At 35.6% G+C, this 557,557-nt stretch overlaps 24 protein-coding genes, 6 long non-coding RNA genes and 1 pseudogene across 43 annotated transcripts; 18 read left to right on the forward strand and 13 right to left on the reverse strand.

Moving 5' to 3' along the window:
• Positions 1–3,711: 3,711 nt before the first annotated feature.
• Positions 3,712–7,334, reverse strand: LOC120339489 (uncharacterized). 3 transcript variants are annotated; one of them, XR_005569209.2, is made up of 4 exons: positions 5,845–7,334; positions 5,516–5,590; positions 4,924–5,010; positions 3,712–3,939 (listed from the first exon to the last, which is right to left on the reverse strand). XR_005569209.2 is itself a non-coding variant. In XM_078116402.1 (4 exons), exons 3-4 carry the CDS (start codon positions 5,075–5,077, stop codon positions 3,791–3,793), a joined length of 303 nt encoding a protein of 100 aa, XP_077972528.1. In that variant the 5' UTR covers positions 5,078–5,590; positions 5,845–5,948; positions 6,130–7,334; the 3' UTR covers positions 3,712–3,790. The 3 variants fall into 3 exon arrangements, 2 of the variants coding, with proteins under 2 accessions (XP_077972528.1, XP_077972527.1); XM_078116402.1 differs by having other exon boundaries at positions 4,924–5,590; positions 5,845–5,948; positions 6,130–7,334; XM_078116401.1 differs by having other exon boundaries at positions 4,924–5,590.
• A 22,533-nt stretch (positions 7,335–29,867) lies between these two features.
• LOC144427109 (uncharacterized) lies at positions 29,868–53,162 on the forward strand. The gene is made up of 12 exons (XR_013477746.1): positions 29,868–29,942; positions 30,628–30,689; positions 31,550–31,651; positions 33,524–33,585; positions 34,442–34,543; positions 36,416–36,477; positions 37,338–37,439; positions 39,316–39,377; positions 40,234–40,335; positions 48,408–48,446; positions 49,226–49,340; positions 52,926–53,162. It is a non-coding gene; the product is annotated as an uncharacterized LOC144427109 (long non-coding RNA).
• Positions 53,163–78,156: 24,994 nt separating this feature from the next.
• LOC120340191 (uncharacterized) lies at positions 78,157–83,155 on the reverse strand. The gene is made up of 8 exons (XM_078116189.1): positions 82,906–83,155; positions 82,689–82,813; positions 82,554–82,584; positions 81,844–81,900; positions 80,185–80,268; positions 79,853–79,909; positions 79,462–79,551; positions 78,157–79,320 (listed from the first exon to the last, which is right to left on the reverse strand). Exons 1-8 carry the CDS (start codon positions 83,030–83,032, stop codon positions 79,001–79,003), a joined length of 891 nt encoding a protein of 296 aa, XP_077972315.1. The 5' UTR covers positions 83,033–83,155; the 3' UTR covers positions 78,157–79,000.
• Positions 83,156–83,712: 557 nt separating this feature from the next.
• On the forward strand, positions 83,713–86,098 carry LOC120340196 (uncharacterized). Its single transcript, XR_005569279.2, has 3 exons — positions 83,713–83,793; positions 84,551–84,711; positions 85,015–86,098. It is a non-coding gene; the product is annotated as an uncharacterized LOC120340196 (long non-coding RNA).
• A 16,670-nt stretch (positions 86,099–102,768) lies between these two features.
• LOC120340187 (pre-mRNA-splicing factor SPF27-like) lies at positions 102,769–339,879 on the reverse strand. Its single transcript, XM_078115950.1, has 2 exons — positions 339,865–339,879; positions 102,769–103,949 (listed from the first exon to the last, which is right to left on the reverse strand). Exon 2 carries the CDS (start codon positions 103,925–103,927, stop codon positions 103,298–103,300), a length of 630 nt encoding a protein of 209 aa, XP_077972076.1. The 5' UTR covers positions 103,928–103,949; positions 339,865–339,879; the 3' UTR covers positions 102,769–103,297.
• On the forward strand, positions 122,055–123,981 carry LOC120340190 (uncharacterized). Its single transcript, XM_039408486.2, has 2 exons — positions 122,055–122,205; positions 122,427–123,981. Exon 2 carries the CDS (start codon positions 122,452–122,454, stop codon positions 123,067–123,069), a length of 618 nt encoding a protein of 205 aa, XP_039264420.1. The 5' UTR covers positions 122,055–122,205; positions 122,427–122,451; the 3' UTR covers positions 123,070–123,981.
• On the forward strand, positions 133,032–133,661 carry LOC144427418 (uncharacterized). Its single transcript, XM_078116605.1, has one exon. It carries the CDS (start codon positions 133,032–133,034, stop codon positions 133,659–133,661), a length of 630 nt encoding a protein of 209 aa, XP_077972731.1.
• LOC120340175 (putative RNA-binding protein 15B) lies at positions 145,912–150,837 on the forward strand. Its single transcript, XM_039408466.2, has 2 exons — positions 145,912–146,144; positions 148,362–150,837. Exons 1-2 carry the CDS (start codon positions 146,047–146,049, stop codon positions 150,430–150,432), a joined length of 2,169 nt encoding a protein of 722 aa, XP_039264400.2. The 5' UTR covers positions 145,912–146,046; the 3' UTR covers positions 150,433–150,837.
• On the reverse strand, positions 154,734–162,014 carry LOC120340177 (DBH-like monooxygenase protein 1). Its single transcript, XM_039408468.2, has 14 exons — positions 161,766–162,014; positions 161,550–161,660; positions 160,748–160,897; positions 160,280–160,373; positions 159,815–159,999; positions 159,246–159,323; positions 158,950–159,160; positions 158,604–158,773; positions 158,014–158,108; positions 157,455–157,611; positions 157,005–157,135; positions 156,348–156,435; positions 156,024–156,122; positions 154,734–154,982 (listed from the first exon to the last, which is right to left on the reverse strand). Exons 1-14 carry the CDS (start codon positions 161,916–161,918, stop codon positions 154,797–154,799), a joined length of 1,908 nt encoding a protein of 635 aa, XP_039264402.2. The 5' UTR covers positions 161,919–162,014; the 3' UTR covers positions 154,734–154,796.
• On the reverse strand, positions 176,633–179,689 carry LOC120340178 (kinesin-like protein KIF6 pseudogene; annotated as a pseudogene).
• LOC120340180 (PRKCA-binding protein-like) lies at positions 204,780–207,204 on the forward strand. The gene has a single exon (XM_078115986.1). The coding sequence runs from the start codon at positions 205,260–205,262 to the stop codon at positions 206,424–206,426; it is 1,167 nt and encodes a 388-aa protein (XP_077972112.1). The 5' UTR covers positions 204,780–205,259; the 3' UTR covers positions 206,427–207,204.
• Positions 207,237–210,063, forward strand: LOC120340181 (DNA/RNA-binding protein KIN17-like). The gene is made up of 9 exons (XM_039408476.2): positions 207,237–207,367; positions 207,570–207,734; positions 207,898–207,994; positions 208,113–208,248; positions 208,382–208,661; positions 209,205–209,341; positions 209,411–209,496; positions 209,570–209,670; positions 209,824–210,063. The coding sequence occupies exons 1-9, from the start codon at positions 207,248–207,250 to the stop codon at positions 209,896–209,898; spliced, it is 1,197 nt and encodes a 398-aa protein (XP_039264410.2). The 5' UTR covers positions 207,237–207,247; the 3' UTR covers positions 209,899–210,063.
• On the forward strand, positions 218,203–220,865 carry LOC120339154 (uncharacterized). Its single transcript, XM_039407233.2, has 6 exons — positions 218,203–218,314; positions 218,801–218,931; positions 219,187–219,260; positions 219,390–219,443; positions 219,792–219,878; positions 220,269–220,865. The coding sequence occupies exons 1-6, from the start codon at positions 218,207–218,209 to the stop codon at positions 220,415–220,417; spliced, it is 603 nt and encodes a 200-aa protein (XP_039263167.2). The 5' UTR covers positions 218,203–218,206; the 3' UTR covers positions 220,418–220,865.
• On the reverse strand, positions 232,899–250,317 carry LOC120340173 (alpha-aminoadipic semialdehyde synthase, mitochondrial-like). Of its 3 annotated transcripts, none has more exons than XM_039408461.2 (24): positions 250,169–250,317; positions 249,791–249,898; positions 248,227–248,403; positions 245,678–245,830; positions 245,123–245,269; positions 244,956–245,034; positions 244,299–244,426; positions 243,974–244,149; positions 243,483–243,605; positions 243,130–243,241; positions 240,897–240,959; positions 240,671–240,738; positions 239,974–240,009; positions 238,120–238,247; positions 237,868–237,997; positions 237,122–237,232; positions 236,864–236,972; positions 236,643–236,719; positions 235,895–236,129; positions 235,543–235,638; positions 235,302–235,420; positions 234,490–234,578; positions 233,694–233,867; positions 232,899–233,502 (listed from the first exon to the last, which is right to left on the reverse strand). In XM_039408461.2, exons 1-24 carry the CDS (start codon positions 250,295–250,297, stop codon positions 233,378–233,380), a joined length of 2,892 nt encoding a protein of 963 aa, XP_039264395.2. In that variant the 5' UTR covers positions 250,298–250,317; the 3' UTR covers positions 232,899–233,377. The 3 variants fall into 3 exon arrangements, with proteins under 3 accessions (XP_039264395.2, XP_039264398.2, XP_039264396.2); XM_039408464.2 differs by lacking the exon at positions 250,169–250,317 and adding an exon at positions 249,263–249,320 and having other exon boundaries at positions 249,791–249,887; XM_039408462.2 differs by lacking the exon at positions 239,974–240,009.
• Positions 250,351–252,174, reverse strand: LOC120340179 (pyridine nucleotide-disulfide oxidoreductase domain-containing protein 1-like). The gene has a single exon (XM_039408470.2). It carries the CDS (start codon positions 252,172–252,174, stop codon positions 250,720–250,722), a length of 1,455 nt encoding a protein of 484 aa, XP_039264404.2. The 3' UTR covers positions 250,351–250,719.
• Positions 252,210–252,703, reverse strand: LOC120340192 (prefoldin subunit 2-like). The gene has a single exon (XM_039408488.2). The coding sequence runs from the start codon at positions 252,633–252,635 to the stop codon at positions 252,210–252,212; it is 426 nt and encodes a 141-aa protein (XP_039264422.2). The 5' UTR covers positions 252,636–252,703.
• On the reverse strand, positions 301,843–303,084 carry LOC144427383 (uncharacterized). Its single transcript, XR_013477948.1, has 3 exons — positions 302,902–303,084; positions 302,181–302,331; positions 301,843–302,096 (listed from the first exon to the last, which is right to left on the reverse strand). It is a non-coding gene; the product is annotated as an uncharacterized LOC144427383 (long non-coding RNA).
• Positions 310,671–315,040, reverse strand: LOC120340185 (mitotic checkpoint protein BUB3-like). Its single transcript, XM_039408480.2, has 7 exons — positions 314,792–315,040; positions 314,361–314,464; positions 313,822–313,939; positions 313,101–313,259; positions 312,346–312,523; positions 311,740–311,971; positions 310,671–311,572 (listed from the first exon to the last, which is right to left on the reverse strand). Exons 1-7 carry the CDS (start codon positions 314,990–314,992, stop codon positions 311,557–311,559), a joined length of 1,008 nt encoding a protein of 335 aa, XP_039264414.1. The 5' UTR covers positions 314,993–315,040; the 3' UTR covers positions 310,671–311,556.
• Positions 318,002–318,910, reverse strand: LOC144427419 (zinc finger BED domain-containing protein 5-like). The gene has a single exon (XM_078116607.1). The coding sequence runs from the start codon at positions 318,908–318,910 to the stop codon at positions 318,002–318,004; it is 909 nt and encodes a 302-aa protein (XP_077972733.1).
• On the forward strand, positions 329,043–329,914 carry LOC120337644 (uncharacterized). The gene is made up of 3 exons (XR_013477925.1): positions 329,043–329,198; positions 329,470–329,584; positions 329,741–329,914. It is a non-coding gene; the product is annotated as an uncharacterized LOC120337644 (long non-coding RNA).
• A 10,284-nt stretch (positions 339,880–350,163) lies between the features above and the next one.
• Positions 350,164–353,924, forward strand: LOC120340174 (E3 UFM1-protein ligase 1-like). The gene has a single exon (XM_039408465.2). It carries the CDS (start codon positions 350,822–350,824, stop codon positions 353,201–353,203), a length of 2,382 nt encoding a protein of 793 aa, XP_039264399.2. The 5' UTR covers positions 350,164–350,821; the 3' UTR covers positions 353,204–353,924.
• Positions 353,924–356,612, forward strand: LOC120340176 (S-adenosyl-L-methionine-dependent tRNA 4-demethylwyosine synthase TYW1-like). The gene has a single exon (XM_039408467.2). It carries the CDS (start codon positions 353,936–353,938, stop codon positions 355,952–355,954), a length of 2,019 nt encoding a protein of 672 aa, XP_039264401.1. The 5' UTR covers positions 353,924–353,935; the 3' UTR covers positions 355,955–356,612.
• A 13,871-nt stretch (positions 356,613–370,483) lies between these two features.
• On the forward strand, positions 370,484–371,689 carry LOC144427114 (uncharacterized). Its single transcript, XR_013477750.1, has 3 exons — positions 370,484–370,731; positions 371,266–371,337; positions 371,426–371,689. It is a non-coding gene; the product is annotated as an uncharacterized LOC144427114 (long non-coding RNA).
• A 12,431-nt stretch (positions 371,690–384,120) lies between these two features.
• Positions 384,121–399,804, forward strand: LOC120340182 (ficolin-2-like). 3 transcript variants are annotated; one of them, XM_078116407.1, is made up of 11 exons: positions 384,123–385,525; positions 385,801–385,925; positions 386,048–386,078; positions 388,355–388,408; positions 388,485–388,538; positions 389,357–389,440; positions 389,724–389,774; positions 397,564–397,724; positions 398,243–398,339; positions 398,471–398,567; positions 399,154–399,804. In XM_078116407.1, exons 1-11 carry the CDS (start codon positions 385,423–385,425, stop codon positions 399,467–399,469), a joined length of 1,173 nt encoding a protein of 390 aa, XP_077972533.1. In that variant the 5' UTR covers positions 384,123–385,422; the 3' UTR covers positions 399,470–399,804. The 3 variants fall into 3 exon arrangements, with proteins under 3 accessions (XP_077972534.1, XP_077972533.1, XP_077972536.1); XM_078116410.1 differs by having other exon boundaries at positions 385,416–385,548; XM_078116408.1 differs by lacking the exon at positions 388,355–388,408 and having other exon boundaries at positions 384,121–385,525.
• Positions 392,630–395,382, reverse strand: LOC144427387 (uncharacterized). The gene is made up of 2 exons (XM_078116558.1): positions 394,840–395,382; positions 392,630–394,666 (listed from the first exon to the last, which is right to left on the reverse strand). Exons 1-2 carry the CDS (start codon positions 395,034–395,036, stop codon positions 393,874–393,876), a joined length of 990 nt encoding a protein of 329 aa, XP_077972684.1. The 5' UTR covers positions 395,037–395,382; the 3' UTR covers positions 392,630–393,873.
• Positions 399,805–405,398: 5,594 nt separating the features above from the next.
• Positions 405,399–414,886, forward strand: LOC120339145 (fibrinogen-like protein A). The gene is made up of 9 exons (XM_078116411.1): positions 405,399–405,638; positions 405,915–406,039; positions 406,163–406,193; positions 406,414–406,467; positions 407,424–407,507; positions 412,699–412,859; positions 413,329–413,425; positions 413,557–413,653; positions 414,252–414,886. Exons 1-9 carry the CDS (start codon positions 405,536–405,538, stop codon positions 414,565–414,567), a joined length of 1,068 nt encoding a protein of 355 aa, XP_077972537.1. The 5' UTR covers positions 405,399–405,535; the 3' UTR covers positions 414,568–414,886.
• A 13,804-nt stretch (positions 414,887–428,690) lies between these two features.
• On the forward strand, positions 428,691–434,479 carry LOC120340186 (uncharacterized). 3 transcript variants are annotated; one of them, XM_039408481.2, is made up of 9 exons: positions 428,692–428,855; positions 429,134–429,258; positions 429,385–429,415; positions 429,942–429,995; positions 430,827–430,910; positions 431,195–431,248; positions 432,497–432,580; positions 433,049–433,117; positions 433,266–434,479. In XM_039408481.2, exons 1-9 carry the CDS (start codon positions 428,753–428,755, stop codon positions 433,601–433,603), a joined length of 942 nt encoding a protein of 313 aa, XP_039264415.2. In that variant the 5' UTR covers positions 428,692–428,752; the 3' UTR covers positions 433,604–434,479. The 3 variants fall into 3 exon arrangements, with proteins under 3 accessions (XP_077972539.1, XP_039264415.2, XP_077972538.1); XM_078116412.1 differs by lacking the exon at positions 429,942–429,995 and having other exon boundaries at positions 428,693–428,855; XM_078116413.1 differs by lacking the exons at positions 429,942–429,995; positions 431,195–431,248 and having other exon boundaries at positions 428,691–428,855.
• Positions 434,480–454,822: 20,343 nt separating this feature from the next.
• LOC120338808 (uncharacterized) lies at positions 454,823–473,289 on the forward strand. 5 transcript variants are annotated; one of them, XM_039406763.2, is made up of 30 exons: positions 454,823–454,995; positions 455,326–455,493; positions 456,050–456,172; positions 456,285–456,395; positions 456,470–456,580; positions 456,798–457,074; positions 457,148–457,204; positions 457,830–457,903; positions 458,570–458,640; positions 459,070–459,247; positions 459,674–459,807; positions 460,123–460,206; positions 462,153–462,227; positions 462,845–462,981; positions 463,270–463,336; positions 463,455–463,562; positions 463,628–463,723; positions 464,381–464,487; positions 465,307–465,369; positions 465,824–466,036; positions 466,336–466,445; positions 467,634–467,877; positions 468,563–468,630; positions 469,186–469,261; positions 469,496–469,597; positions 469,953–470,237; positions 470,399–470,494; positions 470,829–471,167; positions 471,657–471,813; positions 472,166–473,289. In XM_039406763.2, the coding sequence occupies exons 1-30, from the start codon at positions 454,919–454,921 to the stop codon at positions 472,390–472,392; spliced, it is 4,035 nt and encodes a 1,344-aa protein (XP_039262697.2). In that variant the 5' UTR covers positions 454,823–454,918; the 3' UTR covers positions 472,393–473,289. The 5 variants fall into 5 exon arrangements, with proteins under 5 accessions (XP_039262697.2, XP_039262695.2, XP_039262696.2 ...); XM_039406761.2 differs by having other exon boundaries at positions 454,824–454,995; positions 468,563–468,660; XM_039406762.2 differs by having other exon boundaries at positions 454,824–454,995; positions 457,151–457,204; positions 468,563–468,660.
• A 21,280-nt stretch (positions 473,290–494,569) lies between these two features.
• Positions 494,570–510,984, forward strand: LOC120338729 (serine/threonine-protein phosphatase 2A 55 kDa regulatory subunit B delta isoform-like). 2 transcript variants are annotated; one of them, XM_039406656.2, is made up of 10 exons: positions 494,570–494,731; positions 497,029–497,124; positions 497,368–497,465; positions 498,410–498,575; positions 500,935–501,216; positions 501,865–502,029; positions 504,318–504,487; positions 506,360–506,451; positions 507,200–507,323; positions 507,926–510,984. In XM_039406656.2, exons 1-10 carry the CDS (start codon positions 494,725–494,727, stop codon positions 508,094–508,096), a joined length of 1,371 nt encoding a protein of 456 aa, XP_039262590.1. In that variant the 5' UTR covers positions 494,570–494,724; the 3' UTR covers positions 508,097–510,984. The 2 variants fall into 2 exon arrangements, with proteins under 2 accessions (XP_039262590.1, XP_039262589.1); XM_039406655.2 differs by lacking the exon at positions 494,570–494,731 and adding an exon at positions 496,567–496,760.
• A 4,615-nt stretch (positions 510,985–515,599) lies between these two features.
• Positions 515,600–525,078, reverse strand: LOC120339284 (wolframin-like). Its single transcript, XM_039407375.2, has 5 exons — positions 524,411–525,078; positions 523,057–523,126; positions 522,101–522,293; positions 518,316–518,556; positions 515,600–518,178 (listed from the first exon to the last, which is right to left on the reverse strand). The coding sequence occupies exons 1-5, from the start codon at positions 524,562–524,564 to the stop codon at positions 516,635–516,637; spliced, it is 2,202 nt and encodes a 733-aa protein (XP_039263309.2). The 5' UTR covers positions 524,565–525,078; the 3' UTR covers positions 515,600–516,634.
• A 7,813-nt stretch (positions 525,079–532,891) lies between these two features.
• Positions 532,892–533,585, forward strand: LOC144427324 (uncharacterized). The gene is made up of 2 exons (XR_013477883.1): positions 532,892–533,178; positions 533,418–533,585. It is a non-coding gene; the product is annotated as an uncharacterized LOC144427324 (long non-coding RNA).
• Positions 533,586–557,557: the final 23,972 nt, after the last annotated feature.

Below are 557,557 nucleotides of genomic sequence, written 5' to 3' on the forward strand. Positions count from 1 at the left end.
TTGTTTCAACAATTAAAGTTAACAAATCAGCCTTTCGCTCACGACTAAGGATGCCAAGTATGAGTACTTACAAGTATTCGATTCTTATCCGATTCCTAAATTTCCGATTCTCGATTCCGTATATCGCTTCTCGACATATTACCGAAAAAACATACCCATCCAAGCAATACCATATGAAATCAAGCAAGATTCTGGACGGACCAATCTGTCACAGGAGACAAAATCGCACAAAAAAAAAACGAATCCCTCAGAACCCACAAAAATTAAAAAATAAATAAACGTTAAAGCCTTCTAGCGTAATATATATATATAGTGAAGTTTGCGGCGGCGTAGTAACTCAACATAGCAGTAAAGCAGTTTATACATATATGTGAAGGAATTGCCACAAAACGTTACACATTGTTTGCAATCCAAGTTCCAAACTTGAGAATCGATTCCGGTGCGTCGGAATCGATTCTAGTCGATTTCGCGAAGAATCGATTCTGTAATCGAATCCGGACTCGATTCCGCCATCCCTACTCACGACTAACGGACGAGCGTTTGCATGTTGTCTTAAGACTAGCAAACCAACGTAACATCGAGTCTCTCATCGCTACGAAACGGTGCCAAATATCCAGAACAAGTAAATGAATAGGTTTCATGTCTCGTTTTGTGTAAGATTTCAACAAATATATTCAGATTTTGTTTGTTATTTTTTGTGTATCAATTTTGTACTTAATTTGTTGGTGTGTGGCCCGCGTCTTCGACAAATTTCAAAAAGTGGCCTGTGACGTATTTTAAATCGGAGACCCCCGATCCAAAACATACGTTTGAAGCAGATATTATTTGAACTCGTATCGTGATACCTGTTCACACCATTCCAAATGTTTAAAGCCTGCGTTTTGCATTAATCATTCCAGAAGCTGTTGAAATGTCCGAATTTTCTCGGGACAATTTTTCTTGATTTAACAAGCTGTTGCAACAGTTGCTCCAAAAATTATAGAATGTAAACGGTCTCATGGCTAGCTCATTGTGCGGCCTAATGAATTTCATCGAAGCGTACAAGTTGTACATTATAACGTACCAAATTTGAAGACCAGTCGCCGCGACTGGTGTTGCAGAACTTATCAACTTATTGGCAGGATATTTCGATTCTTCTGCGTCGGAACATGGGAAAAATTTACTAAGTGATCTAGCGACGCCTTTCTGTCTTCCGCGTTCTCATTGATAAAACTTAATTGTAATTTTAATGATATCCAACAGTGAAAAATTAGACTTCATGCTTCCGGCAGAACCCTATAAAGATGCGGCGTTCAAAGTTTTTGTTTCTGGCATTTTGTTCCGGTCCATAATCAGATACCAAACGTATACATCGTGGCCCTTGTTTTTTAGGAATTATTATCTATGTTTAATCAATCGTTACTTAACTCTTCTTCGGTCCTAAACAAATGATAAAAATTGAGAGTTTTACCCAATATTTATGCCACCCATCCACAAAAGCAATCGTATTTTTGCGCAAAGTAGAAACTATATTTCGCGCCAATATTTATGCCTTTCATATTATATGCTCGCCAAGTTACTTTTATGACAGATAAAGTTGACTGCTTGAAATATAATTTCCCATCTTGCCACAATGTCGCTTTTAAAATTTTGAAACGTTTCCAATATAAGATTAAATAAAAATAAAAAACAATATGTTAATAAAACTACAGCAAGAGCTTAAGTCAGATAGATAATATATATTATTTTATACACTCCAGATTATTAGATGTTCTTGTAACCTTGACATATACCGTTATCCTTCATTCCATGCATGTAGTATATTTTTTTAATATATTTTGGTGATGTACACCGTGTTAAAAATTTTATCATGTACGAATAGTTACGAGTTTTTGTAGTGTAATTTCTATTGTAGTTCTGTCAGTTTGTTGAAAACAGTTATGTGCAATTAGCGATACTTACATCCGGAACTCTTTTAACAAAATGTTTATCTCTTCGTTTAATATATTTGGTCTTATTGGGTGTTGATTTATCGAGTTAAGTTGGATGACTTTAACCTTAACTTCGTATATGCTGGACATACCGCCTAGCCGAGTTATCTGAGAAACATCTGTGGAAAATTAATTTTTCAGAAGAATGTTCATTCGTTTTGCCGCTGCGAATGTTTGGTCCGAAATATTGAGCATCGTTTTTTTTATTCAACTGTTTAACGACCGCAGGTTTCAATCACTTAGTTGGGTTCATACAGCGATAGAACTCTTGACCAAAAATGGCGGGTGTGACGTCACACAATCGCTTATAACGTTACCAATGGTTGTCCTCACTTGTGTTATAGTCACTTTGTCTCCAACAAGCCCAGACTTGTCTTCTGAAGCGCAACGAAGCGCTAAATATTAAAGATAGAATGAGCGTGTACAATCTTAACAACTTAAAATTTTGAAGCGGTTGGCTCAGCAGTTGGGTCAACCGAAGAATCCCCCCCAATTGAACGGAGGTGCGTGATTATATTCCGTAAGTGAGCTTGTTTTAAACTCAGATGAAAACACTCTCTATATGCTCTAAGAGGCAATCAAACCAACTTATGTAAAGTTATTTGACAATAAATTCGAATTGAGATTTTCTGTCGCTTTTCTACTTTAAAGGAATGAACTTTAGTCTATTCAATGAAGAACGCTCCAGATGTGTATGTACCAATATGAAGGGACTGAAACCTACGTGCAGGGGTAATTCACTTGGCTAACACAGACAGTCCCCGAACTCGCAATAGAACTGAAATAATAATGAAAATCGGAATAAAATTACGTGTGCCCAACAAAGGGTATTATATAACATTAATATGAAAGAACAGTTGCAACACTTAATTTAAGTATACCACATCTCCCGAAAGACGATGAATTGTTCACAAAAGCAGGCAGACATGTGCTATCAGATAATATATCAAATTTATAAACAGCCCCTCGATGGTTCTTAATTTGATCAAAATGTTCAGCATGCATTTTGTTAGCCCACAGGTTTTGAAGAATACCTTAGTTCAAAATAAATGAGCTGATGAATTGATTGTCTAACACAGGGGTGGGCAACCTTTAATACAGGAGTACCATATACAAATAACTGGGTGAAACCGCGGGCCGCAACTTTATTTAGCATAGGCTTTCTAGTAGTTGCAGGCACAAAAATGTAGGTTGTTGATCTTATGACATGCATTGTTTGCTTTCCACAATATTGTTGTTGAGGCATTGTAATGTCATAGGCATAGATAATGAATTCGACACAGGTATAGGTTTTGCAACGCAATTTTTCCTTTTGTGCAGCATTTGGTCTAACACGTCTCTGGCTGTTAAATGCGGTATTTCTACTTATTTTCATATTCATTTTCAGGGATGTTCTCATTGGTGTTTTATTCAACTACCATTTTATTATTATTATTCAGGTGCATACTTCGATCACTGTTTATTAATAGTCCCACACTACATTTTATAACCCCAATTCTTCTTGTCATTATTGAATGTGCACCTTCTTTTTTTCTTACGATACCTTAAAAACGTGCACTTTATTCTTCAACTCAGTTACATCCCGCTTTACAACATTTTGTCCAAACTACCTACAGAAGTAACATATAAAAAAAATTCTGGGGTCAGTACCCGGAGGAGCATACTTGTGATGTCGTGTATACATTTGTATTTAAGTTCGTGCAATATGCTTGCATATGTACAAAGTACTCCAACTGAACATGCTAACACTTCCTTGTATTATATAGAGATGCTGCAATAAGTCTGTATATTTATTGAAGTTTGTCATGTCAATTTTTATCTTATTTTGTAAAATCAAACGACTTGTCGGAACATCGTGAAAGCTTGAATTTCGGTCGAATTCCAAAATTGCTGAGAGCGTTAATAGCTCTGATAATGGTTGAAACATCTGCATTAGAAGTCGCAGTGACAGCCCATATGATGTAATCACCTAAAAATAGCAATGTTGTTATTACTTTGCTACAGGAAATAATTATTTCCGCTTTTGTTACTGTATCGTTTATTCTAAATAGCAAAGATGAAATAGCTATTGTGAAGAGGTAATGTGCATTTTCCCAGCTGTATGTTATATCGAATCTCTTTATACTGTAAAAACATATTCAAAACAGTAGTCCACATAAATCAATGTTGTAAAAGCTATTATGTATGACCTAAGAAATCATCAAGAGCAGCATAAGATACTAAGGGAATATTATTAAAGTCTCGTACGTCAGACCACCTTAGGGATATTCGAAAAGGGACTCCAACACCAGTTGCCAACCACTTCAACAGGGAAGGGCACAATATAGACGATTTTAATATCCTGGGCATTGACTCACTAACCCACGACGAACTTTACAGGAAAAACAAAGAGCATTTCTGGATTAACAAAATGAAGACTCGGCAACCACATGGAATCAATAGAAAAGATTAAAACTCAAACGGAGAGGGACTTCAACGCAAATACAAAACCAAAAGACAAACAGTACTATCAAAAAAACAGCAACAATACAAACAAACATGGTTCAAAAGCAAACAAAGGAAACCACACAAATAGACGAACTTCAACCCAACCACATCAGTTAGACCGACGGTTCGGAGTTGATATGGATTAAATTACCATAGCATCTAAATCAGTTATAGAAAACTTAATTTTAAAATAAATTAAATTCTTGTGATCTTTATATTTACAGTTATATCTTGTATTGTTTGAAGAAGTTAGACCATGATCTAACGAAAGCTCACAAATATACTTACTATTTCGTTGAAAGAGATCATGTTATTTTTACTTATCAACATAAGATACTAACTACATGCATACGACAATTTTGAAACTGGTAGTAAGTTAATTTTGCTACGTGTATCCAACGAAAAATAAGACATGTAGGTTTTCACATGCACGCACTCTCCAACTTACTAATAACTAATGTCTTACCTTTTTCATCACAGCTAATGTGAAAGAAGTAAGATTCATTTTCCGTCAGGTGAAATGTCTCTCCTTCGCGACTGTTCAGTTGATTTGCTATACGTTGTATAAGCAAATGAAATAAATGAATTAATTTCCCGAATGGAAGATTAAGCTTAGGCATATAGGTAATACCCAAACTTCTTGAACTATATTACTACTATTATATATGTTTTGTATCTAGCTTCAGTGTGTTGCCTGTTCTTGAAAAAAGTGATCAAACGAAAATACATAACTTATATTTGTTGCACCAAACTGGTTAAGATTAATCACACAAGCGTCATATTTAATAAAAACACAAACGAATATCATTTACGATCATATATTTGCTATGTTTTGACTTTTAAAACTACGTTCATATTCGTTTCAAATATAAGATTTCAATGAAATCCAACCTTCGATAACAACTTTATTGTTCAATTTTCCATTACGATTACGAATATAAAATATGCTTAAGAAGTAATAATGTTGAACTGCTTCAAATAGCATTTTTATTATCGCTATGGCATGCATGAAATATGATTAAAAAATGAAGGAAAAAAAGTAATTGAGATAAGCAAACCTTCTGGAAGACGATTATTGTAGTTTCCATTGGGTTGAAGATATCTGGTTACTTCCACTTCGCCCTCTTTTTTTTCTAAAATATTAAATATAGCAATATTTTTCTGTCAAATCTGTTTAGTTTTTAAAAAATGACCTAGAAATTTAATATATTCGTCAAAAGTTGTGATTTTAGTTACAAACCTAAATTTACGATTACAACCCGATCCGGAACGCAATTAAGCAAATTATTGATTATTTCTACTGACGTGATATCATAAACACCTGGTATGCCATTTTTCTCGAATAATAATAAACTTGTACATGATAGTGTAAAATATAAATATTTACCCGTTCACAAAAATTTTTCCGGTAAACTTGAATCCTGTTTTGCATTCCAAGTCTCTCGTAATAGGATCTCCATTGTCGAATGCAAGATATCAATTTCTTGGTATCTGAATGTATAAAAAAAATCAATGCTCAAATATATGAAAACGAGGCGCGCGACGGGTGATGCTGTACGGAAATGATCAGCTGAGCAGAAGGTTTCGTGGAAAAATGAGTTCGCTTGCAGAATTGAAGTTCCGTTACAAAATTTCCATGTAAAAACCCACAATATCCAAATAACTTGATTACCTTATTCCAATCAATTCGATCATTGCTTTGGGGAACTTCATATACATGTTTCTCTCGTATGACCACAGATAAAACAGATAAATTCTGCAAAAATAAAGCTTCCTTCATCTCGAACTCAACGGAATGAATAATATTGAGTACAGACACGAATAAAAAAACAAGACAGCTTCTAATGTTCGGATTCGTGAACGAACATGGCATGAACGGGAATAATTCGCACGGCATAGCAAATGTTGCTTCGACATTTTGAATTTTTTGAAATGTGAATTGGGAGATTAATGGAATTCGTGATCCTCAGCTCTGATATTTAAGTGTCTAAGAAGTATTCTATTCTGTGACCTCATGATTAAACCACCTGAGTAAAAACAAGTTCAGCAATTTTTATCAGTATATATCTCAAAATAAGGCCCGAATAACAATGAAAATATATCGCTAACATCACCGTGAAAATATAGCTACAATTAACAGAGTGTCACCGAATTGAGCTATAATATGAATGTCTTACAATAAACGGAAATCTGAAATTTTATTTTGCTTGTAAAAGTATGTTTTGCTTGGTGTAATATGTTTAGTGAAGTAAAGTATCCTCTGTAACTTTATTTGCTTTCAGTAAAATACTTGATCTGCTGTGTTGGACATCCCTATTTCAAGCAACGATGACGCAAGGTCAAAGTTTGACAATTTGGTATGATGAGTTATAAAATCAACGCCTTTGAATTGAGCCCTCAATTTGTGAAGAAATGCACGTTAGGCAGATGGTATTACAATACGTTAAAGCAAGTTAGAGTCACATGTAAAGATGTGAGTTCCAAAATTTTGAATCAACTTCAATTGGAATCTAATCGAAGCAATTTCAAGACTATGATTTTGATTGAAACGACGTACCTATCCCAATGACACTAAATCGACACGCCATGCGCACAATGGTGGAATTCACTGATAAATTGATTCAAATCAATCTGTCCTGTGGATATGATTTGGTTTAGCAGCGCGTGAGAAATTGTCAAAAGCAATAAAATAGATGGAATAATTCTTGACGATTTTTGAATCTCCTTTATCACAATATATTCAAATTACAACTTATATAATTTTAGACTCTTTTCAAGCCCCTGAGACATATCCAGCAAACCCAGGGTACTAATGAAGGTTTTGTTTTTTATTAATTCTGAAAAAACATCCTGTGTAGTGTGAGTAAAAATTCTTGCTTTGACTTTCACTATTATCGCGTACATTTATGGCCAAGTTTGTACCTACACCAAAGTCATAGGATTTTAACAGGAATGTTTATTGCAGATATCAGAGAGACGTTTTGTGCAAGAAAAATCATGAAACATATCTCACGATAGATAGATTAGATAGATTTTATTTTGAAAACTCCATAATACATACAAAATATAAATGGAGAATTCTGGAGAACGAGCAAAACCTTTAAAAAAGTTTAAAACATGAAAAATATCAAGTGCCCGCCCACCAGCACACACACACAAAAAAAAAATGACAAAAAACACAAACCTAGTTAAACAAGGGTTGGGCCAGAAATAAAGAAACAAAAGATACGCGAATGTATTGAACCTTCGGGCTGTTTTACTTTTGAAGCACTCAAGCTACAGTAATAATAATTTATACAATCCTATACGGAATATCTGCATATATATGCCAAATTTAAATGTCTTGAAAAGATTGTTAAATCGGTTGCAACATTAATATCGAATTTCCACGCACAACCATCATTCCAACAGGTGCAGTATTTTCTGAGCTCTGTTCTATCATCCACAACTAGATTCATCAAAGAACCCAATCCTCGCAAAACACCCATAACAGATCGTCCACAATTCAACTTTAAATCCAATCTTTTATCCAAATACTTTTAATTCTGGTGGATGGGCTTTGTTTATCTTGATATTAGGCGATACAAACCAACAGTAAATACAGAATGACATGCCGGCACGAAAAGATGTTTGTCGTACGCCTTCAAGAGTTATGTTATCAGCTCGACTTTTCCCCAAGTTAGTAAATTCCAATTGTAATTCCGGTCAAGTAGCCCCTTCAAATCGAATCCCGTTGCAGAACATTAGTTGTTGGTCATTACGTTAACTTGACAGCTAAACCTCAATCAAAAACAAAATTTCTGTATGCACACAGGGCACAGCATAGAATGCCACAGCAAATGTAAACGAATGGTGAAATCCAATATAGCTCGACTGGTGGCAAATCACAATAATCACGAGCCTACTACAATCCAAAAGTAATTGGATCAGGGCAGCTTTCGACAACGAGTGTGTTGCGATAATGAAGAATATTCTCAGAACGGCAAACTGCGGATTTAGTTAGACGATGAGACACACTAGCCTAGGCTATGCTTATTGTAATACCTCTCTGATACGATGACGTCACAACTAATCTGTTAAAACGTCATAATAGGGGTTTCGAGTTTATTTATAAGCACTTTTTCCATACAAATTAAGGCATTATTATTGTTAATACTGTTCGGTTTATTTAAATTAGCATATATACTTTGTTTTTAATGTTAAAGGGATAGAGTTTTTTCAAAGTTATACAAACTCATTTATTTACATTTACGCCAGGTGGTTCACAAGGCGGTTTCGTCGCGGGGTGGTTTACAAATGGATTATCAGTTGTGTCTTCCCGCGCCAAACACGTATGCGGACGCATTGAACTATAGCCTGAGAAGGCGTGTATGGGAAACTCATCGACATTTGTGGCATTTCGAAGAGTTTATTGCCAATACAAAGTTTTGAAATCCATTTTTCTTTAACATATTTTAATACAAAAAAAAATTTGATTTAAAACAACTCTCTTGGAACAAATTCTTAGTACTATTCAACGAATCCGTATAAATGTATTTAATTTTTCGGATAAATGAAAATAATAATCGTTTTAACCTAACCCTCAAGTCACATGCAAAATCTTTTTCATAGTCGAGTAGTCGTGTCATATTATTAAGACAATTGTGCCGTGTTGTTATCTGACTGGTGTGAACATCATAAACTGCGTGAACAACTTGTTGAGTATATTCTTATAAAACAATAGTTTTGTAGTCAACGGCTTTCTGCTGGGCACGGTATGTAGGAACTTGTAATGTTCTTTGTCATGTTAGTCAGCAATGTAGTGTATTTTAATTGTAGTCCAGCGGATATGATAGAATTGTGCACTTTCGGATGCAAGCATGAAACTTGGCACACATCTACAGTAGCATCTTCTGATTAATTTTAGATATGGTGCCATCCAAAAAAATACCTCGTTGCCATGGAAACGAGGCATGATCCGTATTGCTATCCAAGGGTAAGAAACACTACTTTAGGAAAAGATGTTTCCAAGATAAAGAAACCAATGTGTATTTAAAAAGAAAGGAATATGATAAAGAGTGCATTTTGACAATTGCCCTTGATAACAGAATACCTGGTTACCATGGAAACGAGGTATCGTTATCGACCAAACACAGCACGATTATTAGTCACACAACCTGAACGCTAACCGGAACACAAATACTACGTTCATGTTGTGCGCCACCTTGATGCACATACTTCTGGAGCTCTCCCATCTCTACTATTTAATGGACATACTTTCTATCTACATGCATAGATCAACATGATATCCCAGCCAAACTACGCTTGGAAAAATTACCGTGTTTTCACGCATCGACTGCACCGAATTAGCAATAAATTTCCATAATCAATTGTAAATCTTTTGTTTATTGAATGAACAGATTGGTACTGATTTCGCCTCGCTTGTTACAAACTTGGCTTTGTTTTGGAGCAATTCCTATTGTGTTCGACACGAGCGGGAAGTATTCATGTTATAGTCATGAATCACAAATGAAGCTACATTCACTTTCAAAAATTAATTCCTTTTGTGCTCAACAACTGCCTCTGCTAACGGTCTATTTTCAAACTCATAGACACATAAAGCTGGTGAAAATATAAAATACGGTATATATCTCATAACTGACGGATTATTGTTATCTTGGAGCTATCATATCGTCATCATATGTATTAAAGTTAAATTCATTCTTATAACTCTGGCATGGAGTATCTCAGCCAGATAATCTGTAGAAGACGGAAAACTCGGCTGGAATCATTGATTCTTGTAATCTAGATCTAACGTCGCCTTATGTAAGTGCTACAATAAAAAATAAATAGAAAAACGATTGAAATAATTATATTCTCCAAGAATATATTCCACAAAGATTTCCCAATAACTAGTGGGGGCAATTTTACTATTTAGATATATACTTCAAACAAAGCACTTATAATGCATGAAATATATTGCCTAAATAAATTCGAATCTTGAAACAAACTTTTAGTTACATTCTACTCTCCCATATATTACCGTTGGCTATCTGTGTCGTGTGAAAATAGTAAATAAATATATTGCCCTTCTAATAATCAGAATTCAATTACCAATAAACATTAATACTACTTTCCTCTCGAAAATCGTGTGCACTAAGCTGCAACAAACCTCAATATTTTTACTACATTTTATAAGACTGCAATTCTATCGAATATCAGTCAACATACTGTTCTATATCTGACACAATGATTAAAATCGCGGTGCTCACGAAATGTGTTTTCGACATTGTTATTTAATGGTAATAAATTCGGCGGATCGATATAATAAATAGCGGTTTAATACCGTAATATGTATGGAATAATATTATGTGTACAAGGATTGAGATTAGATTATGGGAATCACTTTTTATGGCTTATATCTTGACAGGTTGGTGGGCCGAAATGAGAAAAGGGAAATGTTTTCTACTCGGTGTAGTTATCTTACCCCAGCATGTGTGGAAAATCACTTTCCTGAGGGGGTCCAGTTACAGATAATAGACTTAGTTATTGGGCTATTGAGTGAAGTGAGCTTTATAACCGTATCTGCTGCCCTGATTTTAAGCTCTTGTGTCGAAAATTGTTGGCTAAAGTCTTATATATATTTCGTTCAAAAAAAGGTCTCGTAATGTTATATTCTTCGAACACCGGAAACCCTTCATTACAAATTAAGCAGGCAGTTGAATTTTATCTGTGAAAAATAAGTCTCACCATTTCTTGTTAAAAAACGTCATTCGGAATCCACATTGCGTTTCCCCTCATATTGATAGATTTATTACTGTGGCTGGCAAATTACGGCAGCTGCAGAAAGAATGTTGGTAGAAAAATAAGTCCAAACCTAGACTAAGGTTTATATAATAAACAGCATAATGTAGCAATCGGGTCATCTTGGATGAGTTTTAGGTATATGTGGCTGGATTTCCACATCATTTACAGGTGCAGATAATACATTGTCATATCTTAGCCGAAGACTCGTTAGTTTCAGCGCAAATGTATATCCATAAAAACTATATATACTGTAGTATTCTACAGGCACAAGTGGGCCGGATGAAATACTTCGGCGAGCTGGATCCTGCCCGTCCTGCCTAAGTGGTACTTAAATCAATCGGACTTCAATCAATTATTGGAAACGAAGTGTACATATGGATCGTTTTGTTATTATTTTGTTCTTGTACCAAGGTGGCGCACAACATGAACGTAGTATTTGTGTTCAGGTGGTGCGACTAATAATCGTGTTTGGCCGATAACGATACCTCGTTTCCATGGTAACCAGGTATTATGTTATCAAGGGAAATTGTCAAAATGCACTTCTGATCCTATTCTTTACTTTTTAAATACACACCGGTTTACTTATCTTGAAAATAATCCTTTCCGCTGGACTAAATGAGCCATATTTTTATATAATTTATTTGAGCCTTGCTCTTTTGTTACGGAGTCTCTCTTTGATCCATAAAAAGGTGAACTGGATAAAACGAAAAATTGTGGGCCGATATCGCTAATAAATACTGATTACAAAACCCTAACGAAGAAATTAGCAAATAGTTTGAAATACCTTTTACGAAATATAATATATATGTATATATATATATATAAATTGCATATTTGCCATTTTACAACCGACCGTTATAAATATATTCAATGGGTGCATTGGCTTTAACATAATTTTGGTAATTTAGAATACTGAGCCACCACGTACTATTTTTGCCAGTCGATTTTAGCGTGCTCGTTTCAAACTAATTTCATAAGAAGAGAAGGCTGAAGTATTAATTGCAGTGCACATGGATTCTCTCAGGATCGCAATATTAGTAGCATAAGATACTATTTACCTCTGGAAAGAGGAAATCTAATAACAATGATTAACGTATTGCAAACCATGTTGAGTCAATCATTACATTTGGGATCATGACCATTCCAATATATCGATTCGAAATTCAAGTAATGTGAAACCTGTGGTAAAGTGTACGAATTATATCAAGAAAGGCTAAAACATCATCAATTTACAACTTTACTCGAAGAATATAAACCAGCACATAGACATATTTTTTTTATTCAGTTGGTGATCTTGGGGATAATACAGGGCTTGGCATTCAGTTTCCAAGATAAATATAGCGAAGAGTTTATGTTACGTCTGTTACTCGTGAAAGCCAATAAAATTTTTAGGGTGCTCGCCGCACATGAAGTTTGTGCATTCCTTCTATATGCAGTCAGAGCAACGAGTGCGTGTTTGTATGAGCAAATTTACTGAAAGCAAGGTTACGCGCTTCACTCAAAAATATAGAACAATAATGTCTGAGCAAAGTTACAGGAGGCAAATGAAGTTGAGAGAACTACTGATACTTTAAATAATCATGGCGTAGAAATAAGAATTGTTATTCGTTAGGACTGCAACACGAATAAAAACTTCATCACTAAAACTTAGATTTTGAAATGTTTGTTTGTTGAATACAAAATTGATCACGAATGTAAAATTCGAATTATTCGTTTGCTGAATATGAAAATATTTACAAAACTTCGAATTCTAAAACTTTGTTTACCGAATATGAGATATAATCTTCACAGCTATTTGCAAATTTACGAAATGTTTCGTTTCTGCACTTGTTTCAGTCCTATACAACGTTCAAAATAAATATGAGACAGGATATGCATATGTTTTGTCTTGAAGTGGTGGGAGTGACGGTGTCGTAGCAATTGTGTTCATCAGACAGTGGGTATGCTGTAAACAATCAAATGGAGATAAACAAGAGATCTATGTGCAAATATATGGGCACGTAGCGCCAAATAGTGGCAAAATTGTGATGACGTCATATCACACCTTCGAAAATACGTTGCTCAATGTTACATTAACGTGAATGTCCGAACAGGACCAATTAGAATTGATTTTACATGTGATACGTTCGCTAACAATGTTAGCGGGAGACAACGAAACAAACAAAATTACGCATTCCTCAGTAAGTAGGCTAGCGTTGCGCTACACAGCAACAACATTAACAAGAACATGTTCGTGTATTATGCTGGATGGCTGAACGCAGAAGCGGGACTTTTGAATGACTTGTCGGGACGGCGGGACAAGACGCTAAAAGCGGGACGTATGGTAAGCCTATATATAGAGATGTTGCAATAAGTCTGCATATTTATTCAAAGTTTGTCATGTCAATTTTTATCTTATTTTGTAAAATCAATCGGCTTGTCGGAACATTCTAAAAGCTTGAATTTCGTTTGAATTCCAAAATCGCTGAGAGCGTTAATAGCTCTGATCAGTGTTGGAACATCTGCATTAGGAGTCGCAGCGAAAGCCCATATGATGTAATCACCTAAAATAGCAAATTTGTTATTACTTTGCTACAGGAAAAAAATTTTTTTTTTTATTTCCGATTTTGTTACTGTATGGTTTATTCTAAATAGCAAAGATGAAATAGCTATCGTGAAGAGGTAAGGTGAATTTTCCCAGCGGTATGTTTGTATGTATGTATGTATGTATGTGTGTGTGTGTGTGTGTGTGTGTGTGTGTGTGTGTGTGTGTGTGTGTGTGTGTGTGTGTGTGCGTGTATGTGTGTATGTATGTATGTATGTATGTAGTTTTATCGAATCTCTTAATACTGTAAAAACATATTCAGGACGATAGTTCACATAAATCAATGTTGCAAAAGCTATTATGTATAACCTAAGAAGTTATCAAGAGCAACATAAGATACTAACTACATGCATACGACAATTTTGAAACTGGTGGTAAGTTAATTTTATGTATGTATGTATGTATGTATGTATGTGTGTGTGTGTGTGTGTGTGTGTGTGTATGTATGTATGTATGTATGTATGTATGTATGTATGTATGTATGTATGTATGTATGTATGTATGTATGTATGTATGTATGTATGTATGTATGTATGTATGTAGTTTTATCGAATCTCTTAATACTGTAAAAACATATTCAGGACGATAGTTCACATAAATCAATGTTGCAAAAGCTAATATGTATAACCTAAGAAGTTATCAAGAGCAACATAAGATACTAACTACATGCATACGACAATTTTGAAACTGGTGGTAAGTTAATTTTGCTACGTGTATCCAACTAAAAATAAGACACGTAAGAATTCCCATGCACGCACTCTTCAACTTACTAATAATTATTACCTTTTTCATCACAGCTAATGTGAAAGAAGTAAGATTCATTGTCCGTCAAGTGAAATGTCTCGCCTTCGCGACTGTTCAGTTGATTCGCTATACGTTGTATAAACAAATGAAATAAATGAATTAATTTCTTGAATTGGAAGATTAAGCTTAGGCATATAGGTAATACCCGAACTTCTTGAACTATATTACTACTATTATATATGTTTTGTACATTTAGCTAGCTTCAGTGTGCTGCCTGTTCTTGAAATAAGTGACCAACCGAAAATACATAACTTATATGGCTTTTATTTGTTACACCAAACTGATTAAGATTAATCACACAAGCGTCATGATAATATAAACACAATAGTATATCATTTACAATCATAAATTTGCTATGTTTTGACTTTTGAAACTACGTTGATATTCGTTTCAAATATAAGATGTTAATGAAAATCCAACCTTCGATAACAGCTTTATTGTTCGATTTTCCATTGCGATTGTAAACATATTTTCCTAAATAAAATACAAAATATGCTTAAGAAGTAATAATGTTAAACTGCTCAAATAGCGTTAATATCACCGCTTTGGCATGTATGAAATATGATTAAAAAAAAAGAAAAGAAAAATAATTGAGATAAGCAAACCTTTTGGAAGACGATTATTGTAGTTTCCATAGGGTTGAAGATATTTGGTTACTTCCACTTCGCCTTGTTTTTTTACTAAAATATTAAATATAGCAATATTTTTTTGTCAAATCTGTTTAGTTTTTAAAAAATGACCTAGAAATTTCTATATTCGTCAAAAGTTGTGATTTTAGTTACAAACCTAAATTTACGATTACAACCCGATCCGAGGACCCAATTAAGCAAATTATTCATTATTTCTACTGACGTGATATCATAAACACCTGGTATGCCATTTTTCTCGAATAATAATAAACTTGTACATGATAGTGTGAAATATAAATATTTACCCGTTCACAAAATATTTTCAGTAAACTTGAATCCAGTTTTCGTTAACTTCATGTTTAGAGCTGTTTTGCATTCCAAGTCACTCGTAATAGGATCTCCATTGTCGAATGCAAGATACCAATTTCTTGGTATCTGAATGTATAAAACAAGCAATGCTCAAATATATGGAAAAGAAGGGCGCGACGGGTGATGCTGTAAGGAAATGATTAGCTGAGCAGAAGGTTTCGTGGAAAAAGGAGTTCGCTTGCAGAATTGAAGTTCCGTTCAAAAATTTCCATGTAAAAACCCACGATATCAAAATAACTTGATTTCCCTCTTCCAATCAATTCGATTATTGCTTTGGGGAACTTTACATACATGTTTCGCTCGTATGACCACAGATAAAACAGATAAATTATGCAAAAACAAAGCTCCCTTCATCTCGAACTCAACGGAATGAATAATACTGAGTACAGACACGAATAAAAACGCCAGACAGCTTCTAATGTTTGGGTTCGTGAACGAACATGCATCGCACGGCGTAGCAAATGTTGCTTCGACATTTTGAATTTTTTGAAATGTGAATCGGGAGATTAATGGAATTCGTGATCCTCAGCTCTGATATTTAAGTGTCTGAGAAGTTTTATATTCTGTGACCTCATGATTAAACCACTTGAGTAAAAACAAGTTCAGCGCTTTTTATCAGTATATATCACAAAATAAGGCCCGAATAACAATGAAAATATATCGCTAACATCACCGTGAAAATATAGCTACAATTATAAGAGTATCACCGAATTGAGCTATAATATGAATGTCTTACAATAAACGGAAATCTGAAATTTTATTTTGCTTGTAAAAGTATGTTTTGCTTGGTGTAATATGTTTAGTGAAGTAAATTATCCTCTTGTCTACTTTATTTGATTTCAGTAAAATATTCAATCTGCTGTGTTGGACATCCCTATTTCAAGCAACGATGACGCAAGGTCAAAGTTTGACAATTTGGTATGATGAGATATAAAATCAACGCCTTTGAATTGAGCCCTCAATTTGTAGAGGAATGCATGTTAGGCAGATGGTATTACAATACGTTAAAGCAAGTTAGAGTCACATATAAAGATGTGAGTTCCAGAATTTTGAATCAACTTCAATTGGAATCCAATCCAAGCAATTTTAAGATTATGTTCGTTATTTTGATTGAAACGACGTACCTATCCCAATGACACTAAATCGACACGCCATGCGCACAATGGTGGAATTCACTGATTAATTGATTCAAATCATTCTGTCCCGTGGATATGATTTGGTTTAGCAGCGCGTGAGAAATTGCCAAAAGCAATAAAATAGATGGAATATTTCTTGACGATTTTTGAATCTCCTTTATCACAATATATTCAAGTTACAATTTATATAATTTTAGACTCTTTTCAAGCCCCTGAGGCATCTTCAGCAAACCCAGGGTACTAATTAGGGTTTTGTTTCTTTATTAATTCTGAAAAAAAATCTTGTGTAGTGTAAGTAAAAATTCTTGTTTTGACTTTCACTATTATCGCGTACATTTATGGCCATGTTTGTACCTACACCAAAGTCATAAGATTTTAACAGGAATGTTTATCGGAGATATCAGAGAGACGTTTTGTGCAAGAAAAATCATAAAACATATCTCACGAGCCTACTACAATCCAAAAGTAATTGGATCAAGGCAGCTTTCGATAACGAGTGTGTTGCGATAATGAAGAATATTCTCAGAACGGCAAACTGCGGATTTAGTTAGACGATGAGACACACTAGCCTAGGCTATGCTTATTGTAATACCTCCCTGATACGATGACGTCACAACTAATCTGTTAAAACGTCATAATAGGGGTTTCGAGTTTATTTATTAGCCCTTTTCCCATACAAATTAAGGCATTATTATTGTTAATGCTGTTCGGTTTATTTAAATTAGCATACTTTGTTTTTAATGTTAAAGGGATAGAGTTTTTTCAAAGTTATACAAACTCGTTCATTTAACCGTATTTACACTTTCGGAAGGTGGTTCACAAGGCGGTTTGTCGCGGGGTGGTTTACAAACGGCTTATCAGTTGTGTCTTCCCGCGCCAACCACGTATGCGGACGCATTGAACTATAGCCTGAGAAGGCGTATATGGGAAACTCATCGACATTTGTGGCATTTCGAAGAGTTTATTGCCAATACGAAGTTTTGAAATCCATTTTTCTTCAACATATTTCAATTCTCTTTGAACAAATCCTTAGTACTATTCACCGTATAAATGTATTTAATTCTTCGGATAAATGAAAATAGTATTAGTTTTAACCTAACCCTCAAGTCACATGCAAAATCTTTTTCATAGTCGAGTAGTCGTGTCATATTATTAAGACAATTGTGCCGTGTTGTTATCTGACTGGTGTGAACATCATAAACTGCGTGAACAACTTGTTGAGTATATTCTTATAAAACAATAGTTTTGTAGTCAACGGCTTTCTGCTGACACGGTATGTAGGAACTTGTCATGTTCTTTGTCAGGTTAGTCAGCAATGTAGTGTATTTTAATTGTAGTCCAGCGGATATGATAGAATTGTGCACCTTCGGATGCAAGCATGAAACTTGGCACACATCTACAGTAGCATCTTCTGATTAATTTTGGATATGGTGCCATCCAAAAAAATACCTCGTTGCCATGGAAACGAGGCATGATCCGTATTGCTATCCAAGGGTAAGAAACATTACTTTAGGAAAGGATGTTTCCAAGATAAACAAACCGATGTGTATTTAAAAAGTAAGGAATATGATAAAAAGTGCATTTTAACAATTGCCCTTGATAACAGAATACCTGGTTACCATGGAAACGAGGTATCGTTATCGACCAAACACAGCACGATTATTAGTCACACAACCTGAACGCTAACCGGAACACAAATACTACGTTCATGTTGTGCGCCACCTTGGTGCACATACTTCTGGAGCTCTCCCATCCCTACTATTTAATGGACATACTTTCTATCTACATGCATAGATCAACATGATATCCCATCCAAACTACGCTTGGAAAAATTACCGTGTTTTCACGCACCGACTGCACCGAATTAGCAATAAATTTCTATAATCAATTGTAAATCTTTTGTTTATTGAATGAACAGATTGGTACTGATTTCGCCTCGCTTGTTACCAATTTGGCTTTGTTTTGGAGCAATTCCTATTGTGTTCGACACGAGCGGGAAGTATTCATGTTATTGTCATGAATCACAAATGAAGCTACATTCACTTTCAAAATTTAATTACTTTTGTGCTCAACAACTGCCTCTGCCAATGGTCTATTTTCAAACTCATAGACACATGAAGCTGGTGAAAATATAAAGTACGGTATGTATCTCATAACTGACGGATTATTGTTATCTTGGAGCTATCATATTGTCATCATATATATTAATAAAGATAAATTCATTCTCATAACTCTGGCATGGAGTATCTCAGCCAGATAATCTGTGGAAGACGAAAAAATCGGCTGGAATCATTGATTTTTGTAATCTAGATCTAACGTCGCCTTATGTAAGTGCTACAATAAAAAATAATTAGAAAAACGATTGAAATAATTATATTTTCCAAGAATATATTCCACAAAGATTTCCCAATAACTAGTGGGGGCAATTTTACTATTTAGATATATACTTCAAACAAAGCACTTATAATGCATGAAATATATTGCCTAATTGAATTCGAATCTTGAAACAAACTTTTAGTTACATACTACTCTCCCATATATTACCGTTGGCTATCTGTGTCGTGTGAAAATAGTAAATAAATATATTGCCCTTCTAATAATCAGAATTCAATTACCAATAAACATTAATACTACTTTCCTCTCGAAAATCGTGTGCACTAAGCTCCAACAAACCTCAATACTGTTCTATATCTGACACAATGATTAAAATCGCGGTGCTCACGAAATGTGTTTTCGACATTGTTATTTAATGGTAATAAATTCGGCGGATCGATCTAATAAATAGCGGTTTAATACCGTAATACGTATGGAATAATATTATGTGTACAAGGATTGAGATTAGATTATGGGAATCACTTTTTATGGCTTATATCTTGACAGGTTGGTGGGCCGAAATGAGAAAAGGGAAATGTTTTCTACTCGGTGTAGTTATCTTACCCCAGCATGTGTGGGAAATCACTTTCCTGAGGGGGTCCAGTTACAGATAATAGACTTAGTTATTGGGCTATGAAGTGAAGTGAACTTTATAACCGTATCTGCTGCCCTGATTTTAAGCTCTTGTGTCGAAAATTGTTGGCGAAAGTCTTATATATATTTTGTTCAAAAAAATGTCTCGTAATGTTATATTCTTCGAACACCGGAAACCCTTCATTACAAATTAAGCAGGCAGTTGAATTTCATCTATGAAAAATAAGTCTCACCATTTCTTGTTAAAAATCGTCATTCGGAATCCACATTGCGTTTCCCACTCATATTGATGGATTTGTTACTGTGGCTGGCAAATTACGGCAGCTGCAGAAAGAATGTTGGTACAAAAAAATAGGTCCAAACCTAGACTAAGGTTTATATAATAAACGGCATAATGTAGCAATCGGGTCATCTTGGATGAGTTTTAGGTATATGTGGCTGGATTTCCACATTATTTACAGGTGCAGATAATACATTGTCATATCTTAGCCGAAGACTCGTTAATTTAAACGCAAATGTATATCCATAAAAACTATATATACTGTAGTCGTAAATTCTACAGGCACAAGTGGGCCGGATGAAATACTTCGGCGAGCTAGATCCTGTCCGCGGGCTGTATTTTGCCCACCCTGCCTAAGTGGTACTTAAATCAATCGGACTTCAATCAATTATTGGGAACGAAATGTACATATGGATCGTTTTGTTATTATTTTGTTCTTGTACCAAGGTGGCGCACAACAAGAATATAGTATTTGTGTTCAGGTTGAGCGACTAATAATCGTGTTTGGTCGATAACGATACCTCGTTTCCATGGTAACCAGGTATTCTGTTATCAAGGGAAATTGTCAAAATGCACTTCTGATCCTATTCTTCACTTCTTAAATACACACCGGTTTACTTATCTTGAAAATAATCCTTTCCGCTGGACTAAATGAGCCATATTTTTAAATAATTTATTTGAGCCTTGCTCTTTTGTTACGGAGTCTCTCTTTGATCCATGAAAAGGTGAACTGGATAAAATGAAAAATTGTTGGCCGATATCGCTAATAAATACTGATTACAAAATCCTAACAAAGAAATTAGCAAATAGTTTGAAATACCTTTTACGAAATATATTATATATGTATATATATATATATATAAGTTGCATATTTGCCATTTTACAACCGACCGTTATAAATATATTCAATGGGTGCATTGGCTTTAACATAATTTTGGTAATTTAGAATACTGAGCCACCACGCACTATTTTTGCCAGTCGGTTTTGGCGTGCTCGTTTCAAACTAATTTCATAAGAAGAGAAGGCTGAAGTATAAATTGCAGTGCACATAGATTCTCTCAGGATCGCAATATTAGTAGCATAAGATACTATGTAACTCTGGAAAGAGGAAATCTAATAACAATGATTAACGTATTGCAAACCATGTTGAGTCAATCAGTACATTTGGGATCATGACCATTCCAATCTATTGTATTCGAAATTCAAGTAATGTGAAAATTGTGGTAAAGTGTACGAATTATATCAAGAAAGGCTAAAACATCATCAATTTACAACTTTACTCGAAGAATATAAACCAGCACATAGACATATTTTTTTATTCAGTTGGTGATCTTGGGGATAATACAGGGCTTGGCATTCAGTTTCCGAGATAAATATAGCGAAGAGTTTATGTTACGTCTGTTACTCGTGAAAGCCAATAAAATTTTTAGGGTGCTCGCCGCACATGAAGTTTGTGCATTCCTTCTATATGCAGTCAGAGCAACGAGTGCGTGTTTGTATGAGAAAATTTACTGAAAGCAAGGTTACGCGCATCACTCAAAAATATAGAACAATAATGTCTGAGCAAAGTTACAGGAGGCAAATGAAGTTGAGAGAACTACTGATACTTTAAACGAGAATATCGGTTGGAAACCGAAGACTTATCGATCGATAGTTAGGGGATCCCCCAAAACAGAAACTGCAGTTTCGATTCATCCGCTCTTGTAACTTGCGCACTGCGCATCGCACACACACACTCGGCGGGTTTCAAAATTCTCTCGCTTTACAAAAATCTAGATCACTATATCAATAATTGATTGATAACTCGCTAATTATACGACATAATTCGCCCAAAATCAATAGGCTTCTGGTCCGAGATAAGATGCACATGCAAAATCTGGAGCAGATTCAATCTCGCTTTCGTGAGATATCGCGTGCATCTAACAGACACACACACAGACACACAGACAGACATACATACAGACAAATACCTATCAATATACTTACCGATCTTAAGATCGATAAGTAATAATCATGGCGTAGAAATAAGAATTGTTATTCGTTAGGACTGCAACACGAATAAAAACTTCATCCCTAAAACTTAGATTTTGAAATGTTTGTTTGTTGAATACAAAATTGATCACGAATGTAAAATTCGAATTATTCGTTTGCTGAATATGAAAATATTTACAAAACTTCGAATTCTAAAACTTTGTTTACCGAATATGAGATATAATCTTCACAGCTATTTGCAAATTTACGAAATGTTTCGTTTCTGCACTTGTTTCAGTCCTATACAACGTTCAAAATAAATATGAGACAGGATATGCATATGTTTTGTCTTGAAGTGGTGGGAGTGACGGTGTCGTAGCAATTGTGTTCATCAGACAGTGGGTATGCTGTAAACAATCAAATGGAGATAAACAAGAGATCTATGTGCAAATATATGAGCACGTAGCGCCAAATAGTGGCAAAATTGTGATGACGTCATATCACACAAAGAAACGAATCTCATACAGCTCACTGGAATATTTGAAATAAATAAAAGTAATAGCTTTTTAGCGAAAAATTTATTTTTTGAGCACTGACAATTTCAAAGCGATTGGCCCAGTAATCAAAGAGAAAGGCGATTTTTTTTTCTGTTACAAAGAATAAGAACACCATAATAACAAAACGATCGTTATGTCCACTAACGTGTCCAATAATACAGAATGCAGCTATGCACAATGGATACGACGAATGACACGAGTGACACGAAAAAGTAAACACCTAAAAGAGTTTGATATCAAGAACTAACGGTCTAGATCAGTGTTCTTCAAGCTTTTTTACCGTGTCATACTTTTTACAAATTTGCAAGAACTTTGTATACCTTTCAAATAACAAAGTTGAGTTAAAACTTCAATAAACGCGATAAGTTTTAAACACAGATTGTAAAAGAATCTAAAACTGCCATACTGCAATATCACCATGAAATCTAATAGGCTACTGTCCGCAAGTTCTAAACGGTGTACATTTGACTGACGGCCTGAGCATCAACGGGAATAATGTTCAACGTAAATCAAGCAAAAAAAGTCGGTGATTGGACAACAATTTTGATTTTCAAGTTTACCGCAGACAATACTTTCCACTAAAGTTACACTTTAATTACTCATTGTATTTGTAGATGTGTTAACAGCTAATTCATTTCAGCATTTTAACCCATTTTTCTTGAATGTGTGATAATTATGATAGAAACACATTCGGTTATTATCGATTGTTTGAGCAAAAATTTATTTCATCTCAAAAGTATTATAAGATATTAGGAGAAAGTAAAAATCTACCACGAAGGGTTAAATCATACCTCGGAAAGAATACCTAAGTCTATAATATGCACTATTTTTTACGGCGGTGAACGAGATCCGTCAAAGATTTTAGGCTAGAGCGAAATGTTACCATGAAAACATGTTTTTGTCTGGGCCCGAACCACTTTATGGGGACCGCTTGCAAACGCGATGACCACTACATTACGGAAAGACATCAGGGTCGGTTTCAAGCCGATTCGACAAACCACGGATGTATGCGTTTCCCATATGTAGAAGTCATCACGTTTGCTCCGTAAAGTGAGATCTTTTGAACTACGTGAGAAGTGAAACGAAAAATAGCTTACATACGTTGGTAGAGAAAAATATCAGTCTTCGACATATAAATGCAAAATGTATATTGTATTCCGGGCGGAGAAATTGTTTGCAATCGGTGCCTTTTAATTAATAAAATTGCATTCTTACTAATCCCGGGTATCGGTGAAGAATTATCAATCTGACGGGCACAGCAACAGAGCAACCAGCCTACCCTGACTACAATTTAAGTTTTTAACATGTCCTGACTTCTTTTTATTAATAAAATTGCATTCTTACTAATTCCGGGGATCGGTGAAGAATCAGCCACAAGGCAAACATACAATTTAAGTTTTATACGTCCTGACTTCTTCAATTCACTTATCTTTATACCCTGGTGACTCTCCTCTACCTGGTTTCTGCCACTGACCCCGACTGGATGCCGTCCTTGCAGGTTATAATTACCTGTGGTATCCGACTTTCTTCTTGTGTGCTGCCGGCGCTCTGTCTGATTTGTGCCATTGACCCCGTCCTGCCAACTCCAGTTCAGTAACTTCAGTTACTGGATTCTTGATTGCCTTATAGTGTTTTTGGGTACTCACTCTGCTTTCTGCCGCTGACCCGAACCTTCCCATTCTGCCTAGTTCACAACTAACTTCTCTCCCGTGCCATGGGACACTCTGTCCATCACACCCACTCACCGCCGGATTAACGATTAAACAATATAAGCACGTGCTTATGGGCCGAAAATGGGCCTATGAGTCGTTTTCTTAAATTGTTGTTTTTTTCCTCCTAGTATTATCCCTGTTGCTGCATTTTTGTTTCAAAAAAACCTTTTCTCTTCAACAATTGAACCAAAGAACTATTTGCACTATGTGGCGGTTCCACGATCGCACTTCAACGATCTAGTGGTAAGATAAGTCGGGAGTTTTTTGTTGAGGCAGACCAGGGTGGTCCAAACCATGTGATGCTGACACATTCCGTGCTGTTCACAGAACAATTTTAGCGTATATTTGTATCTAATAGCAGAACGCTTTTGAGTTTTTTTAGCTATTGCAACTGGGGTTGGGATCCCTAGATTTAAACCCTTTTTTTCTAACGCTTTGTGCCTTTATTTTAGTAAAAACTCTCCTCTGTTTTCGAACGTGGGCCATGTGACAGTAGTGACAAAACGCAGATTCGACTTAACGCCGCGCAATCCAGTTTTTTTTAGCTAGGTCCCGAAATACCAACTTAGACGGACTTGGTTGTTATTTGACGATGGCACTAAGCTTGCTCACGCTGCAAGTTTTTAAATTACTCAAATATAACAATTCTTAATAAAATGAGTGACATAAGGAAAACACGACGGAAACATATTTTCTTGCCCATCATACAGTGTCTGGTTTGATTTCAAGTAATATCTGTCACGGAAGAATATAATTTGAAGCGACATTAAACGCGAGATGCGGAAAATACAACGGTAATACTCGGGAATTAATTTCAAAATAACTGAGGGCTATATATATCTTTTTTAAAAGAACGCCATCTATGCAACAAAATAATAGTCTGATTAGAACGGTAAACTCTCGTTGTTTATTAAATTAAAAGTAAGTAAACTCGCGATATTTCGATCACTTTTGAGTTTTTGGCGTCATGCGGCCTGCGAGACCTCAAAAGTTTTTGCGATCCTCCAACCTATAGCAACTTTAAACCGCCCTGAGGTAAACTACTAGGTACCGGTAAAATTTCAAACTACATTTGTGACTTGTATCCCTTGGTATTTCGATTCACGTTGAGACTGGAGGCATGAATCTTTATGGTCACACTCCCTCAGGATTAGAACTCAACCGATATATCGGCCCGTTATTGGGTGTTTGTCGACATATCATATCGGCAGTAAACGGCCGATATTTATATCGGCTATATATAACGGTTAAAAAACCTAAAAATGTTCGTAAAAGTCGTTTTATTTACTGTTGGTTGTGATTATTTTTAATGGATAATAAGTTATGTGGTTTATTGTTTTTTATAATTAAATTACACATAAGGGGGCACTAAAGTCTTTAGTGCTTAGGGCACCAAATGGGCATATTCCGTCCCTGCAGCCACTGTAAGTTTGTCCTGACTACCTTCTTGTGTTTTGGCCACTATGTCCGCCCCTGGCCTGCTCTACATGGTTTACAACTTCATTCGTATGTTCTGGCCACTACGTCTGCGTTCTGCCACTGACCCTGTTCACCACAGTACCTGAACTCTAACTTCCTTCCTGTGTCATGGCCATTCTGCTTGCTTCCGGTTACTAATCCTATCACACTAACACGAACACCTACCTGGATTTGAACCCATAGACTTAAGCTCAACGACACCTAGTCGCTACCCCTGCGCTATGGTTGCTGACGAGGATACCACCGCCAAAATATTACTTAATTAGCAGCTTTTCGTCGAGGCTAATTCGGAAATTAACATGCTGCGTTCGTTCGCGCCGTAGCCTGTATGATGGACATAGAATACATCCGACCAAGAATGTAAATTATTTCAACATCAAAATATATATATGTTTATTGTATATTATCACAAAAAGTTTGTAAGGAAGGGATAGAACTTACATATTCATCCCGCGGGGTGATGAAAGTCGAAATGAAGGCGTAATCAAACCTGAGTACCACGCCCTCTTGCCAGGTTACCGTCCGTGTTGGTTATGAGATTAGTAAATCGGTTATGCTGTCGAGTTAGTCTAGTTATCAAACATGGAATCATTTATTAATGCAATCCAGTTATTTTTAATTTTTGTTATTGGTGAAGCATAAACCCAATAGAACATTTAGGAACCCCGGGGAATCCGATAGTGCGATTGTTTAGTTGTTTGAATGGTAGGCTAAATATAGCAAATCTAATACTGGAGACACAAAATGATTTTTATCCAAGTGTCGCGAGTTTTATAATAGTGGCAAATCTAATAGGATTACGAGTTGAGTTGCGCGAGACAAACTTACTATATTTCCAACGTGTTGTTGACTAGGTCGAGTATATCATGTAATTTTATAGTCTTTCTTGTCAGTTTAGTGTGGTGGCCTGTAACTTTGCTCAGAGATCGGTCTCCTTTATTTCTGAGTGAGGGCGCGTGATGTTACCAAGTTAGGCTTTTTCAGCTCATCCTCCCATTGGACACTGAGTGTACATATGGATTGTTACAAGTCAGTGTAATAAATATGCATTATCCAACTGGAGATCCAGAGTCCAGACCTTAGTCACGCTTATATGCAGTTCCTAACCTAAACTAAAACCATGAAGGCACAAGTAAGCTTTCCTTACTGCTCCAACTTAGAATGGGCCGGAATGGCTTCTCTTGTGTTCTTCCTTAGCTTGGTAAGTTGGGAAAGAGCCCTCAAATGAGCAATGAAATTGTACATGAATTAACAAAATCCAACAGTCCATGTTATGGTTGACACGCATCATCCAACTGAGCCAAGTTTGGCCAATTTTTCCAACCAGTAAAAGCTAGACTAGCCCTACTCGTGGCCACAGTTATGAAGTTGAGACGTTGAGCCCTAGTTTTGTGAAGCTGATGACTTTATGTAAATGTTTAATCTATGGCTGCAAAAATGATATGCCATGAGATTTTTTCCGCCGGTAGTGGGAAAGCCTACAAGAAAGACATCTCTTTCATATGGCGTTAGCTTAGGGCTAAATTGGTCGCCATGTCAATCACGCCATCGTAAAGTTGTCGCCCAACTAACGACCGTTGAATATCGCGTCACCGTCGGCCTAAAGCTGACTGACTAACTTTTTGCGGGTGGTGGCATTTTCGTTAACCGTCGGCCTACCTTTTCGATTGTCAAGTTCAATATCAAGTTTACAGCTTTTGGTTTTGCTGTAGGCAAACATGTATGCCTGAAGAATAATGGCAAAAGGTTAATTTTTCTTCCTCCACCTCTGCCTGGATTTAATTTAAAATGCGGAAAAAATTACTCATGCTTGCTAAACTCGATTCAGCAGATAAATAATAATAGATAGAGCAGATAAATAAAAAATAAAGTACTTCATTGTTACGTAACATGAAAGGCAAACACTACGCAATGAAAAGTAATCGACATAGAAAGGTAAAATAAATTTGTTGATTCTTATACCCAGCATTTAAATTGAAAAAAAACAAAAAAAATATCCAATCATATTTTAGGTATGCTTAACACAATTCTGTTAGTTTTCGCGGCACATTTGGCAACTCGATGCATTACATCGTTTTTCTTTATCAATTTCATTTTTGGTGTTCCGCGAGGCGACATAAAAAGTGCAAGTGTTCCGTGGCGAAAAAAGTTTGGGAAACGCTGGCTTAGGATAGGGTAGGGTTACCATATTTTTGAGACCTCAAAGCGGGACGCCTCCAAAGACCATAGCTGTGATTTTTCTAACTTCAAATTTATCGATTTTACATTCGGGGCCTACTTTTAAAACCATCCCGGCTGTCTTCATTGACCATATTGTCATCGAGAGTTCGTGCGCTGTCTGACTAAATATCGGTTTGTGTTCAAAAATTAAGAAATAAATTTACGTTAACGTTAAGCACCCTTTTGGCGTACAAATTGTAGCAATTAAAACAACGAAACAATCAAAACCAGGAAACACATTCAGTAAGTAGGCTACCGGTACGCTACACAGCAACAACATCGAGATAATGCTAATTGGTAATGTTCTTGTATTATTTCGACTGGCTGAGCGCCAAAGCGAGACTTTTGGCTGACCAGTCGGAACGCCGGGCAAGACGTTGAAAAGTGGGACTGTCCCGCCTAAATCGGGACGTATGTTAAGCCTAGGATAGGGAGGAAGTCGCCAGTAATCCTCTGGTACTAAATTATCCCTTACGGTATTTGAACCTGCGAATCCAAGCGGGGTAAGAAATCAAGCGTATTACTAAGGCTTAGTTAGAACGATGCGCCACTCAACGCGAACGTGCACTGGCTGACATAGATACTAAATGCATTAAAATGCGTGTATACCCTTACCCTGGATCAGGGGTGGGCAACTTCTCTAGTCGGCGGCCCAGATGTGAGAAAATGAAGTCCTCGGTAGGACGGATTATTACAAAAAATACTTCGGTATCCAATCTTTGTTAAATGCTCGACACCCTCTGTCAACTTTACGTATCTTGGGATATTCCATGGTTAATAAAGTGCTTCATACGGACATAGGGTCTCCGCGATCTATTCGTTTACTCAAAATGGCATTAATAACATTAAGGAAGCAGCAAATACATCCGAGTTATCAAATATAGTAATTTCAATTCACTCATTAATATTGATTGGTAAGTAATAATTTGTTTTTGTTACGTTCTTATAGTGGGGCTACGTCAATAACACCTCTTCACGAGCTACATAACACTAAATATTTGAATGGTCTCGAATAGATGATCTATATATTATCAGTTGTTGTCGTCGGTATGCTCTTGTATTGAGCAGTCAATTATTTACTTCACATAGAACCGTGATTAATGCTGTTGCTGATGTTATGTCTCCGCCGTTTGGTTTGGGCGAAGAAATTACTATACAGTAGGCATCTAAACAACGTCACACTATGACCTCCCTTTAAACGGCATCGCCGGGACGTTATTGTACGAAAACTTAAAATTATTCTTGGCTGCGCAAGTGAATGAGCTAAGATTTGTACGCCAATGCAGAGAATGCATTGATATAACGCTAAACTTGAACACGCAGTTATTCTATCATTGAGTTGTGGGAGGGTTACATTTTTGATGGCATTCACGTGCGCGTTTACTATACAAATATAAACAGACAAATATGATGGAATTGCTGGATTCTTTGTACTAACCTCCCGTCACTGATGCAAAAATGTGTGATCTGAGATAAACACCCCTGACACGTTTTAAAATAAAAAAAATAGGTAATTATGCTGTTAGGGTTTTGGGTTAGGAACGATTTGAAAATTTGAATTCCCGGCTGAATCTACATCTCTCACCTTGACTGAATATTTAATATTTCTATTTAATTCGAGCGTTGGCGGGGTGTTGTTTTGGGGTGGGGCCTGGTACAAAAGATCCTGAGAATATTACTGTGAACTAGGTATTATACGGTGTATGAAGCAAATCGCAACCGTCATTTGCACTCTGCATCTTTGAGATCACGCGTCAGAACCGTGATCAGCTCGTAACGACAACCTGGAGTAATTAAAGTAATCAGTTAAAAACATTTGATTGCAAACAATCAGTTAGCTTTTTTCGTCAAATGTTTTTGCGCGGGAAGCCACAAGCGACATCGCTTTTAGTCAGTCACAAATGTTCGTGGTAAGATGAGGTTTGATTTTGTGTAGGATGTATGGATAGGCTGACTGTGGGTTATGCCAGTGAGTTCGAAACAATATTCAGGTGAGCTAAATGTTCTTTATACCTATTTTTTCATTGCTATTATATTGCTTTCATTTTACTATTGTATAAGTGGTAAATTAGAGGTTTTCGGGCCTATACGAATTGGAATTATTAACCAAATACAGAAGTCTAGGTTGATGGATGATTCTCTTTTGTATCGAACTCACTAACAGCGGGTTTCATCGTTTCCTCACAAATAGGCCAAACTTAAAAGCTATGTGGCAATACATAAACTTATCATTACAAGAAACTTAAACGTAATACACTGATCTACATAACTACGTAAGCTGCATGCAACATGGTACGTTTTACATGAATGTGATGCATAACTTTCAAAACTTTCGCAAATGTAGCGCAAAATCCATGATTTAATAGAGATTCGCCGTAGCCTTTTAACTTTAATATATTATTGTGTATAGAGTCGATCTTTGTACAAAGACCCTACCAACGTTCAACATAAGAGAATTAGTAATTATCCAGTTAAAATTAGAAATGCAGATTGCGCTGGAACTTCAAATTTTTAAATCATTCCTAATCCCAAATGGATAATTACTAATATGTCATTTTAAAACGCGGCGGGAGCTTTGTGCAAAAGATCCGATATATTCAGCCCCCACTGTCCATTGAATATGCTAGCTACAGTTCTGCGACAGTTTATTTATCAATACCTCAACTTTTTTTTCAGGTGCAGAAATACTAAAGGTTAAAGATTCAAAGGCACAAAGTAACGAACGGGGAATATTACAAGTAAATATTATTTGAACATTTTATTCTACTTTCGACGCCTATTGATTCCTGTATACCACTGTTTTTGTTTAAAATGCTAAACAATTCGATGCGAGCGCACCGCGTCTCGGGTCTTACGATCAGAGTCAGCATTGTTATGCCACTTATTTGATCGCGTGTTTTCTCTCGAAATTGTAAGATTTAGATTTTGCACAAGTTTTAATAATTGTATTTCGAAGCAGAAGTCCATGACTGTACTATAAATATATTACCTTGTATGTATCAAATTGGTGTACTCTTTGCGACCCCTAAAATTCGTTGCGCGCTTCCCTGCTTGATAGCGATCCCCAGTTTGCGATCCCAACCGTGAACAATGTGATAATGCTACAAGTTACTGATCAGAGGTAATTAGTCATATACTCCATGAAACAGTTATAAAACTACAATGGGTATTTTATTGTTATTTTAATATTTGCAATTTGAAAACTACACCTGATATGTTATAAAGTATATATTTGAAATTTAATGACAATCGCTGAAGAAATTTTATTTGTCTAAATTTTCTAAGTTTTGGATTTTATAAAATTAAATGTCGAAATTTACCCGTTACGTATTATATTAAAACTTACGTATATTTTTGAAGAAAATATTCAGAAAAGAGTCTTACTTTAAGAATAAAAAATGAGGTACAATATGATACACTAACCTATCATTTTAACTAACTATCATTTTAACATAAGCATAGCTTTGCAGTGTCTCTGTCAAATACCATTTGTGTGAATTAACTACATGAATATGCCATAGTTTGCTGAACAAAATTTAGTGTAATTCAAATTTAGAATTGGCTTACACAAAATCATGACATATAAATTGATTTTCAGCGTTTTAAAACAGGACAATTTATTATTGCAACAAAAGAAATTCGTCAAGTGCCAGGTTTTCATCACTGAGTGAGATGGAGGCCTATCAAGTCTGAAGAGCAAGTATGTAACTAAATCATTTGAAATCTTTCAATTTACATGTCTATAAATAAATGATATATTGTATTTATTTAGGGAGATCTATAGACAAATTATTACTTTTAATATATTGAGTATAAGCTTAGTTTTGTTTCGTCTGTCAAAAGAAATTTTCTATAAATTACAACCTCAAAATTTCATAATAACATGATTCGCACAACTACCGTTTTATTCTGGCTATTGAGTCGGCCCAGTGAATAAGGCGGAGGTCATTTTTTAGAAATAAAATTAGGCTTTTTTCGTTCCCACCCAATAGTCGAGACACAATATTGCATTACATTATATATGCAGTATACTATATATGTAGTATATAGTATAATGACCGTTTCTATCACACAATATTCAGTCCATGACAACGACAAGAATTCAAAATGTCTTTCTATTTTAATTTAATTGTGTTCATGGTAACTCGCGGTTGCGTCGACTTACGACAAGATGAAAGCAATACTTTTTTAAAATGCCACGGCAATCGGCGAACATAATAATTTGCGAATATATTGCCCGATTATATTGAGTTTCGATACATATTTTTTGCGATCTTGCAAATTTGTTATCGCCGTTAGGAAAATCCTACTTTCTGCTATGAAGTTTCAGAAAGTACAACTTGATTTAGTACTTATTAAATAGATATTTAAAGTTTATTAGTAAATCAAAAATACATATTCATCATCTTGCTTGACTATTAAGTTAATTGTGATGATTTTAATCTGCAATTGTGTTGACGAAATAAAAGCAATACTACTCAGAAAATATCAAAGTGGTTAAGTGGTCGATTATATTTTGTTTTGATCCGTATTTTTGTGAATTCGTCAAATCTGAGCTGTTCGTACAACACCTACGGCGCTCCAGTACTGTACGTACCAATGTAGGGCAAAGAATCCTAAGAAAAAATGCCCTGGTACGTACGTATATTACGGCAGCACCCGAATTTTTGCAATTTGTAATGTCTAAAAAAGCGTTACTAATCGGTCTCGGACGACCATGAAGCAAAACTTACGGTGCTTTCTGTTTTATTTTTTGTATTTTGTATCAGCGCTTTTCAATTTAGAAAATTTGGGTTGCCACCATTGACACCTACCAGAAATAAAAAATTATTTTTCGTTGTTCGAACTCGCGAACTCTATCGAAGCGTGTGTTTTCGTCGGAAGTCCGTAAGTGAGTTGTGAAATCCAATCGTTTGATTAAGCGACGCGTCACCTGTTACCAAATTTTCGAATAGTAAATTGCTATTCTAATAGTTGAATATTGAAGTATATGCCCAGTCCCACTCATTAACCAGTAATTATTGATGGATGATTCTCTTTTGTATCGAACTCACTAACAGCGGGTTTCATCGATTCCTCACAAATAGGCCAAACTTAAAAGCTATGTGACAATACATAAACTTATCATTACAAGAAACTTAAACGTAATACACTGATCTACATAACTACGTAAGCTGCATGCAACATGGTACGTTTTACATGAATGTGATGCATAACTTTCAAAACTTTCGCAAATGTAGCGCAAAATCCATGATTTAATAGAGATTCGCCGTAGCCTTTTAACTTTAATATATTATTGTGTATAGAGTCGATCTTTGTACAAAGACCCTACCAACGTTCAACATAAGAGAATTAGTAATTATCCAGTTAAAATTAGAAATGCAGATTGCGCTGGAACTTCAAATTTTTAAATCATTCCTAATCCCAAATGGATAATTACTAATATGTCATTTTAAAACGCGGCGGGAGCTTTGTGCAAAAGATCCGATATATTCAGCCCCCACTGTCCATTGAATATGCTAGCTACAGTTCTGCGACAGTTTATTTATCAATAACTCAACTTTTTTTTCAGGTGCAGAAATACTAAAGGTTAAAGATTCAAAGGCACAAAGTAACGAACGGGGAATATTACAAGTAAATATTATTTGAACATTTTATTCTACTTTCGACGCCTATTGATTCCTGTATACCACTGTTTTTGTTTAAAATGCTAAACAATTCGATGCGAGCGCACCGCGTCTCGGGTCTTACGATCAGAGTCAGCATTGTTATGCCACTTATTTGATCGCGTGTTTTCTCTCGAAATTGTAAGATTTAGATTTTGCACAAGTTTTAATAATTGTATTTCGAAGCAGAAGTCCATGACTGTACTATAAATATATTACCTTGTATCAAATTGGTGTACTCTTTGCGACCCCTAAAATTCGTTGCGCGCTTCCCTGCTTGATAGCGATCCCCAGTTTGCGATCCCAACCGTGAACAATGTGATAATGCTACAAGTTACTGATCAGAGGTAATTAGTCATATACTCCATGAAACAGTTATAAAACTACAATGGGTATTTTATTGTTATTTTAATATTTGCAATTTGAAAACTACACCTGATATGTTATAAAGTATATATTTGAAATTTAATGACAATCGCTGAAGAAATTTTATTTGTCTAAATTTTCTAAGTTTTGGATTTTATAAAATTAAATGTCGAAATTTACCCGTTACGTATTATATTAAAACTTACGTATATTTTTGAAGAAAATATTCAGAAAAGAGTCTTGCTTTAAGAATAAAAAATGAGGTACAATATGATACACTAACCTATCATTTTAACTAACTATCATTTTAACATAAGCATAGCTTTGCAGTGTCTCTGTCAAATACCATTTGTGTGAATTAACTACATGAATATGCCATAGTTTGCTGAACAAAATTTAGTGTAATTCAAATTTAGAATTGGCTTACACAAAATCATGACATATAAATTGATTTTCAGCGTTTTAAAACAGGACAATTTATTATTGCAACAAAAGAAATTCGTCAAGTGCCAGGTTTTCATCACTGAGTGAGATGGAGGCCTATCAAGTCTGAAGAGCAAGTATGTAACTAAATCATTTGAAATCTTTCAATTTACATGTCTATAAATAAATGATATATTGTATTTATTTAGGGAGATCTATAGACAAATTATTATTTTTAATATATTGAGTATAAGCTTAGTTTTGTTTCGTCTGTCAAAAGAAATTTTCTATAAATTACAACCTCAAAATTTCATAATAACATGATTCGCACAACTACCGTTTTATTCTGGCTATTGAGTCGGCCCAGTGAATAAGGCGGAGGTCATTTTTTAGAAATAAAATTAGGCTTTTTTCGTTCCCACCCAATAGTCGAGACACAATATTGCATTACATTATATATGCAGTATACTATATATGTAGTATATAGTATAATGACCGTTTCTATCACACAATATTCAGTCCATGACAACGACAAGAATTCAAAATGTCTTTCTATTTTAATTTAATTGTGTTCATGGTAACTCGCGGTTGCGTCGACTTACGACAAGATGAAAGCAATACTTTTTTAAAATGCCACGGCAATCGGCGAACATAATAATTTGCGAATATATTGCCCGATTATATTGAGTTTCGATACATATTTTTTGCGATCTTGCGAATTTGTTATCGCCGTTAGGAAAATCCTACTTTCTGCTATGAAGTTTCAGAAAGTACAACTTGATTTAGTACTTATTAAATAGATATTTAAAGTTTATTAGTAAATCAAAAATACATATTCATCATCTTGCTTGACTATTAAGTTAATTGTGATGATTTTAATCTGCAATTGTGTTGACGAAATAAAAGCAATACTACTCAGAAAATATCAAAGTGGTTAAGTGGTCGATTATATTTTGTTTTGATCCGTATTTTTGTGAATTCGTCAAATCTGAGCTGTTCGTACAACACCTACGGCGCTCCAGTACTGTACGTACCAATGTAGGGCAAAGAATCCTAAGAAAAAATGCCCTGGTACGTACGTATATTACGGCAGCACCCGAATTTTTGCAATTTGTAATGTCTAAAAAAGCGTTACTAATCGGTCTCGGACGACCATGAAGCAAAACTTACGGTGCTTTCTGTTTTATTTTTTGTATTTTGTATCAGCGCTTTTCAATTTAGAAAATTTGGGTTGCCACCATTGACACCTACCAGAAATAAAAAATTATTTTTCGTTGTTCGAACTCGCGAACTCTATCGAAGCGTGTGTTTTCGTCGGAAGTCCGTAAGTGAGTTGTGAAATCCAATCGTCTGATTAAGCGACGCGTCACCTGTTACCAAATTTTCGAATAGTAAATTGCTATTCTAATAGTTGAATATTGAAGTATATGCCCAGTCCCACTCATTAACCAGTAATTATTGATGGATGATTCTCTTTTGTATCGAACTCACTAACAGCGGGTTTCATCGATTCCTCACAAATAGGCCAAACTTAAAAGCTATGTGGCAATACATAAACTTATCATTACAAGAAACTTAAACGTAATACACTGATCTACATAACTACGTAAGCTGCATGCAACATGGTACGTTTTACATGAATGTGATGCATAACTTTCAAAACTTTCGCAAATGTAGCGCAAAATCCATGATTTAATAGAGATTCGCCGTAGCCTTTTAACTTTAATATATTATTGTGTATAGAGTCGATCTTTGTACAAAGACCCTACCAACGTTCAACATAAGAGAATTAGTAATTATCTAGTTAAAATTAGAAATGCAGATTGCGCTGGAACTTCAAATTTTTAAATCATTCCTAATCCCAAATGGATAATTACTAATATGTCATTTTAAAACGCGGCGGGAGCTTTGTGCAAAAGATCCGATATATTCAGCCCCCACTGTCCATTGAATATGCTAGCTACAGTTCTGCGACAGTTTATTTATCAATAACTCAACTTTTTTTTCAGGTGCAGAAATACTAAAGGTTAAAGATTCAAAGGCACAAAGTAACGAACGGGGAATATTACAAGTAAATATTATTTGAACATTTTATTCTACTTTCGACGCCTATTGATTCCTGTATACCACTGTTTTTGTTTAAAATGCTAAACAATTCGATGCGAGCGCACCGCGTCTCGGGTCTTACGATCAGAGTCAGCATTGTTATGCCACTTATTTGATCGCGTGTTTTCTCTCGAAATTGTAAGATTTAGATTTTGCACAAGTTTTAATAATTGTATTTCGAAGCAGAAGTCCATGACTGTACTATAAATATATTACCTTGTATGTATCAAATTGGTGTACTCTTTGCGACCCCTAAAATTCGTTGCGCGCTTCCCTGCTTGATAGCGATCCCCAGTTTGCGATCCCAACCGTGAACAATGTGATAATGCTACAAGTTACTGATCAGAGGTAATTAGTCATATACTCCATGAAACAGTTATAAAACTACAATGGGTATTTTATTGTTATTTTAATATTTGCAATTTGAAAACTACACCTGATATGTTATAAAGTATATATTTGAAATTTAATGACAATCGCTGAAGTAATTTTATTCGTCTAAATTTTCTAAGTTTTGGATTTTATAAAATTAAATGTCGAAATTTACCCGTTACGTATTATATTAAAACTTACGTATATTTTTGAAGAAAATATTCAGAAAAGAGTCTTACTTTAAGAATACAAAATGAGGTACAATATGATACACTAACCTATCATTTTAACTAACTATCATTTTAACATAAGCATAGATTTGCAGTGTCTCTGTCAAATACCATTTGTGTGAATTAACTACATGAATATGCCATAGTTTGCTCAACAAAATTTAGTTTAATTCAAATTTAAAATTAGCTTACACAAAATCACGACATATAAATTGATTTTCAGCGTTTTAAAACAGGACAATTTATTATTGCACCAAAAGAAATTCGTCAAGTGCCAGGTTTTCATCACGGAGTGAGATGGAGGCCTAACAAGTCTGAAGAGCAAGTATGTAACTAAATCATTTGAAATCTTTCAATTTACATATCTATAAATAAATGATATATTGTATTTATTTAGGGAAATCTATAGACAAATTATTACTTTTAATATATTGAGTATAAGCTTAGTTTTGTTTCGTCTGTCAAAAGAAATTTTCTATAAATTACAACCTCAAAATTTCATAATAACATGATTCGCACAACTACCGTTTTATTCTGGCTATTGAGTCGGCCCAGTGAATAAGGCGGAGGTCATTTTTTAGAAATAAAATTAGGCTTTTTTCGTTCCCACCCAATAGTCGAGACACAATATTGCATTACATTATATATGCAGTATACTATATTATATATGTAGTATATAGTATAATGACCGTTTCTATCACACAATATTCAGTCCATGACAACGACAAGAATTCAAAATGTCTTTCTATTTTAATTTAATTGTGTTCATGGTAACTCGCGGTTGCGTCGACTTACGACAAGATGAAAGCATGAATTTTTTAAAATGCCACGGCAATCGGCGAACATAATAATGTGCGAATATATTGCCCGATTATATTGCGTTTCGATACATATTTTTTGCGATCTTGCGAATTTGTTATCGCCGTTAGGAAAATCCTACTTTCTGCTATGAAGTTTCAGAAAGTACAACTTGATTTAGTACTTATTAAATAGATATTTAAAGTTTATTAGTAAATCAAAAATACATATTCATCATCTTGCTTGACTATTAAGTTAATTGTGATGATTTTAATCTGCAATTGTGTTGACGAAATAAAAGCAATACTACTCAGAAAATATCAAAGTGGTTAAGTGCCCGATTATATTTTGTTTTGATTCGTATTTTTGTGAATTCGTCAAATCTGAGCTGTTCGTACAACACCTACGGCGCTCCAATACTGTACGTACCAATGTAGGGCAAAGAATCCTAAGAAAAAATGCCCTGGTACGTACGTATACTACGGCAGCAACCGAATTTTTGCAATTTGTAATGTCTAAAAAAGCGTTATTAATCGGTCTCGGACGACCATGAAGCAAAACTTACGGTGCTATCTGTTTTATTTTTTGTATTTTGTATCAGCGCTTTTCAATTTAGAAAATTTGGGTTGCCACCATTGACACCTACCAGAAATAAAAAATTATTTTTCGTTGTTCGAACTCGCGAACTCTATCGAAGCGTGTGTTTTCGTCGGAAGTCCGTAAGTGAGTTGTGAAATCCAATCGTTTGATTAAGCGACGCGTCACCTGTTACCAAATTTTCGAATAGTATATTGCTATTTTAATAGTTGAATATTGAAGTATATGCCCAGTCCCACTCATTAACCAGTAATTATTGATGGGTGATTCTCTTTTGTGTCGAACTCACTAACAGCGGGTTTCATCGTTTCCTCACAAATAGGCCAAACTTAAAAGCTATGTGGCAATACATAAACTTATCATTACAAGAAACTTAAACGTAATACACTGATCTACATAACTACGTAAGCTGCATGCAACATGGTACGTTTTACATGAATGTGATGCATAACTTTCAAAACTTTCGCAAATGTAGCGCAAAATCCATGATTTAATAGAGATTCGCCGTAGCCTTTTAACTTTAATATATTATTGTGTATAGAGTCGATCTTTGTACAAAGACCCTACAACGTTCAACATAAGAGAATTAGTAATTATCCAGTTAAAATTAGAAATGCAGATTGCGCTGGAACTTCAAATTTTTAAATCATTCCTAATCCCAAATGGATAATTACTAATATGTCATTTTAAAACGCGGCGGGAGCTTTGTGCAAAAGATCCGATATATTCAGCCCCCACTGTCCATTGAATATGCTAGCTACAGTTCTGCGACAGTTTATTTATCAATAACTCGACTTTTTTTTCAGGTGCAGAAATACTAAAGGTTAAAGATTCAAAGGCACAAAGTAACGAACGGGGAATATTACAAGTAAATATTATTTGAACATTTTATTCTACTTTCGACGCCTATTGATTCCTGTATACCACTGCTTTTGTTTAAAATGCTAAACAATTCGATGCGAGCGCACCGCGTCTCGGGTCTTACGATCAGAGTCAGCATTGTTATGCCACTTATTTGATCGCGTGTTTTCTCTCGAAATTGTAAGATTTAGATTTTGCACAAGTTTTAATAATTGTATTTCGAAGCAGAAGTCCATAACAGTACTATAAATATATTACCTTGTATCAAATTGGTGTACTCTTTGCGACCCCTAAAATTCGTTGCGCGCTTCCCTGCTTGATAGCGATCCCCAGTTTGCGATCTCAACCGTGAACAATGTGATAATGCTACAAGTTACTGATCAGAGGTAATTAGTCATATACTCCATGAAACAGTTATAAAACTACAATGGGTATTTTATTGTTATTTTAATATTTGCAATTTGAAAACTACACCTGATATGTTATAAAGTATATATTTGAAATTTAATGACAGTCGCTGAAGAAATTTTATTCGTCTAAATTTTCTAAGTTTTGGATTTTATATAATTAAATGTCGAAATTTACCCGTTACGTATTATATTAAAACTTACGTATATTTTTGAAGAAAATATTCAGAAAAGAGTCTTACTTTAAGAATACAAAATGAGGTACAATATGATACACTAACCTATCATTTTAACTAACTATCATTTTAACATAAGCATAGCTTTGCAGTGTCTCTGTCAAATACCATTTGTGTGAATTAACTACATGAATAAGCCATAGTTTGCTCAACAAAATTTAGTGTAATTCAAATTTAGAATTGGCTTACACAAAATCACGACATATAAATTGATTTTCAGCGTTTTGAAACAGGACAATTTATTATTGCACCAAAAGAAATTCGTCAAGCGCCAGGTTTTCATCACTGAGTGAGATGGAGGCCTAACAAGTCTGAAGAGCAAGTATGTAACCAAATCATTTGAAATCTTTCAATTTACATATCTATAAATAAATGATATATTGTATTTATTTAGGGAAATCTATAGACAAATTATTACTTTTAATATATTGAGTATAAGCTTAGTTTTGTTTCGTCTGTCAAAAGAAATTTTCTATAAATTACAACCTTAAAATTTCATAATAACATGATTCGCACAACTACCGTTTTATTCTGGCTATTAAGTCGGCCCAGTGAATAAGGCGGAGGTCATTTTTTAGAAATAAAATTAGGCTTTTTTCGTTCCCACCCAATAGTCGAGACACAATATTGCATTACATTATATATGCAGTATACTATATATGTAGTATATAGTATAATGACCGTTTCTATCACACAATATTCAGTCCATGACAACGACAAGAATTCAAAATGTCTTTCTATTTTAATTTAATTGTGTTCATGGTAACTCGCGGTTGCGTCGACTTACGACAAGATGAAAGCATTACTTTTTAAACTGCCACGGCAATCGGCGAAAATAATAATGTGCGAATATATTGCCCGATTATATTGAGTTTCGATACATATTTTTTGAGATCTTGCGAATTTGTTATCGCCGTTAGAAAAATCCTACTTTCTGCTATAAAGTTTCAGAAAGTACAACTTGATTTAGTACTTATTAAATAAATATTTAAAGTTTATTAGTAAATCAAAAATACATATTCATCATCTTGCTTGACTATTAAGTTAATTGTGATGATTTTAATCTGCAATTGTGTTGACGAAATAAAAGCAATACTACTCAGAAAATATCAAAGTGGGTAAGTGCCCGATTATATTTTTATTCGTATTTTTGTGAATTCGTCAAATCTGAGCTGTTCGTACAACACCTACGGCGCTCCAGTACTGTACGTACCAATGTAGGGCAAAGAATCCTAAGAAAAAATGCCCTGGTACGTACGTATACTACGGCAGCACCCGAAATTTTGCCAGAAATAAAAAATTATTTTTCGTTGTTCGAACTCGCGAACTCTATCGAAGCGTGTGTTTTCGTCGGAAATCCGTAAGTGAGTTGTGAAATCCAATCGTTTGATTAAGCGACGCGTCACCTGTTACCAAATTTTCGAATAGTAAATTGCTATTCTAATAGTTGAATATTGAAGTATATGCCCAGTCCTACTCATTAACCAGTAAATATTTACTCGAATAATGATATTTGAATAAACTTCCCTTTTATGTTTTATGTAAATTCTAACGTAAATCGTAAATTGGCTGATAGATAAATATCGCAGATTTCATTTGCAGCCCGCAGTGAATTTCTGGCTCGTTGCGGACTTATTCAAACGCTCCGCGGACTCTTTTGAGACCGCGAACTGGGGTTGGGAACCACTATGCTAAAGTATAAGCATAGCTTCTCTGTGCTCCTGTCAAATTACATTTTCTGTAACTTATAAACTTAAAACCTAATAATGACAGAGTTCGAACAACTATATTAATTCAAATTAATTTTATACAAAATTTATCTACATTTTATTATTTCATATAAATTTCAGCTTTCTGAAACTGCTTCGAATCTAAAGAGCAAGTATGTTATCAAATTCTTTTGAATGTTCCTAATTTACACTCATCACCATTATTCACGGATCCCACAATAAATTTTGAAATTGTTATCTATTACTATTCCTAAGTTAGTGTAAATACTTTACCTAATTTAAATGCTAGACATTTTTAATAGGCTTAATACCAGACATAAATAAATCTAAATTTTATAGATAAATTAAATATATTAAGGCTGTAAACTCATAAAACAAAATATCAAATTTGGGGTCGAACACCCTTCTGTTGTTTTTGGAATACTGAAAAAGTCCTAATAACGTACGCGATGGCATTTTGGTAGAATCGCCGATAGTTTTTGTCAGCGTGACGTGTTTTTATTAAACAACTTATGTGCTTATTCTCTCTGAATCACAAATTTTTTTTGGCATATGCGTGTATTGTTCTACAATCTACGAGGACGACGATAACTTTTTTTTTCTTGTGCGGATTTAAGAGTTCAGTGTGCGAAACAAGTTAGAATACTATATTATAAAAATCGGTGAAGTGAAGCTAAGAATAAATGATAAAGAGGTGAATCCGCAAACCAATTTCTTGATTGAAAAGCGGCATTATAAAATATTAAAACTAAAATCTAAAACGGAAGATTTCACCATAAGTTTTGTTTTAGCAGTCTCGTAGCAGATTGAAAACGCGTTTTAGACTTTGTAAATTTGTGTTATGTTAGGATTTCTTCAAAATGTGTACAACTATACAATATAGTAACTGAAATCGAAACACTGTAAATTGTTTGCGCGATGTACCTTTTGTCTATTTTAAAACTACCGATGGACCCCAATACGTCTTTTTCTCGGTATGTGACGATATATAAGATAATTGATGCAAAATATATCGATCAATTTTTTTTTGCAATATTTTAAATTACAATCGTTCGTATTTTGTCCATACCTTTAAAATAATTTTGAGTGCTGAAAAAACAAATCAAATTTGACTAACCTTAAAATACGATTCCGGTCTACTTATAGTTGGCAGTTTGGGACGTATTATATGCAGTTTTTAAATAGTGATTTTTCATTTCAATAATCATAAAAGTTTTCTCGACTAAAATTCGAGTAACGAGAACAACATTAAATTACTATCACAAAACATTTTAAATGCTTGCACCGGCTATGAATTGAATATTTTACTCGAGAAAAAGCTTTTTATCCACTGCGATCCTACTTATAGATAATGTCACATTTGAATTTACGCTCGTTGTCATATTTCGACGCTACTGGTGTCAAATTTTATTAATGATGTTATTACTTCTTTTGACAGTCACAAAATTAGCCAAGTCATTATTTTAATAAGTAATCGAATGGCTCGCGGAGCACCTAAGTTTCTCTCACCAACCACTTTGAGAACATCTGCACTAATAGACCATAGGAGAAATTTTCGTCAGGGGATTTGAAGTATCGTTGTACATGTTTAATAGCTGCGTTTTAGGCAGAATTATGTACAATTTTAGCATCTCTTTGAAAATTAGCTGTTTGCATCTAATATTTGAATATTCACTCCAGCTTACCATATTGAAAAATCTTGTTTTTGTCATATTACCGCCCAATATTCGGGTTAAAAATTGCATTACTTTGTTCCAAATTTTGTCAGATTTTTTTCATTTCTGAGAACGAACTTTTCCCCTTGTGTTTGCAGTAATGCTGTTAGTTTAGGCACCAATGTGCGCTCATAATTTCATATGGCAAAGTTTTTTAGAACCGGACCCGTATTCATTTCTTCTTCAGCATGAAACCTAATAATCTACCCCAAAAAACTGTAATTTAGCATTAAAAAAGTATCAGCAATTATTCACTGGGGCAATGGTTTTCAAACGGTGGGGCACGCCTTGCAAAATGGGCATAGACAATTTTTGAGGGGGCATGTAGCTGATCAAATCTATTTTTTTCGTTTGTTGGACCTAATTGTGCATTTTTTGGATATTTACATTCCATCCTCGTATTTTCAAAGTATTTTTGAATGAAACATACTATTTGTTATTTGTAGCTTATTGCTAGCTAAATATTTTTGAAGTGTGGCGAGCATTCTCATAACAAACCTTGTAATCACCACAATTCCGAAAAACAAATTTCATAGCTTTACTATACTTATGAACTGTTTTTTTTTATCTTCTTGAGATATAAGTACCAGTACCAGTAAGTACCAGTACCAGTTATGGATTTCTCTTTGAACCCTTCCTTAAAAACGTCTAGCTAACTGCTAGAACAGCATTGTATCAATAATAATATATAAGAGAAATCATCAATTCTAAAACATGGCAACTCATTTCCATGTATGATGAATTAAATTGTGTACACACTGAGTTTTGCGGATCCAAGGATGTCTATATATCCTGTGTCATATTTATACGTATACTGCCTTCTTCATTGATAGCATAGTCATTATTATCCTGCATAGGATTTATTGATTTAATTTTATGAGCCAATCTGGCTAATCTCATATATGTAATTTGAAATTACCATGGTCTATGACCATGGTACTAACCAGTTAACCGTGCCATTCGTGTTCCAAGCCAGAATTACATTAGCTTTCCAATAACGATGTTATATAAGTACGTCCAACCGAGTGTATCAATGTGAAGTCTATACCATTTCGCACTGGTTAACCACGGCATGCAAGCCCCAAACTAAAATATCCTTTCTAGTGGCAATACTGTAACGCAGTGGTTCTCACACTTCTTTGTATTGTGGCGGCCTCCAAAAAATATGCTCAAGTTGCGACTCCTCGTGAAAACCGCCTTAATACCTTTCAATGAAGGACCTTCTTTGCAATGAGTTTTCAAAGTCAATGAAATTGCATTTAACCACTTTTTACAATTGTCACTGAACCTTGGTAAGAATTATGAGAGCCGCACGCATTTCCCTCTCAACATTTACTCGAGATCGATATTTTGTGTGTATTACGGCCATGGTCGAAAAACCTGCTTCACATGAATACGAAGTCCCAAAAGGGATCACAACGCATTTTTTACCAAGGAAGGATAATCCTTGTTGAAGGAAATCCAATACCCCATTACATTTTCAGAATTAAAATTTCTTTTTAAAACAATTCCCGTTCAAAAACGGCGAAAAAAAGCAGCAATGTATTGTTGATGCAAGATTTCGGCCAGTGAAACATGTTATCTAATAAGCCCAAACGGCATTTAGTAACATTGCATCCCCAGTTGCAACAGAAACCACGGAGCTTTTCTACTTAAACGATCCAAAATCAATCTAGCCTTTGTCATACTTGCGTTTTTGGACTTCTTGTATAGTATCGTTTCCACGCTTGTAATATTACTTTTTCTATGCGCCCAAAAGAGATTCCGCAAAAAAGGAAAAAAAAATTTCGACGCCCATGCACTTTGAGAACCACTGCTGTAACGTATCAATATAGCCGTAAATCCTATTGGTAATAGTCCCTTCATGTTCATAATTGTCTGCATTTAGAAATGCATTTCCTATTGCTATATCGTTGATTGCTGGTACTGATATGTTAGGGTATTATGTGTATACTTCTATATAAATGATGAAATAGAATAACTACAAGGGTTTTGCGGATAAACCATGTCTCTATTTCTTCTGTTTTATTCATACAAGTATTACGTTATTGATAAAATGGTCCTTATTATTCTGTGTAGAATTTACTTGTTTAATCTTATGAGCAAAACTTGTTTTTACCGCAAAATAGTATCATACTATAAAAAAGAATCCGACTAAGCTCAGAAATGTAACTGTATATTATCATGGTTTCCCAAACTTTTTAGTCGCAATAATATATACAGTAAAATATACAACTTCATCGCCACCCCGTTTACAAAAACATTTGAGGTCAGAAACGAATATAATACAGAACAGATAAACAAGATAAATCATAGTCTACAGTGTTTTCAATGAAATATATTAGCTTTGTGGTCTTCCAGAGAATTTTTTTAAATTTTTGGTGACATTTTCGTCAGCCACAATTTCAAATCACCCTTTTTACTGATCGACTGACAATTTCTTTGTTTTGATAGCACTTGTTTTGTTACAAACCCCTTCTCCACCATAAAAGAGGTCGTAACTGAAGGAATCCAGGTTTCTGCCTTTTGCATTTTTGCATGGTTTGTCAAATTATAAGATGCATCTTTATAAAAATCACGCATTGATGCATCTATCGAATATAACATATGAATTTTATTTCCTTATTTCATTGCATTTCAAGAAGCATTGTGAAGGAGCATTTAAATATTTTCTGCGGTATTGAACCCCTGCACAGTGGACTCAGCATCAACTTTTTTGCGTGTTATCATTCGTCTAAATATATTTAAATTGTAGGCTCGTTAAACGATTAACTGGTTTATACCACCTGGTAGTAAACAGTTAAAAACCATGTCATTCATGTTCCAATCCAGAATCGCAATAAATTTTCAATACTGATAATATTGGAGTGAGTCTAATCAAGTACATTAATATAACCGTGGATCTTACTACCTTCGGTGCTGGTTAACCATGCACTTCGTGTCCCAAACTGAAATTTTCAATAAAGATAATATATAAATTAGGCCAATTGCACCAATGTAGACGTAAATCCTCTACGCCCGACTTATGCCCAGTAACCAATAACCATACGTTTCATGTTGATATGTGTTCGAAGCTGGCAATCCTTGTTACTCCCAGTAACCATACAATTCATGTTAATAAGTGTTCGAAACTGGCAATCTTTGGTAGTCCAAGTAACCATACTTTCCCATTGATAAGTGTTCAAAGCTAGCAATCCTTGGTAATCTGAGTAACCATACGATTCATATTGATAAGTGTTCGAAGCTGGCAATTCTTGTTAGTCCAGGTAACCATACGATTCATATGGATAAGTGTTCAAAGCTGGCAATTCTTGTTAGTCCAAGTAACCATACGGTTCATATTGATAAGCGTTCAAAGCTGGAGATTCTTGTTAGTCTAAGTACCCATACGATTCATATTGATAAGTGTTCGAAGCTGGCAATCCTTGGTAGTCCAAATAACCATACGGTTCATATTGATAAGTGTTAGAAGCAGGTTAAGCTGGCAATATCCCTAATGCGCTGTTATTAAGTGCGAGAGTTCATATCTTATATTCATGCGTGTATGTATCTATGTATGACGCTGTATTAACCCTCCCCAACCGGTCGGTCTGGTGCCATTTTACATGGGTTATTTTTTGTAAACCATTAGGCCCTAAAGCTTCACTCATGGCTTTTTATTAGCGTGTGATAGAGCTCTATTCAGCAATATATGTAAAACGCACTCACCAAAAAAAAATTTCTATTGAATATGCGAGATTTTGTGTCTAGTAGAGGGTTAATAATTATTCCTAATTAATTAATTTTATTTCAACGTTTTCTTGTGTTATTTTCCAACAGAACAACACCAAAACCAATATTATAGCAAGAATGGTTACTCTAACATTCACGATTGTATTTACAGAATTTTTAAGTTCAAGGCTTCAATTGACGATTTTGATGACGTCACACCTCTAATTATTAGTTCACACGCCCCTCAATGCAAAAAAATATACTTTTGCCGACGGAAATGCGCGTAGAAATCCGTAAACATTCTGATGCGCGCTGTTACGCGTGAAAATTTCCATTAATTTTACGTTCTCGATACCTCTGCCAAGTATGGTGCAGTCGAAATCAAATTTATCAATACAACACAGCCCCAGGGATGATATGTATGACTGAAAATACATGCTAAACCAATAATAAGTCATTATAAAGAAGTTAATGTTATTGTTTACCTGTCTGAGTCCGTCAACAATTTTACACATCTGAATGGCGATTTTGAAATCAACGCTATTTATACGATTCGCACTTTGCGTCACGGCTGGAGTCTCTTTTTCGTGAAATATACGACTTTACTATAGAACATTGACTGTAAAACACCATTAATATTATAATACTAATACTAAATATTACGACTCTAAAATTGTTTATCGTACCTATGCTAACATGTCTAACTTCGTTACAAGCACAGTCCTTATCATTCTGTATACCATATCACATACCCTTTTTTTATTAATCTTGAAACCCGTTTTCACCACAAATGGTAAGTCACGCGAAGTACCATACTATGTATGTGGATCTGACAGAGGGTATTAACGTAGTTAACCCCCTTGTCTGTTGAAACCCTTATTGATATTCTGTTGAGCGTTGTAAGTTGAATTGTATTTCAAATAACAATAACATATAAGTGTAAGAACCTTAAATCCCACACCCATTGGTACTGGTTTAACCATATGGTTCGTGTCCTAAAATTAAATTTCCTATAATTTAATATAGCCGTAAATAACTTATAGACTTTCATTGGTAGTGTTCCTAGAACCCATGCTTTCATGTCCATAAGTTCTCAAATCTAGAAATATATTTCCTATTTCTTCATGGTTTATTTCGAGTACTAATATGTTATGTTCTTATAATGAATGTATAATATCTACAATTCCTGTGGCTAATGTAACTTATTGAAAATTATTTGATGAAATATATATTTTTAGTTGTTGGAAAGAAAAAGAAAAGAGGATCTGAATATTAAGGTAAATATAACGCACAATGCCTGTGGCACACAAACATTTCAAGCCGCCCAAGTTTGGAATTTCTCAAGTCTCGCGCTAACTAGTTAACGATGTGCTACAAAAACACAAATAGTTAGGACGGAAGTTTTTGTCAAGAAGCACGTTGCAAATACGTGGAAGGAATGTAAATAATGAAATAAATTAGGAAAATAAGGCGGACAAGATTTTAGGCTTTTTTTAAGTTTCATCAATCAGCTTCACGTCCCCTTGAAATGTTTACGTTCCTTTGTGAGGCGCGCCCCACCGTTTGAAAACCATTGAACTAGTAAATAATTGACTGGTCAATATTTATATCATGAAATACAATATAATGCACTGACAGATCATTCAACTTAAGAACAAATTGTAATTTTCGTGGAATTCAGCAAATACTTTTAGAATAAACGAAAAATTAATAATTTATTTTTTTAAACTTCTAGTATAAGCTTAGCTTCTCTGTGTCCCTGTTAATTACAATTTCAAAGATTGATAATGACATAGTTCGAACAACTATATCTCTTCTCTGTATTTTTGTCAAAAAAGAATTTTTTGTGATTTAAATAACTTGATAGTGTCTTAGGTCAACAAAATTTTGTTTCACCTAAAGTTAGATAGACTCGGTATACACATGATCATGACATTAAATTGATTTTTTTTATGTATTTTAATATAAGCTTACTTTTGCTTCACCTCTGCTAAACAGCATTTTTTGTGATTTATAAATCCAATACTTGATAATGAAACTATATATTTATTTTCAGTTTTCTAAAACACTGCTTGAAAGAGTCATTGCATCAAACGGAATCGACATTGTTAATAGTCTGGTGCATCACGGATTGAGATGGAAGCCTATATAGTCTAAAGAGTAAAGAGCAAGTATGTAATCTTATAAATCTTTCAATTCATATTTTGTCAGGTATAAACTGATATATCATGTTAAATCCCGCTAGTCAAGAAGAGCTGCAAATATTTGAATTATCCTCACAAGATGTCCAAAATATTTCGCACAATTTCATTGATATAATTTCGTGAAGTCATGTAATGCAATGGTTTCCACACGCTAGTTCACGGGCAGGTGTTAAGTTTTTAGACGGTATGCTATAAATTTTGGTGCTTTGGTAATTTCGTATACCTAATTTCTGAAAATACACGGGTTATGTTTCTTTTCGGGCGTTCTGCTATCGATGGCAAGTATCGAAGTATGTATGTGCCAGTCGTCAGCAATGAGGGGTTATAATACTGTCAACGGGGCATTTGCGGTTGTATTCAATTGGTCGGGCCTCATTTTATAGTATTTGTTATATTCATATTTTATGGGTTTGTTTCTTCGCCATAGCGTTTTGTTAGTTTTTCAATAGTCTAGAACAGTAGTTTTAACCAGGGTTCAATCGAGTTTTTGGTGTTCGTTGGAGCTGTTCCAGGATTTCGACGAGGGTCCTTTAAATTTAAAACTGTTTTTTTTTTATTATGGCACTTTTTTATCACATCGTCCTCAAATGATGCAAATTTAATTAGAGTTCATCTCAGATATTTAAACTTACACGTTCAACAACTTATAAATTAGCTTTGCTAATTGTATAGTGTGCGCAGTTGTACGTTTTAGTGGACCCGTCATCTTCACGGATGTCGCGCGCTTGGGTGTTTGTGCTTATACGATAGTGCCCTTAGATGCTTTCTGCTTATGACTTTGAAACATCTTGGGCTGTTATGGAAAACCTAAGATTTTCAAGATGAATTTTTTCATTTTCCATAACCTTGCACGAAATTAGGCTTCCCCTTTATAAAGTTAGGATTGGGCTCCTAATTTCAACTGTTCGGTACAATGTGGTTTGGCGAGCGCTTTCAGGATAGCGCATGTTTTCGACAGGCTCCGAAAAGTTAAGGTTAACTAGAATTTGAAAAATCACTTGCCATTTCGCGAGAGTAGAAACAGACAGGTAAAAATCGATTTGCTGAAATATATATCCAATTCATATCGAATTATATTTTTTGTCATTTATAAACCCAAAACTTGACATAGTTCACATAATGACATAGTTCGAAAAATTACTGCTACATTCAAATTTTAACCCCCAAGTCGAAATTAGATCGAAATAATTAAATATTCTTCTGAAATTAATAAATTTTTGTAAAATTTACCGTCTTCGAATACCACATTGTGCCACCACAACTTTTTGTTGAATAAGATTTTTATATTAGTGCTCGATTTAATGGAATCTTTAAATTATTCCCCGCTAAGTCGGAAAAGTTCGAAATAGTTCAATATTTTTGAAAAAACTTATTGATTCAAGTATATTACCACAATTGAGAATGTTTCTTAAGAAAAATGAGAGATTTGGGAAAACACACCCGCCATCTTCAAAATGACAAAATATCAGATGTCCAGCTTGGGGTAGAGTTCGGGTTAAGAATGATTTAAAAATTTGAAATCTGCATTCGTTTTTTTTTTGTTGAAATTAATGAAATGGTTACTTCTAACTCTTTGATAAAGTGTAATAAATTGATAGATTTGAAAGCACGTAACACGAGGACTTTTTATAATAGGTGGACATTTATAAACTTGTTTTGGTATCCCAAGGACATGACACTGTAACGCCGTTGTACCATACGTAGTTTGTCAAATAGCCCTGTTTTTATTACTTTAACTTGATTCCAGTTTTAATGCTTGATTCAAATTAGAATAATTTTAAGTTGAAACATGAGGACAGCTAAACTAACCCAATATGCTAGGTTCATTTAGCGATAATATCGTCTGGCTTGAATATTAATTTTTAACGAATGTTCATATTACTATCGTGCATTGTTTACTTGTTTTATTTTATCATTAATTGCGGTATATTGGATTTTCATTTATTTCAATTTCGGTTTGGAATAGTTAAAATGAGTTTTCTACCTTCTGCTTAAAACAAACACCAATGTCGTTGTACAGTCAGTGCTGGTCAAACGAAATTAAAAGGCTTTCGGAAATAGGTATCGGGTATCGGTAATATCGGCAAAATATTTGGTATCGGTATTCCTATCGATATCGGCTAGATGTAGACTGATATTTCCAAGATAATAAACTTTTTAATCTATTCAAGAAAAAAAAAAGTAGGTCGAAATACTGATATGAAAATTATTTTTTGCTTTTCACAGTATTAGCCTCGTTAAGTATGAGCAATGCTGATTCCGAACCGCACGAATAGAAACGAGAATAAGCCACCCACAGTAGCCCGATGAGTTTTCTAACCGAACGCCAATATTATAAGCGTCAGTGTGCAATGTATTCAAACTAAAAAACGAATCTGGATCCAAAACAATAATTTCTTATTATCTGAAATATGTTTTTTTCAATCTGAAAAATTATGTGGCATGAATAATGCTTTCAAACTGTTACTTTACCTAGTTTGGACTGCACACTTGGGATAATAATTACATAGCATGTAAACAATTTCTGCTTTAAAATATTGATATCGGCGTTTTATCGTTGTTGTCGAATCGTACATCTCTCATGTTGGAATCTCTACTAGTATAATGTAATGGACGTTAATGTAATGTTTAAAATTGATATCCACCGCATGCGTTATTGTATCGAATGATATGTTGTAAAACAATGTACTCTCTTACTGCAAACATTAAAAACTCGTTATGATATCAAATAGCATCTCTTATTAGGCCATCTTAAGCGTGTAATTGGTTACATATACTACTACCAAGATTCATTTCCTCATCTACAGACAAAGTTTAATTGTTTTATTCCGTATATATATATATATATATATTTGACCCGGAGTTATTTTGAAAGTTATCGGGGATTGTACTTTTGGTGATTGACCGCTCATAGACGCAATTTCATCTTCTGTTCGAGGGAAGAAAATAGGCATGTTGACGTAAACAAAATCTTGTATCGATCTTGTCTTCTCATATTCTTGTTTGTTTAGTATTATTTCGTTATTTCTGATCATTGCGAGTCGGCTATTTAAGAGTTAATTCGCATTAGAAGTTTGTCGTTGTAGTGTTAATTCAATTGCCGTAATAAATCGATTGTTGGCTTGTATTATATTTTGGTTAAATGGGTTCAATAATATTGCATAAATTAATGTTGCTATTGTTTGCATCATTCGGAATTAAGTATGCTGTCGACCTACTTAGGTTGGTCGTAAACGTTAGCAACACTATACATTAAATAGTTTTGGCTACTACATTATGCGTTTCGCACATATTATTTGTTATTTCGTACTTTGTTCATGTAGACTGGATATTCATTGCCAGTAATAGACTTCAATCATATTCAAAGTTGTGAAGTTGTTAATATCGAGAAAACTGGCAGGTTATAAGTCTAAGGTAGTTGATGACGCGCAGCGTCACCGCCCAACACGTTATAGGGTCTTGTAAAGCCTCATCATACGGAATAAGTTGCTCACAATTTACTTCCTCTACTATAAAAATGCATAATAACTAAATGTATAAATATTTTCACAGGATTCCTCACTTAAGAAACTTGACGAATCTTTCTGTTTTCAAAAGAAAATAAAACTCTATTATTCAAATAGGAAGAAGAGTTTTATTAAAGATAACTAAGATGTGCTAGCCAACAAATGCATTGAGTCCACACATAAGACTTTGATATAGAAAAAGTGACTGTTTGTTTGAGACTGTATCCCATTGCCATACGTACTTTAAGCCCTTATGCATGTGCACGGATTACCAATATGTGGTAGCAAACAAATGCATTGGGCAGCACACACAAATGTTTAAAGCTATACCATACACACTGTAAAAGGATTATATGCAAAAGTTTAACATGTGTCAACTCGTAAGGAACTAACTATTTGTGTAATTTGAATAATTGCAAACAGATTCTTAATTGTATATTTATTAATGAATTGAATCATGGCTCAGAAAATTAATACAATTTTTATTTGTATTTTACCACCCTGTAATGTAATCTTGTATTTTATGTCCTGGTATGAAAAATTTAAAATAATTCTTTCGTTTTACGTTATTCTTATATTTTTATTACGGTTATTTTATGTTACTGATTTGTGATTTATATTATTGTTTAATACTGATATTGTATATTTTTAATAAGCTTTTTTGTAATATGCTGTTTCCATATTTCGCCATCTTTTTTGCCGTAATCATTATTTTCTATTGTATTTTTTGAGATATTTTCAACAGGAAAACAAGATATCGTGACAACAACAAAGAAAGAAAAGCATTAACTGGACTTGCCATGGCTTTTTTAATATTTTTTTCATTATAGATAGATTTAGACCCATCCCCGCCATTAGGGATAATAGGGATTTTATTAGGCTTAGATATTTTTAATGTTATTCTAGCTTCTCAGGCACAGAACTATGAAGACACTGGAAAAATTAAGAAAATACGGATACAAGCAAAATCTACAAACTACATGTAAATATTTTTTCGAATTTTATTAGGCTTAGATATTTTTAATGTTATTCTAGTTTCTCAGGCACACAACTATGAAGACACTGGAAAAATCAAGAAAAGACGGATAGAAGGAAAATCTACAAATCACATGGAAATATTTTTCGAATTTTATGGGGCTTAGATATTTTTAATGGTATTCTAGCTTCTCAGGCACAGAATTATGAAGAAGAGAGAAAAAGACTAATACAAGGAAACAATGAAGAAATTAGGAAAAGACTGAAACAAGGCAAATCTACAAATTGAATGTAAATATTTTTACAAATTTTATTAGGCTTAGATATTGTTAATATTGTCTTAGCTTCTCAGGAACAGAATTTTGAAGGCACTGAAGAAATTGAAAGAGGACGGAACCAGAGACAAATCCAAAATACCGGTAAATATGTTACATTTGTTTCATTAGGCAGACATACTTTATTTCTCTGTTTATATTAATACTGATACAATAATGCACCAAGTATTATGTTTATTGCTGGCATTTAATATTTATTAATAAAGCATTTTTTTGTAATATGCTGTATCCATACTTGCCTATCTTGCCTTGTCATAATCATTATTTTCTCTTCTATTTTTGAGATATTTTCAATTGGAAACGATATTGTGACAACGACAAAAGAAGAAAAGTTTGAAAAGGGATCGCCATGGCTTTTTTGTTTTTATTATTTTTTTGTTTTAGATAGATTTAGATGATTCCCCCCATTAGGAATACCCGCCATTAGGAATAATAGAGTTTTTATTAGGCTTAGATATTTTTAATGTTATTTTAGCTTCTCAGGCACAGAACTATGAAGACACTGGAAAAATCAAGAAAAGACGGATAGAAGGAAAATCTACAAATTACATGTAAATATTTTTCGAATTTGATGAGGCTTAGATCTTTTTAATGGTATTCTAGCTTCTCAGGCACAGAATTATGAAGAAGACAAAAAAAGACTGATACAAGGAAACAATGAAGAAATTAGGAAAAGACTGAAACAAGGAAAATCTATAACTTGAATGTAAATATTTTTATAAATTTTATTAGGCTTAGATATTGTTAATATTGTCTTAGCTTCTCAGGCACAGAATTTTGAAGGCACTAAAGAAATTTAAAGAAGACGTAACCAGAGACAAATCTAAAATACCGGTAAATATGTTACATTTGTTTCATTAGGCATGCTCACCTTTTCTATTTAGTGTTCATTTTGATTTTATTTCCATATAATATTTTTCTGATTATATTATTACTGATACAATAATGCACCAAGTATTATGTTTATTGATGGCATTTAATATTTATTAATAAAGCTTTTTTTAGTAATATGCTGTATCCATACTTGCCTATCTTATTTGTCATAATCATTATTTTCTCTTCTATTTTTGAGATATTTTCAACTGGAAACGATATCGTGACACCGACAAAAGAAGAAAAGTATTAACAGGGTTGCCATGGCTTTTTTGTTTTTAATATTTTATTTGGTATAGATAGATTAGTCCCATTCCCGCCATTAGGTATGATAGGGTTTTTAATAGGCTTTGATATTTTTAATGTTTTGCTAGCTTCTCAGGCACAGAACTATGAAGACACTGGAAAAATCAAGAAAAGAGGAATAGAAGGAAAATCTACAAATGACATGTAAATCTTTTTCGAATTTTATTAGGCTTAGATTTTTTTAATGGTATTCCAGCTTCTCAAGCACAGAATTATAAAGAAGTAAGAAAAAGACTGATACAAGGAAACAATGAAGAAATTAGGAAAAGATTGAAACAAGGAAAATCTACAAAACTGAATGTAAATATTTTTACAAATTTTATTAGGCTTAGATATTGTTGATATTATCTTAGTTTCTCAGGCACAGAATTTTGAAGGCACTAAAGAAATTTAAAGAAGACGGAACCAGAGACAAATCTAAAATACCGGTAAATATGTTACATTTGTTTCATTAGGCATGCTCACCTTTTCTATTTAGTGTTCATTTTGATTTTATTCCGATATAATATTTTTCTGATTATATTATTACTGATACAATAATGCACCAAGTATTATGTTTATTGATGGCATTTAATATTTATTAATAAAGCTTTTTTTAGTAATATGCTGTATCCATACTTGCCTATCTTATTTGTCATAACCATTATTTTCTCTTCTATTTTTGAGATATTTTCAACTGGAAACGATATCGTGACACCGACAAAAGAAGAAAAGTATTAACAGGATTGCCATGGCTTTTTTGTTTTTAATATTTTATTTGGTATAGATAGATTAGTCCCATTCCCGCCATTAGGAATGATAGGGTTTTTAATAGGCTTTGATATTTTTAATGTTTTGCTAGCTTCCCAGGCACAGAACTATGAAGGCACTGAGAAAATTAAGAAAAGACGGATACGAGGAAAATTTACAAATTACATGTAAATACTTTTCGAATTTTATGAGGCTCAGATCTTTTTAATGGTATTCTAGCTTCTCAGGCACAGAATTATGAAGAAGACAGAAAAAGACTGATACAAGGAAACAATGAAGAAATTAGGAAAAGACTGAAAAAAAGGAAAATCTATAATGGAATGTAAATATTTTTACAAATTTTATTAGGCTTAGATATTGTTGATATTATCTTAGTTTCTCAGGCACAGAATTTTGAAGGCACTAAAGAAATTTAAAGAAGACGGAACCAGAGACAAATCTAAAATACCAGTAAATATGTTACATTTGTTTCATTAGGCATGCTCACCTTTTCTATTTAGTGTTCATTTTGATTTTATTTCGATATAATATTTTTCTGATTATATTATTACTGATACAATAATGCACCAAGTATTATGTTTATTGATGGCATTTAATATTTATTAATAAAGCTTTTTTTAGTAATATGCTGTATCCATACTTGCCTATCTTATTTGTCATAACCATTATTTTCTCTTCTATTTTTGAGATATTTTCAACTGGAAACGATATCGTGACACCGACAAAAGAAGAAAAGTATTAACAGGGTTGCCATGGCTTTTTTGTTTTTAATATTTTATTTGGTATAGATAGATTAGTCCCATTCCCGCCATTAGGAATGATAGGGTTTTTAATAGGCTTTGATATTTTTAAGTTTTGCTAGCTTCTCAGGCACAGAACTATGAAGGCACTGAGAAAATTAAGAAAAGACGGATACAAGGAAAATTTACAAATTACATGTAAATACTTTTCGAATTTTATGAGGCTCAGATCTTTTTAATGGTATTCTAGCTTCTCAGGCACAGAATTATGAAGAAGACAGAAAAAGACTGATACAAGGAAACAATGACGAAATTAGCAAAAGACTGAAACGAGGAAAATCTACAAAACTGAATGTAAATATTTTTACAAATTTTATTAGGCTTACATATTGTTGATATTATCTTAGTTTCTCAGGCACAGAATTTTGAAGGCACTAAAGAAATTTAAAGAAGACGGAACCAGAGACAATTCTAAAATACCGGTAAATATGTTACATTCGTTTCATTAGGCATGCTCACCTTTTCTATTTAGTGTTCATTTCGATTTTATTTCCATATAATATTTTCCTGATTATATTATTACTGATTCAATAATGCACCAAGTATTATGTTTATTGATGGCATTTAATATTTATTAATAAAGCTTTTTTTAGTATTATGCTGTATCCATACTTGCCTATCTTATTTGTCATAATCATTATTTTCTCTTCTATTTTTGAGATATTTTCAACTGGAAACGATATCGTGACACCGACAAAAGAAGAAAAGTATTAACAGGGTTGCCATGGCTTTTTTGTTTTTAATATTTCATTTGGTATAGATAGATTAGTCCCATTCCCGCCATTAGGAATGATAGGGTTTTTAATAGGCTTTGATATTTTTAATGTTTTGCTAGCTTCTCAGGCACAGAACTATGAAGGCACTGAGAAAATTAAGAAAAGACGGATACAAGGAAAATTTACAAATTACATGTAAATACTTTTCGAATTTTATGAGGCTCAGATCTTTTTAATGGTATTCTAGCTTCTCAGGCACAGAATTATGAAGAAGACAGAAAAAGACTGATACAAGGAAACAATGACGAAATTAGCAAAAGACTGAAACAAGGAAAATCTACAAAACTGAATGTAAATATTTTTACAAATTTTATTAGGCTTAGATATTGTTGATATTATCTTAGTTTCTCAGGCACAGAATTTTGAAGGCACTAAAGAAATTTAAAGAAGACGGAACCAGAGACAAATCTAAAATACCGGTAAATATGTTACATTCGTTTCATTAGGCATGCTCACCTTTTCTATTTAGTGTTCATTTCGATTTTATTTCCATATAATATTTTTCTGATTATATTATTACTGATACAATAATGCACCAAGTATTATGTTTATTGATGGCATTTAATATTTATTAATAAAGCTTTTTTCAGTATTATGCTGTATCCATACTTGCCTATCTTATTTGTCATAATCATTATTTTCTCTTCTATTTTTGAGATATTTTCAACTGGAAACGATATCGTGACACCGACAAAAGAAGAAAAGTATTAACAGGGTTGCCATGGCTTTTTTGTTTTTAATATTTCATTTGGTATAGATAGATTAGTCCCATTCCCGCCATTAGGTATGATAGGGTTTGTAATAGGCTTTGATATTTTTAATGTTTTGCTAGCTTCTCAGGCACAGAACTATGAAGACACTGGAAAAATCAAGAAAAGAGGAATAGAAGAAAAATCTACAAATGACATGTAAATCTTTTTCGAATTTTATTAGGCTTAGATTTCTTCAATGGTATTCCAGCTTCTCAGGCACAGAATTATAAAGAAGTAAGAAAAAGACTGATACAAGGAAACAATGAAGAAATTAGGAAAAGATTGAAACAAGGAAAATCTACAAAACTGAATGTAAATATTTTAACAAATTTTATTAGGCTTAGATATTGTTGATATTATCTTAGTTTCTCAGGCACAGAATTTTGAAGGCACTAAAGAAATTTAAAGAAGACGGAACCAGAGAAAAATCTAAAATACCGGTAAATATGTTACATTTGTTTCATTAGGCATGCTCACCTTTTCTATTTAGTGTTCATTTTGATTTTATTTCGATATAATATTTTTCTGATTATATTATTACTGATACAATTATGCACCAAGTATTATGTTTATTGATGGCATTTAATATTTATTAATAAAGCTTTTTTTAGTAATATGCTGTATCCATACTTGCCTATCTTATTTGTCATAACCATTATTTTCTCTTCTATTTTTGAGATATTTTCAACTGGAAACGATATCGTGACACCGACAAAAGAAGGAAAGTATTAACAGGATTGCCATGGCTTTTTTGTTTTTAATATTTTATTTGGTATAGATACATTAGTCCCATTCCCGCCATTAGGAATGATAGGGTTTTTAATAGGCTTTGATATTTTTAATGTTTTGCTAGCTTCTCAGGCACAGAACTATGAAGGCACGGAGAAAATTAAGAAAAGACGGATACAAGGAAAATTTACAAATTACATGTAAATACTTTTCGAATTTTATGAGGCTCAGATCTTTTTAATGGTATTCTAGCTTCTCAGGCACAGAATTATGAAGAAGACAGAAAAAGACTGATACAAGGAAACAATGAAGAAATTAGGAAAAGACTGAAAAAAAGGAAAATCTATAATTGAATGTAAATATTTTTTACAAATTTTATTAGGCTTAGATATTGTTGATATTATCTTAGTTTCTCAGGCACAGAATTTTGAAGGCACTAAAGAAATTTAAAGAAGACGGAACCAGAGACAAATCTAAAATAACAGTAAATATGTTACATTTGTTTCATTAGGCATGCTCACCTTTTCTATTTAGTGTTCATTTTGATTGTATTTCGATATAATATTTTTCTGATTATATTATTACTGATACAATAATGCACCAAGTATTATGTTTATTGATGGCATTTAATATTTATTAATAAAGCTTTTTTTAGTAATATGCTGTATCCATACTTGCCTATCTTATTTGTCATAACCATTATTTTCTCTTCTATTTTTGAGATATTTTCAACTGGCAACGATATCGTGACACCGACAAAAGAAGAAAAGTATTAACAGGGTTGCCATGGCTTTTTTGTTTTTAATATTTTATTTGGTATAGATAGATTAGTCCCATTCCCGCCATTAGGAATGATAGGGTTTTTAATAGGCTTTGATATTTTTAATGTTTTGCTAGCTTCTCAGGCACAGAACTATGAAGGCACTGAGAAAATTAAGAAAAGACGGATACAAGGAAAATTTACAAATTACATGCAAATACTTTTCGAATTTTATGAGGCTGAGATCTTTTTAATGGTATTCTAGCTTCTCAGGCACAGAATTATGAAGAAGACAGAAAAAGACTGATACAAGGAAACAATGACGAAATTAGCAAAAGACTGAAACAAGGAAAATCTACGAAACTGAATGTAAATATTTTTACAAATTTTATTAGGCTTAGATATTGTTGATATTATCTTAGTTTCTCAGGCACAGAATTTTGAAGGCACTAAAGAAATTCAAAGAAGACGGAACCAGAGACAAATCTAAAATACCGGTAAATATGTTACATTTGTTTCATTAGGCATGCTCACCTTTTCTATCTAGTGTTCATTTTGATTTTATTTCGATATAATATTTTTCTGATTATATTATTACTGATACAATTATGCACCAAGTATTATGTTTATTGATGGCATTTAATATTTATTAATAAAGCTTTTTTTTAGTAATATGCTGTATCCATACTTGCCTATCTTATTTGTCATAACCATTATTTTCTCTTCTATTTTTGAGATATTTTCAACTGGAAACGATATCGTGACACCGACAAAAGAAGGAAAGTATTAACATGATTGCCATGGCTTTTTTGTTTTTAATATTTTATTTGGTATAGATACATTAGTCCCATTCCCGCCATTAGGAATGATAGGGTTTTTAATAGGCTTTGATATTTTTAATGTTTTGCTAGCTTCTCAGGCACAGAACTATGAAGGCACTGAGAAAATTAAGAAAAGACGGATACAAGGAAAATTTACAAATTACATGTAAATACTTTTCGAATTTAATGAGGCTCAGATCTTTTTAATGGTATTCTAGCTTCTCAGGCACAGAATTATGAAGAAGACAGAAAAAGACTGATACAAGGAAACAATGAAGAAATTAGGAAAAGACTGAAAAAAAGGAAAATCTATAATTGAATGTAAATATTTTTTACAAATTTTATTAGGCTTAGATATTGTTGATATTATCTTAGTTTCTCAGGCACAGAATTTTGAAGGCACTAAAGAAATTTAAAGAAGACGGAACCAGAGACAAATCTAAAATACCAGTAAATATGTTACATTTGTTTCATTAGGCATGCTCACCTTTTCTATTTAGTGTTCATTTTGATTGTATTTCGATATAATATTTTTCTGATTATATTATTACTGATACAATAATGCACCAAGTATTATGTTTATTGATGGCATTTAATATTTATTAATAAAGCTTTTTTTAGTAATATGCTGTATCCATACTTGCCTATCTTATTTGTCATAACCATTATTTTCTCTTCTATTTTTGAGATATTTTCAACTGGCAACGATATCGTGACACCGACAAAAGAAGAAAAGTATTAACAGGGTTGCCATGGCTTTTTTGTTTTTAATATTTTATTTGGTATAGATAGATTAGTCCCATTCCCGCCATTAGGAATGATAGGGTTTTTAATAGGCTTTGATATTTTTAATGTTTTGCTAGCTTCTCAGGCACAGAACTATGAAGGCAGTGAGAAAATTAAGAAAAGACGGATACAAGGAAAATTTACAAATTACATGCAAATACTTTTCGAATTTTATGAGGCTGAGATCTTTTTAATGGTATTCTAGCTTCTCAGGCACAGAATTATGAAGAAGACAGAAAAAGACTGATACAAGGAAACAATGACGAAATTAGCAAAAGACTGAAACAAGGAAAATCTACGAAACTGAATGTAAATATTTTTACAAATTTTATTAGGCTTAGATATTGTTGATATTATCTTAGTTTCTCAGGCACAGAATTTTGAAGGCACTAAAGAAATTCAAAGAAGACGGAACCAGAGACAAATCTAAAATACCGGTAAATATGTTACATTCGTTTCATTAGGCATGCTCACCTTTTCTATTTAGTGTTCATTTCGATTTTATTTCCATATAATATTTTTCTGATTATATTATTACTGATACAATAATGCACCAAGTATTATGTTTATTGATGGCATTTAATATTTATTAATAAAGCTTTTTTTAGTATTATGCTGTATCCATACTTGCCTATCTTATTTGTCATAATCATTATTTTCTCTTCTATTTTTGAGATATTTTCAACTGGAAACGATATCGTGACACCGACAAAAGAAGAAAAGTATTAACAGGGTTGCCATGGCTTTTTTGTTTTTAATATTTTATTTGGTATAGATAGATTAGTCCCATTCCCGCCATTAGGAATGATAGGGTTTTTAATAGGCTTTGATATTTTTAATGTTTTGCTAGCTTCTCAGGCACAGAACTATGAAGGCACTGAGAAAATTAAGAAAAGACGGATACAAGGAAAATTTACAAATTACATGTAAATACTTTTCGAATTTTATGAGGCTCAGATCTTTTTAATGGTATTCTAGCTTCTCAGGCACAGAATTATGAAGAAGACAGAAAAAGACTGATACAAGGAAACAATGACGAAATTAGCAAAAGACTGAAACAAGGAAAATCTACAAAACTGAATGTAAATATTTTTACAAATTTTATTAGGCTTAGATATTGTTGATATTATCTTAGTTTCTCAGGCACAGAATTTTGAAGGCACTAAAGAAATTTAAAGAAGACGGAACAAGGGACAAATCTAAAATACCGGTAAATATGTTACATTCGTTTCATTAGGCATGCTCACCTTTTCTATTTAGTGTTCATTTCGATTTTATTTCCATATAATATTTTTCTGATTATATTATTACTGATACAATAATGCACCAAGTATTATGTTTATTGATGGCATTTAATATTTATTAATAAAGCTTTTATTAGTATTATGCTGTATCCATACTTGCCTATCTTATTTGTCATAATCATTATTTTCTCTTCTATTTTTGAGATATTTTCAACTGGAAACGATATCGTGACACCGACAAAAGAAGAAAAGTATTAACAGGGTTGCCATGGCTTTTTTGTTTTTAATATTTTATTTGGTATAGATAGATTAGTCCCATTCCCGCCATTAGGAATGATAGGGTTTTTAATAGGCTTTGATATTTTTAATGTTTTGCTAGCTTCTCAGGCACAGAACTATGAAGGCACTGAGAAAATTAAGAAAAGACGGATACAAGGAAAATTTACAAATTACATGTAAATACTTTTCGAATTTTATGAGGCTCAGATCTTTTTAATGGTATTCTAGCTTCTCAGGCACAGAATTATGAAGAAGACAGAAAAAGACTGATACAAGGAAACAATGACGAAATTAGCAAAAGACTGAAACAAGGAAAATCTACAAAACTGAATGTAAATATTTTTACAAATTTTATTAGGCTTAGATATTGTTGATATTATCTTAGTTTCTCAGGCACAGAATTTTGAAGGCACTAAAGAAATTTAAAGAAGACGGAACCAGAGACAAATCTAAAATACCGGTAAATATGTTACATTCGTTTCATTAGGCATGCTCACCTTTTCTATTTAGTGTTCATTTCGATTTTATTTCCATATAATATTTTTCTGATTATATTATTACTGATACAATAATGCACCAAGTATTATGTTTAGTGATGGCATTTAATATTTATTAATAAAGCTTTTTTTAGTATTATGCTGTATCCATACTTGCCTATCTTATTTGTCATAATCATTATTTTCTCTTCTATTTTTGAGATATTTTCAACTGGAAACGATATCGTGACACCGACAAAAGAAGAAAAGTATTAACAGGGTTGCCATGGCTTTTTTGTTTTTAATATTTTATTTGGTATAGATAGATTAGTCCCATTCCCGCCATTAGGTATGATAGGGTTTGTAATAGGCTTTGATATTTTTAATGTTTTGCCAGCTTCTCAGGCACAGAACTATGAAGACACTGGAAAAATCAAGAAAAGAGGAATAGAAGGAAAATCTACAAATGACATGTAAATCTTTTTCGAATTTTATTAGGCTTAGATTTTTTCAATGGTATTCCAGCTTCTCAGGCACAGAATTATAAAGAAGTAAGAAAAAGACTGATACAAGGAAACAATGAAGAAATTAGGAAAAGATTGAAACAAGGAAAATCTACAAAACTGAATGTAAATATTTTTACAAATTTTATTAGGCTTAGATATTGTTGATATTATCTTAGTTTCTCAGGCACAGAATTTTGAAGGCACTAAAGAAATTTAAAGAAGACGGAACCAGAGAAAAATCTAAAATACCGGTAAATATGTTACATTTGTTTCATTAGGCATGCTCACCTTTTCTATTTAGTGTTCATTTTGATTTTATTTCGATATAATATTTTTCTGATTATATTATTACTGATACAATAATGCACCAAGTATTATGTTTATTGATGGCATTTAATATTTATTAATAAAGCTTTTTTTAGTAATATGCTGTATCCATACTTGCCTATCTTATTTGTCATAACCATTATTTTCTTTTCTATTTTTGAGATATTTTCAACTGGAAACGATATCGCGACACCGACAAAAGAAGAAAAGTATTAACAGGGTTGCCATGGCTTTTTTGTTTTTAATATTTTATTTGGTATAGATAGATTAGTCTCATTCCCGCCATTAGGAATGATAGGGTTTTTAATAGGCTTTGATATTTTTAATGTTTTGCTAGCTTCTCAGGCACAGAACTATGAAGGCACTGAGAAAATTAAGAAAAGACGGATACAAGGAAAATGTACAAATTACATGTAAATACTTTTCGAATTTTATGAGGCTCAGATCTTTTTAATGGTATTCTAGCTTCTCAGGCACAGAATTATGAAGAAGACAGAAAAAGACTGATACAAGGAAACAATGACGAAATTAGCAAAAGACTGAAACAAGGAAAATCTACAAAACTGAATGTAAATATTTTTACAAATTTTATTAGGCTTAGATATTGTTGATATTATCTTAGTTTCTCAGGCACAGAATTTTGAAGGCACTAAAGAAATTTAAAGAAGACGGAACCAGAGAAAAATCTAAAATACCGGTAAATATGTTACATTCGTTTCATTAGGCATGCTCACCTTTTCTATTTAGTGTTCATTTCGATTTTATTTCCATATAATATTTTTCTGATCATATTATTACTGATATAATAATGCACCAAGTATTATGTTTATTGATGGCATTTAATATTTAATAATAAAGCTTTTTTTAGTATTATGCTGTATCCATACTTGCCTATCTTATTTGTCATAATCATTATTTTCTCTTCTATTTTTGAGATATTTTCAACTGGAAACGATATCGTGACACCGACAAAAGAAGAAAAGTATTAACAGGGTTGCCATGGCTTTTTTGTTTTTAATATTTTATTTGGTATAGATAGATTAGTCCCATTCCCGCCATTAGAAATGATAGGGTTTTTAATAGGCTTTGATATTTTTAATGTTTTGCTAGCTTCTCAGGCACAGAACTATGAAGGCACTGAGAAAATTAAGAAAAGACGGATACAAGGAAAATTTACAAATTACATGTAAATACTTTTCGAATTTTATGAGGCTCAGATCTTTTTAATGGTATTCTAGCTTCTCAGGCACAGAATTATGAAGAAGACAGAAAAAGACTGATACAAGGAAACAATGACGAAATTAGCAAAAGACTGAAACAAGGAAAATCTACAAAACTGAATGTAAATATTTTTACAAATTTTATTAGGCTTAGATATTGTTGATATTATCTTAGTTTCTCAGGCACAGAATTTTGAAGGCACTAAAGAAATTTAAAGAAGACGGAACCAGAGACAAATCTAAAATACCGGTAAATATGTAACATTCGTTTCATTAGGCATGCTCACCTTTTCTATTTAGTGTTCATTTCGATTTTATTTCCATATAATATTTTTCTGATTATATTATTACTGATACAATAATGCACCAAGTATTATGTTTATTGATGGCATTTAATATTTATTAATAAAGCTTTTTTTAGTATTATGCTGTATCCATACTTGCCTATCTTATTTGTCATAATCATTATTTTCTCTTCTATTTTTGAGATATTTTCAACTGGAAACGATATCGTGACACCGACAAAAGAAGAAAAGTATTAACAGGGTTGTCATGGCTTTTTTGTTTTTAATATTTTATTTGGTATAGATAGATTAGTCCCATTCCCGCCATTAGGTATGATAGGGTTTGTAATAGGCTTTGATATTTTTAATGTTTTGCTAGCTTCTCAGGCACAGAACTATGAAGGCACTGAGAAAATTAAGAAAAGACGGATACAAGGAAAATTTACAAATTACATGTAAATACTTTTCGAATTTTATGAGGCTCAGATCTTTTTAATAGTATTCTAGCTTCTCAGGCACAGAATTATGAAGAAGACAGAAAAAGACTGATACAAGGAAACAATGACGAAATTAGCAAAAGACTGAAACAAGGAAAATCTACAAAACTGAATGTAAATATTTTTACAAATTTTATTAGGCTTAGATATTGTTGATATTATCTTAGTTTCTCAGGCACAGAATTTTGAAGGCACTAAAGAAATTTAAAGAAGACGGAACCAGAAACAAATCTAAAATACCGGTAAATATGTTACATTCGTTTCATTAGGCATGCTCACCTTTTCTATTTAGTGTTCATTTCGATTTTATTTCCATATAATATTTTTCTGATTATATTATTACTGATACAATAATGCACCAAGTATTATGTTTATTGATGGCATTTAATATTTATTAATAAAGCTTTTTTTAGTATTATGCTGTATCCATACTTGCCTATCTTATTTGTCATAATCATTATTTTCTCTTCTATTTTTGAGATATTTTCAACTGGAAACGATATCGTGACACCGACAAAAGAAGAAAAGTATTAACAGGGTTGCCATGGCTTTTTTGTTTTTAATATTTTATTTGGTATAGATAGATTAGTCCCATTCCCGCCATTAGGTATGATAGGGTTTGTAATAGGCTTTGATATTTTTAATGTTTTGCTAGCTTCTCAGGCACAGAACTATGAAGACACTGGAAAAATCAAGAAAAGAGGAATAGAAGGAAAATCTACAAATGACATGTAAATCTTTTTCGAATTTTATTAGGCTTAGATTTTTTCAATGGTATTCCAGCTTCTCAGGCACAGAATTATAAAGAAGTAAGAAAAAGACTGATACAAGGAAACAATGAAGAAATTAGGAAAAGATTGAAACAAGGAAAATCTACAAAACTGAATGTAAATATTTTTACAAATTTTATTAGGCTTAGATATTGTTGATATTATCTTAGTTTCTCAGGCACAAAATTCTGAAGGCACTAAAGAAATTTAAAGAAGACGGAACCAGAGAAAAATCTAAAATACCGGTAAATATGTTACATTTGTTTCATTAGGCATGCTCACCTTTTCTATTTAGTGTTCATTTTGATTTTATTTCGATATAATATTTTTCTGATTATATTATTACTGATACAATAATGCACCAAGTATTATGTTTATTGATGGCATTTAATATTTATTAATAAAGCTTTTTTTAGTAATATGCTGTATCCATACTTGCCTATCTTATTTGTCATAACCATTATTTTCTCTTCTATTTTTGAGATATTTTCAACTGGAAACGATATCGTGACACCGACAAAAGAAGAAAAGTATTAACAGGATTGCCATGGCTTTTTTGTTTTTAATATTTTATTTGGTATAGATACATTAGTCCCATTCCCGTCATTAGAAATGATAGGGTTTTTAATAGGCTTTGATATTTTTAATGTTTTGCTAGCTTCTCAGGCACAGAACTATGAAGGCACTGAGAAAATTAAGAAAAGACGGATACAAGGAAAATTTACAAATTACATGTAAATACTTTTCGAATTTTATGAGGCTCCGATCTTTTTAATGGTATTCTAGCTTCTCAGGCACAGAATTATGAAGAAGACAGAAAAAGACTGATACAAGGAAACAATGAAGAAATTAGGAAAAGACTGAAACAAGGAAAATCTACAAAACTGAATGTAAATATTTTTACAAATTTTATTAGGCTTAGATATTGTTGATATTATCTTAGTTTCTCAGGCACAGAATTTTGAAGGCACTAAAGAAATTTAAAGAAGACGGAACCAGAGACAAATCTAAAATACCGGTAAATATGTTACATTCGTTTCATTAGGCATGCTCACCTTTTCTATTTAGTGTTCATTCCGATTTTATTTCCATATAATATTTTTCTGATTATATTATTACTGATACAATAATGCACCAAGTATTATGTTTATTGCTGGCATTTAATATTTATTAATAAAGCTTTTTTTAATATTATGCTGTATCCATACTTGCCCATGTTATTTGTCATAATCATTATTTTCATTTCTATTTTTGAGATATTTTCAACTGGAAACGATATCGTGACACCGACAAAAAGAGAAAAGTATTAACAGGGATCGCCATGGCTTTTTTGTTTTTATTATTTTATTTGTTATAGATCGATCCAGATTCATTCCTCCCATTAGGAATACCCGCCATTAAAAATAATAGGGTTTTATTAGGCTTAGATATTTTTAATGTTATTTTAGCTTCTCAGGCCCACAACTATGAAGACACTGGAAAAATCAAGAAAAGACGGATAGAAGGAAAAACTACAAATTACATGTAAATATTTTTCGTTTTTTATAAGGCTTAGATCATTTTAATGGTATTCTAGCTTCTCAGGCACAGAATTATGAACAAGACAGAAAAAGACTGATACAAGGAAACAATGAAGAAATTAGGAAAAGACCGAAACAAGGAAAATCTATAAATTGAATGTAACTATTTTTACAAATTTTATTTGGCTTAGATATTGTTAACATTATCTTAGCTTCTCAGGCACAGAATTTTGAAAGCACTGAAGAAATTGAAAGAAGACGGAACCGGAGAAAATCTAATTTACCGGTAAATATGTTACATTTGTTTCATTAGGCAGGCTTACTTTATTTTTTTGATTATATTAATATTGATACAATAATGCACCAAGTATTATGTTTATTGCTGGCATTTAATATTTATTAATAAACCTTTTTTTAATAATATGCTGTATCCATACTTGCCTATGTTATTTGTCATAATCATTATTTTCATTTCTGTTTTTGAGATATTTTCAACTGGAAACGATATCGTGACACCGACAAAAGAAGAAAAGTATTAACAGGGATCCCCATGGCTTTTTTGTTTTTATTATTTTATTTGGTTTAGATAGATTTATATTCATTTCCCCGTTAGGAAGACCCGTCATTAGAAATAATAGGGTTTTTATTAGGCTTGGATATTTTTAATATTATTTTAGCTTCTCAGGCACACAACTATGAAGACACTGGAAAAATCAAGAAAAGACGGATAGAAGGAAAATCTACAAATTACATGTAAATATTTTTCGAATTTTATTAGGCTTAGATATTGTTGATATTATCTTAGTTTCTCAGGCACAGAATTTTGAAGGCACTGAAGAAATTGAAAGAAGACGGAACCAGAGAAACCGGTAAATATGTTATATTTGTTTCATTGGGCAGGCTTACTTTTTCCATTTAGTGTTCATTTTGATTTTAATTCGATATAGTATTTTTCAGATTATATTAATAGTGATACAATTTATCCACGAATTATTGTGTTTTTTGGTGATTTTGAATATTTATTAATAAAGTTTTTTTAGTAATATGTTGTATCCATATTTTCCTATCTTATTTGTCTTAATCATCATTTTCTCTTCTATTTTTGAGATATTTTCAACAGGAAACAGGATTTCGTGACACCAACAAAAGAAGAAAAGTATTAACAGGGATCGCCATGGCTTTTTAGTTCTTAATGGTTTATTTGTTATAGATAGATTTAGAACCATTCCCGCCATTAGGATTAATAGGGTTTTTATCAGGCTTAGATATTTTTAATGTTATTCTAGCTTCTCAGGCACAAAATTTTGAAGGCACTGAAGAAATTACGAAAAGACGGATATGAGAAAAATCTACACATACATGTAAATATTTTTTACAAATTTTATTAGGCTTAGATATTTTTAATGATAAGAAGTTCAATTAAAAGAATTTCATTATTAAGTTCGATTTTATTGAATATTTTAATTAAATGGTATTTGTTTTCAGAAGATAACCTACCGAGAAATAGAAGAAGCCGAACATTATCTGTAACGACAATCACGATAAGGTATAATATAATACATTAATAACTATGTTTTTATAATTTTGACAAGCCACTATTTGCGAGTGTAAACGTTTTGAGTGTCTATTGTGGTTTTATTGGTATAGTCCGGTTTTCCAAATGGCCCAAAATAGTTACCTAATTCGTTTGACATTTAAATATGGGCATAGGGCGTTTCAGACTTTTCTGGAGCGCGATAGGACCCCATTAACAAGTCCTAACGAGTGGGGAAACCGACACCTCTTGGGTCCACATGGAAGCTCGGTATTATATTTTGACAATTCAGAAAATAATTTTTTATTTCAATTGTTAAAAAATGCAATGTTACTATATGCAATAAATATAAATTACTTACAAATCTATTTGGATTATTTAAATAAATAAATTGTTACTCCACATAATTTGCAATATGTTTTAGTTCTATTTTGCATACATATAATCAATGGAGAAAATATGTCTGTACGATAAAATAAATTTATTTGCTATGTTCGATTTTGACAGTATTGTTCTATTCCGTATCGAAATGGCAGATCTTGTCAGGCTAATAAATTATATTATTCTACCAAGCAGAATTGTCTGTATTATACAGTTATAATTTATATTAGTTGGACGCTTGAACCATATGAAGCAGATTCAGATATTAATTTTGTCCGGCATGAAATATTATAATGACACAATTAGACAAACAAACAATCAGATAAACAATAGCGTAGGCAGTTTTACTTTGTAACATCATGCATGTGTGAGCGTAGTCAGTTTTACTTTGTAATGTCATGCATGAGTGAGCGTAGTCAGTTTTACTTTGTAACGTAATGCATGAGTGAGAGTAGTCAGTTTTACTTCGTAACAGCATGCATTGGTGAGCGCAGTCAGTTTTTTTTTACTTTGCGTGAGTGAGCATATCAGTTTTTACTTTGCAACTTCATGCATGGTTGAATGTCAGTTTTACTTTGTAATGTCATGCACGACTGAGAGTAGTCAGTTTTACTTTGTAACGTCATGCATGAGTGAGAGTAGTCAGTTTTACTTCGTAACGGCATGCATTGGTGAGCGCAGTCAGTTTTACTTTGTAACGTCATGCATGGGTGAGCACAGTAAGTTTTACTTTTCAACGTAATGCACGAGTGAGCGTAGTCAGTTTTACTTTGTAACACCATGCATGAGTGAGTGTAGTCAGTTTTACTTTGTAACTTCAAGTGTGACGTTTGCTTTATGACGTCATGCTTGAGTGAGCGTATTCAGTTTTACTTTGTAACGTCATGAATGAGTGAGCGTAGTCAGTTTTACTTTGTAACGTCATGCATGAGTGAGCGTAGTCAGTTTTACTTTGTAACTTCATGCATGGGTGAGCGTAGTCAGCTTTACTTTGTAACGTCAGGCGTGAGTAAGCGTAGTCAGTTTTACTTTGTAACTTCATGTGGGTGTTTGCTTTGTGACGTCATGCTTGGGTGAGCGTATTCAATTTTACTTTGCAACGTCATGCATGGGTGAGCGTAGTCAGTTTTACTTTGTAACTTCATGCATGAGTGAGTAGTTAGTTTTACTTTGTAACATCATGCATGGGTGAGCACAGTCAGTTTTATTTTTTCAAAGTAATGCACGAGTGAGGGTAGTCAGTTTTACTTTGTAACACCATGAGTGAGTGTAGTCAGTTTTACTTTGTAACTTCAAGTGTGACGTTTGCTTCATGACGTCATGCTTGAGTGAGCGTATTCAGTTTTACTTTGTAACGTCATGAATGAATGAGCGTAGTCAGTTTTACTTTGTAACTTCATGCATGGGTGAGCATAGTCAGCTTTACTTTGTAACTTCATGTGGGTGTTTGCTTTGTGACGTCATGCTTGGGTGAGCGTATTCAATTTTACTTTGCAACGTCATGCATGGGTGAGCGTAGTCAGTTTTACTTTGTAACTTCATGCATGAGTGAGTAGTTAGTTTTACTTTGTAACATCATGCATGGGTGAGCACAGTCAGTTTTATTTTTTCAAAGTAATGCACGAGTGAGGGTAGTCAGTTTTACTTTGTAACGTCATGCATGAGTGAGCGTAGTCAATTTTACTTTGCAAACGTGATGCATGGGTGAGCGTAGTCAGTTTTACTTTGTAACTTCATGCATGAGTGAGCGTATTTAGTTTTACTTTGTAACTTTATGCATGGGTGAGCGTAGTCAGTTTTGCTTTGTAACGTCATGCATGGGTGAGCGTAGTCAGTTTTACTTTGTAACGGCATGCATGGGTTAGCGCAGTCAGTTCTACTTTGTAACGCCATGCATGGGTGAGCATAATCAGGTTTACTTTTTAACGTCGTGCACGAGTGAGTGTAGTCAGTTTTACTTTGTAACGTCATGCATGAGTGAGTGTAGTCAGTTTCACCTTGTAACTTCCTGTGGGTGTTTGTCTTGTGACGTCAAGCTTGGGTGAGCAAATTCAGTTTTACTTTGTAACGTCATGCATGAGTGAGGTCCAAATAAATTGATATATTAATGTTGAAGGTTGCTAAAGTTTACGACCAACTCAACAGGCAGGGTTAATAACATATTCAATTAAAATATGCAAACAGCAACATAATAACATAGCAACATAAAATTATGCAAAATAAATCAAACACTATCATTTAACTTAAAGACAAGCGAACAAATCCGCTCATTGCGGCAAGTAAATTAGCACTCCTTAACGGCAAACTCATAACACTAAATGAATTGTAAACAGCCGACTGGCAATGATTCAAAATAACAAATAAACAAAAAAAGTAAAGATCGATAAAAGGTTTTGTTTACGCCGACATGCCTATTCCTGCCCACAAACAGATGGTGAAATTGCTTTAAAAATGAAGTAATTTATGAGCAGCAATGGCCGATATTTCTTGAAATAAACCAGGTCAAATATATACAAAATAAAACAAAGAAACTTTGTCTGTAACATGTTACGTCGAGAGTTATTTAAATAATTTAAGTCTCTGCTCAAGATAGAAATTTAACCCGATGTCAGGCATTCAAAGCTTGCACAAGGTTTTAAAATTAAACGCAAAATCCCATATAGGTCGCTCCAGAAGTGTGTACAAATATGGAGGTAACTAATTTTGTTCGCCCACTTTACATCAAGGACTGAAACTTATGGTAAGGGGTATATTTAATTGGTCAAGACAAGCAGTCCCCGATTTCGAAATATAACTAAAATAAGGAAAATCTGAATAAAGTTATGGCTTAACCCTAACCCAGTTCACATACTACGGTAGTATATACCCTATAAACTTATGTCAATGTGTAAAAAATATGAACCAGCTTGCATATTTATTTACAATTAACAGAATAATAATGAACGTGAAAGACTTCTAAACATTTTTCCACCCATGTTTGTTTTTCGCCTAACATAGGTATTTGTCACAATATTCAAACATTGTCTTGCATAGGTTAAGGGGTTCTCAAACTTTTTGTGTTGCGGAGCCCTTGAAAAGGTTGACTATTATTCACGGAGCCCCAAAATAAATGTTATAATTGTTGTTTTCCGATTAATATTCCTGAGTAAGGTAAATGTACTTTACTTAATTTAAACGCTAAACCTTTTTTATTAGGGTTAATACAAGTCATAAATAAATCTACATTTAAAAGATAAATTATATATAAATATATACTAAAGCTGTAAATTTGACACTTGGCAAACATATTAATAATTAGGGGTCTAATCTTTTTTCTTTTGATATTTTTGGAAGACCCAAAGGGCCGCTAATAATGTGCTCGATTGCATTTTGTTACAATTGCCGATTGTTTTCGTCAGCATGGTGTGTTTTTAAACCTTAAACATCTTTACGCCGGTGTCTATTCTCCCTAAATCGAAAATTTCCTCTGGCATATACATGTATTGTTCCACAATGACGACGATGATTGCTTTTTTGTTCTCGTGGGAAATTATGTGTTCAACGTGAAAAACATGTTATGGTCATCGGCGACGAAATGCTAAAAATAATAATTAATAAAGAGGTAACTCAAATCCGCAACTCAAATTTCTTGATTGAAAAGCGGCATTCTAAAATAATAAAACTAAAACTTAAAATGAAAGATCACACTATAAGTTTAGTTTCAGCAGACTTCAAAACGCTTTTTTAAACAATGTTAATCACAAAATTTGGTTTTATGTTAGGTTTCTTTGATTATTCATCGTAATAACTGCGAAATCGAAACACAGTCAATTGTGCGCGCGATATAGTCTACCTTTTTTCCATTCTGAAACTACCGACGGAACCACATGCAATGAAATAAATTTCAATCGTTCGTATTTTGCCCAGACCTTGTGATTTTTTAAACGCGATATTGCTTAAAAATAATCTCGAGTGCGAAAGAACAAATCAAGTTTGACAAATCTCAAGATCGCAAAATAATGACTCCAGTTTTGTTTATAGTTGGCAGTTTATCACGTAATGTTATTTTTGAATAGTAATCTTTCATTTTAATAATCCTAATAGTAATCTCGAATCAAACGTGAGTAACGATGAGCACAAATAAATTATAACGACAAGACACTTTAAATGCTCACATCGGTCATGGATTGTATATGTTACGCAACAGAAATCTCGTTATCCTTTTTAATCGCGAAGAAAGTTGCGCGGAAATTTCCTATTCCAATTTTGAACCCCCTTCCTCCTAAGAATCCTGGCTGCGCTCCTGCTTATAAATAATGTCATTTTTTAATTCCGCCTCTTTGCCATATTTCGAGGCTATATTTGTTGTCAAATTTTATCAAAGCTGTTATTGATTCTTTGAACAGTTACAAAATTAGCCAAGTCAGTATTTTGAAAAGTAATCGAATAGCTCGCGGAGCCCCTGGATTTCTCTCGCGGAGCCCTGGGATTCCGTACGGAGCACTTTGAGAACCTATGTATAAGCAAGTATTTGCCTGAAGCAGCGGGCTTAGATTTTTAGCAATCTTGTAATTTTCATGACATACGACGCATCTGTTATTGAAGCTGACGTTTGCTATCTGTACCCAAATCGTGCGGTACTTTCAGTTGATTAATTTTTTGCTGGCATAGTTTCGGAAGAATCACAAAGTTGCAGAATAATCGCAATAACGTTTGTAAATTAGATTGTAGTCTATTATTTTTAGGGCAAGAGCAGTTGAATGAAACGTAATGAAGACTTGGATGATGCTGTCAGACAGGACTAAACATAGCTGCTAGGTTGGAAACCACTGCATTAAGCAATATAACCAGGTGCTTGTGGCAAAAATGAAAATGGGCACTACAGAAATTTCCGCACTTCATTAATTCACATAGACGATTTTTCAATTGTCTCAGTGTTTATTAGACTAATTCGCAGATTCGAATCGGTCAAACGACATATACCTCGATATTGGCCGGTTGAAATAAAATACTCAAATATTAACTTGAATCTGTTTGTGAAGTATGAAAAAGCTGACTGAACGTAAGAAATTTGGTTCGCGGATTCACTTCTCAACATATCTTATCGCAATTACACAATTTTCTTAAAAAAAATGAACAAGAACTAAAAATGAGATAGAATTTTATTTTCACGAATAAAGCAAACGCAAACGATAGTTTCAGATAAACGACTTCCATTTAGTTATAACTACACATGCTTCTAAACAATTCAGTTCGTGTATTGTGATTTTTGAGAGTTAATTCGCATCGTCTTGGGCTGTCATTGGTGGCGTTGCTAATTAAGTAAGATTCGGATACACCCGTTCTTCATCAGTAGCGGTAGCGCAGGGAGTACGTAGCAACTTTAGATTAAACATAATAGGCCATGTATCAGGAGGGTACCAGGAGTTCGAACCGGGGGTACGTAGTGACTTCAGATTAAACATTAGGCCAGGTATTAGGAGTTCGAACCCCACCGAGTTGTAGGGCAGGATCAGCACACAGTCGTGCTGAAAAGAAAGCCGGTGGCAGGACAGCAGGACCCTGAAAATAAAAATGGTGAAGGTGGTGGTAGAAACACGGGCAGACAGCAGCAGGCAAGCCGCCAAGGAAAACTGATAGGCCATCGTCTGCACACAATACAGATGGCAGAGGCAAAATATAAGCCGATGGCAGAGTAGCAGCCCAGGAAAATTAAAATAGTGAATATGGATGGTAGTGGACACCTGGGTAGAGACAACAGCAGCCGAGCCGCCAAGAAAAGATGATAGGTATATAGACCAGTGAGGTACCGAGAAAATAAAAGAGTGTTGAGTGCGAGCACTGTCCCAGGGTGGAAAATAATAAAAACGAGCAAGCTGTCAGTCGATAAATAATATACAATACAAGTAAAATGAAATATGGCAAACTCGACGACCAGGCGATTCCAGCTGGCAGTCTACAGAATTGCAGAAAAAAGAGAAAGTGAACAAGAGTGACCGAACCATGAAAAAACTGCATCCCCTAATTTTTAAACCGTGTTGACATTTGCATCCCCGTAATTTTTTAATCATGTACATTTGCACCCCCGTAATTTTGCGTAACCTCGTATACATTTGCACCAGCGTAAAATTGCAACCGGGTACATTTACAACCACGTACATTTGCACCCGTGTACTTTTGCGCTCATGAACATTTGAACCCACGTACATTTGCACTGGACATTTTTATCTATGGATAATACCGTATTTATTTATATATACACCATCAAACTTTCATGGTTTGAAAAATTACACTTAGGAATCTTCCCACCCATGTATATACCCACTTATAACCATGGTATTTCTAATTATATACAGGCAAGACATAATACTATTTAAAATATAGTCTGTTGTTGAAGATGAATTGAAGGCAGTAAAGTAATTACTGACGTGTAATATGACAAAGAGAAATTTGCTAAGTATTTGCGTGGTGCAACATCAAATTATATCAATTGACGCAATAGTGCAAGGGGTAGAATGAAGCGAATTGCTAACGTTCGCACAAAAGATATAACTACGTATTTGACTTCGGTACTCCCGAAATATGTAAACCAATATCAATATGGCGGACACCGGGACGAAGTATGTGTACCAGGTTAAGGTTAGGCCATAATTTTCATTACATTTTTCCTATTTTGTTTTATTACAAGTTCGGGGACTAGCCAAGTGACTCCGGTAGTATTTGTACCTGAAATTATGGCCTACCCCTTACGTGGTAAATATACTACGTTCCGGTGTCCGCCATCTTGGTACGCATACTTAAGGAGCACCGGCTATCGTGTCCATATATTTGAGTATCGATCTCTTATTAAATAAAATGTAGTCTGATATTGAAGATGAATAAAAGGAAGTAAAGTAATTGCTGACGTGTAAGTATTTGCGTGGTGCAATATACTTCAAGGAAGTATTGGCTGAATCAATGAGTTAGCTAGTGGCACATTGTAGAGCGCATGTATTGTAGGCATTATGCTTTGTGTATAAAGAAAAAGCGCAAAGCGAAATGGAGATCGCAAAAAATCGACCTTTCAAAGTATACAATGTAGTAAATTTCTACTAGACTCCATATAGCGAGCGACTCATACGTTGAGTAAGTCTATTGGCGCTTTTCTCATTTGGTGTTAGCAAAATGTAGAAAGATGACATTTCTATGCAGAAAAACCCTAATCAAGAAATAATGAAATAGAAAGAGCGCTGGCGTGTAGTGAAAAATGTTATCACAGGGTGAAATCAAATCTAGAAACACATTTATTTATAGGAGTTTAACATTCCTTAAATTCTCCTCTTTGTTCATGTGTCGCAATTCGAGAAATATTCTTTTCCTGTGATGCACAATATGCCTCGTTCGCGAGATTTTTGTGTAATATTGCATCACAAAGGAACGATACACGAGAACAAATTTCCTTCTGAGAAACACTCGGGTTTAATCTGGAAACATTATTGTAAACACCAGGTGGAGGATCGGCATAAAACGTTGAAATAATTTGCCAAGTATTAAATTTATCCTTATTCCTTTGGATGAACTTTTTCTTGAAAAAAAGTTTTCGTTGATTTCTGTAAACCAGGTTCCCAAACATTTCTAATCAAACTTTTATTTATGTACATACCAATATACCATACTTTTATTGTAAATTTGCATTGCATGATTCCATTTTTACGCAGATAACTTTTAATGAAAATTAGAATATTGCAGTAAAAAGTTCAAGTAAATGCCAAATTTCTGTTTTTGTTGGGACAAAAAACGCTTTTCTGTTGATTATACCAAACCAATTTTTTTTTTTAGTTACAGATGAAATCATCTCTCAAGGGCAATATATTTTATATTTGTCATGATTTGAGCTCTATGGAACCGTGTTACATCGAATTTTTTCAAAAATAAAAAAACAGAAGAAAAAAAAATACGTCAAACAGTAGGGTTTTCAACACTAGTTTAAAATTTATTTAGACAAAATATGTAAAGCGTAAAAAGGGAGAATGCAATGATAAAGAATGTAAGCCACGATATTTCATAAATTATCTTTTGATGACGCAAACATTTATCTATTTCAAACTTCGACAGACTTTTACCAAAAGCATTTAAAAAAAATTTCAAGTTCTAGATAGATGTAGGTTAATGTTAATTGTTATTAGATGATAGTAGTTTATTCACAATTACAAAGTTGTTTTAATCTACTAGCTGACGATTAATCACAGATATCAATGTCTTTTTGACGGGATCTTCAAAAATGAAAGTCACGTTTGGACATCATGTTATTTATTAATACTATAACTGTCTTGAGACTTTTTGATGAATAATTTTAATAAGAAATATTATTTATTGATTCGTCATAAAATGAATACAACTGTACGTTTTTTCTTCGAGAATGTTGTATATAGAAACAAAAATATTTTGCTTGTGCTTCTCGATTACGGTACATAATCGCAGATAACGGAAGCATCTTCGCTATGAGTACAATCGTGAATGCCCCAACCTCCATGTTGGCAAAGAGCAATGTTGTTTTCACGTCCATTGCATTTTACTTCATCCAGCCATATTTTGCTATTTCCTTGTCCAAAATGAGCGTTACCCGGGTAGCTCAATGCGTCACCAAAACCGAGCATGTGACAGACTACGTTTGCGTCCAGCTGACTCCAATTATCATCACAGATCGTTCCCCATATACCGTTGCGAAGAACTTCAACACGGCCTTTTTGAGGAGAGCTGTTTCCCACCAAACGCACAGTTGCTAAATATGATAATATACTCGGTTATATTTGTCAGCAACTTAGAATGAGGCTATTTATGTTTTTCGGGTAATGTTTTCTCGAGCAATCACATACAAATATTCAAATGTATTAGTAAAATCTGAAAGACAATAGTATCTCACCTAATCTTTCTATCTGATTCATAGTTTTTTTCAACAAGGCGCGGATAGAAACATTTACAGAAGAGACCATCTCATCGAAAGAAGAAATATCTTAAAAAAAATTTGCACACTCGACAATTTTCCAAGTAAGATAAATACCACCAATAGAAATGTATACACATGATACAAATTCAGCTTTAAGCACATCGTAAACTTTAATGAAGAATAACTGTCAAGAAGATCGGTTTAAAATTGCTTAGAACCCTAGCGGCAATTGAGATTTATGTGTACGTGATAGCACACATACATTCACAAACGTGAACGGATGTTGTGCATCTCAAACGAACACATGACAAATTTTCATATTGATCTATTGACTACCTCGAATCCATTCATTTCAATATGAACAAACCTTCGGGATTGGTGCGCATCACTTGGGTCGTAAGATTCTCAATTTTCACTTCCAACCCTATAAGTTCAAATAAAAAATATATATAGATAGATTATATATATTAATATCAAGAACCATATATGCATTACTTGGAACAAATAAAAATATATATAATTCTACATTATTTCGTTTTAACATGAGCTTCACAAAAGTAAAAACATTGTTTCCAAATATTATCTCTTCTATTATTTACACGAAATATGAAAATCAAATAGGCATTCTCTTTAAATAAAAATGTCATATTATCTTATCGTATAAGACGAATACCATGAAATAATTCTTATTACACAAACCTCCATTGCTGATGCGGATTAAGTTGGTGTCAGTTTCAATCTCTCTCATACGATTCTCCATTGTTACCATTGTCGTCTCCAAGTCTGTAATTTCAAATGAAGAATATGGAGTTTTCATAATAATTTGAGGAATAAAAGCACTATTTAAGATGAAAATTGAAAAACATATACAATTCCACAATAAGTCTTTTAGCAAATGTTAATATTTATTTGGATAAGACAGGTCGCGGTTTCGAATTGAACAAATTTAAAAATTTGAGTCTCAGTATGAGTCAAATCAATTCGAATTGCTGCTGTTTCGATTCCCAAGTCGAGTCATGGAAACTTTCATGACAACGAAGTCATGAAGAAATATGAGCCATCTTGATACTGAAAATTCAAACTTTCGTCAAACAGTATTTTTAAAGTCAAACTAACATTAAATCATGTGGTACAATATTTTCAGTTACCACTGCAACAAGCCAGTGTATTTTAATCTTTCACCAACGCAGCACCGATCGACGTGTTAAATTGCAAGTTAACAATTTTTTGCCAACCAAATGACTCACTTAAAATTAGATATGAGCTCAGGTCAAGTCTGTCTGGCGGATAGCAGATTTCGAGTTCGAGTCAATTCATTTTGTTATAACAGCTCTCGCTTCGAATTCGAACCTTCAAACACGACTTGATCTCATCTGGATCGATTTAAATGATCAAGTCTCCGCGGAACTAACTTTTGCCAAACAATTATGTTCATTTAATAGTGTTATCTGCAACCGTTGTTTCCTCGACCATTACCTTCCGTGTATATTTCCGTAACGTTAGCCAATCACCAATATGTCAAAGGTGAAGTTACAATTAAAATTTTAGCGTCCGCGCAGACACTTTTTCACTTTCACCGAGTTGAAGATTTGAAGTTAACTATATGTTCAAGAGTGTATATCAGTAACTTAACTAGTATAAACGCCTTCTTCTGTATTTTCCTAACTTGAAATATTGTAAATACAAGCATCTCAATCGTAACATTTTGTAACAGTATGAGTCAAGTCAATTCGAATTGCTGCTGTTTCGAGTCACAAGTCGAGTCGTGGAAATTTCATAAACAGCAAAGTAATGGATAAATAGAAGCCATTTTGAAATAAAGATTTCAAAACTTCATCTTTATTTATAACTACAATGTTTTTAAAATCAAACTAATCAAGTATTATCAATATTTTCTTTCGTACCAAGAAGGCAGCATTCATTTACCGCTGCAACAAGCCAGTGTATTTTATTCTTTAACCAGCGCAGCACCGATCGACGTGTTAAGTTGCAAGTTGACAATTTTTTTGTTATTTAAAATTTTAAATGACTCATTTTATCTTTGAGCTTAGATCAAGTCTGTCTGGCGAATTTCAGATATCGAGTTCGAGTCAATTCCCTTTGTTTAAACAGCTCTAGTCCTAGTCACTTTGAGTTCGTACCTTCAAACATGATGTGAGTTCGACTGGATCGAGTCTGCGCGCACTAACGTTTGTCAAACAATTGTGTTCATTTATTAGTTTTGACTACATTCAAAGTAGAATAACACATACATTCACAAACAAATACTTGACAAATTTTCTATTTGAGTTATCAACTTCCGCATTGACTGAAATGGACTAAGTTAAATAAAAGTCATTCATTTCAATTTTAACAAACCTCTGTGATTGATGCGCATCACTTTGGTCGTAAGATTTTCAATTTGCAATTCCAACTCTATAAAATTAAATAAGAAATATAGGTCGTTTTCATATTATTATCAAGAACCGTATGCATCACTTGAACAGATAAAAAATATATATCATTCAACATAATTTATTTTTAACACGAGCATCTACCTTGAGACTAGGACATAAAAGTTATATCTATATTCATAATCAACAATATTTAGAAAATCAAACTAACATTAATTCTTGCATTAACAATATGTTCTTTCGTACCGAAAGCGCATTTCCTTTTTGGAGCTCTTTTCTCTCTTATTTACGAGACATTTTGACCAAGCTGCAATCTCAATGTAATTAAGAGTGTGTATATAATTCCCACCTCAATTCAACTTTTGTTAGTATCGTAAATGTAGCTGAGTTACAATATATAGATATAATAGGAACTTCACTAAAATAAAATGCGTCTTCTGTATTCCATTGAATTAGAATATCGTAAACATGATCATCTTAATTGCAATGCCATTCTAAAAAAAATCTTATTTAACAAATTGCGCTTTACTCTGGTCAGAAGATTCTCAATTTTCACTTCCAGTTCTACAGGTTCAAATGAAAAATAATATAGCACTCTATATTCAGAAGTTAAATTTGATACAAATACAAAATCATTTCAAACCAATAGGTAAGTTAGAAGTGAAGAGTACATACCTTTCATCAGCTTTTCGACTCTATTATTATTCTGAGAATGAGACAAATAAAGAAATTAGATGCCAGCATACATATACTATTTGTTTGAGATCGCTAGTCTGTCAAATGCAGTCTGAAGCCATATATTGCATTTACCTGCACGACAAAAATCATTCCGCATGCTGCTAGTCCAAACGTTAAGATGAGAACTGTAGTTATGGCGATGTTACAGCAACTAATTTTTCGATTCTTCCTTTCCGGATTTTTCTTGCAAGCATTGTCTATAAAATGTTTATCATAATTTAAATGACGACATATTATGATGATGTTAGTAATTTCTGAACATGATTTTTAAGGTAATAAAACTCGTTACCTATATTAATAGTCTGTCTGTTATCTTGTCCCGTGGCCACAGATGACCCGGCGTGATTTATATACTCCTCATAAACGTTTTCGTTTGTCTCCTCTGGTGGTTCGACGTTACCGTAAAAATTCGACATGTTATTTTACCTACATTAAAGCTTCACCAAAAGTGCGAATAACTGAAAATTATATTTAAACTGGAACAGAACTGCATGGGAAATCCATAACACGTGAGTCAGATTCAAGTAAAAAATGCTGAATGCGTGAATACACATGTTTTTTAAACATTTTGAATTTGCAACTTCGTCACTTTTTATCCGACAATAGATCACAAGGTTAGAAACGAAATAACGTCGGTTTCGCTCAACGGTTTCGCTGTAACAAAGTACTTCATTGTGATCACAATGGTCAGAAGTTCAGGAAATATTTCTGACTATGACTAATTCTCACAATCGACTGCATCACTTGTTAATCTAACAGTAAATCGAGTTAAAGTCATTGCAATAATTTTACAATAAGCTCTTCGCAAATAGTCATATAGGAATAGGAAATTTGTTTTACATGAGCAATACTTTTAACATAGCGTTCACTGTTAAAAATTTTCGTAGCTTTAACAAGGAAATGGCAGTTAAAAATACATTTCACTTCCCTGTTTTTGTGAAGACGTAAAATATACTGGGAATTCCCGAAAGAACGATGGGGTTTCACTGTACGTCATCTCTTTTGCCTTTTTATTGGCTACTGTATTCTCTCGTTTTTAAACAAACCAATAACAGACGCTTATTTTCTCGCACCAAAACATATGCGGCAAGCGATAAAGCGACTGACTGTCATGAACCACGATCCGCTATTGACCAAGAAGGCGAGTTCTTCCGTTTTAATGAGGAAGTTGATCAATGTAGGAGGTTTGAGTTATACTGATGGGTAGGCGATACCAGTACAGTATATTATCGAACTATGTGATAGCTATATAATGTCAGAAACTTATAGGCCTACTACATGTGAATGCTTTAAAAATGGATTTACTATGTTTACTCGAGCAATGATGAATAAGACCTGTTTTTAAATATATCTCGCACGTGCTCGTCCGCAAGTAGAATTATGATTTCTCATGTTATACACTCGAGACTCACTGCTTGCTGTTCACACTGTGGTTTTACTGTTCTTAAGCAAAACGATCCACCATCTTATCTTGATGTTTGTCATTAGCCCTGCGTTGTAAGTAGGGCTGGGCATTTTCAAATACCTGATGATTTCAGAATCGAATCGAATATTTTTTTCGAATCAAATCTCGAATACTCGGGAGATATAAAATTGTGTGTAACTTCCTTATTATATTAGGTCTTTCAGACACATAAATTACTGAAAACATAGAATACATCACTCAGGCAGATTACTGAGTGTTCACACACAATAAAAAAGCACGTTTTTCATCATATGTCACAACTGCGTTGAGAAAATTGAGAAATTTACCTCAACTATTGGCGGAAAGAAAAAAAAAGATGGCGGCGATTCGAAATTTTGCTTTGAACCGATCCGAATTATTAACTATTTGATTCGATTCGAATAATCGATTCAAAATGCCCAGCCCTAGTTGTGAGTCTCTCCAAATATGTAGGTTTGGGTTTGAGCTATGTTCACTTTCCTTTTTACAGGGGGTTCTCTGACACTCTAATATTCTTACTATGTGTCTATTAAGAGGATAATATTGGCAACAGTGGAGGATTTTTTAATGAAATAACGTATGTATTCATGGCATATTTTTGCCTTTGGTGTACCCAAAGAAGACTGCTTCTATTCTTGAGTTTATTCAAAGGTATTTTGAAACAAGTTCTATTGAGCATTTTATGACAACTTAATCGTAGTAAGTAAATGTATTTTTTGCATACAACTACTCAGATTCTAACTTGACTGCTGTGCAGGATTATTAGTTGTGCTGAATAGCAAGCATTATATTAGAACTTTATATGGAGTTAAAAAACAGACGAGGTGTGCATGTTTCTCTGACTTTGTATTTGACATCACATAATGGGGTTGTCAACACCTGCCTGAATTTGGCTGGCACTTGCTAATTGTGCATATATGTTTGCTTAGGATTTATGACCTCTTTCCTTTTTAGATATGTCGGTAAGCGGGCAGTAACACTGAAGAAAAGAAAATTCGACATGGGACCAACCCGAAGGAGATTGCTGAAGAAAATATGCGACCTCTAAAATATGCGAACTCACTGTATATAATTTCGAATACACTGTGTAACAAAAAAGCTCACAGTTTTTTACCTAGTTTCCCTGTTATCTTACATTGAGGAAATCACATTTTTTTTCTTTTTAAAGTTTGATTTCGTGAAAATGGGGGATTTCCCTAAAATCGTTTTTTTTTGTAGAAAATTGTATGAAAACTTTCATTGTAATAGTCTGGTGCGATTGCTCTCTAGGGTATTTCTCTAGATTTTTAACTATAGTCCAAGTAGATTTCACAATTAAGTCCTCATAATGCAGTCACCCATCCTTCGCTGATAGTACTGTCATTGGTAACGTACGTTAACGTATTCAATATGCATATTAAATTTGTGAACGTTCATTATCAATGGCGGTACAATGAGCGAGAAATGGGTGACTATGTATAATAGTACCTAAATCGACTTGTTGGAAATCTAGTAGAAAAAAAACATATATATTTGAAAAAACATAATTTTCTTTTAGCTTGCCAAAACGTTATTCAACATAATTTGGTATTAAATTGTTAAGGAATACGGCTCTGGAGTATCAAAACACTAGAAAATCGCTCCAGACTATATTGAAATGACAATTTTTGGCTGTTTTTTGTTGAAATTTTCCACGAAAACCTGATTTTGGGAAACCCCCTTAATTTTCAAAATCAAACTTGAATAATATAATGTACTGTTCTTCAGATTTGGACCGTAATCAATTGGAAGCCGAAAACAATATATTTTGGGGGGGGGATGGGGGTCAAATATTAGAATTTCTAGCTTGAGTTCATGGTCGTATTTGGAAATTGTCTTAAGTCTTGGCGCATGCTGAGAAATTTGTTATTTCGATGACATATATAGTTATGAAAAATATGCCTAAAAATCACCAAAAAACATATTGAAAGTTTTGGGGTCGTTACCACACCCCCTGTCTGTGCCTGTGATTTTTATGTTTAATTTTTTGGTGATTCGTTTTTGAGAATAAACTTCTCTAAGTTTGTTTTAGTTGATCTGTCATAAGTAGGGCTGGGATTGGTTAACCGATTTCAGATGGTTAACGGTTACGATTTATTTTAACCGTTAACTGACATTTCAGGTACAAATCATTTTCATACCGTACAATTTCTTCAAATATGATTACGCCATCGCAAGTTTATCTCTTGTGGCATTTAATTCAAAAGAATATTACTAACTGTGTGGGTAAGGACTCAATAAATGTGAAAAATAATGGAAGTACCAAAATTTCTGATTATGGAAACTTGACAATGATGAATTCAGAATCAGTTTTCGGTCGATTTCGAAATATATTGTTCAAGATTTCATTGCAAAATCGGATATTCAATGTCATACAACCAGGGCTGGGGAGTCGGAGCTGGAGCCGTGACATTTTGATGGAGTCGGAGTTGGAGCTGAGCTGGCCATGATAGATGGAGCTGGAGCCGGAGCTGCAAGAAATTTCAGCGGCTCCAGCTCCTGACAATAGAATTATTTTTTTTCACTTTTCTGATTTTTTAATAATTTCTAGGGTTGAGAAATAATAATTATGCTCAGTAATTACGCCGATTTTAATTCTATAATTTTTGGCGTCTCCAAACACTTAACAGAACTAAATAGTTGTATAATTAATCAAGTTACTATTGTTCTAAAGTAAATAGTGTTGGATTATATCACGGATCTTGGTATTTTTAAACGGCGATAACGATTTGGCAAGATTGCAAAAATATGAATCAAAGTTAATTATAATCGGGCAGTTTTCCACGCATTTTACGTCCGTAGCTTGTCGTTTATGTTAGAGATGCTTTTATTATTTCGTAAGTCGACGCAACATTGAGTTACTTTGAACAGAATAAAAACAGTAAGGCAAGTGCTGGTATGGGTCATAGGTTACATTTTTAGCACAATAGAAAATCATTTTCTGACAAGTCGTTTTTTTTTTAATATTATAAACAAAATTATTCGCCAAAGCGCTGGAAAAAGTATAAATTATATTTACCTAATCTTCCCAATAAAGCAACTTATTTTTCCGACTTGCGAAAGTTTATTGGGGTATCGTAACAAAACGTATGAAAACAACTTATTTAATATATGACCTTGGTTGGATCTAAGCGAGACGTGTGAACATAATAATATTCAAATTTTGATTTCACTTCCATTCGCTCGCGGGATTGGCAAGAATAAACGCTTTGCGGGAAGGTTTTCTAAAAGTGAGTGCGTTTAGTTATTAATAATATCTTTACATAATTAATAATTTCCCGACGTAACTGGAAATAAATGCGAAAATGGCGACAATATCCACCACGCAACCGTGAAAGAATGCTGTAACTCGCACTGAAAAATGAATGTATCTAACAATTCTATTTGGTCGTCTTAAAAACACATGACAAAGCGCATAAAATCGTTTGAAGATTTCACACGGAAACGAAACAAACAAACAGCTTGCGAAAAGTGACTATTACTTTAAAATTTGAAAAAGTATCGGAATACTTTGATATAGCAATATGGACTGATAAAGTTATTTTGTCGTGAAAAGTAGCGGTAATGCATTCTGATATACTGTTTTCTGTGAAACTTAAGTTTCATGCTTGAGAACTACAAGCAGTCGCGGTCGTTAACGGGGTTGCACACTTAATTCATTTTTTGCTATACGATCAAATTACTATATATATATGTATACTAATATTTATTGATGTCGATTAGTGGCCAATGTAACCGGCTATTTTACGATTACCTGATTACAACTCCTCACTGTTTTTCTTTTTATAATAAATGGTATTTAATGGAAAGTGTTAAAAATACTTTTGTAGATGAAAAAAAAAACAGACGACTTAAATTTCACAGAAATATTATTTGCGAATAATTTGATTTCGGCGATCTAAGAAACCTCATTGCCGCTAACGACTACTAGTAAAAAACAAAACTATATTGCAAAGAGGGGCGTTTTGACTATTTGGGAATCCCTAAATATTATGTAATATTTCCGAATTTAGATCTGAAGTGTCGTATATAAGGTTAGGTCATCGGCTTTCTCAGCTTGGTTGTATATAACGAAAATGGATTCCGAAAAAAATGCGATTTGTTTTCTTGTCTTCGTCTCATAAATTGCACCGCGATATAATGATGCGACGCGGTAGGTTACATGGAGTGTGTTCAGTGGATTTAGTCGAAATCGGGATTGCGCGATAATTGATTGTAGTCCAGGTGTGGCTTGCGCAATATATCGGCAATTGTGGACAAGAAAAAAACGATCGGCCGATCGCTAATTTACCTTTGTGACGTAACTAACAGTAACGATCACGTAGACATGTCTGGGCATGTACAAGCAATGCTGAAACATGACATGCTGGCTTGCATGCCTAGGTGTCGGAATGGCCAGTTGATGTATATCAGGGGTTCCCAAACTTTATTGGACGCGGACCAAATTTAGAATCGGGAGAATGTTCGCGGGCCGGAAGAGTTTAGCGCCCGAAAGTTCGCGGCGGTTTAGCTGGGGTTCAGTGGATTCACTTTCATTTGACATTTTTTGCAATCTGTTTGTTTGACTCATAATGGCGCCTAATGTCGTATTCCTTCAGAACTGGAATATTTCATTGGCAAGGAAGACAAATCGCTGAAGTTTGATTCTTTGCAATACAGAAATATGAAAGCTACCATTTATCCCGGAAACGTCTATTTGCAAAGTCTAGTTTTGTTTGTTTTTTTGACACATGAGACCAATCCCGTAAATAAGACCTAGCCTGAATTTTAAGAATGATTTTAATATAAGCCTCGCCGTAAAATAAGACGTATAGTCAGTAGCACCTAGTCGATAGCAGGAAATCACCCCTATAGTCCGGCAGAATCGGGCTTTAACATTGTTTTGGGACATAAAGTTTTTTTTATTGTTTAGATATAATGTATATGACATATATAATGATACCCAAGTGGGTGTGGAGAATATAATATTGAGCAATTTTTTTAGGTGGATTTAAAGTATTCGGCCCAAGATGACGCACATCCTGAACCATAACCTGGTAAACATACAATTTTCAGGTTGTGCGCCATCTTGGTACGAATACTTCAGGAGCGCCTTTTTGTTAAAAACAATTATTTCATAACTACATGGTTTAGTTTTGCATAAATAGTAACATTGAATCTCCTTACAATGTCAGAAATTCAATTTTAGTAGAATAAATGGTTGTTTATTTCACTAATACAAGCCAAGATCCATCAACAACATCTAACTAGTTTCTATTGCCCCCTTCAAACTACATTTGCGTTGCCGCGCGCATTTTGCTTTCCTAGTTTAAGCTTAGGGACTTGGGAAATATTTTATTAGTTGAATTGGATTGGAATATTTGACCTCGTCTTTAACTCCGAACAAGGCCATGTAAAACCATCCACTGGTATCTAAAGATGTGTAACGTGTTTTCTTTTGGAAGAACCGCAACCTTCCAGTGCTGCATTGACTCTGGCAAAATTAATATATCCTTGTGGAGATAGAAGGTATTTGTATGCGAAACCGAGATGTGTACCTGTTATGCCAACATAGTTGAGTCAAACGTTTTGAATACTAGTATATCACACACTTTTTCCTGCGTGCTTCGGTTGTACAAAGTAACGCGCACATTTTTGTGCACATGATCAAATTCCACTTGATTATTGAGCTATAGGTTTTTGACGAGCTTTTGTGTATGTTTTCATTCCATAGAATTTGTATGCTGTTCTAAAGAATACTAGTTTCAGCTTTTTCATTTATTCAAAACGCGTGTTGAAAGTAAGTTTTGTAATATTGCGTGTTGGTTTCCAACATCCTTAAATCGTGATGCCAGTAAATCTTTATTACAAATATAGATCAGTAACATCTGCAATAAAAACAGCAGTACCCACTCAAATGAGCTGGGGGATGGATACTCTTAGTATCTGCTCCATCGCGTGCCTCTTACAGTCTTACCAGTTTACATGAGTGCCAATTGGTATCTAAGCTCAGCCAGAGACAAAAAGTTTCGGACTGCATTTGGCGTGACGAAATGTTTTTAAATATATATTCTACAATAAGATTATTTGATTGCATACTACTGAAAGTTCCGCCTTATATGTCCTTTCTCATTGCACTATTTCTTTACGGATATTCGATATAATGACGCTCATCTGACATAGTTCCTAAAGTGTGTAGATGGGTATAATCTTTTCCACGCTGTTCAAATGCGAATGCGCGAATATATATAAGCATTGCTAATATTGGTTTGCAATGCTTGATGAAATCCCATCTTGGCATTTCTTCCTCTCGCAATTGCTGCGTATACTTATCGGGGAAGTTCTGTGGCGTGGTTATCAAATGAAAAAAAAACATGGGGAGTATTTTTTCTACTTCTCTACTACTATCAAACCTTGACATTTTGTGAAAACTTTTTTCCATGCCACCTTTTTTTAAAACATCCCCAACAACCACAATTAATTCTGTTATTAAACTTCCGAAACAAACACATAAAATCATCAACAGATGCATATCACCAAGTAGATATTGCTGAATTGATCTTTATTTTACCATTTTTCATGTAATTCTTTTTGATAAACCTGTTATCTATCGTAAATACAGCACATTTGACAATGTTGTAGTGCGACTTTTTTGGCCTCACATTTTCGATACTTGTAGTTAGAGCTCTTGGGGCTCTGTCAAACAAAGTTACATACAAAATATTGGTTGTAAATTGCAAAACATGATCATGTTGTTGGAATAACTTGGCATTTTACCACCCGTATATCATTCATTGTTGAGAATATAAATAAAATCATAAAATTTAAAAATTCTTTTTCGTGAAATTTTTGTTGTAGCTGAATTCCAGGGACAGCATGACAACAGGCAAGAGAAGCACGGTCGCCTCTTTTAGTTTATGACAGGGTTTCTTAAAAGGGGACCCCGTCCTCCTTGGAGGCCGATGATCGGTTATCTGGGAGCACGAAAAAACAGATGGAAATGCGAATATATAATAACAATGTATTTTTATAGGAGAGAAGAAGCAAAAGTGTTGAGAGTCTTTGGTAGTTTGAAAAGCATTGGCATGGAACATAAGAATGAACTACATTCTTTCCCAGGGATATACTATAAAATGTAGCAATTTTCTCATTCTTGTTCTCGTGATATCATTATCTTTCACTGTGTTGTCGTGATTATCCCGCTGCATAACAATTCTCGCTAACAAATAGTGGACTGTTCTCCACCGGGTGTATATCCACTTGAACCAGGCTTGTATTGGTAATTGCAACAAAAACGGGTATTTTGAAATAGTACTCTTTATTTTACGCGTATGTTTCGACAGTATTTCCATATACTGGCGCGGCGGTGTGGCTCAACGGGCTAAGCGTTAGGAATACGCTCGCCACCGCACCTCTAATTACTCTGCGTGGGTTCGCAGGTTCGAATCCCATGCAGGGATGGTTATGTGCGAGAGGATTGCTGGACTCCTCGCCGTCGTTGGGTGGTTCACGTAACCGCTGGTCGGTTACGGCTTCCTCCACCACCAAGTCCATGCTTCCGAAAACAAAACAATACAGTAAAAACTAATCCCATACCCGACTTGGAATGGTAACCGGACGAGAGGCCGTGGTTCGCCATATGGATAAGCCGTCTTATCGGCTTTCCTCTCCCCGGTGATAAATATGTAAATCCTATCCTACTGTTCATGGGTCGCGACCCATAGCTGGGCTCAACAAATACCTAAAAGTCATTGATTTTATTTCCTAGTAAATTTGGTGCTTGCGTAGTTTGTGCACTAAGATTGCGCACAACCTGAACATGGTATTGTAACAGGTTATGGTTCAGGTTGTGCGTCATTATGATGCACATGTTTGACGAAAAACACTAATACAAATATCTCAATAAATACCTAAAAGTTATGGATTTTATTTCCTAGTAAATTTGGTGCTTGCGTAGTTTGTGCACCAAGATTGCGCACAACCTGAACATAGTATTGTAACAGGTTAGGGTTCAGGTTGTGCGTCATTATGATGCACAGGTTTGACGAAAAACACTAATACAAATATCGAGCCGTAAAAAAAATTGCTCAAGGCTGCAAACTCCACACCCATGTAGAAATGATGGGCAATGACCCCAAGATGAATAATCACAAATAAAAAAAACTTTATGTCTGAAATCAAACTTGAGCCAAAAACGTCCCCTTATCTGCCGGACTACTACACGTTGTAAATGATTAATCTAACAAGTGTGAAAGAGGAAAACGTGCCATTTAAGTAAATGGATATTGGTTTTCATATTTTTTATATTTGAAAATCTTTGTAATTTTTTTTTGACTCATGAAAATAAAAGACACGCCCCGAAAATAAGCCCTAGTTATATTTTTCGAAAGAAAATTGAAATAATCTGTTCTATTTTGGGGGAAACACGGTAATACCGGTACGTATTATTGAGATATCGGCATAATTGAATTGTTACGCGATAAACACGTGCTTAAACTGTGGTAATGACATAACAACATCGTTTTACTCAAGTTCGGCGGGCCATTTTAAATTGTTACGCGGGCCGGAATTGACCCGCTGGCCGCGGTTTGGGAACCCCTGATGTATACGATACAATTTCTCGCTTGTAGAAAATGCTTACCTAATCTTATTGCCATTCATGACAATATAATATTTCATTTTAAATAGTATTTAATATTAACTTAGAGAAAATTAATTTGTAAGAATGCAATCCTTGTACCATGGCTTGCAAAAGTAAAAAGTCCGCAGTGTTCAAATATTTCAAAGAGAGTGTGGATATAAATGCACTAATCTGCCAAGTATTAAAGAAAGATGGGGCCGTTTGCAATCTCAGGTTCATCAATAAAACTTCAAATTTGAAGCGGCATTTGGAAAGACATCATTTTGATGCCTTCGAGTCTGTCAAAAAAGAAGACAGTGAAGACACAAAGAGAGACAGCGATATAGGTAGACAAATCTCTGTCTCAAGCTACTTCACAAGTCAAAAAGTGACCATTTCCATGACTAAAGAAAAATTCCAGAGACATATCATACAGCTGGTGGTGAATAATGCAGCTGCACTTCAACTGTTCTCTTCAAAAGCATTCCTCGGATTAAATGGAGAAATGGCTAACAAATTGGGAGTATCACTGGAGAGACATGATATGATGATATGATATGATGATATGATATGATATGGTGGTGAAGGAAGCCGAGTGTCAGAATAGAGTGTTAAAGGATATATTACATGGGGAATTTTGTTTTTTGAAAATGGACGCTTGTACTAGCCAGAGAACTAATTATTTCGCTATAAATGTTCAATTTGTGGATTATAAAAATGAAATAGCCATCCGTACATTATCAGTACGGGATACACAAGCTCAACACACAAGTGAATTCCTTCAAAAATTTTGTTGAGGAAGTTCTAAGAGAGTTTGAAATTAGAAAAGAACATATATTAGCGATTGTGACAGATAATGCCTCTAACATGACAAAAACAATAGAGAAACTTAATGCAGATATGAGTGGGAACGAGGTTGAACGTGATGATGAGTTGAATGAAGGTGAATCAGATGAAGCTTCAGTTAGTGCTGTAAACAGCATAACAGCTGTTCATCCAATTGAGCACATGCGGTGTGCAGTACATACCCTTCAGCTTGCTATTCGTGATGGTTTGAAAGAAAAGCATGTACACACTTTACTAAGTAAGCTACGTCAAACCTCAGTCATGGCCAGGACGCCCAAAATAGATGCTATATTGAAGCGTAGAACAGGAAAAGGTGCAATAATAGATCAAGCCACTAGGTGGGGTAGCACCTACTTAATGATTCAGCGGCTCTTAGAAATAAAAAACAGTTTAATTGACATGGCCAATTCAGACATAACCTTGACTGATTTGAAATGGCGACAGACACATCAATTAGAAGAATTACTTCGGGAGCCCTATTTAGTCACCAAAAGGTTACAGGCACAAGATTTGACACCAGGGTCCTTTTATAAAGAGTGGAAAAACCTCATTTATAAACTTTCACAATCCAGTAGCATCATTGCAGATGCTATAAAAGCATCTATGCTGCGCAGAGAAAAATGTCTCCTCGATAACCCTATATTATTAGCGGCTATTTATGTTGATCCTATGTACAGGGTTACCCTAAGTCAACGGTGCACAACCTGCGGCCGTCCACATACAAAATCCTATGAAAAACAAAGTTCAAAATATAGGATTTGGCGGCTATGCTGGCGTATATTGAAGCAAAACAGAAGCACTGCAAAAAATGTCAGACGACACGATGCGTTCTAATCTGGATGGTGTATTTGCTGTTGGAGATTTCCCTTCACGGTTCAGATTGATCCGCGTTTCGGCAGCCTAACAACATAGCAAGCTAGCCTAGCAAGGCCAGTTACCCGACTTTGCAAGTTTATCTGCCCACATTCAAGACCAAGGAAGTCAATAAATTGCTACAATTCTTTGCAAACTTTTATAGATTAAATTCATTAAAATATTTGACATTTTATTATACTTTTGAGGACAAGAAAATGGGGGCGACCGGCCCTCCACCCTCCCCGACTTTCGATTTTTTTTTAAATTGTGCAACCATTATGCAACTTGCTCCAATATATCTGCTCAAAAATAGGTTCACCGAAAAGAAAAATCCGTTTAAAATGCGAATATTATACTTCCAAGTAGTCCTACGTACCTCAAAATTGGGCAGATTGCACTTCGCCAGGGTCAAATACGCGGTTATCACGTCATAAAAGCTGAATAAAATTTTCGCGCGTCTTCGGCGCGCTCATCAACTCCTTGGCGGCCGTATTGAATACACATAAAATGCAATGTGGCCGCCAATAGCAAAAAGGTTGTGCACCTCTGCCCTAAGTGAAGAACAGCTCAATAGAGGAAAGGCAGCGCTATGTGATATAGCTGTTCGAATGCACCGTGGATCACGAGCTACACAATTTGAAGACCAATCACTCTGTGCTAGTGGGCCTTTAAGGAACTCCTCTGATTCTGGTTCCGAATGCAAAATAGATTTTGAAAAACATCTTGACATTGAAGCCAAACGTCGCCGAACAGAGAAGGAAAGTAGAAACTCAAACTCTGAACTATCACCGCTTTCCAAATTCAAAAGAGTCTTCTTTTATGCTTTAAATGATGTAGAAAAAATAGATCGCTCATATAAGTTGGATATTCTAAAAGCCATCCCAGAATATCCGGAAATAGTTCAAAATGTGGCATATATGGTGACAGCATTGCCTCCAACCCAAGTTAGTGTGGAAAGATTGTTTTCGGCCCTGCGCATAATTCGTTCGGGCCTGCGAGCCTCAATGAAAGAAGATTTAGTAGAAGCGATACTGTTCTTAAGAACAAATCCATTTTAAATGCTCGTATGAATTATGTAATGGCCATTCAATGTTCAATTAGTTTTTATTCACTTTAATTTCAATAACATTTAGTAATATACTGTATTTCCCAGCAAAAAAGGCGATGTCTATTTTTATAGCTATCCAATAAGACAACAGAAAAATTGCTTTTCTGTTGGCGCCATGCGGTAATAATTTTATATGGCTAGAAACAGATCATGTTTGTTTGGTATAATCATACTCACAAAATTAACTATTCATAACAACAACGTGGTAATTTTAAGTTAAAAAGGTAGCGAAAATCATTTTGAATGTTTGTAGGGAATATGACAAATAACAGCTGGCAATACAAAGTCAATTAAATATCATGATTAGCAGACCCTTTGGCTTCTTCGAATACATACGGTAATTAAAAATACTTTTAATAGGCAAGTTGTTATTTTTGAGTGTTCCAAAATTCCATGAACAAAGATTATTGCATTTCACGTTTTCTGTCCTGCATCGACTGTAGTTTATAGAATAGTGCTCAGAGTGCAATTCTATTGTTCAAAAGCAATTTACCAAGTGAAATTTGTGTTACATACTTATTCACAAATGTGATTTAATTTACGTCGCCATATGTTTAAGCTCTTTTATCGGTTCCTATATGTAAATCTTTTCTTCACAAAATAAAATATATGAACCCAAATGAACGGTTCACACAAATCATGTTTGAGAAAACATCTGCAAAAAATACGCTGATCAGTTGGCCACAGAAATCAAGCAAGCCTAGCTGCCCAATAAGATGCCTCAGGTCAAAAAATGGGGTCTATAACAGCCGGGAAATATAGTAATATAAGATATCCATTGAAACTCACAATATTAAGTGTTAACTTGATTTTTCATGATTCCCTTACCAAGTGTGTGATAAAATCATGAAATAAATAACAGTGAGGCATTGACTTTTTGTAAATGATAAGCTTAGCGGTACTATCAAATACATTATAGTGTGCGGAGCCGGAGCTGGAGCCAGCTCCGGGCTAAAAAAATGAAGCTCCGGAGCCGGGAGTCGGAGCCATAGCTTGAATATACTCTGGCTCTGGAGTTGGAGCCACACTGATTTTAAGCCAGCTCCCCAGCCCTGCGATACAACAAGTGCGCAGTTGAAGCCGTGTTTCTTTATATGATATATATCTCGAAGTAAAATTTGCACGTCGAACACTGATAATTTGTCACATAAATGACGTTAAACAACGGGATCAGGTTTTCTAAAATACTTCCACACAGTACTAAAATACTTCCATGCAGCAGAGCAATCATGAAACTATCTCGATTCGTGAATAATTTTAATAAGCGATACCGGGATAAGAACACGCGAAATTGCTTTATAAACATTGTGACGTAACAAGCTGGAATTATAAATTCCATAAAAATATAAAAATAAAGATTGGGTGTTACTTAGGTCTTAGAGAATACACGGAATTCCAAGTTTGAATTGCTGCCACGGAATTCCCTGTAACTGCATATACAGGGAAATTCTATCATGCATTTTACACGAACATCCATGCCATGTATACATGCAAGTCGTGTACTTTCTACAGGGAAAAGCGTGTCGATTTCACTTTGAATTAAGGTGAAATCAACTTGGAATTCCATGTAAAAATTTTTAACAGTGTATACAATTCATACCAAATGTTTAATTAATGCCATACTGGCCCATCTCAGTTGCGGACCAATGTTCTAGACGCGATTATTTTGGATTATATACTGTATAAATAAAATTCCTATCGGGTATTGTGTCACAGACAATGCAATGAGATTGAAAAGTTACTCAAATCATTCTAACGTTAAAATAAATCAACTCAATATTAAATCCTGTATTGCTTTGAATTAACATTTTTTCGAAAAACGTTTTGCTTTTATTTTTGTACATTGTGAGCATATATTTTAGAGCATTAAGGTCAAAAACACATGAAATGAAAAACAGATTAATCAAAATTTTAGTTATTTATGTTCTCATAAATAAGTTTATTTAATATAAAGGCTCTGATACTAAAAATAGTATATTATTCAGGCAATTATTATTATTTCAGTTTGAGATGCTTTCCGAACACTGCATTCTAACACTGAAAATTCACAGAGATTAAACTACATAAATGTTTTTCATTTTTGACAACTATAAAAAACATTTGGTACGGACAAGCAAAAACGCGAACAAGAACAACAATAACCTTCATTAAAATTCCATAGCACGGCCCTCGTATTGTAGACACTTCCTGTATAAAAACAATAACAATCAAAATGACACAATGCAACTTTTTTTTACAAAAGATGAATATCTAACCATACTCGTTTAAAAGAATGCAAACCACTATGCAGAGTTCATATATATATTATAAAATTACCTTTGGATGACACAAAAATGTATGCGTATAACTAACTATATTCGACGTTGACAGGCACTTGAACGATAGATTGTGCCTGAACTTGATTAGATAGGTATATCTGGTTGATATCAATTGTAATAAAATTGATGAAAGTTTGTTAACGTTTTTAAAGTTTCTTGAATAAAAGGAGCAAGCCTTCGATTAGTAATAGATATTAAATGTACTTGAATAAACGGGTTCCAATAAATGGTATGTTTGAATTGTGTTTTAGTAGTCGGCAACAGTTAGGAATATAGGTTTTGTGCTTCTCCTATTTTGGTCTAATATTATCCTATTTTATCATATTTTTCTTGCAGTTGATATTGGAATATAAATCTTAACTTGTTTGTAGTATTATTGACTGGATAAGTCGGTAAGTAAAGTCAAACTTTACGTAAAAATATTTCAAATTAAAAAATTAAACGTACTTCCTTGGACGCTTCACTAACATTTATTGCATTACATTCTGTCATTTGAGCACAATTTTGAAGTAAAGTTGCACATCAAGTTTCAAGGCTTTGTTTTTGCGTTTACTTATTAGAACATTGTGTTGGACAGTTTTGCGATTTCAGTGAGTGAGTTAAACGACAGTTAATAAACCACACACGGCGGAACATACGATTACGACCCGAGAATTGAACAACCCTCGTAGCGTCGTGTATAGCGGCAGTAATAACACTCATGCTGCAGCATTATCAGCGCTAAATCAGGACGACAAGTCTGGAATCCAGCTCAATGCCTTCATACTAACATAATGTCGATAGTAATCTTCTCTTCAATAGAGATCACCATTTTATATACCACAGAATGAGGTATACTTCCTTACATCACATCCCACACCGCCGCGCCAAGTTTCTCATTCCCAGTAAAATCATTTATGTGTGCACTCACAATTCTCACTCAAAAAATCTCCCAAGCTACAGCTGCCAGTCGTCATTCTTCTAGATTCTAGAAAATTTTAGTCTCGTACAAATAGAAGCAGCTCCACAAAGCATTGTGATATAAACAATGATACATGGCTATGGTATCTGAGGTGGGCGAAGCCGCGGGTGATTTAAATGTCGATTTTCATGACCAATGCTGGATTTTCTTTCAAAATGTAGAGTGTCCTATACAGTAAGCATAGAAAGTCAGCAATCATTGTTCTATGTGCTGGTAAGTGTGAACAATTACGGCAGAAGGAAGGATAGCATGTTCTTTGAAAAAAGTATTTGTTTTGATAGAAATTCTCACACAGAGAAGTGTGGTAATGAGAATTTGGCTCTAACTCATTTTCTTTTGTAGCTCAAGTCGGCATTTAATTGATTTTTCTCGTCCAGTTTATTTTTCAACACACTGCAACTTTTTCATAGATACTCATTTTGCTTCAGTGTACACGCTGCAACGCAATTGAATATTGAAAGTAGAATATGACGGGATATCTTAAGTAATCAGCTAGCTTCAGAGGGAAATGCTTGCAATGGTAGAAATGGGTTCTGAAGGCTTTTGTCGGCAAAGAAGCTATCTTTTGTGCCGCATATATTTCGAGGGCATTTGGAAGTTTAAATGATGGACCGATAACGGCTTGGAAAATATCAGAACAAATTGTTCTGTTCTACCCGACGACTAACATACGGGTTCTACCCAGTATGTTCCCCAGCTTTTCCATTTAGGGGGGGTGTTCCGAAATTTAGGGGGTGGTAAATAATTTGCTAGGCTATTTGTATTCTTAAAAAAATGGTATGTATTTAAGAAACAATGTACAAGAGGGGCCCCCCAAGTTGATTGACGGCGAGCCAAAATCCACAGCAGAATAAAATTGTAGGGCCAGAAAAAGGCAGCGAGGAAAAATGCGGGACGGCACGGCTGGGGTTCAGGGCGCGCCTAAGCGCCCTGAAAAAATTTTTGAGAAATAGGCACCAAAATAGGCTCTAAACTTGATTTTAGATACACCTAGCATCGCAGTTTGTTATGTAATGCAATCAATAATTATAATATTTAGCTGATAGAACTCCCGGGAAATAGATAATAAAGCAAGGCTTTCAACCGTAACTATATACTACTAGGTTTCAACAAGTAATTTGCAACTGATAGTGACTAATGAAGTTATTTTTGAACGGCGCAGAAAGATTAGATTGACAATAACGAACCAGCACTTAAGGAATATCAACAAGTAAAGGCCGAAATATGAAATTACATGGCAGCATAAAGGCAACATACGGACATCATAACAGAATCGAAAGATGAATACAACAGGGATTGATTCAGATATTTTATTTTGTGACAAAGAGTATGATATACTGCTATTTCTAGAAATTTCGCTTGAATACTGAGTATTCAACTATATATGTGTAAATAGTTTGCAGTGTAACTTACAGTGTAAGTTAAACATTTTTAAACATTCATTTAGTGGCATATTTTTGATTTGTTCTCTCTGTGTGTATACCGGTACTGTTTTAACAATGTTGGCCACGTCAATGTATCAATTAGGCTACAGACCTGCTCACGTGTGATTAGTGTTTTTCCTAATAATTGCTTTTATGAGTGTCCGCACACCGAATTTGCCGCCATGGTTTTGCGTTTGTTTGTATATTAAACCACTTATCACCTTTCCGCAATGCCCAATCTAGCAATCAGTGTAGTTTTTCATGGCTTCGTTTTTCTTAAAGCTTTCATGGCTTCATGAGTATGACTATCGTTGCAAATTTATCACATTCCACTCCCCACATTATCTTTGCATGAGGTTGTAGGTATTGGCCATTATCAACGTAATTGTTGAAAGAGAGTACAACAGCCCGAAAGTTTATTACTATCGTGTATTTTGTTTTTTAAGTTTGGCCCAAGCCTCATTTAATTGGGCTTGTGTTTTTGTGTGCGTGCTGGTGGGCAGGCACATGAGATACTTCATGTTTTAAACTTTTTTGTAGGTTTTGCTTGCCCTCCAGAATTCTCCATTTTAAATTTAGGTTTGTTATGGAGTTTTCGAAATAAACTATCTATCTATCTACTAGCTTATCTGGCATTGTATGAATGGCTACGTATGGCTTGTTTTGTTACACATTTCACATTTTTTTTAACATGTTTGTTTGAACTTTGTATGAATTATGCAATGAATTAAATTTTGAAATACGCGCGTCAACTGATCATAATGGCGCATAATGTTGTATTCCTTCAGAACTGAAATATTTTGTTGGTAAGAAGACAAATCGCTGAAATTTGATTCTTTTCAATAAAAAAATAAAAACGCTGGCATTCATCTAAAAAACGTCTGTTTTCGGTGCCTAGTTTTCGTTTTGTGACATTATTAAGCCTTCCTAATATACGGCTGATATCTAAAATACTGCAGTGTGTAATCCTAATACCCATACGTATACATAAGATACCGATATAATTCAATTGTTACGAAATAAACGTCCTTAAACTGTGATAATGATGTAACAATAGACAGTATCTAAAACTCAAAAGGTACCACATGAAGGGTTAAACTATTTCACTCAAGTTCGGCGGGCCATTTTAAATCGTCACGCGAGCCGTAATTGGCCCGCAGACTGCGGTTTGGAACCCCTCATCTACACTGATGAATATGCCATAGGCGTTATATTTGAATACAATTATACTAGAGTTAGGAATTACAGTGTGGAATCTCACCTCAAAATTAGGGGGGGGGGGTGTTTGAAATTTTAGGGGGGGTGTTCACCCCCTTTAGGGGGGGTGTAGGGAAATCACTGGTTCTACCTATGTCTATATATTTTTTCTTTAGAGCGGTTGACATTATGAGTAAAAAAGGCCAATCATATTTTCTATATAATGCAAAATATCAAATGTTCGTCTTCACTTATTTCAAGATTAATTTTCATAGTGTTGGTGGACATGTAAGCAAATTTCGAAACAGCGGCTTAATCAAAGTATTTCTTTCAGTTTGGAGTCTTTCAGTGGAGATATTTTAACGATTTCCAGCAATATTGAAAATGCTTGGTGAGAAAATATAAATAGGCAAAGCAGGCACTTTTTTACTTAATTGCGTGAAGAAATGCTTGGTGACTTCCTCCGCGATCACATTTTCCTTTTTTTATATCTTTGGTTGAGTAATGCTGCGATATACACCTGTTAAGCTGCAAAAAGCTCTCCTAGTTCCGAAACGGAACGAATAGATAGACCAATCACGTCTAGCCGAAACGCATTTTGAGCCGCAAAACTATATTTCAGTTTTGCCACGAGTCGCACGCTAAATAACATGTCACACACCATGAATTTGATGTGATTTCGAATGATAAGACATAAAGCTCGAGGAGGATAGAATGTCATATTAAGCAAATGGCCTCCTTCACTTGAACAAAAAGTACAGCACATGTAATTAAAGTGTACAAGTTTGAAATCAAGCATCATTACGTTTGATTTACGTTCGCGTCCGTTTTCATCAACTAGCATAAAATTACTTAGGCTTCCATTAAAAAGCCATTTGATCACGACGATCTAGCCTTGCGCATTGTGATAAACGCCTGGTGCGAAACGACCGTGGGGCAAAATATCTGTGAGTTATTTCGAGACCGTCACAACTCACAAACCAGTTCATTTCGTTCTTATTGTATCCAACATCAGCTAAGAAGCATCTCGCCAACTCCAGGTTAATGGTCTGCGATCAGCTATTAGTAGATATACAGGGTGTCCATAAAGTCCCTTTAGAATTTCAATTTTATTATAAAGTCAGCTTTCAATATATCTTAACCAGGTTTGTTGTTGTTTAAGTATTTTCACTTCATTTAATACACCTGTGAGGGCCATGACAATATATGGTTTCGAAAATTTTCCTTTGCAAATTTTAGGACCTCATGTAGGCCTACACTCAACTAGCACCAGCAAAATATTCTACTACATATAGAGGTCTGGCAAAGGGAGACGAGCTAACAACCATGAAGATATTGAAAATCTTCTGACTTTATATCACCCTAAATTGTGAGACTCTGAATTAAACTAAAACGATATTGTACTTTTTATTTTCAGAGTTTCATCCACCACCCACAAAAAGATGACAACAGTTCGAAAAATAGGTCTAAGTCAATTGACCCAAATAATGAACTACCCTACCAAATTCCAAGCGCAAATAAAACGCATTCAAGTTTCAGATTTCTCCCTGAATATTAGAGTACAAAATTACCCACGATTAAATTATGTGCATGAATACAAATGGATGGATTTCAACTCAACAATTGCCACCATTACAACATAAGGATAAAATTTGGTGCCAGAAATACCATCCACAATGGATATTGTGTTTAATCATATTTGTATGGTTAAAATTAAAGGCAAAAAAATTGTCTTCCCAAATGCATTGAATGGAATAAGCTCATGTTTTTTCTTGGTGTATCATCACCAGGGAATGTCTTAATTCAAACATTGGGAAATTCATATGGAGAAAAATCCAAGGTCAAATCAGAGTCTGCCGTTCATTTTCATATTCAGTCGAAAAATTTCCCACCTATGTTTCTGATTGATGCTCAGCTATTGGCAGAATTGAACTTCAACTGAATTTCAGCTTCGATTTTTATTATTGCCTCTTCAATTTCATAATTTTTACTGACAAGATTCACCCAGTCAGCTTCAAGTTTATGCATTCTTTCACCTGCATTTATTTGTTGATTTTTTCTCGACCAGTTGATTTCTTGAATTTCTTTTTTTACATGCTGCAACTTTTTCTGCACTCCTTGCAGCATTTGTACGAGATATTCATTATAAACTTTCCATGCATTTGGTCCATATTCCAACATGAGTTCAAGATTCTCAATTCGTACAACTTGATGCTCGAGTTGAGCCATAGAGTTTTTAACACATTCTTCCCATGCTGTTACATCATTTTTCTGACCACTTGGAGGTGTAGGAAGCTCATATCTTTTCATACTCAGCAATTCCATTGGTTGTCTTGCTGTCAATCGCTCAAATTCATTTTTCATTATTTCTGTCTCGAATGCATGATAATTCGGTGTTGGTAAATATTCCAAATAATTTTTGGTTGGTCTGTATCTCCTGGTTTCTTCTTCCACCATGGCTTGGGCTGCCTCTCGTACTCCTGGTTCATCGTAACCTTTGTCATAATATGGCAAAGCATCCACTGTAACGTCATGTGCCATAATGATTTTTGAAATAGAGTTACTGTTTTAACATAGTATTAATGAAAGACATAGACAAATAGAATTACTAAACCGGTTATGATATGACTAAATGCACTCCCCCCATTACATGTTTCAAATATCTCAAGATCCCCCGCCTGACTTTTTGAATGCATGTAAATAATAAAAGCTAAAATCAATGCCAATGTTTAAAGAACGTTTCAATGTTGATTGTTTCATATATTTTGAGCTGAGAATGAATCTGCAAAATGCACATTGTCAGTACAGCACACTATCTATATTTCATGAATTTCCCTCCATTTGGCTCAATAAAACAAACACTTCATGTGTCTCACAAACGAGGGCTTCATATCACGCCATGCTTGTCTCAATAATAATCTAAATTAATTGCCGTTTTTTGCTAAAAACTCTCGAATGCTACGGTAAAACTTTTTTCCCTTCGGTAAATCAGATTATTTTTTTCCAAGGAATTCAATGATGGCGTTACTAGATTGCGCCTTTTTGTAGTATTTTGCGCAACTTCATTATACTGTATTATTACCGATATTGAGGGACAACAATGTTCAGAAGTCTCCCGAAAGAGGGGTGTCTGATCATCTGTAAAATGGGTTTCTCTGAAACGGGACAATGTCATCCGATTTGTATAGTGTGCAGCAGTGTTCACTATTAGCGCACTTTTTTGCGAAAATTGCGAAGCACTTTCGCAACTTTTTTTAGGGACTGCGAAATAGCACTTTTTTCCGATTTTGAAGAGAAATAGCACTTTTTTCCGAATGGAATAAAAATTCAAAGTTAACAAATATTTTCGAGTATTAAGTTGACAAATAAGTAACATACTAGTACTTTTGTAACTCAATTCTGCATATCATAAGGATATTTATCGGAATTTTAACCTATGAGATGCAGACATAGGAGATAAAGCTTTTGCATTAACCGCAAAATTCTTGTTTATAATATGATTATTATACAAGCACACCGATTCCGCTTCTCCCGCAAAAAACGCTCCCGGGTGTTTGAAACCAGATGTTGGAATACTAGCAGTGCGTTTCTTTAAACGAGAGTGGTCATGTGACTATCATTGATATCGATGAATTCAAAATGACTATAAAAGTGTTAGTAACGTGTTATAGTCACTTTGGATAAATTGTGACCAAACTGCACGATTTTCAAATCAGACGAAACTTTTAGTAGCATGTCACAGATTTGCAAAATCACCAAATTCACAAAATACCATTAAGTGCCATTTTATTGTAATCGAATGTTGAAAGGACGTGGCATTTTCCGGAATTTTGCGATATTTACACAACTATTTCTCATTGATATGCGAGTACGGGTGGGCAAAATTCAATATTTTTTTGAATCGAATATTTTTAAGGAGTACCGAATAAACGTGGTGGAAACATTAAAAAATCGGCAACAAAGCCTTTTTACTGGTTAATTCCGTTGTAATCGCTAATTGTTCTTGTCACCGAGGCGATGGTCCAGGGTTTGGGTAATCTATATTCCCGCCCTCTCTTTTTCACAAATATGAATTCTTGTGGGTCGGCAGACATCGAAGTTTTATATTTCGGGTTTACCCGTTCGTTCACATCGGCAACAGCTGTTGAAGACATTGAGGACTCAAATTAACATTTGCGTTGGCTTTAATATTACCTATCAAGATTTGTAAATTTACTTTCCCAATTTTATGCGAATGGTAATATTATTATCCATACCGTTTTGCAGATATCTATTAAGACGATAATTAACTTTCTCATGTATTTCTATGGTGATAAACTTCGCAAATCTGAAATTGTGCCAATCCTGAATGTTGATTTAAAATAGTGATTGAATAATTCGGCAATAAAGGCATTTCTGCGTGGTCATAAGACGAGATGACGTTAATGAACAGCACTTCTTTTACAGGATATTTTACGTATGCGACTTAATGCTAAAAAGATTGGGCTCGAGTGCTTTTTTTTCGAGTGCCTAATAGAGGTCAGGCGCTAATTGTAACTAATTCCCTTAAGTTTCAACGTGTTTTCAACAAAACAATACCCCGGCGATAATTATAGCTAAAATGTTACCCAGCAATCCACAATTTTATTTATGGAATTTGCAAATTCACCAGTTTCTTGACGATTTTGATATTGTCACGCCCTAAATATTAGTGCAAAAAATACTCCCCTTCTTCCGCGGTGGTTTGACGGGTTCTTTGTTCCATTCTTCAGAAAGTTTTGACACGGGGATATAGAATACTGAATCCGGAGGGTTGAATGGTACTGGTGATTTTCCGTTTTGAAATGCGTGAAACATTCTCTATTTTAAATTAAATGACGTTTCGCGGGCTAGAGTTCTCCCCGAAAATGATGTGTTCCAGACTTAGTTAGACGATAGATAAAACATTAGATTAATAATTTTCGTGACGCCCCGTTTTCGAAAATACAAAGTTATATCGCAAAAAATGCGTTATGATACATTTGGAATGAAACATTATTTACGCTTAATTCAGATCATATTTTACTCTTCATGACACCCGGTATCCGAAAATACAAGGTTATATCGCGAAAATGTGTTTTGTTACATTTAAAATAAAACATTTTTGCGATTAATTTAGATCATATTTTCCTTTCAGGACACCCATTTTCGAAAATACAAGGTTATATCGCAAAATGTGTTTTGTTACATTTAAAATAAAACATTTTTGCGATTAATTTAGATCAAATTTTACCTTTCACGGCAACCCGTTTCCGAAAATACAAAGTTATATCACAAAAAAATGCGTTTTGTTACATTTATTTTGCATTCCCAATAAAATACATATTTTCCCTAATAAAGGTCGTCGATGAATCTGTTCCTGTCTTTCAAGCTCGACACACGTTTGGACGAGTGTGGGGCGGTTTTTTGGTCGACGATAAATTAAAAAGTTGCCACACGTTATTTGTATAACGATAATACCTTAAAATTAAGATTTTATAATAGAAGTGAATTTGTCTCAAGATGGTATTTTACGATTCCTGCCCACAGAAAATAAACACGCTGAAAGGCTTGGTTATAATTGATATTCGTTTAATTTATTTTACACTATTAATAAACGCGCCACACCAATTGTAGTCGCATCGGTATGGACTGTATGTTTTTGGCGCTCTCACATTGATATTAATTTTCAACAAAACAATACCCCTACGGTCATTAAAGCTGAATTCGTTACCGAATAATTCACAATTTTATTTACGGAATTTGCAATTTCAATATCTCACTTGACGATTTTGATGATGTCATGCCCTAATTATTACTGCTTAAATGCCTCAAAATACATCAAATGTAATCATTTTCTACGATAACAGGCGCAACAATTCGTAAACGAGCTGTTATAACGAAATTCGCGATTGATTTTACCTCTCTCTTGTTTACAATTTTAACATCCCGTCGGCCATGTATGGTCGAATAAAATGTTCACATATTCGAAACATGACTTGGCCAAGGATGGAAGGGATCACAAAAGAACTAATAGAAAGTACATACGCGAGGGTATGATATTAATATCGAGAATATTTGTGAGCATATCACAGGACGGAAATATTTTGCACCCGGCTGTTTGTTGGCAGAACAACGATACGCTAAAGTTAATTGATCGAATACAGGGAAGTATTTATTTATCATCTCACTTGCGAACATCGAGGTTTTGGCGGAATTGTACGATCATGTTTAAATAATATTTAAATCTTTCTTAAATAATAACTTTTTCAATAAATGTTCATTTTACTTTTGCGTCTTTATTATATGTCGGGTTTTCATTTATTTTAAATTCGAAATTGTCTGAAATACTCCAACAGGTGTATAAGTACAATAATAATAGTACTTACCAAAGTACTTACCAGGGAAGTTTAATACACACGATGTGTAAAGGGCGTCGTAACACCCGTTTATTAATTATAATTTTTTTTACATTCTGCTTAAAAAACAACGGCAGCATCTCACGTAACTCTCGCGACCAAATCTTTTTTGTTTTGTATGGCATCGTCTTGGCGACGAATTTATTGCCGACTAAATTTTAATTGTGTTTTAGGATAAGTTATTTTCTGTTTGTTGGTTTCTAAACTTTACAAACTTGGGTAGCAATTATGTGAGATTTGTGCATATGAACGATTGAATATCGCGACTGGATGTCCGATATCTGAGAATGCGTAATTCTCTTTCAACATTAATTTTCAGGATATCAGCGTTCATGTGGTCGAATAAAAATTATTTATTAAATGGATTGGTATTTCGAGACACTCTCAAAATTATTTGGGATCCACTATCATATCATTCGTTTATTTTTTATATTCATGTTTTTCTCAAGAATCACCCTTGTTATATTTAGTGTACCTTCGCAAAAGAAAACTCTTTGGTGTCATCCTTCCTATTAGTGTAATTGAAATATATGGAAACCCCGCAAGTGGCGTTGTGATGCGAATATTTGATACTAGGTCAGCAGCATTACAAAGAGTGCTATTTATGAATGCTGAAAGTACATGACATTACTAAACATTTTGCCAATATATGATGTTTTCTGCCCGATTTAAACTAACTCGCACGCAAACCAAGGCATGTCGACATTTAAAAATTACTTGTCTTTGGGTAAGCTCTGAAATAGTATAATATAAATGTAAATGAGAAATTAGGTCACGCTAGCTCACGAAACGGGAGGATTTTCAAAGTGATCTTGTGTAATATTTCGGAGAAAAAAGTTTGAAAGGAAAGTAGGTCAACCTATCTCCTAAAACAGGGGAGTATCCTGCGTAATATTTCGGTAATATTTCGGAGGGAACGTAGGTTAACCTATCTTTTAAAACAGCGGGTGGCGACTTTCAAAGTGGTTCAAAATCACAAATTAATAATTATCAGATTAGGTTTAGGGATAAATCGAAAAGTTGAATTTCCAGCGCACCTAACCCTAATTAGTTGATTGCTATTTATATTTGAGGGGGGGGGGGATTATTTTGCACAGGATTTGTACAAACGATCCACCCTGTAACTAATATGGTTTCCAGCCTGCCTCGTGTCTGTTAGATGGAAGGAGTAACAAATGTGATAGTCTTTGCTGTTTACGCGAGTAAGCAACTGACACCGTGATACATTGCATGAAAGTTTTGTCCGCGGCAGGTGTTAGCAGATGTTATTTCGTTGCCGATGAATTCGCTTGTTTTAATTAAACATGAATTCGCTTAAAGGGAACTCGGTTAACGAAAAGGCTTCTCTTTAATTCATAATATTAACCGGAGGAGCGCTTTTTCGAGTATCTATGCCGTTTTAAATGGGTTATATGAAAGGCTAGGGCACCTAACTTGTTTATATCGGCAAAAGCACTTTCGCACTTTTTTTTTCGACTGCGAAGCACTTTCGCACTCATAATTTGCTTAGAGTTAACACTGGTGTGCAGTACTGATTGTGGTTTCTGAATAGGTTTCCTTACTCTTTAGTTCCTAGCACCCATTTTTGCAACAATTTTATACTAAAAGTCAACTTATTTGGTAGGTGGAAATAAGATAGATCAGACTTGGTCAGTCAGTACCGGTATACTAGATAAATTTTCATTCAACTCCAGAAGCCCAATAATATAGATACAATGGATACATGATATAGATACAATGCATCCTGAGGAGTAGCAAATATAAAATGAAATAGTCTTTACAAAAGCAATTTTGCTGGTGTGTAAATACACAAGAAAAAATTGTCGCTGCATATGTCAATGTCAGTGTGCGGCGCGGCGGTGTGGCTCAACGGGCTAAGCGTTAGGAATACGCTCGCCATCGCACCTCGCAGGTTCGAATCCCATGCAGGGATGGTTATGTGCGAGAGGATTGCTGGACTCCTCGCCGTCGTTGGGTGGTTCACGTAACCCGATAACCGCTGGTCGGTTACGGCTTCCTCCACCACAAAGTCCATGCTTCCGAAAACAAACAATATAGTCTAACTAATCCCATACCAAACTTGGAATGGTAACCGGACGAGAGGCCGTGGTTCGCCATATGGATAAGCCGTCTTATCGGCTTTCCTCTCCCCCGGGATGAATATGTAAATCTTATTCTATCCCAGTGTGTTTATGACACAGATAGGCCACGGTATCTGGATAGAGTGAATCCGCAGTTTCATGTTTAATTATGCCGGGGGTTTCAAACTCGCGGCCCGCGGGCCAATTGCGGCCCGCAGGATGATAGTTTGTGGCCCCCGCCTTAGTATTAAAGTTTAATGTTAGTGCGGTCCGCAAGTCAGTTAGCATGATTAATGCTTTCAATATAACAGCGCCTCCCAAACTTTGTTCCGCTGAACAATAATGTTCCGCGAGCATCTTCCGAGTGTTGCGTGAAAAAGGAATCAAAAAGACATCTGAATTGGTCGCCATGGCAATCTGAGAATCATGAAGTTGTTGCCCAACTGACCGTTTAAAATCGCGTCACCGCCGGCCTAAAGTTCACTAACTAAGTTAGGGAGTGGCATTTTCGTTAACCGTGGGCTTAGCTTTTTGACTGCTAATTTCATTATCAAATTTACAGTACTTCTTTTGATTTTGTTAAAGACAAACAAGCAAGTCTAAACAATAAAGGCAAAAGGTCAACCGTTTTCCCTCCATCTCTATACCTGGTTTTACTTCGAAATGCTGAAAGTTTGTCGCGCATTTGCAACTCGCCACGGCGAAACCATTGGGAACCCCTACGTTGCATCGTTTTTCTTCATCAATTTAACCCTTTAATTTTTGGTGTTCCGCAAGGTGATATAAATAGTGTAAGTGTTCCGTGGCCGAAAAAGGGAAACTCCGTAATATAAGATATAGTCACGTAGGGCAAGACAAAATATTTCATCATCTATCCCCCGAAAGCCGAAAGGAATATGCGCTGCGGTAACCTACCAGTACCATACGTGTAGGCCTGATACCGTATTCGATCGAGAGACCGCCTGAAATAATTTAAAAACAGTGTTCCATGATTTTTGACGTCACAATCACTAACGCTTAGTTTTATCTTGATACATTGTAACCATGTTTCCCATGTGGCGAAACATCACTGTCCATCGGCTAAATGCTTGATTGAAACATCAGCGCAGACAATTTCAAAAAACTGGGAAATGCAATATTTCTTTGTTGAGCATAGGAGCATCCCGACATGTTTTATCTGCACAGTTAAAGTTGCGGTGCGCAAGGAAGACAATTTAAACGAGTTGCTAAGCTTTTATTGTGGAAAACCTGATGCGGCCCGAACTCATCCAGACTCTGCTCCAGCGGCCCCCGAGTAAATTTAGTTTCAGACCCCTGATCTATGCACTTCTATACCGGAATGCCATGATTCAGCATGTGAATCAACTTACTGCAGTACTGACTCAGTAGACCTTGGTCAACAATTTCCTCTCCCCCGATAAAACAAATATACAAATCACATGATATACCTGTATGCAGGTAACGTACGTTACCCTATTATCGCCACTTTTTATTACAATCCATCCGAAGTCTATCTACTTCTGGTTATAATTTCTCTATATTGTCTCTGAACATTAGCTACCGATCGGAGGAAAAAATGCCAACAGCAGCGAGTCGCGAAATGGATTTGCTATGGATCTTTCCCCGACCTTTGACCCCCGGAAAATTCTTCCCATACTTTACCATTGCAAAATTTCCGGGGCTATTTTAAGAGTGTTTTTGCGAGTTGGCGCCTGTAAAATGGGGTATGTGTTTCAAACCATCATTATGATTTATCGCATACAACGATCTGTTTTTTGAAAGTACCGGTAAAGAATTTCAGGCTAGTCTATCACAGCTATTTCTACACTAATTTTTATTACTGCAATTGAATTAAAACTCCTAGGAAGACAGAGTGATCATTGAATTATCTGATTTATATTTGAGTTTCCGAAACACAACTGAAAACTAACGAATAAAGTTCGAAAAAGCGAAAACGAGGTAATGTTTACAACCACGCTTGAAAATCTGTCTGAGTGAGAAAAGTGTCTGAGCGGATGCGAAAAGGGGGGCATTGTACGTCACTTTGTGCACCTTGCTGATTGGCCAATGCCACGAAGTAAACAAGGAAGTCGATGCTCAGGGAAAGGTCCATAGCGACACCTCACGAATATAGTGGAAATGTGGGTATGGCGATAATAGGAACTATAGTCCGGCAGAATCGGGCCATAACATTGTTTTGGGACATAAAGTTTTTTTTATTGTTTAGATATAATGTATATGACATAAATTAATGATACCGAGGTGGGTGTGGAGTATATAATGTTGAGCAATTTTTTTTGAGTGGATTTAAAGTATTCGGTCCAAGATGACGCACATCCTGAACCCTAACCTAGTAAACATACAATGTTCAGGTTGTGCGCCATCTTGATACGAATACTTCAGGAGCGCCTTTTTGTTAAAAACAATTATTTCATAACTACATGATTTAGTTTTGCATACATGGTAACATTGAATCTCCTTACAATGTCAGAAATTCAATTTTAGTAGAATAAATGGTAGTTTATTTCACTAATACAAGCCTAGATCCATCGACAGCATCTAGCCACTTTCTACTGCGCTCTTCAAACTACATTTGCGTTGCCGCGCGCATTTCGTTTTCCTAGTTTAAGCTTAGGGATTTGGGAAATATTTTATTAGTTGAATTGGATTGGAATATTTGACCTCGTCTTTCACTCCGAACAAGGCCATGTAAAACCATCCACTGGTATCTGAAGATGTGTAACATGTTTTCTTTTGGAAGAACCGCAACCTTTCAGTGCTGCATTGACTTTGGCAAAATTAATATATCCTTGTGTATATGGAAGGTATGCGTATGCAAAACCGAGATGTGCACCTGTTATGCCAACATAGTTGAGTCAAAGTTTTGAATATTAGTACATCACACACATTTTCCTGCATGCTTCGGTTGTACGTAGTAACGCACACATTTTTGCGCACATGCATCAAATTCCACTTGATTATTGAGCTATAGGTTTTTGACGGGCTTTTGAGTATGATTTCATTCCATAGAATTTGTTTGTTTTCCTACAGAATACTAGTTTCAGCTTTTTCATTCATTCAAACCGCGTGTTAAAAGTAACTTTTGTAATATTGCGTGTTGGTTTCCAATATCCTCAAATCGGTGATGCCAGTAAATCTTTAATACAAAAAGATCAGTAACATCTGCAATAAAAACAGCAGTACCCACTCAAATGACAGCTGGGGAATGGATACTCTTAGTATCTGCTCCATCGCGTGCCTCTTACAGTCTTACCAGTTTACATGAGTGCCAATTGGTATCTAAGCTCAGCCAGAGACAAAAAGTTTCGGACTGCATTTGGCGTGACGAAATGTTTTTAAATATATATTCTACAATAAGATTATTTGATTGCATACTACTGAAAGTTCCGCCTTATATGTCTTTTCCCATTGCACTATTCCTTTACTGATAATCGATAATAGGACGCTCATCTGACATAGTTCTTAAAGTGTGTAGATGGGTAAATACAGCACACATTTCGTAAACACAGCACAATTGACAATGTTGTAGTGTGAATTTTTTGGCCTCACATTTTTGATATTTGTAGTTAGAGCTCTTTAGGGCTCTGTCAAACAAAGTTACATACAAAATATTGGTTATAAATTGCAAAACATGATCATGTTGTTGGAATAACTTGGCATTTTACCACCCGTATATCATTCATTGTTGAGACTTGAGAATATTAATAAAATCATAAAATTTGAAAATTCGTTTTTATGAAATTTTTGTTGTAGCTGAATTCCAGGGAAAGCATGACAACAGGCAAGAGAAGCACGACGTCTTTTTTAGTATATAATAACAATGTATTTTTAAAGAAGAGAAGAAGCAAAAGTGTTGAGAGTCTTTGGTAGTTTGAAAAGCATTAGCATGGAACATGATAATGAACTACATTCTTTCCCAGGGATATACTATAAAATGTAGCAATTTCCTCATTCATGTTCTCGTGATATCAATATCTTTCACTGCGTCGTCGTGATCATCCCGCTGCATAACAATTCTCGCTAACAAATAATTGACTGTTCTCCACTGGGTGTATATCCACTTGAACCACTGGCGACTGCATTAGCAGGCTTGCATTGTTAATTGCAACAAAAACGGGTACTTTGAAATAGTACTCTTTATTTTACGCGTATGTTTCGACAGTATTTCTAAATACTGTATATGGGTCGCGACCCAAACTGGTCTCAACAAATACCTAAAAGTTATTGATTTCATTTCCTAGTAAATTTGGTGCTTGCGTAGTTTGTGCATAACCTGAACATAGTATTGTAACAGGTTATGGTTCAGGTTGTGCGTCATTATGATGCACATGTTTGACGAATAACACTAATAAAAATATCTCAATAAATACCTAAAAGTTATTGATTTTATTTCCTAGTAAATTTGGTGCTCGCGTAGTTTTTGCACCAAGATTGCGCACAACCTGAACATAGTATTGTAACAGGTTATGGTTCAGGTTGTGCGTCATTATGATGCACAGGTTTGCCGAAAAACACTAATACAAATATCGAGCCGTAAAAAAAATTGCTCAAGGCTGCAAACTCCACACCCATGTAGAAATGTTGGGCAATGACACCAAGATGAATAATCACAAATAAAACAAACTTTATATCTGGAATCAAACTTGGGCCAAAAAGGGCCCCTTATCTGCCGGACTACTACGATTATCCTATTATCGCCACTCATGTCAAACTTTTTTTTCAATAGCTTTTCTCTTTAAATACATAATCATTTGCTATAAAATTTTCAATGATTGAAGAGTGTTGCTGCTGCTAGAAGGTTATTACTTTTATTTATTTCAAACATTTATGTAGGTCCTACGAGATTTGTTTTTCACTTCGAAATTTTATATGATGACGTCATCAAAATTGAAAAATGCGCATCGTAGCTTGGTGGTTCTGCGATCACATTTAAGCCAGTGGTCGGCAACCACCGGGCCGCGGCCCATCGCCGGTCCGCGGAAAGGTTACTACCGGTCCGAAGAGAAGTGACCAATTGCCATGTCATTATGTCGCATTGACGCTGGGTCAATTGTTTCCTCAACGCCCGTATAAGAAAGTCTCACATCAGTCGGAATAAGATCTATCGAACAAAATGATTCTAGCTAGGGACGTGACTAGTGACTACTACTCCACTACTTGTTCATAGCTAACCGGTCATGACTAGTCAGTGCTAATTCTATACTTCGGGAATTAGGGTAATCATAAAGATAACACATTGGGTAAAAAATTAATTATGGCAAAACAACCAATAATAAAATCAAATGTTCAATCAAACATCAATCAATACTCAGACTAGAGACAGAAGGTTTACAGGCATTGTGACCTTTCTTATTAATGTGAGGCCTGGTTTTCAATATTGATAACTACAAAAACGAAATATCGAAGTAGGCTGTATGAAACACGTTGCATGTGTCGGTGTCGACCATATCTCCAATATTGGAACAGTTAATGGCCAGCCAATCAATACAGATCTCGCATTAAATAGCATGGCTTTCGTTTTTCAGTATATTGTCAAGATGTCAACATAAGTTTCCTAACGCGTTACATGTGTCGGTGTCGACCATATCTCCAATATTGGAACAGTTAATGGCCAGCCAATAAATACAGATCTCGCATTAAATAGCATGGCTTTCGTTTTTCAGTATATTGTCAAGATGTCAACATAAGTTTCCTAACGCGTAAAATTTATTGCATAAGCTTAGTTCGTTTGTATAAAAGGTGGTCCGCCAGAAGTTTCGTCAGGCTTTACCGGTCGGTCACCTAAAAAAGGTTGCCGACCACTGATTTAGGCGATCTGGCGGTCAGCGAAAGTTTTTTTTATTAAATGAGATTACCGTTACTGTAAAAGATTTGATAACACTTCTTTTTAGTGTTTGTCCTCACATTATTGAGCATTGCTGTTTTGTTTTTTCACGATTTTTCCAGTTCTCCCTTTTGGCGAGCCAAATTTTTTTTATCCTATTATCGCCACCCTGCGGATACAATAATTAACAACAGCACGATATTTACAAACACTTCCCATTTCAAACTTGATTCAACATCGATCTAACACTGACTGACAAAAACTAAAATAAATAAACACTGTCGCGCTATTTTGGGCTGCTAATTAGTAATTACCGCCCTCCTAAAAAGTTGGCTGAGCGTGATATCAGCTGATTTTTACATTTTACAAAAATGTATGTTTTTATTGAAATGTCTTTACGCCACCGGGTGACAGAATATGTTTAATATTTTTCACTTATGACGTCGCAATCCGAAAACAACTCATATTCAGCGCTATCTGAAAGTGCGACGGCAGCAGGGCGATTCTGAAGGCGTGTGGTGAAAATTGGCGAGTGGCGATAATAGGGTAACGTACGTTACCGGTGTCGTACCGGTACAGCTTTCGCTTTGGTACCGGTACAGCCTTGCCCATACCTAGTTATCGTATGTGCTAAGAGTCGAAAAGTACCGGTACACGCGGATATGTTCGCTATATCCGGACTGGATCTTAACTTTCGGCAGCAAGTCGTACGGTACCGGTATGTAACCTGCTCTAATTGCTTGTTCAGAATGATTAATAGTTTATGAGCTTTTTTAAAAATCTTTCATTTCAATTCTAAAGTTCTGCCTCCAGCGAATTCAAATTTTTAACTCTAGTTTGCCACCGAACTCGAGATTGCAAAATACGACTCCGACTCTGATGAAACACACAAAAAAACGACTTCATATTCTTGCGACTGTAGCGAGTACATCGGGGTAGTTACTGTTTATTTCAATATTTTCACCACGTATTGTTAATAGTGCATGTTATTCGCCTGAAGCAAGGTCGTTGCTCTAATTTATTTCCTTTATGATTTATTTCCCTCGCGCAGTATTGCTTGTCTTTAAATTAAAACGTAGGACGGCGGCGCTAGAATGCGTGGGCGATATTCGTTATTCTTTTAAACACGAAAAACGCTATTCGAAGGTCGCGATATTAATATTAAATTGGAATTGCACATCCCGGCCTATAAGTTTTCTAATTCAACACCAAGATTACTAACGTCGGTGCACAATGCATCTGAATCAAATAATGCATGTGGGTACCAAACATCAATTTCATAATATGTGATATATTTCTTTTTCAATCTAAAATAATGTGTACTATGAATAACACTCAAAGACCATTGTTTTAACCCGTCTGCCCTTCACAGCACACTTAATGAAGGTAATACTTACATAGTATCGGTATCGAAATATCCGCAATATCGGCGGCAGTCATGAGTGGGTGGAAACGTGGTGTTCAAGTTTATATAAAAGAAGATTTTCCTCGTGCGCATTTTTTACATTGTTATGCACACCAATTTAACCTCGTTAATAAAAATATGTGTCTTGATACCCCTCTCGTCCGTATATTTTTTGCAAATGTTTCGGGGTTTTCTTCATTTTTTTCCGTTTCGCCGAAGCGCTCTGACCTCCTTCGCCAGATATGTAGCCGCCGTCCCCCAGCTTGTGCACCAACACGTTGGAACTTCCAATCACGCGTGGTGCAGGGCGTGTCCGAAATTAGGTTTGAGCTCATTGAGTGTTTCAATGGCATTCAGAGCTCTCCGGTTTGGGACGAACGCTCTGTGAGGGAGGCGGCAGGTCTAAAGCGTCTGCTAGAAGATGGTGAGTTTTCATTTTTTCTCCACAATATTCTATCACGTGGATGTATTATACGGCGCATTGCAGTCAGGGCTAATGGATGGAGCGTCTGTGTAGTCGTGTATTTCAGACTTCTGCGATGCTGTATCCTGTATCTCGTATCCGGGAAACAATAAAATACGACGACACATGGAGTGCTTCTTTACGCCGCGGGCAAACAACACAGCGTTTGATTTTGTCTGCAAAGGAATGCTGTGACATTCTGGTGAATCAAATAGGCGATCGTCTGCGCACTGAACACTTTGCCGCGTTCTCTTTGATGAACCCCAAAAATTTTTCAAAATTTGCACGTCAATTTCCCATCCATTTGTTGGCTACTGTCTCCAAATTTTACCCCATGATAAACGTGGGTAAATTGGAAAATGAATTGCGATGTATATACACCAATCAAACTTTTTTGAACATCACATCAACTTGCGCGCTCTATGGGTTCCTCATAGATAACACTCTAGTAACTACCTTTGCGGCGTCTGCAAAATTTTTGGACATCATTTTGACGACGCCTATTTCTTCCGCCGACGCAGAGCAAACATTCAGCACGCTGAAGCGTATTAAAACGTATCTCAGAAACACAATGAAGCAAGATAGATTAAATTCCTTGGCTGTTTTATCCATTCACAGAGACGTTATTTCTGGGATGCATGACTTTAATCAGCGCGTTATTGAGCATTTTGCTTCCAAGAAACCGCGGCGTGTTGCATATATGTTCAAGCAGTAGAAGTCTAGCAGCATATATATCTATGAGTGAGCGACGCATGTCCTTATCTTCACATTAACTTTCCTTTCTTCATAGTAACGTTTTAAACCTTATTTTAGGTTTTGTCTGCTTTCCCGAAGTTTCTGTTAATATGTCATTGTATTTATCTGGGTAAATATTGCCTTTCCTTTTGAAAGAGGTTTCAAAATAAACTATGTCTATATTTATTAATCCCTTGACTTGGACCGGTTTTAAAGACACTTTCTTATCGTTAAAAATTGTCGCTTTTGCCGATTGGTTGTTACCGATGGAATGGTTTTTATACTCATAAAATGATGGGAAAACTTACAGCGCTCATCCTGTCCCCGTAGATGGGGGTGACTTGGTCCCGCAGTAGCTTGCCCCGGTTGTCAAAATGACCACGCGCCGCCACTGTAAAATAATATTATCTTATCAACGCCAATCATCCAGGTCTTAGATTTATTTGATAGAAAGATAACTAATCAACAAATGCAAACCAACTACGATTACTCACACGATCTATAGGCTATTTTGATCCACATGGAGGGACTTTGTAACCAATTTCTGTGATGCAAGTGGGCACGACATTTTCAAGACACTCTTTCGATTATGACTAGGGATTTTTTTAAGCTCAACAAGCATTTTAATAGTTCTGACTCTGAGTCTTCTGACCCAACCAATGAACCCAACTCATTATCTCGTGACGCTTTTCAATGATGATCCAAGCGTCACGCGGTCACATGACAGCGGTAAATCGGCCCTGATATGTTCATCTTTGTGGTTTCAATCCGACATTCGTCCAGTTTAGCTGTACCGCTACGTACCGGTACTTAGTTTGTTATTGTCTGATTGTCCACCGCCTCCTGGACTCTCTAGCCGTCGTGTTGATATTTGAGAAATCTTACTTTTGCAGATGCTTAGCAGAAAAATACCGTAAATATGTAGCCTAAAGGCTACGGTACCGTACCCGTATCCGACCTAGCCTAGCTTATCTCAGTGAGTACGGCACAGTACCTTCAGACCTCGGTATGGCATCTCGGTTTTCAAGTCTATGGCGGGTACCGGTACCGTAATTACTGAATTAGTCTAACGTAGCCGTGTACGTCTTTGGTAACTTTTTGATCTGTAGATTGACCCATTCCAGCATTCTGACGAACAAATCACTGAATTTTTTTGTACAAACTGACGTGCAGTCTGCAGACATGTACCGTAGCCTATGGCTGTATCTGTGTCAGGGTTGCCAGATTGGCTTTTTTAACGCCAAATCTGCCATTTTTGGCTTTTTTCAAACACGTTTGGCGTCAGAATTTCCGTTTGGCTTTTTTCAAGTCCAGTCTAGTGTCTATTATTAAAATCATATGAAATACAATATGTAGTGTGTAACATTAGCCTATTACCGGTACCGGTACTGGTACGGTACCGGTACTTAACATTAGGCTTTCCCCGAGCGTCGATTTCCCAGTTTATTGCCTTAACGCTTAACCATACCTACCCAATAAGAGTTACTTGCAGTTTCTGCTGCCGCTCAGACAGATGTTCAAGCAGGGTTGTAAACATTGCCTCGTTTTTATATTTTTCCGTGTTTTTTGTCAGTTTTAAGTTCCGTTTCCAAAAATGGTTATATAACTTAATTTCCATTATGCCCGATGTGGAGCTTTAGGTAAATTGCAGTAGGCTAATGAAAATTTTGTCTCACGAACGATGTGATTAACTACAGTAAAAATTACTGAATTAGCTATTAGTAGTCCACCTGTAAGCGATACGTGGTTAGATAATTTTTAATAAAATTGATGGTCTATAAATTCTAAAATTTCGAAAATGTAGGTATATCACATACTGAAACGGTACCCTGTATTGTATATATTGAATGGTAAAATAATGCTGTTCGCTTTAATTTTTATTTGGTTTTTTGATTTTTTTAAATTGTTTCATATAGATGTCAACTTGATTGTGTTGTGTTGCATGTCGATTCTGGTTCTTTCGTTCAAATAATCCTTTTTACTTATAAACCCTTCATCCCGCTGAAGTGGAAATCGCCATGATAGCAACCGAAAAAACACCTTTCAATGGGAAAAGACAATTGTGTGGCGCACTGAATGAACTGATGGCTCTACATCATCATCAGTATTGTTCCAAGAGCTTAAAATCTGACAAATTATGGGGTTTTTGTACTTAGTAAAATTTTTGGCTTTTTCTGGCTTTTTTTATATCCTGATTTGGCGTTTTTTCATCGCTGGGATCTGGCAACCCTGATCTGTGTACCGGTACCGGTATGCACTTTGGTAACGTACGGGGGCTATTCCAAATGACACTACAGGACATTTCCATAAATTTTGCATGTTGTTAGATTCAATATGATTTTACGTTTTCAGCTACATGTTTTGTTTCATTGTCCAATCAGTTGCTTTATTGAATATGGAAAATTTTTTACATCCAAGACTTACTTAGTAGATACAAAAAATATAGCGTGACACTATAGGACGGCAAATCCACTATGCATTAACAGTGCATTGTGTTGTGCTGTAAATTTTTGCGATGGTACAGCAGGAGCCCATAATATTTTCTGGTGCAGTAGCCGAATGACCCTCAAGTTACTTAATGTAACACTGTAAATCCATGCCATGTGACACTACAGGACATTTTTCACTACAGGACTTTGGAACAGCGGCCTCTATCATCTCTTAAAATTCTGGTAATAAATCGTTAAATGGGCGAAGAAGTGTCCTACAACACTGCAAACATTTGAACTTTATTAACTTAAATCCAGTGCATCTATTTCATATGAAATAACTGTATCACACAATCAAACACTTTGTGTCACAAATCATCACAAAATATATCAATTATATCAAAATTTCTACATTTCAGGCCATTTTTTATAAACCATCAAAAACCTGGGTGAAATTTTAACTTTTTCAGTGAAATGAATGTAGTCCAATAAAATTCCGACGTCTTTTGATGTAAAAAATATAAAGAAATTACGTTCACTAGACTTTTAAAAAGATTGATGAAATTCAACTTTTGCTTGGAATGGCACACGAAAATCTATTTCAGTGTTCAGGTGTTTGAACGAATTTTGACAGAATAGACAATTTGGTCATTCCGCGCGGCTGTGTGGCTCATAGTGCTAAGCGTTAGGAATACGCTTGTCACCGCACCTCTGATTACTCTGAGTGGGTTTGCAGGTTCGAATCCCATGCAGGAATTGTTATGTGCGAGAGGATTGCTGGACTCCTCACCACCGTAGGGTGGTTCACGTAACCACTGGTCGGTTACAGCTTCCTCCACTATCCAGTCCATGCTCCCTTAAAAACAAATAACTAACTAATCCCATCTGCCCATACTCGACATGGAAACGAGAGGCCGTGGTTCGCCATATGGTTAAGCTGTCTTATCGGCTTTCCTTGCCCCTGGATAGATATGTAATCCTATTCCTGCTATCCTATTCCTGCATTCAATGTAATCAGTGGTGTGATGGTGCAATAAACTAATTTTTAAAACATTTTTCATTAGATTTTGCACAAACTCGGAAACCGGTTCACATTTGAGATATACTGATATATCAGTATCAGGAACTTTTTTCATTTGTATGGATATGAGCTAATAAAATAATCTATGTAAATGGTTACTCCCGTGGTACGTGAAACAAGATGGCGGACACCGGAACATAGTATGTGTACCAGGTTAGGATTGGGCCATAACTTTATTCCAATTTTTTTTATTTTAGTTCTATTACTCTGGGACTAGCCAAGTGACTCCCGTAATATTTGCACCTGAAATTATGGCCTAACCCTAACCTGGTACACATACTACGTTCCGGTGTCCGCCATCTTGGATCACATACTAAGGAAGTACCTGTGAATGACCAAAACTGAATAATTCACTGCAATCTAGGTAATATTAGTGTATTTCCTGAACACACAATCTCACAGTTCTGAATATTAAGTCTTATATTCATACCTACCGTAGTCAAATTTCAAATTATCTAGAGTCAAATTTTCAAACTTTTATTGAAGATAATAAGTTGAGTAAACATTCCCAACAGACAATCAAAGAGAAGTCTTGATCAACATGAACTTTGTCAAAGTCAAAACTTTTGTATTTTTTTTTATCAGATATCATTAAACAATAACTTAAACAATGTTCAAGAAGAAAACGGTTGAGCAAAAAATGAAGGAACAAGACCGTGAACTGCGGAGAACAAATCGTGGTATAGACAGGGATCGAGTAAAATTGGAAAGGGAGGAAAAAAAACTAGAAATGGAAATTAAAAAAGCCGCAAAACAAGGTAACAAGCAAGCATGTGCAGTACTTGCAAAACAATTGGTTGCCCTAAGGAAACAGAAAACAAGAATGTACGCGACCAGTTCACAGATCACGTCAATAGGCGTTCAAGCTAAAACAATGAATGCGAACATGAAGATGGCCAACGCTATGGGAGCTACCACAAAGACTATGACAGCCATGAATAAGCAAATGGATCCTCAAAAAATGCAGAGAACAATGCAACAGTTTGAAATGGAAAATTCAAAAATGGAAATGTCGGAAGAAATGATTAATGATACAATGGATGAAGTTTTGAATGAGTCTGGAGATGAGGAAGCACAAGATTCTATTATTAGCCAAGTATTAGATGAAATTGGTATAGACATGACTGGTAAATTGGCAAATGCTGCCAGACCTTCACAAAATGATCCTTCTGCTTCGAATGTAACAGATGATGAGATTGAACGGCAACTTCGTGCCCTAACTGGCTGAATAGGACAGGAACCACCATAACACTTATATTGTTACAGTCCCTGAAATATACATGAACTTGGTGGTGTTAGTGATAGACGACTCTTCGCTAATATATGACTGCAGGCAGTAATATGATATATGTCGCAGTCCCGTGTCTCTTCACTGAACAATGCACTTTGTAATTTTATTTTCTTGTTCTTTATGCAGCTATTATGTTATATAGTATATACAAAACTGAAACGAACATGCTTTTCCTCAGAAAGAGATGGTAAAGGTATCCATAACCTAGTATCTATACAATGGAACCTGAATTACCAGCCAATCTTTTGCCTAGTGCTGTGAACATCGGCCACTGTCCCAATGGGTTCAATTTCATTGCAACGGTGGCCATCTATGCTTAGGTATAGTTTAGCTGCAAAGTATTGTCATATCTCTACCCAGGATAGAGACTCAAGTATTGCCTGAAATTTAAATGATACCAGTCAAATCCGATATTTCTTTAGACAAGTCTTCAAATTCAGGTTCTTTGTCCTTTTTCTAGAAGTTTGCTGAAACAAAGGCTTTAAGGAAATTTTATTGGCAACTGTATACTCTAGCATTGTATCAATAAAAACTATAAGCCGGCCTCTGAAAGGATTCAATACGGTACAATATTGTCTTTTTGTTAACGAAGACGGTCCATACAAAGGGCAAGGTTTGTCAATTGTCATGTCCCGTTTTTTTGTTTCATAGGTTAAGCAAAATGTTATCCTAACTTTGGGGGCTTATACAATCTCTCTCACCAAATCTTTGATCTACCGCACCTCGCGTTTATTGCGTTTGATACCATTTTTTGGTTATCTTCGCTCTCTGTGTACTCTCTCACTCTGTATTTTCCGTATATGAAGAAATAAACTACTGGCTAATATGCTGTTGAGAACACTAATAAAATTAATGCTTTTTCTAGTGCCAGTAAGAGGTTTTAACATGTTCTACCTCGACTGCCATGGCGAATTCAGAATTTCACTCTGGATCACGTGAAAACATGCTAAAATTCGACCCCCACAACCCCAGTCGCAAGTAGTAGAATTTCATAAGCAACACTGAAACAGATTAGTACGAGTCCCATCGACTACAAAAACCTCTTGTTTTCATGCCAAGGTAATCGTATCTTATACACTGATAATATTAACACGGGCTGTTCGAAATTATCAATGCAACAGCGCGGTAAATTTTCGTTTTTAGCGCAGGATTATTCTGCCGTAGATCGTGTTTCACAATTGGTAGGTCTCCCCTGTGGTTAGTCGAATCTTTTCGTCTAGAATAGATGACCAGGTCTTGAGTGACTGAGATCACATTGTCGCTGCGCTGCGGTAGTATTAGAGTTGAGATAGCGAGTTCAAGACATCTACTGCTAGATCGTCACACGTATTTTGAAGTTCACAATGTCAACCTAAGTCGAAGTTTTTAATTAAATGTATGCGTATCAGTTGGCTCGGACTTGCCATGGCGGTCCCGATGCGATGCACTCTTAGGCATAACCTCGATTAACCAGCAAGTAGGGCTGGGCATTTTCGAAACACTGGTGTTTCGAAATCGAAAAGAAACACACGTTTGTCATAGACAGTAAAACATGTCACCAATATTACCCAACGAATTCAATGTATATATAATGGACAATGGCACATATTTTCCAGAACGGCGCGGCGGTGTGGCTCAACGGGCTAAGCGTTAGGAATACGCTCGCCACCGCACCTCTAATTACTCTGCGTGGGTTCGCAGGTTCGAATCCCATGCAGGGATGGTTATGTGCGAGAGGATTGCTGGACTCCTCGCCGTCGTTGGGTGGTTCACGTAACCGCTGGTCGGTTACGGCTTCCTCCACCACCAAGTCCATGCTTCCGAAAACAAACAATACAGTAAAACTAATCCCATACCCGACTTGGAATGGTAACCGGACGAGAGGCCGTGGTTCGCCATATGGATAAGCCGTCTTATCGGCTTTCCTCTCCCCCGGGATAAATATGTAAATCCTATCCTAATTAAAACCACAAAAAGGAAGCACTGGTGACTAATTCGTGAGCATGAACCGATGATGATAATTCCACGAGGGTTTCTGCTTAATGACAAAGCAGTGACCAAATGACACCAGAATAATACGAATTACGTCATTGTTAGAGATGGGGCTCACAGACAACATAGCATATGGGGCTCTCAACGTAATAATGCTCATTTTCTACTTTATCCGACGCCTCGTGATCCATTGTAAAAAATATTTTTTAATCTGAATTCCGAATACATTCTAAACTCCAGGAACATAGGAAATGAGCTTTCATGATGAGTGAAATTAGTTATTTTTGCTCTAGGGAAATGGACTTAATAAACATTAGTTAATAAACAGTAGTTATGAATTGTGGCCTATCTTGCTAAGCACAGAAAAAAGAACAACTAGGCGCCCAGAGAAATGTTTTAAATTATTCAGTAAAATTATAATTGACATTAACTCACTGACTGTTTATTGTCAGCGTGACATCGACATCGTTCAACTAAATTCGGCCACAATTATCCCTTCCCACAAATATTGACTGTTGTGCTACTGGGAGGAATTGATTTTTATTTTGCTTATAACGCGATCATCGTCGTAATCAAATGAGTGGACGCGATTCACAAATTTCCATCCGCCAATGACGGAGAATTGAGACTGAAAATCGTGTTTTATTTTTCTCAAGGGCAGCTCTGATTTAAATACTTCATGTCGACTGTTGTGCTTTCATTATTGTTTTTAAATTATTACCACAAACTTAAACTGAACGATATTATTATTAACGACGGCAGGCTAACAATAAAATCTGCGATAGATACTAAATAATATTTAAGAGCTATTTCATATGAGGTAAATGCAAGAAATGCTCGGTCACTATCGAAACGAAGGATAAAAAAGATTAATTACGACAAAATTTGATTTTATATTCATTGCCGCGCTAACACAGACTATCTCGACAATGTTGAAATATTTTCAATCAAAAACTTCCCCGATGTGTTATAAATACTGCAAGTCGGCGCTGACTTGAATCATTTCATGTCGGCAGTCATTTATTGCGCGTCGCAAAGAGTGTTTCCGATTACGATAAAACATAAAAAATGGTATATTTGTGAAATGTTTCAATTAAAACATGAACGGCGGCGCTAGGACTTGTGCGCGATATTCAATATTCTTATAAACACTAAAAACAATATTTGAGAGTCGCAATATTCGAATAAATTCGGATATTAATTTTGAATTGGACATCACTGAATAATAAATACCTTGACTGATTTCTGGTTTCATTTGCTATGACTTCATAATATCCATTTCGGAAGTCGAAACAGCGCCGTTTCGACGACAGAATTCATGCAAACATTTGTCATAGGAGTAAGGTCGAAATCTGATGAAATAAGAGACAATCCTAAAGAATTACAACCTAGTTTCCCGTATATGCATGACGCAGTCGAAGAGATAAGCTTGCAAATTCAACAGTTTAAATTTAGAGAATATTTGTTTTGAATCAAAACAGCAGTTGACAGAAAATAATATGCAAACAATTTTTATGTCTTTGGGTGAGTGTATGTATAATCTTGGGTCTATTAGTTGAAGAAGAAATAGCAGCGTTGTCGTTGTTTATTGGACGCAGGGAACAGTTTAGTGACTGAAAAAAATTATACTCGTTGTTATTTTTGAACAGCACTCAGTCCAAAAACGTGTTTGATGTTTATGGTCTTTTTAACCAAAAACAGCCATCGTCAAGAATGGAAGTTTCATTGGGACACTTGACAAACTTTTTTTAAAGCATTTTGGTCGTAAGATGGGTGTTCTCATGGAATTACTTAGTCGCTGAATAAATAACATTTACCCCTCTCTGCATTAGCCCCGCAATGACAAATGATTGTGCAGGGTATAAGGCTCAAAAGATGCAAAAGAAAAAAGTATCCCAACCTTCTCCACTTTCCCCTATGGCATTATTAATTATTTCCCGAAACCAAGATAACTTAAATCTCGGCGTATGTGATGCTGTGAAATATTACTACACACTCAATTGCCAAAATTCAATTTAGTTTCGCACAGTTTATTAGTTATGAGTAATAGACCGCCGTATACACTGAGCCTCTGAAGTAGCTACAAGGCCGTCCAACCTCCAAAATATTTCTAGTTCTTGATGAATTTCTATGCTTTTCCAATGATTCATACAGATATTGTCTATCGCGATGATATTTTAGAACCGTCTTCTTTAAATCATCTGTATTTTGTATCAAGATTCCCAGTTCGCTTTTTATGCTCGCATTAGGAAAATCACATTTTTTTTATTTTTAAGTTTGTCATTGTGGTGAATCGAAATTTTTTTTACTTATCATTTTGTTTTGAAAAAAAATAAAACAAATCTTATAAATCGATTTTAAGTATATATTACAGAGATGGGCTCAGATCCATTATGTTTACCGTATCCCAAAACCCAACAATCGTTCAAGATATTGTTACTCTGTTTGATTCAACCATTCAAACGTTGGACTGAAAAAACATAGTTAAAGCGCCAACCACAAACACAGATATCTAAATACGAAGCGCCAACCACCACAAATGATGGTACATATGCATTGGGTGCTTAGTTGATATCAAATAAACTTTACAATCCAAATTGATTAACGATCTGGATTTTGCAGAATGCACTTCAATGTTGTTAATCGGCGTAAATCGCCGGATTATTTAGTATCACTAGGCAGAGTAAACGTTCCAATACTGTTTGACTTTCTTTTTCAGGAAGATTTAACAAAGATTGATGTATCCGGACTACTGGTTTATTTCTCTTGAGAGCTCTAGTCTGAGTTTAAGCTGATTCCTCCCTTCGCCTCTTTTGGAACTCTATTCTATTCCCCCCTCACTATGCATAAAAACTACTTTAATTATTCAATCTTCAATAGATCATTATCTAGTGTTATGCACAAGTCGCTCCCTCGCTTTTGTACTGTTCAAGTAGTTTATAATGTGTGTATAAATAAATAATATAGCAATATTGAAAAAACTAAAGAATTTTAGTAGCAATATAGCTATAGCAAATACAGATCCAAATTCCGCCCCAAGAACGATGAAATTCCCGCCTGGGGAAGAATTCCTCCCGATTGAAAAACGCTGATCTATACCAACAGCTCACTCACTACATCTTGAAGTTATCCAGAGAATTTTAAAAGGTAGAATTTCACATGGAAATACAGGGTGACTTTACAAATTTCATGTTTGCCTTGCCATTGGGAAAGTAGATGAAGCATCACATTGTTAACAGGCGCAATGTCCTCATCACACGCTATTGTGGAATATTCGAAATGGAACGCCATTAACCAATGTAATGATAGAACCGTGGGTTTACACATATTGGGACTCATTCGAAAATTCTACTCGAACAATTATTGGATTACTGCAAAGACTTTTTGGTTTCCAAAAAAAAATTTACCAAATGTCTGTATTATTATTTCGTAAAGACCCAAAAATACAAAGTACAAAAGGAATACATCAGTACGGTGTGTCATAGCCTACCTCCTTTACTTCTTAAATTGGTAAATGCAGTGCCACAGTCTCAAGTTTTGAGATATTGTAAATTTCGGAAATTTTCGATTTTGTGGCGTAATTTGCAATTTTATGGAATTGCTCTATGGCAGGGGTAGGCAATTTTTTTCAGTATATGAGCCATATGCAGCAAATCAGAAATATGTGACAGCCGCATAATTTTTGAAACTAATAATAATAGAATATCGTGAACTGAAAAAAACTTTACACAAACGAATAGAAACAATATAGCAAAATATATTTTACGACCACTTAATGAATTAAAAAAAATTGTTACGCTACAGTTTCTCTTAGTTAAATTTGGATAATACAAAATTATTGCCAGCGAGAAGAGCCGCATAAAAATTCGCGGTTTGCCCACCGTTGCTATATAGAGTAAGATACATTTCGCCCATCCATACTTACTTATAGGGGTAAAATTAGTGAACAACAGTGTTTTCTGATTTCAGCTTTTAGCATAACAACAGCATTCAATCACGCTGCTTTCAGAGACTCAGAGCATGGCAATATTTGCCAATGTTTTGGCGAACCTCTCTCATTGTTTTGTACACTTTTAACTTTGATTGCAAAACTTTTCTGTATTTATCCTATCTATTCAAATGTACAGTCAGACATAATGGCTCTGGTCAGACGGTTACAGTGTTAGGTACTGGTGAACTGCGCTTTCCTACTTTGCCACTAGATAACACTGTAACGAGATAGCGATCAGAGACCGCCGACTTATCGATCTAGCGGCGTGTATCCTTCGCTCTGGCTCAATAGCAACACCGCGTGTCCCATCACTAATTAATTAATTACGCGCTAATTATACGACATAATGCATCCAAAATCAAAAAGGTTTTGGTCTGAGATATGATGAATGCACATGCAAAATTTGGAGCAGATTCAACCTCGCTTTCTTGAGGTATCGCGTAACATACGAAAGTGTCTAACAGACAAACAAAGACCTATCAACATATACTTACCGATCAAGATCGATAAGTAACAATGCAAAATAACATTTTTCAAATTAATCTAAATCAGTGTTTCCCAGCCCGAGCCCGCGGTCTCAAATGAGTTCATTCACATAACACACTAATCAAGTCAATAATTACTGGTTTCTGAGTAGGGCTGGGCATATATTCGAATATTCAACTATTAGAATAGAAATTTCCTGTTCGAAAATTTGGTAACAAGTGACGCGACGGTTCACCTGCGCGTCGCTTTATCAAACAATTGGATTTCACAATTCACTTGCGGATTTCCGACGAAAACGCGAGTCGGCACAGGCGTCGATACATACCTAAGGGGTGTTTCTTACGAATACGACGAATATTTTTTTCTATGGTAAGTGTCAATGATGGCAATCCAAATTTTTTAAATTGAAAAGCGGCAATACAAAATACTCAAAATAAAACGAAGAACACAATAAGTTTTATGATGGTCCGCGACCGAATAAAAACGCTTTTTTTTAGACATTGCAAATCGCAAAATTTCGGGTGCTACCGTGGTATACGTACCAGGGCTTTTTCCCTTAGGATTCTTTGCTTTACTGCCTCCACATTAGTACGTACGGTACTGGAGCGCCGTAAGTGTTGTACGAACGGATCAGATTTGTCGAATTCACAAAAATACGAATCAAAACAAATTGCAATCAGACACTTTACCACGCATTTTTGTGTCCACGGGTTGTCATGATATTTTCTGAGTAGTATTGCTTTTATTACGTCAACACAACCGCAGATTAAAATTAATTATCACAATTAAATAAAGTAAGTCCTCGGGTTACGACGGTCCCGACTCACGCTGTTTCGAGGTTACGAACGCACTCCATGAAAATATAAAAGATAACACTGTAATATCGAAGCCCTTAAACTGGATCATTGTTATCAAGAAAATCAGTTCTTTGGGCTCATTGGTTTTCGGACAATTCCAAAAAACTATTACGATTATCGATAAAGTACTTTTTTGCATTATTATTTTATTACACTTAAGTATATACCATACTTTACAATACAGCACGATATGTATAGAGTAATTTATGTATAATGTTCCTACTTACACTGAAATTCGGGTTCCGTCGCGTCTCAAGAACGGAACAACGTCGTAAGTCGGGGGACTTACTGTAGTATATTAGTAAATTAAAAATACATGTCCATCGCCGTGCTTTATTATTATTAAATATATTTTTAATAAGTACTAAATCAAGTTGTATATTCGGGAAAGTTATAGCAGATAGTAGGATTATTCTAACGGCGATAACAAATTCGCAAGATTACAAAAAATTATATATCAGAACTAAATGTAATCAGGCAATATATTCTCACATTTGTATGTTTGCAGATTGCCGTGGCATTTTAAAGAAGTAATGCTTTCATCTTGTCGTAAGTCAACGCAACCGCGAGTTACTATGAACACAATTAAATTAAGATAGAATGACATTTTAAATTCTCATTGTTTTCATGGATTGAATAATGTGCTACAGAAAAGGCTCTTTTAACGAACGCGTAATTGCGGCAAATTTTCGATTTTGAAATTCGTTAAAATTCTGTTGTATTTGGTTTTATTGGTACGGTTGCAATAAACGGACATTAAGTCTGCAAAGGTTTTCGCCGTTGAGAAAATAGTCCGCGACCAAAAACGGTTGGGAAACGCTGATCTAAATGAATGCTAAAATAATCTAACATTTAAATGGCTATTTCTTACATCTAAATTACACGTAAATAATCTAAATCCACATTAAAATAATCCAAGTTGGCAACACTGCCTTGGTAGTATAGAGGCTATTGACCCTATATGCGTGTCCACGCTCCCGTGTTATTGAACACACGTTAACAGAGTGTAACTCCGATATTGACTCCTTCAGAGGTCAATAAAGCACACAATGTATTGAATGTCAAATGTTTGTATAACGCAACAGATAACAAAATTCACTTAAAACCTTAACGCAAGTATATGTGATGAAACCAAATTTCTAACTAACAAAGAACGTTAAAGCATTTTTAAAATATTTTGTGCTTCATCGTAATCGCCGCGGCAATATATTACAGTCAAAATAAAAGGATATCAACAGGCTTGTCCATGGGAATGGGATTCCCATGGGATGGGAGAGCACACTTTTTCCCCATGGGACACGAAAACTGTATAATTTTCGGGGAAATGATGGTAAAAAAAATTGTTAATATATTTGAGCTCTCTTGTTAGTTATAAAGAGCAAAATATATTCAACATTAACAACATATTTCGTGAAGGGGCTGATGGACACATGTATGATAGTTATGAATATAAAGTTAATGAAGTCCGTAAATTTTGTTGTTTTGCATGTTTCTTCGTACATGTAGTCCTATTTAGTAGACGCTAAACCTAAATTTACCAATTTTTATTTAATTTCATTCCAATGGGAATACCATGGGATGGGATGGGACAGGCCTAATTGCTATGGGATAGAAATGGGACAGAAAAATATGTGGCATGGACAAGCCTGGATATCAATCAGCGCCGACTAGAAGTACCTATAAAACGTCGAGAATGTTTTTTATTTTACTATTTTATAATATTTCACAACTACTATCGTATATTTCGAGACAGTTTAGGCGGCCACGCCAATAAATCTATGTGTTTTAAATAAAATTAAAATTACTGAAATCACAATATTTAATACCTACGTACGGGAATAATTGCGTTGGATTTAGTTTAACGTCGACGGACTAAATGACACTCGCGCTTGACGATAAATAGTCAGAATTCATAGCCGTGCCAAAAAAGAGCATGTGCTGTGAAAAAGAACTCCTATTCCACGGTATGATTTAAAACTGGGCGCCTAGTTGCTCATTTTTCTGGGCTGTGTTGATATATTTCTTCATAATTACTATGTATTGTATAGTATGTAATATTAAAATGTCAATATAAAAATTTGGCAGCGAAAATTGCCAAATTAGTTGAGCTAGTTTGCCTGATAAATATTTAAAAACAGGTGAGTCCTATTCCCGTTACTACTCGCGGGGGTGGGGACATGCATGGCCCATAGTTCGAGATCTGTTGTGTATTTACGTCATAGCTTGTTGTTTTTAACACAGACTAGATTTGTAATTATAATGTCATAATTGTTTTCTCGTAATTGCTCCTTGCTCTAGCGTTAAGCTGTGTTATACTGACGTCTTACTTTGCCGTATAATAAACTGTAATATTTCTGTCTACTGGTGATTTGGTAATACCCAAGACATCACACTGGCGACGAGGATGGGACATTATTGCCTATAGGGCGCATACATGTTGAAACGAATCAACGTAATCTAAAAAGAAACAGAAATACCCGCTCGATCACTCAGCAGAAAAATTAAGCTTCGGGAACTGAGAATAACGGCATCATTGAAATAAAGTCGTCAGTCCGGTATTAAGTATTCAGTTATCACAATTTTAAATCTGTGAAATGGCGTTGGCAATTGGCTCAATCGGAGAATTTATAGAAGATCAAGAAGACTGGCTTACGTATGTTGAAAGACTGGAGCAATTCATGATTGCTAACGAAATTGCAGATGGGAAAAAGATCAGCGCTTTCCTCAGCGTCATTGGGCGTAAAACCTTCATGCTTGTACGTGACTTGGTCGCCCCTGAAAAACCTGCCACTAAAACATTCGCAGAACTCTGTAAAGTATTAAAAGATCATTTGTCGCCGGAACCACTGGTTCAAACAGAAAGATTTCGCTTTCATCAACGAAGTCAAAAACATGGAGAAAGTGTGTCAGCTTTTTACGCAGATTTAAAGCGCCTCTCCACCACATGTGAGTTCGGTGCTGAGTTGGGAAACACAGTCCGCGACAAATTCGTAAGTGGACTGAAATGCAGCCACACACAAAATCGATTGATAACTGAGAAAAATTTACATGAAAAAGCATTGCAAGTTGCTGTAGAAGTTGAAATTGCTGCAAAAGATACAAAAGCTCTTCAAGGCAAAAATACTGCAAATTATGAAAGTGAAAATGCTCATTACGTAAAGCGTGATGCAGCAGAGAAATGCTACAGGTGTGGTAAAATTGGACACCATCCAGATAAATGCTGATTTAAAGAGAAATATTGTCTTAATTGTAATAAAAGAGGTCACACCAAACTTGTGTGTAGATCTAAACCACACCACAGGCGTCATCAAAACTTCGCAAGAGAAGCAGAGAAAAGCGTCGCTGCAGATAAAGTGACATCGAAATTTCTATCGAACATAGAAGTGACAAAAGTAAATGAAAAAGAAGTGTCCGTCCATGCCACTGATATCATATGGATACCTGTCAAAGTAGCAGGAAAGTAATACAAATGGAAATGGATGCGGGAGCAGCAGTATCGATAATATCGAATAAAGATTATCAAAAGCATTTAAAAAATGAGAAGCTCACACCTACTGCTATAAAAATGAAAACGTACACGGGTGAGCCATTAAAACCACTTGGGCTGTTACCAGTTGAAGTTCAATGTGGAAATGAAGCTGCAAAATTGAAATTGTATGTGGTCGAAAAAGGTGGACCACCATTTATGGGAAGAGATTGGATCAGAGTATTGAAAGTTGACTGGAATGAATGGGACAATGTGAATCCAAATGAAAATCCAATTGATATAAAAAAAGAAATTGGATATTTTGCTGAAAAATTATGAAGATTTATTTAAAGATGAACTTGGTACTGTCAAGGGCCATAAAGCTAAATTTGTATTAAATGAAAATGCATCCCCGTGTTCAAGAAGGCACGTCAAGTAACCTTCGCCATGAGACCAAGAATTGAAGAAGAGTTGAATCGTCTCGAAAAAGAAGAAATAATTACCAAAGTACCACATAGTGATTGGGGAACACCTATTGTAGCTGTAACAAAACCAAATGGTCAAATACGTCTCTGTGATGATTTCAAAGTAACTGTTTATCCAGCTTTGAAGATTGATCAATACCCATTCCCAAGAGTTGAAGAAATGTTTGAAATTTTAGCTGGTCGACAAAAGTTCAGAAAAAATTGGATTTGAAAAATGCTTATTTGCAATTAAAAGTCGATGAAGACTGCAAACATCTACTCACATTGAATACACACAGAGGACTGTATCGTGTAAATAGAATGAATAGAATGGTTTATGGAATTGCATCAGCTCCAGCTATCTGGCAACGGGTTCTGGAACAAATTTTGCAAAGATTGCCTAAAGTGGCATGTATATTAGATGACATGATCATCACTGGATCAAATGATGAAGATCATCTCAAGAATGTGGGAAACGTCTTAAAGAGATTAAAATGGGGTGAGACTGAATTTAACAAAATGCGAATTTATGAAAGATCGTATTACTTTCTTCGGCCATGATATTGATTGTAACGGACAACATATCACAGAGAAACTTGTCAAAGCAATTGTGGATGCACCGCGTCCTGAAAATGCATCTCAAGTCCGAGCATTCACTGGTATGATTAATTTTTATGCTAAATTTTGCAAAGAGCTAGCAAGTGTGCTAAAGCCAATTTATTGCCTATTGAAAAAGGGTCAAAAGTTCATATGGTCCAAGGCATGTGAACAAAGTTTTCTAACTGCGAAACAATTGATTGCATCTGATCAAGTATTAGTGCATTATGACCCTACGAAACCAGTGAAATTGAGTGTTGATGCTAGTCAATATGGTATTGGTTGCGTATTATCAAATGTAATGAAAGATGGATCAGAGAGACCCATTGCTTTTGCGTCTCGTACATTAACAAAAGCAGAAATGAACCATTCACAAATTGAAAAAGAAGCTCTGTCCATAGTATTGGGTGTGAAAAGTTTTACTTATATTTATATGGTAGACGGTTTACACTGGTTACAGACCATCAACCACTAACCTCGATTTTCCACCCGGATAAATCAATTCCAAAAATGACAGCTGCTCGTTTACAGCGTTACGCAGTGTTTCTAGCATCACACCGATATGATATTGAACATCGTAAAAAAACTGAACATCGTAAAAAAACTGAAAATCATGGTAACGCAGATTTTTTATCAAGATTTCCATTGTCTGAAAGTTCACATACAGATGATGAAGAATATTCTTTACGTTGCATTTTTGAAGTATTGCCCGTCACAAGTACGGAAATAAGAAAAGCAACCACTAATGAGCCAATATTGTCTAAAGTAGTAGATTTGGTCCTGAAAAGTTGGCCGAACAAAATCAAAAATGATGAATTACAACCATATTTCAATAGAAGACATGAACTCAGTGTTCATGAAGGATGTTTATTGTGGGGAAACAGAGTTGTAATTCTACCTAAATCACGTTCAAGAATTTTAGAAGAACTACATGAGTCACATCCAGGCATAGTCAAAATGAAAGCATTGGCTCGATCATATGTCTGGTGGCCACAACTTACTAACTCAGTTGAAAATAGAGTAAAAGAATGCGCTTCTTGCCAGGGAACGCCAAAAATGCTGAACTACCTATGTGGGAATTTCCCTCAAATGCGTGGGAACGAATTCATGTTGATTTTGCAGGACCGTTCATGGATATGATGTTTTTAGTTGTAATTGACGCGTATTCAAAATGGGCAGAAGTAATCCCTATGCGTTCTATCACGTCGCAAAGAACTATCGAAGAACTCCGACACATATTTGCAAGATATGGTATATGCAAACAACTAGTGTCTGACAATGGACCTACTTTCACGTCGGAAGAGTTTGCAAATTTTATGAAGAATAATGGCATACGTCATCCACGATCTGCACCATTTCATCCGTCAAGTAATGGTATTGCAGAAAGATTTGTCGGAATTTTCAAGAGTTCTCTTCTCCGAGGGAGGAAGGAGAAAGGTGATATTTTGCACAAACTGGATAATTTTTTAGTAGCGTACAGAAATACACCTCATTCGACAACGAACGAGTCACCAGCCATGTTATTAATGAAGCGATCTCTACGATCACGTTTAGACTTGGTCAAGCCTGATCTAGCATCAAAAGTTAATGAAAAGCAAACTAACGTGAAAGATTCGAAAAGAAATCGTAAAACAAGATATTTTGAACTTGGTCAAGCAGTCTTGGCTCGTGACTATTCTAGCAAAAAGAGAAGATGGGTCAGTGGCACAATTATTAAACATCTTGGACCACTGACATACCTTGTCAAAATTTCTAATGGTGTAACTTGGAAACGCCATATCGATCAGCTGCTGAAAGCTGAAAATGACGAACTTTGTCGAAGATATGAAGAACCGGAATGGTACAACTGGAACCGGTCAAGCACATCGGCAGATGACCATCCATCCTGTCCAGCCACAGGGTAATCAGGGAGCACAGCAACATCCTATACCCAGGCGAAATCCTCTCAGAAACGGGAGGCCTGACAGATTAAATTTATAGTGATATTGATAATGAACATTGAATTGAGGGTTCATTGTAAATGTGTTAATTTAGTGACATTGTTCATTTCTTCCTAAGGGGAGAGGGGTGTTGTGTATTTACGTCATAGCTTGTTGTTTTTAACACAGACTAGATTTGTGATTATAATGTCATAATTGTTTTCTCGTAATTGCTCTTTGCTTTTGCCTGTCTGCGTGCTTGTTATTCATTCTTGTGTTTGAACTGTCTAGCGTTAAGCTGTGTTATACTGACGTCTTACTTTGCCGTATAATAAACTGTAATATTTCTGTCTACTGGTGATTTGGTAATACCCATGACATCACAAGATCTCTCCAGACAAAAAATTTAATTAAAAAGTAGTAGTTTAATTTATCTTTCAAAACTTTCTGGATCATATCAAAAAGTAAATATATCGGAAATATCTGTATTATTTTAGCCGATACATGGCCGATACCAAAAAAATGGCCGATATTGCCGATACATCGGTACATCTCTAACTTAAACAAGGCCAATCAATAGAAAAAGAATCTTGTGAATCTAGTCTACAAAACAAAGCGTGCAATGATGATCATCGTATGAATAGTAACATTTTACTTTGCCTAAATCTTTGGTGGTAGAGTATGATAGATGAAATCACAAAACAACTGATCCCACTGATAGTTCAGAGCAATTTAGAAGTAAATTAATTGAGCAAAAATAGCAATATAATCAAATAACAAAGATATGATGGACCATTTAGTTGATCAACATTAGCATGTAAATAACCAAATATAAATGACATGGAAAAGAAGTGCTATTCGATTGACCAACAATAGCACTTTTAACAATTGAATGGCGAAGACATGAAAACGGTATAGTAGTTGAAACCCCCGCAGTATGTGAACCAGGTTAGGGCTAGGCCCAAACCCCATTCAGACTTTTGTTATCTTAGTTCCATCACGAGCTTGGGACTGTCCATGTCAGCCAAGCGAAAACATCCCCTGCAAACAGGTCTCGGTCCCCCTCACAACTCGATGCAAAGCAGGCGAACAGAGTCAGTTACCCGCCCATTGGTACACATACTTCTCGACCGTTCATTAATTAACCAAAATTACATAGCAATATCATAAACATCAAATATATGAAATAAGCATCATTCAATTGATTGACAATAGCAATGAAAGTAATTAAATTAACACAGGTAATGGTAAAAAAGGACCTTGACACAAATCTACAACAATGTAGAGCAGAAAATTGTGTGTATTGAAAAGAAATATTACAATTACAAGTGATTTGAGTTATGGGAGTGGAACTTATCCATTATACATCACAACTACAGATAGGAGTACAGTCAGGAATGACTGAAAGGCAGGTTAAAAGTAATAGGAATTGCTTATTCAGTCATTTGGCTTTAGTATCAAGGAGATTCAACATTATTCAAATATGGTAGATGCAACTACAAGACATATAATGAAAATTGAACAAATAAAGCAACTTTGTTCCACAAGAATCTTAAGAAATATAATAATAGATACAATAAATAATATATTTCATCTGCCAACAAAAACACGCAAGATCACAAAATAGAAAGCTGGGGAACATTGCTTGTGATATTGAAACAAGTCGGCTTACTGAGGAATTGCACTTGATTTGCAAAGTGGCACTTAATGAATAAAATGCTTGCAAACTAGTCACTGATTGCGTGTTATACCTCTTTGACATCATAAGAGTTTCAATGTTTAAAAAACTCTTTGCATCAACTTATGTTTACCTTACATTAGCACCCGTTTACTGCACCTAAGACATTTGCACCCATTGACGTTTTCACCCGCATATTGATTGTTCCCCCGGAAATTTACTCTAATAGGCATTTGAACTATGGTAAATATTTCGGTGAGATGCAATTTGTAATTCGTGTACCTTTTTGAATATTTTTGTTCGGAATCTAATTGCAGAATTGTAAATATCAATTCTGATATTTATTCGATATATTTTTTTGAAAACTCTCTAGCGGCAATAAGGTACAAAAGCCTTTTATAATAGTAGAAACATGAAGTCAATATTGGCAGTAAAATATTTACAGAATACTATAAAGTGCTTCAAAACTTGTTTTAAAAATTTCCAGAATTGCATGATAATGTTGTTTTTAGCAGACTGAATTTGCCCAAAATGACTAAATGGTTTAAACCAAACAGATATTGTGCTGTTTCGGTGTTGATAAATTAATTACGCATAATTCTTTTTCATAGTTTTAACAAAACAAAAATTAGGTTGTATACAATATTATATTCAGGTCATTATTTCTACTTCATTTCAATGCGACCGCAGTCGAACAATTGCTATAACAATCTTCTTCCAACTTTCCTTGTCCTCCATCTCACTGGCAAGATTCTCCCGTGGTATCCCCGTGTCCTGTTTAAGTTGATCAATGTATGTATGTACGACGCTGTCTACCCACGTCGCTGTCTTCTTTTCCCATATTTTGGTTTCCATAGGATCAGTTCATGTACGATTTCTTTCTTGTTTCTATAGCAGTGGCCACTGAATCTAAGGCGTCTCTCCTTTATTATAGTTGTGATTCTTGGTAATTTACCGTATAGTGTTTGTTTGGAATTTTGTCCTGCCATGTTACTCTTTTACCTACTCTTAGCATTTTCGTGTATGCGCCGTCCAGCTTCTTGCTTGCTGCCATTGTGGGAGTCCGCGTTTCTGATCCATATAGGAGAACAGTTTTTGCTGCAGCTCTGAAAAACTTTATCTTTAGTTCTTCCTTCAATCTCGATTTCCAAATTTTTTCTAGTTTGGACAGTGCTGACCAGGCTATTTCAATTCTGGTATTTATATCCTTTGAGCAGGTGTTTACCCATCCTCCAAAATATCGAAAGTCCTCCACTTGGTTCAGCACATCTCCACCTACCGTTTTCAATTCTACATTGTCCTGATTGAAAAGCATGTATTCCGTTTTGGAGCTGTTGATGTGTAGTCCTATTTGCCTTGCTGCTTGTTTCAGTCCCGTTAGTAGTATTTGCGCTTGGTTTAGGTTTTTTGTCATTAATGCCGAGTCATCTGCAAAATCAGCATCGCAAATTACTTTTGCTGGGTGTCGCCTGCTCCTAGCTCTATCGAGAATAAATCCCAGGTTTCGTTCCTCTTCAGTTGTTTGCTTCATGACATAGTCTAAACTCTAAAGCGATTATAAAGAGATATGGCGCCAAGGTGTCTCCTTGTAGTACTCCAGCTAGTATTTCAAAAAACTCAGTGTTGCCGTCCGGAGATATGACTTAAGCTGTATTGTGCATGTATAGCATGTTAATAGCGGTGACTATTTTGGGAGGGATCCCGTACGCCGCCAGTATCTCCATTAGCTTTCTTCAATGTACAGAGTCAAAGGCCTTGCTAAAATCGACAAACGTGAGTATTGCTGGAAGATTCTTATTCTTTATCTCTTTTATAAGTCTTCGTAATGTGAGAACTTGGGCCACTGTTGATCTGTTCTGTCTAAATCCGTTTTGATTAATTCTCAACTTACTATCTACTTGCGGGTATATCCTGTTCAGAAACATTCTGTTGTAGAACTTTGCAGTGACTGCTGATAAAATTATTCCTCTGTAGTTTGTTGTTTTTCCTAGGTCTCCTTTCTTTTGGACTGGTAGAATTGCACCTGTTCTCCATATAGTAGGTAGGCTACAGCTACATCACCATTGTATGCTTCATTACAGACTTCAAGTAGCTTGTCTTTCAGACAGTCCATCTTCCATACTTCTGCTGATATCCCATCTAGACCTGTCTATAGGTAGAATATCGTAAACTTTCTTGATTGGTTTGTCATCTATTGTCGGTGGTTGTCCTAGCAGATTTTGGAAACGTTCCATCCACAGCTCGATTTGCTCTTCTGATTTTTTTGCTTTGATCTTGTTTATATTTGTTCGTTTCCTGCCAGTAATTTCGTTGATGATGTTCCAAGTTAGTCTTGCTTTGCCCGTGTCGTTTGTATTTTCCAACTCCCTAGTTTTTTCTCCAATATACTTTTCTTGTTCGCTCGTGTATGCATTGTCGAGATCTGCTTTTGCTTTTTCCAGGACTCGCTTGGTGTTGAGCGTGGTATCATTACTATTTTTAAATGCTTGATGTAGCGCTTCAGGTCATTATACAAAAATCTAAGTTTGGCCTTTCTAGTTTTTCAAAATTTATTATTTAATATTCTCGTAAAATTTATTGAAAATTACTCAACAAGGTCGTCTTTGGGCTGAATATATATTTTACTTGCAAACTGAGAAACATAAATCACAGTCATGGATATGAAAGCAACGTTTCTACAATATTTGAGATCATATATTCCAAACAAGCCTCTGTATAACTATAAATAAGTGACTCTTCAGTGGACCACTTATATCCATAAGTTTATTTCAACTCCATAATCAGCATAACAGCAATAAAATGATTGATAAAACAGACAAATAAAAACTGATTATGAAATCAGGAGAGCAAACAAAAACATTAGACCGCGTTCAAAACGTACAGAATATAAGATGGAAGCAGAGGCGTGCCAAACTTTTCTGCTGCCTGGGGCGAGTTTCTGACTATGACGCCCCTTATCCCTAACTCAAATAATATTTTGGGGGTTAAACAGATTATATATGTTGTTATACATGAGAATAAATAAATTAAAGGTCAAGTAAGAGAAAAACGTTTGTTTTATTGAATAAATCATCAAACTGAGCAATAAACTCGCTCGTATAAAATGGAACTCATTAACAAAATGGAAGTCACTTATTTCTATGTCCAGTGGCTACTTTGCTGTCAACAAATGTCTGAACGACAGCCTCCTCCACCTCGCTTGTCAAGAATTTCTTTCGATGCTAATCAGATCTAAACTTGAAAGGCGCTAATTTGGCATTCAACTTTGAGAAAGATCGTTTGCAACTAGCTATTAATTTTTTAATTTCGAGTAATAAACAACATGCAATGCAAAAAGTTGGAAAAAGTAGACGTTTTCGCATCCAGATTTTCTGCCATGGTTGTAAACTATACCTCATTTTCGCGTTTTTGCATGTTATTTTTTAGTTTTTGGTAATGTTTCAGAAATTATTAAATAGTTTAAGTACTCGTGTAGCCACCTTTACAATGAGCACCAAAAATGTTGCAATTGTAAAAGATAGGAAGAATTTTTCTGGGGTCAACTCATCATCACCACAGTCAGCCAAACAATACTAAACACTAGGGATGGGACGACTCCGGGATTCGACGAGTCCGAGTAATAGGTCATGGACTCGAATCCTCCGAGTCCGTGACGTCACAACATAAAGAGAGAAAAACACGTTTTTGACCATGCTAAAGCATCGTGCGCTCACAAACATAGTCTAGAGATGTACCGATACCACTTTTGTCGCCGATACCGATCCGATACCAGCTAAAAACGCCGATACCGATACGTCGATACTACAAAAGGGCCGATATTACCGATACCGATACTATGTAATTATTACTTAATTAGGTGTGCTGAGTAGGGCAGACGGGTTAAAACAATAGTCTTTGAGCGTTGTTCATAGTACACATTATTTCAGATCGAAAAAAAAAAGATATATCACATAATATGAAATTAATGTTTAGTATCCATATGCTTTAACTGATTAAGATACATTGTACAGTAACGCTAGTAATCTCGGTGTTCAATTAGAAAACTCATAAGCCGGGATGTCCAATTTGAATTTAATGTTAATATCGCGACCTTCGAATATCGTTATTCGTGTTTAAACGAATATCGAATATCGCCCACACATTCTAGCGCCGCCGTTCTACGTTCAAATTAAAAGTATTTTATAAATGTTTTATTTAGTGGCTAATCGTAATCGTCAACGCCAACATGAAAGAATAACAAACAGCACCGACAAAAAGAAGGCCCACCTATAACCGTCGAGGATATTTTTTTACTTTACTAATTTTATAATATTTTACAATTTCTTTATTTTGAGACAGTCTAGGGCTAGGCGGTCATGTCAATATATCTATAAAGAAATTGTGTAGTTAAACAGAATTAAAATTAATACCTGTGTAGTGGGATAATTGTGTCGGAATTTAGTTTATCGATGTCGACGGACTAAATGACACTCGTACTTGACGACAAACAGTCAGAATTTATACCCGTGCCAAAAGTCCATGTGCCGTTAATAAGGACCCCAATTCCACTGTATGATTTAAAACTGGGCGCCTAGTTTTTGTTATGTGCTGTGTTGATATATTTCTTCATAAAAACTATGTAATATTAAAAATGTCAATATGAAAATTTGACAGCGAAAATAGCCAAATTAGTTGAGCTAGTTTGGCTGATAAATAGCTAAAACACGTGAATCCTATTCTCTCGCGGGGGTAGGGACATGTATGGCTCATAGCTCACGATCTCTCCAGACAAAAAATAAATTAAAAAGTAGTATTCCAACTTATCTTTTAAAACACTCTGGACCATATCAAAAAGGTGAATATATCGGAAATATCGGTCTTAATCTAACCGATACCGATACATGGCCGATACCAAAAAAATTACCGATATTGCCGATACCGATACATCGGTACATCTCTAAAACATACATCGTAGCCAATATTCCCTCTAATTTTTTGTATTATGTGTGCGCAGAAATTTTGGTGTGTGCGCACTTTTTTGGAAATGACTAATATTTGTGCAAAAACCAATGAAGAAATTTTGACGTTCTAACCGGGTAATAAGTGGGCCAACAACAAACTTTCTCAACCTGCCAACCGAGAACATTGTTACATTACATCGATTTACGTCTGTGCGCAGTAAATCTATGCGTGTGCGCGGCCCCTGAAAGCTGTGTGCGCGCGCACACTTTAGAGGGGACACTGATCGTAGCTCATATTTTTTGCCTAAAGGTTTCGTAAATAGCTGTTGAACCATTTTAGAACCACATTTTTCCTTTTTTTTTGCGGTCTTAATACAAACGTAAACGTGGGTCAATGTGCGCCTTGGCTGTGAACTGGATTTCCAGCCCACCACCTTGCGTCAATTCTGGGCGGCTATTCAGAAATTCTTACATGTCAATATGAAAAAATAAAAAGCTTTTGAGTTTTGACTACAATGCTTTCCCATAATTTCAGATATTTCTAGCCGTAAATTTACCATGTCACGTGCACAAATGGTAGAGAAATGCCACTCGTCGTCAATACAATGTGGTACATCTGCTTGCAATTTAGTAGTTCATGTAAACGTTCTAAGCTTCCATGCTTTTCATTGCTCCCTTTTTAGAGAAAGGATTGCATGTAATAAACTCGATTTAAAAGAGGTATTGATGAGATTCCCCATTGGGTTGATCCAGAGTATGTTTCAATTTTACGCGAATCACAAATATTGCGCTAACACATATTTTATTGTGTACCACATGTATACGAAAAAGGATAGATAGTTTGAAGGCGCCTGGCGCAACATCATTGTTATAATCGGTCAATAGTTTTAAACTTGTGTTATATTTTCTGGATATTTGTCGTCGTTTTTTATTAGAAGTGTTTATAATGCACACGGGCGATATTGATACAGATCTGACCTTGAATTTTACCTAGTTAATAAACAATGTTCTGCATTAGCAGTGTTCACAGTACGATTGCAGATGCAGTAAAATTCCGGACATTTGGGCATTTTTTTTATATTCTTTCAGGACGCAAAATTTAATCCTAAATTCCGGATGGTATGGCAACCCTAAGCTAGATTGCGGCGGGTACGTTGATGTACTCCACAGTTTTATTTAGCAATCGGTCGCAAACTGTTGGTCTAGTTTTTCCGGGTTTTAGTTTATTGATAAGAAGTCTTCTTCGAGATTAAAATAAGCGACGGTAAATCTCGCTTTCGTTTACGACGGGAATTTTATTTGCGGCGGAACGAGGGAGTGTTTTTGAAATTTATGCAAATTTCGGTGTTTTTTGGGTGGTAATAGAAGACATATTATCCCTTCCATCTACCAAAGTATTTTGAGTTAGATCACGAAATTGCTACAGCAATATTATGCTATTGTTTGCTAACCACGAAGTGGTAACAGTAAAGGATTTAGCGAATATTTCTATTTTTTTTATCACGGTTTGAAGTTTCAACTCCCAAGAAAAAAAAGCCTTTTTTCTATCCGGTTTGTGACTCAGACCACCACTTTTGAAAAAACTTTTTTTTTTGCTAATTGCAAGCTCTTTAAATAAGCTTTCCAACGAGCCGTCAGTGGGCAGCAGAGGATCATTAGTTTTTCGTTAGTCGATCGATTAGTTGTGGGGGTACAAATTCATAAAATCGGCGTAGCAAATACGATTATTTAATAAAAAATAAAAATCGCATAGAAAGGGTTAAGGTATGTAAGATTCGTCGAGGCAAAATTACAAATAAACGCGTAAATTAATAAAAACAGAATTGATTATAGACTCAGTAAAAATGACGTGGACTCGAAATCGGATCCGAGTCAAAAAAATGCCTGGATTTAACTCGAATCCGAGTCCGGATCCGAATCCTGGCCTATCCCTACTAAACACATAATGTCAGCTTTCAACGCAAACTCTACAGCTTGGTTCTGCTGCCCCCTACAACGTGCTGCCCGGAGCGGTTGCCCCCTTCGCCCCCCTCTAAGCACGCCATTGGATAGAAGGTTTTTCAATTAGAATTGGTACCATTGAGGGTATATACACCTCAATGATTGGTACATGTTCACCAACGACTAACGACAACGACGTGTTCACTCACCTAAAATATTTGAATTATTAATGCGATAAATTACATACTGATAGTAAACAAAAAATAAATAAAAATTAGTTACCGATATATTTAGTTTTTGTTTCATGATTTGTTTATTTTATTGTATATGATAATATTCATTCATGCAATTCATTATTTTTGTGACCAGTAAATTGTGACTTTTCAATGTACAATATGCGAATTTTGGGATTTAGGGTATTACTCTACTGTTGATTTCAATCCTTTATCTGGCAACCATAAATAAGTGACTTCAGTGGATCTCAAAGTGACATTCGCTTGCTTCCGGGCGTGGTTACGTTGTCTTCTACACGCGCTCTTGAAATTACTTTGTTGGTCATACCTTTATAGAGTTTGCTTAAATATTGCTTGACGTGGCTCTAACAATGAAGCGACAGGGTGAAAAAGACAGTCCTTCCAGAAATAAACGCTCGAAAGTACGAAATGGTAGTCCAACCCGCCGAACTTACAGCCGGCACAGCAGGTTCGAATATTATTGCTGAATTATGGCTTTCAGCTTCTTTTTTGTTATCATTAATGTTTTCCATATCAAGCGTCTGAGCGTTGCTATTGATGCAAACCAGAATGTTCAGATGTTGGTTCTGTAGAATATTGTATACCGGTACATTACCACACTGCTTGGTCAGTTGGTACCGGTACGGTACCGTACCGGTATCAGTCTTTTGACTGATTGATTATTGTCCCCAGGCTGCCAAGACTGCAGGGTAAATACTGAAATGAGCGAGATAGATGTGAAAATCATATCCTAATTGTCTGGGTGAAGTTTAGGCATCGCTGACTTCAGGTTTCATATTACGGTACTTGAATAAATCTTGTTTTTATTGGCCCATTCCTTATCTATTTCATTATTTGCTTGTCATTAACTGTAATCATATAAATATAATAAATATTTCGGTTAGATGCTATTCCTAATTGGTCCTTTGGCCTCTCGCATTTGGGTACGTTTTTGAATATTTTTTTCGGAATCTAATTGCAGAATTGTAGTCTAAATATTGAATCTGATATTTTTTTCTAAAATCCTGAAATCTCTTGCGGCAATACGGTACAAAAGTCAAATATTTCCAGAATATTATAAAGTGGTTCAAAATGTATTTCAAGAATTTGCAGAATTCCATGATAATGTTGTTTTTGGCAGACTGAATTTGCCCAAAATGACTAAATTGTTTGAACCAAATAGATATTGTGCTGTTTTGATGTGATGAATTAATCACGCTTGACTAATTTTCATAATTTTAACCAGACAAGAATTAGGTAGTATACAATATTATATTTGGCTCATAATATCCAAGGAGTCAAAACAAAAATCTAAGTTTGGTCTTCCTGGTTTTTCAAAATGTATTATTTAGTATTCTCTAAAATTTATTGAAAATTACTCAACAAGGTTGTCCTTTGGGGCTGAAATTGAAATATATATGGTAGTTCAATGACTAAGAAACATCATTCGCAGTCATAGATATGATATGAAAGCAACCAACTTACAAATATAGAAAATTGAGGAATTTGACTGAATCGATTTGGTATTGGTAGGAATGGTGTAATTTTATATTTAGGTTTTCAATTTTTATATATCAAAACTAGATAGGCTACATGGCCAACATACCCCCCAATATGAGAAAATCAATAGTTGAAGCAGATACGATTTTTAAGCTTTTTAAAAGTAATTCATTATCCAGAACGGTATTGTTGGTATCATTTTATCTATACGTCACCACGAATAAAGATTTTTTATTACAGTAAAAATTTCGAATTTTTGGGATTAATGAATTCTTTTACACTTATTTATTCAATAATATAACAAAACATGCTCATATAGCATCATGTCTATTGATGCTTCTAAGTCCTATAGCGATCACAATTACAAACAATATACCCATTATATGTTATGATCGATACAGCTTTTGCTTTTTCTAGATTAATGAATTTGTTCATCACATATAAAGTGATGCATATTCAAATGACAGAACTTGTTTTTCTTGTATACGTCCCTTTGGAGATATTTATATTTAGCAAAAAGTGAATGTTGTGTAAGAAGATTTGTTTTGCTACCAAAGAGTCATCAGCAATGTGTATACTTCTATTGTGTATTCTGCACTACGCTGAAAGTACTCTACACTTCATACTCAAAGCGCATAAGTGATATATTTACTGACCAATCAAAGTCACTGGGAATTATCTCTGCTTAAATTTGTTTAATATGCTCAACGAGCTGGAATATTGAATAAAAAAGGTTTATATCTGTTTACTGTGAGCAGTTGTTATGCTGCACAGTGCTCTTTTATCTGGAAAAAAGGTTTATGAACACCTTAATTCTAAGCAAATGGAGTATTGAAATTATACTTCCCTGTTTTGCTGTGGAAACGGGTTTTCTGCAGTGTGTGCGCTTATGATTGAGATAAAGGTTTATGAACACCTTACTATGCAATATGATAAATGTGAAAGTTTGAAAAATGTATTCACTGGTAACAAATTATTGCACCTTAGTATGCAATATGATAACTGTGGAAGTTTGAAAAATGTATTCGTTGGTAACAAATTTGAGACGATGTAAAAATGCATAAACACCTAATAAAAACCATTACCTAGCTCGTAACACTGAGATATTGAGAAAGGTGTCTTTCTGTGAAGTTACTGGCTGAATAATAGGTTAGGTTTATGAAACATTGTATCTTATCTCTTATAGCCCGCATCACAGAGATGATCGGAATGTTGGGAGGAGAAATTCGGCTTATGGGAAGAGCGAAGATTCATATTCACCTTCGCAGAGATTTACACCACCACCTCATCGTGATGATAGAAGACGAGAAGGAAGAGAACCGAGTCGAGGAAGTTACAAAGTCTTGTTGGTGAAGAATTTCAGCTCACAGATATCTGATGTCGACATAGAAGAAAGTCTATATTACGAATACAAAAAATTTGGAGATGTTTCTGTCAAGGTTTCTACAGACAACAGAGGAGATCGTGTGGCTTATGCAACATTCAGATCATCTGGTAGTGCAAATGATGCAAAGAATGCTAAAGGACATTTGGTGATGTATGACAGACGACTTACTGTTGAAGCGGTGTATGAGAGACGAGAAAAAAAGACAAGGACTCTTTCACCATTGCCGGTTCCTGACACTAGAGAACGTGAACCAAACTATCGCAAAAGATCACCCTCTTTTCAGTATGATGCAGCACCATCACCTAGAAGGCGATCTCTGTCTCCGGCTTCTGAAGGAAAAAGTTACAGTGTCCACAACAGTCCTACCAATACAGAACCAACCGAACCAAACATCCTTCCTGAGGATGACCCTTATGCCACTAGGACACTTTTTTTGGGAAATTTAGAGGCTGACATTGGCAGCGGTGAGATAAGACGCTGTTTTGAAGTTTATGGCAGAGTCGAAGATATAGACATAAAACGATCCCAAAGAGGTGTAGCGTATGCGTTTGTACGATTTTCCAATTTGGATATGGCATACAAGGCAAAAGTAGCCATGCAAGGGAAACCAATTTTGAAATTTCCAGTAAAAATTGGATATGGAAAAGTCTTCCATTCATCAAAGTTATGGGTTGGTGGTCTTGGACATTGGACATCATTAAGTGTTTTAGAACGAGAGTTTGACAGATTTGGTGCAATACGCAAAATTGACTATGAAAAAGGGACTAGCTATGCTTATATTCTTTATGAAAGCATTGATGCAGCGCAAGCAGCATGCAGCCAAATGCGTGGTTGTACTTTACATGGTTCTGACATTCGTCTGAGAATTGATTTTGCGGATCCTGACCCTGGAATGCCAGGATATGAAGCATGGTTAGGAAGAAAAAATTACAGTGATCGTGACTATCATGATAGAGGTGGTCATTCGAGAGATAAAAGGCATTTTGATAGAAATGATGATCGTGGGAACTTTTATCGAAAAGAACGCCCAAGGGAAAGATTTCATAATGACAGGGGTCGACCTTACGATCGGGGTAACAAGGGTAATAGAGGGCAAGACGGTGGGCGGAGATCACCTGAGAGGTATAACAAACGTTCAAACTCCGACAAAAAGTCCTCACCCAATCGCGCCTCAGTTGTAGTCAGTGAAACTAAGAACAAAGGCCCACATGAGTTTGAGCGTCGGTATATTCCTGCGCAGAGTGAAGATGCTGAGCTCAATTTTAAACATGATCAAATGAAGATTGCAACAGATCTTCATGCATTATGCCAAATACTTAACCCGCCTTGCTGGGATGGTGCCTTTGTATTGAAGAAAACTGCTTTTGCTGTGAGATTTTTCCTACTTGATGGTGATGTTGGACTTATTAACAACATGATCACAACAATAACAGCTCAAGGACTACCTGCAAGAATTTCTTTTCTACACATCACTCAAAGACTAAGACAAGACGAAGATAAACTTCGTGATGTAAGTCGAAGACTAAAAGATCCCGACAGTAAAACTTGTTTGCTTTTGGCAGTACCTGGTATGCCTACAAACGTTAGTAAAGCAGACAGTGGTTCTGTTTTCACACAACAAAGGCCTTTGCGTGGCTTAGTGAAGTACTTCAAAGATAAGGATGCTGCCGGGGTTGTTGCATTCCATGGACCGAATCCACAGCCTGATGCTAAAAAAGATAAAGTTACATTGGGGATGCTGCATGCTTTCCCACCTGGGCAATTTGCAAACGATCATTTGTTTTCTTTGGCACCTTGCCTCAATCCATCCTTAATTATTGAAGAATACATGGTGATTGTTGTAGCTAGAGGTTCATCTGCTTCGTCATGATCAATGCCAACATATCAGTTTAGTACATTGCTACTATGACGATTGCATGTTTGTGTGAAAGGGAATATTGTTGGGTTGTTTTCATTTATAATCAACCAAGATTCAATTTTACAATTCCTGTGTACTAGTTTATTATTCTGAATCCAAATTCTTTTCGTTCATAATAACAAGATAAAATTACAATATTCAATAAATTTTTCAGAAATTTTCCTCAAATAAATTCATTAAAATTTCTAATTGTAATCGCATGTGTTACATAAATGAACTTGCATGAATGTTTTTAATAATTTGGTTATATCTTATGCCAGACAGATGCTACCTTGTTTGTTTGCCTTGTTCATCATATATTTTTTCAAATCAAGACTAGCTCCAGAGAATTGTGGTTAAATAAAAATTTTGAAACTAGTTTTCACATTAATATACTTTTGTGCGTGGAGAAAGCTGTGTCGAGCCTGCCGACATTTATGATTTTCAATTGTGGATTTTGGCATGAGGGAAAAAATCTCTTCATTAGCATTTCGTAGGGCAATAATAGAGGAATATCTTGGGCTTCATCTGACTCAAAAACATGTTCAGTTAAGCTGAACGAAAATTCTGGTCATTGTGTACTAGGTTTAGTGACTAGTATCAAACATTGATATTATTTGTTTATGGGAAGATCTAGTGGTCTCCGTGGTAAAGACAATTTGGCACCCGTTACGAATGTTGAAGACACACCTAACCGTGCATGATTCAAAAAAAAACTTGAACATTTGTTTTTCTGGTAGATACAGTCTCAAACTTTTTTCAATGCCCCAAATATTGAAGTCATCGAGTGGATCTCCAATTTCATTCAAACAAACTACTATTAAGTACAATAGTTCTGAACGGATCGGCCTCGATAGTTGATCAATAAGTGCTTATAGGATATGGCAACCAACTGATTCGAAATCAAGCATGTTTGTTTCGGCCATCTGCGGCTATTTAATTTACAACAGCTTCTACATTTATTTGCTTAATACTCGTTTCCGTGAATATCAATCAATTGAAAACAAAAGTATAAAGTATTTTTACAAAGTTGGTTCATGCGTATAAATGTACTTGGATGTTATCTTTTCAGTTCGTCTATTCTAGGGGTTTTCAACCTTTTTTCCCGTCAAGTACCCCCCGAGTCACGAAACAATGAACGCGAATCCCCGGTAATCAGACCCTGAACAAAGTTGTCATATACTGATATATTGACTAGCAATTTGTTGCAACACCAATTTATTGACCATATGTAACTAAATTGAATCGTCTTTTTGATATTATTGCCCTTTTCGACTGCCTAACTAATGGATTCTTAAAATTTCTCCCAAGTTTCAATAAGCATAACTCTCTAATGCTCTCAGCACGCTGTCTTTAGAAATTTTACAGTTTGTACGCAAAGCTTTGAATTTAACATTGTTGCATCACAATCACAACAACGCAAGATCAGGTAAAATCTACGTTTCAATTGGCGTCTAGTTTCATTGGGCACGCATTTTCCCATGGTATCAATAAAGGATATTAAGAAACAGCAACATACAAAAACTCGACTGTCATCCGAGTACCCCTAGAAATCTTCTTGTGAACCCCTGGGGGTTGGCGAAACCCAGGTTGAGAACCCCTGGTCTATTCAATAGATTTTTTTATACTCCAGATCGTAACATAAATATCCAAAGTGAAACGCGAGAGATTTAAGTGTACCAATTTCGGAAAACGGTGTCATGAATGCAACGAAATTCATTTCGATCGCGAAATTCCCGATCAAATTGATTCGCCCGGACGTCCGCTAATACATAATCTGTCATTTCTGTACAATTTAATTGTTTTATAAGCTACGAACCAATTTAACTTTACTTATGAAGAGTTGAAATAAATGTCATAGATTAGTGATCTCTATTTTGGGCTAGCTAGACCATACACCCGATGCATGACAAACTTTTGATGGATGATAAATGGGTTAAAAAAAAATTTCACTTTAAAAAGAATGTGCGTCATCGATACAATCAATACATACATCAACGAGAAACCTGCTATTTGTCTTAGTTCAGAGCCGAGGCAATTGTAATTTTCGATTTTATGAAAGTCTTGTCTAGGCTTGCACGTAATTGACAAAAATCAATTCCGTAATTACGGCCAAATCGATTACGTAATGACCCCGTAATTGCGATATTTTTTTCACACATTTAAACCTATCATAACAACCAATTTAATCCACTTTTATTCCGAATGGGATATCGAAGTTTGGTTTTCATATTCCCGGCAGTACTACACGCCGGCGACAGATGTTAAAGACAAATATCAAGGAGTGAATTCAAAATAATTTTATTCTGATTTTTATCTTTTGTATTAGCTTTGATTTTTTTTTATCCACTTTATCACCAAATTTTATGCGATCAATTTTATCATTACCAACACTGGTAATATATTTAAGAAACGATAGTTCACTTTTTTAAAATCGTATTAACGTATTAATTCGACCTTCGTATTGAATAAAAATTCCGGGTTGCTAATTTATTAATCAACTACAAGCGTATTCTCTCGTTTGATTATACTTTCGCTTGCCTCGCGACGAAGACTTGTTATTTCCCTGTTTTTTACAATATCCGACTTTACTACTTAGTTAGCATTTTATAATAATTATTGATGCCGACTTATTGACGATATTCCGAATTCCATGCTTCATTTTACTTTAAATAATTTCGCGGCCTAAAAGTTATAACATTATTTGCGATAAATTTAGATCAAATATTAATTATTTGCGCATTATTTAAAATACCGTACTTATATGACATGCCTTCTCCGAAAATACAAAGTTATATCGCAAAACAATGCATTTTGTGACATTTATTTTGCACTCATGAAAATATTAATTTATTTTTCTAACTCAAGTCGACAATCCTATTTGCCAAGATTGACACAAGTTTGGTCGAGTGCTGGTGGTATTCGAGTCGACGATAATTTATATTGCTGTTTGATAAGCGCGACATTGATTATCACGGCATTTACAAATAGACCATGTTTTATTAGTTGATCTCTTACATTCTTTAGTCATTTCACCCGAAGAAGTTGAAACCAGGTGTGTTGACGTCCATCGGTCTCAACACAATTTTATTCCTTATCTACGGTTAATATGTACATTGGCCATCCTAGATAGGTTGATAATAGTAAATGACGCATTATGCCTTCCCATTCTGCCTAACAAGAGAGAGAAAAACGGCTGCGAATACCGGAACTTCTTTTACTTAAACTTTAATTTTATACAATGGACGGAATTGACTGCTCTGAAGAGAGCTCGTTTCAATCGCGAAAGCGCTCGACCAATAATTACGACTTTACGTAATTCGTAACTTCGCTTCCGTAACTCGAAATAATTCCGTAAATCCGTAAATTACGTGCAAGCCTAGTCTTGTCTAAAGACACGGATCGTATGCACCGAAAGCATTTGTAATGCTGCGGCTAATCTTCTCAATTCATAAAAACCAAAGTCGTAACTTCGGCAGGCACGAGTGGGCCGGATAAAACACTTCGCTGGGCAGGATCCGACCATCGGGCCGTAATTTGTCCACTCCTTTATTAACACAATAAAATCCTGACCGAATTTGAATAGATAATTAAATTGAGTTTAGATTTCCCGGTATTATAACGTTGATTCATAATATTCAACATTATGTATTTTGTTTATTGACGAAGAAATTCCTAATTCTACTAAATTTTATTGCTTATCTGGTTAGATTATAACATAATAATTCATACAAAATAAGTTCAAAATTATATGGACCGTAACATTATGAAAAATTTTAAAAATAATTGCCAAATTTGACGCTTATTAGAGCATTTTCTAAAAGCAGTTATTTTGCTTCACTGGTTAGTTTGTAACATAATAATTCATACGTACAGAATGTGTTCAAAATTATACGGAGCCTAACATCATAAATTTTTTAGAAAATAATTACCAAATTCGAGCATTTTTTAGAAGCGGTAATTTTGCAATGGTAAAAGACAATAATAATCGAAACCACGGTCGGAGAAATACCCACCGTTTTTTTCGCTTTTTGGCTTAGACAGTCCGAACATGGAACGTCAAGGTTGAACAATGTTCATTTGTTATAAACAAAATTTTAGTCTAGAAATAAGTCCCCTATTATGACGGTAGTCTACCGGGAACGTGCATATGATTACACATTAGCTCCTGTTTTCTGGAGCTGATATAACTTTGAGTGAAGGGTTCTTATCTGCGTTGATAGAACTTGCGCAAAGGTCCTTCGAAGTTCAGATTAATTCCACCAACAACATAATTTATCGCTCCAACTGCACCATATTGCTATATTTCTCTATAAAATATACTTAACGTTGTGAATTTAATGCAATAATAATGTTGTAAGAAGTAACCACGCAAAAAGAAACCGCACATGCATTGATGTTGTGCGACTCGATGAACATCCTATCTTTGATTTAACAATTGTTCGCTCAGTCGTAAGATTCGTGCACAATTTCTCAGGCTCAATATACGGACTACTAACTTCTGGAGGTTCAAAGGTGAAACTCTGTAAAATACATAACCGTTCAAAAATGTTGGCAATACAAGATTTATGGTGCCCCCCCGAAGTATGCTAACCAAGATGGCAGACATCGGAACGTAACATGGGTAAAAGGTTAGGGTTAGGCGATAATTTTTTTCCAATTTTCCTTATTTTAGTCCTATTATCAGTTCGAAGACTAGCCAAGAGCCTCCCGTAGTATTTATACCTAATATTATGGCCTAACTCTAACCTAGTACACATATTACATTCCGATGTCCGCCATCTTGGTTTGCATACTTCGGGAGCCGCAGATTTATTCTGATACGGATTCAGGATGTTTATAAACATTACTTGACGTGGACACACTTAACAAAACACTTCCCTGTTATTGATCCGATCATAAATATATGGACACGAAAGCCAAAGCGAAGTAGTATGCGGGTATGCAATCTGTCACAGTAGGCTTCCGGTACCAAAGTCTTCACGACTTTGCTTGACCACCAGAGTGTAACGGTTCCATTACATTTGAACCCACGTACATTTGAACCCATGACAATTGCACCTGTATGCTATTGCACCTATGGAATTTTTTTTGTTTCACGGATAGTTAAACCCATACTAACCCTAACCCATGGGTTTTAGCACCTGCATATAGATTGAACCCGTGGATATACGCATGGGTTCAAATGTACATGGGTTCAAATGTACGGTCACCGAGTGTAACTGTATAGCATGAACGCGGGACCGCCACAACGTGCGCATTTATTATTGCGTCATCGCACGTAAAAACGAATCCCATAGAGCCCGCAGAAATTTTTAAAATAAATAAAATTAATAGCATTCTATCGAAAAATACAATCTTTAACCACTGAAAATTTCAAAGCAATTAATCCGGTAGTTAATTAAAAAGGCAATTTTTGTCATGAAAAAAGAAAAAGAATACTAACAAGTTGAACAACAACAACAACATAATAACAAAACAATCCATATATATGTACATTTGGTGTCTAATAACATGCCTGTTCCGTAAGCTGTATTTACGTAACGTTTCCAAACTAAACGTACCTCAGAACGATAGTGCTGACCAGCACAAATTTGTGAATGTGTCATTTTTACTTCTCTTCTCCAGAATTCCCCAATTGTTTGATCGTTCCAAGTCATTAACTGCAAATCGGTACATGTGTTTGATATACAAGTATATATCGTATATATCACAATATTGCCAAGTAATATACTGCTGAGCTGATTCAAATTTGCGATTTTATATTTCTCAGTGTATATCAAAGCCAAGCAGAACATCCTTTTAATAAGGTACACACTCGTTGTTGTGAGTTATGATAACATGCCTAAGATTTGTCCATAATTACTAAACGACATTATTCACTTTACCTTGTTTATAACATGCATTCCAGTCATTCCTGTGTATTTTTCTGGCTCTGTCACTTGAACATCATATAAGCCATTTATTCCTGCAATACTATTGATAATGTATTTAGTATGGATTATGTGCCTAAATTTCTAAGTTTATTCACAGGAGTTTACCTGAAGAAGGTTTTGCTAAATCGTTGTTGCCGATTGATTCTCATTCGATAGTTGGGATAATAATAGGTTTTCAATGTACTACGGGTGTCAAATAAAAAATTTCAGCAGTTGGTAATGAGATGAACAACAACAAAATATTTCTCTGGTTATATACTAATTTCAGTGAGATCATAATCAGAGAGCGGATATCATTAACACCGAATTATTGACCAGGAGGTTTTTAACAAAATTTGCGATGAAAGGACAATTTAACGCATTACAAAAACATACATTCATAGTATATTTTAGAGCACATTAGCTAAGAATGTTAAGAAATTATTGGCCACGAACCCACGATAAACTGTGTAATAAAATAATTTCCAATGCGTTGGGGGTAAGTCAGTTGTAGAAAAATGTTCGGGATCACAATTGCAGATCTGAATATCCTTTTGCGATTACTTCAAACTTTCAATTACTGCAAACTTCCAAGTTTATATATTTGAACATAATATCTTACTTGTTTACCTGAACTTTGAAATGTTGAAGAAAGAATATATTTCTTTTGCCACAGGATTTGATGTACATTGAGAAAGGTCTATCTTTGGATAATAAAATGCAAACGCGGCACACATTTCCTGTTGACTTCCAAGTCCACCCTAAATAAAAATTGCCGAGCATGTAAGCAACGCCGGTAAATACGTATATACATATAGATATATATATATGCATCCCATAAAAATAATCACGTGCGACAAAATTACCGTTAAACCTCACCGCCTTTGTTGTTGAGTGATTTGCGTAACTGTTGCTTACTTCTGTCACCATCAAGTCCATGCATATGTAACAAATAAATTGTTGAGTGTTCACAAAACCGACATTTGAAATCGATGAGACCACTTCATATTTAGTTAATTTTCTTACAACAACTCATACAACTATCAATTTCAACACTGTTAAACACCACCGGTAACTTACCAAAACAATATTCTTATTTCCTGTTGTGTTATAACTACATTCTACCGTAACATGATCTGTCGGAAATATTTCAGGCATGCTTTTATGGAACCTCATTTCTTGGTAATTGTAATCGTACGCCTTATCTTGAGAGATTATAGACTGCTCGGTACCATTTCTAAAAATATTTATTCACATATGTTTTGTTTGACAATGACTACAAACTGTACATTTCTATACTGTGAAGTCAATTCAATAAACCACACGGGTTCAATTAACAAAATACTTTATAAAATCTATTTATTCGGAATAACTTTGATATTGCTGATAGTACAACTAAATAAGATATTAGGAAGTTATTATATTTTCGCTGTATAATATTTTCACATATTGATATTTGGTCTTCGTTTTACAATAAAAATTGCCTTACAACAATTTATGCGTTCAAAACATAGTTAAAATAAATTTTTATCCTATTGAGATAAATTTTTTAATTATTTCAGCACCCGTGAAGTAGTAGTTAGCTTAGTCGTTATAAAATGATTATTAATATAAACCATATTGCCTAATATTTGCATACCTGTAATGACGAACAGTAACGGATCTTCCTGTGATGTGTGTGTGAAGAAGCGTCGAAAAAATTTTGATAGAAGGAGTCTTTGAAAATTCCATAGCCTTGAAAATATGACAATTGCTACATATGTATACGTGCATTTTTGTGAAATTTTATAATTACTTTACGTAAATAGTAAAGCAAAAATCAATTCATATTTTAACGTTCATTTCGGTGGCAGGAAACCATTTTGAGACAATTCTCAAAACAATTTACGAGACGTGGAACTATTTTTAGGTGGTGAATTCCATAAGCATAATTAAACTAATTTCCATTGCTCGACAATGGATGAGTCATTCGAAAGCTTAGTAAACCCAAACTGACTTCAGACATACATTTGAAAATATTATTTAGGGTTCGAAATCCAATCGTTCGATATGTATAGGCATGCCTTCTATAGTAAAATTAGATATCTTTCTAGGTATGAGCTGAACGATCGCTATTCTGAGAAGCCATGAGGTAAAATTAGATTTGTTACGCAAGGATGAAGATGAATTTCGTGTTGCTTGTTCGACTAACTGTTCATAAATTTGTCTTTTTTTATATTTAAGACTTACCCCCTTCCAGCACCGAGACTGGCAATGACCAACTGTTTTGAATTGCTGCGCATTTGGAGGAATAAAATGTTCAAATCCATCAATTGTATTCCCCAATACAATCAAACCTGCGTCGTATTTTCTCAACTCTGCTGTGTAGGTGAGTTCCACCCCTGAGCTGTCGATGATATCTGAGATAAAGTGCAAATTCTTGTTAACGCGTTTTTTCGCATTGATATTCACACCGATTATTTTAAATACCGCTGATAAATTATCCACAATTATAACAACCATAACCGTGACGCACCTATTTCACATTCTACAGATCAAAACAAAATTTTCGAGCTACGTAACAAATTATGATTACCATTTTTTAGCATATGATTATCATAATGTATTTGAAGTTGAAAGTATCTTGAATTCTTTTTTCCCCCAAAAGAATGTCCTACTTCAGGTGGAAAATGAAAGTCTGTTCCACCTATCGCAAATGCACTCACTAAAGTTCCGCATGTACTATAATGAGCCGGCATGTCTGGAGAATAGCACATTGTTCCATTTTCGTTGAGATCTTTCCTATTCTGTCAAAAAGTATTCAATTTGGTAGAAAATTAGGAAGAAGTTCGCTACTATTTCTTCGAGAAAATATCGTCTTTATGAATTTACCTTCAAGTCGTTTCCACACTGGTACAAGATCATGTGATGCACTAACATTTCATTTCCTTTTGTTATGATTGGTCGTGCCTGAAAATCAAATTGAAGGTTCCATCCATGACTATCAATCAGTGAAACAACAATAAACTCAGGTCATCGTTTAAGCGATCCGTGAAATTAAAGGTGTCGCATCGTACGATTTTATCAGTGATAACTAAATCAAGTCCGTACAATTTTACAATGATTGTTTCCACTTATTTTACCTTGTTGGCGGTTTTTTAATCCTGTTTGCGGTCGATGAATGTAATTGTCTATTACGATAGCGATCGGCAAGCTTAGTTTAGTGGTTTTGACAACCCCATTCCAAGCAGTTACACAAGGCTGTCCGATCGTTACATATATATATATATATAAATATGAATTACCTAATGTCTATAGATCAATAATTTGCGCAAAATATGTTGGAGCCGCTTTCTAGTAGTACTAGTAATTTTTTTGTTGTCTCTGGAAAATATTCTCCAGATACAAGCATGCAAGATACAAAGGCAGCGTACATTCTGCATTTAAAAAAACGGATATACCTTTATAATGTGGTGTTTTTGGGTTATCACGGGAATTTCAATCAAATGACAATGGTAATAAGTGTCGACCGCTGGAATCTTTAATTTATTGTTTGTCAGTAATATAGTTTTTGTCCCAGGTTCGTGTTCTACAATATTATTCCGGCTCGGTGATATATCGCCAACAAGAATTAGACTCAACGATCCTAAAAATAAAAAGCAATCTGTTGAACAACAATCATTTGATAGTACTTAAGTAGGGGCTCATTAGTACATCGTGATTCAACTTTTTCCAAACATGAACTTGCTTAGCAGCACGCACCGTCAGGACGTTTCTTTAGCTTTCCATACCTGGCGTTTAAATATTTTTCTCAACAAAAAAATAAAACTGAAAGACCAGTATCATTTTTCCTCTGCGTAATTTGAACTCAGCATAACTATGAACTCGTCCGTGTTGTAAATAATGAAATGCAAGCTACACGTTACCCATTGTAGTTTTCCGGTGTATGTCAGGTGGAGATAGATCTTCGTCGATTGGGTCTGTTTCTCCAAATGCCCAAATAACGCGTTGAGTGTCAGCCTGAGATAATTTTAGAAATGTTGCAAAAATAAGTCATATTCAGTATACATTCAGAATTCAGTGTTGCAAAATTTGATATAGTTATAAACAGTATATATAATCTGTCCGACATTTTTTTGCCTTATTTGTTGTAACTCAATCTTTATATCTGACGTTCAAAATGAGCTTGGTTGTTCTCGAATTTCTGATAATAGCAAAATAATATCTAAAAAACTTGCTACGTTTTGAATTGTTTTTATTAACAAAAATATTTCCCATGTTTTTGAAATAGGATTTTCGATTATTGCTGAATTTGCTCTTTTTTTAACCGATTTAGAAAAGTGTTTTTTTATTTCTATAAAAGTATGGTAATCAATATATTTCTTCTTGCTTACTGTTATGCTTCTATCATGTTGCTGATCGCAAGATTCCAGCGATCGTTTGAATCTAATCATCGTCCATCCATCACATTCCTTGCCCATGATCAATTTTACATCTTGCTGTGAATCTCTGGGTGGGAAACCATTTTCAATGCCATAACGATCCTGAAAAAAATTATAAAGTTAAAAATAGAACAAATAGTGCGGATGTGAATTCAACGTTATGTGACAGACTATAAAATTGGCAAATTAAAATTTCGCTGTGCGAGTTCAAATTGACTTTTCATGTCTTTATATTTAAATTCAACTTGAAAAAAATATCAGTGAATTACGTAAATTGTATGTTTGTGGTATTTTATAATTGATGTTGAATTTTTGATTATTTTGGATTAAATAAGAACGTTGTCTTAATTGAACTGAAAATAACTATGTACGAAAAATTATTTTCATTTTATTGCTAAAAGTTCTGTAGTAATTTAATATTAATACTATAATTGTTTATTGTTTGAATGACTTTTTAATGCTTTTTTTTCTATATGAAAACCCAGAAAATTTGATATATATATGGAACGTGGTGATATTAATCTATTAAAAAAGACACTTTTAAAGCAAGCTAAACACTTTTTGTACACATCTGAACGTTTAGTTTAAGTTGGTTATTGGAATCAATTTTGGAAGTGTTTTTATCGTTTTCCTCTGGACCATTTAATTCATATTCATGCCATTAATTCATCGATTCCACAAATTCAGTTGAATATTTTTCAACTTCTCTATACTATCAACGTCTTATTACGGGTCACAATATAAAAAATATTACTGTTATATAAGTGGTTCCATTCTTAATCCAGCCCACAATTATATCGGCTCCATTCATCCCGCCATGCGGCGAAAACCCGATACCAATCCAGCCTGTAGTTTTCCCATGTACCTGTACAAGAAAACTTGTTATATTTATTATTTTAGATATTTACTCAGATTAATATTAACTCATTATTCATTTTCTTGAGCTAACGCTTTAATTAAAAGCACACACCTCCATTGTAATCGTGTCTTTATTTGCTTTCCAGTAAAGTTTCAAGTATCCATTCGCCAATGATGCTCTCTGAGAAAAATCCTCAGTAGAAAAGGTTGCCTGGTGACCATTTACTGACATCACACATAAACTTAAAAATACAATCAGCTTCATATTTTTTTCTGTTATACGTAGAAAATCGAGTCTTGCGTACGACAATGTTTCGATTTTGTTAGAAAATTTATGAATTTCTCCTTTTATAGACCTTTCATATTATCGCGCGCTTGCCTAAATTCTGCCTCGAGCTAAAACATAATATTTATCTCATTGAACGATATAAACATGGCCTGAGCCGTCCCCCGTATCAAGCTTGATTTTTCATCTATTATAATTCGAAACTTTTTATATTTAGGTCATAAATATATAATTTCAGAAATACAATAAATAAATTTTATATAAATAAAATATATTCAAATATCTGCAATTACATTTTTGTCTTTCTAATATTGACAATGAACGTTGCCACCAGTTTCCATTCGGTCGTACTCAGAGCGGTGGATATAAAACTTTGTTGCGTGGTACGGATTGTTTCTTTTTCAGGAAATTTAAGTTTCTAATTTATTTGCGAATATGGAAAAAAACTTCTCAATACTCGATATATATACTGCCTGCCAAACGTACAGCGCATAACAACATGTTCTAAATCATGTATTATGTAAACTTTACATTGTAAACCTACTGTTTTATATAAATGTTACTCACAGACGTACTCGCGCTTGTTTTTTTTTTATAGAAAGTCCTTTAACTTTACGCCTAGTCTCGCATGCTCTCATTTTTCATTTTATATCCTACTGTTCGTGATGGTGAATACTGTATTAGTTTGTTTGCTTTCATCGAAATACTGAACTTTGTCAATTTTTCTAGTGATTTCAAATTTATATATTTTAATTTATATTTATATGATGCCAAGCTTCCGAATGGAACGCGGTTACTTTACTGTACTTAATTTAACCCATCACACCTGTATTTATTTTAAACATTACATTTTCTATACATTCGCTTATTCAAAGAGAACTTCTCTGCTTTGTCCACACTGTCGGAAAAGTTCAGTATATAGAAATGTCCACTATGCCGAATTTTCATCAATGTCAACTGTGTTGCCAATGTCAACTCTGCAGGCATGATCGAAATGGATAGAGTTGATAACGTGCCATACATTACATATACAGCTGAGAATACTCATATACAGCCAACCATAAAGACATATACTGCTAAAGTCATATGTATATACAGCCAACTCAATATACAAATACAGCCATTTGGGTGATCTGCAAATCAGTGGCGTATATACGTAAAGTTGCGCCCATGGCAAAGTTTGAAAATACGACCCAATGATCTCTGACTGTTAGATTTTAACGACTGTTGTTGAAGTGAAATACGTTCCAAAAAAGGCCCATTGTTACGTCACTTTTGCATCTTGCTGATTGGCCAATGTTACGAAATAAACAAGAAAGTCGATCGATGCTCGGGGAAACATCCACTGTTTGTGAACCCCTGGCCTAGTCAAACATTGCACGAGCCATGGCTGCCATACCCTAGCTACGCCACTGGAGTAAATACTGCCAATTCATTTCATAAACATGCAATGTATGTATATGCATGCTGTATATGTGGTTGCCTCTACAAATTATATTTACATCACGAAACCTAAAGCAGATGGACAGATATATCGAAAGTCGCAATATTCATAATAATGATTATTATAATAAATCACAATACTCCGCAACAGCAGATCGCTCATATAAAAACTCCGAAACGGCTAGTGGTCGAAATTACGAAAAATAAATGTAAAGTAGACGTAATAAAGTACAATAAAATAGTCATTCAGGGTTAAGCCTCCACAGAACACGTTGTCTGTGCGCATTGAGACATAAAACTGCCGATGTATGTAGCTCTTGAATACGTACAATAAGTTGCTATCTATGATGTCATAATGTCTCACAACAGCTGATAGTTGATAAAATGAGGAATGCACTGGGGATAACAACGACGTTGAAAATCTCTCTTCAGTTCACTATTCTTTGGCTATTGGCAGTAAACTGTCGCCAAACTAATCAAAGTAAAGTTTGATGGAACTATCATCATACACGTTACAGTTTGTTTAATTTTGAAACGCGTCGCAACAGTATGAATTAATAAAGGTCGCCTGAAGTCAAAAGTTCAAGTGCAGAGCCTTTCCCCCAACTTGGAGTACCAAAGTCGTGATGTGATGCAAGTATATTTGCCCAATAATAATGGGATGGTCGTTTAATCTAGTGCTGATTAATGCCACGCGTTCGTAATCCGCTACCGTGACGCAGGTTTAATATCCTTGGTTGTGTTATTGAGTATATGAAATATCGATATTCAGAATTGCTGAATGAGACGGCATTACGGACTTATACAACAAAAAGAATTGTACTGCATTGAGTTGATCATGCAATCGCAAATTTTTTTTTTCGATTTTTTAGCACTTTTTTCAGGTTTCTCAAATAATTCTTTATATTTGTATTAAGCCTAAGCCATATGTTAAGCCTATAAGAGTGTAAATAATTCGCCCCCCGCTGTTGGCCAAATATATTCCGACAAATACTAATTGGTTTATGTCGCTGCCTGTGCCAGTACTTCTCTTTCCAATCACATTGAAACGCTCGATCATATTTATACAGAAAGCCTGCTTTTCGAAGGTTTGCTTGACATTTTGTCTTGACAAACTAACAAATGAATATTTTGTTCGAAAATACCTAAACTTCACACCGTGTATGGGATAGCCTGCTCGTTATTACTAAAAACAATGAAATCAGTATACCGAAAGGTGGGCTAAACATTGTGGGGGGAAAATATGACATTAAAACAAATAGTTGCACTCAAAACGACCTGTCTTAATAACATATACGATGACATCAATTGAACTACGGATATTCCATCTTTCGATTTCAAGGCATTGATTAATTTTCAATGGAAAATTTTCACTGAAAATGATTACTTTTTAGAGAATAATGAGAGCCACAGGTAGGGTTGCCATATTTTTTTGACTTCAAAGCGGGACGATTCAAGAGGCACGACCCCTTTAGCTGTGATACTGTAACTTTACAGTTTTCGATTTTACTACATAGGCCTACATTTAAAGCCATCCCGGCTGTCTTGAGCATATTGTCATCGAGAGTTCATGCGCATATTCTCTGTCTAAATATCGGGTTCAGTTCGAAAAATAAAGGAATAGACGCTAACGATACAAATGATCCAAATTTCAATTTTTTTCATGTACAGCAAAAAGAATAAAGAATAATGAAATAGTCTGCCTTTTTAATCATTGAGAATTTACTTATTCGGCCAAGCATGCTTTTCTGTAGATAACACCTCCAAAAAGACGTTGTTCAATGTTACATTAACGATACAAATGATCCAAATTTCAATTTTTTTCATGTACAGCAAAAAGAATAAAGAATAATGAAATAGTCTGCCTTTTTAATCATTGAGAATTTACTTATTCGGCCAAGCATGCTTTTCTGTAGATAACACCTCCAAAAAGACGTTGTTCAATGTTACATTCACGTGAACGTCCGAACAGGACCAATTAGAATTGCTTTTACATGTGATACGTTCGCTAACAATGTTAGCGGGAAACATCGAAACAAACAAAATACCGCATCCATCTTCAGTATGTAGACTAGCGTTGTGCTACACAGCAACAACAGTAACGAGAACATGTTCGTGTATTATGCTGGATGGCTGAACGCAGTGGTGGGATTCAGTTCTATAGAACCGTCTCACGGAATTTTATGAGATCAGCGAACCGGTTAGCATTACTGGTTACTGTCAATGACTTTTGTAACAGAACCGACTGAAAAATATTACTTTTGTGATTGAACCGGTTAACAAAAAAATTGAATCCCACCACTGGCTGAACGCCAAAGCGGTACTTTTGACTGACTTATCGGAACGGCGGGACAAGACACTAAAAAGCGGGACTGTCCCGCCTAAAGCGGGAGGTATGGTAAGCCTAGCCACAGGGAGGGATGTAAGACCAGAGGTTGATAATCACTGCTATAGACTGATACTGGTATATGCAAGGAGAAAATAGTCTTGAAAAGAATGAGGTCTCCAGGTTAGTGTTTCCTATCATGTATTACATTATCCATCCATGAACCCGTGGCATTTTCCTTTTTCATATCTTTAAAGTATCTGAATTGAAATGTACAAAGGGTTTCAAGCAGAAAAAACTGAAATTTGAAAATATCATTTGATTCTCAGATAAGATCTAACTTTTTTAGCATTCCAATTCTCACCATCAACCATGCAATCCAGTGCCTTTGCAAGTTGAAAATATACCTTGAATTATTTAATTAAGAGTGAAAAGAATATACTAGGTGAATACAACCTAATACAATTAACGAATACAACTCGAAAATGGTGCTTACTGCAGCAGATCCTTGACGTCATCACTGATTACGTCATAACCGCTAATGCAAATTTTCGACATAGCAGCGCGACCAGTGCATCAAACGTTTCAGAAAGATGAGGCAATTTCAATACGGCCACACTTAGCTTGATTAGTGACGTCGATGCTGATTACATCACTGTCACAAACATTAATACTTGAAATGAACTGGCAAGCTGTTTGCTAACCTCACAGAAAGACGAGTCGGGTTGGGTGCGGTAACTTTTGATAATATTTATGACGTCATAACAGATTGCATCACAATGCTGATTTTCGAGAATTTTGTTGTTGAACAAGTTGTTGAGTGAGTGAGAAGAAAACATCCGGAGCAAAAAATGTAGCTTTGGAAATCCAAAAGCTGAAATGATGCCGTGAAAACGCTGACGGCTCAAGTCACTCCTTTCTGGATTAAAGCATTTTCCCATAGTTAGAAATAGAGATTCAACATGACTTAGCACCATATTAAGTTCGTCAACGACTGGTAGCGATAACCTTGATTTCAAACAAAGCACTGAATTGATTATTATTACACGAAAATACTTTATCATATGAAACCATTTAAAAGAATCATCACCAAACCTCTGAAACAGTTCAATCGAACACCAGTGATTTTATTGAACCCAATTTGAAAGCGAGATATTTACTCGCGTTGTCGTGGACACACTGGTCTATGATAAGGATAAATATTTTTTGAGGAATATTTCATGCAGGAAAATATGCTGCTTCATGTGACAAGCGCACAAAACAGTACATAGCAATGAGTTTCAAACCATGCAGTGTTCTTAAGTCAATGTATGTGCAATGCGTACCTGTGGCTGTGTCCTGCCAAGAATTCTCATTTTCATCTTAGTAAGAGTGTTTCCAAATTTATTGGGTGGTAGATGTGTAACTATTGCCGATAAAACTAGTTAATTATAAATATTTGTTATTTATGTACTTCACAATCTGTACGCCACGTTTTGGATATTCAAATACAATTACATAACTACATTCTAGTTAGGTATTAAAGTGTGGAGTCACACTTTAGAGCAGGGGTGGCCAACCTTCCACATACCATGCGCCACGTTTTAAACATAATGTTTCAGATGCGCCGTAAATCTTTTGTATTCCCACGCCTAATGTTGAAATTATATAAATTTATAATACACACACATATATACACACGTATATGTAGTTTTTACAATTTACAACTTCACATGAATAGAAATTAGACAAGGAAGTATAATAAATAAAACTGATCAATTTTATTAAGTACCGCCTTTATGAGACTTTTGCTGCTGTTTTACTTTCGCTGTTTGGCCTAGCGTCGCGTGATTTTACTCCAGGCTTCTTCGAGATTTGTACTTGCGTCACAGCAAACGATTTAACGCTTCGCTTTTGTTGACAACGATCATTTGAAGTTTGGATGAAAAAGGTGGTATTTAGGGGTCATTTTCAGCATGTTGTGGGTTGATTTATAATAAATTTTTTAGGCTTGGGCAATTCAACTGATTGTTCAATGGTTATTGGGAGATATTTGGGAAGTCTGGGCAATGGAAAATCCATGTTTCAAGCTGATAAATGACGATTTTCTATTTTTCCAGAAGTTCTGAACTTTTTACTTCAGTAGGGAAAAAATAGTAGATTTTACTAATTTTTGCTGAAAGTCTAGAATGAATGTCATAAAGTCCGTCCAAAAGCTAACGTCGATAATCGCCTGTTGTATCTAATTCCAACAAGCCGTAAGTGGGCAACGTGGAGTAAGGAAAATAGATTTTAGGTACAATCAAAAGTCACCATGTAAATCGCAAAAAAACGGCTTGGCGTGGAGAAGCCAAGTGCAATTAACAATTTTGGCATGAAAAGGGTTAAAGATGCAATGCGCCACCTCTAATCATGCAATGCGCCACGTTTGGCGCATGCGCCATAGGTTGGTCACCCCTGCTTTAGAGCTATGTAGTGTGTATGGGAGAGGGTGTGGGGAACTCTCTGTTTCTTCTTTGTGCCCACATACTTTATGTTATAACTTATATTTTCTCATCCAAACATTATTGATAAAGCGCAGTATGCATATCGGATTTGCGTTTCAGACGAATCGTAATACCAAAATTTTAGGAACTCATCTCCTGTATATACTAGAAGAGGGATTCGAAATATAGGATGAGACAAAGTCCTTACATAAGTAGTGACGGGCTTAATATTCAAATACAGCGATGGATGCAATAAAGTGCACATTTATAATGAATAAAAGGTATATTTTTGCTACATAGATTACATTAACCTTGTGTGGTAGCTCCACGATTTTTTTATACCTGGATAAACTATGTTGATTGGGAATATAAAATAGGATACTTGTTCAGTATAAAGTAAAAAAAAAAGGTCTTGAAATAACAGAGCGACGTCAAAATTAGGGTCGGTTCAGACATTGATTATGTATTGTCCCGATGTATTTTTCAAGATACTCGTTTACCCGTATATTTCCTCCCATTGGTGGGTCATCATCCTTGAAAATCGATTTGGGCTACATAACAATGTACTCTTGATTTCCTAATTATTACGTATGCAATAATTGCCTTTGAGGAAATAGCATGCACGCTGGCTTGTTCTGGTTTATTTGAAAACAAACTCTGTTTTGCCGGTACTGTTCTTCGTTTTACCTTGTTATAGCGAGGTGAATTGACTATGATAAGTTACTTATCTGTTATGTGATATCATAGGTTTCGTGTGCGTTTTTGCAATACAAATGACATAACTAAGACATTAGCCGCAGAAGCATTATGGAAATAGAGTACTGCAAAACAATATACAGAACGTTTTACATCCTAATAGATTATGAATCGTTTGATTTCAATCTAACAAGTTTAGATTAATTACAATATATATGTTTTATCTCTTTTTTTTTTCATTGTATAACTATAGTTAATCAATAGTTGTTATAAGTTTATCACTGGAAGAATCATACAGTTGAAAAACTCCAACGGCATGTGCATTATTATTTACTTGTGCTAATTCCTAACTGTTTAAATTTGGGCGGCCTTTATTTTGAACTGTTTAATTTAAGTGTACTCAGTATTATTACCATATTGGATTTTGTACTGCCAGAAAGGTATGTTTGTGGCACTTCCTTGTCGAGTATGAGCTTTTCTTTGGGTTCGGCAGCCTACTAAGTTTGCATATTCATTTAGATTCCAATTTTAAATATTCTATGATCAAAGCACTTTGATTAGTTTAGTTTATCCAAACATTTTATTATTTAATTCAGAACCCTAAGGCCTAAGACAACTAGCATAGATTGGGACTTTATGCAGCTTTACGTTCCTTACGCTGAACACGCTTACCCCCTCAAGCTCGTAACGTTATTGGACACGTTAGTGGACATAACGACCGTTTCAATATTATGTTATTGTTCTTGTTGTGTTTCTTCTTCTTCGTCACGATAAAATCGCTTTTCTCTTCGAATACTGGACCAATTGCTTTGAAATTTTCAATGGTTAAACATTGACTTTTTTGCCAGGGGTTAATTACTTTTATTTATTCCTAAATTTTCTATGAGATGTAATATTTCATCCAAAATTGCGCTGTATTAATTTTTAATTTTGGGAACAGGAATCTTATAATCCGCCAAGCCTGACGGCTTATTCCAAAAATCCTCGCTACTCGAAACTCGGAGGTTTTTTCAGGTTACCGGTACCGGAAATGCTAAAGATAAGGTGAACTACTGCAGTACTGCTTCGCTTAGTGTCAGTATATTTGTATACTGTGGTACCTGCTGTTACGTGTCCATATATTTGAGCATAGCTCTCTTGTTCACGTTAGGTTAGACTGCATTGGTTCTTAAACTTTTTGAGCCGCCCCCCCCCCCCCCCCCCCCTTTTCATAGCGTCATAGCTCAGATTGCTTAGGCATAAAACGCATCGGGGTACAATTTCGCCTTTCACTGTCTTATGTATAAAGCCATACACAAATGCTGGTCATCATACATCCTCTTTTTTCCGATCAGTTTGCAATACCTGGTGAAGTCAACTTAAGTTTTACGTAAAATTAAACACGCAATAAACGTATGCTCCTTGCGTTTTAAGGTATTTTCTGCATATACGTTTACGACACGTGAAATTTCAATCTTTTACTTCACTATTGAGCAGTGCAAAAATAATTACTGTGTGTTAAAAATACACAACAATTACAGACTTCTTGGCTTGCCTAACGTCTCTAAAATTTACTACCAATAACTTTGGACAACCACCAGGTCAAAAATACTGTTTACACAATAGAGAAGTGCAAATGAATTTATGTAGATTTGTAGCATAAAAAACCCGTTCAATTGTTAATAGCAATTATGCATGTGGACTTTTCCCGGCCCTTGAGCGCTGAAAAATAAAGTCCCTAATGACGTTTGCGATTGCATTTTGTTTAAAACTCTGATTGTGTTTGCCCGCGTGAGGTGTTATTTGTCAAAAATGTGTCAAAAATTTCTTGATGGAAAAAACGGCATTATAAAGTACCAAAACTAAAAACACCAACGGGTTTACTTATGGGATGGAACGCGACAGTTTAAAAACACTTTCTTAGATATCGCAAATCTCGTATATTCCTTGTTCCCGCGGCACACCGGTAGTGTGGATGAAGCAACCATTTCAAATATTTATATCGATCATGAATTGAATGTTTTATTCAACAGGAAAACCAATACATATCCGTTGAAAAGTCGGCTATTTTAACGAGTGGTGTAATCTCAACAACTGACCCAGGAGCCGTACCGCGTGGGTTATTTGGCAATGAATATGTATTTCTGATTTATTGATATCCTTTATATGTATTTTCATTGTACTAAATTAAATATATATACTTTCGGAGATTACATACCAGATCTTTCTAACGACAATAACGAATGTGCATGAGCGCAATATATATCAAAACTAAATATTGTCAGTTGGTCTCACATCCTTATGTCCAGGGATTGACGTGGTATTTCAGATCTGTAATGAGTTTATTTTGTCATGAGTCGCCGCAACCGCGAGCTTCCTTCAACACAAATGAAGTAAAATAGAAAGACATTTCGAATTCTTGTAGTTGTCATAGAATGAATATTGCGGGACAAAAAAGGGGTATTATACCGTGAAAAAGCAGGCATTTTTAACGAACCGAAGACCGTTTCAGGAGACGTTGCATGGAAATTGGGACCCATTTTGCTTCGCCAACGCTAATCTTCGCTGGGAGTACCGGGATTGGTCTTATTTGTCAACATACGTTTATTTCGGCAGACAACACACCTGTTGTTTGTACTGGCTATTGATACATCATCCCAAAAGTTCGAATTCATTCGTTTAATGTTGTTTACCTCTGGATCTGGCGATATTTCCGCTTTTCTCGAAAAAGGTTTGCATGCTCCAGCGAGCTGTTTAAAGAGTTGTTCCAAAATACGATGAAACGTATCTTGCCTCGCAAATTATGGGGCTTTATGGAATTCATAGAGACGTATCCTATGGGTTTTACGCAACCCAAACAAAAAAATTCATGACTGGTCAACGTGTCCACTTGAAATGTCGTCCGCATTTCTGAAGCCGCGTCATTTGGTCGTTCTTGCCAGGGCCGCTAATAAAGGTGTTGTAGATTTTTACAACTTCTGACATGACATTTTAATTCTTTGGCGTTGAGATTGTCATATCTTGAGACCTCTCGCTCAGGAGAATTGAGATGGGCTATCGTCGAAAGTATATCGTATTTTTATCTTGCCCCGCGACGTCGGTGCTGCTACAGAAATCGTCTGACTCTCTATTCTCAAGTTCGTTATTTTTCTTTATATTCATTTTAGGAAATTCTCGCTTGTTCAAAATCGTGGGGCCGCAAATTCTTTTGTGTTCAAACATGTGATCGGCTAATCAAACGGAGGTTTAAAATTTGTCCAATTATATTATACAGTTTTTACCAGCAAACGGTTCGGAAAAACGGCTACCGATTTGCGAGATTAGTATTCTTGACCAAGGACTCTTAAAGATTCGCGTGTTATAGTAAATCCAAACATTGGAGAGAAGTCTAGTCTGCTAGATATTGGTAAGTTTTTCGGGCCAGGGATGACTGCTGGAGGAAACATTCTTTCCGTGAATCCGGAAGTATCATTTGCCAACATGTAATTGGCTAAAAATCTGTCCATATATATGATAGTTTTTACCAGCGCACGGCTCGGAAAGACGCACGACCGAGTTGCCAGCGACACCTAAACTGGATATGGAACGTCTACCGTCCTCTTCTCCAGCGTAAACCTCTGTCTTTTGCAGGTATAGCTGTTTTCACTGTCGCAAGCTAGAAATGTTATAGACCCCATTAAATAGGCTTGTTTTGTATTGTCGGAACGATAATTTGTCCTTTTTTTTTGTCGTAATCATCTATCCGTCGAGTTAAACATTGCAACCCGAATTGTAATGGTGCTAGAAATGTTTCAAAATTGAATAAAAAATTGACCGCGTTTTGCAAATTTTGTCCGTTTTGTCTATTGTAGTATTGTCTTCTTCAAAGCAATGTAATAATGACCAACTGGCGAGAAATCTGTCTTTAAACACAATTTCTGCAAACCCCATTGTATAGGTATATCATCTTTGCACCCTTCGTTTTCAAGCATTGTTCATACCGGTCTTCATATAGAAGCATTTCCATGTTGCCCACGATGCAAAGAAAGATTTCATCCATGGTCACATTATTCTTCGCGATTGACTTTGCAGTTTTCAAATTGCTGTTTTGTTTCAATACGTATAATGAAGGTGCTCATAAGTATACCTGGCCAAGGACTCCAAAAGATTCGCGTCCCATAAGAAATTAAATCTATAGATATATATTGATACGTTTCTCGGGCCAGGAATGACTGTTGGAGAAAATATTCTTTCAGTGAATCCGGAGGTATCATTTGTCCAATCCACTGGCTGAAAGTCCCATGCTGGGTCAATGTCCTTAACGGCGTGTTTGCATAGGCCCTCGTTGGCATATTGTTGGTTGGTTCATCAGACCGCATTTTCCCAGACGTTAACGTAAAAACATCATCTTCAATCAGATCGCCATCAAATTCGCCGCTTTCAGGATAATTTGAATCGTTCAGATCTTCTTCTTCCGATAGCCGTTAAGTGAAACTTGGATTGTATCTGGTACAAATGGCCACTTCAACCCCTTGGATGGGTGTGTTCTCCAAATCCCCATGAACGACAGTCTACTTGACTGGATACATTCAAATGTATTATGACTAGAAAAACTTGATCAAGGATTGTAAAATCGGGTCGAAACGCAGTAACACTCGCAAACAGTTGGTGAGGTACGAAAAAGTCGGTAATCAGTTTTAGTGTCACTCGAGTATAAACAAATGTAGTACCAATAGATTTCTAAACAGTAAGAAAACAATTGTTTTACCTAAAGGAACACGAATCAATTACAAATGCAAGTCCATGTTGGGCGAGCCAGAAATAACTGAGAACTGCTGACACGGCAATTACCCTAATGCGATAAAGTACACGACAGCAAGTGAGAACACGTTGTTATAACCCAAAGTCAAAAGGTGAATAGTCCCTCGCAACACCTATCGGACATAAACCCAAGAGTACGTGAGCCAATAATATTTTTTGTAAATCAACGACCATTACATGACTCCTTTAAAACAACCGCCAGTTAAATGTCACAATATTCAAAGCACATGATGTTTGAAATCACTATAGTGATCAATGCTCTCTGTCGGGGAGCCTTATATTCCACACACAACTTTTACATATTTTGAGAAATACAATTCTGCAAAACTATATAGTTTCCCAGAACAGTAATGTCATATTGTCTCATGATATATTGAAAGAACACTGGGAGATATACAAAACTTCAAAGATCACACCTTTACTGCCGGAAAATGGTGAAAGTTGAAAGGCCATTTTATCTACATAAAATTCATTTCTAACAAAATTAGCAGCATTGCTCCCGAATATAATTTCCCATGATTGCCAGACCATTATGAGTCATAAATTAGAACAGCCGAGAGCTGATATTCTAGTAAATCAACATTTTTAATGTCATTGTCTCACCAACGAAATCTTGAAAACATTTTCATAGGGCTTGCTAACATAAAACTAGTGAAACATAGCCTTTATATCAGTCATGAGAGCAATTTTCTCTTTTCTGAATCTGCACAAAATTCCCAACATATCATTTATAAGATCAGGACCCTGGGCACGGTTTTCGGCTAAGGGTTTATCATTGGGAAGAAAAACAGGTTCATTGCGCAATGGAAGTGGGATTCCAAAATGCTATCTTTCGATCTGGTAATATAATTCGCGAGTATCTGAATTTGTGATCATCAACAGAAAGTGTTACATATTCACCGATAGGTTCTCAAACATCGATCGTACCTGTTGAAGATTTAATACGTCCTCCGATATAGAAGCTAAAATAAAAGTCGAGTATTTGTTTGCTATTGCCAATGGTTTATTAGAAACAATGGACATAGAACCATTCGACCTCTCAAGCTCATCTTAACACACATTTCCGATCACACCCCAGCCAAGTAAGGACTGCTGAACATAAGGATCATTATCACTTTTCATCTAATATTCCTGGGCCTGGTAGCTTTGGGAACATTATTACAAAATTTAGGGATCTGGGAACAGAAAAATGATATTTCACTTCGTGAAAATACCGTGGGTGCTCAAACAGTTTTCCAACGATTATAACTCTAATTTCAATATTCTGAAATTTCTTGCGAGGAATAATATGTCGTCCACTCATGGTGGACAAACTCAAACACAAACGTTTAGTAGTATTACTAGTTATAAAACTTGAATTCGATCGACCATCCAGCACACAATATGTCAAAATTTTGTCGATCCAGAAGTGTGTGTACCAATATGGAAGTAACTAATTTTGTTTCCCTACTTTACACCAAGTTGTGTAAAGGGACTGAAACCCACGGGTTCACTTGGCTAACACAGACAGACCTTAACTCGTAATAGAACTAAAATAAAGGAAATTGGAATAAAATTATGGCCTAACCCCAACCTGGTACCCACGCTACAAGAGTACCAAAATTTCTACATTATTATTAGACTTAGCTCTAATCCAGCGATTCCCAAAGTCCCCCCCCCCCCCGTGGGCGAAAACGACACAGAAGGGGGCGGAAAAGTCGAAGGGGACGTCTTTCTCTCTGCGTTCTTTCGTAGGTTTGAATCACGTGGGCGATTATCACACGCGGAAGGATTGCTGGACTCGTATCCGCCGTAAAGTACGGTAGTTTGCGTATCCCAGTGGTCGGCAAAATACTGCCGGAGTAAATAATCTGGTCTGAGACGCTTCACTGAATGGACCTTTCCCCGACCTTTGACCCCAGAAAATTCTTCCTATACTTTACCATTTTAAAATTTTCGGTGCTTATTTTAAGAGTGGTTTCACGAGTTGTAGCCTGTAAAATGAGGTATTTGTTTCAAACTATCATTCTAATTCATACCATTCAAACATCTGTTCTGTAAAAGTACTGGTAAAATTTTTTTTAGCCTATTCTATCACAGCTATTTCAACACTAATTTTGGATTACTGGAATTAAACTGAAACTCCTAGGAAGACAAAGTGATCATTGAATTATTGGATTTATATTTAAATTTCCGAAACAAAACTAAAAACTAACAAATATAATTCAAATTTTTTTTTAATAGGACGACTGAGTTCAGTTCATGAATTGTCGCAGTTTTCGCGCTCTGTTCTGTTTTTACCTTTCAAAAAATATATGCGACCTGCAAAAGACCCTTAATTTTGTCCCGTGAGCGACATAAAATTCGCCGACCTCTGGGCCGTAGCCGATAGTCGGTCACGACATCCGAGTCCACAAATCTAAAACAAATGGCTGATCAATTTTATGGACTGGTGGCCTCTGATGAGGAATCGAGGAAGACATATACCGAAGATATATCATGTATTTTAGTGCAGGCCATCAGTCTGTAGGGAGTAATGAGATGTACAAAAATCATGATTTTAAGTTTAGGGAAATTAATTTTGTTTTCATTATTTTAATGTAAAATGGGGTGAATATTTAGGGAGTCAAATGGTATAAGGCAAGTACAAGGCGGTTTTTAAGAAGGTAGAACCCCGGATTCTTTCATTTCCGACCTCTTTTATGGTAAAAAAAGGGTTTTCAGCCGTGCTACTATTGCTGTCAAAACAACGAAATCGCCTTTCCATCAGTAGACGTGGTGATTATAGATTGTGTCTGACGAAAATGTCACTAAATAATGAAAAACTCGCTAAAAAGCACCAAGCTCATCCATCTCATTAAAACACACTATAAACTATGATTTGTCTTCTTATTTGGTCTGTAATATATTCGTTTCTATTTTCACATTTTTTGTAGTGCCGGGGGGCGATGAAGTTGTATAAACTACTATAGGGGGGCGATGGTACAAAAAGTTTGGGAACACAGTCTAATCCACACAGGTACAATCATTGAATTGTCCGTGCCACCATACTGATCAGACACAGTGCAAACATCGACATACATTGAAACTGTTTGGCCCTGATGTTCTTCACCAATGTGTGCTTATGATTCATTCTGTTTTTGACTGCATTAAGAGTTAAGTGTATTTTTAATATATCTGTATTTGGAATGGATTGTGAAACTTTCAATATAACAACATTTGGCATTCGATACATTGTGTGCTTTATTGACCCCTGAAGGAGTCCAGATTGGGGTTACATTCCATAACGTGGGTTCAACAACACGGGAATCGACTATTTACCTATAGGGCAGAACATTCCCTATAGCAGTATTAAGAATGTACCGAATGCTTTACGTCGTTATGCAAACTTAGCGTCAAAATCGTCGATCGACTTTTTTCACAAACCGTTGGAGCTAGGAAAGGCATCAGAACATTCTCTGAGAGGAAATTTTAAAATTATACCATATACATAAAATTCAAATTGTAGATTAATAAAAAATGTCTCAAATCTTACTAGAATACAACGACTAAATTAAGCTTACACATCTCCATATAATTTTCGAGTAAAATGATGTCATTGCAAAAACACACGTTTGCCATTTTTGAGAGAGCGTATTTTTTTAATTACGGACAACATATATTTATATTTGCCACTGAGCAACTTGAGAATTCACTCAATACATATATATTTATCCTTGCATTTGCTTTACCATAACCTCACAGGCAAATTACTGCCCTTTCGATGAAGATGACATGTGGGCATTTGTTATCGGGCACAGTGATCTAAGTTGATAATTGGGGCTTAACAGTGATTTTGAGCGAATAAAACTGTTCAATCATATTCATGTTCAAAAAATATATTTCTTTGAGATATCAAGTAAATATTTTACATTGAACATTGCCTCTGAGTAAAATAAATTAGGGCATTTATACAACATAGTTCCGTAGTGACATCTGAATTTGAAACACTTATTTATGGGAACGGAAAATATTAATTTGAAAGTATCCATAAAGCTGTGACTTTCAGTTAGCATCTTATGATAGTTGTTTTTACTAATTTTTTTTTTTTTTTTTATTCTAAACACAACTAAGTAATAATAACTAAATATATCTTATAAAGATATTCCGTAGTAAACGATAAATAATATGATTCGAGCAAATACTTGAATATGTGATCATTCAGAACTAGTCAATCGTGCTCTGAATAGTGCGTGCTTAAACATAGAAGTGATGGAAAATATCTTACAGAAATAGGTTATTTCCGTTTAAAATCTTATTTACAGATCAATAACGTATAGCATGAAACAAGTAATATATATAATTTCATTTGAAATATATTGCAAATGAGAGTGGCTATTAAACACACCATGACATGGCGAGAATGTAGCTTGCACAAATACCAGTGTTCCATTTTCACATCACAAAATATCGTAAGCATACATATAACACTGCGTGCTCAAAAAGTTCCGTGATACCTATAACCTCCGTCATAATTATGTTTATTGACATTGTTACATATTATTACCCAAAAAATCCTTTACGTTTCTTTTTCTTTGTGCCACTAACGGCGTACTCTTTCAACCTTTGATAACAAAATTGTATTCTTTTGGCTCCTTCAACAACTTCTAGTTCTTTTTCGCCATCCTCGGATGCCAAATATTCTGTAACCAATTCAAACATTGTTTGCATTTCTTCTTCGGTCAAAGGTTCTTCAATTTTCGAAGAAGTAGCTTCACGAAGTTTATCTCTCAACCTTCTATTTTCTTCTTCGAGTCTGGAAACCACAGCTTCGAGATCAGCTGATTGATTGATAACGGCTCTGTTCTGTATTCTTGCAACACGCTGTCCGAATTGACAAGTTGATAAAGTTTCCTGAATGTTTTCGTTTTGAACACTCACCGTTGCTACCATACTTGTTAAGCAGTTTCCTCCAAGGCTACCCCTCAAAACAGATGTGATCATGGTGTTTCGATAAGGCACATGTACATGTTTATCGTTATCCCGGTGCCTAAATTTTTTGTTTTTTGGTCTTCTCACTTTTGATTCCGTTTTTCCGAGGGCTACAATGACTTGCTGCAAATGATGCAGCGATAGATTTATATTTCGCGCTTCGGCTAGAAGCGACCTGTCTGCATTGTGTGTTTTACCAACTCTTTCAGATCCAGCCAAGTCAACAAAATTCATTTTAGAAATCTGTATTTTTGTTGATTCCTTTTCTTCCTTGATTCGAAGTAAAATTGTAAAAACACAATGTGAACGTGATGATGCGTCGTTGACGAAAGTTTCGGCTAATATTCTATTTTGGCTTCCTCTAATGAACAGTTCTAACGCCTCCTCTTTTGTCTTTGCAGAGTGCGTAGATAAATGAACAAGATGGAGTTTGTTTTTTGCATCAGTCCTGCTAATAACTTGTTGCAAGTCGTCAAACTTTGTCACCTTTCGTTTCTCCCGCGTGCCGCTCAGAAGATCGTATCCCACGTCCTTGTATATTTCCAGGTACGAAATTTGAACTTCAAAATGTCCTCCTTCCTCCTCTTTCGTCACATTTAGTTTATCGAACAAGTAACATATCGACCGTGGCATGATTCCGCGTTCTGTAGAATCTAAAGTTTCAAATTCTTCACCTAATATTGTGTACGTCTTTCCCGTTGCAGTTTGGCCGTAAGTAAAAATAGTTCCGTTGTAGCCAGATAATACATTGTCTAATACAGGCTTTGCTGTTATTTCAAAAATTTCCTCTTGGCTAGCGTCTTGGTCAAAAACTTTTCTGAACAAAAAACTGTATTTCTTCTCTTTTGGACTACTATATGGATTCACTTTATGAGCTGGCAAATGAAAGTCCAAAGCTTCCCACGGCGCTGACTTCGAGCTTATCGATGTTTTGTCGTCTTCTGTCTCATCTTCTTTTATCGGTTGATGAATAATGTATTTGACGTCTTCTTCGCCGGTAGGACGCAATCGACAAAAGGTCTGAATAGTCTGAAGTCCCATCACTGCGTCTAATTTAGCTAATATTCAAAAAATCTACAAAAAATAAACGAATTCGCTATTCATTTGTCTCAGAAATGTGACCTTGAAAACGAAGAGCACGAATAAGATAGGAGCAAGTTGTATTAGAAACTACAGCTCAAAGTAATGGCATTTTTTGAGCACATGACCCGGTTAGATCAAACACGCATATGCTCACGCACTTGGTATTTACCATGTTGTTCCGGTGATTGGATTATTGTGACAAAACAATATTATGATTTTACCTTCACTGTGTTTGCAAAATATCGAATCTCAGGCTGTCAAACCCGTTTAAAAGTAATAATAACACAAACCTATTGATATGGATATCAAAACCAATAAATCCTAAACCAATGCTAATTTCACACACTTTGCGAAAAGACCTATATACCTCACAATACAAAATACCTACACTTATATTATTTCATGAAATTTGCGAATTCGTCAGTGGTCATCATAACCATAGTTTCTGTGAAGTCAAACCGAGACTTAAACTAAGCGACGGCTCAATAGAATATTTAATATTTATCTGCAACCTTTATCATTTGAGCTGGGCTATTAACATTGCCCACGTTGATCAAAAACTCAGTCCATTACGATCTAAAGTCTAAACACACGGCGGTTGAAACATAAACTTCAATAGGCCTATTTGATTTCTATGATGTTCTAACAAAGCATAAATTGACAATGAATACACCATGACAACTATTACTGATATCAATATGAATAAGTTGTTAACCCGATGTTAATTTGATGCTCTTGAAATGACGTAACTTGTTTGAATTCTATTGATAAAGCCACTCATCATCATCACTGCTGCCCATTGAAAATATTTAATGTATTGATTTTTTTTGTTGGATACAAAAACAAACTGTATAATTCCCTTTTAACTAATTAATGAAAAAGTTTGTTGTTTTGCAGCATACATACCGCACTGTTACCGCACTGTTGAATAGTTACGATTATGTCTCAATTGATGTAAAAGGGGTTTAAATACCATACCCCAAAGTCTCGTTTTCAGATTCATGGCAGTAACTGACTGAAGAAATGAATAAATATAGGGAGAAAGAAAGCAGACTGAAGAAATGAATAAATATAGGGAATTTAACACATCAGACTACAGTGTCACTTGCTTTTTAGTTTTGGACTTTTTTCTAGCTGCCTTCCACTCGCCGATCGTATAACCCCGGTTAGGTGTGAACGTACTTCTAACAGATTGTCATAAAAATCATGATTGCTCGATCATATTTTCATGGGCTTAAATGGTACAGTATACAAAACTAATACTCAGATTGAAAACTGATTTTTACTACCTTTTATAGCAATATCTCACAGAATCAAATCGGAAATTCGTGAATTGAGTCCTCAAATCATAAGATTTCAAATATATTCATACCAATAGTTGAGCTTGTTTAACTGACTGCAAACAACTTATAGCACAAATCTTTCACAATTTTTTGAAAGTTGAACCGTGTATTGAACTTATGTAGTCAATATTTTTACTCAATTAACTGTATCAAATTCAGTTCAGTCATATACCTCTCTTCAAACAAACTATTAAGATTTTCGTTTGTCTAATCTTTGTTTTGTGCTGTCGTAGTTGAAGCTGCCGATCCTCAGTAGACCAGGTATGTGATTATACGGGACAATAAAATAGACAAAGGCAGGTGATGTAATATGAACCTCTCTTTAGAAATCAAAAAGCGAAATGTTGTCAAAACTCACAATTATATATAAGGCTTATATCAGTTGATAAGCCAAGAACATTATTGTTCAGCACGACCATACGTGTATGACTGAAATCGATGTATGAACAATGAACACAAAAGTCAATATTTATGATTGCCTGATTGGTGATGTTTTATTATTGAAAAATGAATGAGTTGTTCAATGTGATATACTAATTAATGGTGTGTGCAAGATACTGCTATTGCGTTGGTTTTATTGAAAAGTGAGCAGGGAAATGACGAAAATGGAATAATAAGCTAATGGCTACCGTTGAAATTGACCTAATATGACACTTATACACTACGACCCTTGTTACACTAAACCAATCCTTTTTCTTTCAAAAAGTAATTGGTAGGGTCTTTTATGGCATGAAACCGAGTCAAAGACCCAAAGCGAATTTATTTTATTTATTATTTGAAGTACGCTCGGAGTACCAAAAAATTGCCGTCTGCATACATGTTTCAAAAATACACCACAGCCAACCAGAAATTTTTCTCTATTATCAGGTAAAAGTTTTATAGACGCCTTCGACCTGTTGGTTTGGCTTACAATTACGACGAAAACAATATGGGTTGATGGTTAAGACTGTATAGCAGTGGTCGGCAAACTTTATGTACTCGCGGGCTGAATATACACATTTCCGATAGCGTGCGGGCCGCATTAATTTCTGCCTGCTAATAATCGCCACATTAAACTTAAAATTATGGCTCGCCCGCACCTTCTATTGCTGTGTTACAATGCAACGTTTATGTTGTCTTTTTTAATATATATATATATTATCAAACAATACAACTTGTTGCCCCGCAGTACGTAGTCCAAATGACAATTTGACAAGCGAGTTCGAAATTTACTGTAAGTGTAATACATTTCATATAAAGCTGCTCACAGCAATATGTGACGTGCACATTACACATTTTGCACTGTTGCAGAGAGCCGTGGCGCAAACTGGGGTTTCGGGGTCGAATTTCGTATTTGCAGTGACATGTTCTGTAATGAGTGACGTTTAACATTGGATCCTTTCAAAACTGCGATGCTGACTTGGCACGCAAACCGGTTTTGAAATGCGCAAGAAAGCAAAATATTTTCCGTCCAAGCACTTCGGAGTGTTCGACCCTCAACGCGAAATTCCCTCCGGGAAAATTACCATTTTTATATTTTGAAAATCAAAATAAACTTTTTTTTAAATTACAACCAACATCAAGTGAACGATATACAACTCAGAACTGACGCCGCAAAAAAAGAGCCGTACTGCTGCATTCGTTACCGCACAAATCTATGTGGAGACAACGATAAATTTATAATCAATTTATGTATTATGCTCATGCATTTAAAGTCGGGGCGTTCGAGGGCCGCAAAAATTAGTTCTCGGGCCGCAGTTTGCTGACCCATGCTGTATAGTAATCGCTGTAGATTGCAACATTTGAAGAAAATTCAAATAATTGAATGTTATTTACGAAACAGAAGTTGGGAAAATACTTTTTTTTCCGTTTTCAAAGATTTAGTGAGCACATTTCTTATAGTCTGAGCTAGACGCAAATAAAGAATCAAGAAACACGCTCACTTCGGATTTGGACAATAACGACACGTCCATTATATATCCATAGGTAGGTTTATATATACCCCAGTGACAAATTTATAACCTGAACTGAAGTGCCGCAGTCCCGTTTTTATCGCATAAAATGTTCATTTCCGGGTCAGAGGTCACTCAAACGTTGCTGACTCGACTAGGTGTCTTAAAAGCTTGAGCTGGTAAATATTTGCCATGCGGTACAATACTAATACTTTTATAATGAATATGAACGATTAATTTTTGTGCTTCTGACTTCATGTCAATTGATAAAAAGAATAATAGATTAATCGGCATATTTTAAAATCCCAAAATGACATTTAGATGGAAGGCTATTTATCAAGGCTATTTCGTCAAACTGGGATGTTTGATTTTTTAGAATATGTGCTTTTCAGAGAGATATCTAGGGATTATGATGTTAGTTATATATGCACTGTAACAATACCAAAATGTTGGGATGCGTTCGTTCGCGGAGAACTTCCCCATGAATTGAGCTGTCATCTGGTAGATTATCCAAGACTGACTCGACTAAATAATATGTGAAACCATGTCGGGTATGTGCAGTAAGCCGTGACCCCCCAGCCCCCCCCCCCCCCCCCCTAATTTTCGTTGTGACATCATACTTCGATTTTTAACGTAAATGAAGATGGATTTAAATATTCTCATATGCAGGTGAAGATGATCAGTCGGATACATTTCCATAAGTTACAAATAATAGTTTCATCACTAATAGCAAAATATCTACCACCTCCTAAAATTGAACCTTCCCCCTCTCCCCTTCCTAAAATAAAACCAGACTATGAGTAAAGGGTAAAAAAGTGTACCAATTTCAGAATGACTGACGAGCTCTGTGCTAAACTGTACAAAATAACCTTTTGATGTCCCTTGAATTGCAAGTACAATGTGTAAATATATCAACCCTCCCTCGATGATCACCAATTGAACAAAATGAAACCCTGTAATACTGCATACAAGGTCAGAATATATAATAAATCGATTAGGTGTGTATGTGCATTTCTTGAATGACTGACTGGAGTTCCATGTATATACATAATGTTAAGCCACCAAAAACACTCGGAAAGTTTGAGTTTTTTTTCGGCAAGGTTAGAACAAGTCACTGTACCAGCCGTACACTATCGTTGAAGTGCTGACCCTCAACAATAGCCCTGTTTTGACATAGGCCCTATAGTTGACAATCCACCAGATAACAATTAACTTAGCTTGATTTGTATCGTTATTTTTCTCAAAACTAATGTTTTATTCCATGCGATATATGAATTAAGCAGTTAATTGTTTGACGCACACCTGAAAATTCCTTAAGAATCTACTAGGGGAAATTGAAATGTTCAGTGAAGCTAAAAAATTTTGGTTGGCCTTGCTAATCATCTGAATTGATCCCATCAACATTTTTAGCCGTGCCTCTCTATATACACACATGGTACGCTGAAAAACGTAGCAGAGTACTTCACTAGGTATCTGATATTGGGATCAGATCATGTAGGGCAGGCCTGTCCAACCTTTTTCGTCTCGCGGGCCACTTTCACGTGACGAAACCGGTCGCGGGCCGCAAACGTTTGTACCAAACATTAATACCATATAAGTCCTGATTTTGGTGTAAGTAATTACATAATACATAAAGGGCGAGTTTATTAACATGAAATCAATCAAGTTAATAATTGCTTTCTGGTTGCTGGGTAGGACTGGCAAATTATCCGAATTTAAAATAGCGGTTTACTATTTGAATATCTGGTAAACGTGGCGTGGATAAACACTATCGGGCGACCGAATCAATCATTACACAACACACTTGCGGTTTTCTGGCGATCACGCAGGAAACACACACATCACGTCAAAGTTGAGTGTTATATTTGCGTTATAGTGTTTTTATTCATTTATTTTAGGTAGCTACGATACTGCTTTAATGTTTAAATGAGCATAATGTGCGTCAATGTCGCGGCAATATCAAGTTTTAGTGGCCGTTTCGTAAAATTTGAAACACCAATACAAGTATTTAATGAAGTAGCATAACGAAGATTTCTGAACGAATAGTCGATATATACTGATTTGTGAATAATTAGTAGCAATGCCAGTACGTCAATTTCATCAGAATTATTGACGAATACGCAGTGACGACATTTCCAACATCTTATTTAACGCGAACATAACATGAACAAAAGTACAAACATAAAACGACAACGAGTCCGGGGACCAGTACCCAAGATATTGTTGACTTTTTATTTTACGTCGGTGATAAAGACGATCAAAGCCGACACGAAAAAAAGCAATCAGAATGAAATTAATTTGCAAACAAACACTAATATTTACACCAAAATCACGAAAAATACCTATGTATAGTAAAATTTAAAAAGTCTGCTTACAAACTTTATAGGGCGGCCGCAAAAAAAAAAACTTCGACGAGCCGCTTGCGCCCCGCGGGTTGGGCAGCCTTGATTCAGATGTATATATATAACTACCTATACTTTTTTAATTCAACTACTTCACAAATTAACTGCGTTTCAAAAATATATATATTTTACACAACTAAAAGCATTCAACTGTATAATAAATAAACTTTGCACATATTTCTGATCTCATTAATTTTCCAGGACTAATAATGTAAAGATTCCATAGATTGTTTATGCGCTGACTTTCTCTTCTTCTTCGTTTTCTTCAGTTTCCATTAGTTTAACAATACCACCAATAAAAGCAGCACCTACACCAACAGCAACTACTCCGATAACACCAGCAAGTAAAGATCGTGCGGTGTCTTCGTTGCGCACATCAGACATCTGACTTTCAAAATCGCTATCATGAAGCTTTTTACCCGCAATTTGTTCAACAACATACTTCACATGATCTCGACAGTTGTTGAAAAAAAGGTTGTATCTTCCAGTGCGACACGACAAGATAGAATTAATAGTGTTGATCGCTCGTTGCTTTCCATTCACACTCAACACGGAAAATTCATCGAAGGGGTCAAAATATGTCATATTTTTATCTCCGGGGGTAATTTTTTCTATGGTAATCTCCGATTCACACTCGCTAAACGCTGCAGCAGGCTTGCTTGTCCCGTCAACTGCTCGCACATTTATAGTGAAACGAGGAACTTTGTCAAAATAAAGAACAATGGCGGTGTGGCGAAATGGTTCCGTTTTTTCCTTACACCAAGACCAGCCGAATTTTCCGCTTGTATTGAGTCGCTGCCAAATTTCGTCTCTCGTACATTTATGATCGGTGTAATACTTGAACAGATCCATTGTCATACGAATTCAATATTGTTCTGATACACTACTTTAGGCTATTTATTGTCATACTGTAAATTGTATGAGGTCACTTGATAAATTCTCTATGCCACACATACAACGTCAGAGCATGTGAGGTTGAAAATGATTTGATTTCAATATACACACTAAGAACGAAAAAATAGTCACGAATAATTTTTAAGTCGGATGGTTCTCTTTATTTTAGTTTGTTTTCAGCGCCATACACTATTACGAATATACTGAGCAAAAGTTATCTCAAACGTTTGTTCTTGAGGAGATATCTAACACGTAATGTTTGAGTAATGAGCAATTTAACTTCCTCCCTCGTAGTCTAATTAATAAAGGGCCCATTGAACTAACTAACTAACAACTATCGAGAACGATTCGCTCATACAAGTTTTCTCTATGTCAATGTGAAGGCGAGCTTTGTTCACACGGAATACAGACGGCTGGAACAACATCGAATGGGAAAGTACCGATGCTGAGACAAACGTCTCTGAAAAATGAAAATACGGTACGTCATATATAAATCTCCAAAATATCTGTAGATATATGTAAAATATATACACATACATAAGTAAAATACATGCATGTAATGAGTTCAATTCAATAATTTCTTTTAGATAAATTATATCAGGCCTCTATCTATAACGAAGAAACCTGTGGTTTGTATCGTTGGTCTCGACGTTGTAGAAGTGCAGGGTTTAAAATAAACTATCGCTCCAAATGTAAGTCTCATACATACATGGTCTGTAATTACAATAATTCAATAAATTACACGGCACTATTCGCATATATGAATACATTGTGTGTACAACAAATATTCCTAAACGGTTTCGCATGTCTCCCGAAGGTTTAAAGCATACTTCGCGGTTTAGCAAGCAGTGCATACCCTCAGTGCCTACACATGATTCAATTTGTACACGTACACTGTGTTTATATGTGCATACTATTATATATCCATAGCTAAGATGTTTAAATACTACTACAGCGTGCTTATAGTTCTACAGAAATCACCACTGGTTCGTCTCAGTATAAACCATTGTTGTTGGTTCACGAAGTGTTGACCATTTGTTATCGAACCGTCGCATACTCTTTCTGTATAAACCTACACGATACTCCACCCTCAAAACACAAGTATTTCTAAATTCCTTCACTGATTACAGTATATTCAATTCAATCACGGACAAATTTCATCTACTGATTTTGTTGGCTTAATAAGGTGGTTACTCGAATAGTTGGTTAGTTCGACTATGTAGAGTGTAGTCTAGTGTAGTGTGTAGTCGCGTTTGTTTAAATAAGTTCTTCATATATATAATGGTCAATGTTGGTGATGACACCAATTTTTCGCATGAGTCAGCCAATTTCATCAAATTAAGCTGCATAGATATTCAAAAACACTATTTATATCCTATATTCTCGATGATGTTATGAAAATATGTACAAATATGATACCAGATTTTAAAATAAGCATGATATGGATGTAAATTTCAATATATACATATATTTACGTACATTTGAAATAAATAAATAAACAAAATAGAAACGTGGGAAACTGCTATGCTTTTACTTTTTGATTTTCTTCATCTTCTTCTTCTTTACTACCAAAAATAGCTGAAGTTATTGCAGCTGCTGCCACTACCACACCTCCAACAGCGGCAAACGCAGTAAAAGCAGCACCCATAAAACGATTTACATCGCCGTTTTTGGTGCTGACCATAGCATTGTTATAGTCGTTGTCCTTCAGCTCGTCCACATGGCTTGCAACGTATTTCTTAACGCCATCGACATGGTGTCGGCAGTTATTTGTTACTAAATTATATTTTCCGGGATCATACGAAAGTATCAGCTTTATAATTCCAAATGCTTGTGTCTTTAAATGTTCTGACTGAATTTCAAACTCTTTAAAAGGTGCAAAATATTCGACGTTGTTGTTCAGTGGGTTATTGATGCGTTCAATTGTTATCGCTGACCCACATTCGCTGAAAGCCGCTTCAAATTTTCCAGATCCTTTTCTCGGACGGAAATTTATTGTGAAACATGGAATTTTATTGAAACGTAGAACGATAGCTGTGTGTCGGTAAGGTTCCCGTCTTTCCCTCGACCAGGACCATCCGAACATTGAACTCTTGTAAAGTTTGTCTTTAACTTCATCCAAATCGCAGACATCGTTGTTGAACAGCATATTGTTCGACTGTCTACGAGAAAAGAATGACGCTCGCTCAACAATTCATTGGAGTGATGGCAGCGATAAGGCTGTTAAAAATATCCAAAATATATTTTTCGTTAATTTTTTTATCACCGCGCTGAGCTTTGGCAACCTGCTGTACAACTGCCAACAAAATGCCTTCTCAAACGATTGCAAATGTGTGGACGCACTATTTGTTATAGTACGAAATTTTAGACTCAACGAAAATATCTGATCACAGTAAATATTTTGCTAACAGTGAAATATATTCGAAACAGGAACCATTTGTATTATAAAGTTGAGGAAGCGTTTTTAATACGTTTATTGAGTGTTTGCTGTGGCAACAATGGCAGCTTATCTGTTAATTAGCACTCATATTCGGCAGTCAGAAAGTATGATGAAATCTTTCGGTTGATTAAAAATCACATTAAAGAGATTCAGAAATTGGCATTCCAAATTCGTATTCCCCCTATAGGGACTTTCCGAGTGTTAGCCTGTCTAGGGCTTCTGTACTTAAAGACGAATTAGCCTGAAAATAAAACGCCTTTTTATTTCATCTCTATGGTATATGTGTGTGCATATGCGTGTGAATTTCTATCTAATTGTCGCATGAAACATTGTACTGTATGATTAAGCCTGATGCAACTCGAGTAACAATAGCTCGCCCACTAATTTTTTTATATTTTACTTCAAAGTTTCGCTGCAATACTGTTGTCGTTTTTCTGTGGGTGTGCTACTGTATTTATTGGGTGAGGTCTGGTAGTCACACTATGCTGGAATATCAGAGCCACACTCATCATATTATTGTATTGGAATACAATATTGAAACAATTTATTGAACTAGCAAATGCACTTTTCTTCTAAAACCAGCTGCTCATACCATAGACTCGGAAAACGACTACGAAAGCGGGGGGATTTAAAAAAAAACGTTCCACACAACTTCGGTGCAATGTTCGCCACATCACATTGACTGCATAATTAAGAGGTTAGTTGCGATGCACTAAAGTTATCGTGATATTTTTAAGATGTTTATTTAGGTTATTTTTCTTGATAATGAAATGAGTAATGAACATTTTAGTGAAATAAATCAATTTCATCGTCACATGAAATATTATAAATCAATATAGAAAAAAATATGCAAGATTATTTACTGCGCTATTGAACCCTGCCCTCTTTTCTTCGTGTTTCCATTTGTCTAATTATAATTAAATTGTAAGCTTGTTAAACGAGTAGCTGTTTAATAGAATTTTTAGGATATAATGAAATTTAGTCTAAACGTGTCTCACGATAAATTCTGTTACGTAAAAAAATGTAATTTACTCCTCGAGCGTAGATTATAAATAAAATTATTTCATCATCATAACCGCCGTTTGGATGTTCTCACTGAGACAGATTTTCAGGCGTGGTCGTGAACATTACCTCATTTTCGCGTTTTTGATTTATATTCGTTAGTTTTTAGTTGTTTTTTCGGAAATTTAAATATCAATCAAATAAGTCAATGATTACTTTGTCTTCCTATAAGTTTCAGTTTAAATACAGCAATCAAAAATTAGTGTAGAAATAGCTGTGATAGACTAGGGCTAAAAAATATATCGGTACTTCTAAAAAACAGATTGTTGAATGGTATGAATTAGAATGATTGTTTGAAACAAATACCCAATTTTACAGGCGACAACTCGCGAAACTACTCCAAAAATAAGCACCGAAAATTTTGAAATGGTGAATTATATAGGGAGAATTTTCCGGGGTCAAAGGTCGGGGAAAGGTTCACTCAGTGAAGTGTCCCGGGCCAGATTATTTTACTCCGACCGTATTTTGCCGACCACTGGGATTCGCAAACTACCGTACCTTACTGCGAAGACAAGTCCAGCAATCTTTTTGCGTGTGATAATCGCCCACGTGATTCAAGCCTGCGAATGCACACAGAGTACAGAATTAAGTACACGATGCGCCGAACAAAAACAGGTTTTGTGAAATCGCCCCCTTCGACTTTTTCGCCCCCTCTCTGTATCATTTTCGCCCACCGGGGGGGATTTCGCCCACTTTGGGAATCACTGCACTAGACTGAGTTATCGTGATATTTTTTAAGATGTTTATTTAGGTTATTTTCCTATATAATCAAATGCGTGAAAGGAAATTTTAGTGAAATAATTCATTTTCTTTGTCACATGAATTATTATAAATCAATTTGGAAAAGTATTCATTAACGGTTATTATAAGCTCATTTAAGGGTAGGATTGCGTTGTTGTTCAATATGACAATGAACATTTATGATACTGTATGATTTTCAAGAATAGACTGATTATCTTCAGAGAATTTCAAGCCGGGTATTCGTTTGAAAGGGGAATACAGGCCTAATCTATCCTGGAGATATTAGCTGGACTGTTTGTTCAGCTAAAATTTAAATATAAATTGAAAAAATTGGGTGTGGCTTATCTATAATATCTTGGAAAATTATTTTAATATCTAATTAAAAGTATTATGAAAACTGTCGCGCATCGGGTCGGTACGGTGAGGTTTCATAGAACCTACTTTGCTGAGCGTTATTCTATTTCCAACAGGAACAATCACACTAACAACAATAACAGAAGCAACAAAAACAAGATTTTAGCAAATTTATACACATAAATGCAACTTTCGCTGGTCTATTAGTGGAGTAGATATGTGACTTATTCACAACAAAAACAAAGACGCCAACAATACATACAACAACAATGTAGCAAAATGACTAAATGAGGTCCACACCATGGCCAGTAGCTAGTGTCATTGTCAATTAGTTACTGAAATAAACTATACGGATGAGTTTATTATTACAATCTACTACATAAACAATAATGCGTTTTACAAGAACTTAATCAAAGCAAAGTTCCACGCAGCTCGAATAAAAGCAAAATTGACGCGTCCCATATCTTTGAGCAGAGTTACATACAACCAATGAAATGCCAGAAACTATTGAAACCATACAGAAATATGGGGATGCCCATACGATCGGAAGGTAATACACAACATATATATACAGAACTTGGAAAAACACTTGGCATAATTTATGGTCTACTCCAAGGGTGTGCAACCTTCAATACAGGGCCAGATACGAATAGCTGGATTAAACCGCGAGCCGCACCTTTTCCTAACACTGGCTTTTTAGCAGTAGCAGACACAAAACAATTGGTTTTTGATCTTTTGATATGCGTTGTTCGCGTTGCCAGGGTTTCGTGGGCTGCACGCCATTCAAAAGTGGCGCTTCTCCGCGGGCCGCACAAGTGTTCCTTGTGGGCCGCAGGTTGCACACCCGTGGTCTACACTCCACATCAGGGTCGTCCAATCCGTGGCCCGCGGGCCACATGAGTGACCCTCGCAGGATTTTTCAAAATTATATAAACTAAACTTAACACCAGATGTCTCTCACAAATTTGACTGCGTAAAAATGCGTGCATATTGTGTTCAGATATTCGCAATAGCTTTGTGCAATTCAAGCTTGATTCAGCGTCGCGCAAATTCTAACATAAATCAGAACTGGTATATATATATTTATATATTTGACATTGCGGCCCGCAATGAGTTTGCGAAAATTCAATGCATCGGATTTGGCCCACGAGCAGTAATTTGCCCATGTCTGGTATAACCCGCACTGCGGGCAGGGGGGAGGGGTTTGTATGCTGTGTGTGAAAATATGTCAAATAAACACAGATATAGGCAATACCTCGTGTGAAGAAAGTAATAAATAGGTTGACAAATAAAATCAAAAACAGTTGCATGCTTGAACCAGATGATCAGTGTTCCATCGACTGGCAAAATTTTGAATGTTGCGCTTCATTGCTGTCGGTATCAGGTACGATTTTAATTGAGACATTAATGGGATAAACTGAATAATCCCCCTTCCAGGGTAGTCTGTAAAATCTCCACATCAACTAAGAACCATCTAAGCCTACCAAATAATTAGTCCACTGGTATTCAGCAGGTCAAATAAAGGATGAATCAACTGGTATAATTCTTCAGTTGGGAAACGGGATGTTAGTCGTTGGGATCAACTGAAGAATCTCCATCCCAACTGGAGAAACCCACCCAATCCCCCGAGATCAATTGCCGATTTTCTTACAAAATAAATCACCTCATTTTGCTAAAATCGCTTTTTTTTAGTGCACGGCAGCAAAAAAAGTTTGAGAACCACTGTCGTAAAGAAACTTCTTACTAGGCTTCTCAAGTTAAGCCTCGAAATCATCAGTGTTCCGCTTTCCGTGTATGAAAATTTTCCGTCGGCCGGATATTCTCGATATCGACGGTCGCTTGGCTACCCGCGAAGGGAATCATAAGTGAAAATATTTTGGGCATGGTAAAAAGCTGAACTATCAAGCTTACTTCAATTGAGGCTGAACGTTGTTTTGATCTCTTGGCAATCAGAACCATCTTTATTAATGATTTTTCTTATGCGTCCATACAGGAAATATACCGGTTTAACTTCCAAATGTCACCGTATTTCAGCCCTTTCCATACTTAGGCCTGAAATTCCCGACCGAAATTCCATATAAATGAAATGGTCTAGCACAGTGGTTCCCAAACTTTCTTCCGCGACCTCAATTTTCGTAAAATTAAAAAGAAGAGATGAAAAGGTACCGTACACAAGTACAAATTCGATAATTAGTTTATTATTCTTTTTAATTAAACGAGAACATGGTTCAGTATGTCGTCTGTACGTTTTGGGAACCTTGCTGTGGCGGTACACAACGGACAGAGGAACGAACAGCAGCATAGCAGTTCGATACAGTGAAAAAGCCTAACGAGTCCTACTCTGGTGGCAACGTGTGTTTAGGCTACACTCACATTAAGATGGTTAAATCCAGGCCTAACACACATGCGTCCCGCTAGTACAGAGGTTCCCAAACCTGGGCCAATTACGGCCCGCGTAACGATTCAAAATGGCCCGCCGAACCTAGGTAAAATAGTTAAACGGTTAATCTTTGACCTTAAAATAAATACTGAGCCGTTTAACACTTGATGTGTTTACCTTTTGCATTCTAGATACCGCCAATTGTTACATCATTATCACAGTTTAAGAACGTTTATATACGTAACAATTCAATTATATCGGTACCTTAATTATACATACCGGTACATACGGCAGAACCTTAGTTTTCAGACCTATTGAGCTTCAAATTAAGATCATTGTGCGGGTGAGCGTCGTATTTTAAATTTAAATTCATTGTTAAATTCATACAAATATCAAACAAACATGTTCAAAAAATGGTAAACGAAAATGAATCCACGTTATTGGCCAGTTATACTGTAGCCCAGTGGTTCCCAAACTTTTTGTACAATCGCCCCCCTACAGTAGTTTATACAAGTTCATCGCCCCCCCGGCACTGCCAAAAAAATGTAAAGTCTGAAACGAATATTTTACAGACCGAATAACGAGACAAATCATAGTTTATAGTATTTTTTAATGAGATTGATGAGCTTGGTGTTCTTCAGCGAGTTTTTTATAATATCTAAAATTACCCTGTTTACTGATGGAAAGGCGATTTCGTTGTTTTGATAGCAATAGATAGCACAGAAGAAAACCCCTCATCATATTAGCGGTCGGAAATGAAAGAATTTAGGGTTCTACCTCCTCAAAAACCGCCGTGTACTCTTGCCTTATAGCATTTAACTCCCTAAATTCACCCCATTTTATATTTAGGGTTGCTAATCTTTTGCGGGTCGCATATATTTTTTGAGAGTTAAAAACGGAACAGCGGGCAAAAATCGCGACAATTCGTGAACTCAACTCAGTCGTCTTATTAAAAAATTATTACAATGACATTTAATGTGACACTGTCTTGTTGCTGCATCACGCTTGATAGCTTTACGACGCCAAGATTGGGAGATTTTTTAAATGGGCATCACTAATCCTAGTTCTAGCCTGTTCTTTGTAATGTTCATTTTCGAAAATAATTGTTCGCACACATATGTACTTCCAAACATTGAAACGAATGGTATCGCATGGTTTGTCAAATTTTGATAAAGATTTTCGTTAAGAAGATACACTATTACAAAACTTAAGCAGTGATGAATCCCTCGAATAGAATATGAATTTTATTTCCTTATTGCATTGCAATATATTCTAATATTTACTGCGCTATTGAACCCCTGCACTCAGCATCGACTTTTCTGCGTGTTTCCTATTGTCTAATTATAATGGAATTGTAGGCTCGTTAAACGAGAAGCTGTTTAATATAATTTTAAGGATATAATAAAATTTTGTCTAAACGTGCCTCACGATAAATTCTGTTACATAAAAAAATGTAATTTACTCCTCGAGCGTAAATAAAATTAATTTATCGCCAAAACCTCCGTTTGGATGTTTCCCCGGGCATAGACTTCCTTGTTTACTTCGTGACATTGGCCATTCAGCAAGATGCAAAAATAAACGTAACAATGTCCCCTTTTGCATCCGCTCAGACACATTTCTCACTCAGACAGATTTTCAGGCGTGGTCGTGAAAATTACCTCATTTTGGCGTTTTTGAATTATATTCGTTAGTTTTTAGTTGTTTTTCGGAAATTTAAATATAAATAAAATAAGTCAATGATCACTTTGTCTCCCCAGAAGTTTCAGTTTATTTACAGTAGGCAAAAATTTGGTGTAGAAATATTTTTGATAGATTAGGCTAAAATTCTTTACTGGTACTTAGAATGATAGTTTGAAAAAATACCCCGTTTTACAGGTAACAACTCGCAAAACCACTCTTAAAATACGCACCGAAAATTTTAAAATTGTAAAGTATAGGAAAAATTTTCCGGGGTCAAAGGTCGGGGAACGGTCCATTCAGTGGAGCGTCCCGGGCCTGATTATTTTACTTTGGCCGCCGTATTTTGCCGACCACTGGGATACGGAAACGACCGTATCTTACTGCGAAGACGAGTCCAGCAATCCTTTCGCGTGTGATAATCGCCTACGTGATTCAAACATACGAAAGCACGCAGAGTACAGTATTCAAGTGCACGATGCGCCGAACAAAAACAGGTTTCTAGAAATCGCCCCCTTCGACTTTTTCGCCCCCCTCTGTAGCGTTATCGCCCACCGGGGGGCGATATCGCCCACCTTGGGAATCACTGCTGTAGCCCACAACATTGCTCAAAAGAATCGTCTGTTTGTTGAAGAGGTATTATTCAGCATATGTATGCTGCAAGTTTTGGATGCAGAGGCGTGCCAAACTTTTCTGCTGCCCAGGGCGAGTTTCTGATAATGGTGCCCCATATACCCAAATTCAAATTTCGATGTCCAAACGCCTCTGTGCTGTCAACAAATGTTTGAACGCGATCACGCAATGACCAGAAGAGCAAATTGACGGGAAAGGGCAGTCGGCCATTGCTGACTCGCAATCAGTCACACACTGGGTTGCCAACCGTCCTTTATTATAAAGAACAATCCTTTATTTGAGATTTTTGTCCTTTTTAAGATGATAATTGTCCTTTATTTTTTTCAATGTCGATAGTCATAGTAGCCTACTGTGTTTGATATTGTTCCGTTCTTAAATCGCCTCCGTTTATTTGAAGCTTTCAATTATTCTTTTTAATTTCGCTTTGGTCCGGCTCAAATAGCCAAAGAAATACTAATTTTAATAACATTTCAAATATTTTACATTGATTTTCCGAAGACTCCAAGATTTGAGTAAATTCTAGTTCAATATCTGAAAGTTGCGTTATTTTTCGGCATTCAAACTGATGCTTCAAATCACAAAAACATTAAAATGTTTCCAGTATGTGTTCAGTATTTTAGCTTGGAACATGGCACAGTTACTTATATTATTGATTTCTCCGAGAATGCAGATGAAAAGTGCGGATGGAATGTTTACTTGTTTGAAAAACACTATGAACAATTTACAACTTGATTGGAAAAAAGTTTCTTGTTTAAGTGCAGATAACGCAAATTGCAACTTTAGTGAAAAACATCCTCTTTATACTAATGTTCGCACACTAAATGATGGTAATATTAAGGCTAACTGCACTGCACACATTGTACACAAGACATTGAAATTTTCTTTAGGAAATTTGAATGTTGACATTGAAAATATTGTCTTGAAAATTTACAGTCATGTCCCAATGTCAACGAAAAGGCGAGAAACTCTTATATAGTTTTATATATTCGCAGAGACGGAATTTCATGAAATTCTGCGTCATGTACCTACTAGGTGGCTATCTCTACACCCATGCATCAAAAGAATCTTACTTTCTTGAAAAGCTTCAAGTTCTTATTTCTTCAGCACACCAGCTGAATGTTCCAAACAATTACTTAAACTTCTTATGATTGACAATGAGTCAACAGGAGTTCCTCAGTTCATTGAAATGAATTTAATATTCTCACCACATGTAATGGAGATATTTAAATTAGCTATTCAAGAACTGGAAAAAAATGAAACTTCAACAGCAGATGTTTTCATTATTGGACACGTAGTGGACATAACGATCGTTTCAAAATCTGGTTGTTATTATTTGTCTCCGTCAACACGTTTTGAAGAAATCGCTTTTCTCTTCGAATACTGGACCAATTGCTTTGAAATTTTCAGTGGTTAAAGATAAAAATTTTCTCCAAAAGGCTATTACTCTTTTTTCGCTATGACGACATCAATTTTATGTGACTTTACGTGTCCATATATTTGAGCATAGCTCTCTTGTTTTTACTAAATTAAGAAATAGGTTAAAATCTCGATCTGACGAAGAATTTATTGAGTATGATGTTCACCAACTTCTTGCAAATGTGAGTGCTGCTGAAGCTCAAGAGGCAACTGAAGATTTTAGATTATTTCTTAACTCTGCAATAACGTATTTAGGAAAAAGATTTGACTCTGATGAAATTTCAACATTTGAAAAATTATCAAAATTATCTCTTTTGGATAATCTTTCTCCAAAATATCAGACACTTGTAAAAATTGTAGAGCATTTGAAGCTAAAAGACAAACTTAATTTGAATATGAATACAACAACTAATGAAAAGTGAGCTTTTATTATACTTCAACTTGAAAAACACGTGTCGTGAATTTTCGGAAAAAATAAAACGTGACCCACAATTGCTGAAGTCAGCAAAGAGTCAGAACAAATATACCTTGAAGAATTATAAACTCATGCAACTGGAAAATTATAGCTTGATTGGGTTGATAGCTTGATGTTAAATAAACATTAAATAAAAAACACATGAAGGTTTTTTAATATATCTTTTTAGCTTGTATATAATTTGTATTTCATTGTTTTATATTGTTCTTTCCTGCAAGTTACAAAATAAATGGTGACGGTAATCTATGTACTCTATTGAGACTTATCATAGTTGGCAACCCTAGTCAAACACGACACGTAATATCAGCTTTTAATGAAATAAAAACACATCGAAACAAAAACCTTCGTAATAACGCCATATCGTATAACGTAATTCTCCCTGCGTAAATATAAAAATCATAATCCCAGGTATATACGGGGCCTTATCTGAAATAGACTGCGCGGCCCAAGTTAATACAAAGATAGGGATAATACCCAAACTTCAGTCAACTTTTAATTTAATTATTTACAGCTTATCAGCCTCTATCCGAATACAAAATCTCGACTGAAGTAATAATAGTGTGTATACAAAATGAACTCGCGGGTCAAGTCGTTTACTGTAACTCATACCTAGAATCGGTGCCGGGTTTACTGTGGCTGCACATGTCGCGGTGGCTGGAAGGCAGGCATGCTTCTAAGCCTTTACTCTTTACATTCTTCGATTTGCAAGTTATAGAAAATTCATTTCTGTTCATATATCCGTTGATGTCAACTTCATTCAAACCTTTAGGACTCGGATCGCATTGAGTAATCAAGCATCCTGGTTTGGCAGAACAATGGTGACCGTACATTTGAACCCATGTGTATATCCGCGGGTTCAATCTATATGCGGGTGCTAAAACCCATGGGTTAGGGTTAGAATAGGTTTAAATATCCGTAAAACAATACAAAATTCCATAGGTGCAATATTATGCAGGTGTAATTGTCATGGGTTCAAATGTAATAGAACCTAGAACAATGAATGACGGTTCCATCGTCTTGACATATCACAGGAATGAAAAGAAGAGGGAAACAAATAATAAATCTCAGAGAAAGCTTCTTCATTTCATCCGAAATTATATATATGAAGCCTATTGTATTGATTCTGCACTGCGTCTAGAATAGATGATTACTACAAGTTTTCGATATTTTAAAATATTCTATGACCAATGTTGAATATTCCACCAAGCATCGACAATATCCAATGTCTTCAATGATTGAAAATTGACATGACCAAATGTATTGTAAATTAATATATATGTTTTTACTTATCGATCTCAAGATCGGTAAGTATATTGATAGGTATTTGTCTGTATGTATGTCTGTATGTATGTCTGTCTGTTAGATGCACGCGATATCTCACGAAGGCGTGGTTGAATCTGCTCCAAATTTTGCATGTGCATTCATCATATCTCGGACCAGAAGCCTATTGATTTTGGATGAATTATGTCGTATAATTAGCGAGTATTAATTAATTAGTGATGAAGAGATCTGGATTTTCACAAATCGAGAGATTTTCGAGACGCGCTGAATGTGTGTGTGCGTATCAGATGCGCAAGTTTTCACGCTAGTGAGTCAGAGCGAAGGATACACACCGCTAGATCGTATCTCGTGATTAATCTTTGAGCCTTGTCCATATCTCTCTTGTAACTTTGACGTCGTCGCGATGCGCAAGTTTCCTTCGAGAAATTTCCCACACTATTGAGTCAGAGCGAAGGATACACGCCGCGAGATCGTATCTCGTTACTTATAATTACTCCTTAAAGTTTAAGCAATGTCCATATCCCTAAATCAGGTTCGGGGTTGCAGAATTCCTCACCAAAATATCGCTAGGCTGTGTTTGAATAGCCGTCGCAACCTGGGTTAGCGCCGTTGTATTTAACACAAACTATAGGATTGGTAAGAACAGAAATAGGCTATTGGCTGGAAACTTATCGAAACAATCCAGTTCGGATTTGCAGAATTCTTCATAAAAGTATTTCCTCGAGTAGTATTTCGACGACATGGGGAGTTGGCTATTGTTTCCTACATTTCTGATATTGGCTGAAAACTAATCAAAACAATCCAGTTCGGGTTTGCAGAATTTTTCGAATCGAAACCGCAGTTTCTGTTTTGGGGGATCCCCTAACTTTCGATCGATAAGTCTTCGGTCTCCGACCGATATTCTCGTTCTTATTGTTATTCACGAATTTCCACTTTGAAAACTAACATTGTAGCATCTCTTTCTATATATAAATGTCACAGCTTTCCCCATCCATACCCATCCCTATATAACTATCATTAGATATTCTGATGCTGATCTGTACCGATAATCGGGTTAAATGTTAAGTCCCTCTTTAGTGTTTCATGACTACATACGAAAACACGGGACAATGATATACATACAACTTCTCCTTTTTAACTAGCAGCCAAACGCCTAACGCGCTCCTCAGTTGCATAAATACATTCAGTTTTTTTTTGAAACAAATAAGTAAAATTATAAATGCGACGACTGCTATGTTATCCGAACAAAAGCGAAAACTTTAACTACCAAGCGTGTGTCTGCCAAATACAAATTCAGCGTATTATTGATTAATTTCTAATGATTTTTATACTTTTTGAAATAATGCAAAATTGCCTAAAACTCCTGACAAAGTCTGCTTGGCCTCAAAATTGAACCGATTTTTTGTAAACTGTATATGTGACTCGTTGAAACTGAGATTCGAATGATTCAGAGTGAATAATTATTCACAAACCAGTAATCATACCTGAACTCCCAACTGTTTATGTCGCACAAAGACAGGCAATAGTTGTGGTAAATTAACATTTGCCTTATGGGAATTTATTTTCTTATATTGGTTTGTTTACATGTAACTGTAGCCTAATTCCTTCACGAATTTATGGTAAATTTGGAGTTCGGTACTACCGTAGTATGTGTACCAGATTAGGGTTAGGCCATAATTTTATGCCGATTTTCCTTATTTTAGTTCCATTACGAGTTCGGGGACTGTTTATGTTAGCCTATAGCATAAATAATGGGTAAATTCTGTTTGATTTTATTCTCAGATTTCCACGATACACAGAATATAAATCTTATAACATTTATCCAGACTAGCTTAGAATGGTTTACATCGTCTTCTCTCTCCTATCGAAAGATATCGGAGTCGTATTTATACGTTGATCATAAATCCAATTAAATGCTGTAAACGTGAGCTCGTGATTCACGTTATAAACAGAAATTCCTATTATCTCAACAAGGGTAATTAGGTACATCGTACGGATGGGAACTTAGATATAATTATTTCAATCAGTGCCAAAGGTCTTGAGAATATAGATTTTAATTTGATAATGACTGGATGGAACCTGTTATGTTCTTAAAACTGGTGTAATTTGATTCCTACGAAAGTCTTGGTTCGAATTTTGAGAAAAATTAACTTTGTTTTCATATTTTTAACATGAAATGGGGTACATTTGGGGGTTAGTTGCTATATTATCTCCCCATCTTACTAACTGGAAGTTTCAAGATTTGGCAACTCTAATAAATTGAAAATATATAGAAAAATACAATACACAATGCTAAAATTAATGATATAGGTCAAAAAAAATATTTACATGTATATGATCTACAATGAGACAAGACATTGAAGTAAAGAAGAGTTTATAGAAAGAGTAAAGGCTGTAATGTAGAATTACAGAAAGATGGCGTATTTATATTTGAAAAATTTTGGTTTGGACGGTTAAAACATATTTTCAATTCAATGTATTTCGCTAAGTTAAAATGCTTATACTCGCTTTATCGCATTGTTACGATTTAGTAGACCTAGTTGGTCAATATATGCTTGTCCCATGTCGGGAAGAAAAAACGCATTTTTAAGTTTATGCCATCTCAGGGCTTTTTTGAAAAAATAACGCTTTTGGATACAATTTTTGTTTAACGAGCTTATTATTTAACCGTTCTATATGACGGCTTTGTAAATAATTAAAAGTATGACTCGCTCGAATCTACTTTTAGAAAGCATTTTAATCCCAATGAAATCTATTAATCGAAAAAGGAATGCTAACCGCAAATTTTCAATAATATAAATATTTTGAAAGGTATTTGAAATCAGAATATTCAAAGTTGTTACCATTAATTAATTTATAAAAATTAAAAGTCGAATGAAACGCCATGTATATATAAGAAAAAGAAGTACGGTACTTTACCTTAGTATTAGTGGAAGAATGAAAAATGTCTGTCTCAATGAGAAGAAAAACCTGAAAATCATGAAACAAATTGTAGAATGACATGCTCCTGATCTGTATATCGATTGGGTACGCGCGACAATTTCTCTATTGTTCGGAATAGAGCGCGTAATTTACCGTAAAACAGTCCATATATTGTTCATTGTTTTAAACAGTTCGTTTTTTGATTAGGTTTTTCACCTCGAACATATATCATGTTCTAAAAGAGTTCATTTCGATCGATGTTCAATACAGTCCATATTCATAATTTTAACGTTTCCAGAGTCCGTCACTATAGTTTAACAGTTTTCAATTGAGTTTATTGTCGTTTCATAATGTTCTTGATTATTTTGGCTTGATAGCAATTTGATACTTCAATTGTTGTTCCAGGCAATTTGAATCTCCCCGACATTCGTAAGTTCGCACGTTTTGTATAGACGGTTTCTCGGCAATTGTTGAAAGCTTTCGCTTGGTCAGCTTTTTGGTTGATTCCGTCAAATTGTTGCCTGTCCTGATTGTTGTCCGTACTTGTGGTTGAAATCCGTTGATCTGGTTCGTTTCAGATGGTTAATTCAAGTCGGTTTTGTCACCATTTATAGTATATAGGGTAGATTCTATTTGATTTTATTCTCAGATTTCCACGATACACAGAATATAAATCTTATAACATTTATCCAGACTAGCTTAGAATGGTTTACATCGTCTTCTCTCTCCTATCGAAAGATATCGGAGTCGTATTTATACGTTGATCATAAATCCAATTAAATGCTGTAAACGTGAGCTCGTGATTCACGTTATAAACAGAAATTCCTATTATCTCAACAAGGGTAATTAGGTACATCGTACGGATGGGAACTTAGATATAATTATTTCAATCAGTGCCAAAGGTCTTGAGAATATAGATTTTAATTTGATAATGACTGGATGGAACCTGTTATGTTCTTAAAACTGGTGTAATTTGATTCCTACGAAAGTCTTGGTTCGAATTTTGAGAAAAATTAACTTTGTTTTCATATTTTTAACATGAAATGGGGTACATTTGGGGGTTAGTTGCTATAAGCCAACTGAATGAAATGAACCCTGCCCATAGGCTTCCATCCCTTTACACAACTTGATGTAAAGTAGGCGAACAAAATTAGTTACCTCCATACATGAGCATGCCAAACTTTTCTGCTGCCCGGGGCGAGTTTCTGATAATACTTTTAAAAGTCAATGATCAACCAAAATATTTCATATATATATATGCTTTCATAAAATTCCATAAGCAAATTAGGACGGCTCATCCATTAGCCAACGTCATGAATATTTTACATTGTAACAAAGCTGAAAAATATCAGACGGTTGTTTGTCATGTTGGAAAGGCTAAAGTAGAAAAAAGACAAAACTAAAATGGTGAAATTTTAGTTTCAAACTCCCAAAACCAACCTCATCTCATAGTTTGCGTCGCTATACACTACCGTTGTCCGTTTGCGGGGACGTTGTAACTCACCGAAGGGCTGATTCAAACATCGAACCGCAGACCTGATTCCAAATATAATAAGAGTGTGAGAGCTGGTTGCCCCACGGTGGCCCACCTTTCCCTACTTAACTTTTAAAAAATGTTTCGGTGTATAAAGAGATTATAGACGTCGTTACACGTGAGAATAAATAAATTGAAGGTCAGGTAAGACAGAAACGTTCGTTTTATTAAACAAATCATCAAACTAAGCAAAAAACTCACTGTATAAAATCGAACTCATTTATTAACAAAAAGCAAGTCACTTATTTCTATGTGCAATCGCTACTTTGCTGTCAACAAATGTCTGAATGAAAGACTCTTTCGAATTTCGGTACTAATCAAAGATAAACTTGACATCGAATACCTCGAATATATATATATATTTTTATCAGAACTTTGAGAAAGATCGCGTGCAACTATCAATTGAGTATAGCCAATTGTGAGTAATACACATTATGCAATGCACAAAGTTGGAAAATCATCCCAGCCAAGCTCAACCAATGAATCAAGAAAATCTTTAGCATTTTTTGAAAAATCCGTTTACACTCCGACGTAGCAGTGAACGTTTTAGAAGTCACACAGACAGGTGCATTCATATTATTAGGTGAGTGAACACATAACATTGGCAAGACCCTCCAATTAATATCCTGCACACCTTGGGCAGACTGAAACAACTGGATTTTTGACGTGAAATGGAACACTGTGAATCACAGTGTGATGAACAAATTGGTGTTGACGGTCACTGATGATCAAGTTCGGCTGCAGTATGAAACAGATCATTCACAAGGTGTAAAGAGAATAAAGAAAATTTATGGAAAGGTATTGCGGATAATGTTTTTTTAAAGGGATCAACATACAAACATTCAACGACCGTACATGACATTCGGCTGCTACGGGATGGGGCAAAATAAACATTTAATAATTAACAGCGTATTGCTGACATATAGGCTACGGTACATATTGAATTGGCCATTATTACTGTAATAGATTAGGTGTTTCAAAAGTATAACAGCCCGGAAGTTCCTATACATTCGAGTATCTTTTGTTTGATTATTTCTGGCCTAAGCCTTGTTTTAACTAGGCTTGTGTTTTTTGTAATTTATTTTTGTGTATGTGCTGGTGGGAGGGCACATGATATTTCGCATGTTTTGAACTTTTTTAAATGTTTCGCTCACCCTCCAGAATTCTCCATTTTAAATTTGTGTATATTGTGGAGTATTCGAATAAACTATCTATCTATATAACTGCAAATATATGTGCTTGGACCTCAGGTACTGCTGTGCGAGAAGATTTCTGGACTCCACGCCGACGTAGGGTGGTTTACGTAACCGCTGGTCGATTACGGTTTTCCGGACGAGAAGCCGTGGCCATATGATTATAGGCTTTCTTGCCCCCTGAATAAATATGTAAATTGCAAATCCTGCCCTTTCCCGAACGAGGGCATGATTTCCTGTCGTCATGGTTGATTAAACATGATTGACGGAGCTGGCTTTTGTTGACGTCATTCGTTCGATGTGCAGCTGAAGTGTTAGCTAATCCCAATTATTCCTCCTTAAAAACATAGTACGGTAGGTCTGCGATGGTTAGCCTACTCGTTATCATTTGCATTCTTTAAAATCACGTACTAATGCAGTATTGTTTGCGAACATAAATTTATGCAATACAGTAATAAGTATCGTAAATATAACTGAGTTTACACCTTGTAACAGAAATAAATATTCTCTAATATATTATGAAGTTGAAGCATCAATCTGTCAATTCAATGTTTTCTTCTACTAACTTTACTCATTCTTCAAGTTCATTATTGTTATTTAATCACAATTTGTACTGTACGGTAGTTCTTCCAAATTTAAAAAAAGTTAATGATAATGTGATTTTGTACCATACTAAACAGAATCGGTTTCGGAAATATTCGCTTAGAAAATAAAATATTTGAAACTCAGATCCCCAGCCTGCCAGTGGTGACTGCTTATGGTTTCTGCCCTTCGATTAGTGCGGTAGGATTTTTGATTTTGTTGAATTATCTAATTATTCATTTCTAGAATTTGAGAAAACAGTTGTAAACGAAATACTGACCGATATCCATACTACCAATTTGTCTATTCAATGCCCAGATGTCTCACGCCATGGAAGAATGGGGAATAGAAGAGGATAAGATGGGAATGACCACTGTTTCTGGTACAGTCAAGCTCATGAAAGATAAGCAAAATTTGATTGGAATAAGCATTGGCGGAGGTGCACCCTTATGTCCATGTCTTTATATTGTACAAGTATTCGATAATACACCAGCTGCAAAGGATGGATCTTTGGCTGCAGGTGATGAAATTGTTGCTGTAAATAGCAAATCAGTCAAAGGGCTATCAAAGGTTCAGTTGGCTAAAACAATACAAAGCATAAAGGGTGAAGTCCGAATCAACTTTAATAAACTACATGCAGATCCTAAACAAGGCAAAACATTGGATATTGTTCTGAAAAAGATAAAGCACCGAATTGTTGAACAAATGGATTCAAGTACAGCAGATGCACTTGGATTAAGTCGTGCAATTTTATGCAATGATGTTTTGATTAAGAGACTTCAGGAAATGGAACAGATTGGTGGAGTATATCTTGGGCTCATTGTTCACATAAAGAAACTTCTAAAATCTTATTTTAATTTGTGTAAAACTCACCGTGCATTCGGAGATATTTTTGGTGAGATTGGTGTACGTGATCCAAACTTTAACGGAGGTGAGGCTTTCGGGAAGTTTAGCGAAGCTCATCGTAATTTTGAAAAGTCTGGCTTCACTTTGATGACAACTTTAAAACCAATGTTGAATGATTTGAATACATATCTCAACAAAGCTATTCCGGATACGAAAATGACAATCAGGCGCTATGCAGACACAAAATTTGAGTACTTGTCGTTTTGTCTCAAGGTGAAGGAAATGGATGACGAGGAATATAGTTATGCTGCATTACAGGAACCACTTTATCGCGTTGAAACAGGAAATTATGAATATCGCTTAGTTTTGCGATGTCGCCAAGATGCTCGAGAGCGGTTTGCCAAACTTCGAAAAGATGTTATGGAAAAGCTAGAATTACTGGACAACAAACATGTACAAGATATCGTCCATCAGCTGCAAAGATTTGTTGCTGCTATTTCAAAGTATCATGATGACTGTCAAGCAAGTATGAAACAAGCTGATGTATTTCCAGTAGAAGTTGACTTGTCGAGTGCAACGTTCGAATATGATAAAAAAGACCGATTCCACGATCCGGAATATGAAGAGACTTTAGAATGAAAACGATGTTAATTGTCAACAATTCTAGTGCATATTACAGGTCAATTTGACCGGAATATCAAAAAAACAAAGGAAGTACTCCCTGTGTAAAATCTGAGAATTTTTATTAGGACCGTTTTGTAGTTTTGTCTGCTAATTCTTCGTATCCATATAGATTGGACCTCAAACTATTTATTCTATTGAAGCAATAACCTTTTTCAATTTACATGTGCATTTAATGTGAATTTTTGCTTTTTATTTCATCTGCTATCTTTGCGTAGAATTTTACTGCATAAGATAGTTTTGGAAGTTTTCTTTTATTGAATATATAAATTATGAAATGTAAAACAATGTGTCTTCAATATTGTGCTCATTTTGTCTGAAGTTTTCATTTTTTTGAATGTGTCTGATTAAAATTTTGTTGCCAAATGGTATGTATACTTTAAGAAGAGATTTTGTTATTTCATTTAAACTAGTACTGTTAAATCAAATGGTGAATTATGTTCATTTTATACATCAAACGCAGTGTGATGTTTCACTCTGTATGATTAATTTCAAAATATTAAATGAATAATACTTGAAATTCATGGCTGCTTTAATCGTTTTTGTCAATATAAATCAAATCCCGATACATAGTAATGATTCTAATGAAGATGAATTGTGCTGAACGATGAATTGCATGCTAAGTTCTATGTTTTCCCATTTATTGTGCATGTATTGTATGGTTGGTGATTATGTGCAATTACTTGTCCTTGATTAAGATATAAGATGCTGTAAATTGTATGTTGTTTTCTTTTAGTATTTTATTAACTTACTAATTAATACTGCACCTATTATTTATAATGGGAAAAGAAAAAGGTGGATTTTTAACTCCCAAGGCTATCGCAAATCGCATTAAATCGAAAGGTTTGCAAAAATTACGATGGTATTGTCAAATGTGCCAGAAGCAATGCAGAGATGAGGTAGGTTTCAAAAAATATGTCTTAAATATATTCTTTTCATACTATTATCTCTCTATCCACTTTTTCTATTTGCTTTGCCATGACATCAGACTTTGAACCTACATCTAATGAGTTAGTTCTAACTAATAAGCTATTCTAATATGCCATCCTAACATAACTAGTAGCTCAAAACTCTGAATAACATGATATATTGTCATGACAGAATGGTTTCAAATGTCATTGCATGTCAGAATCTCATCAAAGACAACTATTGCTGGTTGCAGAGAAACCAGGTGCCTTCAATGACCATTTTTCAAATGAATTTTTGAAAGAGTTTATGGAGTTATTGAAGCGTCGTTTCAACACTAGAAGAGTTCACAACAATGTGGTATGCATATATTATTAGAAAATTTTTGCTAAATCATACATTGCCATAAATGTTGATACTATTAAAGGGCTATTATAAAACTTATTTGAACTTATTATTCAAAAAGTTGAATACCTGGTACAATCGAACTTGAAGATCATCTCAATATTATTTGTTGTTTTAGGTTTACAACGAATATATTGGATTCAAGGAACATATTCATATGAATTCAACAAAATGGGTCACACTTACTGAATTTACAAAGTGGCTGGGACGTGAAGGTACATTAAATTAGGTTAGGTATATTTTCCTTTTACTAAATATTCAATTTAAAAAGTATAACCACTGGTACCCATGAAATGATTGTCATTATTGAGGACTCTGTTATTGTGCAAATAGGTTATTGCAAGGTTGACCAAACAGAGAAAGGATGGTTCATACAATACATTGACAGAGATCCTGAAGTTATTAGACGGCAGAAAGAACTCGAAAAAATTAAAAAAAAGGAAAAAGACGATGATGAAAGACATGCAAGGTAAGTTTCAGCCTTGTGAGTAACTGATTTTCTTTTCCACTCTCTTGAGACATATTGTTTCCTCTTCAGTTCATTGTAATATATTCTTTTTTGTAATGGAAAGTTTTCTGAATATTTTTATCATTGCTTTCAGAGCTATTGAGGATATGGTTCGTAGAGGGAAAGAGAGAGATGGGGATGAAAATGAACTAGAATTACCTTCAACAAGTAACGAATTGCAGAGGGAAGATGAAGATCAAAAAATAACTTTTGCAATGCAGACCCCGTCTGTCTCTTCCAAAAAAGCCTCTACAGCAGCCAAACCGAGGGTTGATATTGCAAAATCTGAGAAAGTGTTTAATTCAGCGTCAGGACAATATCATAAAATGAATAATAAGAAGCGGAAGAAGACAGCTTTAGAAGAAATCATGGACGTGAGTTGGGAATATTATTCATGTCTAAAATCTATTATAGTCGGCTCAGACCAAAAATTGTGCTGAAATTAACTAAAGCATTTGATATTCCTGACTTTTACATCAATCATCTTTTCCCTGGGTGAGCTAAATATGGTTCTTCCAGTCGTTAATCAAACAACTTCTCCAGATGTTACTGTATTTACAATGAGTGTACAATGATCATTGCATTGCATGTCTGAGTTTCATTTACTCTTGTGACAAGATAGCTTATTGAGCTACTTATCGGATTTGGTTTGGTAATTGATGACAAACAATTCAGATGCGTCTATGAAAGATGAGGGAGCTTAAGTTTAACAATCCTTTTGGATTAAATATATCTCAGGACTCAAGCGTGCTATAGCTATTCTGCAAAGACAGTATTATTAAGAAGGCAAGCGTATTCCTAATGCTTTTCATGTTCTACAAACATATGATCTAGAATCTTAAAGAAAAGCCTGCTTTTATTTTGGTAAATAAAGTATTAAATTATATACATTGAATAATCTTTTCTATTGCTTACAGGAGGAAGAGAAAAAACGCAAAATCGTCAAAAAGACTGACTACTGGTTGACCACTGACATTATTGTAAAAGTTATAACAAAAAGATTAGGTGAAAAATATCATAAAAAGAAAGGTGTTGTATTAGATGTTACTGAAAAGTGAGTTTGATTTCTGATAAGGTTGCACAAATTGAAGTTATGTTTGCTAATTCATTACTTTTATTTCAGATATACCGCAATTATAAAGATGATCGATACTGGTGCCAAGATTAAGGTCGACCAAATGCATGTTGAAACTGTTTTGCCAGCTTTAGGTGAGAAGATAACTTATTTATACAACAAAAACTGAGGAAAACTCAGTATTGTAATGTTAATTTACTGTTTCAGGTAAAACTGTTCTTATCCTAAACGGAGCATATCGCGGATCAACTGCAACTCTTGAGAATGTAAATGTTGAACAATTCAATGCCACTGTCAAAATATCTGAGGTAAGTGCAGCACTCTTTCCATTTTGTATGGGAAAGGCTGTTGTTTTACCGCCGAAAATGAACTTCTCTTCATCCCTACCTACTTATTTTTGTGATAATCGGACTTCGTTAATTCTGAGTTCGTGTTTCATCATCATATTAATAATATTGCAGGGCCCACTTGCTGGTCGAAAAGTTGACGCCATTCCATATGAAGATATTAGTAAGAAGCATGAATCGTCAAGATGAATGAATGTGGATTGCATATTTTTCAACAATTAATTTGATAAAACATGTTTACATAGGGCAATGGGGAAGTTTTGATGCAACTCTTATTGCAGTCGCAAACCTCCTATGGTTATACCTGATAAGCAAATTTTTTAATGATTTCGAATTAAATCAATATTTTATAAATATCTTGGTCTTTTTGTGTCAGCATAGCTTTATAAAAGAAACGAAACTTGAAAATATCGACCGGAGTGAAATTATGTTGTCTCCAAACTAAAACTCGTAATAGTCGTCGTCTTTCAACATATATGGCGGAGATAGGTCGACTTTTGCAGGTAACGGTAGGTTCCGCCGCCTATGAGTATATAGTACAACTTATAGCGGCGATGAAATACGTGATAAAATCGGTAAATATCTGCGATTCGAAAATAATTGCATGTGCTGGAAGTATTCATTAAATTTGAAATTAGTCCAGCTGAGCTGAGAGACGACAAAGATATATTTTCTGTAATTCGCTGTGATGCAACGATATATGTAGGGAAAGTCGCTGCCTGGAAACCCAGATAAGGTTTAAACGCGCAATGTTAAAGTATAAAGAGGATAGGATTTACATATTTATCCCGGGGGAGAGGAAAGCCGATAAGACGGCTTAATCATATGGCGAACCACGGCTTCTCGTCCGGTTATCCCAGGATTCACTGTCATTTGGCAGAGGTGGTCGGAGTCGAGCAAGAATAGCCAAATCTGACCCAACTGGCAATATTTTCGTCCAAACAACATCTCTGAATAGCCTTCTAGCAGCATCAGCCATTTTTTAGTGTTGAAAATTCAACTCCCAACAATGAAACTGTCATTTAAATTCCAACCTGTTATACCTATGATTAGGACGTTTTATGAAATTTCTTCACTGCGAGGATCAAAATCTAACACTATATTTGCAGCTGTATGAATATCTTAAAAGTGAAGGATTCAACGTTTGGATGGATATTCACAGAATGAATGGCTCTACATTGAAATCTATGACAGAAGGTGTTGAAAATGCATCAACTATAGTCATGTGTGTTACTGAAAATACCAAAAGAGTCATATTAGCAAAAGAGTTGGTAGGAAAGAAAAATTGAAAATGACAGCATGATAAATATCCTTAAATCACACACACTGACACTTGACTTTAGCATTTACCAACACCACTTTACCGATGATTGGCAATATAACTTTCATGTTCATTCGTTACTTTACAGAATCAGAATACGCTACTGGGAAAAAAAGTACCTATACTTCCCCTGATGTTCGATCCAGGTTATAGGCCGAACGGGTGGCTAGAAATAAATATGGGAGTAGCATTGTATGTAGAAGTTGATAAAAATGAACCATTAAAGAAATTTTCTAAAGAATAAAACTCAGATTGAACAAACCCAAAAAATTTATTCCATTCATCGGAATAATTGTCCAAACGATTATGGTTTACATTACGTGAGCAATCATTTAGTTGTCAACATGTTGACGAAATAAAACTTTTCTCTGTTTCACGCGATACTTGTATTCATGCAGCATAGTTATATACCCTATATGTCATCAAATAATTATGTCGGCAGTAGTTTTAGCAATATCGTTATAATTCTACTTCAGCGTATGTAGATCTGGTAATACTGAGTAAGGCTACGGAGATTACAAGACATAGCTAGAGAAAATTTTGAACCAATGCTTTTAAATTCTTGTTGCTTCATTTAAATTTGGATCTACTTCCAGTCTCTCTGAAGTTATTTTTTCTAATAAGTTGATTAAATTATGGCAACATAACAGTTCATAACCCATATCAACTTGAACAGACGATTCATATTTATTACCAGACTTTGTTGTATTTATTTTTTATAGTTTCACACTGTTAAAATATTTAATAATTAAAAAATAACTGAAAAAACAGATGAATCAAGATAAACAAATTCAAAATAAAACCCTAATATATACATCAGCAGCAGAGTTGTTCCAACAAGTTCCTTTTTCCCAAACTATCAATAGTACTCCATTGCTATATTCATTAAGTTGATTTCACAAACCTAATTTACTCATACGAAAATAAAAATAATTTTGCGTGTCACTTGAACTTTTTTGTGTATGACCATACAGCAAAGTTTCAGGAATGCAGGACGCTTTATACAGAAGTTATGTTATCTTTAAAATATGTTCCAAACGACCTCTTTGGCGTTGGAGACAGACTTGAATCCGTGTGCAAATAATGTTAATTGTAAATCATTCATGCGGTTTTCTGCAGAAGCGCACTTTTTGCTGTTGGAACATGTACATCACTAATTTGGTTTTCTGCAAAAGCGCACTTTCTGCTATTAGAACATGTCAATAGCACAAAAAATGTTGACTGAGGTACAGCACCTCCGAAGAAGGTCTTACAGATAGGGTTTTGTTTTTTATCAATTCTAAAAAAAACATCGTGTTAAAACAAGTGCACAAGCAGCCAGAATTATAATTTCAAAAATGCAAGTAAATTTTTTTATTTTGATTTTTACTTCTATTGCGTACAATCATCGCCACGTTTGTATCTCCAACAAAGTCATAAGATTTTACCCGGAATGTTTAGCCGAGATATCAGAGTGATGTTTTGAGTAAGAAAAATTGACATATTGATTTTTTTCCCATAAAATGAAGGCATTGTTATGATTAATACTGTTCGGTTAATTTATGCTTAGCATACTTCGTTTTTAGGGTTGAAGTGATAGAGTTTTTCAAAGTTATACAAACAAATTTATTCGATCGCATATTAATTTTCGCAAGGTGGTTTCATCGCAGCAGGGCCGTTCGCGTAATGACTTATCGGTTGCCTCTTACTGCGCCAACCACTGAACTACAGCTTGAGAAGGTGTGCATGAGCCTTTATCGATATTTGTGGCGTTTTGAAAGATTTATTGCACATAAGAAGCGCTTGGCAAGTTTTTACATTCATATTTCTTCAACCTATTTAATACAAAAAAATCAAATAGTACAACCATTTGGAACAAAACAGGCAAAAAAAACTTGATTTAAAACAATTGTTTTAAAACATTTCTTTTCGAACAAATCCCTACTTACAGAGATCGTTACACTCAGTTAGGTGCTGGCATAACCATTGCGTAATCAGTTCCAAACATTGCATAATTAGTCTGAAGACAAAAATGGAAAAGCTCAAAAAGAACGTTGCGTGGTGGTGCTTGGGAAGTTCAGAAAATCATTTGGACAATTGATTGAGATGACCAGTGGTTCCAGCGAGACAATATCTTTAAATAATTGGATAAATCTAAAATCTTAGAATTCGTCATAAAAGAGTGTGCGCACTTGATTGATATTTTTGCGCAACGGATACAAGTCTGTCTCCTACGCCGGGGAGGCCATTTGGAACATATTCTAAACAGAGCATGACTTTTGCGCAAAATGTCCTAATTTCTGTAAACTTTGGTGTACAATCATAAACAAACAGAAGGTAATTTATGAAAATAAATAAATCACTCTATTTTTATGTCGTTACCCTATAAATTTCTGTAAATATTGTAAGTCATAGTGAAACAAGTCGAAAGTTTCTATATATTATTTTATCAAGATGTTGTCCCAATTTTTATATTCCTCTTGTAGCGAGAGTTTCGAATTTTTTATTATAACACTACTAACTCTTGGACTTGCATTTAGAAAATTACTGCATTTCTTTCAAACAAAATTTTATACAGAACACAGACATAATATTATTACGTTCAAAACTCGATGAATACGGAACAGTACTTATTTGCAGTAACATATAATGATATATAAATATTTTTCAATATACAAAGATTAATTTTCAATCCATGGGAAAAAGGACCTTTGGTGAGAGAAGCGAAGTTTCAAAATAAATGTGAAACAATTTAAGGTGCATATGAACTAAGTGCACATAGTTTTTTATCAGAAAAAATGCTTTACCTTTGACTCCATTTCAAAAAAAAAGTATATCCCACATTCACTTAAAATTTGAAGTCTTTATTTCATTATATCCGATATTGACAATGTTTATTTGAACATGCCCTCTTCAAACTATTTGAACCCCTTCCATCGAATTATTTACAATATTATTATAGGCCAACTATTTTGTAATATTTTATATTCTTAAAAAGTGGGTCATGGCTCCATGGAGAGAAAAAGCAGGTGATACATTAGTATTTACAGATGTTAAAGAATCAACTAAGCTGACAGTTCTCGCATTATTCAAACAATATTTTAGTTTTCATTACATTTGGCAGAATATATATACGACTTTTATAGAATATTTAAAGTTGGCACAACAGATAATTTAAAAATAATTTAGCAAGGATTGATTTTATTGCAAACGTGTACAAAATAGGCTTCAAGGATATCCTTGTCGAACACCTTTCTTATTTTTGACACTTTTGCTCGTATAGCCAATTGAAATACCCCGAGTCTTCGAATGAGTATATATAGGCTTGATGTACTTTTATTATTTTATCCTTGAATTCAATCTTATAAAGCACGGTAATGCGCTATCAAAAGCATTATTGAAATTCAGTGGTATTGTTAGAGATTCTCTGTTTTTATTTTGCTCTCTTAAGAATACTTAAGAATGCAGGTTTGTTAAATATTTTTCATCCCTAAATTTTTGTTGATGTATATAAATATTATATATGGTAGAAATTATTTCAAACTATTTTATTAATGTCTTCGTTAGGATTCTGTAATCAGTATTTATCAACGATATTGGTCCATAGTTTTTATATTATGCAGTTCACCTTTGTACGGATTAAAATTGTATATCCTTTTTTATTATGCCGTAACAAAAGAGCAAGGATTGAATATATGCTATAAAAATATGGCTCAAATAAAAATACACATCACTGCTGAGTGCTAACTAACATGGCCAAGAACAATAAAAATTCCTACATGGCGTGCCCAGCAGCAAGCCGTTGACTACAAAACTTTTGTTTTACAAGATTATTTTCTGTTGGAAGCATTTAGTGAAGAATTACTGGTTTAATGATATGAGAAGAATTCTACAATTAAGTACATGTGATTAGGGTTGGGATTTCGGGACCAATTTTTGAAATCCCGGTATCGGGATATCCCGGGATTGAGCCGTATAATCCCGGGATTTTTCGGCATTAATTAAAAGATTGAAACAAAAAAACTTGCATGACAATAAAATCACGTATTTATTTCATGTAATATCAGCGCAAATATATTAAAGCATCTACCAGTAATCGGTAGTTTATTTTTCACCAATAGGCACAAACATACAAATTGCAATCAATTATAAATAGGCCATATTTCAGGGTGAAGAAGACGCGAGAAACCAGTACTGGTTATCGAGTAGCGGCACCCATAAAAAAGGCTAACACCATATTATAAAGAAGAAAAAGTCGAACTAAGTAGGCCTATGTGTAAATTGAAAAAATCTAGGTCACTGGTTTCCAACCTTTTTTTCATATCGCGGCAAACTATTCAGCTCTTTCAATATTCGCGACACACCTATCACAAAACACGAACATTTTCTACTCATAAAGAGTGCGATAGTCGAATGCGAACAAATGGTTAATAGTTACCGATATTGCAAACGAGAGCGTCTCCGGAGCACCTCACATTATGGTAAAAATTCAATAGTGTTATTGTCAGCACTTGCGAGAGAATTGAAATAGTCAAACAAACTGTATTTCATTACAACAATTAATGATTATCGCAAAAACGCTAAATAGGTTTAAAGTTGTTATAAAAATTTTCACCGCTGGACGTATCTTTTCACGTTATAAATTTTGTGCAAGGCCCGAGCATGATTTGATGGCAAAGATCAGAGCATTTACTATTTCGAAACGCTTATTCGACTTTGCAGACCGCAGAAACTATCCGAAAAGAATACTTTTTTTGTGTCCACGACATGAAATAATCGTCAATTCCACCACGCTTTCGGGAAGCAGTGCAATTTACTAAATTTATGAAGATTTTATTAAGTTTCATTGCATCAGTGTTTGGACTACCACGCGTTTCGCCAGATTACTGTCGTAAGTACAGTTCGCAAGAGTGGACAAAATAGTATATTTTCATCGGATCAAATAATTTTAACGAATTTTCGAATATCGGGTTGAACTCGGTATTTTATTCCGAGTTTTATCTTTTGGGTCGACTTTGATCTTTCTTTTCACCATTTGTAAATTAACTGATTTTTAGCTGATTCCTAATTTTAAGCTAAAAATATTATCATTTCTGACGCCGGATGCGGATGTATATGAAGATAGCTGACCTTCTTGATTTTACTTTTCTATTGTGGCTGTTTTATTTTCGTAGTAAAGAGTAAATAAAAACCCTGCAAAGTCATTGCGTGAAGCCGTGAGTCCTGAATGGTATTTTGAGTTCAAATTATGATTAAATAAGTCAATCAAATGATAAATCATTGGTAAAATTTAAGGAAAAATTCGCACAATAATTTCACTTAGTCTGACTGACTCGAACTGTAAGCGTGGAGTTTTTTTTTAAATAAGTATCGAATAGAACGGTATAACCATTTATGATAATATCCAGTGGCGTAGCCAGGATGGTTGGTTTTGCCGGTCGAACCCCCCCCCCCCCCCTTCTGAAAAAATAAAAATCATTTTTCTGCATCATAGATAGCAATTTTCCGTAGCTTAAAATGCTTTTTAGACCCTCAAGACTAATAAAAACACGCGTATTCCAGCGTTCGATCGGACCCGCTAGCTTTTTCAATCTAACTTGGCAAATAAAAATTTCAGAACCCTCCCCCCCTTTGAAAATCCCGACATTTTTAGGAAATAATTGTGGCATCGGGATTGGAAAAAACAGTCCAAATCCCGGAAAATCGGGATCGGGATTTCCCGGGGTCCCAACCCTACATGTGGTAGTCGTAAACTTCCTTGCTCTAAATGTAGAACTTCATTTCTTGTTTATTTCAAAAAATTAGTTTAAACTTGCAATAAATAATTTCGTTATTAATAAATCTAATTCCTATAAAAAAGACCACAATTTTTCCAAAGTTATGCTGCAACGATGGTCTTCAGTATTACGCAAGATTTAATGGGAGTAGTTTGCTTTGCTAAGATAATTTGTTCCGACTTAAAAGGCGTTTACGCAGTTTATGATGTTTACGCCGGTCAGCTAACGCCACGGCACAATTTTCTTAATATGACACGACTACTTGAGTATGAAAAAGGTTCTGCATGTAACAGGACGTTTAGGTTAAGAGGATTATTAATTCATTTATCTCAATATTTATATTAAACATATTTATACTGAGTCTTTGATTAGTACCCTGGGTTCATTGAAGATGTCTCAGGGTTTGAAAAGAGTCTAAAACATTATAAAAATGTAATTCAAATACATTGTAATAAAGGAAGTTCATAAAAATCGTTAGGAATTTTTCCATGTATTTTATTACCTTTGACGAAATCATATTTATAGGACAGATTGTGTTGCATCAATTAGTCAGTAAATTCCATCATTGTACGCATGGAGTGTCAATTTAGCGTCGAGGGACAGGAACGTCGTTTCAATCAATATTGCAACATATTTTTAAAATTGCTTCGATTCGATTCCAATTGAAGTTGAAAATTCTGCAACCCACATTTCCACATGTGACTCAAACTTGCTTTAAAGTCTTGTAAAAACAACACCTGCCTAACATTTTATATTCCTTTTGCAAATTGAGGGCTCAATTCAATGGCATTAATTTTATATACCATTATATCAAATTGTCAAACTTTGACCTTGAGTCATCGTTGCTTGAAATAGGTATGTCCACCACAGCAGAGAAAATATTTTACCGAAAGCAAATAAAGTAGACAGAGCGATAATTTACTTCACTTATTTCCCGTTTCTCTCGTCATTTAGCGCAATTTCCCCTACATATACTCTAAAATGCACATACTATACCAAGCCAAACATAAAAATAAAATTTCAGATTTCCGTTTATTGCAAGACATTCATATCAGGCGATACTCTTACAATTGTAGCTATATATCAACGTTGTTGTTAGCAATATATTTTCATTGTTATTGGGGCATTATTTTGTGATATATGCTGATAAAAAACGCTGAACGGGTTTTCACTCAAGCGGTTTAATCAAGAGGACACAGAATACAATACTTGTTGGAGACTTAAATATTTGAGCTAAAGTTCACGAAGCCCATTCATCTCCGATGCATATTTTCAAAAAATACAAAAAAACCGAAGCAAATTTGCAACGCCGTGCGAATGATTTCCGTTCATGTCATGTTCGCTCACGAACCAAAACATCTGCAGTCTGAAGTTATTCGTGTCTGCTGTACCTAATCTTATTCATTTCGCTGAGTTCGAGATGAAGAGAGCATTATTTTTGTTGAAATTATCTGTTTTATCTGTGGTCGTTAGAGGGGGAAATGTATGTAATGTTCCCCAAAGCAAAAACCAGATTGATTGGGATAAGGTATGTTATAGTTTTTATTAAATTGTTTTGGAAGTATTTTAATATTGTAAGTGTTTTATATGGAAATGTTGTAACCGAACATCAATTCAAAGAATAAGGTATTAGGAATAAAACGGACGAATAAAAGTTTTTTGGTGCTCCTGAAGTATGCACACCAAGATGTCGCCTAACCTGAACCCTAATTGGTACACAACCTGAGTTCAGGTTGTGCGCCATCTTGGTGCGCATACTTCAGGAGGTCCAGTTTTTTTTTAAAACTATTGAATTTATCGACTTCAAATTTTCAGTATTTTAAGATGGAAACACCGCTAGCATTCGATCATTTTTGTTTTAATTGTTTTTTAATTCTCTCAGAGTCCTATTTGAATGACCGCTAATTTTTCAGCAAACTAGCTGCTGAGCTATGCTAATTCCGGACCAGCATCAATTCCATAGCGTGCTTCGTTTCCATATATATTTTTGAGAATTTCTCTTTCATCCATTCAGATACCAAGAAATTGGTATCTTGCATTCGACAATGGAGATCCTATCACAAGTGACTTGGAGTGCAAAACAGCTCTGGACATGAAGTTAACAACAACTGGGTACAAGTTTACCGCAAAGTACTTTGTGAACGGGTAAATATTTATATTTTACACTATCAAGTATGAGTTTAATTGATTTCACGAATTATCAAGAAAAATGGTGTAGCAGGTGTTCATGATTCTTTGGATCATTGATGAAAAAAAATTGGCATCGGGTTGAAATTGTAAATTTAGGGTTGCAACTAAAATGACAACATTGGGGCAGAAATTGGAATTTTGGAATCTTTTGAATTTTTTTTATAAATTAAACAGATTTAATAGAAAAATATTGCCATATTTCATCTTTAGAAAAAAAGAGGGCGAAGTTGAAGTAACCAAATATCTTCAACCCAATGGAAACTACAACAATCTTTTTCCAAACGGTTTGATTATCTCAATTTTTTTTCTTTATTTATTTTTTATTCATATTTCACGCATGCCAAAGCTGTAAAAATAATGCTATGTGAAGCAACTTAACATTATTACTTCCTAAGCATATTTTATACATTCAGGAAAATATGTTTACAATCGTAATGGAAAATTGAACAACGAAGCTGTCATCGAAGGTTGGATTTTGGTTAAAATCTTATATTTGAAACGAATATGAGCGTAGTTTTAAAAGTCAAAACATATAAGCAAATATCAGATCTTAAATGATATTATATTGTGCTTATATATATGAATAAATAAATAAATCTGAATCAATTTGGTGCAACAAATAGGAGCCATATAAGTTATGCAATTTCGTTTGGTCACGTTCTCAAGAGCGGGCAACAAATTGACGCTGATTAAAAGTACGAAACATATATAACATTAGAAATATAGTTCAAGAAGTTTGGGTATTATGTCTACCTTGGTTCAATATTCCCATTTAAGAAATGAATCTATTATTTTCATTTGTTTATATAACGTAGAAAATCGACTGAACAGTCGCGAAGGCGAGACATTTCACTTAACGGACAATGAATCTTACTTCTTTCACATTAGCTGCGATGAAAAAGGTAAGGCATTTGTTATTAGTAAGTTGAAGAGTGCGTACATGTAATATCCTAATTGTCTCATTGTTAGATGGATACATGTAGCAAAATTAACTTACCGCCAGTTTCAAAATTGTCGTATGCATGTAGTTATTATCTTATGTTGCTCTTGATAATTTCTTATTAAGTCGTGCATAATAGCTTTTGCAACATTGATTTATGTGGACTACTGGGTTGAATGTGTTTTTTGAATATGGATAGATCCGATAAAACATGCAGCTGGTAAAACTCACCTTACCTTTTCACAATAACTATTTGAGCTTTGCTATTTAAAATTAACGAAAGAGTAACAAGAGCAGAAAGAAAAATCAATTTATTCTTCTATCAAATTTATACCAAATTTGCTATTTTCAGGTGGTTACATCATATGGGCTTTTACTGCGACTCCTAATCCAGATGTTCCAACCATTATCAGCGCTATTAACGCTCTCAGCGATTTTGGAATTCGACCGAAATTCAAGCTTTCGGGATGTTCCGACAAGTTGATTGACTTTACAAAATAAGCTAAAAGAATTATATATATATATATATATACAGTATATGTATTTAAACATTTATACAGAAGAAATTGTACCTTTGCAATTGTAGTACCGTGCTGCTATTTCTACCTTAATTGCGAGTCTGTGTAAATTTTCTGGAAAGATAAAAGTAACCGGCCGTGTCGACTTAATCCGGTTGACAATTCGTAATACTGTTGTTTGCTTGTATTCTAAAGACAAAATTTTACTTGTTGTTCTGCGTCATTTGTTACTTTCAGGTCACCTGTACGGTTGTTTCGGGAAATTGGAAAGAAACATTTTTGGTTGTACTAGGATATTTTATTAACTACAGCAGATAGGTTGGCTTCCTGCATCCCACTAAGTACTATACCCATACCGCATGAAAAGGTCAAAAATATTTGCTTCATACAAAGAACTGTAGAATTTAATAAACAAACAAATTTATAAAATTTGTATAATTGGTCCCCCCCCCCCCCCTTTCGTAACACCACATTGTCTCCAGTATTTTTTTCGGATGAAACATCATCATTTACCAAAATACCTGAATGAACAGAAATTACATAATCTTCACTTGTATCACTGCTGCTATTCGAGGCCTGGCGTTTTCCTCCTTTGTTAGGTTTCATTTTCTTAAGCTGTTCCAACCTTGTCTTTTCCGGTGTTCTTGTTATAATTGCGGGTTTTAATTTTCTTTTGTTGGATCTTTTATTCGACGAAGAAACCCTCGGAAAAGGACGAATGCTTCTTATTATATATATCGATGTCGCTCGATGCCGATATGTCTAAATCGGACAGAGACGATGTTGTGTTATTGGCTTCTGGGTCTGTTTGGTGAGGCACTTCATCACGAAACGACAAAATTTCACGCTGTACAGAAATGTCGGTAACCGCCGAAGGCAAGAACGCGTCGTCAGGAAAAAAATTTGGATCGAACGAGTACACTCCAGTTGCACGAATCCAGCTGTAATGTTTAAGATACTGAACGAACGGGTGAAGGCGGTGCCAGCGTATGCAGCAACTTCGTATATATATATATATATATAAAGTGATCACTTCTTCTATATGAGTAGTTAACCAGGAATCACATTGAGCTGCGTATTCTCCTTTAAAAGTACCAAATACGCTAATGCCCAGAGGTTGAAGCTTGCGGCTGCAGTGCGGTGGAAACGTGAGAATATGCAAACCATGACTGCGTGACATATCAATAACTCCCAGCGATATGTGGCCGGTATGATTATCCATTAGAGAAATTTCGGGATTTGAATTTGAAACGTTCATCAACCGAGTGAAATATGCGAGAACCTCTGTTGTCATCCACCCTGACCGGCAAGCAAGACCAAGACTCCCAGGCGGGGCATCTCTAAGCATTCTGTCCTGGAAATGGACGCGGGGAAAGACAAATACCGGTGGCAATGCGTTACCTATGGCGTTCACGCATGCGCACATTGTGACAGTGACACCGCGTTCCGCTGAAGTTATGCGTCCAACCTGTTTTCTTACCTTTTCTGCAAGAACTTGCGGGGTTTTAACCACAGTGTTGAGACCTGTTTCGTCCAGATGCAAATATATTTTATTTTTTTTATTTGTATTTTTTTTTATTTAGAAATCGGTCCTTGTTTCATGTGCAATTTTATTATTTAGATTTTAGAATATCGAAAATTTTTTTCAACGTTATACTTGAAGCCATTGCTCTGGCCTTGATTGTTGGCTCTCACTGGCGAAGGCTCAAGCTTCTAGTTCTTCTCCGAAATCCTTCAAGGCAATCTTCACCTGCACAACCGTTCCTGCTCCAACTGCTAGGAATATTTTTCCCTTTCTTCAACGCATACGCTATTTGCTTAGCCGCAAATTTTGTTAAACCATGCAGCATTTTGGATGATTAAATCAAATAATCTGCTAAAGATTCCTCTTCTTCTTTCGTAAAAACCTGAAATGAGTTCAAACAATTGTTCTAAATTCTTTTATACATAAATACAACTCGCATCCATCTTTCTACAAAATGTACACACTTGTTTTGTAACCATGAACCTTTTTAAAATATCTCTGCAACCTTGACGTCTTGCCATATCTACATATCTGCCAAGAGTCGTAGGGTCAAGGTTGTAATCTCTAGCAATTTTTCGCACACTCCCCACATTGGCAATAACTTTTTTAACGGCTTTGCTTAAAACTTCACTCGTGTACTATCCTTACAAGCCTTTACTACCAATTTTAAAAGTTGGCATTTTGCAATTATATTGCTGTTGGAAGATGTAATTTGTTTGCTGGGACCGATGAAACAGCGTTTTATAGGTCCCGTCACATGATGTCTCACTGGTCCCGAACCAGCCATTTTTTCTTTGGATACCCGAGGTGAAACTAACACAGCATTTGCTTTCCAATACAACTTGAAAATGTAGCTAAAACATCGACCTCTAAAACCTATTTACTGTTACACTCACAGTTTTGTCGTAAGCATCTGAAAATATTGGTTGAACGCTTGCCCGTTTTTTTTTTTTTTGCTATTTAAAAACACATTTACCCCCATTTCTCAAGAACGCAACAGGTACCGGCGCTAGAAATAAAAATCGCAACAGACGATTCAACCTCGTTGCCATGTATTGCAAGTCCCACCCTATTTAACAAAACTTACCAAAGTTGCAACCCTAATAAAATGCCTTAGTATCAATATATCTTTCGTGATATAATTTCCAACGAAGTATAATATTCCCACCTCGCGTTCACAAATAAATAAAGACACAAGCGAGCATTTTTGTCGTAATGTTAAAATCTGGTTCCATTCGATCCCCTGTGTTCTAGACTTGATAAAAGACGCACTGTTTTTACCGGATGTAAGGTTCTTGTTGTCTTTCGTAACCGAGTATATCAGGTTGCTCTAATGACTCCCAAAATAGAATGAGAAGTGGTACAAATAATTCAGAATGCAAACAAAATACGTACACATTTAACCCAAAAAGCTTTTCCTTGTTTTCGTGCTTTTTAATGCTTATACACTTTGTCTATTGTTTATTGCTGGCCCGCGGACACCGGTCCCTCGCTGGCATTGTAAGCTTGGCTTAAATGAGCTCTTTCCGGATGATTCAGAAGAAATCCGTGTACCCAGACGTAACAGACACGTGTGTGACATCACAATGAAGACACAGCCTGTCGTGAAACATAATACAGACATTCTAGCGAGGTGTTAATAGAAAGTATTGCGAACCACACTTTGAAAACGTAATGTTACTTACAGGTGCGCGAGAATGATATTTTACTGCGCAAGTGGTCTAGTGGTACTGCGCAATAGCGCACCTATAGAGGGAACCTTAGAAATGACACATCTACATTTATTTGTTTTTCAAACATTCGATCAACAATTCGGAAAGTGTGCTATTAGTTTGGATATCTGCCCATTGACAAATCATCCTTGCCTACTATGTCTCTTTAACTAATATCCCGAATTCTCCCAAAGTGATTTAATCCAGATATCAGTAAGACAAAGTGACCTGACAGACAATAACGATGAATATTAAAATGAGTACAGGCAACCAGGCACGATACAAAGCAAGAATATACCAATTCACTTACATTTAAATGAGGCTTTGTCAGAACAGATCATCTCAATGTAAGAAACTTAATAAATAGATTATTCATACCCAATGACTATATTGGTGTGGTACTATTATCCACCTAAGCATCGCAAGTTGAGTATTCCTTGGATTGGACCTTATCGAATGGTGGATTGTTTACCTAATCACTTGTATCGGATTCAGAAGAATTCGGGAACACGTTGTCGAATTGTACATGTTGACAAACTGAGATCTTACCTTCATGAAGATAAAGAAGACAATGATATTGATTTAACTGGATTTGACATTTTACGTGATGAGGAACCTAATGTGGAAAACAATGAGCAGATTGCCCATGATATATTTGAAGAATTGCCTTTTTCTTCAGGGCCAGACACTGTATCGGAAGAGGTTACAGTTGATGCGAACTCTGATAATAACCAACGTACTAGGCGAAGGCCTAGATCAGGGTCGTTCAATCCGTGGCCCGCCGAGGAGTTTCGAGTGGCCCGCGCTGTATTTTCGAAATTAAATAAAAGAAATTGAGTAAAACTTCTATTTTTCGGGTGATGTAGTTAATATGAAGATTTGATACAATGATACCATTTCAAACGAGCCATGAGTGCCATCACCAACTGGAAGATATCGATACATAAATAGTAGCTCACACACTTGGGCAGAATGGCAGTTTCAATGACCTCATAATTTGGCAGCACGTACTCGTACAAGCAAGTTTTTTCTCAGATGAACCATGTTAAATCCCCTGTGATCACTAATTTCTGACAGTAATATGGAAAATTCGCTTCGCATTGCTACATCGTCCTTTTCAGCGAATATTGACAAACTTGTTAGCAAAAAACAGTGCCAAACTTCACACTAAAATGTCTACGTGTAGAAAAAACTTTGTTGACTTTACTGTATCTTCGTTTTTTTATTGTTCTTATTATTGAGAAAGTTTGGTGCGAAGGTTTTGTTTGTTTTTTCATTAACTTTTGGTCAGTGTAGCAAAACTAGAACATAATTACCATGTTAAGTGGCCCGCGCAATTATTAGTAAACTAAATGTGGCCCGTCGGCCAAAAAGGTTGGCCGACCCTGGCCTAGCTCAGTGGTTCCCAAACTTTTTTGACCATCGCCCCCCTAAAGTAGTTTATACAACTTCATCGCCCCCCTCCACTACCAAAAAATATAAAGTCAGAAACGAATATATTACATACCAATTAAGAAGACAAATCATAGTTTATAGTGTTTTTTAATGAGATAGATGAGCTTGGTGTTCTTCAGCGAGTTTTTTATTATATCTAAAATTACCCCGTTTACTGATGGAAAGGTGATTTCGTTGTTTTAATAGCAATAGTAGCACGGCTGAAAACACCGTATAATAGGTCGGAAATGAAAGAATCCAGGGTTCTACCTCCTCAAAAACCGCCGTGTACTCTTGCCTTATAGCATTTCACTTCCTAAATTCACCCCATTCCACATTAAAAAAAGAAAAAAAGTTAATTTTCCCAAAGTTATAATAATTCGTACATCTCATTCATTCGTACAGCCTGATGACCTGCACCAAAATACTTCGGAAAAGTTCATCCCCGATTCCTCATCCTATCACGGCCTCCAGTCCGATCACCAGTCCATAATTAACCAGCCATTTGCTTTTGAATTCATGGACTCGGATGGGGAAGAAGCCGTGAATGACTATCGGCTAGGGCCAAGGGTTCGGCAAATTTTATGTCGCTCGCAGGACAAAATTTAGGGTTGCTAGTCTTTTGCGGGTCGCATATATTTTTTGAAAGTTAAAAACGGAACAGCGTGCGAAAACTGCGACAATTCGTGAACTTAACTTAGTCGTCTTATTGAAAAAATATCACAATGACATTTAATGTGACACTGTCTTGTTGCTGCATCACACTGGATAGCTTTACGACGCCAAGATTGAAACATTTTCTAAAAGGGCATCACTAAACCCACTTCTTTGCTTGTTCTTTGTAATGTTCATTTTCAAAAATAATGGTTTGCACAAATATGTACTTCCAAACACCGAAGTGAATATTTTCGCATGATTTGTGAAATTTTGATAAATATTTTCTTTAAGACGATACATTCTTACAAAAATTAAGCAGTGATGAATCTCCCGAATAGAATATGTATTTTATTTCCTTAGTGCTTTGCAATATATTCGAATATTTACTGCGCTATTGAACCCCTGCACTCAGCATCAACTTTTCTGCGTGTTTCCATTTGTCTAATTACAATTAAATTGTAGGCTCGTTAAACGAGTCGCTGTTCACTAAATTGTTGTGATATAGTATAATTAAGGCTAGACGTGTCTCACGATAAATTCTGTTACGTAAAAAAATGTAATTTACTCCTCGAGCGTAGATTATAAATAAAAAAATTTCATCGTCGAAACCGCCGTTTGAATATTTCCCCGGGCATAGACTTCCATGTTTACTTCGTGACATTGGCCAATCAGCAAGAAGCAAAAAACGTAACAATGCCCCCTTTCGCATCCGCTCAGACACTCTCACTCAGACAGATTTTTAGACGTGGTCGTGAACACTACCTCATTTTTGCGTTTTGAATTATATTCGTTAGTTTTTAGTTGTTTTTCGGAAATTTAAATATAAATCAAATAAGCCAATGATTACTTTGTCTTTCTATGAGTTTCAGTTTAAATACAGCAATCAAAAATTAGTGTAAAAATAGCTGTGATAGACTAGGCTAAAATTCTTTATCGGTACTTTTAAAAAACAAATTGTTAAATGGTGTGTATTAGAATGATAGTTTGAAACAAATACCCCATTTTACAGGCAACAACTCGCAAAACCACCCTTAAAATAAGCACCGAAAATTTTAAAATGGTAAAGTATGGGAAAAATTTTCCGCGGTCAAAGGTCGGGGAAAGGTTCATTCAGTGAATCGTCCCGGGCCAGATTATTTTACTCCGGCCGTATTTTGCCGACCACTGGGATACGCAAACTACCGTACCTTTCTGCGAAGACGAGACCAGAAATCCTTTCGCGTGTGAATATCACCCACATGATTCAAGCCTGCGAATGCACACAGAGTACAGAATTAAATGCGCCGAACATAAAACAGGTTTCGCGAAATCGCCCCCCTATCGCCCCCTCAGACTTTTTCGCCCCCCTCTGTATCGTTTTCGCCCACTGGGGGGCGATATCGCCCACTTTGGGAATCACTGGCCTAGCTATTTGAATGATTACATTTGATTTTACTGTGATAATGCTTTTATCAAGTTTTTAACTATTGATTGTTTTGATTTTAGATAGACATTTCGTTTGAGTGTACAGTTCCTTCACATTTTTATGTATTCTTAATTTTGAAGATGGAAAATTTCTTTGTAATTTCCCCTTATGAAAAAAGGGGGGAGTAATGAGACGACCACGTCTATAACTCTGTTTTATTCTGTATGCCCATATTTATTCTTACCATTTGAGTCATTAGTGAGCAGCTGAGTATCTTTCCTTTTTAGCTGGTTTGTCAGAGTGCCGGCAGTATGGAATTTCCTCTGTGTTTTAGGTTATTATTATAGCGTTTTAATGCCGTAAATATATGTAATTCTTGTTGTAAAAGGATATTAGTAGTACAGGTTTAGTGTTTCTCTAGTTTGACATAGCTCTGCTCACTAGTTACCTTGTATTTAACGTTTCCGTAACTAGTCTACTTTCGCAGTTTATATTCCAGTGTGATATTCGTATTTCTATGTGTATTGCAATGTATACTAGATGTTTGTCGATAAGATAGGATTTGTGTTGTATCATTAGTGTCATGCTAGTTACTCTTATGTATTTCTAGGTATGTTTTGCCTGGTTTTTGTATATTCCATTACAAGTCAATAGTTCATGACTGTGACGTCATAGACCAATTCCTATTTGTGTTTCGTATGTATCCGTATAGTATTTTGTACTGTATTTTTATTTATTTATTGTATTTATTATTGGAGTATTTGGTTGTATTAAGTTCTTACAGGTGTATAATTAATCTAGTTAGTTAACTTAGTTACTCTGCTGTATTTGGAACCGCAAGAAGATTATTTTGTGATCGACATCTATTACAACTTCAGTGTCCGATAAGCTGACAGAAAGAACCTGAGTGGTGATATCTATTTTGGTACGCCACAACTGGAAAAGTGAAAAATAGACCATTCAAAGAGCTGGCATGGTAAGAAATTTTCTGAGTGTAAATAATATTCCGGAAGCACGGGCCAGCTTTCCAGCGATGTAGTTAATATGTGTGGCCCATTTTAATTGGTCATCAATATAGATGCCAACATTGCCAAGGTATTTATAAGAGTTGACATTTTTAAGCTGAGCTTTATCAATGCTAACATAAAACAGAGTTTTCTTTTTTTTGGGACTAATCAATAAGCATTTTGACTTTTCAATATTTATTGTGAGCTTATTACTGGTCATCCAAGTTGCAATTTTTTGCATTTCACAGTTCATATGCAATTCCAAATCAACTAATGAAGCTGAACTTGCGAACAATCCAGTATCATCAGCAAAGAGTTTGACAAGCAATTTAGTCGCGTCAGGAAGATCATTGACAAAAAGGAGGAACATCAATGAGCCAATTATCGAGCCTTGCGGAATTCCACGTTGTACAGTTGCAAGTTCGGAGCAACTTGATCCGATTTTTACACACTGCTGGCGAGAACTCAAATAGCTCTGGAGAAATTTTAACGCATGACCACGAAACCCATAGTGACTCATTTTTCTGATTAGTATGCTATGATCAACGGTATCGAACGCTTTTTTGAGGTCGAGAAATATGGCACTAACGTATTCCCTTCTCTCTAACCGGTCATAAAAGTAAGTCATCATATCTAAAATTGCATGATTAGTAGAGTGCTTCTTCTGGAATCCAAACTGAGATTTGTTTATAATACTATGTCGCTCTATGAATTGTGTTAGTCTAGCAAGTAAAAGTTTTTCGAAGACCATAGTCAATGTAGAAAGGACCGATATTGGGCGATAATTAGATGTACTTTCCCTATCGCCACTCTTATAAACAGGTGATACATTGGCGATTTTCAAACTATTAGGGAAAATTCCATGCTCTATAGAAGCATTAAAAAATTTACAGAGAATTGGGGAAACCAAGTAAGCAGCATATTTTAAAAATTTGGAGGATGGCTTTACTTTCTGGTAAACTTGCTATAGTACTATACGTTTCTTTGACAGTTGTGGGCCTAAGGAAAAAAGATTCTTTGATAGGGTTCCTGAGATTACTCAGAAATGATCCCTCAATGTGGGAGATTTTCTCAGAAAGTTTAGGGCCTATAGAGATGAAATAATTATTAAAATAGTTAGTAATTGTACCTGGATCGCTTACTTTGAACCTACTATCCGTTCTTAGGGCTTTGATTGAATTTATTGGGGTTTTCTCATTTTTATGTTGACTAGTCGGCCAATTAGATTCCAGAATTTAATGACACCACTGACTAGTTTGAATTTTTTGCCTTGGCTATCAAAACCGAAAGTAAGTGGCCATAGGCGTAGCCAGGGGGGGGGGGGGGGCATGGCCCGCCCCCAAAATTTCAAGAATTCCTTTCCTAATCCACCAGTTTTGTGGCATCGTCACGCTTGTTGATTGTCATTGTTACGTCACAAAGACTTGACCGTTCGCTCTTATGAGCAGTATGGGAAAGACTGTTTCGCAAGCTTTCGGTCAGTTGCTCGGTCTTGATTTGTTCTCGCCGGATTTTTATTCGAAACGCTTGAATTTTGATGACCAAATTACTTCGATGGCTAAATTTAAACAGGCGAAATTAGATAGTTTTTTCCAGCGAAATAAAGACTCGCTTTCCTCAAATACATCAATAAGCGCTTCTCAGGCTGTGGATGCACCAGTTACGTCTATCACTTCTATTCCCGAAGATGAACTAATAATCAACGAAGGCAAAACAAACGATCTTGGATTTGTTCTTAAGAAACATACACAGCTTACCGATGCGGAGAGATACAGGCTTCTAACTTCGGATGGTCCGAAAAACGTGACGATTCTGGATACTGTTAGACAAAGTCGTCGTAAATTTCTCAAAAAATGGCTTGACGATAACAGATTTTGCAGTTGGTTAGTTTACACCCAACTCTCTGATGGGGGTGGTTTGTGTAAGATATGCATAGTCATGCAAGCACGTTTGAAGCATGGAACTCTCAGGGACACTGCCTTTGTTACAAGATCATGCATTGACTACAAAAAATTTATGGAAAAGGCTGTAGCACATCGAGACACAAATTACCACCGAGAATCAAATATAGCTGCGAAAAATTTTGTCAAAAGCATGGAAACTGGTCAAAATGTGCGTGCAAACATGGAGGCCCAATATGCTACGCAAACAAACAGACGAATAATGACTTCCATTGTCAAGACTGTCATGTTCTGTGCTTCGGGTAACATATCCTTGCGCGGACATTCCGGGGATAGTGGAAATTTTGTGAACCTTCTTCTATTTCGTATCGACGCAGGGGATGAAGATTTGAAAAGGCATTTCGCTCGAATGGCCGGAAACGCTAAGTATACAAGCCCGATGATACAAAATGAAATTCTCAAGGTAGCAAGCAACATGATAGTGCAAGATATCGTTATGGAGGCTAATAAATCGTTTGTGTCCGTAATAGCCGACGAATCATGTGATATTTCTGGGAAAGAACAACTAAGCATCGTTTTGAGGTATGTGAAAGGTGGTGAAGTGTGCGAGCGCTTCACAGGATTAGGGGAAATGGATTCTGTTTCTGCCGAATCAATTTCCTCAAATATTTTGACCCACCTCTCTGGTATAGGAGTGGATTTGCAAAAACTTGTGGGGCAAGGCTATGATGGTGCAACGACAATGGCAGGTCACGTCAGCGGTGTGCAAAAACGCATTCGTGATAAATACCCGCGCGCAATATTTGTGCACTGCGCTTCTCATTGTTTGAATTTGGTCATAAATGACCAAAGTAAAGTTGCAATCATCAGAAGCACCTGTGATATCATTCGTGAGACTATTCGTTTTTTCAGGGAGAGCCCTAAAAGGCGCGCGGGTTTAGGAATTAACATCCCTTTGTTCTGCCCCACCAGATGGTCTGAGAAGTACAAGAGCATCCGAATCTTCAAATGCAACCTCAAACGAGTACTTGAGGCTCTTGATTCTTTGGCGAGAGATGCTAACAGTGAGACGCGGGCGAAGGCTTTTTCTCTGAAATCTGCTCTAGAAAAGTCGTCGGTTATCTACGCCGTATGTTTGATTGGTCGATATTCGGCACTAATGGAGCCACTAGCGCGCACTTCAGGCGGTCGGAGTCAGTGTGCCGTCAGTAAAGAACCTCACATCCTCTCTTCAGAGCGTTATCGCTGAAGAACGCAATGACTCTGAAATCGCATTGAATATTTACAAAGAAGCTTGTGAAATAGCTGGCTTGAAAGAGTTGACAATACCCAGAGTAGTCGGTACAAGTGTATCGCGACAATGTCTGTGCTGATTCAGCATCCCAGTATTTTAAACGTTCCGTATATCTCCCATACGTCGACGGCTTGAGCTGCTCTATTCGGGAACGCTTCATTGAAAACCCATCATTTTTTTCATTGCTATCAATTCTTCCACCGAACAAACCAGTTCACGTGGATGAGGTAGAGCATCTGTATTTATTGGATAACCTCCAGAATGAAGTGAGACTGTGGAGAACTTCTTTAAGTTCCGACGTTAACGACGAATGTTTGGAGGGGCTTCTTTTGAGCGCTCGAGATTATCCAAGCGTGTACACCGCAATACAGATCGTTATGACGCTACCAGCAACCACCGTTGAGGCTGAGCGGTCTTTCTCCTGCATGAAACGGGTAAAGACATGGCTGCGCTCATCAATGACGTCCAATCGCCTTTCTGATTTGTGTGTGCTTCACTGTCACCGTGAAATGGTCACCGAGGAGAAAATTAATCGAGTTGTGTCGAGCATAGTTAGCGGGAAGCGAAGGATGGACTTTTAATCGGGGCGATGTATTTTACTTATTTAAATTGCGTTGTTAATATTTGTTGTTTCAAATAAAAAATTGTTTATTAATGGATTTTGTATTCACAAAAATCCAGCCGAGTAATTGAATCAGTTTGCTTGTTGACCGACTGTTGTTGTTTTGCGCTTGAAGAACGGGTGTTTTAAACCCAATATAATTTCTAAAATTTTCAAATTTGGCCCCCCCCAAAATTTTGGGCTGGCTACGCCACTGTAAGTGGCTATAAGTTATATACAATCTATGTTGCATATTGTTACCATTTTTGAAGTGAGTTTTGTGCATTTTACTTTTTTTTTTAATTGAAGTGCGAATGCCCTTGGTTAACCAAGGTTCGGCTAGAATCGACTCAGTGGTTTCATAGGTGCATTGGCATCAATTGTTGATTTAATTATTTCTACAAATGAATAGAATAAAATGTTTAAATTATCATGCGTAATTTGGCAGCTCAACATAGGGAGGAAAGAAGTTTCTAGATCAAATCTATAGTTATCAATGGAGAAGTGACTCATATCACGCCTAAATACTTGTTTTTGACTTTTTATAACAACAGGAGCAGAAACTGTGCAAAGTTATGCATAGTGATCACTAATATCGCTTAAGATGACAAAGATAGCGTTAGTGAAAATATTATCGATCAGAGTACTTGAAGTTCGGGTTACTCTTGTTGGCTTTGTAATTAGGGGTAACGATAAATTAGCAAGATGCATATTTCGCGCCCCCTAGTCAACTGCTACAGGGCGATATCCGTTTTGTAATTTGTTACATGCCTTTTATTTATTTCATATCGCATATTGGTCTTGCACAACGAAAATAAATATCTGAATCTGAGGAGCATGACTTCTAATCGCCTCATTTGCTATAATTTGACGAAAGGATAATCCACAGTTATATATATTCGTACATTGTGCTTGTATTACAGCAGTGTAATAGGTAAATTGGTTAATTTTATTTTTAATTAATAAGAAGCTCAACATACATATATATACTATATATACAAGAACGCAATATGCAAATCAATTCATTACATCAGTTGTGTTTGGTGCATTAAGTGCAAATTTAGTGAAATGCAGAATAAAGTATCATATTGATATCACAATAGATAAATTACATTACACGGTATCGTATACGGAGGTCTGATATCGAATCACAGTCTTACAATATAATTGATAGTATGGTTAATTGCCCGATAATGATGAACCGTGGAATGTGAAATAACAAAATTTTAAACAACATTTTAAGGCACGTTTGTCAAGTGACAAAGGAAGAAAACGATCGTCTATTTGGGAATGATAGTGAGAGAAAATAAAAATTACTGATGTTAAAATTGACATGTCACTGATTATGCAATTTTGATTTGAGTTGACTTGGAAAATATAACATGGTTACAGATTTCTGAAACAATCTTAATTAAATTTTTGTGTAATAACTTCAGATTTAGCTTTGATCCCAAGTTCTCGGAGTTTTGATAGAACTTTCTCATATATTTGAGACCTTAATGGAGTCACAATGCCTTTGTCATCCACTTTTCCTACAAAAAAGTATAGACTAGAGTATCAATGACTAGCAATAAAAAGAATTCTCAAGCAGTGTTGATGATTCAGAGTTCTGCTATGCAAATGTTGAGTGTAATTGTAAAAATAATTTAAAAGTAAGTTTTAAGATAGTAGTTAATAATTGCACAAGCTGCTTTTGATAATTTAAACCAGACAAACAAATTACCTTGAAGAATCATTCTTGCTAATATTGCACAGGGGTATCCAACTCCAGCTGCCATTGCAGTATGGTGACCAGGTTGACCATACATTACAAGATTAACATTATGCTGCTTTGTTCTGTCAGAATATTTTCCAACGACTTCATGCCTCATGATAACCATATCTCTTTCATCTGGTCCTACAGATTGATTAAATATAAGATCGTTTATATTAGTACAATGGAAATGGTGGAACATGTGAGTGGAGGGTTCATTGGAATTAGTCAAAAAAAAATTCTCCATGAAAAGATTCAAATTACATCAAAAGAAACATCTGAACAGATGAAGACAACATCAATCAGATTTCACAACTCATAGCAGATAACACATTAACTTCTGTGAGCAAACTATAATAAACCCTCACCAAAATAGCACCCCCAGACAAACAAGTAAACCAGGAATGGCATAATTATTACAAAAGTTTGCTAAAACAATCAGACCAAAACATTTATGTACTACTCCTCAATATTTGATAAAATAATGTTACTAAAAGTTTCAAGCTGACATAGTGCTGCTTCAGCAGACGAAGAACTTTTGACCGCTCTTTTCATTCACATGCTTTGCCAGCTGATGAGACTATATCTTTGATGTCTCCCTACCAGCTACCATAAATATAATACCACCATTAATGGAGGCATCCGCAAAAGAAACAGGCTTTGATGTTTCTCGCTATTATTTCTATTATCTGCGAGATTGGTACTGTTTGCTATATTAAATGTTAAAATGCCATTTCGCTAATCACGATAGTTAAATAAATCTTACCATAAGCTAGTTTTCTCGACAAATGTTCTGCCAAGGCACTCATTGGTGTTCCAGCCTTTGCTACAGGTTCATCAGTCATCAACCCTAGTCTGAAATTATGACAAACGATAGACTTGTCTAAAGCAGTGTCGCAAGCCTCCACCAAATATCACTCAAAAGCAAATAATAAACGATGAGAAGAATTTTCTCGAACGATTACACTATATACCATATGTGTATGTATAATATTAATAGTAGGGAAAACGAGATTTTGATATCTAAGAGGTCCATTGATGACGTTGAATATTCTAAATCAAAGATATTCAAATTTGCTGAATTGAGGAAATTATGCAAGATTTTGTTTTATCCAATCGAACTCTATAAATTGACCAAAATGTACATTGGGCTCAATATTGCTTATATGTCAAATATAGCAGAGAGAAAAAGATGATACTACTCAAATATGGGTCACTTCTGTATTACATTCTAAAAATGTTTGATATTCATTAAGATTCCGAGTAATGACATGCTAATAACATGTATTCATGGACACAATTCAACATTTTCTTCCAAAACTTCTTACGATCATCTTAAATATATAACGTTAAGTTCGCTTGTTTTAATGGCAATAACGGTCAACAGACTCAACAAACATAAATTGGCTGAAAAAGGTAAAAACAGAATGAAAAATACTCAATAGAAGGAATGAGAAGATAGTTCCAAGACGCCAATCTAATGGTTCTTGATATTTTTTATATTGACAGTGACAACAAATCAAAAATCCTGTCGGGAATTTAATTATTTGACAGTTTTTTCATAATTTTGATACATACTGATTAATTGCTTTCAATCGTGTAACTTCCTGATCAACTTGATCATAAACCATCGCTTGTAATTCCTCGTCAGATATTTCTTCTCTTTGATCATTCAATAATTTAGGAATGAGTTGTTTCTAACAATCAGAAAACCAAGTTAGAAAACTTTCCTTCATATACATATTAGATGTTATTATTGTATGATCAGAACTAGATATTGTTTATCAATGTAAGAGAATGGTTTGTTTTCAAAACTCACCCATGTAATGTCTGAAGAATCAGGTTGAAGATAATCATTCTGTGTCATATCAATCAAACCAAGTTGTTGTAATCCAACCACAGCATCAGCAAATCCCTGAATTTATTAGAAGTAAATATATGATCAACCATATCTCAGTGGGTGTATCGTGGGATTGAATACCAACTTGATACCAGAAAAGCCAATGCGGCACTAAGCAGTTCAAAATTTGTGAATGCAAAAACATAATCTCATAACTTTTTTAGGTGCACACATTTACATACTCTGACATAGAAAAAATCCAACAAAAGAAGAACTATCCATAAGCAAAAGTTAATAAAAGATGCTGTCTATCCTGGTTATCTGAAATCACCTTGTAACGTAATGTTCCTCTTAAAATAGTATCTACTGATTCAATTCCATATTCTTTGGCATATTTTATGGAATCTCTATTTGGAATTCCTTCCAAATTGAAACCTGGGAATCCATGTATTTCATGAGGAGGTTTCCTGTAATTTTCTCCACCTTCAGATCTTTCAATCAGTTCACCATTATATAAATATTTAGCTGGAGCAAGAGTGACCATCAAAACACCCTGAGGACTCCAACTTGACATGAAAAATAAAGTATCAAAATTTTGCAATAAATGCCTAAAATCCTATTACTAAGAGCTGTGAGAGGTATCAACATAAATATGAATACAAAGAAATCTACAATATCCTAAATAATCAAGATTTACCAGATAAAAGATGACCTCGACTAAAAATTCAGTATTTCGAAGAAAAAAAAACCATCTGAATAAAAGTACAGATGGAAGAGTTGCAGTCAGCCATTGAGATATAAAGGTTCATCCTTGTGACAGATAGTAGTTGACATGAGATATAATAAAAATATTCAAGTCCAAATTGTCCAAGAACAGGCAAGTAATTCCATAAAATGTTTATAAATATAATGATCTAAAATGATATACCGGTATTTGATAAGAAATATAATTGATACCCAATGTGGGTCATGACGAACCTCGCAACAAAATAATGCTGATAAGTATAGTGTTGGGCAAGTCTCCATCAGTATTGTGAATCACATGACGATTCCTAAGCAACAATTGCATAGCAACCTACCTGAATTTATATCTGAGTGGATTATTGGAATCTTCAGGAGCTGGCAATCCCCCACACCATGATATGAATGATGAAATCTGAAAGGGCGACACAATGGCAAAATTGTAATTTGTGACAAAACTTTATCTTACAATTGCGGTCACATTTAAATATATTCCAATATGTTGCCTACCTGTGAGACATAATTATCATGTTTACTAATGATATTAATGCAGACATACCTCCCCACCTTTTCTTTTTATTTCATCGAAACACTGCATCGCCAGCATATGATCAATTCCAGGATCAAGCCCAAATTCCATTCCTATTGTCACACCGGCATCAACAGCTCTACATGTAAGAAACAGAAAATATCCGCCAAGTCATTAACATTTCAAGTACATTATCTACAAATTTTTAATTCAATTCGTTATCGTTACCAACATATATCAAATAATAAATAGAGAAAAAAATGAAATAAGGTGTTATCAATAGACTACCTGTTGTGCAAAGCTTTGATTTGCTCAGAAACATAACTTGCAGTGACTAAATTCTTCTTTTGTTCGATACAAGTTTCCGCAACGGGAGCATGCATTGTATATGGAAGCAAGCTGTAGAAAAGAAAATAAACAACAAATAAACTCAATTTTAATGAATTTATCGAAAACTAGATAGATTTGAAGCATTGTAAAATATCTAAATACAACTAGATCATAAGCTTGCACATAATTTACGGTATTTATTTTCTATTACGTCTGCGAATTTTGAATTTCGCAATACGGAAAGTCGTAATTATTGACAGAACGAATGCAGTTTCAGAAAACAGTACCGAAAAGCGTTTACTCTCCTAAAAATCATTCTGCACAATGTCTGAGCGCGGCGAATAGCATGTAATCTTCGCCTTGAACCTTGGTAATATGCTGTAACATTCATGCTCTTATACCATGACCATGAGTATTTGAGACATGTGCGACTTTGCTTGTTATTATATTTTTGTGGAATCTATCCAGCGCTGATTGGGTTTTAAAACAATGCATCAAGGTTATCACTTGAAATCATCATAATTGCGGGCTTGCAATCAGCGGCACAGCCAGGATTTTCACAAAAGGTTGGGTGAGACTTGAAAATCAGAAGTTCCCATGCAATGAATGATCTCTGAAACATTCGCTGTGATTACGCCACTCATTAAAAGAGCAGACTTTTGCAGTTATTTTCAAAATTGATACAAAAATATCCTGTAGAATACCTGATTACTAAATCATGTCCTCTGATTAAATCTACTAATCTAGCTTTCTCTTCACCAGCATTCATTAGAATAGGATTTGTATCTCCATACTTCCCAGATAAATCAGCAATTTCAGATTGTTTGTTGGACGCTGTTATAACAAAATATAAAAATATAATAAGGATCAGAATGCGTGCCATTTTTTTTAAGAAAATGCTCTGATTTTTAATATATGATTCAATGTTTGATGAAAATGAATTATTCTAAACTTACCAACTGTAACAGCAGTATCATTTCTTCTTGTTAAATATTCTAACACAGGTCGTGATACAAAACCAGCTCCTAAAACCAAAACCTTATATTTCTTTCCATCTGATATAGACATGGCACCAGTTTGTACTCTGAAATTACCAACAAGATTCCTTGAAAGATTGTAGAGAGTTATGAATCTGACGTTGAAATTTTGACGTTGAAATAATGTCAAAGAATCAACTAACTAAATGGTATAAGAAGTACAAAAACAAATAAGATAAAAATTACTTGAAGGCGTGAAATAGTATGAATACCAAATTAGTTATAAAGAATTCATGTACTATATCATAATAGTGAATCACGATTAGAATTAGGCATTCATGACATAACCATTGGAAATATATATAAAAATACTGACTTGTCAAAGCAAAAACTCTACTTTAAAAAATTGCACAAAATTTGAAATTGCGAGCATAAAAAGGTATATCTTCAATTTAAAGTCATAGTATGGTTTGTTTTTCACATACAGTGAAATAGAGAAAACAATAGCAAATAAAATTATGAGAAAAAGTCAAATTTTCATGAGGGGAAGCAGTGGGGACCAAGGTTGAATACTAAAATACATCAATCATGATTCGTATATTTATTCAAGATCCAAAAGATTGGGAAAATATTTTGTTATTGTTGAAAGCAACATCTCATTCAAAGCTTTATAAGATTTAAAATATATGTAATTCTGAACATAAAATATATATTTCTGAACATACATATTGCCAAAATTTATCAATGTATTATTCTCTTATTACCTTGTAATAAAATGCATACTTCAGTTTTTGCGCAAAATCTTAATTCAAGAGGCAAAACAATATTTAAGAGGCAAAATACAAAACAAGACCTTAATACAAAGAATGTAATAAGTGAGATAAACATGAGGTGAGGTGGATATCTGCATAATAAATAAAGTACAAAATTGTCACTGATCATTCTCAGAATAGAATGTATCTAAATTAATTCATGTGAGCAATTAAAATTTCTTATTATATAAATGTAGATTTTACAATGTTTCAGAAAAACTGCAACCACATTTTTCCAGATCCCACTATAGAATAGATGCCAAATTATGATGCCCTAAGTCTGGATTACATCAAAACAATGCTATAAAATTTTCAGATCAGTTAAAGGTGGTGGAAAAATTGCAATTTATAGCTTTGGAGTTTAATGTTAAATTGGGCCTTTTAGATTTAATGTCTAAAAGATTCAATTTGGCATCTGCAAGTGTATGTAGAGGGAGGTTTCTCCCAATCACTGATGAAATTAGTTAACATGAAATGTGTTTCAAAATCGTTTCCCCAATTTTAATCATAACCAATTCGACATGAAACAAAATACCATTATTATGTTACATCTCCACAAGAAGAAAAATACTCTAAACATTGATAAAATTTTCAATCCTAAAAAATGTTCCTAAAAATCAAGCTACTGCAAATAAATAGTATTATTCCTCAGCACAAATGCAAAATATTAAAATCCCAATCAGCATTTGAACTACGTTAAATTTAGTTCAGCAGTATTAGTTTCAATCAGAATTTTACAGCAAATATCATATTCAAAGGAGTTTGAAGATTATAATATATAATACTACTATTATTTTTCATATCCTTCGCATTCAATCACTAACACCATGCACCAAGAGACTAATCCAATTAGGCCCAATATTTATGTCTCAAGTTTGGCAGTTTTAGAAGCATAACAGTATAATAACATGATATAACAGATAATATGTATAACAATATGAAATAAAAATACTAATGACAAGAGTCAACACAACCATACAGTTATGACAATATGCAAATGCTGACTTCATAAGCCTTATACCTTTTGATAACCTGTGATCTGTTCATCTCTATTATACTGTAAGAATGATACGAACATATTACTATTCCATATTAGAAGCAATTTATATTAGTAACGTATATATTCAAATAGATAAATATTTTGAAATTAGACATTACTTCACATAGAATTCAAACTGTTATATTCAGCATTTACACATCTATGAAACACACAAATTATTCCTTATATCTAGATTCCCAAATATGAATCCATCTCCCTTTTTGTAACATATTACAGAATTTTAAGATGCAAAAAAGCGAGCATTATCAATCAATATTGACATATCAAGAAGAGTAAAAAAAAGCCAGGTATGTATGGCTGATCAATACAATAAAGCAACATAGTATCATAGAAAAGTTATGACTCAATTAACAAACATTACATGATGGAATTATTTTCTAAACTTGCTTGTTCAAAGCAGAAGCTTGCATCATTGGTGAGGTTTATGAACCAATATGATAATAGACAGACTACAACATTTATTTACTTTGACAAAAAGTTTTTACATGAAGATTAGAATGAAGATTAAGATATGAACATAATATTCTAATATGAACAATATCATGAGAATGGTGTCAATAACATTTTTGCAACAAAATATGTTAAAATATTAAAAAATTGACTGGCACACTGAGTTAATTTAACAAAAAAAAACATGAAGTAGATGACATGAAAATACCTTTGTTGTCTGAGCTGGTGTATATATTCATATTGTGGAGTTAATTTTCCATTAGAAGCAATGATCGCCTGAAAATCAAAACACATATTTATATGTATCAAGGAATTCAGAAGTGTTGCTGAACACTATCACAAATACATATCTATAGTGTATTGTCTGCCCAACCAAACGTTCTTAAATAAACATAATACAACCATTGACTTTTCTATTTATCAGAAGAACCCACATTTTTCACAACAGGTGACATGTCTTTGATGTCTTCATAGGGTACTTTGGCATCATTGGAAATCTGAAAAAGGTTTGTTTTATTCAACAAAGTCTGCAAATTTTCATTTTGAGCTAAGATTATATATTGGAGAAATTTCCTAAATGTCGAAGACAACATGGTTTGTGAAAAATCACAATATTAACAATTCTTTTTGTAATGTATTTGAATTTGCAATATTGCAACATAAAAATTTGAGAATAGTGCAAGAAACATATGACAACCATGAATTATTTTATGAGGTCAAGTTGTTATTATTGAAAACAAGGTATCACAGTTTACTAAACAAATTTGTTAGCAATTAAATGTTAAGCTTTAAAACATTTTAAAAATAGTGAAATTCAAGTATTCAGCAGAATGCACTTAATACGGCAATATAAGTATCATCGACACAAAAAGAACCACCGTTTAGCAAGACTACAAACATAGTGATAGTACATTTATAAATATTATCAAATATTTGTCATGTATACACGGAGCGCAGCCAGCGAGGGGTTACATGGGTCGTAATCGCAACCCCCCCGACCCACCGTTTGAGAAAAAATTTAATGTGAATTTCATCTACAAAAAATCAAAGACTTTACGATCGAGTTTTTCGATCGAGCATCAATGTTTCGCAGTCCAAGCAATATTATTCCGCGCGTTATCATCGTAACGCAATTAACACCTACAGACTTTTTCCGCCTTCAAGATATGTTATCATTTTTAGTTAGCGCTAATAAGGATAAATAAGAATTTGTAATTGTTGAATGCAATTCCGGAAGGCATATTTTCCTTCTCTCCATGAAACGATTTAACCGCCGTTATAGGCGCTCAAAAGAAGGGAAGGGTTATAAGCTAATTTAAGGGCTTTCTAAACCAGACCGAATCATTTTTATTTCAAGCACGGCGCATTGAAAAGCAAAATTAAATTTATTAACATTAATTTACAACGAGTTACGGGTAAGAATTTACCGACGGCTATCGCTAACTGGTAGAAACGATGAATGAGAAAAAAAAAATTCCTTGCCTCTTTGTGTCATATTTTTCAATTCCTAATTTTGCATCAAGCGTGTCAACACCGTTTTTGTGAATTTAGAAACGTCGAACCAGATATGTAAGACAGGTAAATAATGTCTTTTTATGGAAATTTCTCAAGATATTGGGAAAAAAAAAAAATATTATTTTGACCACGTAGAAATGCCATTATTGCCGATTTATTCATGTGTTTAGTATCAGTGTTTTAACCCAAAGCTGAGTAACGTAAATACTCAACACTGAGTATTCAAGAGATTACCAATTTGCAGAGCTACGGTATTAATTATTATTTTATACGAAAGTAACACGGACACGAACTAAAAATTAAAAGCATAAAAATGTCAACTATTCGCTTCACAAATATTGCATCCCGGGGTCAGTAATGATAATATTGTTCGCTTAAAATTGGGACCGTAATTTACATACTGTGGTACAAATCCTGCACAGAAGAAAAAAATGAGAATAAAATTGATTTGTGTTGTGAATGCACCCCTTAATAGTTGTCTCTAACATCTTCACCGATGTGAACTCGCAATTCTGTCCGAAATATAAAAACCACGATATCCGCCGTTGCGTAAGAATTAATATTTTAATAAAAAAGTGCTTTATTATAACTTAACAACATTAATTGGAATGTCGGGCGCCGAAACAATCGCGTTGACAAAAAATTTACTGCAGCCTTCATTTATGACAAAATTATGAAATAAAAACAAGTTTTTTTAGTTTGTTAAAACATTATTACTTCGTCGTGAATAGCACTTTTGGTGTAATGTTTTAATTTCACCGTAACCTCCCACGTTGGAAAAATCCTGGCTGCGCCCCTGTGTTAACATATTCGACCTAGGATAATGTACATTAGCACCCATAACTTCATTTTAGATGTTTTTGTGGCATTTATAAGCGTCATATACATTCTACATGCATGAAGAATCCGTGAAATTAGGTGCATTAACCAGAAGGTGGAATAACCGTCAAGCCATGGATACGAATATGATCATCGATTGCTGGCATAGTTGTTGTAGGCAATATTAGTCAATGTATGAAAAGGTTAATAATTTCTTCAATGTTAGACAGCATGTCAACAAAATTTATGGCTATTCCCCTAGTCAAAAAGATTCTCCAGCAATGTCATATTCATGAAAATATCATTATTCTGTGCATTTGCTTGAATACTTACAATGTCATGCATGTATGGCATGAGCTGATCACCGAAGAAGTTTGTTGCTTCTCTCGGCAATTGTGCAGGAAGATTATCAATTGAGCATAAGAGAACGCCTTCATCTTTCACTCTATAAATAATATGAATAATATGATGCTTTACATAACTTATAATAATCATCAACTTTACTTGAATGCATTCACTTGAGTATATTTGTATAAATCATCAGTCTCTGCCATTTAACGGCAAATTAATATTGTTCCAGCATTATGAAGCAATTTTGCATACCAAAAACCATATAATATCCAACCAAATATTCAAATCTTTTAAATTATATCATAAAAAATTTAATAAATGTTAAGCATATTTACCCTGGAATGACACTTTCATTCACTGCATTGTACATTGTGAAGGGAGCATCAATACTTGTGCACTCAGTCATGAACTCGATTGAACCTTCAGGATCAGCGGAAATGTCAGCGATTGCAATCAGCCTGTAAAAATATCAAAAATGTCAATTTAAAAATAAGCTTCAGTCCAGTAGAAACAGTAATGCACAAAATGATTACAAATTAAATTTATATTCGATATCTTGCAGAAGGTTCTACATTTCCCAAAACCGTAAAAAATAGTAAACCAATTGCAACTTTATTGAAACAATTTCATTGAATGAACAGGACCAATTTAGAATAAATGTTTCATACTGGAAAATATTAGAAGGATATTCATTTTTTGTCAAACTCAGTATTATGTCGAGAAATTCGTAGGCATATGACAAGCTGTATCATTATCATCAACGTTGTCTAGGCATAACAAACTACAGAACATACTAATATACTTGAATATTGTTTTAATATTCAACCTATGTGGCAGCCTTGGGCAACCTTCCGAGCTTGTAACAGCATTTCTGATAATTGGAGATATTTTTGGAGCAAACTTTGGATCTTGAAGAGAAACAGCATGTTCGTTGGTTAAAAGTCGTGGATCTCTCGGTCTCCAAAATATTCCATTGACTATACATGAAGCGTACGGCGCTATCTAAAGAAGTGATACGGGGTGTATTGATAGCAGTTACAAATGGAACACAGTAAGTACTTGTGATTTGTGACTCACATAACATTAGCTCAGTCATATATAGAATAATATAAAAGTAAACAAGTGTTTTAGATTAACTTCCGATTACAAACCTCTTGTGCGAATGTTGATTCATATTTTTCCGGATGATCAAAATATTCCTGCATGTCAAAACCTCCGTCTATTCTTCTACGAAGATAATGCTGCATGTCAATTACACAACCATACACTCGGGAACTGTCTGCAAATGAAAATAAACAAAGCTGCTGTTTTAGTGATCCAAGAAGGAAAACAAACTTAATGAATTAAAAAGTTAATGATGAATTGAAGACTCCACACAAATGAGAGAAACAATAATAAATCTAAGTAGGCAAATCTATTTATTTCTTTACTCTTTTCTTGTAATACCTGGCCAAATTCAGGACATAGAGAATTCAATTGAAGATAAATCAGGAATGGGCAAGGTTTTTGAACCAGGGCCAGGGGCCAAAAATTTTGCCCACCTTGACTGGCGGGCCAAGTGTGATGTAATAAGTTACATTTTATGAACAATATATACAGTGTTACAAAAGCAAAAATGGAAAAGAATAAGCCTCGTGCCAAAACTAAATTCAACCGCGATCACAACAAATTCCTTAGGTATTTTTTCAGCGACATATAAAAATTTGGTTTTAGTTTGGTTGTGGCAGCATCAGGCGACCGGATTAAATTACCTAACGGGTCGAATTTGGCCCGCGGGCCGAGTCAGATATAGATGATACAATACTTACCACCATGTTCTGCGACATTTTTCAATTCATGAGGTTCAATATATAAATGTGGCAATTCTCTGAATACTTCTTGTGCACCCTTGAAATCAAAAACACATTACTAAAATGATCAGTTCTGTAATTATAATTACCAATACCAACACATACATTAATCAGCCAAGTAATACCTGAGATACATTTCCAATTCCGGTGAAGACAAAAGTAATAGGTCCAATAGATTGTGGCATCCTACCCAGCGATATTTCATATCCTGCATCTCTTACAGCTTGAATTGCTTGTCCTGAAGTTCGATAATTGTGAGCAATTCCAATATGCTACAATAAAAGTGACGTATAACAAGTTATGTTGTAAAAATAATTTTTTGTGGAAAGGATTGGGATTAGTCACTGTTGGATTGAGCAGAGGATAAATAGTTGGTATCATCATTATTATTTCATCAAAACTTGTTCCCAGTCAAATATGATGTTGATTCATGTGCAAAAATTCACTTCTGCATGTATTTGAATTACCAAAGAACTTTATGGTGATGCGACAGAATGGTTCCAAAAGCGTCTGGAAAGGAATTCAATCGGCTTTCACACGCATCAAAGATCTTACCATCCTGTGAGTCGCTGTGACATTGTTATTATAGATTTTGCTTTAGATCAAAATACTTGAAAATCCTTTGAAATAGATTAGATAGATAGCCTTGTACAGGAATATGAAAATACTATTATCTGTACCATAAAAGGTGTATGATGTCCAAGTGCTAACAGTCGTAGACCCATTCCGTGTAAAATATCAATCATTCCTGCATATCCAGCATATCTGCCAAAAGCAACAACTCTCATTCCTGGTTTGATTTCCATTTTTTCATAATCAATGAGGCGAATTTTCTGAAAAACAGGGAGCAGGGTTGTCCAAAACGAATCGAATATTCGAATATATTCGAATATCAAGGTATTCGAATACCTTTTCGGCTGATTTTCGAATAATTCCGAATAGTAGCCACTTTTCGCCGTAAACGTGGTGTTTTCGTTTTTTTTTTTTTTTTTTACGGGAATCTTTAAACGACTTTTTAAATCGGCACTTTGATTGTTTATATTCTGTGCGACACATTTGCACGTTTGCGTGGGTTGACATTGCCGACATTCGTGTACGAGGCTTTTAATTTACAAATTCATTTCCATTACGTCGAAAAATTGAGAAAGTATGTTTCTTTTATTTCTATGTGGCCTGCTTATTATTCGCATGAGTCTTCTCAAGCATGATTTGTGTAACCTTATATTTGGGTCTTAGGGTCTGCCAATCATGATATTTAATCGCAGGCTGGTTATCGTTACTTCCACGGCCACCAAGATAAAGTGATTTGTGACCCTTTCGTTTTGCCGATTCAGCAAAACACGACAGGGACAGGAAAACACAGCTGTGAAATAACCCGTGGACGTACAGTGTAGTACTTATCACATTCCAAAATTATTTCAACATTCGGGTTAATGGGTTGTCCAAAATGATTGCCGCTTTACAACTTAAATTTACCGCTCAATTGTTAAAAATAGTTAATTCTGTGAGTATGATTCTACCAAACTAACATGATCTGGTTCTAAACATATAAAATTATTAGCGAATTTTTCTACCCGGCTTATTGCAGGCCTATATGGAAAAACCCCTTTTTTGTGTGCTAAAAATAGACATCGTCCTATTTGCCATGTGGACTTATTAGCCGGGAAATACGGTATTTATAGCCGTAATTGTTACGATATCCAATAAATTGTCACAAGTTGGAAAAACAAGTCGATTTATTAGAAAATAATTTCTGGCAAATAATTGTGATAACACTGATAAGTGATAACGATAGTTAAAAGTATCGATCCTTTCCAGGATGATTTTTTATAGCGCAAAATAATCCAATCCATAACTGGTACCAGCATTTAAAATGTCATGCCGTATTAATTTAATTCTGTTCAACGTAACTCATGGTTGTATCGACAATCTGTGGACATAAAATGTGTAGTAAACTGACCGATATTATTAAATATTGATTCCTATTTTTATATTGATAAAATAATGAAAGTATTAATACCAAATACAACGGGTATTTGTGGACATGAAATACGTGGTAAACTGCCCAATTATAATTAATTTCGGATTCGTGTTTACAAAATAATAAAACTAATAATTCTAAAATGCAACGGCGATCTGTGGCCTTCAAATGTGTGGTAAACTGCCCGATTTACCAACATTTGAGTTATGATAATAGAATTAAATTAACACGGTAAGGCATTTTAAGTAGTAGTATCGGTCATGGATTCGAATATTTTGCGCAGCACAAAATCATCCTAGTAAAAAGTCCATATTTTTAAATACAAACCAATGGCAACCAATATACAAATTAGTTCCCAAGAGCGGGATAAAATATAAATTCTTTTTCCGACTTGTGACAATTTTTTGTGAGTACGAAAATAAGAATCAAAACTAATTATATTCGGCACAATATCACGGCAATCTGTGGACATAAATTGTGTGGCAAACTCGCGATTAATATTAATTTTTGATTCCTATTTTCGTATTTACAAAATACAAGGCGATCTGTGGACTCACAATGTGTGGTAAACTACCCGATTATAAATAGTTTTTGATTCCTATTTTCATATTTATGAAATAATAAAAGTATTATTACTCATACATACAACGGCGATCTGCGGACTTAAAATGTGTGGTAAAGTTCCCAAATATAATTAATTTTTGATTCGTATTTTTGTACTCACGAAAAAATTGTCACAAGTCGGAAAAATACCTCATACTTTATCCCGCTTTTCGACAAATAATTTGGATAATGGTTGGTATTTAAAAGTATGGGCGTTTTACTAGGGTGATTTTGTGTTGCGCAAATATTCAAATCCACCATCGATACCACTATTGTCGTATTAATTTAATTCTGTTAACATGACTCATGGTATATAAAATATATACTGCAATAATCTGCAAATATGAAATGCCTGGTAATATAGCTAGGTTGTAACTTGTAGATAGCAGTTATTCCATTGCTTATTGTATGGAAATTCCTACATATATTTAGATAAGCTTAAATTAGTGGATTTTATTTTCGAAGTATTCGAAATTTCATATTCGAAAAAAATAATTTCGAATGTATTCGAAATAATGAACTATTCGGTATTGGCCATCCCTGAGTCAGGGAGTCATGCCAGCTGATAATGGGGAAACATCACTATCACCATAAATAGCAAATGCATTTATCAAGAAAAAAATTCCAATAGCAAATACATCCTACCCTATCTAATATGATATCCAACATTGGCATATTTTCTCGCTGTGCCTTGATTGTATGCGAGAAGAAAACATAAGTTTTTTCTGGATGAAGACATTTATCTGGAACCTGCTTCACACCCAATACAACAGATGCTTCAGAAATATCTTCTTGTATCACAGCACCTTCCTCTTCATATTCCTTTATGAAAAGCAAACCCATTTTTTTTTTTAATTCCTAATATGACAGTCAAAATTGTTTTACACAGGAAGTTGAATATGAAACGCATATCTATATTACAAATTTTTTGCTATTTGCAGTTTTTTAAGTAAAAAGATTTCATCCGTTTATAATTTGGGCAAAGGACATCTAATAGATTAATGAACATCAACTAGGGGAAATATAGGACACAGAATTAGTATGTCATTCAAGTAACAATTTTTCTCAGTCACATCAAAGTATAATTTATTATTGAATCATCTGAACTAGTTCCTAAAATGACATATGAACACATGTTCAATAGTTTTATGTAATAGTAATGGTGATAAAAGAATTCAATTTTGTTTCATAGGTTTTATCATATAATAAATATTTAAGTTATGTTGAAACAGCCCCCACGAGAGTTGAATAATTGTTTCAAATATAAACACTCTACATTGGCAATTGAGAATATGCCAAAATTTACCAGTTTTATTATAAGTATGATCTTACAGCAGATAGATGTTTTATTAATCTACAATTTTGTAGATATTCATACAATTTTGTGACAATTTTGTTTCTTAATAAATATTAATCAAAATAATACAACGCAAATAAAATCTATGCTAAGTGATCAATAAACTAATTCACAGCTGAGCAGCAGGCATAGACATGCAATGTAATATTATCATGCTTTAAATTTATCAAGTGATCAAATTAATAAAAACAACAGAGAATTCATAAAATTATATCGTGATCGTTGTCGCAATCTAATATCAACAGTTAAACAACCTTTATTTTGAGAATTTGCTGATATTAATTTCAATCAATTAGTGGTCAAACAAAAATTTAATATTCTTACCTTTATAGACTGAAGAAATAGCATTTATTAATGATTTTGGCAGCAAGTAAGTCCTGTCCTGTAAATTTGTCTATGCTATAACAATTGCTCAAATATCCTATACACCAAATTCTATAAAAAGCACAAACCCCAAAATTTTCAAAGTTAGTCTGCTACTCACTAAATAATAATCAATAACTATTTTATCAGTAATTTAGTCATAAGTGAAATAACTGAAAGTTGCTGAAACCACACACTTAACCACCAGAAAACTTAAACCAAGCGGAAAAACAATGCCAATACTAATATTTAGTGATTTTAGTCAAACTCAGCTTAACATGATTTCATGCAAATGGCACAACATATCTGTCGCTAATGCGAAGAAGCCATATCCTATGTTAGTAAAGTAACATAAATCCTTGTTGACAAAAAGCAAAAATATGAATTTGACAGCAATAGATGTAGATGATTACATTCAAACTAAAATGTTAATGAATTCTTGGCATGAATTTGGAAAATACAGAAATACAAATTATGATGAAGTTTTACCTGGACCGGATAAGCACGCTTATTTGCAGGTTGTACAATGACTTTCACCCCTTTTTTGACAAGTTTTCTTATATGAGATGGTGCCAGCGGGGCTCTTCGTTCCCAAACCTATAAAATACCCAATATATCAGAGAAATGTTGTTGGGCACGTTTCGGTTGTAAAGCAGAGTAAACTATATTATTGCAAATTTGGTCAACACCTATGCTACAAATATTATCACCACAGTCCACTGGTATAAACAAAATTAAAAGAAGCTGTGGAAATGTCGGATTCCAGTTATATTAATAGAAAATTTACCACCTCAGGTTGTATACGAGAATCGAGATGATAAGATATTTCTCAGATAAGCCATGAATACTATTAAAAAACCATCATACCACATTGTCTTCTCTTCTTACAGCAAGTACTGCAGAACTTGTTGATTTCAGAGTTTTAGTCAGATGTACTGCACTTACATTCCTACACAGTTTATTGATTGTTGCAGTCCCGAAAGAAACACGATTCATTTTGTATTTCAAAAAAGAATCAGAAAGTCATACCATGTTAATATACCTTTAGCTGAAATAAAAGTAGAACAGTGCAAAATTTGAATTCAAAATGAATCACTACTGCTACCTAAATCTAATAGTTTATCGAAAATGATTCGATTATTTGAGAGACCATAAATAAAATCAAATAATCAGATCGGATATTTCAAATTAAAATGCTAATGAACAAGGGACAAATCTACAAAAAAATTGATATTGATCTGATGAGCTAAGCATGCAATACAAAATATTTAATGTTGAGAAAACTATTAATTGGTGATGGTTACTCATTCGAACTATTAGCAAGTTTCTGTACATATATCCAGTCAGCTAAATGAAAGGTACAAGGGTTAACAAAAGCAGCTGTTTTAACAAAGACGTATACAGCAAAAAACAATATTTTAATCAAAATAATCGTCCAAATCTACATTAGGATGCAGTAAGTTTTCGCCATAGTGAGATAAATCCATTCCATTTAAAATGAGATTTTCAAATGTTTCCTCCAAATCCGTTTCTCCAACAAGTACAGCTCCATACATTCGTCCTTCGAATAATACAACTTTGATATATTCAAGCCCGGGTGTTACGCGAACGACCAACTGTGTTTTATCAAGATCAAGATTTTGGCAATTGTATTTTCCAAGAAGTACAATTTTGTAACCAAAGAATTTTGTCACATGAGTGAAGACCTCAAAACAAAAATCTAGAATGGGATCAGTGCCTGTTTCTGAATGTGAAACCATACAATGCGCTGCAAATATACCCATCTGTCTAGCTTGTGTCCACAAACGCATCTGCAACCAGTGAGGTGATTTTTGCCAAGAACAACTGCACACATCGCCTGCGGCATAAATATTTTTCACACCAGTCACTCGCATGTTGGAGTCAACTTCTACTCCGCCATCCAAATTGATAGTGCAACTCGGCATGTTATTAAACAAATGAATATTAGGTGAAACTCCAGTTGCACTAACAACAAAATCACATTCGATATGTTTTCCATTCGATAATATTACTTCAACTGGAAATTGACCATCTGAACCAACCAAACTTCCACCATAAAGAATTTCTTGCACTGTACATCCGTACTCGAACGTGATATTTTTTGATGAGCTACCTGTGAGAGAAGTCTGTTGATGCCAGTCAGGACCAAGGGCACTGCCACCTAACACGGGCGCAGAAGTAGATGAGTTATTTGACAGATTAAAAACTGTGTATTTTGATCTTCTTTTATCAGGTTCGACTAAAGTATCTGATCTATCTTTAGGTTGATCAAGACTAGATAGCAAAAACTCAGCAGCACCACCGTCAAAAAATGTTTTGCCGATCGATGTATCTTTAATAACCCAAACAACATCAATATTTTCCAAGCTATAAACAAGCTCCATTGCAATCCCACCATTTCCAACAACGACTATTTTTTTAGACTTGGCGACAAGTGATTCCAATTCATTAACAGTTTGGGTATCACGAATTCCAATGACATGAGGGCATTGGTTATTGATCAAACTTGGTTTTGCTCCTGTACAAACACATAGTTTGGAATAAAATATTTCTTCACCAGTTGATGTTATTACCACTTGTTTTTCTGGATTTATTTTGACCACATCACAACATTTTGCTTCTATACCAAGGGATGAATCATTGAGTTCAGTTATTTTGGTTTCTGTAACATCAAAATCTTCAATGTTTTGTGTGATTCTATTTATATTTGTCACTGATTTAACAACGGAACTTGATGATAATAACACTACTTTTGTTTGTTTGTTAGATGAAATTACTTTAAGACTTTGTGCACATGAAACGCCAGCTATGCCGCCTCCTATGACAACATATGGAGACATTTCACAACTCATTGTGACTAGACACAATACAGAAAATAATTGTTTAATTAAGAGTTATTTGCTACGAGAACACCTGAAGTTTTGGCAGAAGTCTTTCCAGCTTCTGTTGGCTCTTCCACTCCAGATGGATTTTGTACTTTAATATTGTGTTTTTCTTTGAAATCGTTAAGTTCCTTCCCCTTTTCAGACAATTTTTTATTAAAAACTTCTGTTAACTGAGATATTTGAGATTTATTTTGCTGGAGAGCAGGAACTACTTCACCGACAGTTCTTTCAACCAAAACCCCTCCAATCAACCTGTAACACTTTCGGTCTTTGTCAACTTTCTCAAGAGCATCTAATACTATAGAATGCTCAGCAACATCTGCTTCCAATTCAGCGAGTTTCAAAGCAATTCCTCGTTGTTCTTGTCTCAATTTGTTGAAACCTTCTAAAATTTCTTGATAAGCGGGTGTTTTTGGCTTACCACTCATAATATTATTTTGCAATTGATTAATACTTTTATAGAAATCTTATAAATAAAAAACATTAAATAGTAAGTTGAATTAAATAAATAAATTCAGAAATTAAATGCATGTTTATAACATCCTGGCATCCACTGTTTGAGTTTAAATGACGTCAAATAAAAATGTGCTGTGAATTTTTAGTGTGTTTAGTTCATATCAAACCCGCAGCTACCAGTACAGCAGTATGTCACATAGTAGATGGACATTGTGTTCGCGCAAGACATACTTTATTTTTAAAAAAATGAAAATTAGGTTCGTATTTTCACATCCAGACATCACGATTTTGTTTGGCGTTATTGTTTAAGCAGTTACGTACGGTACGTCTTTACTTTGCGAGACCCTTGAATGGACTATTCTCCCGATCAAATGTTTAATTTAGCTGCAATAAAGGCAGCAGTCACTCCCAACTACTCATAGCAGCATACGGTCATAAGCATACGCGTTGAAATACAGAAATACCTAGTGAAAAAAAATAAGTATAAGTATATTTCAACTCCATAATCAGCAATAGACGATAAAGCAATTGATAAAAACAAAATAAATAAAACTGATTATAGGGTCGGGAAAGCAAATGGAGGAGGAGGAGGAGGATTTACATATTTATCCCTGGGGAGAGGAAAGCCGATAAGACAGCTTATCCATATGGCGAACCACGGCCTCTCGTCCGGTTACCATTCCAAGTCGGGTATGGGATTAGATTTACTGTATTGTTTGTTTTCGGAAGCATGGACTTGGTGGTGGAGGAAGCCGTAACCGACCAGCGGTTACGTGAACCACCCAACGACGGCGAGGAGTCCAGCAATCCTCTCGCACATAACCATCCCTGCATGCTGCATGCTGGCATGGGATTCGAACCTGCGAACCCATGCAGAGTAATTAGAGGTGCGGTGGCGAGTGTATTCCTAACGCTTAGCCCGTTGAGTCACACCGCTGCGCCTGAATGAAACCTAAAGCAAGTTTTAAAGCGTACATCTGTACATATTTCAGTTGGGGAGGTATTGATAAAAGAAGTAGTACCGGTACTTGTTCGCTCACCCAAAAGTATTAGAATTAATCAACGCACACACACACACGAACATCGAGACATGATAAGGTCGGGAGTGAAAAAAGCGAGACATAAAATCAATTACTCAGTAAGAAGAAAAATATACAAACAAATAAAAAAATAAAATCTTTTGCCACACCAAATTAATAATTTTATGAGGATTGCCGAAGTGGATACCGAACTAGTCAAAAGGAGTTAGGGTACTTTGGATAGAAAAAATATTCCTCAGAAGATATCGCCAAATTGGTTATAATTGGAATCACCTAATGCAGTAATGCTAAATTGCCCAATCACAATTGCAAAGTTGGATGCATGAAGAGGTGGGCTATAGGCCCTATAGACCAAAGCGTATATATAATATGGGTGGGCTAGACCTGCTTCACTCACCAGATCTGCAGATAGAAGCCAAAACTAACGAAATTATTTTAGATAGATAGTTTATTTCGAAAAAAATTAAAAATGGAGAATTCTGGAGAACGAGCAAAACCTTTAAAAGTTGAAAAACATAACGAGTATCATGTGCCCGCTCACCAGAAAACACAAATCTTGTTAAACAAGGCTTGGGCCAAAAATGAACACACACAAAAATACGCGAATGTAATAAACTTTCGGGCTGTTGCTAATGAGGACTAATTCGATTTGATACAAAGAAATATTATTTTAAATATTATAAATCAATAAAAGTACGGTACCGGTAACAGGCGGTAATTAGACCTTATACCGGTAACTAATTAAGGCGGTATGACACAAATTTAATAAGAACGACAACGCACGTCATACCCGTACACATTTATCCGCGAAGGAGAGCCGCTAAGACGGCTTAAATATATGGAGGACCACGGTCTTTCAGGCACAACGGACACCATTGTCACGCCAGCCGAATGTCAAACTTGAATTCCCGAATTTCATATCAACCGTGGTCCAGTGTAAAACAAAGTGCACTTTCCTTCGTAAACTAAAATACTTTAGGACAAACTCAGATTTTATTTTTCATCATGAAAGAATCAAAGTACGAATTGATTTAAATGTGTATAAAGGCAAGAAAATAATAATGAAATAATACATATTGAAAAAAAAACGTACATGATGAGGGGTCACGAAAGACTATAGGGTTCCTGTATTTAGGATTGCCCGCGCTGTCTCATATTCGAATACTGTAATCCGCTTGGCAGTTTTGACTCTGTTCGTCTGTTAGATTGTGGGTAAAATGCTGAAAACTTTCGATGCTTTATTTCCAAGTCAGTTAAAAAATTCTGAAATTCAGAAGAGGTGAACTGGGGTCCACCATCTGAGTTCTGCTCAAGAGCATGCGAATAATCCACGTTGATGAGCTCTTTAGGGATTGATCGTGGTGTGGTGTGTAAAAGAAAATACTATACCAACCTCTGAATCCGTCTACAACGGAAAAGCAGTCAGAGCATATGTGCTGGAAAGGGTACTGTCGCGCCGGGCTTGGTATTATTGGCTCTTGAGATGGAGCGTATTTGATCCATATTTAGCATCCAAATCGAAAGTTTCTACAGTGGCCGCAGTATGGTCTTGCGAAAGAATGAGGCAGTGTGAGGAATGGAAATTCATCCTCAATTGTTTTAATAAGCAGCGGTGGCGCGGCGGTGTGGCTCAACGGGCTAAGCGTTAGGAATACGCGCGCCACCGCACCTCTAATTACCCTGCGTGGGTTCGCAGGTTCGAATCCCATGCAGGGATGGTTATGTGCGAGAGGATTGCTGGACTCCACGCCGTCGTTGGGTGGTTCACGTAACCGCTGGTCGGTTACGGCTTCCTCCACCACCAAGTCCATGCTTCCGAAAACAAACAATACAGTAAAAACTAATCCCATACCCGACTTGGAATGGTAACCGGACGAGAGGCCGTGGTTCGCCATATGCATAAGCCGTCTTATCGGCTTTCCTCTCCCCCGGGATAAATATGTAAATCCTATCCTATCCCATGTTGTCGCTTTTGTCTGAATTTCCATGGCTTCTAATGTGATCAAGAGTCACAAGCGCATCGTCATATTTATTTGAGTTAAAGAAGAATTGTTGTATTCCACGAAAAAACAGTTTTACAATGTTGTTGTTACTCCGTTGATGGGTCATTGCGTGCTATGTCCATCACTGTATTTGGGAATATACATGTATCTGATATTTCTAGGGCAGTGGGATTGTGTGAGTGGAGTTTTGTATTCAAGGTTTTTAATGCTATTCAAGTCAAAATTTCCCAATAAGTTTGTGGTCAATGGACACAATAAGGTTTTGGCAACCCGAGATAAACATTAGTGCGTGCTGCAAGGATAGGATTTACATATTTTTATCCCCTGGGGAGATACTGTCCTGCTAAAGCTTTTGTGGGTAATAGGCTTGTACGTAATTTACGGAATTATTTCGAGTTACGAATTACGTAAAGTCGTAATTATTGGTCGAGCGCTTTCGCGATTGAAACGAGCTAGCTTACTTCAAAGCAGTCAATTCCGTCGATTGTAAAAAATTAAAAGTTTAAGTAGAAGAAGTTAGAGTTCGTTCGGTATTCGCAGCCGTTTTTCTCTCTCTTGTTACGCAGATGGGGAAGGCATAACGCGTCATTTACTAACCTATTATCAACTTATCTAGCATGGCCAATGTACATATTAACCGTAGATAAGGGATATAATTGTGTTGAGATCGATGGACGCCAACACACCTGGTTTCAACTTCTTCGGGTGAAATGACTAAAGAATGTAAGAGATCAACCTATAAAACATGGTCTATTTGTAAATGCCGTGATAATCATTGTCGCGCTTATCAAACAGCAATATAAAGACGGAAGAGCAATTGCGTAATGAACCAACGCAATTTAGTCTTTTCGGCATCGGTAAAGCGATTGAGACGGCAAAGAAACAACAATACGGCGCGATTTCCCGTGTTTATTCTGCGCCAGATCCATTTTCTATTACAAAATCTTGATGTTCTGTTACCGATTTTATCGTTATATATCTGTCCGGACTTGGCATTGCTCAATATGTTTTTCACAATGCCTCGCAATATGTCGGCCAATTATGATTACCTGTCTTTACCAAATGTGGCAACTTTATTGATTTATCGTCGACTCGAATACCACCGGCACTCGACCAAACTTGTGTCAATCTTGGCAAATAGGATTGTCGACTTCAGTTAGAAAAATAAATTAATATTTTCATGAGTGCAAAATAAATGTCACAAAATGCATTGTTTTGCGATATAACTTTGTATTTTCGGAGAAGGCATGTCATATAAGTACGGTATTTTAAATTATGCGCAAATAATTAATATTTGATCTAAATTTATCGCAAATAATGTTATAACATTTAGGCCGCGAAATGATTTAATGTAAATTGAAGCATGGAAATCGGAATATCGTCAATAAGTCGGCATCAATAATTATTATAAAATGCTAACTAAGTAGTAAAGTCGGATTTGTAAAAAACGGTGAAATAACAAGTCTTCGTCGCGAGGCAAGCGAAAGTATAATCCAACGAGAAAATACGCTTGTAGTTGATTAATAAATTAGCAACCCGGAATTTTTATTTAATACGAAAGTCGTTGTATACGTTAATACGATTTAAAAAAGTCAACTATCGTTTCATAAATATATTACCAGTCTTGGTAATGATAAAATTGATCGCATAAAATTTGGTGATAAAGTTGATAAAGGAAAATCAAAGCTAATACAAAAGATAAAAATCAGTATAATTTTATTTTGAATTCACTCCTTGATATTTGTCTTTAACATCTGTCGCCGGCGTGTAGTACTGCCGGGAATATGAAAACCAAACTTCGATGTCCCATTCGGAATAGAAGTGGATTAAATTTGTTGTTATGATAGGTTTAAATGTGTGAAAAAAATATCGCAATTACGGGGTCATTACGTAATCGATTTGGCCGTAATTACGGAATTGATTTTTGTCAATCACGTGCAAGCCTAGTTGGTAACTATCGACTTTCTGTTGGCGTGATTTACCTTGAGTTGGCATACACCAAACTGGGAGGGACTTTCACTTTTCATAGCGTCTTATGTAGGGTGTGCATCTCCAGCTACAATGAATCCTTGGGACATTCGTTTGTACAAGTATTTTCCACATCCGGTTGTGAAAATCGTTAAATGGTGACTATTCTCATCCAGTTCCACGTCGTGATATTCATCTACCTCCACACCTACAGTATCCAGCACGGTCTTCTCCAATTGCTGGGACTATCTCATAGGATCTGAGCAACAGATTTTTTCGATTCGCATGCTCTGCAAATGCTTTGGGACAGTTAAGCAAATGTTTGCCGCGCTATCTGGGAATATTTTTATTATGCATCGTTTCGAGTTGCGATTCTGAGGAAATGGATGTAATGTTGCTTGAAGTTCATTCATTCCAGCATGTTGTCCTGTAGTGAAGCTGTGATGTTTTTTGTTATAACGTACATGAGATAATAGAGCATTATCTTGAGATTGTGGTCGATTTTTCAGCGGCTGGTTTATCAGTCTGCAAACTTGAGAAAAGTGATTGAGTTGTTTGCAGTTAGTACAAGTTTTTCCCCAATCAGGACATTTTGTGGAACGGTTCCTTGAACTTGAAAATTCCTAAGATTGACTTCCACAACCTGCGCATGGTCTGCGATTCGTCAGTGTTTGTTGTAAGTTTGTGCCCTTATGCGATTTTTATGCGATGCGAAAGGCTTTTAAATGTTTGATAACGTCTACCGAAGTCTTGAATTGGTTGGCTTTGGCAAGCAGTTCAGTCTGAAGGCTTGTGCTATGGACACCTCTAATAAATTGTTCTCAAACGTGGTGCGATGATAGGAATTGTGTTTTAATGAAAAATTCACAGTAACTGTGTTGATCATGCTCGTTTGAAATGCTTCGTCACACATGCTGTATAACTGGGAGCTGTATTGTTCACCAGCATGTTTGATATTTTTTTGAACTTTTCCCAGTCTGTTTTGAAATTGAGGTCGTGTCATGTTTATTTCTATCCGCGGAATTCTCGGTGTTGGAAACTTCATGATATTAGAGTTGTCATTTCTTTGTGCATCCATTGTTTGCTGTGTGTGTGTGTAAGCCTCGGATGCTGTTTTTGCTTTACTGTGACTGACGATAGCTAATATATCCCCAACCGCCAGTATGCCCATATCAGATAAATTTGTTCTAGAATATCGAAAAAATAATTTCCAACTGGAAATGTGCAAACATATGCCGCGTTTCTTGCTCAAAAATGAAAACTATTTATTGATTGTCATTAAATCGACTGTATTCATAAGGTCCAAACAAAAAAAGGTATATCTCGATTGTCAGTTCTCAAATATTACGATCAGGCATTTGAACTTTTGTATATTCGGTTCATATTTTTGTATAATCGGTCCCATTTATAATTCGAGCACTCAAAGCTTAAATTTGTTTGAACTTATTTTCAGGCTTGCGTGCAGGCTTGCGTGCAGATTGGTTGAAATGTCTCCCATATTTGCATCCCAATTGTTCGTTTCTAGTCTCACAGTCTAAAATTTGCAAATTCTGTAATCCTTTGTTTGATTCCATTTGATCTCACGAGCTTCCTGATTTACCTTTCGTACACAAATCTTAACGTCGTATCATACTAGCAATCATTTTGAGGTAAATTTGAATATCAAAACACTCGGAATAACCATTGAATAACCTTCGTCGAACCCTAGGACAGGGCTACTCAATTGGCGGTCCTAATCCGGACCTTTCGACCATTTAATTTGGACCGCGTCTGCTTGTTTATTTTGGCAGCATAAGCATCGTTTTAGATGATTTTTTATACCATTTACATACACAGCTATTCAGTGTGTCGTACTGGTACCGATGTGCAACATTTGTGTCCATATTTGAAGGCAGTGGGAAGATTCAAATTTTTTGTCAGTCGGTTCCATCAAAAAAGTCATATTTTTCAGCCGGTTCTGTTACAAACAGTAAAACTATAAGTAACCAGTTATAACCAGTAAAACTAACCGATTCGCTGATCTCATAAAATTCCGTGAGACGGTTCTATAGAACCGGTGCGAACCGGCTAAATCCCACTACTGGCTAAAGGTAGAAGAAGGAGTTTGGGCAAGGTTTCCGATGATTGTTCGCTATTGATGCCTTGGATAATTGCATTGAACAACAACCACAACCCGATCTATATAAACTGTGATATTTCAAGTTTTTTTTAGATATGCAGTCTAGTTCCGTGTGGTTTCTGAAGATGATTGAATTGTGAGTAGATAAGGGCGAAGTAAAGCGGGATAATTCATATTGTTTCAGTGAGTCCTCATCCACTTTAGAGAAATCTTTCATATATGACACTCCGTATCTTTGTTAGATCCTTTCATGAACAAGCAACTTTTTTAAATATTTACATTCCGTTTTTGAATTTTCTTAATATTAATGCATCCGCTGTGGCCGATCTCGTGTGCAAAACTTGTACCCGAAATTTAGAGCAAGAGTTTTGAAGAGGGTCACTTCCCTTACTAGAAAACCTTGGTTACCCTTCCTGAAACCCGGCATTTAGCGAGAAATTGGAATTTATATTTGCGTCCGCCCATACATTTCGACCAATAAATTAGGGGTATAGGAGAAATTGAATGTTCATTATCTTCGTACTTTTTCTCTATAACAATCTTGCACATTGCACAAATTATTAGCCTTGGCATGCTATTTCGTCCCAATTGTTTATTTGGTATCCCAATTATTTAAAGCTTGGGTTTTATTTGGTTAGCGTGCGTCAAGGTTGCTACATCTTGTAGCTCGTTCTTTTTTTTGTTTTAGTATAGTAGTAATCTTTAAGTTGATAAAAACAGTCTAAATGAGTTTTCCTCAAATGTTTTCACTGCAATTTTATTAACTCAAAAACAAAGTTTTGATTCTACCACTGCAAAGCGTGATGGCTCAACAATTGGAAAAGTTTATCCGTGTACCAGTCTTGGACACACCGCCAAATTCGCCGAATGCTCAAAAAGTGTTCAGTCATCCGCGATATTTTAAAGGCAATTTCAAGCATGAACTAATTAGAGCAACTCGTCCGCTTGAAAGAATCAGCATTGATTTCGAGATGAATTGAATTCTACTTTGAATGGAAATTTGGAAACCCCTATTGAAAATTCGGAAAGCCCTCAACTGCGTCGCTCTGGTAGAATACGAAAGAGTCCGAGTCATCATTAGAAGGCTTGGATTGTTCTTTATTGTTTTTCTTACCCATTCCCAACGCAATAACATTTAAATGTGTGATATATATGCACATTTTCTGACAATTGTTTTCCGACAGCAGTTAGAGAAAACCCCGTGGAACCCCGTGAATCTGTTGACCAGACCGTTCTAGTAGATCAGGGGCCGGCAATCTATACGAAAGATCCGGCCCACGGAGTGAAATTATCCGGCCCGCGACACTTCACTGAATTATAAAAACAAAACGGCGGTTTCGACGATGAATTAATCCACGCTTGAGGAGTTGATTATATTCTTTACGTGACATAATTTGTTGTGAGACATGTGTAGATTAAATCATATTATATCCTAACAATTTAGTGAACAGCTACTCGTTCAACGAAGCCCACAATTCAATAATAATTAGGCAAATGGCAACACGCAGAAAAGTTGAAGCTTCAATGGCGTAGAAAATATTCGATCAGAGCTTCTTGAGGTGCAATGCAATGAGGAAATAAAATCCATATTCTATTCGGAACATGTATCACTGCTTAATTTTTATAAAAAGTATCTTCTCGAAGGAAATTTCTATCCAAATTTGATAGGACATATGAAGTGCGAATGATTTTCGAAAAGAAACATTACAACGAACAATCTGAGAACTCGGATTAGTGATTCCCATTTGGTGTGTCGCCTGAATTCGAAAAGCTATCAAGCGTGATGATCAAGTGCCACGTTAAATGTCATTTGTATTTTTTTTAATAAGACGACTGAGTTGAGTTCACGAGTTGTCGCAGTCTTCACCCGCTGTTTAAGATTCTTATATGTTGGAAAAAATAATGTTTCATCATCCATCAGTTCTGTTTTAACTTTCTAAAAATATGTGCAGCCCGCCAAGACTTGCAACCCCTATTTTTGACCCACGAGCGATAAAGGACTGCCGACTCCTGTAGTAGATGAATCAAAATGTATAATCTGCCGGGAGACTTCTACTTAAATGACGGTAGGAACTGGAAATGAATGTAAACGCGTATGGGATGAATCATTGATTGGGGATGACGTTGAGAGCAAGCGACTGAAAGTTATAACCTAGAGCAGGGGTGTCAAACTCGTGGGTTTTCGCGGGCCGAGAATTGCGCAAAGGGCCGTAAATAGTTTTTGATATATTTTGATAATGTATACTTGAAGCATATTGTTAGATAGGTGTAGTTTGTGACATACATTGTGATGCAATTAAACAGCCGAATGAGGTTTTGTTATTTCTTAAATTCCAAATGCCATTTACATATTAATTTTTGCATTTCACTAATATTGCAATTTACTATTACATATGTCCTGACGTTTGGCATCTCTTTTGTGCCACCAGATTACTAATATCAGGCTGAAATGATTTTACAGTACCAACTCTAATTAACGAGGTCACATGATCATCGGTTTATCTTGGTCGTTGAGAATGTTTGAACAATTTCAGGAATGAAAAATATTACGTTTATCATTTCATGTATATAGATCAGTAAACAAACAAATGACTGGCATTTAGGACCAGACATTTCCCGCCACATTGAGCGACATATCCTACCATTGCGTGACATAGGACCGCTTGAGTTATGATTGGTGTTGATTTTTAGTAACTATGTATAGTTGTATTTTTATAATCATATACAAACACATAAGAATTTTCTGTTCGAAGTTGATCTTTAAACGTGTCATATTGATTGCTGAGCTTATTCTGATATTGTTTAGGTTAAATTGTATTCTTTCATTGTACTGATGGAAAAGTGACAAATTTAACAATGTGCTTTAGAATTTTAAGAAATGCTGAAATATTGCAGCTCCCATTCTTCTTCAAAAATGCCACCTTCTTCATGTAATTTCCGTTTCATTTAATCACATTAAATTTTTTATTTTTTCAAGTATTCTTTCGCTAGCTTGAGGTGTATTCATAATTGAATTAAATTAAAAACCAAAAAAATTTGTTCTAGGAAATTGTCGTTTTCTGTGTGAATAATCAATTTCACTTTAGTAGGTTTAAAAAATGTATTACATTTAGATAAAAAAAAAATATTACAATTGTTGATAAGCGTTCGAGGGCCGCATTGGAAGTTTTTCGGGGCCGCATGCGGCCCGCGGGCCGCGAGTTTGACACCCCTGACCTAGAGTAAATTTGTCCATCATATGCGTAACTCATGCTACAAAACACACACGATGAAATCCCATCTTGGAATGATTTTAATTTAATTTATGTCCGATCGTTGAAAGGGATGCAGATTTTGAAAGAAGTGTTTCAGGGTTGGGGTGGGAAGCATCCTTCAAGCAGGACATAAAGACAGCAACATATGAGAATGTTATTAAAAGTCTTCGACTTTAAAGTAAAAGTCCTCATTAATCGTACTAACCTGAAAACTTACTTTTACTCCGAGAAAGGTGTACAGAAATTGAAGGCAAGGCAGCAATTAAGAAAGAAGATGCCTACATGAGACAAAGCTTGCGAATCGCACAGGCGAGAGGTTTTGTTTTGGACGAGCTACTTTATTGTGATGTGTTCATTACTGATTATATAGTTACAGTCAGTTTAGCTTATTAACGTAATTCTCAGATGAGCGCAGAGAAAACAACATGACGCATGGGTACATCAATAATATTCGGGCGAGAGAGAAAACCATTTCGAAGTTTTAGAAACAGTTAGAGTAATAAAGAATAATTGATAATTATTAATACATAATGGAGGAAATTAATCATCAAATATGCCTTTATTTTAGGTATATATATATATACCGGTACCGAGTTGCAGTGCTACAGCAAAGAAATAACCGAATGCTCAGGATATTCAAAATTATACATCAACGAATAGTGATATTGACAATGCCGTTCGCATTGCAGCATTGTTTTTATATTTTGGAAACAGTGCAAAAAGAAACAAATGAAGACAGTATAGGTGTTTTGCAGTATTCATCTTTTCACAAATCTGAAGCAGATAGTCCTAACAAAGGTCAAATTACTGACAGATATAAGCATCAAGCTTTCCGCTGTTTGACACCGAAGGATTTATAACTAAAACAATAAAAAGTGCCATCATCCGCGAACTAGAACAAGATTTTGCTACAAGTGACCCGAGTAATCCGACGTTTGGCGTTTCAAGTGACACCTGCTACATTATCGAAGTTATGGAAAACATTCTCAATATTCCAATAAAGAATTTTAAAAGATTTAGTAATTTTTCAAATGCATTTTTGAGTTTTATCGCCTCCTCAACGAAGGGTGCTGAACGAATTGACTGTATTTGACTGCAAGAAAAGATTGTTGAAAGATTCTGAGCAGTTGACCCTAACTCATAGAACTGCTTGAATTCACAAAAGCTTTTTAAAAGAATTTGTTTCCACGATGCCATTGTTGCAACTTATGAAAGCCCAGCTGTGCATTCTGTGATTGTCATAGTAGCATCTCGAGCGGTGGTTACGAATGCCAGAACGCATTCGGTGCATGTTGATTTTGTAATAAACGCACTGTTTTTGGTTTTAAGTTAAACAAACTTTAGTTGTTCGTTTTTTTCTTTGTCGATGCAGGAAGGAGTTGAAATGCATTTTTTACACTACGCGGTGGAACCGTTCGTTTCAAAGTTTCACAACAACAAAAAATCGATCATTCAAGTGTTTCTATTTATATATTTGTTTGCAATATGGCAGTAAAATGCATTACATCGACATTTTTGCTTCGATTACAATTTATTGGATAATATCTACTCGAATCCAGCACATGTTGCCACTTTTGTATTCGTATGGAAGGGACTGTTGTTGGTCGCTCAAATGCCCTTCCAAACCCTATTTTTGTGACCGTTTGAACTCGTAAAAATTGCGATAAAATAGCATGCCAAGACTACTTATTTAGGCGGTTCTTGAGATTGTTAAGATGAGAACACCGAAGATATTGGACATTCAATTTTTCCTATACCCCTAATTTATTGGTCGAAATGTATGGGCGGTTACGCAAGACATGAATTCCAATTTTTCGCTAATTGCCGGGTTTCAGGAATGGTAACCGAGGTTTTCTAGTAAGGGAAGTGTCCCTCTCCAAAACTTTTGCTCTAAATTTCGGGTACAAGTTTTGCACACGAGATCGGCTACAGCTGATACACTAATATATGCCAGTTGAGCTGTTGTAGTTAAGGCTGAGATTATCTTTTCCAGCAATTGCTTTCTGTTTTTCTTAGTCGATATCAAATTCAGCTTCGATAACGTTGCGATCTGAGATATTTAACTTAGGAGCATTAAGCAAATAGTTAAATTGAAAAAATATGCCACTCAATTAAAAATTATATCAACAGAAACATTTGCATATACTTCGGTCCTATGAAAGATATAGCGATACAGCGTAAAACTACTAGATTCACCAGTAGTTGGAGTCGTGACTGCAAGTAGACCTGTTCGTTTGAGAATGAGTGCTGTCAGTTTAATCACCAGTTTACATGATGCCTAAAATAAAATATCCGTCCACTCGATATAATATTAAGTGCAATATTAAGATTTTTTTATCGTAAGCTATTAATTCTATGTCGCGATGACATACGGAGCCGCAGGTTTACGTATAGCATTGTATGACTTGCGTCTCATGACGCGAAGCCAAATTCGTATCGGTTTGGGACCAAATTCGTCGCTCCAATGTATTTTTCATTGGCATGCATTTTGCTGATAATATGTGGAAGACTGTATTCTGAACTCTATGCTTTTGATTACTACCAAGTGGACTTATTTTAACATAACCGCGAGATAGTTGTTTTCAGTACAGCCGTTTTTGTATGTTACGTATACTTCATTGTATATTTAACAACCGTATGTTTGTTTTATGACTATGCAACAGTATATATATGTAATTTAACATCGTACAAGCGGTGAAATTACAACACGACGATGTAAAAATACGTATAAATAGTTGCTCGTCCAAAATACTACCAAACGGTCGTATTTTTTACAAAGAAATGACTGTAAAATTACAAAAATTTTTACAGTGTAGTTTCAGGATTTTTTGCAGTAACCCTAGAGTCAATTTTATCTTTTTGAAAAAAAATAAGTGACACTTAAACTTTTAATCGCTTGAAAAACCAAAATTCGTCGCGGGCCGCTTAAATGTTCCGGCGGGCCTCTTGTACGAGACCCTTTTTTAGGGAATGGTGTGTTTGTTCTTCCAGTACTTTGTTAATTGACATCAAATCAGGAAATTTCAGAGTCATTCCGCTCTCGAACGTATGAGCAGGGTGATTAATGAAATTGTATGCGTACCTTATAACTGCTCAAACTCTGAGCGTTACTTAATGGCGAAACTATTTTTTGACTGCCGAAAGTGTTGTCTAAAATCCTCTATCACGACATTTTCGTTGTTTTTGAAAATTGACTCGGAAAATTTCATTGTCTTGCTCTGTTTCATATTCTCTTCCGCTACTTTAAACGCACCAGCGTGAATATTGGAATATGCATAGCCTACTGCTTTTGTGTTATTAATGATTCCTGATCGTACATTTCAGTAAAGGCATATAAATCAGAGAACCTTTTATATTTAAAAACGTGTGCTTCATCTCTCCTGAATGTTGTTCTAATATTGCTTAAGATTCGGTATTTTTGGAAATGGTTTGGAACAAACATTATATATATATATATTTCAAGTTTTTTGTATTTACGTCATCGAAATTTGACCAGGCAAGCAACGTTTGAGATGTAGATGGTATACGGCTGAGTAGGCTATGTTAATTAGCAATGCGCGAAAAAAAATTCTGAGTAGTAGACGTTGCCTTCAGGAAATTTTTCCTTGTTACTGCGAATTCTGTACAATCTTGAATTTCCTATATATATACTTTAGTATCGTCAATAACATGGAAATTTTTGTAATAGTGGAAAAAAAGCGTCTTCAGTTCAAATCACGTTTACCATCACATCTTCATTTTATTTTGGATTTTCGTTGAATATATTCCCAGTCGCCAAACCCTACAAATGTTTTATTACTACCTGTGAAATTTGCTTACAAATTGTAACTACCAACAGACTGAATACTACTTCGCTTAGTTCCTGAATACTTTCACATTTAAAACATAGAGTTACCCAATGCATCGCTAAAATCGTATGGCGTTGGTATTTTCAGAAACAGATAATTTTTGTTGCATGAATTGAATGACTTAAACAGTTATGTATAATTGTACGTTCGGCATTTTCTCTTGTGGCCTGAAACTATTCGATATCATCTTTGATAATGGTTCAATCGTGTTTCATGACAAAAATATTTTAAAACTGCTATCCGGAGAGCAACTGAGCCACTTATTATCATCATGACTGTTTTTTTTTTATTGAAATCCACATGTTTGGAGGCGTCAAAAAGGAATCTTTTTCAAAATATTCGATATGCGTGACGTTATGCTCATTCGTCACGAAGGTCGCAATTGGGAAAGCGAGTTTGCCCTTGGTTGCATTCCGTATCAGAAGTGTGTAGACTTGCAAATCTTTCGTGTCAGCCCTTCGTTTTATTACACTCCCATTTACATCAAGATGTATGATACCGGTTCTGCAAGTCGGTAACACTCGGTGGATGAACCATAAACTGTCTCAACAGGTAGTCAGTCGTCTTTTGACTGCATTTCACTATTCCGATTTTCTAAATTTTCAATCCATTCGTTTGTATCCGCTCTTTATATTTCCTAGTTTCGATTAACATGTCACGTTTGTAAAAGAATCCTTCAATCCGGTGTCATTTGGTAGTAAAGTTTTCGCTGGAAGCACTTCATTTCTTTATACATTCTATCTCGCAAATTTCCTTCTCACATATCTTCGACAAATACATTTCGATTTGTGGGCTTGTTAGCCGATGACCGCAACTGTACAGTCTTTGTAATATTTTCTTGCTTTTTAGCACATATTGTCTTGATGCACAGCGTAATGGGGGCCAAGCTAACTCGTAGTTCATCTTCACCAGATTTCAGGTGTGACCTTGATTTGGTTTTTATCTGTGATAAAGACGAAAAGGCGGTTACAAGTAAGTTGTGGAGAATGGCAGAAGAATCTGAACAGCCTGTTGTGAAATGTCTGGGTATTCCTGCCGTGCAATGAGTAGGGATGGCGGAATCGACTATCGAATCGATTCTTCGTGGAATCGACTAGAATCGATTCCGACGCATTGGAATCGACTCTTAAAAATTTGGTTATCAACAAGGTATATAACGTTTTGTGACAAGTCCGTCGCCGTATAAACTTCCTACGTGGAGTTAGTTTCACTATAGAGGGTCAACATAGAGATACCACCTCTGTGTGACGTCATAGTTCCGCATGAGTAAAGAGGTATGACCTTCTCAGCGCTTAACTTTGCCGCCAAATATTTTGACCGAAGGTTTTTTGTTGCCCCAAGCTGCGGGCTTTTTTAAGTTATTTTGTAACGCTTCGTATATATATATATATGAGTAGATTAGCTATAAAAATCACGCTAGCTTTCGTTTCGATATTTATGTCACAGACTGTGAACTTGACCTAACACGGTACGATAACCTGGCACCGGTACGGTAACTGCTGAACTGACAGCAGTAGCAATAATATTATTCAGATATTGCTATTTCATTTTCGGTAATTTTGCTTTCAGGCCCGTACCACAGTATTGTAGACAACTTAGCTCTAATCTATCTACCGGTACATATAGTTCTAATCGTAGGTGCCGTACTTGCACAGGAATCCTTTATTTCAACTTATGTGAAGAGGGAACACAGTTTGGAGAAGCAAACCAAGTATTTGTGGTATCGATACGTGAGTATTGTTATATATATATATTAAGTGATTTAAATATTTTTTACTATGCCAGCTGGAACGCATTGTGCAGTGCCGGGATGCAGCTACTCCTATGTCAAGTCTAGGAAAGCAGGACAGTCTGTAAAAACACTATTTTCTGTTCTTCGGCCCGATCTGGCAAAGACTCCTCAGGAAAGGAAACACCGGGAGGGGTTGTCCAATTTTTTATTGGCGATGAGAGACAGTAGCAGAGGAGATAACATCAAGGCTATGCTGCACAAAGAAACGTAATGTACTTATCTAGGCATATTGAACATATAAACAAATTTATACAGCCTATAATAGTATAATTGAGTAATTGCGTTCAAAAATTCTGCTGTGTGGATTATCAGAAACCCGGAATATTTGTTAATTTTTCTTATCGTATATTTATCGTTATAATTTGCTAAGCCTACCAAGCCATCTAATTTGTTTTGCATTTAATTCAAATTTTGCACAAAATGACCATAGCTAGCTTTTGACATCTTCATATTGTTATACCAATATACTTTACCTTTTTATATTTAGGGCCTCAATATGTGAAGACCATTTCCTGGGAACCGATATACTTTGGCATGGGAAAAAAAGCTCTTTAAGACTCGGAGCAGTTCCATGCAGAAAAATTCCCAGGAGTTCAGCTGTGTACCAGGAAAAAACAAGACCTCTCCCAGCTGTGCGTGAACCACTGCCGGAAAAAATTCGATATCGATCTACTAGGAGTTTGGTCAGTGCCACTTCATACTTGTCGCAATCTATGAAAGGTATGCATCTGTAGAAATTTTTTTTGCTTGTTTAGCAAATTTTGATTGAACTTTTTATACAGATAAGTGGGCTTTGTATGAGCACCGAGGAAAATTTATTGCAGAGATGAGAAAGGATGATTACTGCGTGCCTAGTATAAGGTAGTTGTTTTTAAACAGAAGTTATCAATTATAGTTTGGTTTTCAACTTGCAGAGAATAGGATAACATTTTAGTTTTCAATTATTTTGTTGCTGTGTCATTTGAGTAGTAATTGAGTTTGACAGCATGAATTGTAAGTTCAGCAGTTTTTCATTGTAGCGCAAGTTTGTCGTTAGGGAATATTTTTAGATGGCAGAATATTAAAACTCATACTAGGAGGCTACAGGATTGTACAGAGTAAATAGCTAAGATAAATTGCAAATACCAAATCACAAATATACCCATGAGCCATATGACATACCAAATTGTATCTAACAACTTATCAATCTAAAACAAACTGAAATAATTTTACACAATGATGAAAAAAGAGTTGAGTATGGAGAAGATGGTGCAATGCAAAGTGCTCATTTTTCTGGCTGGAAAGTCGAGATTGCAAAGCTAGGAGTTGACAGATGTGATACTCTGAATTCTGTTTTAGGTATACATTTTCTTTTGACAAGTTCACCTTTGTTTTATTCTGTAACTCAAATTTGTGTTATCCATTTAAGACAAATTAGGCAAATTGGAGTTGTGTTGCGGTATTGATCGGCGGGATGGCAGTACATTGGTTCACCCAGTTTTGTCGTGGGGAGGTGACAAGATTAATATCAAAAATATATATCGGTCAACATCATGTAGCACAATTGGTATGTTAGTAAAAAATCGCTGTTCGACTGTCTCGAGAGCATATATATGATTGCAGGATATTTTTAGTGGATGTGTCAATTGGATGCCCAATGTGCAGCAGCTGCATGTCAGAACAGTTCAAAAATGACGAGGAAGAACACCATCCAAGCCAGGTCATGTTGCAAGTTGATGATACTGTGCATGATATGATCAAGGTCATGTTTACTTTTTGTTTTATTTCACGATCAAATAATTTTTAATGTACTAGACTCAAGAGATTAATTGTATGACTGACTTGTGAATATTTTCACAGGCCACTTTCGCTTCTGAAAGTTCCATCTTGAATACTTGGCAGCAAATGTTTTTTGGTCAGCAGCTTGCCAACTCCAATGCTCACCCCTCTTCACGTCGGTACCATCCAGATGTGATTCGTTGGGCTATGGAACTCTATTGCAGATCGCCTTCTGCCTATGATCATCTGCGAACAAGTCAGGTGCTGACTCTCCCTTCCCCAAGCACTTTGAATCGCTACAGGTAAATGTAATGCTTCTGACAATTGTTGGGGTGTACTATGGTGAATTTAAATTAACTTTGATAACCATTTGGCCATGTTGTTTTCTTTCAGTCTATTTAAAAAAAATATTTTGTCTATTATCTGTCTACTTATTATATCATACATTGGTCAGTGACTCGCGATTGCTGATTTATTTTTTATTTTTGCAGAAATGTCATTCCACCACAATCTGGGATTAACAAACTGGCATTGAAAGAAATGGAGAGAGTCATCAAAGACAAGGGTTCATTGATTGGATTTGTTGCTCTCGATGAGATGAAGGGTAAGCTCACTTTAATTTTTATTTACAATCTTACATCATTGTCATATATATGAATCTCTGATACAGTTAGAGAAAATCTGGTCTGTCGTAACGGCAAATTGATTGGTTTCGTGGACAAAGAAATGGCAAGGAATGGCAATAATGACCAGCTTGCTTCACACATTTTAGGTAAGTTGTTACTGGGGTTTTACTACGGTAGACTTTTTATGTAACGCAGTATTAATGTTCTACATGTTTCTTCAGTATTCTACGTTAGAACCGTGAAGCGAGATCTGTCGATTCCTTTGGCGTGGTATGCAACCCGTAACTCCCCAGCCTCCAAGCTTTGTCGGGTGTTTTGGGAACTTTTAATTGAATGTGAGAGCCGAAGCGTAAAGATCCTTGCTGTAATCGCAGATGGTCACAGTACCAACCGTCGCTTTTTCCAACTTTTAAGTGGCAACTTGGAATTGCCTTGTGATGGTGTATTGTTTGCTCCTAATATATGCGACTCTGACAGGAACATATACCTATGTTCTGATCCATCACATTTGATCAAGGTAATAAAAGAAATGGGCAAATGGCATTGTATAATGTTTACCATGATGCGTTAATTTTCAACAGTCTTTTTTTCATTTGTTCAGACTGTTCGAAACTCGTTATATGCATCAAAAGTTGGTGGGAAGAAGCATATGCGCCGAGGTGGCCAGGACATTGTGTGGAGGCATATTAAAGATCTTTATATGCAGGAATCTGTTCAGGTCCTTGGCCGTACCAGACTGAGTCCATCACATGTAGAGTTAACACCATATAGTAAGGTAAGCTAATAGTCTAATTGTGTTGGTTTGGCCGCACGACACGCTGATGAAATCCCTGAAATGGACTTATTTCAACTAAAATTTTTGATTCGCTGCCAATGCCCTTGACTGTGGTAACAGGATTTTCAATAACTAATTTTTTTTAATACAGAGTGATTTGGGAAAATCTTTTTTATTTTCAGATGAAAGTCAATCTTGCAACTGATGTGCTGAGCTGGAACGTCGGCCAATGTTTAAAAACAATGAATGGGACGAATGGAACTGCCAAATTTGTTTTGATGTTTGCAAAGTAAGTCGGTCATTTTTAAAAGAAAAAAAATTCCCTATTTTTGTGTCAGTTATGCATGTATCGTCCATTCAGATGGTATGAAATTGTCAACTGTTCCTGTAATTGCCCCATACGATGCGTCGACGATGATAGACTGTCTTGGTTGAAGAATGACTTCATAGGTTCACTGTTGGAGTGGGAAGTGAGTTGTATTTTTTGTATGGTTTTATTCAATATGATCACAATCTCTAAAAAGATCTACAACCATAGCATTTGAAGATTATATTATATTACTATGCCATAACATTGGAAATAAGAGATGTCATTTTGGGGTTGGCTATTGTTATTTTCATGCATTATTTATTCTTGAAAACAATTATAGAATGAGCATGGTGGAGATGAAAAGAGTTTTCTGGCTCGCCCAACCTTAGAGGGACTGAAATTCACCACACACAATTTCATAGAGATGTGCAAATACCTTCTGGCAAATGGTTTGGAATATGTGTCTTTGCACTGCTTTAATCAGGATGTTTTGGAAGCTTTCTTCGGAAATTTGGTGAGATTTTTTGGGGGGCTGAACTGTATGGGTATCTATCTAGCCATGTATATATCTAATCCGCAGCATCACATTCATAGAGACAACTTGGATCTAGATCAAGCAATCCAGACATATCTCAAGTATCCTATGGAATAACCCAAATTTCGCAAAGAAAGATCATCAAGAAGGTCAAAGGTGGTAATACAACCTATGGGAAAGCGAATGCCTGGACAGACATATGTGAACATCCATTGCCATCAAAAAAATGAACATTAGCATAATTTCGGCTGCAATCATGACTTACGATATTTAGAACTTGCAGATTATGCTTTTTCTCTTATAATATCGTGGATTGTTGCCGTAAAATCAATATTGGTCTTTTGTTCGAAACATTTGACCATACACACAAGGCTTTGGAGTCGGAAGTTCAACATTTTTTTATATCGTAGCTGTGCGCAAAATTTGGTTGAATTAATCAGAGTCAAATTTTTATCGTAATATTCCATTCAAATTTTTCTAAAAAACTAAGCATTGAATTGACTAGAGTATTTTCAATAGATAATTAAATTCAGTAAGACTCAATAAAGTTTTTGTAAAAGTTTGGTTTGTTGTAGCCTGTTTCGAACTCTTCGTCAAATTTGAATTATGGTCTAAATTAACTGGACTTCACAGCCTGCTCGGAAACTTATTAGTGCTGTTTTATAATAGCATGGCAATCAAATAACAAGTTTGGATGGCAGAAGATTAAAGTGGATGATGCAGTTTATTGCCTGGTGTATTTGAGACTTTGTGTATTTTAGTCGAATCAAATTTAATTGGGTGCTTTTTGTTTGGTACATAAGAGAAACACTGAGATAACCCGGCCCACACAATAATTAAACAATAGACTCAATCAAGTACCTCAAGCTTTTTATTTTAGCAGTTACTAAAAAAAATCAATTGAAAATATGACTGTTGCTGATTCTTGCCAAATCTGGTCTAGTACCTCTAGAACAGACACCAGACCCCGGGGCCCTCTTTTTGAATAATTTGTAAAACAACTTTCTTGCATATGCATGTGAAAGCACTCTTATAAATAAACTCGTTACATATCTTGCTATCTTGACACTTTCTTTTTGTCCATTGCAATAGGGTAGCATGTCATTGACATTGGTATCAAAGTTTTGAGACTCTTCTAACTTATTTTCAATTCCTGCAAAGTCTATAAGATGTGGCTGTTTAGCACATTCCTGCGCTACTTTTTGGTAAGCCTCTTCTAATAGTAACAAGTATGCTTGAGTTGGATACTTTAGCTTTCCCTCCGGGAACTGCAGTAATGGGATTGTTGAATGGGAGGGCCTTTTTGCACAGAGGGAGTCCAGGGCTTTTGCTGATTCTGCAAATTTAATATACCCCTTTTTCAGGGTATATCCTGCAATGTACTCAATTATGCCTTTTTCATAACTGTCGACCTGTTCGCAAAATAAATTCTTCGGGGTGGCAAATGTTACATTGTCATCCAGTGGCTTGAGAATGTAGTTGGTTATTTCCAACATGGCTTTCGCTGTAAAAATTTTTTCCGTATGCCCAGCGAACATCTTTGGCGAGAGGTGTGAGCATTGAGAGAATTTTAGCATGACTTGGTCAGCTCCTTTCTCTCTGGCAAAGACTTGCATGAGGGCTTTTATAATATTCAAGCCTTCAAATGTTAGCTCTAAGTCGGATCTTACGTTATTGACCAATTTTATAACTTGATCATCGGAAACTTCCGGAGTTCTTCTATTTTTTACTTGTGTTGATGCTTTCGAATGAGGAAATTCTTCGATTTTATCGAAATCCTCAAAAAGGAACTCAACAATTCCATGTAGCCATTACAGATGAATAACAGTAAGTAAGATAACTTATAAGTTACTGAGTAATAAACTAGAGCTAGGCTGGGTATGTGAAAAATAATTAATTACAGAGATTGTGCAAATTGACAATCTAAACGTGGTAATGCTTTTGACTTTTAATTAATCAACACTCCTTTTTTTTCTCACTAATTAGGCTATGTGGCTGATTTCAGACAGATAACGGTTTTAGCATCGATTTAGTATGAGAATAAATGGTAAGATAGCAGTCCAATAAAAATAGAGTAAAATACAGTGGTTTTCAATCGCAGAGGCCAATACAATATTGATAGTATACAGTAAAGAAACATATTTATTAATTCTGAAAGCAAACTACCGAATCATGACCCTGAACTGATGGATTGGCTGGATACGAACCCGCGACATCTTGACACCAAACGGCCAACGCTGAAATAGATCGCGCTGAGAAAAACATCGCATTTCCTACTTCCGTACCTCTTTACTCATGTGGAACGACCTTTGAACCCGCGAGTGAATTCTCTATTATCATTCTCTGTGGTTTCACGACGCCGCAAATATCGCTATATTTCTACACGCTTATCGCACTCGCTCGTTTGCGCGGGTCATGTGAGCACGCGGCACTTTCGGACCATTCCGTATCTTGTTTCTCTTAATTACTGTAAGGGAGAATTAGTGGTGCTTCTTCACTTTTTATCTCGCACGCCATTGGCTGCTGCATTCTCCCGTATCACTCGCTTGTTTGCGCTGGCACGTTTCGTCTTGCGAGGGCAGCTTGAAGCGTCGCGCGACCTTTTGTTCCAAAAAAACTCATGTTGCGCGACTTGATTTGTGTTTATGATATTACACCGGACTAGTTTATTATATTCACAAATGCAAGCGTTAGGCTGTTTAGTGTTGTGTCTGTCGAACGCCATTTATTTTGTACATTGTAGACTACTCCATTTGGGAGGCGGACAACTCGACTACACGGATAACTCACCAGAGACAACTCGACTACCTAGATGCCTGGTGAGTTGTCCGTCTTTTGGCATTTTCTACGATGGTGTTTTAGGTCTATTGAAATGCGTTTTTGATATTTTTAGTGCTCAAATGTTGAGAAAAATACATAAGCAACAACATATGCTCTAGAAAGCATTTTTATTTGTATAAGTGGCTTATTTTGATCATGTCGTATGAATACAAATACAGTATACAGACGAAATTGGAGTAACGTTAGCGAAGTTAGACTGTTGACATATAGGACTGGGTTCGTTTAATTTTTTGAACTTTATTGGTATCAAATGTTTTGAATGGGCACCTTTATATATATATTAAAACCTTCATACTTCATAGTAACACTTAAATATTTATGAATGTGAGCTCAGTAGTCTATGGTTGCAGTAGTCTAAACTCGCCTACGGCAGTCGTCCGACAGGCAGTCAACTCACCAGTCGAGCAAACGCTCTGCGACGTGGCGTCATCGATGCTCGAGGTGAAGACAACTCGACTACCGAGCAACGAGAGGCAGACAACTCACCAGTCGAGCAATCGCTCTGCGATATCGATGCTCGAGGAGAAGACATTGCGTTGCAAAACGCAGACTCAAGAGTTGCATAGCATTTACTTAGTGCCGACTGATACCAGTTGTAAGCCAACTCACCACGGCAAGGTTTCAGTCATAGAGTTGGAATTCGTTTTTGCAGAAGAAAACCAGGAACAGATAGGCACTGTCGCTGCGCCTGGCAAAGAAACTGGGCCGAAGAATGGATAAAAGATGTTTACTTTTTGTTACGAATAATGAATTTAATATGATATTGAATACTAAACGTTACGGGGAAATTTAATGGGTGGAAGGTTTTGTTTTCTTCTTCGTTACGAATATTGAATTTTATTTGAATATTAAACGTTATGGGAAATTTGCTGCGTTAGCCTACATACTTACTCTTTGCAATACTGCGGCCCGTAGATCCTTGAACACCTCCGAAGAAGAGAGTCCACAGATAACTCTCCTTCCTTAAACTGTTCCCAGACACGTTGCACCCTCTCGTTGGCTTCCGCATACCTGCCGTTGACACGCCCCACAACATTCTCTTCCAAAATCTCCACAACGTTCGCCTCTATCCCTATACTTACCTCGTACATAATTTCAGGTACAAATACTACGGGAGTCACTTGGCTAGTCCCCAAACTCGTAATAGAACTGTAAAAAGGCCTATTTTTCCGAGTTATACTGTTAAAATGACGGTGCCAACCTTCCAGATAATTGTTGGTTCTTATTTCTACGTCGAATACTGACCAATCATTGGGAGTCCAGACACTGTTGTATAGCCATGTGTTTTGAAAATATTCGGAGCCAAATTATTGTGACGCACATTCTTTATGATGGCCTGAGTGAAGTGGAAAGAGATCTGGCACTGATATCCATGCACGGAGATTAGATAAGGTGCCAGATCGGTGATAATGAAGCCGTGCGCCGAGATTACTGCCCGGTTATCGCCGACTTTAAAGCCTCATTATCGCCGGCCTGACACCTTACAAACGTAAATACTCATTAGCCGAGGTCGTTTTCATCACAGTTTTATACTGAAACGAGGACGACTAACGGTATATTAACTCCACAAAAACTACGCAAGAATTTTAGATGACTACTCCAAATATGTGCAAGAGATGTGACGACTGGATTTGATGTACAGCTGGGAATTCGACTTTTGCAACACTGAAAAAAGCAAGGCTTATCTCGTTGGATTATTTGAAGACAAAAAATTTATGTAAATGGGCAACAAAAGTCAGAAAGTACCGTACTGGGTTAGATTGGTCTACAACTACGTATTGACTGTTTATATAAGAAGAAACATTTCACAAGTTCAGGAATGCCATCATAGTCTGACCATGAAGTAGCAGCTGTGACATGCCCCTATGAAATTTTATTTACAGGACCCATTGGCATTAAGCTGGACCAACGACCCAAAACGGCAAGCTATACAATCAACACTAATATATAGGGTCGTAAAGCCAATAAATTGGACAATTCAATACCATCGAGGCCGGAAATCTTATATCTGTATGTATATATAGCCCAGTTGCCCTAGTATATTAATTGTGTGGAAAGTTTAAGACGCCCGAAATTAATTTATTCGAGTCTACCGTTTTCAGCAATTGTGTAGCCTACAATTATGTGTGTGAGTTTGTTCATATGAATTGCAGTCGTTTGGGTGCAACAGGGAATGTTTAGATCACTGATATGCTAATTTTTTTTAGATGTGTGGAGTGTAACACAATTACACATTATTTTTGCATCATTGTTTCGTGTGACATTGCTAGAAGCTCACTCGTATGCTATATTAAGTTTTTCTAAACCTTGTATTCTTAAATCTAGTCGTATTTGTGTTTTTGGCAATGCATCAATATTTCTTGATATAGTTGCAACAAAATTTTTATGTAACATTTTGTATTCCCACTAATATTGCACCACATCACAATCGTGTCAACAAAAAATCTATCAATTTTTTTATTTCTTATTAAGTGTTGCCCTGTTCTTCCTCTGATCAGTGTTTGCATAATTGAATCAATTTATTTGAAGTTATTGCCCGATTCTGTATCGTGTATTTTTATTGTGTTATTTGACTGTTTTTGGAAGACGGGCGCGTATTTTCACGTTTTTAACTTTGTCTTTAAGTTATGCCCGTCCTCCAGGTTTTGTCACTTTTGTGTTTGTTCGTTTGTTGTTGTTTTGTTTTATACCAGAGCGACCGAAATAAAATTGTTTGAATTGATTGGTGAGTTGGCTTACAACAAATATCAGTCGGCACTAAGTAAATGCTATGCAACTCTTGAGTCTGCGTTTTGCAACGCAATGTCTTCTCCTCGAGCATCGATATCGCAGAGCGATTGCTCGACTGGTGAGTTGACGGCCTGTCGGACGACTGCCGTAGGCGAGTTTAGACTACTGCAACCATAGACTACTGAGCTCACATTCCTAAATATTTAAGTGTTACTGTGAAGTATAAAGGTTTTAATCAAACCATTTAATACCAATAAAGTTCAAAAAATAAAACGAACACAGTCCTATAAGTCAACAGTCTAACCTCGCTAACGTTACTCCAATTTCGTCTGTAGACTGTATTTGTATTCATACAACATGATCAAAATAAGCCACTTATACAAACAAAAATGCTTTCTAGAGCATATTTATGTATTTTTCTCAACATTTGAGCACTAAAAATATCAAAAACGCATTTCTATAGACCTAAAATATCACGTAGAAAATGCCAAAAGACGGACAACTCACCAGGCCTCTAGGTAGTCGAGTTGTCCGTGTAGTTGAGTTGTCCGTCAGCCCTCCATTTAGTCTTGAGATAGGACATTTTGTAGGCTAGTCTGCTAGTACTGTGATTTTAGTGACTGTGGACCTGTACCGGTATATATACTGGTAGTCTAACTGAATAGTCTGATAGTAGATTAGCTCATTGGACAATTACTAATCCGGCAGTACCGGTATAGTAGGCTGCTGTACAGACACCTCTTTCTTATGTAAGCAATATTACTGCGTTAAGGGTCCTATACAGTACCGGTACGGTACAATGCCCCGAGATGGTTCACCATGTGATTGTGATTGAGCCATCATAATACGGTACCGGTACCCTATTACAGTTTTAGCTTTCTCTTTCAGGAAATATAACAATATTCTTCTCATTTACAGAATATTTTACATACTATTGAAAACTTAGCTACATTCAGACATTTAAATCAGAATGCCCAATATGAAAAGGAGTGGAGCACATTGGCGAAAGTCTGTCGTTTGGCACCACTTTAAGGAGATTAACAATAATGGAATAGTCAAAGTTAAATGCTTCCATTGCGGAGAAACTATGGCTTTTCACAACAGTACTTCTAACATGCTGAAGCATATGAATGGCCGTCATCCTTTTGTAAAATTACAAGAAGATGACATCCAAAGTTGCAGTGAAACATGTACAAGTGCTTCGAAGAACAGTTCAAATTCTAATTCCAGCAGCATTAGTAGCCAAAATCTTAGTTTTTCAGAAACTGAGACACCAAGAATGAAACAGACAATATTGCCTTATCGGAACTTACAACAACTTACACCTATGGAGGCTAAAAGAATTGATGATGGCATTGTCAATATGGTTGTCGGTGATTTACGTCCAATCAACATTGTTTCAGGCAGATATTTTCAATACCAACTTACACCTATGGAGGCTAAAAGAATTGATGATGGCATTGTCAATATGGTTGTCGGTGATTTACGTCCAATCAACATTGTTTCAGGCAGATATTTTCAAAACTTGGTAGTTATGCTAGCTCCGCCAGGATACACGATTCCATCCAGGCAAACAATAACAACCAAAGTGGAAGATCTTTACAGAGAAAAGAAAGAAGTTGTAATTAATGAACTACTCAATGCCACATATGTTGCACTGACAACAGATGCCTGGACTAGCATAAAACATGAATCATATTTGTGTGTCACCGCACACATTCTTTCCCAGGATTTCACTATAAATTCATTCGTACTTTCAACAAAGCAACTTGATGACAAGCAAACAGGAGAAAATATAGCAGGATGGATACATGGGATTGTTTCAGATTTTGGTGTTCCTTTCTCAAAAATTGTCTCCATAACAACAGATAATGGTTCGAATATGATTGCAGCTGTTAACATATTGAAAAGAGAACACAATTTAAATGCGATTATGTTGTTGCTGATGTTTTTAGTGTTTAAAATTGTATTTTTTGCTAGAAGGCTATTACATTTATTTTTTAAAAAAGTTCCTGTGGGCTCTCATTTTTGCCCGATTTTGTTATTATGTTGTTGCTGACGTTTTCAGTGTTTAAAATTGTATTTTTTGCTAGAAGGCTATTACATTCATTTTTTAAAAAAGTTCCTGTGGGCTCTCAGCAATTCATTTTTGCATGATTTTATCTACTGTGACTACCGAATACACATACTACTTAGTTTTAGCTTTTTTGTGTCCATTCCTTTGAGCATTGCTCTCTTGTTTGATTTCACATGGTATGGTTTAGGTGGGTATCCATTTTCAATAATTTATGTCGAGGAATCGAAAATTTAGGAATCGAATACTTGTAAGTACTCATACTTAGCAATGAGGCAAAACTTGTCGATGCTCATTTTGTTGTGTTTCAGTTGCAATGTGCGGTACATGCATATTCCTGCAATCTGTTCCCGTGCTTTTAAATTTAATTCACCCGCATTACCGAGGGTAGATCAGTTGAACGAATTTCTTACCCAATCATATTTAGAAAAATTCAAGTCGGGAAAGTAAACCCTAAATCTTTGCTGTAGCATTTCTAAATGACCACCAATAGGCTTGCACGTAATTGACAAAAATCAATTCCGTAATTACGGCCAAATCGATTACGTAATGACCCCGTAATTGCGATATTTTTTTCACACATTTAAACCTATCATAACAACCAATTTAATCCACTTCTATTCCGAATGGGACATCGAAGTTTGGTTTTCATATTCCCGGCAGTACTACACGCCGGCGACAGATGTTAAAGACAAATATCAAGGAGTGAATTCAAAATAATTTTATTCTGATTTTTATCTTTTGTATTTATTAGCTTTGATTTTTTTATCCACTTTATCATCAAATTTTATGCGATCAATTTTATCATTACCAACACTGGTAATATATTTAAGAAACGATAGTTCACTTTTTTTAAATCGTATTAACGTATTAATACGACTTTCGTATTAAATAAAAATTCCGGGTTGCTAATTTATTAATCAACTACAAGCGTATTCTCTCGTTTGATTATACTTTCGCTTGCCTCGCGACGAAGACTTGTTATTTCACCGTTTCTTACAATATCCGACTTTACTACTTAGCATTTTATAATAATTATTGATGCCGACTTATTGACGATATTCCGAATTCCATGCTTCATTTTACATTAAATCATTTCGAGGCCTAAAAGGTATAACATTATTTGCGATAAATTTAAATCAAATATTAATTATTTGCGCATTATTTAAAATACCGTACTTATATGACATGCCTTCTCCGAAAATACAAAGTTATATCGCAAAACAATGCATTTTGTGACATTTATTTTGCACTCATGAAAATATTAATTTTTTTTTCTAACTCAAGTCGACAATCCTATTGGCCAAGATTGACACAAGTTTGGTCGAGTGCCGGTGGTATTCGAGTCGACGATAAATCAAAATAAGTTGCCGCATTTGGTAAAGACAGGTAATCATATTTGGCCGACATATTGCGAAGCATTGTTAAAAACATATTGAGCAATGCCAAGTCCGGACAGATATATAACGATAAAATCGGTAACAGAACATCAAGATTTTGTAATAGAAGATGGATCTCGCGCAGAATAAACACGGGAAATCCCGTCGTATTGTTGTTTCTCTGCCGTCTCAATAGCTTTACCGATGCCGAAAAGACTAAGTTGCGTTGGTTCATTATATTGCTGTTTGATAAGCGCGACATTAATTATCACGGCATTTACAAATAGACCATGTTTTATAAGTTGATCTCTTACATTCTTTAGTCATTTCACCCGAAGAAGTTGAAACCAGGTGTGTTGACGTCCATCGGTCTCAACACAATTCTATTTCGTTTCTACGGTTAATATGTACATTGACCATCCTAGATAAGTTGATAATAGGTTAGTAAATGACGGGTTATGCCTTCCCCATCTGCCTAACAAGAGAGAGAAAAACGGCTGCGAATACCGGAACTCTAACTTCTTTTACTTAAACTTTAATTTTTTAAAATCGACGGAATTGACTGCTCTGAAGAGAGCTCGTTTCAATCGCGAAAGCGCTCGACCAATAATTACGACTTTACGTAATTCGTAACTTCGCTTCCGTAACTCGAAATAATTCCGTAAATTACGTGCAAGCCTAACCACCAATACTATTCTTTGAAATATGTCGGTTTTTAACGTTCGCAGCAGTTTCCGTACGGGGGAACATCTCGAACACACCTTGTGCCACGTTTGCTAGCCACATCTTCAACGAAAAGCCGTCAAATTTATCCGTAACTGTCAACAGTGTTTCATTCCTGTCTTGCATATTGGCGTTGGTTCCCGTACATTTGAACCCACGACAATTGTACCTGCATACTATTGCACCTATGGGTAGGGTTACCATATTTTTGTGACTTCAAATCGGGACGCCTCGAAAAACAACGACCCCTTAGCTGTGATTTTATACCTTCACATTTTCCGATTTTACTACATAGACCTACATTTAAAGCTGTCTTTATTGACCATATTGTTATCGAAATTTCATGCGCATATTCTCTGTCCAAATATCGGGTTCAGTTCGAAAAATAGGAAGGAATTGACGTTAACGATACCGGTACAAATAATTCGAATTTAGACTAATTAGTATTGGTTTTATATGCGATACGCCATCAATGGGAATCAGCGGGAAACGAACGCATTCACCTTCAGTAAGTAGGCTAGCGCTGCGGTACACAGAAACAACAGTAACGAGAACATGTTTGTGTATTATGCTGGAAAAGCGGGACTTTTGGCTGACTTATCGGTACGGCGGGACAAAACGCTGAAAAGCGGGTCTGTCCCGCCTAAAGCGGGACGTATGGTAAGCCTACCTATGGGAATTTATTTTGCGGATATTTGAACCAATACGAACCCTAATCCATGGGTTTTAGCACCCGCGGATATACACATGAGTTCTATTACACGGTCGTCTTTGGAGCTCATTTAAGTGACTAAATAAATATATCGGTCAGATATGCAAGTTTCATCCACCAAATTTCATCATCTATACAGGGTTGATTTCCGACTTCTTCTCTGAGTTCATGAATACGAAGCAACCCTTTTCAGTTTCCATGTATCAACCAACGAACTTCTGTGTGCAAAATTCAAGCTCGTATGTTCAGCGCCCATATCTCTGCACAGTAGTTGAAACAATCTCGAATTCAAATGACTCGATTTCATGAAATTTACCATTTTTACAGACGTAGTCAGTACTTTTTTTAAGATCGTCAGGCACCGTTTTTGCAACCAGGACTTCCCGATTTAAAAATACAATGAGTTGATATCACATCGGGATTCTTTGGTCTAACTTTAGCTAAAAAACATTATTTTTACCAATATTGGAGGAAGCTCCGTCGGTACACACGCTTATACAGTTACTCCATTCCAGCTCCTCTTGCTCGAAAAAAGTTGCTGTTACATTTTACATTTCATCTCCAGTTGTGTGGGCTGGAATTTCTTTGCAAAATAGAAAGTTTTCTTCCATGCTGTTGTTTTCAATATATCGCACGTTCGCAAGCAGTCGGGTATGAATATCAATCAATCAAATAGTCCGACTCATCCAATTGCAATGCAAAAACTTCAAGTTTCATTAGCTGTGTCAGTGGACTATGTCATCCGACATGTCACCAATTCGCCTGTTTATCGTTTTATTGGACAGTGAAACTTTTTCGACTTATTTGACAGCATTCATTTATCATTATCTTCCCGACAGCACGACAAAACTAAGCTTTCAGCGATTGTATGGGGTTGCTTAGTTTTAGCGACAATTTTCGCAACGGCGTAACTTGCTTCAAGGGCCTTATTTGTGACTGAAGTCTTTAACAAAATTTGATTGCTCTACTTTCTGTGCTTTCAAACGCAAAAAAAAATTTTTTTGCCTCTATGAGATACTAATTTGAGTTTTTCATCAAGATGTCTTTTCAATTTACTGGATACCATCGCGATAGACTGACTTGACAATTTCTCGCCACACAGAAGACATAACGGCCTTGGAAAATCAGGTTCTTCTGTCGAGATAAAACGAAACTGAAGATATTCTGGGATGTATTTTCTGGCTACTATTTTTGCTTTCTTTGCTGGTGTGACTTTTCTACTACTTTCTTCGCTAAGCTTTAACTTATCACATGCTTATCCATTTCAGCAATGTTTCCTGTACAGCGACATGAGAGTGATTGTTTCATTTTCTTGATTCTTTTGTAATAATGGTCATGTTGATTATTGCGTGATAATCTGTGATTTTGTGAAGAATCCGTTGCACACTTTCAAGACCTTGGCGGTGCCGCGGCACACAGTTTGGGAAACCCTGCTCTAGACTCTCTAGAGTGGATTTTATCTTTTCAAATCTGAAAAAGAGTGGCACTTAATTTTTAATTCGCTCAAAATCCAAAAAGTCGTCGAAGGCCGCAAATGTTTTGGCGGGCGCGTGTTTGAGGCATTTGTTTTAGGGAACTGTGTATTTGTTCTTCTTCCAGCACTTAAGTATTAACTCTGGTTCATCATCATCTGGTTCATCAGTAAACCTTGACAAATTGACGTGCCAGCGGGTTTTCCTTAGCGTTACTTAATAGCGAACCTATTTTTTTGACGGCCAAAAGTGTTGTATAAAATCCTCTATCACGACGTTTTCGTTTTTAGAAAGTTGACTCGGGTAATTTCATAGTCTTGCTTTATTTCATATTCTCTTCCGGTACTTTGAACGCGCCAGCGTGAATATTGGAATATGCATACTGCATTGTGTTATTATTAATTCCTGTGCGAACATTTTAGTGAAGTGATATAAATCAGAGAACTTTAATATTTAAAAAAAACGTGTGCTTCATCTGTCCTAAATGTTGTTCTATTATTCCTTGAGTTTCGTTATATTTATAATTGGATTGGAGCAAAGATTATATATTTCAAATTTTTATATTTGTCGCGGTATATGACTGAGTAGGCTATGTTGATTAGTAATTGATGCGCGAAAAATCTTTCCGAGTAGTAGACTTCAGGTAGTTTTACATTGTTACTGTGAATTATGTACAATCTTGGAGTTCGTATTTACTTTTGTATCGTAAATAAATTGGGGACTTTTCTGTCAATTATTGTAATAGAGAAGAAAAAATCGTCTTCAGTTCAAATCACGTTTACCATCACATCTCATTTTAGTTTTGATTTTATTCCCAGTCGCCAAACCCTTCAAATGTTTTATTACTACGTGTGAAGTTTGCTTACAAGTTGTAACTACCAACGTTCTGTAACGTTCAGCATCTATTGTAGCAGTACGTGAAACTATTCGATAGCATCTTTGATAATAGTCTAATCGTGTTTCATGACAAAAAACTTTTAAAACTGCAATCCCGAGAGCCTCAAATTATCATCACGACTGTTTTTTGTGTTCGTTGAAATTCACATATTTGATGGCGTTATGCTCATTCGTACCGAAGGTTTCTATTGGCAAAGATAGTTTGTTCTTGCTAGTATTCCGTATCAGAAGTGTGTAGAGTGTGTAGACTTTGAAATTTTTCGTGTCAGCCCTTCGTTTATTTACACTCTCCGTAATATAAATATGTATGTCACCGGTCCTGTAAGTCGGTAACCCTCGGTGGATGAACGTACGTAAACTGTCTCAACTCTCAACAAATAGTCGCCTTTTGACTGCATTTCACTATTCAGATTTTTTTGAATTTTCAATCCATTCGTTTGTTGTGCATATATATCCGCTCTTTATATGCCCGAGCCTCGATTAGCTCGTTACGAATCCTTCTCCCGGTGTCATTTCGTAGTGAAGTTCTCGCTAGAAGCACTTCATTTCTTTATACATTTTTTTTCGCGAATTTCCCAGTCAAATATCTTTGACGAATACATTTCGATTTGTGGGCACGTTGACAGATGACCTCAACTGTACAGTCAATGTAATATTTTCGAGAAAGTATAAAAAAAAATGTTAGCTTGACAGTTGCAGCATTTTTTATTACCGCAATATTGATTGGCTTTTACTTAATCTTCTTTAATTAGTGCACTATCCAAGCTGTGTAGTTAGTGATTAGAAACGTTGCGAACGCATTCTCTGTAAATTTGTCGAAAATGTTTCACATATATTTCTGTATAGTCTGTGTTCCAAAAACGGTGTTTGGATTAATGCTCGGTCTGATTTGATTCTAGACAAGTTTTCCTAATTTTGTTTATGTTACGTCTGTTTTGTGAAATGTTATGGTATTGTTTTGTTGTAAAAATTATGTGCTTTATTTTGTATCTTCGTGATATCTTTTTCCCTTTCACCGACACTTTTTTTGAGTATCTTTTTTGCGATCCTTTTTGCGATGTTTTTCATACAAAATCGCCTGAAGCAGACGAACGTGGTTTCAGAGTGAATTGTTATAGGCTATTTGGCCTTGCTGCAAATTTCAATTATACAAGTATGTTTATTCGATCCTTGGCAAACACGAAATTAATCGCGCTATCTTACACTAAATGTGAGATAAACTTTTCCTTCCGATTACGTTTCTAGGTTAAATCCAAACATTTTAAGCAACCATGCAATGGTCTCAGTGATGAATTATTGTACCGGGAATAACAGCCTCACATTTTTTCAATTCAAAGTCACTAAACATAGGGAAAGGACTAGTACTGAACGAGTGGCGTTAGGTCAGATTTGGAAAATCCGTCTCAAGAAAACAAGTCGAATCTCCAGAATCAATGACTGTCGCGCTCGCATCTATACTTGCTGATGTATTTCAAACGCAAATTAGTGTTTGAAGACCTGCGACAACGCGCTCCAATAAAAGGCACTGTCCCGAATTAACGATTTATTCCAAGGCTTGAATTATATCACGTCCAGTTGTAGTAAAATATTGGTGTGGTTGGGAAAGATAACATTGGAAAAGAAACATCTTTGTTTGCAAAATGATGGTTTCAGTTGTTCAACTTTCCCCTCTAACTTTGCCCCTGTGGGTATCATATCCTTCTGACTAGTAGACGTTGCCTTCAGGTAGTTTTTCTTGTTACTGTAAATTCTGTACAATCTTGAATTTCCTATATACTTTTGTTTATTCTGTCAATTTTTGTAATAGAGATGAAAAAATCGTCTATAATCACATCTTCATTTTAGTTTTGATTTTCGTTGAATATATTTTCAGTCGCCAAACCCTATTTTTTATCACTACATGTGAAGTTTGCTTACAGATTGTAACTACCAACATTTCACATTTGAAAATAGAGTTACCCAATGCATCGCTAAGACCGTTTGGCGTTGGTATTTTCTGCATGAATCGAATGACTTAACCAGCGTTTCCCAAACTTTTTCGTCCACGGAACACTTGCACTTTTCATCTCGCCTCGCGAAACTAAAAGTTGTAAGGATAAAATTGATAAAGAAAAACGGTGTAATGTAACCGCTACTCAATCTAGTTGCCAAATGCGCCGCGAGAACTAACAGAATTGTGTTAAACATACCTAAAAAATGACTGAATATTTTGCATATTGATTATTATGAATGTTTTATTGTTGACTAATTTAAATACTGTGTATATAAATCAGTTCATTCATTTTACCATTCTATGTCGTTTACTTTCCATTACATAATGTTTGCCTCTAATGGAGATAGAAGTACTTGCTGCAGTTTATTTATCTATTGAATAGAGTTTGGCCAAATAAGAAATTATTTTAAAGTGAAACCAGTCAAAGATGAAGGAAGAATAGCGACGGTTATCAAAAATTCCACTACCCCACCCTAATTGGTCCACCTTAGGTCGACGGTGACGCAATATCGCCGGTCAGTTGGGCGGCAACTCCACGTTCCATAGATTGCCATGGCGACCATTTTAGACGTATTTTTGATTCTTTTCTTCACGGAACACTTCGAAGACGCTCGCGGAACACAGTTTGGGAAACGCTGACTTAAACAGTTGCGCACAATTGTACGTTCGGCATCTTCTCTTGCGGCAGTCCCGGAAACTACTCGATAGCATCTGTGATAATAGTCCAATCGCGTTTCAGGACAAAAAGATTTTAAAACTGTTATCCGGAGAGCTATATATACTGTAATGTTATGATGCTGTTTGTCAACAACATTTATATTTGAATAAATTACATAATTACTTAAGTGAGATAGATTATAAGATTTCTTCGATGTTTTGAAGTTACAATTACTCATTACTGCCATATTATTTTTCATCTATAGTAAATTTATCATAGATACTAAACTTGTACTGCACACATGGCAAAATTCATAACTGCAGCTAACAACCTTTCAACCTACTTGTTTCTTAACTTGCCAAAACAACTTCAAATTTTCATGGTCTCAACATCCCCGTACCTAATGCAGCTGTCATGTAATGCACAATATGATAGACTAGTCGGCGTACGCGCCGAGCAATTACGCGAAATTTATACTTGTTGTTACGGAACAACAAAACTAACGAAAGGGTTTAAGAGAATAAAATTCCACTATTTTTTGCACAACGTATAAAGTGTGCGCGGTCGTGCTGGTGTGGGTGTAGCAGTACTTGTGTCTGTAATGGAAATAAATTATCAGTATAATAAAAATGTAACAGTTGTAAATATTCCTTCCTATCTCTGAACGGGTTATTATCAAAAGCAAAACGGTTCTTTAATTTCAGATGGAATTGGATTATTTCCAGCGTTTATGTAAAGAAGTTAATATTGCTCGAACCCAGACCGCGATGACGCCACTCGTTGAAAAAGTCATCTTTTTCAGCAAATATTGATTTTTTGTGTTGCTCAAAATATTTAATCTATGATCGATACGAGAAATATAAAATTATTGGACGCGTCAGTACATAACGATCGTTTCAATAATAATAATATGTTGTTGTTCTTGTTATTCTTCTCCTTCGTCATGATGAAATCGCTTTTCTCCTCGAATGCTGGACCAATTGCTTTGAAAATTTCAGTGGTTCAAGATTGATTTTTTGCCAGAAGGCTATTACTTTTATTTATTTCAAAAATTCAGGTGAACTTTAGGAGATTCGTTTTTTTGTGTGCGAACATGTGATCCCAATAAAAAAATAGCGACGCCTTGTGGCGATTCCGCGAGGGCATATCCGCTGACAAGCGAACGTAACCCTCGCTTCGCTAAGATTTGTTTGTGAGGAATGGTGAACTGCGCGGTACCGGTATCTGGTGTTATAATATAGTAGTGACTCGGATCGCTTGTGTTACTACATTTGTGAGTCATACGTGCCCATATATTCGAGCATAGCTCTCTTGTTTTCTATATATATTGATTAAATTGTTAAATTTTGGCGATTCACGAATTACGATATCCAATTTTTTTTTTGTCTGTCGTGGAATCCTAGAACAAAGGTTACGGTGATGATATTTTATAACACCGTTTTAGTAATTACTCTTTTATTTTCAGTCATAAATTTTAGTTGCAGATTCACTCTATTATTATCTTAAGCGTCCCGTCAACGATAATCGCAAAACAACGAGTTTTTTACACTTGACCTACAGGTCCGGGCACAAAACGTACATGTGTAAAAGGACACTTGTGAGATAGGGAGAACTCCCAAAAATATAGGTTACAAACACAATATCGATGTGTTTCAACTATCGTGACTCTTTCATTAAAACGTCTTTTTTGAAATAATATGATATACATGAAAATGTTACTGGTTTATCTTCCCTCTCTGTATTCCTTCCTTATTATACTTTAGAGCAGTGGTTCCCAACTTTTGCGAACGTACCTAACTCCTACATTATTCTGCAAGCTACCACCGAAGTATAGGACAGTTATAACCACTGGCGCTAACAAAACGGGGGTCATAAATTGCAACAATGGAAATATTAACTATACACAATCATTCGACTAAGTGCTTTTTTGAAGTTTATAACGTATTAACTCTTTGAACTCTGACGGCTCTGAGCGAAGTTACTCGCTCACCCTGAAGGTTCGCGGCGCCGTATTGGTAGAACAATAAAATAAGTCTAAATACTGGCTATTTGGCACGCTTATAACTTTTTACCAATTATAGGTAGCACGTTGTGTGATATTTCAATCGAAAGGAAATTTTATCGTGCATTCAGAATGTATTTTTCATTTCGAAATATATTTTGTCAAAATTAATAAAATTGACTCTAATCTAACAGTGATTTTTCTGCATGTAAGTGATTTATGGCTCCAAATTTAGTTATTTTGGTACAAAATATACTGCCTATAATTGATGTTCATAAAGAGTTCTTTATAAGCTTTTTGTTGATATTGGAATTATTATTGTGGCTGCCGTATAACCAATTTTATATTCAAATATCCAATTGTGTATCAGTGTGCCGGGTGGACAACTTCGATAATCAGCCATAACGCACTGATTACGCAGCTACGCAAAAGCCGATCACGTGACTAACGTCATGAAGATGTTGATACGTAAGTTCGAAACGTATTGCGTGGCAAAATGCGCAAGATAACTTTCACGACGACGTTCTCAGCGGGACATCGGTCGCCGAGTTTCGATATGATATTAACCCCGTATGAATTGAAGCACCGACGAAACACACGAAATAACATGCCCAGCAGCAGTGGAAGCTTATTATAATTCATTCATGGGAGGTACTGATAAAAACGACCAGTTGACACGCTTACAAAAGTGCAGGAGGCATTATAAATGGCCAAGATGTTTAGTCATGAAGTTTTTCATGTGGGCGACCTACAATTCCTACGTCCTAATGAATTTTGTCAAACCTCACAATATGAGAGCAAAAAGGGTATTCACAATCCCCAATTTTCTAGAACAACTATTTGAAGATCCCGCTGGAAAAGGCAAGATGTTGACGAAAAAATGCAAGATTGTGCAACCACAAGAATATTTAACAGATATTAAAAGACTGCAACTAAACGTACGACACGACATATATAAACCGCGAAACGCCAGTTCTAATATTAGATGCGTCGTATGCAGAAAAATTCACAGTATTGCCAAAAACGCCAATCCAGCTGCTGAAGACAAAGACTTGCCGAAACGATTTAAGACAGTATATAAATGCAAATACTGTAAAGAGTACCTATGCATAGGTAACAAAACCAACAACCATCGGTATGAGTGGCACAACAAAGTTCAATATTGGATTTAGAATGTGTCTTTTATCTGCATAATATTTCATGTTCTACATTGTTCCGAGCACAACGAAGTGCAATATTCAATTTAAAAATTACCACAACTTAATAAGGGCTTGAGCGGGCAGTCAACGCGTAGTGCGAATTTTGAATGCGTAAAATCGGGTTAATTGATTACTTTCTGCGTACATTTAAATAATAACATCTCGACGTAACGTAATTGCGGACATCGTCACGCTTTGTTGCATTTCCGTAATATACGTAAAGATGTGCGTGACGAGACGTAGCTTCGCTTCAATGAGAACGTCATTTTGACGCAGCGTCGCTGTTAAATCTACAGAAAATCAAACATATTTGGCCATGAAAGTTGAATGGCTTATCGTAAAATCGTTTTGGATACGTCTTTAAAAAGCTATTTAAATTCTCTAGATATATTGTCAATTGTATATTAGGATATTTAGGCAGAAAAAAGTCAATTTTTGACATTTAATTTTTGTTTTCATCAAATAAATTTATACATCCTTTTTTTGCCAATTATCCCCAGATAATTGTAAAATATAGCAGCAATATTTGAAGTGTAGATAGTTCTAATGACCAGCTATCATACAGTATAAGACTTACTTAAATATCTTTTGTGGTTCTTGAGATATGAGGGAATAAAGTTGATTGATTTTCACGCGATAAGCTGGCCGGTAAACCGGCCAGCAGGGTGAGAGAGCAAACTCGGGCTGGCCGGTAAACCGGCCAGCAGGGTTCAAGAGGTTAAACGCGTATAACCCGAAGGAGTAAAAACAAATTGCAACAAACCTAAACAAATAAACATGAATATATTTAAACGGTTGACCATTATTCAGGCTTATAACTTCATGATTGAAGTACGCGCAGTCCACTCGCAAACAAAATAGTGAACTGAATATCGACTGTGAGTGTGATGAGAGTTGGGACGGCATATATGGAAACAATCGGAGAAATTATTTCCAAATGGAAATGTGCAAACCTATGTCCGCGTTTCTGGCTTAAAAATAAAAGCTATCAATTGATTGTCATTACATCGACGACTATAATATCCAAACAAAAAAGGTATAACTCGATTGTCAGGTTCTCAAATATTACGATCAGGCATTTGAACTTTTGTATATTCGGTTGATATTTTTGTATAAACCCATTTATAATTCGAGCAGTCAAAAGTGAATTCGTTTGAACTTATTTTCAGGCTTGCATGCAGTAGATCGGTTGAAATGTTGCTCAAATTTGCAGCCCAATTGTGCGTTTCTAGTATCACGGTCGAAAATTCTGTAATCCGTTGTGGATTCCATTTGATATCACGAAGTTCGTGATTTACACTTGAAACAACACTTGGGATCGTATCAAACTAGCAACCACTGTGAGGTAACTTTAAATATCAATACACTCAAAACAACCATCGTTGTCCCACAATAGCGTCGGCGTCTTGGGACGTTTGCTAGTATAGAAGAATGTTTTATGTCAGGGTGGGCCAACTTCAAACCCATGCTCGCGGGCCACATGAGGCCCAGTCATTTTGATAACTGTTTGCTTGAATACTCTTCTATTACAGAGATCCGAAAGTTGTCTAATGGCAGTTGTGCGTATTTCAGTTTAGGTCCAAGATCACTGGAAAGACTCGCTGATTCCTCTTTTTTGCATAAGTGAAAATTGGAGAGATTTGTGACCGATAGATAGGACTGCCAATCCGATCAAATTCTTCGACGCCCCTAACTACATTGTCGATTTCTACAGCAAATGGAGTTGAAAATAGTCGGAAGGCTGGAAAAATGAGCCAAATTTCCCTAACCTAACTGCTTTATTCTTGGACATATTTAGACTTTCAACGATTTCTCATCGTCATAATCTGTGTGATAATTTGTTTTTACCCCCAAGTTCAGTTCATTCAGATGATGTGTAATATCTATTAAGAAAGCAAGATTGCATTGAGTTTTTCTGTTGATATATTTTCTGCCTAATTTCAGCTGCAAGGTGTCGCTGACTTAATGACTCTTTGAGTCTTTTCGCAACCCCCCTCGCTAACTGCAATAAGCCGTTATCCGTTTATGTCAATTTGTTACATTATTTATTCATTTTTCATACCGTACATTGTTTTGCATGAAGAAAATAAATCTGAATCTGCATTGGAAGGTATCGTTAGCCAACAAAGGAAATGTTCTGTTTTTCATAAATAAACGATATCTTCAAAACATTCCACGACTCAGCCATTCATATTACTTCAATATGATAAAGGAGCTCACCGTACTCAGAGTCCATTACTGCAAAAAATAATTCAATCATAGAGATCGTATAAAGTTGACTCGGTTTGTTTTTCACAAATCCAACTACACCTATAATAGGTTCATAACGCAGCGGTGGGATTCAGCCGGTTCTATAGAACCGTCTCACGGAAAAAGATGATTTTTTGTAACAGAACCGGCTGGAAAATACGGCTTTTGTGGTGGAACCGGCTGACAAAAAATTTGAATCCCACCACTGTTCATATAAGTCTCTCCCATTCGGTATTGAACCAAAGATGAATCATGCGCTTGAAGTTTATGGTGATGAATGAGCCATGCAAATAGGGCAATGACAAGTATCCCAACCGCAGTGACAAAATTCAACTCCTGCCACTTATCATGGAAACATCTCTTTTCGTCTTCGATTATTCTTTTTTGGAAGCAGGAGACCTTTGTATTTAGCTGTTTGAAATATATTCATTCAAAAGAAGGCTAGTCTACACCTCGACAAACAATTTGACCATTGTGACCACTTTCAAATAATCAGTAACTGTTGATAAATTGACGTTCAAGCGGGCTTTTCTTAGCGTTACTTAATAGCGAAACTATTTTCTGACGACCGAAAGTGTCCTTTATCACGACGTTTTCGTTTTTTTTTTTTGAAAGTTGACTTGGTAAATTTCATAGTCTTGCTCTGTTTCATATTCTGTTTTCGTACTTCAAAGGCGCCAGCGTGAATATTGGAATATGCATAGCCTACTGCTTTCGTGTTATTATTAATTCCTGTGCGTACATTTTAGTAAAGTGATATAAATCAGAGTACCTTTTATATTTAAAAACGTGTGCTTCTTCTAACCTGAATATTGTTCTATTATTTATTGAGTTTCGTTCTTTTATTAAATGGTTTAAACATCATATATTTCAAGATTTTATATTAGTCGCGGAAATAGTCATATGTCTTTCAAATTTGACCAGACAAGCAACATTTGAGATGTAGATGGTATACGACTAAGTATAGGATATGTTAATTAGCGATGTGCAAATCTTCCTGAGTAGCAGACGTTGCCTTCATGTAGTTTTTCATTGTTACTGTGAATTCTGTACTCAAATTCCGTATCTATAGAATATCGTATTTACTTTTGTATATATCGTAATATGGGTTTTTATTTTTTTGTCAATTTTTTTATTTTTTTTTTATCAATAATTGTAATTAATTTTTTTGATTTGTAAATTCACATGTTTAAAATGTCAAAAACGAATTTTTCTAAAATATAACCAATATGCATGGCGTTATGCTCATTCGCCACGAAGGTCCCAATTGGCAAAGCGAGTTCACCTTTGGTGGGAATCCGTAACAGAAGTGTGTAGACATGGAAATCTTTCATGTCAGATCTTCCTTTTATTACAATCCGAGTTACATAAAGATGTATGACACAGGTCCTGCAAGTTGGTAACATACGATGGATGAACTGTAAACTGTCTCAACAGATAGTCACTATGTATTTCATTATTCAGATATTCTAAATTTTCAAGCTATTCGTTTGTAAATGTAAATCCGCTCTTTATATTCCCGAGTTTCAATTTACGCGCCACGTTTGTAAAAGAATCCTTCTTTTTGCATCTGGGGACTTCTTCTTCACCAAAGTCTAAGAAGCGGAACGACAGCCAAGCATTGCACGGGCACCGTCTGTGAAAACGCCTATGACATGCTTCCACCTGAGATCATGATTCTTAATTAAATAAACTTTGCCAAATACCTCCTTTGCAGTTGTGTTAGTGCTGAGAGTTTCGCAAAACAAAAATTCTCTTCTAAATGCTTTTCATGTACATAGCGCACGTAGACGCTAAGTTTGCTATATCCGTTGTTTCATCAAGCTGAATTGGAATAAAGTTAAACATCGAATTCTGTATCTTTAAGGTCACCTGTGATAGAATGTTTTCTAACAGCTCAGATATCCGTCTGCTAACTGTATCGTTCGACAGGGATACATGCTGAGGCAATTGAAGATCATAATTTCCTAACATGTTCGATATGATAATTTAGCAACAAGGCAAGATCAATTGTTGTGGGTTTTTTGGCGGCAGCTATTTTTAGGAAATTTTGTAGAAAGCCTCATCCCAGCTGTATTTTCTCCCCCAAAGTACCCTGCACTATCAAGTCTGCATTTCATCAAATTTTCAACATGACGCCTGAAGAAGTCTTCATCTTTTTTGCTTTGGGATAATGAGTCTCTAAGTGCCTTTTCAACTTGTTGGGTTGCAATGCAGAACACGACAACACTTCGTTGCACAGAATATGAATCGTTATATATATTTCTTTCTTTTTTTTATTTTTTTTTTACGGGGGAAGGGGGTTGGCATTTTGGAAGTAACCCGAAAAATTTAAAATTAGATGCACGCGCCATTCGTAGACAATACAATCTGATACCTGTACTTGCCACTTTTACTAATTTTTGTTACGTAATATGTCGTCGGTAGAGCGTGTTGTATATTGGAGAAACAGTGTGAAAGCAATATAATATCAATAGTTTATGTACTTCAAATCAGAGCACTGTCTGGGGATTAAAGTTGTCTCGCGGTCCCCATAAAATCGCGTCGCGGACACCAGTTTGAGAACCAATGATCTATATAATCTATATTTAGTATATTATATCAGGGGTGGCCAGCCTGTTTTCGACCGCGATCGACTACAATCTTCAAAATAGCTCGCGATCGACTGATCGGTAAAAAGGTCATACACAAAAATCAATGAGTATTGTAAAGGCAGATAACTGCTCACACGCAAAAAAAAAATTCCACCGCTCAGGAAAAGCTTGGCTCTGTGGACGCATTTTTAATGAAATCAACGCAAAAATTTTTATGTTACATTTAATTTGTAAATTTGATTATGTAATTGTACCTGGAGTAGGCATACGCTTTCAACATTTTCAAGATTCATTTGAATAATACAATTCAGATGTAGGGCCCAACTAAGTTTTTATTCGTAAGTGTTGAAAATTCCTCAAAAAACCTTGGCAAGTATGTATTTTCCATGTATTATCTGAACAGCGAAAAATAAATATTCTCAAAACCTTAAATGATACATTTCCCAAAGTCGATTCGTCGCTCGCTTGGAATTAGCAAAAATTGGGCATTCTGATACCATTGTTACCGTTGCAGTGAGATGTTGGAGTGTGACAATAACTTTCGCATACTACAGAAGTCATTTGTTATGTAATAATATGTTCTATCGGGCTTGCCCGGACTCAAACACTGCATGTGGATTTCGTATTTGGCGTACAGTACTGTATTTTTACTTTTTTAAAACACACAACAGGCTGCATGAAACTGGTTCAAGGCAATTGATTTGGGGTAGTTCACTTAAAATCCGACGCGATCGACTACTCGATACATGTCGTCGATCGCGATCGACGTGTTGGCCACCCCTGATCTATATGAACAAACACATTACTCAGAAAGCATTTTTTCTGTACAAAATGGGGGCCAGTGAAGTACGATTGTTTGTAGCAAATCATGTTGACCGCCATATATAAGTACACCCCGCAAAAATTGGTTAAGTTGAGAGGCACAACTATTTGATTAAAGCTGAGGTCTCTCATCGAATGAATCGATAAAAAGAACAGGAAGTCAAGCACATGTGAAGTAGTATAAAATGATTTTCGTGCAATACAGAATAAAACGTTTGTTCACGAAGAATCAACTTTAGGAGATTTAGTTTTTCCATTGACGAGAGCCTTTATAGTGGGTTCAATTGTTAGCACACACCAATCTTGAAGTTGCTTGCAGATGTTCATCAGTGAGACGCGACGTTCCCTTAACACAGTAACATATTCACATATTGTTAACAATATGTAACATATAACATATTGTTAACCTTCAGGGACGAAAAAAATTGCTCACATACATAAATGCTTCCAAACATTGCAATAAATTTTGCAACAACAGTAACTTCGAAAACCTTTCTCGTGGAAGAAATGTGTAGTATTCTGAAATTCCAACCTCCGCATACCTTTGCTTCAGGACAGTACCACAATGAAGTTCCATTAACCCCTCAGCTAAATTGTCTATTTCTACAGCAAATTGATTTCAAAAAAGTTGAAATTGCAGATTTAGTTCTTCAAACTAATAAAGTAATTCAGACAACAAATCTGTATATTCTTTCAGACATTCGACTTCAACTTATCCTGAAGACTAAAGTGGGGGAGAAACGAGCCAAATTCCGCTAACCCAACTGCTTTATCTGTAAACGTATAGTTTAATTTCAACAACTTCACATCGTCATACATATGTGTGATATTATGTTTTTACCTTGGAGCTTTTCAAGTTTAGTTCATTCAGATGAGGTGAAATATACGTTAGGAAAGCAAGATTGCATTGGAAAGTATCGTTAGCCAACAAAGAAACTGTCCTGTTTTTCATTTTCATAAATAAAGCGATTTCATTCCTACGTGCAAAAAAAAACGTTCCAAAATTTCGACGACTCAGCCATATTACTTCAATAGTATGATAAAGGAAATCTCCGTACTCAGGGCACAGCATACCTATAAAAATGATTTAAACTGTCTGTGGCTCAATCCCGGAGATCGTTGACTGTTTTAACTACTACATCCATCACTTCCTTCATCTGTAGACTTTTCCTACAAAGAGCTTCTTGGTGTAAAATACAGTGTGCACTAGCAAAGATAGTTCTTTCTGTTTCAAGACTGTTCAGTTTGTTGTTCACAAATCCAACCATAGTTAACTTATGATCCAACTATATTGCATTGCTGGTGCGCTGTCTGTGGCCAAACATACAAGCTTGTCCCATTGCAAGCCATGTTTTCTCGACGCATTGAATATATCACATCCAGTTGTAGTATATACCCCTCAATGGAATTAATTTCAGATTTTTTTATATCTAGACCAGGGTGGTCCAAGATTGGCAGCTCCGCGGGCAACAAAATTACTTTTGCATTGTTCGCGGGCCACAATAGTGCCAAGAACTTCGCTCGTTTAACTTCGCTAGTTGCATCAGCAAGCCATAACACTAGTCAATTCAGTGACATTAATGATGCAACAATAAGTCAAAAGCTTTTTTTGTTGATTTTATGACAAAACAACACGAAATGCAATTTGTTTGATTCCTCTCCGAATGCGACGCGGGTCACAGATAATGAAGCGGCGGGCCACATGTGGCCCGCGGGCCTGGGTTTGGACCACACTGATCTAGACACATCGTAATACATCGCTTGCTTTTACGAGGCATTCTTATATGAACAAACTATCGGTGAATGGTCGTGATGACTTGGCTATCATTTAATTCACTTATAACAAAACTCGCTTTTACAGAATTTTCGTTGGACTGTTTTATATTGGCAAAGAAACATCTTCGTTTGCAAAATGATGATTTTAGTTGTTAACCCTTTCCCCCTGTATCATATATTAAACGCTGTGCATTGTTTCATAGTGCCGACGAATGTTATTTACCTTCCTAACAGCTATCTTTTGCTGACAATAGGGCAATGACAAGTATCCCTGAACGCAGTGACAAAATATAACTGCTCCCACTTATCTTAAAAACATCTCCTTTCGTCTGTGATTATTCTATTTTCAAGCACAATTGTATTTAGTTTTTTAAAATATATTCATACAAAAGAAAGCTAGTCTACACAACTTGACCAATCCGAAATAACCAATAACACCCTCCTGAAGCAATTTTCAAGGGTACTATTGTGACAACTGCACACAAGTGAATAGGTAGTGGGAGGTAACAGCAGAGTTTCTGCTGCATAAATGGCAGTACTTGAAAGAGATGTGAAGTTTTAGGAGTTATGCGTGGTTTCAGGGATTTTTGCAGTAACTCTCGAGTAAATTTTACCATTTCAAATTTGAAAAAAAGATGAGTGGCACTTAAATTTTCAATTGCTAGAAAATCCAAAAATTCGTCGAGAGCCGTGTAAAATTTTCTGGAAGCCTTGTATTAAAGAATTGTGTATTTGTTTTTCCAGTAATGTGCTAATTGACATCAAACCAGGAAATGTCAGAGTCATGCCGCTCTCGAAGCATGATCAGGGCGAATAATGAAATTGTATGCGTATACCTTATATTTGCCCAAACTCTCAAATTAAAGGTATCAACTCTGGTGAATCAGTAACTCTTGACAAATTGACGAGCAAGCGGGATTTTCTGAGCGTTACTTAATGGCGAAACTATATTTTGACGGCCGGAAGTGTTGTGTTGTAGCGAGTACATAAGAGTAGTAGGATAGCTAATGTGTATTTTAATATTCTTCACCACGTATTGTTAATAGTGCATGGTATTTGCCTGAAACAAGACGTTGCTTCAATTCATTTCCTTTATACATAATATTTCTCCTTCGCTCAATATTGCTCGCTTTTATTGTTCCTTGTTAGTTAGAAATTTGGTTTCATCACATATACTTGCGTTAAAGTTTCAAGTGTAATTTGTTACCTGTTATTTGGATCAATTCGATTGTGCAACTTTACAATATACGTTTGGCATTCAATACATGTGTGCTTTTTGACCTTTGAACAAGTGAAGATCGGAGTTACACTCTGTTAACGTGTGTTCAATAACACGGGAGTGTGGACACGCAGATAGGGTCCTCCCTCTATCGTATAAAATCCTCTATCACGACGTTTTCGTTTTTTGAAAGTTGCCTCGGGAAATTCGTAGTCTTGCTCAGTTTCATATTCTCTTCCCGTACTTCAAACGCGCCATCGTGAATATTAGAATATGCATAGGCTACCTGTAGGACGTAGGCTACATAAATCACTAGCTTGTATTTTTCAGATTTACACTTATCCTTTTTGGTTGATTAAGCTGCTTCAATGTCAATTGGCTTATGTTGTATAATTTTACTAATGTTCAGGTGTAACTTATGCTTTGATATATTTATTACCAATAAAAATTTGTGCTCAAAATGTTGAATTTTTAGTAGGGGATATTCTATCGAATATTATAAAAACGAAAGTGTTCCATTCTCTTTCGACATTCCCCAAAGTGGCAATGTAGTCATTTGCTGAACATTCCACTTCGACAGATCTATGCCGAAGCGACAGTGCTTTGAGGCCCTTGCTGTTCTCCCAACCTGACTTGGAATGGGGAGGATACATTGCACTAGGCTGCATGATACACACTACATGTGGAGGATATAAACTCGCCAGATCAACATCCTCAGGGAATATGAATGCTGGTCTTGTTACTTTCGAACGGATTCTGCACATGAAATTCACATCCGAATCGTTATCATTATGAATATCAATCAATTTTCCAACATAGTTAACTTTGTCACCCAAGCCATTGGCCTTGAATGTTACCAAGACGTAATCACCCACACTTGGATTCACTGTCTCTTCTTCGCCGTCACTACTTGAGCTTTAATCAGTGAAATTAGTGAATATTCAATTGACAGCCTCCTATTGGAAGCACATTGGTGAGGTTCTGTTTTACAGTTTGGCAATTATTGCATCTTTTTCAGGCGTATCTGTGAGGATGTGTGTTTTCGCTCCCTTATTAGGTCGCTTTTTCTTTCTTGGTCCTGATTTCTGGAAAAGTCGCTGATCTTTCGGAGATAAATATCCACGTTGAGCACTTGTTGTTAGGGAAGCTGCATCACTTCGAGTAGCTTGAGACAGCTCAAAACTTTCATCTGCTTGTGCTACCTAAAATATCATATATTGAAATTGTTTGACCGGGATGTGCACACAGCCAGGAGTCAACACCAGTATTATAGTATGCTTTTAGCGGCCCGTATACTGTCTTATCTAGGGGCTGGAGATTTTGGCTACAGTGTGGAGGCAAAGTGAGCAGAACAATTCCATTCTGTTTAAAAAATGTAAGAAAATGCTTTAGCCAGCCTAGAACAAATGTGCAATTGACCCAGTCTGTCTTTTATGCAAAACCAACTGACCCGGGAGGAGCCCCTATGATCATATATACATGGTTTAAAATTAACCCTGGGAAAATAATTGCAGGTGGAACAGAATTGTCAATGACATTGATACAGCCAATTATGGTCACAAGCGTTCCTCTTTCTGCAGATGTCACTCGTTTACGGCCCTTTTCTGCAATAACTTTGCATAGTTTCTGCACTGTTGTAGGGCATGTTTCATCTACGTTAAAACTGCACTCAGCTGAGAATATATGTCTTTTCATGGCTCTTTCAAGATTTTTATTAGAAATCGTCAATATTTTTTTATCATAACTTGTTGCCCTAGAAACCCGTGGAATCGGGTTGGCGAAGCGTTAGCTTGGTACGCATTGTCAAAAAAGCTCTAAGCCAGTCCGGCCTCGCTTTTGTGTTTCCTTCTTTAATTTGGCTGAAAATCCTTAAGCATAGATGTTGAACTTCCTTCCTTTCTGTCAATTTCACATTTCCTAACGTATCTCAAAAGAGTAGACTTTGATATATCATAGGTAGTGACTGTTGCCTTTTTATCTTTGTATGAAACATCTTCTGTTGCCTGTAGGCCGCAGGCCGAGGCCATTTATCTTTCAGTTTCGTAGCGCACATAAGGTAACTACCTGAAAATGATTTTAAAATGTTCCTTAGAAATTTAGTAACAAATATTGCCTAACTAACAGTTGAGGTTGCGTGAAACTAACTACCTTTCCTTGCCCTCTATGCCTTTGCGCAGGTGGATCCGTATGCGTATTACGCAAGGATGCTGTAGCAAGAGTGTAAATGGCTGTTCTATTCAATCATCAAGAGTCTTGCTGCACACGAACACAAATATATTTCTGTAACGTATCGTCTGACCTGTTTGCGATAGAGAGATATAAATAAAATTGGGTCAGTGCCAGAACAATAGGAAAGCTAAATTTGTTTTAAAATCAATAGATACCCCACAGTGTAGTGAGTGACAATTAAAAAAAAAATTAAACAATTTCATGCTGTTATCCCGTAACTCCTACTGTGGTATCGCCTAAGTTCATTTAAGGGTCATGGCTGCAATGTAAGGAAATGACTTAAACCGCGAAATAGAAATCAAGTGTAAATGACAATGAAATGTATTGTTCAAATTAGCATAAATTGTGAATTTATCCATCTCTTAAATTCATCCCTAGAGGTTCTAATGTTTTGAATTTGTTAATAAAATAGGTTTCTTTCGTTTGCCGGTATACTTGATCTCGATATAGTTTTTCTATTCCGATTACCAAAAAGTCGTTCATGGAATGGCCTGATTGATTGAAATGTTTGCCAACTGCAAGATCTTTGTTTTTTTGATTGATGCTTCTAATGTCTTGAATTAAATATTGCCTTGTTCCCACTTCCAAAAGTTGCACGTTTTACAGAAAAGACGGTTTTACTACAATAAATATGTGTTACCATCTGTCCTATTTTTTCTGCTTTTCCGGTATCATGGGCCAATGAACGCAGACTTCTGCATGACGTAACAATCAAATTAGTCAGCTGTAGGGGGATCCCCAGTGGTCGGATGAATATCAGATGTACTACTACTGCTCGCTTTTTCGTTGATTAGCCTTTCCATAGTTTTTTTCAGTTATTATTAGTTCAGTTATTCTAAAGTGGAGGTGTTGAAAAGTATAAGTAAGATATTAAACACTTGTATATCCTTACCATAAATAGCAATTTTAGTTGAGCACTAGCTCATAAGACGTTGTTAAATAGGTACGGTGCGGTAACTCCAAAGACGGCTAGACTTAGAATAATATGTCACAAACAACGATATTTTCTGGCTTGCATGAAATGTTTATGATTAATTTAATGACTCATCTTGACTATTCAGCAGACTTATACTACTATATAGGCCACAGCATATTTGGAAATAGAAATTAATAGCTGTTTCTGTAATGCACGGTTGTGTGAAAGAGAATAAAATAATCAATTTTACTAATGTCGGTTGGTCTAAATCTAAATTCATAGAGTCGACAAGAACCTGGGAAGCAATGATAAGTTATGCCGGAGTGGAAACAAAGTAGCATTGGAAACGATTTAGAGGTGAGAAATCAAGTTGTAGACAGACAGTTGATGTTTTAAAATATAGTCTATAGTCCATACTCATACTGTCATGTGGCATTTCAGACTGTGATATAGCAAAATTTAGTGTAGATATAGTCTAGTAATGGTATGCAAACACTGCTGGACTGTAGTACATGCAATGAGCATATATACGCTCATTGAGTACATCAGATAAAATGCAATATGTATTCAAGGTATTAGTATTTAGTGGTATTTTTACACTCATGCTGTTCCAAATATGATTTTCTTCCTCATTTTAGATACTGTACTACAAAAGAAAACGGCAATGTTCCACCAATCCGACCTAATGCAGGCTCTAATCCAGGTGTCACCAACGCGTTGCCCGCGGGCACCAAGTCGCCCGCGAAGACCATATGAGTCGCCCGCAGGTCTGTTCCAAACTAAGCTTAATAACGGCTCTTATAAGTAAGCTAGATCAATTAAATTTTGTCCTGCTATTTCAGTATAAATCACACTTATATGGGAACTAGAAATGACACTATATTTTTTATTGTAATCATCAACCTTATTTTTATTTGACCTCAGAAATGTGACGGGTCAATTAACACTCTTCCAATTATGACATCACACTGAGATCACTTTCCACGAACCCGCGCTTTTTCTTGTCCGTTGGTTAGCGGAGCAGTAATAATACAATTATTGATTCCAAAAAAAAAATCCATCATTTTCACGATGAATGGTAAGTGGATATATTTATACCACCATAAAAACAGCCTGCGTGTGTCTGATTAGTGGGGCGATTTTAGCGACGGCAAAGCGGAGAGATATTTCACATCTTGTCACGTAATCTTCCGCGCTAACTACCCACTAGTCAGCACAGTACGGACAGAAAAAGCTCGCGATTCAAATCATACAGCAATCCTATTTTACGAGACCATCGTTTGTTTCAACCTACCTTTCGAATCAACATTTTTGACAAACTCCGGAAGTCCGGATAGGAGGAAATTTACATATTTATCCCGGGGGAGAAGATAGCCGATAGGAAGGCTTAACCATATGACAAACCACGGCTTCTCGCCGGTTACCATTCGATGTCGGGTATGGGATTAGTTAGTTATTTGTTTCCGGAAGCCTGGACTTGATGGCGGAAGAAGCCTTAACCGACCAGCGGTTACGTGAACCACCCTACGGCGGAGTCCAGCAATCCTTTCGCACATGACTATCCCCGCATGGGATTCTAACCTGCGAACTTAACGCTTAACACGATGGGCCATAGCGCCCCGACTCACTCCACCAGGAACAAACATGGAACACGCCTCACTGATGAAAATCTGCAAGACTCGCTCAGAGTTACAGTGTCAAGTTACACGTCGGAGTATAATACTATGCAACATTTGATAGTACAACTGCTAAGTCCATTTTATCTTAGACTTGTGCAGAGTGTTGAAAATCAATTAAAAAACACTCAATTTTGAAATACAAGCGTTATTGATAGAAATTTATTTGCAACGTTGTGATAATCGTTTGATTTCCTGAAGAATCCTAAAGTTTATTAGTGTCTATACTTCACTAAATACCCGTAATTATATCAATAATTGAAGCTTAATCGAGCAACTGATTTTTTTAAAGTGTACAAAGTGTACAACTGGTTACCCGCAGCTTAATCTGTACCCTAAAAGTAGCCCTCGGCTCCGAAAAGGTTGGTGACCCCTGCAGTGAGTCTAATCCCTGCTGCTATCAGTGCTATAAAATGGATTAAACAAGAAGTCTTGAAGCGTAAAGGTACATGAGAATCATAATAGTTGCAAACAGCTTAGATGGGCTATTCATATTGAAATACTTTAGCACTTTTCTGCAATTGGAACTGCCCATCAAACTCATGTTGGAGACTTCATTGAGGTTTTCAATTCATTTTTTTCTCAACTATGAGGATCTTTTGAGGTTAACGAGGCATTAATAAATAAAGCTGAGGAATTTGTTTGTTCACTGTATGAAGAGGATATGAAGAATGTAAATTTCTAAGTGAGAAATAACTGATTTATTTGTGTTTTCGTGCTCACGATGTTAATTTGTGACTTCATTGCTTAAAAATAAATACGTTTGATACCTTCTATAAAATGGATGTAGCTTTTTATGCTGTTCTTGTTGTAAACTGCTTGTGGTTATTACATAAAATTTATTCGCTAATGTGAATCAGCGTTGTTGGTGTCGCTGCTTTCGAGGTCACTCGCGATTCCTGTCAAACATTAAAGTATTTTTTGTTGTTGGTTACATGTATGCCATATTTTTCGTAATCTACCTAATAAATTATGATTGACTGAAGAAGTCCGATTTTGGTCAGGTAAAACATTACAGGAATACAGTTGTGTCAGTGTGCTGTGCTGCAGGGCTCTCGAATTGCATAATTCTTATGTATGTGTTGTAAACTTATGGTTATTGAATTTCCGGGAACCTCTTATGTTCAATTTCGCATCAGGATTGTGGAACAAGCTGTAATGCGTTCAGTATGTTCATTTTCACACAAAACTGAAGAATTTATTTAGTTACCAGTCATACCAGATGTGCGCTACAAAACTCATTTTCTGGGCGTTTTCAAGGCTTCGTCTCACGGCCCATATCTGTGGTAAGGATCTACAAGTGTTTAATAACTTACTTATACATTTTTCAACAACGTCTTAGCATAACTTAACTAATAATAACTAAACAGAGCTATGGAAAGGCTGCCCAACTCAACGCAAGTTCGAGCAGTAATAACTAATATTCATCGCTCGCTAACAGCTGATTCGATTCAATTGTTACGTCATGCAGAAGTCATTGTTCATTGCCGAAAATGTAGAGAATATAGGACAGATCGTAGCACATATTTCTTGTAGTAAAAGCGTCTTTTCCGTAAAACGTGCAACTTTTGGAAGTGGGAACAAGGCAATACCTGTTACTAAATTTTAAGGAACATTTTAAAATCATTTTCAGGTAGTTACCTGATGTGCGCTACGAAACTCACTTTCTAGGCGTTTTTCCGGGCCTCGGCTCGCGGCCTACTGTTTCATTCCTTCGGGGTCAATCAAGCCCATAGTAGTTTTTCCGACTCTTTACGAGGCATTTCCAACTGAGGTACCGTAGATCTGATATGACTGCAATTACCTGAGAAACGTAAATAAATACAGTGACTTACAGTTTAAAAACTTCAGACCCATACTGCCATATGCAAGATGAAGAAAATGCTAGACATATTGTTACAGGTACCTTCATTGCTAAGTAATCTACTTTAATCTTTTCCCACTCCTGCACAAAAGATAACTCATCGTTAGGTATATCCTATTATTACACATAACATAACGCAGCATATCTTCAGGACTCCAAGCACTCAATTGATGAAACACTAATTAATGGGGCACCATGAACCATATCTCACTGAACCCCGGTTCATTGACAGCATAACCACCAAACATTTTCAGACCGCTCTATGTCCAGATTAGAAAGGTATAACATTCCGCCAACGATATGAATATTTGACTAAAAATAGCCAGGCAGTGGTTTGTCCTGTTGAAAAGGTAAGAGTGGAAGAAAGAAAAGACTGAGATGCCAAAATTTTACTTTAAACACCCCAAAACCGACTTTGCTCTATAACTCTAGTCGCTCTGCATTGCCGATGTCTGTTTTTGCGGATGTAGTGACTCACCGATATGCCATGTTAAGCGTGGCTGATTGCAGATATAATATGAGTGTGAGAGCTGATATTTCACTGTGCCCCATGTCCCAACGTGGGCCTTCCTCTACGTACATTTTAGTAACGTGACATAAATCAGAAAATCTTTTATATTTAAAAAGAAACATGTGCTTCGTCTGTTGTTCTATTATTCCTTGAGTTCGTTATTTTTATAAATAGTTCGGAACAAATATTATATACTTCAAGTTTTTATATTTGTCGCGGAAATAGTCAAGCGTCTTCGAAATTTGACAAGACAAGTAACATTTGAGATGTGGATGGTATACGATATGTTGTGTTAATTGGCAATGCACGAAAAATCTTTCTGAGTAGCAGACGTTGCATTCAGATAGTTTTTCATTGTTACTGTAAATTCTGTACAATCTTGAATTTGGTATTTACTTTTGTATCGTAGATGAAATTGGGATTATTTCTGTCAATTTTTGTAATAGAGAAGAAAAAAATCGTCTACAGTTCAAATGGCGCTGACCATCACATCTTCATTTTATTTTCGTTGAATATATTCCCAGTCGCCAAACCCTTTCTCTACCTGTGAAGTTTGCTTACAGGTTGTATCTACCAACAGACTGATTACTACTTCGCCTAGTTTTTTAATACTTTCACATTTAAAATATAGAGTTACCCAATGCATCGATAAGACCGTATGGCGTTGGTATTTTCTGAAACAGATAGTTTTTGTTGCATGAATCGAATGACACAAACAGTTGTGTTCTATTGTACGTTCGGCATCTTCTCTTGTGGCAGTCCTGAAAACTATTCGATGGCATCTTTGATAATAGTCCAATCGTGTTTCATGACAAAAAGATTTTAAAACTGCTATCCGGAGAGCCACTGAGCGAACTATTATCACAATGACTGTTTTTTTTATTGAAATTATTATGAATCTTTCTGAGAAAAAAAATATCCAATATGTATGGCGTTATGCTCATTCGTCACGAAGGTCACTATTGGCAAAGCGAGTTTGCCCTTGGTGGGATTTCCTTATCCGCATTTCAACGAAAAACAAACGCGTCTCTTGATATTGTCCAAATTTTTTCTTAAAAGGTTTCAAGACAAGAGAGTCGTGTGGATGCTGACCTTCTAACCCAACATCCCACGACTTCGAAAATACTTCTCTTTGGCTGTCTGACTCAAACAAATTTGAATTGTTCAAAATGAAGAATTCTGGCATTCGGGCGATAATTTTTCACCAATGCTGAACTTTTATCACATTTTCTGATGTTTGTGGTAATTGAATTGGTCAGAATATCCCCATAATTCCACGTCACAATAACAAGAACTAATAGGCTACATTTATTTGGTAGCATCCCGAAGTGTTTGAGGTGAGTAAATACGATGATGTGCACGGGGTTTATAATTCGAAAATGAATCATACACACACCATCCATTTTTTTACTCATTGATCTGTCATCAATGCACTTCAACCCACTTGTGTCTAGGAGACAACTCAGTTCCAAATACGAATTGGACTTGCGCGTCGTATTGCCAAATTGTTGCCAGTGATGTTGTTCAAAAATGCACCGTTCCCGTCCAATACAATTCAAATGATACCAATTAGAAAAACCCTAATGGATAGTTTATTATATTGTTCTCAAATATACATTTCATATAAGTTTCTCCCACGAAGACTTCAAAACTCCGATATATCTTATCGATAGAATTATATATATCTATGATTCGTTTTATCAATGATTCACTGAAAGTATGAACGTAATTTACAATTTATGAAACATTTCATACTCAGTGCGGTATTCAACATCATCACATAACTCTGATAAATTTGTCTATAAGCTGAGATAAGCTAAATTTATACCATGCTGGAAAATCTTCTGCTGCAATTGTTATTGATTGTCCATTGTCCAATACCGAGTAAACAGGAAGACGCTGTATTCGGATTCGTCCACTCCAATAGGAACCGGCAGTAATCTTGACGCACATTGGGGTACTGCAACGTAACGTATAACGAATACTTTGCTTTGTGACAAAAAGACACCGTTTTTTCTTCACATTTATGTTTCTATATTTTTAGGGGGCCGACGACTGACGAAAGACTTGCTTGTCGAACACAAAGTGGACCGACCAATGGACCGTTCTGGTATCATATATGTTGTTGCACGACTGACGTTTAACATGTTGAATTTGAACGTGTTTTTCACTCCGACATTTGAAGAACAATAAGAATTGAATAAGATTAGGTATTCTGGATTCAATTTAAGTATTCTAGAACAGGGCTCTTCAACCGTGTATAGTATACGGTATACATTCGAGTGTATTCCTGAATGGTATACGAAGGTTGAACAGCCTAAGCCAGGGTTTCCAAACTGTAATGTATTAGAATATTCAATTGGAGACGATGTAAACGCGGCACACATGGCACGACTTTCGAAAGGGACATTCACGTTTAGGTGATTCCTAATCTAAGTTATTTCCCTTCAGATTGGAGTATTCAAACTTCGAATTTGCCAGCAGCCTGCAAGTTGCAGCTAATGTTGACATTTTGTCGTGCGCATGGCGTCTGCCTGTGTAAGGCCGTAAACAGGACGGGACTAGGAGAACCACACCCCTACCAAATTTTGGAAAACAGCGTCAAATGCATCCTTCAGCTTGCATAACTCGAGCATTTGAAAACAAAGAACCGGCTTTAGCTTCACAATTTATATAGATAATAGCAGACGCGTGTATGGTTGGCGTTGTCGGCTATGGTTAACAAACATTATTATTACCGTTGACGCCGGGACCGGCAGCCCATCAGATTCAACTTAAATCTTGATTATGATTCTTTGATGCCAGGAGCAATTGAAAAAGAATTGAATCCCCGTTATGACCAAATTACCGGAACTATACAAGAAAAAAGAATCCACTAATCTAACTTTGTTTTTACGTTTTTTATACTTTTGCGCGGTTGATTATTTGACTCTGCCAGTAAAATCTGAAATATTCATTCATAATGACTTGGCCGACCACATTAAATTTTTTTTTTACTTCGAGTATACCTAAATGTTGGTGGTATTTATAAGGTATACAACGCACTTGAAAATTGTGAAATGTGCAACACGGTAATTATCATTACCCACCCCAGATACAACGTCGGTTATCCGGTGTCTTGACGTTTTATTATAGCCTTGAATTTATAAAAGTGTTTTAAAATTCAACGTACTATCTGATCTGTTTAGGTTATTAGCCTACATATATTGCTTCCAACTGAGCACGCTTTATTGGCAAATTCTGGCTTGGAATTATGTTATCTAATGCAGAGCGTAATAAACATTTAAACAGGCATAAAAAAACTATTGGGTAAGTCGACATTCAAATGAAATTGTTTCATCTTAGAAAGCCCTTTTCAAGGAAGACCAATATGCTATTTACAATTTCCATTCCAGACAAACCTAATTTTCCATTTTACCAAAGTCAACAACTTTAAAAGATATTTGATATCAAGACATATTTTTATATTCAAATATTATAAGACAGTGTTTTGTCAAAAGTATTTTTGACTAAATTTTACACTCGGAAGCTGACATTAAAAATAGAATGTAAGTTCATGCATATCCCCGATAAATAGATTAATCACAAAGATTAATTTAACCGGTAAAGTCGAAAAGTCAATTCTGTTAGGTTTCCAAAATCATTTTTTTCTGATGTACAGTAGGTCTCACTGGTATGATAGAAAATTGAGAAATTGCTCAAAGCTTAAGGAAAAGTGGTAAAATTTTAACTTTAAAATACTTTATCCCTAAATGAGCCTCAATACAGAGAATCCAACTTTTACGAGATGCTTAGTCAGAATAAATATGTAAATCCTATCATTCATATCCTTAGTCTATTCTTCTTGTGGTTAGGGCTGGGCATTTTCGAATACCCGATAATTAGAGAATCGCATATCTCGAATATTGTGAGATATGTAATTGTATGTGATATCCGGACACATGAATTGCTGAAAACATGGAATATATCACATAGGCAAATCTGAGTGTTCACAGACAATAAGAAAATTATTCCATCAATAACTCATTAGGAAATAAAGAGTCGGATCTTATGTCAGAATTGCATATTAAAAATAGGGCTTCAATAGAACTAAGTTGAGGGATTCATCTTATCCTTTGGAGCAATTTGAAATTTTCATCTGAATCGATTGGAATAATTTGCTATTTGTTTCGCACTGCCCAGCCCTACTGGTGGTAATGTGGGAATAACTTCAACAATGTCACATTTCCTTGACTTAGTACAAAACAGTAGGGATGCACAAAATCAAAGATGGCCAAAACTCCACCGCATGGGAAGCAGCTATTTCAGCATGATGTGATCATTTTCAATTAGGTCGCCAGAGATCTGAAAAAAATTTAAAAAAAAAGGCTATTAATGTAACAGAATTTTTCAAACAATGCTCAGAATACATCATACTAAAATTATACAGCTTCAAGTTCAAGGTATTAATTGTTCCACCCATTACTATCATTATCTAACAACAAGTTTGAAATGAAAAAATTTATGCTCACTTCGGTTTCGTCTCTGCATCAGTTACATGTCTCACATATATGGCATCATCTGGATTACTCGCATCATCTGGTGCAGGTTCTCCGTTCTCATACATGTATGATGATGCAATAGCCAGCATTGATCCATCATGACTGAATGAGAGTGATGCGATAGATGTTGGATAAAGATGAAATTGGCAGAGTCGCTTCTTGTTAAATCCATCCCAAACATTAACAAAACCATCTGATCCACCTGTATTCATACCCAATTTCAGAATTTAGAAAACATTTAATTGTTATTGTCAGGTTAATAACAATGGTCTTGGTATTGACAAATTATATAAATAGAATACTAAGTTAACAGTTATACATTCAATACTACTTATGGAAAAACATAACCAGCTCGAAGTCGTATATTAGATTTCCAAATTATTACACAAAAACTTGGTTGAATTCGCAAACATTTGGTATGATAAGCAACAATATAAAAATAATTGTGCGATTTCATTATTTTACTGTGTTATCGTTAATGAGGCATGTCTCATTATAATTTATAACACTGTCCATATTGAGCAGAGCAAAGATCTGAAACAGAGCTATTGACGAATAAATGCAATAGATAATTACCGGTTGCAAAAGTGTTGTACTTGTTATGAAACGATATTGCATTGACAGGATAGATATTTTCAACTCCATCCTTCTTCGTCCTGTGACATTTGAAAGCATATTTCTTTTTCTGGATTTCTGGTGATGGATCAAGGTATTCTACTGCAACTCTACCTTCTATTGAACTCAAAACAAATCCCTGGCAATTGAAAATTAGTATAAATCAGGTATTTTCAAACTGGGCTCAGCCACCAGGGGGCCACGGAGCGGAAAATGTAAAATTTAACAACTGATGTTGTTTAATTCTAACACTGAAATGCATATATTCTTTTGCTTTCATTTGTTGGATTTTTTATTTTATCATGGGATATAACTGATGGATGAGGGATATGAAAGTTTGAGAACCACTGGTATAAATTATTACATATAGGTCCCAATACAAGAGGTAGGAAAATACAGTAGGTAGTAGGAATGGAAAAGAATGTAGGAATAGAATCAACAAAATCAAAGCATATCACAAGTCACGATATATGGATTAACTTCGGAAATTAAATTTAGAAATATTGAAGTATCGCATATGATATTTTGATAGGTAATATGGAGGTTGAACAGCACAATACCAATGAGTTTCTTATTCGGACAAATGTTGTTCATTTTTTAACAACTTCTCCACAGAAGTAGGGGATAGTATAATGAATATATATTTTTCTGCACTTACATAAAAGAAGATTTTGAACCTATTCTAGAAGGCCAACCAAATTCAAATTTATTCATACTTGTTTATTAGGAAAAGCTCTTATACATCTTGTTTGATACTTCAAACTTGATTCCCGTCGTTGTTGTACATAGCTCATGTTCCTTAAATCCCAAACCAGGACTCGTTTTCCTGCAGTACCAACGATAACCCGATCACCTGAGACTGCCATTGTGTAGACCTATGAGAAGTGGTTTAAAACTTTTAGTTAAAAATTTTATTACAAATTACTCTGCAAAATCAATGGCCGAAAACATTGACAGTATAAATTTCATCTGAAATCTAAAACAATAAATCTGTAAATATCTAAATTGTAAAAGTATCAGAATTCGTTAACAAATCAAATCCCAATTGAAAATATTCTGTCTGTGCCACCAATCTTATTGCCATTAGCGTTCCTGGGTAATACATCAGAGCAGTGTTCCCTCTAAGGTGTGCGCGTGTGCGCGCGCACACAGATTTCAGAGGCTGCGCACACGCATAGATTTACTGCGCACAGACGTATTTCGATGTAATGTAACAATGCGCTCGGTTGGCAGGTTGAGAAAGTTTGTTGTTGGCCCACTTATTACCCGGTTAGAACATCAAAATTTCTTCATTGGTTTTGCACAAATATTAGTCATTCCCAAAAAAGTGCGCACACACCAAAATTTCTGCGCACACATACTACAAAAAATTAGAGGGAACATTGCATCAGAGAATCTATATAGCTCAAGAAAACAATCATACTAATATGATACTACCTTCTCAGGTTGTGAATAAGATCCAATAGATTTTTTATCTCTTGAATCCCAGAGTTTCAATGTCTGATCCCAACTTCCAGTGATTATCACATCAACTTCAGGACAATACTCCACACACCTTGGATGAAATATCATAAATGACGAGAGTTTTACTAGGATATTAGTTCTTGGAAGAGTGAAAAGCCAGTAAGATGCATCATTTATTTGGCAAACTATGATTGATTGCCTGTTCAACTGTCCAGGTCAGTTAGGGAGATGGCCAGCATATTTATAAACACATGGACTGACTGGCATGCAGTTGCATAAATAACCCTGCAACAATGATGTGATGAGTCCTGTAGTCTTCAATAATTATATTTGTCATGCTAAATTCCAATAAAATATATTTTGCATCACCAAGAATTAAGTTGAAAATTAAAACCATAAATTTGAAATTATTGATAAGATTAGTTCAATCAAAGTATGTTTGCCAATATAAAATGTTTAACTATGGTGAATATATTTCAGTTACTAAAACACAAAAGTACAAATAGCCATACCTGATGGGAGCATTATGATTGCCAATTACCATTTCCATTCCTGAGTTGAAATCATAAGATTTGAGAGTACAATCTAATCCTCCACTCCATGCATGAGTACCATCCTGTCATAAACAACATGTTCCATAATAGTATCAGATTTTTATTTTTTGCTCAGATTTTTATTTTTTTTGCTCATATCAAGGTTACATGCAATCACTCAAAAGGTGAGTTCTCTGAGGACCCTTTTGACATAAAAATATTAAACTATGATCAAACTCTTCAACCCATTTGGTACACTTCAGAAAATTTAATCTCTGTTACAAACTGATTTCACTGAGCAATAGACCAATCTCAGAATCTGCAAGATTTGATCACTTTAAAAATTTGAAACTATTTTTTCATTTTCAGCATGTCCAATAACTGGATTAATACAAGTAAATAGGCCTTACAGAGAAACAACAGTCCAACACAGGTGTCGAGTGAGTATATTTAAACCGCTGTGTGTTCTCAGTTATATCATACAGTCGAACAGTACAATCCCATGATGATGCCAGAAGAAACTGCGAGGTAGTAGGAGCGAATTTCACAGCAGATATTCCGTCACTGGGGCAGCTGTTTAATTTAAATTCATTGGGAACTTCTGAACCCATATTTTTGTATTTCAACGTTAGTATTTCTGTATTCGCTAACTACTTCAACTATCAAAAAATAAATGAGGCATAAACACAATTTATCTCAAAATTATACAAATAAAATTTTGACTCCATCATCAGCAGACAGTTCTCTGGTTCTAGATTAGATACATGTTATATAAGATATGTTTATTCATCGAAACAATGTTTCAAGTAGGAATTGAAACTAAAGTTGATTTGAACCTGATAAATATCTGAATATGCATATAAAATACTATCAGTATTCAAGGAGTGGCAGAGTGGAGTGACACATTAAGGGGTCAAGTGTGGTGTGTGGGTCAGTACTGCGATAGGCCTAGGTTAAAAGTTATACAATACAGTCAGACTGTGCAGACAGTGTATTTCAGTATTTCGGCATTCCAAAAATACAATACTCACGGAAACCAACAAATCATATAACAGAAATGCCTGGGAAATGAGCAAAACCTAAGAACACAGTTCAGCAGCAGTGAGCGGCTTTCCTGGCATTTAATTTGATAGAAAAGCTAGGCACACATACAGACATAAGTTAAAAATATTGACATGCAGGCTAAGTAAAGAAAATGCAAAACAAACAAAAGCTAGAACACACATACTTCTGTAATTGTTACCGGCACATGTTGCATGTAGATCAGTGCTCTTCAACCTTTTTGTTTTTGTGGAACCCCTGAGATAATTTTTCGTTTTTTATGGAACCCCAATTACAGAATTAACAAAATTAAAAAAAAAAACACGGAATACCCGTAACACAAAACATTTGTAATTCAAATATTTCTACTTCAACAACAAAACAGAAAGACGGTAACGAGCGTGAAATTCAATGACTAGGTTTTTCTTGCATTTCCTTTGCAATCTTCTTGAATCGTGGCTCCACGGCGCTCAATGCAATTCTCACACTTATGTCTACAACTCTCTTTAAACAACTTTGCAACGACGCATCAACATGCTGAAGCAAGAATTGATTTCCCCTGAAAAAAAAAACGCGGAACCCCTAAGGAACCCAATAAACTCACGGAACCCCACTGCATGTATTGCGGAACCCTAGGGTTCCGCGGAACCCCTGTTGAAGAGCACTGATGTAGATACCAAAATTTGAAGGCATCAAATAGTTGCATGTAAAAATTAAGTTAACAATTTAGGTTTCCATAGATTTAGAACAAACGGAAGCCATTTTTGCACTAAACACAGCCGAATACTGGAATGGCTGAATGAGAAAAACATTCAAAATTCAAATAACGGTAACTTACATATAAAATATAAACGAACAATCTTGACTGCTCTACGTTGCTATCATTGCACAGGTATTATTACTACAGTCATGACAGTAGCTACCGTACTTTTTTACAGTACTTTTTGTTCTCAGAATCACCTTTGAAGTTAGAATCAGATGAAGTGGCGCCATTTGAACCATTGGTGTACGCGCCTGTGGATGTTTTTCGACCTTTGACACCGTGATATTTGGAAACTTATCTCCACAATCACACTATGTAAGCAATTTTTTGAAGTAGCAGCCGAATGCAAAAAATTTAAATTTCCACCGCACTGTACGTCAATATCAAGTTGGCGGCCGTAGGGTGTGGTCGCGTTTTCGGCGCCACAGAAGGACTAAAATGATACCATGAACCAGCACTGAAGGAATACTAACAAGGAGCCTACAGACGGTGCAAAGATGAGAAGGACACGGAGGCAATATAACGGAATCGGAAACTAATGAATCAGGAATAGTATGAAATTGTAAAGCATTTATATAAATAAAAATTACATGTGTGTTGAGATTGAAATTAGTGGTTAGACTGAATAAACTTACAGTATTCACACCTATGAATTGTGTTGTATCGTAAATATATATATCCTGGTAAGCACAGAAAAAGAGCGACTATGCGACCAGTGAAATGTTTCAAATTCTGTAGGTGAATCAAAGTCTTTAACAGCACACACTTTTTTTTTTAAAAGACTAATCTTTGTTATAAATTCTGACTCGTCAGCGTAAGTGTTATTTAGTCCATCGACATCGTTAAGCTAAATTCCGCCACAATTTTCCTTCAACACAAGAATTGTTGTTCTATCACGGGCTTATATTTTTATTATGCTAACGAAATCATTCGTTGATTCAGAAAAACGCAAATGTGATTATGCGATCATCGTCTTAATTATATAATCCAGCGTTTCCCAAACTTTTCCAGCCACGGAACACCTACGCTTTTTATCCCGCCTCGCGGAACACCAAGAAATAAGAGGGTAAATTTAAAGAAAAATGGTGTCAATCAATTGTTTATTTATCATCACTAAAGTTCAAACAAAAACTGATGAATAAATATATACAGTACTAATTATGTGTGACCGGAGTCGCAGTGTGACGGATTTACTCAAATTTAATGGGAAGGATGAGCTTGCACAGAAGAGGAAAGACGTTTAATATCAGGTGTAATAGTGGATAGCTGAACGTACATCTCCGCTTCGACATCCAATCGGCTCCTGTACTTTGTCTTGGTGGACACGTACCGCGAAAACCCTGTTTCGCATAAGTAGGTAGTCGCAAAAGGCAACATTTTCTTCATTGCCTCTCTTGCAACGGCAGGATATTCATTTCGCATATTCAGCCAAAATTAGCCAAGTGGGTGGCTTGTGAATTCTAATTTCAAACTTCCATCACTTGAAAGTTCGATAAACTCTTCCATGGTTCTGCCAGTGAAGGAAACAATTGAATTACTGACTGGGTTACGAATCCAATCAAAGTTGTCCGTCTCCTCGGGAAAATACTGGAGAAAAGTTGTTTGAAGTTCGTTCAAGTGTCGTACAATATTGTTTTTCACCGAGCCATCTATCTTAAGATTTCTGTTTACAAGAAAGTTTTGCAGGGAAGGAAAGCAAGATAGATCGTTGATATTCACCATTTCACTCCAAAATTTGAGTTTCCTTTTCATGGCGGTAACTTTATCTTTGACTGAAAGTACGGGTTCGTACTTGCCTTGCATGCGTAAGTTAAATTCATTCAACTTGTAAAATATATCTGCCATATAAGCAAGGAACTGCAGCCATGTTGCAGCACGACAAACTAAATTTGTCTTTCTTAAAAAATGCCAATAGTTCCTCCCTTAATTCAAAAACTCTCACAAGCACTTTACCTCGGCTCAACCAGCGCACAGCTGTATGCAACAACAGATTGCAACGGAGACTTCCCATATCTTCACAGATAATAGAAAAGAGCCTGCTTTTCAGTGGTCTTGACTTGATGAAATTAACAATTTTTACCACGTCATCCAAAACCCTGGTTAGTTCGGAAGGCATTCCTTTTGCTACCAATTGATAACGGTGTATAGCACAATGAGAGCTGGAACATTCCGGATTTTTCTGTTTAATTCGTGTCACCACACCTTTTACTGAGCCAGTCATGCTTTTGGCTCCATCCGTGCACACATCCATGCATTTTCCCCAAGTAATTTCGTTTTCACTCATGAACGAATCCAAAGTCCTGAATATTTCCTCACCTGTGGTATAAGTGGGTAAAGTTTTACACATAAGCAAGTCTTCCTGAATATCACCCTCATAGGCGTAACGAACAAATGCAAGTAATACCGCCAAACCTGCCACATCTGTAGACTCATCGATCTGGAGACAAAAAAAATCGCATTTTTGTAAACGAGAGCATACTTCATACTTGATATAAATTCCCATGTGATCTATACGGCGGCTTACTGTATTGTTCGATAAAGGAATGCTTTCCGGTTTTTTGGATTCGCTCTCGCCCAGCAAGATTTTCACAGCATCAAGGATAGATGGTTTGATGAGCTTTTCAGCAATAGTGTGTGCCTCACCCGCCATAGCAATTCTTCGGCTCTCTAAGTAAGATACTTCTAGTAATTTATCATTGAATGTTGAATGTCTAATTCTTTGCATTGCTTTTATTCCAACAAGTTTGGTGGCAAAAAATGATATGCTTTTATTAGCTAAGTGAGGGTGATGGGTTTCAAGATGTCTCTTCAATTTGGCAGGGACCAATGAACTATTTTGTAAAATCTTTTGACATACTACACAAAGCGCATCGCATCTTCAGAACCAGTCCAGGTGAATCCCAAGCCCAGATATCCCTCGTCATATTTACGTTTAACAGCAGGTTTGTTGCAGTCACTGGCTGGTGAAGAAGTACCACTCTTTGAAGAAAAATTATTATCATTTTCAACCAAAACCGTAACGTTCACAATTTCACTTTGTGCATCAACTTGCACAGCCGGCTTTTCAACCTAGGTAAAGCTAGCAAACACTTCCAGCGGACAGTTACCAATTTTTCCAAATTTGAACCCGCCATGTTCCACGACAGTTGTCGCGAATTCACTCAATTGCGGCTACATGGATGCAAAAAATCAGGCAATTCTCCCTTTTAGAAACTAACGACAGACCTGAAACATAATAAAAAACAAAAATGATTGAAACAACACATTTTTCCTCGGTAAAATGAATTATTGCTCAGAAGCTCATTTATCGACAAAATCTAAAATTTAACTGAGTTGAAGCGTAATTTATGCAAGAAATAATTTTTTTTCATGCAATTCATTAATACCGTGTATTTGATGAAGATATATAAAACATATATTAAATTTTAAAAAAATTCCACCATGCGGAAAGTTGGGAAATACCCCCCAATTTAAGGAAAATTTTAAAGAAATCGTCAATATAACTCAGTTAAAAGCGTAATTTATGCAGGAAATAATATTTTCTCATCCAATTCATTAATACAGTGTATTTGGGGGACAAATATAAAATACATATTGAAATTTAAAAATAATCCACCGTGCGGAAAGTAGGGAAATTCCCCTCAATTAAAGAAAAAAATTTAAGAAATCGTCAATTTGACTCAGTTAAAGCGTAATTTAGGTAAGAAGGAATTTTTTCTCATCTAATTCATTAATGCAGTGAGTTTGGTGGACAAATATAAAATACATATTAAAATTAAAAAAAAATCCACCTTGCGGTAAGTAGGGAAATTCCCCTCAATTGAAGAAAAAAATATAAGAAGTCGTCAATTTAACTCAGTTAAAGCGTAATTTAGGTAAGAAGGAATTTTTTCTCATCCAATTCATTAATGCAGTGTGTTTGGTGGACAAATATAAAATACATATTAAAATTTAAAAAAAATCCACGGTGCGGAAAGTAGGGAAATACCCCCCAATTGAAGAAAAAAATATAAGAAATCGTCAATTTGACTCAGTTAAAGCGTAATTTAGGTAAGAAGGAATTTTTTCTCATCCAATTCATTAATGCAGTGTGTTTGGTGGACAAATATAAAAGACCTATTAAAATTTAAAAAAAATCCACCATGCGGAAAGTAGGGAAATTCCCCTCAATTGAAGAAGAAAATATAGGAAATCGACTATTTGACTCAGTTAAAGCGTAATTTAGGTAAGAAGGAATTTTTTCTCATCCAATTCATTAATGCAGTGTGCTTGGTGGACAAATATAAAATATATAATAAAATTTAAAAAAAATCCACCGTGTGGAAAGTAGGGAAATACCCCCCAATTGAAGAAAAAAATATAAGAAATCGTCAATTTGACTCAGTTAAAGCGTAATTTAGGTAAGAAGGAATTTTTTCTCATCCAATTCATTAATGCAGTGTGTTTGGTGGACAAATATAAAAGACCTATTAAAATTTTAAAAAAATCTACCGTGCGGAAAGTAGGGAAATTCCCCCCAATTTGAAGAAAATATTTAACAAATCGTCTATTTAACTCAGCCGGTTCCATCACAAAAGTCATATTTTTTGGCCGGTTCTGTTGCAAACAGAACATTGACAGTAACCAGTAATTCTAACCCGTTCGTTCATCTCATAAAATTTCGTGAAGCGGTTCTATAGAACCGGTGCGAACCGGCTTAATCCCACCACTGGTTATGACGCAATTTTTTCGCAAACTATTTTTCTATGCTTTGTTTTTCAGGTCGTGTTTTTGAACACCAGTGTGAATTCTATATGATGTATTCACGAGTCAATATTAACATCGAAATACGGAATGTAAAGGTCTCATTCAAGTCAAAGGATGTGATAAATGATGTGTCTTCGTCCTGGTGGTTCCTGATTCATTGTTTAAACTTCTTGGACTGACACGAAGATCTTTTTAATTTAATACGTAAAATATTTATGATTTCTTTTTCAATATTCGACGAGCATTAATAGCAATGGAATTGTATTTCATAATTCATATAATTTTGTCATCGCGGTACATTTGATTTGCATTAGAAATAAACGTTTATTTCCTTAGGTATTCAAGTTATATTATTTTTGTATTGCTGCTATGTCCATGCTCTATAACTTTTTGCCCAAATCTCAAATAACTTTGATAATAATTTCCCTCATATAATAACAAATTCTGCAACTAGTGCCCAATTAGAAAAACAGCCGTCTAACATTCAAATTATAAAAAGAATTGCATGTCGGAATGGATGTCGGTTTTTATATAAAGTTTATTAAAAAAATCTCGTGATTTTCTACAATGTAATTTTATTTTTGATAAATGAACACAAAAGACCTCTTCCAAAAAAAAAAAACCATAGTGTTATTCTTCAAAAGAAAATAAATCTAAATCCTGTCTAAATTTCGGGAAAACACGGTAAGAAGTGCTGCTGTACAGTGTACAAAACTGCTATGCGTAAAAAAGCCACATGGTCATTCTTTGTGTAGCATACTTTTGTTCCTTTGAGAAGATCGTAAAACAGAAACTTTCACATATTAGAATTTAAATTTGATTTAATTTCTTTTGTTTTTTCGAAGATTTACGTACTCGAGTCGCTACCGATCCTAATAACCATTATACAGTATATAATTAATCAAATCTTTCTACATCTTTTCACGACCCACTAAGATTCCTTTTGCGACCCACCAGTGGGTCGTGAGTACTCGTGACCCATAGTTTGGGAACCGCTGGCCGTAACGTATTTGTTTTTAGTGTTCACTTTTTTTATTGTGTTTAGTGTTCCCCTTATTCATTGTGTTTAGTGTTCACCTTATTCATTGTTCATTCAATAATAACAGTAGTACTTCGGTTGTCGGTGTTCGAACCATTTTTGATTCCCCGCGACTTCCCTTCCCCAATAAAACTGTGTACTATTTTCTTGTAATTTGTGCCTGTGTTATTTATTTATTTTTTACTGGTTGGAAAAAATAAATAAACTTGAATTATCCAATTTCATTTCTCGCCAGACATGTTTATGATGTCACAGTTCATTATTGACTTGTAATGAATAGGATGAGAAAAAATTATTTCTTGCATAAATGGGGTATTCCCTGCGCTCCCGAAAGCGTACAATCTAGATTCTAAAGCTAAACCTATCCTGGTACACCTACTATTTTCAGGTGGTGCGTCATCTTTGTGCTCATATTTCGGGAGTACCGGATTTCCCTACTTTCCGCACGGTGGATTTTTTTTAAATTTTAATATGTATTTTATACTTGTCCACCAAACACACTGCATTAATGAATTGGATGAGAAAAAATTCCTTCTTACCTAAATTACGCTTTACCTGAGTTAAATTGACAATTTTTTATATTTTTTTCTTTAATTGGGGGGAATTTCCCTACTTTCCGCACGGTGGATTTTTTTTAAATTTCAATATGTATTTTATATTTGTCCACCACATACACTGTATCAATGAATTGGATGAGAAAATATTCTTTCCTGCATAAATTACGTTTTAACTGAGTTAAATTGACGATTTCTTAAAACTTTTTCTTAAATTGGGGGGTATTTCCCAACTTTCCGCATGGTAGAATTTTTTTTAAATTCAATATGTGTTTTATACATCTTTATCAAATACCCTGTATTAATGAATAGGATGAGAAAAAATTATTTCTTGCATAAATGGGGTATTTCCTGCGCTCCCGAAAGCGTACAATCTGGATTCTAAAGCTAAACCTATCCTGGTACACCTACTATTTTCAGGTGGTGCGTCAACTTTGTGCTCATATTTCGGGAGTACCGAATTTCCCTACTTTCCGCACGGTGGATTTTTTTTAAATTGTAATATGTATTTTATACTTGTCCACCAAACACACTGCATTAATGAATTGGATGAGAAAAAATTCCTTCTTACCTAAATTACGCTTTACCTGAGTTAAATTGACAATTTTTTATATTTTTTTCTTTAATTGGGGGGAATTTCCCTACTTTCCGCATAGTGGATTTTTTTTAAATTTCAATATGTATTTTATATTTGTCCACCAAACACACTGCATTAATGAATGGGATGAGAAAAAATTCCTTCTTACCTAAATTACGCTTTACCTGAGTTAAATTGACAATTTTTTATATTTTTTTCTTTAATTGGGGGGAATTACCCTACTTTCCGCACGGTGGATTTTTTTTCAAATTCTAATAGGTATTTTATATTTGTCCACCAAACACACTGCATTAATGAATTGGATGAGAAAAAAATCCTTCTTGCCTAAATTACGCTTTAACTGAGTCAAATTGACGATTTCTTATATTTTTTTCTTCAATTGGGGGGAATTTCCCTACTTTGCGCACGGTGGATTTTTTAAAATTTTAATATGTATTCTATATTTGTCTACCAAACACACTGCATTAATGAATTGGATGAGAAAAAATTCCTTCTTACCTAAATTACGCTTTAACTGAGTCAAATTGACGATTTCTTATATTTTTTTCTTCAATTGAGGGGAATTTCCCTACTTTCCGCACGGTGGATTATTTTTAAATTTCAATATGTATTTTATATTTGTCCACCAAATACACTGTATTATTGAATTGAATGAGAAAATATTATTCCCTGCATAAATTACGCTTTTAACTGAGTTATATTGACGATTTCTTAAAAATTTTCCTTAAATTGGGGGGTATTTCCCAACTTTCCGCATGGTGGAATTTTTTTAAAATATAATATATGTTTTATATATCTTCATCAAATACACTGTATTATTGAATTGCATGAGAAAAAAATATTTCTTGCATAAATTACGCTTCAACTCAGTTAAATTTTAGATTTTGTCGATAAATGAGCTTCTGAGCAATAATTCATTTTACCGAGGAAAAAATGTGTTGTTTCAATCATTTTTTTTTTTTCATGTTTCAGGTCTGTCGTCAGTTTCTAAAAGGGAGAATCGCCTAATTTTTTGCATCAATGTAGCCGCAATTAAGTGAATTCGCGACAACTGTCGTGGAACATGGCGGGTTCAAATTTGGAAAAATTGGTAACTGTCTGCTGGAAGTGTCCGCTAGCTTTACCTAGGTGGCTTTTCACATCTTTTGAGGCTTCCCGTTTTAAGCCAAAGATCCATCGCAGCATTGAGATTTAAAATTTTAGCCCATAGCAAAACCAAGAAGATAGCAGTAAACTTGATAAAGTACCTGACAGTCATAAAAATAGGCCGACGAGTAGCGAAAAGACCACAACCATCAAAACGTTAGACCGCTTTAGGCCGACGGTGACGCGATATTGAACAGTTGCCAGTTGGGCAAAACTTTAAGATCCTGAGATCGCCATGGCGACCAATTTAGTCGCAATTTCGACCCATGTTTGACGGAACACTTGGAAGACGCTCGCGGAACACTAGTGTTCCGCAGAACACAGTTTGGGAAACGCTGATATAATCAAATGAGTAAACCCGATTCCCAAATTTTCATCAGCCAATGACGACGAAGAATTAAGACCGAAAATCGTGTTTGATTTTGAGTCTGCGCTGATTTAAATCTTCCGTGTCGACTGTTATGCTTTTATTTTCGATTATTAATAAATATCGCCAACTTAAACTGAACAATATTGTCATCAACGGCGCCGGGATAACGATAAAATCCGCGATAGATACTAAATAATATATAAGAGCTATTTATACGCTGTAAATTGCAAGAAATGCAAAAACTTTCCGTTATGTTCGGTCGCTATCAAAACAAAGATGGAAACAATTAATTACGACACACTTTTGTAGTTTTTCTCATATTTACCCGTAAATATATGTTACTACATTTAACTATACCCAGTGGTGTGATTCAGCCGGTTCGCACCGGTTCTATAGAACCGTCTAACGAAATTTTATGAGATCAGCGAACCGGTTAGCATTACTGGTTACTGTGAATAGATTTTTGCATGTTATCTGACACAAGATTTTTGAGATCAAGTAGCTCACGTTTTTTTTAAAATGTTAAATGATCCAAGTTTGCACGTAAAAGTTATACAATGTGTTGATTTTTATAATTGTAGTAATTTTCTTTTTGTGATTGTTTGTCTGATAATTGAATTGCTTCCTCATAAGTACAAGTCATGAGATGACTGCAAAATTTGAGTTTAATTTCGGTAAACTTTCTTTTTTTTTGATAAATATTTCTTGTGTTTATTTTTTTTATAGAATAACAGCATTTTTATAGAATATCAACTTCAAGCATGTGTTTTCAGTAGATCATACACCTTCAGGTTTCCGAGTTCATTATCAACGAGTATATATATAATATACAGCAATATAGACAATCATCAACATCATCATGCTTACTTATTCATTATTTTGAAATGTTAATTAGGAAGTAATAAAAAATAATCAGTTTATTTGCTAAAAAAATATGACTTTTTGTAACAGAACCGGCTGAAAAATATGACTTCTGTGATGAAAGCGGCTGACAAAAAATTTGAATTCCACCACTGACTATACCCTTTATCACATTGCATTCCCCACGTTATCTTTGTATCAGATTCAATTGGTCCTCATTAGCTTAGGAACTTAAAAATTACAACAATCCGAAAGTTCAATACATTCACTCGTGTTTATTTCTGGGCCAAGCCTAACAAGGTTTTGTAATTTTTGTGAGTGTGTGCTGGTGAGCGGGTACATGATATTTATCATGTTTCAAATTTTTTAATGGTTTTGCTCGCTACACATTTTTGTTCATTATGGAGTTTTGAACTTTCTATCTATCGAAGTACTTTCTAAGAGATATGATTAGTGGACACGAAGTGGACCTATGAATTGTTTTGCTGTTATTTGTTGTTCTTGTTGGTATTTTTCTCGTTATGAGAAAAATCGCTTTTCTCATTCACTAATGAACCAATTGCTTTGAAATTTTCAATGGTTAAACATTATATTTTTCGTTCGATGGATATCACTTTTATTTATTCCTAAATTCTCTATGAATACTATGAGATCTGATATTTCATCCAAAACTTTGCTAATTTTTTTTTTTCGCGGAAAAAAGGTTTTTGTTTTGCCAAGCGTAACGGCTGTTTCCGATTTGACAAGACGCGAAAAAGGTGAAGTACTTTAAAATAATTAATACTACAGTTGTGAGTCGATTCATGTAACATTTCAATTCACGTTGGCACAAGACGCATGAATCATCATTGTAAAGCTAGAGCTGTCCGGGACCGGTAGGCCCTACTAATGAGTTACGGTGGTCAACAGGTTCGGCTTCGGCCAGGATATGATTATTGAGGAAATTGTGGGTAAAATATTTCGTTTTTACTTTCGTATCCATGTATTTGAGCATTGCTCCCTTGTTATATTTATATACAGAGTGACACCCAAAAAGAACCCACAAATTTCTCAATTGACACTTCCGCAAAAGTTATGTTCCAAATGACCTGGATTCTATTTTATCTGGGAGGCTGATGCAAAATGTCTGTGGTGACGATCTTCTATAATGTTGTCTTATAAACAAGAGCAATCTGTGTATCTGTATCCCGTCTAAACGCAGTCGGCATTGCCATACGACACCGAGAAACAAGTCAACGAAAAATAGTCTCTGCTGAAGTGAATGTGGAATGTAACTACCCGACAAACAAGAGATTACAGACAATCCGACCATAACCATTTTGATTTACAAAATGACTTAGTGAAAAATGTGTATGGTAGATACTTCGTTTGGTGTTAGCATATATCTAGGAATTGTATTTATGACGGTGTTTGTTGGTCAACTTAGAAAAAAATGTTTTCAGATTACTCATCTTTACTCCTGACTATAGACGTATCGACGGTCGTTTTATAACCGAAAGTTTGAAATTACGCCAAATATATTCGCAATATTTTACAATTCGTTAATCTCAAATTACAAACTTAGTCTTGTATTTGTGGCTGTTCTTATCAAACAACCCCACGTACAACCCAGTTTCTTGCGTTTACATGCATATTCACACAATGATAGAAATGAGAGAAGTATATACTAAATTAAATAGAATATTAAATATATTATATATATATTAAAAAATCGTCCGGTACCGCTTAATGTTTGAATCGTGCACCCTCAGGCGCGCGCAATGGTTATGTCTTGCGAAACAGACACATTACGCATGTTCTAAGTAGCAATTTTTATTATTTTGTACGAATTCATGATCCAGACACCGTAACCGCTTTTATTTGTTGAAAAATCCAGGATGTGCCACTGCTTGAAATTAATTATAAAGAGTGTAAGAGGTCACAGTACCGCTCGTTAAATGCCTCCCGAATTTTATTCCAGTCGAAATATCGAAACAACATATTCTTTGATTCCCCGAACTTCAAACGGGTATGTAGACTGTAGAGCATGTTGGTAACATGCATATAAACTAAAAAAAATCAAAGAATTATGCAGTTGCTCTCTAATCGTCTTTACTAGACATATACGTAATAAAATTCTGCATAAGCGTCCTGGACATTACCTGTCTATCATACTTTTACCTTGTTCCTGTAAACTTTTTAATCATAGAATAACTGTTAGAATGCACAATAGGCATATGACCACTCAAGAGGCGCGAAATCACACAAATTGCAACATTCATGGAGTTTTATGACAATTTCCAATGCCTCAAAATCCAACTAATTGCGTGCCGATTTTTTTTTGCTTATAAGTTTGTCATAATTTTTTTCCTGATAATTTAGCGCCACACGAACAAACAGTTTGGGGACCGCTTATCTACCAGAGAAATTGTAATTTCTGATAGATAGATATATAGAAACATATATATATTTAAATTAGATATAATAGTTGATTAGACTAAAAACTGCTTTCTTTTCGATGAAATTTAAAATTAACTGAACTAGATGTTTCACTAGTGCATGATACTCATTCATATGCGCTTCAGCTCGCCAATACATAACATTTTTATTTCTTTTAAAATTCATCATTGAGATAGACAATATAAAGGTAAACCTTATTACTATTGATTTCAAATTATGGTTATTTAAATTTTGCCCCCAAATAGGCGGAACTTGGCGGAAAAGTTGTTTTGATAAAATGGGAAAAAACGTATATTTTTAATTTTTAAAATTCGTAATTTATTGGTGAACATCATAATGAATATTTTCTTCTAACTATGATCAGATAAGAGCTTAAAAAGAATTTACTCCTATACAATATTTTCAAATAAAATTTCCTTCAAGATTTCACATTCGCGTTTTGTCTTGAAGACCTCGAATTGTAGTCATATATAGCCTAAATGATGATATTCGACCACTAAATCACTGAATATTTTTTGATCTTGTTTGTGCATGTCGCGTGACATGCATTTCCATTCCTACCCGACAAAGCTCGAAATTTTCTAGGAATATCAGTCGAACCCACAATTTGCTATAAAATAATATGACTTGCTCTCAGAAAACTAAGGACCACGAAATGGTTAGGTCGTTTTTTTAATATTTTCCATGTATATCACATGCTAATGTTAAAAAGCAAAATTCCATCACGTCAGCGTTGAACATGAAAAAAAAGAATATATTTCCAAACGGGTATATATATATATAATGAGTGGAAATATACACACACATTTGCATAGCGCTCGCTAACGAATAGATGAATTGCGACAATGTAAATGACTTGAAGTCAGGAAGGCCATGCGCAAAATGTTACGATTTGCGATTTAGAAATTACTCTTGCTACAGCATCCTTGCAATATATGCATACGGATCCACCGGCACAAAAGCATAGAAGAAGGATAAGTAGTTAGTCTCGCAGAAACCAAAAAATCATGATATGGTAGACAAATTTTATTTGATACTTGTAAAAGTGATATAGGAGATTACACACTGCAACTTTCTTACGACCGCTATGCCACTAGCCCACTAACGATAAAAGCAATATTCTCCGGTCCATTATTCTCTGTACTTTGTTTTACACTCAGAGCTGTTTTAAATATTTTCGTTGAAAATAACAAGAAAAAAACTGATCATGAAGATTCTGTTGTTCATTTGCCTTATTTGCTGTCTCAGTGCGGTTCCAGTGTAAGTATATATTAACATATCACCAATTTATTGATGGCAAGAAATGATATAGAAAATAGCATAAACAACTTTACGTAATACTAATGCCCAGTATTGATTTTAGGCATCTTATAAGGATGCCATCAATTAGTTTTATAAGCAATATTCAAATGTACGTTAGGCATCTACACAGTTTTTTTGTTCTGTGTAGAAAGTGCGTTTTCGAAATACTTCCAGTGAATTACTGGGTATTTACATTTTGTTTATTCACCTACCGGCATTTATATTTCAGTTTTGGAGCATGTGGACCTCACCATTGCCATGAAGCATATACTGCTTGCTGCTTTGATATCAATACAAGAACTGGTGGTAGAAGCGAAGAAATGTGTAGTTACATGAGTGACCAAGTGAGTATGTAACATTAACTCAAACACGCTCAAAAATTTAACGATCACTCTCTCAACTTTGACTCAGTAAACTACAGACCATTTTTATTGAGACCATTCAATGCTGCTTGCTGTTTTTCATTTTCTCATACGAAATCGTTTCATTGTTTTTTCCAGGGCCACAAGAATGGTGGGCATTATTACAGGTATTGCAACCGGTTTGAAGACATGTAAAGCCTGTTAGCAATCCAGAATCAACAATTGACTAACGAAGATTTATAATTGTAAAGGACAATAGTTGATACAGGCTAATCAGTAAAATATAACATAGAATAAACAAAGTTATATTGATTTTGTGTGTTCTTTCTATTAAAAGCCTGTTAAGAAGGTAAATAAGTCACTAAAAATGGGGCGATTGTAATATTTTGAAAAATCGTCGCGCTATGAACAGAGGCTAAAAACGGACCTCCAGACTTATGTGCACCAAGATGGCGCACAATCTGAACATAGTATGTGTGTACCGGTTAGGATTCAGGTTGTACGACATCTTGGTGCGCATACTTATGGAGCACCCTAAAACAATTGCGCTAATTGTACTAAGACTCCATTTGCGTGAATGAAAAGGTGCGTTTCACAACCTATGAATCGATTTCTGCTTAGGTAACTTATTGTAAGCCTTTGACATTGACAATACAAACGTAAGCCAAGATCACAATGACTCTTTTTTTTGCAATCTTTCTTGTATACGCACAGCGGCATATACGTGCTAACTAACGCAATAGCGATATATCGGAATAATCTAACAACGCACACTTAGCTTCATTTGAATAATAAATAAACTAAGCATATTAGAATCACAACGCAAAACCAACCGCTTCAGATTGTCGAAGCGTTGGAGATAAAAAGAGCACATGAATGTTGCGCTATAGTAATATTTTCATCAAATAGTATATTATTAAGCAAAGTTACAGTGCAAGTCAAATGTAGCATTCTTCTTCTACAAATGCGACTAAGTTGAATCAAACTGGTACAAATGATATTGCTATAATGCAACACAAAATGGTACATTTGTTCTCGCATGGGCCTGATTCTTATATATCAATATTAGATAAATAGGAAGGTAATTATTGTGAACGTTCCTGCAGGAGGATTGAACATGTTCACAACAAATCGAGCAATTTCGACAATCGTATTGGATTTCTGAATTACTTCCATGTATAACAAATAACGATTGTCTACGATCGGCACGATTTTGTCAATCTCTGAATGTACCACTTGTGCCGTGGGGCAGCAAAAACAGACAAAGATAAAATTGTTTTGGAACTAAATATTTCAATGCTTTCTTCTCGATACGTTAAAGAAGAACAATTTGACTTTGATAATATTCTCAAAGCCAGGTCGGTGGCATTTACTAACAAGTAAAAGAAATCATAGCAAAAATATGACCGAGCACATATACTAATAGTGTCCACTGCAACGGACAGCAGTTACAACAACAACAACGACTTAACGCATGTTTCGCAAGATTGTTTAACTTTCGGCTCAAGACAACATACTTGAATTCAACTCTGGAAGACTACATAGTGACTGCGTGGTCACTCCGTCTGATTGATCATTTCGTCACGCTGATAATCGAATTGCGTAAGTCATTTTTAGCAGTTTTGAGAAAAACGTAAAAAACTTCCTAATGATATTGTTATGCCATTGAGAGTCAATAATTTGCCATGGTTCAATTTTTTGATCGTAGCCGGATTAATTGTAACAATTTTGCAACTTTACTACTATATGCTATATGTCCTGAAAACTAAACATTCCAAAAACGAATGTTATTCTCAGTATCTGCCAGTGGCGGCGCGTGGTCATTTTGACAACCGGGGCAAGCTACTGCGGCACCAAGTCACCCCCATCTACGGGGACAGGATGAGCGCTGTAAGTTCTCCCATCATTTTATGAGTATAAAAACCATTCCATCGGTAACAACCAATCGGCAAAACCGACAATTTTCAACGATAAAAAAGTGTCTTTAAAACCGGTCCAAGTCAAGGGATTAATAAATATAGACATAGTTTATTTTGAAACCTCTTTCAAAAGGAAAGGCAATATTTACCCAGATAAATACAATGACATATTAACAGAAACTTCGGGAAAGCAGACAAAACCTAAAATAAGGTTTAAAACGTTACTATGAAGAAAGGAAAGGTAATGCAAAGATAAGGACATGCATCGCTCACTCATAGATATATATGCTGCTAGACTTCTGCCGCGGTTTCTTGGAAGCAAAATGCTCAATAACGCGCTGATTAAAGTCATGCATCCCAGAAATAACGTATCTGTGAATGAATAAAACAGCCAAGGAATTTAATCTATCTTGCTTCATTGTGTTCCTGAGATACGTTTTAATACGCTTCAGCGTGCTGAATGTTCGCTCTGCGTCGGTGGAAGACATAGGCGTCGTCAAAATGATGTCCAGAAATTTTGCAGACGCCGCAAAGGTAGTTACTAGAGTGTTATCTATGAGGAACCCATAGAGCGCGCAAGTTGATGTGATGTTCAAAAAAGTTTGATTGGTGAATATACATCGCAATTCATTTTCCAATTTACCCACGTTTATCTTGGGGTAAAATTTGGAGACAGTAGCCAACAAAGGGATGGGAAATTGACGTGCAAATTTTAAAAAATTTTTGGGGTTCATCAAAGAGAACGCGGCAAGGTGTTCAGTGCGCAGACGATCGCCTATTTGATTCACCAGAATGTCACAGCATTCCTTTGCAGACAAAATCAAACGCTGCGTTGTTTGCCCGCGGCGTAAAGAAGCACTCCATGTGTCGTCGTATTTCGTTGTTTCCCGGATACGAGATACAGCATCGCAGAAGTCTGAAATACACGACTGCACAGACGCTCCATCCATTAGCCTTGACTGCAATGCGCCGTATAATACATCCACGTGATAGAATATTGTGGAGAAAAAAGCGAGAAAAAATGAAAACTCACCATCTTCTAGCAGACGCTTTAGACCTGCCGCCTCCCTCACAGAGCGTTCGTCCCAAACCGGAGAGCTCTGAATGCTATTGAAACACTCAATGAGCTCAGACCTAATTTCGGACACGCCCTGCACCACGCGTGATTGGAAGTTCCAACGTGTTGGTGCACAAGCTGGGAGACGGCGGCTACATATCTGGCGAAGGAGGTCAGAGCGCTTCGGCGAAACGGAAAAAAATGAAGAAAACCCCGAAACATTTGCAAAGAATATACGGACGAGAGGGGTATCAAGACACATATTTTTAATAACGAGGTTAAATTGGTGTGCATAATAATGTAAAAAATGCGCATGAAGAAAATCTTCTTTTATATAAACTTGAACACCATGTTTCGACCCACTCATGACTGCCGGAAATCCGGAATGACGGAATTCAAACAGGTTATTAACTAGACGTGGGAGTAGGGTTACCACATTTTTTTGACTTCCAAGCGGGACGCCTCCAAAGACACGACCCCTTAGCTGTGATCCTGTAACTTTACAGTTTCCGATTTTACTACATACCGTGTTTCCAGGAAAATAAGACCTACCCCGAAAATAAGACCTAGCCTGAATTTTTAAAATGATTTTAATATAAGCCCTACCTTTAAAATAAGACCTAGAGCAATTTTTTTTACCTAGTCGATAGCAAGACATCTTACCTACTCGTTTTAAAGGATTAATATCCTAGGTTTAGTAGTTATTTTAAATAAAAACGTGTTAGGTACTTCTGAAGTATGCGCACCAAGATGTCGCATAACCTGAACCCTGACCTGGTACACAACCTGAGTTCAGGTTGTGCGCCATCTTGGTGCGCATACTTCAGGAGGTCCACGTGCTATTTATGAGTACGGTAAATTAATATTGGTTTTCATATTTTGTTTATTTGAGAATCTCGTAATTCTCTAAATAAAAAATCATAAGACATCCCCCCAAAATAAGCCATAGTGTTATTTTTCTAAAGAAAATTGAAGACATTGTCTTATTTTCGGGGAAACACGGTAGGCCTACATTTAAAGCCATCCCAGCTGTCTTCGTTGACCATATTGTCTTCGAGAGTTCATGCGCATATTCTCTGTCTAAATATCGCATTCAATTCGAAAAATAGAAAGGAATGTACGCTAACGATACGAATGATCCGAATTTAGATTTTTTATGTACAGCAAAAGGAATAAAGAATAATGAAATAGTCTGTCGTTTTTAAGTATTGAGAATTTACTTATTCGCGCAAGCATGCTTTTCTGTATATAACACCGTCAGAAAGACGTTGTTCAATGTTACATTCCACGTCGGAACAGGAACGATTAGAATTGATTTTACATGTGATACGTTCGCTAACAATGTTAGCGGGAAGCAACGAAACAAACAAAATAACTCATTCACTTTTTTTTATTTTCGGATCAGAACGACATCACTGGAATCCAACCCAATGCCTTCATGCCCAGTAGATGTCGACGGAAGATGAGTTCACTACCCTTGAAGGGGTTCCAGATTTACCACATGTTGTGGACATACTTCCATTCATCATTTCCGTTTTAGATGGTATTACAAGTTTTAGGATAAAATATAGTGGTCTACTTCCACTCGCACCGGCCCCGCAAGCGGCACAGGATTCGAATAATGACTAGGTAGTGTTTTACCTAGCCACATCCTCGGCGAGTCAGTAGATCCTCACTAATGGCCGTCATCTGTGAGTACAAGGCCAGGTGGTGCTACCCAATGAAGTAGTTCAATTTTGGCATATATGCCCAGAGCTTTTTATCTCCCATTTATGGTGGGTCGAGTTACCAACAGGATTTTTTTCAATAGTGTTTTTGCTTTCAGATTAGGCTTTTACCTGATATTGATATGCAGAATGTGTTCTTGTTTTTACCGTCAAAAAGTGCTTTGTCTTGGTTGTTGTTTTTGTTGTTGTTTTTCAAGCGGTGTTCACATATCCTGCCAGGATCTCCTTCGAATTTGTTGTTAGTGTAATTTGGTCAATTCCTTCTAAAAGTATCAAGTATTTCCCAGTTAAGTCCAGTAATATAAATCTGATAAGTTTTAAATTTTCTTTTTCTACCCGGTTTTCTTTGTCCAATGTTCTTTTATAATTTATAATCTGGCCTTTTATAATCTGAATCGTTTTTAATATTAGCAATTTATTTGGTCCGTCATAACTATTGAAGAAATTTACAATCCAGTATTAGTTTTTTGTTTGTTTCTTTGGTGTACTGGAGTCCGGTATTTTTTCTTTTATGTCCAAATAGGTATCCATTTTGAGCAATTCTGTATGATATTATTTTTTCCTTGTTTGTAATTTTTCCTCGTAATATTTTATGTTTCAAATGTATCTGGTTCCAGTTTGTTGTTGATGTTTCTTCTTGTATTTCCAAATTATTAATCCGATAGTATATTTCCTGTGTTATTTATGTGTTATTTCATTCCAATCATCATCTTTTGTGTTTATTTTTTCGTATAATTTAAAGTCTTCCATCCAGTTTTTCGGGACTTGTATAGAGTGAGGCATCGAATTAGGAAATAATTTAGCGTTCAACTTTTTAATTTTGGAACCAAGATTGTATAGAGCGTGTTATTGCCAGAATTGGGTGGGGTTTTAAATATTTTTCAAAGTTCGAATTTTTTCTAATCTGCAGGCCAAAATTTTTGCGGTTATGTTACCATAGAAAAGCCTCCTTTCTCCTTTGGTCTTTGTAGTTTTTTCCTCGAGATCGCTTCAAATGTCACCGGATACCATAGGAAGTTATAAAATAATTTACTAAACTCTTTTATGCGTTGTGCATCCATGATGATACTTCTCGCCGGAAATAGAATATGTTGCGTGGCCATTGAGTTGATAATAACTAGTTTTCCGTTCCAACTTAAGTCCCTTGTTTTCGATAGGTTAAAAATTTCGATAGGTCTTTTTACTTTCCCATGTAAAATTTGTCCGGTTTTTGCCAAAATATAATCCAAGTAATTTTACTGAGTCTTTTATATAATCATGATATGGAGTTCCTTGAAGGAGAATTTTGGCCTTGTCAGTTGTACATAGGATTTTCGTTTTGTGAATATTGATTTTTTGACCTGTAGCTGTTTTATAATTGTCCAATTCGTTAAAAATGTTGTCCAAAGAGGTTTTATCACGGACTGTAAACGTAATATCGTCAGCATACTGATCTATTTTTTGTTCTGATTTCCCCAGTTTGATTCCTTTAATTGATTTATTCTTATTGATTTGTCTAGTAAAAGGTTCTGCGTTAAAACAGTAGAGCAACATGCTCATGGGGCACCCCTGTCTTATTCCTCGATTTAATTTTATTGCGCGTGATAGTTGTTCGTTTATATCTATTATGCTGTGTATGTCTGTATACTTACTTTTTATTAGGGATATAATTTGTCGGTCCATGTTGATTTCTTTGAGAATTTGGAAAAGAAAATCGTGGTTTACCAGATCGAAAGCTTTTAAACTGTCAATTGACATTATAAATGCAGGGGAATTATTTTTTTCGCTGAGACTAATTATAGAATTCAAATTATAGTGGGCGTCGAAGATGCTTCTTCCGGGTATAGTGCATTTTTGAGCGGGATCGATTATTTGACTTGAGATTTCCTGCAGTCTGTTTGCTAAAAGTTTTGTTATAATTTTATAGTCAGTGTTGAGAATAGAGATGGGGCGCCAGTTTTTCAGATTTTCTTTTTCATCTTTTTTATGGATCAGTCGGACTTTTGCTGATTTACAGCTTTTCGGAAAGATACCAAAAATAAAAATATTATTTATCAATTGTACCATTTCCTTTTTGAAAAGAGACCAGAAACTTATAAAAAATTCTTTGGGCAGACCATCGATGCCAGGTGACTTATTATTTTCCATGGTTCTAATAATATTTCAAATTTCGTTTTCGGTATTAGGGGATTTAAGATCTTCATTTTGATCCTCAGTTAATTTAGGTTTTGACATATTTTCCAGAAATTTCTGCTGGGCGTAGGGATTCCCAGTATATTTGGATTGCCATAGATTCTTATAGAAGTTTACTGTTATTTCGAATATTTTTTCTTTGTCTTTAATTTTGTTTCTATCTTTATCAGCCAGTTCATAAATTGTTGTGCTATCATCCCTCTTCTGCATATTTTCGAAGAAGCTTTTTGTATGAGTTTCCCCTTCCTCCATATCTGCCAAAGCTGTTCTAATCGGGTTTTGTTTCAATTTGTCATCGATTAATTGCTTGAGTTGCGTTTTTAAAACTAATATTTTCGATTGGTTCTCAGGTTTCTCATCTGCTATCAATAACTTTAAATTTTTATGTAGTTGGTCTTCCCTTATATGTTTTTCTTTGACCTTCAGTTTTGAGAATCCAATCGTTTGTTTCTTAAATTTTTCTTTGCACTCATCCCACCAATCCTGGATATAGCTAAAATTTCCCCTTTCTCACAACATATTATTATACGTGTTTGTAATTACTTCGTGGTAATTCTCGTTGTCCAAGTGAAGTAAATTTAACCGCCAAATTCCGCTTCCCCATCCTGTTTTTTGAGGTGTTTTAAGTATAAGTATAGGAATTATATTAGAGGGTATTGATATTATGTTTTATATTATGAATGAGCGGGTCCAAATTATTTTGATGATAAATTCTATCGATTCGTCGACTTTGATTTCCAGTAGTGCACGTGTATACTATTTTATTTGGTTTATTATATCTATACGTATCAAGTATATTGCTGTCTGAGATCGTCTTTCTGAACAGTTTCTCGGCATGGGTGAGTTTAAAGTTGTTTTTGTTTAGTACATCTCTTTCGTCCAATACTATATTAAAATCTCCTATGACAATCAATTTATGTTTGACACTATTTATTGTTATAATGTCATCGAGTTTACCATAAAAATCAGTTTGGCTCGTTCCCCGTTCCGAGAGCGCATATACATTTAAGATCATAATATCTCCTTTATCATGATGCAAAATTAAACTTTCCATCCTATGTTCCATAAATTTAGTATACTTTGAAACTCTTATGTCATCTCTCTTTTTTATCATTATACCAGTTCCCTGCTTCATGTACTTTATGGCTGAGTCAACAGCACTTGTGTTGCAAAATATATTGTATCCGAGCTTATCCGCCCATCGTTGTATTTGTTCTTCATCAATTTTATGCAGTTCTTGTAAGCATAAAATATCAGCGCTATATTTGGTTAACCAATTAGATAAACTATTCAATTTTTTCCAAGTCCATTTATGTTTATGGTTGTTATTTTAATTTTACTCGATTCATTTATGGTTTGACACTATTTATTGTTATAATGTCATCGAGTTTGTATCCGAGCTTATCCGCCCATCGTTGTATTTGTTTTTCATCAATTTTATGCAGTTCTTGTAAGCATAAAATATCAGGGCTATATTTGGTTAACCAATTAGATAAACTATTCAATTTTTTCCAAGTCCATTTATGTTTATGGTTGTTATTTTAATTTTACTCATTGTATTAAATCGAAATTAAAAATGGGCGGGGTTCGAATTGTCGGTCTCAGGTATGATTTTTTTATTAAGTTCCGTTTTTTTTTTTCAGAAATCTTGAGTTCTAATCGTTCCCACGAGCATTGGGTGTTTTGACAATGCTATATCGTGGGCGGGGGTTGGTATCTTGTTTTGTTTTCTTTGAAGTTCTAACTTGGGAGTTATCTTTCATGGATAAATTGTCTGGGCTAGTTCCGGTTCTTTTTTGTCGAGATGGTGATTCGACAAAGCTTATATTATGAGCCTTAGGAAGCGGTGATGATTGAAAAGCCGTATTCAGATTCTCTCGCGTTGGCGAGCGAATGATGGCGGTTTTCCTCCGAGTCCATCTTTGTGCTCTGGGGCTGAATAGATTTTCCAATGAGCCTTTATCAATTAGGGCGGGGACTTCTTCTTTCTCTTTCGCATCAGTTTTGCTTAGAGGTGATTGTTCGATTTCTTCCGACCATTGAGTCGGAGGGACTGGTTGTTCTAGAGGGATTTCTGGTGTTTGTGGAACCATTTCGGTTTCCTGATTTGTTTCCAATGGGACAATTTGTACAATAGGCGATATTACTTGGGAAATTTCAAACGGGTTCGTTGAAGATACTTGTTCTGCGGTTTTGTTTTCTTCAATCTCGGGATCTTCCCTGTGAATTTCGGTCTGTGTGACTACTTTTTTCAACAGCGGTGCTTTAACTGAACTAAAACCTTTTAGTACGTATGGAGTTTCTGGCTTTCCGGATTTTAGTTTGGCGTTTGTCATTTCAATCGAAGCTGGTTGTGCGACATTTTCTTTTTCTTTTTGTATTGTTTTTTTCGGGGACTTTCCTACGGGACAATTTCTCTTCATGTGCCCTTCTTTTTGGCACTTACGGCATCGTATTTCATTTTCACAGTTGCCCTGCGTATGCCCCTTCTCTAAACATTTGGTGCAAGAAGGAACGTAAAGTTCCCTCGAGACGAAGGTTCTACATCCTATTCCGTCAATTGACATGAATGTCGGGAGCTTTTCGATGTCGAGTTCTTTTATTTGGAACGTGGTGGACCGTTATATATTTTTGTTCCTTTGTGAAAAACCCTCGTTGCTGAGACAATTTTGCCAACTCCCTTATTGCTCATGGTTTCGATCGCCTTTGCGAGAGATGTTTTGTCCGCAATTCCTCTTATTGATACCCGGATAGGTGGTGGTGAGGGGAAAGAGAACTTCAATGACAGATCTGGGGTGTTCACTTCACCCTTGGTTGAATTCATCAGTTCGGTTCCACAACTCTCTTGGCTATCTTCCAGAGGATGAAATGACAAAACCCACTTGTTCTTCGCTATTTCCCAAAGACCACTTATTTGATCCGTGTAACCTCCTAGTTGTGGGGATTCTTTAAATGCAGTGTAGAGCTCCGAGAATTCTACTTCTTTTGATGTTTCCACAAACAGAGTTCTTCGTCTGGTCATCGTCGATTCTTCATCTCCAGTTCTTGCTGCAGCAGCTGCGTAGGACATCTTGAATATCCGAGAGGTATGATGGTAAATCTCTTATGCTCGTATATCCAATTGAGTAAGTCCAGTGAATCGCAGGCAGTATATAATCCGGTAGTTGACTCGATGCTTAAGAACAGTTCAATCAATTCCCTTATAAAACAGTTACAAGATCTTCGGCCGAAAGCTTAGTGCTCGGGTCGTTCACAAGACCGTCGCTTCTTACTAAAGACAGGCCCTTAAAAAATCGCTGAGAAGGGCCTCTCACGGAATGCGTGCAGAGCGGGGCTGTGAACCCAAAACGACTCTGTTTCGGTGTATTAAGGTGCGCCAAAACGAGCCTTAATACAACCAAATACTCCAAAATAACTCATTCTCCTTCAGTAAGTAGGCTAGCGTTGCGCTACACAGCAACAACAGTAACGAGAACATGTTCGTGTATTATGCTGGATGGATAAAAAGCGCGACTGTCCCGCCTAAAGCGGGACGTATGGTAAACCTACGTGGGAGGGAAAATACCACAATGCTTGCTAGATATGTCGGCAAGTTGTGTCGGTGACAAAAGAATATGATTTAGGACGGAATTTTAGAATATTGTGAGCAATGAGCATTTTCCAAAGTTAAGATTTTGCTTTGAAAATTTTATTGATGTTCGAAAGCATTTCATTTGTGTAAGATATTTTTCCGTTATGAAGAGTTTGAAATCTTACACTAACGTTGATAAATGACAAATGCTGATTAATGTGTTTGTACAATAAAAGTGTTTATTTTGTATTTAACTGTTTACCCATTCTTGGCATTGTTGTGGCCCGCGAACATTGCAAAAATCAGTGGCGGCGCGTCAACAGGGCCAACCTGTTTTTTCGGTATAATAGAAAATATTCGAAAAATACCTCAATATCGGTTGCACAGACTGTCTACACTAGCCATATTCTCCCGACAAGGTTCATTTTTCGCTCGCAAAGCCTTCGCCGAACGTTGACGGGGCGACGCCGATTTTGCCCCGGTTGCTCATTGTATATCGTATTCTCTCTTTTATCTTCCACTCGCCGCGTTTGTCTCGTTTGTTTTCTGTTTCTTCGTTTTTGTCGCTTGTTTCGCTATTTGAATCAGTTAGAGACCTTTAGTCCATTTGCTTTCGATTTTCCACATTCCTTTTGAGCTCCTCACTTCTTTCCGGCTTCGCATTTCTTAGCCTTAGAACTCATAATGAATAAGGTTGATGCACTACTTCGCACTCCGTTTTCGCAGCTGCCGCTGGAACAAAAATTAGAGGTACAACGTCTTGGGCCTTATCAACCAAAAAATTGTTCACTGGAACAATCCCATGACGGAGAAAAGCGTCGGCGTACATTCTGCGCAGAAACTTGGTATAAAAAACACGAATGGTTGTGTTACAGCGAGGACAAAAATGCACTTTTTTGTTTTCATTGCCTACTTTTTGCTACCGCCTGCGACTCACGTTGGTGTAAATTTGATTTTAAAGATCTTAAACATCTTTCCGAGCGTGCCAGGGATCATCAATCTTCTATGGAGCATCTGGACAATGCAGTAAAATACCGAACATTCGGAAATGTTAATATTGCAGCACAGTTGGATGAAGGACGCGCGGTTTCTATTCGTCAGCACAACCAAAACGTCGAGAAAAACCGCCATGTTCTCGGTCGATTGATAGATGTTTTGAAGTTCATTGGTTGTCACGAGCTGTCCCTCAGTGGGCACGATGAACGGGCTGGCTCTTCTAATAGAGGGGTATTCTTGGATATAGTGGAATACACCGCATCCCTAGATACAGTATTGAGAGATCATCTTGATGCCGCAACTGTTTCGAAAGGGACATCTAAGGATATCCAAAATGATTTGCTCGACTCAATGTATAAAATTTATTTACAACATTTGGCTCTGGAAATTGAGAATTGCCAGTTCCTTTCGATTCAGTCTGACGAGACAACTGACATCACGTGCGTTTCCCAACTGGCTGTGATTTTTCGGTTTGTGAAAGATGGTAAACCTACCGAGAGATTTCACAGCTTTGTACCAATCGTTGATCGCACGGCTTGCGGGATATCGGCTGTACTGAAAAAGTGTTACAGCCTTACAACGCGAAGTCAAAATTGATAGCTCAAACTTATGACGGCGCGGCAGTCATGAGTGGGTCGAAACATGGTGTTCAAGTTTATATAAAAGAAGACTTTCCTCATGCGCATTTTTTACATTGTTATGCACACCAATTTAACCTCGTTATTAAAAATATGTGTCTTGATACCCCTCTCGTCCGTATATTTTTTGCAAATGTTTCGGGGTTTTCTTCATTTTTTTCCGTTTCGCCGAAGCGCTCTGACCTCCTTCGCCAGATATGTAGCCGCCGTCTCCCAGCTTGTGCACCAACACGTTGGAACTTCCAATCACGCGTGGTGCAGGGTGTGTCCGAAATTAGGTCTGAGCTCATTGAGTGTTTCAATGGCATTCAGAGCTCTCCGGTTTGGGACGAACGCTCTGTGAGGGAGGTGGCAGGTCTAAAGCGTCTGCTAGAAGATGGTGAGTTTTCATTTTTTCTCGCTTTTTTCTCCACAATATTCTATCACGTGGATGTATTATACGGCGCATTGCAGTCAAGGCTAATGGATGGAGCGTCTGTGCAGTCGTGTATTTCAGACTTCTGCGATACTGTATCTCGTATCCGGGAAACAATAAAATACGACGACACATGGAGTGCTTCTTTACGCCGCGGGCAAACAACGCAGCGTTTGATTTTGTCTGCAAAGGAATGCTGTGACATTCTGGTGAATCAAATAGGCGATCGTCTGCGCACTGAACACCTTGCCGCGTTCTATTTGATGAACCCCAAAAATTTTTCAAAATTTGCACGTCAATTTCCCATCCATTTGTTGGCTACTGTCTCCAAATTTTACCCCATGATCAACGTGGGTAAATTGGAAAATGATTTGCGATGTATATACACCAATCAAACTTTTTTGAACATCACATCAACTTGCGCGCTCTATGGGTTCCTCATAGATAACACTCTAGTAACTACCTTTGCGGCGTCTGCAAAATTTCTGGACATCATTTTGACGACGCCTATTTCTTCCGCCGACGCAGAGCGAACATTCAGCACGCTGAAGCGTATTAAAACGTATCTCAGAAACACAATGAAGCAAGATAGATTAAATTCCTTGGCTGTTTTATCCATTCACAGAGACGTTATTTCTGGGATGCATGACTTTAATCAGCGCGTTATTGAGTATTTTGCTTCCAAGAAACCGCGGCGTGTTGCATATATGTTCAAGCAGTAGAAGTCTAGCAGAATATATATCTATGAGTGAGCGACGCATGTCCTTATCTTTGCATTACCTTTCCTTTCATAGTAACGTTTTAAACCTTATTTTAGGTTTTGTCTGCTTTCCCGAAGTTTCTGTTAATATGTCATTGTATTTATCTGGGTAAATATTGCCTTTCCTTTTGAAAGAGGTTTCAAAATAAACTATGTCTATATTTATTAATCCCTTGACTTGGACCGGTTTTAAAGACACTTCCTTATCGTTAAAAATTGTCGGTTTTGCCGATTGGTTGTTACCGATGGAATGGTTTTTATACTCATAAAATGATGGGAGAACTTACAGCGCTCATCCTGTCCCCGTAGATGGGGGTGACTTGGTGCCGCAGTAGCTTGCCCCGGTTGTCAAAATGACCACGCGCCGCCACTGATTGAGAGATCATCTTGATGCCGCAACTGTTTCGAAAGGGACATCTAAGGATATCCAAAATGATTTGCTCGACTCAATGTATAAAATTTATTTACAACATTTGGCTCTGGAAATTGAGAATTGCCAGTTCCTTTCGATTCAGTCTGACGAGACAACTGACATCACGTGCGTTTCCCAACTGGCTGTGACTTTTCGGTTTGTGAAACATGGTAAACCTACCGAGAGATTTCACAGCTTTGTACCAATCGTTGATCGCACGGCTTGCGGGATATCGGCTGTACTGAAAGAAGTGTTACAGCCTTACAACGCGAAGTCAAAATTGATAGCTCAAACTTATGACGGCGCGGCAGTCATGAGTGGGTCGAAACATGGTGTTCAAGTTTATATAAAAGAAGACTTTCCTCATGCGCATTTTTTACATTGTTATGCACACCAATTTAACCTCGTTATTAAAAATATGTGTCTTGATACCCCTCTCGTCCGTATATTTTTTGCAAATGTTTCGGGGTTTTCTTCATTTTTTTCCGTTTCGCCGAAGCGCTCTGACCTCCTTCGCCAGATATGTAGCCGCCGTCTCCCAGCTTGTGCACCAACACGTTGGAACTTCCAATCACGCGTGGTGCAGAGTGTGTCCGAAATTAGGTCTGAGCTCATTGAGTGTTTCAATGGCATTCAGAGCTCTCCGGTTTGGGACGAACGCTCTGTGAGGGAGGTGGCAGGTCTAAAGCGTCTGCTAGAAGATGGTGAGTTTTCATTTTTTCTCGCTTTTTTCTCCACAATATTCTATCACGTGGATGTATTATACGGCGCATTGCAGTCAAGGCTGATGGATAAAGCGTCTGTGCAGTCGTGTATTTCAGACTTCTGCGATACTGTATCTCGTATCCGGGAAACAATAAAATACGACGACACATGGAGTGCTTCTTTACGCCGCGGGCAAACAACGCAGCGTTTGATTTTGTCTGCAAAGGAATGCTGTGACATTCTGGTGAATCAAATAGGCGATCGTCTGCGCACTGAACACCTTGCCGCGTTCTATTTGATGAACCCCAAAAATTTTTCAAAATTTGCACGTCAATTTCCTATCCATTTGTTGGCTACTGTCTCCAAATTTTACCCCATGATCAACGTGGGTAAATTGGAAAATGATTTGCGATGTATATACACCAATCAAACTTTTTTGAACATCACATCAACTTGCGCGCTCTATGGGTTCCTCATAGATAACACTCTAGTAACTACCTTTGCGGCGTCTGCAAAATTTCTGGACATCATTTTGACGACGCCTATTTCTTCCGCCGACGCAGAGCGAACATTCAGCACGCTGAAGCGTATTAAAACGTATCTCAGAAACACAATGAAGCAAGATAGATTAAATTCCTTGGCTGTTTTATCCATTCACAGAGACGTTATTTCTGGGATGCATGACTTTAATCAGCGCGTTATTGAGCATTTTGCTTCCAAGAAACCGCGGCGTGTTGCATATATGTTCAAGCAGTAGAAGTCTAGCAGCATATATATCTATGCGTGAGCGACGCATGTCCTTATCTTTGCATTACCTTTCCTTTCTTCATAGTAACGTTTTAAACCTTATTTTAGGTTTTGTCTGCTTTCCCGAAGTTTCTGTTAATATGTCATTGTATTTATCTGGGTAAATATTGCCTTTCCTTTTGAAAGAGGTTTCAAAATAAACTATGTCTATATTTATTAATCCCTTGACTTGGACCGGTTTTAAAGACACTTTCTTATCGTTAAAAATTGTCGGTTTTGCCGATTGGTTGTTACCGATGGAATGGTTTTTATACTCATAAAATGATGGGAGAACTTACAGCGCTCATCCTGTCCCCGTAGATGGGGGTGACTTGGTCCCGCAGTAGCTTGCCCCGGTTGTCAAAATGACCACGCGCCGCCACTGGCAAAAATAATTTTGCGCCCGGAGCCGAAAACCTTGGACCAGCCTGTTCTAGTATATATGAGATGATTGTTTTCATTTGAAAGTTGTTTACTGTAAGGTTAAATGTTATTGGTATTGTTTGGTCATGGTGCTCCATCGATGTCCTAAACCTAACGTGACCTCTCATCTGATCGCCGATGTCTTGATCGTGATTAATGAAATTTAAGTCACTGCACGTAGTTGACACTTAAACTTAAAAGCGCAGTTGTCTATTGTCGGCTTCTTCGGCAGCAGATAAACGCTTTCGCGACTTTTTTCTGCGTTCAAGAATCTTTCCGTAGTGGATTTTCTGGAAGAGTATTTATTAAAAGCTATAATATACATTCCTTCTTTTTAGATCACAACACAGTCGCTGCGTAGTTGAAAAAATGTTTCCCTCAAAATCGTACGCGATCGACCACCCAGACTGTCAGATGAGTTGATTAAAGTATCACTCTTCTTCAGAGATTTGCAATTATTTTTGAAAATACTTATCAGAGTGTAAATAACAAAATTGAAAAATTGCTTCTAGCAAGGGGAAAAACAGAAAAATTGATACAATAACCCAGTTTTATAAAAGAATTGGACATAATATGCAAGTAACGCAACAGCCTATGACTTTTTTATTTTCTGCTATCAAGAATTAAAAAAGATATATATAAAATAACTTATATTTACTAATAACTATGGTGAAAAATACACCCTGAATCAACAATACAATTCATCAGTCTAATCGTGGTCGCTCTGACATAAAACAAAATAACAACAAACGGACAGACAAATTGTAGAAATACCAAGAAGACGAGCATAACTTAGGACAACGTTAAAAACGTACAAGTACGCGTCCATTTACAGTTCAAGCGCACAATAAAATAAACACACACAATACATCATCGGGAAATAACTTTTAAATCAAGTTAAAATATAAAAACACGATTAAAAGAAGAGCAAGGCAACACTTCGCACAAACTAGAATTTAGTAAATTTTTTGTGGACGCGGTTTGGTGCATAATGGACTTATTAAATCTGTGAGATGAATTGATAAAAAACAATATGAAAAATGCACTTCAAGATTGTAGGGTTTATGAAAAGCGGATATAGCATGCAAGTGAGTAGCTTCTAGCAATCCCTTTAAAAAAGCAACAGTGCAATAAATAATATATAATTAAGTCACAATTTACACATAAAATATACTTTTTCTTCCCATTTGTCAGTTCCTTCCGTTGCCAAATCCTCATCCATATGCCATTAGTTGAGTCCGTCGTCCTTGGCATAATATAGTTATCCCGTTGATGAATCCGAACAACACCCTCAACTGAATCATTCAGAATTCTTGATCTCTATCACTAAAAGCAATTATCTCCGACAAACGAACGTAAAATGCAATGGTTAGAACGAAAAATCTTCATCATCAAAAGCAGTTGCAGTGAATTCTGGCGCAGGAGATTGAATACAAGGTGAGCATGAGGACATATTGTGTATTTCCGTTTACTTAATGAATAATAAAAATAGAAAAAGCCTTTGTACAATAGTTAGAAAGTGTAACAATATGAATTAGGCCTACTTGAAAATACTGGATAAACATATGAAATACCTAGGTCTGGAAATTTCAGGAAAAACATTTTAACCGTTAACCGGTTAACCACGGCGTGACGTTTGGCGTAATAATTTATAATTTTAGCTTGTTACGTCACAATGGCTGCAAAGAATTTCGCGTAATCTTATTCCGGTATCGCTCTAAATTATTCACGAATCAAGATAGTTTCGTGATCGTTCTGCTGCAAAAGATATGCAGCGTGCTTCGTACATGTGGAAGTACTCCAGTACAACCCGATTCCGTTATGGAATGTCATTTATGTGACAAATTTTCAGTGTTCGATGTGCAAATTCTACTTTGAGATATCATAAAAAAGCATCATTAACGGCGCACTTATTGGATGGCATTGAACATACAATTTTGCAATAATATCGTGAACAATATATTTCGACCGAAAATTGATTCTGAATTTATCATTGTCAAATTTTCATAATCAGCAATATTGTTACTTAAATTATTTGGGTCCTTATTCTTTTGAATTAAACGCCACGGGAGATGAATTTGCGATGACGTAATCATTTTTGAAGCAATTGTACATTATAAAGATGATTTGTACCTGAGATGTCAGTTAACGGTTAAAATAAATCGTAACCGTTAACTATCTAACATCGGTTAACCGATTAACCATTCCCAGCTAGGGATATCAACCGTCCCTAATGGCCGGTACAGTCCCGGACCGGGGGTTGGGTTGTTCCGAAATTTAACGACAACCAAGGTGTTCTAAATTAGAAAGCCAATTTGAGTGTGTCGGCTTCGTCTAAAAGTGGAAACGGATGTAACTCACGCAAATATATTTTTTAATAAAACCGATTACATCTGTATGGTTCATTCAAATATGGGAGTGAGTTGAAATCTGTGGATAAGACATGTTTCGTCAACCGTGACCTCCTGATGGCATAACACTAAAAGAAGGTGAAAAAGGCAGAATTGCAAAATGAATGATAACATTATATACAGCAGTCAACTTAATTGGAGAGGATCAAAAACTTGATCCTGAGAGATTTGTTTAAAAATTTAGTCAATAAAGTTGCAGCATGTAACAAAATTTTTTTTCTTGTTTTTGGTTGATAATTCACTGTTAGTGTGGGGCTCTCTTAAGAGCAGGATTTCAATGTTCAGTCAGTTTTCAGGCTCGCATAGCCGTCTTTTTTAGGACGCCACGCTGACAGCTCTTGTCTTAGCGAGAGTTCATTAATTATTATATTTCAGTAAAAACTACAAATTTTACCATAACCTTTATAAAAACTAACAAAGATCTTCTTGAAGCGGCAAAATAACAATAATTATTGGACACGTAGTGAACATAGCGATCGTTTCAATATTATGTTGTTGTTCTTGTTCTTTGACACGTTTTTAAAAAGTCGCTTTTCGCTTTGATTACTGGACCAATTGCTTTGAAATTTTCAGTGGTTAAAGATAAAAATTTCTTCAGAAGGCTATTACTTTCTTTTTTTTTGCTATGACGTCATCAAAATTATTGCCATTAGGTGGCGCTACGTGTCCATATATTTGAGCGTAGCTCTCTTGTTACTAGAAAGACTGATTTCTTGTCTTTTTTGTTAAATAATAAAATCTATTTAGCACAAATTGTACATTTCCCCTGTTTTATTTTTTTAGAATTTATGCGTCAAAGAGTCAACATTTCACAAGTTTCTCCGATTATGATAAAATTATTTACAGTTTGTGAAAATACCGCTGCACGACTCGCAGCGCGCACTGTTGCTTTTGACGTGCTTCGTGTTTCACAAGCTTCTGTTGCATCAATTTTCAAATTCTATACATTAATATGGTGTCCCGGAATAGTTTAACACAAAGTTGGCAAACCCATTCCAGGCCCTAGAAATAAATGGAATCTTCGTTGATGTATATATTTGTTTTTTGTATGTTATTATTATTTATAGTATTCATTTATCATTATTGTCTTCATTAATTATTTTTTACAAACTCGTGAATTCACAATGTTTAAAAAAAACTAAAAAAGGGATTTGCTCAACCTTGTGGACTGTTCTATAAGGTAACCACTCTGCGTCACCCTTTCTGTATTTTCTATTCTGCCGTTGTATTATTTTAGAGTGCGCGTGTTCTTTTTGCGCGGTACCGGTACCTAACTCGTAGGATTGACATATTTATCCCGGGGAGGGGAAAGCCGATACCGTAATACAGCTTACAATAGTACGTTGCGTTCTGTACATAGTTCAGTGGTTTGTGGACGTTTAAATCTGCAAATGCCATCTGTATAGCCTTACCATATACCTACAACGGTAAGTTACGTACCTACCGGGTACCGGTACCGTACCGGTATATTATACCAATCTGCAGAATGGTGGAACGCCATCTCGATCTCTCTCGGACGCCTGGACGCTGGTGAAATTCCAGCCCACACTTGGTAGCCTACTTTTTGTTAGGCCTGTACCAGTTCAGCAGTTTGGTACCGGTAATGCTTACAATCATTTATTGTTGTTTCGACTGAATAATCAAATATTGGGTAATGTAATATTACCGTAATACTTTGATATTCTAAATTTATGAATTTCAAAATTGTGAGTAATTTTGGGTCTGGTATAGTTTAGTACCACATGCACTTCTAGTTGGCCTGGCCCAACAATTTTTGAATATGTCATTCCTAACTGACCCTCGTCCCCCACCAGACCAGACTACCAAAAAATTATGTCACTACCGTACAGGCTTACAGCACTACGATGCCACAGTGGCCTAATAAATAGGCTACCTCCAAAGTGCAGAAGTGTGTGTACGGATGGTTGGATGGTCGTCTAAAACACACAGACAATCGCCCAAAATCGAGAAAGCTATTTTTCTCGTCGAAACGGTCCTAATACAGTGATATGAGAGAGACCGCTGGCGTAAGTGAGTTTGGTATCGTCGGCGCAGATGCCATTGGCAAGCTCTATGACGTGATTGTGTCGTCGTAGTGACGTAACTTTTGGATGACATAGTCAGATGGGGGTTAGGAATAACATATACAAAATTCGGATCTCGTGTAGTTTCGTACCTAACGTACTTCTAGTGGGCGTAGCATAACTGCATAACACTTTTTTGACATGTCAATCCTAACCCCACTTGACTACGCCATCCAAAATTACGTCACCACGACGTCACAATCACGTTATAGAGCTTGCCAAAAACAAATACGATCGCCCAAAATGGCATCGGCGCCGACGATAAAGAACTGACTAACGTTAGCGATCTCTCTCCTATCGGGATCGTTGCGACGAGAAAACGAGAGAAATAGCTGTTCGATTTCGGGTTCTCGTCTGCGCGTCTTGGGTGACAGTTCGTATAGTTTGAAGGGCTCTATTACGTCACTGTGACGTAATTTTTGGATGGCGTAGTCAGGTGGGGTTAGTTAGGATTGATACGTGAAAAAATTGTTATGCCACGCCCTCTGGAAGTACGTTAGGTACGAAACTACATGAGACCCCAAAAGTCTTTATGCTACGTCCACCGGAATACTTGCAGACTTGTGGTACTAAACCATACTAGACTCGTAATTTTCTCATGTGCGGTCGATCTGTCAGTGGTTATACTGTGATTTATACGTTGAAGAACTCTGCTGCTTTCAGGCTTTGATATTTCCTGTTAATTGGTTATTTCATATTACGGTATTAACTTTCTTGCTTTGATAATATATAGATCAAAGCTAATATGTTCGTTGCAAATCAATACTAATCTCGGCTTAGTTACAGAAGTTACAGACATCAGGACATGGCCTAACAAACACAATGGTCTGAGAGTGGGCTGCCATAATACAGTAATACAAGTGTGGACTGGCATCATAGTACAGTAGTACTGATACCAGTAGCTCACAGCTTCAATCCAACTCCACGCAACAACTATTGTTTCCATTATGATGAATGATTGATTGTGAATGATTCATTACTAATGATTCAATCTTTGATCATTTTTTCTGAATATGTTTATTGTTGTAAAATATTCTATGTTTCTCCAAACATGTAGGCTGTTTTGCTGTTTACAGTTTGTGTAACTTGTCTTTCGAATCTTATTTCTCTCTTCATAAGCATTGAATCAAACAGTACATCGAAATGACTGATTGGAAAGATATTGAACAACTGCAGTTAGACCTGAAAAGGGTGCAGGAATCTACGACAGTTCAAAAATTGTCAGAAAGAAATTGTATCGAGATATTACTCAAGTTGCAAGAAATGAAATTACTGGATGTGATTCACACAATGGATGGAAAAGAATACTTGACACCTTCTCAGCTAACTCAAGAAATCAAAAATGAACTGTACATTCATGGTGGACTGGTCAGCTTAGTCGAGTTGCAAAGTCTTCTTAATATAGATTTTTCCTATATTGAATCAAAAGCGAATGAGATCGCTTCTTCCAGCAATTCCATCTTTCTTGTATTGGGTAAGCTTCTGGACAAGGCTTATTTGGACAACATTGCGGAAGAAATAAATGATACATTGCAATCAATTGGCCAAGTGAAGATAGCGGATTTGTGCAAAAGTTATGATTTGCCTGGTGAATTTCTCATTGCAGAATTAGTCAACCGTCTTGGCACAATTATTGATGGTCGTTTGGATGAAAATAACAAGGATGCTATATTCACAGAAGCCTTCATAAGCAGACATAAGTGTAAGATACGTGGCATTCTCACAGCAATTTCACGACCCACTTCTCTCCAACCTATTTTGGGAGAATGCAAAATGTCATCAAAACTGTTTTATGCTATTATTGATGAACTTCTTGCAGAAAATCGTATTCATGGAGATTTTGTGGGGAAGCGTTCAAATAAGTCTACTTTTCTTCCAGAAATGTATGTTAAAACGCAGAATCAATGCATTGATAATTTTTATCAGCAGAATGGATATCTTGAATACGATATGCTGACAAAAATGGGAATCGGTGATGCAAAATCATATATTCGTAGACGCTTCAATGATACTATTTCTCTTAACACTGTATGTGTTGGATCAACAATAGTCAGTCTCATCGCAGCTACTGTCGATGAGACTCTCTCAACCAATAGTTGGGTGGATGTGCAACCTATTCTTCCCTCACCTTTCACAGATGCAGATTCTACACAATTATTACAGCATGTTCTCAAAGATCACAAAAGTGATGAGAAAGAAATAGGTTTGGTGGTCGATTCCATATTTGCATCTGTTGCATTTGAAGAGAAATGTAAATCACTTTTTGATCCTATTCTCAAGGAAAGAGCTGAGATTTCTGCAAAAGATGCAACTGTTTTTGCTTTAACAGAAGAAGAAATGGAATTGTATTCTTTTCAAATGAGTGGCAGAAAACAACCTGATGCCAAGGAGACTGTAGAAAAGTCTAACATTGTGCCAGACAGTGGAAGAAAAAAACGTGAGAAAGGATCTGGTGGATCTGGTATAGGTGGAAGGGAGGTAAAGACAAGAGGAAAAGATAAAAAAAAATTGAAGAAACAACAAGAATTGGAAGCTTCTTTGGGTGAAGCAGAATCAATCAAAAAACATACAACTTCATCTGAAATCGAGTTCATGAATGTCAGTGAACTGACACAGTTTTTGACGGACAGTGTTGAAGGACATTGTCCGGAAGCACTTCTTGAAACCATTGCGATACGCTTGCACAGACCACTCACCAAAACTTTCCAAGAAATGTCTAAATCTGTTTTTCAGTTTACAATATCGCAGAAAAAGAATAAAAAAGGTAATCAGGAACATAGTGATGCTCCAGTTGTCAGTTCATCAAACAAAAAATCAAGAAAAGCATATGAGGAAGAAATCAATACATTGTTAGCGAATATAAATTTGTTCGTGGCAGCATTTGAATATTTTGGAAATGAGATTTCAATTCTTTTACGCCGAAATCTACTTCACACTCTATGCACTGATCTGGTGAACGCTTTGTTCAATATGATCGGCACAGAATATTTAACAGGCCTAGATGAGAAAAGCCAAATTACTCCTGAAATCAGAATAAAGATTTTAACAAGACTGCCAGAGGAATATCACACTCCTTTGAAAACACTTCATCAAGCTTTAACTGGAAAAAGCTTGGAAGACTTCAACTCCGCTCTAATAAAAGCCTGTTCTAATGATGTTTGTGATGTTTTGCTAAAGAAATTAGATAAAAAAAGAGAACGGCAGATATTGCATGGATATAAAATGTCTCTTATGCAACAGCTTGAACAGGACAAAGACCCTGCTACATCTCTTCATCTTGCTGTTGCCATAATCTTCCAAAGTTTGACTGGAAAAATGCTCCATATCCCTGGGAAATGTGTCCCACATATCATATTGTTTTTGAGGAGCCACATAACTCAAGCAGCTTATGAAAATCTTACCGACTTTCAAGCGATAGTGATACAGAGCTTGGATGGTTCAGTGAGCCAATCTGATATTGAAATTGAATTGTCAAAATTAAGAGAATTAGTGGTCAATACTAAAAAGAAACCTACAGAACAATAACAAACTAAAAAGTGTTAATAACAGTTTTTCTGGAATGGTGAATCATAATTTTGAATATTTTTGGCATCTTATATTTGTTATTATAAATGTTAATAGGACTACAGTCTAGAGGATTTATATATATGTCCAGATGTCCACTGAATCTAGTTTGTTACATAAAAATGGTGATCCTTCGTGTTCCACATGTTGATCTTGCATACTAGAATTTTTATAAACAGATAATAGTTGCCCTTGGCAATTTTTGTCATATAGCACCTATTTTATTACTTGCATATAGATTCATGCAGAGATTTTGTTGTTTGAAATATTTAATTAATACCACATCTCAGAACTGGTGATTGCAATACTCGAATTGAACAAAATTATGCCACTCCTCAATAGGATATTATTACGTCATTTTTTCTCACATAATTTGAATATGTTTTCAAGTTTGTTCGTCAGCATCTCTTGGGATTCCAGAAAATGGAATTTTTATTTTTCATTGCAGTGCAATTTTATTATTCAGAAATATATACAGAATTCTGTTTGTTTGTAATTAGAAGATATTATATATACCGTAAATAGCTATTCTATGAGGGTGAAGGTGATTTAAATACCACCGAAACTGATAAAATGCTCTATAATATCCTCTACGTACAAACAAAACAGTATTTAATCTAATGTATTTTATTTTTTGGGTGTAAATACATGTGATATAATTTTATTTTTGGTGTTTTACCAGGTAATACCATCATGGGTATTGATATTGTAGCTCTATTAATTAGCATTGTCATAACTGGGATAATAGGCTCTTTTGTTATCCAGTATTTTCATATTGGTGACAAACAAAAAAGAAAGAAAAAGAAAACAAAAGCCAAGTATTCAGAGAATTTGGCTCAGCCAGATGGGCCAAGATTGAAGCTGATTTATGGAACTCAATCTGGTAAAGCAAAACGATTCTGTCTTGAATTAGGCCGTCGTGCCCAAAGCATGGATTTAAAATTTGAAATCATTGACATCACAGACTATGATCCAGAAGACAGACTTTCTAGTGATGCTTCAGCGTTGTCAATTTGTATTTTTCTTATTTCAACATATACAGGTGGTTTGCCACCTGACGACGCGAAGTGGTTTTATAAATGGGTTGATGAAGCTGCTAATGATTTCAGAGTTCAGAAATCATTGCTTCAAGGCCTCACGTATGCAGTATTTGGACTTGGTAATTCTGTGTATGAAGAAAACTATAACACAGTTGCTAAGCATTTGGACAAATGTCTCCACAAACTATGTGCAACAAGATGTTTCCCTCTTGGAAAAGGTGATGAAAATGTGGCTAATAGTGCTCATGGCAGTCAAGAATTGGATTTTGACGCCTGGGCAAATGATGTATTATCGGTTGTAGTAGATTTGTTAACTAGTCCAGCACAATTATCTAATGATGATGGCAATGGTACACGGATGGAAAAAATTGATGGTGATGACAGTGGAGCAGATTGCGTTGAAAGTAGCAGTGAGGACGAAAAGGAAGGAAGCGAAAGTGAAGCAGTCTTGGATGTTGAAGACATAGGTGACCGAATGCCACAAGTAAATCATTCACAGAATGGTGTGACTTTGAGGAAGAAAAAACGACCTGTTAAGGAAATGGTGACTCCAGCATTACGTCAAGCTCTGACAAAGCAAGGATATAAAATAGTGGGATCACATTCTGGTGTCAAACTTTGTCGCTGGACCAAATCTATGCTTCGTGGACGAGGAGGTTGCTACAAACATACATTTTATGGAATCGAGAGTCATAGATGCATGGAAACAACTCCGAGTTTAGCATGTGCAAATAAATGTGTCTTTTGCTGGCGGCATCACACAAATCCTGTGGGCACAGAATGGAAATGGAAAATGGATGAACCAGATATGATTGTTAAAGGTGCAATTGAAAATCACTACAGCATGATAAAACAGTTCAAGGGTGTGCCAGGTGTTCGCCCAGAGCGTTTTGTTGAAGGTTTCTCGATAAAACATTGTGCTCTTTCATTGGTTGGGGAACCTATCATGTATCCACAGATTAATACATTCATTGAAATGTTACATGAGAAAGGAATTTCATCATTTCTGGTTACAAATGCACAATTCCCTGATGAAATAAAAACTTTGAAGCCCGTCACACAGCTTTACGTCAGTGTTGACGCAGCCACTCCTGATAGCCTGAAAAAGATAGATCGACCGTTATTCAAAGATTACTGGCCAAGATTCATTGATAGCTTGAAGGCATTGGGAGAAAAAGGACAAAGAACTGTGTATAGATTGACAATTGTAAAAGCATGGAACAACGAAGAGATACAGAATTATGCGGAGTTGGTTCAATATGGTAAACCAGACTTCATAGAAGTGAAGGGAGTTACTTATTGTGGTGATACATCTACTGCTGGTGGGCTTACTATGAAGAATGTGCCATGGCATGAAGAAGTATTACATTTTGTCTCCTTGTTAGCTGATATGCTGCCTGAATACGAACTTGCCTGTGAACATGAACACTCAAATTGTGTTCTAATTGCAAATACGAAGTTCAAAGTTGAAGGAAAGTGGCATACTTGGATAGATTACAGTCGATTCCATGAGCTGTACCAGGAATACAAGACGACAGGTGCCACCTTTTCTGCTCCAGATTATATGAGCGCGACCCCAAATTGGGCGGTCATTGGTGCTGATGAAAGAGGATTTGATCCAGGTGAAAAAAGATGGAGAAGAAAGTCAGGGAAGATTCAGGCTGGGTGTTAAAAAGCACTGTTTGTGGTCATTAGTAAATGATGCTATGAAGCAAAATATGTTCAGCACAGTTGATCATGAAAAGAAGTCTGAATTGATTTTGATTGTAGTGAAGCCATGAGATGTTATTGAATTGAGAAAGGTGTTTCAGATTTTGTAACAAACTTGTTTGAGTTTTGCATTCTCTGAGCTGCTTGTTTCATGTACTATGAACGGAACTTGTCTATAATTGTTTGAGAATATGAATTTCTCATTAGGTTAGCGCAATATTCCATATAATGGATTACATTCTTGAAGCATTTGTGAATTTGCCATTTTTAACCAGCTAGGATTAGTTTTGACCAAACTAGGATCAGTTTAACTTAGGTCTCGTTCCCAACAAAAAAAAATTGATAACTAGTCAAAACAATGATATTCCAGCTAATTTGAGTTTAATTGCTGGTGGTGATTCTGAAATTTGTGTAAATTTCTCCCATAAATACCAGTCGTCATATTTGTTTTATTTTCTTAGGATTGCTTCTCAAAACCTAGTTGTACAACATTTGATATGAATCTTACACAATATTGCACGATTTTTTCGTCAAATTGCTTTCAGCAATGGTGTTTTCTCAATTTTTAAGGTGGTGGTGTGTAAAAATACAGTAAAATCTAAGAGCTTGATCAAAGAGAATCGTAAGTCATATTATCAGGAGGCGAATTTCATAAGAATAGTGGCGTTTGACACATTTAGTTCCAATCATTTGGTTGATCATTACCTTGCCCAGAAACAACAACATTGTATTACCTAAACCAGGGTGGTCCAAACTGTCGGCCGCATGCGGCCCCCGGACACATTTTGTGCGGCCTGCGGAACAATTTTAGCTTAAACTAAACCATTGACTGACAGCTGACTTAGCGCCGCGCGATCCAGTTTTTTTTTTTATCTGGGTTCGGAGTCCCAACTTAGACGGACTTGGTTTTTCTTCGACAATAGCACCTGGTCTGCTCACGCTACAAGTAATAAAACGAGAATATCGGTCGGAGACAGAAGACTTATCGATCGGAGGTTAGGGGATCTCCCAAAACAGCTATCTCACTCCATAGTGACGCCGTGTGTCCCATCATTGATTAATTAATAACTCGCTATAGGACATAATTCATCGAAAATCAATAGGCTTCTGTTCCGAACTATGATGAATGCACATGCAAAATTTGGAGCAGATTCAACCTCGCTTTCGTGAGATATCGCGTGTATCTAACAGACAAATTCTAAACAAGTAGGACACGACACAAGTGGACTGCCAAATCGGTACTAACAACTTGGAGTTCCGAAAAATAAAATGCTGCAAGTCAAAGTTGATGGCTAGCGTCATATATTTCTAAATACGTACCATTAAACGGAATTATTCATTTCCGCCGTTTGAATTCATTGTAATCTTAAAAGCGTGACATACCGGCGCCGAAGAATAAAAAGAAGATCATGTATTTTTCTTAAGCTATATATATATATATCGAATTTAGTTTCAATGCAATCAGCAGTCGTTGGCGCCGAAGAATAAAAAGAAGATCATGTATTTTGCTTAAGCTATATATATATATATCGAATTTAGTTTCAATGCAATCAGCAGTCGTTTTCGCAAACGGTCCAACAACGCAAGGAACGTAGGCCTACTAACCAGACTTGGTGCATACATTTTAGGACGCGATAACACGGGTTTTGTATCATCTCCAAATAATTCACACTGCTTAAGTTGGGTGAATATTTCGAATCAATGTGTGCAGTGTACGAACGTTCAATATTTTCATTATTTAACAATCTTGGGATTCAGACTTATAAATATAAAAGCGTTCTCAATGAACAATTAAAGAGGGCTAACCAAAGCAAAAGTTTTTCCGATCTAAAATTGTTTATCATATAGAACTCGTGTCGAGGTATTTTTAAAATTTCCCAGGTTTTAAATTACTAAGTCGGACAGACAGAGCTGCAGAACTGATTTAATCCATGTAAACTTAGTAAATCCCGGGATGGTGGAAACAAGCAAGTCTATTTTTATATAAAGCTCAGGAAAACCATGCATAATCTTACAGAAATGTATTAGAGCAGTGGTTTTCAAACTGGGGTCCGCAAGGAAACGTCAAGAGCATTCAGTTTCTGCGTTATATGCAAACGTTGTCTTTTTGCATTTTCTTCTCGTTGTTGAGAAAAAAATCGCTTTCCTGTTCCGCGTTGCCATCATGCTGCGGGCACATTTTGACGACGGCTCTGATATAAGGGGTGGCCATTTCCATAACAACTTCGAAGATCAAACGCCTTGTGGAGAATAAACAAGAGCATCCATCTTACCGTGTGTGATTGTTAGCCTATCAGTGATACTGATAGATGATCGATGAAATGCGTGTTTTTGAGGTGTCCGTGATTTCCGAGTGTTTGTTTGCTCATCTTTTATATATATTCATTGCAATATTACACTATGCTCTTATGAAACACTGGTAGCCTATACGTTTTTTTGTATAATTTGGGCTCGGATCCTTTATTGAAAACTCGGAGGTTCGTGAAGAACTCTGACATCCACAGGAGATCCGTGGGGGTATACAGTTAGGAAATCCCTGGCATAGAGGATCTATGTTTGTGAAAATTCCCACCGGAAATCAGCTATTTTAAGATGTTCATGGAATATTATTAATGTTAGCGCGTTAATTAGAATCACCGATAAATATAGTCAAGTTGAATACAGGTCCAAGTTACTGCTTGAAGGAATTCCTGCATTGACAAAACTTGCTCGAAATTCTAGATATATATATATATAGAACATGGCGAGTCTAGAATCTGTTCAACAGCATCGTAGTGCTGCTATTTGCTTATCAGACTCAGAAGAATGATATATATGCATACAAAATTAAAGTACGCTTCAACTCTTGTTTTTTAGAATCATCTGAAGATCCCGTTTGACTATTTCAAGCGACAAAAAATCACTTCAAGGTAATAAAGCTGCACTTTTTTGGCATCAGCGAGTTTTTGAAATAGCGGGTGGCAAAATAGATGCTGCCTGCTGGTTCTTACGCTTCCCACGTATGCAATTGAGCAACACTTCCATACAAAATATAAAATGAACAATAAAATTTACTAAAAAAGATCACTACCTTTGAGTTTTTGATGAAAAAGCAAGCGACCCGAGAAGTATTTTAGGCGACCCATAGGTTAGGAAACACTATCCCAAACAACCAAATTTTTCCAAGCACGAGACCCGCACTAGGCCGGTTACGATTGTCCATGAACTAGCTGAAGCATATTTACAGTGGCTTGACATAGAGATTTCCACCGATACCTGGAAAGTAAACAAATTTTCCCCAATTCCACTCGATCATTTCTTCCGCCCGGTGATTTGATTTCAACCCTTCTTTTGTGCTAATTCAAATTTAATTGAAGCAAAGATATACTGAATACTGTAATTTTCAAATAAGGTTGTTTTCAGCTTATAAAATATTCTATATTTAATAATATATTTTCAGAGCAAAGTATGAATAGTTAGGTATTCGGTTTGGCCATTCGGTTGAAATGAACAATACCATGAACATCAGACAACTTGGACTATGGTAAACTGTCATTTCAAAATTACACTACTTTGAAAGAGACTTCCCATTTATCTGGATCAAATCAAATAATTGTTACATTTTTACAGACGCTATAGATTGCCTATAAAGATCAACTTATAATCTATGGCAAACGGTAGTGTATTACCAATCATACATCGTTAAAGTTAACTTTCGAGTAATACGTTGCAATAAGGACATATATATAACAACTTTCAACATTTTCCAAGTTGTATTCGTCTTCATGTTTTGTGACACGACATCAAAATTTGTTGCAGTGACACCCTATGAAATAAGTCATCAAATATTAGCATGTGAATTACCAAATAAAAAAGGCAGTTCAGTGCGTCATGTGGTTTTCTATCGATATTCAAACTACTATTAGATTGTGCCCTATAGAAACTCTGCTTTTGACTGTTTTTATGAAGTCAACTGATGCTACATGCTATTACATTACATAATTATTCGCGGTTTTGTACGTTTCGAATAACTTTACTGTCTATCTGATATTATTGACCGGACAATATGTGTCATATTCTCAGCTGAATATGAACAGACTTGTACCAAAATGACTCAGAAAACGAATTTATATTTATCTTGTTTTAATAATATTGCAGAACGCATATATGCGTTTGCTGAGACAATAAAAACGGTGTCTGATGGCAGAGAAAGTATACCGACGAAAATAGTCTTACAAATATACGCTGTTTCCAATTCAGATGTTTCTAGCACTTTATAACCAAGGTTTATTTTTGTTTCCACTAATCAAACGTGTCAGAAATCAAAAATTCGAACGTCAAATTAGACAAACAGCGAAAAATCATCAAACAGATAAACTTCTCACATCGTCGGAAAGCAGTTAACCAGCTGCCTCAGACACACCAACGTACCAACTACCTCAGACCACCGACGTGACAGATAAAAATGAAAACCAACACAATCCTGTGTCAAGTGTAAATCCTGGAACAATAACAAGTGAAGATAGTGTTTCGTCTATAAAACTCCATGAAAACTTAATAAACGCTTCACCTTCTGCCAAACGACTCAAGGTAGCTGACGTTTCCATTGTCGGAGAATGCTCCGTCAACGTGCCAAGTGGAATTCTGCTTTCTCGGAGATAGGAAAAAAGCGAGTTCAGTCGGAAGATATCTCAAATGCACCAGGACCGATTTAGAAAAATCTAAATTTTCTGGATGTTCAAGATGATGCTGCCAAAGATGATCATCATGTTAATGAGATTGTATCATCCGAACTAACCGAGAAAAGCAAAAACGTGCCAGAATATACCGTGAACCTACAAATGACGTCAATAGGGGATCCGTTAGTTACATTGCCACGAAAGTCTACAGTGCTAGCTATAGTCACTGTGGTAACTGACTTTTTATTTTCTGCTGTGTTTGAAATCTTAACTAACTCTTCCGGAGACATATAATAGTTTATGGAAACTATGTTTTTGCTATTTTGAATGAAATAAATCTTGTCGTTAATTTTATTCCTATATTTTTCATGCTAAATAATTGGAAAATTATTTTAAAAAGCTTATATTATTCCTGAAATTGAGACTTAAAATATTTTGCAGTATTAAAGGTTGATGGCTGCAATGAAAAGTGACCTTAAGGATAAAGTATTTTATTATTAAATTATAATTAACTTATCGTAATTCCGCCGCCCATTCCATCGACCCCGATGACCCCAAAAGGCCGTATCGTTGTTTCCCAGTCATATACCAATAACATTTGTTTATTCTTTATTTATGTATGCTTGAACTATGTTTTCTTGTTGTAACAAATGAAATAAACTCTCTCCATTCTCTCTCAGTCCATGCTGTTATTTGAGGCACTATATTTTATAATATGTTGGAAAATCAATTCTACGTGGAATACTTTGAATATACAGTCTATACTAGGGGTGGGCAAGGTTTTTGAACCGAGGGTCAAAAAATTTGCCCCCCTAGTCTGGCGGGCCATGTAAGTGAGACGTAAAAAGTTACATTTTATGAACAATATTTACAGTGTTACAAGGCAAATGTGAAAAACAATATGCCTCGTGCCAGAACTAAATTTAACCGCAATCTCAACAAATTCCTTGAGCTATTTTAGCTAAAACATTAAAATTTGATTCAAGTTTGGTTGTCGCGGCATCAGGCGGGCCAGATTAAATTACCTAACGGTCCGGATTTGGCTCACGTGCCGTACTTTGCCCATGTCTGGTCTATACTATATTATCATTTATTCCAAATCCATAAGTATTACCTCCACTTATATCACTGAATGTATCACTCAGTCTTTTTAATTTGTGATACTGATTATATATAATAAAAGTATATTTCTCAGTCAAAACGCAAAATTTCTGATTAATGGGCCATTCCAAGTAAAAGTTGAATTTCACCAATTTTTTAAAAAGTGCAGTAAAAGTAATTGTTTTGTATTTTTCATATCAGAAGACACTTGAATTTTATTGAACTGCATGGAAAACGTTAAAATTTCGCCCATGTTTTTGATGTTTTACACAAAATGGCCTGAAATGTAGAAATTTCGATAAAATTGACATTTTTCATGATGATTCGTAGCAAAAAGTGTTTGATTGTTTGGTACAGGTATTTCATTGCAAAAAAATGCACTGAACATAAGTTGATGAAGATTAGGTGTTTGCAATACTGTAGGGAAGGAGTCTCCAACACAGGAGTCTATACACAGCTCGGTTCGATCTTTTGGGTTATTTGCTTTGATCTTGTTTATATTCGTTTGTTTCCTATCAGTACTTTCAATGATGATGTTCCAAGCTAGTTTTGCTTTGCCCGTGTTTGTATTTTCCAACTCACTTATTTTTTCTCCAATATACTTTTCTTGTTCGCTTGTGTATGCGTTGTCGAGATCTGCCATTGCTTTTTCCATGACTCGCTTGTTGTTGGTTGATGTAGCATTACTATTTGTATATGCTTGTCGTTGTCGTAGGGCTTCCCTTTTCCCCATGATTTTGTTATTTTCCCATATAATTGTTTTCTTTATTCTTGGTTTTTGAGTGGAATATACATCTCTGCTGCTTCCTGATGTGTCTGTATGATATTATTATATATTGTTTCAGCTATGGTGTCTTAGTTTTTCCCGAGTACAGCAATTCTATTCCTGACCTCTGTACCATATCTTGATCGAAAACCAATGTCAGTTCGTAGTTTTGACCAATTGTAGAGTGTTCTCTTAGTCTTGGACACTTTACTAACTCTGAGCGATAGTCTCAGTTTGGCAGTGCATGGTCTGTGATCAGATCCGACTGAAATCATAGTGTTGTAGGCTTCGCAGTCTAGTGCATTGTTCTGCTATTTTCTGTTGATAAGAATAGGATCTAGCTGGGCTCTTTGTTTGTTTGGGTATGTAAACGTTCATAGTTTGCCCTTCCTCTTGACAAACTAGGTGCTTATTGGACACGTAGTGGACATAACGATCGTTTCAATATTATGTTGTTGTTGTTCTTGTTCTTTGACACGTTTTTAAAAAGTCGCTTTTCTCTTCGAATACTGGACCAATTGCTTTGAAATTTTCAGTGGTCGAAGATTAATTTTTTCGCTAGAAGGCTATTACTTTTGTTTATTCTCAAATTTTATATGAATCCTATGAGATATGATATTTCATACAAAATTTCGCGGTATTTATTTTTACTCATGGGAACACTGTTTTACACTTATTTCAAGCGGTTTCGCGATCGATTGTCTTGCTCAGTACTACAGCTACTGTAGGTCGGTACTGGTAAGTTGCCATACCGGTGCCGTAACGCAGTGAAATTGACTTATTCCTTCCGCGGTATTACTAATGCTGCAATGCAAGTTTTATAGCCTATCGTATGCGGAACGGAATATCAGACCTACAGGTTCGGTACCGGTACTGGTAGCTCAGTACGTAAGTACGATACTGGTACTGGTGCCGGTACCGGTGTCTTACCACAATGAAATTACCGTAACTTATTCTTTCACGGTCCTACCAGTGCAGTAATGCAAGCGTTGTAGCACTTGTAGCCTACTATATTTGTTTATTTTGATGAGAGTCTACTGGAAACAACATAAAATTTGAAAGGGAAGAATTGTTCTGTGATCAATTATCTGTCCTAAAGTGTAAATAACATAAAATTTGCAAGGGAACAACTGTTCTGTGATCAATTACCGTATATGGCCTACAGTGTACAGGTAAGATGCTGGCTGACTGCTAACCGGTACTGGTAGCTCAGTACGTAAGTACGATACTGGTACTGGTGCCGGTGTCTTACCACAATGAAATTACCGTAACTTATTCTTTCACGGTCCTACCAGTGCAGTAATGCAAGCGTTGTAGCACTTGTAGCCTACTATATTTGTTTATTTTGATGAGAGTCTACTGGAAACAACATAAAATTTGAAAGGGAAGAATTGTTCTGTGATCAATTATCTGTCCTAAAGTGTAAACAACATAAAATTTGCAAGGGAACAACTGTTCTGTGATCAATTACCGTATATGGCCTACAGTGTACAGGTAAGATGCTGCCTGACTGCTAACTCAGTACCGCTTGACACGTTTTTAAAAAGTCGCTTTTCTCTTCGAATACTGGACCAATTGCTTTGAAATTTTTAGTGGTTAAAGATAAAAATTTTCTCCAGAAGGCTATTACTTCTTTTTTCGCTATGACGTCATCAAAATTATGTGACTCTACGTGTCCATATATTTGAGCATAGCTCTCTTGTACTTACTAAGTTGTGTTCCTGCAATAAGTCTAGTAGCATTTGGCCATTTCTGTTTGTATTCTCATGAAAGCTACTTCTCTTTGTATCTTGTGTCCCAATTTGCGCATTCAGCTCCAGCTCCAGCTACGATGATAACGTTATGTCTCAGTAGTTTCTTTATGGTGTCTTGTAGTTGCGTTTAGTTAGAACTTCTATACTCTGGTTTGAGCATATATGCTCATTGACCTGCGTGAAGATCGAGACGGTATTCATTTAATTTGTTGTTCATGGCATAGCAAATATTTTTCTGTTAGCTGTCGGGTTATAGGGTCGTACGTCCTCTGTAACTCTCACGGTTCTTCACTATCCGAAGCATTTTTGCCTGCCCTTTGTCACTATCTGTCGTGATCATCTGCGCAGCCAAGCAGGGTTGCCAGACCCCAGCGATCAAAAAAAGCCAAATCAAGACATAAAAAAAGCCAGAAAGGATAGTATTACATATTTATCCCGGGGGAGAGAAAAGTGGCCTCTCGTCCGGTTACCATTCCAAGTCGGGTATGGGATTAGTTATATTGTTTGTTTTCGGAAGCATGGACTTGGTGGTGGAGGAAGCCATAACCGACCAGTGGTTAAGTGAACCACCCAACGACGGCGAGGAGTCCAGCAATCCTCTCGCACATAACCATCCCTGCATGGGATGCGAACCCCCGCAGAGTAATTAGAGGTGCGGTGGCGAGCGCATTCCTAACGCTTAGCCCGTTGAGGCACACCGCCGCGCCAAAAAAAGCCAACAATTTTACTAAGTACAAAAGCCCCATGATTTGTCAGATTTTAAGCCCTTGGCAACGTACTGATGATGATGTAGAGCCATCAGTTCATTCAGTGAGGCACACAAATAGACAGTAAAGTTCCTATAAAACTGTAGAAAGTAAAATAAATATTAAGCGGGCAGCATTATTTGACCATTCAATATATACAATACGGGGTGCCGCTTCAGTCTGTCAGTATGTAATATACCTACAATATGTTTCTACTTAAACTTGTGCTACATCTTAAAAAATTCTCCCTATATCGTACTTTACTATTGAAAATCTTTTCACTTTTAAAATTTAAAACCGTCAATTTTATTAAATAATTATCTAACCCCCTGACAGGTGGATTCAGTAATTTTAGCGTAGTTAATCACATCGTTACTGCAATTGCGGAATTAAACTAAAGCTGAAAGCTCACATAAACCATGTCAGGCATAAGGAAAATTGAGTCATACAACTATTTTTTGGAAACAGAACGTAAACTAACAAATAACACGCAAAACTATAAAAACGAGGTAATGTTTACAACCTTGCTTGAACATCTGTCTGAGCAGCTGCAGAAACTGCACTCATTTCTTAATGTAACAAACAAGGAAATCGATGCTCCAGGAAATCCTAATGTTAAGTAGCTAAGTACAGGTAATAGGCTATTGTACAGTTGTTACACACTAAATATTGTATTTCATATGATTTTAATAATAGACACTAGAATAGACTTGGAAAAAACCGAAAAAACGCCAAAAAGCCAAACGGAAATTCTGACGCCAAACGCGTTTGAAAAAAGCCAAAAATGGCAAATTTGGCGTTAAAAAAGCCAATATGGCAACCCTGCAGTCAAGTGTCTAATTGACCACTACATCTGTTTGTTGCTGTGTGCACAAAGAGACTATACTGACAGTGACACCCGTGAGTTTTATGCCAGTTTGCGCGTCTTGTACGAGGCTAGTTAGATACTAGGCATTGTCCAGGCGTCTCGCACAGGCTAGCGGAGGGAAGGAGACGCCTTATTGCTCCATTTAATAAAGTTTCTTCACCCCGCCACCCGCTTGTATGTACGGTAGTTTACACGCTATATTGTATATAAGTATGATTTTTATTCAAATATGAGCAAGACAATACAAGCAATTCAGGTATAACAATAACAAAACACATTTCAGTTATCTTCAGGGGTGCTCCAGAAGTATGTGCATCAAGATCGCGGACATCGGAACGTACCAGGTGAGGGTTAGGCCATAATTTTATTCCAATTTTCCCTATTTTAGTTCTATTACGAGTTCAGTGACTGTCGTAGTATTTGTACCTAAATTTATGACCTAACCCCAACCTGTTACACATACGACGTTCCGGTGTCCGCCATCTCGATGCACATACTTCTGGAGTACCCTCCAGAGACCGGCGGTTCAGAACCCCAGATATATATAAATAATGTTAGATATTCTACCTAACTGATTGACAAATGCACAACCTCAAATAATTTGTCTCGTGAATATGGAATACAAGGGTCAATCAAGTTATTGATGTAAACAAATATGACAAAAGAAAAATAAAAGTGGCCAGATAATTGTGATTTACACGTAAGTTAGTAAACTAACATTATAACGTACTTCAAATCATATGGCATTGTGAAAATTCAATCAGATGAAACACAATCTCAATTAGGTACAGACTGTGTGGATAAATCTTCAGTTATATTCCTTTTTGCTCAATTGTTAAAATACATAAAATACACATACTCGTCGTTAGTCGTGGAATACAAATAAAATATTATATTTTGACAAGCTTACCTAGATTTTTTCTATATCTGAGAATCTATAAGCTTGTGTTCCCATCGCAAATCAGATTTTTTATAATATTCATGAAATAAGATTAATATTGAAGCGATAATTGAAATTGTCGACTACATGTACAAGTACAACATCATCACGCTAAACTGCACAGTTAACTTCATTTTGGACTCATGATCGAGGGCAAGATATCATCGTGATTTGTCAGTAAACACAGTGATTTGCAATTATTGAAATTTTCTCAGTTTGAAAATAATGAAATCTAGTATTCGTTCAAAATTTCACAAATATTCGAAAATAGGTTTCTAAGTTCAGAAATCATGGTTATATGGGTTTTCAAAACATCTGGATTATAAAACTTAAAATTTTATTAGCAGCTTGAACACACAGAAAGCAAATTTTTACATGATATCACAGTGAAATTCTTGATATTTATTTCAACTTATAATCGCATCACTTCGATTCCAATTAAACGTTATCTGTGGGAAAATATGAATCTTTATGTATTGAGAATTTGCAATGAAAATATTAGTTTCATGAATGTTGGATAAATGATCATGTGTCTGAAAGTTAGTAGATGCTGTATCAAGTAAAACTACACGCTGGTTCATACGTAAGTACGATACAGGTCAATAGCTTCGTGAAATAAAACGTACATATGTATAAACGTATGAACGGTTTATATGCTGGTTTTCAAGGTGAAACTGAGCTCTGGTTCAAAGGTTCGTACGATTGGTCATTAGGACCATACTGTAAAGTATATTTTGCGGCCCCCCAATAATCTTTGATGAACCCAACAGGGCTACCAACCGTCTGGCGTCCCGTGTTCCTGTGCTGGGTCACGATCAGTGTTCCCTCCTAAGGTGTGCGCGTGTGCGCGCGCACACAGCTTTCAGAGGCTGCGCACACGCATAGATTTACTGCGCACAGACGTATTTCGATGTAATGTAAAAATGTGCTCGGTTTGCAGGTTAAGAAAGTTTGTTGTTGGCTCACCCATTACCCAGTTAGAACGCCAAAAATTCTTCATTGGTTTTTGCACAAATATTAGTCATTTCCAAAAAAGTGCGCACACACCAAAATTTCTGCGCACACATACTACAAAAAATTAGAGGGAACATTGGTCACGATTGTCCCGGAATTTACTGCAACCAAGGCGTTCTAAAATAGAAGGCCGTGTAAGCGTGTTGGCATTGTTCAAATCTGGAATAGGATGTAATCAAGAGAATATATTTTTTAAATAAAAGCTATTACATCTGTATGGGTCATTCAAACAGAAGTGACTTGAAACTTGTGGATAAGACATGTTTCGTCAACCGTGACGTCCTGATGACATACCACTAAAAAAAAGCTGAACAATTGCAAAATGGATGACAACATTATATACAGCAGTCACCTTAATTTGAGAGGATCATTCAACTTGGTATATTAATTGAAAAAACGCTGGTGGTTTTAAAACGGTTCTCTGGCCAGACACAAGTAAATGGATATCAATTCTCATATTTTGTATATTTGAAAATCTTCTGATTCTCTACTTTGTGTTTTTGTTTTCAATGAATGAAAATAAAAGACAGATCTTAAAATAGGCCCTAGCGTTATTAAAACAAGACCCTGTTTTATTGTCTAAGAAACACGGTACCATTTTATTCGTGTTATTTATGTGCGACACAAAATTCCCATGCAGACAAAATGTAAAATGATTACGCAAACTGGTTTTTCCAGCACAGTCGCCTAAGCGACTCCCAAATTTTTTTTTCAGTCAAAACGCGTAAAATTTCACTGTGGGAGAGGGAAATGACGTAAATGGTAACGTATGGGCGGCTTGAGGTATGAATACTAGTAATTTTAAATCAGATAGAGACAGGAATGTATAGTTGCGGTAGTCGTGCTGAGAAGTTTCAGGGAAAAATTTACAGGGTGGATCTTTGTAGCCGGTCGGAAAGATATATTTTATAATCGTGGTTCGTTAGGATTAGTTCTTTGGGTCATGCGTAATACAAGCCGGGCCACCCAACTTCACGAGCCGAGTTCATTGCAAGTTTTTGGGATGACATTAGGTGTTTTTATTAAATCGCCCAGCGCTATGATTTCTTACCGTCCAGGGTTGTACCAGGGTTATTCGACATGATGGAATACAGTTCATTTGTCTTTTATAGGCGAGTTACTATTATAAATGGTAGTTATTTATTTCTTGAGAGTTACTCGAAACACCGACCAAACCGAGAATGTGGTTTAAAATCTTTATAATATTTCGATTTCAATTTTTGGAAGGTGTGTTTAAACGGCCGTTGCTGAATACAATTTCATGGAGTCAAGGAAAGTCGATTGTACTATTTCAGTCGCTTTATTTATGCACGACATAAAATTCCCGACAAAATGTAAAATGATTACGCAAACTGGTTTTTCCAGAACAGTCGCAATGGGTGACGCATGAAAAATTTGTTTCAGTCAAAACGCGTAAAATTTTACTCTGGTTGAGGGAATAATGCTGTGATGCAGTTTTTATTCCATTTCTGAATTTTCGTATGTGTTCGCATTGTTTAGTAAAAATAAAATAAATATCTAGGTTTCCAACGATGGAGCCGGAACTTGTGACTCATTCTCTATTTGCATGGTTGGAATTTTTAAGATAATCGTACCAATTGGTGATTACTTAAACTTTTGCTGTAAACTATTCTTATTTCGACACATTTATGTTCCAATCATTTGGTCAATCATATACGTTGCCGAGAAGCAACATTCTATAACCTAAACAATGTGACTTTGATCGGTTATTCTCATGCTCATAAATTGAAACGAGAGAACAATAACTGCGCATGGTCATCCGACCAAGCCCCTTGATTCGTTGACAACTCAAAACGGCTCGTAATTGCAATGATTTTTCAATTCAAATTTTCTGAAAAATTCAGAACAGCTATGATCATTATGATTAGTAATACCAATGTTTTAAAATAACCATTGTTGTGCAATGAGAGCTTCGGCGTCAGGAAAAGTTTTTTTACTTGCTGGTAAAGGTTGTGCGGTTTAAAAGGAGAAAAACTGCGAAATAGGTACTGACAACGTTAGAGTTCCGAAAATAAAATGCTGCAAGTCAAAGCGTTGATGACTCACGTCATCCATTTCTATATAGGTCTCATTAAAAAGGATTATTTATTTCCAACCCTTTTGAGTTTGGAGTAATTTGAACTTATAATTTTATTGCATTCTCAATAAACAATTAAAGAAGGCTTGCTAAAGCCAAAATTTCTCCTATTTAAAATTGATATTTTGGGGCTCCTGAAGTATGCGAACCAAGATGGCAGACATCGGAATGTAATATGTGTACTAGGTTAGGATTAGGCCATAATTTTAGGTATAAATACTACGGGAGACTCTTGGCTAGTCTTCGAACTGATAATAGGACTAAAATAAAGAAAATTGGAAAAAAATTATCGCCTAACCCTAACCTGTTACTAGGCTTGCACGTAATTTACGGAATTACGGAATTATTTCGAGTTACGGAAGCGAAGTTACGAATTACGTAAATTCGTAATTATTGGTTGAAACGAGCTCTCTTTAGAGCAGTCAATTCCGTCGATTGTAAAAAATTAAAGTTTAATCGGTAGAAGAAATTAGAGTTCCGGTATTCGCAGTCGTTTTTATCTCTCTTGTTACGCAGATGGAGAAGGCATAACGCGTTGCCATTTACTAACCTATTATCAACTTATCTAGCATGACAAATCAATGACATTAAACAACATGATGCGCAACTCCGGCATTTTTGTCCGAAGATCGTATTCGATAGCACGCTCCAATGCACATACTTGACGAGACGAAAACGAGCGGATGTGTGCTGCTTTCAAGGCGTAGCACGAATGGTGTTCGTGCCTGCTTTGACAGTTGTTGTCGATTTTAATGATATTTTTGAAAGTTGGGGTAAAAAGAAATCGGTAAAAGGTAAGGTGAATACTATTGTTGTATATCACACCCGGGCATCGCACTGTTAAGTACATGTGGGAAAGCCAGCCTTTGTCAAATACTACGAAGTTATTAATTCAGTACGGTACGTAGTTGCCCATTTGCCGAAATTACATATTTACTTACCCCTTATGGTTTCAAATAGTTCATGCACCTCCAGTTAGATTTTTTTAATCAGTGAGGATATATACTCATTGTTGATTGCTGCTCATTGTAACATACTATTGCGCATTCACTTTTATTTGCGTATTGAATCAAAGTGTTAACATGTCACCTAACATTTCACTCATACCGGTCTATATTGTACAGTCTGATTTCTCAAGTATTTGGAGCCACGAATGCTTGTAATTTTCTGACTAAACCCTTTCATTAGTTGGTTTATATACCAAATTCAGTAAAATATTTTTTACATAAAACATGAGATATTGGATTTATTAGCTTTTCCATTCTAAATCATATAGACTGCTTTATTTATTCTTAACGAAAATTAATAAATCTCCTCTCTTTCTTCAGATGTGAAAGTTGTGGACAAACCTGTCTAAGCATTGTGAGACTCTTGCAGTACAAGAGGCAATAGCAGAAATAGTAAGTATATCAATCAAGAAATTAAGCCGACATAAAGCAAAACTTTCAACTATTCGTCTAATCTCAATTTCCTATTATTTATTCACAGGACAACTATAGCGGACGGGGAGATATCAGAAGTCTGGCGACATATCAGTGACAGTGTGATTCCAAGAAATATAATGTTTGCAATAGAAAAACAACCTATGGAGGCATGCAAAGACATTTGACCCTCCGGTAGAGTTGTGTATGGCCCCCACATCCTGCAGGGCTTGAGGAAAATAACTAAAAATTCCAAAGCGTAAGATTGCATAAGCGGTCTTATTTGTAAAAAGGCACAAAACACGCCAGACATACTTAAAACAGCTTTGGAAATGAGGATTACGGGTACCTCACTGCACCCTTTGTTATATTTGGTTCATCAACTTTTGGTAGTACTATAGAAGAAATTCCGGAAGGGGTATAATCATCATTCATGATAAAATACTATCATATATTTTTTGAACAACTTCAATCTAGACCAGGGATCTCAAACTCGCGGCCCCAGAGAACTTCCAGTGCGGCCCTCGAACGCTTAACAATAATTGTAATAGTATATTGGAAGTTTTTTTTTATTATCTAAATGTAATAGATTTTTCAAACCTTCTAAAGTGAAATTGATTATTCGCACAGAAAACAATTTACTGAAAGTAGTTTTGGAATATTAATTTTTTTGTCCACATTTTGGCCCAATTAAGAATACACATCAAGCTAGCAAAAGAATACTTGAATAAAACACTTGAGTAATTAAATTAAACGCAAAGTACATGAAGAAGGTGGCATTTTCGAAGAAAATTGGAGTTGTAACATTTCTGCTCTTCACAAAATTCTGAAGCACATTGTTTAATTTGTCATATTTCCATCAATACAATCAAAAAACACAATAAGCTCAGCAGTCAATATGACAAATTCGAAGACCAACTTCGAACAGAAAATTTCCATGTGTTTGTATATTAATATAATTATACAACGACTTAGTTACTAAAAATCAATATCAATAATAATTCAAGCAATCCTATGCCACGCAATGTAGTGCGAAATGTCTTGTCGAAAAAATCTGTCATTTGTTTTTTTACTGATCTATACATGAAATGATAAAAGTAACTTTTTTGCATTACTGGAATTAATTAAACATTCGTAAAGATCCAAATAAACCCATGATCATGTGGCCTCGTTAGTTAGAGTTGGTACTATAAAATCATTTCAGACTGGCCTTAGTATGCTGGTGACACAAAAAAGATGCCAAACGCCAGGACAAATGTAATTATTAAAACATTGAGTTTATACTGTAGTATTTTTGTTAATTTTAGGTTCATATATTTAGATTAAGTTATTTTTAGTGTATGTATTATTCTTTCCTTAATCAAAGCTTGTTCAAAAATGATTTTGATGGTTGTACATAGAATTTTACGATTTTTTATAATAAATACTGTAACTTGCAAATGTTGCAATAATAGTGGAATGCAAATATTAATATGTAATTGCATTTGAAATTGAAGAAAATAATAAAACTTAATCCAACTGTTTAGTTGCATCACAATATATGTCACAAACTAAAACTATCTTAAAAATATCTTTTAAGTATACATTATCAAAAACTGTTTGCGGCTCTTTTTACAATTTTCAAAATGCAATGCGCCTCTCGAAAACCCATGAGTTTGACACCACTGATCTATTCTAGACGATTCAAGCAGTGCTTTGGGAAATTATATCACTTCAATTAAATTGAAATAATCTCGCTATATTAAATACAAAATCGTTGCTATCATAAAGATAAACAAATTCAGCCACTCAAAATATATTGGCCTTCACAAAGCAATGGGGGCAAAATTGAGAGTTCATGAGCTATGAACATTTGTTCTTTTCTTTGTCTTGAACTTTTCATACTCCACAGCCCCTATTAATTTTTTTAATTACCATGTGATGGTCATACATATCTTTAACTTGTATTTTCTTTCATGATGTATTATCTCAATGTGCCAAACTATTAATTAGTGTGCATATTTTGCTTCCAGATGACATAAATGTATTGTCATGTTTATTAACTCAGCTTGGAGTATTGACAAGAAAAAGGTGCCAGTAAATTAGGTAAAAAAATTTTCAACTCATTGTTATAATCAGAATTCACAATCAATAGGAATTATAAACAGCCAACAATCAGTGAGAATTATATGCGAAATCCCTCAGAATAAATTTGTCTAAAATCGGAGGAAGGCAAAAAATATAGGTAGTTTCCATCCACACAAGCAGTTCAAGAAGACTTGCTCGAGCCAAACTAAATGAGCATCGTCAGGTGATCGGTAAGGCTGCAAGTTGAATTCAGCCCTGCAACCTCCTGCATAGAAGATAATATTAATTAGTGGGCTATGAGCTAAATTCCTAAATTTAAACAAACCTATCTACGATGCATTATGTACCAGCAATGTTACCTACGATTAACTGAATATGTAATACGTCTAATAAATTCACCTACAAAAGCAAGTTCGATAGGTGCAAACTTTGTGTTATGGAATTGTATCGCAGCACAGTTTTGTATGACACCCTCTTTAAATGAAATTTCAATGATTAAGCGCAAACATTAAAATTACTAACTTTGAACTTTGTCATTATCTGCAAAATATTCCACACAAATCTTTCCGCTATCGCGTTTCTAATCTTCTCTGATAAAAAAAAACGTCTATGATGTCCAGAATTGCTCTTTACAGCTTGCCTGTTATTCCAGCTTTCCAAGTAAGCAAAACTTCTTAGATATAGAGATTATTTTGTTTCGTTACAGGCGCAAAAAGGCAGGTACTACACGTAAAAAAGACGCCGAGTAGCAAAAGCGAGCGGAAAACGGACGCGAAAGGCGACGAGAAATATGTGCATTGGAGCGTATCATGAAATATAATGTTTCGCCTGTAGTCTTATGGAGTGACGTCAGAGTTGCCTATCATGTTGTTTAATGTCATTGGACAAATATACATATTAAGCGTAGATATGGGATAGAATTGTGTTGAGACCGATGGACGCCAACACACCTGGTTTCAACTTCTTCGGGTGAAATGACTAAAGAATATAAGAGACAACTTGCCAAACATGGTCTATCTGTAAATGCCGTGATAATTAATGTCGCGCTTATCAAACAGCAATATGACGATGGATGACTCTTTGAGTCTTTCGCGATCCCTCGTCTATTGCAACAAGCCGATATCCGTCTTCGTAATTTGTTATATGTCTTTTTTTTATTTTTTCATATCGTATATTGGTTTTGCATGACGAAAATAAAATCTGAATCTGAATCTGACGACGGAAGAGAAATTGCGTAATGAACCAACGCAACTTAGTCTTTTCGGCATCGGTAAAGCGATTCAGACGGCAGAGAAACAACAAAAAGTCGGGATTTCCCATGTTCATTCTGCGCGAGATCCATTTTCTATTACAAAATCTTGCTGTTCTGTTACCGCTTTTATCGTTATATATCTGTCCGGACTTGGCCTTGTTTTCACAATGCCTCGCACTATTTCGGCCAAATATGTCTTTACAATATCTTTAAGTCTTTACCAAATGCGGCAACTTCTTTTGATTTATCGTCGACTCAAATACCACCGGCACTCGACCAAACTTGTGTCAATCTTAGCTGATAGGATTGTCGACTTGAGTTAGAAAAGTAAATTAATATTTTCGAGAGTGCAAAATAAATGTCACCAAATGCATTGTTTTGCGATATAACTGTCATATGTCATATGGCATGTCATATAAGTACGGTATTTAAATTATGCGCAAATAATTAATATTTGATCTAAATTTATCGCAAATAATGTTATAACATTTAGGCCGCGAAATGATTTAATATAAAATGAAGCATGGTAATCGGAATATCGTCAATAAGTCGGCATCAATGATTATTATAAAATGCTAACTAGGTAGTAAAGTCGGATAATGTAAAAAAACGGTACAATAACAAGTCTTCGTTGCGAGGCAAGCGCAAGTATAATCAAACGAGAGAATACGCTCGTCGTTGATTTATAAATTAGAAACCCGGAATTTTTATTTAATACGAAACTCGTATTAATACGTTAATACGATTTTAAAAAAGTCAACTATCGTTTCATAAATATATTACCACTTACCAGTGTTGGTAATGATAAAATTGATCGCATAAAATTGGGTGATAAAGTTGATAAAGGAAAATCAAAGCTAACACAAAAGATAAAAATCAGAATAAAATTAATTTTGAATTCACTCCTTGATATTTGTCTTTAGCATCTGTCGCCGGCGTGTAGTACTGGCGGAAATATGAAAACCAAACTGTCCCAACTGTCGATGTCCCATTCGGAATAGAAGTGGATTAAATTGGTTGTTATGATAGGTTTAAAAGTGTGAAAAAAATATTGCAATTACGGGGTCATTACGTAATCGATTTGGCCGTAATTACGGAATTGATTTTTGTCAATTACTTGCAAGCCTACCTGTTACCCATGTTACGTTCCGATGTCCGCCATCTTGGTTCGCATACTTCAGGAGCACCGATATTTGTATAAAGTTGGAGTTGCAGAACTGCTTTATTTCAAGGAAGCTTTGTAAATCACAGGATGGTGAAAACAAGCAAGTCTCTTTTTATATAAAGACCACCAAAAACCATGCAAAATATTACATAAATGTATTAGAGCATTTGATGCAGAAAAACTACAGAACAACAACATTGTTTTTAGTGCATGAACTTCGGTTGCTAATGGCGTGGGACATATTTTTGGTTCATATTCGGGGGTTTTAGACCTATTTCTGCGCGGGGAAATTGATAAGGTTGTTTAACAAGTTGTCGAAATCCTTTTTATCATAAGCGCCAAGTTTTCCAGTCAAAAGTTAGTCTCGTATGTGGGAAGTCAGAATAGTTCAGCCATAGACAATGTATCATAGACTGAAACTTGTTTGTACGCAAACTGTGTGCTTTTATTATATAGGTGTAAAAGAACGACCATGAGCTTTCTAGTAAAAACTAGCCTAATTGGAAGCAAACAATTTAGCACGAGCTAGAGTCTATTCACAGTTACATAACCTAGGGAAGCAGTGCATATTCGCTTCGCATATTTCTTTACCCTTGCTGTCCAACGCTGGGTATTTTAACGATTTTCTAGATCTAAATGCGGGACATCAAGGCTGTTAATCGACTTGCAAAATGACGAAAAATCCAAAATATATTTTATAAAATATATAGGTGCTTGGTGCAGGTCATCTGACATTTTCGATGTCGTAGAAATGTTTATTTTTTCATTTCTGACATCTAATTGGTGGTAGGGGTTTGAGATTGTACCCGACGAAAACATCTCCAAATAGTAAAAGAGTCGTCGAATCTTATATACCTCATTAAAACACAGCATGGACTGTGAACTTGATTTCTTCTCAAATTTTTTGTTTGTAACTTTTCGTTTTATTGCATTGCGAGTGCGATGATGATGTATAAAGTAATGTAATGTTGCGATGAAACAAAAAAGTTTGAGTACCAACGGACAAGTCGATTTATTAAATATATATACGATATATATATTTGCATTAGCAATCCTGATCTAAATGGAACGGATGTAACAAACCTGTTTAACACATAAAATCAAATTCTTATAATCTTTCATTATTGTCTCCTCCGATAGATCTTGATCAGGTTAAGATTCCTCTGTAAAATAATTTTATTGCTATTCCACTCACATGGAAATACATTGACTGAATTGTTAATTGTTTATATTCCACACGCAACAAACAAAACTAGACTTACCTACCAATGAAGGGAAGCGGGAAATATTCCAACAAGCTAGTTTAGTAAGATCCTTCTCGTCAATTTACCAAAATTTCTTCATTTCGATAGCAATTCGATTCAAATCAATGTGACTTTAATTTCTAAATCCAATTACAAATACAACATTTCCGGCTCAATTACCGGCTTAATTTTCTTGGCCATTATTACTTGTTTATCACTTAATTGTAATCAGAATATTATTAGACTACATCCTTTTTTTGGATAGAAAAAATGACTCTGGGTAGCACTTTATATTGTTGAATATATATATATATATATATATACCCATTGTCGGGTGTTGTTCACGTTCATTTATTCTAATGCGAAAAATGTATTGGATAATTGCTCTAGATATTCGTCAGTTGTCAACCTTCCGGACCCCTCACATAAGAAGAAATGTATTCTCGGAACGGACCTGTGTCTAGCCTTAAATACCAGCCAAGTTATGATTTAAGGTTGAATTTGCATAAGAAATAGAAAGCAAGTTTGTTTGCATAAGAACGATCGAATCAATAATCAATTACTGGATAGTGATACTGGGATATGCTGAATTTTTTTTCGAATATCGTATCTAATACTATTTACTATTCGTGACCTGTAGACGACACGTCACTACCCAACTCTTGGATTGCACAACGCACTTGTTGATTTCTGACGAAAATACGAGATTCTGCACACACTTTTTGCTGACAAATACGTCGAAATCGAGTGCTATATTTGCGGTATAGTGTTTTCGCTTATGTTCTTACAGTGGCCATAATAATTCTTCGATTTTTGAAAGTATAATGTGCGCCGGAAGTTTTTTTTCATTTTTTGTAAATTTCGAAACACCAATACAAGTATCTAAAAAGAAAACGTTTCTAAGATGACCGAACGAATGTAATAATTGGAACATGTAGAAACGCCTTTAAAACAATTTTATCAGAATTTACAGCGTATATTTTATTTAAAGAGCTTGCAATTGGCGATTAAAAAAAAAGTTTTTTTTTATTAATTTTTAATTTTTAGAAATATTTGCTAAATCCTTTACTGTTACCGCTTCGTGGTTGGCAAACAATAGCATAATATATATTGCTGTAGCTGTAGCAATTTCGTGATCTAACTCAAAATACTTTGGTAGATGGAGGGGATAATATGTCTTCTATTACCACCCAAAAAACACCGAAATTTGCATAAATTTCGAAAACACTCCCTCGTTCTGCCGCAAATAATATTCCCGTCGTAAACGAAAGCGAGATTTACCGTCGCTTATGTTAATCTCGAAGAAGACTTCTTATCAATAAACTAAAACCCGGAAAAACTAGACCAACAGTTTGCGACCGATTGCTGAATAATACAGTGGAGTACATCAACGTACCCGCCGCAATCTAGCGACTTTTGTTGTTGGTACGTATACGTGCCCACCGCACGGAAAGGGTTAAATAAGCTTTCCAACGAGCCGTCAGTGGGCAGCAGAGGATCATTAGTTTTTCGTTAGTCGATCAATTAGTTGTGGGGGTACAAATGCATAAAATCGGCGTAGCAAATACGATTATTTAATAAAAAATAAAAATCGCACGGAAAGGGTTAACTTTGAATTCTTTCCCGTTCTCACGAAAAACGTTCTTACGTTTGCTCATTTTTAAATTTGGGCTAAAAAAACACCACGCCGACAAAACCTAAGGATAGTCACAGTAACAATGCTTCATGTCTATCTGTGCCTTGCTCTTTTTGTTTCAAATCAGATTGTGTTGCTTTTATGATGCCACAATAAAGCTTTGGCAATAAGACAAACAACACAAAGCTTTCTTTATGAAGTTCAAATAAGACAAAATAAGGACACGCAAGCCAAAAATAAGGATGCAAGCTAAAAATAGGGACAAACCTTAGAAATAAGGACGGTATGGAATCCCTGCATATAACTATGATTTCTGAACTTAGAAACATATATTCAAATATTTGTGAAATTTTGAACGAATACTAGATTTCATTATTTTTAAACTGAGGAAATGAAAATTTTATATTTCATGAATATCATAAAAAAGCTGATTTGCGATGGGAACACAAGCTTATAGATCCTCAGATATAGAAAAAAGCCAGGTAAGCTCGTCAAAAGAAAATATTATATTTGTACTTCACGAGTATGTGTATTTTAACAATTTGGCAAAAAGGAATATAACTGAAGATTTATCCACACGGTCTGTACCTAATTGAGAATGTGTTTTATCTGATTGCATTTTCACAATGCCGTATGATTTGAAATACGTTAAAATGTTAAATGACTAACTTACGTGGAAAGAAAAATGTCAAACAATTCATTTATATCAAATATTCACACAAATATGAATATTTCACCATGTGTTAATACTTTTTTAATTCGTGCAGTTGTTTGCTTGAATATCTTGTCTTGAAGGTGTCTCGTCGTTAGATTGCATATTATTAAGTTTATAGGGCCGTTTTCAACATTGCGGGCGCACCTCCCTTGGCCTTGAGAAAGCGTCAGTCAAATGCAACGGTGACGGAGCTGTATGTGTACCCTTTTTATCGATATATATGTTAATCCGCCGAATGTCGGTAACACAAAAAAGCAATGTATAAAAAAATAACCGGGCACACGACAAGACACGGTCAATTGGTTGTTTAATGCTGTTTATAATAAATGTTATCGTCAGCTGGCCACTATGAATTACCGGTGTCCCGAAGTGACCACAATTATCTGGCCACATTTATTTTTCTTTTGCCATATTTGTTCACATCAATATCTTGAACTTGATTAACCCTTGTATTTCATATTCAAACGACAAATTATTCTTGGTTGTGCATTTGTCAATCAGTTAGGTAGAATATCTAACATTATTCATATATATCTTGGGTTCTGAACCGCAGGTCTCTGAAGGGTACTCAAGAAATATGTGTACCAAGATGGCAGACACCGGTACGTCGTATGTGTAACAGGTTAAGGTTAGGCCAAAATTTTAGGTACAAATACAAATACGGCAGTCACTTGGCTAGTCACCGAACTCGTAATATGCGACGTTCCGGTGTCCGCCATCTTAGCGCAAATACTTCTGGATCGCCCCTGAAGATAATTGAAATATATATGTTTTGCCACTGTTCTACCTGAATTACTTGTATTGCCTTGTTCATATTTGAATGAATATCAGACTCGCATACAATATAGCGTGTAAACTACCGTACATAACCCAAGATCGCGTTTCTACATGTTTGGAATGATACTTCTGGATTACAATACAGGCAGTATTACAAAACGTTTCGAATTCTATACACTTGGGTATTTTATGTTAGTTTATTCTCTTTAATCTTATCTATTAACTAAAAGATAAGTATTCGGTACGATGCCATAAATAATGGATTATTGGATGTACAACTGTTTTTATTTGCATCCAATAAATGTGATTCCATGAGAAGCATGTGGTTCAACTTCAGAATGATATTCAAGTTATCTAGATTCAAGTTATCTTTGAGATTGCCACCGTAAAATAACTGGCTTCGAGATTTGTTGTCTCTTCTTCTGTTTGCATTATTCGATCGTGTCTATAATATTATTGCGTTAAACAAAGCTTGAAAGATGAGTGCTCCGCACATTGTGACGTCTGTAATTGTGACATTAGCCTGGAGCCCATAGGAAAGCCTGCTATTTCTGCTCACAATACAGAAATTTTTCCAGTCGTCCTTATTTTGGGTTCCAAATCGATGAAATCTCTGGTTATATGGGTTTCCAAAACATCTGGATTATAAAACTTGAAATTTTATTAGCAGTTTGAACAAACAGAAAGCAAATTTTCACATGATATCACAGTGAAATTCTTGATATTTATTTCAACTTATAATCGCATCACTTCGATTCCAATTAAACGTTATCTGCGTGACAATATGAATCTTTATGTATTGAGAATTTGCAATGAAAATATTAAAGTTTTATGAATGTTGGAATGCAGCATTTGCTTCCGCAACATATTTATCAAAACATAAATAAGAAAGATACCAATAAATGATCATGTGTCTGAAAGTTAGTAGATACTGTATCAAGTAAAACTACACGCTGGTTGATAAGTAAGTACAATACAGGTCAATAGCTTCGTGAAATGAAACGTACATATGTGCAAACGTATGCTGGTTTTCAAGGTGAAACTGCGCTCTGGTTCAAAGGTTCGTACGATTGGTCATTAGGACCATACTGTAAAGCATATTTTGCGGCCCCCCAATGATCTTTGATGAACCCAACAGGGCTACCAACCGTACCGGAATGGCCGGGACAGTCCCGGAATCGACGTCTGGCGTCCCGTGTTCCCGTGCTGGGTCACGATTGTCCGGGAATTTACTGCAACCAAGACGTTCTAAAATAGAAGGCCGTGTATGCGTGTTGGCATTGTTCAAATCTGGAATAGGATGTAATTCAAGAAAATATATCTTTTTCAAATAAAAACGATTACATCTGTATGGGTCATTCAAACAGAAGTGACTTGAACCTTGTGGATAAGACATGTTTCGTCAACCGTGACGTCCTGATGACATACAACTAAAATGAGCTGAACAATTGCAAAATGAATGACAACATTATATACAGCAGTCACCTTAGTTTGAGAGGATCATTCAACTTGGTATATTAATTGAAAAAACGCAGGTAGTTTTAAAACGGTTCTCTAATAAGACCCTGTTTTATTTTCTAAGAAACACGGTACCGTTTTATTCGTGTTACTTTTGTGCGACACAAAATTCCCATGCAGACAAAATGTAAAATGATTACGCAAACTGGTTTTTCCAGCACAGTCGCCTAAGCGACTCACAAATTTTTTTTTAGTCAAAACGCGTAAAATTTCACTGTGGTAGAGGGAAATGACGTAAATGGTAACATATGGGCGGCTTGAGGTATGAATACTAGTAATTTTAAATCAGATAGAGACAGGACTGTATAATTGCGGTAGTCGTGCTGAGAATTTTCAGGGAAAAATTCACAGAGTGGCCCTTTGTAGCCAGTCGGAAAGATATATTTTATATTCGTGGTTCGTATAGGACTAGTTCTTTGGGCCATGCGTAATACAAACCGGGCCACCCAACTTCACAAGCCGAGCCAAGTTTATTGCAAGTTTTTGGGATGACATTAGGTGTTTTTATTAAATCGCCCAGCGCCATGATTTCTTACGTCCAGGGTTGTACCAGGAATATTCGACATAATGGAATACAGTTCATTTGTCTTTTATAGGCGAGTTACTATTATAAATGGTAGTTATTACTTATCGGCTTTATTACTTATCGATTTTAATCGGTAAGTATGTTGATAGGTATTTGTCTGTCTGTCTGTATGTCTGTTAGATGCACGCGATATCTCACGAAAGCGAGATTGAATCTGCTCCAGATTTTGCATGTGCATTCATCTTATCTCGGACCAGAAGCCTATTGATTTTGGGCGAATTATGTCGTATAATTAGCGAGTTATTAATTAATTAGAGATGGGACACAAGGTGTCACTATGGAGTAAGAGCGCTGTTTTGAGGGATCCCCTAACTTTCGATCGATAAGTCTTCGGTCTCTGATATTTTGAAAAAGATATTTTTTTTTCAAATAAAAATGATTACATCTGTATGTGTCATTCAAATAGAAGTGAGTTGAAACTTGTGGAACACTAAAATATGCTGAACAATTGAAAAATGGATGACAACATTGTATACAACAGTCACCTTAATTTGGGAAAATCATTCAACTTGGTATATCAATTGACAAAACGCTGGTAGTTTTAAAATGGTTCTCTAGCTGTAAGTTGGTAAAAAGCAAGTAAAGGCGAAGATAGAATTATATTTTATTAGTTTTTATAAACTCAAATTGAAAGTACTTATTAATACCTTCCATATGAAAGAGTTGTGAAAGTGTGTGGGTTTCCCTGAAGACCACAAAAAAAGAGATTTGGAGAAAAAGCTATACCTGGAAAAATAGCACTAGTGGTCCTTTTAAGTGTTCAAATGTTATTTTTTTCAATTAGTACAGTAAGTTAGACAAATCTTTAAAACCTTTAATCTAGTGAAATTTGTTGGAAAATTTAATCATTAAAGTTGCGGTGTGTAACAATATTTTGTGTTGTTTTGTTTTTAATTTGTAATGCACTGCTAGTGTGAGGCTACATTACAGCAGGTTTTCATTATTCAGGCTTGCATAGCATGCTATTTTAGGACGTCTTGTTGACAGCTCTATGTCTTAGCGAGAGTTCATTGGGTATTATATTCCCTTAGGTATTACAAATTTAACATAAACTTGGCAGGGAATTGAAATACCAGAAAGACTGTTTTTTTTTGTTGAATAATTCAATTTGCTTGGAACAAATTGTACATTCTCTTTGTTTTATTTTTTTTCGCATTTATGCCTCGAAGAGTCAACATTACATAAGTTTTTTAATATATGATGAAATTATTTACAGCACGCATACTTATTGACACGCAGCGCGCACTGTTGCTTTCGTTTCACAAGCTTCTGTTGCATCAATTTTAAACATTAACAGATTAAAGTGTCCCGGAATGGTTTAACATCAAGTTGTTAACCCTAGAATTCAAACATATATCATAATATCTGCGGCGTAACGAATATAAACGATTTTTCAATTCGGTATCATTCTTCCCATCCCTTACAGCGCATGATAAGACTAGGGATTGTGTCATCACAGCAAATACATAAACGAGAATATCGGTCAGAGACCGAAGACTTATCGATCGAAAATTAGGGGATCCCCCAAAACAGCGCTCTCACTCCATAGTGACACCTTGTGTCCCATCACTAATTAATTAATAACTCGCTAAATATACGACATAATTTGCCCAAAATAGGCTTCTGGTCCGAGATATGATGAATGCACATGCAGATTGAATCTCGCTTTCGTGATATATCGCGTGCATCTAACAGACAGACAGACATACATACAGACAGACAAATACCTAACAACATACTTACCGATTAAAATCGATAAGTAATTACGTATTGTAACGTAAACAGTGATTTCTTAGCTCGCTCATCGCACCCTCTAACTATCCTGGGAAATGCGCTCCACAACGTTATTACACTGCGTCCAGTTTGAAGGGAGTGAGTCATGGCGACAAAGAAGAGGAAAGTAAACGACGAAAACCGGTTTTTAACTCTGCGTGGAACAATGAATTTGCTTTTGCAGAGATAAATGGGAAACCCATGTGTCTTATTCGTCAAAGAACAGTTACCGTGCTGAAGCGAGCAAATTTACAACGACACCACTCACAGCTTCACCCGCAGGTCAAAATTGCATATACATCTGGTTGTGATCTTGGGAAAAAGTTTTTAAAGTACTTTTGAACAAAATGCGGACTCAGAACTCTCATTAAGAATAAAACAATTGTAAAACGTTTTTGTAATTGAAAAACATTGTTACTGTTAGGTATAATTGTATTTTTTTTTTTCTATGTTCTAAAATTCGGTCATAGTTCTCGCTATAGAGGAGAAGTTGCAACTGCAAACTTACGAATGCTATCCATTAACCATGTTTTGAAATGCATATGAAACATCAGTATCGAACTAATAAATGAATTAAATAGTACAAATACAGGGTAATAATACTCTGTGCCCCGTCGCATCTTTCGTATTCGAAATGCGTTGAGAACATCTGCTGTAAAGCGTATCGAAAGTGCAATCAAACTCACCAGGTGCAGTATACTATATCTCAGGATTATGGCCCTACTGCATTAGTCTAATTTTGAAATTTAAGTCCAATTAAATTAATTGAAGTTGCCAAATGAATTTGATACGATAGCATTTTTTTGCTATTCTAATGTGAAAAAAGAGGCTACGCATTTATCACGACATATGAATTGGTCTGCAAAAGAAATGGGCCATTATGCAATGAAACATTTGGTTTAAATCCTGCTGTGTGCGAATTAAAAGTGTTGCTTATGCGACAAAAGTTACTCCTGAGCTAAGTGCAAAATTACAATTGCTCTAACCCGATTTACATATAGATTAACAAGCCATGCAGTCGATTGTGAGGATTAGTCATAGCCAGAAATAATTGCTGACCTACTGACAATTGTGATCCCAATGAACTACTTTGTCGCAGCAAAACCTACGTTATTTCGTTCCCAATGTTGTGAACTATTGTCGGATGAAAAGAGCCACGGTTGCAAATAAAAAATATTCAAAACACATGTGCTTTATTGTTGATTAAATTCAAAGGAATATAACTCGCGTTTTTCTGATTTCCTATCAAGTGCTGTTCTAGTTTTAATACAGTTTGGTCGAGGTTTTATTCATTTGCGTTCTGTGAGGAGCTTCAATGTAGGTGAAATAACATGTCTCATATGTACGGTAACGTCGAACCACCAGAGGAGACAAACGAAAATGTTTATGAGGAGTACATAAATCCCACTGCGTCACCTGGAGCCTCAAGACAAGGTAGCAGACAGGCTATCATCAAAGTATTAAATTTTCCTTTTTAATGTAAATAGCGATTTTCTTCCACTGTCAAATTGCTCGTGAAACCGTCGCTGCTGGCCCAAATATTTCAACAGAATATAATATTTGGATTAGGTAGACATATGTGTTAGTGTCTCGCAATGCTATAATAAAGTTCACAAAATAAAGCTTCAATTAGGGGTCAGATGGCCTTCAAAACATTGTATTTTGATACCAGATAACTGTCACCTAAAATTATGATAAACTTTTTATAGATGATGCTGGTGAAAAAAACTCTGAAAGTAAGAATCGAAAAATCAGTTGGTATAACATCGCCATAAGTACTGCTGTCGTCTTATCTATTGGACTAGCAGCATGCGGAATGATTTTCACTGTTCAGGTAAATGCTTAACGATCATTTCCGTATAAAATAAATCTATGGTTTCCTACTGCATTTGACTGACTGGGCAATCTGAGACAATGCTTGTTGGCATCTAATCTCTTTATTTGTCTTTATTTCAGAATAATAACAGAATTCAAAAACTAATGGAGGGTAAGTACCCTTTAATCAGTGGTGGGATTCAGCCGGTTCGCACCGGTTCTATAGAACCGTCTCACGGAATTTTATGAGATCAGCGAACCGGTTAGCATTACTGGTTACTTTCAATGTTCTGTTTGTAACAGAACCGGCCGAAATATATAAATTTTATGAAGGAACCGACTGACAACAAATTTGAATCCCACCACTGCCTTTACTTCAAACTAATGGAAAAATCAATTTTATCAAATTGAACATCTAGTAAATAGAAATAATATAGAGTGGTTCAAGAGTCTTGCTGCACACTAACACAAATATATTTCTGTAACGTTTCGTCTGACCAAGGTCAGACTTCTTCAGACATACATAATTCAGCTACAACACGAAAAGCAGTTACATGCATATTTAAACAATCATAGTAGAATTATAGGAGTCACGCATGTTAAATAATCAAATCTGTGAATTTCTTGATTAAATAACAGCGGGTGGCCGAAATAAGTGTCATTGATGAGATCTCTCTCTTTGTTTTATATATTTAGCAATTGAAGTCCAAATTACACAATGGTGTTTTATTTCTCAGTATTGTATAATGCAGACCAGAAAAGTTGTCTGTGTGTCAAATGTAATATAGTGATATTTTGTCTGTTATTAGCATATCTGGCCATGCATGATCCAATTCGGAGAAAAAATTTATTAGGTACAAGAATTGATTAAAACAATGAATGAAAATATCTAAACTTCCTTAATATTCATCCCTTGGGACTCGTGTGTCCCGAAAAGATGAATGTAATGGGGTTCCTTGTTCTTTCGATAAATGTGGTCATGAAATAGTTTTTCAATGCCAATGACACTCAAATCTTTAAGCGAATGTCCCGGTTGACTGAAATGGGCGCCAACAACCAGATCTTTGTTTTGGGTTTTTATACTTCTAATATGCTCAGTTATTCGGTATTTTAAATGTCTTCCCGTTTCTCCTATGTATTGCATGCCACACTTTTTGCAGCTTATCAGGTAGATTACATTTTCCGAGTTGCATGTAACTTTTTGACGAATCCTTATTTCTGCTGTCTTCTGTTTGTTTGTTGCAATTTTCCTTTCTTCGGAATATTGGCAGGTACTACATGATTTTCTGTCACATTTGAAAAAGCCTGGATTCTTTTTAACGGGAGTTTCTGGTTTCAATTTTGCTCTGACTAATTTGTCCCTTAGTGTGGGGCATTTACGATAGGCTAATCTTGGTGGTTTTGGGAAAATTTCTTTTAGTCTATCGTTGTTATCTAAAATGTATTGGTAATCTGAAAATATTTTTCGAAGGTTTGGTTGGGTCGGGTGATAGTTTGTGATGAAGGGGAGCAAAGTTTCTTTTTTGGTTTCAGTTTTTGGGATTAAAAGGAGTTTTCTGTCGAGTTCTTTTGCAGATTGTATTGCATCGTCAACAAAATTTTCTTTGTAGTTTCTCTTCGTGAGGTATGTTTTCATTATTTTTGCATGTTTATCAAAGAGCTCATTTGTTGAACAGGTTCTTCTTATTCTGATGAATAGACTTTTTGGAATATTTTTAGTGACATGTTTAGGATGGCAGGACGATGGCGAAAGATACTGGTGCGAGTCGGTTTCTTTGCTGAAGATTTCCGTTTCCAATTTGTTGTTAATGATATGAACCTTAACATCCAAAAACGTAATCCAGTTTGTTGAGCATTCGAATGTAAATTTGATTGTTGGATGTAAAGAATTTGCTAAGGTAACAAATTCTGATAGTTTCTCTTTGCCATGTGTCCATATAAGAAAACAATCATCAATAAAGCGGCAATAGTACTGTGGTTTTAAAGGGGTTTTGTCTAATAAATTGGATTCCAGGTTTGCCATGAAAATGTTTGCATACTTGGGTGCCAATTTTGTTCCCATCGCAGTCCATATAAGATTGTCCATAAGATTGTCCATATATGATTGTTTAAATATGCATGTAACTGCTTTTCGTGTTGTAGGTGAATTATGTATGTCTGAAGAAGTCTGACCTTGGTCAGACGAAACGTTACAGAAATATATTTGTGTTAGTGTGCAGCAAGACTCTTGAATCACTTAGGATTGTTATCTTTACTCTTGCTACAGCATCCTTGCATTATACGCATACGGATCCACCGGCACAAAAACATAGAAGAAGGATAAGTAGTTAGTCTCGTAGAAACCAAATAATATAGAGTGGTATGTTGTTTTTAATAGTCATTCTAAACGCTGCATTTGCTTCGTGATATTAATATAAAAGCGGCTTTTATTTTTATTCCAACTTATAGCATTGGAAGTGGAAATTGAGAATATCACGACCAAAGTGATGCGCAGTCACGAAGGTTTGTCTTAATTAAATGATGCATTTGGTTCGTGATATTAATATCAAACGGCTTTTATTTTTATTTTCACTTATAGAATTGGAAGTGAAAATTGAGAATCTTACGACCAAATTGATGCACAATCCTGAAGGTTTGTTCAATTAAGAATAGGATTTTCTTCTATTTCTATCCAACTAAATCAACGCAATAATTAATGGTTCAATATAAAAATTGCTTAAGTTACGTTCGTCATGCACAACGTCCGTTCATGTTTGTGAGTTGTCTGTGTTATTCGACTCACAGAAATAATCTCGTACTGTTGTATCTTCAACTCATCTTGCTATATTTTGCAAACGTGTATATGTGACTACTAAGATGAAAGCTATGTATGTATGTTCATCCGTGCCATAAATTTATCTATAGATTAACAAGAAACGGTGTTAAGGTGTCTTTGGACTAGTTACTCTACAACAAGTTCATGTACGTCGCCAGGTTCGAACTCAAAGTGACTAGAGTCATTCAAACGAAATGAATTGACTCGAATTTGAAATATGCTAACTACCTGACAGACTCTATTTAAAACAAAGATTATTTTGAGTGGGTCATTGAAATGGCAAAAAAATTTGTTTACTTGCGATTTAACACGTCGATTGATATTGCGTCGATGTAAAATTAAAGAACAATGTATTGCAGCAGCAGTTACTAAAAACCTGCCCTGTGCATGCATGGTTTAATGTTAGTTTGATTTTGAATATATTGAATTGCTAAAAATATAGATATACTGATATTGATACTCGAAGTTTTAACTTAGTGTGATGTGAAACCGCGTTTTGTCTTGTCTTGATAAACTTTAGCATTTGCTGAAATCAATAAGGTGTATATGTATATTTTTTTCAATTTTCATTTTAAATAGTGATTTCATTTTCAAATTAATATACAAACGCCCATATTCTTCATTTTAACTCACAGAATTGGAGATGAAAATGGTAACGATGAATAATCGTATAAGAAAGATTGATACTGACACCACCTTGATCCGCATCAATTATAAAGGTTTGGGCCTTAAGAATTATTTCATGTTATCCATCTCATTCGATAAGGTAAACAATGTCCGAATATGGCAATTCAATTCAATGTGTAGGCTTATTTGGTTTTAATATTTTTATAGATAATAGATGAGACAATATTTAGGAACAATTCTTTTACTTTGGTGATGCTCCTGTTAAAATGCAATAATAAATTTTAAATGGTGTCTATTTTTTATCAGTTTTAAAAGCTGCATATGATTAGTGATAGTATTATAAATAAAAACATTTTTTTTTATTTGAACTAATAGAATCGGAATTGAAAATTGAGAATCTTACGATCAAAGTGATGAGCAATCAAGGTTTGTTCAAATTGAAATAAATGGATTTATTTTATTTTAGTCAATCATTAGCCAGCTTGGCCAATGAGGTAGTTGATGGCTCAATATGAAAATTGCTTATGTATTCGTTCGTGATGCACAACGTTTGTAAATGTATATGTTATCCGACTCGCACAAATGCTTTTATACTTATACGCAACTAATCTTCGTACAAAGAGGTCATATCTCAAACTCTTCTTTGTATATTTATTAAGCAATCGTATAAAGTTTACGATTAAGATGATCATTTTCACAATATTAGAATCCAAGGGAATGCTGAAGATGGCATTTTATTTCACTAAAATTGCTATATATACAATAAAGATAACAGTAGATTAAAAAAAATTCAAACAATGATGTTTCCTCAACGCTTGACCCGAGAAAATTTCTTTCTATACTCGACCACTGCGAAATTACTTATGCTTATTTTGAGAGTTTTTCCGTGAAATACCGCTTACTTATTTCATAACCTTCATGGCATCGCAAGTAATAGATATAGTCGTTGGCTATTTAATCATTGTCCTTCATTAAAAACGTCCACAGCTACCGCTGAATGCTTTGCTTGTAAGGTGAATTAAACACCGGTTACAATTTGTACCCTGAAAGAGCCGAGAACAGTGGTTCCGCATGTATTTAGGGCGCGTCTTAGGCCTAGCCATATTTACAGCAAGATATGTTGTTATTTTGCGTCACAGTTGATCGCTCGCTAGACGACATGATCTAGATCCGCCGCTCATTCTGATTGCCTATATCTTCATTCTCACCTCACATGAAAGTATAAAGAGTATTCGTGTATATATATGTAGGCCAAAGTGTAACCTGACAAGAGATTCAATAGCGATATTTTGAAAATTGTTCATAGTGGAATTCTAGACAACATATGACAAAACTTTCATAATTTCATAGATTGGATTATCTGAGATATGATATATTGCTGAAATTCACGAAATCGTGAGTTAAAATTCGAACACATATAGATCAGCGAATTTTAGGCCAAATTTGAAAAAATTTTCACCAGTCGATGCAAAAATTTCGTATTTATATTTTCAAGGAGTGGTTTCAATTATCTATTTAACCTTTGACCCCCAAATGAAAAAATTTTTCTATTGTAGTTGTACTGAAAATGTTAGTAGGATTTCAATGAAACAAAACTAAAAATAGTAATATAATCAAAATTCATTGAATAGTTTTCGAGAAAATTGGGTTCAATTTTTTTTTAAATGTTTTTCGGTTATAACTTTTGATATAATTATTACAAAAATGTTGATACCAATTGGTATTGGTATTCAATTGGTATTTCAGAAACGCATCCAACGATATATTCCTTAATGATATTGGATAGCTAAAAAAGAAATTAAATTTTGAAATTTGCAAATAAATGGGATTGGGAAACTTATTATCGCATATCGAAGTTACTCGGGTTTCATCGATTATTTTAATTTTCCGCCGTTGATGTTTGTTTTTTTGTTGTATTCAAATATATTTGAATATAATAAGTGCATTGCACGTGCTTTTCATCAACTTTAGGCAAAAAAAAACTCGAAAATATCGCTTCATGATGGATGGTGATGTTATCAAAAACGCAATTTTCGCCGTAATTATCATACCGTTTTCAAGCGATAATATGTTGTATTAGCATTTTAGCAATTAAAAGTATTTATATGAGCAAGTTGAAACTATATCTAGTATTTTGGTACATCACATCATTAAATCGAACCATCACCTGAATAATTAACAAATTTTTAAACAAATATAGTTACCATTGTGGGAACGAGAAGATAAATCGCCGAAGTATGAACACTCAAATTCCCGCAGAATTAAATCCAATAGTCCGGCCTAGTAAAACAATAAAATTAGGGCACAAAGGGAGTGAAAGTGGAAAACGAAATAACTCGGCATCGGCATGAGCGACTTAGACTTGCGATAGAAAGTTGTTCTAATTCCTACATTTTCACGAGTCTCAGTAACAAGTTGTATCCCATTTGTTAATTAGGAATACTGTCGCTTAAAGGATCACAGAGCTTCCAAATATGCCACAGTTCGTTAAAATAGATTTTAGAGCTAATTAGCTCTTTGTAATCTGAATTTCAACTGTGCAGCGTTCAATTTCCGATTGTCAGGTTATGAATTTTTCAGAGTGGGATGCGTCCAAAATAGCTCACAATGTACTAGAGATTACCATAACTCATTTGCTTATGGGATAGTCAGAAATTAGTTACGCCAGCCCCAGCTCTTTCTGCCCTGGACCGCGATATCGAAAAAACACTATATTCCTGGCGTTTTCGAACAAAATTCACAAACTTTAAAAAATTGTCAAAAGCTAACCATAGGCCCAATCCCTACAGTTCTTGGTTTTTTTGAAAGGCAACTCCAAGCACAGCACCAGGAAACTAAGTTTTTCACACCTGTTCTAACAGCAAGCCAGTGGCATGGCTCAGCTTTGACACACTTTTTACGGCTCTCAAATTTCGTCCGAAATATGACTAAAATGACCACTTTCAAAGACAAAATACTCACACACAAACTATAAACACTACACATATCAAACTTACTCACAAGAAGGGTAGAGGTGTAACCTTATTGGGAAAATTTGCAGTTTTTCTCTAACTGACATGAAATTGTCATGGTAGGCTGATGAATTCCAGGTAAATGGCAGATATTTTCGAAAAAATTGAAAATTTTGTTTTCGAAAAATCAGATATTTATATTTACATATGAGTAAAAAATGACACAAAAAAATCAAATTCAGTCAGTTTTGAAAGAATGTGAATAACAGTGGTGAAAAACAATGTGAAAAGAAAGTGTGCATACGAAATAATAATAGCGAAAATGAAGAATTACACAGTATGTACATAAAACACCTTGGTGCACGTAAAAAGAAAAATCAGTCTCTGACAAAGTCAACAAAAATCACAGTCTCTGGCAAAGTCAACAAAAATCACAGTCTCTGATAAAGTCAACATCACAATATTGCACATAAGTTTTGATTCCTATTCCCAATAGTTTGGGAGGGTGTGAAACTTCTCGAAACACGGGGTAACACAAAGTGTTACCTGGCATTTCTCACACCAATATGAAGACCATTTTTGTTTCAATTTTCTGCTACTGCCTTCTCTTTCTCTTTCTTTTTTGTCCCGTTCAGAACACACCCTGCAAACTCGTGTGGGATGATTAATAGTGGTTGTCGCAGGCATGAAAGAAGGAAAATGCCTCCCTATCAGACGTGAGCTATCACTGAGATCACTTAGTGTAGTGATTTGAGCCTGACCTAAAGCACCAGATGTAGCAAAATCCTCTGAAATCACTTGTATGAATGATAATAATGTCAGTTTTTTTTTTGCATCGGATTGGAGCATATTAAAAATTTTGTGTGCATTCACAATGGCCAAATTCACAAGGTGAAAAAATAGTTTGATGTACCACTTGATGGTTTTTCTTGTAACTCCGTAATAGCCCAACATCTGGTCGCTTTTGTCAACTCCAGCCATATTCCTATTGTAATCGTGGACTACCACAGGCTTGAGTTTCTGTTTTGATCCACCACGTCCCCTGACAGTGACTTCCACCATGTCATTGTTATGGATTGAAGATAGCATCAAAACATCTTTTTTGTCTCTCCATTTCAATGCCATCAACTTGTTTTTTCGGCAGGAGAGCAACTCGCCTCTTTTCAATTTTTGATTTAGATATGATTTCGGTAACTGTTGCCGATTCGGCATGCATGTACCAACTGCACATGTATTTTTTTCTGCCAATGCATCATACAAGATGGGAGAGGTGTAGTAACGGTCCATGTATATTATGTGACCTTTGTCTAGTACATCTTGTGAAAGTTCCATGACGAGGTTGAAAGTTTTATTTTGAGAAGGGTTTTCCTCACTCATCCCAGTGGCAATTTTGAAGCGGAAACAATATCCCGACTTCGCCTCACACATTTCATACAATTTGATACCCCATTTGTGAGGTTTCATCGGATTGTAAACCCGAAATCGCACTTGTCCTTTGAATGGGCAGGTTCCCTTGTTCAATGATATTTTTTGCTCAGGATAAAGAACCTCTCTAAATCGTTGCTCAAAGACGTTTATAACTGGCCGAAGTCTGTGCAGTGGATCGTGTCCTTGAACGTGAAACGGGATGTATGATGAGTTGTCATTAAAGTGCAAATGGCACTAAAAATGGAAGTAAACCTGTCCCTGGACATAAATGATGGACAAAACGACTCACGATATGAAATATTATTGGACCAATACTGCCTCAATTGTGGTTTCTTGACAATTCCTGTGTGGAGCATGATACCCAAAAAAATTTTCAACTCTGGCACAGTGACTGGCTTCCAGATTTTCAAGATATTTCTTGTGGCAGTGTCCGATTGTTGTGATGATGCTAACTTTTGTGAAGCATACAGATTAGTTTGGGTTTTCATGTTTTCAAAAAATTCTTCTGTGAAGAATTCACTCAAAACATTCATGGGAGTGATATTGTTGATACAAGAAACGTTGATCCTTGGAATTCCTGTAAATGTGGGAGGGTCAGGGACTTCGTTTGGGTCTTCAGACCAGATTAGGGGAAGAGGTTGCAAAACAGTAGTCGAGGAGGAAGTGGATGGCTGGGTTCCCGGAGAATGTGGGGGACTTGATTCCCGACTTTCACTATGAGAAGAATCCCGACTTCGAGGACGTCCTCTTGACCAGACCCTTCTCCGACGCCTGCCACGTGATCGCCGAGGGCTCGAAGCTCCGAACATTCCGCCCGTTGACGCTGCTGCTTCAGCTGGTACATCTTCAGTGCTTGCAGCATAGCGCCTAGCCGGGACTGGGACAACCTCTTCATCAGAGCTAGATGACTCACTCGTCTCTTCCCACTCGTCACCAGAACTAAAAGAAAAATTGCGTTGATTAACGACTGGATTATTACTAATAACAAGTCCAAGCTATGAGGCTTGCTCAAACAATTGCCACAGTCAGCTTACAAACTATCATTTTCTCAGAATATAAAGAAAATTTTTTTTAAAAAATAGCAGAAGAATGCATGCAGGTATTGCACTTACCTTGCATCAAAATCGCTCTCACTCTCCATTACGGTACCGTACCTTGTCTGATTTATAGCTACCAGAATCCTAATAAACTTACAAATACGTCTTATATAACAATATCCCTTTAGAACCGAAATCAACTGCATAATAACAAAAAAACATAATAATAACTGCATAACAATAATAAAAAGACGACTCTCGTCCGCAGTCATAAACACTATTCCCTGTGTCGACGACAAATGAATAGTCCAAAGTCTACTCTGAAGTCTCAAAACAAAGAACGAATGTTCCCTAGCTATTTTTGGTGGTTTACGAGCTTCAATTTTCAATGAACAAACATACAACTGCAGAGAAAAAAGCAGAAAAATATCAAAAAAGGGGAACACTGGAATTCCCCTTTAAATCGCCCAATACGCTCGAATGGTTCGAGCGATAGCTCATAATAACGGGCTCGAAACACACTAACGATTGATACCAAGATCGTATGCCTCGTGCCCGTTGAAGCGGAGATATGACGTCATATTTTACCCGCAATATACGGCGGTTCAGGTTGGTGGTGTTTCTCGCCATCCGCATTATAGTGCGGCTCAGGGCACGAAGAGTTGTAGTTAGTATTACGTATTTCCAACAATATGAAAATCACAGTGACGTCATACGGTTTTCTGAGTGAAATTACTTTTGGCGTCATAACAGAGATGTTCATGTAATGTGATGTCATAAATAAATATGAAAATATTCGCAAAATACGAAATTTCCGTTGTACGGAAGATCCGTATGATAATCACGCAAGTATACTGAATAATAAGTTGAATATAAAAAACTAATAAACCGCGTCACCAGTAAACTTGAAGTCATAGTAGCTATTTCTATTCGTGCCAAAGAAGCAGGGACTTGACCCAAATCCTACCATTTTAGTATTTTTCACGAAGTCGCTCATCTCGGACTTCAAAGAGAGAGGTGTAGGAGTATTATTAAAACGTATCTGGGCATTATTTGATATGTACAATAAGGGGGATGGCAATATTGTTAGCAGCGCAATGCAGATCGTGGCTTTATATAGAAGTATGTTTAGACAGCAAAAATCGCCATGTAGTTTAGAGTGACTGCTCTGTACCATTGACCGACAAACAATTCCATTATGTCAAAGTAACACCGTTTCTCCCACATGTTTTTCAATGAACCAAAATTATCTTACATACTATAAACTTTCCATTTTAATGTTCTCAAGTTTGCTTGAAAAGTTTTTCTGATCTTTGACAGACTTCCGTACACGTTCAATGATCTCCTGTCAGCATCGTATTTTCCCAAATCTGTTATTAAAAAAACGAATAATAAATTTATTTTACAAAATAATAAATATACAAAATAAAATAATATATAAAATAATATAAAAGTATATCTTTCTAAAAAAATATTGGACTATGTTAAAACACATAATGGGCCACGCAAACTTTATTTGATCTAAAATGCATCTTGAGGAAAAAAGAATTTTGTTGAATTGGGTTGGGAAAAATACCATATTGCACCGGTATGAATGTTTCACATTCATTTATCGATACATATAGCTCCTTGCTTATTATGGAATTACTTTATCACTTTTTGTTAGCTTCCAAGCGAAATCTAGATAAGGTATTCAGTAATCAAGCATGTGGTTAAGAAAGAATATGGGACTTGTTGGTGAATCAAATGGTTCACATCAGATGTATAATTAGTTAATTTTCCGATTGAGCAATGCTAGAATGTACAGAATTGATTGGTTTGAATAACTTAATTTTTATTGCTCAAAACAAAACTCAATCAGGTGTTTAAAAAACAAATGGATATTTGACATTATAACAGTTGTTCAATAAATTATATTCACCTATAAATAATGAGTTGAACTTTGGCAACTTCATTCACGAGCTGTGGTATACAGTGATTGTCCAGTCCTTCAAATAAAAATATTATTAGGCAACTTACCAAATATTAACTGGCACAACACAATATTAACAACATTATAAAGTTTTTATATATAGTTAATTGAACTGATATATCGGCCAACCCTGAAAAAAAGCTCACTCCTAATAATATCACAAAATAAAGATAAAATTACCTAGACTCTCAGTTGCGTTCGTCTTTCACTGTCCTCTCCAACTAGAGTTGGGATGAACAGAAATTGTCATAAAATCAGGTTATTTCCCACCAATCTGCCAATGAGAATTTAAGAAGCGCAACATGTTGGCTATTCCGAACAGGTCGCTGTGATTACCGTAATACCGTTCCGCCGCTAACTACCTTTACATGCGAAATCCTATTCTGTCGCACTGTAGAGGACTATCACGAATGCACCATATATTTTCATGTTTTCCATACTTAGGTAGTGGGATACTTTGCAGACTCAAAGTGACAACATTATCCCAAACTATTTCTTCGTATACCATATCTCAGAGCCTTTCCCGTCGCCCAAATACAGCGAAAATAACATGCAAAGTATGCCGCTATCTTTGCTATAAGTCATTTTCATATCATGGCTTCGGTTATTTAGAGTTTAGACCAATACTTCCGTTACCAAATATAAATAAAAAAAACATAATAAATATGTACATTTTAAGTAACTATGCAATTAATACAATATGATTGATTTCATAATATTGTGCATGAATGGTCGCTGCTGGTAGCAAGCGCCGCGAAATAAATGTACACGCGATATTTGTTAAGCTTGAATAAGAGTTGAATTTTAATAATACTTAAAATATACAGAATATCTCAGTCAAGCATTGTCTGCGGATTGTTCGGAATATAGAGAAAATTTATCTCGACTTGGTCGGAGAGTTACTGCAGGAAAAGAAACAATTTATATTACGTTAGATGGAGAGATTGCAAGTGTTAATTGCGATTTTAATGAATCGAACGAATGGACAGTATTACAGTAAGATTATTAAATTAATTTTAACATGCTTCTCCAAGCTAAATTTAGGAGAGACTTAAACTTTGGTTTGAAAAGTGGACTTACGTTTGTGTAACCACTTGATGTTGACTAAATCAGATTTCATACCATCACAAAAAAAAATTTGTTCGATAGCCATTCAAGATTATGAATAATAAGAAACCACAATAAGCTTGTGATAGATCTCTCATCCTAAATTAACGCGAATTAAATTTAATTCATATCTAAAAATTTCTTCAATTTGAAATTTAATCAACGTCGCATATACTTGCTGCGGTTTATGTTTATTACTTCTTCTTTCCAAAGTGTATCAAAGTCGCTCACACATTTACTGAAAATTTTCACTTTTTTTGAATTACAAATACGAAAAAAATGAATAGTAACTAACTCCTAGTTAAATCCATCATAATTAGGTATTTTAACTAATTTTTATGATATGACATTTTTCGTGTTATTTATCAAAAAAATAAACTTTTCCATATTTTCCTCAAGGTTATTCAACGTAGAATGGATGGCAGTGTCGATTTTTACAGAGGATGGGAGGAATACAAGAAAGGCTTCGGAAATCCCGATGGAGAGTTATGGCTGGGTAAAAAGCTTATTTTATGAAGATTTTATGCCTAAAAAATCATAATAAAAAACGCATAAAACAAGTTATTGTATAAAAGAAATATTTGTATACTCGTACTTTATTTTTTAAATTTTATATTTTTTCATCAGGTCTAGATAAGCTCCACAGAATGACATCAAGAAAAAACTATAGTTTACGAATTGATCTTTTGAACTGGGAAGGCGAAAGAAGATATGCAGCTTACAGGTCTCGTGCTATTTAATCCTAAGAATATTATTTTTTCACGACTGAACACGTACGCAAAACATTTTTAATATCACTTACTTCCGAAGTCGCGACTCTCGATTTTTGGTGTATGCTTCAATAGATAAGTATGTAGGCATAATACAAGTCTTATTATCGGTGCGTATGCAAAGCGAGTCATATTGATAAAGTATGTATTTCAGGAAATATGAATGATGTTATTAAAACAAATACTTTTAGGATTAGAGATCGTAGGTGTTGTAAATTATGTACGTTTTCGGAATGTTTAGTTGTCAGAACTGATGGATATATAGTCAAGTTGCAAAAATGCGCATGTCCTATGAGTCACGTGCTGGCGTCATACAAATGAATTTAGATCTGGCTACGGCTAAAAAAGTGAACTATGTGAAAATATTTACTCTTAATGGCATAACAATACCTTCAACAAAAAAATGACTCAAAACTGATAAAAATGACTTAAACGTAATTTTGTTATTAGCGTTACGATATTATATTGATGACTTAATTGGTAAACATGAAACAATTTTTGTACAACTTATTATTTTATATTTTTGATATATATGTTCAGTACCTTCCGAATTGGAGACAAAGATTCAAATTATCGTCTCACTGTATCGGGATACTCCGGAAATGCAAAGGATGGAATGAATCGTCACAACAATCTTCCATTCACCACGCATGATAGAGATAATGATCAAAGCAGAAGTAACTGCGCTGTACGATATCACGGAGCATGGTGGTATGGCAGTTGTTATGCAGCAAATCTGAATGGAAAATATTACAAAAGTTCGTCAGGGCCTACAGGCAATGGGGTATCTTGGCAACATTGGGACGGGGATGATTATTCTCTGAAATTTGTCGAAATGAAGATTAAGCCAAATTAGCAAGCAACTTGCTAATATTGATCAAAATTGGATCAATGCCTAACATCAGTGAATAGATCACTTTATACATGTTCGAATATGACTCGTACTATAAATCATCTTTGAGTTTCAATGCCTCATAACTGACTGAATTTGGTGATCGCAATACATTGCAGTAATAAACTTTTTAACTTGGTAAAACATCTGTTTTATGGAACAGTTGCACCAACTGACCGTGACACTCGAATGGTATAAAATTACGAAACTGTTCGAATTCAATTACATCATACGTTTGAAATATATTTGTATATTTACTTTTTACTTGTGTACTTCATTTTTGCATATTGGCATCATTAAAAATTTTGAACTACAAACAATGAGTTATTCCTCAGTCGAAATCACGTTGTCAGGATACGCTCACTCAAGTGGGCTGTGGCGAAAAATAATTGCTAGAGGAAACATCTAAAAATTTTCAGGGTTTCATCATGAAAGTTGCTTGCTTGCTCGTATGTAAAAAGTGTATTTTCGATGTGGTGATAAAATAAACTACTGATTACTGATTCAAATTAACTATGGAACTGTGAGGATATTTTCAGGATGTTTATTCATTGGCGTGGTTTAAGCAAGGGTATATCGATTAGGTGATTTCGTATTTATATCGGTTTGAATTGGTAAATTAGGGAAGAGTCAAACGAGATAGCGATCGGAAGCCGTCGACTTATCGATCTAGCGGCGTGTATCCTTCGCTCTGACTCAATAGCACCACAGCGTATCCCATCAATAATTAATTGATACCTCCCTAATTATACCACATAATTCATCCAAATCAATAGGCTTCTGGTCCGAGATATGATGAATGCACGTGAAAAATTTAGAGCAGGGTTAACCTCGCTTTTGTGAGATATCGCGAGTGTCTAACAGACAAAGAAGACAGACAAATACCTATCAACATACCTACCAATCGAGATCGATAAGTAATAACACTGAAGGCTGTTTCTGAAACATATCAAGTTTGCATTTCTGCATATATATAGTTATCAATCGCCGTCAAAGATAGCATGATTAGGTATTTACTTGTCCATGGGAAACGTCACTTGGGATGGGATGGGACAGCACAACTGCGTATTTCCCATGGGACCACGAAATACCGTATGATTTTTGGGGAAATGATGGTAAAATATTTCATTATGGACTCGATCATCATACTCTGTTCACAAAGATATAGAATAGACAGTGCTTCCGTCAGCTTAGAACCAAAAATAAGATTTTCTCCAAGAATATTTAATTATATTTATCACCAACAGCTATTTGTTACAACAATTTCTTCTTGTTTTGCACAGTTTTAGTAGAAAATCATTACAAATCGAGTCCATATTTAGTTTTTTATGTAAGAGAGACTGTAGCCTACAGGCTGTAGGTAAAGAAGGTGAGTTTTGGTGGGTATTTACTTTGAAGGAAAACAACACTAAAGCATAGTCCCCTAAATGAGAGTACTCCCGAAGTATGTGGACCAAGATGGTGGACATCGGAACGTAGTATGTGTACCAGGTAAGGATTAGGCCATAATTTTATTCCAATTTTCCATTACGAGTTCGGGGACTAGCCAAGGGACTCCCGCAGTATTTGTTCCTGAAATTATGGCCTAACTCTAATCTGATACACATACTACGTGTCCGCCATCTCGGTTCACATATTTCGGGAGCACCAAATGGAGGAGATCAAGACTAGCGATTGAAAACCCTGAGAATATAGAAATAGCCTTTAATACAGGAGGGCCAGATACAATAAATTGGATGAAATCGCGGGCTGCACCTTTTTAACATATGCGTTTAAGTAGTTACAGGCACAAAAGCTTTCGTTATTGATCTTGTGACATGCGTTGTTTGCACAAGCTAGCTGTTAAGGCATTGTAAGGCATATCTAATAAATTGGACCCGGGTATAGGATACGTAACGCAAAGGGATTTGAATTACTCGCACGTACTGAATTAATTCAGAAACTTGTATCGCGGCACTGGCTTTCAAAACTGGCACGTCTCCGCGGGTCGCACAAATTTTCCTTGAGTGCCCCACATGGCCCGCGACGCGCAAGTTGCACACCCCTGTAGTATATAATCGGAGAAGTAAAGACAACAAGATTGAAATATCTAGCCCTAGGTCAGTATCCCAGCTCCATATGCGCCGTAGGAGTAGGTAAAAATATTGTTCAGAAGAAACACTCGTGGCAGCATTATATCACATAAACGATACATTCGGCGAGATGATATATGCATGTCGAAGACAAAAATTAGCGAACTAGATACAATCTTTATTTTGATTATTTGTCATGCTATTGCTATGTGCAATTTACTGTTTAAACGGGGTCACCCAATCCCTGGACCGTGGGCCACAAATTGCAGGCAGAAGAGTTCCGAGTGGCCCGCTCCGTATTTTTCGAAATTAAATAAACCAAACTTAACCCGACGTCCCCCACAAATTTGACACCTCCAATAAACAAAATCAAGTAAATTATTATTAAAACAAATATACCTCGTCGTTCAAACGAGCGTTATCACATGCACCAAACCGTGCGCTCTGGTCGACATCGATGTTTTTTTCATTTCTCGAAGGACCGCGCGTTTTGCTCAACGAAATTAAAGGCTATTGTGCGATTATTCGTCGAGAAAAATTAAAGGAACGAATTTGCAAACCAAATTTCAAAATTTAATTCAATATGATTATTAGCTTTCGGGTAGGCTTCGATCATCCTTATCGCCACCGTAAAATAAAAGGTGTACTGTACAATATCTTTGCTACTTGCTTTTTTGCGTTAAATAAAACTTATGAAATTGAGTCACTGCGTAAAAATGCGTGCATATTGTGTTCAGATATTCACAATAGCTCTGTGCAATCAGAGCGTTTGCTTCAGCCACGCGCGAAATTCTAACGTAAAAACTTATAATTATATATATATATATATATATATAAGTATATCTTACTAACATTAATCACCTCCTAAGTTGATGTCAGATATATTCAAGTATGTAATTGTATTCAGAATATCCCGCGGCTGTGCGATTGGTTGGAGAAAACATCACTCAACGTTCAGGTCGTGTTGAAGTTCGTTAGAACGCTATATGGGGGACGATCTGTGATGATGGCTGGGGGCAGGAAGAATCAAACGTTGTCTGTCACTTGCTTAGTTTCGGAAATGCTTCAAGATATTATAGTAATGCGCACTTTGGAAAAGGCGATGGGAAGATATGGCGCGATAACGTCAAATGCACTGGAATTGAAAGCGACATCACTTGTTGCCGACATATAGGTTGGGGCAATCACAATTGTGACAATGGCGAAGATATTTCCGTTGCCTGCGATTCTGTGCCGGAATCATGAAGTACAAAAAAATCATTTACTATATAGGCCCACAACATTATTGATAAATTATACAATCTTAACTAAACTTCTATGACGAGTCAATAAATGAAATTTCGTTGGAAATTCTTTAACAAAAATTATCAAGGCAGTTATAATAGCGATTATCTGTTATATTAAACCTATACATCTATCTAAGAACTTGAACAAATTTGACAATGCTATTGAAAAGTCTATCGAAATTTAGAATATGTACATGGATGAATGTTTACGTCATACAATGATAATTTGTTGCTTACATTCTTTAAACGATTGACATATTTAGATTTTGTCTGAATATTAATTTTCTTGAAAAATATGCAGTTTGTCTTTTGACAGAATATATATTTTGTTTAAATAAATCTTAGGCTAGTATTGAAAACTCTACTGTTTTATATAAAAAAATGTTTTATGTATCGTTTTTGTCTTAACTGTTAATCTGCTTCATGTTTTTTAGTTGTGTTGGAACCAAATGAGCTTTACGTTTTTTTAACAAACGAATTGTTTTATGCTTTTCTACTAGTTACAGATGAAATCATCTTCCAAAAACAATTATGGTTATATTTGTCATTTTGCATCTGAGTACTCTGGGACCGTTTTATTCCAAATCTTGCTGTTGGAAAAAAAAAATTTGGAACTAGAGATTTGCAACAGCATGGTGGATGTGCCGGTTCATTAACCTTTTCATGGACCTCAGAGCTTCATTTTTCCAGTTCGAAAATAATGCAGTCTAGTGTACGTTCGAAATTTCACAAATATTTGAAAAGAAATTTCTAAGATCTTGAATCTGATATAAAAGGGTTTCCGAAAGAAATGGATGTTGAAATTTAAAAGTTTGCTAGCCACTACAACAAACAAAAGATAAATTCTTTCATGATATCACGGTGAAATTTTTGATATTTATTTCAAATTATAATCGCATCACTTCGATTCCAATTCAACGTATTGCGAATTTGCAATGGAAATATTAAAGCATTTTAAACGTTGGAATACTTAGGTTCGAAAATTATCATAAATTGAACTTTTTAATACTTTTCGAATAATATACTGTAATATAGGTATTGGTATTGTTAGTAGCTTTCTTTGCATTTGTTTCCGCAAACATATTTATTAGAACAAAGATTTTATATGTTATATGTTTATCTCTTAAAATCTTGAGGAATCTATTTTTTGTTTAATATTTTTCTTTTTCGAGTTTTAATGTGAATCTACAGCAATCTTTGTCGATAAACGTATGCTCACAATGTATATAAATAAAAGTTTGATTGAACATTTCGGATACATACGGTAACAAAGGCAAAATATTTTTTAAGAGAAAGTTCATTCAAAGAAATATAGGATTGAATGTTGGGTGAATTATTTCAACGTTAGAATGATTTTGGGTACTTTTGAGCCTTGTTGCATTCTCTAGGATTTCAGGTCAAGAAAGCAATACTCGGAGAGTAGCAAATCGGACTTTTATACAAGAGATCTACGTCAAAATATTTATACAAATAATTAAAAGTATGACGCGGTATATTTGGTCCATTCTCCTCATCCTAAATTAGATAAGAGTTCTGGGCAGATTTTATCTGTCATGGACGATCATTAGAATTTGAATTTATTGTCGATATGATCTGAAGATACTATTTTAGGTAAATCGACATAAATCAAATTATCCTCTTCAGGGGCGTAATCGGGGTTGATTTTGTGATTCCCACCACCACCCGCCTTTTTGAAGTGTAAAATAAGCATTTTTCCTCATCATACATAGCAATTTTATTCAAATCTGCGGCAGACAATAACTTCAAACGCTCTCAAACCTTAAAGACTTTCACAAACCGACGTTTTCCTTCCTCCGGCCGAACCTGGTAGCTGTTCCGGCTATTTTGTTTATTAGGATCATACAGTAACCAGGGCAGTATAGTATTTCTCGTGTTCATAGACACGTTGGATTTGTATAATTCTGAAATTTACTTCGAATTTAAAGAAGTTCTCAAATGAGTTGGGCCCGAAAGTATTTTTTGTCGCAAATCTATTATGATATTGTGGACTTTTATATATATTCTAAAACAATCGGCTACGTATTTCTCACGACATATAAAACATTGGTCTGCAACAGAGATGGGTCATTATGCAAGCAGACATTTAGTTTGAAATCTTGTTCTGGGCCACGTCATTTTAAAAGTATTGCTTATGCAACAAAGATTACTTCTTTGACTGTTTGTGCAGAGCTAGGTGTAAAATTACAATTGCCACAACTCGGTTTACCTTTATTTTAACAAGTCTTGCAGTCGATTGTGAGGATTAGTCATATCCAAAAATAGTTCTTGATCTACTGACAATTGTGATCCCAATGAGAAACGTTGTCACAGCGAAACCGATGCTATTTCGTTATATTAACAAATCTTGCAGTCGATTGTGAGGATTAGTCATATCCAGAAATAATTCTTGACTTACTGACAATTGTGATCCCAATGAAAAACGTTGTCACAGCGAAACCGACGCTATTTCGTTCTCAACGTTGTGATCTATATTGTCGGATAAAAAGAGGCAAGGTTACTCTCATGCATTTAGCCCTTTATGACGGAATTCAAATAAATCTGACTCACGTTTTTAGGATTTATTATTGACAGCTGGTCTAGTTTCAATACAGTTACGTCCAAGTTTTATTCTATTGCAATTTTTGTTGGGGCTTCAATGAAGGTGAAATAATATGTCCCATATGTACGGTAACGTCGAACCACCAGAGGAGACAAACGAAAATTTTTATGAGGAGTATATAAATCCCACTGCGTCATCTGGAGCCACAAGACCAGGTAGCAGACAGGCTATCATCGCAGTATTAACTCTTACTTTTTAATGTAAATAGCGATTTTCCTCCACTGCCAAATCGGGAATCGTGCTCGTGAAATCGTCACTGGGCCAAATAGTTCAACAGAGTATAATTGTTAGGTAAAGTATATATATTAGTATCTCACAATGCTATAATAAAGTTTACAAAATAAAGCTTTAATTAGGGGTCAGGTGGCATTTAAACATTATATTTTGATACCAGATAACTGTCACTTAAAATTATGATAAACTTTTTATAGATGATGCTGGTGGAAAAAACTCGGAAAGAAAGAATCGAAAAATCAGTTGGTATAACATCGCCATAACTACAGCTGTCATCTTAACTTTTGGACTAGCAGTATGCGGAATGATTTTGGTCGTTCAGGTAAATGCTTAAATTAACGATCTTTTTCGTATAAAATGTATCTATGGTTTCAGACTGCATTTAACTGGGCAATCTCAGACAATGCTTGTTGGCATCTAATCTCTTTATTTGTCTTCTTTTCAGAATAACAACGGAATCCAAAAACTAATGGAGGGTAAGTACCCTTTACTTCAAATTTGATGATTGTCTCCGAACAACTGTGTATTTGTCTTCGAATAAATTTGTTCTGTTTGAACATCAATTTTATCAAATTGAACATCTAGTAAATTGAAATAATATAGAGTGGTATGTTGTTTTTAATAGTCATTCTAAAAGCTGCATTTGCTTTGTGATATTAATATAAAAGCGGCTTTTATTTTTATTTCAACTTATAGCATTGGAAGTGGAAATTGAGAATATCACGACCAAATTGATGCACAGTCATGAAGGTTTGTTCAATTAAGAATGAGGTTTTCTTCTATTTCTATCCAACTAAATCAACGCGGTAATTAATGGTTCGATATAAAAATTGCTTAAGTTACGTTCGTCATGCATAACGTCCGTTTATGTTCGTGAGTTGTATGTGTTATTCGACTCACAGAAATAATCTCGTACTGTTGTTCATCTAATTTATATTTCATATAAAGAGTTGTTGTCTTCAACTAATCTTTCTATATTTTGCAAACGTGTATATGTGACTACTAAGATGAAATCTATGTATGTATGTTCATCCGTGCCATAAATTTATCAATAGATTAACAAGAAACGGTGTTAAGGTGTCTTTGGACTAGTTACTCTACAACAAGTTCATGTACGTCGCCAGGTTCGAACTCAAAGTGACTAGAGTTATTCCAACGAAATGAATTGACTCGAATTTGAAATATGCGAAATACCTGACAGACTCTATTTAAAACAAAGATTATTTTGAGTGGGTCATTGAAATGGCAAAAAAATTGTTTACTTGCGATTTAACAGGTCGATTGATATTGCGTTGATGTAAAATTAAAGAACAATGTATTGCAGCAGCAGTTACTAAAAACCTGCCCTGTGCATGCATGGTTTAATGTTAGTTTGATTTTGAATATATTGAATTGCTATAAATATAGATATAAGTCTTCGTGTGATTGTGGCTCATATTTACCCATTTGTTAGTTGTTTATGAAATCTGCTATGACTCGACTTGTGACTTGGAACAAAAGCGGCTTGAATTGACATTACTGATATTGATACTCGAATTTTTAACTCAGTGTGATGTGAAACCGCGTTTTGTCTTGTCTTGATAAACTTTAGCATTTGCTGAAATCAATGAGGTATATATGTATATTTTTTTCAATTTTCATTTTAAATAGCGATTTCATTTTCAAATTAACATAAAAACGTCCATATTCTTCATTTTAACTCACAGAATTGGAGATGAAAATGGTAACAATGGATAATCGTATAAGAAAGATTGATACTGACACCAACTTGATCCGCGTCAATCATGAAGGTTTGTGCAATAAGAATTATTTCATGTTATCCATCTCATTCGATAAGGTGAACGATGTCCGAATATGGCAATTTAATTTAAGGTGTAGGCTTATTTGATTTTCATAATTTTATAAACAATAGATGAGACAATATTCAGAAACAATCCTTTTACTTTGGTGATGCTCCTGTTAAAATGCAATAATAAATTTTAAATGGTATTTATTTTTTATTAGTTTCAAAAGCTGCATATGATTAGTGATAGTATTATAAAAAAAAACTTTATTTTTTATTTGAACTAATAGAATCGGAACTGAAAATTGAGAATCTTACGATCAAAGTGATGCGCAATCATGAATGTTTGTTCAAATTGTAATAAATGGATTTTTTTATTTTAGTCAATCATTATCCAGCTTAGCCAATAAGGTAGTTGATGGCTCAATATGAAAATTGCTTATGTATTCGTTCGTGATGCACAACGTTTGTAAATGTATATGTTATCCGACTCGCAAAAAATGCTTTTATAGTCTTATCTCGAACTCTTCTTTCTATATTAAGCAATCGTATAAAGTTTACGATTAAGATGATCATGTTCACAATATTAGAATCCAAGGAAATGCTGAAGATGGCATTTTATTTCACTAAAATTTCTATATATACAGTCTTGACCACGAAATTAATTGAGATTGCAGTTTCGCTCATGGCGTTGCCTTCATGCCTCGACTAATAAATAATAACAGAGCATCGAAAGGGGAAATTACATGCCATAATAGCTATGTATGTAGGTTTATCTGTGCGATAAAGATAACAGTACATTAACAAGAAACTTTGAACAATAATGTTTACTCGACGATTGACCCGAGAAAATTTCTTTCTACACTCTGCCACTGCGAAATTACTTATGCTTATTTTGAAAGTTTTTCCACGAGTTGCAGCTTCAAAACTAGTTTACTTGTTTCATAACCGCCATTACAGGGCAAGTAATAGATATTGCCATTGGATATTTAATCATTGTCCTTCATTGAAAACGTCCATAGCTACCGCTAAATGCTTTGCTTGTAAGGTGAATTACAATTTGTACCCTGAAAGAGCCGAACAGTGGTTTTGTATGTTTTTAGAGCGCGTCTGAGGCCTGGCCCTATTTACAGCATGATATGTTTGTATTTTGGCGTCACAGTTGATCGCTCGCTGTACGACATGATCTAGATCCGCCGGTCATTCTCGCCTATATCTTCATTCTCAATGCCATCACACGAAAGTATAAAGAGTATTCGTGTATTTACTGTATATATATATATATATATATATTGTGTATATATGTAGGCCAAAGTGTAACCTGACAATAGATTCAATAGCCAAATTTTGAAAATTGTTCAATTGGATTCTAGATAACAGATGACAAAACTTTCATAATTTTATAGATTGGATCGTCTGAGATATGACATATTGCTGAAATTTACGTTATCGCGAGTTAAAATTCGAACACACATAGATCAGCGAATTTTAGGCCAAATTTGAAAAAATTTTACCAGTCGATGCGGAAATTTCGTATTTCTATTTTCAAGGAGTGGTTTCAAATACCTTTGACTTTTGGCCCCCGAATGAAAAATTTGTACTATTGTAGTTGTACTGAAAATTTTAGTATATTTAAAAAAAAGATTTCAATGAAACAAAACTAAAAATAGTATTATAATTAAAATTCATTGAATAGTTTTCGAGAAAATTGGGTCTAATTATTTATTTTTTTTTTTTGGTCATAACTTTTGATATAATTAGTACAAAAAAAGTTGGTACCAATTGGTATTGGTATTCAATTGGTATTCCAGAGACGCATCCAACGATATATTCCTTAATGATATTGGATAGCTAAAAAAGAAATCATTTATTTGCAATTTTGAAATTTGCAAATAAATGGGGTTGAGAAACTTATTATCGCATATCGAAGTTACTAGGGTTTCATCGATTTTTTTAATTTTTCGCCGTTGATGTCTGTTTTTTTGTTATATTCAAATATATTTGAATATAATAAGTGCATTGCACGTACTTTCCATCAACTTTAGGCAAAAAAAAACTCGAAAATATCGCTTCATGATGAATGGTGATGTTATCAAAAACGCAATTTTCGCCGTAATTATCATACCGTTTTCTAGCGATAATATGTTGTATGAGCAAGTTGAAACTATACCTAGTATTTTGGTACATCACATCATTAAATCGAACCATCACCTGAATAATTTACCATTTTTTAAACAAATATAGTTATCATTCTGGGAATGAGAAGAAGAATCGCCGAAGTATGAACACTCAAATTCCCGCAGAATTAAATCCAATAGCCCGGCCTAGTAAAACAATAAAATTAGGGTACAAAGGGAGTGAAAGTGGAAAACGAAATAACTCGGCATCGGCATGAGCGACTTAGACTTGCGATAGAAAGTTGTTCTAATTCCTACATTTTCACGAGTCTCAGTAACAAGTTGTATCCCATTTGTTAATTAGGAATACTGTCGCTAAAAGGATCACAGAGCTTTCAAATATGCCACAGTTCGTTAAAATAGATTTTAGAGCTAATTAGCTCTTTGTAATCTGAATTTCAACTGTGCAGCGTTCAATTTCCGATTGCCAGGTTTTGAATTTTTCAGAGTGGGATGCGTCCAAAATAGCTCACAATGTACTAGAGGTTACCATAACTCATTTGCTTATGGGATAGTCGGAAATTAGTTACGCCAGTTAATGTAGTTAGTATTATGTATTTCCAACAATATGAAAAATCACAGTGACGTCATACGGTTTTCTGAGTGGAATTACTTATGGCGTCATAACAGAGATGTTCATGTCATGTGATGTCATAAATTAATATAAAAAAATTCGCAAAATACGAAATTTCCGTTGTACCGAAGGTCCGTATGATAATCACGCAAGTATACTGAATAATAAGTTGAATATAAAAAACTAATAAACCGCGTCACCAGTAAACTTGAAGTCATAGTAGCTATTTCTATTCGTGCCAAAGAAGCAGGGACTTGACCCAAATCCTACCATCCTATTTTTACGAAATCGCTCATCTCGGACTTCAAAGAGAGAGGTGTAGGAGTATTATTAAAACGTATCTGGGCATTATTTGATATGTACAATAAGGGTGATATGGCAATATTGTTAGCAGCGCAATGCAGATCGTGGCTTTATATAGAAGTATGTTTAGACAGCAAAAATCGCCATGTAGTTTAGAGTGACTGCTCTGTACCATTGACCGACAAACAATTCCATTATGTCAAAGTAACACCGTTTCTTCCACATGTTTTTCAATGACCCAAAATTATCTTACATACTATAAACTTTCCATTTTAATGTTCTCAAGTTTGCTTGAAAAGTTTTTCTGAACTTTGACAGGCGTTCCTTCCGTACACGATCTCCTGTCAGCATCGTATTTTCCCTAATCTGTTTAAATTTATTTTACAAAATAATATAAAGTATATCTTTCTAAAAAAATATTGGACTATGTTAAAACACATAATGGGCCACGCAAACTTTATTTGATCTAAAATGCATCTTGAGAAAAAAAGAATTTTGCTGAATTGGGTTGGGAAAAATACCATATTGCACCGGTATGAATGTTTCACATTCATTTATCGATACATATAGGACCTTGCTTATTATGGAATTACTTTATCTCTTTTTGTTAGCTTCCAAGCGAAATCTAGATAAGGTATTTAGTAATCAAGAATGTGGTTAAGAATATGGGACTTGTTGGTGAATCAAATGGTTCACATCAGATGTATAATTAGTTAATTTTCCGATTGAGCAATGCTAGAATGTACAGAATTGATTAGTTTGAATAACTTAATTTTTATTGCTCAGAACAAAACGCAATCAGGTGTTTCAAAAACAAATGGATATTTGACATTATAACAGTTGTTCAATGAATTATATTCGCCTTTGAAGTAATGAATTGAACTTTGGCAACTTCATTCACGAGCTGTAGTATACAGTGATTGCCCAGTCGTTCAAATAAAACTATTATTATGCAACTTACTAAATATTACCTGGCACAACACAATATTAACAACATTATAAAGTTTTTATATATAGTTAATTGAACTGATACATCGGCCAACCCTGAAAAAAAGCTCACTCCTAATAATATCACAAAACAAGAGAGCAACGCCCAAATATATGGACACGTGGACTAGGGCGAAGCAGGGTTTACTTTTGACGTTACCGGTACCGTACCCTCAAAAAGTTCGGGTTTTCAGTCGCAAGAATTTTCACAGTCAGCCGTCACGCTTGGCGGATTAAAAACCGTTTTCCCATAATTAAAAATTAATACAGCGCAATTTTGAATGAAATATTAGATCTCATAAGATTCATAGAAAATTCAGGAATAAATGAAAGTAATAGCCTTCTGGCAAAAAATCTTGAACCACTGAAAATTCCAAAGCAATTGGTCCAGTATTCGAAGAGCGAAGCGATTTTTTAATGATAATGACGAAAGAAAATAACAATAACAACAAAATTTTGAAACGATTGTTATGGGCACTAAACGTGTCCAATAAAGATAAAATTACCTAGACTCTCAGTTGCGTTCGTCTTTCACTGTCCTCTCCAACTAGAGTTGTGATGAACAGAAATTGTCATAAAATCAGGTTATTTCCCACCAATCTGCCAATGAGAATTTAAGAAGCGCAACATGTTGGCTATTCCGAACAGTGTCGCTGTATTACCGTAATACCGTTCCGCCGCTAACTACCTTTACATGCGAAATCCTATTCTGTCGCAATGTAGAGGACTATCACGAATGCTCCATATATTTTCATGTTTACCATAATTAGGCAGTGAGATACTTTGCAGACTCAAAGTGATAACATTATCCCAAACTATTTCTTTGTATACCATATCTCAGAGCCTTTCCCGTCGCCCAAATACAGCGAAAATAACCATGTTAGCGATTAACAAAGTGTGCCGCTATCTTTGCTATAAGTCATTTTCAAATCATGGCTTCGGTTATTTATACCAATACTTCCGTTACCAAATAGAAATGAAAAAACATAATAAATATGTGTATTTTAAGTAACTATGCAATTAATACAATATGATTGATTTCATAATATTGTGCATGAATGGTCGCTGCCGGTAGCAAGCGCCGCGAAATAAATGTACTCGCAATATTTGTTAAGCTTGAATAGAAATTGAATTTTAATAATACTTAAAATATACAGAATATCTCAGTCAAGCATTGCCTGCGGATTGTTCGGAATATAGAGAAAATTTATCTCGACTTGGTCGGAGAGTTTCTGCAGGAAAAGAAACAATTTATATTATCTTAGATGGAGCGATTGCAAGTGTTAATTGCGATTTTAATGAATCGAACTCATGGACAGTAACGTCAGTAAGAATATTAAATTAATTTTAACAAGCCTCTTGACCTAACCCTTTGATATTGACTAAATCAGATTTCACACCATCACGAAAAAAAAAATTTGTTCGATAGCCATTCAAGATTATGAATGATAAGAAACCACAATAAGCTTGTGATAGATCTCTCATCCTAAATTAACGCGAATCAAATTTAATTCATATCTGAAATTTCTTCAATTGGAAATTTAATCAACGTCGCATATACTTGCTGCGGTTTATGTTTATTACTTCTTCTTTCCAAAGTGTATCAAACTCTCTTACACATTTACTGAAAATTTTCACTTTTTTTTGAATTACAAATACGAAAAAAATGAATAGTAACTAACTCCTAGTTAAATCCATTATAATTAGTTATTTTAACTAATGTTTTATGATATGACATTTTTTGTGTTATTTATCAAAAAAATAAACTTTTCCATATTTTCCTTGAGGTTATTCAACGTAGAATGGATGGGAGTGTCGATTTTTACAGAGGATGGGAGGAATACAAGAAAGGATTCGGAAATCCCGATGGAGAGTTATGGCTGGGTAAAAAGCTTATTTTATAAAGATTTTATGCTTAAAAAATCCTAATAAAAAACGCATAAAATAAGTTATTGTATAAAAGAAATATTTGTATACTCGTACTTTATTTTTTAATTTTCATATTTTTTCATCAGGTCTAGATAAGCTCCACAGAATGACATCAAGAAAAAACTATAGTTTACGAATTGATCTTTTAAACTGGGAAGGCGAAAGAAGATATGCAGCTTACAGGTCTCCTGTTATTTTATCTTAGGAATATTATTTTTTCACGACTGAACACGTACGCAAAACATTTTTAATATCACTTACTTCCGAAGTCGCGGCTCTCGATTTTTGGTGTATGCTTCAATAGATAAGTATTTAGGTATAATACAAGTCTTATTATCGGTGCGTATGCAAAGCGAGTCATATTGATAAAGTATGTATTTCAGGAAATATAAATGATGTCATTAAAACAAATGATCTGTTTTGGGATTAGAGATCGTAGGTGTTGTAAATTATGTACGTTTTCGAAATGTTTGGTTGTCAGAACTGATGGATATAGTCAACTTGCAAAAATGCGCATGTCCTATGAGTCACGTGCTGGCGTCATACAAATGAATTTAGATCTGGCTGCGGCTAAAAAAATGAACTCTGTGAAATTATTTACTCTTAATGGCATAACAATATCTTCAAGAAAAAATGACGCAAAAAATGACTCAAAACTGATAAAAGTGACTTATACGTAATTTTATTATTAGCGTGACGATATTATATTGATGACTTAATTGGTAAACATGAAAAATTTTTGTACAACTTATTATTTTATATTTTTGATATATATGTTCAGTACCTTCCGAATTGGAGACAAAGATTCATATTATCGTCTCACTGTATCGGGATACTCCGGAAATGCAAAGGATGGGATGAATTATCACAATGGAATGTCATTTACTACCCATGATAGAGATAATGATCGAGGCAGTAGTAACTGCGCAGTATCATATCACGGAGCATGGTGGTATAAATTTTGTTATCACGCAAATCTCAATGGAAAATATTACAAAAGTTCGTCAGGGCCTGGAGGCAATGGGGTATCTTGGCAACTTTGGGACGGGGATAATTATTCTCTCAAATTTGTCGAAATGAAGATTAAGCCAAATTAGCAAGCAATTTGCTAATATTGATCAAAATTGAATGAATTCCTAACATCAGTAAATAGTTCACTTCATACATGTTCGAATATGACTCGTATAGAAATCATCTTTGAGCTTCATTGCCTCATAACTGACTGAATTTGGTGATGGCAATACATTGCAGTAATAAATTTTTAACTTGGTAAAACATCCGTTTTATGGAGCAGTTGCACCAACTGACCGTGACCGTCAAATGGTATAAAATTACGAAACTTTTCGAATTCAATTTCATTATACGTTTGAAATATACTTGTATATTTACTTTTTACTTGTGTACTTTATTTTTGCATATTGGCATCATTAAAAATTTTGAACTACAAACAATGAGTTATGCCTCAATCGAAATCACGCTGTCAGAATACACTCACTCAAGTGGGCTGTGGCAAAAAATATTTGCTAGAGAAAACATCTGAAAATTTTCAGGGTTTCATCATGAAAGTTGCTTCAAATTAACTATGGAACTGTGAGGATATTTTCGGGTTGTTTATTCATTGGGGTGGTTTAAGCAAGGGTATATCGATTAGGTGATTTCGTATTTATATTGGTTTGAATTGGTAAATTAAGGAAGAGTCAAACGAGATAGCGATCGGAAGCCGTCGACTTATCGATCTAGCGGCGTGAATCCTCCGCTCTGACTCAATAGCGACACCGCGTATTCCATCACTAATTAATTGATACCTCGCTAATTATACGACATAATTCATCCAAATCAATAGGCTTCTGGTCCGAGATATGATGAATGCACATGCAAAATTTAGAGCAGGGTCAACCTCGCTTTTGTGAGATATCGCGAGTGTCTAACAGACAAACAGACAGATTAGTTACCGATAAGTAATAACACTAAAGGCTGTTTCTGAAACATATCAAGTTCGCATTTCTGCATGTATATCGTTATCAATCGCCGTCAAAGATAGCATGATTAGGTATTTACTTGTCCATGGGAAACGTCACTTGGGATGGGATGGGACAGCTCAACTTCGTATTTCCCATGGGACCACGAAATACCGTATGGTTTTTGGGGAAATGATGGTAAAATATTTCATTATGGACTCGATCATCATACTCTGTTCACAAAGATATAGAATAGACAGTGCTTCCGTCAGCTTAGAACCAAAAATAAGATTTTCTCCAAGAATATTTAATTATATTTATCACCAACAGCTATTTGTAACAACAATTTCTTCTTGTTTTGCACAGTTTTAATAGAAAATCATTACAAATCGAGTCCATATTTAGTTTTTTATGTAAGAGAGACTGTAGCCTACAGGCTGTAGGTTGAGGGTAAAGTTGGTGAGTTTTGGTGGGTATTTACTTTCATGGAAAACAACACTAAAGCATAGTCCCCAAAATGAGAGTACTCCCGAAGTATGTGGACCAAGATGGCGGACATCGGAATGTAGTATGTGTACCAGGTAAGGATTAGGCCATAATTTTATTCCAATTTTTCATTACGAGTTCGGGGACTAGCCAAGGGACTCCCGCAGTATTTGTTCCTGGAATTATTGCCTAACTCTAATCTGGTACACACACTACGTGTCCGCCATCTCGGTTCACATATTTCGGGAGCACCAAATGTAGGAGATCAAGACTCGCGATTGAAAACCCTGAGAATATAGAAATAGCCTTTAATACAGGAGGGCCAGATACAATAAATTGGTTGAAATCGCGGGCTGCACCTTTTTAACAAATGCGTTTAAGTAGTTACAGGCACAAAAGTTTCCGTTATTGATCTTGTGACATGCGTTGTTTGCACAAGCTAGCTGTTAAGGCATTGTAAGGCATAGCTAATAAATTGGACCCGGGTATAGGATTCGTAAGGCAAAGGGATTTGAATTACTCGCACGTACTGAATTAATTCAGAAACTTGTATCGCGGCACTGGCTTTCAAAACTGGCACGTCTCCGCGGGTCGCACAAATTTTCCTTGAGTGCCCCACATGGCCCGCGACCCGCAAGTTGCACACCCCTGTAGTTTATAATCGGAGAAGTAAAGACAACAGAATTGAAATATCTAGCCTTAGGTCAGTATCCCAGCTCCATATGCGCCGTAGGAGTAGGTAAAAATATTGTTTAGAAAAACACTCGTGGCAGCATTATATCACATAAACGATATATTCGGCGAGATGGTATACGCATGATGAAGACAAAAATTTTCGAACAAGATACAATCTTTATTTTGATTATTTGTCATGCTATTGCTATGTGCAATTTACTGTTTAAAACGGGATCACCCAATCCGTGGAGCGTGGGCCACAAATGGCCGGCAGAAGAGTTCCGAGTGGCCCGCTCCGTATTTTTCGAAATTAATAAACCAAACTTAACCCGACGTCCCCCACAAAGTTGACACCTCCAATAAACAAAATCAAGTAAATTATTATTAAAATAATCGTATACCTCGTCGTTCAAACGAGCGTTATCACATGTACCAAACCGTGCGCTCTGGTCGACATCGATGTTTTTTTCATTTCTCGAAGGACCGCGCGTTTTGCTCAAAAAAATTAAAGGCTATTGTGCGATTATTCGTCGAGGAAAATTGAAGGAACGAATTTGCAACCCAAATTTCAGAATTTAATTCAATATGATTATTAGCTTTCGGGTAGGTTTTGATCATCCTTATCGCCACCGTAAAATAAAAGGTGTACTGTAGAATATCTTTGCTACTTGCTTTTTTGCGTTAAATAAAACTTATGAAATTGAGTCACTGCGTAAAAATGCGTGCATATTGTGTTGAGATATTCACAATAGCTCTGTGCAATCAGAGCGTTTGCTTCGGCTACGCGCGAAATTCTAACGTAAAAACCTATAATTATATATATATATATAAGTATATCTTACTAACATTAATCACCTCCTAAGTTGATGTCAGATATATTCAAGTATGTAATTGTATTCAGAATATCCCGCGGCTGTGCGAATGGTTGAAGGAAACATCACTCAACGTTCAGGTCGTGTTGAAGTTCGTTAGAACGCTATATGGGGGGCGTATATCTGTGATGATGGCTGGGGGCAGGAAGAATCAAACGTTGTCTGTCACGTGCTTGGTTTCGGAAACGCTTCAAGATATTATAGTAATGCGCCCTTTGGAAAAGGTGATGGGAAGATATGGCTCGATAACGTCAACTGCACTGGAATTGTAAGCGACATCACTTGTTGCCGACATATAGGTTGGGGCAATCACAATTGTGGTCATGGCGAAGATATTTCCGTTGCCTGCGATTCTGTGCCGGAATCATGAAGTACAAAAAAATCATTTACTATATAGGCCCACAACATTATTGATAAATTATACAATTTCAACTAAACTTCTATGACGAGTCGATAAATGAAATTTCGTTGGAAATTCTTTAACAAAAATTCTCAAGACAATTATAATAGCGATTATCTGTTTGAAAAACTTAGATAGAGGTTATGCAATGTACACACTTAAACTAGGGTTTGATGATTTGAAAAAACTATGCAAATATAATCCAACTATAATCGTTTTATAACGATTGGCACATTTAGATTTTGTCTGGATATCAATTTTCTTGAAAAATATGCAGTTTGTTATTTGACAGATTATATATTTTGTTTAAATAAATTATAGGCTAGTATTGAAAACTCTACTGTTTTATACAGAAAAATGTTTTATGTATCGTTTTGTCTTAATTGTTATTCTGCTTCATGTTTTTTAGTGGTGTTGGAACAAAGAGCGCTCCACGCTTAATTAACAAACGAATCGTTTTCTGTTTTACTACTAGTTACAGATGGGATCATCTTCCAAAAACAATCATGGTTATATTTGTCCTTTTAAATCTGAGCACTTTGGGACCGTTTTGAACCGAATCTTGCTGCTGAAAAAAAAAGAACCAACACGCCGGTTTCCTCCAATAGATTTTGACCTAGAGATTTTTCATCAGCAGGGTGGACGTGTCGATTCATTAACCTTTTCATTGACCTCAAAGCTTAATTTTCTAAGTTCGAAAATAATGCAGTCTAGCGTTTGTTCAAAATTTCACAAATATCTGTAACGAAGTTTCTAAGTTCTGGAATCTTACTTAAAAGGGTTTCCGAAGGATCTGGATGTTGAAACCTAAAATTTTGTTAGCCATTTGCATAAACAAAGGGTATTTTTTTCATGATATCACAGTGTAATTATTGATATTTATTTCAACTTATAATCACATCACTCCGATTCTAATTATCTGTGTAGGAATAAAACTTAATGTATTATACGAATCAGCAATAAAAATATTAAAGCATTTTGAACGTTGGAATGCAGTGGTACAAAAATTATCATAAATTGAACTTTGTAATAGTGTTTTCGAATAATATACTGTAATATAAGTCAGTGTTCTTCAACCTTTTTTTTAATCGTGGTATACCTTTTACCATATTTCAAGAACTTTGGGGGCTCCCGAAGTATGCGAACAAAGATAGCGGACATCGGAATGTAATATGTGTACTAGGTTAGGGTTAGGTCATAATTTTATGCATAAATACTACGGGAGGCTCTTGGCTAGTCTTCGAACTGATAATAGGACTAAAATAAGGAAAATTGGAAAAAAATTATCGCCTAACCCTAACCTGTTACCAATGTTACGTTCCGATGTCCGCCATCTTGGTTCGCATACTTCGGGGGCCCCGAACTTTGTATACCTTACAAATACCAATGTTAATTTAAGGCTTAAATAAACATTAAATTTTAAGCGCATATTGTACTGCGTTATCATCATGCAATCTAATAGGCTAGTGTCCGCAAGTTATAAATTTGACTGGCGGCCTTAGCGTCAACGGGAATACTGTTCAACATAAATCAAACGAAATGCATGGCGGCCGAAATCACCAATCCAGACACTTGACCGCATTATCTATAATTTGTGATATAACAATGTGCTCACGTCGGTTCTTTGCGTAAATGACATTTTATATTTCATGTGCGCCGCGTTTGCATTGTCTCCGCTTGAATATTATATAAATTATTATATTATAGTTTAGAATCCTTGACTTGGGCTGTACATCCTTCGTATAGCCTTTATCAGTTGTATACCAAACTTACGGTCCGGTATACACTTGGGTATACCGTATACCCGGTTGAAGAGTACTGATATATAGGTATAGGTATTAGTATAGTTATAATACAGGCCTGGGCAAGTTGCGACCCGCGGGCCACATCCGGCCCGCGGCAACGTTTTATCCGGCCCGCGAGCAAGTTTATAGATTTAGACACTTTTTTTCATTTACATATAAAATATACTTTGATTGCGCACAAAAGAATTTTTAGGACAATGAAGAAGTCGATAATAACATTCGACTAAATTTCCTTTAAATCGTCGATTGTTTTCGTCATCTCGAGGTGTTATTTAGATTTTAGAACTTAAACACCTTTACGTCGGCGATTAGTCTCCTCAAGTCACAAATTTTCCTTAACATATATATGTCTTGTATCCGGAACTGTGAAACCATTGAAAAAAACGAGTTATTATATAACCATCGGCGACGAGATGCTAAAGCTAAATAAGGGAGTGAATCTGCAAGCAACCTAAATCTAGATTTAGAGCGGCAATATAAAATACTAAAAATTGAACAGAAACAAGTTATGTTTCCATCGGCTAGCGACAGATTAAGAACGCTTTTGTGAAAATGGAAACTAAAAAATTTCTGGTGCCCACGGCACACATTTTAGTTGCGTAGCCTTTGTGGGCGCGATGTACCTTTTGATCAATTCTAAAACTACCGACGGGGCCTGATTTATAAGATAATTAATGTAAGGTAAACTCAATCGATTTTTATGTAACTAAAAAGAATTTTACTCGGTGTACTTTTATCGCAAGCGTGGGGATTTTTCTGATGGTAAAATCTTTAGAACAGAGCTAAGTCAGTGCCGCAGGAACAGATCAGATTTGTCGAATTCACAAAATCGCAAAACACGAATAAAAATAATCTGGCACGTTCCCTCACATTTTAATGTCCGCGGAATGCGATGGTATTTCAGAATTCTAATGCTTATATTTTATCAGAGCAGCCGCGGGTTAGGTTGAAAACAACAAGACATTTCAATGTGCCTGTATCAATGCATTTTAAATATATCCGTATCGCAAAGATAGATATAGTATATAAAGTATATCTCACATTTTTAAATCCGCACACAGCCGTGGTATTTTAGAGCAGACGTTTAAGCTCGCAACGCCTTCCAATGCATTAAAATTTCCGCGAACCTTGTTCACCTTAAGAATGCTATGATGACAGCAAAATTATATGAATCACGATGTTTGGCCACCAAAGGCATGGTCCTAATTCCGCATTGTTACTCACTTTCCACCATTAATGACAAAATTCGGCATTGTTATGCAAGCGTTCCGTTTCTCTGATCCAATGTATTGTCTCGAAATCGCCAGATTTGCGGTTTAAACTAGTTTTATTAAATCCGCTTTGAATAAAAATTTTAACAAAGTGCAATAGATATAGTACTCATTTATATACTTACTTATTCATAGAACGTATTTAAATATGTAATAAAATACAATGAAAACGCGCAATTGACTCTACTTAGTCCGGCCCGCCACTGCATTTTGAATATTCAATGTGGCCCGATAGCAAACATAATTGCCCAGCCCTGTTATAATAGCTCTCTTTGCATTTGTTTCCGCAAACATATTCATCAAAACATAAATAGTATATGGTTATCTCTTAAAATTTTGAGAAATCTATTTTTTGTTTTATGTTTTTTTTTTTTTTAGTTTGATGTGGATCTGTTAAATTGCTGTAAATCTTTGCCGATAAACTTGTGTATATAAAAAAAAGTTTGACTGAAAATTTTGGAAACCTATACTTCATACCGAAAGAAAATGTTGATAAAGAAGAAGTTTATTCAAGGGAATATAGGATTAAATGTTGGATGAATTATTACTTATCGATCTTGAGATCGGTAAGTATGTTGATAGGTATTTGTCTGTCTGATATTCTCGTTTCAACGTTAGAATGATTTTGAGTAGTTTTTCAGCCTTGTTGCATTATCTATGATTCCAGGGCAAGAAAGCAATACTCGAAGAGTAGCAAATCGGATTTTCGAAGAGATCTACGTCAAAATATTTATACAAATAATCAAAAGTATGGCGCGGTATAATTGGACCATTTTCCTCATACTAGATTAGATTTTATCGGTCATGGTAGAACATTAGAATTTAAATTTAGTGTCGATATGAGTTGATCATATTTATGGATGCCATTTTTGGATTTTCGAATCGGATCGATTCGAATAGCATCTTTTCCGAATCCATTCGAATCAGATTTACGCGATTCGGAAAAAGAGAGCGATTTACTGAAAAGCGTTGAACATTGAAGGTTTGTAATCGTTGTTTTCGGCGGCAATAAATCTGCTGAATGCGTTTATGCGCACTCCAACTATCACCAAATTACGGGACGGAAATGAATTTTTCGTGATTAACTTTCTTACTGATCTGCCGTTATTAGTTTCAAGTTCAGCACAACACAATTTTACGTATCACTCGAGATGATGTGTGGCGTAATTTCCCACAGACTACGAGTTTAGTTTTCCACTGAATAGCCTAAGTTTCTATTATGCGCGAATTTAAATGGATCGTATACCTGAAAATCCGTAACAATTTTGATGAAAATTTTGCGACTGCGACTAAGTTATGGTACGCCAAGCATGATTGGATGAAAAAACAGCTACTGACGTCTATATCAGGTTCGTCCAACCCGTGGCTCGCGGGCCATATGTGGCCATAAAACTATTTTTCGAGTGATGTAAACAAACGATTTGTTTATTTTTCTGAAATGCGCTCTGCCAGCCCTTTCAAACGAGCCATTAGTGCCATTTTGAATCGAAACCAAACGAGAGGAGATATCGATAAATAAAGGTGCCATAGCCGTTTACACACTTGGCCTTTTACTACCTTATATGGCGTAATCGCAAAACAGTCGAAGCCATTCCCAGATTGAGAATTTGTTATTAAGGAGTGTATATAATATATTGTTCGGGTTGCCGATGTTTTACGTCCGGAAATAAAAGAGGTGTTCGCAAAAATAGCCTGTCAAGACAGACCATAACTCGTCATGTCGAAGAGCTTGAGAACTCTATCACGGAAACTTTAATTGCATAGGCGGGAAAATTTTCATCATACTCTTTGGCGCTTGACGAAAGCACTGACATCAAGGTTACTACTGCTCAGTTGGCGATCTTCTTGCTAGGAGTTAATAATAATTTTGAAATTACCGCAGAGCTCGCAGCCATTATTAAGAGTACGAGGCATTGTTCTGTTGGGAGCTGTGATGAAAAAGATCAAGCGTCTTGACTACTGATGGCGCCCCATCAATGATTGAGAAACAACAGTTTTATTGGTATATATAGTAATTGAGAAAGTTTGGTGTACGGGTATTGTTTTTTTTTTTCATTAACCTGTAGTCAGTGTAGCAAAACTAGAACATAATGCCATGTTAAGTGGCCCGCGCAAATATTAGTAATCTACATGTGGCACTTCGGCCAAAAAGGTTGGACGACCTTGGTCTAGATCAGGGGTGCACAACCTTTTTGGTATTGGCGGCCACATTGCATTTATTTTGATACAATACGGCCGCCAGGAGGTTAATAGGAGGCGAAATTTTTTGGCTTTATGACGTCATAACCGCGTATTTGACCCGTGCGAGGTGCACTCTGCCCAATTATGAAGTATGTAGGACTACTTGGAAGTATAATATTCGAATTTTAAAAGGATTTTTTTTTCGGTGGACCTATTTTAGAGCAGATATATTCTGCGAGTTGCATAATGGTTGTACAATTTTGAAAAAAATCGAAAGTCGGGGAGAGGCGGTCGCCCCCATTTTCTTGTCCCCAAAAGTATAATAAAATGTCAAATATTTTTATGAATTTATTCTATAAAAGTTTGCAAAGAATTGTAGCAATTTAATGACTCCTTTGGTCTTGCATGTGGGCAGATAAACTTGCAAAGTCAGGTAACTGGCAGCAAATACACCATCTAGATTGTGACGCATCGTGTCGTCTGACTTTTTTGCAGTGCTTCTGTTTTGCTTCAATATACGCCAGCATAGCTGCCAAATCCTATATTTTGAACTTTTTTTTCATAGGATTTTGTATGTGAACGCCGCATTTTTTTTTCGCGACGGCCGCAGGTTGTGCACCGTTGGTCTAGAATCTAAATAATATTTAATTTTGATTAAAATTTAATTTAAACTTCGTTTTCAGTGAAATATTTCGCTTACATTTGAAGAGAACTTTTACCGAATGAGTTCATTGGCCGGCTATGTTAATTGACAATCATGTTTCTCATCCTAAAATATATATTTATTTTATTTGCGTTTGTCAGGCTTCCACTCGCGTGGCGGTAAACGAAATGAGAGGAATAATATATACGTTTTTTTTCAGCTGTTGCATTAAAAGAAATGTAGTATTTTCTTTCAATTTTGTTACGCGATCCAAGCGGGATCGTCAGCGCCGCATTCATTATGCACATTTGGACTTTCTGAATTGCAAAATTAAACGTAGTACACGATAATAGTAAAGCTCGAGTTCTCCATTAACGCTGTTAGCCACAAAAATATTCGAGTCTCTGATATTTTTGGATTTTTTTTTTCGCAGTCGTAGTCGGTTGAATGATTGTTTTTCTCGAGAGGAATTTAATTTATTCGTGGTTAATTTTATTGTCTTCAAGCATATTATTGCAAGCATTCATTTATAGTAATTCAGATGCAATTAGAATGTTTTTTGTCGTTTTACTCTATGCTAAATATTTGACAAGTATCTCCCTGTTTAGTATGCTCTATCACGATAATGAGCTTATGAAAAACAGAGATGCCGAAATACTGTGTTGGTGAAGCTCTCATTATGTATTTTCCCAACTCACAAACTATGTAAAAAAATGTACTAATATTTTGCATTTAAAAAATCGGTAATAAGGCCGGCCTTAATTCAATATTACAAGAAGTGAAATACCACAGTCACATATACTGCGGTGTGGGACTAGGGAAAACAGTGCCGTCACTGTGTTTATGACATAACAGTGCAATACAACTTTTTCCTTGCTTATTTTCTCGTATGAATTCCACCAAATCTCAGTCCTGATACAAGTACTGCATGTGTAGAGCTCAAAGATACACAATGATAACTCAGTATTGTGAGACTCACAGATAAATTGCAACAGCAAGTTTTTCATCAATGCAGATATTGGTGATATATATGATCCACATATTTTTTTATCATGATGGAAATAAGTGTGGCTCACTGGCCCATTCACTAAAAAACCTTGCCATCGTTGCTATCTAGCATACTCCATTTTCAATTTTTTTTTTCTAGATTTGAGCTTTTTTCGTGACTTTGTGCAAACATACGCATGCGATAAAAAAAAGAAGCTTAATGGAATCAGATTCGGAAAGATTCGATTCGAAAATTTTTTATTCGGGGTTCGATTCGAAAAAAAAAATGTATCCGGAAGTGGCACCCCTAATCATCGACACGAATCAAATTATATTTTTGCAGGTGGGTGTAAAATCACAAGACGGTCCGCCTTTTTAAGATTCCGCACATGGAATTTTTGTCCATGCGGTTAAATTGTGATAAACGTTTGGTCGGTAAATGGTTGGTAACATGCCGATGATTAATTAGTCAGTGTCGTTCACAAAATTCACCCCCCCCCCCCCCCAAACAAGAAGACAAATCATAGTTTATAGTGTTTTTTAATGAGATAGATGTGATAACTTGGAAATGCAACTCAATGTAACACCAATCATTGCTGTGCTGTAGATGTAGTGTGTTAATTCTTTCAACTTTATTCATTTAACTATTGAGCCGCTTACTGTTAGCATCACCAGTTCGATACGTATTTGTTTTCTTGTTTAATAACATTTACTTGTGTTATATTTTACTTTAGATTCATTCTGAGAGTGCATTAAATTTAAGTTGAATAAAGCCTTATATCAAGGTACTATATTTCTCATTCATTACAATAGATGAGCTTGGTGGTCTTCAGCGAGTTTTTTATTATATCTAAAATTACCCCGTTTACTGGTTGGTGGAAAGGCGATTTCGTTGTTTTGATAGCAATAGTAACACGGCTGAAAACCCCTTTTTTGCCATATAGTAGGTCGGAAATGAAAGAATCCAGGGTTCTACCTCGTACATCGTATTTTCGTACATCTCATTCATTCGTACAGCCTGATGACCTGCACCAAAATACTTCGGTAAAATTCATCCCTGATTCCTCATTCTACCACGGCCTCCAGTCTGATCACCAGTCCATAAATAACCAGCCATTTGTTTTTGGATTCATGGACTCGGATGTGGAAGAAGTCGGCTACGGCCCAGTGATCGGCAAATATTATGTCGCTCGCAGGACAAAATTCAGGGTTGCTAATCCTTGCGGGTCGCATATATTTTTTGAAAGTTAATAACGGAACAGCGCCGAAAACTGCGACAATTCGTGAACTCAACTCAGTCGTCTTATTAAAAAAATATTACAATGACATTTAATGTGACACTGTCTTGTTGCTGCATCACGCTGGATAGCTTTACGACGCCAAGATTGAAACATTTTCTAAATGGGCATCACTAATCCCAGTTCTTTGCTTGTTCTTTGTAAAGTTCATTTTCGAAAATATTTGTTCGCACAAATATGTACATCGAAGTGAATATTTTCGCATGATTTATGAAATTTTGAAAAAGATTTCCTTTAAGAAGATATATTCTTACAAAAATTAAGCAGTGATGAATCTCTCGGATAGAATATGAATTTTATTTCCTTATTGCTTTGCAATAAATTCGAATATTGACTGCGCTATTGAACCCCTGTGCTCAGCATCAACTTTTCTTCGTGTTTCCATTTGTCTAATTATATTTAAATTGTAGGCTCGTTAAACGAGTAGCTGTTCAATAGAATTTTTAGGATATAATAAAATTTAGTCCAAACGTGTATCACGATAAATTCTGTTACGTAAAAAAATGCAATTTACTCCTCGAGCATAGATTATAAATAAAAAATTTTCATCGTCAAAACCGCCGTTTGGATGATTCCCCGGGCATAGACTTCCTTGTTTACTTCGTGACATTGGCCAATCAGCAAGATTCAAAAAACGTAACATTGCCCTCTTTCGCATCCGCTCAGGCGCTCAGACACGCTCACTCAGACAGATTTTCAGGCGTGGTCGTGAACATTACCTCATTTTCGCGTTGTTGAATTATATTCGTTAGTTTTTAGTTGTTTTTCGGAAATTTAAATCAAATAAGTCACTGATTACTTTGTCTTCCTATGAGTTTCAGTTTAAATACAGCAATCAAAAATTAGTGTAGAAATAGCTGTTATAGACTAGGCTAAAATTCTTTATCGGTACTTTTAAGAAACAGATTGTTGAATGGTGTGTATTAGAATGATAGTTTGAAACAAATACCCCATTTTACAAGCAACAACTCGCGAAACCACTCTTAAAATAAGCACCGAAAATTTTAAATGGTAAAGTATGGGAAGAATATTCCGCGGTCAAAGGTCGGGGAAAGATCCATTCAGTGAATCGTCCCGTCCCGGGCCAGATTATTTTTACTCCGGCCGTATTTTGCCGACCACTGGGATACGCAAACTACCGTACTTTACTGCGAAAACGAGTGCAGAAATCCTTTCGCATGTGATAATCGCCCACATGATTCAAGCCTGCGAATGCACACAGAGTACAGAATTAAGTGCGCCGAACATAAAACAGGTTTCGCGAAATCGCCCTCTTAGACTTTTTCGCCCCCCCCCCCCCTCGGTATTGTTTTCGCCCACTGGGGGGCGATATCGCCCACATTGGGAATCACTGCTGTAAAGCGTATCCGAAGTAGGGCAATCCTAAAACGCGGGAACGACGGAAACTACGGGAAATGCACTAGAATGCGGAACGACGGGAAATTGCCAAAACAAAAATGCGAGAACTATGGGAAATTTCGCTAAAAAGCGGGAGATTTCACAAAAAGCGGGTATGACGGAAAATCGCTTTAAGGTAAGGGAAATATTCATTTTGGGGTATGTTTAGGGGAAATTGTTCTAGAAAGCGGAAGCAACGGTAAATACACGCTAGGGGGAAAATTTATCTAAAATGCGGGAATGACGGCAAATCGCTTCAAACTACGGGAAATACTCATTTCAGAGTATGTTTAGAAGAAATTGCACTAGAAGACGGAAGCAACGGGAAATATACGCTTGGGTTGTGTGGGTACGGAAATTTCACTGAAAAGCGAAAAATTTCACAAAGAGTGGGAGTGACGGGAAATCGCTCTAATATACGGGAAATATGTATTATACTACGATTACTCCGTACATGCACACTCAAGTATAAACGGCACTCCGGAAGTATGTGCACCAAGATGACGCACAGTCTGAACCATAACCTGGTACACATACTATGTTCAGGTTGCGCGCCATCTTGATCTCGTTCTCATCTAGTTACCGTCGCTCCCGTTTCCCGCATTTTAGGGTTGCCCTCGAAAGTGCAATCAAACTCACCATATGCAGTATACCATATCTCAGGATCATGACCCTACTGCATTAGTCTAATTTTAAAATTTATATCCAATTAAATTAATTAAAGTTTTCAAATGAACTTGATACGATAACATTTTTTCTTCGCAAATCCGATATGCTATTCTGATCTAAAAAAAAATTGTCTACGCTTTTCTCACGACATATAAAACATTGGTCTGCAACAGAGATGGGCCATTACGCAATCAAACATTTGGCTTAAAATCTATTATCTAGTATTGCTTATGCAACAAAAATTACTCCTGACTGTTTGAGCGAAGCTAAGTGCAAAATTACAATTGCTCTTACTCGATTTACTTATAGATTAACAAGTCATGCAGTCGATTGAGAGAATTAGTCATGGCCAGAAATAATTGCTGACCTACTGTCAATTGTGATCCCAATGAAATACTTTGTCGCAGCGAAACCGACTTTATTTCGTTTCAATTGTTGTGAACTATTGTCGGATGAAAAGACACACGATTGCAAATTAAAAATATTCAAAACACATGGGCTTTCTTGTTGATTAAATTCAAATGAATATGACTCGCGTTTTTCTGATTTCCTATCAAGTGCTGTTCTAGTTTTAATACAGTTTGATCGAGTTTTTATTCATTTGCGTTCTGTGAGGGGCTTCAATGTAGGTCAAATAACATGTCTCATATCTACGGTAACGTCGAACCACCAGAGGAGACAAACGAAAATGTTTATGAGGATTACATAAATCCCACTGCGTCATCTGGAGCCACAAGGCAAGGTAGCAGACAGGCTATCATCACAGTATTAAATTTTCTTTTTTAATGTAAATAGCGATTTTCTTTCACTGTCAAATTGCTCGTGAAATCGTCGTTGGCCTAAATATTTCAACAGAATATAATTGTTGGATAAAGTATATATGTATATATATGTTAGTGTCTTGCAATGCTATAATAAAGTTCACAAAATAAATCTTTAATTAGGGGTCAGATGGCCTTCAAAACATTGTATTTTGATACCAGATAACTGTCACTTAAAATTATGATAAACTTTTTATAGATGATGCTGGTGAAAAAAACTCTGAAAGTAAGAATCGAAAAATCAGTTGGTATAACATCGCCATAAGTACTGCTGTCATCTTATCTATTGGACTAGCATCATGCGGAATGATTTTCGCTGTTCAGGTGAATGTTTAACGATCATTTCCGTATATATAAAATAAATCTATGGTTTCAGACTGCATTTGACTGACTGGGCAATCTGAGACAATGCTTGTAGGCATCTTATCTCTTTATTTGTCTTTATTTCAGAATAATAACAGAATCCAAAAACTAATGGAGGGTAAGTACCCTTTACTTCAAGCTTACTGATTGTCTCCAAACAACTGATTATTTGTCTTCGAATAAATTTGTTCCGTTAAAACATCAATTTTATCAAATTTAAAATCTAGTAAATAGAAACGAGAATATCGGTCAGAGACCAAAGACTTATCGATCGAAAGTTAGGGGATCGCCCAAATCAGCGCTCTTACTCTATAGTGACACCTTGTGTCCCATCACCAATTAATTATTAACTCGCTAATTATACGACATAATTGCCCAAAATCAATAGGCTTCTGGTCCGAGATAAGATGAATGCACATGCAAAGTCTGGAGCAGATTCAATCTCGCTTTCGTGAAATATCGCGTGCATCTAACAGACAAACAGACATACAGACAGACGGACAAATACCTATCAACATACTTACCGATTAAAATCGATAAGTAATATTATAGAGTGGTATGTTGTTTTAATAGCCATTCTAAATGCTGCATATGCTTCGTGATATTAATATAAAAGCGGCTTTTATTTTTATTTCAACTCATAGCATTGGAAGTGAAAATTGAGAATATTACGACCAAAGTGATGCACAATCATGGAGGTTTGTTCAATTAAAAATGGGTTTTCCTTCTATTTCTATCCAACTAAATTAACGCGGTAATTGATGGCTCAATATAAAAATTGCTTAAGTTACGTTCGTCATGCACAACGTCCGTTTATGTTTGTGAGTTGTATGTGTTATTCGACTTGCAGAAATACTTTCGTACTGTTGTTCATCTAATTTATATTCCATATAAAGAGTTGTTATTTCCAACTCATCTTGCTATATTCTGCAAACGTGTATATGTGACTATTAAGATGAAAGCTATGTATGTATGTTCACCTGTGCAAAAATTTATCAGTAGATAAACAATAAACTTCAAATTTCAACGCTGGTAATGTGTCTTTGAACTAGTTACTCAACAACAAGTTCATGTACGTCGCCAGGTTCGAGCTCAAAGTTACTAGCTAGAGTTATTTAAACGAAATGAATTGACTTGAATTTGAAATATGCTAACTACCTGACAGACTCTATTTAAGGCACAACGATAATTTTGATTTTGAATATATTGTTGCTATAAATATAGATATAAGTCTTAGTGTGATTGTGGCTCATATTCACCCATTTGTTAGTTGTTTATGAAATTTGCTATGACTCGACTTGTGACTCGGAACGAAAGCGGCTCGAATTGACATTACTGATATTGATACTCGAATTTTTAACTTGGTGTGATGTGAAACCGCGTTTTGTCTTGTCTTGTCTTGATAAACTTTAGCCTTTGTTGAAATCAATAAGGTATATATGTATATTTTTTTTCAATTTTCCTTTTAAATAGGGATTTCATTTTCAAAATAACATAAAAACGCCCATATTCTTCATTTTAACTCACAGAATTGGAGATGAAAATGGTAACAATGGATAATCGTATAAGAAAGATTGATACTGAAACCAACTTGATCCGCGTCAATCATGAAGGTTTGTGCAATAAGAATTATTTCATGTTATCCATCTCATTCGATAAGGTAAACAATGTCCGAATATGGCAATTTAATTTAAGGGGTATGCTTATTTGGTTTTCGTATTTTTATAGATAATAGATGAGACAATATTTAGAAACAATTCTTTTACTTTGGTGATGCTCCTGTTAAAATGCAGTAATAAATTTTGAATGGTGTCTATTTTTTATTAGTTTTAAAAGCTGCATATAGTTAGTGATAGTATTATAAAAAAAGAACTTTATTTTTTATTTGAACCAATAGAATCGGAACAGAAAATTGAGAATCTTACGATCAAAGTGATGCGCAATCATGAAGGTTTGTTCAAATTGAAATAAATGGATTTTTTATTTTAGTCAATCATTATCCAGCTTAGCCAATGAGGTAGCTGATGGCTCAATACGAAAATTGCTTATGTATTCGTTCGTGATGCACAACGTTTGTGAATGTATATGTTATTCGACTCGTAAAAATGCTTTTATACTTAGGCGCAACTGATCTTCGTACAAAGAGGTCATATCTCGAACTCTTTTTTCTATATTAAGCAACCGTATAAAGGCTACGATCAAGATGGTCATGTTCACCATATCAGAATCCAAGGGAATGCTGAAGATGGCATTTTATTTAGCTAAAATTTCTATATATACAATCTTCAACACGAAATTAATTGTGATTGCAGTTTTGCTCAAGGCATTGCCTTCATGCTTCGATTAGTAAATAAATAAAGGGATATGCAAACGATAAATTACATGCCATAAAAGCGGTAGATTAACAAGAAACTTTAAACAATGATGTTTCCTCGACGCTTGACCCGAGAAATTTTCTTCTACTTGTTTCATAACCGCTATTTAGATTCAAAATATTTAACCACCTGATAGCTAATTTTACCCTAGTCTACAGAAGATTTTACAGAATCTATGCCTATTTTAATGATGTCTTTGCCAATACTTCCATGCACATCACCATAAACTTTTCACAAATGTTAGTGTGGTTGAGACTCAATCGAGTCGAACTCATGTCGTTTTTTTCGAAGGTTCCGAAGTGACTAGAGCCATCTAAACAAAATGACTTGGCTGGAATTTAAAATCTGGTAATACCAGACAGACTTGACCTGAAACTTAGAACTAATTTCGATTGAGTCATTAAAGTGGCAAAAAAAAATTGGTAACTTGCGATTTAACATGTCGATTGATGTTTCGTTGATGAAAAATTTAAATTCATTGGCTTGCTTGTTGCAGCAATAACTAAAAGGCTGCACTTTTGTTACAAAGGAAAATATCGATAATGTATGATTTAATGTTAGTTAGTTAGATTTATTGTTAGTTAGTTTTCAATGTTCATGATTTTGTTGTTTATGTAATCTACTATGACTCAGACGCGACTCGACTTGACTGATATTGGGATATTTTTACCTTTGTGGGATTCGAAACCACCATTTGTCTTGTCTTAATAAACATTACATTTACTACAATAAATAATGTGTATGTGTATATATTTTTCAATTTAAATAGTGATTTCATTTTCAAATTAGTATAAAACGCCCCTATTCTTTATTTTAACTCACAGAACTGAAGGTGAAAATGGTAACAATGGAAGATCATATGAGAGATATTGATACTAACACCAACTTGATTCGCATAAATCATAAAGGTTTGTGTCATAAGAATTATTTTTTTTTTATTATTTTTTTATTCTATTTTATCTTTCATTCGATAAAGTAATGGATGGCTCAATATGACAATTCAATTTATTGTTATCAGTTATCTATAAAGTGTAGGCGTATTTGGTTTTCATATTTTTATACTTAATAGATGAACCAATATTTAAAAGCAATCTTTTCCTCTCGTGATGCTCACACATTGCTCGTTAATGTGTATGTGCATTCTATCCCCGCACAAGAAAATCTCCAGTGCTCAATGCAATTTTGCACCGATCTTATTCAATATACAATGAAACGGTTAATTCTGGGCTTTCCTTATTAAAGTTGACGATGCGCCCAAATTTTAAATTGTATCTTTAGTATACCTATTTCTAATCTACCGTGCAGAATGTTAGTCTCTTCTATACTTCGTCATCTCTGAAAATTTGTTTGTTATGCGTGAAAAATTTCTTTTTTAGATTTTTCTTCTTCTGTGAAGAATTCCATCGATACTATGAAACTAACTCTGCATCATATAGAAAGTTTAGGTGAGATACAATTATTGTTAAAATTTTATGAATGTATTTTTAAATAGACATGGGAAATTGTTTGAGAATATATATATATATGTATGTCTGACTAACATTAATCACCTACGGCGATGACAGATATATTCAAGTGTGTAATTGTATTCAGAATATCCAGTAGCTGTGCGATTGGTTGGAGGAAACATCACTAAACGTTCAGGTCGTGTTGAAGTTCGTTACAACGACATATGGGGGACGATCTGTGATGATGGCTGGGGGCAGGAAGAATCAAACGTTGTCTGTCACATGCTTGGTTTCGGAAACGCTTCAAGATATTATAGTAGTGCGCACTTTGGAACGGGGTATGGGAAGATATGGCTCGATGACGTCAAATGCACTGGAATTGAAAGCGACATTACTTGGTGCCGACATATAGGTTGGGGCAATCACAATTGTGGTCATGGCGAAGATGTTTCCGTTGCCTGCGATTCTGTGCCGGAATCATGAAGTATGAAAGAATTATTTACTATATTCAACATTCTCAATGAATGATACAATCCTAACCAAACTCATATGACGATACAATAAATGAAATTATTAACAAAAATTCTCAAGGCAGTTATAATAGCGATTATCTGTTTGAAAAACTCAAATTTTAGGCTAGTATTGAAAACTCTACTGTTTTATACAGAAAAATGTTTTATGTATCGTTTTGTCTTAATTGTTATTCTGCTTCATGTTTTTAGTGGTGTTGGAACAAAGAGCGCTCCACGCTTAATTAACAAACGAATCGTTTTCTGCGTTTCTAGTAGTTACAGATGGAATCATCTTCCAAAAACAATTATGGTTAAATTTATCATTTTGCATCTGAGTAATCTGGGACCGTTTTATTCCAAATCTTGCTATTGAAAAAAAGCGCAAACATGCCGGTTTCTTCCTATGAGTTTTTGACCTAGAGATTTTGCAACAGCAGGGTGGATGTATCGTTTCATTAACCTTTTCATGGACCTAAAATCTTCATTTTCCCAGTTCGAAAATAATGCAGTCTAGTGTACGTTCAAAATTTCACAGATATTTGAAAAAAAGTTCCTAAGTTCTTGAATCTGACTTAATAATAACGTTTATAAAGTCAGTAAAATAGTCGATTAACCCCTTGACGTCAGGCTGAGTGAGTGTGTGCTGGGGTAACTTTGGTCACAAGGGTTTCCGAAAGAAATGAATGTTAAAATTTAAGTTTGTTAGCCAATTCAACAAACGAAGGGTAAATTTTTTCATGATATCACAGTGAAATTCTTGATATTTATTTCAACATATAATCGCATCACTTCGATTCTAAGTAAATGGTATCTGTGTGGGAATATGAAACTTAAGGTATTGAGAATTTGTAATATCGGGCCGATATATATCCGTTGAGCTCTAATCCTGAGTGAGTGTGACAATAGAGATTCATGCCTCCAGTCTCAACGTGAATCGAAATACCAAAGGATCCAAGTCACAACTGTAGTTTGAAATTTTACCGGTTCCTAGTAGTCTACCTCAAAGTGGTTCAAGGTTGCTAGGTTTAAGGACCGCAAAAACTTTTGAGGAGGTGTCGCGGGCCGCATGTCGGAGAAAACCCAAAAGTGATCGAAATATTGCGAGTTTACTTACTTTAAATTTAATAAACAACAAGGATTTACCGTTCTAATCAGACTATTATTATGTTGCAAGGGTGGCGTTCTTTTTATTAAAGAAGATATCGTCACGCTAATAACCGAATTGCGTAAGTAATTTTTGGCGATTTCGAGTTTTTTATAAAATAGGTATATATGTAATGCTGCGCACCTGTCATTTAACTCAGATTTTATTTTGGGAATTCCGAAACCCATAAAAATTGAGATTTAGTATGACATGCACATTTGTGCAATTGTTTCGTCATAATGAATTATCAATTTTACCGCAGGACTATTGTGACGTCACAAAGGCAAAATAACCTCGGCGAAGTATTTTCGAGTTTTTGCATCTCGGATTCTAGCTTAGCGCGTACAGTGTAGGAAGGCGTGTACTTGTGATATTCACTGTCCGAGTCCAATTCACCTTGGTTGGCTTTTATATTGGGTGCATTGCTGTTTTATTCTTTATATTTATTCTTAGTCTTATTTCAGTGGGGGTGCAGAACGTGTTATATTGATGAAATATATATTTTTAAACAATATTATTAGGAAGTTTTTTAAGTTTTTCTTAAAACTGCTAAAAATGACTTACGCAATTCAGTTATTAGCGTGACGAATTATGACTCGCCAAGCATTTGGATGCGCCTCTTGTTTTATCAATGTTAGGCAACCCATCGTTCGCTGGTCGGATATGACCACCAGTCGAAATCATTTGGCCTGAGATTCAACTAGCACTTACTTACAAGAATACAGCCAGTCTTAGTTTAGTTTCAAATCGCAATGTTGCCACTGTTGGAAAAATATTTGTGGGATAGCCAAATAATCTTGGTCGCAATAAAACTACGGTAAACCAATTTTTCTCACTTAATGACTATAATACAATAACACGTTGTAGACTCATTGGCAGGTTTATTAGTACTTATATCTGCGCGAAACAACACATAGTTTAGCATTTTATGATATACGTGGTAGTTTGATATCTGCAGTGAAGTATAGGTATTTTTATATAAGTATTGATTATATAAATACTTCATGATATACCAATAATTCGGAGAACCTTTATCGCAGCTCTGGAACAGATCCATCCAGGTTAAGAAACATTACCTTATCTTAGAGCTGTGGTTCCCAACGACAGTGCGGCGGCACATTAGTGTGCCACGGAATGATTGTTAGTTTACCGCAGAATGAATATTGGTGTGCCGTGGAACTTGGATTGCCTACCAAGAACATTGCGCCGTGTATCGTTACGTAACAATAACCTCTATATATACAGACGCGCGCGCTTAGCATCCAGCACCTATGCCGCTCTGCTTGGGCCTGGAACTCGCGCGTCACTAAACCGATTCCGCGAGAATTACCCCACGGCTCTTGCTAACAAACAGAAACGACAAATTTGAGGAGTCGTATTTGGGTATTGTTTCAATTCTCAGTTTTGCATAAAACGCACCAACATCGTTTCGTAAAATTGAAAATGTCAAACAAAGTAACAAATCATTCTGCAAAAATTTTCCCAAATTTTACCAAGGATTTATTATTGGACTAGTAGAATCGTCATTATTCTCGATTCATTGAATCATTATTTAAACTCGAAATAACATTCAGGATTCACGAATTTACTATTTAAAATGAAAATAAAACGGGCAAAATGGAAAAGTAAAATTATAAGAAGGTTTTCATAAATATTCGCATTCCGACGTCAGAAATGGTAACATTGTTTGGTTAAGATTGGGACCATTGTACGCATTGTCGTGTGTTGTTCACGTCCATTTATTCTAAAGGCGGAAACTGTATTGGATACTTGTGAGTTTTACAGTAGATACCGAAAACATCCATGTATTCCACTAGTACCTGACTTACTATATTGTACTCTAGAAAACTGTTGCTCGTCAACCTTCCTTGCTTGTCAACCTTCCTATATTATAGATGATCCTCACATTAGATGATCAGATGCATTCTCGGAACGGACTTGTTTCCAACCTTCCAACCAGCCAAGTTGTGATTTACGGGTGAATTTAGGCTACATAATACAGTATATAGAAAACAAGTTTTATTAAACGCAATAATATTATAGACACGATAGAAAAATGCAAACAGAAAAAGAGACAACAAATCCCGAAGCCAGTTATTTTACGGTGGCAGTAAGGACGACTAAATCCGACGCGTAAGACAATAGTAAGAACGAAATTCATTTAGAAATTTCGGTTGCAAATTCATTCCCATATCTATTCGTCAATAACTATCGAGTTTATCGAACTGAGTGCGCAGTTCCGCGAATAATAAAAAAACTAAACATTAGATTGGATGCAGATTGCCGGAACAATTGCAACACTATCACGAAAAATACTTTGACCTATATGAAATACTGAAATTTTAAAAGTACTGCTTTAAAACTCATTTATATCGCGAGCCACAGGTAACAGCCATGTAGGACGCGGCTTGGGCAAGCTTGGTGTAATGGAAGACTTTTGAATCACTCCAAATCAGGCCTGCACAACTCAAATTACCACGAGGGCCGCAAGCATAAATCTGAAGGCCCAGTGGGCCGCAAACTTTGCCACATATTTCACAACATGAACTACAAATCAAAATGATATTGTGAAACAGTTAAATTTGATGAAACACTTTCATTACTGGGGAGTTTAAAAATATGAAGAATCTGATTTTCTTTGAGTATTTAGTGGTTCATCTACCTTGAAAACCCACCCTTTATTTTCAATATTTCTTTTTTATTAGAATTAGGTATTGCGTGTTGCAGTATCAACTGACTACAGGTCTGCAAAATATTGTACTCAGGTTCAGTTTTGTAAAATCGTCCCACATATAGGTATTTAGTCATATCTAACATTATTAAATATTTCCATTGTAGGCTGGACAAACAATCCGTTTAGTAGCAATAGAAATTCCCCTGTTGTACTTTTCCGACTGTCAAATTACATTTTTCTACAAAATCTGCTCCATTTTTTGAAATTTTACAGTAATTAGCAGTATCTTTTGTGGGAAAATTTCTGCAGCATTCATAAATGAAAGAATTGTTTTTCAAGTTCTAAATTTGAAAAAAAAAACTTCAGTTTCATAAACTGCTAGTAAAAAATAGTGGGGTTATTAATAGGTTGCTAACATGCACTACTGGGTGTGAGATCGTATACCGATATTGTTTTGAGCGTGATTCAGTTTGAATACCGAGATATCTGAATCAGGGTTTTCCAAACTGGGGGGCGAGAGGTCGAGCGACGAATTTTTAGGGTCGCGAAGGGCACACCAATTTTACACAAAGTTCGATATTTATTGAAACTAGTGCAAAACATAAATCTCACGATTTCTAATATGATCGGAGTAGCGGCGCGCTAGCATAAATAACAATGCCGGCTTTGATTGTTTAGACCCGGGAAAGAGGCGTGATTCCAAATCACCCGCGGGCCGCACAGAGGTATCTAGCGGGTCGCATGCGGCCCGCGGGCCGTATGTTGTGCAGGCCTGCTCCAAATGATCAAGGCTCGAAATCTCAGGCCCCGTATCTTTATTTCGTTTGAAGATTGAAAATTTACGATCTTGCATATGGTAGCTAGCTATATTGTATACGAGTCTGATATTCATTCATATAGATTATAGGATCAAGTCGATTACTCAGGTCGAACAATAGTGAAATTTATTTTGATTATCTTTTGGAACCGGCGGTTCAGAACACCAAATATAAATATTGCCAGATCTCCTACCTACCTACCTGATTGATAAATACACAACATTAAATAATTTGTCTCGTGAATATGAAATACAAGGGATAATCAAGTTCAAGTTATTGATGTAAAGTGTAAACAAATATGACAAAATGAAAGTGTGATATTTATGGCCAAATTAGGACACCGGTGAATAATTATGGCCAGCCGACATGAAAATTTTATAAACAGTCTTGAACTACCAATTGGTCGTTTCTTATTATGTGCCCAGGTAATTTTGTTTTTATTTTCATACATTGCCTTTTTGTGTTATGAAATTCGGCGGACTTACTTATCACAAAAAGGTACACATACAGATCCGCCTCCCTTGCATTTGACTAACGCTCCCTCAAGGCGAATGGAGGTGCACCTCCAGGTTGAAAACTGTTTTTCGAGACAATGTATTCAAGCAAACGATTGCACGAGATAAAAAAAAGTATTATAATATGGTGAAAATTTTATGAAATGTTCGATATAAATAAATTGTTTAACATTCTTCTTTATACCTAAGTTAGTCATCTAACTTTTTTCAAATATATATATGGCATTGCAAAAATGCAATTAGAAAAATATATTCTCAGTTAGGTGCAGACTGTGTAGATCAGGGGTTCTCAACCTGGGGTTCGCGAACCCCCAGAGGTTCACGAGAAGATTTTCAGGGGTACTTTGAAGGCAGTCGAGTTTTTGTGTGTTGCTGTTTTTAATATCTTTTATTCAGTGGTGGGATTCAAATTTTTTCTCAGCCGGCTCCATCACAAAAGTCATATTTTTCAGCCGGTTCTGTTTAAAAAAGTCATATCCTTTTGGCAATAAATAATTTTTAATCACTTTCTAATTGACATAAAATAATGGTTAAGTAAGCACGGCTCTATTGGCTCTAATGCTTTTAAGATATCACAAAGAATAAATAAACAATGAGTTACTTTTATCTTCCTCGTGATAACAGACATATATATGTCTTCGGCTATTTGTGATTTCGGGACAATAAAAGCCAAAATAAAAATCATTAGGGGCTGAATAACACCTCACACTGACGAAAACAATCGGCTATTTTGATATCAACATTAGTGCTGTGAATTGTCATCAATTTTGCATTTTCACCGACGATTGTTGGTCTCGAAGACGGTTATTGGTACCCATCAGAGCTAAGGCGTTGGACGATTCAGCATATCCACTTACCGACGTACGGTGAAAGATCGCCGGGCGACGTCGCAAGTTTTGCACACTTCAAATTACGTTCAACCGGAATTGAAAAAAAACTATTCGAATACAGCTCTAAACGAAAACGATTCCTAACTATTACATTCTTTAAAACCAAACTATCTAACAACCTATTCTTGAGATAAAAGTAGTTGCAAGAACAGGATGCAACCCCAGGTTCCAGCGAACGGTACAAACCGGTTCAAAACTATCACTACTAACAACCACACTAAAAAGCAGCAATCCTCTCATGATTTGTACTTATCACGCAACAATTCAATTTTCAGACAAACAATCACAAAAGGAAAATAACTACAAATATAAAAATTAAAACAATGTATAACTGTTACGTCCGAACTTGATCATTTCACATTTTGAAAAAAACACGTGAGCTACTTGATCTCATAAATCGGTGTGTCAGATTTGATGCAAAAATCCATAGACAGTAACCAGTAATGCCAAGCGGTTCGCTGATCTCATAAAATTCCGTGAGACGGTTCTTTAGAACCGGTGCAAACCGGCTGAATCCCACCACCGCCTTTTTTACTACCAGGGGAAAATGGGTGCCAATTGAAGGTAGGTTTTCACTGATCTTGCGTTGTTGTGATTGTGACGCAAACTGAAATCTCTTAGACTGCGTGCTCCGAGCATTGGAGAAAGTGTTATGCGTATTGAAACTTAGGAAGATTTTAAGAATTCATTAGTTAGGCAGACGACAAAGGCAATACTATCAACGCGAAGATTAAATTTAGTTACATATGGTCAATAAATTGTTGTTGCAACAAATCGTTAGTCAGTATATCACAACTTTGTTCGATGCCTGATTACGGGGGTTCGCGTTGATTGTTTGGTGACTCGGGGAGTACTTGACAGAAAAAAGGTTGTTTCCATCGCCAATCAGCTTTTTTATGATGTTCATTAAATATGATTTGATATTGACGCAATAATTGAAATCGCTGACCCCATGTACAAGTACAACATCGATACAATAGAGAAAATATAAGTTTAATGGTGGCTAAACAACATTTCGTCAGGCTATAACCGATTTGCCTAAGTCATTTTTGGCGGTTTTGAGTTTTTTATAAAACAAGTATTTATGTAATGCTGTGCACCTGTCTGTTAACTCAGATTTTATTTTAGGAATTCGAAACCCATAAAAATGACGATTTTGTGTGACATGCACATTTGTGCAATTGTTTCGTCATAATGAATTATCATTGTTACTCCAGGACTATTTTTACGTTTTTCTCAAAACTGCTAAAAATGACTTACGCAATTCGGTAATTAACGTGACGATTTGCGTTTTCTTACAAAATGTAGTGAGAGTTCAGCAAAAAAAATGAGTCCATTGTTCAATACGGTGCAAGAATTAGTCATACTCGTTGGGAGAAAGATGGACTAATTGAATGGTCGCACAGAAATATCTACGATAGTAATAAAATAGTCGCGTATTTGGTCTTACAGTAATTTCCAACGAGAGTCGGGGGGTATCGATCCTGAGTACTTTGTCCTTCAGTGCTTCAAATTGTACCTCAAAACTATTTGATATATTGTATTCGTTGAAATTAATTAATTTGGAATACATCAAGAAATTTTTATTCAAAAAATACATTTCAACATCCATAAACGTTTTAGCCGCAAGTTGGTGAGATATATCGATAAAAACCAATTCTGTAATTAAATATACTCGTAAACATCCTTATCTCTTTGGAGGTCGTAGTCATGTTTACAAAAACATATTGCCGTCTATATAGAAAAAAGGTTGTGCATCCCTGTTGTAAACGATTAGGTTCAAAATGTTTACAATTTGTCGTAGATGTTGCCTTTGTATGTAGTGCACTGTGCGTTGCCTTGCACCCAATTATTGTAGACCAATTATTACCTTTTTACTCTTGGTTGTAGCCTGAATTAGTAATTCTGTTGTCTGGTGTAGCCTTTTCCTTGTTGTCATTTTCGCATCACGTATTCAGCGTGTAAGAGCCAAATATATTTGTCCGTATCATGGACTATTTACTTATCTGCTATATATATATTCTAATCGCATTAGCCACCCGGATCGGAAAACGTTTGGTAAGAATTTTGGCCTTTGTTAATCGATTCGATATATGTATTGTAACTTAAGGTTGTAGAGAATATTAGTTATTTAGACAACAATTTTTTTATAGTAATGTTCGGAAAACCTGAAATTTGCCCAAATCTTCTAGTTTTGAAAAAAAATAGTTACATTTCGACGTAAAGTTGAAATTAACCGTTCGTAAAGAAACGCGACAGCGAAAAGCAACTCAGATTGCTCTCAAGTAAGATTGCTTTGTAAAACTAGTTTTATAAATTGGTTTACAGAAAATACCAATATATAATTGCCCTAACCTGGTACACACTACTACGTTCTGGTGTCGGCCATCTAAGTTCACATACTTCGGGAGTACCAAATAAACAAAATATATATGTTTACAACGTAGTATTATGCTGTTTCCTCCACTAGCGACCGACGAACGTTCTGAGCCTTCTGAAAAGAATCAGATTAGCGACTTTTGTGCACGGAGATCTGTAACAACATTGACGAAGGAATAAGTTAGTACAATTCACGATTATTCCTAACTATAAAGGCGTAGGGGCCGTAGCTTAGATCAATCGTCTTCACAGTTGCCGACAAGCAAGAACTGGCAAATAACGAGATGACAATGCAATAATAAATAAAGTTGAAAAATATTTGAACATTGGTAGACGACTACGGAAACGGAAGAATGATGAATATATATAGATAATGGCTGACGGACAAACGAAACGAACTAACGAATCTTTGAAAAATCAATGAGAAACTTATCAAAATGACGACATAACTTCATAACAGATGAACAACTGACAAACCAACTTTCAAAGAAACACGGTAGCCTATATTAAACGCGCGCTTACAAAGTATTAACGCGACAAAAGACTGAATGAACGAACAATTGAATGATATGTTATTTTTATGTTCATAATTTTGATTTATTTTATCGGTTGCAGATTTTTCATTTCATTAGGACATTCTTCATCTACTCCCAAGGTAAAATCATATCTCTTATTCTATGGCGTTTATTTACTATTCGACTTTCGATTTTTAAGAATTTATTGAGAGTAGGGTAATTTGGATGTCTACATGAGTTTCAACCAAGTCCAACAAGAATAATGTTTAAAATTGCAAATCATTTTCATAAAATTTTATAACACTTAAAAAGAGGATTCCACTTTTCCTATTTCACTGTTCTTCATTTCTTTTCTGTCCCAATATAAATTAAATTTCAGTATATATTACATGTGTATCGATATAATCATGGATATTTTTGTTCAATATCTAAAATATATACTAATAATATTGAAAGTAACTTAATTTTTGAATCAATTCAATTCGGAAAAACTTTGATCATTAGGAAATTTCCAATGCCTATTTTTTAGAGTATTTTCTCTGTACAACTTTTATTTTTACTTTTGTGTTGAATTTACAATGCTTTCTAGGTGAATTCACGGTAATTATGCCTGAAGCCCAAACTCCGTTTTAATGAGCCGAAATAATCTGTAGGGAATATTAGTTATTTGGACTTTAGACAACATTTTTTTATATAGTAATGTTCGGAAAACCTGAAATTTGCCCAAAATTTCTAATTTAAAAAAAAGTATTTACATTCCAACGTAAAGTTAATAATCAACCTTTCGTATATATATATATATATATATATATATTATTTACAAGTAAACGTAGTAATATATTGTTTCATACAAGGTAATCAATTGTGTTTTATTTATTGAAGTTCTAAATTTTAAGAAGATCGCTGCTCTTTGCCAAACGTATAAAAAGAAGCTGATTTATGCCTGTATGTTGTGGATAAAGGCGCTGAGAGTGGCGCGTTCGATACGTTTTCATTGTGTCACGTCTATATAGATTCGGTGCTATCAGCAGACGTGACGTGACACAAATGTTTTCAAACGGGTTTTCATCGTTTGTTTTAAAGTTTTCAGCGTTTGTTGTGTCAAATGTTGTTGTACAAAGTTGTTCATTGAATTTTCACTCGTTTAATACAAGCGTTTCTAAGTTCAGATCATTTCAAGTCTTCAAACATAATTTCTGCTTCCAAAATTAATACCGATAATACCAAAAGTTCACTATAGGCCGCGAGCCGAGGCCCTGAAAAACGCCTAGAAAGTGAGTTTCGTATCGCACATCAGGTAACTACCTGAAAATGATTTTAAAATGTTCCTTAAAAATTTAGTAACAAATATTGCCTTGTTCCCACTTCCAAAAGTTGCACGTTTTACGGAAAAGACGCTTTTACTACAAGAAATATGTGCTACGATCTGTCCTATATTCCCTACATTTTCGGCAATGAACAATGACTTCTGCTTGACGTCACAATTGAATCGAATCAGCTGTTAGCAAGCGGATGAATATTAGCTATTACTGCTCGACCCTGCGTTGAGTTGGGCAGCCTTTCCATAGCCCTGTTTAGTTATTATTAGTTAAGTTATGCTGAGACGTTGTTGAAAAATGTATAAGTAAGTTATTAAACACATGTAGATCCTTACCACGGATATGGGTCGTGAGACGAAGCCTTGAAAACGCCCAGAAAATGAGTTCCGTAGCGCACATCTGGTAACTAAATAAATTCTTCAGTTTTGTGTGAAAATGAACATACTGAACGCATTACAGCTTGTTCCACAATCCTGATGCGAAATTGAATATAAGAGGTTCCCGAAAATTCAATAACCATAAGTTTACAACACATACATAAGAACTATGCAATTCGAGAGCCCTACAGCACACTAACACAACTGTATTCCTGTAAGTTTTGCCTGACCAAAATCGGACTTCTTCAGTCAATCATAATTTATTAGGTAGATTACGAAAAATATGGCATACATGTAACCAACAACAAAAAATACTTTAATTGTGTGACAGGAGTCGCGAGTGACCTCGAAAGCAGCGACACCAACAACGCTGATTCACATTAGCGAATAAATTTTATGTGATAACCAGCACAAGCAGTTTACAACAAGAACAGCATAAAAAGCTACATCCATTTTATAGAAGCTATCAAACGTATTTATTTTTAAGCAATGAAGTCACAAATTAACATCGTGAGCACGAAAACACAAATAAATCAGTTATTACTCACTTAGAAATTTACCGGAAAAGTCAAGAAAATTAAATTGAAGTACAATATGTACATAACATAGTGAACAGAAATATTACAATTAGTCTTTTTTTAGTTTATGTGGTTATGTATTTAAACAAAGGCATTATTATTTCTAGAAACAGGACTACGACACTAACAAATGTCCGAAAATAAAACCCAATAAATGATACTTATTAAATCAACTGCAATATCTAAATCCCTTTCTTCTGAATTGTTTTCGAAATCCACTATCTCGAAAATCGACTTTTCCTCTATAAGTGTACTGTGATTTTTGCAGTCAATACAAAAACAAAAATCTGTGCAATTTAAGTTGATTTTGACACACTTGCATAAATTATTTTGACTATTTTTCTTACACTTGCAGTTTGCCAACTCAAGAACTGATTTGAGGGCCACATGCTTCTTCAGTGAATCATTGTTGGGTGAAGGAGTATAATCCTTATGTTTGCCAGTGTTGAATAGACGTGCCCTGGTATCATTTACATTCTTCATATCCTCTTCATACAGTGAACAAACAAATTCCTCAGCTTACCTCAAATGATCTTCAGAGTTGAGAAAAAAATGAATTGAAAACCTCAATGAAGTCTCCAACATGAGTTTGATGGGCAGTTCCAATGGCAGAAAAGTGCTGAAGTATTTCAATATGAATAGCCCATCTAGGGTCTTACTACTTACTGAATACAGCGCGAAACACCGCAAAGAGCGCAAAACAGAGGAAAACAGCGCGAAACAGAAGGAAACCAGCGCAAAACAGGAGACGCAGTCAGTCATTACCACCTCATGTCATGAAAGAACCACGGCGCCTCTCGCCATGGTTTTATGGCGCTTTTTCCGGTATATTTACAAGGTTATGTACCGGATTATGGGTCATCATGCGAAATTTTATCTACCTTTTTGGTGCTCCAGAAGTATGTGCAGCAATATGTTGTACAACCTGAATCCGCTACACACACACATACTATTTTCAGGTTGTGCGCCATCTTGGTGCACATACTTCTGGAGGTCCCTTTTTACCTAACCCTAAAGCCAACCATATCCATATGGAAAATGTTCTAAATTATGGTACCCAAAATGTGTCACCAGCAAGGGCAGACCTGCCATTACAGCATTACTGGCTACATACGTTGGTTTGTGTTTTTAATTTGCTGCCGTGGTACTCCAACTCAAAACAAGGTGCCCCGGACTCATTGCAAAAATTTTTTCTGCTTCACACTGTTTCCCTCTGTTTTGCGCTCTTTCCCCACTGTTTTGCGCTGTTTCCCTCTGTTTTGCGCTCTTTGCGGTGTTTCGCGCTGTATTCAGTAAGTAGTAAGACCGGCCCATCTAAGCTGTTTGCAACTATTATGATTCTCATATACCTTTACGCTTCAAGACTTCTTGTTTAATCCATTTTATAGCACTGATAGCAGCAGGGATTAGAGTAGGATTGCCAACTTTGTGTTAAACCATTCCGGCACACTTTAATGTGTCGAATTAGAAAATTGGTGCAACAGAAGCTTGTGAAACACGAAATATATCAAAAGAAGCGGTGCACGTCAAGGTTGATGATCGCACAGCGTTATTTTTACAAACTTCAAGCCTGTAAATAATTTTATCATAATCAAAGAAACTGTGAAATGTTGACTCCTTGAGGCATGAAAGCAAAAACTAAAACCGAAAATGTACAATATGTGCAAAATATATTTAATTGTTTGACAAAGAATCAATCTTTCTGGTACTTAAATTTATGTTTGTCTTGTGATTTTGCCACTGCAAGACGATCTTTGTTATTCTTTTTGTTAATTTCTTACAAATGAATTTTTATTTCAATTTCCTGCCAAAAGTTCAAGTTAACGTTGGTAATACTTACGGAAATATAATATTCGATGAACACTCGCTTAGACGAAGAGCTGTCAGCGAGGCGTCCTAAGATAGAAGGCTATGCGAGCCTGAAAACTGACTGAATAATACGCACTAGCAGTACATCATACTATAAAAACAAGAAATACAAAACGTTGTTACAAGTCGCTACTTTAATGATAAAATTTATCAAAAAATCTTCAAATCTCACTGGATTGTTTTTTTTAAAGCTTTTCCGTTTCCAGTTTCGAATGATGCCCACACGCTTATATTGACTTCTATTTTAGAAAGCTCTGGTTGTCAGTAAATTCCGGGACAACGTAGCTCGGCCCGGGAAACGGGACGCAAGAGGTCAATTCCGGGACTGTCCCGGCCATTCCGGGACGGTTGGTAACCCTAGATTAGAGCCTGCGTTAGGTCGGATTGGTGGAACATTGCCATCTTCTTTTGTAGTACAGTATCTAAAATGAGGAAGAAAATCATATTTGGAACAGCATGAGTGTAAAAATACCACTAAATACTAACTAATACCTTAAATACATAATGCATTTTATCTGATGTACTCAATGAGCGTATATACGCTCTTTGCATGTACTACAGTCCAGCAGTGTTTGCATACCATTACTAGACTTTATCTACACTAAATTTTGATATATCACAGTCTGAAATGCCCTATGACAGTATGAGTATGGACTATAGACTATATTTTAAAACATCAACTGTCTGTCTACAACTTGATTTCTCACCTCTCAATCGTTTCCAATGCTACTTTCTTTCCACTCCGGCATAACTTATCATTGCTTCCCAGGTTCTTGTCGACTCTATGAATTTAGATTTAAACCAACCGACATTAGTAAAATTGATTATTTTCTTCTCTTTCACACAACCGTGCATTACAGAAACAGCCTTTAATTTCTATTTCCAAATATGCTGTGGCCTATATAGTAGTATAAGTCTGCTGAATAGTCAAGAAGAGTCATTTAATTAATCATATCTTACTTCATGTTGTGTTGTGTCTCTATTTATAGATGTTGTTTTGTCTAACAAACTCCTTTGTACAAACAGTTTTGTACACTCCACCCTAATCCCTTTTACCACACCCACCCACCTTCCTTGCACAACTGCCTGTATAAAGGACCATATTGTACATATTTGATTTACCCTATTATAATTTATGTATGTATGTATGTTTATTAGTCTCGTAAAAGCAATATAAAAGAGTAAGTAATTATAAATACTGAAGACGGCATGTATGCACAAGACCATATTGGCCTAAAACACAGATGTGCGGCATACACACCTTTTGATATATATAAATTATAATAGGGTAAATCAAATATGTACAATATGGTCCTTTATACATTATACAGGCAGTTGTGCAAGGAGGGTGGGTGGATGTGGTAACAGGGATGAGGGTGGAGTGTACAAAACTGTTTGTACAAAGGAGTTTGTTAGACAAAACAACATCTATAAATAGAGACACAACACAACATGAAACACACTGCATATGAATATAGTAATAAAATTTTTTTTAAAAAAAATTAGGTATTTGGATGAATGTACAACACCATTGAGTGATGATACCACATACTATAAAACGCGGGAATGGTCAAGTTTAAAGGGTGTGTACATATATGGTATGCACCACTCAAGGGCGACAGTGTTATAAGTGGTCTATGGCTGTTCTGGCCAAAATGTGACCCTACAGGTTTTGGTGAAATATGATAAAGGTATGTATCAAATTACTCACTATTGTAAGGTTTTCATTTTGAAATTCTGGATTCAGCCAAAAACGAAGAAGTTTCAAAAAAAATTAATAAAAAGCATTTCCACAAAACCTATTATGGTTGCATTTCAGCCAGAAGATTATAAAGGTACAGTGGGATAGGGAATGATAAGTTATAAAGAGAAGCCATTTTACCATGTCATGGATTTTCCATTCTAAATTAAAGTAATAAAATTATATGGTATCCTGGGATGAGCAGAAGAAAAAGTGTGATTCGGTGATAGGTAGCAACAATGGAAATAAATTGAACAGCATGCTACTCAAACAAAAACCATTGTCCCTACTCCCTACTATTTGTGCATTGAAGTTCTATTGAATTGTACTATTTATAACCTAAATTGCTGTGCTTTTGTTGTTGTCTAATTACGCATGATAATGAAATTAGAATGGTGTGCTAGTTATTAATTCAGTCCATTGTTCTTTAATGAATCCGGGTGAAGTATCCTGTGGAGTTATTGAAATTGTCAGCTGGTCTATGGTGACTGAAGAGGAGGACAGTTTCCTGATAGTTCATTCAATCCAAATAATCAACAGCTCTCCCTTTCAGTGTTGAATTCACCTTAAAAAAATAATCTCCAAACAGTAACATGTTCAAAGCAGAGAAAATTGCTAATATGATGATAATATATATTGTTTAAGTTTGGAACAAGATTCTGAGTTCGATTTTGAATTTTCGATGTCATCGGGTAGGGAATTCCAAGCTTTTGGTCCACATACTGCGATTGATTCTTGTGAAATACTTTTACTGACAAATGGAATAAAAAAATTATCTTTATTTCTGCTGTTTGAATTTGGGTTTGCTTGGAACAGGCTGTTCAGGCTGGACGGAAGCTCTCCAATGTGACAAGAGAACATCATAGGACATAGTTCGAATTTAGCTAATTCCACAACTCGTAGTAGCCTATGCTCTTTAAATAAGTCATCAATTTTTTCGCGATTACCTCTATGATCAAATTATATATATCAAAAGGGGTGTATGCCGCACATTTGTGTTTTAGGCCAATATGGTCTTGTGCATACATCCCGTCTTCAGTATTTATAATTACTTACTCTTTTATATTGCTTTTACGAGACGAATAAACATACATACATACATAAACTTTTCATGCAAGCCAGAAAATATCGTTGTTTGTGACATATTATTCTAGGTCTAGCCTTCCTTGGAGTTACCGCACCGTACCTATTTAACGTCTTATGAGCTAGTGCTCAACTAAAATTGCTATCTATATACAAGTGTTTAATATCTTACTTATACTTTTCAACACCCCCTTAGAATAACTGAACTAATAATAATAACTGAAAAAAACTGGAAAGGCTACTCAACGCAAAAGCGAGCAGTAGTAGTACATCTGATATTCATCAGACCACTGGGGATCCACCTACAGCTGACTAATTTGATTGTTACGTCATGCAGAAGTCTGCGTTCATTGGCCCATGATACCGGAAAAGCAGAGAAAATAGGACAGATGGTAACACATATTTATTGTAGTAAAAGCGTCTTTTCTGTAAAACGTGCAACTTTTGGAAGTGGGAACAAGGCAATATTTGTTACTAAATTTCTAAGGAACATTTTAAAATCATTTTCAGGTAGTTACCTTATGTGCGCTACGAAACTGAAAGATAAATGGCCTCGGCTCGCGGCCTACTAGTTTCCAACAATTAAAAGGTTTCAAACACTAGTTCGGATTCTCAATTATGGCAACTGGTGGTAGGTCGGATGATCAGAATCAGGCGGTGATTAAGAATGCCCCTGGTAGTTTCAATGAATTCCAAACTCTTCTACCAGCGTTTCCCAAAGTACCAAATACTAGACTAACTGCAATTAAACCGTAGTAGTATATATTTACGATTAAACTCCTCTAAGTAGACAAAATTATCATTGAGTTATTTAATTCATATTTAAATTTCCAAACAAAACTAATAACAAATATCATGCAAAAACGCGAAACAAGGTAATGTTCAAAAGAGTAGCTGAAAACCGAACCTAGAGTCAATCAATCAATCAATTTTATTCGGTCACTCTGATACAAACAAAACACAAAACAACAAGGGACAAACAAAATACAGAGGACCTGGAGGACGGGCATAACTTAATAAAAAAGTAAAATACGTACAAGTACGTGCCCGTCCCCCTAAAACAGGCAAAACACAATAAAACAAAAACACGATGTGACACCGGGCAATATCTTATAAATTAAAATGTGAGACGTGTATGTGCTTTTCCTATACAGATATATGGATTAAAGAACACTCGCTGACAAAAAATGATGATGTTGTGGGCCTACTTCAATTATATTGCAAAAAAACACAGTGACAATTTTTTTTTACTAAAAAACAAGCTTGGTAAATGAATTGGATGTTCCATAGCAGTCTATGCACAAATCATGAATTGGGGTATTGGGTTCTTTTGTCGTTTTCGGTTAGTTCACGTTAAAATCATTGTATCCGTTCCAATGCTTCCAACATTAATATCGAATTTCCACGAACGACCACCATTCAGCCATTCCAACAGGTGCAGTGATCCCATCTCTTTTTTACGCTCTGTTTCATCATACACGACTAGATTCATAAAATAATCCAAACCTCGCAATATACCCGTAACGAATCGTCCACCATTTAACTTTAAATCCAATCTTTTATCCATAAGCTTCTCTAATTTTAGTGGATGGGCTTTGCTCATGTTGATATTGCGCGATACAGATACCGAAACATACAACGCGTAGTCTTTTCAAGCTGACACGTCCGCACCCGACGACGGTCGGAACGGAATTCCAACTGTAGCGTCACTTTTTGCATCTTACTGCTCGACCTATGTTGTGAAAGTAAACGGGAAAACTTCCATGGGAATGGGAACTAGAACCATGGTTGCCTGAATAACGAATTTGCTGGGTCGAAGGTTGAAGAAACGCTTGACTGATTTAGTCCCGCCAATTACAAACTAAGATTGACGATTCCTCAAATACAGTTGTTGGTTACAATACAAATGAGGCGGGTTGTAGCGTGCTCTACGGTACGGTACCGGTACACCGGCGACTAGAATAGATGAGAAAGAAAACACGATTCGGACATACAAAATAATATGGGAGATGGCGAAAAAGATGCCGAAGTATATGCTAAAAGCAAAGTGACAGAAAGTAGCCTACCTGGTAGACTGAATCTTGTAACAAAAAATACAATCGTTTTTAAATTTGAAAAAAATAATTGGGTGCATAGAAAAGATGGTACGGTAGTTGACTTTATTCGATTATTGGTCAAAAAATTGGAAAATCTAATATCTAAATATAGCAAGTGTCTATGAAGAAGGAGAAAAATCATGGATTGTCACATTACACAAAGAAAATCATGTAACAATTTTATTAATGGAAGGAATTCTGTATCAATTTCAAAATTAGAAAATGAAGATTTTATAACACAGTAACAGTATAACCTATCCAATGACAGAATGATATCAGGATATATAGGAATGATGTTACTAAAGTTAAGATGAGTAAAACACCTTACCATTTATTGCATGCTGATGTCACAGAAATGCTTCAAACATATGGAGAATGTTTAAATATCCAAAACATCTCTGACTGTCTGATGAAGACAAAATAGCAACTGGCACAAGACAGCAAGAGTAATCCAAATTGCAGAATTGTATTAAAAAAACATATACCAAGAAGAATTAATACTACCCATGGCATAGGCCTACTGCTGTACTGGCATATGGGAGTTCAGGAGTTGGTCAAGTTCAAATGGCATATAAATCAAAACAGATCATAGTGGGAAAACATTGCTACATTTATACACATAGTCAACATGTACCAGTGTACAGATGTAGCAAATGAATGTCATAAATGATTTCCATACGATTTTTGTGGAATGGAAGGTCAGCCACATTCTGACATTTCAGCATTTGACAAAAAACTGTCGCAGAATAACACAGCAAATATATGGACAGGAACTAAGAATAGCCAGTGGAGTTGAAAAAAAAAAAAAAAACATAATTCTGTAATTGCTAAAACAAATAATGAAAGTCATGAAACAGCTGAAGGGAATAAAAACAAGCAATTATTAGAAATCATGGATACACAACAACAAACTAAACTTGACAAAAAAATCTCACAATCACCACTTTCTGACTTTCAAAGGAACACAATGCAGCAATGCGGAAAATATGGAACTCGACCAACTAGAAATAGATGCAATCACATCATTGATGAGACTAAGAAATGAAAGTGATATAACACTGTAATAGAAAATAATATTAAAGGGAATCAGAGTAAATATGAAAAGACTGAAAGTCAGCCGAAGATCCTTTTGATATGGGAATCCCAGGTAAAAAGAATAAAAGATGTAATCTCATCACAAACTGTCAAAACAATTCATATACCTGTATACCAGGCGATACATTCATGCATGCCGAAGAATGGTTAAAAGCTAAAGATCCTTGTATAGAAAATCTTGCCATATATTTTGGCACAAATCATTTAGATGATGATATTGAAACTGTTAATCAACAGGTAAAAAGAATAATGAAATGCTGGTATAAGGGTTATCGTTGAGAAACAAAAGTTTGCAGGGGCTGGAAAGAAACACCGAAATTACAGAATTACTACTCAACAATGTATAGATTATGTTATTTCTGAAGTATAATACTGTAATATAAGGGTGTGTATATGAATTTATAAATGGATGTGTAGACTAAAATAAATAGATGACTAACCTCTAAAAAAACTTCTCTTTACATGCTTTATTTCAATGTTAAATTACTCTACTAATAAAATTAAAATTTATGGTGATTACAGGATTATGGGAATAACGAATGTTGATGATGATAAAATATATAACACTTGAAATAATGGTAAAACGAATTGTTGAAGATACCTCAAATACAACGTATGCAAGCACTAATTGTGTGAAAATCTCATACAGGATAGGACAGCAAGTCTCAAAGTGCGGCCCCCGGTGGGCGAAAGCGATTAACTAAGGGGCGAAAAATTCGTAGGGACGAAATAACGCCGGATATCTCTCTCATATCGTGATCGTTGTGACGAGAAAATGAGAGAAATAGATTGCTCGATTTCGGGTGATCGTCTGCGCGTTTTGGACGACCATCCGCATACTTTGGGGTGTTGGTGGGCCCTATTACACCACTGTGACATCGAAATGACCTAATTTTTCAGTGGCGTAGTCAGGTGGGGGTCAGGATTGACATATGCAAAAATTTTTTCATTGAAAAATAAGGAAGTGCATATTAAAAAGTGGAATATTAAGATTTAGAAGGGGTGTCATAATACAGTAATATATACCGGTAACTTACATGTATAAGTTCTGAGGTTATATAAAACTGGAAAACCATAAATTTTGAATTAGGACTGTCTGACTGCAAGAGTACTGCGACAGAATAAAAATCGTATTTCGGAAGTGTTAAATCGCAAAATTTCAGAATTTTCGATTGTAGACTATACCGTAGTCAGCTGTTGATCCATTATATCACCAAGTTGATCCATTCCATTATCCGTTCTGCCATAATTAAATTACTGCCGGTTCACACACGGCCTCCTTCCTTATTGTGATGATAATGCAATAATGAAAATGTTAAATTTCATTGTCGACCTTGGGATTATGCTAACAGAGATATATAATTTGAAAATTACTGTGGGCGGCTCAAATTTAACATATTACCAAGATCAGAAACATACGAATCAAATTATAACCGGGCAGTACTGCAGTATCTGAGTACACTAGTAGGCTATACCTTTTTTTTTATGTAGGCAGATTGCAGTATTTCAGAGCACTAATACTAATATTTTTTTGTAAGTAGGCGCAGCAGCGAGGTATGTTGAAAATAATTACCTGGTAAATATGTCAAATTCTTGTTAATACTTGTATCTGACTATTTTGCGCAACAGAAAAATCTTCATCGCAATTTTACTGAATGCCATAATCCTGTAATCGCGAGTGGGAACTGTTTTGATTGGAATTTTCGTTTCAGGGGCGATGGTAACGTAAAAAATACTGTAAGGGTTGAAGGGTGCGACAGTACAAAAATGTTTGGGAACTACTGGGATAGGATATATTTATTATCATATTTTTATTCTGGGGGGGAAAAAGGAAGGTGATAATACATTCTAAATCTGTTTTGACAATTGCCGTAACCAAACTAAAACCAAATTTTGATGTTTCAGCTAAAAAATAGATCAAGGAATTTGTTGAGATTGATTGCTATAAAATTTAGTTTTTTAACACTCTTCATAAAACAGTAAAATGGAACTTTTTAGGTCACACTCATATGGCCCGCTAGTCTGAATAATGGATACCACTCTGGATAAAACTGTAAAACACAAAAAATGAACTTTTGCTGGCTGGATGTTCTTAACTTCTTCTGTCTTTCTTCAGTTCTTGTCTTTAGTTATGGTCGTACGTTAACATATATTCAGTATATTTAATTACCCATCTGCACATCGATTACAGCAATGGATCAATCTCTTGAACTTAGTATTTTAAAAATTAAAGATGAAAATTTAGTGTTGCCTTGGCCTACAACTTCTGCGTAAGTGTTCAATTTAGATTTGTTATTATTTTCTCGTGTTTACCAATAAATTAAGCTTTCAATGTCTTTATTAAACTTTGATAATCCTTTTCACATCCTACCGGTAATGTGTATTCTTAGTTCAGATTTCATGCCCAGAATGAAGTTTATTCCAAATTGTGTAAACCACCCTAGAATCTGAGAATGCATTACTGCATTGATATTTGGCTAACCACATTCAGACATTGTACCTGCTCTATACACTTGATTTTTGCTGTATACAGACAGAGAGATATAACACTTGTTTTTATAACACACTGTTTATTACTATATAACAATTTTTAATTTTAGGCAACTACAAGCCAATGGTGGAAAGATTCTAGAAATTAAAAAAGAAAATCCCATGAAAATATGGCCATTTTCAGAATTGTACGAAGCAGGTCAGAAGAAGCTGGAGGAATCATTGCAATTTGTAAATAAATCATTTGCAGCTCTAATGCGATCAGTAAATGAAATTAGGTATGTCTGTTTTATTACTGGTATCCAAATAAGAGATACCGGTAATTGTTAAGTTGGGTTGGTGCCAAAGTTTGAATGTACTGTGGCTCCATAGTTGGGATCTGATCCATTGCGAAATCATACTAGCTTCCTATGTAAGAATAGGTATAGGCAATTAGGAATAATTTACTATATTAGAGGACTTCAAATCGAATCCGGAATAAACATTTCAGCTATCTGATTTGGTAATTTCGACCATGTCAGCTTTTCCATTTGCATCTTTATTTTTGGAAGAACACCAATCTCATAATAGAAAGATATTCTTAAAATGAAAATGTTTATCAAGTAATCACAGTGATATCTCCCATCACAGAAAAGTGCGAAAGGGGTGTAAACCGAAACCTATTATCAGGGATTTGAATAGTATGAGATTCCAACCCGTATCCATCCTAATTATTTTGCGTATCATTGAAAAAATCATGATTAGGCTATTCATCCAGAAATCAGTAACATAATACTAACATTGCTGTATTCTTCATGGATTTATCTCACATAATGTTAATACATACATATATAGAGAACAAGATTTTGAAAGTTCATCTGAAGATGTGCCAAGAGTTATGATACCACCGGTGACCCCACACACGAAGAAAACGAAAAGAACAAGAGCAAGGAGGGGTCAACCTAGAGTTGATAAAAGGTTTCTTGTTGAATTGTACTTTGGATATTGTTTATTTCTATGTATGAGCCATTAGCTAATAGCTATACAATTATAAGATTTTCATTATGCGTGTGTTTGCTCTATATTTTAGGAGCACTAGTTCATCTTGGATGAAGCTATCTGATAATAATGCTGAAGATATTGGACAATCTGAAATATTGCCTGATAAAGCTGTTGCAAAAAAGAGCAAGAAAGTTAAAATGTTCGTATTTTTATAATTCAATGACTAGAAGAATTTGGAATTTTTATTGTAAATGTATTTGCCTTACTTTTTAGTACGAGATCTTCAAGGATGAAATCATCAGATGCTAATTGTAATGAAATTTTTGTTGAAGGAGATCAAAAATTGATGTCTGTCAAAACAAGGAAAAAAAAGAATGTTAAAATGTTTGTATCAGTATAATATATATGTGATAGTATGATAATGCAAAAAAGCAATAAATACATTTGTTTGACAAAGTATTAGATACGCTGTAACACATGATAAAATGAACTAACAGTAACTGGAAAAACTAGAACTAGAAAATAATTAATATACTGTAAATCTTTAAATTGTCAAGTGACACAATTGATTCTCACCTCATCTTAAATTTTACAATTCTAGGAAGATTATTGAGTCTGAAACAACGACACCAAACATAAAACTGAGCATGCAGAAAAATGATGTCGAAGGTGACTGGAATAGTAATATGAATATGTTAGAACCTCATTCTAAGTCTCCAGATAATGAACTTCAAGAATCAAAGGCATCACAGGAAAATCCAAAACCGGTCTCACCCTACTTTGAAAAAGACAAAACCTCTGAAGCAGTGGATCAAACCATTCAGCAGAATATTCCTGCTTCTCCTGAACCCACAACAAAAAACGAAATTGATACCGAGGTAAGGATTTGTTTCAATTTTAATAAGATTGATCAATTTTTATCATGTAGTTTAATTCTGTTTTTACACCTAGGAGAAAATTTTAACCTCTCCTGAATTCATGGAAGTAGAGAAAGAGAATGAAATTCCGGTAAGAAATTCATTTCCTAGATAGAGTTGAGTCCAAAAAGTTAAATTCTCTTTTTTGAATGTGGGTTATGCCCTGGTAATGTAGCAACTAGCAAATACCAATTACATATGGGATAACAATCATGGTTGTCATATAGGCTATACCGGTAATTTATTTTCAATTCGATTCTGATAAATTATTCAAGTCAAATTTTTCGACAAAAATAAACCCATAAATTGAGTTACCGGTAGTTACAGATTCGTGATCTTGCATTTAAACTTGAAACTGGTTGTATTCACCTTGATCTGGTAAATTTATGCCGTTTGAATCTCCAATTTTCCAAATATGAAATTTTAATTGCAAAAATGATTTATAGGACTAGGGCTGGTCACTTTAAATCAGATTCTAAATTATTTGAAGCATCTCAGATCTGTTTTTCAAATTATCACCTCCTTTTTTTTGTTCTAACAATCATTGTTGTTTTTATCGTCATTTTCAAAATTTAAATAATGGGAAGCAATTTTTAGTTTCAGCCTCTATCATTTACGGTATTTCAATAGTTCAGAATCATTTTAAAATCTATCATAGCTTGTTTTTTGGACTGTTTACAATTTTCAATATTTCCCAAACGTCAAATTATTTACAGGGCATCAAGCAACTAATATCTCTGCATGAGACATTGATTGAAAGTCATCAGAAGTCTGCACTTGCTCCACTGAGGTGAGGCGAGCCAACTACAATAATATTTTCTGTTTATTCGATATCAATACACGTCATGAATGTTTATTATTGTATCAGCGGTTCCCAAACTTTTTGTTTGTACGATGACAAATTATCTGGAAAAGAACTCCTGGTGCACTTACATGGAAAAAATATTGCTGCGTTTATAAATAAACTCGATTTTGTGATCGTTAATGTGTACTTTATGTCTTTATGCCTTTTAAAGTTTGTAACATACAAAGCAAAAAGATCTTTTACAAAAGTGAAAAAATCACCCATGTTCGCTAAACTCTGTTCAGTAAATTAATAAACTGCAGCTCGCAGAATGACAAGTAGTACCTCAGTAACAGTTACATAACAATAGAAGCAAACACTACGTAACAGTAAGTGAACTAAATGAGAAGGTGGAACGAATTCAATTTATATTTACTCATTATTTAAAATATGAAACAATAAAACATTTATGATTTATGATAAATACTATATGTTAATTATTCAATCATATATTAGTTAACATAATTCTGTTAATTTTCGAGGCGCACTTCGCCACCCTTTTGGGAACTGCTGTTGTATATTAAACATGGACAGGGTAGCATACAACTGGACGCAAATGCATCAGTAATAATATGATGTAAGTAATGTCTCATGTATATGTTTCTGTTTCAGTTCAAGAAAAGTTTCAGAAGATCAAAATGATACTGACAAAAACACTGCATCACCAGATTTTAAGCAGGGTGGTGAGTCTATAACTTTTTCATTGTTAATTTTTCTTTGACACTGCTTGTTTAACATCATAATATTGTATAACAATGATAGAGGTTGATAATTTTCATCAAGTTTTTTCATATCTTCACAAAGACGGTCCAGGCAACTTCTAGGTTTGGCTACCAAATTCATTATGGTTTGTCATAACTTTCCCCTTTGGTATGTATCTATGAGACACAAACACTCAGGTCTGAACACCAACACCCTCATGTCCAGTATTTACACCATTACTTGAATGCCAAAATAAGTCACTGTTTCAAAATATTACATATTATTTGATTAACATTTTTTAAATTTATGCCAAATTTCAAAACAATATAAAAATTGTTTTCTCGTGTTATTCCAACTGCCAAAATGACATGATAAATTTAATTAAAATCTTCATGATTTGTCACAAACAGAAAACGAACTTAATGATGTAAAGAAAAGCAGGTCTATGGAAGAACAAATTTTCTCATGCAAAAAAAAGAATCCTGTTATTAACATCGCCAAGTTGAGAATGCCAGAATTATCTCTCAATACGATTCAAGGTTCTCCTCAAGTTCCATTAACATTAACCTTTGATGCATCTGATGAAGAGTGAGATAGTAAATTTTTATTATTTGAACTACTGATTAAAGTCTTTCATTGAATTTTGTGAAGTGCAAAATCTATGATGTATACCACGGTTGGCCAATACTTTAATCACGATTACGAGCTATTTTGAAAATTTTTGTCAATTGCGGTCGAAATCAGGTTGGCCACTCCTGATGTATACGATTATGAATATACTAGAAACAGGTTCAAATAATTTTGGCAGCTCGTTGAATTTATAGATAATTTTTTGCATATATGTGTTTTGCTGACTTTTATAAACTTAATATTTTACTATTTAAATGAGAAATTTTATCTCCCACAATGGGGGAATTAAATTTTGCAATACTATTTCCTGGTTAACTTAATTACGTAGTAGTATTTCTGTCTACTTCATATTCAGTATGTTAACTCGGTGTGTTTTTTACGCAGGGATATTGCAGATAGTATTGAAGAGATGACAGAAGGTGAACCTGAGCAACGGAAATCGAAAGGACAACAAAACATTGTTTCTGACACAATAAAAGGTACTCCAGTTGGAACAGTTCCTTCAGATGCGTTATGTAGTAAGTATTCCATTTCTATGGTAGACCGGTGTTTTATGAATGTGCGTGATAAATCTCTATTATGTTGAATGCTGACTAGATGCTTTAGAATCTAAAGAAAATATTTCCAAAACAGACAATCTAAAGTTTAGATTGTCTGTTTTGGAAATATTTTCTTTTTGTTTCTATCCAAACTATTTTTTGATCAGAAGGTGTGCTTCAGTTGCCACTTTGTTATAGTGAATGCTGAAACAAAATATATTTCAAAATGCTAATCCTATAGATTTATCTCTTTTTTGTTTCGTCACTTTGACAATTGCCTTTGTTTTTTATCAGTTCCAAGAAGAAGTCTTGATTTTAATCTGCGTTTGTCTGATTCAGCTTCAGATATGGAAACATCCATCCATGAAGCTGCTATTGGTATGTCGTTTCATACATTGAGTTACATTTTTATGTGACACTCTGAAACCTACATTATCTTTTAATCCAACATTTATTGACTTACCGTATTTATTCGATTATAACGCGCAAAATTTTGAACTGAATTTTAGGCAAAAATCAATGCTGCGCCTTATACACAAGGTCTGAGAAATGCGGTATTGAAAATGTGGTTTTAAACATCTGAAACGTGCGTGTGCTCGCGCATGCACATTCCAATGCAGGACGATTTCGTGCAAGCACATGCGACAGCTCAGCGTGCGTTTGACATTCGTGCAAGCGTTCGATATGGTGCAAGCACACGCACATGCGACAGCTCAGCATGCGTTTGACATTCCCGCTGCGTTGAGAATATTTATTTGCCATTATCGTACTGTACTGTAGATACCCATTATATATTACCCATTATCTATTATGGCAAGACAAAAACATTCTGCATATAGGGCTGCATTCAAACTGGAGGTTGTTGATTATGCGGAAACTCATGGAAATAGAAAAGCTTCTAGAGAATTCAATGTACCAGAGACAAATGTCAGAGATTGGAGAAAGCAGAAAGTTGTTCTAAAAGATATGAACAAAACAAAGAAAGCGCGGCGAGGGAGACAAGCCCGGTACCCAGAGTTGGAGAAGGAGCTTTATGATTGGATAGTTGATCAAAGATCTAGTGGGTACATCGTCACTTCGCTCCATATTAGACTCCGTGCACAAAAGATTTGCAAAGATTCAACCTTTAAAGCATCTAATGGTTGGGCACAAAAGTTTATGAGAAGGCATGGACTTGCACTACGCCAGAAAACAAAAATTGCACAAAAGTTGCCTCAAGATTTAGAAGAAAAGATCCATTTATTTCATACATTTATAATCAGTATGCGTAAGCAGCACAACTTTGAACTCTCACAGATAGGCAACATGGATGAAACTCCCATGACTTTCGACTTACCAGCCAGCAGAACAATTGACACCAAAGGAAAACGCACAATTCAAATCAGGACCACAGGTCATGAAAAGACTCACTTCACAGTAGTGTTGTCTTGCATGGCGGACGGCACAAAACTAAAACCTATGGTAATATTCAAAAGAAAGCGCATTCCAAAAGGAGAAAAATTTCCGCCAGGTGTTGTGATTCACTGTCATCCTAAAGGATGGATGGATGAGGAGGGGATCATTTTATGGCTCAACAAAGTTTCGGATGCTAGGCCAGGTGCCCTATTGAAGAAAAAGCCCATGCTCGTATGGGACCAGTTCCGATCACATTTGACAGACACTGTTAAGGCGAAGGTTAAAACTCTAAACACCTTTCAATCTGTGATTCCAGGTTGACTAACCTCTATTCTTCAGCCATTGGATGTCGTGTTAAATAAACCTTTCAAAGACAGAATTGGGGAGAAATGGATTGCCTGGATGAAAACCGACGACAAAGAGTTGACTGCTGGAGGAAATCTTAAGAAGCCTGGTTTATGTCTTGTTACATCCTGGGTTAAGGCGTTATGGGAGGACATCCCAAAAGAAATGGTCATCAAAGGTTTTCTTAAAGACGGGCATTAGCAATAGTATGGATGGTACAGAAGACGACTTGTTGTGGGATTCAAAATCAGGGTCAGAAGAAGAGGTTGAAAGTGATGTTCCCGCCGATTGGGACACTGATTTAAACATAACCCAAACAGAAATCGAACAGTTGTTTGGTGAATCAGAGACTGAATCCGATTTTGAAGAGTTTTGAATTACTGTGTGCTTTTAATAAATTTTTGTTCATGCTGTGAGTTGTTACCTTATGTGCTTACCAGTAGTTAGTAGAGAAAAAATAAAAAAAAGAATTTTATACCAATTTTCATTCAAAATTTAAAGGTGCGCGTTATATTCATTCATGTATTAGATTCATGTATTTACTGTATATATTTTTGAGTTGAAAATTATCATTTTCATTATAGCAACTGGTGATATGAATTTTGATGAACAAGAACCCTCAACTGTTTCTCTAGGATTGGAACAAGACTCAAAGCATGGTACATGATTTTTAATACTATGTTGTATCTGAATTTTAAGATACTCCCGTAGTGTGTGTACCAGGTTAGGGTTAGGCCATAATTTCATTCTGATTTTCCATTATTTCAGTTCTATCAAGAATCCAGGACTGCCCGTGTTAGCCAAGTGAGTATACCCCCTGCCCATAGGTTCCAGTCCCTTTACACAACTTGATGTAAAAAAGACGAACAAAATTAATTACTTTTATATTGGTACACACACTTCTGGAACACCAATTTTACAGCATGGAATTTTATTTTTTCATAATGATCGTATTCCAACTTTAGAAACTGTGATCAAATTTTTATCAAGAGATCTTAATCAAATTTTGGGGCTCCCGAAGTATGCGAACCAAGATGGCGGACATCGGAATGTAATATGTGTACTCGGTTAGGGTTAGGCCATAATTTTAGGTATAAATACTACGGGAGGCTCTTGGCTAGTCTTCGAACTGATAATAGGACTAAAATAAGGAAAATTGGAAAAAAATTATCGCCTAACCCTAACCTGTTACCCATGTTACGTTCCGATGTCCGCCATCTTGGTTCGCATACTTCGGGAGCACCCAAATTTTAAATATGCATCTTGCATTCAATAGAGAACCAAGGACGAATGCTAGAGATCACAAGTACAACAACATCACAATCAGTATCACTCTGTTCATCATCTGCTAATACTGTTGTATTAGATAGTGAAGATCAGTCGAGTATGTCTCAAGAGAGTTGTTCATCAGAGGTATGTTGGTCACATATAATACGTGTTACATACAATGTATTTAAACAGGTTTGTACATTTGTCAATAAATGTCACTCATATTTATTAGTTTAATATACTTACGAATAAAATCATGATATTGAGTATTGATAAAGGAATGATTTTGGTAGTCAATTATCAATAAGTCGCTTTTGCGTTACGATCACAAGCATATTAGGTTGGATAGATTGAATAATTAGGTATTCGATTCTAGGTGTCCGGCTAGAACCATATGAATAAATCCTTTCTGAATTAATTGAATGATTTTAGACTGAAGAACAAGAGAAAACTCCACCACGTAGGAGTACCAGGGCTAGCAAAAGGCCAAGTCTACTTAGTAAGTGATAAATTAAATTTTTTGAGGTCTGAATTTTTCACTTTTCACATAAATTTTTTCTTTATTAAAACCTATATTGCTTCTATCATTAAAGATTTGTTTATTATCTTGCTTTCAGCTGGATTAGCTTCAAAACGCTTATCCACACCTGCAAAATTGGCAGCAAAACGAATTGCTGCTAATAAGAAGGCGTATGAGAACAGTCTGTCAGTCCCAAACACAGTAGGTAAGGCAATGTAAATAACATAAGTTAGAACTTGGCAGAATTTAATGGATAATCTATATTTTTAGACACTGAAGATTCCAGTGATGAAAGTTCAGAATCTAAGAGGCCGAAAATAACGAAACCTGTACCAGTCTTTAGAAAAAAATTGGCTATTCCAAGCAGTAAGTTAATTTAATGTAAAAGGTGCCGCACCATAAATGCAAGTGGTAGGTAGGTACATGGGTTAAAATCTTGTGGGCACAAAATCTGTGAATAATTTTTTGGTGTGGACTTCTTTCTGCCACTGGTCAGTTTGTAAATTTCTCCACTGTCTATATTAGCTCATCAAGCTGCTATGTGGTTTTGTTCTTTCTTGGAGTTCAATATTTAATTGTGTTCAAATGTAAGATTTATCACTGATGGAATTTTTGTAAATTTTATTTTATTTGTGATAAAGATATAAAGTAAATTCTTTCATGTTATCTCCATATATATATATTGAAAATTAGGTACTCTCGTTCCTGTAGTATGTGTACCAGGTTAGGGTTAGGCCATAATTTTATTCTGATTTTCCCTATTTTAGTTCTATTACAAGTCGGGGACCATCTGTGTTAGCCAAATGAATATACCCCGTCCCCATGCCAATAGGTTTCAGTACCTTTACACAACTTGATGTAAAGTAGGCGAACAAAATTAGTTACCTCCATATTGGTACACATACTTCTGGAGCGCTGAAAATTATCAGAATGCGCAATTCATAATACCAAATAGAAACTTTGAATTTATGCTTATAGAATTATCATTTTTCATTTGAAAAGTAAGTAATGACCTGGTTACAGGATTGCCAATGAGCACTTCATCCCAGCGTGTTATGCCAAGGACAAAGCGCAATCTTACAGATGTAGAAAGCGGTGGTCTATTATCCCCATCTCAACCAAGGTTAAAGGTAAAAGCTGAATTTTTTTTTTTTTAATTTTGACTTCAAGGTAAGATTTGTTGTTTTGTCACTTGGAATGAAAAATTATCTAAGATTTTTTCATTTGATATATGACTAGCACATAATGAGATTGAAGTAACATGCGCACTGCATAATGGTGCTTATTCTTCCTATAGTTTAATGACATGCAAACACTGCCTGAATAATGTTAATAATAAAATATAAATAACAGTTATCAGAATGGAATGAATTACCAAACTAAAATTATCCATTTTTTTAAATTTTTGAATTATGTATTTATAACTAACTAGTAAGTTCAATAGCAGAAAAGAATAGAGCTTTTGATATTCATAAATCTTTGCTGTCACTGGTGACCATTTTAAAAATAGAAAGCTCTGACATTTATTTAATATGTGAAGAATCTTTTGCTTGAGCCATGATAAAATATGTTTAGACAGCTCGTTGATTGACTGGGTGCAACTGTGCGGTGGTTATTGCTGTTCAGTTATTCTGTGTTGCTCCTATACGAATGCAGTGCCTTAACCTGCCATACGCCTGTTGTTCACTAATCTGCTATATTTATTCATATGACAATAACTCACATTGTGATCTTGTTAGAAATCGGTTTTCAAAGGCATGGCCTAGATCAGGTTGTTCTTGACTATATAAAGCAGGGGCTCCCAAACTGGGGTCCTTTTCCCCCTAGTTCTACATTTCAACTTTTCAAGGGTATAAAGGGAAGATTTTTTTCTCTACTAAATGCACAGATTTTGAAGGTTGTGTGGTTTTTGGTTGCTCAGTCACTGTGCATTTGTTTTTGCTTTACAGTACATGAAATGTGCTAGTCCATTATGTCACGATAAAACAAAGTCAAAGAAACCGCCTATACAGGTACTTTTCTGCATGTACCATTATAAAAAAAGATTAATCTGTTATGATTCGAGCTTGTCAAAAGTTTTAATTTTGAATTTTCTTGTATGCTTTGCGGAATAATCTGCATGCTTTTTCAGTTCTGTTTCATATCTATTTATTCTGTTATGAGAATTTTCATGTTGCTGTTTGACTAATATTTTATTTATTTTTTCTAGCTTTATTTTAGCATTTTTCATACTTTTTTTGTCTGTCTACATGAACTGTTCAACCGATTACAAACGAGGCTCATAAAGATTGGTTATATTAATAAACTTTTCCTTCATTTTACATTATAACCTGCTCTAAGATTAAGAAGGGAATGATGAGCAAACTGTGTAGTAACTGTGTAAATGATTGAAAAAATTAGAGTAACTATATTCATTAATAGCTGTGTTTTTGAATCGTCTCAAAACTTGTCATTTGTTGTATTTAGAAATCTCGTAATACGATTTTGAATAGATCTACGGCATCAAGTCGTGCCAGGCGAACGCCGGGGCCACTAACTCCCTCACGTACTCGTGGATTTGCCTTCGCTACTATATCTGGGCCAAATATTTGTTTCACGAGTCCTTCCAGACCAGTGAACTTAACAGCAGATGTTCAGTCATTTATAAAGCGAAATACCCCACAGAAAGTTGACTATGAGGTAACTATTGGATTTGCATTTTGAATAGAATCCAAATATCGAGGTAAACATTTAAAGTAAGCATAGTTAATAATATCCAGTGAATGTTCATTTCATCACCCAGTGCCAAAGTTGGCTGGGTTTGTCATTCTATACAAAATCATTCGATTCCAAACCCACTTATTACATAATGATAACACTTTCATATTCTTCATAATTATACCAGTACAAAATTGCACCCTCCCAAGTGTTTGTGCAATTTGGTCGAGTGTTTCATGCTCAAAAATAAAAATTGTAACAAGTTAACGGGAAAATTCCAGGAGCAGCTTGCGGAGAAGAAACAGCAGCTGGAAGAAAAACAAAGAAGAGAACGGGAATTGAAGAAAAAGAAAGAAGAAGAGAAACAGAGAAAGATCGAAGAGAAAAAAAGGTAAATATCTACAAGCAGGTTACGTAGCAATTTTTAAAGTTCATGGTTGTTGACTGACAAGCTTATAAGAGTGTATGAGGATCCTGACTTAACTTATAAATTACTCAACAATTTACCAAAGCTTGTACCAACTTTTCCCTTAACGCATTATAGGCTACAAGATTAAAAATTATCACTGAGGCTGAACCAACGGCCGGCAGCCAACTTGTCTAATGTTAAACAAGTTCATGGACTCCATCTTGTGCCATATTTGTGAACCGCGAAACAATGGAGTCTTATGGGAAATTTTTGTCGTGTTGTTGTACCGAATCGAATAAGTCAGCTATTATAAGGGCTAGAATGAAGGGGAAGGGTGGATTTTTTAAGCTATGTGATACCTAAATATATAACGAAATTAAGAATAAAAAACTATCTAACGTGTTATATTTGGCCACAAACACAACGTAGGATGATTTTTGGCATTGGCATATGTCGTTCATATCTTTTGAAGTTCTTATAGTGATACACCGACTTGACGCTGTATAGTGCCGTCTTAACAATCCTACAATGTCATTTGGTCTTCTAGCATAGCTTGGAGGTGAGCAGTTGGTCATTAATGAGCTAGACAGACGAAAAATGTTAACCCCAAAATAGAAACAGTCGGACGGTCATTTCGACAAATAAATACAACTTTCCATCTGTGACATCACAAGGAACGCCATTGTCAAATGGCCAATTATGACGATTAGAATGGCCAACTTACTTCGGAAGCAACCCTGAACCAGAACAATGTAATCAACTATAAATGCAATTTGGCAAGCATGAAAGGATATCATTGTGTTCGGCTAAGATTTTACTTCAAAACGCGACCTTGAAAATCTTTCTACCTAAAATATTAGTGAAAATAATAGGTATGTTTCAATAATTGTGTGCAAACTTCTCATGAGGCATCGTGTTAGATGACCGAGAACAATAGGCACAAAATGGCGTCCATTGTCTGAGCGTTGCCTCGCTTGTATTATACATACGCTTTGGGCTGAACCAAGTCTGGCAGTTGCGGCTTTACTTTGTGTGAAATTAGATTATGCTTGCAATCCTGCTATTCTTACCCATCTCACTTGAATAACAACTTGGTCTGTTGTAAAACTTCATAAAAGTATTTTTTTGCAAATATGAGTTTTAGGTTTCGTTCAAATGTGGGTATTATAGGAAACGAAGCATGCGACTTCGTGAAGCTGCTGAAAAAAGAGAACAACGTCTGCGGGAAGAGAAGGAAAAACAACTGAAACAAGTTGAACAATGGGAGAAAAGAATTGCTGATGCAGACAAAACGAAAGTTCTTCGCAAAAAAGAAGAAACAGCAAAAGTTAAGAAGATAAAAAAGAAGCAAGTTGAGGCAGAAGAACAGAGACGTAGAGAAGAAGAGGAAAGGATACGAAAGATTAAACAACAGGTCTTTTTTAATTCAAATCCTTATACCCTGTAATGCAAATGTTTAATGTTAAATAATAATTGGTTTGCCAATGGTAGTAGAGCGGCGGTTCCCTAACTTTACGTTCTTGCGGCGGCGCCAAATTATCAAAACTCAATTTTGTGATCGTTATAGGACACTATGTAACAGAAAGTAAAAGACATAGAAAGGTAAAAGGAATTCATTGATTCATATACATCACACTTAAAATAAGAAACAATAAAACATTTATAACAAATGAAATATGTAAAATATTCAATCAAATATTAGCTATGTTTAACACAATTTTGTTCATTTTCGGGGCGCACTTTGCGAATCACACGCTTTTGGAGCCGCTGTATTTGAGTATCAATTTTTATGTTCACTTTTCCAGTTTACACAACTTATCATATTTTTTTTTAAATGATTATGAATTTTACAGTTATTACATGACTTAAAATATGGGACAATTTTTGTTGGTATAAAAAGCGATGTCATGTCTACGCTGACTAGTTAGCCATGCTAAGATTGTGTTTTACAAGAAAATTTTTGGACCTCCTGAAGTATGCGCACCAAGATGACGCACAACCTGAACTCAGATTGTGTCCCAGGTTAGGGTTTTGGTTATGCGACATCTTGGTGCGCATACCTAGGACTCAGGAGTACCAAATTTTTTAATATATTTCAGGAACAGGAAAAAGAACAACGATTGCAGGAGCATAAATTTTTGAAAGAACAAGAAGCTGCCATGAAAAGGCAAGCTGAACAAAAAAAAATATTGGAAAAGTATAAAGTTTTATTTGTGAAACTCTACTTTGTGTAAAATAACATTTCTCACTGGGAAGCAAGCACTTGGAAGCTATCTTTGGTCGAAGCACATACTAGTATCTGCAAATATTGTAATCTTTGTGCTTGTAACAGGTTTTTTAGCTAAGTTTCCACTTTATACTTTTATAACTTTATAGACTTACCGTATATATATTAGTTGTATAAACCCTATATGTAGGATTACTTAGCAAAGTGACAACCTTTTAAGAGTTTATAGATTGTTAATGAAATACTTGCAATCAATCATGGTTAATTTACACTGAAATTATGTCCATATGTTTTGCAATGGAAACATTTCAACACAGTTTGATGAATTTTTTCGCAAAGTGCAGACAATTTGAGAGCCTTCCATATAGCAGTAAAAATGTTCATTGTATAATTTGTACGCAACATTATTACCTGTATGGGTGAAAGAAATTACTAACCTTACTAATCTACTAAAATAATTTGTTAATTTTTTTTCATGATGTTTCTTCGTTTTAGACAAAAAATGGATAAACTGAAGGAGGAAAAAGAAATTGCGGAACAATTGAGGAAAGAAGAAGAAGAAACAATGAAGGTGAAGTTTTCAGTTAATATTTTGAATGAATTGAAAATTGAAATCTCACTTTCAAAATGTATCAGTCAGCTCAAATCCGTTATTACGTTATGGCAAGTTGATTAACAATATGTCATTGTCATTGTTAATTCGCGTAAATTATGTTAGTTTTTGAAATCACCAATAAAACGCCAATGTGGCTCGATCATATGGTATGTGGTCATATTTTTTTGAAATTCCATTTCAACTTTTTAGAGAGAAGAAGAAGAAAAATTGAAACGTATGAAAGCAGAAGCTGCCAATAAACTCAGGTTACAGAAATTGGAAAAAGAAGCTGAAAAGAAGAGAAAAATACAGGTAGATTTGCACAAAAAATATACTTTTGGTTCTCGATTTATATTTGAGGGATATTTAGAAAAAACCATATGCCATGGATTTTAATGTTACGTTGGCTATTGGAAAAATTGTTTTTGAATTATAAATAGATGAAAGTGGGATTGCCTTCCAAAAGGGTGTATTGATTTTATATTTTCTTACATACCCTAGAAGTTATTTTCCCCCAAAATTTGCGGATTTCAAACGATTGTGCAATCCTGCACATGGATTTTTTGCTGATCATTTTTACCAACCTCATCAACGAATAGCATGTATTAATGTCGACGCAAACTACTGCAACTTTGTGTGTTGAGGTAATTTGTTTTGTTGTTTTTAGGAGGAAATTGACAAGAAAAATGCAGAAACTGCACGTATTGAACAAGAACGAATTGAAAAGGAAAAGGAAGCTCAACTTAAACTCAAAGAGGACGCTCTTAGGCGACAGGAGGAAGCCATAAGAAGAAAAGAAAAGGAGGAAGCAAGAAAAAGAAAACAACAAGAGGCAAAGGCCTTGGCAGAAGAAAAAGCTTTGAGAAAGAAAGAAGAAGAAATTGCTCGAGCTGAGGAATTGAGACGTCGAAGAGAAGAAATGAGAAAAGAAGATGAAATGAAAAGAGAGGAGGTCAGTTTGGCACTGACAATTGTGTTTTGGCCGGATCAGTGAAGGTGTAGGCTCAACAGTTTATGATTGGTCATGACGAAGTTTAACCAATTAGTTTTTATGCTTTTTACTAGCACAGAAGGTTGCTTTTTGTAATTTATTTAGTGTATCATATTTTATAGGAGAGATTGCGAAGAGAACAAGAGAAAAAGAAACTTGATGATGAAAAACGGAGGAAAAAAGAAATTGCAGAGAAAGAGAAATTAAGAAAAATTCAGGTTTACTTTCTATTCATTTTAGAATTCAAAAATTCTTAACCTGATATCTGAATCTGTCATGTGGGGTCACAAGATGAAACGTTGTTATACTTCATTTTGTATCAACTGTTGTTTTTATGGTAATTGTTAAATATGGACTTCGATTAAGATGTAGTGCTTTGCCTATTGCAAGGATGTTTCATGCAAAATATATGTCAAAGAATCACCTTAAAAATTTAGTCATAGAAGAACGAAGTTGTTTTTGGTTTCATATCTGCATGTGATTAAATACTTTCTGGTTTGTCTGTACAAACTATTGTAATTGTCGCTCTTTCTAAATCGAAACCTTGTTTAGGAATCAAATGAAAGGTTGAAAAAGTTAGAAGAAGAACATAAACGGGAAAAAGATAAATTGAAGGCAATGAATCCTGCAACATTCAATCAAAGTTTACATCATACTCCTGGCCCTAGTAATCACAACTCCACGTATACATTAGATGAGAATGCAGCCCCCATTGGTCCCATATTCAAGAACACGATGGATGTGGGTGCAGGTCCTAGTGGGCTCAACTCTACTTACACATCGGAGAATGCAGTCCCCAGTGGTGCCGTATATAACGAAACGATGAACGAGAGTGCAGGTCCTAGTGGTCACAACTCTACTTACACATTGGAGAAGAACACATCTCATCTGGTTTGTAATTTTCTTTCATCAGTATTCAACTCGATCATGGATCTCCAAAATATATTCAATGTTCAGTCTTGGTTATCTTTGCTTCATTAAATTGTTGATTATAAGAATAATGTAGTAGAGTATCTTCATTGGAGAAATTGCTAGTTTGAGCATGCAACATCGGATTGCAAGACAAAAATAAACTTCGATTCAACTCCTGAAGCTATGTTATTAAATTCATCCGGATTCATTTATATAAATTTTAGTCACATTCAAAACCAGATACCTTAAGCATCATTCAGTTTTCAATTTTATTCATGTATTTCTCAACTGCATATCTAAATACTATAACGTAGAAAAATAGAATTATGTGTGGAAGTTAGAGATCGTATGACTGTTTTATGTTACAAGATTAAGTTTATTTATTGCTCGGACTGGATTTTGTACTCCTATTTTCTTTTAATGTTCTGTGGTAGTAGAGTGAATTAAACCTTCATAAATTATTTTCAGCATGAATCCCCGCAGTCATATGACATGACTCCGAATCGCAAGGGCAAAGTTTTTGCTCCATCTACAGAAGAGAATTATAACATAGATGATATTGCAAGTGATGATAGTACTGATGATGATGAAAATCCAAGAAAAGTAGTACCAAGATGGTCAAAAGGTAGACCGTTATTTTTTATATGGAACAATTCAATCGTGTGAAGATTTTTTGCGGTTGGAAAAATTTCAGACAAGGTTAACTTGCGCTTGACACATTTATTGGAGAATGGTGAATCATTTCTGGACAATTTTTAAACTTGTATGCAACAGTAAGATTTGGGTGGGACTGTTTTTGTAAAGAATTAAACTTATACACTATTTCTTACCTAGTCATTACCTGCCCAGATCGGAAATTTTCGGGAAGGTGACTCTTTGTGAATGTTTCGCCAGTCTTCTTTGTTTTTTTTACGTCTTTACCATCTTTGCTTGTCATAATTTTCGTATGCAAAAACGTATTGTACTTTTATTTTCAGGACCCATGCTTCGTTCCCAGATCATTAAGCAATATTATAATCCGCCCGATCTGAAAATTACATTTCGCAATGCTCTTGAAGAGATGAAATTGGAAAAAATATTCGGAGGATCAAAATCTCGGTATTTCAAACGAACCAGCTCAGCACATTGGGACTCACCTATCATGCCTCCGGGTCACATAAGCTTCACAGATCAATGTCGGGGCTTTGATGATTTGGATGATTGAAAAGGATATACTTTGAGTTGATATGGCGGATTCCATCTTGTATTAATATATATTTGGAATGGTCCAAGTATTTTATTATCTTGAGAAAATCCATCAGGATTTCAATTTAGTTGAATTTACCTTTTATGAAGATGCATCTATAGCTTTTCTATCAGCACACCATTTATTCTTTGTCCCTTCACTGCCTTCTTATTATTTCTGATTGCTCTTTCATAATAACTTATAACATGTTCTGTTTTGCTTTTCAAATTCTTTTTTGTAAGAGAAAGGTGGTCTATATTCAGTCAATGATGTTTACATTCCTCCTGCTTCTGGTATGCTATTCTTCGGTGTTACTTGGTTGAAAATTGTGCATCACATACATAATTATACCTATTTAATAGCTTCCATTACATGAGGCAGTGAAATGAAAAGCTTTACTTTAAATGTGTATAACTATTTTGTATTGTTTTTTTTTATAATTTATTTTTGTTATAAATTAGGATAAGCATATGTTGAGTATCTGCCTTGCCTCTCAAAAGTGATTGATCCCATACTGCGAAAATTAATTGTCGTATGTGTGGTGCTTTCTGTTGCAAATTTGCATATTCAAGTCGTCTTTCTTGATTTTATGAGTGCGCTTTTATTGTGCGTCTTTCTTGATTTTATGAGTGCGCTTTTATTGTGCGTTTTGTGGTCATTTTTTTGGTGCAGTTAACCCATACATGTAAATCAGGACAAGTACAATTTGCTTCTTGGTATTGCTAAAACATGTAGAATAAAATTGATGGACATTCTTTCCAAGATAATCTGTTTTGATGTAAATTGTTCATTCGGTTTTGAACATTGTCTGAAGGTTTCGGGTAATGTAAATTCTTTCACGGTTTGCTGTTATACAAATATACGCCACCATTGAAATTTTGTCTTGTTGGTGCCTCGGTGGGTCTGAACATACGTTGACACTCGGCGCTGTCGTTGGTGAGTAAATAGTAGAATAGAATAGAATAAAACAGTAGAAAAAGCAAACGCTGATGTCCGATCATGTTTTCCAGCTATCATCTCCTTGGTACCAAACCACTACCCTGTTGGGAGACTTATCTATGAGCAGAAGTATCGATGGCATTTCGGCTGACCACTCCAATGCCTGTTGATGGTGGTCTAGCAAGATGTCGTAATTTATTAGAACTTTGATATTCGACTGTATCTGGACTTTGATTGACGGTATCTGCTTTCCTTGTCCGAATACCACTTAGACTTGAATGATAATAAAATATTTTTCTCATGGGGGGCAATAAGACGCTTATCATATGGCAAACCACGGCCTCTCGTGCGACTGCTATTTGATTATAACTTGACCATATCCCGAACAAATTTCTAGGTTTTGTGGTATTTTTTGCTGGTATTGTAATCCAGCATTTTTCTGAAAATCATGCAGTCATCTTCTGAGTTTAGCTAGAGGAAAATCAGACAGAAATTAGGAAGCAGAGTTGACGTTTGCCTCTATTTCTTAGTTCAGGCCTACTTATTTACAAAATTCTAAAAGGGAATTAAGTATTGTACACATTAACGATCACAAAAGGGAGTTTTATTTAGAGGCAGCATTTTTTATAGTGTAACGTTAAGTGCGCTGTGAGTTTTTCCCTGATAATAATTGGGCGCCGCAGGAACTAAAGGTTTGGGAACCGCTTTCATATCCTATTTCAAGGACCATAGGGGTATGATACGCGCTGTCAATAAATTGATTAGATTGGAGTTTTGTCCATAAATAGGACCTGACAGATTGTATGGAGTACATGTATCGGGTTACTGTACAAAGAACAATGAATACAAAAAAAATAATATTTTTCATGAGTACACTATCATATTTTATTCAGAGAAAAAGTAAACGGTGGTTTGTTTACAAAACAATAGGAGCTTCACTCAACATAATTCATTATCGCAATTTCACCAAAAACTCTGTTTTAAACACTTGCGCCGGAAATGTTATGAAGTTGGCACCTATACTGGAACTTTTTGGGAAAACATGCTACACCAGCGGTTCCCAAACTATGGGTTGCGACCCACTGGTGGGTCGCAAAGGGAATCTTAGTGGGTCGTGAAAAGATGTAGAAAGCTTTGATTAATTATACTGGTTATTAGGTTAACTTGGCACGCGAGCCCATTTATTCGGCACGCGAGCGAGGCCTCGGAAACGAGATCATTCTCCTTCTAATGAAAAGTTTAAAGACTCTCAATTATCTGATGAAACTCGGTGTTCATTTATTCATTATTCTTCAACAATCCGTTATTTATTTAAACTCTTTTTGTCCCTGCATGTCATATGGCTACAAAGAAATATATCATGACGCAACAAATGACTAACTTATTGATAAATTTATTTCGAAAGAAATAAAAGTGATAGGGAATGGAATAATATTAAGTCGTAATAGGAGTAGCCTGAAAGATGAAACCAGTAGTTCGTGTATTTCTATGAAAGTTACAAAGTATAAACCAATATGTAACATCTCGATCAGAGGCAATGCAGAAGTCTCACTGATATAGAATAAGAAAATAGATCAACTCTATTTGTCGGACTGGTATTTTCCCAAATAGTGAATCTGTCTGTACATGTTTACAAGGGGTATTATTGTGTATCTTTGCTTTAAAAGCAGCAAAGCATTGTTTTTAATTTTGGCAGGCACGCAGAAGAATTCTGTTGTTAAATTTAGCCGATTTTGGCACGCGAGACGGAAAACGTTGCCCACCCCTGGGCTACTCAACTAGCGGTCCGAATCCGGACCTTTTGAGTATTGGATTCGGACCGCACCTGATTCTAGATTTTCGAATCATTAGCCCCACTTTTTAAGTTTCCTTTTATAAAATGACTTTTATGGTTTGAATATATATGAAATAAACTAAAACACCATAATAAACAATCTTGTATCGGAAATTTAAGTATGAATCAAATAAGTAAATTATCATTTGCCTCCTTAGGAGTTGTAGTTTTAATAGTAGCAATGAAAAATTAGTCTAAAAATATAGCTGTGACAAAATAGGCTAAAATTCTCTACCGGTACGCAACGTTTTCTGCGAAAGATTTACTTGTACACTCGTGGCGCGTGCTTTCTACGAAACAGTTTACGTTTTCTTGTGCTAAAATAACGTCCAATGTGCATTTTGCGCTAACAGTACTGTAATCCCTCGCGTACTGCTCCAATTTCACAAGTCACACTAACTTTTGTACTGTCTAAATGCGGATATTCATGTAGGTGTGTTTCCAAAAATTTGTGAAAAAAAAGTTCATCCGATTCATATAAAAACTGCGCCAGGGGATAGATCTGAGTGAAAATAGAAAACAATACCAAGTTTATAAAAAAACGGTCAAGAAGTAACGGAGATATGGGAATTTTAGTACCGCCCGACAGGCCACTTTTTTCCATAATAATTGTATTACTTTTTTGATAAGAACTCTAATGAATATGAAAAAAGAACGGGCAATTACGGGCGATCGTCGGTATACTATCATTAATTTGCACTACGTATAACTGGAGCGTAATTTTTTTTAAAAGCGTCGAATGTTAGGAAATTATGCGATAATGAAAAAAATCAAATTCAGATGATAGTTGATTATTTTATCTAAATTATGTCAAAATTTCATGAAATTACAAGCTACAGCAGGCAGTCCGTGGTCGTTTTTATGAGCGGAATTCCATTCCAACACGGCGTAACGGTACTTAGCAAACGTGATGCGTACATTTTTGGCGCAAAAAAGCGGATTTTGTAACATTCCTAATTCATGACAGCAACGTTTTGTTAACAGCTAAACTCGGGATAGTTGTCTAGATATAGAAATCTTGTATATTTGTTTTCCTGGGATGTTCTCGATCTATATTCTGCGATATAGATAGAATTTAATATTAAAGTCTTCAGAAATGTAGAATATATATTATTGATGAATAAATTGAATGAATTTCCCAACTTTTGTAAATTTATTGTATTGCATTGACAAAAATATTCATCCGGCCCGTTTCAACACAGTTTGAGTCATACCCGGCCCGCGGTCAAAAAAGTTTGGTGACCCCTGTCCTGGAGGAAGAGAACGTTGAAAGAGTGGCTCAATCACATGTTTTACCTTGCGTATAATAGGAGAGGAAAATCATAAGGCGGCTTAGTCATATGGCCAACCAGCCTCTCGTCCGGTCGAATAGGGAAATAGTTAGTCAGTAATTCATTTCCAGTGCCCGAACTCGATGATTGCAGAAACCAGTCTTCGTCGGCGAAAATCCTGCGGCGCATAATAATCCATCGGGATTCACAATTTTTTTCGTATGAAACAACCAAATCTTTCGGATGAATCTTCTTTGTCTCCACAATGTTGCAGTAAAGTAGTTTACTCTTGAATGAATTTTCAAGAGGCTTCTTGATCTTTAGCATGTCTTTTTGAGTACTCCTGAAGTATGCGCACCAAGATGTCGCATAACCTGAACCCTAACCTGGTACACAACCTGAGTTCAGGTTGTGCGTCATCTTGGTGCACATACTTCAGGAGGTCCCTTTTTAATGTGTATATTATTTATCAGTGCGATCGAAATATTTAATATATAATATCTTTTATTTGTCAATTGGTCCTTTCTTTATCGCGCCCCAGTTAACTAGTCTTACATCCAATTTTATGACATCACAATGAATGAAATGTCAATGAAATTTCTCAACAAGCGATACCTACTCAAGAAGTGTGTTATTGTAACTCAGTGGTTCCCGAAAATTTTCAGTCTGCGACGCACTAAAGAATAACAAGAAGTTGTGGCACACTCATTATAGGGTTAATCCCACACGGACAATTCTTTCAAATAAGTAACTACTGCCGCAATTTTCCTTTCAATTCATTTATGTGATGTTATTATGAAAATACATATCTTTTCACTTCCTGTTGGAGTGACTTTTTCGCTTTTTGTTGTATCTAATGAAACAATCGACTTGAAATTTCCTTAGAGATTGACCTTAATTTTTTTTTTAATTTTATCGAATCCTATATATTACTTAAAGTCTTACAGTTTTATTTCCTGAAAACAGCGCTGTCATTTCATGAATTGTGACCGTTGCGACTGTCCGTTTTGGTTTTGCGAATTCGGTACTCAGTCACGTTTACTTGTGAATCGCATAAAAAATCAGCTTTTACACCCATACTATATGCAAAATCAGTTCTGCAATTCGATGTTTGATCCGCTCCTCGGTGACTTACAACGTCCCGGACAACAGACAACGGTCGTGCAGAGTGACGCAAGCTATTAGATAAAATTGGTTTTAGGGGGGTCGAAACTAAAATTTCACCGTTTCATATTTTCTACTTCAGTCTTTCCAACATAGCAAACCACCATCTGATATTTTTCAGCTTTAGTCCACTGTAAAATATTCATTACGTTGGCGAGTGGATGTACCTTTATAATCTCGCAGTCTGAAAATACTTTGTTTCCTGTGGGGAACAATAGACCGGAGTTTAGTGGGACAAGCTCCGCTGGGCACAATTCGACAGTGTTTGATCTATCAACTGCCTAGGAGCCTAGAGATGCTTTGTGTAATATTGGTGCATCTTTTATTCCAAGGCCCAATATGGAATTTATTGGACACGAAATGGACATAATGATCGTTTCAATATTAGATCTCTCTCTTGTTGTTTGACACGTTTTGAAGAAATCGCTTTTCTCTTCGAATACTGGACAAATTGCTTTGAAATTTTCAGTGGTTGAAGATAAAATTTTTCTTCAGAAGCCTATTACTTTTATTTATTCTAAAATTTTCTGTGGACTTCAAGAGATTCGTTTTTTGTGTTCGAAGAAGTGATCAGAATAAAAATTAGCGACACCTTGTGGCGATTGCGGCGAAGGCATATCAGCTGAGAAGCGAACGTAAATCTTGCTCCGCTACAGCGCTAAGAGTTGTTCATGGGAAATGGAGATGTTTGGGGTTTCCAGTACCCGCAATGCAGCAATGCAACCGTTTGCGATTACTTATTAGCTAGTTGACTGATACAGTAATACCGGTATGCGGTTTCCAGCTTATTGAAAAATAGTGTCACCGTAAGCTGTTACCGGTACCGTAACGGTACCGGTAGTCTGGTAATGAAATGAATTTCATTTACCAGATTTGCCTACTTCGGACAAAAACTAGGGTGGTGTAGCCAGTCTGCGGATAATTTCATTCAAACCGCTATAAAACAAAAACCAATATTTTTTCTAACCCGGTAATTTTTTCACCGTAGGTGCATTGGCATTTATTCTACACGCTAAACCTCGAATTACCTTTCTACGGTCAGGGGTTAAAGGAGTACAAACCACCAAAGTACGACACTCAGAAGACGTATTTGCGACCGACCAGTGTGCGACCACGGATTTCAAGCCTTGAACATCGTTTCTGCTGCGTCGAGAATTGCATTTCTGACCGTCATACATTTTAATACCACGGTTATTTCTGTATTTCGAACAAAACTCGTCAAATTATAACGTCACGCTAATAACCGAATTGCGTAAGTCATTTTTTGGGGTTTTTGAGTTATTTAAAAAATAGGTATTTATGTAATGCCTGTCTGTTAACTCAGATTTTATTTTGGACCTTTCCCCGATCTTTGACCTTTATTGTTTTGATTTTGGTCGCTCAGACAAACATTGCAAATATTCAGGCTTGTGTAGGGCATTAGAGTGGTACCGGTACGTTGCTCGTTTTAAAGGCCTTCGAATGGCATTTCACTGGTGATGGCGGTATTTTCGTGCTTCTAAAGTTATAACATATTGTCAAGTGATCTATTATTAACGTTATTCCGCCTTCACGTTGCCGTTACCGTACCTAACTTAGTTCCAAAAGCCTATTTAACATACAAAAATGAAATCACTCAGAGATGACTTTTCTATGACTGTATGACTTGGTTCAACAAGAACTTTGCTTTCCACCAGCTGGAGAAGGAAACAAAACTTTTCATTGAAAGGCGATATTTAAACTTATATGGTTGAAGAATGTCAGAGGACTGTGAGACCTGCGTGACTACCGTTACCGTATCCCATGGTTTATATACTAATAGATACGGTAGCGTCCAAGTTAGGACTAAATTGGTGGGTTTAGTATAGAACAAATGAAATGCAGGGGCAGTTTAAAAAGTCTTTTAAATACATTTTTGGAAACATTGCACATTGCTCTGTAATTATGAATAGATGAATATTTTTTTAGATGCATTCATGATGGTTCAGTCGTCAATCTTGGTTCAACGCTGGCAGGCTGGAGTTCAAAGCCAAGTGCTATAGATAAGTTCAAGAGTCTCTGCCACCACATCATCTTCAAATAGTGGTGTCACTGGATAGTCACCAAGTCTCTGATGCAATTTGTACATGACAGGCACGGTGAGGGCACTTAAGTTTATGTCGTATCATAGAAACACAGATTTATTAGCTCAGTAAGATGGGTGCAAATATACTATTGAAATATTAGGTTCAACAGGTTTATTGAGGTATTATGATCGATTACATACCACATAAAATTACAAGACCAATAATGTTATAGAGATATACATGGTTTAAAAATTGTTACATATTCATCAGAACTACTGGTGCTTGTTGCCATATCGTTGGACCAATGACATTAAACAACATGATAGGCAACTCTGACGTCACTCCATAAGACTACAGGCGAAACAATATATTTCATGATACGCTCCAATGCACATATTTCTCGTCGCCTTTCGCGTCCGTTTTCCGCTCGCTTTTGCTACTCGGCGTCTTTTTTACGTGTAGTACCTGCCTTTTTGCGCCTGTAACGAAACAAAATAATCTCTATATCTAAGAAGTTTTGCTTACTTGGAAAGCTGGAATAACAGGCAAGCTGTAAAGAGCAATTCTGGACATCATAGACGTTTTTTTTTATCAGAGAAAATTACAAACGCGATAGCGGAAAGATTTGTGTGGAACATTTTGCAGATAATGACAAAGTTCAAAGTTAGTAATTTTAATGTTTGCGCTTAATCATTGAAATTTCATTTAAAGAGGGTGTCATACAAAACTGTGCTGCGATACAATTCCATAACACAAAGTTTGCACCTATCGAACTTGCTTTTGTAGGTGAATTTATTAGACATATTACATATTCAGTTAATCGTAGGTAACATTGCTGGTACATAATGCATCGTAGATAGGTTTTTTTAAATTTAGGAATTTAGCTCATAGCCCACTAATTAATATTATCTTCTATGCAGGAGGTTGCAGGGCTGAATTCAACTTGCAGCCTTACCGATCACCTGACGATGCTCATTTAGTTTGGCTCGAGCAAGTCTTCTTGAAATGCTTGTGTGGATGGGGACTACCTATATTTTTTGCCTTCCTCCGATTTTAGACAAATTTATTCTGAGGGATTTCGCATATAATTCTCACTGATTGTTGGCTGTTTATAATTCCTATTGATTGTGAATTCTGATTATAACAATGAGTTGAAAATTTGTTTACCTAATTTACTGCCACCTTTATCTTGTCAATACTCCAAGCTGAGGTAATAAACATGACAATACATTTATGTCATCTGGAAGCAAAATATGCACACTAATTAATAGTTTGGCACATTGAGATAATACATCATGACAGAAAATACAAGTTAAAGATATGTATGACCATCACAGGGTAATTAGAATTAAAAAAAATTAATAGGGGCTGTGGAGTATGAAAAGTTCAAGACAAAGAAAAGAACAAATGTTCATAGCTCATGAACTCTCAATTTTGCCTCCATTGCTTTGTGAAGGCCAATATATTTCGAGTGGCTGAATTGGTTTACCTTTATGATAGCAACGATTTTGTATTTAATATAGCGAGATTATTTCAATTTAAATGAAGTGATATAATTTCCCAAAGCAATGCTTGAATCGTCTAGAATAGATCAGTGGTGTCAAACTCATGGGTTTTCGAGAGCCGCATTGCATTTTGAAAATTGTAAAAAGAGCCGCAAACAGTTTTTGATAATGTATACTTAAAAGATATTTTTAAGATAGTTTTAGTTTGTGACATATATTGTGATGCAACTAAACAGTTGGATTAAGTTTTATTATTTTCTTCAATTTCAAATGCAATTACATATTAATATTTGCATTCCACTATTATTGCAACATTTGCCAGTTACAGTATTTATTATAAAAAATCGTAAAATTCTATGTACAACCATCAAAATCATTTTTGAACAAGCTTTGAATAAGGAAAGAATAATACATACACTAAAAATAACTTAATCTAAATATATGAACCTAAAATTAACAAAAATACTACAGTATAAACTCAATGTTTTAATAATTACATTTGTCCTGGCGTTTGGCATCTTTTTCGTGTCACCAGCATACTAAGGCCAGTTCGAAATGATTTTATAGTACCAACTCTAACTAACGAGGCCACATGATCATGGGTTTATCTGGATTTTTACGAATGTTTAATTAATTCCAGTAATGCAAAAAAGTTACTTTTATCATTTCATGTATAGATCAGTAAAAAAACAAATGACAGATTTTTTCGACAAGACATTTCGCACTACATTGCGTGCCATAGGATTGCTTGAATTATTATTGATATTGATTTTTAGTAACTAAGTCGTTGTATAATTATATTAATATATAAACACATGGAAATTTTCTGTTCGAAGTTGGTCTTCGAATTTGTCATATTGACTGCTGACCTTATTGTGTTTTTTGATTGTATTGATGGAAATATGACAAATTAAACAATGTGCTTCAGAATTTTGTGAAGATCAGAAATGTTACAACTCCCATTTTCTTCGAAAATGCCACCTTCTTCATGTACTTTGCGTTTAATTTAATTACTCAAGTGTTTTATTCAAGTATTCTTTTGCTAGCTTGATGTGTATTCTTAATTGGGTCAAAATGTGGACAAAAAAAATTAATATTCCAAAACTACTTTCAGTAAATTGTTTTCTGTGTGAATAATCAATTTCACTTTAGAAGGTTTGAAAAATCTATTACATTTAGATAAAAAAAAACTTCCAAAATACTATTACAATTATTGTTAAGCGTTCGAGGGCCGCACTGGAAGTTCTCTGGGGCCGCGAGTTTGAGATCCCTGGTCTAGATTGAAGTTGTTCAAAAAATATATGATAGTATTTTATCATGAATGATGATTATACCCCTTCCGGAATTTCTTCTATAGTACTACCAAAAGTTGATGAACCAAATATAACACAGGTGCAGTGAGGTACCCGTAATCCTCATTTCCAAAGCTGTTTTAGGTATGTCTGGCGTGTTTTGTGCCTTTTTACAAATAAGACCGCTTATGCAATCTTACGCTTTGGAATTTTTAGTTATTTTCCTCAAGCCCTGCAGGATGCGGGGGCCATAAACAACTCTACCGGAGGGTCAAATGTCTTTGCATGCCTCCATAGGTTGTTTTTCTTTTGCAAACATTATATTTCTTGGAATCACACTGTCACTGATATGTCGCCAGACTTCTGATATCTCTCCGTCTGCTATAGTTGTCCTGTGAATAAATAATAGGAAATTGAGATTAGACGAATAGTTGAAAGTTTTGCTTTATGTCGGCTTAATTTCTTGATTGATATACTTACTATTTCTGCTATTGCCTCTTGTACTGCAAGAGTCTCACAATGCTTAGACAGGTTTGTCCACAACTTTCACATCTGAAGAAAGAGAGGAGATTTATTAATTTTCGTTAAGAATAAATAATGCAGTCTATATGATTTAGAATGGAAAAGCTAATAAATCCAATATCTCATGTTTTATGTAAAAAATATTTTACTGAATTTGGTATATAAACCAACTAATAAAAGGGTTTAGTCAGAAAATTACAAGCATTCGTGGCTCCAAATACTTGAGAAATCAGACTCTACAATATAGACCGGTATGAGTGAAATGTTAGGTGAACTTGTTAACACTTTGATTCAATACGCAAATAAAAGTGAATGCGCAATAGTATGTTACAATGAGCAGCAATCAACAATGAGTATATATCCTCACTGATTAAAAAAATCTAACTGGAGGTGCATGAACTATTTGAAACCATAAGGGGTAAGTAAATATGTAATTTCGGCAAATGGGCAACTACGTACCGTACTGAATTAATAACTTCGTAGTATTTGACAAAGGCTGGCTTTCCCACATGTACTTAACAGTGCGATGCCCGGGTGTGATATACAACAATAGTATTCACCTTACCTTTTACCGATTTCTTTTTACCCCAACTTTCAAAAATATCATTAAAATCGACAACAACTGTCAAAGCAGGCACGAACACCATTCGTGCTACGCCTCGAAAGCAGCACACATCCGCTCGTTTTCGTCTCGTCAAGTATGTGCATTGGAGCGTGCTATCGAATACGATCTTCGGACAAAAATGCCGGAGTTGCGCATCATGTTGTTTAATGTCATTGGTTGGACTAACCAAGACTATCCAACAGATGAAATTGAGGGGAATAAATGATTTTCCGCCGAGCCAAGCATGTACAAGCCTTCCCCAGCATTGGTAACGACCTAAATGGAGGGAACAAAATAGATCCGACAGTTTTGTCGTCTGTAGTTGGTGCTAAGCCCACAAAGTTAGATCGAGCCGCCAGAGTTCCAATCATACCGGTTCAAACAAAAACAGTCGGGTATCTGATAGGTTTTACTATACAGTTTATTCATTCAGTGTACAAATAGAATATAACAGATTATAAAAAATATATGATGAGGGAACAAGCAAGTAAATCCAAGAAGATTACTACAAATTATACGTTTTCCAGATATTGTGTTGTATAGGATGAAAATACACACCAGATATATGCTTTTAGGCACAACAAACAAAAATCATGGAGGCAATGGAACGTCAAAATAATGTAATTAAATTCATTTCACAATTCCATTCACAGACATAATGTTTTACAATGATTTTACCCCTGAGGTATTTTATTAAAGCTGCCCGGTTTCATCTCCTGGTAATATGGAAGAATTGCGCTCACTGAGCACTACCTCATTGTTATATAGCCAGCCCATAGTCAGATGGGCAAACACCCACCACTTGGTTCGTTTCTAAAGTTATCAGGTGATTATGAACAAGTTGTAATTTATATGACAGTGATAAATGCAAAACAACCTAACAAAATAAGGATATTTATCACACACCACAGTTACTACCAAGTGCAGGGCCAACTTCTGGTATCAGGAGCAGCTTGGTGTGACTTTGCAGTCCGCATAAAAATGATATTGCAATTACCAGGGTCACACCGAACATAGCATGCATGCGAAGCATCCTCCATAAAGTAACATCATTTTATCACCAATGGATTGTAAAAGATTCTGCATGAAGTCCCAAGTCATCAATAATAATTTTCCTTCTTTATTATCATTTTTACAGTTAGCAAATATGACACTAATGCTGGAAGAAGTTTGTGTTTTCTCATTCTGAATTTTGTTAATTCTTTCGTGCCCTTTTATTATTGATATTTCGTTTTCTGGTAGGTGGCTGCGTGCTTTTTGAAATCAATTTTACGTTATGCTCGACTTCCAGTTTTCTCTGCATTTTGTTTGTATGTTGACTTTTTGTGTTGTTTTTGCCAGAGAACCAAAATAAAATGGTGATGATGCTTGCTTACATTTTTCTGCTGTCTGACAAAGCGCTGTCATTTTCATCAGCAGCACTTGAGGTAGTTTCAACTGGGGGCAGATCTGGTTGGATCCCTGACAATCCTTTCTCACTTTTGTCAGATTCGCAATTCTCTGCATCAAATGGAGTATCCGGTGACAGATCCTGTTAAATTATGATCCAAAGTTAAATTATGGTATAAGTAATCCTTACCTCACAATTTGATGGTGCTTTTTGTATTGGGCGACAAGAATCTGATATAGGGTCAGGGTATTCATCAGTTGGTCCATCGCCTCCATGAAAATGCAAGATGGAACGCATTGCTTGTATGAAAATTTGTTTCATATAAGAATTACCATATTGAATATATCATAGGTATCGAAAACAATATTTCTGTTGGCCTACCTTGGTACACACAGGTATTTCTGGTGATTTTTCCTAGATTGAATTGACTGTGAGGCCTGTTGCATTCCTTTATCCACTTCCTTACCTTTGGAGGTCAATATGTGGCTTCGGAAAAGGCACAAATCTTACTCCATTTGAACGGCAGGGGTACCATATACCCCTATACCATATGCGCAGCGTTTACACATAGTTAGTCTACCAAAATAATTCACTAATAGATTCTGTTTAATAAAAATGCAACATCGTATCGAAGGCGAATTCTTCCGTACTGACATAGGCTACCGGTACCCTTGACTGCATCAGCATGACTGTCTACTATTTTTTGGTTCGAAATATCAGTTGGTTGACCTGTACGGTACCGGTACCGTACCTGTAAGGTGCCTGCAACGGGTACCGGTACAGCCTTTTAGTATAGATATATAGGTTTCGTGAACGTGATTTGCAACAAGTAACATACTGTATTACAGCTTTCTAATTCTCACAGCCATGTGAAGAAAACAAAAAGGGACAAAGATCTGCCTTAACCGCCAGCAACCTGTGCGAAACGCGTCCAAACTTGTCTGAGCGACTTTTCAGCGGAGAATATTTGTTTACATCTGCTCGCTTGTGATTGGCTGATAATACGAATGTTTTGATGTCGTTAAAATTTCAATGAACGACTATCAAAAATCTTGACTATGTTTATCATGATAAAAATATCAAAAAAGAAATAAAAAATATTCTACCTTCAAAACTGCTCACGTATACAATGAAAGATACCTAGAAAATTACAAAAAATGCAAATTTCTGCTCTGGTGATCACATTCCCCATAAGAGCTAATGTTAAAAAAAAAATTTTACATTACTTTTCTTTTTGCGCGTAGAATGGGTTTTTAATGAATAAGGTCTATTGTTTCGTCATAATGAATTATCGTTGTTACCGCAGGACTACTGTGACGTCACAAAGACAAAATAACCTCGCCGAAAGATTTTCTAGTTTTTGTATCCCAGATTCTAGTTTAGCCAGTGGCGGCGCGTGGTCATTTTGACAACCGGGGCAAGCTACTGCGGGACCAAGTCACCCCCATCTACGGGGACAGGATGAGCGCTGTAAGTTCTCCCATCATTTTATGAGTATAAAAACCATTCCATCGGTAACAACCAATCGGCAAAATCGGCAAAAGCGAAATAAATATAGACATAGTTTATTTTGAAACCTCTTTCAAAAGGAAAGGCAATATTTACCCAGATAAATACAATGACATATTAACAGAAACTTCGGGAAAGCAGACAAAACCTAAAATAAGGTTTAAAACGTTACTATGAAGAAAGGAAAGGTAATGCAAAGATAAGGACATGCGTCGCTCACTCATAGATATATATGCTGCTAGACTTCTACTGCTTGAACATATATGCAACACGCCGCGGTTTCTTGGAAGCAAAATGCTCAATAACGCGCTGATTAAAGTCATGCATCCCAGAAATAATGTCTCTGTGAATGGATAAAACAGCCAAGGAATTTAATCTATCTTGCTTCATTGTGTTTCTGAGATACGTTTTAATACGCTTCAGCGTGCTGAATGTTCGCTCTGCGTCGGCGGAAGAAATAGGCGTCGTCAAAATGATGTCCAGAAATTTTGCAGACGCCGCAAAGGTAGTTACTAGAGTGTTATCTATGAGGAACCCATAGAGCGCGCAAGTTGATGTGATGTTCAAAAAAGTTTGATTGGTGTATATACATCGCAATTCATTTTCCAATTTACCCACGTTTATCATGGGGTAAAATTTGGAGACAGTAGCCAACAAATGGATGGGAAATTGACGTGCAAATTTTGAAAAAATTTTTGGTTCATCAAAGAGAACGCGGCAAGTTGTTCAGTGCGCAGACGATCGCCTATTTGATTCACCAGAATGTCACAGCATTCCTTTGCAGACAAAATCAAACGCTGCGTTGTTTGCCCGCGGCGTAAAGAAGCACTCCATGTGTCGTCGTATTCTATTGTTTCCCGGATACGAGATACAGCATCGCAGAAGTCTGAAATACACGACTGCACAGACGCTCCATTAGCCTTGACTGCAATGCGCCGTATAATACATCCACGTGATAGAATATTATGGAGAAAAAAGCGAGAAAAAATGAAAACTCACCATCTTCTAGCAGACGCTTTAGACCTGCTGCCTCCCTCACAGAGCGTTCGTCCCAAACCGGAGAGCTCTGAATGCCATTGAAACACTCAATGAGCTCAGGCCTAATTTCGGACACGCCCTGCACCACGCGTGATTGGAAGTTCCAACGTGTTGGTGCACAAGCTGGGAGACGGCGGCTACATATCTGGCGAAGGAGGTCAGAACGCTTCGGCGAAACGGAAAAAAATGAAGAAAACCCCGAAACATTTGCAAAAAATATACGGACGAGAGGGGTATCAAGACACATATTTTTAATAACAAGGTTAAATTGGTGTGCATAACAATGTAAAAAATGCGCATGAGGAAAATCTTCTTTTATATAAACTTGAACACCATGTTTCGACCCACTCATGACTGCCGCGCCGTCATAAGTTTGAGCTATCAATTTTGACTTCGCGTTGTAAGGCTGTAACACTTCTTTCAGTACAGCCGATATCCCGCAAGCCGTGCGATCAACGATTGGTACAAAGCTGTGAAATCTCTCGGTAGGTTTACAATCTTTCACAAACCGAAAAATCACAGCCAGTTGGGAAACGCACGTGATGTCATTTGTCTCGTCAGACTGAATCGAAAAGAACTGGCAATTCTCAATTTCCAGAGCCAAATGTTGTAAATAAATTTTATAATACATTAGGTCGAGCAAATCATTTTGGATATCCTTAGATGTCCCTTTCGAAACAGTTGCGGCATCAAGATGATCTCTCAATACTGTATCTAGGGATGCGGTGTATTCCACCATATCCAAAAATACCCCTCTATTAGAAGAGCCAGCCCGTTCATTGTGCCCACAGAGGGACAGCTCGTGACAACCAATGAACTTCAAAACATCTATCAATCGACCGAGAACATGGCGGTTTTTCTCGACGTTTTGGTTTTGCCGACGAATAGAAACCGCGCGTCCTTCATCCAACTGTGCTGCAATATTAACATTTCCGAATGTTCGGTATTTTACTGCATTGTCCAGATGCCCCATAGAAGATTGATGATCCCTGGCACGCTCGGAAAGATGTTTAAGATCTCTAAAACCAAATTTACACCAACGTGAGTCACGGGCGGTAGCAAAAAGTAGGCAATAAAAACAAAAAAGTGCATTTTTGTCCTCGCTGTAACACAACCATTCGTGTTTTTTATACCAAGTTTCTGCGCAGAATGTACGCCGACGCTTTCCTCCGTCATGGGATTGTTCCAGTGAACAATTTTTTGGTTGATAAGGCCCAAGACGTTGTACCTCTAATTTTTGTTCCAGCGGCAGCTGCGAAAACGGAGTGCGAAGTAGTGCATCAACCTTATTCATTATGAGGTCTAAGGCTAAGAAATGCGAAGCCGGAAAGAAGTGAGGAGCTCAAAAGGAATGTGGAAAATCGAAAGCAAATGGACTAAAGGTCTCTAACTGATTCAAATAGCGAAACAAGCGACAAAAACGAAGGCGAGGAAACTATCAACTCTTCAAGCAACCAACGAACGAGAAGGAATGCGTGAATATGTCAACACGTTGTTGTAAGAAACGTCGGCATTGTGTCGTCATAATTTCGGGGCTAGCCCCGATCGGCCCCGATGATTTAGTGAAAGAAACAGAAAACAAACGAGACAAACGCGGCGAGTGGAAGATAAAAGAGAGAATACGATATACAATGAGCAACCGGGGCAAAATCGGCGTCGCCCCGTCGACGTTCGGCGAAGGCTTTGCGAGCGAAAAATGAACCATGTCGGGAGAATATGGCTAGTGTAGACAGTCTGTGCAACCGATATTGAGGTATTTTTCGAATATTTTTTATTATACCGAAAAAACAACCGGGGCATTGCCCCGTTTGGCTCTATTGACGCGCCGCCACTGAGTTTAGCGCTTATAAATTTGAATTTATTCTATAGTATAGGGAGGTATGCATTTGTGATATTCACTGTCCGAGTCCAGTTCACCTTGGTTGGCTTTTATATTGGATGCATTGCTGTTTTATTCTTTATTTTTAATCTAAGTCTAATTTCGGTGGGTTTGCAGAGCGTGTTATATTGATGAAATATATATTTTTAAACATAAAAAAAATGTACCTAAAACAGATCAGCAATTTTGGGGATTAGACATCGTAGATACTGGGAATTACATTCGTTTTTGGATTGTTTGGTTTTCAGGACTGGTGCATATAGTCAAGTTGCAAAATTGCGTATGTCCCCAAGCCCTAGACACATTTCTGCCTAAGTCACAGTGCGCCATTATGATGTCACATAACTGCGTCATACAAATTAAATTAAATCCGGCTACGATCAAAAAATTGAACCATGGCAAATTATTGACTCTCAATGGCACAACAATATCATTAGGAAGTTTTTTACGTTTTTCTCAAAACTGCTAAAAATGACTTACGCAATTCGGTTATTAGCGTGACGATAAACGAAGCACCGCATCACAGCAATCAAACAGACAAAAACACAGTGGTCGCAAATTAGTCGACAAAGATAATATCGACGTATTGGAAATGCGCACCCCCCTATTCCCCCTCCTGACTAATTGCTTTGAAATTTTCAGTGGTTAAAGATGGATTTTTCGTGTCCATATATTTGAGCATATCTCTCTTGTTCTAGATTCAAAAATTTTCTTCGGATTCAAATTCGAAGAAGTAAATAATTTGCTATTGCCCAGAATTAGAAATTTTATTTATTGAAAAAATGTCATCATCGGAAATGGAAGTTCAAGTCCATGCTTCCGAAGACAAGTAACTAACTAATCCCATACCTGACATGGAACGGCAACCGAACGAGAGGCCGTGGTCAGGGATGGCCAATTCGAATAAAGTATTCGAATATCTTGTCATTCGAATATCGGAATTAGCGTTCATAAGAATATCGGAAAGTTGTGTGACGTCACACATTTTCGACGCCTCTTTCAAAACGTTTCCGTTGAATGAAAACATTCTCGATAGAAACTTGCGCGCGATTGCTTTCATCAGCGTGACGTGTTATTTAGGCCGTAAACGCCTTTACGTTTGTGTTATTTACTCTAAAACGCAAATTTTCCACAAATTTGTTCCACGATAACGATGACAATTATTTTTTTTTGTACTCGCACGGAATTGTGAATCCGGTGAATACGTTCATCGGCGGCGAGTTTCTAAAGAAAACGCAACGCAAATATTTTGATTGAAAATCGGCAATTCAAAATACTGAAAATAAAACCGTAAATAAAATAAATTTTATTGAGGCCCGCGACAGTTTAAAATACGGCAGTGAAAATCGCAAAATTTCGTGTGTCTCTGGCACACATTATGTTTGGTCCGCTTCCAAAAACATATCGTCACTAATTGATTTGCCTGATTATCCATTAGTTTAATTAAATTGCCGTCGAAAATTTTCGTGTTAACATTATACAAGGTTTGAAACGCGACTTTTTCCCGGGTTGTGATAGTGTATATAATATAATTAATCTAAACTAAAGTATATTCAATCATTTTTTATTGTGCTGAAATAAATTTTTCTCTGAGATTTTACGGCAGATTTATGGATTTTTCGAGAAATAATCGGAGTGGCGGCATTTCGATTGAGCTGAGTCAGTGTTACACATCTCAAATTTGCCGAATTCGCAAAATACGGATCAAAACAATATATAATCGGGCAGTTTACCACACATTTTTATTTTTTTGTCTGCGAATGCTATGGTATATTAGAGTGGTGAAGATTTTATTTTGCCGACGCAACCGAAGGTTAAATTGAAAACGATTAAATTAATAAAGCAAGACATTTTAAATATTCTCATATCGGTCACGAATTCATCACTTTGCACAACAGAAAAATATATATTCGTTGTTTTATTATTCGTTGTAAAGGTCGGCTATTTTACCAGTTGGAGTAATCGCGGCGATGAATAAATATTTTTAATTTACTGCTAAACTTTATATGTATATTTATTGTATGAAATGAAGTTGTATTCTACTGGATTTTACATTAGTTATTGAGATTTTTCTAACGGCGATAACGAGTTGGCAAGATTGCAAAAATACATATTTAAATCCATCAGGCAGTTTATCTCGTACTTTTAGACCACAGATCGCCGTCTACCAAATAGTAATGTTTTTATTTTGACGTATGAAGAAGCAACCGCGAGTTACGTTGGACTCAAAAAATGAATATATAAAGATATTTTAGAATCTCGTAGAACCCCCCATGGATTAAATATTTTTTACGTGACAAGATGATCATTATACGCTAGAAAGACGAAACAAGCGCGCAATCGCGGTGGCTGTTACAAGCGGCAATGGGAATTTCCGATTTTGAAAATCGTGGCTGCGCGCGTGGCAGTGGTGGTCATCTATCCTCTAACGTCTAACTTATTGCTAATTTCAGACATAACAATATGCTACACATAATAACAATATGGTTCACATAAATTAACATAAAAATATACTGGTAGGTAGTAGAATACTCTAGGCATAATGGATATTCGATCGTTGTTGCTTGCTTCATTTGCCTGTATTGCCAATGAATTTTATTACTCTCAGAAAATATACACGATTATCTGAATACAAGTAGTATTTTTGTCAATAGACTTGGGTATTATCGTAATATCATGGTATGAATGATAAAAAGCGTCAGACAACTCCTTGGCTATCTTTTCATATGGTCATTTGTACTAAGTGTACAATTTTAATAAACTGACTGTGTCACAAGTTGCTATTATTTTTTTTTTTGATAGCTATAAACTATCAATTACTTTGTGTACATATGCTGTTGGTATGTGGCTTTATTCTGATATTTCTATTGGAACTCATTTCCTATTTTACTTGGTTTTAATAAACTACAATAAAAATGTGTTATTTTCGATTTTAGAATGTATTCGGAATTCCAGATTCGAAAACATTATTTTAGAATGTATTCGGAATAGGTTAGTATTCGGAAATGGCCATCCCTGGCCGTGGTTCGTCATATGGTTAAGCCGTCTTATCACTTTCCTCTCCCACGGCATAAATATGTGTAGTAGAAATAATAGTGGTTTTATGTTGCCAATGCAGAAAATTAGTTTAAGGAATTATTGGGAAAAATATCTGGAATATTTAGGTTAGACATTAATTTCAAAATTGATAAATCTCCAAATTTGAAGTCCCCGCGTTCTTTGGGTGATAATGCTGATTCATTGCTTATTTTTAAGGCATACTTTGCTAACTTTAACAGAATACCCCATTGTGCCCCAGGGTCTGTCCGAATGTCCGCCCCACTTGACAAAGGTTTCTGAAAGCATTTTAATGGTAAGATGTGTATCGCGCGCAAGGGAAATTATTTGTCGCTAAAAAAAAACTATATTTACCCCTCTCGGCATTAGCCTCGTGAAGTGAAATGAATGTGAAGAATAGAGGACTCAAAATATGCAAAAGAAGAAAAGTGTCCCAACCTTTCACTACTGTAATCTATATAAGCTACCAGGAACTTGAAATAAATTCGGAATCTGCTTGAATGTTACTATATGACGAGAATGCAATATATGTTTTGTTCGTGTCATTTAGGTAGGTTAATGTTCGGCGTTTTCTGGACACTTCGTTGAGGTTAGCGCTTTTATTTTCGTGAGTGAGATGAACAGGAGTAAGTGTTGTTCGAATTTCATAATTATTTATTTCATGTATGTACATGTTCTACAATTGATATATATATCAAAGATAAGACCACAGCACGTTTTAATTTCATTCAGTAGCTTATTTCCAATCAGCAATACCCCAAACTGACAATTTTACGTACCTATTTAATTTTATTAGTTTGTTGCTATGGCTACGCAATTTATAGTTTAAATGAATGCAAGATGAAGATTAACAAACTACCATCATCGTAGTGCCGTCATCTCAAAAACTGCAGAACTGTTTCCACATATGCATATATAATATATATGATAATTCAAGTTTGATGCCTAATATTGATATATACATGTATTATCTCGCGTCTCCTTCACCCTGACATATGGCCTATTTATAATTTAATTTATTGCAATTTGTATGTTTGTGCCTATTTTAAGTATGGTCAAAAATTAACTACTGATTACTTCTTTAAAGAGTATATCAGTTATCAAACTGCATTTCCATTCGAAGTGGGGTCCAAATTTCTTGCGAAACGGAACTCCGATTTTCACCTCGCGCAGATGCAAGTAATATGCCTGTATGATCAGATGTATTTGACTGAAAACAGCAGAGATGCAGGCTCAGATATATATATGATACTGGGGCCGATTTTGAATGGATTAATTAACTTTGTCGTTGTTACGAAGGCATTTCGTGTTAATATAATGATTCCCAGGCGACGTCTTCATTTTTATAGACTAGTCTTGATTAATACCATGGAAAATCGTAGAAGCCTATTATATACAATACATAAATATTTGTCCTCTTAAGAATAGTGTGTATATACTTAAAATTTATTAATCCGGAAGATCTCGAGATTGTTGAGTAATTTGCGATCTTGTATATATATTTTTATTTAGCCTTTGCAACACTATTGACAAGTTTAATCTAGCGGCAAAGGTAAATTGTTTCGTGAAATTCGTGAAATTTCCTCAATTACACTGTTAAATTAAGGAACGTGCGAGCTTATCAATCAGGGCAAGCAGGGCAAGCATAACGTGCTTTCGATGAGGTTAAAACTGATCATCACAACTGTGAAAACAAGGTTTAAAACGAGTCAAATATAAAAACCTGAAAAAAAAACACAATAAAGGAAGTACTGTAACAAGGTACAGATTTTACTAGTGTAAATGTTGTTTTACGTTCAGTTCACGAGGTACTAAGTACCAACGTATTACAATCCACACACACTGATGCCCGTGCAAGATACATGCCCTTGAAAACAAACTGGCTATCTAATCACATACCCGACATGGACTGGTAATTGGATGCGGGGCCGTGGTTAGCCAAATGATCAAGCCGTTTCATTGGCTTTCCTCTCTTTCAAATGGATTTGCAAATCCTACAATTCAGATTTCAATAAGCAGCAAATAAGTCAGTTTGTAATGTTTCGTTTTTGCATAAATTTTGCTTTCAATTACAAACCGTAGCTGGTCCGAGGCTAGCACTTTATCCCTTTATTATGCCTATCAAGGCGCTGCTACTATTGGAGTGAAAGGGCGTTTTGAGGATGATATTTCATCAAAAAGAATCACCCGGAAAATTACGCCGAATCATTATTAAATAAAGATTTATCAACGAATCAGAGCGAAGAGGATCTTTCAATCGTGATGGCTGGTGTGTAATTAGTACTAATTAGTTGATACACCTTTAATTTATTGACTTGTTTGAGGTACGTTTTCACAGCTTGGAGAGGATCGATAATTTCGAATTTTCACTTCTTAATAAGAATTACTATTCGTATGGCGCGGTAGTTAAAATCGCAGTTACTTATATAATATTATTAATAGTTAACGCAATGTATATCGCATACGGTACCGGTAACGTTACTGATGATTTTATACCGGTACGGTAAAGTAGTAAAGGGTTAAGCTTTATCTATTAGCAATTAACGTAGGCCTACTACTATGCTGATTAGTCTCCGAGTGAATGAGTTGCTATTGTGATAACGTTACTGCTTGGTGGCTGAATATTTGACAGGATTTAAGGTTTATGGGAGCAATAACTGAATAATTTAGCCATTCGTTATCTAATTCCAGAATTCCCACCAGACTAGAAATATATTACATTGACAGATTGGTGTTACTCATGGTGCATGAATATCAATTTGTCATTGGTCTGATTATTTTTCTGCCCCAGTCGTCTTAATTTCTGTGATCTCTGCACCATCTCATAAAACCACCACTGCAACTCTGAGCTAAAAATGCATTCACAATGACAAACACTTTTTATGTCATTGCATAGAAGCCATATGTTCTGTCTGTTCAAGCCACATGGCGAGTGGCGCTGATAATGACGACTAATGCTGTAAATGCTTAATTGTTGTGATTTATTTTCTCTTATCGTAACTTTGAATCGAATATTTTATCGATCTTTTGCATCACAATGCTATAATCACTCATTGCCCCATGCAAAAAATAATGATGTTACGCATATAATGTGTGAAAGATATTATTAGCGTTATTTTTTTTAAATCATTTGTGCAAACCCCATTGTACACAGTCTCATCATAAATAGACTATTATCCAGAATGCATAATATGACCGATCCTATTTTTCAAATGACCGATTCAAATGTCAGTTGTGCATAAATTACAGATAAGGTTTTGGAAAAATACGGATTTGACAGCTTTCATTTAAATTTCAAGGAACTCATTGGCAACAATGATTGTTTTTATCCGTCTCTTGTTTTCGCTTTCATTCATTGCTTGAAACATGCTTTCGTTTCGAATGGTGTGGTACGAAATCGTCATATCGATTGGAACATTTTTCGTTAATTGCCAGTTTCGTTAAATTTGTTTGAAATACATTTGCATCTGAATTTTCTGAAAACAATATTCTGTGGCCATGGTATATAAACTGAGCTAGTTGCAGTTGACATAACTGTTGAAATCTTGTATAACTTTATGCATTAAAAGGTTACACTCAAATCAGTTTTATTTACGAAAAAGTCCAGATATACCCACTTGAAATATTCGTCAAAAGTTAGAGAGCATTTCCACAGTATGGGATTAGTTTTCATTCATATACACCCCTTCATAACGCTTCCCTTTTTCGATTCTTCTTTAAAGATGTGAGCAATCAAATGGTAATAGTTTGCTGTACATAATTGACAGTATGACATGCTACTTGATTGAACAAATTAAATAGGTTTCCTGCTCTAAGTAAAATTTGAGCTTTTTCGATTTCTCAATCTTTGGAAAATTTTGACGAGCGATGGTCTCGCAGTTCAACTGTTAGCATTGCAGATTACAGATCTTGTTTTCAAATCTCAGATTATTTCCCAAATCATAGGTAGCTCATTGCATATCATTAAATATTAGTGACAGCTGGTATAGTGTAGCTTTGTTCCAAGCGAAAGGTGCAAATACTCGTCATAAAAAATATTTATACTCGTGAAACAATAGCCTATATTTTGACTTACACATGATGCCAGTTTTTATATACTGCTTTCTAATAAATATAGCGTAGTTTCCTGGTTAGTCTATCTTTAATATTTTGTTCAGTTTGATCTTTATGTATGGATTATTTATCACTAAGAAGTCGAGTATGTCCTAGGTTTGCTGACACTTCAACATCTAAAGAGACTTTTCCGCTTGCTACGCATTTAGGAATGCGGGATAAAAACAAAAATTACACTGTTCTAGGTAACTTCAAAGAGACCAAACTATGCGCTCTAATATTTTATGGAGATTTTTAAGTCCATATCCTAATAATCATTAATTCAATATAACTGGTTTATTTGTGGATGAAATTGGATATTAATCGACATGGTATAAACAATGGAGTAATTGCAAATTGGTCAATTATGGTAGTAAAGCAGACACACCTGTCACACTATTCCTTGGATATGTTCACCTTTTGCATCTTGCATTGCATGGCCTTTTTGTTAATTTTAATTTTCTTTTATTCTAGCAAGTTCGAGTGGATCTGGAGGAGGGAGCAGTAACAGTGAACTGCAGTGGTTTTTTTCCCAAGTCAAAGGAACGATGGATGAGGATGTCTCTGAGCGTAAGCACGTTTTCCGTTACGAAAAAGCTTAGCATGACATTTGCGATGTTTGAATTCTATAAATTGAATAATGTGGATGAAAATTAATATTTGTTACTGTGACTGTTAATATATAGTAACCTCCCTCGGTTTGACCTCAAATTTGTTATTAATTTCAACTGTGTTTCATGCTATTGTTTTTCTCATGTTGTGTTTCCACCTCATTCTCTGTAAATGTAGTTTAGTTTTATACTTATTTGACAGCTGACATCATCTCCACTGTTGAATTCAACTATGATGGAGAATTATTGGCAACTGGAGACAAAGGAGGTCGTGTCGTGATTTTCCAAAGAGAACCAATGGTATGCTATTTCTATACAATATTTATAATCTTCTTTACATATGTTGTTTTCAGGCAGTCTGCTGAACAACATTCAATCAAAAATATCTTGTTGTACAGGTGCACCAAAAAGGAGTATGAAAAATGCCCTTGCTAAATTTTTTATTCAGGTGTCCTGGTTGATAATAAATAGAAAGAACAGCAATTCTATAGCGCTTTTCCAACAAAATATTGCCTTAATTATCAATACAGAAGTTTCTCACCGATAAAGTGCACACACACTTTAATAAATAATAACTACGGTAATATAGCCAGATACTGCTTTTCTAACTTTCCATCCCTAGCCTGAGCAATAGGTTTCACATCTCCCTGTCTTGAATAAAAAATTAGATCAGAAAACACACACACAGGCCTAATAATTGACATATCTGGATAGTGCGGTTGTTTTGTTCTCAGCTTAAACTGACAGCATTAATAAGACGAATAAGATTGGAATAATTTTTGAAAATTGCAAAAGTGTGTCTAATACTAAAAATAAAACAAAGAAGAAACCTTGTTGTTGTCACACTTCTCTAGCTCTGACAGATATACATACCAGTTTGCTTTGTTCAGTTTGCCATGTGGAGAATAAAAGATTTTACTCATAGCAAATGTGATAGAGAGCATGTTTTGAATCAGTTGAATGCCTACAATTCCATGAAGCAACTATTTACTATTTTTTAGGAAATGATTTCAATGATAGACAACCAGTGCCAAATATTAATTATTCATTTGCATCTAGACAATTTTGTTTTTTGTTATTTTCTGGAAAATAAAAAAATGGCACTGCTAAAATACCCTATCTTTTATCCATGAGCGAATTATGATTATATTCAAGTCTGAAGTTTTTCTTAGTTTTGCTGCAATTTCAATTTTGAATGGCCTATTAAATTTTCCTGCCGTTTCATTCACTCTCTAATATTTCAGACAAAGAATAGCGAAGTGCGTGGGAGTGAATACAATGTTTACAGTACTTTTCAAAGTCATGAACCAGAGTTCGATTATTTAAAAAGTTTAGAAATTGAGGAAAAAATTAATAAAATTCGATGGTTACAACGCAAGAATCCTGCACATTTTCTACTTTCCACGAATGGTATGTTCATTTATTTTTAAATCTGTATTTTGTAATTTTCAAATCAAAAGCAGTAGGCTATGGATATTTTTACAAATGAAAGAAAAACTGGAAATTTACAATCATCCTCTAACGTTGTTCTCCAGTTCCGAACTCCCAAGGAAATCAAATTTTGATAAAAAAAATTTCAGGCAGACTGTCAATTACTATCCTTCACCTTAATTGGTGATTATCACCATTAGAAGTCTGAAAATTCAACTATCAACCTCAGGAAAATGCAAAATTTTTACTTCGGTTTACTATGCTGAATTCTACTTGGTGGATTGAATATTAGAATATAAATAGAAATGTATTTACCACATTAGAAGACTTTTTTGATTCAGCATAATGCACCTTCAATTATAAGTTAATTCTTAATTTATCAGCTCATTTATGCAATAAATTCAAGCTAGAGAAATTTTGATGATTTAATGCACATACCATCTGTTGAGAACTTATTTATTCTATTTTATGTAAATATTATTCCCCTTTGCTGAATTTTTAAATTTAATAAAACTAAAATAAAACTATCTGCAATTTAGTAGCTATTTGTTATCATTGGTTAATGCTGGCATGCTGTGTAACATTTATTTGTTGTTCAACAAATTTTGATGTTTTACTAGGTTAGACATTTCAAAAAATTCTTGAATTTCGAAGTAAACAGGTTTTGTGATCGTGAATACTTTGAATACTAAATGTCGGTTATTCATTAACCCAAAGCCCAAAGAAATCGAAACAGATTTCTTCCAATAGAGAGTGGCCGCTATCAGGCTCGTTAATATTAGGAGCATGAGCACGCATAATCGTTTAGTTACAAAGAGTATGTTCCATTTCTTATAATATTGATTTTGGTATATTTATTTGTACCTTGCAACCATTGCCACTGAAGTGATTCTACTCATAATAATAATATTTATCAGAGTATACCATTTATCATGGAAAATTGAGAACCACAAACCTAGATCGATGGTTCCCACCAAATTTTTCTTGGCGCACCTACAAAGGGTGATTGATCTAATTTTTGGCAAGTCTTGAATACCTCGTCACCAAAAGCAATGGAGTGAGAGTTTCAGACTGACCTAAGTAGTATTTAGTCAAAGTTCACTGGAAAAAAAATTGAGGACCTGCCATTCTGAATTTAATTTCCATTCTTTTTAATGATTTCCATTCTTTCATTAATTAATTTCAATACAGAAATAGCGATTGGTATTTATAAATGTATATCTGATAACAACGTAGAATGTATTTTGGCTTTACCTTCTATTAATAATAAACCTACATTAGAATGAAAAGTTTTGCATGCTGTTACGACCATTTCGAATATTGCTACCGATATTTTAAAATTTGCCTTCTCAAAGCAAAATATGTGTTAAAATTTTACTTTCTGTATGCCTAATAACTTTGACCTAACTTTGTGAGTCATGCTCCATTTCATTGTCATTATTTATATAGAATAACTTCATCATAATAGAGTTATTGTGCTCAGCTCTAATAATTTCTATCTTGACTAGTTTTTTATCTGATGTCATGTCTAAGTGGGTGGGATTCTCACTGTTTGTAATTGTGATGTTGAAAATATATTATTTACGACTTCATAAACTAGAATTGATGAATGGTAGTATAGAAAACAAATAAATATAATGAAGCGTCATTTTTGATTGTTTCGTCTAATTTTGAACATATTTTTGGTTTGTAAGCACCTTTAGTTTACATAGTATATTTTTATCATCAAACAAAAAAATGTGGGTCCTAAATTGGATTACATCAAAGTCTGCATAATTGAGAAACTCTGTTGTGTTGCATCTTTCCCGCAATTCTCATAATACTAGATTGATGTTGTATAGGTTGAGATTCACTCACTTGAGGTCTACCAGGATTGAGGCAATTTCAAGTGCTTGATTTGGTATATGCGAAAATATTGATTGATATGAATACACAAAAAAAACATTGACAACATGTCAACATCATCTCAGTTGTATCGTTTCATCATTGTACGAGAGGCTACATAGTCTGCTGTATACTGTAACTACTTTAGTAGTAATTCGTGATTTGGTGGATTACTGAAAAAAATAACCCGGTGCTTTGTGATCCTTGGATTCTTGGTTGGCCACACTTGGTCTTCATTAACAAATTTGATTTGTCTGAATGTCGACTTATCACGGACGTGGTATGCCATATACCTACATTCCATTTCAAATCAGATAATCAAAAATGTATTATTTTAAAAAAGTAGCCTACCTATTGAATAATAATATTCAGCATTTTAGGATTGTTTGTGCGGATAGTTTTTTTAAATTTAATCATTTTGTTATTCATTTACCTTGCTGTCTTTGTCTCTTAGATAAAACAATTAAGCTGTGGAAAGTTTCTGAACGAGAGAAACAAGCTTTTGGATATAACTTGAGAGAAGAGGACGGCCGACCTCGACGATTTGATCAGCTCGTTGTCCCTCGGTATCAACCTATGGAACTGATGATAGAAGCATCACCAAAGAAAGTATTTTCGAATGCTCATACATATCACATCAACTCAATCTCTGTCAACAGCGACAATGAGACTTATCTCTCTGCAGATGATCTCAGAGTCAATCTATGGCATCTTGAAATAACGGACAGAAGCTTTAGTAAGTCCATGTTGTTGAACTTTTGTATATTGCTTGTCCAATACTTTTATTGACAGGTACTGAAGGACTAATTTTATTAACTTTATTACTTATCGATCTTTATCAATGAGTATGTTGATAGGTATTTGTCCATTTGTTTGTTTGTCTGCTAGATGCATGCGATATCTCACGAAAGCAAAGTTGAATCTGCTCCAAATTTTGCATGTGCATTCATCATATCTCGGACCAGAAGCCTATTGATTTTGGATGAATTATGTCGTATAATTAATGAGTTATTAATTAGTGATGGGACACAAGGTGTCACTATGGAGTAAGAGCGCTGTTTTGGGGGATCCCTAACTTCCGATTGATAAGTCTTAGGTCTCTGACCGATATTCTCGTTATATCATTTTCTGGAGAAAATTTTCATCAGTGAGTTTTTAGCTTAGAAACCTAATATTTTGGAGAAAAAAACAAATCGTGACTGAGCATTCTTGAAAAGGCTGGTTGCTGTTTTAACTATTGAATTGGGCATTGTTTGCAAGATTAGGCTGTTTTTGGGAAGAAAGCAAGGAGCGATGCTAGGTGTTTTAGCTTCAGAATGAACAAAGCTTAAAATTGAACGTTTCTAATTCATATCTGTAATTCAAGTTTTTGACTCTGTTTCAGACATTGTTGACATCAAGCCGGCAAATATGGAAGATTTAACAGAGGTTATAACAGCAGCCGAATATCATCCTAACCACTGTAATACATTTGTGTACAGCAGCAGCAAGGGGACCATTAGACTCTGCGACATGCGCCAAGCTGCCCTTTGTGATCAACATGCTAAAAGTAAGATTTTGATGTCTTGTTTCACCTTTTGTACTTGTAATATAGATTTATCACTAAGTTTGCTATGAATCAGGGCGAGCTGGAGATATGGTGTTGTGACATTTTGGGACTCAAAACTATGATGTAAAGGTTTCAAGTTTCAAAATGGAGTCCTAAATATATAAATTCAACTCGAAACTTAATATCATAAATTGAAAATTATGGGCCGAAAAAAAATAAATTTTAAATATTTGTATAGTTACGACTACGAGCCTATCTTAGTGACTCCATTTCCTAACCATCTAAATATTTTTTAACATTATAATTTTCTTGTACTTCGTACAGATAATAAAACTCATCCTTTTCAGCTCATAAATTTTAATTTATGATATTAAGTTCGAAGTTGAATTTATATAATTGAAACTCTCGTTCTGAAATAGAAAACCCTTATATCGTGGTTTTGAGTCCAGTTCCGATGGAACTGCATTTGGGAAGATATTTCATGATAGCAGTCATACTTAAAAACCTCAATGGGTATGGAGTCAGAGTTGGGGCCCAAGTCTCACATAATAAAAGAAGCTGAAGCAGAATTAAATATACTGTGGCTTCGGAGCCCGAGCCACTGTGATTCGAACCAACTCCCCAGCCCTTGCTGTTATTTGATAATCAGCTGTTTATCATACTATTTGGTTTGGTTTGAAATTAGAGATTGTTACCTTTTTAAAAATTTCAAAGCTTGGTTTTCAAGCTCAGTGTCGAGGGACTGCTACTGAAAGTGGGAATGAAAAATTTAGATTTTCCACCTTTTTAAATCCAAAAGAATCCAGTTATAATATGATCCCTTGCTGCATTATATTATAACTTTTTATTATAAGAACACAATTTATTGATTGAACACATGTCTATACCAGGGATGGCGAACCTTTTTCAATGAATGGGTCAAAAATTATAATTTTATCGCGGAACAGAAGAGAGTGGGTCACAGATATTTAATTCACGTTTGTATCTATAAGAAACTTCTGAAACAAATCTTATAAGCTGGTGTTGGTGTAGTTTTGGGCTTTACTTATTCAGACTTCTATCAGGGACTTTTCATGGCACTCGGTTTTATGATAGGCGTTGCGAGAATTGAACAGATCAATTGCATTGTTATGTTATAAACGATGTCAGGCCCAATAGCTGAATAACGGTACACAGCGGTGGGTGCTCCTGAAGTATGCGAACCAAGATGGCGGACATCGAAACGTAGCATGGGTAACAGGTTAGGGTTAGGCCTTAATTTTATTCCAATTTCCCTTATTTCAGTCCTACTATGAGTTCGAAGACTAGCCAAGTGCCTCTCGTAGTATTTGTACCTAAAATTATGGCCTAACCCTAACCTAGTACACATATTACATTCCGATGTCCGCCATCTTGGTTCGCATACTTCAGGAGCCGCCAGCGGTGCATACATGCGTACAAGATTAGGGGTTTTAAAAATTACCATACCGGCCCGAAAATCAACATTTTGAACATGAGCGATCGCAGCCCTCCCTGACTGTACATTATAATAGTTTAGTTATTGTTAGATTAATTTAAGGCCGGTTTTATCAATTTTTATCACTGATATGTTAGCATTTCATTTTATTCGTGCCCTCGCTTGGCGGGTCACAAATAAAACGCGGTGGGTCACTTTGTGACCCGCGGGTCAGCGGTTCGCCATCCCTGGTCTATACTATTGTACATGATTTCTCTCTTTTTTTCTTTCATGCTTGTCTTTGATTGTGAAGCACTTACACAATCATTCATAACAATTCGTAACCACGAAAGAAAGTTTCTATGTTGCAAAGTTTAGACACTGATTGTGTTCAACATGTATGCCATTGTTATATTTGTCAGGAGTGTAATTGGAAAGATTTTTTTAAACTTTCCCAGTTAGGATTTCACTAATTATCAATCAAGTTTTCTTATTGGGATAGGTGGGAATTTCACTAGGGTAAATCTTGACCCAGTTAATTGCAGTAATTGTTACTTACAATGATGCTAAGAATACAGCATCCACACATGCTGTATTTATTAATAACAGTTATCTGAAAACAAAAACAAAAAATCAGCTCTGACCAGAACGCTAGATGTGATCTAGAATAGTAAATTATTATAAATAACCAACATCTAGCTTCAAGGTAATCAAATTATGGTAGAAACTGTCACTAATAGTGCAATTCAAGTAAAATTTTTGGTTTAAGCAAAACAATTTCATTATTTTTATTAATTTGGATTGTTTGATAAGAAATATTGGTCTTAAACTAAACACGTTTGTTTATTTGTAGTTTTTGAAGAACCAGAGGATCCAAACAATCGATCTTTCTTCTCTGAAATCATCTCTTCGATCAGTGACGTAAAATTCAGTCACAATGGTCGGTATATGATCACCCGCGACTACCTCTCTGTTAAAGTTTGGGATTTGAACATGGAAAGCAAACCGGTTGAGTCTTATCAAGTGAGTGATGTTGCGTAAACATGAATGAAGGATGGCATCAATTAATTCTAAAATTTTCCTTTAAAATATTAGCACATTTTCTCAGGATTCTACATCATACCACATTAATGATTTCATTGTTAGTCAATAAAGTATTACAACATTATATTCTTACCCTTTTTATTATCTTTCTTCCTATCCTTGTGTCTGCAGATTAATAAAGTCTTGCTAAATTAATTAAACGTTTCAACAAATTTGCTTGTATGTTTTATAAACTGTAACAAATGCTTCAGTTCCATTGTTTGTAGCTTTAGGTTGATGATTTTGACATATTTAGTTGTCTCACCCAAAATACAACACTATATGCAGCAACGACATCATGAATTATTAAAGAATCAATTCATTGCCCGTAGAAAATGTTTTCTTATCATGCTTGATTTCTGCTTAAACTAGTACAGGGGTCGCCAAACTTTTTTGACCGCGGGCCAGGTATGACTCAAACTGTGTTGAAAACAGGCCAGACAAATATTTATGTCAATGCAATACAATAAATTCACAAAAGTAGGGGAATTTATTCTACAATATAAATTCTACATTTCTGAAGACTTAAACTCTATATCGAAAAATATAGATCACGAACATCATAGCAAATCAAATATACAAGATTTCTTGACAACTATCCTGAGGTTAGCTGTTAGCAAAACATTGCTGTCATGAATACCCACATGTAAGCAGTACAAAAGCAGTACGCGAGAGATTACAGTACTGAACTAGAACAAAGACTGTTCAGCAACTTTTACTTTTCTTGTTATTACCATATGAAATGTGTATTTAAAGAGTTTATGCTGAAAATTTATAGGTTTAAAGTATTTATACCTCAATTTTTTTTTTCTTTTACATGAACTAAGAGTGTCATATTACAGTTTAATTATTTTTTACATTTGCACTAAATATTAATTAAGTGTCAGTTAGGTCGGATAATTTTTATTTAATATTCAACTACCAATATCACCTAGAACTTTCAAAATTCGAACATCCTAATCCTGACATGGACAAACTACAGCCTGGGCGCCTAATCCTGCCAGTTGGGTAATTCAATCGGGCCCGCCTGATGCTTTAAAACAGGGGTTCTCAACCTAGGGTTCGCGAACCCCCAAAGGTTCACGAGAAAATTTCCAGGGGTACTTGGATGACAGTCGAGTTTTTGTTTGTTGCTGATTTTTAATATCCTTTATTACTACCATGGGAAATTGTGTGCACATTGAAACTAGATGCCAATTGAAACATAGATTTTCGCTGATCTTGCGTTGTTGTAATTGTGACGCAACAATGTGAAATTCATGGCTTTGCATACAAACTGTAATATCTCCAAAGACAGCGCGCTGCGAGCATTGGAGAAGTGATTATGCTCATTGAAACTTGGGAGAGATTTCAAGAATTCATTAGTAAGGCAGGCGACAAGGGCAATAATATCAACAAGACGATTTAATTCAGTTACATATGGTCAATAAATTGGTGTTGCAACACTTTGTTAGACAATATATCAGTAGGCCCATATCACAATTCACAACTTTGTTAAGTGTCTGATTACCGGGGGTTCTCGTTGATTTTTCCGTGACTCAGGGTGTACTTGACAGAAAAAAGGTTGAGAACCCCTGCTTTAAAACATCATTTTGATGTTTTAGCTAAGAAATAGCTCAAGGAGTGTGTTTCGATTAAATTTAGTTTGGCTTTTGTGACACTGTGAATAGTGTTCATAAAGTGTAACTTTTTATGTCACTCTTACATGGTCCGTCCAAAAACCTTGCCCACACCTGTTCCAGTTACTTACTAATAATGATTGTCGATATATGTTTTCAGTTTTTTATATGAAACCTTTTCTGTTTGTTCTAGGTTCATGAGTATCTTCGTAGTAAACTCTGCTCTCTATATGAAAATGACTGTATTTTTGACAAGTTTGAATGCTGTTGGAATGGTGCTGACAAGTATGTATCTGTGTTATTTTTGTCATACAATTCATATATTTATTTTATCCCTAAATATTTTTATGTACCTAATAATCTTAAAATGCTGGAAAGAGTTTTTTTAAGAAAAATGTCATGAGACTATCAGAGGTATTGTTTTTAAACATCTGCTATACATTAAAATATTTTTGAATGGGCTGGATATCTGATTTACTGTAAATTTGTATATGTGTTGATTAGAAACCACAGTTTCTTACTAGCATATTCATTTCACCCTCGACTCTTTAACAACTTTTAACAACAACAATTAAAGTCATAAAAGCATCAAATCCACTCAACTTACTCATATTTAGGTAATTTTTATTTTCTCTATATTCAATTTAATGATGGAACATAAATTGACTATATTATCTTACAATCATACCTTATTATCTATAGACTACTGTTTGCATATTCTACAAATCCACTCTTGAAAGAAAAACATAACCCTTTTAATGTTGTAAGAATGAACATTAAATGATTTTTTGGACAACCTATTATAAACAAATTGAACTTGATTTGAGTTTTGAAGCCATCTATATTATCTTTATTTATAGCAAGATGAAATGCTTGATAAGAAAATTAATCTCGTTCTTGAAAATCCTAATTGACTTACTCATTGTAATGAAACATTCAGATCACTGAAGTGTTTTTGCATTACATTTGTAAATTTGATAATGTCTCTTTGATAATTGTAAAAGTAAGAATCTGTAACCAATTAATTTTTCAGTGCTATTATGACTGGTTCATATAACAATTTTTTCCGTGTATTCGACTGCAATTCGAAGAAGGATGTAACTTTAGAAGCATCAAGAGAAAATAGCAAGCAGAGGGCTCTTCTGAAGCCAAAGAAGGTATTACTACCTTCATTTTTATTCCCTGCCAAGCTGGTATTGTTTGTAAAAATGCTCTTATTTGCCAGCTAATTTTTGCATAAATTTCAAATCCTTAAAATAAAAAGGGTAGCCGGTAGGACCAGATCAGGTTTTCCCCAATGAACTATGATTTTTTGCTTCGCAATCATGAGAGAAACTTCGTAGCATCTTTTTTTTTAATTCCGATCTCTCCAAACGCTGGGTGAGCAAGTGGTTTCATAGAATCATTTCCCAATTATTTTTCACAAAGTACATACACTTGGTAGTTGCTGTTACTTTTGATGGGGTGAAAATGTGACATCTCAAGGGGTTCTTATACTCAAATTAATAACATCGGGATAAAAAATATTTTAAAGCAGATTAGAACTTAGAAGTTATCGAAAGAATATCCTATTACTTAATCTAATCTATCCCTCGAAAAGTTGAAATGTACCCCTGGTGGAACATGTACCCTAGTTTGGAACTCCTGTATAGAGTACTATTGTAACTATTTACTGCTCAAATTAAAATTGCTTTGTAACTTTTATATTTAGCTGTGTAAATTTGTAGTCACAGTAGTCACTTTCATGTCATGTTTTCAGATAACCCAGGGTGGAAAGCGGAAGAAAGATGAAATCAGTGTAGATTCTCTCGATTTCACACGAAAAATTTTGCACACTGCCTGGCATCCACATGACAGTGTGATCGCGGTTGCTGCGACCAACAATCTTTACATTTTTGACAACTGCGGCGTTGGAGCGGGAAAAGTATGACGCCAAACAGTCACATAAGGCAATAAGTTTAAACGTCACCTCACAAACGCTAGGATAGGCGAACAAAATATTGAGCTGACGCCACAATGAGGAAAGTTCACTGTAAGTGAACATTGAGTGATAGAGAGTGTAATTTACAGATTCCCTTTTCCAAACCAAACCAAAAATAAATTTGGTCCAACAGTGCAGTTATCTGTATGCCATACACTCATTGGCAGTTTAATTAAGTTCAAGTAAAAATCTGCAATTCACTCACCACAGAAATAGTGTCTCATTGATATAAAATCTTTTTTTATATTATAACAAGATGATTGAAATATTCGATAGCTGGATGAAGGGTTTAGAAAGGAATGCTTATTACATCAATTAGACACAAATTGAGATCTTTTAGATACTGATTGATTTTTTATAAGATAATTGCTGTAAATATCAGTCTGAACCTGAAGGCTTTCAAATAAAATATAAATATTACTAGGTGCAGTTTTTTTTTAGAAAATTGTCTTTGTAATTGTTTTGCTGTTAGTGTTGATCAAATTATATGGGGATTTCAGTGTTTTGTAGATTATTTGATTCAGAATATCATGAATTTTACCATAAACAAATGTGTGAGCAGTTCTTCACAGACTTCACACAGCATATTTTTGTTTCACTTGGCAGCAATAATATTTATTTTCAATATATATATATAGCTCAAAGTAAGCAGTTATCTCCATGTTATAAAATGTTTTTTTTATCAAATATTACTGGAGGAGGAAATGTAGAAGTGATAACATTATAAACCAAGCAGTTGCCTGACCATCCGTAACATGTTAACTCCCCTATGATAAAATATAGCATGATTTGCCTAGGTTTTTGCAGCTGTAAGTAAGCAAACAAATTCAATTCAGTTGGTAATTAATGTATGGTATGGTTGCTATTAGCAATATTCAGTTGAAGTATGTTTGAAATATCTGTTTATTTTTGTTATCCAGAATGAAGTTTTTCGAGCTGCTATTGTAAAATATTTGTTGATAAATTGTCACTTGAAGGGAATCTATCTGTAGTATGTAAAAGTAATACTTACATTTTCTCAGGCTCATTGTGTAATGTGTTCGGTATATTCCTGTATCCACATATTGAATAAAATCACCTAATGAATCTGTTGAGATAAAGTTGTACTAGTGTTGTCCAAAGAAGATGACGATCTATCTTCTATTATACGGAGGTGTTCCACCTCCGTCCTATATCTAATATTTGGCAGAATTGTAAGGTTGAGCTGTGTTTTGTTAAAATCATATCAACATGAATTTGTTAGGAACTGTGATTTGGGCCACAAAAATTGACTCTGAAGTTGCTGATTATGCACAGAAATCAAATTGGATTATTCATTTGAAATAGATAATAAATGTCAAGTTGGTCAATCATGATAATTAGCAGGATTAAGGCTTGCTCAGAAAAAATGATTTCACTATGATACTGTGCTATCTGATGTTGTGACAATGGATATTTAACATGTTCTTCTGATTGCTTAGACCATTTGATTGAATATGTTAGAAATAAAATAAGTCCCATTTGGTTTTTATATCACTGAATTTTCTAGTTACTGGAGTATTCAAGGCATAACTTAAATTGAGTAAAATCATTTTAAAACGAATCTTTTCTATTATCACAAGTTAATAATGCTAATGAATGCATTATACAAAGTTATAGGTTGCTAATTTTGATGTGAATATATTGATGTGGGGATGCAGTAAACTTTGATTGTTGTTGTTGCAATTCTTTTGTTTTAGATGTATCACCAAGTCGTTTCTGTTTATTTAACCCTTTAATAATTTTTTGCGCTTCGTTCAGCAGATTGAAAGCAAAAACACGAGGAATAGAAAATTATATTATTCTATTTCCTTAAAAAATACAACATGTTGCGGAGATTACTGTTTAGTGTTCTAATCAAATAAGAATATATTTGTCATTTATACTGCAGCTGCACAATTTATAATTCTACACATATAGCTTCGGTTTTTTAATTCTAAACTAGTCTGCGATTTGGTTTATTATTTTGATTTTAAAACATTTTGATGTATCAGCCCAAAAATTAAATGATGCGACTTGATTTTGAAATAATTTCGGTGCATGTTTGTCAGTGTAAAATCGAATCACACTTCAAGTAACTACCGGTAGTTCCCTTTTTCTTTCAAAACCGATACAACACTCAACCTACTCGGAAATGTTCTGTAGTCTTGCAAGTCTAATCGTGAATATTTTTTATCTCTTATTTGAAGTACTTGATCTCCAAAATATGTCCTTCCCATATCTTGAATACTGGAATATTTAACTTGAATCCGTGCATGCTTCGTGTATCAGGATTTGACCGGATTTATATTATTTGCTCACAGTAAAATATAAATGTATCTGATAGTCGATGGTGCTATAAAATATATGTGCCGAAGTTCTTGTTCAGAAACATACTCAAGGCTTTACCATGTTACTTTTTTTTAGCAAATCTTCATTGCTGTATTATTATGTTTATGTTCTCAAAGTCTTTCAGATTTAAAGTGAGTGGGAAGCAAGACCTCTATTCCCTCGAAAATTATTTCAAAATGAATGCTGCCTTGTCGTGTAATACTGAAGTCTTTAGTGTGTGCTGCCCTTTATTATACCTAGCCGCGCATCCCAAGACTGCTTTTTTTTCTTTGTTTTGGTATGCTATTTGTTCATACTCGACTTCAATATTCCCACATCGGATTTTTTGTAATATGTTTTTTTCTAAAATAGGCAATTTTTTTCCATCATATGTTGTTTGGTTAAGTGACTTATGATTGTCGCATTGTTATCGAATATAATATTCTTTTGGTCTAGTTTTCAAGTTGATGAATTATAAAGTACCATGAATTAAAATCTATCCAGGCAGACTGCTATGTTCATTCAGTGTCAGACATTTGCTTTACTACTGTGTTGCTAAGAGAAGTCAAATTGCTATATTTTATGATTAAGGTCAATGTCGCAGAACAAAGATGAAAATGCTTGTAGTTTGTTGCAGATATGTTATCAAGTCGGCTGTAAAATAAAAATTTTTTTTTTTTGAAGATTTCCAGCATTATGGGAAGGCAAGATATGACAATTATGATGTACAATACTCCACTGTCCGACCCTGGTTCACGTGCTCTTCGCATAACCAAAGAACACATGAAAGCTGTTGAAAATACGAAAAGGCGCGGCGGTGTGGCTCAACGGGCTAAGCGTTAGGAATATGCTCGCCACCGCACCTCTAATTACTCTGCGTGGGTTCGCAGGTTCGAATCCCATTCAGGGATGGTTATGTGCGAGAGGATTGCTGGACTCCTCGCCGTCGTTGGGTGGTTCACGTAACCGCTGGTCGGTTACGGCTTCCTCCACCACCAAGTCCATGCTTCCGAAAACAAACAATATAACTAATCCCATACCCGACTTGGAATGGTAACCGGTTCGCCATATGGATAAGCCGTCTTATCGGCTTTCCTCTCCCCCGGGATAAATATGTAAATCCTATAGTTGTAATTCTATGCAAAATACCGACGCAACTTAGCAAGGTTTACTGAAAAGATGATGAACTTTAGATGCGAACGATGTGCTCCGGTACGGGTGGGTCTTGTTGGGAATAGCTCTACAGCAGTGGTTCTCAACCTGTGGCACGCATACCACTATTGGTAGCCTATGCGGGAGCATTTCAAGTGGTACGCGAGCAGCTTTGAATGATTGCAACGATTAACGTTTAGTTGGCTAAAATATGGCCGCAACGCTTTCTTGTTATCTTTCGTACTGCATGTACTCGCTGAACGGATTTATAGGGTGACCAGGCCTTGTGAGGTAGGATGCAGCAGGGTAATAAAGCGGCATTAATTGATATTTACTAAATTTTCTGACACTAGGCACCAATTTTAGTGTTACTGTTTACGCTGATTACGAAACGGTAATGCGACAGGGAATATGCTAGGCTGATATTTAGTTGTCTTTGTAGCTGCTATTGAGAAAGTGGAATCAACTTGGTACACATACTACGTTCCAGTGTCCGCCATCTTGGTTCACATACTTCAGGAGTATCGATTTTTGTATTTACAGTTGTAGAGTTCTGGTAAATGAGAATGAAATTGTGGATCAACTGAATAATCTCCACTCCAAGTTAGACCAACTGTAGAATCTCCACCCCAACTGAGACCATCTAACCCTAACCCCACCAAATAATTAGTCCAGGTCAAATGAAGGGTCAACTGGTATTATCGGCTTAAGTGGGTTGGGTGAGGGGGATATTCTTCAGTTGGGAAAGGGATCAACTGAAGATTCTCCACCCCAACTAAGACCAACATTCAAGCAAATATGAGCAAGACCAACTATAGATTCTGTTAATCAGAAAACAAGACATTTCTGCCTAGCCGGGGGGACATCAATGTCGAAACATCGTATCGTAACAAACGCTCACAACCGGTTCACCATATCGAATGCGATTCACAAAGCATAGAATTGCAGCGGAAGGAATTGAAGGTATCTCCGGGAGGTATTCGAACAAATGTGACAAACCGTATTTTTTCTATTAAAAGCCGTGGTTTGATCTTGCTGCAGGATTTAGTGTTTCGGTGTTCGGGAGTGCTGTGGCGCTGTCGGTCTTTTGGTGTCCTGTGTTTGTTTGGGTTGGATTTCCGGTGTTTTGGTGTCTTTTTTATGTCTGTTGGGTTGTTGCTGGTAGGCTACTTGAGTGGGATGCCAAGTGTGTTTGTTTTTTGATTTTGTGGTTGATGGTTTGTGATAGGTTTGGATATATATTGTATATATATATATTGTTTTCTTGCATTGTAATACCATTGTGTATTTGTTATTTTCATTCATATACTTTTTGTTCTATTCATTTCATTGGAGTATTTTGCTGTATTATGTTTTCAGATTGATAAGTTCTAATTCAAGTAATACCGTAACTAATGATTAAAGTTGTGATTCTTTACAGTTCAAATTTGAAAAAGAATCACTTCCGCAATTCTGTATATCTTTGATAACGAATACCCATCGCTAAGTAACCAAGCAATCAAACTGTTGTCCATATTTCCAACCATACGAAATTACTTTTTCATCACTGTCTTTGATTAAAACGAAGCAGAGAAATGGACTAGACGCCGCTGCAGAGCTACGTGTTGCAGAAACTTCTTCGTAGCCTCGTTTACAATCCCATATTGAAAACGAAACAGCAGCCAAAGTAGGCCTATAGCCAATCTCATAGTATATTTGGACGTTGTGTTAAAGACAGATGGGAGCGGCCCAGTCATCAGCTCGATCTCTATCGCACCCTCTTTCTGTGGTTGCCTGATCTTCACTCCCAACAACGATATCAGAATTCACCAGCACACAATTGCTATTTTATTGCCAACTTGATTGTCACAATTCTACGTTATCTTATGGACTGCTTCAGGCTTGACTAGTCTAAATTGGGGCCTCCTGAAGTATGCGCACCAATATGGCGAACAACCTGAACTCAGGTTGTGTACCAGGTTAGGGTTCTGGTTGTGCGACATCTTGGTGCACATACTTCAGGAGTACCCTAAATTGTTTATTGGCTTTTTATCTTTTTGGTCGGGAATATCTGCTAACAAAATAGGCTCCATAGAAAACTAAAAATCGAATGAGGAATCTATTAGCCTAGGTCGGATATGCCTGATAACTAAATAGTAATGCGATGGCCGAAGAATACAATTCCTGCCGATTTTTTTTTTCAACCAGCCTAAACAGAATTACAAGAAATGCTGCCTATACGTAAGAAAACTTAGTAATAACCCTCCCAAATTTGATAATAATTCGGCAATCAATCAATTTGTAAGTTATTCTGTAAACATGGGTTTGAAAAAAAGCTGACCAATTCAAACAGATTTCTGACTGGATAATGGGAGGGAAAATACCGCTTGCTTGATATCTCTGCAAGTTGTGTCGGTGACAGTCTGAAACGGCAATTTCTCTTTATGACACCTGTTCCGCTATGAAAAGTTTAAAGTCTTACACTAGATGTAGATTTAGTAAGATTTTTCACGTTTTAATGAGTTCTTTGGTGGTTTTTGCAAGTTTCAGCTTGATAAATGACAAATAATGATGAACGTGTTTGGACAATAAACATGTTTGTTTTGTATTACACTGTTTACCTATTCTTGACACTGTTGTGGCCCGCGAACAATACAAAAATAACAGTGTGGCCCGTGAGGCCGTCAACCTTGGACCACAATAATTATATACTGTTCCTCTCGGTCTTGACTCTCCCCTCCTATCTCTTTTTTGAATATATATATACAAATAAATTGGGTCCCTAAGTTGATGAACTATTAAGCACGGCAAGAGATCTAATCTTGATTGTCCGATCAAAACAATATGTTTTGTCCCCGGACAATGGCCTGCGACCCGTATGACGCACAACAATTAAGAATTGTTATGACCAACTCGTTTTGTCCCAATTCAAAGAATCTGAGTTAAACCCGAATCACAACTAATAATACTAGTTTTGCCCAAATTACCGAAACTCAATCCACTGAATATGATTGTCCCTACAAAAGTCTCACTAGAGTTAATTGTGTTTGTACATGATTTGGCATGTAAATGTTTTTTTATGTAAGATGTTTTCTGTGTGAATTTTTTTACGCAAATATTATGTTCCACCCATTTCAACGCCCGGCACATTTTTTGATAGTTTTTCCATAGTGAGTGCCCGACATTGCATTATATTACGTAAATATATGTTATTATTTTCTGTTCCACCTTTTTTAATTTTTGCTGGTCCGCGAGTGCATTTTATTTAATATTACCAGTCCGCCAGGGTAGAAAAGTTGGGAATCACTTATTAGCGCGATTGAACCAAATATATATACGGTATATGCTATATTTACTCGTTCCTTCGCCGCCATGAAAATAATGACTTTTTCTGAATAAATAGCAAAAAGCACCCTACTAAAATATGACATAATCGGTGTATACATTTTACGCCAAACATTAACCTACAGCAAAATACATACGAAATTCAACACACACACTTTTTCCAAAATCAAACAATATTTTTCCCAGTATACCGAATAAAAATTGAATGACAGGTTGCCAGAGGTGTTTAGAAATTAGTATACGTTTCCAGTCCTACAACTTCATTTGTAAACTAATACTAACTTTTCGTTACATCCAACGGCTAATCCCGGATCAGCAGCCAGCTTTGACGTCGTCATGTCCAAGCAGGGCGATCTGAGGAGCCCAGATAGCGATGAGGCGAGTTAACCCTATGATATGCACACAGTACACAGAGAACTTATCACCTAAAAATAGATGCGTTTCTCTTGAGTTTGGTAGTTACACCCCAATGGGCCTTGGATGAGATCGACAGTTCCGTCGGAGATATCGAAATAAGTGATAAATTGTGCCTAAGATTCTGGCGACAATCCTGCACATATTTCAGTATGATTTTAAAAAATATGGCAGGCAGGCAACGTCATTTTCAAAGTTCCCTTTTAGATTGCAGACAATGATTATACGCTCATGTATATTTATTATATCTATTGATTACATTGAACGATATACTATTGATTACATTGAACGATATACTGTACTACTACTATACATGCAAGTGCCTTAATGAAAAGGTTACTGACGAATATGCAAAAGCTGACATCACACAAAATCCAATGACAGTTTGCCAACAAAGTAAATTTATAATTCCTGATCGGTATCTGATTTTTATTTGTTTATTTCTTAATTATATCATTGTATATTATGTCGATTATAGAGTCAATATACACCTATACTTAAATGGGTTAGATTAATTGCATCAATAATAAAATAGCCAAATATATATATATATATATATATGCATATAATTATGTTACACTTGAAAATAGACAGTTGGTATAACTTGAATATTACATCCTGGAAGAAATTTCCTTCAGTGGACAAAACATTTCACATAACTGAAATGAGTATAACCCTTTTTCAACGATGGTTATTTGTCTGAAATATCCCATTGATCTATAAAAAATCTCATTCAAATTTAAACCATTGAATGTATCAAGAAAAAAGTGCCTTATGATGCCTTGCATAAAAGGAGCAAAATGACATTGCATATATGTACAATAGGACACATTTAGGTATTCTTTTTGCCACATTGTTCTATCATGATGAGAGTCACTAAATGTGATAAGCAATAGATTTGAATATATGAAGAGACGAAATGGCAATTGTGCAAATATGCTAATGTTGGCAAGTGGAGAAAATATTGTAATACAAAATTCTTATACAAAAATAACAGATTAAGGTAGATATATATTTCCTGATGTATATATCAAATGTAATTGAAGAACTGTATCCTAACTATGAAACAACTTGATTTATATCAAAAGCAGTGCAAGATTGATAAAAAGAAATGACAAACTGGGAAAATGAATATAGGAGATGATTTTCTCGAAATACAATAATTCACAGAAAGATATATATATATATACAGATAGATGACCTTAAAGAGGTTGAAGTTCAGCTTGATCAACTAGATCCCTTGAAACTTCTTTTCATACTATGACAATTTCACATCTCTTCATCAATTGTAACATCTTCATAACTAATAACAGGATATAAAAGGAAATGGTACAGAGAATTTAATGCTTCATCCAACATCATGTTGATAGTTTTTTCAATCTTTGCATGACGTTTCTCAACGAATTTGATTTCATCAGTATCAGAAATTGTATATAAGACTTTTGTCGATAAAGTGGTTCGGGCTTCTAAGATCCCAGTGAAGCGGAGCTTCTTCCCCTTTCTCAAATTCCAGACCAATTCGTTAAAATCATGTCCGACATCAAGGTTCAAGTTATATTCATAAGGCATTGACATCGTAATTCTGAATTTGTATATGTTGTACCTCTGGAGATGACAAGGTCTTTTTGTGATTGGCGAGATGGTACAGAAAGATTGTTCCAAAGGAGACAAATCTTTTGTATTTGCACATTTTTCAGAGTTTGGATAATCATCACCATAAATGCAACTCATCCAATAGGCAGCTGACTTTGGCAACAAATTGAGAAAATTATCGACTTTGTTGTCAATGTCAACTACACTGACTTTGTCAACAGTTCCTTCCCATGTAACTCCATAACCTTTGAACTCATGGCATGCAACTACATCTGAAGCTTCATCGCTATCCAAGCAAACTTTTTTATAATCACTCCAGGAAAGATGGGATTTGGGTACTTTCAATCCTGAAGGTCTATATGAAAGCACGACGTATGCCAAAAAAGCAAAACCTAAGCTCATTATAACAAATTTCACAGTTTTGTTTTCAAGCAGCTTTCCTGCTTTTCTTAGGTACTCTTCCCTCTTTTCCCAAACTTTGAAGTACAATGTTGGAATGACTATCAGAACAATTGTAATTAAAATTTTCAAGACATCCATTGATAGTAGTATCTTCAAAGCTCCAAAACCAAGGAACAGTGTGAATGCAGGCATTGCAAAAAGTAGGCCAAAACACTCAGCTGTTGCCCTGAAGACGCTCGTCAGACTAGAGTAACACAAGAACATGTGGGAAATATTCAACCACACAATAGCAACAATATGGGGAAAAACAACTTTAGCCATATGGACCTTAATACTTTTATCCATACGTGAACCATCAAAACACATTTGAATCATCTTGAACACAACAAGAACATGTAGAATAGATGAAATGCTGATGTTGATCGCAACTCCAGTGAATGGAATATCCAAAGACACCAAATAACCCCACACTGCTTTACCATTCTCAGGCTCAAAACCTTCAAAAAAGGTACCAACAACTTGACACGATACAATTATGAGAGAAGTCTTGTTTCGAAGGAATGCATAAATGTACACAATCAAACCATAAAATAAGGTTGACAGAATACCCAGTTCAGCATTCAAAACCCAGGTCTTGTCGCTGGTACCGTATGCCATCACGCAGAATGCAGAGGCAACCAAAAAGTGAAGATAGGGTGACATGTGTTTCACAACATAATTTTCCTCAGCTAGGCCGGTATCAATCGCTTCTGACTGAGTAGTAGAAACTGAATCAAGAAATTCTGCCCATGCCTTAAATTCAGTAAACCGTTTGACACCTGTAAAATAACAAATTTATATACATGACATATTGAATGCTGATTTATGGATAAAAGTAGAATATCTTACATCGCAGATTACCATATAATATATCATGGCACCACTGACCTAATTAATGATAAAAAAAAGCATTCACCTCGTACGAGTCGAACAGATGAGATCACCATAACAGAGAAAGAGATGAATAAAATGGTGAGTGGAACGAACCACGACAGAAATGATGATCTCATCACATAACTGAATAAAAGGAACGAGACGAGAGTATGGATTTGACCAGTTGGTAGCAGAGTCAACATCCATGACCTTCCAGCTTTAGACGCAGCTTTTTTGGCATATTTTTCAATCCTTTGAACACTGTTTATAGAATGTCGAATAAACTGCAACAAAAAGACATATTGGTTGTAGGGAAAATGCATGGATACAAATGTAGTAGAGCAGTAGAGCAGAGTACAAACTTTGCAAAAAGAAAAAAGGAACAGTCGTGACCAGGCCTGCTGGGGAGCCGGAGCCATGGAGCAGTGACATTTTGGTGGAGCTGGAACCAAGATTACAATGTTAGGAGCTGGAGCTACCAGGAACTTTAGTGGCTCCTCACCATCTTATTATTTTTAAAGATTTATTATTTTCAATTCTTTATGCAAATAATAAAATCTATCCTTTTCAGCTCATAATTTTTATAGTTTTAAGTTGGATTTATATATTTAAAATTTTAATTTTGAAACAGTTTGAGCTGGCCCCACTGTGATTTTGAACCAGCTCCCCAGCCCTGGTCGTGACTTGTGACCGAAGATATCATGCTTGACTGGAAAAAAAACAGTGTTCTCATAAATGAAAATAAAACTGCAAATTTGAGGTGAAATATTGGATCTCATAGAAAATTTGAAATAAAAATAAATCTTATAGCTGTAGACTATTTTTCTACTTTTGTCCAACCTTCCATTACTTACGAAGAATAGCGATTTTGTCCCATCAAAAAAGTCAACAACAACGATTTAGCAAAAGGAATCGATAAGGCCAGTTCGTGTCCAAGATGAGTATCGCTGTGGAATTAGTGTGCACATGAGAAATGGTTGAGTATTGCTTTAGTGCATGAAAATTCTATGGGCCAGGTTCGGCTCAGTCTAAGTGACTATAAATGTAAATGAAGATAGGTAGGTGCAAGTCTCATTTAGGTAGGAATCCCCATAAATCAAACATATACAAATGAAGATGTCCCAATCAGGGATGGCCAATACCGAATAGTTCACTATTTCGAATACATTCGAAATTATTTTTTTCGAATATGAAATTTCGAATACTTCGAAAATAAAATCCACTAATTGAAGCTTATCTAAATGTATGTAGGAATTTCCATACAATAAGCAATGAAATAACTGCTATCTACAAGTTACAACCTAGCTATATTACCAGGCATTTCATATTTGCAGATTATTGCAGTATATATTTTATATACCATGAGTCATGTTAACAGAATTAAATTAATACGACAATAGTGGTATCGATGATGGATTTGAATATTTGCGCAACACAAAATCACCCTAGTAAAACCAACCATTATCCAAATTATTTGCCAAAAAGCGGGATAAAGTATGAGGTATTTTTCCGACTTGTGACAATTTTTTCGTGAGTACAAAAATACGAATAAAAAATTAATTATATTTGGGAACTTTACCACACATTTTAAGTCCGCAGATCGCCGTTGTATGTTTGAGTAATAATACTTTTATTATGTCATAAATATGAAAATAGGAATCAAAAACTATTTATAATCGGGTAGTTTACCACACATTGTAAGTCCACAGATCGCCTTGTATTTTGTAAATACGAAAATAGGAATCAAAAATTAATATTAATCGCGAGTTTGCCACACAATTTATGTCCACAGATTGCCGTGATATTGTGCCGAATATAATTAGTTTTGATTCTTATTTTCGTACTCACGAAAAATTGTCACAAGTCGGAAAAAGAATTTATATTTTATCCCGCTCTTGGGAACTAATTTGTATAATGGTTGCCATTGGTTTGTATTTAAAAGTATGGACTTTTTATTAGGATGATTTTGTGCTGCGCAAAATATTCGAATCCATGACCGATACTACTATTTAAAATGCCTTACCGTGTTAATTTAATTCTATTATCATAACTCAAATGTTGGTAAATCGGGCAGTTTACCACACATTTGAAGGCCACAGATCGCCGTTGTATTTTAGAATTATTAGTTTTATTATTTTGTAAACACGAATCCGAAATGAATTATAATTGGGCAGTTTACCACGTATTTCATGTCCACAAATACCCGTTGTATTTGGCATTAATACTTTCATTATTTTATCAATATAAAAATATGAATCAATATTTAATAATATCGGTCAGTTTACTACACATTTTATGTCCACAGATTGTCGATACAACCATGAGTTACGTTGAACAGAATTAAATTAATACGGCATGACTTTTTAAATGCTGGTACCAGTCATGGATTGGATTATTTTGCGCTATAAAAAATCATCCTGGAAAGGATCGATACTTTTAACTATCGTTATCAGAATTATTTGCCAGAAATTATTTTCTAATAAATCGACTTGTTTTTCCAACTTGTGACAATTTATTGGATATCGTAACAATTACGGCTATAAATACCGTATTTCCCGGCTAATAAGTCCACATGGCAAGTAGGACGATGTCTATTTTTAGCACTCAAAAAAGGGGTTTTTCCATATAGGCCTCCAATAAGACGGGTAGAAAAATTCGCTAATAATTTTATATGTTTAGAACCAGATCATGTTAGTTTGGTAGAATCATACTCACAGAATTAACTATTTTTAACAATTGAGCGGTAAATTTAAGTTGTAAAGCGGCAATCATTTTGGACAACCTATTAACCCGAATTTTGAAATAATTTTGGAATGTGATAAGTACTAAACTGTACGTCCACGGGTTATTTCACAGCTGTGTTTTCCTGTCCCTGTCGTGTTTTGCTGAATCGGCAAAACGAAAGGGTCACAAATCACTTTATCTTGGTGGCCGTGTTCCTCTTTTAAGTAACGATGACCAGCCTGCGATTAAATATCATGATTGGCAGACCCTAAGACCCAAATATAAGGTTACACAAATCTTGCTTGAGAAGACTCATGCGAATAATAAGCAGGCCACATAGAAATAAAAGAAACATACTTTCTCAATTTTTCGACGTAATGGAAATGAATTTGTAAATTGAAAGCCTCGTACACGAATGTCGGCAATGTCCACCCACGCAAACGTGCAAATGTGTCGCAACACTATGCGACGTACGGTCGCACAGAATATAAACAATCAAAGTGCCGATTTAAAAAGTCGTTTAAAGATTCCCGTAAAAAAAAAAAAAAAAAACGAAACACCACGTTTACGGCGAAAAGTGGCTACTATTCGGAATTATTCGAAAATCAGCCAAAAAGGTATTCGAATACCTTGATATTCGAATATATTCGAATATTCGATTCGTTTTGGACAACCCTGGTCCCAATTTGCAAATGGTCCTAATAAAAATCACCGGCAAATATTCAGGTTTGGAAATATATAAGCCAATCTCAGAATATCGACTTGCCCTAAATGATGGTTCTTCATGATATTGATCTGTAGCTCTGAATAACTTTAGGCAGAACTATATTATCTACCAAATTTTTTATACTTGCTGTTTTCAGAACCATTATTGAAATTGAAATGGATTTTAAACCAGCATTGCTGAAAAGTAGGACAGTCTTAATAATTAACAATGATAGGCACGAAGAGCGTTTTGTTTCTCTCGTGGTTTGGGTTTGAATCATGTTGATGAAAACAATAGTTGAAGCTTTCCAAAAACTAATATTTGCTTGCATATCAGTAGCTGGTTTTATGGAGCCTCGCTCTAGTGAACAACATGAACAAGTGGCATATAAAAAATACCATATTCAAATATCCTTCACGGTGAATCATTTTTTTTTCATGAGAATCCTCTTCTTCATCACTGTCATCATCATCATCATCTTTTTCAACCACACTACGAGAATCCTTTTTCAGCCTCGGAACATGACCTTCCATAAACCTTTGGTTAAGTTTTTCCATGTCACTTTCTTTGATTGCTTTTCCATTTTTCTTTCTAAAGTTTATATAGAATTAATCTAAATAAAACAACTTTGAACAATCACGTATATGCAATATTATCATGGATGCTATTAAGGTTTTGTATTAGATAGTAATCGCTTACTAGTTTTCAACACTTCTGTGCTGCAGTTTTGGACTAGGCAACAAATGTTAGCACAAACCTTAGATAAAGAGTAAAACTTTTATTTGTATTGTTTGTATAAGTATTGATCAAAGAAACAAAGTTTTTTGGCATGAGCGTGAAAACAGTTACATGTGATAACTTGAATTCTAATTATAAATAAATACTTTGGATGGATAGATCAATAATCTTTACATTTCATAAAAACTCAAGTATATTGAATACTATTTTAATAATATACCATGAAGCAGAACTAATATTGTGACATGCATCATCATTTCACTATACCGAGCTACAGTTGAATCCTAAAACCAATACAGAGAAAGGTCCAAGCAGACAGCCAAGATTTTTTCAACAGGATGGGGGGGGGGAGGGTGAAATTAAATTAGTATGTAAAAAGTGCAATTCGAGATATTGTGAGGTAGGCTATGAAGAACTAAAAATTGTGTCATTCATAGGAAAATGCTGTTGTGTTGAATAAATTTCATAGTTGTAATTGGCCTTCCTTTGTCAGACGTCGACCGGTGAATATTTTGCATGTCCTATTGCAAACATTAATGGATCATTGACTATTATTTATCCGTGGATGATGGTAACCGTTTCGAGATACAAAGAAAACAATTAATTTTCTACTAACCGAAACAATTTACTGATAACTTTTTCCACATCTTTCTGTATAGGCCTGCTTCCTGCTGGATTGATAGCATCTAAAAATATGTTGGTTACCTAATTAACATATTTATTATCATATTTCATATTGTCAGTGTTCAATATGTTATTTCTATGTTTTTATTATTACTCACTGTGCGGTTTAGCTGTATAGTCTATAAACTTTATTTGGCAATTTAGATTTGCCATAAAAGCATCACATTGGTGAGAAAAACTCCAAATAGGAAATCATTGGGAAATGACTAACCAGAATAAACTGACAATATACCATATTATAATTAAATTGAATACACTTGGACTATAATAATGGAATTACTAAAACAAAAATCTAGTTTACTAATTGCGGAATTGTGGCCTCAAAATCATTGATGATCAAATATCCAACCAATAAAAAAAACTCAAAACACTAGAAAGTGTTTAAACACAAAAAGATAGAAAGAAAGATTGAAGATGGTTAAGAGATATGGTTACTCCTGTACCCAGGACTGCGAGCCATGTTTTAAATCAATATCTTTTTATTATAGCTTGACAACTTCTTTTTAGGTAACTTCCAGACATGCAGTTGGCGATTTGGGATTTACATATTTATCCGGGGGGGAGAGGAAAGCCGATAAGACGGCTTATCCATATGGCGAACCACGGCCTCTCGTCCGGTTACCATTCCAAGTCAGGTACCGGTACGGGATTAGTTATATTGTCTGTTTTCGGAGGCATGGACTTGGTGGCGGAGGAAGCCGTAACCGACCAGCGGTTACGTGAACCACCCAACGACGGCGAGGAGTCCAGCAATCCTCTCGCACATAACCATCCCTGCATGGGTTCGAACCTGCGAACCCACGCAGAGTAATTAGAGGTGCGGTGGCGAGCGTATTCCTGACGCTTAGCCGGTTGAGCCACATCGCCGCGATTTGTAGTTTGCTTAAGTACAGTAAGTATGTATGGTGGGTTACAAAAGACGCCTATTCTTTCATCAAGCCTATGGGGTCTCACATAGTTTCATACCTAACGACCTTCTACAGTTCTAGCACGGTATAGTAGCTACGCCCACTAGACTACTTTAAGCTGTTAGGTCAATAGGTAGACTACAAATCTACATTAAACGCACCCATTCTGTTATTAAACTGTTAAACAAACTACGGAAATACTATAGCTGAATATTCCAGTAATGTGATATTCTCTGCGATTACTGGATTACAAGTTAGGCAATACCGGTATAACAGTACAGCAGTAAGGTACCGTACCCGGTACCGTTACTATAAAAAATTATGATATATTCAACGTTGTCATAGACTATAGCTGTATAGTTATAAGCCTATCCTCACCCTTTTCCCTGATCTTCAAATGTTCCAGTGCTTCATTCAATTCCAGCTTTTGTTTACCATGAGGGTTTAATGCTTGAAAAATTGCCTTTGATGAATTTTCCAGTCCCTTGTCCGGGTTAGATTTCATATCTTCAATAGAAGATTTTCTGGACATTCTTACCTTTTTAGTGATAGTTAAGAGTTTCGACTTTTTACTATGATGATTTTTTGTTGCGCAAAATATTCAAACCCATAACCCATACTTGCATTTAAAATGGGGTCTTACTACTTACTGAATAGGGCAAGAAGAGCGCGAAACAGCGTAGTAGAGAGGGAAAGAGCGCGAAACAGCGCAGAAGAGATGGAAACATTTTTCTTTCATTACTTATTAGCATCTGTGAAATTTTGAACAATTTGATGGGAAACAGTATACAGTGGTAGGGAATGATCACGAGTTTATATCAGTAATCTTCAACATCACAAGCAAGATGACTTCTGGACTTGGACACCAAGCAGTCCTGTCAATAGGTGATACCCCCATTGCGCGACGTTACGGATCTGTTGAAAACAGTGGAATATAACTGAAGATCCATTTCGTTGTCTATAGTATACTATACGCACAGCCAACGGCACAATACGAAATGACCATTTTCAACAGCCAAGCAAAACGGAAACGTATAATCCGACTTGCAACTGACAGGACCGAGCTGGACGTTTTTTGTTTTTTGCCGTCCAGTAAACAAAGTCACGTGACCCGTGCGAGTCCTCTATTCCAGGGTTTCTCGAACTTTTGGTGTTACGGAGCCGTTGAAGAAGTTAATTATTATTCACGGAGACCACAATAAATTTTAAAAATAAAACAAACAAAACAACACATTGTTACTTGACAATTAATGTTCATGGGTAAGTTGAAATTACTCTACCGATTACCAATTCAAAATCTAAACCTTTTATAATATATACGATAAATAAAAGCCATAAATGATGCTAAATTTCACAGATAAATTTCATATACATATATATTGAGATGTGCTGTTGTCCTTAGGCAAAATTAGCACGTGCTTAGGGAGCGAAGGAAAATGGGGCACCACAGAAATTTTGAACCCCCTGAAGTATGCGCATCAAGATGGCGCACAACCTGACCTCGGGTTATCTACCACAGGGGTTCTCAAACTTTTGGTGTTGCGGAGCCCTTGAAAAGGTTGACTATTATTCACGGAGCCCCAAAATAAATGTTAAAATTGTTACTTTCAGATTAATATTCCTGAGCAAGTTAAAAGTACTTTACCCAATTTAAATGCTGAACCTTTTTTAATAGGGTTGATGCAAGTCATAAATAAAACTAAATTTTAAGCATAAATTATATATATATACTAAAGCTGTAAATTTGACACTTGACAAACATACTAATAAATTAGGGGTCGATCGGCATATACATGTATTGTTACACAATGACGACGTTAATTGCTTTTTTGTTCTCGTGGGGAATCATCAGTTGAATGTGAAAAATATGTTACCATATTATAGTCATCGACGATGATATGCTAAAAATATTAATTAATAAAGAGGTAAATCCGCAACTCACATTTCTTGATTGAAAAGCGGCATTCTAAAATATTAAAACTAAAACTTAAAATGGAAGATCACACGTTTGGTTTCAGCAGACTCGCCTCAGATTGAAAACGCTTTTATAGACATTGTAAATCACAAAATTTGGTGTTATGTTAGGTTTTCATCGTAGTAGTAACTGTGAAATCGAAACACAGTCAATTGTACGCGCGATGTACCTTTTTTTCCCATTTTGAAACTACCGACGGAGCCGCACGCAATCAATTGTGCGCGCGATCCGCGATGTACCTTTTTTCATTCTGAAACTACCAACGGAGCCGAATGCAATAAAATAAATTTCAATTGTTCGTATTTTGCCCAGACATTGCGATTTTTTAAACGGCGATATCTTGCTTAAAAATAATCTTAAGTGCGAAAGAACGAATCAAGTTTGACAAATTCCAAGACCGCAAAAATACGACTCCAATTTATTTATAGTTGGCAGTTTATCACGTATTTTATGTTATTTTGGAATAGTATGCTTTCATTTTAGTAATCCTAATAGTAATCTCGAATCAAACGTGAGTAACGATTGAATATGTGGACATGGACATGGATTGAATATTTTACGCAACAGAAATCTCGTTATCCGTTTTTTTAATCGCAAAAAATGTTGCGCGGAAATTTCCGATTCCAATTTTGAACCACCTCCCTCTTAAGAATCCTCGCTGCGCTCCTGCTTATAAACAATGTCATTTTTTAATTCCGCCTCTTTGCCATATTTCGAGGCTATACTGTTGTCATATATTATCAAAGCTGTTATTGCTTCTTTGAACAGTTACGAAATTAGTCAGTATTTTAAAAAGTAATCGAATAGCTCGCGGAGCCCCTGGGTTTCTCTTGCGGAGCCCTGGGGCTCCGTACGGAGCACTTTGAGAACCTATGATCTACCAGGTTAGGGTTCAAGTTATGCGACATCTTGGTGCGCATACTTCAGGAAGTCTAAATTTTAATATACAAACCGCAATGAATGCACTTAAGATTAATTGACCATAGCCTTCACATTGATTAGCTGAAATTTCATCTGAATCACGGGAAATATGACGCGTGACTTCGACGTAGTATCAGAATGAATAGAAAGGTGCATAGCACGCGCAATTTACTACATTTCATCTTTAGTGCTTGGGGTAGCATGTTTCACATGTCGTTGGGCTCTTTAGACAAAATTTACGGTGTTTTTCATTTTTTAGTGTGTATGATATCGTTTCAATCTATAAAAGGGCATAACGCATCGCCAATTTTGATCTGAGATGTTTTGTAAATTCAGAAAAGTAAAACAGAGATACGACGGCTAATTCGCACAAGAGACAGAAAGATTAAATTAGTATTCCTCAACTGACATTCAGAAATTTGGTTTGCACATTCACTAATTTGAATTATCTTCGCATTTTTCTTAAAAACTAAACTAAAATGAACAACAGTTTTAAAACGGGATATTTACGCATTCAACAGTTGAAGCAGCGCACACGATAGTCCCAGATGAACGCTTTCAATCGAGGTATGAATACACATGCTTCGAATCAATGTAATTTGAGAGCACCCGAAATATGTGCACCGAGATGGCGCACAACCTTAACATAGTATGTGTACCGGGGGAGGGTTCAGGTTGCGCGACATCAGTTTTGTAGGCGATTAGCCTCGTCATAGGCTGTCAAGTGTGGAAGGAAAGTGACAGGCGAGAGCAGCAGCCAACCTCAGCGAAAATCGATCAGCGGTATGGCCAAGCGATAAGGGTGGAGTAAAATTGGAGACAAGAGAGAGTGAAGTCATCGAGGCGAAAGATATCAAGACGAGAGCAGTTGATGGGGAAGGGTCAGGCGAGAGCAGCAGCCAAGGAGAGCAGAGATGAAAAGGAAATAAGTAGGAGCCAGCATGGGCGTGAGCAAAAATCGATCAGTTGGATGGCCAAGCGATCAGGCTGGAGTTGAAAATGTAGACAAGAGAGAGTGAAGCATCGAGGCAAAAGATATCAAGACGAGAGCAGTTGAGAGGCAGGAGAGCAGAGATTGAAAGGAAATAAATAGGAGCCAGCATGGGAACAGCGGGGTGGCCAAGCGGTCGGGTGGAGTACAAATGAAGACAAGAGAGAGTGAAGCCATCGAGGCGAAAGATATAGCAAGACGAGACCAGGTGAGGGGGGAAAAGGGTCAGGCGAGAGCAGCAGCCAAGGAAGAGAGCAGAGATGTAAAGGAAATAAATAGGAGCCTGCAAAACTGTTTTGCACAAAAATAGTCAGGCGAGAGAAGCAGCAAGCCAAGAGAGAGCAGAGATAAAAGGAAATAAATAGGAGCGAGCCTGCGACTGTTTTGCACAAAAATCATGAAAACTTTAGTATTAATTTAGTAATGGTATAAATAATATCATTTCTATATATAATCTGACTTGAAAATATAATCCGGCCCTGATATTATAAGGCTTTCCACGAATATTTTGTTCCACGAACACGACGATAATTAATTAATTTTTTGTTCTCGTGCGAAATTGTGAGTTCAGTGTGAAAAACAAGTTAGTATATTATAATTATCAACGACGAGATGATAAAAATAATTAATTAATAAAGAGGTGGATCCGCAACCCAAATTTCTTGATTGAAAAGCGGCATTATAAAATATTAAAACTAAAACCTAAAACGGAACGGACATAAGTTACGTTCTAGCAAACTCGAGGCAGTTTTGATAAGTAATGATTTTATATAGTCGTAAGTCGACTAAACCACAGTTACATCCAACACAATTGAACCAATGAACAATGCATCGGTCATGAACTGCTCAATTATAAATTGTACTCATTGAGATCTTTACGCCGACCTTGGGATTTTCGGAATGGCGATATTTTGCTTAAAAATAATTCTGAGGGCTGAAAAAAACAACACAAATTCAACGAATCAAAATATCGCGAAAATATGATTTCAATCTATAAAGATGTCAGTTTAGCACGTGTTTGATGTCATTTTAGAATAATAATATTTCATTTCATTTATCGTAACAGTAATCTCAACTCAAAGGCGAGTAACAATGAACACATTCAAATAAATCTGACAAGACATTATAAATGTTCGCATCGGCCACGGATTGAATATATTTATGCAACAGGAAGTTCGTTAACCGCTTAAAATGTCTTTTTTCAACGAGTGGCCTAATTGCAAAGAATGTTGCGCGGTAATTTTTGATTCCAAATTTTAAACCCGCTCTCTATTTAAAAATCCTGGCTGCTGCTTATAGATAATGTCATATATATAATTGAATTGCCGCAATGTTGCCATATTTTGACGCCACAGTTGTCAAATTTCATTAATGTTGTTATTGCTTCTTTGGACAGTTACAAAATTTGCAGATCAGTAATCGATTAGTTTGTGGAGTCCCTAGGTTTCTTTCACGGAGCCCAGGGGCTCCGCACGGAGCGCTTTGAGAAACTATGCTCTATTCAACAAAGAGAGCAATGCTCAAATATATGGACACGCAGAACAATTCCCCAAAAATCATATGCGGTGACCAACGACTAATATACCGGCGGTGACTTACCAGTACCTGTATCGAGGTACCGTGACGGTACAGGGACTGTCATAGATATTTTAGGTCCTGTGACAATTGAAACATCAGTTGAAATATCTCGTGATATGAGTCAATTATGTACCGTATTATCGGATCAGGTACCGAACCACAGTCAAACATTTCACATAAAAACGTTACTAAATAACATGCGTCAACTTAACACCACCCGAATCGGGGTACAATTCTTGGTACAGTGACTGTCATAGCCGTTTAGGGCTGATGGACAATTCGATTACACGGACAACTCACCAGGCCTAGGGTGGTGTAGCCAGTCTGCGGACAATTTCATTCAAACCGCTATAAAACAAAAACCAATATATCTAATCCGTTAATTTTTTCACCGTGGGTGCATTGGCGGCATTTATTCTACACGCTAAACCTCGTATCAACTTCTACGACAAAGGGTTAAAGCTATACAAATCCCCAAAGTACGGCACTCGAAAGACGTATTTGCGACCGAACGACCAGTGTGCGACCACGGATTTCAAGCCTTGATCATCGTTTCTGCTGCGTCGAGACTATCGCTTACAGAGCCATACAGCAATCAAACAGACAAAACACGGTGGTCGCAAATTGGTTGACAAAGATATTATCGACGTATTAGGATAGGATTTACATATTTATTCCGGGGGAGAGAAGTAACTATCAAAGATGGTTAGCACAACTCTACCCACCTGCCAAGTTTCATCTTTTTATCTCTTATATTTGTATGGATTTTCAAGCTTTTGACAGCTACGAGTTAGTTCAGTGTCACCGCGCTGTGTTACGGTACCAGAACTACTCTATCTTTAGAAGTTCCTGTCTTGTGACAGCGTGAAAACATTGGGCTTCTAATTGCATTTCTGACCGTCATATATTTCAAGAACACGGTTATTTCGAACAAAACTCGTTAAATTATAAACAAAGCACCACATCACAGCAATCAAACAGACGAAAACACGGTGGTCGCAAATTGGTTGACAAAGATATTATCGACGTATTGGAAATGCACACCCCCTATTCCCCCTCCTTCAAATGTAGAAACGCAAAACCTTCAAATATGGTTAAAAGAAACACAACTCTACCCACCTGCCAAGTTTCATCTTTTTATTTCTCATATTTGTATGGATTTTCAAACTTTTGACAGCTACGAGTTAGTTCAGTGTCACCGCGCTGTGTTACGGTACCAGAACTTCTCTATCTTTAGAAGGTCCTGTCTTGTGACAGCGTGAATTGAAATTGCAAGATGGTCCGTTGGACATAAAATGGCGTCCGATATCAAACATAGCATCATAGCAAACAAAAACAAATCTTACAGAGCTAACAGAAATATTTGAAATAAATAAAAGTAATAGCCTTCTGGAGAAAAATTTCATCTTCAACCACTGAAAATTTCAAAGCAATTAGTCCAGTAATCAAAGAGAAAAGCGACTTTTTAAAAACGTGTCAAAGAACAAGAATAAGAACAAGAGAGCTACGCACAAATATATGGACACGTTCGACCAGAGCGAATCAGTCTTTACTGGTACCTTTGACGCTACCGGTACCCTCAAAAAAGTTCTGAATTTCCAGTAGCAAGAATTTTGCAGAATCAAAACGTACAGCCAGTCATGACACTGACTAAAATGGATATGGATAAAAAATAATACAGCAAAATTTTAGACGAAATATCAAATTTCATAGAATTCACGCAAAATTAAAAAAAAATAAAAGTAATAGCCTTCTAGCGAAGAAATTAATCTTTCCCCACTGAAAATTTCAAAGCAATTGGTCCAGTATTCGAAGAGAAAAGCGATTTTTTAAAAACGTGTCAAAGAACAAGAACAACAACAACATAATATTGAAACGATCGTTATCGCCACTAAACGTGTCCAACAAGAACAACAACAACATAATATTGAAACGATCGTTATGTCCACTACGTGTCCAATAAGTAGTAAGACCGTTTAAAATGCCTTGCAGTATTAATTTAAATCTGTTCGACGTAACTCATGGTTGCGTCGACTATCAATCTGCGGATATGAAATGCCTGGTAATGGTAAATAGCCAGGTTGTGGATAACAGTTCCATTGTTTATTGTATGCAAAATCCTCCATACATCAAGATGAACCTGTTTTACTTGATTTTATTTCTGAATGTAGGCTATTTGATATTTCATATTCATAAAATAATAATTTTGAATGTACCGTATTCGTAATAGTGATCTGTTCGGTATTGGCCATCCCTGGATAGTGCATTACAGTGAAATGGATTATTTTATTTTTTAAATTACTGTCGTTACACAATAGCCTTATTAAGAAAGATATCACCCTAATTCAAAATACCCAAACCTGCTGTATAGCGCTAGTCAGCTTAGCAGTGTAGACTGTAGACCGCCAGACCGTAGAGACTGCACACTGTTGTGTATTTGCGCCATGGCTAGTTGTTTTTCTCACTGACTATATTTGATCACGGAATTGCTCCTTGTTATTACCCCGCCTGGGTACTTCGTATTCGTTATTCATTCTTGCGTTTAAAGTGTCTAGCGTTAAGCTATTCCATATTGACGTCTTACTTTGTCGCACAAAAAACTGAAATAATATAATAAAATATAACCAAAAGTACATAAACATACGAACAATCATAAGTACAGTAAATCTTTTTTGATCAGTGTCTCACATCCTAAATTGATTTAAAAGGCATTGCCCGATTTTATATCGTGTTATTCATACTCAGTTATTCATGGATCGCCTTGACGAATTCCTCTTTCAAATTTAATTTTAGAAGTCAAATATTCATTTATCAATATTCTAGCTTCAGAACATGTGTACAATTCCCGAACCAAACTTATACATTTTTTTTCAAATCCAAAATTCTTCAACACTTTATATAGGCCAGGGATGGCAAACCACTGACCCGCGGGTCACAAAGTGACCCACCGCGTTTTATTCGTGACCTCTCAGTGACACGATTAACATAAAAAAAATGCTAACATATATATCAGTGACAAAAAATTGATAAAACCGGCCTTAGATTAATTTAACAATAACTAAACTATTATAGTGTAGCCTACCGTCTGTTGGGAAGTCAGGGCCGCGATCGCTTATATTCAAATTGGTAATTTCCGGTATGGTAAATTTCAAAACCCCTAACCTTGGACGCATGTCTGCACCGTTGTGTGCCGTTATTCAGCTATTGGCTCTGTAATACTGTATGTTACTTGTTGCAAATCACGTTCACGAAATCTATATATCTATACTAAAAGGCTGTACCCGTTGCAGGCACCTTACAGGTACAGTACCGTACAGGTCAACCAACTGCTATTTCGAACCAAAAAATAGTAGATAGTTATGCTGATGCAATCAAGGGTAGGTGTCCGTACGGAAAATTCACCTTCAATACGATGTTGCATTTTTATTAAACAGAATCTACGGTACTAGTGAATTATTTTGGTAGACTAACTATGTGTAAACGCTGTGCATATGGTATTTGCCGGTCTGACAACCTGTACCGGTACGGTACACCTGCAGTTCAAATGGAGTAAGATTTGTGCTATTTCTGAAGCCACATATTGGTCGCTAAAAAGCACTGAGGTGGATGAAGGAATGCAACAGGCCTCACAGTCAATTCAATCTAGGAAAAATCACCAGAAATACATACGTGTGTACCAAGGTAGGCCAACTATAATGTTGTTTTCGATACCTATGATATATTCAATATGTTAATTCTTATATGAAATAAATTTTCATACAAGCAATGCGTTCCATCATGCATTTTCATGGAGGCAATGGACCAACTGATGAATACCCTGTCACTATATCAGATTCTTATCGCCCAACAAAAAGGCACCATCAAATTGTGAGGTAAGGATTACTTATACCATAATTTAACTCTGGATCATAATTTAACAGGATCCGTCACTAGATACTTCATTTGATACAGAGACGTGCGAATCTGACGAAAGTGAGAAAGGATTGTCAGGGATCCAACCAGATCTGCCCCCAGACTCTTTAGTTGAAACTACCTCAAGTGCCACTAAAGAAAATGACAGCGCTTTGTCAGACAGCAGAAAATTGTAAGCAAGCATCATCATCATTTTATTTTGGTTCTCTGGCATAAAACAACACAAAAAGTCAACATGCAAACAAAATGCAGAGAAAACTGGAAGTCGAGCATAACCTAAAAGAGATTTCAAAAAGTACGCGGCTACCTCCCAGAAAAAGAAATAATAATAATAAAAGGGCACGGAAGAATTTAACAAGATTCAGAATCGGGCAACACTTTTAACATAATTCAAAATGAGAAAACACATACTTTATTCAGCATTGGGGTCATATTTGCTAACTGGAAAAATGATGAAAAAAGAAGGAAAATTAATATTGAAGACTTGTGACTTCATGCAGAATCTTTTACAATCCATTGGTAATAAAATGATGTTACTTTATGAAGGATGCTTCGCATGTATGCCATGTCCGGTGTGACCCTGGTGATTGCAATATAATTTTTTGTGGGGGCTGCAAAGTCACACCAAGCTGCTCCTGATACCAGAAGTTGGCCCTGCACTTGGTAGTAACTGTGGTGTGTGATAAATATCATTATTTTGTTAGGTTGTTTTGCATTCATCACTGTCCTATGAATTACAACTTGTTCATATTCACCTGATAACTTTAGAACCGAACCAAGTGGTGGGTGTTTGCCCATCTGACTATATAACAATGAGGTAGTGCTCAGTGTGCGCAATTCTTCCATATTATCAGGAGATGAAACTAGGCAGCTCAATAAAATAACTCGGAAGTAAAATCATTGTGATACATTATGTCTGTGAATGGAATTGTGAAATGAATTTAATTCTAATATTTTGACGTTCCATTGCTTTCATGGTTTTTGTTTGTTGTGCCTAAAAGCATATATCTGGTGTGTATTTTTATCCTATACAACACAATATCTGGAAAACTGTATAATTTGTAGTAATTTTCTTGGATTTACTTGCTTGTTCCTTCATCATATATTTTTTATAATCTGTTATATTCTATTTCTACACTGAATGAATAAACTATGTTGTAAAACCTATCAGATACCAGACTGTTTTTGGTTGAACCTGTATGATTGGAACTCTGGCATGATCTAACTTTGTGGGATTAGCACCAACTACAGACGACAAAACTGTTGAATCTAATTTGTTCCCTCCATATAGGTTGTTACCAATGCTGCTGGGGAAGGCCTGTACACGCTTGGCTCAGCGAAAAATCTTTTATTCCCACCAATTTCATCTGTTGGATAGTCTTGGTTAGTCCAACGATATGACAACAAGCACCAGTATTTCTGTTGAATAGGTAACAATTTTTAAACCATGTTTATCACTATAACATTATTGGTCCTGTAATTTTATGTGGTATGTAATCAATCATAATACCTCAATAAACCTGTTGAATCTAATCTTTCAATAGTATATTTGCACCCGTCCTACTGAGCTAATAAATCTGTGTTTCTATGATACGACATAAACTTAAGTGCCTAGCATGTACAAATTGCATTAGAGACTTGGTGACTATCCAGTGACACCACTATTTGAAGATGATGTGGTGGCAGAGACTCCTGAAATTATCTTTTTTTTGCACCACCCCACATGAGTGATATAACCAGACAATTACAATATTAAATTAAAAAAAGTATTGTAAAATAAAATAATGGTATAAATATTCAAACCAGTTTTGTTCCCATGTTTCGGTTCATTTATCGTTAATCCATTTCATTCGTTCATGTAGATGATTTCATTTTGTTTTCATAAATATAACATCATTTTATTTTTTAGGCTTATCATGCAAAACAAAAAAACATAATTAGAAAATTATATGATTCACCTTGATTTAAAACTTGAACAAAAAAAAAAATATATATATATATACAGTAATAAGCAATACATTTATAAAATTTAGATAACTAATAAAAGGAAAAAATCATACATTCATTATGCTATCACATAATATTTGCATTTCGTTTGTATACCGCTTATTTTTACGCAAGTTTTCAATATTTTTTCTGGATAATAAATACAATTTACATTGCGTACATTAGGTATTTTACTTTGAAAAATGACAGCATTTCGTTCTAGCCACAGTTTATACCGGGCAATGCATAGCAATAAAATAATTGCATTCTTTTGTTCCCTGGTTGCAAAGGTGTATTCTTGTCTACTTAAATCAATAAAAGTACAAGTTCGATAATTGGCGAGAAATTAAATAATACACATTTTGAAAATGACTCTGTATACATAATTATAAATTTCTTGCACAAAAGAGCATCTGTAAAATAAATGGCTAATAAACTCTGGTTCATCATCATGACACAATACACATATTTCATTTCCGGCAAGTCTCTTTATCCCAGCTTTGGTTTTAACTGGTAACAAATCCCATAATATTTTCCATAAAGTTGCCATAATTTGGCACTATATTATTATGTATGTTTTCACAAGAATTCTCTAAATTAACATATTGTAGAAAAACTAAACGTTCTCCATTTATGGAGGAAACAATCTTGTTATATAAATATCTGTGACTTCTTTGTTCGAAATCCTGCATTGTTAAATTATACGATCTAATAAAATCAAGAATAAATTTATAATAAGTTTGTGGTGTGAAGCTATGAAGAGCATTGTTATTTGTGGGTATACTTCCAAATATACTTAACTGTTGGCCTAAGTTATATTCAAAAAATTGAAAATTAATATTAGGAGCATTTTCACCATTTCTCGTTCTAAAATAATCATTTATTTGTGTGACATACATGCAGCTTAAGAATATAGGAATGTGAATAATGTCATATCCCCCCATAGTTTTCGGTTTACATAAAGTTGACATTGTTAATTTGCTTTTTCCGTCAAAAACAAATCTCTCTATCATCATGGTAATTTGTTTACCTATTCTAGAAGACATAGGGAATATATTTCGATAAATATAAAAACATGGGAAGTATTTTTACTTTCACCAACAAGCATTTTCCTTCCAAAGTTACTTTTGTCTTTTCCAAAAGCTTTGCTCTTTCTAAACAATCTATCCAGTTTATTACCGCAGTGTCTTTGTTTTTGAAGTAGCACCCAATATTTCAAGGCTGTCACATTCTTGTATTGATTTTAACATACGGCTTTTGTTGTTCCTAATTCCGAGTTTCAATATTTTAGTTTTTTCCATATTAATCTTCAGTCCTGTTGCTTCTTGATGATCCTGAATTATGTCAATAACCTTGTTCATAGACTTCTTGTTTCTGAGTGTTAGAGAAATGTCGTCAGCAAATCCAGCAATTTTTATTTCTTTGTTTCCAGGTATCATTATGCCTTGAACGCTGAGTTCCTTTTTGATGTATTTGAGCATTGGTTCTAGAGCAATAACGAAAATGTATAAACTGAGAGGATCACCTTGTCGTACACCTCTTTCTATTTTAATTGTACTACTTAGAAATCCATTCAACAAAACCCGAGTCTTAGCACCTTTATACCATGATTTTATAAATTCGACAAATTGTTTTTTTACACCAAACTTTGAGAGGACCAGAAACAAGTAGTCCAAATCAATAGAATCAAACGCTTTTTCAAAATCTATTGATAATAATGCAGATTCCCCATGCTTTTCCATTTCTTGGGCACAAATGTTTCGAATTGTTAATAATGCATCTTGTATTTTTCTTCCAGGGATTGCTGTTTGTTCATGGCTGATGATTTTTGGCAACACTGTTTTAAGTCTTGTTGTCAAAATTTTGGTTAATATCTTATAATCTGTATTACGGTAAGTAAAGTGATGGGTCTGTAGTTTTCAATTCGATTCTCTTCTCTTTTTTGTGAATAAGTGTGATGTATCCCAGTTTTAAGTTATCTTGTGTGGTATCTTTTTCAAACATTTCGGTTATTAATTCTTGGAAATCAGATTTTATAATTTTCCAACATTTCTTATAAAATTCCACACTAATACCGTCTAAACCAGGTGTTTTTCCATCTTGCATACTTTTTATTGCTTCAAATATATCTTGTACTTCAATTCCATGCTGTAATGAATCCGCATCTGCTTCATCCATTACATGTTCATTTGTAATTTGTGCTATAAATCTTTGTTGTTTGTGTAAGTCTGTTTGGTTTTTTTCATACAATTTATCGTAAAATTTTGAGGCTATAGTATTTTTTCTTGTATAGAATTTCTTTCTACTCCAGCATCATCTATCAAACTTTTGACATTACATTGTGTTTTTTTCTGTTTCCACTTTTGAAAAAAATACTTGGTGCCAGTGGCGGCGCGTGGTCATTTTGACAACCGGGGCAAGCTACTGCGGGACCAAGTCACCCCCATCTACGGGGACAGGATGAGCGCTGTAAGTTCTCCCATCATTTTATGAGTATAAAAACCATTCCGCAAAAGCGACAATTTTTAACGATAAGAAAGTGTCTTTAAAACCGGTCCAAGTCAAGGGATTAATAAATATAGACATAGTTTATTTTGAAACCTCTTTCAAAAGGAAAGGCAATATTTACCCAGATAAATACAATGACATATTAACAGAAACTTCGGGAAAGCAGACAAAACCTAAAATAAGGTTTAAAACGTAAAAGGTTTAAAAGGACATGCGTCGCTCACTCGTAGATATATATGCTGCTAGACTTCTACTGCTTGAACATATATGCAACACGCCGCGGTTTCTTGGAAGCAAAATGCTCAATAACGCGCTGATTAAAGTCATGCATCCCAGAAATAACGTCTCTGTGAATGGATAAAACAGCCAAGGAATTTAATCTATCTTGCTTCATTGTGTTTCTGAGATACGTTTTAATACGCTTCAGCGTGCTGAATGTTCGCTCTGCGTCGGCGGAAGAAATAGGCGTCGTCAAAATGATGTCCAGAAATTTTGCAGACGCCGCAAAGGTAGTTACTAGAGTGTTATCTATGAGGAACCCATAGAGCGCGCAAGTTGATGTGATGTTCAAAAAAGTTTGATTGGTGTATATACATCGCAATTCATTTTCCAATTTACCCACGTTTATCATGGGGTAAAATTTGGAGACAGTAGCCAACAAATGGGTGGGAAATTGACGTGCAAATTTTGAAAAATTTTTGGGGTTCATCAAAGAGAACGCGGCAAGGTGTTCAGTGCGCAGACGATCGCCTATTTGATTCACCAGAATGTCACAGCATTCCTTTGTAGACAAAATCAAACGCTGCGTTGTTTGCCCGCGGCGTAAAAAAGCACTCCATGTGTCGTCGTATTTTATTGTTACCCGGATACGAGAAACAGCATCGCAGAAGTCTGAAATACACGACTGCACAGACGCTCCATCCATTAGCCTTGACTGCAATGCGCCGTATAATACATCCACGTGATAGAATATTGTGGAGAAAAAAGCGAGAAAAAATGAAAACTCACCATCTTCTAGCAGACGCTTTACACCTACCGCCTCCGTCACAGAGCGTTCGTCCCAAACCGGAGAGCTCTGAATGCCATTGAAACACTCAATGAGCTCAGACCTAATTTCGGACACGTCCTGCACCACGCGTGATTGGAAGTTCCAACGTGTTGGTGCACAAGCTGGGAGACGGCGGCTACATATCTGGCGAAGGAGGTCAGAGCGCTTCGGCGAAACGGAGAAAAATGAAGAAAACCCCGAAACATTTGCAAAAAATATACGGACGAGAGGAGTATCAAGACACATATTTTTAATAACGAGGTTAAATTGGTGTGCATAACAATGTAAAAAATGCGCATGAGGAAAATCTTCTTTTATATAAACTTGAACACCATGTTTCGACCCACTCATGACTGCCGCGCCGTCATAAGTTTGAGCTATCAATTTTGACTTCGCGTTGTAAGGCTGTAACACTTCTCTCAGTACAGCCGATATCCCGCAAGCCGTGCGATCAACGATTGGTACAAAGCTGTGAAATCTCTCGGTAGGTTTACCATCTTTCACAAACCGAAAAATCACAGCCAGTTGGGAAACGCACGTGATGTCAGTTGTCTCGTCAGACTGAATCGAAAGGAACTGGCAATTCTCAATTTCCAGAGCCAAATGTTGTAAATAAATTTTATACATTGAGTCGAGCAAATCATTTTGGATATCCTTAGATGTCCCTTTCGAAACAGTTGCGGCATCAAGATGATCTCTCAATACTGTATCTAGGGATGCGGTGTATTCCACCATATCCAAAAATACCCTTCTATTAGAAGAGCCAGCCCGTTCATCGCGCCCACGGAGGGACAGCTCGTGACAACCAATGAACTTCAAAACATCCATCAATCGACCGAGAACATGGCGGTTTTTCTCGACGTTTTGATTGTGCCGACGAATAGAAACCGCGCGTCCTTCATCCAACTGTGCTGCAATATTAACATTTCCGAATGTTCGGTATTTTACTGCATTGTCCAGATGCTCCATAGAAGATTGATGATCCCTGGCACGCTCGGAAAGATGTTTAAGATCTCTAAAACCAAATTTACACCAACGTGAGTCACGGGCGGTAGCAAAAAGTAAGCAATAAAAACAAAAATGTGCATTTTTGTCCTCGCTGTAACACAACCAATCGTGTTTTTTATACCAAGTTTCTGCGCAGAATGTACGCCGACGCTTTCCTCCGTCATGGGATTGTTCCAGTGAACAATTTTTTGGTTGATGAGGCCCAAGACGTTGTACCTCTAATTTTTGTTCCAGCGGCAGCTGCGAATTCGGAGTGCGAAGTAGTGCATCAACCTTATTCATTATGAGGTCTAAGGCTAAGAAATGCGAAGCCGAAAAGAAGTAGGGAGCTCAAAAGGAATGTGGAAAATCGAAAGCAAATGGACTAAAGGTCTCTAACTGATTCAAATAGCGAAACAAGCGACAAAAACGAAGGCGAGGAAACTATCAACTCTTCAAGCAACGAACGAGAAGGAATGCGTGAATATGTTAACACGTTGTTGTAAGAAACGTCGGCATTGTGTCGTCATAATTTCGGGGCTAGCCCCGATGATTTAGTAAAAGAAACAGAAAACAAACGAGACAAACGCGGCGAGTGGAAGATAAAAGAGAGAATACGATATACAATGAGCAACCGGGGCAAAATCGGCGTCGCCTCGTCGACGTTCGGCGAAGGCTTTGCGAGCGAAAAATGAACCATGTCGGGAGAATATGGCTAGTGTAGACAGTCTGTGCAACCGATATTGAGGTATTTTTCAAATATTTTTTATTATACCGAAAAAACAACCGGGGCATTGCCCCGGTTGGCCCTATTGAAGCGCCGCCACTGCTTGGTGCACTTTTCGTTGTAATCCAAATTATCAGATTGATTTTGTACCATTTTATTTTTGACTCTTTCTTTATACTTCTTTGCTATTGATTTCTTCAAATCATTAAACTTGGTAAGAACTCTTTGGCCCATATCTAAGCGTTTTTTCAAATCCTCAAGTTCATTTTGATCTTTGTTGTATTCTTTTCTTTTCTGTTTTGCTTTTTTGACTCCATATTCAATTGATAATTCTTTTATTCGTTCTTTTATTTCAATCCACTTATGAACTTATCTATAGCACTTGGCTTTGAAATCTAGCGTTGAACCAAGATTGACGACTGAACCATCATGAATGTATCTGAAAAAATATTCATTTGCAACAGTACGACTTAATCGGAATACCGGTTTGGAAACTTAAATATAAATCAGATATTTCAATGATCACTCTGTCTTCCTAGGAGTTTTAATTTAATTGCAGTAATCAAAATGAGTGTAGAAATGGCTGTGATAGACTAGCCTGAAATTCTTTACCGGTACCTTTAGAAACAGATTGTTGTATGGAATAAATCATAACGATGGAATATACCCTGTTTTACAGACGCCAACTTGCAAAAGCACTCTTGAACTAGCCCCGAAAATTTTGCAATGGTAAAGTATAGGAAGATTTTTCTGGGGGTTAAAGGTCGGGGAAAGGTCCATGCATATGGAATACTAGATAAAAAATGTATATAAAATATAAAACAATAAAAAATAGGACAATCCAGTCCCGCCACAATCTGTTCATAATTACCGATTGCTGTAGTTTGTGCAATGTTTCCAAGAATGTATTCATAAGACTTTTTAAACTGCCCCTGTATTTCATTTGTTTCTATACTAAACCCACCAATTCAGTCCTAACTTGGACGCTACCCATTACTAGTCTATGAACCATGGGATGCGGTACCGGTAGTCACGCAGGACTCCCAGTCCTCTGACATTCGTCAACCATATAAGTTTAAATATCACAAAGGAGAACCAAGTCATAGAAAAGCCATCTCTGAGTGATTCCATTTTTGTATGTTAAATGGGCTTTTGGAACTAGGTGAGGTACGATAACGGCAATGCGAAGGCGGAATACCGTTAATAATAGATCACTTGACAATATGTTATAACTTTGGAAGCACGAATATTACCGCCATCACCAGTGAAATGCCATCCAAAAGCCCTTTGAAACGAGCAACGTACCACTCTATCGCCTTACACAAGCCTGAATATGTGCAGTGTTTGTCTGAGCGACCAAAATCAAAACAATAAAATTCAAAGGTCGGGGAAAGGTCCATTGGTATTCATTTCTCGCGACGTCTTGTCTCTTTCAGAAGTGCATCTGCAGACTGTTTTAGGGGTTATACAAGAACTAGATGCTACTTTGCATTTTATTAGTTTCCCGCCTACAATGCCAGTGAAAATATAAAATCTTTCAGACTTGAAATAAAAACCTTGAAATCTGGAATAACTACGGAACAGTTTAAAAGTGCTTTCAATGTGGTTAATTAAAGCTGTTAGCAAAATACAGCAATATCAGAGTGGAATTCCGTCCAAACTTTTTGGAACCGTAAAATAATTTGCCGCATCATCCTAGATGTAATTGATATGCGTGTTTTCGTACTCTAATTTCATAAAATCGGATGCCATAAAAAGTCCCTGATGGAATTGCTGTAGAAGTAAAGCCCAAAACTACACCAACACAAACAGAAGCTTATAGGCCAAGAGACGACACGACGCCCTGAAAAACGCCTAGAAAATGAGTTTCGTAGCGCACATAAGTTAACTACTACCTGGAAATAATTCTAAAATGTTCCTTTGAAATTTAGTAACAAATAACAACTTGTTCCCATTTCTAAAAGTTGCACGTTTTACGTAAAAGACGCTTTTACTACAAGAAATATGTGCTACATCTGTCCTATATCCTCTACTTTTCAACATTGCAACATTAACAAATGAAGGCAGACTTCTGCATGACGTAAGAATTAAATTTGATCAGATGTTAGCGTGCGGATGAATCACAGTTATTACTAATCTATCTTGCGTTGAGTTGAGAAGCCTATCTAACCTTCGCCCTTATTAGTTATATTACGCTAAGACGTCGTTAAAAATTATGGGTAAGTTATTATATACTTGTAGATTCTTACCATGGATATCGGCAGTGGGGGCCTTGAAATCGCCCAGAAAATGAGTTTCGTAGCGCACATCTGGTAACCAAATAAAATATTTAGTTTTGTATGAAAATGAACTATCTTAGCCCATAGGTTCTCAAAGTGCTCCGTGCGGAGCCTCAGGGCTCCGTGAAAGAAACCTAGGGACTCCACAAACTAATCGATTACTGACTCGCTAATTTTGTAACTGTCCAAAGAAGCAATAACAACATTAATGAAATTTGACAACTGTGGCGTCAAATTATGACAAAATTGCGGCAATTCAATTATATATATATATGACATTATCTATGAGCAGCAGCGCAGCCAGGATTTTTGAATAGAGAGCCGGTTTAAAATTTGGAATCGAAAATTACCGCGCAACATTCTTCGCAATTAGGCCACTCGTTGAAAAAAGACATTTTAAGCGGGTAACTGGTTTTCCGTTGCATAAAATATTCAAACCGTGGCCGATGCGAACATTTATATTGTCTTGTCAGATTTATTCAAATGTGTTCATTGTTTCTCGCCTTTGAGTTGAGAATACTGTTACCATAAATGAAATATTATTATTCTAAAATGACATCAAACACGTGCTAAACTGACAACTTAAATAGATTGAAATCATATTTTCGCGATATTTTGATTCGTTAAATTTGTGTTGTTTTTTCAGCCCTCAAGATTATTTTTAAGCAAAATATCGCCATTCCGAAAATCCCAAGGTCGGCGTAAAAATATCAATGAGTACAATTTATAATTGAGCAGTTCATGATCGATGCATTCATTGTTTATTGGTTTAATTGTGTTGGATGTAACTGTGGTTGAGTCGACTTACGACTATAGAAAATCATTACTTATCAAAACTGCCTCGAGATTGCTAGAACAAAACTTATGTCCGTTCCGTTTTAGGTTTTAGTTTTAATATTTTATAATGCCGCTTTTCAATCAAGAAATTTGGGTTGCGGATCCACTTCTTTATTAATTATTTTTATCATCTCGTCGTCGATAAATATAATATACTAACTTGTTTTTCACACTGAACTCACAATTTTGCACGAGAACAAAAAAGTAATTTTTTATCGTCGTGTTCGTGGAACAAAATATTCGTGGAAAGCCTTTAATATCAGGGCCGGATTATGTTTTTATATGCCCTAAGCAAGTCAGACTGGTGTTTTATATGTTATTGTCCTATATAAACAGGGTTGCCATCTACTGAGAGCCAAAAATAAGCACGGGTGTCAAAATATAATTATTATTTTTTTGGGGGTAAAAAAGGGGAGCGTAAAAAAGGCCACGACTGTACGGCTGGGGTTCAGTGATTATCTGTCAGTCTGGACCAAAGTTTTGATTTTTTAAGGTTCATAATTGTGTTGTTAGAAAGACTGATGCTGGAAAATTAATTTTTATATCAGGAGAAATGACTTCCAAAACTTGCAGCATACATTCGCGAAAAAATTCCCTTTCGACAAACGGGCGATTCTTTTTAGCGATGTCGTGGGCTACAATATAACTGGCCAATAATGTGGATTCACTTTCATTTGACTTTTTTTTTTTAACATGTTTGACTTTTGTATGAATTTAGCGATGAATTAAATTAAAAAAAAATGGCGCCTAGTGTTGTATTTCTTCAGAACTGGAATATTTTGTTGGCAAGGAAGACAAATCGCTTGAATTGTTACGAATATGCACGTGCTTAAACTGTGATAATGATGTAACAATTGCTGGTATCTAAAACGTAAAAACATAAAGTTTTAAAGGTATTAGAATTTATTTACGGTTAAAGTTTACCCGTTAAACTATTTCACTTAAGTTCGGCGTGCCATTTTAAATCGTTACGCGGGCCGTAACCGCATAGCTCTTAGCCTTTCGACTGTTTGACATTAGCAAATTTCTTCATATTCGAAAAGGAACTAACTAATGCTTACTCATTGTCCAAAATATGGTTTGTTCCTAAAAAACAGTATCCCTAAACGCTAACAGCAATTATTGTAACTGTGTCACAGTTTGCCTGGTAATACTGCAAACCTTGCCGTTAACAGAAACAGTTCGCGCTGAGAGTAAGGATGCCAAGTATGAGTACTTACAAGTATTCGATTTTTATCCGATTCCTAAATTTTCGATTCCGATTCTCGATTCCTCGACATATTACCGAAAAAATATACCCACCCAAGCAATACCATATGAAATCAAGCAAGACAGCGATGTTCAAATTCTGGACGGACAAGAAGGCCGAAACTACCGTAGTATGGGTATCCAATCTGCCACATGAGACAAAACCGCACAAAAAAAACGAATCCCTCAGAACTCACAGAGATTTTTAAAATAAATAAACGTTAAAGCCTACTAGCGATATTTATAATATATATATTATATATAGTTAAGTTTGCGGTGTCGTAGCAACTCAACATAGCAGTGAAGCAGTTTATACATATATATATATGTGAAGAAATTGCCACAAAACGTTACACATTGTTTGCAATCCAAGTTTCAAACTCGAGAATCGATTCCGGTGCATCGGAATCGATTCTAGTCGATTCCGCGAAGAATCGATTTTGTAATCGAATCCGGACTCGATTCCGCCATCCCTAGCTGAGAGTGAGAGAGTCCAAGACATGAGGTCACGGTAAAAGGTGGATAATTGTACGTCACAATAATAACACAGCAAAACGCGAATAATGATAAACAGAGTCCGTCATTTCTACGGAAGCTTTGTACGCAAAACAAAAACGAGTCTTCCATGTTTCTAAGACAAAATAAGCAATGAAACTCAAAAATAAGCACTTTTCTTAGAAATAAGCACATCGTAACTTTATAAGACGCAGGCTAGAAAATAAGCACAAATCTTAGAAATAAGCACGATATGGCAACCCTAAGACTTTCAGTATTTTTCCATTACTAAATTCGGGGCAGAATTACGACTATTTTTCATGATTTTTGTGCAAAAACAGTTGCAGGCTAAAATAAATCTCCGCTGGTTTCTATTTTCAGTGCTTTCCTGTTCCAGTGTTTTTCTATATTATTTTTTCATTACATCTCAAATTTTCCCTCAGCTGATTTTTATTGCGCCCAGTTCTGAATGTTTCCGTACTCTGTGGGCTTTTTCCATTGGTAAATTTTGTCGCTCATCTTTCTATCTCGCTGTCTACCTGGTGCTGCAGGTTTCTATTTTCAGTGCTTTCCTCCTGTTCTCCAGTGTTTTTCTATATTATTTTTTCATTACATCTCGAATTTTTCCTCAGCTGATTCTTATTGAGATCTCTTTACTCATAACATTATCCTACTTACCACTTACCCATACAGTTCTGAATGTTTCCGTACTTACCATTCCTATCTTCCGCCCTGAGGTTCTGCTGCTGCATGCTGATTTCTTCTCTATCGCTGAGCTTCGATGATCTCGCCCTGATCGCTATAGGCCAGTAGGGATGGCGGAATCGAGTCCGGATTCGATTACAGAATCGATTCTTCGCGGAATCGACTAGAATCGATTCCGATGCACCGGAATCGATTCTCGAGTTTGAAACTTGGATTGCAAATAATGTGTAACGTTTTGTGGCAATTTCTTCACATATATATATGTATAAACTGCTTCACTGCTATGTTGAGTTGCTACGACACCGCAAACTTCACTATATATAATATATATATTATAAATATCGCTAGTAGGTTTTACCGTTTATTTATTTTAAAAATTTCTGTGAGTTCTGAGGAATTCGTTTTTTTTTTGTGCGGTTTTGTCTCATGTGGCAGATTGGATACCCATACTACTTAGTTTCGGCCTTCTTGTCCGTCCAGAATTTGAACATCGCTGTCTTGCTTGATTTCATATGGTATTGCTTGGGTGGGTATATTTTTTCGGTAATATGTCGTGGAATCGAGATTCGGAATCGAGAATCGGATTCGAAAATTTAGGAATCGGATAAGAATCGAATACTTGTAAGTACTCATACTTGGCATCCTCATAGGCCAGCCATCCCGCTGATCGATTTTCGTTTTCTTTCGATTACGAAAAACAAAAACGAGTCTTCCATGTTTCTAAGACAAAATAAGCAAGTAACTCAAAAATAAGCACCTTTCTTAGAAATAAGCACATCGCAACTTTGAGAAACCTAGGGACTCCACAAACTAATCGATTACTGACTCGCTAATTTTGTAACTGTCCAAAGAAGCAATAACAACATTAATGAAATTTGACAACTGTGGCGTCAAATTATGATAACACTGCGGCAATTCAATTATATATATGACATTATCTATAAGCAGCAGCGCAGCCAGGATTTTTAAATAGAGAGCCGGTTTAAAATTTGGAATTGAAAATTACCGCGCAACATTCTTCGCAATTAGGCCACTCGTTGAAAAAAGACATTTTAAACGGGTAACAAGTTTTCCGTTCCATAAAATATTCAATCCGTGGCCGATGCGAACATTTATAATGTCTTGTCAGATTTATTCAAATGTGTTCATTGTTACTCGCCTTTGAGTTGAGAATACTGTTACCATAAATGAAATATTATTATTCTAAAATGACATCAAACACGTGCTAAACTGACAGCTTAAATAGATTGAAATCATATTTTCGCGATATTTTGATTCGTTAAATTTGTGTTGTTTTTTCAGCCCTCAAGATTATTTTTAAGCAAAATATCGCCATTCCGAAAATCCCAAGGTCGGCGTAAAGATATCAATGAGTACAATTTATAATTGAGCAGTTCATGACCGATGCATTCATTGTTTATTGGTTTAATTGTGTTGGATGTAACTGTGGTTGAGTCGACTTACGACTATAGAAAATCATTATTTATCAAAACTGCCTCGAGATTGCTAGAACAAAACTTATGTCCGTTCCGTTTTAGGTTTTAATATTTTATAATGCCGCTTTTCAATCAAGAAATTATTTTTATCATCTCGTCGTCGATAAATATAATATACTAACTTGTTTTTCACACTGAACTCACAATTTTGCACGAGAACAAAAAAGTAATTTTTATCGTCGTGTTCGTGGAACAAAATATTCGTGGAAAGCCTTTAATATCAGGGCCGGATTGTGTTTTGTATGTGCCCTAAGCAAGTCAGACTGGTGTTTTCTATGTTATTGTCTTATATAAACAGGGTTGCCATCTACTGAGAGCCAAAAATAAGCACGGGTGTCAAAATATAATTACTATTTTGTTAGGGGGTAGAAAAGGGGAGCGTAAAAAAGGCCACGACTGTACGGCTGGGGTTCAGTGATTATCTGTCAGTCTGGACCGAAGTTTTGATTTTTTAAGGTTCATAATTGTGTTGTTAGAAAGACTGATGCTGGAAAATTTACTTTTTATATCAGGAGAAATGACTTCCAAAACTTGCAGCATACATTCGCGAAAAAATTCCCTTTCGACAAACGGGCGATTCTTTTTAGCGATGTCGTGGGCTACAATATAACTGGCCAATAATGTGGATTCACTTTCATTTGACATTTTTTTTAACATGTTTGACTTTTGTATGAATTTAGCGATGAATTAAATTTAAAAAAAAGGGCGCCTAGTGTTGTATTTCTTCAGAACTGGAATATTTTGTTGGCAAGGAAGACAAATCGCTTGAATTGTTACGAATATGCACGTGCTTAAACTGTGATAATGATGTAATAATTGCTGGTATCTAAAACGTAAAAACATAAAGTTTTAAAGGTATTAGTATTTATTTACGGTTAAAGTTCACCCGTTAAACTATTTCCCTTACGTTCGGCGTGCCATTTTAAATCGTTACGCGGGCCGTAACCGCATAGCTCTTAGCCTTTCGACTGTTTGACATTAGCAAATTTCTTTATATTCGAAAAGGAACTAACTAATGCTTACTCATTGTCTAAAATATGGTTTGTTCCTAAAAACAGTATCCCTAAACACTAACAGCAACTATTGTAACTGTGTCACAGTTTGCCTGGTGATACTGCAAACCTTGCCGTTAACAGAAACAGTTCGCGCTGAGAGTGAGAGAGTCCAAGACATGAGGTCACGGTAATAGGTGGATAATTGAAACGTCACAATAATAACACAGCAAAGCGCGAATAATGATAAACAGAGTCCGTCATTTCTACGGAAGCTTTGTACGCAAAACAAAAACGAGTCTTCCATGTTCTAAGACAAAATAAGCAAGTAACTCAAAAATAAGCACTTTTCTCAGAAATAAGCACATCGTAACTTTATAAGACGCATAGGCTAGAAAATAAGCACAAATCTTAGAAATAAGCACGATACGGCAACCCTAAGACTTTCAGTATTTTTCCATTACTAAATTCGGGGCAGAATCACGACTATTTTTCATGATTTTTGTGCAAAAACAGTTGCAGGCTAAAATAAACCTCCGCTGGTTTCTATTTTCAGTGCTTTCCTCTTCCAGTGTTTTTCTATATTATTTTTTCATTCATTAACATGTCAAATTTTTCCTCAGCTGGTTTTTATTGCGCCCAGTTCTGAATGTTTCCGTACTCTGTGGGCTTTTTCCATTGGTAAATTTTGACGCTCTTCTTTCTATGTCTACCTGATGCTGCTTTTTGGACACGTAGTGGACATAACGATCGTTTCAATATTATGTTGTTGTTGTTCTTTGACAGTTGACACGTTTCTAAAAAGTCGCTTTTCTCTTCGAATACTGGACCAATTGATTTGAAATTTTCAGTGATTAAAGATAAAAATTTTCTCCAGAAGGCTATTACTTTTTTTTTCGCTATGACGTCATCAAAATTATGTGACTCTACGTGTCCATATATTTGAGCATAGCTCTCTTGTCTATTTTCATTTCATTTTTCTATTTTCAGTGTTTTCCTCCTGTTCTCCAGTGTTTTTCTATATTATTTTTTCATTACATCTCAAATTTTTCCTCAGCTGATTCTTATTGAGATCTCCTTACTCATAAACATTATCTACTTACTACTTTACCCATACAGTTCTGAATGTTTCCCCGTACTTACCATTCTCCTATCTTCCGCCCTGAGGTTCTGCTGCTGCATGCTGATTTCTTCTCTATCGCTGAGCTTCGATGATCTCGCCCTGATCGCTGTTGGCGAGCCATCCCGCTGATCGATTTTCGTTTCCTTTCGATTATTTCCTTTTCATCTCTGCTCTACTTGGCTGTTGCTGTTGCCTTCTCGCCCGACCTCTTGTCTCCATTTTTACTCCACACCCTCTCACTCCAATGCTGGCTCCTATTTATTTCCTTTTTCATCTCTACTCTCTTCCTCGATGACTATTTATGACCTATTTATTTCCTTTTTCATCTCTACTCTCTTCCTTGATGACTTCCTCCACTCTCTCTTATCTCCATTTTTACTCCACACCCTCTCACTCCAATGCTGGCTGGTTTTTATTTCCTTTTCATCTCTGCTCTTTTTTTGGTTGCTGCTCTCACCTGACCCTTTTCCCACTTAACTGCTCTCGCTTTGCTATCTTTCGCCCCGGTGTCTGCTGGCACCTATTTATTTCCTTTTTCATCTCTGCTCTCTTCCTCGATGACTTTTTACTCCACACCCTCTCACTCCAATGCTGGCTGGCTTCTATTTATTTCCTTTTCATGTCTGCTCTCTTCTTGGCTGCTGCTCTCACCTGACCCCTTTCCCACTTAACTGCTCTCGCTTTGCTATCTTTCGCCCGGTGTCTCCATTTTTACTCCACGCCCTCTCACTCCAATGCTGGCTGGCTTCTATTTATTTCCTTTTCATCTCTGCTCTCTTCTTGGCTGCTGCTCTGACCCGACCCTTTTCCCACTTAACTGCTCTCCTACCCTGATCGCTTGACCATGCCGCTGACCGATTTTTGCTGACTCCCATGCTGGCTCCTATTTATTTCCTTTTCATCTCTGCTCTCTGCTCATTGAAAGAGGTTCGCCATCTCTGCGTTAGAGGCTTGGGCTGCTGTATTCGAGAACGCTTCATTGAAATCATAGTCAATTTTATTTTTTCCATTCAGTAGAAAAAATAACACAAGAAGAAATAGAAAAATAAATAATATTCAACACACATTGTACTGGAGAATGGAAGCCGCATATTCAGTCATATAAGGAGAGAGTAATAAGAAATTGAGAAAATTTGTAATACAATAATTGCATAATATGCCAATTATCACAAGTATACAATATTTATATTGTACTGGTTATTAGGAACAGTTCAACAACCTTATTTATTACCTTTTTAGGCGAGTGTATGAAAACAGCAACAGAACCACTTCAAGACAGATTGTTTCAAACATGGGAAGTCAAAAAATATTCTGTTGATAGGACGTGTTTCATTTGCTTTTGAATACACATAAATAGCATGTGGGATTGCTCAGCGCATTGTTTCAACTTCAGAATTCGAATATGACTTATTTACTGATTAAAGGACAATAATTACAGTAATAAACATTTGTCATAAAAGTGCTTTGAAATTGAGAAAATTAGTTGCAGTAAAGTAATAAGTACATAATATATCAACTATTGCAATTACACAACATTTACTAGATCATTACGGTGGTTTGATGACCTTTCACATTCTTATTTTATCAGATGGTGTTATAAAAACACTTCATGTGAAATAAGAAATGGGCTTTTACGATGTCTGCCCGATTCTTGAAACATTTCAGTCATTTAAATGTTGTTTTCATTGTTTCGGACTGTGCATGATATGCTGTTGCATGGAAAGAGTTTCTTTCGCCAGTCTTTGAATGAACAGAGGACAGCTACCAAGTCTATATTTATGTTAATGTCATAAATAAAATGATGTACTAATGTTAAATATCCTCTGTATGCAAATCCAACGAAATTGGTGATTGTATCTGCACAAACACAAATCACGGTTGTGATTGGTACACGTTTATTCAAGAAATCAAGTTGAGTCGTCTCTTCCGAGACTGTTGCTCTCATTGACCGCCTATGCTTCAATAATGGGTATATAAACAAGGACAATAAAATAACTTGCATTATGCAAAATGCAACTCCTTTGAAAATCCATGACAAACGATTAAATGGGTTTTCCACGACAGCGCAAGCAAGTCTTGTTCCGACAGATTTTTCTGTGATGTTGACCAGAATGATAGTTCCAATACAACCTAGAGATATTGTAACAGGCATCGAGAAGCTGAGAAAGCGGTGACGTTAAATCGCTTAGTACAGGAGGCCAGTAAAAACTCTTTGGCGCAGCCATAATATAATATATAGTGAAGACAGTGCAAGCCCTTAGGTAATGACTCGGAATTCAAATGCTATAAAGCAGTCTGTACTGTTTTCGTTTTGCAATTTTTCTTCTAAAGGTATTCCAACTCGCAAAAATGTCATAACTGCAGCAAATACGCAAAGAAATTGAATTGAAGATGCATGCATGCTGTTTTCCCACTTTTTGCACCGAAGGCATTCTCCTCGAATCCAAAGTACAATCTGACACATTGCCAAATAAAGTGAGAGTGCAGACATGATTGCTGTCCTCTCCGCTTCGAAGTCATGATTATCCACTACTGTTTACCTTGGTACTGATTTCACAGTGTCCAGAAATTGCAGTATTTACAAATACCGACTTCGACAAACCGGAACCGACTTCTTAAACGGAAGCAAGACAAACGCAGAATGCGTTCTTTCCCCCGTCAATCACGCAAGAGGCTGATTGACATTTTGTTTGCAATAATTGCCTTCTGCTGTAACAGAAGATTAACACATTCTCTATCACTCATGAGTCATAGAGAATACTCGCATATTTCACTCACCATGTATCTTGTCAGTGAACTCGAATCGAAAGCATGGCGAATACTTAATGCGTCATCTGGTCCATCTGAGTACACAAAACATTGATTTGTTTGTCTGCAGTGAATACATGTTACTGTCACAGAAGTCTGACACATAGAATATTTCACATTCTCATGGACAATGCCTGCGATCTTCATTCATTGCGTAGGTGTACCGGTATGCAATATCATTAGTGAAAATTAATGATCTTAAGAGCTTTTAATCGCGGTTTAATATACATTGTCTCGTTTTTTTTTGAGTCGTCTCATCCATGGCTTTGTTTGGAGAACCTCTTTCGACCAAAGTCATCAATTAATAATACGTCGTCTCAGTGACAACATTATTTATATATATATGTAATGTGGACCATATGGACCTTACCCCGACCTTTGACCCCCGGAAAATTCTTCCTATACTTTACCATTGGAAAATTTTCGAGACTATTTTAAGAGTGCTTTTGCGAGTTGGCGCATGTAAAATGGGGTATGTATTTCAAACCATCGTTAGGATTCATCGCACACAATAGTCTGTTTTTTAAAAGTACTGGTAAATAATTTTAGCCTAGTCTATCACAGCTATTTTTACACTAATTTTTTATTACTGCAATTAAATTAAAACTCCTTGGAAACCAGAGTGATCATTGAATTATCTGATTTATATTTAGGTTTCCGAAACACAACTGAAAACTAACGAATAGAGTCCAAAAACGCGAAAACGAGGTAATGTTTACAACCACGCTTGAAAATCTGTCTGGGTGAGAAAAGTGTCTGAGCGGATGCGAAAAGGGAGCATTGTTACGTCACCTTTTGCATCTTGCTGATTGGCCAATGTCACGAAGTAAACAAAGAAGTCGATAGTCGATGCTCGGGGAAAGGTCCATAGAGGACTTGCACTTATCACGTGACTTTGTTTACGCCGCCATTTTGGACTGCAAAAAAACAAAAACGTACAGACCTCGCTCCTGTCAGTTCCAAATCTTGATATTCGTTTCCGTTGTGCTGGGCTGTTAAAAATGGTTATTTCGTATTGTGTTGTATGTACAAACAACTAAATGGATCTTCAGTCACATTCCATTGTTTTCAAAAGATCCGGAACGTCGCGCAAGGTGGGTATCATCTATTGGGAGAACTGGTTGGTGTCCCAGCCATCTTGCTCGTGTTTGGGGACAGCGCTTCGTTGGTGGTGGGTGATGATCAGGAGCGGACACTTTCCATAATTTTTTTTTTTTTTTGGGGGGGGGGGGGGCGAACTGAGATCGCCTACATAAAAACAGCGCGCCGTGTATCGTCACGTAACAATAACCTGTCGATGTCATTCTCTAAGTATTAGAGTGTCATTTTGCTACTCATATATCGAGTACCTAGGACGCTTCGCTTAGACACGGACCTTGCGCGTTACAGAACCAATTTCTTGAATTCCGCGAGAATTAGCCCACGGCTCTTGCTAACAAACAGAATAACAAATTTGAGAAGTCGTATTAGTTATTGTCTCAATTCCTAGTTCTGCATAAAGCGCATTAACGCCGTTTCGTAAAATTAGTAATGCTAAACACGGTAACAAGCTATTGTGCGAATTTTTTCCTAAGTTTTACCAAGGAATTATCATTTGACTAGTAAAATTGCCATTATTGCCTATTTATTAAATCATCATTTGAACTCAAAATAACATTCAGGATTCACGCAATGACTTTGCAGGGTTTTTATTTATAGCCTACTTTAATACGAAAATGAACAGACACAAGTTCAGGCGCGCAGCCATGATTAAAAGGGGGGGTCAAAGTCGGAACTTCCCATTGCCGTCTGCAACAAGTACCGCGATTACGCGCGCGTTAAAAAAAGCCGCCTATTTAAGCGTATAATGATTTTTCTGTCGCGTGAAATATTCAATCCATGACAGCCACCAGATTCTAAAATGTCCTTATATATTAAGTAAATTATGTGCAACGTAACTCGCGGTTGCGACTTCTTACGTCAAAATAAAAATATTACTAAACTAAAGTAACACGGCGATATGTGGACATAAAAATATGAGATAAGCTGCCTGATGTATTTAATTTTGATACGTATTTTTGCAATCTTCCGAACTCGCCGTTACAAAAATCTCGATATCTGATATAAAATCCCATATAGTACAATTTTACTTCATACAATGAAAATAATTATAAAGTATACTAGTAATTCAAAAATACAAATTCACCGCCTTGAAATCCACGCGGAACAGTCGCCGCGATTACGCCACTTGTTAAAAGAGCCGACTTTTTCAACGAAAAATGATTTTTCACTTGTGCAAAGTACTCAATCAAAGACCGATACGGGCATATTCAAAATGTCTTGATTTATTAATTTAATTGTCATCAATTTAAACTGCGGTTGAGTCGACAAAACAAGAGCCACTTTAAAACACCACGGCAATCCGCGGACATAAAAATGTGTGGTAAACTGCCCGTTTATATATTGTTTTGATCCGTATTTTTGCTATTTTGCGAATTTCATAAATTTGAGATGTACTTGTAGCTCCGCTCAATCGCAATGCTGTCACTCTGATTATTTTTAAAGATAAAACCTTTCGAAAAATCCGTAAATTTTCTGTCAATTCTCACGTAGTAAAAGTTATTTCAGTACAATAAAAATACATAAATAAATATAAAAATTGATCGAATATACTTTAATTATCTTATATATCATCACAAACCGGGAAAAAGTCGCGTTCTCAGCTTTGCTTAATGTTGACACGAAACTTTTCGACGTCAATTTAAAAGTAATGAATAAAAAGGTAAATCCCGCTCACAATTGACCTCGTTTTGATTTTAGTGACGAAATGTTTTTTAAAGGTCAAGCAAACATAATTTGTGCACACGAAATTTTGCGATTTTTGATGCCTAGAAAAGCGTTTTTAGACTGTCGCGGGCTGTCAAAACTTATATTGTTTACAGTTTTAATTTTAGTATTTTATACTTTCACTTTTCAACTTATGGATACTTATTAGAATTCTCGCCTGGTTCATAAGTCCGTTCTTGTACGAATATAAAATGATTATCATAGTCATCGTGTCGCAAATTTGTGGAAAATTTGTGATTTAGAGTGGATAAACGCCAGCGTAAAGGCGTTCACGACCTAAATAATAGGTCACAATGATGAGAACAATCGGCGATTTTAGCAAAAGGCAATTGCACGCGTTATTGGCGACTTTTCCAGTTTTCAATAAAAATTCAGAAGGGGTGGGGGATATCTTTTTTTAGATAGATTTTGTGGTCTGAAAAGTTTGAAAGCTTTGATCTTTGCCCGCAAATTATGCTGGGCCTTGCACGAAATCCATAACGTGAAAAGATACGTCCAGCGGTGAAAATTTGTTTATAACAACTTTAGATCTAGTTAATTTTTTGCGATAATAATTAATTGTTGTAATGAAATACAGTTTGCCTCTTTCACTTCTCTCGCAAGTGCCAACAATAACACTATTGAAAGATTTTGACAATGAGAAAACCATATTAAATTGTACAAAAAGGAATTAGTTGTGCAAAACCGTGGCGCGTGATCAGCGGCGCGTCTGAAGACGGAGTTTTACCCGTGCGGGCTCGCATGTTTCACGAAAATGTGAGGTGCTTCGAAGGCGCTCTGGTCCACATTATTGTAAGAAAACAGTTATAATATCGGTAACTATTAACCGTTTAATTGCGCTTGACTTTCGCACTTTTCGGAAATGATAATTTTGTAAGGCGGAAACAATATGTATTAAATTCTTTTTCGAAATTATTGGGGGGGGGGGGGGGGGGGCGACCGCCCCCCATTAAAGTTGTGGTTGATATTCTGAAACTATTTCGTAAAGAACTTGCATCGCTATCACCATTTCAACAAATTCTGTTAACTCGTATGCGTTGCAATATCACTTTGCAGTTGTTAGCATGATTATTTAATGTGTTTTTCGACTAGACCTACCGCTTTAATTAAAAGCAGCCGTCCAAATCTATTTTCACCATAAGCACCATAACACTGTAAAAATTTGATATAAATTACCCCTCAAGGCATCATATATATCTTTGACTTGAAAGGGCTGTGGAGGTAGATACATTTTCGACCCTAAATTATGGAATGGTATTTTCAGGTTTTCATCTTATCCTTGCTGGTTGAGATTTTGATGTTAGTGACTCTGATTGACCATGTGGAACACGTAATATGCATTCATAAGCAAAAATATCCCATCCTAAGCAGTAGGCTACTGATCCACAACCTCCTGCCTATGGAATCAAAACATCAGATAAATTGGTGTAGTGTGCGCATTTACAAAACTTTGCGAATCAAGTGTGCCCTTTGACTAAGGATGTCCAAATCAGGAAAAGGTATGAGTAGAGAGGATTGCAAGTGAGGCGGCTTCATATGGCGAACCACAGCCTATCCCACGATTATCATTCCATGTCAGGATTAGTGAGCCAGTTATTTTTTGCATGACCACGTTAAACTTGTGTTATCTATTCAACTTTTCACACTTACTAATAGATTACCTGCTAACTAGGGAAACAATACCTTATGGCAATTGATGATTAATTTTTTTACACAAGTCTGCAAGTCAAGTGGACACCCAAGTACGCCTAGGGCCCTAGGCCTGGACCCGACTAAAATTTCCAATAAAATGACGGAGCTTATGAATAGTTAAAGAAATTGATGACGACACATTATCACTCACCACCAACGAAATGCTGTCCGCAAACACAAGCAAGATGACTTGAACATCAAGCAGGGTAGGATGGGAATTACACCAGTCCAGCTTCTGGACTTGGACACCAAGCAGTCCTGTCAATAGGTGATATCCGCCTTGCTCGACGTTCCGGATCTTTTGGAAACTTATGAAATATAACTGACGATCCATTTCGTTGTCTATACGTACAGCCAAACGGCACAATGCGAAATAACCATTTTAACGGTC

The sequence above is a fragment of the Styela clava genome, chromosome 9, assembly GCF_964204865.1.
Source record: "Styela clava chromosome 9, kaStyClav1.hap1.2, whole genome shotgun sequence".
Lineage (NCBI taxonomy): Eukaryota > Metazoa > Chordata > Ascidiacea > Stolidobranchia > Styelidae > Styela > Styela clava.

What these genes read in the sequence shown, in the direction of transcription:
- LOC120339489 (XM_078116402.1), bottom strand. Translation starts at nt 5,077, where the DNA reads ATGCCTAAGCTTAATCTTCCATTCGGGAAATTAATTCATTTATTTCAT. An exon ending in CATTAGCTGTGATGAAAAAG is followed by an intron (nt 3,940 to 4,923) that starts GTAAGACATTAG and finishes TGCTATTTTTAG; the next exon opens with GTGATTACATCATATGGGCT.
- LOC120340191 (XM_078116189.1), bottom strand. Translation starts at nt 83,032, where the DNA reads ATGTCGAATTTTTACGGTAACGTCGAACCACCAGAGGAGACAAACGAA. An exon ending in AGTCGAAAAGCTGATGAAAG is followed by an intron (nt 81,901 to 82,553) that starts GTATGTACTCTT and finishes TTAATTTTATAG; the next exon opens with AGTTGGAATTGCAAATTGAA. An exon ending in GATGCGCATCAATCACAGAG is followed by an intron (nt 80,269 to 81,843) that starts GTTTGTTAAAAT and finishes TTGAAATTACAG; the next exon opens with ACTTGGAGACGACAATGGTA.
- LOC120340187 (XM_078115950.1), bottom strand. Translation starts at nt 103,927, where the DNA reads ATGGCACATGACGTTACAGTGGATGCTTTGCCATATTATGACAAAGGT.
- LOC120340190 (XM_039408486.2), top strand. Translation starts at nt 122,452, where the DNA reads ATGTTCAAGAAGAAAACGGTTGAGCAAAAAATGAAGGAACAAGACCGT.
- LOC144427418 (XM_078116605.1), top strand. Translation starts at nt 133,032, where the DNA reads ATGGCGTTGGCAATTGGCTCAATCGGAGAATTTATAGAAGATCAAGAA.
- LOC120340175 (XM_039408466.2), top strand. Translation starts at nt 146,047, where the DNA reads ATGAAGCGACAGGGTGAAAAAGACAGTCCTTCCAGAAATAAACGCTCG. An exon ending in ACTTACAGCCGGCACAGCAG is followed by an intron (nt 146,145 to 148,361) that starts GTTCGAATATTA and finishes TATCTCTTATAG; the next exon opens with CCCGCATCACAGAGATGATC.
- LOC120340177 (XM_039408468.2), bottom strand. Translation starts at nt 161,918, where the DNA reads ATGAAGCTGATTGTATTTTTAAGTTTATGTGTGATGTCAGTAAATGGT. An exon ending in GTTACTGTTCGTCATTACAG is followed by an intron (nt 157,612 to 158,013) that starts GTATGCAAATAT and finishes AAATATTTTTAG; the next exon opens with AAATGGTACCGAGCAGTCTA. An exon ending in GAAATAAGAATATTGTTTTG is followed by an intron (nt 157,136 to 157,454) that starts GTAAGTTACCGG and finishes ATTTTTATTTAG; the next exon opens with GGTGGACTTGGAAGTCAACA.
- LOC120340180 (XM_078115986.1), top strand. Translation starts at nt 205,260, where the DNA reads ATGTCTCACGCCATGGAAGAATGGGGAATAGAAGAGGATAAGATGGGA.
- LOC120340181 (XM_039408476.2), top strand. Translation starts at nt 207,248, where the DNA reads ATGGGAAAAGAAAAAGGTGGATTTTTAACTCCCAAGGCTATCGCAAAT. An exon ending in AAAGTGGCTGGGACGTGAAG is followed by an intron (nt 207,995 to 208,112) that starts GTACATTAAATT and finishes TTGTGCAAATAG; the next exon opens with GTTATTGCAAGGTTGACCAA. An exon ending in GATGATGAAAGACATGCAAG is followed by an intron (nt 208,249 to 208,381) that starts GTAAGTTTCAGC and finishes CATTGCTTTCAG; the next exon opens with AGCTATTGAGGATATGGTTC.
- LOC120339154 (XM_039407233.2), top strand. Translation starts at nt 218,207, where the DNA reads ATGAAGAGAGCATTATTTTTGTTGAAATTATCTGTTTTATCTGTGGTC. An exon ending in ACCAGATTGATTGGGATAAG is followed by an intron (nt 218,315 to 218,800) that starts GTATGTTATAGT and finishes TCATCCATTCAG; the next exon opens with ATACCAAGAAATTGGTATCT. An exon ending in GCAAAGTACTTTGTGAACGG is followed by an intron (nt 218,932 to 219,186) that starts GTAAATATTTAT and finishes TTTCATCTTTAG; the next exon opens with AAAAAAAGAGGGCGAAGTTG.
- LOC120340173 (XM_039408461.2), bottom strand. Translation starts at nt 250,297, where the DNA reads ATGAATCGTGTTTCTTTCGGGACTGCAACAATCAATAAACTGTGTAGG. An exon ending in TGGATATCATATTAGATAGG is followed by an intron (nt 245,831 to 248,226) that starts GTAGGATGTATT and finishes CCTGTTTTTCAG; the next exon opens with AAAATTCGCCTCATTGATTA. An exon ending in TGCCCAAGGCTGCCACATAG is followed by an intron (nt 243,606 to 243,973) that starts GTTGAATATTAA and finishes ATATTTTTACAG; the next exon opens with GCTGATTGCAATCGCTGACA.
- LOC120340179 (XM_039408470.2), bottom strand. Translation starts at nt 252,174, where the DNA reads ATGAGTTGTGAAATGTCTCCATATGTTGTCATAGGAGGCGGCATAGCT.
- LOC120340192 (XM_039408488.2), bottom strand. Translation starts at nt 252,635, where the DNA reads ATGAGTGGTAAGCCAAAAACACCCGCTTATCAAGAAATTTTAGAAGGT.
- LOC120340185 (XM_039408480.2), bottom strand. Translation starts at nt 314,992, where the DNA reads ATGGGTTCAGAAGTTCCCAATGAATTTAAATTAAACAGCTGCCCCAGT. An exon ending in TGTTGGACTGTTGTTTCTCT is followed by an intron (nt 314,465 to 314,791) that starts GTAAGGCCTATT and finishes TGTTTATGACAG; the next exon opens with GATGGTACTCATGCATGGAG. An exon ending in GAGCTTTTCCTAATAAACAA is followed by an intron (nt 312,524 to 313,100) that starts GTATGAATAAAT and finishes TTCAATTGCCAG; the next exon opens with GGATTTGTTTTGAGTTCAAT.
- LOC144427419 (XM_078116607.1), bottom strand. Translation starts at nt 318,910, where the DNA reads ATGCAAAGAATTAGACATTCAACATTCAATGATAAATTACTAGAAGTA.
- LOC120340174 (XM_039408465.2), top strand. Translation starts at nt 350,822, where the DNA reads ATGACTGATTGGAAAGATATTGAACAACTGCAGTTAGACCTGAAAAGG.
- LOC120340176 (XM_039408467.2), top strand. Translation starts at nt 353,936, where the DNA reads ATGGGTATTGATATTGTAGCTCTATTAATTAGCATTGTCATAACTGGG.
- LOC120340182 (XM_078116407.1), top strand. Translation starts at nt 385,423, where the DNA reads ATGTCTCATATGTACGGTAACGTCGAACCACCAGAGGAGACAAACGAA. An exon ending in CAAAGTGATGAGCAATCAAG is followed by an intron (nt 389,775 to 397,563) that starts GTTTGTTCAAAT and finishes TAAAATATACAG; the next exon opens with AATATCTCAGTCAAGCATTG. An exon ending in ATGAATCGAACGAATGGACA is followed by an intron (nt 397,725 to 398,242) that starts GTATTACAGTAA and finishes ATTTTCCTCAAG; the next exon opens with GTTATTCAACGTAGAATGGA.
- LOC144427387 (XM_078116558.1), bottom strand. Translation starts at nt 395,036, where the DNA reads ATGACTGCGGACGAGAGTCGTCTTTTTATTATTGTTATGCAGTTATTA. An exon ending in GAGAGCGATTTTGATGCAAG is followed by an intron (nt 394,667 to 394,839) that starts GTAAGTGCAATA and finishes TTTTTCTTTTAG; the next exon opens with TTCTGGTGACGAGTGGGAAG.
- LOC120339145 (XM_078116411.1), top strand. Translation starts at nt 405,536, where the DNA reads ATGTCCCATATGTACGGTAACGTCGAACCACCAGAGGAGACAAACGAA. An exon ending in ATCTGGAGCCACAAGACCAG is followed by an intron (nt 405,639 to 405,914) that starts GTAGCAGACAGG and finishes AACTTTTTATAG; the next exon opens with ATGATGCTGGTGGAAAAAAC. An exon ending in AGAAGATATGCAGCTTACAG is followed by an intron (nt 413,654 to 414,251) that starts GTCTCCTGTTAT and finishes ATATATGTTCAG; the next exon opens with TACCTTCCGAATTGGAGACA.
- LOC120340186 (XM_039408481.2), top strand. Translation starts at nt 428,753, where the DNA reads ATGTCTCATATCTACGGTAACGTCGAACCACCAGAGGAGACAAACGAA. An exon ending in ATCTGGAGCCACAAGGCAAG is followed by an intron (nt 428,856 to 429,133) that starts GTAGCAGACAGG and finishes AACTTTTTATAG; the next exon opens with ATGATGCTGGTGAAAAAAAC. An exon ending in GCATCATATAGAAAGTTTAG is followed by an intron (nt 433,118 to 433,265) that starts GTGAGATACAAT and finishes AATTGTATTCAG; the next exon opens with AATATCCAGTAGCTGTGCGA.
- LOC120338808 (XM_039406761.2), top strand. Translation starts at nt 454,919, where the DNA reads ATGGATCAATCTCTTGAACTTAGTATTTTAAAAATTAAAGATGAAAAT. An exon ending in CAACCTAGAGTTGATAAAAG is followed by an intron (nt 456,173 to 456,284) that starts GTTTCTTGTTGA and finishes TCTATATTTTAG; the next exon opens with GAGCACTAGTTCATCTTGGA. An exon ending in GTCAGTCCCAAACACAGTAG is followed by an intron (nt 463,563 to 463,627) that starts GTAAGGCAATGT and finishes CTATATTTTTAG; the next exon opens with ACACTGAAGATTCCAGTGAT.
- LOC120338729 (XM_039406655.2), top strand. Translation starts at nt 496,634, where the DNA reads ATGGATTATTTATCACTAAGAAGTCGAGTATGTCCTAGGTTTGCTGAC. An exon ending in TTTTCCAAAGAGAACCAATG is followed by an intron (nt 497,466 to 498,409) that starts GTATGCTATTTC and finishes CTAATATTTCAG; the next exon opens with ACAAAGAATAGCGAAGTGCG. An exon ending in TTGTGATCAACATGCTAAAA is followed by an intron (nt 502,030 to 504,317) that starts GTAAGATTTTGA and finishes GTTTATTTGTAG; the next exon opens with TTTTTGAAGAACCAGAGGAT.
- LOC120339284 (XM_039407375.2), bottom strand. Translation starts at nt 524,564, where the DNA reads ATGTCCAGAAAATCTTCTATTGAAGATATGAAATCTAACCCGGACAAG. An exon ending in TTTGAAGATCAGGGAAAAGG is followed by an intron (nt 523,127 to 524,410) that starts GTGAGGATAGGC and finishes ACATATTTTTAG; the next exon opens with ATGCTATCAATCCAGCAGGA. An exon ending in GTTATCAGTAAATTGTTTCG is followed by an intron (nt 522,294 to 523,056) that starts GTTAGTAGAAAA and finishes TATAAACTTTAG; the next exon opens with AAAGAAAAATGGAAAAGCAA.